Genomic DNA, 576716 nt, shown 5'->3' with positions numbered 1-576716 from the left:
TTTACCCCAAGCACTGATTTTTGCTCAATTAGTTGTGTGCAAGCTCCCAAGTATTAAATAAACCTGTAAGTGGGCTGAGAATTGTATCTTGGATTTCTCACTACCCACCTTATTTGGAGTGCCCCTGTTTAAGGCTGGAATATCTGATTTACTGAGAATTTCTGATCAAGAAATTCATGTTAGATCAGTGTAGACGATTTAGAACAGTTAATGAAAAAAAAAAAAAAAAGGCATTGCAGCTTTCCTGACTTCCTTCTGATTTTTCAAAGCAAGACTGATGACACAGTACTCAAGTGCACCGAAATATAACCTTTACAAAACCATGGTGATTATATTGATCTTGTAGGTCTCTTCCATTACTTTTAAAGACATGGTTTGTCTGAAAGAAACAAAACAAAAAGCATTAGCCAGAATAACAATAAACAACAATGGAAATTTTTTTGCATGAGCAGTAGCATCAAGCAAAGCTGCACCAGAACATAGATGAGCAGAAAGCTACTGAGAACGTTCACATTTTCTGTGCTGGACTGACTGAAGACAGTTAGCAGCAATGTTGGATCAGCCAAGAAGAACAGCAGATGGCTAAATGGTGTTGGCCAAGAAGTCAACAAGAACACGCAGAGCAGCCTGTGGGGGCAGGCCTTCAGCAGGAGGTGCTCTGCCAGCAGAGGCATGGGCAGCAATTATTTCTTCACCTTTGTTCACTGGAAGTTTGGGGCATCTTGTTAAAGTTGCTCTGCATACAAAGGCAAAACGGAGCAAGGGTTACTTTCCTGATGAGGATTTTTTACACCCATCCATAAACAAAGCAAAACAAAAACAGTTGGGTGGATTTCCCATCCATACTGGCAAACTGACCAAATTGCTGGATAGGACCATCCTAGCCAGCTCAAATGCTTGGTATTTGCACACACTTAGCAATTTTGGATCAGCGCAAGATAGTGTCACAGTGAGGGATAGCAGCACCTATGACTCCTGGTAGTGAGCCCTCTGTGAGCCACTGACTCAGGCAGAAGGCAGGCCCTGCCTCTTCCCTGCAGAGCTGCACTCCAAAGTAGCTGCCAAAACCCTTTCCACATGCAGGGAATTAAGTTTCACAGATGCCTGTGAGTTCAGTATTGCATCTATTCTGAGAAATTGATTATATCCAGTCTGAAGAAAGCAAAGCAAAAAACATGCCAGGAGATCTGCCCAAGGTCACATCACTAATCTATTGGAGAGCCTGAAATGGAGGCGAGATAGAGCTGCTGGCTCTTTCTTCTTTGATTAATCACCAAACTGACATGTCCTCTTTTACGCCCTCATCTAAATCCAAGTTAATTAAACCAGCTTTGGGTGTGAACATTATTAAATCAGTTGAAACCTGGCTAATATCAGATTAACGTGCACCTGCAGATGTTGAGCCACCAGTTCAACTGCCACAACCTGTTTTTAAAACAAAAATATGTGAATCCCCGTCGTGGTCCCACCAGCCTGGCTGGTTTGGTGTAGAATCACACCTCCATACACTAACACTTCAGTGGTGCTAGGAAAAACTGTGCATGGCAGACGAGAGGGAAAGGAAAAAACAGATAAGTCAGGCTGTGCCTTGTGACAAAGTACCAATACAAGAAGATGTAACTGTCAGCTTCTAAATTTTCAGTTGAAAGAGTTATCTCTGCAAAATATAAAATATTGCAGCTGTAATTATTAGGAATTGGGATTATCTATTCAAATAGTTGAGTAGCCTAGGGAAGCAAGCCGTAGAGAGAGATGCAGCATCTCTAATTAAACCCGCTGACCTAGTTGGTAAAAACAGACAAACTATGGCTCTCATAAGCCCTTTTTTGGGTCTGAAATGAAAGCCATGGATTTCAAGCTAAGAGCAGTCTGGGAACAATTGCACTGAGTGTTCAACTGTTCACAGAGCTATTCAGCAAAGTCATGCCTTGCATGTGATACTGAGTGTGTAAATACAGTTATCTGATTCTTGCAGTTCCTCAGTGTTTCCTTCATTTTACACACAGTCACACAGAAAAGAAAAAAAAAAAAAAAAAAAGAAAAAAAAAGAAAGAAAAAAAAAAGTGCAACAAAGCCCCTTCTTATTTGTCTTCCAACAATGAGATGGCATGGTAGCTGCTCAGTCTTGACCATCACCATTTAAACCTATTAGATCAATATTTCTTGGCTATGCAGCTGTGTCTTGTGGGCTAATTACTGAGGAAGCAGTGACTGCTTGAAAGAGAGGCTTCTGCAAGGAATCCGGTGGTGAAAGGAGCCTGGCTCATATAGAAGCACTTGAAAGGAAATACCAGATGCCAATTGCTTTGGTCTAGAGGCTCTATTTTCCTGGCAGTGGGCAAAACATAGGAGTGAAGCCAAGCAAAGAGTAGCATCAACACTGAGCATCATTCTTTGCTCACTCTTTTACTCTGAAGATCCTTGTGGGTAGAAATTAGTTTCCCATCAGAGATAGATATTGCCAGAATTAGAAGCAAAAAAGTCTGGTCTTGGATCAGAGGTTCATTAGCATACAAAATGTCTCTATAAGAAAGAATTGTGTCAATCGCTGATGCTGTGCTCCATTGTCTTCAGTGCTGCTGAGCTCAGGCAGAACAGTTCACCCACCCTTACTCTGAGATAATTCACACTCCGATCACTGCAATGTTATGGAGGGAGGGAATGGAGAGCGAGAGGTTGTGTAGGAAGAAAGTGCTAAAACTTTATTCAAATTATACTTTACAAGCGTGAAAAACAACTAGATGGAAGCAGAAATCAAGATAAATAGGGGGAGGAGAATGGTTAATTATACTTGCACTTTGCAGGGACTGTATTAGTTTCAGATAGGCTCCCTCAGTGTGGGATAGATAATTCCCAACAATATCACCACATTCCTCTTAGAAAGATAATGCTGAAAAGGGAAACCAATTTTAAGGAAAACAATGTTATTTTAAAAGACACTGATTTCACTGTACGGTCATTTTGAAGTGGGCAAATTAACAATTAAAAAGGCTCTCATGTACCATAATCTCTGATTGTTCTATTTTAATAGCTATCTCAGTACAGAAGATTCTCTTCAGTAGCTAGAGATCTAATTTCTGTTAATTTTGTGCAACTCTAACAGAGACACTGGCGTTCGTTTGCAATGTGCCCCACACCCCCTCCCCTGCCACTGCTTCTTCTAGGAATATCTCTCTTGAAAGCACACTGATTATCAGCAGATTTTCTCCACTAACTACAAGCTTTTGCAGTCCAAACCAAAACTGCTGATGGGTTAGGAAGTGGCCAAGAGAATGCATAACAAATGTGACACTAGGAAACTAACCCTCTTTTCCCAACTGCACTCCGTATCGTTTCACCATCTGGAAGTACTGCAAAAGGTGAAAATGCTCACTCCAGGCTGCACCCTGACACCAGAGCTCAGGAGGAGTATTCTCAAGTTCCTCACTCCCCAGCACAGCAGTATCCAAAGGGCTGTGCTGCCCGTAACACATGCGTTTTAATAAAAATCCTTTAATTATTTGTGTGCTGCTTAGCTTAATGAGGTCTGGGAAGGGAAGACAGTCTTTCACCCGCATTTGCTGCTTCAGTAGACTTCTACAAGTCCTGACCAATTTGGTCACAATTGACATCTGTTGTGGAATGAGTAACGGAATATCTCTTACTGTAAGAGGAAGTTACTACGTTAACATTAAAACATCTTTCTTTTCTCCTGGTTATACTGATTACCACATACTTTCTCCCAGGGAAGAGCATGAGAATATTACAGCAGCAGGGAGACACTGGGAACAAGCCCATTTTGTAGCAAAAGCAAGCCCATTTGAAAAGCTATGTGTTTCTTCAGAGTTAAAAAGGAAAATTAAAGTATCATAAAATAAATACACATATCTACACTTACATATACACAAACAGAGTATAGTACTCATCTTTTATGTCTACTTGACCATTAGTGACAGACGTGATATATGTTCAGAAACCAGTTGGAACAGACAAGTTATGTATTACTTTCTGTTCAGAAATGGCATCTTTATCTCTGCAGTGAGCTAAATACATCCATCAGTAAAGGGTTAAAAGAATAACAGAACTGTATAGCTTGCCAAGCTGGTTGCAGCTAACCCATATACACAATTTCGGGGGCCTACCCTTGCTTCCCACTTTGAAACCTGACCTCACTGCTCTGGCTTCTGTTATGCAGAATGCTAATTATCCTGCAGAAATGATACTGCAGGGCTCTGTGCTGTGACTTGGGGGGGATGGGTTTCAGTGCTTTAGACATTGTTAGAGCAAGCCAAAGTTTTATGTAAAACTTTTTAGCATGAAAAATTACTCTGTCCCAAGAAATAAATTATTTCTTGTACATTTTTCATTTTATAATCTTTTGGATTTGTCAAGTAAAACAATTTTTCACTTTTCCAGCTTTTGGACTTCTCTGTTCCCCCTTGAATCCATAGAAGGAAAAAAAACAGGCAGATAAAACTGACAAGAAAAAATTCTTAATAGGTGTTGAGGTAAATAATTAATAAATGTCCAAAACCTTACAAAAAAAAAAAAAAAAGAAAAAAAAAAAAAGTTTAAATTCCCTTTGTATTTAATTTTAGAAAACTGACATATTTTTCAATATATTTGTAATGCACATCATCTCTCTCTTTTGGCAACTCTGATTGTAGCATGTAATCTCCAGACTAGAAAAACAAGTAAATCACTAAGCCAGAGTTTCACTACAATGCCTGCAACTGAGGACAGAATGCAATCTGTGTGTCCCTTAGCAATTCCATTGAGGGAATTATTTTTCTCCATTTAGAACAAAAGGATGAACTCCACATGTCAACTGAAAGTGCATAATATACCTTTGCACAGTTAAGGAAAACTAATATATTATTGTCTTGTTTCATTTCCATCTCATAGATTGTGTCAGAGAATTAGGAACAGCATAAAAATAACTTCATAAATATATAAAATGTAGCTGAAGTTCTCCAAGTGTAGAAGTCAGTCAGAATAATAGGTCCTCTTCTACAGATGAAGCTGCTAAAGAGGAAGAAAAGCAGTGTATTACTCAGCCATTCTCTCTAATTCTTCAGGTATGATGAGGAGACATCCTGTAAACAGCTTCCACTGCAAGAAGCCTTTCCAAACTTAAAAGTTACTGGAAGAGAAATGTGATTGGGAATTTCAGCCAGAACAAAAATAATCAACAACCTAACACTGTTCCAGTCTCAGGTAATACTTCGTTGGCACTTGGGGTACATAATGCTTGGCTACCAAAACTTCAGTGCTGGCCTATGATCCAAAATTATTTTCCAGGGTGTGTTAAGGTGACTTTGGCATGTCAAGTCACATCTTGCAGTTACAGTTCCACACCAAAAAGCTGGAAAAATAATTCCCTTGTTAGTGAGAAATACTTCACAATCTCCCCAGACTGAATCCAGAAGAAAGCCAGGTAGTACTAGCATTACCTGGCAGTTTACATTTCTGTGTCTTCAAGTTCAAGAGCAAGCACTGAAGTCAATAAATTGTGTGGCTCTGCAATTCTACTGAGCTAATCTGCCTGGAGGGAAATAACCCCAAAGAAATGTCTTCTGGCAAGCTGAGAATAGGGCAGAGCACATCCTGATTCATCATATTCTATTTCATCAACTTCAGTTATCTAAGACCTTTCCTGATTACTAGTCTATTTGTATGGTCTTCAGATACCCAAGTTCCCGGTGTATTAGAATCATCTGTTTGCAAGTGACATATACCATTACCCGCAATGAAAAAAGTCAGATTTTTGAGTCAGATCATATGAAGGATTTAAAACACTTTTTCCATCTCATTCAGAAATCCAGATACAAAAGCCATCTCTCCAAGATAACTTGGCTTTGTGATTTGCCCTGAAGGGCTACAGTAGGTCCAGAAATCAATGACTAGATTGAACTGCATCATAAACCTGCTGTAGGCTTTTTTCACCTGGGACAGCTATATTGATGATAATTTCATATTAAGTGCTTCAGACATTCATGCATGAGAGAATGCAATAATGAGATAATTGTTTATTAAAAAAAAAAAAAAAAAAAAAAAAAAAAAAAAAACAAGGAGCCGATTTCAGCATTATAGGATATGTGACAGGTTTTTCTCTTTGCTGTTGAGTAAGGCTGCAAGCCAAACAAAGCTTCAAAGCTTACAGTTTTATTGTATATGTATGTGTCAAGCAAATGGCACTGCTGGGAACGACTGCAGCAATGTGAGCAGTCCCCCTTCACATGGGGAAGTAGGTGACTTTGTGTCATTCAGAAGAGAGGAGAAAAATGGAAGAGAGTAAAGAGCAGGGCTAGAAAGAGACGGGCCTCACCTTGCTCTTGTCCTTCCACCTCTCAAATCAAGCAGGGATTTTCCCCGTTTGTGGGCAGCCACAATACAGCAGTACTTCAGGGATAGCCTGTGGAAACTTTTGGCCTCCTTGAAAAAATGTGATTAATCAAGACAGAAGGATTGACTTGCCTGTATCACCCACAATAACCTTGCTTTTGGATTGTCTCTTACACTCACCTATCAGTAGGAAATCGCCCTCGGTGCTGCAGAAAAGAAATTTCACTCTATTTTGTGATGTGTACAACTTACAGCACTGTGACCTTTTCTCAGACAATTACGTAAACTCTCCTGAACAATATTGCTAAGTAGGATCTATGTAATATGGTGGTGGAAGCACATGTGTGTCTGTGAAGTCTGATGGGAAGAGATATATGTTTTTATGTCTATGGGATCTATGAGGCAATTTGAGAAGTGTTTGTTTCTGTCCCTTGTTAAAGTGAGCTTCTAAACACATACGAAGTAAAGCTAAACAGGATCCCAGTAAGGGTAGAAGCCCACACAAGATTTGTAAAGGGCAAAATATCAAATTTAACTTCAAATATTCCATTCATTTGTATTTATAAGAAAATGCGCTGTCACTTTTAGACCATGTCAAAGGTTTTGGATTTTGTAAGTGATGGAGAGAATGACAAGACAAAGTACTGAAATCTGGCAAGCCTTCATTCCCTTAAAGTGATTCTGTGGTCAAAAGCTGCATCCAGCCACATCTCAATTCAACATCACACGCTAACCTGACAAATACATGGTGCTCACAGCGGTCATTTAGTGCTCAATTTTATTTCCTTGTGGTTGCTGGTTAACTATAGTCAAAAAACACTACCCCTGCTAACTCACAATAAATAGCAAAGCAAATTCTCCCTGTTATATCTTGTTTTATAAGCAAACGCCTTCATCTCCACACAAAATAGCCACTCACAAGACACTTTGATCCCCAGCGTGCACTCCCAATGTGCTGAATAATGTCAATTCTTTTTCCCACAAACAAATCCTAACAAGTGCACTATCTTCTCTCACTTCTGGCAGCAGTCAGTCCAGGCAGGAGCTGAGAGTTATTTCATTTCACACGCAGCTCCCAGAGACTGCCACCATCTGCTTTAGGTGGTTAAACGACCCCTGCCTTGGGTCTGAAAATTCCCGTTATATCCTGCAGCTTTTGACATTGAATAATTTCAGCTTTTTTCTTGCTGCTTTTGTGGACTGTAATGGACTACCCTAGCTGTATACAAGTGTAAGAGGGAAGAGTTTGATCCACTGCAGTTTCCTTTAGGAGGGCTCAGTGGACCTTCTGTGTTCCTGTTCCAGTGCTTAAGCCCCCACCCCATAAACTGGACTGACAGCATGAGGGAACACATGGTGAACAGGAATGATGAACATACCAAATTTTGCAAAAATAAATAAATAAATAAATAAATAAATAAATAATGGAAGGAACAAGGCACAGCAGTGAATATTATTAACTTGGATCAGTTTTCCTCGCCCATTTCTGTCTATGGCCTTAAACCTTCATTCAGACCACAGAGAAACTCATACAGAACAGGAAAAAAAATAAAAAATAAAAAATGACTTAATGAGTTTAATAGTACTGATTTGCCTTTATGCTCCCAAGAGTCAAGCATAGATGTAGCCTTCATCACCTCCTCAGACTCCTCCCCACCGAACAATTAAGTAGGACAGAGTTGGGAGCAAGTACACATTGTTCTGGTGGCTTTCTTGCTGCAGGGTAGGGTAGATGAATGGTGAATGGCTGCTGCAGCAGCCTTGTTAAACTGCCCTCAGGTCATGCCATTCAAAGAGTGTCCAGCACTGAGGAGATGTAATTCACCAGCCTTGAATCACCCTGCATCTCATCAGTGATGTCATCATACCTGTCTATTAATTAAGTGATATTTCTTAATTTCTGATATATCCACAAACCAGCACTGAAGACAGGTGATTATCATACACAAGAGCAAGGAATGGTACATACATAGAATTTCTAATATCATTATCCAAAAGTGCAAGAATAAATAGTAAAAAAAAAAAAAAAAAACTGTTCAGAAATAAATATTCTCCAGGTGAAGAAACTTCATTTGTCCAAAGCTAAGTTATTGCAGTAATCCCAAAGCTTTTCAGATCAGATTGGCTTTCTAAATATGCTTATTTTCTTTTTTGCTACAGACAGGTGACAACATTTTTGTGATGATGGTTATATCCCAGATGTGTTTGCTTGCAGCACTTTTCAGCAGATGCAAGGGACAGTTAGAGGCATCGGCTTCACTCCAATTGAACTGCTGAAATTAGGACTGTCTTCTGTACAGGAATGTAGAGGGTGTAAATATCCAGAGGCAACAGGTATTTATTTCTATGCCTGCAGTTAAAAGCAAGTGGTAATAGTAATTACAAAGCAATACATTTCTAATTGCAATAGATCACACCCTCAAACGCTAGACTTTCAGATTAGTTTCTCAGTCCTTCAGCATACTAAGCAGCTCCTCTAGCAAGATACTGTCCACTTTCAACAGCATTAAGGGAAGAATACCTGGTCAAATCTTTGAAAATTAGATAGGGAGGTATTCCCCTACACACACATACACACACACACACATAAAAGTCCTGAATTCCAAGAAAACTATCAAACACTGTAAAAGAAAATGAGCTTAGAACTTCCAAGTTCAAACCAAGCATACAAGTTCTCTTGGAACTGATGAAAGAAAAAGGTTTTATTTGCACAGAATATTGTTCACTGTGAGACAATGATCACTGTATGTATTGATGACTATACATTAATTTCACAACCAAGATTGGACACATGACAGAACCGGCCTCCTGACACCATGGTACAAAACAAGCAGCCACCACAGCAGTGTTAAAGAAGCCAGTCACCATCAGCAGGCTTCAAGAGAGTGTACGCTATTTACAGCCGTATGAGGACACGAGACCACGAACCTGCTGCCATCCCAAGAGGTCAGATGAGAAAGTCAGTGCTTGCTTGCGAAATGAAGGTGACTTGCAATCTTTACACTCCAAAAAGAAAACCTACAACAGTATGCTTTATTCACCTTACCTAGATTCTCATGCAGGATATCATTTAAGACTTTCATTTAAGTGCTTTTCTGCATTAGAAAATAAAACTCTCCTTCTCTGGAGTTTCCAACCTCCCAAATTGCCCTTTATACCACTGCTTTTTTAACCAGCTTAGCTGAGATACTTTTATTCCCTTTTATTTTTTCCCACACATCTTCAATCATTTTTCCTAAATAATCTAAAGTCTAAAAAAATTGGTTCTTGTAGCAACAATAGACCATGGTAGAAATGACCCAAACCCAGGCCCAAACTACTTTAATTCAGAGTACCACACTCTTTTCTTTTGTAAGTTGAGCTCTCCTCTTAAATTATAATTCACATATTGGGAGATTTCTAATGTACTGGGCTTTTCTTAGGAGAATGGATAGTGACTCATAGCAGGCTTAGGCAGAGTCAGGAAACAGCTTGCCTTACAGTCCTGCTGGAGAACAGAGACATCAACTGATCTGCACGTCCCAGGAAGCAAATTCAGATTTTAGTGGGAAGAAAGAGGCAAAGATGTATGAGTCTAAAGGATCTTTGCACTCCTGACTGCTGCCCTTGCCCTCTCCTGCCTGTCACCTACCCTGCCTGCTCCACCATCATGCTAACATCTCTTGTCTGCCATTGCAGACCCCTTCTAGTTCCTCTAGCACTGAAGGGAGATTGAGCAACAGCTCTGTAAAACGTGTCAGTATGTACATGTCCATGCTGCATACATTTAACTGCCTGACATGCCAAATCTTCCCACCTCAGATACCACCTCCTGTTGCATGACTCCAGGCAAAAAAAAATGTCCTAGCACAGAAGACCAAGCAATGCTAATCTATACTCTTCAGTTACAGGTACAGATTTCTCCAAACAGAGCAAAGTGTCTCCACCAAAGATATTCCCATATCCAAGCATCTGCTTCTTCAAGAAACCACTGGAATTTCTACAGAAAGCACACATACATTGGAAAAAAAAAAAAAAAAAAAAAAAAAAAAAAAAAAAAAACCTTATAAAAAATCCAGTTTTTCATTCAGACCTACTCAATTTGTTGTTGGCTTTCAGGAACCAGACTGCTGCTTTGGACAAATTCTTTTAGCCTATGTATGAAAGGGCTCTGTTTACCCTCCAGAATCAAAGAGCGACAGTGCACCACCACACCTACCACACTGACTTGATCCAGCACCAGCCCTAAGTGTGCCCTCCAGCAATTTGGCACACATCTGTAGCTTCTAGAGAACCTAAAGGGGGCGTCCTGTGATGAGGAAACACATCCTCTTCACCTCATGAGAGCCATCCAGAGAGATGAAGAAGGGAAAAATTGAAGAAAAAAGAATAATGGGCTGACCCAGGCAAACAGTTGAGGCACTCAAGTTGTTTCAAGACCCCTTGGGTGGCCCTCTTCCTTCTTAGGATCCCCATAGCAAATGGCAGAAATCCCCAGCATAGGAAGCATATATCATTGCCACAGGGCAGGCACCTCCTGTTTTTTCCACCTCCTTCTCCTGGGCAGTGGCCATTTCTCTTCCATTACACACCACGGCAATTTTCACTTGTTGTATTAAACCCAAGAGGGTCTATTGAATGCAAAAGAAGCCAAATACAAATTATAGCTCTGAAATTTATATTAAAAAAATAATAATAATAAAAATAAAAAAATAAAAAAATGATGAAGCATACAAGCAAACAGCTATAAAAGATCTGGAATTAAAACACTGCCCTTTCCCAGGCTCACACTGAGATCTAGGTGCATGCAACATTTCATGCAAATCAGATGTAATTTACTGTGTGATTTGTTTCTTCAATAAAAAAGTGAGAATATGGGAAGAATAATTTTCCTGCATTTTAGCTACACGTTTCTCCATAAATAGAACAACTATTATAATGACTTCTTGCATGTGCTGACAGAGTGATTGCCCCTGTGCAAAACACAGGAGATCATTTCTATATTATGTCCTGTATTACTAGGATGTTTCACTGAGTTCAGTCATCCATGTATGTTTATGTACAGAAATATATATGCATGCACACATACGTATGATGCTAATACAAAGCATTAAATACATCTGTGTATACAGTATATGATGTATGCTATGCAACCCATATATGTGTTTGTAAGTGTGGACATGCATGTATCTGTGTGCATGTATATATCAACCATCCATGACCTGGATGAGGGCATTGAGTGCACCCTCAGTCAGTTTGCAGGTGACACTAAGTTGGCAGTAAATGTTGATCTGCTTGGGGCTACGAAGGCCCTACAGAAGAATTCAGACAGACTAGGTAGCTGGGCTGAAGCCAATGGGATGAAGTCCAACAAGACAAAGCGTTGGTTCCTGCACTTTGGCTACAACAACCCCAGGCAATGCTGCAGGCTTGGGGCAGAGTGGCTGGAAGACTGTGTAGAGAGGAAGCAGACTTGGGGGTGTTGGTCAGTGCTTGGCTGAACATGAGCCAGCAATGCACTTAGGTATCCTGCCAATGGTATCCTGGCTTCTATCAGAAAAAGTGTTGCCAGCAGAAACAGGGAAGTGATTGTCCCTATGTACTGAGTCCTAGTGAGACCACACCTTGAGTACTGTGTTCTATTTTGGGCCTCTCACTACAAGAAAGACCATCCCTGGAGGTGTTCAAGAAATGTTTAGATGTGGTACTAAGGATCATGTTTTCATGGGGGAGTACTGGTGGTTAGTAGACTGTTGGACTAGATGATCTTAGAAGTCTTTTCCAACCTCGGTGATTCTATGACTGTACAATTTAATTACAAAAACAAAACAATAATTATTAAATTGGAGGTTGGGATAGGACAGCTGCTGAAAATAAACATTTTAATGAATATTTTATGGAAGAAATCTTTATCTATAACATTGGGGAAACACATATAAAAAAGGACAAGGTGCTAGGTTATAAAACACAGAAGATACTTGTTCCATCTGTAAAATGTACCTGTAAATTTAGACGTGCCCACATATACAGTGTATGTGTAGTATAAAATTTTAGAACAGGCCTACCTGAAATATGAAAGTAAAAAAAAAAAAAAAGAGAGGAGGTAAATAAATTACAGCGAACTTCTGGTATTATTACACATTGACGTATTTTGTCACAAATAACTCTATGGCACTTACCTAGAAAATCCAGATTGTGTGTGAGGTATGGGAGGGGGAAGTTATTCTGGTAAAGTAGAGCAGCTATTTCCCCAGCTGAATAGTAATGGAAGAATAATAAATTCTTGATTGCATTTTCTTGCTTTTTGACATTGTGTTTTAGATTTGTCATTTGTATATATTAATACATAATCAGCTTTGCAATAAATTCTGTTTGGAAAACCATTTCTCGATGGTCTTGATAGATTGGTACATAGAAATACAAGGGTAGATATCAACCTGAGATGCTTATTCAAGATGTAAAATGAAGAACATAACATAACCAAAAATACTCTGTTTATTTTTAAGTTTAGCAAAAAAATAATTTATTTATATTTTTTCAAAAAGGGATTTGATAATAAGCAGGGGACATAAAACATGTATTGCATTAAAATTCAAAACTACCATTTGCTGTGAAGCCAATATTTCTATTTATTGAAAAAGATGATGCTCAGGCAGTTCAGGAATATCGATAATTATATTTTTCATCAGGGAGTGGGAGGATAATGGAGGAGAAGCAGTGTTGTACTAAGTCTGGGAAAAGAGAATCTCCAGCTGTATGAATGAAAGACCCTGTCTATGCCACTCTCAGTTCCTATGGCAAGTCTACTTTCATGGTTATTTCACCCTCTTTTACCCTCCCAGTAAAGGGACCTCTCAGACAGAGACATAAGAAGTGCCTTAGATCTTTCCAGCTGCCTCCATTGCCTGCTGCATACCACATCTACTGCCAAAACCTGACCCACCCTACTCACAGGTATGACACACAAAGAAACAGCACTCATCTTCTTTCAGTGATGAGCATGACTTTTCCACTCTTTCATCCATTTTAGCTTCAACAAGTGCTGCAAGATTGCCCCCTTCACGAAGGGTGTCCATGAAGAGTAAAACCTGCAGAAATCTGGTCTTCACCACAGCACCACAAAATCACACTCCTTGAGTGGGCTCCTGAGAAAACCCACCCAAACAAATTCAAGGCTTCAAGCCAAGACATAAAATGTTGCTTTCTGTAGAAAGACTAAATGAGTAGACTCAAATAGGCACATAACTTTTAGATGACTAAAAACTGAATCTCATCCCAAGGACAAGAGGTAATGGCTTTAAGTTGTGCCAGACAAGGTTCAGGTGGTTGGAACTCAGGAAAACATTCTTCTCAGAAAGAGTGGTAATGCATTGGAATAAGCTACCAAGGGAGGTGGTAGAGTCACTGTCCTTGGAGGTGTTTAAGAAACGTGTAGATGTGGCACTGAGGGACATGGTTTACTGGAGATGGTGCAGATAGGTTGATGGTTGAACTAGACAATCTTACTGGTCTTTTTCAACCTTGATGATTCTTTGATTCTAAGTGTACCATCCCACTAGAGAAGAGAGATCCTGTAAGCTGCCTGGAGGTCCACAAATCCTTGTCACTTGGTATCTCTCTTCAGGAGTTCACAATTGCCAGGAAGTGACACAAGAATGAGAATCCTGTCTAACATACCTCTGCTCCAAGTAGTTCAGCACTTCCCTGCCTTTTTTTTACACCCCCAGGCCATCCTGAGATCAAGAGCAGGTGAGTGGATATCACTTTGTTTTGTTTCTGAAGCAAAACCCCAGAATGTAAGGCACCTCCCACTTATGGCATTTCTCTTCTAACTACTTGGGTGAGAAATATCAGTCATATCTGGGCAAGCCTGCCATAGCCAGGAGCTGAGTCAACTTTTCTCCTGTTCACACTTCTTGCAAACAGACAAAAATTTTCTTTGTTACTTGAATTATTTCACCAAATCATTTTATACATGCAGTGGCTGTGCAAAGATATTGTTGCATGTGGAATTTCAGCTCTTGTAATAGTGTATAATGCAGACAGTATTTACAAAGCTTGCTTGGAGAAGTATGACTGAATTGTATTAACTTTGAAAAGGGCCAAACCAAAATTTGCTACCTGCCAATAATCGGCAGTGTAAGCTGAAAAATCACCACTTTCCTGAAGCATTTATGCCAACAAATTGGCTTTCAGGTGTATTGCTGGTTTTCAAATGCTCTGGTAATGAGGAACATATTAAACATCTAGATTGATTTATAGGAAATGCACTCAGAACAGGTGCTACTACCTCAGCCTAAGCTTATTTGCTAACTGAATATGAATAGCAATGTTTTATGCCAAACTTGAACAGACCTTGGTATATGTGACAGGATACCTTAGTCCATGAAGAAATTTCTGGGTCTCAGGCTGAAGTCTTTGTTTTCTGGAAAGAAAAAAAGATCAATTTGGGGGCTCTAGTAGCTGGTAGACATTTTTATGATAGCTACAAGGCAAGAATGTATTCAGAGCAAATTTTTCAGCACTCCTGGAGAAGTAGTAAACAACTTCTTTACTGCCTGATAATGCAAAGATACTTACTTTCATCAAAATAAATCTTGAACAGGTTTCAGTACTCCTCTGAAATGAGAGGTTCAGGGACTGGGACAGGAAGACCTTGGAAGAGAATGATACTTTATTGATTTACTTGGGTAACTATTTTCTTGGCAGTACTTAGCATAGGTGCAAAATACCTATTATGTGCTGACTGTAATTTTTTATAGCACTCATTTAAAATGATAGAGTGGTTATTCCATGCTTGGTAGGGCTTTCTATGTTTTGTTAGACACAAGTTCTGCTTCCAAAGGCTGCAGAAGCCCAGTAAGCATTCAGCCACAGATTTTCTGCTGCCTTTCAGACTGTCTGGATTTGAGGTTTTGTCTCATCACACCTGAAAATGCACACCATTTTCACTTGTGTCCCCTTGAAAAGATGCCCCTGTTCCACTCAGTACTTCTTCAATAAGTAGCAATAATATATCTCCTGTATAATATCAACTAAAGAACATATTTCTCCATTTTCCTTCCCAAAGTGGATACAGATCCCACTTACTCTCCTTATGAAACACAATTCTGAAGACATTTGGGAAGCATCTCATTTATAGCAACTACCAAAAAGCACTCTTCACCTTCTGTTTTCTCAAGGAATTATCCAAAAGTAAACACTAGTATGAATGTAAGCCAAAAAAGAAAAAAAAAGAAAAGAAAAGAAAAAAAAAAAAAAAAAAGTCTTGAAAGTCATCAGTTCCATTCCTGTGGAAGAGCTGTCAAAGCTTATTTCAAAACTAATCTCTGTCCCAAATGCTGGTGTAACTGTCATTAACCAAAGGAGCGAATGCATGTAGACAGATTTCACACAGGCATCCCTCTCTAGGTTGTCTGCTTGCCTCCCCATGCTTGGAAAGGAACAAAGTCATCAAGGGAATAAATTTTTAACCTACAATTTTTAACATTTAACATCCCAACTCATATTCATGATAAGCTGACTGCTTCCTACAAGCCCTTACAATTGACAAAAAAGGAGTGTTCTGTGACAGAATCATGCCATTGTCACTTCCTGCAGACCATACTACAGGAACAGGAAGCAAGCTGCAGGTGTTTTTTTAGCCCCTTGAGTTATGAAACCTTCCTCCATCTGCATCAGAAGAATGATGTTGTGTTGAAAAAGGAAACAAATCACAAAGGAGACAAATATCCCTGACTCATAAAAAAGGGCCCATAACCCCCACCTCTGTTATGTATCTGAAATACAGATTCAACATGTAAGGCTTAAAAACATCACCCCTTAGTACCAGCTGACAATGGTAGGCATTCATCATCAGAAAGACATCATCCTTGTCCCTCCCCAGCAGTAACAGCTATCCCCAATTGGCATCAGTTGTTCCAGGTTGGAGCTTTCCTGCTGTACCTGACCATGAAACATCACTCTGGACTGGGATCATTTTTTTCTCCCTCTCTTTCTGGCTTTGCCCTGCAATTTCACCATGAAACAGAGAAATATTTTGAACAAGCCAGATGCATCCCTACTTAAGTTCTTGAAGAGGTTATAGATTAGCTCTAACCATTTGCCACTGCTGGCTCTATGAGCAAACACATTTCTCTGATTTCTTTCTTGAAAACAGAAGAAAACAAGATGAATGAAAAAAAGAAAAGAAGAAAAAAAGAAAAGAGAAAAGAAAAAAAGAAAAAAGAAAAAAAGAAAAAAACAACCACAACACATGGTTAAACATTTAGGTAGAAAATAGCATAAGATTTTGCCTTGCAGTTTGCCATATACCCGACCAAAGTCCACTTATGTTGAGATCAGTGAAAACATAAGCACCTATTATTGGGTCAAGTGAGATGTTACTCAGTATGTGTTTTACATTGCAAATGTTATACAGAAAGATAAAACATTTGATTAACTGATTCTGGCAGCCTGGCACACTACAAAAGAAAAATTAACATATATCCTACAATCCTCAGCAATTACAGTGTATCTGGATTTTTTTATAATGTAACTGTAAGAAACAATTTGAGAATTGAATCATTAGCAACAAGAAGACAGAATTACTAGCAAGCCAAGGAAAAGAGGATTAAATGGTAGATATTACCTCTACCCATGCAAATACAAGTGATATCTCTTTGAAATTACAGCCGATGACAGTAAGTTGGAGACATTGCTGTGGATATGTTTATAAGTACTAATGCATAGAGGAGTTTTTCTACATAATAATTCCATATTTCTGTTAAACTATGACTGTCTGCCTACTGAAAGTGCCCAACTTTGGGACAGAGTGAGCTGCCCTGTAAATGGCCTCAATTAAGCTTCTCTAGTGTTGTTGCTCCATGGAAATTTAGGATGCATTCTGTGACACTGCCACAGTAATAGTCAAACATACCAAAAGCACAAGTCTGGGGCTTAATGACTCTTTCCTCCCACTCAGCTCCCCAGGGCTATCCAAGACCTTGTCCTGCTCATTTGTGAGAGGTGAAGAACAATCAAATCCCACCACTCTTTGAGGGTGACACGGTGTTTTGTGATGCTTCCAGACACTTCCAACCCTCCTGCAGGGATGATGTGTCATCATGTAGTTAAGGAGTTAATACTAACCACAGGGTTGATTACAGCAGTTATTACAATATACAATGTCTAATGAAGCAGAAAGTATGGTAAAATAATTAAACTTAATTATGACATTCACATTTAAATCATTTTTCACATATCTTACTAGTAAGATGAAAAATTCCTCCTGAAATGGAGCAAGTTTAAACATCCTCTGTATTCCCCAATGGGAACTGTGTGGGGAAGAGGACAATGTGTTCAGAAGTCCCAGAAGGTGAGACAATCAAAAGCACCCAGGTGGTTTGATTTGCTCATCCATGGACTTTTCATTTCGCAGGTAATTTTAATTCCCATTCCAGGCTAGTATCTACTATGCTCTCACAGCTGATCTGGAAACCTCTGAGGAGTCAGGAAGGCAACATAGAAAAATCCCCCTGCTCCCTCATCCTCTCTTATTTCACACCATTCCTCAAAATGGCATCACTCGAAGGTCTCTTTGGGCTCCCTTGTAGTGTGAGCAGGACCCAGAGCACCAAAGAGCAGTCCTATCTTCCACTACTCAAAGAACCCCTCCTTCTCTTTTGCTTCCCTAAGCACATCCATCTGGCCCAAGTCAATTTTAATTTACAAACAGCAGTGTCATTTTAGAAGTTTGCAACACACACTAGCACATAAAATATTGGCTGTGATGGAAAAGGGGAGTTTCAGTATGGTGCATTTGTCACAGTGCTGAAAATTCCAGCTATATCGATTTGCTCAATTCATTTTACAGTGCTATTTTCATTAGCTAATCCTGAGGAGGTTGCTGCACTGCATCTATTAAGTACACACACACACACACATACATTCAGAGCAGGAGAGGACAAATTTCATTAAAGTACACCACAGATGGGAAGGTATCCAAGTCACTTACAATCCATTACATTAGCTCAGACGAAGGTTTTCCTACAGTTCACACAGTTCATGGTTAAAGTTTTTCTTTTGATGATCTGAATCACATACTCAAGTATATGCTTCATGGTCACTGCCTGCTAGCTGGGAAAAATTTGTGCTTGAACTTGGGCATGAAAATTATTTTGACAAAATACACGCTAAGAAATCTGGCCCTCTCTGTTTCATGTCAATATGAAAGTGCTTTTATGTGGCCTCTGGCTTCATTTCCCTGTTACAACTCAGTAGGAACCTGCAGGGTTAATCATGAAACCTGTGTCTGAATGGATACTCTTTCACATAACCTAGAGACATTTCTTCTACATAAAGGCACCAATGATGCCTTAATAGAGTGGCAAAGATTTTGTCATCCCCAGGAACATGTACAAGCACACGGTACATTGTAGGAAAGAAAATAACCTCCTGTAAAAACAAAATTGCTTGGAACATGCCATGCACTCCAAGATCCCTTGCAGGCTCCAGAGCCCATTACTGGGGTGGGTGCCCAGTGCTGTGTACTATCAAAAGCCACATGACAGCTTGCAAAGAGCCTGTTCTAACGCAGCAGTACTGAACCGTGAGTAGTCACCTCCAGCCCCTAGAGCCTCCCTGGGCAGCAGCAGCCTCACTGCCTCCTGCTCCTGCTATTCTATTTGCCTGCTGGGCCCAGACAACAAGATACAGCCACTGCACCCCTCTAGTGCTTCAGCCTGCTAATGCTCATTGGGGAAGCAAGCGCTTGGTGTAGGCAGAATCTGAAATTGCAGCAATATACATAAGCAGATGGCAGTCATCCTCCCTTGCAAAGTGAATTTCAGCCAGCAGTTGGTGTTACCAGTGCCTGAATAGTGCATCCAGAGGAACACCTGCCACATTGTTGATTGCTCAGGACAATAAAGTTTGTCTCTCTGAAGTCCCACGAGCACCACAGCAGGGCACCCCGCAGACTGGATGTCACCCAGTGCACCACACAAATATTTTTCTTTTTTTGACACCCTCAGGGTCATTTGCTGATCCCTTCTTCACGTTCCCTTCTCCAGGAGAGGCTCCCAGTGTAGGTACAGCAGGAAAGCAGTGTTGGTCCCAGTTGCCAAGGAACCCCAAGGTACTCTTCCAGATTTCTAGATGAGGAATTCCACCTCACCATTACATATCTCACATGGGAAAACTGCTCTTGCCATTCTGCCTAGACATGCGCTGCCCTGCAAATCCACTGTGCTGAGAGGAGCTGGCAGCAGGAGGTGCTGGAGGTCAGGAGCAGGGAGGGAGAGCAGGATGAGAGGGCCTTGGAGCAAGTGCGTTCCTACCAAAATATAAGTGCTTTTTTTTTTTTTCAAAATGACCTCAAGTGGGTAAGAAAGGTACAACCACTAACCCACGGGATTTCCAAATGGTGCTCAGGCATAAGAAGCAAAGAAACACCTGTGTCTGTTTACAGGATCTGTATTATAGTTAATGGGGACAGTGCATATAGTTGTCACTGTAAAATAGCAATATTTTCTAGCAGCTCACAGACGGTAGTTTTTGAGACTTATGTTTACCCTACATGCAGGGAAAGGGGAAAAAAACGCACAGTAGTCTCATAATACTCACTAGAAAATGCAGACTTTTTACTCATTCAGTATTTCAAAAGACTCTTCATTCTTATAAATCAGCATTCTCCTAGGGCAGTTTTGAAACCATTCACAGTTATCTGAGGTTGGAGCCTTAGAAAATTGCTACAGGGCAGAGAAGGAATGAAGATGCATCAGCTTCCTAACAGCCCAGCTTCTGAATTACATCACTGCTCCATAAATATATTCATTTTATTCATGTTCATTCCTGAAAGAATTTACTGCGCTGAGGATGTCATCTTGACTATGCATCTTAGAATTGATCATTTCCCCAATTAAGCTGTTCGGGCCTCAGACTTAAAGAGCTGTCACAGCTGCTGCAAGCTGATTTATCTCCTGATGACGGGCAGAGCTCCTGACCAAAAAATTATTAATGACAGAGCTTCTTTTTTTGAAATAACCTTAACCTGAGCATATATCTTTTTAGTCACATTAATATCTGAACACATACCCCCAGTTCCTAACCAGGTGTTTAATGGGCATAAAATCCCAAACCTTAGTCTTTTAATGCAGAGCCTTTCAAATGAAGAATAAGAGATTAATCCAGCCCTGTTCTGTGCCAAGCTTAGCAACAACTGCTGCTGTTTAATGAGAAGCAAGGGCTTCAAAAGTACTTTGCTTGCCTCACAGGTGGACAACTCCTGTCCAGTAGCATCCTACAGCTCCTGTTTGCAAAACTTTATTTCTACAGTTTGGTCAAGGGAAAGGATTTCTCCCAGCAGAAGGCATAGAGATGAAATGCAGGAAATGCCCATTAATCAGTTTGTGCCAGATATTTCTTATCAAGTGTCATTTGTGACCTAACGCCACTCCCACTTCAGTCAGCGAGGAGCTCTTCCATCAGCATTAATGAGACAAGAACAGGCTGCCCAAGGAAGTGGTAGAGTCCCCATTCCTTGAAGTATTTAAGAGATGTGTAAATATGGAACTAAGGGACATAGGTTCCTCAGAACAAGAAGGACATGGAGGTACTGGAGCAGGTCCAGAGAAGGGCAACGAGGCTTGTTAAGGGCTTGGAGAATCAGCCCTATGAGGAGAGACTAAGGAAGCTGGGGCTGTTTAGTCTGAGGAAGAGGAGGCTGAGGGGAGACCTTATTGCTGTCTTCCAGTACCTGAAAGGTTCTTACAGTGAGAGTGGGGCAGGTCTCTTCTCACTACTGACTTGTGACAGGACGAGGGGAAATGGCCTCAAGTTGCGCCAAGGCAAGTTTAGGTTGGATATTAGAAAGAACTTCTTTACAGAAAGGGTGGTTAGGTACTGGAATGGGCTCCCCAAGGAGGTGGTTGAATCGCCATCCCTGGATGTGTTTAAGAGTCGCTTGGATGTGGTACTCAGGGATATGATTTAGCAGAGGTTTGTTGTTGTGGTATTGTTTTGTGGTTGTTTTTTAAGAGATAGGCTACTGGTTAGGCTGCGGTTGGACTTGATGATCTTCAAGGTCTTTTCCAACCTGAGTAATTCTATGATTCTATGATTCTATAGGTTGAGTGATGGGACTTGGTAGGTCAGGTTGGCAGTTGGACTTGATGATCTTTGAAGGTTTTTTTCCAGCCTAGAGATTCTGTGATCCTAAGAAGCAGGCCTTTCAGCAGCATGGCTCAATGATCATTGCTGCAGCAGCTGGGGTCCATCATGCTACCCTTGCCAAGAGGACTCGATATATTTAATTGCTAAGCAAATCTTAGCACAAACTTAAGGGGCGTCACTTATCAGAGCTGTTGTATATGCAAAAATAGGTTGGGACTATACAAAGCCTTAAGTGGTTTGTTCCTGACCTGATTGAAATGTCCTTTCAAAGCACAAAAGAATACAAACTCAAATCCATTTTCTTTTCATTTGAATGGCCCTAAAATCATTTGCAACACCAAAATCCCCCTCACAAATGCCAGTGAGTGTGAGATAATTCATACATTCAGCTGAGTAGTTCTACTCTGTTCCAGATATATGTCAAAACTTTCATTTAAACTTTTTTTTAATTAGTTTAAAAATTCACCCAAATGTTTAAAAGTTTCAAACAGCTAAGAGTATTTCTTATTATTCAGTCCTCTTATTATTCATTTTCAAAAGGCCCTCTGACACCTATCAAGTCTGATAGACTGAGCAGTGATTTCTCTCAGGCGAGTGTAAATCTTACACCACTTCCCACATGATATTACTTTCCACATGTCTGATGGCTCTGGAAACAAGTAATCAAATTAATAGGACTATTTAACTTTCATTCATATCTTAGCTGCCACCATAAATTTTAACCGTCAGAAGATGGTAAAATGTTAGTTTTGCTTTATTTGGAGAAGATATTCATTTTCACAACTTTTGCCTTATTAAATCCAGCAGTTTTTTTCTTAGTTAAGACTGTATGATTCACACTGACAGCAATTTCAAAAACCACTCCAAACCCTCACTATTTACATTTGGTTTTGTGAACAGGCCATATTCCTACCATTAAAAGTTTATGATTATTTAATAGAAAGATTGTAAATATATTCTTCCTGGATCTGAAAACTTTAGTGGTTAAAAAGTACAGCTGGAATGATATGCAACGACACAGTTCCTCAGCTGTTCCTCTGAGCTCCTTCTCAGCAATATTCTCTACTGGGACCACACCAAAACTGTCCACTCCTTATTCTGCTGGCTTCTGACTGCCTGTTGCATGAGGTTCATTATGAGATTATTTATCAGCAAAATGCCCAATAGTCCCAGCCTATGATTACTATATTACTTTTCTGGAACAAGTATTTCTGTCTTCTCTGCTGTGACATAACAGAAACTGCAACAGGGCAGAGAAGGAACTGCTAATCCATGGCTGAAGAACAGGGTATGATTGTCCAGTGCAAAAGTCATCAGCTATTGTGAGATTTCACTCATCAGCCAAGGTGTTTCAGTAGCCTGTGTGTGTGTCCTGAGTTAATCTCAATTGCTGACTAATTTAAACATCTGTGAATCTGTGTCCCACCTGTTCCCCGCTGCTCATTCCATTTGAAGAGCAGATTTTCAGTCTACTTTTCACAAGTAGCAACCTTTTGAATATTTCATCAGAACACTGTCTAAGAACTTCCCCTCCAGCCTCCATCCCCACACACATACCATGAGCAAAAAAAAAAGAAGCATTTGGTGGCTGCTATCAACATTGCTTCTCACAGCTTTGTGGACAGCAGTTGAGCACCATGGTGGTGTGTTTGACACACACAGTAGAATCTTGAATTCTATCAAAATTTGAAAGAGTCAAAAACAAAATAGAACCTCACCAATTTTAGGTGAATGCCTTGAACGACATGAAGTCAGTTTTGGTTTCAGTGAGGACCCTGCACAGTGACTAAATAGATCAAGACATGCTACTCAGAGCTGAAAACTGTTAGAGACATTCTGCATTCACTCATAATAAACTGTTTGCAGAGAAGATTATCAGTCTTGTGACATGATAGTTTGGCATTTGCAACTTAAAATTACATTGGACATTTTGCAGCTTTATGATATTGCAAATTCAGGCTTGGTTGGCTATCCATTATTATCTGGCTTCTTTCAGAATTACTGCTTCCCAGGTTTCTTCTTCCTCTTCAAGATGTGTTTCAGATTATTTTCTCACAGATTTATTATCCTGCAGTTTTCTGGGATGAATCTCTGTTTCTATAAAAACCCCTGCCTAGCTTTATAATTTTTTTAGGTCTCTTTTTATTATCTCATTTTCTCTCTAGTCCTCCTAATTCAATATCCTCTGAATTTTGTAATCACACTCTTCACACTTTTTTCTTAGACCATTAATGATGATATTTAATGCAACCGCACTTTACACCACTCCTAAAGTACAGCGTGAGCATAATAATGCCAAGCTTTTAGAAAGCACAATCTATCCACAATTCACAAAGCATTTCATATATCAGACAAATGTTTTTCCCCCGTATTACAACAGAAGTTGCAAATGATGCAGACTGGCTTCCTCTTCTTGTGCAGTATCCATAGTCAAGGGAGAAAGATACACAGACTTACCCAGACTGTGTTTTGGAGTGACTAAATGAGCTTTCCACTTTGAACTGCCCTTTCTGGGACTCCAGCTCCTCTGGCAGGAGATAGAAAGTGTGCCAAATAGCTCTGGGGAAGCCTACCTTAACAAAAAAGAGCCGGGACATGAAACAAGCCTGGTTGACCCCTTGCCAAGAGGAGTGTATTGCAAGAGTTTTTCCAGATTAAAGCATGGGTAATTTTCTGTGTTGAGAGACATATGAATGGATGAGAAAGAATTAATCTTCCAGTAAGTTTTGAGTAAATTCTTGGTATTTTTCCCACATGGAAGATATGACATGCCATGGATGAAGACTGGATAGTTAGGAAGAAAAAGGCACCAAACGGGCCACTTAGCCTTCCCAGGGAAGTACTACCACACATCCATCAGGACCAGAACACAAAAAGCCAATTCTGAGGAGGTAAAAATCAAATAAGAAATGAGAATACGTAGATCACAGTTGCTGGGTTTGTCTTCCACATACCCATTATCTTCTTACTTGACCATTTCATATATTCAGTCCTGTGAAATTTATAGGACAGTGCAACTGGATGCCTTTAGCCCACTCACAAGTCTGGATGATGCTGTAGCACTGCAGAGCTGCCTGGCAGCAACCATGTGAACATGAACTGCAACCCCCTAGCTGCTATTCAGTCCAGCTGGATATATGAAAAGACCCATCTGTCTCTGCCTTCTAACCAAGTACTTTTGCATACCCCACTGCTATCCTTTCCAGGCACGGGGGCACAGCTGTCTGCCTCTCCTCATGGAACTTCTTCCCTTGGCTGGGACAGAGAGCTGTGCAGTCCCATCCTGCTCTGTCCTTCAAAGCTGCTTTCTATCTCTGAACTTATATCTCCATTTCAAAAAAATATTTCATTTTGAGTAACCTTGTTTACAGAGGTGCCATGTGCTTTTAGCTCTCACTAAAACTTCAGCTTAGCTAACAGCTCCCAAAAGCACATTGAAGGGCAACTGGAGCTGAAAACAGGAAAAATAAAACCTTTCTTGAGAGCCACAACCTGAAAGTACTTTTTAACACTGTTTCACGTGTAGCTTTGGGGACACCATCTCAGGCAGAAAAACAAAATACGTGGAAAGATGCATGGTTTGAATCAAAAGTATCCTTTGTTGGCCAATGCCTATTTGATTTCTTCTTCACATAAGGTGGAAGATAGTAGGACTATATTTTTGACAGCTTTCTGGTTTAAAAATGAAATATATATATATAATAAAAATTCAACAATTGCAATTAATTTCTGGTGCTATTCCACAGTTTGGACACATCCAGGGATTTATAATGAGCTACTGTTGGCTGCATGGTGTTATGGGCATTCTGGTTAGCAGCATTGATACGTTACAGTCATTTTTCAAAAATGGAAGAAAGTGTGCCTCACTTTTTTTGGTGAAACTTTGTCATGGTTTTGTAATGTTGCTGTCAATATTCCACATTATAACATCATGTGCAGTATGGATCATTAAATGGCGACCCAGATGGGTCCAAGTAATCCATGACAAGCTTCACTCCAAGTAATTACATTCTGAATTCCTAAAGTCTCAAAGATTTTATTTGGGTAAAATATTAGCTTCTTGCCATAATTCTACAATGTAATGGTTCTTCGCACCATTAAACAGCTGCCATTATTAACGTGAAAGTTATCTCTATGATGCTGATTGATGAAATGTAGTATTTCTCATACTCCCATCCATATTTATGGACTCAGTGTCCACACTACTGATTGTGAGACCATTTACTCCATTTAACATGGACAAGGCCTTCAGTCCCCTATCAAGAAGTCATTCTAACATCCCAAGCCCTCAAGCAGCAGCAAACATGCATGAGCTCCTGTGCTTTCAGGAGAACACAATAGTGCCAGTTGAAGAAGTTTTGAATGAAAACTTCCACAACGTTTTAATTAGGTAAAAGTCTTTAGGGAACAAAGCTGACCAAAAACCTCTTGCAGCAGAACCCTGGATAGAGCATGGAAAGCATATACTCCTTTCCTTCTACAAAACCTAGGCAACCAGCCTAGGCAAGAGAGTAACATGGGACTAAGGGATTATCCATCACCATTCAAATGCAATTCTCTGATAATGGTAATAGTATTCCAGTGTTAGAAGTGATAGACTTACATAATTAGCTGCAAGTGCTATTTCTGTGTGTGTAAAATCTTTTAATTGTTTCCTTTTTAATTATTTTAAATTACCTAATAACTCTTTGGCAAAGAAGGATGTATGGGAGGGAGGTAGAATGAGCCCGCCATCGTTTTGAAAGCTCTTTAAGAACTCCATTATGTGCTGTGAGCATCTGACTCTTTGTAGCATGAGTCACCCACAAAGTCTTGAGCCATCAAGTAATTAAGGTTCCTTCATACAGAGTGGGAGGGGAGGAAGTAATATCACTTGTCGTTATGATCACATTCCTACAAGTATATATCATAACTGTTTTATAAATGGATTATTAGCAAATCAAATTACAGCACTAATTATTTCTCCCAGCATTTCCCTTACCCCTGTGCTATAGAGTCATCTTCTCCCCCATAGTACTATGCTTCTCTTCCGCCTATTCCCTCTTTGCTATCTCACACACATACACAAACATTTATGTAAACTTATCCAGGACAGGAACAACTGAACAATAGTTGTTATCAAACTTGAAAGCAAAAAACATTTCTGGCTGCCACTGTAAATCTTTCTGAATGGATGGCAGCGTGGCAACTTAGGTAAAATACGGTGATCATAACCCAGTTCTGAGCTGAACTGTGAAAGAATAATTCACAACATAATGCCATCTCCACGTGGGTTAGCAATCTCACAAGAAAGGACAAGAATTTACAGGCCTGAAAAGAAAATCACATTTCTCACCTTTACTAAAAAAGGAGGTCTGTTAGGTAAGACACGTTAGGTAATTTTTTTTTCTTTCTAACAAAGTTTGAGACAACAAAAGATGTACTATTCCAACAAAAACTCAAGGGCAAGACAAAGTTAAGCAAGAGTTGATGGAATGGGCAGCAAGAAGAAAGGAGAAAAGTGGAGGGACGGGAATTCAATTAAACTGAAGGAAAACAGGGAGAATCACAGGTCAAATTTACCATAAGCAGACAATGAAATCTGTTATAATTTTCAAGAGCACCCACAGGATTTAGCAGCCCTGAGGAAGTGTAATCATTGTGCCTGTTGTAACTTCATAAAAAGAACAGAGACTGAGATGTTTCTGTTCTATATGCGTAGACTGTTTTGGAAACATCCTTTAAAATTCATTAAATCAGCAAGCCAAAGCCTGAAATGGTACACAACATGAAAGTTAAGGCCAAGCATCTCTCCTTCCCAGCAATGTAAAAACAGAATGTTTCTCACAAACTTACCCCCAAAAAAGTGAAGAAAATGTTTTGAGTTAAGAAATAAATAAATGTGTTGTAAGGTCACCGTTCTATTTCTCTAGTCTTTGTTTTGTCATTTCCAAAAGGAAATGCCATCAATAAGGTGGCATAGTTTTTGCATAAATTCCTTTACCAGCTAGTAAGGTGTGATTATAACACTCGGAGCATTTGGTAGGGAAGGATTTAGAGTATTGCCAGATTGAGGCTCAGCAATACTGAAGAATTTGCAAGGAACTCTTCCTGCTTAATCTCAACTCTGCATTTAACCCTCCTCCAGGATACGCATGACAAATCTGTAAGGTGACTCTGTCATCTGGCTGATGGCTCCCCTCCCCACTGAACACTGTTTGGTTTGGATCCCATCAGGCTGAATTTCTTCAGTGTGTGGCCAACATCTCCTAGGACCAACATGAGAGGCAGGCTGGAGGGTATTCAGCTCTCAGCAGGGCTCAGTATAAGGCCATTTGTCTTCAAAAACTTTGTGAGTATGTTTTTGAGGAGGTTAGTTTCCGCATGGATGAGTGATTCCCAAGTGTCAACAGCCCACATTTACCTTTGAGGGAGAATGAGAATAAAACCATAATTGCTACTCCTGTTCTTCCATCCCAGTTAACCTGAAGGTCTTTGCTGTATTTCTGTTGGCTGAAAAGCATGAGTTTTTCTATGAGTACTTCCCACAACAGTGACTCTATCTCTGTAGATCAGGCTTGATTCTCCTTAAATATTGCTATGGTGCCATTCTAATCAGTAATTACCCACAAAGCAGAGTCATTAACCCCATCTAAAATGAGCCCCATCTCACTGGTACTGAAACAATAGCATATGTCGTTGTATGGGCAAATGTCTCAACTCTACTCTCTCTAAGGTGCTACTTCACAATGTTAAACCTATAAAACTCAATAATACTCTAGCCTGGGAGAAAAATTCTGAGAAAACTCTGGAGAAGTCAATTTATTTGAAAGTTAACCAGACATATTTCAATCTCAATTGGACATCTTGAAACACAACATAAATTTTTATATAGGTTATTTGATTCTCACACCTCATAAATTAAATAGAATGATCTCTGATATATCTAATGCCTGGTGGTAAAAACTGTGGAAGGATGGATTTCTGGTACATTTGCTTCCAGTGCCCTGCAGTTAGGTCCTGCTGGGCATCGGTTAAGGTTAACAGGAAATGAGGGGTAGTGACAGGAGACAGTTTCAAGACCTGAGTAATTTGCAAAGGAAAAGTCAGCTTGCTGGGACCAGTCCGCTAGCTGCGCCGCATGTGTTACAGCTACCAGTGAGGCAGCTGCTGTTGCTCAATGTCGCTCCAAAATGTAGAAAAGAAAAGCATTGCTGAACAAGTCAAAAGCAAATATTCCAGAAAACAAACAAACAAACAAACAAAACTCATTTTAAAGAAAGTTAGATGAGAAATTCTTTTGGTTAATTTATCCCATCCAAGTTTGCTCACCATTTCTCAATTATTTGCCATTCTAGTGAACCAATAATAAAGTTTGATTTCTAAACTGCAAATAGGATGAAAAAAAAAAAAAATCTCAGTGAAACCGTATCTTGCAAATATCTTGACTGAATATAGAGTAGTTTAGACATCAAAATCCTCTTGTGGGTTTTTATGTATATTTTTGACTAACAAAGAAACAAATGAACACAGTGTTACGAGTCAGAATTTGACCCATATTAACTACTTGCATAATTCATCAAGTCAAGAAGATAAATAATGCCAATACATCCATAGACACAACCTACATGTGACAGTGCAAATGCATTATTTGTCTCTATATGTACATTTCCCAAAATCGTGAAAGACAAGCCGACGGGAGAGGAGGTCGGGCAGGCTGACCAGAGATCTTTGGCTTGATCTAAAGAACAAAAAGAGAGTTTACGGTCTCTGGAAGTAGTGGGCAAGCTAATTATGAAGATTACAGGTTTGTAGTGAGGCTGTGCAAGGAGAAAATTAGGAATGCCAAGGCACAGCTAGAACTGAGCTTGGCTGATAAGGTTAAGGAGAATAGCAAATATTTTTATAAACACATCAACGGCAAGAGGAAGGCTAAGGAAAATCTCCATCCCTTGTTGGATTCTGAGGGCAACTTGGGGAAGTGTGGCTGGAAAGCTCCCAGACAGAAAGGGATCTTGGTGTGCTGATGGACAGTCGGCTGAATATAAGCCAGCAGTGTGCCCAGGTGGCCAAGAGGGCCAATGGCATCCTGGCTTGTATCAAGAATGGTGTGGTGAGTAGGACTAAGGAAGTCATCCTGCCCTATACTCGGCATTGGTGAGGCCTCACCTCAAGTACTGTGTTCAGTTTTGGGCACCTCAGCACAAGAAAGACATGGAGGTACTGGAGCAGGTCCAGAGAAGGGCAACGAGGCTCGTGAAGGACTTGGAGAATCAGCCTTACGAGGAGAGGCTAAGGAAGCTGGGGCTGTTTAGTCTGGGGAAAAGGAGGCTGAGGGGAGACCTTATCACCCTCTTCCAGTACCTGAAAGGTTCTTGCAGTGAGAGTGGGGCAGGTCTCTTCTCACTAGTGACATGTGACAGGACAAGGGGAAATGGCCTCAAGTTGCGCCAGGGCAAGTTTAGGTTGGATATTAGGAAGAACTTCTTTACAGAAAGGGAAGTTAAGCACTGGAATAGGCTCCCCAGGGAGGTGGTTGAATCGCTATCCCTGGATGTGTTTAAGAGCCGTTTGGATGTGGTACTCAGGGATATGATTTAGCAGAGGGTTTTTAGAGTTAGGGTACTGGTTAGGCTGTGGTTGGACTTGATGATCTTCAAGGTCTTTTCCAACCTGGGTAGTTCTATGATTCTATGTGAAATTCACTTTCAGGAAAACTCAAGATGAACACCATTTTTTTTTGTACTACCACAAATAAAACTCAAGTGTTCCCAAGAAGAAAATACCATCAAATGAAACAACTTTTCTTTATCATGCAATTTAACTAAAAAATACATATGCATTAATAAAGAAATGAACTTAACTCTGAAGCAGAAATTTATGACCCTTTACTATTTTAAGTGTAGTACTGATATCTGTTGTAAAATAGTAGAGATATCATGGAGGATATTGTACTATAATTAGAACTGGCATATATCTCATACATAATAATAAAGTTCATACCTGTCATCAGCAATTGTTAAGTCATTAACAACTGCACAGCAAGAACACTGTCATGATCAGTAACACCAGAGAGCTGGGTTTTTTTTTACTTTGGTCTAGGAGGTCTCTTCCAATCTTATAGTTCTCTCTTGCCTAATTTGTTTGACAGAAACTAGTCCTTTTGACAGAAATGTGTAACATCACTAGGTTTCAGAGTGAACACTGCAGTGCAGCACAGCAGCACAATGGAGGAAAGAGTGGGAAGGAATTCGTTTTTCCCAGAGCCATCATTCCCCATAAGGAAAGGGAATTATTATTTGTTCTGCTTATCCTGCCCTCAAGGGCTGGCTTTGTAGCCAGGTGGGTGAGCAGCATTTTAAAGTAAGTATGCTTTCAAGCTCCTTGTTCCATATGGCCCACAAAGAAGTAAAACTCCAGCCTGTGAGCAGGGTGCTGGAGACCTCTGCTCTAGGCAGCTGTGCGCAGTTCTGAACTCACAGTATGTTTATAGGAAATGTGTTAATTTTTATGCATTCTAATTTGATTAAGTTCCTTCTCTTGGCAACTGGTCATTGTAAGAGCCTTTCTGATCAGCAGGGGACTAATACGACATGGGAGCTACAGCCCAGGCAATGGAAAACATTATAGGCACAGTGGAGGACATATTTGCAAAGGATATCTCCAGCACCTGGACTCCATTTATTAAGTTTGCAGAAAGGACAGCTCCTGCCAAGCAGCCAGACACTCTGACCTTGTTTGAACCTGCATGCTGCCTGCAGAGTGGGATCTGTAGCAGGCAGGAGCAAAGGAGGGGCACTGAGCACGCTGTTGCTCCTCAGAGACTCACCACAATATATAAGGAGTTTATGTTCACAAAGTGTTTTACTTTTAAAGCCTGTATTCTTTCATCTCGTCACAGGCTGTAACTTTGCTGCTGAACTATATTGCTGTGTCTAGTCGGGGTGTGTGTTTGTATGCTGGTGTCAATCATTTCCTTTTGTACCCTTCACTGGTTGCAGTTAGCAATGCGGCAAGTGGCTCTTGCTCTCACTCTGTTGATGCTGCTTGTTTTTATTACATCATTTTTTCCCTCCTCAAGTTTTATAACCTATCAACATCTAAAGTCTGTAATAAACAGTCAAGAGAAAAAAAAGAGCACATGAAGTTAAATATAGTTTGGATTCAATGCCCAGCCCATCTTCAGCAAAGTTCTAGTTTTTCCACTATGTCATGAAATTGAACTTATCCCATCATGTAGTCCTCATTTCAAATTTAGAGATGTTAACATTCCACATAAGCCTTAATAATCATGATACTGATAATACTCAGATACTGAAGAGATAAGTGTACTGTAAATAGCTGAGCTGAATTGAGTTGGTATAGTCTTTTCCCTAAATATAAAATAATATAAAACCCCACCACCTTCAAAACAACAAAATACCTAGCCAAAGAGCATTACCTTTCTAAAAAAAAACCTAACAAACAAACAAACAAACCCAAACTAAAATTCCCTTCCCCATGCAACTGAGATGTCTGTGAGACGTATACTACTTAAAACTGTTCCTCCCAGTCTGAAAACAGCATAGGACTAACAAGTGAGCTTATTTTGCTATCTGTTGGATGACTCTGTTTAAAACCAGGAATACCCTTAAGGCATCTTAGTGGTTTGATATTTTACCCAGTGCATTAACATCCTGTTGCAGCACACTGTTATTGCTCAGAAGGCTATTGCTGGAGCTAAAGCCCATGCAGGAAAAGGTGCTCCTAATACTGGGACTCAACTATGGGACTAAAGATTCTGGAGCATCTCCCCTATGAAGAAAGGCTAAGTGAACTCAGTCTGCCCAGGGGGGTTGTGGAGTCTCCTTCTCTGGAGATATTCAAGACCTGCCTGGATGCCTACCTGTGCGACCTGGTGTAGGGAACCTGCTCTGGCAGGGGGGTTGGACTTGATGATCTCTAGAGGTCCCTTCCAACCCCTACAATTCTGTAATACAGGAGAGAGATCAGACCAGGACAGAGGAGTTGCCATCTCTCAGGGCCAGCAGTGCCTTGCAGATGGAGAGAGAGGGTATTGGTGATGATGGTGAGGGTGTTTGAATGATTTGTCCATTAGAGGGACAGGGACAAGGAACAGCCGCTAATTTTACACTCCACAGAATTGGCAGGTCGCCATCCCAGACTCTTTGTTACCACTGATCTCGGCAAGACTTGAATAGGTTAGATGGAAGTGAAATGCTGTGTCCTATAATTAGTCCAAAGAGGCTCACAGCTCCTAATTACATTTAGTTTAGTCATTAAGTATTAACTCGTAAAATTTGTACACAGTTATCCCTTTGTCTGTAAAAGAAAAGGAAAAGGAAAAACTAACACATCATTCAGACTTAGAAAGGTAAAAGATAACACTAGGTTTATTTATAAAATGCTCGTGGCAGCTTAAACACATCATTAAGAGCCTAAGTAGCTGAAACTCAGGCTGTTCATGGTCTAAACAGAGAAATGTGGTGGGGGAAAATGCCCTTGAGACAGGACAGAGCCTGGTACTCTGGCAGAGCCTCCAGACTGGGACAGCCCTGCACGGACTTCCTCACCAGAGCCACCCATAGGTAGCTGGATGATCCCTTAACAGGACACAGACAGAGCTTTGGACAAAGGGCAAACAAGGGCATCCACCAGAAACCTGGGAGCACATGGTTAGCAAGCAAGTTGCTTGACAAAACACAAAAGGAGCAGGAAGATATGCTGAACTGGAAGGAGAAGGTTGGAGATCCCACATGTCGCATGTGCTTTCCCATGTTTGTGCTGCTACAAAAGTTCAATTAGTAAAATCAGCCTCAAAAAATCTGCTGATATTCCAGTAAGCTAAAATAATAGCAAGAGATACCCTTGTTTATACACTATGACAGTAGTTTGTTATGACAATAGTTTTCTAGCAAACATAGGGCAGTTTGTTTGGAGTGGGATGTCATTCTGCTTACTACTGCTACTGGAAAGAAGGAGGTACAGGGAAAAGACCATTTGTCCTATGAAGCAGTGAAATTGCTTCTGACTAGTTCTTTGCGAGACCAGGTGAAGTACTGTTAGAATTACTAGTAGTAATATACAAGAAGAAAAAAGATTGACTCATGCAGCTGGTGATGAGTACATCTGGCTGTAAAACATCCTTCTAAGGAAGCAGCCTTCCTCCAGGACATTATCCCTTCAGAGGCTAGCTCTTAAATGAGCCCAAGGAGGGGGTGGACTCAGGGTCCACTTCTACCAGGCATCTGAGAAGCACAGGTAAATTGCTTGCACCTGTGCTTCCTGGGCCAGCCATTACCATTTTAACAGGTGCTCAGTCATCATCAGGTTAGGCCATGATGGAACAGTCTGGCTTTTCACTTGTACTGCTTCCAAGTAAGCAAGGCCAAGTCTAGCCAGCTCTATATATTTATTTTGCCCGGAACATTATTTGATAAAATTAAAAATTTGCCCAGGTCTTGTTTACAAAATACAGTTTGTGTTCTTGAACTGTACTTCAGCAACCAAAAGACAAAAAGATATGCTAAACTACTGCATAGACCACAAAGAAAAAGACTTGTCAAAACATCCCAACTGAACATTTCAATGCAATAGATGATCTGTGCACCTGAAAGTGTTCACTTCTTAGTGAAAAAAAAGTACATCTGATTTTACTGGACTTTCTAGATATTTAAATAGATTAAAATGTTGCTCTGTTGCAACACAGGAATTGCTTTTCTGAGCTCCAACAATTATTAGCATAAGTTAGAAAGGGCTGTTTTTACTTGGTTAGGGAGAATTACAAGTAGAATTTCAAAAATATGGAAATAATTTTTCCCAAGCAAACTTGAAAGAAAATGAAAGAAATACTCTTGTAAAATGAAATATTAGCACTCCTTGTTCTCTGAAAATATGCAAACAAGAAAAACACTCTCATTTCTTGCTAAAAACAGCTTTTTTGGGGGGGGAAATGGCAAAAGATCAATGTTCACTACTTCTTAACTTGGAATCATTCATTCATTAATTTCTTCCCAATACTCTGTGATCACCTCTGGCTGAACATTACAAATACCTACCACATCTGTGAGCAGAAGGGATACTTCAGAATAGTAAAGGTTTTCACTCATAAACACTACTTCTTCCTAAAGTTATAGGAAACACCCCATCTTAGCTTCATTGTTTTTCTCTGATTTCTAGTATCTTCTCCTAAGAGGTGCGCTCTGATCTCACAACAAGTAAAAAAAAGCGAAAGCAGCTTTTAAAAACTTTTTTCTTCCCCCAGATAAAGCCTATTAGCATGTTACTTTGCTTGGTGCAACTTAGAGAGCTATATGATCAGTGATGGAAAGAAGAGTCTTTGTTTTGGTTTACACAAGCTGCAATAACATTGTTAACATTGCAAATTATTTCTTCCTTCTTTGAAAACAACTGCCAAATTATAATAAATAATTCTGAGAGTCCTGAACAAGGTAGAGATATCTGCATGTAAACAACAGAATGCTCAGTTACACTGCATGTGAACTACAGAACTACCACCAAAGTCTGGAGACTAGTTCAATGGCACAAACATACTTCACCAAGAAACCAATCATAGGAACCAATTAATTATAACATTTTATTTATGCCCACAAAAATCTGAACAAATCACAGAGCCACTTGTGAATTAATTGTAAGGGGAAAAAATAAGTTCATCAGGCAAAGCCAAGACAGATATGTAGCTTGGGCAGCTTTAGGAACAGCAGGCAAGGTCAGACTGAGGAACATCCTATCATAGCACACCAATCCCCTCACAGCACCACTGAGTCTTACATAGATAGTCCCTTGTCTTACACTCCAATGGTTTCCTACCTACTTCTCTATCAGTTTTCCCTGAAAGAAGGAATGATTTTAGTTTTCATCTGACCCATTTTTCCTTTGAGCCTAGACAGAGGTTTTTATATTGTGTTTGTTCACATTGGCTTTGAACCAGTTTTACTTATTAGGTTGGTATTTGTTTAGTTTTGGGTAACTGAAATAATAATTTTCTGAAATTTATCTTCCTTTAACGTTGTTTTCCTTATTAATGAGGGGCTTCTTACCACTCAGACACTAAGACTGCATGGATTTCAAAAAGCTCAAAAACTGTTGACCATTTAAAATGATCTGTAATTATCTACAGGAGGCTCTGCAGAAATCTGAAGGAAAGTTCAGAATTCATTTTTGTTTTACTGAGCTGTTCCTTGTATGAAGCAACAGCAGTGAACGCACAGGTATGCAGTGAATGCACAGGACCAGGACAGTCTGCAGATTTGTTTCAAAAGCACTCAGAAGCATAATAAAAAATAAAATAAAAAATAAAAACACTTTGGGGAAAATAAAGAAGTGAAACAAAGACAGAAAGGACAGTAATTTCTGGCAAGTCCTCAGATGCGTTTTGTCCCTACTCTAGCCCTAGGTTCAGAAGGTGAACTTAAAAGTCTGCACAAAACTCAGTGCCAATACTCAGAAGTAATCATCCAAGTCAGTGTGTATTTCTGTACTGTTACAGTCTGGCAGTGTAGATAAGATTTCAAACCTGCAGGTCAAATGGGTGTTAGACAGAGCTCTTCTCAGTGTATGTCTGTATGGTTTTAGGAAAAAAAAAAAAAAAAAACAAAAAAAGAGAGAGAGAGAGAAACAGATAAGAGTTAGTTAAAAAAAAAATAGCATTTGCAAATCTAAAAGACAGGCTAAGTTTGTCTTTATGATCCTGGAAAACAAGCATGTTATTGATTAATAATGGTCTTAAATGAAGGAACTGACTAATATGAGAATTAGCAAATTAGCAAAGTCCCAATAAAAGCAGAGAGACTGATCACATTGCCCTTCAAATCAGATATAACTGTGGGTGTTCACTTTAAGGACTCTCATGGCAGAGGACAGCACTGAAATATGAATTCACCTTTCTAGTATAAAACAGTAAGTTTCAAATGCTGTCTCATTTATACCAGTCCACATATTTTCTTCAGCTACTGCAGGTTCAGCCCTGAGGGCACTAAGAGAAGAGACCAAGCTCTAGCAGAGCACTTCTCTTTCTGTTGAGAGGGAAGGAAGATTCCCAAGCCCAGAAGCACTTGAGTGCTTCCACTGCACCAGCAGACCACATGCACAGGCCATCATCTGGCAAGGGTCAGCTCCAGGTTAAGAAGCCTAAACTTAGGTATACACACAGGTAGGCTGTGTCTGGCTCTGGCTGTCCTGAAGTATTCAAGACACCCATGCAGAGCTGGTACAGGGGCCAGTGTGCAGCCAGCCTGTAGTACTACTCACCTGTAGGGCAAGTATGACTAACCCATTTGTGGCTGTGACTGGAGAGCACCAACCACTTCCAGAGCTAAAATAAGCCATAGACAATTAAGTGAGTCTGAGATGCATTTCAAAAGCTATTGAGTAGAAAGCTACGCTACTAAAAATTTAAAGAGCTGACTTAATTCCCCTAAGGCAACAATTTTAGCTTTGAAAGAATATAACTTTTTAGTCAATAGCTTCCAAAATACATCTCAAAGTTGCTTAATTAATCAGCTATGGCTGAATTTAACTTGAAAAGGGGGCTAAGGGGGATAGTTATTGAACATCTACAATAGGCATGACTACACAGAAGTGATGCTATGATGTTGACATGGGAGGGCCTCCGGCTAGTTTGTGTGTTAATTCTCTGAGGGTTCCTGTAAAGAGCTAGATATTCTCAGGCAACAAAGAAAAACTCAGGTTATATTAGCACCTGAGTACTTAATAAAAGCATTATGTTGTATCTCCTAAAAATCTCAATTCCAAAAAGATGTCAAAAGCTACGTACCAGATTCTCATGCAGTGTAAACTATAGCAGCTCCTTAACTTGCCATGCGGATTTCCCACTCTACATCACCTAAAAGACCTGGCCAAGTGCCAGCGCAGTTAGAAAAGCAGATCCTTTTCTTCCTTGGTTTCATTTTCATGATTTTCATGTCTGTGCACTTCCTTTGCTCAGTTATAGACCAGAAGCAAAGCATTCAGAATTAAAATGTGCTCTTGATCTATACTCTCCATAGCAAAGCAGTGGAAATTTTGTGAACTAGCCGGTCTTTTGAGATTTCCAACCTATTCTGGCAAATTCTTGAGGTTTGGATAATAAAATTACAAGACAATTCCCACAGGTATATTTTTCACCTTTTTAATATCTTTTATATGCTGCATTACTTTCATGTGATGTTTCCCACAGCTCTGCTCTGATGAAACATAGCAAATTCATTGAGTAACAGTCTCCTTACAATCGCCAGCACTGGCACAGAGTACATCTGCTGACGATGAATATGAGATCGTCTTTCATTTAGTAAAGCACTGTGCAGAAACAAGGTGTCATTCTTGGATTCTGTGATCTAAAATTTTGAAAGCCAACACCTTGCCTGCAGGATATAACTCCACTGTGGTCTGTCTTGAAAATAAGCCTTGAAAATCCCCAGATCCCTTTCACCAGGTATTTACATCAATACGCACTGGGAACAGCTCAGCTGTATTCCCTGACTCCAGATGTGGGCGCAGGAGAAGGCTGCATCTGAAAAGCCTAATGTTTCTAAAAAAGCAAAGACTCAATGACTGGTACAAATTCTTCTGTCTATTTATGACAGTCTAATGCTTCTGAAAGAAAGACCCAAATTTATTTCTCAAAACACCTACACACCTGTTCTGGCAGGTTGTGTTCTGTGAGGTGCCCCATTCTGTAGGCAGTCTGCTGGTTGACATTGGTGTAGGCTGCACACAAGGACAAGGGACACAGGCTTGAGCTGTTTTAAAACTAGACAGAAACATGAGAAAAGCTATAGCTGGCAAGCTGAAAAGAGAAAAACAATACCTCTTTCCATTCTTCCATGGCCTTTCAAAGCAGTTCTTTCTACCCCAAACACCCTAGGAAAACAAAAGAAAAAGGAAGTAACAAAGTTTAGTTTTTATCCTCTACAGCAAGCTTTGAGATCACTGATCTCACATATCCTCTCCTCTTTCTGCATGAGAAAACCTTGATACATCAGCCTCCATAGCTACCAGAGAAGAAACAGGGCAAGCAAGGCAAGGCATTGTAAATCATTCCTGGAGGTCTTGCAGTGGGGTTGCCTAGTGTGGAGGCAGTAGAGCAGCCACAGCAGTCTCAGAGACATTTAAAGGAAGGGCATGTTTCTGAGAATCAGGACAGTGAAGAAGCAATTGCACTTCAAAGAAAACCTACAGAGCGGTAAGTGAGCTAAATTCAAATGAAGTTCAATCCAGATATGCTGGATTTCCTGCAACTGTTCGTAACTCACAGAACCAAATGTGTGTAATACCACATTACAGTGCACCTGACCAATCCATATTCGGTTTTTCATGTGCAGATTCATTTGTTTCTTCTTTCTCAAAGTGTCCTGAAACAGTTAAGCAAAAAAGAACATTTTCCAACCTCTAGCATGTAACGTTTTGCATTAAATTATACTGCCATCAATTATTAAATGAAATTGTCATTAAATATTACAGGGAAGAATATTATCAATATCGTATTTGTCACAGATGAAGAAGTTACATATATGAATGAATGCAACCTGTTTGTTGGTTTATGAACCCAGAGTTCCCTCGATAGTACCACTGATGACACAATATCCTCAAACGTTGGATTTTGCATATGATACATCTGAAAGATGAGCAAAACCAGATGTGGCCAGACATCTCCCTTTGGTTATATACATGAGGAAGCTTTACGGAGCAAGTTATTTTAGCTAAGGCTGGCAATAATTTATGCTGAATAAATTGCCTCTATATGTCTGTTTCAGACAGCAGCAACATAGAAAGAATGTGAACTTTTTTGTAACATCAACTCATTTTGAGCCAAATTATGCTTCTTTTTGAGTACCCACTATTGCAAACACAGAAGACATGTGGATTTAGATGTTAGCACCTTCTAAAAGTTGGCTCAATAAAATCTGTTCAGCAGTTAAACATGGAAGCTGTTGTCAGCTTCACGGAGGAGTAACTCCTTCCAAATTTTAGAAACGGAAATTCTGATCTGAAGTATACTTCAGTCTTATTAAGATACTATATTTTCTAGGCCACAATTCTATTAACTCCAGCTCCAACACTATCACAATCCATACATGACTATGGAAGCCATAAGATATGAACTTTGCATGAGTTCTTCTGCTGTAAGTGGAGAAAATTGTCCCTTCCAGCCCATATTCTTAATTCCAGGGCAATATAGATGAAAGAGAATACCTAATTGCACTGCATTACCTTGGAAATATGGTTCAAAAGAAAGATGTTAGACTTCATCCTCTGAAGCATCTTTCTTTTTTTTTTCCCAGTAATGTCATCAAAAACTACAATAGACACTGTTGCATGCTTATTGATTCTGTATTTTTCTCTGTCTGCTCGATTTTAAAATGGAAATCATAAGACTGAAAATAAAAAATAAAAAACTTCAATGGACATAGTTTAAATCTGATTTGAGATACTTATTCCTGGGGTATTAAATTTGTAAGTTTTAAATATACCTGATTTTCAGTCTTTTTCTTGCCTCCTGAAAATAGTGTCTGTTCAAGATCTCTTGAATTACCTGTACTATTTCTCCCCCTATCACTGCCATCAGTCCAAAACTCGCTTCTCTGTATTTTCACATGGTCATCACTATTGACATAATGTTTTCTTAGTCTCACTGTCTGGAAAAGCCTGTGTTTCTCTGCCTTCAAACTTATGTCTCTTGAAATCTCATTTGCACAAATATTTCTCCCGTTAATTTTTCTTAGCTTAGCTCTACCACTGCTGCTTATTTTCAGTTTGAGCTTAATACAGTCTTAATCAAGTCAATGAGAAGTCTTTCCTCTGACTTGAACTGGAGCATGTAAATCCACATCAAAAACTTGGGAGATCATTTGGGTCTTTGAGCACACTGAGTTAGTGAGTGAAAGTCAGTAACTTCACAACTGAGATGCCAACTTAGAGATTTCTTGTCCTCAGCAAGTCATCATCTCAGGGTCCCAGTCTTCATCACCATCAGGCAACATACTAGTTTATCACTGCTATAAAAAGGCAGAGTGAGTAAAATTATTTTAGAATATACCTAAGCAGCTGTCTGAAAATCTAAGGCACTCTAGCAACAGAGTGCTAACAAGAGCATTTTTCATGCAATCAATAATTTATTAACAGTTGGCTGCCAGTCTCACACTTGTTCTACTAATTTGCTCCAATCCATGCACATTTTGGTGGATCTGGGCCAGGACAGAAAAAAAAAAAAAAAAAAAAAAAAAAAAAAAAAGAAACAAACAAGAAAAAAAACAAAACACACCAATGCTCATTCCTCTTGAGTCCTCTCCTCTGTCTACTCTGACTGATCAAGCTCTTCTCTTTGCTGAGAACCAATGTTCACAGTGTGACTAAGAAAACGATTCAGTCCTGAAAGTCACCAACCATGTGATTAAACGAAACAAAGGGCTGACCTCTCCAGCAGCGGCAGCAGCAACACCAGCCGCTCTTGAAATGTCTAAAAGGCAAATGCATTAGTATGTTCAGCCACCATGCTGCCTAATGACTAGACATTTTCAAACATATGGGATCATTATTCTAGCATATCATCAGTGAACTTTCCAGAAAAGCTAATTAAAGGGCCCTTTAAATGCTTACCACAAAGTTGGGTTTTATCATAGCTTCTCACTTGCGTTTGAAGAATTAGCAGTTTTCATCTCTCCTGCTCTCACCACCTTTCTGTTTCCAGTGATCACTAAAGATGAGAAAAGGTAATTAAACAGATCTTTAATTTTTTCATCATAACTTACTTTTCCTTTTATTTCCTACGCATAAAGATTTCATTTCCCACTGACACAAAAAGGATTTAGAATGTGCTGTGGTCAGTAGATGGTGGCTCATCTTCTAAGATACCTTCCTTCCTATATGTCCATTTTGTAACTGTTTCTGTTCCTTAATGGTTATGGCAAATGACATTAAAAGGTAATTTATAGACTGCAGGAAAGAAAGGTCATTTTCCTGGCCAATATCTCCTAACAAGGGGTAAATTCTCTGGAAGCAAACCCAAAATTAAGATCTGATCTTCACTGTACAAAGAGGAGATTTTAAGCACTGGGTTTTCCACAGCACCAATGCCAACTATTATTTGTAAAAGACTTATTAGTTGGGGTACATGAAAGAAAAAAAAAAAAGAAAGACAAAACAACAACTGACTCAGAGAGCAGAGGGCCTCAGTGCACTCCTCATTCCTCAAAGGGCTGCTGGACAAGCCCAGTGCAAGCTCTGCAGTAGAAAGCAGTTAGATATACCACAGGTACTAGTATTTGAATCATAAAATCATAGAATCACCAAGGCTGGAAAAGATCTAAAAGATCATCCAGTCCAACCATTCACCTATTACTAATAGCTCCCACTAAACCGTGTCCCTCAGCACAACATGGGGGAATGGGGAAGTTACGAGGGTAACAAACAAGGTGGTTGTTTTTAATATATTTTGTCTTATCATCTTCCCCTCCCCCATCCAAAACATGGAAAGAAATAGCATCCATAAGTCCCTTAGCCCAGCTCAGCCCTTGAGATCACTCCTCATGCTGCAGTTAGAAGAACCATGTCCCAGGCACCATGCATAAGCTCATGTGGCCATTCACAACAAAAAAATGCCTCCAGTGATGATGCACACGTTTAAGTACATTAATACCTGCATCCTGTGACACAAACCGCACAGTGACACAGTACATGGAGCAGGGGAGGGAGAGCAGCTCAGGCAGAGCAACACACAGTGTCACCTCGAACTGAAACCAGCACCACCTGTGGGGCTGTGCTAATGAGTGAGCACTGCTCAGTGAAGCAGCTTCTCAGCAGCAGAGAAAGAGAAAACAACAGGAATGCTGCCTCTCAGGGTGCTGAACAGCATATGTAATGCCTGTCCTCATCCCTCAGCTATCAGGAGAGAGATAGCTTGCATGCATTGCAGCTGGGTCTTCATCATCAGGTTTTTAAGTGGAATTGCTTTGAATGGGTATCTTGGAAAAATAACTATTAAAATATAAAAATCTAAACATTTGATGAAATAAAACAACAACAACCCAGCCGGTCATTTAACCAGCACACTATATCTAGATTTTGATTTTTTATAAAAGCAGTATAAAAGTTTGGGACCTTAATCCTCCTGACAAATGCATATTTAGAACCAGAAGAAAAGCACTCTTTTCTGTAGTAACTCCATTTAAATGAGCAGACCTGTGCACATGATGAAATGCTTATGGAATTGGGGACTGAATGTATTTAAAAGAATCTGAAATGACAACACACGTGCACCAAAAGATTCCGTACGTATTGCATCCTGTGGAATAAACATCCCTGTGTGGAGCTGTGATGCAGAAAGCTGTGCCTGGCAGATGGCAAGGAGATGGAACACAATTCCCCCCGCCCCCTGCACACACTGCCTGCTGAAACAACGGCTCCTGTGTCCTCTCTGCTTCCACTTCCAGCAAGCACCATCGCCAGAGAGAAATGTCAGCGTCCTTCCCCCAGAAAAAGGCCTAGCTGCAGGTCAGAAGATGTTCTGAAAGGAAGTCAGGATGAGTTTTGTGCTGGCAGAAAGCAAACACTAGGAAACAAAAACCCTTTTTCCTTTGCCCAAATTGCGTCTTTTTCCTGTCTCAGTCCCATCTGCTCTGACTTGCTCTGTCTCCTTCTCCCACCAGGCTCATGGCAGAAAAAAAGTGCAGGAGGTCTTCAGGTGAGATAGCACTTCTGTGTGCTTGCCCATTGCCCTTCAAATCCCTGCAGTGTTAGCCATGTACACGTGAGTGGCACTAGAGATGTACAGCATGTCAAAATATTCTGTTGTCTTTAGGTATCAAAGTATTATCTATTTGGGATCAGTCACCTAATGAATGAGCTAGAGCAACACTGTGCAGTGTCCTTACAGATATCGTGACAGAAAGAGGCATATAGAAAAATACCAAATTCCTCAATTCCACATCTGGATAAACAGAATAAATTCAGACTCAGCAGTCAGAAAAGACATAATCAAGTAAAATTATTTTCTTTGTGGATTGTCATACATTTCTCTGACCTGTCAGATATCAAATACCTGCTGTTTTCTGTAAAGTAATAAGTGTGGATCCTGATAGGGAGGGATATTAAAATCTCTATTACTTTACAACAATTTGTGTATAATATGACTTTGCCTCCCAGACCAGAGGATTTCTTTCCCCAGGGAACAGAAGCATGGTGATTTGCAATTACCTAGCCCATTTCAGCGTTGGCTTGGGTAACTCAGTATTTTTGTAGTTTTCAGAGCAGACTTAATCCAAACTCAAGGTTTCTTCAACTTCCTTTACCAAATGATGGCCAAAGTATATATCCTCACCAAGGCAGTGATACTTCTGGCATGCAGCTGCTCTACCTCTCTGTGCCCGAAGGACACAGGAGAGGAGCAGCCAAAGCAGTCAGGCAGCACACACACTGCCCTCCAAACCACAGCAAGCAAAGACTCAAGCAAATTTTACACAAAGGAATTACAATAACAAAGTCTGAAAGGTAAACAAACATAAGGATAAATAAACAAATACTGGCAAATAGCCCAATAGCTCAGCTCACAGGTCAGGTGAGTAACAGTGTGCCCTCATGGAGTTAGCCCTATGTACAATCCACACAAAGCTTCTCACATCACTGAGTACTCACTAGCCAATTAAATATTCATTTGAAAATTTAATGATGGCTTAAAGTATTGGAGCTAATCCAACTTACACCACCTGAGGACTGTGCTCACTAACTGCCTGGAAAAGGGGAGACAATTTCAAATAACAGGAAACACTGGTCCATCACTTGATTGTGAGCACAGGGGAGAACGATGCCTTCAGCCTCACAGAGACCTGGGTATTCTTTAGTTGCTTTCTTATCTGAGAGCTCAAGATTGAGATGCTCACATTTCAGTGCTTATAGGAGTGCTGCCACAGGCATGCCTCAGGGCTCAGCTGAGATCCTCAAGGAGAGGCACTTGGTTCCATGTGGGATGCTCAGCAGTAGGAGGGCTCCAGTGGGGGTTGCTCTCTGTGGAGGGCTTGGGTCCCAGAGCATTTCTGTTAGGCCACTTCAACCTCCAGGCTATGAGGATTGTCGTTACCTCTTCACATGCATCATCCCATACACTTGCCTGCCAGGGTCTATTCTGGAAAATAGCTTAAAAACAGAAATACCATCACACTCTCAGGAGTTGGTTTGGTGAGAGAGATATTAAAACACTCACCGTAGCAGTAAAAAATGAAATCCACATTGCTTTATGTTGCAAATTTCTCTAGCAAAATTATCAGGCAGTCACTAGAACTTGTGAACTGTGTGCCCTCCTTCCCCTTTGAGATTGCATACAAGGAAGAAATAGAGAAGGTGAGAAAGGTCTTGAAGAGTTCTACGATGTGAGAGGCTGGATATCGTAACCAGGATGCTATTTTTTAAAATCTCTCTATTAAACTAAGAATACAAGCACTTGAACTTACAGAAAAACACCTCACTCAACTTACACTCTACTTATTTTGAAAGGAGAACAATTTCTTTTTCTGAAGTAACCACTTATAAAAAATATTCTATTTTGTATAGATATTTTTACATCATTGCAGGACAGAAAAGAGATACAGACTTTCACTAGGATTTATATGCTGCTTGGAGCCTATTATGTTCTGGCCTGGCAGATACAGCACGCACTGTAAGAGACAGGGCAATTAGGATTACATTAATTAAATGTGAAAACATGGTTATAATGAATTCAGTGACTCCTGGTCATAATTTCACCAAAAGGGCCTTAAATTATCACAATTACCAAGAATGATGAGATCTCTCCACTTTTTGGCTAGCAGTCATTTCTGTCATCCTTATTCCTCTTATGAGCAAAACTAAAGATCTTTTTTATAATCTTTCCTGAGTCTTTCAGCAAGGATCCCAAGCACATAAGGACACAAACTGTATTCAGAGAGTCTTGGCACTGCCATCACTGCCCACTGATCCCCTGGAAACTGCCATAGAGAGGAAGATACATGAAAACAGGGGTCTTGATATCCCATGCCTCCCAAGAACTGCCCAATTACTCTGTGTGCATATCTGTATGTTCATATGCTGATGAATGAAACACCTAGTCCAGCAAGTATGTTGATGGGATCAGCAGCAATTCCAGCTTCTGTTTACAGTCCAGCATGCTCCTACAACCACAGCATGAAAGGGAATGGACAATCAGAAAGGAAAATATCTATCAAAGACTTTGCTCTACCTCAGAGCCTCCTGTGGGTAAATAAAGCTGCTTTCTATATATGGAAGTGTGAGAAGCAGGGAGCTACATTGAGAAGCAGATATTGGCAGGAACAGAGCTATTCCATGAGGCTGCTAATGGAGGCTTGCAATTTTTTTTTATTATTATTTTTTCTTTTTTTTTTTTTTGTTAGAGTTCCAAGGAGTTCATTCAAAGGAAAAAATGAGGAACAATGATGCTCAAAATTGAGTACACAGTGAACACAAATGTATTTTCAAAAGCACAAGTGAAATACTGAATGCAATCAAGTAGAGGTGGAGATGCTGCTTAGATGAACCACGGCACTGATTGAGTTCACAGTTTAACGTCACTTCCATAAGGATTTCATGGAGAAATTATGCTCACAAGTACATCCAAAACAACTATTTCATTCATCTGCTCATCTTCTGATCAATTCCCTCTGTTTCAAGTGAGGCCTTTTTTTTCTTGATTTGTTCAATAGAGAATGACCTACATAATCAACAGTAAAATCAAATGGAGATTAAACTTATTGTTAATGATGTGAAGGCCAAATTATTATTTAACTTTTAAACATGAACAATACTTGGCTCCAAATCTCATTTAATCTTCACAGATATCAATTATATTTTGTCATTTCTAGACTTGTGAAAATTTCATTCCTCCAAATGAGTTCAACTAACACTCTAAAAAAAAAAAAAAACACTTCTATTCTCAGATTTTTTCTATGTAGATTATGAAAACATTAGTTCAATGGGATTTATATGGCCTATTTGACATTCTTTTCTCCTTACTTGGATTTGAGATATTATTCATAGCTGGGGCTGTTTCCAAATGCTAAAATATTTGTTCCCTGAATAAATCACCATATGTGTGAAAAGATCAGACATGGGTACATCTTTTATATAGTAGCTGTTCATTTACAACACTATCAGTTTCGCATTATATTATTATTTCCCACAGCATGCAGTTCATTGCTGTGGATGACACTGCAATGTCTCAATGCAAAGACACCTCTAGGAAAAAAATACAAATGTTTAGAAACTCTGTCAGCTCATCACCAAGTACTCGAGTACGAGAATAAAAGAGAAGAGTGAATCAATCCAAGTGAAATAGCAGAAAAGATTGAATGGATCCAAGTCTTCAAAAGGCAGCTTGTCTCTTGAAGAAGGCACTCCATGAAAGCTCCTAACCATCCAGGCCCCATTTGCGAGGTGCAAGGAGGATCAGGTTGCTTTAGATGACTTTAGATGACTCCTGGTGGATGACAGATTGGCCACGAGTCAGCAGTGTGCCCTCGTGGTCAAAAAGGCCAATGGTATTCTGGGGTGCATTAAAAAGAGCATGGCCAGCAGGTCAAGGGAGGTGATCCTCCTCCTCTAATCTGCCCTGGTAAGGCCTCATCTGGAGTGCTGTGTCCAGTCCCAGGCTCCCCAGTACAAAAAAGACAGGGATCTCTTGGAAAGAGTCCAGCGGAGGGCCACAAAGATGGTGAAGGGCCTGGAGCATCTCCCTTATGAAGAAAGGCTAAGTGAACTGGGTCTGTTTGGCCTTGAGAAAAAAAGACTGAGAGGGGACCTGATCTATACATATCTGAGGTGTGGGGGGCAAAGTGGTGAGGCCAGGCTCTTTTCAGCAGTGGGTGGAGACAGGACAAGGGGAAATGGCCAGAAACTGGAGCATAAGAAGCTACGCATGAATGTCCACAAGAACGTTTTTACGGTGAGGGTGATGGAGCACTGGAAAAGGCTGCCCAGGGGGCTTGAATATCTCTAGAGAAGGAGACTCTACAAGACCCACCTGGATGTCTACATGTGTGACCTGGTGTAGGGAACCTGCTTTAGCAGGGGGGTTGGACTCGATGATCTCTGGAGGTCCCTTCCAACCACTATGGTTCTGTGATTCTGTGACTGTGTTCCCAACTATCAGCTGGCACAATGTCTCAACAAGGTAGTTGGCAGGCAAGAATCATAGAATCACCAAGTTTGAGAAAGATCTCCAAGATCATCCAATCCAACTGCCCACCTATGACCATTTCCTCACTACACCAAAAACAAATACATATGGTGTGTGCTTCTCACTCTGCCCAGACTGATGCAGCCTCTCACCCTTATAAGGACAGAAAGCCTGAAGCTCTACCAGACCCAGGGCCAGTTCCTGCCAGCGCTGCTGTGCCCAAATTTCCCATTGGATGCTGCACAATCACACCAGCTTCTGCAGCCTCCATCCTCACTTGTTCCTGGCTCTGGATTTGCCTCCCAGCCTTTGGCTGGGATTGACTCCCCAGCACAGCTGTGGAGCTGAATTCCCTTCGCTGACACACAGGCTGTTTTTAGGACTTCACCATGGCCCCAGCTGGTGCAGAGGGGCAATGACTGCTTTTTTCCATCCCTAGCCTCAACGAGCAGCCCCAAGCAAATAGCCTGCACAGCAGCTGTGCAGCCTGGGTCCTTCTCAGGGGATGGGTTTTAATTTCCCCAGTCCCTCTTCATTCTAGCCTCTTGGGTCTTATTTGGGTGGAGTTTTATTTCAGCCTAAATGTCTAAATTTGTTGCCTGAGACATAGGTGCAACCTGAGCCCCTTCCTGTATTACATATTTGGACTGCTGACCACAAACACAATAGATTTCATGGTCTTAAGGGCCACCTGTTGAAAGTGCCCAAATGTGCTCCCCCTGTGTGCAATGCCTCCCACCTGCCTTCCAGCCTGTGACTCTCCCAGCCGCTCACCCAGTGTGCCGGCCTGCAATCATCGCTGCACTGAACCGATTCAACATCTTGAAAAGCTAATTAACTTCATAAAAAATTCATATAGGTATGCAAATACTGTGGCCCAGATAAATAATTAACTGAACTCTTCCACACCAGCACCAGCGTGCTCCAAGGCTGCCCTCTCTTGCCAGGCCTGATCAACAGTTATGCAAGGCACGTGATATGGACCGCATTTGATGATTCTCTTCAAGGTGTAAACCTACACGGCAGCTTAATAAACAACATACATTGCACAGTCAACATTGATTTACACATCTTCTGAAGAGATGATGCATGAAATGATCAGAAAAGTCAATAATGCAGGCAAAATGTATGGGCTCGAGATAAGTAACAGAAAACAAAATCAATGCCTTCCAGCTATTACCATCATGAAGTAGAGTTCATAATAGATAACATTAAGTTTGAACAAGTTGCATCATTCCAATACCTGCAATCAGCTGTCACTTCTGACAATAATTGCCAAAATGGTATTCATATACATATATGTTAGCTCTAGCTCTGATGTTAAATGCATTTAGCGGAACAATCAGGGCAAACAATCTGATGAGCCAGATATTTTATTATTCTGACATTAAAAAAAAGAAGACTGTGGAGCCTGTTAATCATGACCTGTATTACCACGTACTTACAAATAGAGCACTGAAGAAAGCCCGGTTTTTTCCTGCAGGCATTCTGAAATAAGCGGCAGAGAAGGATCTGAGGCAGTTGATGGCATCAGCCTGCTAGCCCAGAGGGATGAAATTCAGCAGAACAAGGCACCGACATTATCAGAGCACCTGAGCAACAGTGACTTAGTCACGCAGCGTGGGCAGCGATACACCTTGACTTTGTGTCCAGAGCACTACGTGGCACCTATCATATGACTCCACAGCAAGGATTCAGATAGCCCCAGGACGCAATCAATAAGAAGGCAAAATAAGAGAGCTCTGGTCGCTGAGGGCTTGTTGGCACAGGGAAGCTATTGTGAAACATCTGAGGGTGTGAGTGTGGAGCACAATGTGGAGTCCGATAGTCTGAGATAGAGCAAATTCACATAAGACTGTCTGAGCGGAGGATACAATTTCTATACGGAGAGCTGGAGTTGAACATCTATAGCCCTCAACATCTCAATAGCCCTCAAACATCCTGTTGAAAGTCTTTCTCACCGTATTACAGCAGCGGTGCGCGTCACTCATGCTGCTAAGCAAAACCAGGAGGAGTTGCCTCTGGAGAGCAGGAGAGGCTGCCAAGCACTGCTCGGACTGTTTGCAGAGCAGCCGCCCTGCCTATCACACAGGGGCTGGCAGTGGCAAACACAGCTCCTTCCCTCCAGCCAGCAGGATGGATTTGGCTTTGGCTGTTCACGATCTGGCTTTGACCAACTGATAATTATTCAATGGCTGTGAAAAATACGTTGGTGGTCTCAATCCAGTTCCTACCAGAACTGAAAAACGCACAAAAACACAACAGACAGCAGTGACGGTGCCCTTTTGTGAGCAGCAAGGCACAGAGATAGAGGTGTGTTCCTCCTTCCTGCAAGGCAGAGCAAAGGTAGTGCCTCACCAGGAGGTGGTGGTGTGGGGATTAATTCGCCATACCACATCCATGCTCCTTAGCCCGGAGAAACACCCTGGGCTGCAGAGTCGCAGCTGGACCACCATCCCAACAAAGCCAGTTTCTAATGGCTTGGATCTGACCCGCAGATGAAAAGATGGTTTCAGCTGAGCTCTGCTTTGATTTTTCAGGGACCCATTCATCTCCCAGAACTAAAATTCAAGCTCATAAAGCACAAACCCACACAAGCTAAAACCAATCAGTACTTCCCCAAATCCCTGCAAAGCCAAACCATTCAGAGCTGCCCTGCTTTGCCAATAATAGTAACAAGTAACACTATGCTCAGACTGTAATTTTTCATATCCAGTGTGCTGTTGTCATATGATTTACTGTGCTAGCACTGAGAGCCATTGCCCAAGCCCCCTGTCTGCACTCCTCCTGATTTACTTAAATCTTTCTACTTTTATCAGCCACAGGGAATGGGGACACTTACATGTAACAACTGACAATTTGAACAGAAAATACAGAGAAAAGCTGTGTAAAGCAAGTGGCTGAGATTATAGCTGTTGACTTCTAATATTATTTGACAGATGAGACTGCTGCAATTATCCTCTGCTCATGGGTTCCATTACTGGAACAAGAAGCGCACAAAATAAGGGCAATTTCCCAAACAATATATAGGGCCACTTAACTTTGTCAAGAGCCATTTCTGCAAGTGAAGTCCTCCCTGGTTAAAGATACAATGATAATGTGCCGGCAACTTCATAGGAGCATTTAGTGCATTCCACGTTAACTGCCTTTTTGGTTGCTCTTTTCCTGCTCTGTTTGAACCAAATAGGATGTTATTTCTAAAGGTATTTGTTTAAAGAATAACATTGTGCTTACTGCCGTTCCCCCTCCCAGGAGCCTTTCTTTCTCTCTAAAGGCGTTTCAGAGAGTATGCAGCATGTGAGATCACTCCCGATTTTTGCCCAGTCTTGTAATCCCCCACATCATCCCACCCCACAACCCATCTCCACACTGACAGGAAAGGCAGCAGTCCCATGCCAAGCTTTCTGCTTTTTCCTCCCTGATCTCCATTTTTCTTTGCAGGCTATAATCCAGAGAGTTTCTCCACATACCTCATTTCTGCACAAGTCCCCCCTGCCCAAATCCTGCTGCTATCTCCCTCTCCTGGACCACTTTGCAATGGAGAAGGTCCCCACAGCAGAGAAGAGATAAGCAGCCAGCACAGCCAAGCTGCTCCTCAGCTGAAAAAAAAAAAACAAAAAACAATAACAAAAAAGAAAACCTCTAGATCTGGAGAAAGCAGTTCTCTCATAAAGACCATATGTCAACATGTAAACAGTTCTCAGAAAACAGCTGCAGGTTCAAGGTTTCCTTAAAGTAATACAAAGCAAAGGCAATCATCCTATGAAGACTTTCTGTGCCAAATGCAGTCACTGTATCTAATCACTGGAGCATGAAAGGAGGAACATCAGTCCTGCTTGAAGTTTGCAACTCAACACAACCTAAGCAACACAATCGCTACTGACACCTCTATAATACATTTTTAAGGTCACCCCATTGCTTTGACTCGAGGAGCTGTTGATAGATCAGCAGGAGCTTACTTCTCCAGGAGGGGAGGAGGAATGAGGGGGTGGGGAAAGTAACGATTTTTTCTAAAGTAATGGTAAAAAAAAAATCAAACCAAACCAAAAAAAAAAAAAAAAAAAGGAATAACCTGTGGCCTAGGCAGCAGTCCTTAATTCTTCCCTCCCCAACATGATGTGCACAGAACTAAAGTAGAAGCAAACTTTTTTAAGCAGTATCCACCAATCTCTCATCAGCTCTGCAGCACCTTCTCTCAGATGTGGCTGGAACATGCGACCACAGACCCAGACATGAGAAGCCCCACAAGAGATCACTCACAAGCACAGGTGCCTTGGGTTCAGCTCAAGTTCCTGCTCCAGTTCAGCTGGTGCCAAATCCCCACCTTGGAAGACACTGATTGTTTAAGAGAGGGTTTTTTTGTCCTCTTCAATGGAAATCTGAAAGCTCTCATCCAGGAAACAGATGTGTTTTGGTTTTTTTGCCTGGAGTGTTACTGAACACTTGGTTTCTTCACTACTTTGTGGCACTGTGTTTCCTAGTTTGGCAGAGAGCTGGCAACATGAAGATAGACAAATTTTGACCACAAACAGTAGTGTGAAGTTTCTCTCTGTTTCTAGCAGCATAACATCATAGGGAAGAGAGCTGGTGAGGGAAAAAAATGCAACCACCTCCTAAGCCAATAATAGAGAAAGGGTCAGATCCACCTTTCCCAAAACAAAATCCCCTTTGCCTTTGCCAGGATGCTCTGGCTGAAAACATCTTTCAAGTTGTGTACATGAAATGCCCTCACGTTTGGGAATAGGGACACAGTAATTTCTGACACATGTCAGTGAAGTGAATAAGATTTATATCTATATCAAAGAAGAGAAAATGAATGCTCAAAGTCAACACAGGAGAGAAAAGATGAGATCATCCAAATGTCAAAGTTATAGACCCCAATATCCTCCAGATTACACTCTTTTCCTATTGTTAAAATTACTAATTCATGATATTCCTTACTTAGCACAGCTAGGTGCTTCTCAGGATGCAGAAACCTCTATCTATCTGTTCTATTATTTCTGAGATTTTCATCCTTAATTTTCCCCCCTTCACCACAGCAATACATTTTTCCAAGAGTTGCCTTTTTCCTGGAAAGTGACCTTTGCTGGAGGGCAGGCAGATGGTGGCAGCCATGCACAAGCCCAGTTCTCCTCCTTGACCATGTGTCACTCAAAATTCTTGAAGATCTCTGTGCTGGAGATCCCAAGTCTCCTTCTCAATCTAGGTCACTGGTAACACGAAGCCCTGCTGAAGGCACCTGTGCGTGACACAGGCCTGCCAAGGACCCTGCCTCATCTCAGAGACACAGCCTTGGCTGAGTCTGTACTGTGTAACTACAAAAAAAATGGGCAACAGGGGTTTGTTTGTATGTTTGTTTGTTTGTTGATTAATGTCATTATTATTATTTCTTGTTATGAATTCTTGTTGTTTTTTAGCAAGGGTCTACTGAAAAAAGCAACTCCAGTACTGGAAAACCTACCCTCTCTGCTCTTCCATAGGCAGTGATTAGACGTCTTTTTACTTTTTCTCTTCAAAAAAAAAAAAAAATCAAAAAAGGAAAAAGAAAAAAAAATCAAAAAAGGAAAGGGACATGATTTAAAACTAAAATAGAACCAAGCGTATTGTACAAAGGATTATTTCAAGTAATTCTCCTTGAAACCTCCTTGAATTCTCCTCGGTAGAAATAATTGCATACACCAGTACAGGTTGGGGGAAGACCTGCTGGAGAGGAGCTCTGCTGAGAGGGACCTGGGCGTCCTGGTGGACGACAGGTTGGCCATGAGCCAGCAGTGTGCCCTTGTAGCCAAAAAGGCCAATGGCATTCTGGGGTGCATTAAAAAGAGCGTAGCCAGCAGGTCAAGGGAGGTGATCCTCCCCCTCTACTCTGCCCTGGTGAGGCCTCATCTGGAATACTGTGTCCAGTTCTGGGCTCCCCAGTACAAAAAAGACAGGGATCTCTTGGAAAGAGTCCAGCGGAGGGCCACAAAGATGGTGAAGGGCCTGGACCATCTCCCCTACGAGGAGAGACTTAGGGAACTGGGTCTGTTTAGCCTTGAGAAAAGAAGGCTGAGAGGGGACTTGATCCAGGTTTATAAATACCTGAGGTGTGGGAGCTATAGTGGCGAGGCTGGTCTCTTTTCAGTAGTGCGTGGGGACAGGACTAGGGGCAATGGGCTGAAACTCCAGCATAGGAAGTTCCGCACGAATGTGCGCAAGAACTTCTTTACAGTGAGGGTGACGGAGCACTGGAACAGGCTGCCCAGGGAGGTGGTGGAGTCTCCTTCTCTGGAGATATTCAAGACTCGCCTGGACGCCTACCTGTGCGACGTGGTGTAGGGAGCCTGCTTTGGCAGGGGGGTTGGACTCGATGATCTCTAGAGGTCCCTTCCAACCCCTATAATTCTGTGATTCTGTGATTCTGTGAAACTGTAACAAAGGAATGTTTCCTGGGGATTAAATGGACTGTCAGGTAATCAGAAAAGTTGTTTTAGGTTTTCCTCAAGAAGAAAAGAAGCATTTTGGATGGATTTTGTTTCTGGTGCTTTGTGACACTTTACAGCTTATTCCCTCATGTCACACCAGTTTATTTCATTATTCATAAACATGCTGAATGCCAAAGTGATCTGAGAAGCTATGGGGCTCTTACAAGCTCAGCCAATAAGCCCTTTTACTCCCCTTCCTATTGCAAATGCAAGGACCCAGCTCTCTTTCTATCCTGCCATGGGGATTTTTTTAAACATTGCTCATTCTTCCACCCCTTTTTTTATGGGGGTGGGATTCCTGTTATATTACACAGTATGCAGGACTCTTAAGATTGCTTTGGAGGAGATAACACATTTGAGAGGGAATGGATTTGTCCTCAGAGTCGAAGTGCAGGGACCCAGCACTCAGTGAACCCTTGTGGGTGCCCTTGTGTGTACTTTGGGTGCAATCCTTATTGCTGCACTAGATGCTTTGGGGGGCTGACACTAAAACCCGTTCTCATCACCAGTCCAAGGAGCCCCCCCAGTGTACGTCTGGGCCTGCTTTCCTCTCTTCTGCTTTGCTTGTTGCTACAGGGGGCAGGCTGCCCTTCTTCAGCAGCAAGCCATTTCCAACCTAGAGGCTCCTCAGCAACCTGACACATCATGCTCCAGGTGCCATAAAATGTGCCAGGTCTTCCTGCCACCAACAGTCCTTGCAAATAGTGGCTTCTCAGGTACTCCCCTCCATAAGCCTTTGAGAGAGCTCGTGAGACAGCCTGAGGTGCAGACGTCCCCACACCCAGCACACCACATCCAGCTCCACATCCTTTTCACACCAAGCGGAAGGCCTCCCCTCTCTCCTGCTGCACCCAGCCACAGAGGAGTGCACAGCAGGAGCAGGAGGTCAGGGTTGAAGGGATGGGGTGTGGGAGAGGTTGGTGGCCTCTCTTGGGGAAGCAAGGGCATCTGGTTCCTTTCACTGCTCTGGCCAGCAGCTCCAACATCCTTTGGGGCTATTCTGTGTGTCTAAGCAGCAAACAGCACCCATGCTCACCTGCACCTAAGCAGCCAGCTTCTCCTGCAGCAGCCAATCCTTGCTGCCAAAAATGAGGTGTGGGAAATCGGTGTTTAAATGACACCATTACTCTGTGTAGAATGAAGGCAAGGATGGTGTCAGGTACCATGCTGCCTGGTATGACAAATCTCCTTTTGTGGTGCCAGCACAGGAACCAAGTGTTGATCTCCTTGCTACAAACCACATCCACCTCCTGCAGGCTCACAGGACGAGCCTCTCCACATTGCACATTTTGCTGAGCCTGCTCCAATCTGGAACAATCATACCTTCTGATGTGTCTTAATTTTATTTCTAAGTAAGAAATAGGAAGATTTGGCTCTGCTAATGGCCCTGCAAAACGATTTTTTTTTCCTTTTACTATTTTAATCTTAGAAAAGGGTTTTCTTTTCCATGAACCGCTTCTTTCTAAAAGAATTTTGTTTCCAATTATTCAGACACCTGCTGCTGTCCCAGCAGCCCCGCTGACAGCAGCTAACCCTCTCGGGCTGAGAAGCCGAAGGAAACAAAGCACAGAACAATGTTGTACAGGAAAAACAGTACACACACCAGAAAGCGAGAGAGCACAGCAGCAACAGTGTTATTAGTCTGACATCACAAGGGCCTGCTTGTTTGTTTGCTTTCTGCTTTTACATCCCGATGCTCTCTCTTGCGGTGCCACATGTTGAATTTTTCTTGATTAAGTTGAGACTTTTATTATGCGGTGTCCCCAGAAGAATTACAGAGGGGAAGGAGAAAACCCAACCGCATATGGCAAAGGCAGTGACATAGATACTGAATTCCTCCAGCTTGCAATGACAGGCAGTACAAATAAAGCTCTTTTGTACCTGCTCTAAGACATAGCATGTGCCAGCCTATCTCAACAAATATACCTTGAAAAAAATGGAAAGCAGGATCAGAGATGCACATAGAGGGAAATTTTAGAGCTGTCAATGCAAGTTTCTTCAGATGAGATGTGCTTGTACAGTTCCAAGAATGTGAGATGGTAGTAATGTGTAGGAAAAATAATCATTTTTGACGGTTATATATTATTATTTTTATGACCGCACCTCATAGACCACTCCAAGTCTGTACTTTTAAAAACAGTAGTGGCCATCCAGGCTCCCCTTGGTTCAGTGAACCCTCCTGGCCAGAACACAGGACTACATCTTTTCAGGCCCATTTCCCTCCTCCCAGTAAAGGCTGCATTCTGGCCAGGACTGAACAACCTCTTGACAGCATCAAATCCATGATGGCAGGAGTTCCTCACTTGGAAATAGCCTTCAAGCAGACCTATAAACTCTGTTCAAGTTTGCTTTATGGTGCCAGAGTAGCACAAAACAGCTCTAGCATCTGGCCTCAGGGGTTCAATCAGTTCTGTATGAATACTCATATGATGCAGTTATCATCTGCAAAGCTCATAGCTAAGCGCCTTGCTACCAAGTCTCATGGCTTTGATTTAAGGAGCTCCCAGTAATCTGGGACACTACAATTAACATATTTAATAGAGCGACTAATGGGAAAGAAAGAAGGGGGAAAACCTGTGTACTACAGCTTATGCTGATGCTAGGGTGAGAAAGGAACAAAACGTAGAAGTTTCAAACAACAAAAAGGAAGTGAATTTGCTTGTTTCTTCCTTTTATTGTGCCCAGTGTAAGAGAAAAAAAAGCCACAAAAAGTAATTCATAGCCAGTAGACTCAGACAGATTAATCTATATTTTCAAAGTTAACACATGATATTTAAACATTCACAGGCTTGCTCATCAAAAGGCAGGTGATCTGCACTGTCTGGACACTGAAGTCTTCCAATATAGCTCATGTGGTGGCACACAAATGATGCACACTTTTACACCCCTCTGTTCCCTACCTGCAGAAGACCACATACTGTGCAGATGGGTTATTGAAAGAGTTGGGAACAACGAAGGATTCAATAAAAGTATGTGTGGTTGTTCCATGTAAGTATATAATAATGAAATTGATCCTGTTTATACACAGAGCATAAAGAAAAGTAGAAGCAATCTCTTAGTTGTGAACAAACAACTTTATTGTAATAATAATAAATCAAACACAGCTCTTCTGATCAGTCAGGCATGTATGCACTGATTTCACTGGGAAAGCACAGCCAGCTTCAGGTGGCTTGGAGAAGCATCCAACAGTTCATCTGATCAATGGCCAGGTAATAACAACTTATTGCATTCCATTATGCTGACTTACAGTGTTACAGTGCTGTAACAATCACCAGACAAAAGCTGTAGCAATATAGCCTTATGACTAAGTACATATTTATCTCTTACAATGTCTTTTACATGGTTGTTCAATTATCTCCAAACCAAGTATTCTAAACCTAAGAAATAGTTTCAAATGATATTCAAATCTGTACCTAGATAACTTTAATTCTAATTGTGCTTGCTGTATACCATACAGTACATAGCACATTCATTGCCTATGGTTATTACATCCAGTAAACATAAAACAATGTTAAAGCCACAGCAGTAATTTTGGTACCAGATTAGATAAAATGACTCTTTGGGTAAGGTGTCCCAGCATTTTAATTTCATGGGTTTGGTTCATCCCTTTCTGGAGAATGAAAGCAAGCTGTCCTTAGAGAAGAGGTTAAGCTATGTTCAAATGACACAGAAAAGCAGTGGTTGTTTTTGTTTAAAGCACTTTGGAGTTCTATTCCTTCTAGAAACAATGGAAGAGAGAAGTATGTTGAAGATGGCAAGCCTTCAAGGAATTTCCTCCAGTTAAACATGATTTTTCAGTTTTGGCAAGAAACTGCATTTGGCAAAGAACGACACAAAATGGAGGATGATCACATTTCTTTAGTAATGTAATCTACAGAGAAGAGTTTTTTCCATCATTAACATAGGTACAATTTTAGGTGCTTACAGAATTTGTTCATAATCAAACTAGTTAATGGATTTATTTGTAAACTCAGACAATAACCTAATTGAAGAGTAAGAGTAGCATTCATCTGAGCTCACTTTAGCTAAGTTAGGCACCTGGGTCAGCTGGGCATCTGGACTCCCTCACAAAGGATAGAAAGAGCAACTCAGAAGCCAGGAGCTGATTTACCACATGGCATAGGATACTCGCTGTGCCTGGTGCCCATATGCACACCTTTCTTTTAGACAAGTTAGATAAATCCCATTCCAGTTAATTAAGGGTGTATGGTAATGTTTCTAATCCTTTGGTAGCAGCACTGATTGAGTTTTCTCCCCTGCCTTCACAGTCCACCCTCCTCCCTGCCATCTCCTGTCCCCAAGAGTTGATTATTCCTTTCATTGGTACCAGCTTAGCTAAAACAGAGCTATAAAATGACCTATTGCCCATCTATTTTTCTATGCACTTCTTGCTGTATTTTATCTATTTTTTTCTTAGACAGCTCACTTTCACCACTCCTGGACACACCAGATATGGGAGCAGAGGCAGCAGCCCCCTGCACAGGGCAGGAGCAAGTGGCAGACAGGGTTAGGATCCCCTGTTGAAGGACCCTTAGCGTGAAGCTGCACACTCATTGTTAAGAGGACACTGCATTGTTGTGTTCATTTACACAGCAAAGAGGCTTCATGCCCTACTCAGCATTGTCTCCATTAGATCTACAGAAACCTCTTCGGGGTAAGAAAAAGTGCCTCAGTCATCTGAGCCCCTGTGTGGGGCTCACATTGCTCTTCATATCTTTTACAAGGCGTATTATCCCTGGGCTGAAGCCGCAGACTTTCCTCCATGCTCCGAGTCCCCTGTCTGGTTGTGAGCAGCAATCCTGGCAGCAGTGTGTGGTCTTGTCAGATATTACAGAATGTCTCATCCCAAAACTCTAGGAAAAAGAGCAAAATACCTCCTTGATACCTCACTGGTAACTTCAATAGACTGATTCCAGGGATGAACTGAGTATAAAGGAAGAGAAAAAATTAAGCAAAGTAGCAACTATATAAATAATTTCTGTACATATATTTAGATATACACATAAACATACGGTGATTTTTTACAACTTAATTTGTTTTTGAATGGCACCGGCCTAGTTCACTGCGGTTGCTATAGTATGCAAGCCTCCTGAACAGTAACTGTGCACAGAGAAAATTATGTTCCTTCATGCATCAACATTTTTGAGTTGAGATTCCTCTTTATTCCTAAGACTGTTGATTAGACCCCTTTCAAACTCAGTATCCACTGTCTGTGCATTATGTGAATAGTGTTCAGCACAGGGCATTGCTGAATCTGTCACAAACAACCTAGGAATAAAAGATCAGCATTTCAGCTTATTTTTCCTGCATTTTGTTAAAAAACACACTAGGAATTTTGAAGAAACCTAATGCATAAATACATATTTTGTCTGATTCAATAACACATACAATTCAAATGACACTGAATTATGAAACCAAGGGCTGCTGTTTTTCACCAACACTGTAAATAGGAGCAATTTATTTCTTTACCTTGACATTATCCAGAGGGCCAAATTAGACAGTGTGATGTAACAGCACTGAGCTTCCTGCCCTACCTTCCCCACAGCAAGCACACAAACACAACTGACCCCACAAACACAAAATGCTGTTTCTTTAATCTTAACACCACACCTCTTCTGAGCAGTGAGGACAAGAACAGATTGGTATTAGTGATCTCAGCCCTTCTCAGACAGTTAGAAGCTTGCATATCTGATCTGATGTGCCTAATTAGATACAGCAGTGATTCAGCCGTCAGCTGCGGGTCTGTGGTTTTGCTTCCAGTGTGCATCAGTGTGCTTCGCATCGCCCTGTGACTGAGGTGTTTACTCTTCATCACAATCCATGTTATCTGTCAGAAGTGATACCGGAGTGGTTTCCAAAGAAAAGCGTTCCTTCATTTATTTATTTGGAAGTTCTTTCATCGGCTGGCTCAAGGTCTCTTGGACTGAATGTTATTCTGGTAGAAGGTAATAGCCTGCAAATCTCAATGTATTCCAACCCTGGACAGAAATTTCTGCCCAGCTTTCCAGAAGTGTCACAGTGGAGTGTTTAGGCATGTCACTCGGCTGCCATGCCCACTCACTCTGCTCAGTGACAGAGAAAGCTCCATTGCAGCAGTTGTAGACTTGCGAATGCTTACCTGCCAGGAATTGGATGAGATCTTTTTTCTTCTTTTTTTTTTTTTTTTGTTAGGTGAAATGAGTTTCAGTAGCTAGCAGCATGAACTAGAGATGAACTGCTACTCTAGAGAGGAAAGTTGCTGTATGTCATTAACCTCGTCACCCTCTGTTGACACAGCAGAGAATGTAAGCAAAAAAAAGGTCTCCCGACACAAGAAAAAACTCAGTGCTCAGTGTTTTCTCAGGCTTTATCCTAGTAGATTACAACAGCAAGAATATCCTTTCCCCATCAAGTTTCAAATGTTTGAAAGTGATTATATTTCTAGGTTTGAAATTACAACAGTTCATAGCTAAGAATCTAGGAGCCAGATCTTCAGCTGGGAAGAAAAAGCACAGGTCTGTTGAAATCTTTATATCAGCTGAAGATATTGCTCTCAGTATCAAAGCATATTATCACTTCTGCTTACCTGCCAGTTGCTACATTTAGTAATCTGTTTTCCATTGCAGTAGTAAATCCTTATGAGGAGATAGAAAATGCAACTCTTTATCATTGATGTTTTCAACTCTAATAGGAAATGTATATGGCCCTGAACTCAGCATTTTGTGAATAAAAAGACTTTTAATTTATCTTGAAGGAAACAATTAGAGATCATCCAAAGTGTATAAATTAGCCAGATTTTCCTTTCCCTCTAGCAAAGCTATTACATATCTCTTTTCTTTTTCTTCCAGGTTGGCTTCTATTTTCTCTCAGGTGCAACTGCAGTTTCCTGAGGCAATGAACTGAAAAAGAATCAGCAACATCTGGAGTAATCCTCACTTCTGCCAAATAAAATGAATACATCTGAAGAGGGTAGTTTCTCAGAATGAAAAGAGATGTGATGACTAATAAGGAAATGCAATTTCCCAAAAATATCTCATTTAATCTTTTCTTAAATATATCAGCCTTGCAAGTCTACTCTATCCCTTTTTAGTCCTACTCAGATTATGAAGAAACAAAATTTGTTGAGAAAATACTTGCTTTTTCATCAGCAACTCAACTTTATTTTCATCAGCAGAAAGAAACAAGCAAAGTAGGAGTCATCTCCATCCTAAACAAACACTAAATAGGTCAGCTGAACTGCTGAGCATTTCCTCAAAAGCAGTAGTTTCTCTCCTTTGACTCAAAAGCATAGGTTAGGAGGGGACCATGTTCAAGAGAAGTTATTTTCTTTCCCTAAAACAACTTTTCTTTGAGGTCCTAAATGAAGAGGTGCTGTAGCCATTAGCATTTACTAATTTGTCAGTTAGGTATATTCAGCTTAAATTTCTTGTCCGTACTTCCAAGACCTTACTCTTACTCTTCTTTCCCACACCGCCTCTTCTTGTCCCCACTAAAATCCTGTTCTCTAGGATTCCCTCCCAAAAATCTTTCCTATTTGGTTGGCTACCTCATTCCTGACTTCATGCTCTCACAGCTCTAGCAAACACAGTTACTGGAACCATTCAAGTGCATGCCTTTCTTAAATAAAAATTAAAGGATTTTATCATTTATAAATTGTCCTGTCCTAAGTTTCATTATTGTCTCAGTGAATACGGACTAGACTCACCCCTCCCAACCATGATCACTTGGACAAGAGACCTACATTAGATTTGTAGACTCAAGTCACTGAGGCAACAGTCCCCTTCACCAGGGCTTTCATACCTTTCACAGTTTCAGTTCTCCCATGAAGATATTCATTTATTTCACTAGCTACATAAAAGAAGGCCTAAGTGGCAATATACCTTATTTTGGGATATCCATTATGAGTCAAAGGATAGACAGAGTGAAGCTGACATTGTATCTTTTGCTTTCATATGAATGCATCTGAAAATTGTCTCAATACTTGGTAATAATAAGTACAGACAACGATAGAGGGATGTAATTTTTATTTGCTTCAGGGCAATATATCTCCTCTGAGGCCTATTCTTTCATCAAGTTTGGTTATTCTTCAGCCTCTATTGATGTTAAGGGAAATGCAGCACTTGACAACATCAGGCCTGTTGCCAGTACTGATAAACCTCACCAATTTCAATGCAAAGGAGAAAAAATATATATATAGATAAATGATAGTGGTTTTGAAAAGAAAAATAAAACCAGGCTTTATTCAATTAATAAAAGCCTCTACTTCTATTAATACAAAAGTCAAGGGATGTTGCAAATCTGGATATTTGCACTGAAATGCTATTTTCTTTTCTTTGTTGCTGTTTTTCCTCCTCAAAAGTAATGAAACCATGGCACTTTCCTTTCCTGTCCTTTAGTATAATAAAAAAAGGGAACAGTCCAGCATGAAAACATGAGCCGTGTCAGGAGTTGCCCCTCTCCTGGTGGCTACAGGATAATGGATTCTAAGACCAGGGCAGGTTATCCCCAAGGCAGAAGGGGGGATAAGACCAGTGAGATAGCTGGTCTTGAGATGGCTTCCACACCTGGCACCACCTGCTTAGGAAAGCAACACAAAGCAACATCAGTAGTCAAGCCATCTTGGAGCAAATTTCTAGTTGGAAGACAAACCATTAACCATTTTCTCCTTCATATTTTTGTCAGTTGAGGGATACATGAGGAAACCACATAAGCCATTTAGTCCGATTTGCATAAACTTAGAGAAGCATGTGGCTAGGGTCTTATAGACTTCTCTTATCATTAGAATTTTCTGTTTAACTTCAGCATTTTGTTAGGCTCATGGAACAAGTGAGAGGCCTGTCCTGTAGCTAATTTGAGGCCCGCCTGTTCCCTGTGATTGCAAACAAATCTGTAGCTTACTGGATAAAGTGTCATCTTTGTATTTCAAAAATAGTCAGTACAAATCCAATTAAAGATGTTTCTTTTCTTTCAAATATCATATTGTTCTGAGTGTTTCTGTGTAAGCAGGGAACCCTGGATTACATTTCTCTCCAGGGGATCCTAAATGTTTATACAAATCGCAGTAGGCAGCATTACAACACTTCCAACTTTTGCCACATGCACTTTGTCTCAACTTGAACTTGGTCAGAAATCTGTCAGACCACAAACCGTAAAAAAAATAAAATAAATAAATAAATGAAAGAATGGAAACTGTCTTATTTTTGTTCCTTTTGAGGAAATAATTCTATTAACAGTTCTGTATGTCTCTTCTCCATCAATTTAATTACAGATTAATTAATTCTTAGCAGTTTTCTAAAGCCCAGAAAAATATCATCTGACCCAAAACATTTCACAGCAGGGAAAAAAGCCAAGTTAGATAAAGAGAAAATCCGTCCTTTGGAAAAAAAAAAATGGTGTTTAGAAGAACAAGCAAGAGTGGGAAAAGATCAGTTCCCTCTTTTCTTCAGCAAACACATCTCTGCATGTCTCACTCAGCAGTTTTCACTTTACATCTCTGTACATCATGTCCCAGACTTATCTTAACCACAAACTGGTAACAGATATTACATCCATGGATCTGCCATTTGGGGCTTTTCCCTGCTAGAAGGTATCAGCATAAAAGCAATCAGATACAGTCATATCCATAGCTTGCAATGCCATATCCAGCTGGATGGTGCTTTGCTATCAGTTTCATGCCACAGTCATGGACTCCTTTCTGAACAGGCACAGAATGCCTGACACAGCTTGAAGCTGAAGCCCAGACAGTTTAGTTTGGCTCCAAGGCTGATGCAACTCAATCAGAAATAGAGAGGTCTACTTTAGGAAGAAACCAAGCAAGCAAGCTCTGGCAAAGTGTATATTTGTTGTTGCCCAAGACAACAATAGAGTTTGCACCCTTTTCTGTGAAATCATGTGTTGCTTCTAACAGGCAGGTTGGGACTGCCATCTGCTTACGTTTATATTTTTATAGGGTCTTTTATCACAAGGCTCCCAAAACACTCCACACTAACACCTTGATTCTCTGTTGCAACAGGAGGCAGGTTTAAATTAAAATAATGTGCAGCTTGTAATCTAGGAATTGGGCTCTTTCATCTCTTGAGCGGAGTTGTTCTAAAGAACGTACAATATGGAAAATAAATTCCTGACAGAGGGGAAAACAGACAGAAGCTACATTTTGTGCATAGAGCAGAAAGTGTTCACAATGTAAAAGAGAAGCACAGACGTCTTTGGTCATTGATATGCAGGGGCTCTCTTCTATGAGGAAAAAAGAAGCACAGCTCTAGCAAGCACCCAGTACCTTGTACAGCAGGCAATGACTGAGTATCACAGTGAAGTCCAAAGTAAGAGGTCTCCACACATCAAGCAGCTGCCCCATGTTAGTAAAGGGGAGCTGGCTCTTGCAGCCAGGCAGGATGACAGGCCAGGAGATGCATGAGATGTGACAAGTCCCTCCTGTGCTGCTGAATGTGGGAAGCAGGCATGCAAGGGACAGAAGTTCATCTCTCAGAGAACTTCCGCAGGGAGAGTGCACTAATTAGTCACACAGCACAGGCCCACGCACCCTGTCATGGAGAATTGGTATTGAGTCTGCTGATTTCTGGATGTGGCTGTGCCAAGCAGGGAGAGTGTGGTGTTCCCCTGGGCAGAGGTACCCTGTGGTCTTCAAAAACACACAGCCACAAACATGCTAAGTCCTAAGAAGTGTGAGAAGATGATCTGTATCCTAGACTACCAACGTGGTTTCTCAGATCAAAGCATCTGGTCAAGAGGAAAGGCTAAGAAGCTAAAAAAAAAGGACTGGGAATAGGAGATAAGAAGGCACAGGGCAAAGGATAGGGAGAGGAGGGGAGATCAGTGGAAAAGTAGTATCAGGGAGAAAGAGAAAAGCAAAAGGTACAACAGTGAACAGTGGAAATCCAGTTCACTACCAACACCTCTCCCCAATTTGAGTTAAATCTTTCCCTCGTCCTCCCTGACCCTCACTCCTGCTTCATGTTGCTCCTTCCTGTGCTGCAGACCAGCTCACTCCTTCACCTGCCCAGCTGCCTACAGAAAAATTCCCCAAATGCCAGTCTGGGGTGTGTTCTGGAGCTGGGGTCTCTAAATATCTTCTGCTGACTCCCCACCACTTCAGATAAATAAGTGAGTGCCTGCCAGAGATGAGGCTGCATCAGCTCCACTGATAGTTCTGTGAAGCTCTCACTGCTCCTTGTCTCTGGTTTTCAGAAAGTGCACAAAATGAAATGGCTTGATTCAGGGTAAATGACACAATTGTGCTAAATGGCATGATTTGTTTGTTTGCTTCATCCCAGGAAGGGAGGAGGAGGAAAGGAATGTATATTTGAATCACTCCAAAACCCTTTTTTTTGTTTTGTTTTTGTTGTTTCTGCTGAAGTAATAATAATAAAAAATCTTTAAATCAATGGCTTAAACTGTCCTACACAAAAGAAGTTGTAGAGGGAAAGAGGGAAGCAAGCCCAGTTTATCTCTCAAGACTCACATGACGTGATGCTCTGACACCCCTCCATGAGTGAGGAAGCCCCGTGTTCAGAAGGAAATTAGAAGAACTGACTCACATCTGGGAGACAAGCAGACTGTTCCCCCTTGTCTCCTCCCTCTGCACCCAGGTGCAGGTGCCCACTGACCCCATTCCTCATGACACAGAGCTGTGCTGCCTGCTGGGGACTGCCCTATGCCACTCCACTGTCTCACCCACCCTGCCGCCAACACTGTGCCTAGGTGGGTACATCACAGGCCACCAGAGTGTGCTTGAAGTGGATAGCCAGCCAAGTGTGTATTAATTAAACTTAAAAGTTCTATTTATTGCCAAACACAGGGGGATTACGCACACAACAAGCGGCAGAAAGTACTCCAAAATGTTCTCACCCCTTTAATTACTGTGCTATAGTTAGCCTGGCATATTGGTGTATAATCAACACGGCTGCACATACTGTTTACAGCAAGCACTCAGGAGAAGCAAACTTCTGACTTGACAGCCTCTCTGAGCAGCTGCGATGTTTGGAGGTGCAGGAGGAGTCTAGAAGGCACTGAACTGCCCTTTTATTCACTCCCTCCTGGAAGCTGTTGGTCCTGAGGGCCCACAGCCAGCCCATGTGCCCCCAGCAGTGCTTCCAGCCCCTCATACAAAGCCCCTGTAGAGCCCAACATGAGCTGAAATGAGAGAGCCTGCCCTCCTCCAAGTTAATTATCATTACCCCACATTTTGCTGCTGGCAGATTTTAAAGTTGGACATCTTAGGAGTTGGAATTTATTTCACACTGTGGTGTTCGGTCTGCTCACAGCCAGTGTGTTTCACAAGCAAGCTGAGTAGCAAAGTGGAGAAGTCAGGTAGCTCTATACCACCAAAAGGCTGACCCTGAGTTCATGAGTCTGTTTGTGGGACCACTCCCTTGAATTCAGCAAGACCCACGCTAGATCCAGTAGTGTGATGATACTTGGTTCCTCATGAATCCTTCTTATTAAAAATGAAGATGAAAAAAATCAGCAAAATATTGTAAAAATTTAATTGCTGGGTTTGAAATGGCCCTGCTTTCACTCACATATACAACACACAGAGTTAATAGCCCTGACCTCCATGCTCCTTGGTTCCCTGATGTCCCAGCAGTGCCTGGCAAGCAGCAGCATGTTGCAGTCCCCTGCTACTCAACCTGGCTGCCTTCAGCATCGGCAGCTCATTTTCCTTTCCCGAATCCTCAAATCCACAGTTAATTTCCAGGTGTTTTCATTGAAATAGCATGAAGAAGATGAGATGCACCCATCAACAAGCAAGCAAAAAGAAATCTTTTAATCCTCTTTCATTTTCATAACTGATCACAATCCAAACAATGTGCATTTTCCACAAGATCCTGGGCCTTGGTTTCTTGAGTCTTACTTCTTCCCATGTAGACAGATTTCCTTATCTGGACTGCCCAAACAATATAATGAACTGAGGGTAAATGAAATGGTAAGCATAGGAAATATCTTGGTAAGTCACACCACAGCACCACAAAGATTGCCACTACTACTGCCTTTGTTACAAGCAGCCTGAGGCATCTGATATGTTCAGTACCTACCCACTCATACATCTAGCAGCTCTTGTGTTTAACCATCACTAAAAAAGTCTGACCCTGTCTTCCAGGACCTCAGAGTCTCCCTCAGAAGACCTAACAAGCAGTCCTTCTGCCACACAAACTGCAGTGGTTGGTACAAATGACACCACCTTTGTGCTGTGGGGTTATTTCTAAGAAAGATTAGTTCTCTGCCTGGCTACAAACATCACCTGAGGAACCATCTGCAATAGAACTGACAGAGCAAAGAGTATTTTCGTCACTTTCTCAAATCAACAAGAACACCTCCAAGTACTCTGGTACTCAAACAGAGATCACGATATCTGAGAACTTCAGGGAATTCCAGAAACGGGGATTTAGCAGCTTTCCCAGCCCACAATGAAAACAGAACAATGCCAAAGTCTTCTGAAGTAAAGCTACTCAGAAATCTTGTTACCAAAAAATACCAATTCATTTCTAGGTTTTCTTTCCCAAATGTAGCAGCCACCTCAGCTCTCCAGGAAACTCACTCCACCTTTGGAGATGAACCTGGGGCCTTGGGACACGAGTTCAGCTCTCAGAGTTTCCTCTCATACAGCGCTGCCCCGGAGCCCCTGGCCTCAGGCGATTCACTGATGGGTTATATCTCACACAGCTCTCTGTCCCACTGAGCAGTGGTAGAGCCTATGGAGCTGCCAGGAATTTCTTTCTCCTTCCTACAGTTTTCTTGCCTTAGTATACATTCCAGAAAAAAATCAATAGTGTTTTCGTCCAACCAAACTCCCAATTTTTAGCCAGCTTTATATTCGGTGCCTATATTGATATTCTGTGGGCCAAGAGCTAAAATTTGCAAGCCTCCAAATTACTTTGAGACTTATTAAAAATGCCCTGAGAGGAATAGCTGACAGATCAGCAAATCGAACAACCCCAAATTATATCTATGCTCTTGCATATGCATGCACGTGCATGTACCTCCTCACAAACTGACAGCAAATGTTCCCTGTCATAGGACCAATGTTGCGTAAGTGGTATTAGCATGCAGAATTACTTTGCATCTGCATCTGGCACAGCCTTTGCTGGACAGATGACTCATATTTATTCTGCTCTTAGTTGCTGAGTCCTTTGAAGCAAATTCTTAATTCCATGGGTAAAATATTAATTTATTTGTATATGGTGGTACACCCGCTGCCGGGTGTTACTGTGAACCAGGTGACAGCCTGTCCTGCTCTGAATCCTAACTGTGTTTCATATGTTTGCTAGGAGTGTACTAAAGACACCTTAAGACACACGAAAAAAGGCAAATTGCCTTCTCCCTAGAGACCAGCAAACACAGATGATGCCCAAAATGTTACTGCATGTGTGTTAATGTACAAAATGAACCCACTTGTCTCAGGGTTGTCTGCAATGATGTTGGGGGTAATGGTGGATGTTATCAGCCTCACGGTGTGAAGATTCAGATAGTCCCAGAAGACCTTCTTTATACATGTAGAAAGAGGTTTTGCTCCCTAAGCACTGAGCACAGCCAACATGCCAAAGACACAATATAGCTGGTGCAAGACTTCTCCTAGGGCCAGGACTTGCAGGTCCCCTCAGCCACTCTGTCCACTGCTGCGGACTACAGACTACCTCGGGCACATGAACATGGTCTTTAGGTTCACAGTCCTCCTGCTCCCCCAGAAATCCCTGCTCCTTCTGACCTCTGGTTCCTTGCCATATTCCCTGCCTTTTGCTTCATCTTTTGCACTGCTGTATCAGCCACAGCACAGCATCATGCTCCATGTAGAGCCCCCCAGCCCCTGGGTGTCCCACCTGTCCCTGCACTTCGTTATGGAGGTGTCAACAACTGTGCAGGACTACATGTGAGTCTTGTGGCACCCAAAAGTGACCCAGCAGTTCCTGTAAGATTGGTAGGCACTCTGCAATCCAAATGAATAAAAGGTCTTGTGGAAAACACAACAGACAGAAAGGTTGCCACTTATCTGCAGGTAAAATAGCAAAAGCGCAGCTCACCTTGTTTCTTAAGACTGAGGGCTGGCTTGAGATATCAGTAAGTAGTTGTTTCATACCTGGCCTCACCCCTAAGACCAGTGCTCCCTCATACTTAAAGAAGTGCTTTCTTCAGCTCGGCTACAATCCAGGGTGGTTTTTATTTTTTTTCATGCTGGCTTCAGACAAGCTGTGGGTGTCTGGGTGGGTGGGTTGAGTGACATATTAGTGAGGAAGCTTCCTCCCCTTTCAGAGCTTCTTGGAGAAGTCAGAAAGGCATCGTTTGAAAAAGTGACAGGCAGATCATGTTGGACTATTGCTGATGAAAAAAAGGTTTAAATCCATCAAGAATCCTGAATTTGGAACTGCACTGCTACAGAGAATGGGGTGAAGTGAACTTCACTAACCTCTATAAATATTATCACTTTTAATTTCAGATTTGCTCCTAGAAAAGCCTTTTAAATGCACGCTCCCTCCTTTCAGCTCCTGGCATCCAATCAAACTAGATAACTAACAACAAGGAGCAGAGAATGTCTGTCCTTCGCCTCCATTTAGAAGTGAATGATTCCCCCTTTCCTCCCACCCCCATCCCGCGGCTCTGAAGGTCTTCCAATTATCTCCTTTACCTGCCGCATTAAAACGTAAAGCATATGAGTTGCCAGAGATACAGAGTCTGAGGACGAGCCACTGTGGCAAAGCCATGACATTAGAACAGATGGAAAACTTCTCGGGAACAAAATGTGCACAAAAAAATGGGTTCTGGCTTTGAAGTGTATATTCACGGTGGTTGCTTTCATGTCTTTTGAAAAGCCCTAGCTCAAATCTGACCTACTTAGGCAACATTCTTATTTATGTCTCCGACTAAGGAGCTGTATATTTAGCAAATGAGAGGAAATCATCCTCCTGTCATGTTTATAGATTGGAGCAAACTTTGCTGTTTAATTCTTCAACAGATTTGTCTCCATAAAAGTGGATGTAATTTAAACACTGTTAAAAAAATCAATAAGTTCCAGAAACTTAGGATAAATGGAATCATAATTTCAAATATATAGAGAGAGATATTATATATGTATAGACACACATACAGAGAAAGGAAGAGAGAACATTTATTCAGTAGACTGCAGTTAAACCATATTTATTTAACTGGTTCAAGAGTAATGGATAAGGCTGAGCAAAGGTGGAAAGCGAATTGTAAGGCTCTGCCATTTTAATTGATGCTAAATGCTAACAGAATTCTGTAAGATACCGAGGAACAGAGGAAATCTTAACTCTCCGTAAATTAGGAAGGTTTATCTGGACTAAAATGAAAATAAATTAAAATGAAATGAATGAAAATGAAATTAAAAGATGCTTAAGTTCAAGAAATTGAAGCTGAAAGGCACCTCAGGAGGTCATCTAGTCTATCTCCGTCTCCAAAAGGCAAGATGAATTAGATCCACGTTATCCAGGACTGATATCCATCTAACCGCCGCTTGGTAAGCTTCCAAGCAGCCTATTTCTCCACTTTGCCATTATCACTAGTGGAAGGATCTTGCTGGCATCTAAGCTATGTCTCTCTCACTGCAGTAAAAGACCAATGCCCCTTGTACCAGTAGACAAAGAGGACAGATTATTTCTTTCTTTTTTCCATTTCTCTTTCAAAACTTACCATGTTCCTTCCCTCCTCTTCAGACAACCTCAGTTTGTTCACTTTTCTCTCAAGGATCATGTTTCTAGTTGATTGTAATCAAGTGACCCTACTGAATCATATTTCATATGAAACCCATTTCATGTGAAACCTATTCTAAAATGATCCACACAAAGACCCAGATACTTCTCTCCAGGATGGATGCTTAGCCAGTAATTTCTTGTTCTTTCATTAATAGTGTTGAGTATTCCTACATCAATAGAGGTTTGCATTTGTCCTCATTGCCTCACGCCACTCTGTTCAGGACACTGCTCTGATTTGCTCAGATCATTGCTAACTATGAATCCATTCTCCTCCCTATCTGCAGCTCATCCTAGTTCACAAACCAAGCAAGAAACCTCTTTTCCACCATCCTAGCTGTTAAAAAAATACATACTTGACACTATCCCAACACAAAACCCAAAGAACCCCACTCAAAATCCCCTTTCAGTTTCACAGTTATTCGTTGGCAATCACTGCTCTTTGACCACACTTTGCTGCCCAGTCCTGCACTGTCATAAAATGACAGATTCTTCTTGTCATTCCTTCCATGTTGCTTATGACAGTATCTTGTAAAACAGTATCTAAAGCCTCATTAAAATCAGGACATGCGACATCCAATGCCTTTTTCCTATTCAGAAGGTTTGTCACCTTGTCACAGAAGGAAGAGATTGGTGCCAGCTGTTCCGTGCACAACCTTGTAATGTTTTCAAGGTGCTTACAGATCGATCCTTTGATCGTTCAAGTACGGGCAGGTAGTTGACTTGATTACAAATCCCTACATTTGGCTTTTTCTCCTTGTTATGGCTAGACATTATCTCTGCCCCTTTTCCATGTTCCAGAATCTTGCTGTCCTCCATGATTTCTGGGATAAATACTGAACATCCCGTGATTGTTTCAGCCAGTTCACTGAGCATCCTGGCCTGAATTTCGTAAGGCCCAAGGAATTAAAAAACTCTTGGTCTATCTCAATATTCTCTAATCTCTTTCTCTACTGTAGCCTAAAATATTATATATATTCACTGGATGTTAAATCTCCAATTGTATTTGAGTTTTTCAATTAATGTTGATTCAGAAGATGCATTCAGATAAGGCTTTTTACTCTGGGGGATAATCTAGTCTTTTACAACCTTTTCAGGCTAAAGACTGCAGTTCTCTGGTTACATCACTTCTCAGCTACTCAAAGAATCACTTCATCTCCCAAATGGAAAGAGTGGTTGGTATCTTACAAAATCAAGCCCTCAAGTGAGGTTGATACTTTGACAGAAATTGGGTATTCCAAGAGAATTGTGATTCGTCCTGACCAAAGCTGCACTGAAAACACCAGAAGAGTATTTATGTTGCAGTCAGACTTGTAGGGTCTGCAGTGTGCAGAAATGAAAGCACATCATCAAAACCCTGCTACATTCTGTTCACATCTTCAGTGAGATATCCAAATTTTTCTTCAGGCGTCCAACAATTCAGTCCACCTTAAACTGTGCTTAATTTTCCCACTTCACCCTCCAAAGTTATGACATTATATTTATACTTGTCTCCTTAATATGTGTTTAGAGAACAGCTACAAATCCATGGATGAAATTAAAAACAAAAACAAAAACAAAAAAAACACACTCTATCTTAAAACTGTGTCAGTTCCCTTGAAGTTAATGAATGAATACTATTCCTTAGAGCTGTTTTTATGCCTTCTGATATCCTAAATGATCCTGAAGCAGAAAGAGAGAAGGAACTGAAATCCAGATATCTTCGTTTCTGCTCCATTAGGAAAAGGAAAAATCAATTTGCCCAAACATAAAAGAAGAAAATCAATAGGAAAAGAAATTTTGTTTTCAGCTGAAAAGTAAGAATATATTACAAACAATGGTGGGTGAAAATTATTCATTGATTTGTATAACACCTTTTACAAGCCCAAAAAGCACTCCAAAGTATTATAGATTATTTAAATGTAAGGCTCACTTACCAACAAAATGCACCTATATCTAGGGTGGAGTGCAGCTTCTATGAAACTGCACTGGCAAACACTGCACCAGAGTTTTAGGGCTTGAATGCTTTATCTGAAGATGCGTCAAGGAAAGTTGAAAATACAGAATGGAGTTAACCAGGCTGGAATATGACTGTGGTGTAACTATATTGATTTCAGTTTAAACTTAAACTCATAGTAGGGTGGTATATCAGCTCATTAAACAGAGTTTGGCTTACAAGTTTCCTAAAATGCTCTTTGTCAGAAGCTCGAATAATACGCCAGAGTATGAGTCATTTTGTGTTTGCCCTATTCCTTCTGCTCTTTCCCAGCTTGTTGTCAGAAGCATGATGACTGTGAGCTAGATGAACCTTTGGTCTGACCCAGCACAGCTGCTCATAAGTCCTGATCTAGTGCACTGGGCTGTGAGATGCAGCGGCTCTGAAGCTGGCACACCCTTGCATGTGTTGACTCAGTGGCAGGGCAGAAGTCTCTGGCAAAAGGGCAGGTGGAGCAGCCAACACGGCAGTCTTTTGTATTCTCCAGCATGAATCATCATGCTCATCTGAAGGCACGTGTTAAGCACATATTAAGTTGTTGCAGGATATGGGCCACATTTAGAGCACTGTCATTAGTAGCAAGGGCTTGCACTGCATAAAATTACACAAAGTACCTTTTGTACCTCAAGATGTACTTAGCAAGCAAACTCCTAGGGGCAGGGAATGTACAATCTTCTGTTTCTCTAAAGCACCTTATTCAATTACGGCAATATAAAAATGATTTATAACAATCTATTAAAAATACAACTCAAATGACTTATCACTTCTGGGGTCCTGGGAATATGCTGTAGGATTTGCCATTTAATTGTAAATCAAGTCTAGTGGCCAGTATCTCATGTTCTAGAGGAAGATGAGAACTAATGATATACCTCACTGATTGCATGCACAGCATGCCCTAGTCGATATGATCTTGGGTAATCACCCAAGATATGACTCAAGGGAAGAGGAAACAGAGAAAAGTGGTAGACAGTTCTGCTTCTTAACAGTCTGCAGTCCAATCTGTTCTTCCACTGATCAAGAAACTTCCACCACTCCAGAGGCTGCTGCAGAGCGATTGAGCAGGCACACCAAAAACATTCACAGTCACTGCAATTGTATCTCTTTCTCTTTCAGCTCTCTGTGGAAAGGCTTCTTGGGAAGATCAACGTCTAAAACAGCAGCAAAACAGAGAAAACAGATTGACTAAAATTCCACAAACTGGCCTGGAAAGAGGTTCACGGAGCACCCCGCACATGTAGCCCTGAGCGGATCATCCAGAACCATCAGGGACAGCTGAGGCTTTGCAGAGGGCAATCCAGTTCAACAATCTAAATCACAGGAAGTCCCTATGCTGAGAAAGACCAAGAAAAAATAATAAGAAAATCTCCAGCTAAGCAATCAAATCAGAAACCTAACCCTTCTCTTCTTATCATTGGAATAGTGAAGAGCAAGTCTTTGTCTAGATTCTGAAAAGACATCATGCAAGTAGCTCATTTGAGAACTAATGCTGAATATTAATTTCCATGGAAACAACAAAAGATACAAAGAGCACAGTAACACTATTTGATAGACCAAAGTCTTGGCTACAAAACACTCTTTTTCAACAGTCACCACCACTAGCCAGTTCAAGTCGATGAGCTGATGGAGCTCATCATCATTTTGTGAAGTGGCAGCTGTGCACAGCTGTCTGGAATGTGGCTTTTCATGTCACTGTTGCCACTGCTAAAGCACACCACTCACTGTCTGCTCAGTTTGGTCTCCACCAACACTCAGCAAATGTTAGTGAATGCCAACAGGTGCCATTTTTTCCTCATGGAGGAATTCAGTGACACACCTTTGCTCCACATGCACTTCCCTGTCAGGCACCATTTTGTCAGACTCCCCCTCTGCTTCCATCTGTCACGCAGCAACAAAATGTAAAGGAATACTGGTGGGTAGGTTCAACCTCTACTGCCATACATAACACCGACATCAGCCTCTAATGTTGTGGGCCAACAGAATAAAATTGGAGGAATTACTTTCAGAGCACCCCGTGTACATCAGGTACGTGCTTCATATCTGATATAGATACTCCTAATTCTTGCCACCAGCAAGCAGGGAAGAAAACAGTTTGCACCCTGGGTCTGCCAAGACCAGACTGACAAATATTGCTCTCTTCTACTTCTGACAATCATATCTGCCAGTTCTCATAACTTGATAAAGCCGTATCTTGGAAACAATTGCAGAGTAGAGAAGAGTTTTCTCCTCTCTACAATGCCACCGGGGGCTATAAAAGGAGGCAGGAATCTACAGTTCACCACTAATCAGAGGTTCCCTAAACAGCTAAGACATAATCTCTAAGAAAAAAAAGTGCTAATTGAAACACAATATTATTAATGGAATATTGGAAAAGATAGATACTTCCACATATGGAAAATGGTGGAGGCCTGTAGGAATATTAAACTCCTCTTTGTTTTTACATTTTCATTCTGCCAATCCTCATCTTCATCTCTTGTTTCTGTCTTTACTGCTCCTTCCTTCAATCAGTGAGCTTTGTTTGCACAGTCAAGATTCTCCCTCACTTTTTGAGAACTCTTCAAATCTTCCCTTCATAAGGAAAATTCAAAGATAAAGGCCACTACAGCATAACTTTTTTTTTTTTCCTCTGCAGTGATACTGGCAGAACATTGCTTCTTATGGATCTCCCTGCCCAGTTCCTTAGGGATTAGCACAACACCACTGACAACTGACGTTCTCTCCACAGTTTGATTTCCCCATAAGTCCTGCATAAATCCTCTAGCACCTAAAACTGCCTTTCACTTCCTGCATGCTCTTACCTGAATAGCAGCCTTTTCTTATGAGAACTTTCTCTTGAGACCACATGCCCTTTGGCTACATTTGGCTGAAGCTGGCCAACCAGTTCAAAAGTCGCTGAGAGGACAGCTATTCACCTCAGCTCACCCACACACAAGGCAACACACAATCCTCATTTTCTAGGGAAATGAGGCTAAAAAACAAACAGTGAAATCAGGATCTTTTGGTCTCTTACTCCCCATGAATCTAACATTCATCTATGCAACAACCTCCTTCTGACATGAATTGCCTTTATCTATATTTTGTAAAGCTTTGAGCACACTGCCAGGACTTTAGAAATAAAATATCATAGGGAACTATATATTTAAATATTATTATAAAGAAAATATGTGCATGTTCACACAGACATCTTCAAAAATATTGAATATGTTATTTAAAGTTGTATTTGTGCATAAGCTTGTAGGTCAAACATAGGTCAAATCTTTTCTGTTACGCTCAAAACATACGACTTTACTGAACTGAAAGAAAGCATATAAACTCCTTTAATTTTGGATGCTAAAAGGTGCAAGTTCTAACCAGCGTTTGGATGGGTGATTTCCCCAGGGAACCCCAGGTGTCCTGGGCACAAGCCAAGCAGTTATTGCTGAACACTGGGGTTGAGGTTCACCTCACCTAACCTTAGCCATCTGTCTCCCTGTGGAGACTCGGGCACTTCTAGAGGGTGATACCTGGAGGATGGAATGAATCACCCTGCCCGAGTCTCACCCCTGACTACAGAGGTGGCCCAGACTACTCAGATAACCATGTAATTTTTGAATAACTGCGGTTAGGTGAGATAAATGCCAAACGTGGTGAATGTTAGCCCACAAAAACCAAGTGAGTGGGAAGACTTCACATGATGGCTGGATGGTAATAAGAAAGAGCAAACCCTGAACTCAAAATTCTCAGCTCCTGTGTGGAAGCAAGAACTGGCTTATCATACTTGGAAATTTCTGCAGTTCCATGAAGGGTTCTTCATAATAACCAGACATGCATTGCTTAAGCATCCACGGTTAGTTTAAAATATACTTGATGGTAGTGAAAGTTAGAAGTACTTTCCCTACTTTCCCTATAGCATTCATTCAGTTACTGAAAAAAAGGTGATTATAGCAAAAACAAAACAAAACAAAAAAAATTTTAAAATCTCAAAAGAGTAATTCTTACTTCAGCACTGCCTTGAATAACTCTCATTTAGAGACAACAAAAATTAGACCTAGAGAAGAAAACAGATAGATAGTCAGACAGATTAAAAAATAATTTAAAAACACAACACAACTTGAGATGGACACTGCAGGTGAAGATTTTAATTGCCTTGCCTCCCCCGGGTTACAGGTGCAAAGGATAACACACCTGACACGCTGGGCAGTAGGTAAAGAATTCCTCCTCATTCTTTAATTTCTGCAGTTGAATTTGTTGGGTTTTGAGCAATTCAACTGGCTTCAAAGTTCTGTTTCTCATTAGTGCTATCAACCATGAGATATTGTTGGGGGTTTTTTGTGTGCTTTTTTTATATATTTTTTTACTTTCACAGTCTGAAACACAGCTTATCCCCATGTCCATTAAATATACATTTGAACAGCATTTCCACCTGCACTTTGTCACCTTGGGTTCTCCAGGGGTATACCTCCACTTGGCTCTGAGCTCAAGGGCGCCCTTGATATCAGCCTGAGAGTGCCAACAGGCATGCTAATGCCCATTTGAAACAGCTTTTCCTTTGCCTCAGATGTTTCCATGCACTCAACGAATAAAAAGTCTCTGCTTTGCTCCAACTGCAGTGTTGTAGGACGACCTCACCTCATTCTGTCAGTGAGCTACAGTTGCTTTCAGGCACCTCCTAGACTTTGTTTCCCTTCCTGGAGTTCCACCCTCGTCTTACTTTAAGATCCAAGCTAGCAAGAGGCCGTGCTTGTATTGATCTAATCTTACCTTTTTGTAGATGCTTACCCCACTTCTGTCAAGCTCGTATTCCTTTTCAAAACGTCTATGCTCCCTGGAAAATTAGAAACATCCCATAGTTCTGACTTGCTTCTGAGCAACAAAGAATATAAATTGCAAAGAGGGAACACAGGTTTTTTTCTGGAAAAAAAACCTTGGAAAAAATAGACAATTGTTTCTCTGCTGTCAATAAGAGGTGTCTATATGGGTCACTGTAGAGGTTTCTTACTGGGAATAAGTTAAAATCAGCTACTACCATCTTGTCCTGTGGGTGAAGCATGCTATCTCAAATACGTAATACAAGCCAAACTAGGTGTCATTTTTTAACTTTCTTTTTTTATGAATCACTTCCAAGTCTTGGGGGAAGGACATCACGACAGACAGTTTCTCAACAAAGAACTGACATGAGAACAAAAGCTATTCCTGAAGAGCTCCCAAAATAAAAGTGAGACAGATGAGTGAGGAAAAGTTGCATGGGTGTTTCTTCAAACAGGAACATGGTCAGAAAAGAGATATCAGAAAATGTAGATTCATTAAAAATGAAATGCCTTACAAAACTGTCAGCTTTGCAGAAATATGTTTGGGGAAAAAAAATACAAGAAAGCTTCAGCACTGTATGTCAGGTTTGGACACCTTTAGAGCTAACAGTGTCAGTGTTTCCTCTTAAAATGACTTATCATTATACATATGCTTTGTATTTCACATTCTAATAACACATTTGATATCAGCACCAGCACAGCTGAGTCAGAGTGAATCCTTCCTAAATTTTCTGTCAGAAGGAATTTGAAAATTGATGATTTTCATTCCCAGTTGAACCCAAAGTAAGTTTCAAACACCTTGAAATCCTTTGCTAAATGGAATTTACATTCTTTGCCCAACACTTCTTTAAATTCCCATCCTCTGTTCACAGTGAAGTCAAGCTTTGGGAAACACATCTTCCCAGAAAACTGTTCCTTCATCTTCCCTTTTAAATAGCATCTGGTGAGGACTACATTGCTGGAAATCTAGGCAAAAGCTGCTAGGTAGTTGTCCTGAAAAACCACAAATAGTTAAGTACTTGACCATATTCTGCACCCTGGGTAATAGCTTTCCTTATAATTATTTCTGCTGTTGTCATTAGCTCCAGCACTCTCACTATTTATTACCATAGGTATTTTGAGACTCATAAAAATGTGATCTTACTCAAGGCTCAAGCAACACATGAAATAAATCAGCAGCACTGAGCATTGGCTGACACTGGATGAAACCTGGCTGGGAACAGCTGGAACGCTCTCTTGACTAAATATTTACAAAAGCCATGATTATATCACTGAGTGACACTCTGTGAATATAACAATTTATCAATCATCATGTTTAACTCAAATCCCTACAGGAGGGGATAGCATTCTCACTTAACAATAAGTATCTACTGTATGCTAATTAAGTGAGTTATTTTTCAGCTAAGGTTACTTCAGGGATACGTGGGCTTTTTAATCACCCATTTCCAAAGTGCTGCTACACCTTCAGAGGCAAAGGAAACACAGAGTCCAGCTGTGCTGTCACTTGCTCAAGCATCCATCCCTTCACACCACTGGAGTTATTTAGTTATTTATTTAAAGCAAGGGCAAGTACAAACCAATGCATGGTGGTTTTTTTGTTTTCTATGTTCTCCTTCACATTCAGTTGCCCCTGCACATTGCCCACAGGAGGCAATTACCACAGCAGCCACCCCTAGTCCTTCCCACTACCACAGGTTGTTCTTTCTAGATCCAGCCAATTTGGTTTTCTGCTCTTGCATGTTCTTTCCCCAGTAGCTGGCAGTGCTCACAGCACTGATTGGGAGCAGTGCATCCAAGCTGAAATGCCCATGTCCCTTAGGAAAGACTTACTGAATTTCCTCACCCCATGCTCAACAGGTTGGGCACAGCTGGGTGTGCAAGGGTCCTAAAATGCCTGAAGATTCCTGTCATCCCCAGAGCCTATACAGCTGCAAGATCAATCTCACTTCTTGCATCCAGACAAGTGTAATGAACTGCTGTCCTGCTGGTAGTGAATTTAGTATTGTTTTCATTTGAGGTAGCTAGCCCTGACCAGTAACCCTAAACCTGCAGCTCCCCAGAAGGTCAGTGGCTGCTAAACGTATGCATACTGCTGCCAGGAGAGGAGGACAGTGACCTGGGGAGGTGAGCTTTGCCGAACTGTGGCATTGCCAGGAATACAAGAATCAGGTTTGTAGAGATCAAAGCAGTAAGCAGACCTGATCAGAGCATCAGGAGGAGAACACTTGATGATAAAGCAAGCACATCTTTCCAATAGCAGATTCACTTGTAGGCACCAGGAAGCTCTACAGGACAGGAGCTTTTTATAAACTCTTCCACCTACTGCCTCATGACAGCTTAACTTGCTTGCACTATCAACAGTGTGAACAGTTCAGCTACCCTCCTGTCTCCTTCAGATTACAGGCATTACACAATGCAAGAGAGAATACCAATCTCCAATCCACCAGCCCCATAGCACACTTTAAAAAGTTTTTCTTCAAAATGCCATACAGGTGTGTGGAGAGCACTGCAGGTTTGTGTGGATCCAGGCTAGCATTCAAAATGAACCAATGGCATCTGTGGCTCCCCTCTGGAAGCTACTTTTAAACTTTGTCTTTCTTTCTAGGGATCATTAGAAGAAAAAGGTTGGGGTGATGAAATCTGCAGTTCCTTGAGAACTTGAAAAAAAAGTTTGGTTCATATGTATCTTGGAGGAAGATTTTTTTTTTTTCCCCCATTTTTTACATGTTGAGAGTCTGCATAATAATTGTATTTTAGCCTTTGGAGCCTATCATCTGCCACCAAAAGGGAAATTTCACCTTCTTCTTGCTGCCTACAGAGAGGTTTATAAATCAGCAAGCACATAGGCATGGGAGCCAGGACTTGGTCGCCCTTCCTGGAGCCCTTAATGGCTCAGACATTCACAGCAAGTGTTCTTTTCAGAAACTCAGGGAGGGGGGGAGAAGTTATGATAAATTTAGTTTTCCTTTGAAGTTAATAACCTCCAACAAAGGCTCTTGGTAAAACACAGACACCTTAACATTTTTTTTCCCTTTCAAACATTTTTTTTTTCCCTCTATTTTCCCTCAGATGGTAAAATCTGAGGAAACCTGTCTCTTCAGAAGTAACTGCTTTGTGCGAATGACATCAGCAGACCATGAGGTTACCACTGGTAAGTCGGCACCCTGAGGGGGATGAAATGAAATCTCTTATCAGCCTACTTGCTCCTCTTCTTTACTACATTTTGTGCCTTTTGTAATATGCAAAGCAAAGGAAATGTTTTGCTCTCCTTGATTTTTTTTTTTCACCGTTTTTTCCTAGGGAAAAAAAAAAAAAGACCATACATTTGACTGGTTTCTCAAAAGTCTCAGCTGCTGCTTCAGGCCTGTTTGGTCCCTCGTTCAGAGGTGAATGATTCAGAAAATGCAGTTCAACTCCCCCTTCTTTCTCCCTCACCCCAGACCTTATCTCACCCACCTTCAGACAGCTTGAAAATCCAAGGACACTTTGCCTGATCCCTTCCCAGGGGAAGAGGACCTCCATAACTGTGGCTAATGTTACCTCTTACAAACTCCTTTCACCAGAGAAAATGCTCTGATGTCAGCTTCAAAGCTGTGGTAGATAAAAGTTCTTAGCAGTTCCACAGCATGGATATCCTGTTGTAATTTGTTTCCTTCAGGCCTCTCTGAAGTAAAAAATAAAAAATAAAAAAAAATAAAAAAAATTCAGAGCCAGAAACTGATGGTGTGAAAGGGAGAGGATGTGGAGGAGACAATGGGTAAATGTAAGGAAAAAATGGCTACAGGACAAGGAGATACCCTTCCCAGTATATGGGCTATCCAACAGGCAGAGTCAGTTTGGCTGCTACCTGCAAAAGTAGGGGAAGAACCTGGAAAGTGAAAGCTTCAAGGGAAGGCTGCAAGGGAAATGGTTTGTTGCTGGAGAGTATCTGAAATGATGAACCCACTGTGACTCAGTTTTCCATGAAGCTGCCTCACAGTTCACCTGCCATCAATCCTAGCTGTGAAGATGGGAGGTAGGGACTTTCTATATAATGTTCGTAATGTCTCATGCGTTCAGCAAGCATGCATGTTTCTGCTAAAAAGGCAAACAGGAAGAGCTAAACATTAACAAACATGAGAGTTCCTGGGAGGAAAAAGAAAAAAAAGACAAAAAAAGGTCTTCATTGGAGACTGACTGTCCTAATGTTGTGCTCCTGTACCTTGCACTCATTCCCTACACTGTCACCAGTCACCAGCAGCACAGTGCCACCAACTGTGAGTACACACAGTGACACATAATGACAGATGTATTGGGCTGCAGGTGCAGTATGTCCTCCAGGTACCCATCCTCAGTCATGGACCATTTGCCCACCCAAAGGGTGAAGCGTGCATGGCCCAGATGAAGCCAGGGAAGACACAAAGCTGGATGTAGTGTTGGCATCATACATCCATTTGCTTAATCAGTTCTATCACCAGCCATGATACACCATGCTGCAAGCAGTTCAGGAGACTGCTGGAGAGTGTTAAGGATAACTTTCTGCTCCAGGCATTAGACAAACCAACCAGAGGAGACTGGAGGTACTCTGAGCAGTAGTGACCATGCCCTGGTTGAGTTTGTGATCTCGAGGACGCTGCGTGTGGCAAAAAGCAGAGTCAGGACCCTGAACTTCAAAAGAGCAAAGTTCAGTCTTTTCTAGGAATTAATGGACAAAATCCCCAGGGAAACTCTACTTAGGGACGTAAGAAAAGAACAGAGCTGGCATCTCTTTAAGGACACCTTTCTGAGAGCAGGTGAGCTCTCCAGCCCCACCCCTGCCCCAGTATAGGAAAAAAAGCAGAGGAGGCAGGAATCCAGCATGGCTGAACAAGGATCTGCTGGGTAAACTTAGGGATAAGAAGGATGCATACAGGCAGCAGGAGCAGGGATGTGTGGCCTGGGAAGAATACAGGGGTGCTGTCTTTACATGCAGATATGAGATCAGGAAAGTGAAGGCATGGGTGGAACTGCACTTGGCGAGACACATAAAAAACAATAAGGGATTCTATAGGCACATTTGTCAACAAAATCAGGCAAAGGACAGTGTATCCCTTCTGATAAATGAGAAGGGAGAACTGACTTCATCAGACATGGAGAAGGCTGAAGAACTCAGTGAGTTCTTTGCCTCAGTCTTCACTGGTAGCCAGGCTTTTTGTGTTTCTCACAAACTCTAGGTCGGGGCTGTGGAAGCAAAATCCTTCCCACTGTAAGAGCAGAGCAAGTCCAAGACTGCCTCATGTGACTGAATGTGTACAAGTCTATGGGGCCCAATAGCATACATCCCAGGGATCACAGAGCAGTTCCCCTGGAAGACATGTTGAGGCACATGAGAAATAAGCAGGTGATCGATCTAAGGCAGCCTGCACAGCTTCACCAAGGGCAGATCGTGCCTGACCAATCTGGAGACCTACTATGATGAAGTGATGGCATCAGTGGATCAAGGAAGGGCAACTGATGTCGTCTGCCTGGACTTGGTGTAAATACCTTATCTCTGGAGACATTCAAGTCCAGGTTGGGTGGGAGCCTGGGCGGCCTGATCTGGTGGCTGGAAACCCTGACTATGGCAGAGGCGTTGGAACTAGATGATCTTTGAGGTCCCTTCCAACCCAAGCCATTCTATGATTCTATGATCCTTCCCAAGATAAGCTTGCAAATAAAAGTATTAAATCACTGCAGGATCCTGAGTCTGGACTACAGCAGTGCAGACAGGATGTCATCACAAGGACTGCTCATATACTGCTACATATGCTTCCTCAGCAGGTGAGGGAATATGCTGAAGCACAGAGCACACTAACTGAAGGTGGAGCTGAGGAAAACTTCCAAAAACCTGCAAGGGAAAATTAAAGGTTAAGGAGAGGAAACACACGCAGAGATACCTGTACTGCTTTTACAAACAGCATGCTTTTATAAACGATGTAAAAAATGTACGCTTTTCTTATATAAGTAAAATAATAAGAACAATGGATGTCTCCTTTCAAAGAAGCTGTTTCTGAGTCAACACACCTGCCTGACACTCCTTGACACTTGCAAAGCAGAAGACACCTGTATCTCCACATGTGCTCCAAGAACACATTGCAATTTGCCCCAGGGTGAGCAGCAAAAAGCCAGGTTTGGTTCTAGAGCTGTGGATCAGTGAAGGACAAAAAAAGGTGTCAACCACCTTGCAGGCATGACAAGGGAAATATAGGGGGCTGAAGCTAATCAGGATCTTCAACACATCACAGTGGCATGATAGAAAGGCGTGAGGGATGAGATAGTGAAGGCACTGGTTGGCACATTTTAAACAGAATAATTTTGGTCAAATGCTTATCATAGTCTCTGCAGGAACCTTCGCTGTTGCCATTTATTAATTTTAATGGGATGGTATCTGCAGCTCCCAGTCAGTGCCAAGGATACTCTGACACATGCGCAGGAGAATGGGGCCCCACCAAAAAAACTGCCATCATTCTAAAAAAATAAGCAGAATGTTATACTTGAAATGTACCAAGCAGAAAAAAAAATGTAAAACCACTAGTGCTGGTAAAAAAAACAAACACAACATTACACCAATTTCATCTTCAATTGCACTCTGAAAAGTCTAGATCTTGATTAATCTGAATAATTCCATGTATATACACATGTACATTTATATCATGCATATACGTATATCTGCAGTTCTTAAAAATATAAATAGGCACCCCCACCTGTCTCTCCATTTTGTTGTAGCTGTGCCATCTTTATGTCTCCCCAAGAAATAATTGACACAGAAAAAATTCCTCCAACTAGTAGCCTGCCTTAAAACAGACACCCACTGATGCAACAGGGTTGAAAACAGCATCCCAAAGACACCGAGGAGAAAGATGTAGGATGTGTTCCTGAAATCTGGAGTGCACAACAGTCACAAGCACAGACTGACAGCCTGCCACTGGCAGGTTTTACCATCTCTGATGGCAAAATGAAGAAGGACATGAAGAGGTGGGATTGATCTCCCCTGGTATAACTCCCTGGAAGTCCAGGCAGCGAGCAGAGAGCGCTAGTCATCTAGACTCCCTTTATACTCAGCAGAGAGAGAGTGATCCCTCCAGAGATTCATCCCTTCCAAAGATGGATGCCCAAGGCAGACAGGATGAATCGCCTTCTAAAGGGGTTTCTCTCTCTCTCCACAGAGTCCTCCCACAACTACAGAAGGGCCTCAGACCTTGAGGCTCGATTCAGTGTCTGTCAGAGGGGAGATGAGATGAATCCCTCCTGAAGTGACTCTTTCAAAGCAGTGCCAGTGTTATCCATGCAGCATTTAAGGATGACCCAGCTCAGTCCTCTGTTCCATGTGCTGTGTCTTCCTGCTGCTCCAGGCAGGGAATGGGTTAGTTTGCACTGATGGCAAGTGCAGTGCCTCTGCTGAAAATCTGGCACCGCCAAATCTGCATACCATTTTTGCAAAATTAATTATTGAGCTTTTTATACTGGCTGCTGTATCACCATGCAGTCATAGTCTGTCCCAAAATACCTCTCCACTATTCAAACCTACAAGAGAACTTCTTAGTTTTAATTCTAAAGTTGTGCCCACCCTGGTGAGGTTTGAGTGTAGTTTCACCATTTATTACTATATATCAAACACTGGCAGTTGCTTGTGGTAAGAAATAATGTCATTCCCATTTTTCTCCTGTCCTTCACTGTAAGTCTGTCACACGTTAGGAAATGCTGACAAGGGAGCCAGGGTTACTGTATCGCTTTTCAGAGGTACAAGCTGCCACAAATGCACTACATAAACCAACTTAATTTTACAAGTCCAAGTCATGTTCTTTGATATTTTTCACTTTGGGGACCATCTGGTTTCCTCAGTCCAGTAAAGTCATTTTTAAAATCTTTGTGAATGCCACGGGATCAAAAGATGAATTCAGATATTTAAAGGCAGGCAGCAGTGGTGGGCGCAGCATCAGAAAGCTGGCTTCGTGCTGAGCCCTCCAGTGAGCTGCTCTGCAGCCTCAAACAAATCACTTCACCTTTCTGCTCTTCTGTTCACTTGTCAATATTTTTGCCTGCTTAAATATATGGTTTCTGGAGCAACTCCTTTGCAACTCCTTGTAAAGTGTCTTTCAATATGGGACTGCAGTAACAAGTAGGGTGACATCATTGTAAAATAATAAAGGCTGAAACAAAATTGGGAAGTGGAGGGATTTGACAGGAATTTTCTGCAATGTTTTTAAAGCTGTCATATTATTGGGGCCTTCAGGTCTCTAGACTCTGGAGGTGTTGCAGTTTGAGGAAGACGTGCCTATCTTAGAACATAACAGAGGGAAATGAAGCCATTTTTTATGGCCAGCCACCCTTTAGATTGGGTTGGCTGCTTAATACCTGCAGAGCAGGCACTTTTAATAAACACAAAAGTAAGAAGAGACAGGGAGAAAGTGTCAATTTAAGTCTGGCAATGGACTTGTTGAGGACAGGAGTGTAAATGTGTCAAGGAAATCCCCAGTGATCCAAGAGGGAATGCAAGGAGCTTTGCAGGCAGCAGAAGCAGGCTGCAATAATTGTACAGGGGTCTTAGGTATGGAGAAAATTTTTCATTTCTCAAACTGTAAATCAAAGCAAATTAAATCAAGCCCACATTTGCTGTGACACTTCTCCTACTAGATTCCCAAGGTACTTTACACAGAGGGTGTGTGTTTATTGTAGCAGGCCAAAAAAGCCACGTGCCCAGCAGCGCCAGCAGACAGCACAGGCTGAGTGATTCCTGTGCCACAGGGCCTGGCCTCGGCCACAATCAGCAGAACCAGAAAGAAATGGTCCTACACAGCTCCATTCTGTTGGACCACTGCTGAGGAACACTCTGGACCCATCCAGACATGGAGAGCTCATGGCCGCAGACAGCAAGCATGTGATGTTCTCAAAGCAAGGGTAGTCACAGCCCAGTCTCTGCTAGAGAATCACAGATATCACAGAGTAGCTGATGTGGGAAAGCCCCTCAGGAGATCATCCAACACAAGTCACCTGTGCTGAACTAGGTCACACACAGCAGGCTGCCCAGGGCTGCAACCCATCCAGTTCTGAGCATCTCCAAGGACTCCGCACCTTCTTTGGCTGACTGCTCCAATGTTTGTCCACCACAGCCTTCTCTTCTCCAGACTGAGCAGCCCCAGCTCTCTTAGCCTTTCCTCTTACCAAGGATGCACCAGTCCTCTCAACATGTGTGGACCTTCACTGGACTTACTGAAGCATGCCCACACCTTTCTTGTTCTAGGGAGGCCATAATAGGACCTAGTATTCCAGATGTGTCTCAATAGTGCTAAACAAAGGGGGAAGATCATCTCCATTGACTTGCTGTCAGCACTCTTCACAATGCTGCTCAGGAGACTGTTGGCTTCCTTTGATGCAAAGACACACTGCTGGCTTAGGCTACCAGGAAAGGCTGTAGGAATGCAACCCCAGCTATCAAGTGGAATCAACACTCCCATTTCAAGGCAGGAGAGAAAGAAGTGAAAGAAATGGAACAAAGAGAATCCAAAGTCAGGTAAGAAAAGGCCAGTTATGACACATCAAGATGGCCTTCTCATTTGGAGGCCATTTGGAAGAAAGGCTGTCTTTGCATCAAAATAAGGGAAAAAAATCTCTTTGGTGTAAAAACTACAAAAACTGTAAGAACCGTTCACCAGTGACTCTAGGCAGGCTTACCTTTTCTAAGGTAAATTTCATCTCTGCTAATCCTATCGGTTAATATTGAAATCAAATACAATACAGTATTTGATATGACAGTCTCCTGCTTATGAAGTCAGCCAAAGCATTTCTTTATTTGCATATGATTTAATTACATTTTCATTCCAGGTCTCCCATTCTCTGTATTGTGGGCAAAAGTGTATGAACACTATATGACAGCAGTGGTGAGAGATACTATAAAATCTGCAATCATGCTGCAGTGTTAAGAAATAAGGAAGAGAAGTACAGCTGTTTTAAGAACAAGCCTTCAAGATGATTGGTAAAGTGAATAATCAGCACAACCCCATTTTTAAAAGAAACAGTCTGATGCTTCTGTTGCCCATATCATTTTTAAGACAGAGCATTTGTCTGTAAGATATTGCACCTTGTTTAAAAGCTTGATCTAACTTGAAGAGAAAACATTAAAAAAGAGCACAAAAGAAGGTCACCTCAATTACACGCAGCATGCAACTATAACACTGTGAGACTTATTCTCTGTGTTTCCAAGGGGTTGTAAGTGCATGAGAAAGTATATTCACACAAGGTTCTCCAACCTGCATGTCTTTTCCCGGATTAATAAGGTGAACTGGAAATTGCAAAGATGTTCTGCATAATCTGTCTGGAAAATATTCATAATAGAAAGAAACAACTGAGCAAATGGTTGGATTGAGTGCATCAGTGACCATTATTTATGGACACTGGATATGAAAGGCATTAAGACCTCTCAGTGTCAAACACTTGCTTATTAGCTGATGGTGCACACAAAACATTCAACCAAAACAGTATCTTAAGGCACTTGTAAATAGTAGCACATAATGTAGAATAACTTCACTCTTTGTCACACCAATTGATGCTATCAAGTGAAACAGTAAAACTGAGAGCTTGATGGAACCGCTGCAAGAAAGTGATGATAAGGAGAAGCCCTCAGATACTTTGCATGCAGGGAAAAGGTTTTGTTAAGACGTGGGATAAAGACTAGATTCCCACACCCAGTCACCCATGTCCCCAAATGTTCACATCAAGAATTGCTACACAGCAATATTATTTATTTATTTATTAAGAAGGAAGTCAGAACTTGTTTTATTACACATAGGTTATTCATTTGTCTCCCACATCAGAAACTGTTAAGGAAAGGAAAACACTGCATCCTTATATATTCAAATGATACCATAGAATGAGCAATGGGAAATATTTCTGATCAGTTCTGCAGATTTGGTCTTGTTCCTAGATTTTTAGTCCTTAGCTGAACTGATGATTTGTTGGTGCTTACTGCCTTAGTTACCCATCAGTAGGCTGGATACAAGAATAGCACTCCTTAATTCAGAGTTTATGTTTTCACAGTAAGTTGAGACCAATGGAAGGTGCTTTACAAACATACTGATTTCCTCCCCACCCCTTCTGCCCCCCCCCCCCCCCCCCCCCCCCCCTAGTTTGCACAAGGTCTAGAACATCAAATAGTACATAACGTGCTTCTTGACCACAATGTTAACCTCTTTTCTGTAGGAAAAGGACATTCAGAAAAACAAAGCCAAGTCAAGCATGGCTACCTGCCTAAAAAGATTGGGGATGAAAAGTCAATTTCAGTTATTTTAGAATTTAACATTTCAGTCATGGCAACCTTTGATTTTTTGGCCATTGGTCTACATTGGTTAGATAGCATGGCAGAGCATTTTTAAATTTTAAAGAGAGTACTGTATCTCATTTTCCTTCAGGATCACAAGAGATGTCTGTCTTTAGCCTATTTAAAAAGAAGGTAAATTCCTAATATGAATTTAACCTTGAATTTCTTTTTTTCATGCCAGAGTTTAAAATGATTTGAATTCAATGCTTGACTGCACAAAGCTTTCAGTGTTAGTGTTTCACCACTAGAGCTAAGGGCATTTCTTTAAATGCTGAATTCAGAATACAAGGAAACAGAAAAACAGGCAATGGTTTTCTCTGGATTAGCCATTTTGGTGATGCATACAAAGGCTGTGAAAAGTTCAGAAGCAAATTTGGAATACTGTTCTTTTGTCTGAGAAGAAGAGTCATAGAAGAACTGATCGAGACATAAATATGGAACAATTCCAATTAACAACGTAGTTAAAAGATGTGAATAACAGATCTCCAAGTGGAAAGTGGTTTTCTTCCAAAGAAGAAAACTTGTGGTCTTGTATTTTTTTCAGTGTCAGTTCAGTACTTCTTGCCATCTTGAACATTTTACTTTTCTTTTAGGGAGCTGTAATTTTAGCCTTCCCTGGAGGCAATACCAATAAACTCCTCTTTTTGTGTACCTGGGCATTTCAGCTGAAGATATATTTACATATGTATGCTAAATGTGGGCAAGCAGCACAACCCTTTACTACAACCACATACATGCATAAATATTCCAATACAAAAAGTGAAGGAAATACCTGATTTTACACAATAAGTTGAAGTGCTCATGAAAGTTCAAGCTCATTAATACTTCTAAGGCATTTCTGCACTGCACCTGAGGTAGGATTGTAGCAAAGGGAGAAGTAACTAGCTACTGAGAGAAGTGACTCTCCAGCAGCATAAAGGGGTTGTGCTATTGGAGCACATCAGTGACTTCATTTGTGTATTAGCAAGGTTAAAGTCCATGTTCTTAGGAGGCTTCACAGATCTTGGTACCCAAACTGGCCAGAGAAATAATACAAATATTTCAGATAAAGATATAGAAAGTCTCACATATGTAGACAACAAGATCATCAAGCCCAGTATTTGTGTTTCATGAGTAAATAGTATAATGTCCACTATGTAAATTATCTCAGCCTCATTCTCTATGCAGGCATTCTGCCAGAGGAAAGGGAACTGGAGGAACTGGATTTTCCCATATATTTTTCAGTCTTATAGCAGGGAATGATTAGTCCCATCTTTCTCTTTCCCTGTTTCTCACACCCCAGGATAGCTCAGCTTTTTACTGTAATGTTGGCAGAGGGTCTGAGTAGTTCTAGTAATTCTATCATCAAGCTTTAAGACTGCTTCCCAAGACTAAATGGAAGCCAAATCTCAAAGCTGCATGCATCCTATGGCCTACTGGGATCTAAATGCAACTAATTTCTGCTGGCTGAACTGTAATAATGAACATTGTGAGCGCTCAGTGATAAAAGTGGAGAGGCCTTATTTAAGGCAGTGGAAGTTATACCATGTGCAAAATCCTATTCCCCAGGCTGAGGTGGAAATGCTGTTGTTGAATGTTGCAAGGATAAGACAGAAAAAGAGTATAATTTATGCATTCTAATTGAAATCAAGGAAGCATTTCCTGCTAATGCTGTCATGCCTGCTTTGCAAAGCTAACCCTAATGACCAACAATTGTACTTTTTAATACTATTTCCAAAGCAAGTGATGACTAGGGAATAGTCCCATTGGAACACACACTACACATGCCTCCCTCCTACATTTCTTCATGTACAGTTTACAGAAGACTGCTTTGCAAGACTGCGGATGCACAACTTACGCACTCTGGAAGAGTGAAGCATTTGCTAATAAACTCTCTGGCAGAAAAATCCACCTCAGAGCTGTTCTGAGCCACTATAACTTTATTTTAATCACCTAATGAACACTCTTTTCCTTTCACAGTTAGGGATGGACAAGCAGGTTTAGAAAAAAATAAGAACCAATTGAAATGCACCATCCACAAATGTGGATGAAGTTTTTGCAGTAAATTAATAAACAGCATATGTCCTTTTAGTTTAAATGGGAGGCAGGGAAGAGATAATTATTTCTTTGTATTTCTGAACCAACAAAAAATCATGAAAAGAAATGGAGGACCATGTTGCCAAGACTTTCAGATGAAAGTTCACAAGCCCTTTAGCTCAAGGCTGAAGATGCTCAAGTTTCATGTTTGCTTTTGGGGGTAATCACATGAAGCACCAAAAACCATCACTATTTGCTGAAGAGACAAGAATTCTTACAAGTATTAGACAGAGTAGCTTTAAGGAATGGGATTATTCAGCTATAACCTGAACGAATACTTAAAAATCATACACATAGGGGAAAAAAATAATGCATAACAGCCTGAATCTTCCCACTCACCTTTCTAACTCTTCCAGGATACAAGTAACAAAATGTTTTATCTACCAGCTGACCTTGGCTTCACTTTCCAGAACTCAGACAAGCTCTCTTTTACAGTTCTAGGGTCCATCTAGGGAGATACATTTGGGCACAAGGACTGTCATTGCAAAGAGTCAGATCCTTGCAGTTCTTTCTTATCACTTTGAGTAAGCCCTTATTTGTTTCTGCAGAATAACTACATATAGCAAGAATATTAGCAAATGATGTAGCAAATCAGTGATTAAAAGACACCAGCCATTAAAAAGGGGAAGCTTCCTGGGTTTGGGCACTAATAAGAGGGTATTAACACTATAATTACTGTCACATTAGATCACATTAATGCCACATCCATATCTTTACCAGCCAACTCTTGGAAATCTTTTTTGTTAATGATGCTTTCATGACGCTTTTTTCTCTCATGATTCTCCTGACTGTGAGCCCTCCTAGTCAGGCTCTCCCTCTGCTCAGAGATCTCACGTGGAAAAGTGTGTTGGTTCCCAGCAACGTGAAAGAACTTAACATAAAAAAATACTACATTTTTCCTAGTTCTTAACTGATGAAAAACACACAGAGTATGGATTCATCCATACTGGAGTTGACATATCACAGACAGCAACTGAACAGCTAAATTAGGTTTTATGTAGATGTGCCTGCCAAGACTAAACTCTATCCCACCACAAGTCACTAAGGGTCTTTCCACAGTAAAATCCTTCTTGGATCCTAAACTAGACTGCCTTTGATTTTACTCAGTCTAGTAGAAGATCTTCCTTGTTCCTGAATGTAAAGATACAGGATCAATAATTTCATCAGAGCAATAATTTCTACTCTGTGTCAGATAGGAATTGTTGACAGATGATGCTCCATCTGTCACAGTATTTTACAGTAACAAGCCAAAACATAGCAAAAAAAAAAAAAAAAAAAAAAAAAAACAACTGCAGACCACATTATAAGGGACCATCACAACACAGCATTTTGTTTTTTTGGTAACTGAAACTTATTAAAATGAAAAGGCCCCAATTCAAAGCTGAGATCTTGGGATATGTTAAGCCATTTAGCACCTTTCCCAAAAATTTAGAAATCTATTTTCCAGATACAAATTCAAGGCACTATTTAAAGTAGATTTACACAGACGTGTGGACATGCCTGCTCTTCTCACACCTGAAGTGGAGCAGGGCAGCTAGACCCCTTACAGAGGTTGTACCACCATTCTCACATGATACCATGACCCAGCTAACACTCTGTGTTCCTCTTCTGCTGGATCAATGCTTATGCGGAGTAGTCATGTTCCAGCATGTGCAGGCCCACATGTTCAACAGGGTAAGCCAACAACTAAGGCATGGCAGATGGTGGGGAATCAGAGTAAACTTTGGGAAGGCCAGAGATGTATAGTCACTGCTGGAACATGTAGGCACCTGGTGACAAGATCATACAGTTCCAACCTTGTTCCATTAGGGATGGGTTTAGCATCTGATTCCTCCCCAAGTGTGCACCCTTTAAAGTGAATGCCTCCTTCCAACCCTAAAGTGCGTCCAATCCTTTAATTTCACCCTTATGCAAATTTCCAGTACCCATGTGCTTCCTCTTCTGCCTGTGAACCTCAGAAAGGTTCAAGTCAGGAAAGCTGTCCAGGTCAGTTTTCTCATCATGAGCTCACTGCCAGTGTAGTTTCCCACTAAAATACATGGATGTGTATAGAAATAAAACAAAGTGCCTGATGCCATTCAACATGCTGGAACATCATGCACAAATCAATGATCATTTTAAATTTAAATCTTCATGTAAGTCACACAGGTGACAACCTTTCAGCTCTACACCATTCAGTCTCAGATGCAGCTCTGTTAAAAAAAAAAAATAATTAATTAAAAAAAAAGAAGAAGAAGCAGAGTAAGATGGGGAGTAAAAACTGCAGAGAAAATTAATTAAAAAATGACACTGAACTTGATTTATTTGCTGTAGTTGCCAGTATATTCTGGGCTTAATTCTCCATGTATCACAGCTGTTTTCCTCTTCTCCACCAAGCCTAGTCTTCATGGCACAGATTCCTCAATGTTTTCTCCGTGTTTGCTGGGTGAGCAAAGACTTCTCATTTCACACATCATTTACAGCTTGCTGCTGTGATTTCAGAAAGTCAGTGGGCTTTTACCAAGCTAACAAGTGAGATAAACATTTTGTGTGTCTGCTAATTCTAAAAGTTCTGCGGATTTTATGAAGTCAGTACCCTAAGTGACGAGGCTGGTCTCTTTTCAGTAGTGCGTGGGGACAGGACTAGGGGCAATGGGCTGAAACTCCAGCATAGGAAGTTCCGCACGAATGTGCGCAAGAACTTCTTTACAGTGAGGGTGACGGAGCACTGGAACAGGCTGCCCAGGGGGGTGGTGGAGTCTCCTTCTCTGGAGATATTCAAGACCCGTCTGGACGCCTACCTGTGCGACGTGGTGTAGGGAGCCTGCTTTGGCAGGGGGGTTGGACTTGATGATCTCTAGAGGTCCCTTCCAACCCCTATAATTCTGTGATTCTGTGATTCTAAGCAGTGGCTCAGTGGTTCAGCAGATATTCAGTGGTTTCATTTTGATTTGCACAACATGGCAAACAAGTTTGTCTAGAAGTCAGTAAATAAATCAGGAAGAAAGGGAGGGAAATCAAGAACAGACTCTTCAATGTCATATACTATTCCAATAATGGAAACTTATTTTTTCTCAAATTTCAGTGCATTTTTTGTTCCTCGGTGTATTTATTCATCAGCTCCTGTCTTGAACCAATGGAAGGAAGGTAGAAAGTTCTTTCTCTCTTTGCTACCAGTGAGCCAGATCTAGAGATCTCCTACTGATACAAGGTAATGACTGTTCATTCAAGGACCTATGCTGGATAATGCATCCAACCACCCAGTGTGCCTAAACTGAGCTTATATTTTCAAGGTCACTAGGCAGTGAAACTAGGTATCCAATAGTTACATATAATTCTCCATTTCATGCACACCCAATTCAATGGTAAAAAGTACTATTTGTTTTAAAGACGCAGAATTGAGTGACATGCAAATAAGGTAAATTATGGATGCAAGTTAGGTGAGGATCTTAGGTATGTCTATTTACATCCAAGGTTTCAGAAAGTGTGCTTCTCTCTGAAGAAAGAGAAACAAGGAGGGGGAGAAAAGCAAAACAAAACAGTAAAAGAGTGAATTTTCTAGAGAGATTTTTCATGTGAGAAGATCCAAGTCCATTCTTCATATCACTAGTAGCACCCTCCTACACACAATGAGCTTTGGCACTGCAAAAAATTCTGTCTGGTTTCTTAGAATGTCACCATCAAACCTCATCATCAAAACTACTAAACAAAAGAATTACATCTTATTAATGAACAATAAGAGAAGAAAGGGAAGGGGAAAATATTTCACATCCCAGTCCAGCAACAGGAGAACAAGAGGTCTGATTCTGCTGCTTTCATTTAACTTAATCTAGCAGCATAAACAGGCATGAACACAGCTAGAAGAACTGGCAATAAAATGGCTATTCAAAATTAATCAGTATGGGAGAATGAGTACTAAAAAAAGGATGAGGGAAAAATGGATGTATGCCTTCTATCTGGCATCACAGTCCGGAGAAACTGGGAAGTGATGACTGTCTCACGTTCCCTGTTTCACACAGCAATATGTTGTACAGAGAATGGAACCAGTCACATATGTTCTGGGCCTGACTAGGATGCGTCTGTTTTTTACCAGTATGAAAAGAATGTTTCTCCACATTAATGATGACTTAAGGAAATACATCTTCCAAAGCAAACAAGAGAAAGCCAGTTAAGAACATGTAAGCTTCTGAGGTAAAGTTAGGCTTAAGATAATAAACTGTAGCCTCACGTCTCCTTTGCCATAACAATGCACAGAGAAGTAGCTTGATTGCTGAGGGGAAAGTCCTGCAACTATATCCCCAGGAAGCTAAAGCTCTAATTAAGGAAAATATCATGTGTGCTCAAATGTAAGCATGTGCTTAAAGGTCTCCAAAAGAAGCTCTAGTTCCTTGATCTATTTACTCCCCTAACATGTTAAAGCTAATTTTTAAGTTTGTCTTTTGGAAGATGCCTACTGCTGTATCTAAAACATCCAAGGTCTTTTTCTTTCCAAGAGAGGAAATGTAGCAGATCAGGCAGAAATGTACAAGGGTTCCTGAATATTTTGCTGCATGTTTTGGTTACAACCAATTATTTCATACATTTAAAAAAATAAAAAAATAATAAATAAATAAATAAATAAATAAAGGGGAAGCAGGACATTTCAAGCAGGAAAAAACTAGCGATGTTTTTGAGAGAAATAATCATATTATTATAGAATACTAAGCCAAGGGAGCTTTTCTATATTCCAAAATACTGTTTCATACATGGCATTTTGTATTCTTTTTGGTGTGTCTTTTAATAGGACACAACATTTAGGAATTGAACTATCAGACCTCTGCAAGGCTGTTATCTCAGGAAAAGAAGGACTCGTTGCATGTGCTTGAGAAAAACAACAAAACAGTAATGTGAAAAATGCCTCCAGTGCCAAAGATATTTTCAAGATATCATTGAACAATGTTAGCAAAATTAACACTTGTAAGAAAGCAGAAAAGGAGAGAGAAGCAGGGCTGAGGCAAATGCTAATTGGTGAGTTTTTCAAATTCCTTTTCAGAGACACAGAGCAGTTTCCTGAGTAGAGCTCCCCTGGGATTCTGGAGCCATCATCCTGACACACCAGGTGACCCCTTGCATTCAAAGCCAAGGTATTTGTAGAACAGGAAACACAAACTCTGTGGAGCATGTGGAGATTTGCCATTGCAAAATTCTGTGTAAGGAAAAGGAATTCCAAAATGTGTAATTAGTTATATGCATGGGGACAGCATAAAGCAGGAGCCGACATTTTTACCACCGATTTTCTTTTTTTTTAAAATCTGTTTAAAATTTAAGAGTGCAATTGTAGGATGCCTGAGCCTTGTCCCCATTACAGACTGAAACCAGCAGGAAGCCCTAACAGTGAATTTCTGCTTCCAGTTTTTGCCTGTGTATTGTATAGTCCCCATATTTCACTTGTTCTGAATATCAATATAATATTTTTTAAATGGCACTTATACTTTCTCTGGTATTCACAACTCACACCTCATTACATCACTGGGAGGTAAATAACTATGATGCTCATTAAAAGGAGGTGCACAAAGCAGAGAGATTTGCCTTGCCTGTATTCCCAAAACAGTGGTCAAGACAGAAATGGCTTCCAAATCCCTGAAATTTCCAAGCAAAGTAGTTGTGCAATGCTACCTGAAAAAGATCCATGTTTTGGTTTTTGGTTTTGGGGGTTTTTCAAGTAATTGTAGGAAAATCTGGGGGTTGTGGCTGTTAATAGTAGATAAGAAATAAATCTTGTAGGTCTTCATTTGCACTGTGCAGATGCAGTTCACATCAGTGGAAGCATTTAGATACTTCGCAGACAACTGATGCAAAACATTGCACCTACAAAACAGGGAAGCTGTTACTGGGCTTCTGTAACAGCTGGGCACTCCTGAAAATGCCACCCATAACAATATTCATGCCAATGTAATTCCTATGTGATTTTTTTTATTTTTATTTTTTTAAAGAGGGCACCACACACTTCACTTAAAATATACCTGCTAATTTTCCTTCCTTTTCTGTTCCTCTCCATGGTGGTAAGTGAGTAATTACTGGCGAGTAATTTCTGAGAGTTTATAGTGGGATAGAGATAGAAAAATGGTAACGTTAAAGAGCAGAAGAAAAAAGGGCCTTATATTTTAATATGAATGTAGCCATATTGTTGAGTCTCAGTTTTAGTGGAAAAGGCATTTTAAAGCTTGCCTTCAAAAATACTGTCTTTTTCCCCATGGTCATCTCTACCTCCCTTACATCTTTTCAGATACACTGAAAAAGTTATGCATATTAGAACAAAGGTACCGCTTATTTCTGGATTTAAAATTAGTATAGTCTTTCTCTTACATACTAATTGCCAGGAGCAGGATCAGATAGAAATATCGAGGTGAAGCCTAGATGTAATGGTGCTAACAATAAATATTCCTCAACTCTTCTGGCCCCAGACCTAAGATTAAATGTTCCTATAACTCTTGGCCTAATATCTCAGTCAAACCTACAGTGTTCTCATAGGCTTATAGTAAAAGCAGGCCTCTATTTTACTTTCTATCCTTTTTCACCACTCATTACACTTTGGGACTCTAAAATGGCCTTTGTTCCTGCCAGCAATGTTCTCCCTTCATCCAGATTAAGGATTCATGCACTTCCTTTACTGTAATGTGACTTTTATATCCAGTATAACCTTGTGACATTTGTGCACTCTTGCTATAAAGGAGGAGAGACATTTTCCAACATCTCTATTCAATTATTAGTGTCATTTGTAATGAACTATTTTGGTTGAACTGCAAAATTTGTCTTTGTTGCACTATGGACAAAATAAAACACAATAGAATATTAATTTCAAAAGCAAAACTAACATTCACAGAAATAATAAATATTACAAAAGGCAGAGCACTTCTTCCATTTGCACCATTCAATGTGGTGACTCTCTGGGGAAGACAGACTGAAAAACATGGAGCACAGAGGGCTTGATGAATGAACACACCTCAGCTCTTGCATTCATGAAAGAATGGCACACCTCAGAAATGCAATACAGCAAGTAACTCCATATTACAGGAAAATGTTCTGGAGAGACCGTTAGATGTTCAGCCTTGGACAGATCAATGTTTGTATCAAGTGATTTAGCAAAATCAAAAGTGGTATCTGTCTTGGAGGTTGTACTATTTACATTTAAGGTAGCATTATGGAGAGGCTAAAACTGCTGGCTTCACTTTGATTGACATGCATTCATTTTTCACCTTGAAGTGAATAAGACATCATTTGTGTATTTTTATATTTTTTTTGTAAATTAAATTGCCACATTTGGGGACTAAATTTAGTGTGTCTTCAGCCTGATTTTTTTCAGCTTTAGTCCATGCAAGTCTCAGTCTCCTATGTCTCCAGCAGTAGCTGTACAAGAGGAAAGTTTGGCTTTTGCAGAACAAAAGGGTTAAGCATATGGTGCTAGCAGCAGATCCCATATTGACCCATGTTGCCGATGCATTTGGTGGATAATCTGAACAGTATTTTACTTTCAACACACACACATATGCTCATTTTCCAGTTCTCTCCAAATAACAAAACATTAAGATTAAGGAGGGCCCTAAACTAAGCACACAGAAAGGCTTTTGAAAACGCTGCCTTAACTCTTCAGTGCACCTTTTGTTAGGAAAATGGCTATAATCCTTACACCATATTATCTAATTTTACCTAATGCCTCTATCTACAATATCCTGCAAGACCCAACGATGACAGGACCTACAAAACTGCATTGTTACCCATTTTTCTACTAATGGAGCTCCACTTCTTGTGTTTGTTTCCCGTCAGGAACCCTGCTGTACAATGTCATGTATAATGCATTTCTGTAGCATGCTGCTGAGCAGCTTGCTTCCACTGGCTCAGTCTCGCACTGGAAGGAACAACTTGCCAGAAACTGCTAAGACCCTTCATACAAACAACCAGAAATTAAGGCTCTGCAGGGGATCACATAGCTGCCTTACAGCAAGGAAATAAGGAGGGCTATGGCTGCCCATCTTTTATCTCAGTTTAGTCAGGTATCCTCACAGCAGCTTTTCTACATTTCCTATTCTTTCCATCCAGTAAAAGGGCTTCCAAGGCTGCGGTACAAGGTCCTTGACACCCATGTTCACATCCTGTTAGCCTCACACCACAAAATTTTAGGAGCATAGCTGAACATCTTGTTTCACCATCACCAGTAGTGTTGTTTCCCTCACATGCATCATCAGCTATGGTTACGTGTCAGGCCAGTGTAATTTCTCATGTGCTTTCTATTCAGAACTCTCCTCTGGTGTCAGGGGGACGAACTAACTACTCACTTGTGTCTCCAATGTGTGTAAATTAGCATTTACATGATATAATTCCCCATCTGCACACACATTAAAGAGATACGTATTTCAAAGCAGCTCTTTCAGGACATATATTGATTCACACCGCACAAAGTCATCTCCTCTCAGGGCAGGATTTGATTTACACATTACCCCTCAGTGCACAAGGAGAGGTCAAACTGCCATGAGCTATAATCCTGCCTGAAATCTCCATGGATCTGGAGGAATGGTGCTGGCCTCTTCCTCCAAGCTCTGCGTCCACAGCCTGCTGCAAGGGAGGATTGCAGTCAAGGTCATAGCAGCACTGTCAGGGAACATGCATCCTTGTCATTGCCTTAAGGGAAACATCTCTCTGCTCCTCTGACTACAGAGCCTACCCCTTCCTGTAAGACAAGGAGTCCCCTGAACTTCACTCTTCTGACACAACAACGCAAGTGCTGAATAGGTCGCTCATCGCATGTCCCTCTCTGTGCTGAGGTTTAATAGTCCTGTCCTGACATCTTCTTTAATAAGCAGCCTGACAGGTAATGCAGCTTCCTGTTGTTTTACTGCCACGAGCTGGGTAAAAACTAGTGGAAGATGGTGGGTGTAACACTTCATCCTTTCATTCAGAATGAATTCAGAGAAGCCATTAACGTTCTTTATGATGCCAGATGTTTGAAACAATAATGATCTCCACCCCAAACATAACTACATGCCATCTCCCAAAACAAAGACACATGTGGACAGAGAGGTTTCACAGGCAATTATCCTGTAAGGGATTGTGCGTGACAGAAACAGCAAGACTAGAAAAGCTGAGGAGGAAGACAAAAAAAGACCACATAGCAGCTCTGACAAAATGGAAAAGAACAAGCATCTGGATGAGCGCTGGCTGGGGCAGAGAGACCTGACCCCATGTGTAAAGAGATTATTTCCTGCCTGATTCCCCATGGGTTCAAGGGAGCAGTTCCTTGCGTGTTCTTTGTCATAATACAAGATTTCATCAAGACCGCCTGATTGTCTCATCGATCTCTTCTCCTAACACAGAAGCGCAGCAGTACCCTGAACTTTGGCTAACTTCTCCCATCAGATATGCATAATGGTCTAACCTAGAGCACTTTAGTATCTGGGCTTGCACACACCATCCAATGAGTGAATTAGAAATCAGATCCTGAGTAGAGGTGCTTTGTGGTTTGGATATTTTTTTAGGCACTACACAAACAGTACACATTTCCACCATCTCTCCTGCTCTACGCATACAGTTCAGACCCAAAACACCCAGCTCTAAGGGCACTGAAGTCCAAAATGGAAATTAGTTAAGTGTTTGTTGATCCCAGTTAACTTGCAGTCACAGTAAATTTTTTCGGTTTTGTCCACAAAAACAGAACACACCTTACAGCTGCTCAGGTATAACAACCTTATTCCCTATACAGTAATAAGCAAAGGACTAGCATTTATTTAACAGACATTCCTAATGGTCAAATAAAAGATTTTAAGGAGAAAAAGTGGAGGAGAGGAGAAAGGGGGACAGACATTCCACAATTATGTATTGTGTACTCCACTTAAATGAGTTGATTTCATTGGCAGTATGCTTTTAGCCACTGGACGGATCTCTTGCTATTCGAAGAAATCAGATCAGTGATTTTATTTTTCCTCTTCTTACTTCACACAAGAGTGATATCTCAGGAAAGTACTGCTTTGAACCATTTAGACAAGTAACAAGGAGAAGAGTACATCCTAGCTCTTGAGCTAACCACGTACCACAACTGTTGACAGCCCTTCCCTTTATCAGCACATGAGAGCAGCCAGCTTACAAACTTCCCATTTTGGATACCTCAGAGCACTACATCTTTCCCAGCCTCCTTCCCATGTTAACCAGTACATGCTTCTCTGCACGTCCTCAGTCATCTCCAAATCACTCTTAGGAAAAGAAAGTAGACTTTGCTCTTCTTCATTCACCATGCAAGTAGCGTTTTTGATCTCTGACTTCAACTAGGAATGAACCTACAAACTTTCATTGCTTTCCTCATCCTACACACCACAGTTGTGTGTGTGTGAATCTCCTCACTCCACTTACTGTCTCCCTTCCCTGGCTTCCCCAGCTGCAGCCTGTTATAAGGAAGTGTAAGGTTTTGTCTCCAATTGATTTTAATTCTTTCCCTCACGCTGCCCCTGCAGGCACTGGTTTGCCAGCCCAGCTGTGGCACTGCACTAAATCCATTCTCCCTCACGCACAGCATTCTCTCAACAAGCTGTGACTGATCAGGGAGGGACAAGTACACACATATATTCATATTAATTTCTTTGCACGCTTGGGTGTTTTCTTACAGTATGACACCTATCAGAAGAAAACATTTGCTTTGTTTTTCAAGGTAATCGTTTCCTCTGCAGCACTGGAAATGCAAACACCACAGCATTTGGCCTACCAGGGAGAGCCAGACAGGGGCTGCAAACTGAAAGTGAGATGAGAGAGGGAAGCTTAAGTGTCTAAGCAAACAGAAATACCAAAAGATTGGGGAAACAAAAAGCAATGTTAAAGGGATAGCTGATAGATTTCTCAATGCACTTCTTGCTGTAAGGCCCTGACATATTTTCTGAAGGAGCCAAGCGGGAGGAAGAAATGTGAAACCTTCCTTCCAACCATCAACTTCATAGAAAAGTCACAAAAAGGCAGGGTGAACTTGGCTAGGACAAGCCTCTCAGCTTTCTTCCCAAAGGAGAATGCTCCCCAAACCTTCCCATGTACCAAGTCACCTACTGACTGAGAAGGCCACAACTGGTAAAACATCTAACATGCCTTGTGGCCCACAAAATCAGCCCCAATCTCTCACTGTTTACTCTTGTAGCCTCTCACCTGTCCTCTTTGAAGCCTGGACCAGGAAGAATGAAGAATAGGACAAAGCTTGCAGAACAAAATTAAGGGAGAGCAGCAGGTCAATGCCATTAAAAACTGCGGAAGCATGGATGTCCAGTGCCACCCACATATCCTGAAACCTGATGCATAGAGCAAAAGAAAGTAAATGGACAGTTGATCCTGAAGAGAGGAGGCCAGAAAAGTGAATGTAATACCACAGCATTTGCTTTTCCAAACACAGATTATATTTGTGGAATAATGCTGAACACATTCTGTAAAAAGAGTAATCTCAGCAATCAGATGGCATAACTCTGTAATGAAACCCTGTGCTCTTTAGGAACTGGTAATGATACAAAAAATGCTGGTATGACAATTCAGGGTATCTCAGACCAGTCCAAAACTAGGTCTATAGGATGCAAACCAAGGGCATGGTTTTAGAATGGCTCTTACACTGACATTACACCTAGCTTCACAGTTGCTAAATGTTCTTATTTATTGTGGAAACAAGGGAAGAGCATAGGACTTCATGGTGTTCAGTGTGTGACATAACAGGTTACGCACATTTTTCAGCACAAACTGTGATGTCTCCAAATAAAAACAATCAAGTGAATAATTGTACAACTTCATCTATTGATCTTCTCCTAGAAAGGGGACCCTATGGAAGGATCCTGCTGGACACTCCAAGATCACCATTATTAATGTGATGTACCATTTCCAGCAATTCTCCTAAAAACTCTCAAGGAACTTTAAGCGCTTTCAAAAAGGAAACAGATTCTAAGTTTTGCTATGTACCAACTGTGGTTGTCTTGCTGCACTCCTTGGATCTTATTATTTGAGAAAGACACTCTGTGGAAGGGACAGCGGAAATAACAATTTGCAAATCTTCTCTTTGTGGTGTAGGGAGCCTGCTTTGGCAGGGGAGTTGGACTCGATGATCTCTAGAGGTCCCTTCCAACCCCTACAATTCTGTGATTCTGTGATTCTTGCTGAAATATATTTAGATCACAAATGCTGACATTTTACTGAAACTAAACTTTTCCAGCAGAGGGAATGTAGAAGAAAAGAGGTCTGACCCCTTCTGTCTTAGATGATAAATATTAAATCTACTTGAACTCTAGTAATTTGCATAAGTTGAAGCAACAAACAGAAAAAGGCTGGCTGAAACTAAAAGAATGGAAACATTCCTCAGTGCTCTGGGAGCCCTTTCTCATCTGAATGTGGTTCATCGTCCTTGACTGTATTTTCTAGCTTCCCAAAGATGAAATACTGAAGCAATTCAGTATTTTGCTGCTTTTGCAGAAGACCATGGGAAGGAGGCAGTGAAATTACAAGAGCAGAGATGCGTTCTTCTATTACGCTTATGTTCTACCATAATTTGCTCCAATTTTCAAGAATGGCATTTGTAGTAAAAAGGAAAGCTCACTCCAGCATTTAAAACCAATTAAAAGTAAACAGAAGACCATCTAGGGGGACATACACAGTCTTTGCCTGAGGAGCAATTGCCAGCTTTATCCATGAATGGGAAAGACTGATAGGTGACCCCTCAAATAAATAACCACCAACCCTTCCTCTACTAGGAACAGTAATGACTTCCTGAAAACAAATTAATTCTATTGCATGACACTGAAGTTTCTGTTTACCACTGCCCGAGAATGAAAAGAGAAGGCGTGCTTAATGTATTTATCTATGAAGAAACTCCTCAAACTATGAAGAACCACACAGAAAGATCACAATTATTAAAGTGAAGGACTCAGTGAGATGTGGATCAGTTGTCATTCCTACAGCAGCAATTTACCACAAGGCACTTCAAAGGGTCAGCAAGTCCCTCAGGATTGGCCTCAGAACTGGGACACGTAACATCCTGACATTTGCTGCTGAATGGTTCCCAGGCAAGCAGAGCATGGGGATGTATGTTAGGGAGGATCAGCCTGGTATTCCCCAGCCACGCACTGGAAGGACTGGAAGAACAGTTGGTGGCTTGCAGGGTAAATAAGGGATTAAGTGTTTATCTCATCCCTATCTGAACTCTTCGTTATCATTCTACGCAGTGTGCCATACAGCTCCCGCCTGCTACAATCACCAGTCTTATTTATGACACAGCACACAGCCCCTGCAGAAAGAGAGGCACTCCGGCCCTTACACAGCGTTTCATAAAACACTGCCGTGCGCTTCATTAGCATGCAAAATGAATGAGGCGGGAGCCCCGCTTCAGCACCTCCCCGAAATATTATGCGACAATCTAATTAAATTTAATTGTAACTATACAAGCCAGGAAAGAAAATTAAGACTGGGTAGGAGAGCTCAAATTTGTCATTTCCTCAGCTTTTTGGTGTTTTCAATACGATAGTCTTGTCATGCAGAGTTTTTAATAGAATTTCTTGCATTTTTAGAAATCAAATTAAATGATGAACTTCAACACTGATCAGCTTCTGCTGGGCCAGCACACCAACCCAGCACAAAAACTTGTGCAAATAGTTGGGCAGGTCCACTGCTTCCCTTGTCTCTGACTTTCCTAATGCAACTGCCCAGTGCAGGAGCTTGCCCTTCTTTCCAGTTACCTTACAGAGAGAGATTTCCTAAGCTTGGTACCAGCATACCTAGATACACAGGTATCTAGAAAACACCCTGTGACTACTAGTTAATAGCAATCAACCGTACCAGAACAGCAAAGAAAGACCTCAAACAGCAGTCCAACTCACATCCACTAATCTATGAGAACTGTTAAAATTACATAGGCCCGTGTCATTTTTAAAGAAATCTTTGTTCTTGTACCTATCTCAGCTTACATTTTCCAATTAAAAAATTGCTTCTGGGCTTGATATCAAACACTCAAAACTGCAGCCAGAAACATAAGCAACTCAAAATAACCCCCTTAGAATGGAAACTCTTGTACATCCTTCGTACCGCTATGCTTGGAGTACGCTGCCAATAAGATGCCTAAAAAGAGGGAGAGAAAATCGGGGTGGGAGTGAATGGAACAGGAATTAGACCGAAAAGGAACGAAAGGGAATCCCACAGAGAGCCGGCAGAAAAGCTCCAGACATTCTGGCGGTTCTAACAGTTAGTTCCGGGTGGCAAAATAGATGCACACTCAAGGGGGATTTTTGATGAAAAAGGACTGGGGACTTCAGGGCACGGGCCTTAGGAGACCCGCAGGAACTCTGAATTTCTGCTGCATTGTCTGCTATAGCATATGATTAGCTTCCTGTACTGTAGCGCATTGTAAAGCACTTTATAAAGCAATGAATTACACATCTGAAGTGGAGTAACCACATGCAAGCAAATACGACAACCATTATGCTCTCAGCAACATCCCCCACACAGCCACGAACATTTGCATTAGTGCCAATTAATCTGAGGTGGTACAAACGCACTGAGGCATAGGATTTGTTCTTTGGTGTGAAGGAGGAAGGGAGAGGAGAAAAATATCCTTTTGTCTTCAGAGAGGAAACATCTGTAGGAGTTTTCAAGGGCTTCGGTGACTTTGTTTAGCTTCGAGCGGGGGAGCGTGCTATTGAGTGCTTTGATCTCACCAGCAGGTGACACTGCAGCAAGTGGGAGCAGCTATAAAAAGTTTGAAGCGTTCCAGGGACAAGCTGCACAACCGGAGCGCAAATGTTTTACACGTGTGACTCACGGTTGCCGAGAAGTGGGAACGTGCAGCACGGGCTGCTCTTTGGGTTTTAGCATCTTGCTGTGTACCAGCGTCTTCCTTTTCCCCCCGATGCCCACCACCACCACTTTCAAACACAGTGGTGAAGCACAAAAATTGGGAAGGACGTTGTATCTTATAACCTCGCTGCACATGGAAACACATATGGTTAAAGCAGCACCAGGGAAAACTGTTTAAACAGCCCTACCTCTTGCTGAAGTCAGCAGGAAAGCCATATCCTTTCACGTCAGCGCATAAGTGTCAAGAGGAGCCTACCAAGCAAAACATGGGGGGGCCGTACTTTTCCAGCCCCACGTTCTGACCAGCCTTTCTGTACAAGAAAATGATGGCATTTATGAAATTTGTGTTCTCCTATGAGGTTTTTGTTTGTTGTTTTTTTTTTAACCATGTGATTAATACAGAGGAAAGTAGACTAAATATTGAGAATTAGTAATGGATTTACCACTCCATGAGGACTGCAGCTATCAGGAGGATTGACCTTAAGTAACCTTGCACTCAGGGACCTGTGCCACAGGGGACTGGGGAAGATCAACCTATTTCTATGTGAACCTTCAGTTCCACTAAAGGAAAAAACCTCCTGCACATGAACAGCCTATGCACAAAAATGCCCAGGCACCAGCTTAGTGCAAGGCTTGCTCTCAAGATCCTGGTGATGGTCCATGGCTACCGCATAATGCGAAAGGCAGAGTGAAGGGCTCTGATCTTTTCAGTCAGTAACACCCCAGTGCAAAGGGGATACAGACAGAGCTGCCAAGGTTTGTTCAGCTCCCTATGTGATACACTGATTTTGTAAGTGGGTTAATGAATTAATTTACCACTTTCTGGCTAATTTGCATGAAGCCTCTGGTTGAATTTCCCAGTCAGGACATCCAAACAGCAGCAAGGAGTGGATAACAAATCTGTGCTTCTGAGCATAGAAGACACAGGTTCTTCTGCAAGAGTCTAAAAACTTTTTGTAAGGGTTGATGGGAGGCTGCAGGGCATTGGCAGGCATAAGTGGGTGCACACGTAGGATTTAACGGTGTAAGAATAAGTAACAGCTTGTACCATCAGACTTGCATGGGTACTCTATGCCAGGCATGAATGGTATAGAGTGGGACACTGGGGGCTGGTACATGGAGCATTGTGGCTAAAGTGAGTAACTATTGTCTTCTTGAAGCTTATGTGGATGAAACATGTCAGCCCAGGACAAAGGTATCACAGCCAGGGCACTGGGCAAGAAGCACAGTCACAGGCAGTCCCATGCAGGGTGAGAACTCCAGATGGCTCCAGAGAGGGCTGAGAAAATTCAAGCCTCAAAAATTGTTTCTAAAGTGCTTCTACTTAAGCCAGTATACTGAGGGATCTGAATAGCCCTTCCATAAGACTTTACACGCATCTTTGGAATTATTTTTTTTTTACTACTATCTGAACTAGAGTGCTGTAGAGCATCAAAAGGAATCTCTCTTGGGAGAGTCAGCAGCAGTTTTAAATCTAATCACTTAAAAAGAATACATTTGCAGCACTACACTTCCTCCTGTGTCCACTGCAAGTGCCTACGGTTTTACATTCACGCCTTCCCATCTATATAAATAGTCATAGAGATAGGCCAGGATGAAGAAACTCAAAGCTTCTTTTGCAACGAAAGAAAACACTTAGCATAAACCAGTTGAGTACCCATGCTTTTTCATTGATTTCTTTGACTGGGAGCCCTTGGAGACATCACAACATTTATGATGACTGTAGGTAAAAAGCCACACTTAGCCTAAAGTGTGACTCTTCAATGTTCCCCCATCGACTATGAGATACAATGATGTACTGCAGACTGCTCAGGGCCCATGGTGAAGGCCTGCTTTGCAGGGCCTCCTGCACACTGCAGTAGACAGGTGGGTTCATATGTGCCTGAAATACTTCGTCTACATTAAATGATCAGAATTACAAAGTTGCACTGTTGATTGATTATCTTTCAACACTCCGAAAGAGAAAGAAAAGGGCAAACAGCAAAATGGCCAGGCAGCTTTTCTCTTCATCCTTCTCACTTCCAACACGAAAGGCTCACTGGCAAAATTTGCTCCTAAATTGCATTTTTTTGGAACAACACTCTCTAGTCGCATAAACAACACTTTATTTTTTCAAGTGTCATTATTTGGTTTCTTCACATTTGAATTTTTATGTCACTTCTCTTCCTCTCTGTAGTTTTTGCTTTTTTAAACAGTGTGAACACATTCTCTAATTATTGCTGACAGCCCAATGTTTAATGGTGTCGAGTGTCTTTTAAGGCGCAGTCAGACGTTCGCTTGGGAGACAGCTGCCTCTGCTTACAAAGTGGCTGCCCCGTAACCATTTCTCACTGCCCCCACAGCTCAGATGTGGCAACCAGCCCTCTCCTCCCTACCTGCTCGTGGCTGAAGCAAGCCCTCTTTCCTCCACACTGCAACAGCCAGGGAGAGCCCACAGCTTCAGTTACTGCATCCAGCAGAGTGGAGCAGCACCAAATAGCTGATCAAGCAGTAACTTGCTAAACCACCGCAGCTGTTTCTCAAGGAAACATCCGACTGTGCCCTCAGAGGCAGCGCCGAGCACGCGGAGCTGGAACGGAAGAGATTCCCAAGGCTGCGAGATGTTGTGGGAACAGTCCCACATTCCTCCCCTGCCTCAGCTGAAAGCCAACCGCTGTGCTGCAACCGCTGCTTTTCATGCTCACCACTTCGGTCTCCAAGCTTCCTCATGGCATTCAGTTCATTTTTTATTTTCTTTCCCAGTAAGTGTCAGAAGTAACATCGTGCCCTCAAAGTGCAGCTGAACTTTTCCAGCCGCTTTTATCCACCGTTCCCCGGGAACACATTGGGTATGGCACAGGTCCCAGCTGTTCTCACAGAAGACCGGCCTGGGCAGGCACCGCCTGATAGTCTGGGTGTGCCCAAGTACCTGGCACAGCAGCCAGGCGGTGGCTGGACTGCTGCCAGTCCCATGTAATGTGAAGTAACACAAAGCCCATCCATCACCACGTGCTGCCTACCAGGAGAACCTACATGATGAAAACTTGCCTGACCTGATAACACGGCATTATCCCCAATAATTGCATGAGTTAACACCAGTCCCGATTACCCACCGAGGAAGGGGTGGGGGAAGGCAACTGCAGCCATCTGTGTTTGTTTGCCTGCGTGTTCCCATAAAAATGTTCTCAGCGTACAGCCGGCTCATAAGCTGCAATCTTCAAAGGCCATCAGGAAACTGTTCTGTGGGGCAGCGCTGTGCCACTCCGAGTGCTGTCAAACTGTGCTGTGGATGTCGCCAAATTGTTTTGAATATCTTAAGATTCTTGAACTACAGACATGGGGAATGGCAGAGAAACTAAGTCCATTCCTTTGCTGAACAGAAAAACCTAATCCCTTGCCACAGTCCTTTATACTGTAACAAAGGCAACTAATACATTTTTGTGTTATCTGCTCCCTGCTCTGCACTTCAGTGAGGTTAGTTTAGAGCAATTAGCAACTTTCCTGCACTGTCTGAGGGAGCAGGCAGTTCCTAACCCTCTTTCAGCTTACTTATCAGAATTATTTTTTAAATTAATTCCTTCATTGTACCAGAACAGTAGAATGTGGGCTGAATACTTTCACCATTTTTATGTCTGTGTGGTTTTATACAATTCATACCGTATCCTAAGAAATGAAAGCACACGCACCGACAGTAGCCTATGCAAATGCTTTTTAGGATTTTCTATATCACCGAAGTCAGAAAGGACCCCTGCAAACATCTTACCCAACCTCACCTGCCGTGCAGCAGAGATCTCAACCTACAACCATTTCTGCTCAATTAGGTGCGGCTGACAGAGCAAGCCTTGATCTAAGCACTCCTAATGGCTGAGACTCCACTGCAGCCACTTTCCTCCCTCAATGCTAGAAAAGCATTTCCTACACCTGCAAGAAAGGAGAAGGTTCAGGAGCTATGTTCTCCACCCTGAAAAAGGTTTATGCAAGATTGTCCTTCTTGTGTGTAATATAACAGGTAGATACAGCTTTGCAGCACATTTCCCACCTCCTTCCACCTTCCCTAGACACTTAACCTCCAATTGGATCTGGTAAGGGTTACATCCAAAAACACTGTAATAGGTTCCTGTAATAGGTGTCCAAAAACACTGTAATAGGTTGTTGACTCAACACTGATGTAAGTTTCACAGTAAAGACAATAGTCACCTTTTCAGGAATTGCTCCTAAAAGACAGAGGTGTAAAATTATGCCAACCTCTTCTTTGAATGACCCAACAAAGCCACACGGTGGAAATGGTACTTTGTTTCTAAATCTGCAGGATTTTTCCATTAAGTTCTTCCTAAGTGTCATGTTAAGTTTGCTGTTACTAGAACCAAACTACACAGCCTTATCCCCTCACAAAGTAGGAAATAAATACTTTTCACTTAATAAAATCACCAGAGGAGGTGCTGGGAAGTCCTCTTAAAAGATAATAAAATGCCCTAAATAGCACATACATTTAAAATTGATTTGTTGTGAAGAATTAACATTTGGAAATAAGTTCATTTTAGAAACAGAAACCAGCAAGTAGAACTCTGCGCATGAAGTGCTGAGGGCAAGGACCCTGCTTTCTGCTGCAACAATTCTGCAGAGAGCACGTGGTGTATATTAGCATCACTCTCAGCTGTGCCTAGGCATTTAGGAGCATTATCACAATAAAAATCACCAGCACCGCCACAGACCTTTCTAAAAGCCACAGGTTTCACAAAGAAAAAACTAAAGAGTTCCGTGTGTATTCAGTTTATTCAGCAGAACAGCTGATAACTGATCCTGCAGTCCTTACTCAAGAAAGAATCTAATTCCTAAGGGGCATTCAAGTGAGCTCCATTAGCTCAAATGCTCTCCACCAAATAACCAGTAGCCCCAGAAGACTGGAGGGAGATAAAAACGTTCCTTCCTAAACCTGGCTGCTAAATGGAGTCAGCTGAACATTTTCAAATGGAATTTCTACTAGGGCTTAAAATTAAAGGAATTTCTGTCTGAGTTGGGTAGCAAAGACAGATCTTTAACAAGGCCAAAAGGCATAGCAACTTTAAAAGTAGTATTATTAACTTTGTCTAAAGACTTCAGTATTGTTCAAGCCTTTCTGTTTCAGCAGTGTGGGACTGTATTTTCAGAAACAGTGTTTTGCTGACCTCAGTGCCTGGTCCAGGAACTTTATACCACACTTGAAGTACATTACAGACATTTCCTACTGTGTTATAGACTGTATATTTCTGCAGTATACAGAAAGATGATAGCAACAGTGTTGCAGGGCATTTGGTTCATTAGTACGGTAGGCAAGCAGATAAAAGGAGGCTAGAGTTCAAGTATTAGGATGTGGTTAAAGCAGCACGCTTCCCTCTTTACTGAGTTCCCAGTCCTGGAATTTTCAGCCATGCAAGCAGACTGCTAAATTCCATTGGCACCAGCTGAACTGGCAAAGAGCAGCCTTTTCCAGAGAGTTGTAGGATTTTGTCATATAGCTGTTCTTCAGAGACCAAGTGAATGATTTCTTTTTTTTCACAGCGCATCATCTTCAAAGAGCAAAGCAGTAGTGAATAGTGATGTAGGCCAGTCAGAGATGGGAAAAATTCTCCAGACCTTACAAGAATGTTAAGAGCAGTTCACAGAGAGCAAAATTAATGCCACTAGAGACAGCTAAAGTTCACCTAAGAGCAATTCTCTGATGGGTGATTGCTTCTTCCATTTTGCTTTTACAAGCTTTAAGGTGCATAGGTAAAAGAAGATCACAAAGTGACTGAGATGTTTTTGTAAGTGCGGACAAAGAAGCCAATTTTAAATCTTTTCTGGGGTGTGTATAATTACAAGTGCATTTCAAATGCTGTTAATATGCCTAGGTGCTCAGGGAAAGCTATCTTATATGAAAGATAACCTTTTAATAGATCACTTTATTACCGCAGCACTCAGCTTCACCGCTACAGTCAGGGCTGAGTTAGCCTCCCATGTTTTCTAGGGGTTTATAACTTAGCTGTAAAAAGAAAAATCATTTGAGTTGAATATTCACGCCAGCTGATAAAATTTCTATACGAATTGGCAGAAACACAAAAATGGTTCATCTTTTACATTTTTGAATACCTGCTGGCTAAGGGATTAAAGAAGCTTTTTTACTTTCCTTCTTTTCTTTTTTGGCAGTTGCCTAACTTTACAACCACTTCCTTGTAAGAAATACATTTGGAAAATGATTAGCATATATTGATTAGTTATTACACAGGAGAACTGTTATTGCAGAGATGTTTTTTAAAACTTCATCAAAGCTTGCATTAGACATTAGATTGCAAAAGCTCCAAAGGAACCATTAATGAAAGCTTTTTAAAAAAATTAAGTGAATTTAATACTTATGAAAGCACGAGATCAGTGGAGCTGGCCAGGGCCAGGGATGTACAGGCTTCCTACAACTCTTTGCCAATGCATTACATGGACTAAGGCTTTCTTACTATTTTAGCCATGAACCCTCTTTGAGGAGGCACTATGCTCCGCCACAAACACAAGGCATACTCGTGACACAGGACAAACAGCAGAATTACATTCCTGGTATGGGAGCCAACCCTGCTTACCTTAACTGTGCAGCAGACCTGCCTAATGCCAGCAAACTAACTCATGTGAGAATGATTTGGCTCCATCCTGTCATCTATGACTTCAGCTACAGCTTGAAGCCAGCTTCCAAGGACAGCTTGGCAATCATGCTCACAGTACATCAAGTGGATTTTCAGTGGTGCAGCTAAAATTCTTGATAATTCAGTTCTGCAGAAACATCCTGCTCACCTCTCTCCCAGGAACAGTCTGTCTAAAATCAGTTGTGCTGTTGGCGCAGGAAGAGCAAGCAGGATTTCCTTCTCAAATCCCCTGCTTTTTCATGGCACAGCTAGCCTTCCATACTATGCAAGAGAAACAAAACTCTCAGGACTTTCACTGGAGCTCTTTAAAGCTCCTTGGACTTTTACTTCCTCTTTTCTATTTGCTTTGTGTATCAAGTATTTTAAGAAGTAAGTCCCTGAGCATGATCTCCATGTTTGCACTTGTGTTTTGAAGACGATAGTGAAGACGACCAAAGTACTACCACTTTAACACCGTCTGCTGAACATACACGTGCTTCCCTTAAGATAATACCTCAGGTTTCCAGAAAAGCAGCATTACTACCTGTGTGCACTTAAGTAAATAAAGGACAGTCTTCTGCTTAACAGCAACAGTGTAGAGTGGGAGAGATCTTGATGTTTCTGTTGCATACGCATGCCCTGAGCATGATCTATCTCAAGTTTTTTCCCCTCTTATAATGCTGACATTAATGTTTCTCTGCTTTTCAGAGCTGTTGCCATAACCGATGCTGTAAAACACTATTTTGTGCCGCTCAGATAATAACTATGGATATTGGGTGAGAGTATATGCACATTACATAAACTCTTTTTTATAGCACCTATTTGACCAGGAAAGAAGAATGCAGATATAGCCCTTGGGACTTGTCTTTCCTGTTCCTTGCAAGTGTCCAAAAGAAGCACTGCTGAGTAGCTTCTTGGCTTCTTCATCTCCAGTTCAAGTGTCAATACACAGACCTACCACACAGAAGGTCACGCTAGAAATTTTAACATGGAACATGAGTGACATTGTAAAGTTTTCATTTGAGTAGTGTAATATGTTAAATGGTACTCCAATGATCCATTACACTCCACTAGTACAAATTCACTTTTTACACAAAGGCTTGGCATGATTAATGAACTGTTATGGTCTATTGATTAAATATTACCTGTTACAGAATTGCTTAAATACATATTTACAAGATAAACTGGAACAGCTCACAGTCATTACAGTCTTTGTGGTAATTAATAAGAATGTTATGTAAATACACACTTAAGTGATTTATACAATATGGGCTCCAAATAAGCCGTTATAATCTATCTTGCTGTAATTAAATAGGTCCTTTACAGAAGGTAGGTATCTGACCTCTACTGGAGTATGAAAGACCTGCTTATAAGTCTCATTGCTCTTTAGCGGCTTCAAAAGAAACCTATGCCTGAAAAAGTTCCTCAAAGAGCCAAAAAAAAAGAGTGTACGTGATGTGGTGGCAGTAGTAAAGTAGGTCCTATTAAGCTCAGTAAAAGCTCAGTAATCTGCTTGCCTAGTGAATGAATGAATGAACAACACATTGATTACTCATCTTCTGCAGCAAAGGACCCGGGAAGACTTTATGAAAGATCACACCCACAGACAAAGCAGTGCAATGGTAGGGGCCGCTCCTCTGTTATGTCCAGGGAACCTCCCCTGCCTGAGAGCACAGCGGTCACACTGCAGCACAGAAATGCAAGACTGAACTTTGCCTAGATCTTCTGAGGATTATGAGGAACATCGCACTGGTCTGGACCTGGGAACTGGTCTGGACCTGAGAGAAGCAAGCTGCAATCCTGATGCTCACAGTGCCAAAGTATGGGGAATCTCACACATCACTTCTCATGAATAGTAATGGAGAAACCATCTTTTGTCTAGAACTAAATATGGGGACTTTCAGTCATCTGCCAAAAAAGAAATTTGAGGAAAGTGTTAGACATCACAGAGTAGATGCTGGAATTCATTTTTAGCTTATAGTTCATTATCACTCTCCAGATTATCATCTCTCTAGCATAATATTAAGTGACTTTTACTAATCTTGGAGTATCTACTTCAGTTTGATTTTGGGACAGCCAAACATACAAGTCAACTAAACCAGGCTCTCAGTTACTTTCATGGCTTCTTGAGACAGTCTTTTCTGTGTTTTGTTCAAGAAAAGAATAAAGTATTTGTCTATTTTAAGAATTTTCCTCATTGCTTTTCATGCTGTCGCCTTCAAAATATTGTCCCACACACACCTCAAACAAAGAAGTCAAGTTTTCTCTGACCCCACAGAGTGCAAAGGCCTGATTCAGCTGTTATTTACCTTGAGGATGCTTTCTTTCAAATGCTTTTTGACTTACCAGGCAGTGACTGGAACAAAATCATGAACATTATTTCCTAATGGAAAATGGACTTGGAGGATCATTAGACACTCTACACAGACATAGGATTCAGAGGTATAGAAAATTAAGCATAAGCATGTTTCAACATAACAGAGCCATCCCCCGCACCTCATGCAATTCAGCTGCATGGTAATGTGGAAGAAGCCCCACAGAAAGCCCATACATCTCTGGGCATGTAGTGGAACCCTGGAGCCATTCCTACCTAACAAGAAGAAAGGCAAGGCAAGTGGACATATGACCACAAGCACATGTCAGGCACTGCCAACACCGGGCTGCAGGTGCTGGAGCACTGAAGCAGCCTGTTCATGTCTTAGGGCAGCAGATGCAGCTCCTGGAACAGCTCTGATGGAGATGAGGGTGGTTCTCCGCTTCTACGCTCAGCTGAGCTAACCCTGCTGGGGGCAGGTTTGAGCCCTCAGCCAGTAAGCAGGCACTAATGAAATCCATTAAACTGTCAACATTTAGGGAACACTGTTTTACAAAACCACTTAAACATACCATGCAATAGACAGCTGAATTAGGCCTGTCTGCCTTTGTGGAGTCAGAAAGAGCCATGTTGCTCTTCAGGGGATTGGAAACTACTTTGCAGAGCAGAGCCCTGATTTTTTCATTTTATTTTTAGCAATTATTCAAATGTGCTAAAGATGGACAAGTACGTCTTTGCTTCCTTCATGGTAAAAATAAATAAATAAATAAATAGATAGATAGACTCTTCTTTCAAAGACAACACCAACATCTCCAAAAAAGAAAGAAAAACTGAAGTCACTGCTATCAAATGGGATTTGAAAAGGTGTCTTGAAAGGGCGAAAAGATACCAGCAAACTAAGTGAACGCATGCATACCACTGAAGCTACACAGCAGTCTTTTAGGATGCACTGAAACTGGTCAGAGACTATTGCACGTAAAAGCCATCGATGTAGTAAACTGGTGTGTAGGAGAAGCAGCTCAGGAAAGAAAAAAGAAAAGAGGACCCAAGACTCCAGGCTACTGGCAGCTGCTGTGTGTGTATGTGTCACAGACTGACAGAAATGACAAACCGAGTCATAGGAGAAGAGCAGAGCAGCCTGAGTCACCTCACAGGATGGCCCTGCGGGGTGCACAACAGCGTGTGACCAGCATGGCCTGCAAAAGGAGCAGTCCTGCTGTCTTCCTTGCTGCAGGTGAGAGACTGCCACTCGATCAAGAGGTCACTTTCAGTGGGAGGTTGTTGTGGTGTGGAAAATGAGTTGGAGCATAAAGGACAAAAGGTGAAGAAATACTCACCCTCTTTCCAGCTTCTGCCCAGCAAGGTCTGGATTTAGGAGATCCACTTTCTAAATGTGTTAAGGGAAGCTGGCTTCCAGAAGACTGTCTTGTGGTCCATCTTGTTCTGGAAAAGACAAAGGATGTTTAAAGAGTGCCTGAAAATTCCAGAACATTTTAGAAAATATGCTGTATTTAGATGTATCTTTTCATCTCGTGCTTCTGTCACTTCACATTTACATAAGCCCATATACCAAATGTGTTTGATTTTTATTCCTGTACAGTTAACATGACTACTGCTCATTGCTTTCCCTAAAGCCACTGTCTCCCACCATCCCCAAATTAGATTAGTGGAGCTTCACTTTCCTGGAAAGTTTTGTATTTGAATTGTTAGAGGATATAGAAATGATATATAGAAAAGACAAGGCTAACATCAATGGTGACCTCATCCCCAAATATACCTATGGTCTGACTAAGGATGAGGAGAAGCACTCTCCTCTGCTGTGAAGTCTTCTAAAGATTGATCAGTTATGCTGAGCTACAAACATGTGCACTAACCATCAGATACTGGCTTTGGGCTCTCATTCTCTTTCTACAGAAGAATACCAGACATCAACTAGCTGGAGCTGATAGCCCAAAAGAAAGCTAGGTATTATTTTCACACATGGACTCAAAAAGCCTTCAGTCTTTCAAATCACAACTTCACACTAACATCACTCTTGTCCGCACAGCAATGAGCAGCAATGTCACAAAACATGCATTAAAACTGCAGAAATAAAATAAATGGTTGAAGCAGGTAAACACAGTGGAGGGGAAAAAAAAACAAAACAAAACACAAAACCATCCAATTTTCATATAAATTTCCCTAGTTATAGTAAATGAATGAAGGGAAAAAGTAGAAAAATAAATGATACATCTGCACAATTGGTTCTCAATAGAATCTTTTTCAAAGCTCACCAAGAGACACCACCATCTCTTTAACGTTTGCCTTTCCAATAATTTTTATCCTGTCAATTCACAAGCTATTTCAAACACCACCTTTATTTAATAAAAATGCAAAGCACAATGGAGAACTTATGTAAATAAAGTTGGCTAAATATCTTCGTAGAACATTCCAGAAGGAGTCGGGAATTAATGAATGATCAAATGATCTTTGTAGTAGCCTTGTGTAGCTGGGATATAACCTATCAGAAATAGTAGGCCTGACATTTAGTTACCATATAAATATCTATAGAAGTAGACCTCAACACAGTAAAACAGTCCCAAATAAATAGATTCACTAGTGGGAAGCCACAGGCATCCTACACCTTTAAAAAAAAATCAGTTACAATGGCAATATGAATTATTATTAAACAGTAACATTATAAACAAATACTTTTCACAGAGATTAAAAAAAAAAAAATTAATTACAAGTATGGATTATTATTCTCTGTATATGAGGGGAAGCTTAAAATCTAGATTTTGAAAAGCATCTGCTAATTTAAAATGTCTTAGGCATGTTAACATTTAAAGCTAAAATGACCTAGCTGGTCACAAGCCTTCTTGGAGTACAATAGAGAAAGAAGGAAAATTGGATTTTCTCCATGATGGATGAGCCTAGGAAAGCCCCATGGGAATTATTGCCTTGTGTTTTTCAAAAGATTTGCTTTTTGATTTCATGATGGTGGACAAAGGAACGCTATTCAAAGAACCTGCTTCCGTTCTCCAGCTGGTTAAGCTGTCCACAAGACTACAGTGCCCCATTATTTGTGTCCCCAAACCGATTCTTGTGCTGGATTGAAGTCAGCCCCAGCTGACTTCAGTCAGCAGCCATTTAAGCCAAAGAATCCCTTCTACAAATATATCATGGCCACACATGATGTTCTGGAGATATAAAATTGACAAAGAAACAATACTTTTATGTTACAGAGGTCAAAGGTACATTAAAAGTACATGAATGGGGGCATTATAGACCATTTTAAGTGTTACTAAAAAAGAAAGAAAACAACCTTCCCGGATACTGTAGCAGCTGATCAGTCATTAATAGAAATGGTTACTAGTAATTTACTAACTGTTCAGTAACTTTCTATATGTAAAGCCCTAAAATAATATGTAACCATTATGCAGCCTTAAATTCCAAAAAATGAACAGCAAAAAGTTATGTTCCCAGCTCCATATTTAATAAGCAAAAGGTCTTGTTTTCCAGATTGCTGAGTAGTCTGTAATTCACTTCACTTCACTGGGAGCTGTTGTAGACTCAGCATTTTCCAAAGCAGGCTAATTATTTAGTTGTCCAAACATGATATAAGAAAACTTACTCACAGCTAACTATAAAAAAAGTAACCATCTTGCAGTAAAGCAGCCAAATTCTGATTCTTCCTTTCGGAGAAAGGAAACAATAAACTAAGGTCTCCAGGGGCAACAGGTATGTTTTCAAGGCAATGGGGTGTTATCAAGACATACAAGTTGGGATGGCAAATTAGTTAGCTAGTGTTACTGAGCTCTGCATTGCCAACATGAGACTACTCCCTGCACCTGAGCTGTTTTAAAGCTACTTCAGGTCTCTCCCCATTCTGTAGCTACCTGCCAGTTTGGCATACTCAGTAAATAAGCACTAGTGCCACAGATGAGGGTGCCCATCTCAAAGGGAACAGAAACGAGACCATTTCACTCCATCTCATAGCAACTGGTGTTACACAAGGAAGTATACAACTTAACTTTTTTAAGACCTCAGGGCATAGTCTCAGTTTGCTTAATCCATCATATCTCTAAGCTGCCTTTCTCCTTCACAGGCAAGAATATCTTCATTTGTAACCACTATCATGCGTTTGCATGCCACTGATATTAGGAGGAAGAATTTGGCTCCTAAGCATGGAAGAACACGTTTCTGCAGGAGAATTTTCATAGAGAAATTCTTGAGAGTCATGAAAGAACACAGGAATGCAAGACTAAGTAACCCTTCAGGTTACTCATGAGACAGATTCTTAAAAGAGTTAAAATCTCAGATACAAACATAAGAGATGGTTTTCCATTGAAACTCATTATGTGGCACCCATTTGAAAAAATCCTAATTTAATTCATTGCATAAATCAGAGTCCAGCTCTTTTAGAGAGGCAATAGCTACTAACCAAGGCATTCAGCAAGTTAACTGCTTTACAAGATTTTCCAGAAATCTGCTTTCCTTCCCTTGTGCCACCATTACTTCTGGCTTTAACAACAGACACGTCATCAACTAAAATTCCTCAGAATAACCAAAGGACTCTCCTTCTACCAAAATGGAAATTCCACAATACATAAAGGTAGAAGATACCCCAAGAAGTGTATGGACCATCTATCACGCTCCACTGAAAACCGAAAACAAAACAAACAAAAAAACCGGCCAGGATATACTGAGTGGATGAGGGACACCCACTCCTCATTTAGGGGTAAAAGGGAAGAATTCAGTCTGAAGAAAATAAATGGTCATCTTGCTTTACCTTGCACACAAACTTTCTGCTGCTTAGGAAAATTATAACAATACTGGCTGAAGCACACATAGAGCCAGTTTTAAATCACCCTTTAAAAGTGAAAGCCCATCTTTAACAGTCTTAAAGAAAACAAATTACAGCAAAGTTCTATAAGCTTTTCACAGACATAGGTATTTTCATTTCCTCATTTAGTGTCTATTTTAGCAGTGAGAGGGCTGCTTTAAGCGAGAAACAGTACACTTCCAAAGACAACTTCCGTGATATCCAGTTTCCTTTCAACATGTGAGACATTGCAGAGCACTTTTTTACTTAGAGTTATTGGTCTCTCCCATGTTATCTCATAAAAGGAGTGCACAGAACAGAGCAGCTCAAATGACTGAGATTTTAGATACCTGCCAAAGTGGAGTATGGTTGATTGAGACTGCTGAGGAGTATGGACAGCTGGCACACAGTATGTCAAGACTTTGAACATAGACACCCAGAAGAAGAGGGAGTAAGCATCACACAAGGCAAGTTCCACCTGCACCTACCTACCTTTTCACCTGTAAATGCATGAACCCTGCCATTAGCACAGACTGTACACTCAGAGTGATCCTCCATTACTGTCAAGACCAACTCACAATCAACCATCACCTACAGTGTAGACAGACATTTTTCTACAGCCATTGGTTCCCGAGTAAACATTAATTTATTTGGCATTCTATTTGACTTTGTCTAACTTTTTTTTTTTTTTTTTTTTTTTTTTTAATCAGAGAGCTGTGATAGCTTTACCATAGTTTAAGCTAATGGTTAACCAGACAGATGAAATCTCACAAAAGTCTGTCGTTGGACTGGCTCACTGAGACATGAGCAAGTTCAGTGAAAGCACTGAGCCTTGAAGAAGACAAAGAAATGCCTTACTGCCTAATTCTGACTATGGAGAACCCTCCTTCCATGCTTCCCTGACACTAAATCCATGCTTGCTTTGTTAATTTGACAAATGATGACTGAGTATTAATAGCAAATCTCAGAAGCCAGTTCATGTGTATCCAAAGCCATAAAGTAAACCTAGTTCCTCATATAGGACAAAACAGCAGCAAGTCCTGTATTCAGACCTAGACAGCTAGACTAGCTAGATGCATTAAACAAACAAGCACTTAGCTAGGCTCAGTCTAATTATGCCTTTAACTGTTTTCCCATTTTTTAAACTACTTGAAGATCTCACTACTCTTTTTTCTTTTTCTTCTTTTTGAGAGGGAGCTCCTTCAAGGAGGTTTGAAGTCTGATTCTCCCAGTTTTAGTGCTTTCATGCCAGCGTAAAATGAGAGTGGGTAAGTAATACACCAGATTTAAGGTACTTGAGGGTTTCTGAAAAACTGGGCTGAAGATTGCTCTTAAATGACTGGACTGGGTTTGCCGTGATAAAGCTATGACTAGCACTAGCTTGTCATTTGCAGTATAAATTCGCTATTGTGTTTTATACACAAAACACAGGGAAAAAAAGAAAAGAAAAGAAAAGAAAAGAAAAGAAAAGAAAAGAAAAGAAAAGAAAAGAAAAGAAAAGAAAAGAAAAGAAAAGAAAAGAAAAGAAAAGAAAAGAAAAGAAAAGAAAAGAAAAGAAAAGAAAAGAAAAGAAAAGAAAAGAAAAGAAAAGAAAAGAAAAGAAAAGAAAAGAAAAGAAAAGAAAAGAAAAAAAAGTGAAGAATTCCTCTGGAATCTGACCAACAATTAAAACTGTAGTTACCATGTGAGGACGTACAAAGCTTGAACCCCAGAGCATTAAAAAGAAATTTCAGATACATGCCTGAGTACTTCAGAAAGTCCCTGACTTGGTCAATTAAATGGAAAAGAGAGGAGAAACAAGGAAGCCTCAAAGGCAGATTTGTTTTGTAGCAGTGAATTAAAAGAGGATGAAGCTCAGTTCACTCTTAGCTATAGACTTAGAGTTTGAATGTGAAAAAGATGCCATATGGGAAAATAGGGTATCACTTGATTCCATTCCAGCTCCACTGCTCTAACCGAATATAGTCCCCAGTGTGGTCCACTCTCTGCCCACATTCAATTTGAATTACTTTACATGAAAGTATTTTAATTTAGAGAATCACCAAAAAGTTATCACAAAGTAGGTTGGACCACCTTCACACCTTAGCACATGGCAATCATTCTCCAAGACAAGTCAAATGCTGACCTTGGATAAGTCACTTGGTCAATAAATCCCAGTTTCCTACTTACCAAATTGGGAAAAAAAGACTAATTTTCTTCTACAGAGGAGTACCGTTTTGGTTTCAAGCACTCTGAGGCAGAAACCACTCTTCTGCAACATCTTGGCAAAATGGAGGATACCACACAAATGATCACAGATATGAGTTTGAAAGAAATCATTTATGTTTGTGACTAAAGAGTTATCTGAATAGATAACTTGAGGTGAATGGCCTTGTGTCCATAACTACCGATTTGGAAAACCAAGTCTGTATGTTCCCACCTGTTCAAAACAAAACTCACAACTTTTGATAACCCAAGCTTTTTGTATCCTCACCGCCCTCTACAGGGTTCCAAATATATTTTGGATTGTTCTTTACTCGACTTTGTCTTTATTTCCTTAATGTACTTCACCAGTTTCCCACTCACCACGCTGCTCCTGCACAACTGTTCACAACAAACTGCGGTGTCAAAACAGCTGTTGGGGTCTACTTGTTGGATTGAAGTTGCCCTTGGGCTTTGACTGAGCAAAACATACATGAGGTCCTGAGAGTGCTATCAAATAGGAACCTCGGAATGAAGGCTTTTACAAGTTGCCTGCCCTTGCTCAAGTCCTATATCTCTGTAAGTACACAGAACTGGAAATATGGAGGCTGCCACCTTCTTCCCTCAGGCAATCACATGTACAGTCAGAAGGAACATTTTCCATTACTGTTAGTGCACCTTCCAGGGTGCTGACACCCAGCAAATAAATCCAGAGGGAAAAGAAAAAAAGAGAGAGAGAGAGAGAGAGAGAGAGAGAGAAGGAAAGAAATCCCACTCACAGACAGCACTAAAGCTTGAAGTTACGACCTCAGAGCCTGGGATCTACTAAGCCACTAATTTATTTGAAATGTCTTTCCCTTAAAAAAAAGAAAAAAAGAAAAAAGAAAAAAGAAAACACTATACATCTATACATTATACAAACATAAGCAAAATATTTCTTGTAAGCTCTCTAAAGAAAGGATTCTCTTTTACAATACTTCAGCATGGTTGCTTTTGTAAAGCCTATGATGCAGCCTGAATTTATAAAAAAAAAGAAGAAAAAAGAAAGAGAATGGCATTTCGTTAGTTCAAAAAAATACATAAGCAGTTGTTAGCAAGAGAAAAAAACGTTTGCATTCTTGACCTTTACAGAGGTAAGGCAAAAAACAACTACTTTTTTTATACTAATAGTGTTCTGTGCCTGTCCCTTGTATATTTTCTTTTAAACTTGCCATTTTGCTGTTGCAGCTGGGCTTGTCAGTTTTCAGCACTAATGGGTTGTGATATGGTGTCAGGGGAAGTCAACAATCAATGTTGGAAAAAAGGGCTATCACTGCTGACACAGCCAAGCAAGGAAACACAATGGCCTTAGTTTGGAGAGAAACAGAAGAAAAATCCTGAGTTGTATCTTGCTTTGAAGATTAGTAGAGACTTAAGCCCTCACTGACCAAGCTATCACTTTCACCCCTTCCTGCCTCACCCTACCCTCCCATTGGCCTCTAACATTATTGCACATCTCACCCACAAGACAGGCTTTCAGTTTAATGAAAGAAAAAAAAAAGAAGACAAAAAAGCATTTTATAACAAACATTTTAGAGGACCGTAGTTCACATTTATGTTTATAGTTATTACACGCATTACCTCTTATGAAGATGAAAAAAGACTGTGTTGAACAGTGAACGTCTACAGAGCAGAACAGCAGAAAAAAAAAATCTGGATGCCTTTTCCGCCACCTTGGCATGAATCAGAAGAGGGCTGAGCCCCTCAGCTCCAGCTGAACTCAACACAAGCAATGGACACTCTGCAGCTGTTAAATCAGATGCCACAGACAGAGTTATGAAAGATAAACAGTGTGCAAAGGCATTCAGTGACTAGCTGTAAGAATCCAGGAGTCCTAGAAAGACAGGGAGAGGGTATGATTATTTTTGTTTCCAGATGAGGAAACTGTGACAAGTATCTTCTTTAAGATCACACCAGGATTCTATACACAGGCAAGAAGAGAAATGAACAGTCATACATTACTGGGCTTCATAGCTTCCTTCCCTAAAAATTGTACCTATCCAGTATCATTACTGATCTTTTTATAACAGTAGATAAAAAGGTCAGCCACAGATTCTCCTCTTCTTTTAGTGAAAGAGACAGAGATTGATTTCAGGAAATTCAACACTTCCAAAGTAGTAAAAATCTACCTGAATCTTCCCTCTTCTAGACTTAGAAATTAGCTTCTCAGAGCTACCTATGTGTGCCTAGGACCACTGATATCTCCAGAACATCTCTAATAAATACAGTGTCTTTTTCTAACAAGTTACAGTCCTAAACGTTGTCTCATGTTTACTTTTCCATTAATTCAATACATAATTCTGTATAACACCCTACCTTCATCAACAGCCAGTTGCACAGAGAGATTCCTTCAGCAATGAGGATACTGTACAGCCTTGGCAATAAAAGTAAAGTGAAGTGAAAGAGCGGCTGAAGTCAGACATGGAAGGAACCTAGCAGCAGTCAGAAACCTGGGTTGCTAGTGGAAGGAATTAGAAAAAACCTCTGAAGATGCTGGAGGTTTTTAGGGTGACTTGTCTCCTAAATGCTTTCTGGATGACATTTGCCCCTGCAGCATTATTTGCTCCATCACTCATAAGAAAAGAAAAAAGAGACTAAAAGTTGAGCTCAGAAAAAGAACAAGAAGAAAAGCATTTTCCACAGTTTCTCCTCCTTCTGGTCTCTTCCACTGTCCTCCACAACTCTTGCTACCAAAATCAGCTAACTATAAATGTTTTGGGTTGTTTTTTTTTGCAGGCAATCACTATGTGCTAAATTTACAATGGTATTACTAAGCCATGTAGCCCTAAGAACAGCCCTATCACTGCACAATTTTGAATGCTAGCCCTTAAATAATGGCAAAATGCTGCTTTACAAAATATTGTAAGCAACAGTACTTCTGGTCAGCTGAAATACAGAGCAGCACCTGGGAACCAGGCTATCACAGGAGACCCTGTATGATATGGTAGACATGGAAAACACATCAGATTTAGTCTTGAAGCTTCCTGTCTTACACTGACAGTCTCCCTCCATGCTCCAGCAGGCTTTTGTTCATGCTGCTCCAAGGAGAGGGAAACAGAAAATGACTTCAGAGGTGGGTTCAAGAACACTCTCCGTACTGATTGATTTTTAATCATAAAAATACGGAAAATAAAAATAAACATTTGTTGAGTTGTTTCATCAAAAACAAGGAAAGAAGATGTGGCCAATCTCCAATGTTCAAAGTTGACTGAGGTCTGCAGAGGAGCACACCATCATAGAACAAAGTGATTAATAAATAATCACAGAAAATATAGGAAATAAAGAGTGGTGTTTGCAAACATGAGCATGAGAGAAGCAACAAAGCATCACCGGTCAGGGCACAAAGGGAAAAAAAAACTCTCAAGTACATAAATAAAAAATAAAGATGAAGACTGGAGACCATTTTGCATTCCAGGTTTTTTGGCCAAAAGCAGTCATTTCTCCCTCCATGCTGTTGTTTAATTCATTATTGCTAATATAGAGGGAAAGAGCACTGCTTGCATCCGTGCTATGAAGAAAAGGAGGAAAGGTTATGGAGCTAAATCCCATAAAACACCATAAAAACTGAAATGACTCTCTTACAAAAATCTAATTGAAATTGACTTGAAGTTGAGTCCTATGACCCAGGTGGAAAAGGTTGCTGAACGACTGTACGCAGCAGGTAATGATGGGAGGTGATGTATTGAGCTGGGTTGCTGTAGGAGTATGTTTTCAGTTGGCTCTTATTTAATATCTCAATTAATGATGTGGAAAAGGAGGTAAATAGCACATTAATGAAATTCACAAATAACAATAAACCAGGAGGCTTGCAAACGTCAGAGAGGACAGCAATAATATAAATGGAAACTAACAAGATTAGATATGTAGGCAGGCAATAAAATGAGATTCAACTTGGGAAAACATAGACTAATACACCAAGGAAAAATAATGAGAAAAACAGATAGTTCGTGAGATGGCAAAACCTGGAGAGCATCTGGACAGAGAGATATGTAAGGGTGATAGCAAAGAACAAACTGAATGTGAGCCCCACAATAAGATGTATCAGTTTAAAAGACCAATGCAATTTTAGCCTGTGTATGCAGGGGAGTAATGTCAGAACAATAAAATGATTGTCTACAAATATGGGAAGACTTCTGTTGAATAAGGCATCCACTTCTAGACATCACTACAAAGAAAGGATGCTGTACAGGACTTCAGAGAAGAGCAGGAATGACTAGACAAGGAAAAGGAATTGATTTATTAATCTAGGTGACAAGGGCAAAGTGACAACTGTCAAGAAATATATGAAAGATGAAGAGAGAGAATGAAGAGGAATTTATTCCGTTGATAATATGTGCAGTGGGGACAGCTCAAGTAATGGGATGAACTAAGGAAAACCGGGACCAGGTAGTTTCCCAAAATCTATGTGATTCACCTAGAAGTCTATTTTCGAATGGAAACATGAGAAATGCTGTGAAATACAGTATTTAAAACCTGAGACGGTAAAGTATTCCAAGGCAAAATGCAGCAAACTATCATGCACTTCCAGGAAGTTGAGCTACATGACCTAAGGAGTTTCCATGATTCAATTCTTTTATTCTATGTCTGAGCTGATTCACAGCTCTACTGCAGAATTTGTTCTATTAGTGGGTCTGTAAATACTGTAATATTATTTCAGTGAATGTATTTCACATGCTTCAGCCCTAGTCCAAATTTGTATTGGATAGTAAAAGATAATAGACTGCATAAACTGACTACTTCAAGTGTTCAGAGACAACTAGATGTACAACCAGCTTTCATTCAAAAACATACAGCTTTTTCTGCAGACGTGGTTCTTTAGTGACACGATTCTTTTCAGTAAAGCTATTTTGCTTATCTTAAGGAAAACATGATTACATTATCTATTTGCTTATTTATGCCTATCACCTTTTCTTTTTCACATCTTCCTTACTTTAACATCTTTATTCATTTACTTGTAATACACTGGAACTTGCCTTGTTACAGCAGAGGTGCACTCACAGTGAAAAAGGAAGCCTTTAAAGCTGTGGTGCATTGTGTGATGCCAAGACCGTGGTGTTAAAAGTAACAGGGAGGGAATAAAGAGGAAGGTTGAAACTGGTATACAAGCTAAGAAACGCACAGCTATAATTTTCCTTTCAAAGAAAAAAATGTAACTTTGTCAATATGGTGCTCTGCGTGAGTGTCTATTTCTGTGTACGCACTCTACCAAATGCCCCATTTTTATGCCATCCAGGTAAGATGCCTTTCATGAAAGTCTACCTTACTCCTTACAAAAACTGCTCCCATCTTCTTCCAAGTAGAACAAAGAAGTGAAAGGTTTTTCAAAGTTCTGTCCTTCTCACTTTCCCTGGGGGTGGTTGAAGAGCTGAAGAAGGAGGAAAGCTTATTGAGAAGAAAGCTCCTGATTTTTTACCGTAATAAAAGGTGGCAATCTTATCATGTATGGATGCCCAAATGATGTATAGACAAAGGATGTTTGCAGTGAGGATTGCCATAGGCAAAACAGCAGATCTAATCAAAAGCTCTACACGCATGGATGTAGCCAGCCTCTGGGAAAGGAAAGCACTTGCAGCACAGAATCTGGAATTGCTGTTCTGTCTCTCTGTGGTTTCCCTGCCACAGCACGGGAGAAATGAAGAGCCTTGGTATTTTGGACAGAGTGCGCCCAGACACCACAGTAACCCTCTCACTGTGTCACAGCACAGAAAGCTATTAATGTAATTGTGGGTTTACTACTTTTTTCTTTCTTTTTCTTTTTCTTTTTCTTTTTTTTTTTTTTTTTCTTTTTTTTTTTTTTTTTTGTTTGTTTGTTTTCATGGAAGCACGTGCTGGTAGCTACCTCGTGTCAATAAAGCCTCTGGAATGAGGTAATGTTCGCATGGAGAGTCCTACTGTACCAAATAAATTACAGACCAAACAGATATGTAAAAATATATATCATTAACCTTTACAACACTGGCATTTTCAAAACTGTCGGACAAACGAGCGTATGTATGTCCTCAGGCTTACAGAGATTACCGGAAATCAGGACACAAACCAATAGTAAAAGTCAAGCACTCACAGCTAAAGCTACTGTAGAGTTCCTCCTGCACCCTGCTATGAGTAATGCACTCACCTAAGTGTCCCAGAATAGTCAGAAGCGTTACACAACCTGTGCACTACACCATCTGGGAACAATGGCTGCGAACCAAAAGGCAAAGCTGAGTGTATTAAAGTGCTGTGGCAGGCACACCTCTGGATTTCTTTCTGTTGATGTTTGTTAATTTCCCCAGGGGAGGAAGGCGTTTTTGTCTAACTGCACAGCATGTTACCCCGTGCTCTTTTCTGGAGCTGTCAGGGAACACTGTCCATAAGTCATCGCAAGGAGGTTTTTGGTTCAGGTTTATCTTGTTTGTTGTTGTTTGGTTTTGGGGGGCATTTTGTTTTGTTTTGTATGCCTCTATCTCATGTCCTTACCTGTCTATTTAGATTGTAAGCAAGTTCCTCAGATGGCAGGAACCACATGGTACCACAGCTAGCACGGTGCCAAGCACAGAGGGATATGATTTTTACTGGGCTGTGTGAACTGCAATGAAGCAACGAGTAAACAATAATAACAACAACTTACCACACTTCACCGTTGCAGAATCCTATAGAAACCTCAGGCCAGAAACTCCAAGGGGATAAGCTGTCAGGAAGAAGCCTGCTCTGCACCCTTCTGCCTTCCAAGTGACAGCCTGTGATTGAAGACACCTCTTCTCTCCTGCCAGTGCCCTCATTCTGAGCATGTAACATAAAATGCATCCACGTGCAGCAGAAGCAGCCCCCACCAGCTCTCTCAGCTCACCATGGCAGTAACTCCAGCCTGGAGCAAGGCAGGCAACAGGGTGTTTGATAGCCAATGCTGCTGTCCAAGCCAGACACATAAGCTGAAACTGTCTCTCTGCATGCAACTTGGATAGCTGGCAAGTCTCAGTAAGACACATTTTCCTCTTGGCCTCCTCTCTTTACTTCTGGGTTTGCCGTTCATATTTAAGGGTGCAAAAAAGGGGAGCAGGGGGAACTAAGAAAAGAGAGACAGCCTGCAGAAGCCTAAGGAAACCAAATGGAAAGGAGGACACATTGTCAGAAAATGTAAAACCTGATGAAACGTGCTCGGCTGCCGCATAAAAACAGATTTGGAAGGGGTGACAAGGGCTGACTACCATTCAGTGTCACATTGTCAGAGGAAGGGAAGAGACATTAGGCAGGGGGCTGGGAGGGAACAACCAGCTGCCCCATATGGTCAGCTCTTGGTAGGCAATTTGATTTTCATTTTCTCCACTGATTGTGCTCATCCCTGTGGTATCTGAATGGAAAAACAATGGTGGAGATAATAGGGCAGGATTGCCCAGGGCATTTTGAAGGGCTTGAGAGCCATTCATTCATAGATCAAATCTAGGCCAGCACGGAAGCAGGTAATCTGCTGGCTGTTTGCTGGCTTATATAAAGTGTTCCAGTGATATTTCACAAGTATCCACATAAAAACTGAATAATTCACAACTTTCTCAGAATTCTCAGCAGATAGATCTGCCTCCATGGCCTCTGATGATTCCACAGCTTCTTACTACTAATGACTTAGCTCTACAAATACTTTTAAGCATACAAGTCTATGCAGGCTCCAGGAGTAATTGTGGTTTATCCCAAAAATGGTTCGAGGCAGTGAAGAGTAAGGCAAGGTGTGGGAAAGATCCCATGATTGTAGCTGCTTTGAGAATAAAAGAAGTCCTTCATTCTCTTCAGCTGTTAATCTGGTACCTTCTGTGAGCACAGACCTAGAAGAATTAATTTAGATACTTGACCTTCCATTGTCTTCCATGTGTTTGCAGGATAATAAGTGACAATGGCAGCTTACTACATACCATATTCTATTGCAGTTTGTCTTTCTGAGACAAGATTATTTATTATTGTTGTCATCATCATTTCAAAATAAATGAATTACATTTAATAGCGGGGGGAAAAAAAAGCATCATGCTATTATGAAACAGTCATCCTCAACTTGTCATGTTATCTAACACTGCCTTTCCACCAGTTTTGTGCAAAGACCTCCAAACTAAAGGTTAAAAAGCAGAGGCCTGAATATGTAAGTAAAAATCCAAACAACAAGAATTTACCCACTAACACTATTTTGGTGAATGTTTTTTTTGTGTCTCCTGCCAGGTGCAAAAGAAAGGATGTTATAAAACCTCACTGGCATCACCCAAGAATCTATCAGTGCCAAACATGGCCCTCATGCTTATAGCTCTGCATCATTTGTCTAGAGAAAAAGTCTTCTTCGAGTGACCAGATTTCACAGTGGGGTTACAAGCATTTGCCTTTTGGAACTCTCAAAAATATGCCTGAAAACATGATGTTCATATAAGCATCGGGTAAAAACTACAAAGACAGAAGAAGTGTTTCCCACGTCTTATTCACAATGGAAATCCTCACTGGTATTGCGGTTCACTGAGGGATGTCTGAACAACACATGGTGAGACAACATGGATGAGGTATCAGAAAACTCTGTGGCCTTAAAGATCCGTGCTGACCATTTTTCTTCCAGCTCTGTAGCTGGAACCACAGTCCCTGCTCTGATATAGGTCTGTTAGACACTCCTGCACTGAAGTTAACTGCAGCAGTTCTGAATGACACTGGAAAAGGCTCTCACAGCAGTGGGAGAACCACGTAAGATGGTGACAGTGGGAGAAACAGCAACTGAACACGATGCTTGAAGGAACAGAACGAAGGGATTGGGGAATAGTGCTCAGCTTCTCAGTGGCTACTTGCTGATGCTGGGGGGAGCAGGCTGCCCAGGGAGGCGGAGTGACTGTCCCTGGAGGTGTTCAAGAACCGTGTGGGTGTGGCACTGAGGGACACGGTCAGTGGGCACGGTGGGGGTGGGCTGATGGTTGGACTCGATGATCTTACAGGTCTTTTCCAACCTTAATGAATCTGTGATTTCACCTTTGGATAAAACACGGCCTTGCACTTGCAAAGCCCTCCTTCTACGAGGGCAGGCAGCATCCCCTCCGGCCGGCGCGGCTCTCCCTGCAGGGTGGCAGCTGTGCTCCCTCCCTGTCGGTGCGTGTGTTCAGGAGCACGAGGCTGGAAGAGAGGCCAGCTCTTGTTAACGTGCAGGGCGGGCGATTCAAGCCTTTGTGTAGGAAGTTGACTCACCTCCTTCTGAACAAAAAAAAATGTTCTTCAACACAATTGTAATTCCCTCTTTTTCACACAGAGTCAGGCAATGTATACAGATCCCTCCAGCTCGGTATTTCCTAAATAGTGGAAACGTGCTCGGAAAGTTTAGCTGTAACAACCCGCGACTGCAACAAAACAGAGGGTTTGCCCTTTCGCTCCGGGTATCACGGATCCCTGCGGCTCAGCAGCGGGGAGGAAAAGGCGGGGGGGGGGAAGGGAGGGGGGGGGAGAGAAAAGCAAGTTGGCTTGGGGGAGGGGGCTGCGTGTTTGGGCTTTATTTAATAACGCCCCAGTAAGCAGCCAGGCACGGAGCGCAGCTCACTGCGCGTCCCCGCGCCCTTCGGAGCCCAGTGCTCTACACGTGCGCGCGCCGCAGCTCGGAGCGTTGCATAAACTCCGTGTCTGCTGACCGCCTCGTTGGAACAAACACGCGGGCGATTGGGAAAGCTGTTTGTCAGCTCGCCCTCTCCCGCTCCTGCCGGCGGGCTTGCGCTGTTTGTTTATTTTTTAAGGAATTAAAAGGAAAAAAAAAAAAAAAAAAAAAGAAAGAAAGAAAAATTGCCCAAACCCAACACGTTGCATTTTTTAATCACCGCCTCTTTCCTGCCAGGACTCCGTGACCCTCTATCGATTCCCATTAAAATGCTTTTCTTTCCCTTTGCCCCCTCTGCCGATCGGGTTTCAGAGCAGGCAGGATGTGCGCCAACCTTCCGGCACCAATGACTCACCCGGATCAAAGGGCCCGCGCCTTCATTACTGCGCGGCGCAGCCCGGGCAGGATCCTCAGCGCAACATCCCTCCCCAGCCCCCACCCCCCGCGCACGGCTATTAACGTGGGGGAGAAGAATCCTTATTAGTTTGTATTTTTCTGCAAATGTTCGCGCTTTTGATTTTCTTGGGGGGAGCGATGGGAGGGAAGGAGAACAAAAGAGGGATCTTTTTACCCGGGGATGACGTCAGGTTGATGTTACCGACAGCTATTCACGCACGGGGAGCGGCTGCGGACAGCCCAACCCCCCCCTTCCCTCCCCCCGCTGCTCCGCGCACCGCACACCCCCGCGCACGTCGAAGCCGAGCACGGAGCGCTGCCGGCTGCGGGTCGCCTCGCATGGGGCCCAAGGAGGGAGGGGGCGGAAAGGGGAGACGGCCCCATCCCGGGAGCGCCGCTCGTTCCCGCGGCCCGCCAGAGGACGCGGCAGGAAAACACTCCCCCGATCCCCTCAAGCTCCATCGGGGCCGCGCGTCCTCTCCGAGGGGCGGGGCGGCGACCGTTGGGCCTCCGCCCCCGCGCCTCTGCGCGCAGCTTCCCGCGACCGCTCCGGCCTGCGGCGGGGTGAGAGCGGCTCCGCTGGGGGAGCGGGCGGGCTGCGCGCAAATCCCGGCCTGGAGCCGCCTGCTGCGCGGAGCGCGGCTCCCCCGTGCCAGCCTGCGACTTCCACAAGTGACCGAGGCGGTAGCGTGGAGCTGCGGGCAAGGCGGCGTGGCGGCCGCTCTGCGTCCAGCACATCACCCGTCTGCAAAGTCGCGCGGTTAGAAGAGCTTTATAGGTGCAGAACTAATGTGTAGATCACGGAGTACGCCAAGCCAAAGGGACCCACAAGGATCACCAGATCCAACCCTTGGCTCCGCACGGGACCACCCAAAATCCAAACCCTTAGATGTCTTAGAATACTATGCATGTGCTCCTTGAACTCCAGCGCTGGGGGCTACGACCACTACCCTGGGCAGCCTGTTCCATGCCCTCTGCCCTCAGGTGAAGAACCCTTCCCTAACCCCAAACCTCACCCTGCCCTGACACAAGAACAGGGCAGTCTAGGTGCAGATAGTTGGTGTTTGTTCTGCACCGGCGGTCCAGCTGCCCTCTAGAACTTTGGTACCTCAGGTCAGCAGAGTGTCTGACTACCCCTTAGCCCTCCCTCAGGCACTGTAGAAACCACTGCTGTCCGGGCTTACATCGCTGTCAAACCTTGAGCTCCTTTCTGAAAACATATGCAGACCTTCTACATGCCATTAAACTCACATGAGCCTGCCGAGGCATGGGTTCTGCATGAAGCCGGTTGGTTTGACAGAGCTTCGGGCCTGTCTCTGTTTTGCTTGTGTGATTTCACATGAGCCAGCCAAAAGCTGTCCATCTGGTGGTCACCAGTACTGCTTGCCATTACCTTTCCTGAGTTTTCAATGGAACCTGAGAGATGTTTCACCGAGCCATATTCTCTGCAATATGTATCTTCTCCTACATATTAAATTTAATCCACTAATTGACAAGCACACATCTTATTTGGAGTCCTGCCCGTTTCTGACATTGAGCACGTGGCTCGATTTTGAACAAGGTGTAGCCGTGCTTTAGGCCAGCGTGCAGTTTTTACTCATTTCCCAGCTGAACCTTTTGTAACACAGTATTCGCAGTTCTGAAGATTTTATTGTAATGCTGATTTTATCTGGTAGGAATTCTGTAGCACTCCCATTCCATGAGTCAGGTAAGAATCTGGGTTTTCATCTGAGAGGCAAAAGAATATGTTTCTGGTCCACGTAGTTGCAGCAGAAACAATGCGTGCTGTGGTGGCTCTGGAATCATACAGCAAAGGAAGAGAACATGAATGTATTACTACAGTCATCAGTGGTATTATTTTCTTTTAGCGTTCTTGATACTTCTGTCCCTAGTTAGTTCTGTATAACAGCAATACTTAATATGAGACAGGGGCGAACAGACTTATGCAGCTCCTTGTTTGTCTTCGTGGTTGTCTCCAGTATATTTCAGGTGAGACAAACAAGCATTATTACTTACTATACTTACAACTGTGACACATAGAGAGTCACAGTGTTTTTCTCCACAAAATCAGGGTGTGTTTCTAGTCTTTCATTGTGTTGAGGGAGTGCAGTTCTGGTAGCCAAGTATAAGGTTCTGTCTGAATGATTACATTGCTTTAAAAATAAGTCATTTATGATTTTTATGGGTTAGTATCTCAGCAGAAGGCTGAGAGAGAAGGCTGTTGTATTAGGAGAGATGTCTTTTTCTCTGGCTGTTTGTAGCTTGTGGTAGCTTTTCACTTTGCTGTGGGTGAGCTCTTTAGGAATTTCCAGCCCCTTTTTCCTCAGACACTTCCATATAGAATCTACAAATGGAAGAGACAATGGTCTGCGCTGGCTGACTTTGCCATATCTTAGTTCTCCACCATCAGCAGATAGGCCGTTATATCTTTCCATACCTATTGAGCATATCTTCCTGTGGTTTTCCTCCAAGAGAACATTTGCCTGTCCCTTCATCATTTTGACTCCTCACCTTGTCGCAGCCAGGCTGACATTCCCCACCTACCCTCACACCCATACACATACTCTTCATCTGTCAGAAAATATTTGCCGGGCAGTTTGAGATTGTTGGACGTTCTTTATCAAGGGTCTGCACAGCTGCCATCACAGCCCAGGGCACCCTTCCATTGAGCGTCTGAGCCTCTCTGCAGTTCTGTTCCCATTTCCCACTTCTCTATGCCCTCTTGTTTGGCTGTCTGCAACATGCACCTCATCACAGGCTCCAAGCTTTATGGAAGAACCAGAGGGTAAGTTCACTCCATTGCTGCCATAGTAACACTTTCCATAGATGCAGCCTACAATCCTTGCAAGTCTTCCAATTTTCCATGGCAGCCTTGTTTTTCAGAGGCTATGTGTAACCCAGGAATAAGCACATTGCAAAATACATAAATTGCTATTCAGTAAAATATGCCCTTACCACGTACAAAAACAACTGTGCTTTCATTGAGCAGAAGGCTACATGTAAGTGCTGTGAAGTTCATTTAAGAGCTGAACAAAAGGAAGAGGTGGAGAGGGTTCATTTAGTTTCTGCTTAAGGAAGGCTCTGTCCTATTAAATCAGCCAAAATACTTATAAAGCAATCTCGTTTGAGTTCTCATGTACTGTTAAAGCAGCACAGAAAAAAAATTATCCTTTGGTCTTACTGCTGCCTGTTTCCTGAAGATATATGATTCCTCTGAGGCCCCATACTTGGACACCTGTGAAGCTAGGGAGTATGAAAGAAAACATTTTGGTTTGCTGACCCGCTGTACCAAGACAAATTATCAAATGTAGTGAGATCTTGAATTTCGAGAGCGTTCAGGTGTTACTTGTCTTTGTTTGCTTTAATAGAGCTCACTAAGTCATACATTCATATGAGAAATGTCAAGAGTTTGAAATAAGGCACATAGAAGGGTGGGACTAAAACATCATGAGCCAAAAATGGTTTTATGGAAGGGAAAGATGGAGAAGGAAAAAAAAATTCTCATGGAGCCGTATAGCCTATACTATCAAAGTCAATACAGCAGCTCCTATTGACTGAAGTGGCATCGGGATTTAGGTCCTGACACCTGCTGTCAATCTGTAGCCTCAGATGGTACTGCATTCAGCAGTAGTGTGTGCTTTATATTGCCAGCGTAGGTATTCAGTTCCCAAATTCAATTTCTTGACCCACGTTTCTATTCTGATTTTCTTTTGAGCAGAGCATTGCAGAGAGAGTAGGCAGTTCCTCCTTTCCCTAATCTGCATCACACTTGGCTCGTGCAGAAGCACCACACCACAGTTTTGTTCCACAGGTACAACGGAAGTTTATCTGTCTTTTAACCAAAGTTGCTTCCACTGGAACATTTCTTAATGGAAACACTTCTATCACAGTTAAGTTGGTAACAAGTTATTTGACAGCTTAAATTTTGAGCTAAACGTGGTAGGAACACTTTCAACATACTTTATTTTACCTGTTTCCAGCCTTTCAGCACGAGGGATTTCTTTTTCTCTCACTCAGACCTTCTAGATCAGAGGTTTGCTCAGGAGCAGGAGGCATCACTCCAGCTGGAGAATCCAGTGCCAATGCAGTCAAGTTAACTGGGAGGATAGTTTTGCAGTGTCACACACCACTTGTATATGGGATGTCTAATGAAACTGGGTGCTATTGTAAATGATAAAGGAGCTTTGTATTTTAGTATCCAGATTCGACTCATTCATCAACGTGATGCATTTTATTTATTTATGCTCATCAGCTCGTGCTTTTCCTGAGGGGAAAAAAATGACAAATCTCATTTTACAGAAGTCAGAATTCCTTCTAATTAGTAGATCTCCTGTTCAGCCAGTGCTGTGAAAGATGTCCTTTTCACTGTACATTTATGTGCTGAGGAACACAGCTGCCGTGCCGGTACGTTTTTCAGTAGCACCTTTTTGTCTGAGATTAAAAGGAACCACCTGTAAGTCCTGGACTGACAGACATGCTCTCTTTCAGGTTATCCCCAAGAGCTGTATCCAGCCACAGCATACTGTGGATGGTACATTTTCTTGTGCATTGCAGCTTTGCCAATATTTGAATACAAGCCATAATTCAGTGGAAGCATAAATAACTTCCATTCAGAGAGATAGATGCTGTGGTAGCAGGCCAAATTGTAAGCCTTGTCAGTGCTTGCATTTTTACTTTATCAGCCGTGCAGCATAATATGATGCTCCTTATTTAAATCTTCCACGCAGATGTCATACTGGGTTAACTGACAAGGCACTGGATTCGATCGTAAGTATAACAGTATAGCATCCATTGATTCTTGGGATAGCGTGGGTGTGGGTGCACTGATCAGGGGGTTATGATTTTCAGCAGCAAGAGATTAAAGAGTCTGTAGGTCAAAATGTAAATTTAAGCTCTGAGGGGTAAGCATTAGCTTACATGCCAGCTTAGTTTGATACAACAATTCTTTGCAGGAATGAAGCACGACTGGCTGTAAAAGACTTGTCCTTTTACCTGACTTGTTTTAGAAAAGCATAGTTTTATGCTGAGTTAGCAGCATGCTGTTAAGAATCAGTACCAATGTAAACACAGAGAACGATGGCTTTGTGTTGGTCGTTGGGATGCAGTATTTCACACTTGCTGAAAACATTTCATGTTCAACCAGGTTGCTTTGGCTTTCTCAGTCTACTAGCAAAGACTAAGAGAAGCGCAGCACCAAAAATGGGATGAAACTCCCAGCTGTCCAGATACCATCTCAGCGATGGCAGTCCCATCGAGCCAGAACTGTACATCATCGCTTCCTAATTTCAGCTAATGTAATGCAAATTCATTTGCTGTTTCACTTTTTTTTTCTCTCTCTCTGAAGTTCATAGTTATTTTGCTGAACTTTTACATGAACTTTTGCCACACTGAGTCAGAGTAAGAAAGGAGAGGAAAAACTGAAGAGTGTTTATAAAAGAGGACACGGGGAAAGACTATAATGAGATGAGAATTAGGAAGGAGAAATAGGGGACGTCAAGAGCAAATGATTAAGGAAGAAAGGGAACAGTATATCACAGGATACACAAGATCAAAACGAGGCAGATGTAACAAGTATAAAGTAGAATAGGGAAAATTAATACAAAAGATGGAAAAAATAAGAGGCATTTTTCATTTCTCACAGGAATATTTTAGGCTTATCTGTAGCAATCTTACTTGCTGCAATTCCCTGTGTTTGGCTCATACCTCAGAAGTGCACCTCTACATAATGACTTTCCCCCTTTCGTTCTGGCACCTAGCTTGCTCTCATATAGGACCAAGCCTCTTGAGGTCACTGAGGAGAATTGGTTTCTAATAAAGCTCCTCCATACCAGAGTTCAAAAGCTCTCCCACATTATAGTGCACAATGAAAACTGACACCATCAAATGGCTTTACTTACCCTCTATTTATTTTTTTAATGTTACACACTTTTTTAGCATCTCCGTATCTGACTTTCTGCTGAATATTGAACATATAGCATGAAAATGTAAGGTATAACAAGACATAAGTGTATATATACTAAATATACGGCAGAGAGTTTTGTAAGGTGTTTTTTTGGTTGGTTGGTTGGTTGGTTGTTTTTTTTTCTCTAATTGTGTGAGAATAAGCAGATGTGAGAGCTCCCTCTATTATGAACCTTTATATGAGCTGTGTGGTCAGAGGTGCTTAGCAGTGAATTTGGCTCAGGGCAAGGGAACAACAGCAGCAATGCGAAGGGTGATTTACTCCTGTTAACACTTTTCAGAATTGGCAATAAAATCAGTTCAGTGCTCTTAAGATGGGAAGGGCTGTATTTTAAGCAAAGTATGGAAGATATGTTACCAATCTGAAATGCAAGTGAGTGAAAAAACTGTTTATTATTAATACTTTTAAAATTCCATATTATGTTTCCAGAAAGTGAATGGTAATGAAAAGGCTGCTCCCTGTTCCTAGAAACGATTACATTTCTTTGCCCTTCTGGTTTGGCTGCTTTTAGGCTATTGCTTATGTAAAACAGAACACCTCCTAAACCGTCATTTACTAAACAGAATCTCTGAATTCCGATCTCACGCTACACAAGGAGGTAAATTGTATTCTGTGTCAGAAGCTTTAAATGTGAACATAATGGAAGGAGCATATGCACCGAGACGAAGTCACACCTCCAGAAGTAACAGAGACAGGAAGTTTGTGATCACTTAAATTTGGATTTTCACAGGTGAAATGTAGAATTCCAACATGAAAAAAAAATCACTTTCATTAGCCCCACAGGTATATGTTTTTGCTATCTGAATTTTGCTCTTCTTTCTTAGTAAACCCACATGACAGAGTTTGTTGAACAAGGACAGCTCAGCCCTGAAATGCAGGCAGTGATGAAGGCATGACCACATCCAGCTGTGCTATCAGTAGGATAGGTTGCTCAGATGCATGACCATAACTGACATGTGAGCACGTAGGGTGCATGGGATAGGTCTTAAGGAGGCTTACAGCAACATAGGTAAATCTGTGCTTTTGTGACAGTCGCATCTTCAGGCCGTAGACTGGCTCCATGCAAAAAGCATGCTTTATTAGGTGGTGATAGTCATCCACTGATGTTATCACAAAGTACACACAAGCCATAGCATTTGCATACTGCATATAATTTATGGGCAGAAGCAGTCTTCTGTGATAGCCAACAGCTTAGAGGAGTAACCAGTTTAGGCCCAGGAAATACACCAAAAGGGCAATTCTTTCTCCTATAGGCACAGATTGCTCATCTTTTCAGTTATACCACAGCTGCTGAGAATAGCTACAGTTGTTGCAGTATAGGAGTGACTGCAAGGAGTTACTGCAGTGAAGTTTGAGCCTTGGTGACGCATTAGAGTTAGAAATGCAAGACCAAGTGGGAGAAAATCCATGGACAGTAGTAGCATGTGAAGATGGATACATTAAACTCTTAGACAAGGCTATTTGAATGATGGTAGGTTGTTCCAAATGAAGGGATGAAAGGGGATGTTTGCTTTACATTCTGTGCTCTGGCAGTTGGTAAAGATCCCAGCTCATTCCAACCTAATACGTACAGGCTCCTCACTATACCTGTGCACCGAGCACATAGAATCACAGTGTTTGCCCAGCTGTAAGATGTGTGGAGCTCTGTCTGCTAATTGAGGGCACAGGGACAGCAAAAACTTGCTCCAGAGAACTTGTAGCAGCATCCCTCTGTTCACAAGTCACAATGGTTGTAGCATGTACTCTGAGGCTACACTCCTGGCATTGCCTGATGGCCATGTGGAAAGCTGTAGCAGTGTATGTCATAGCAAAGAACTACCTCCTTCAAGAAACTGTTTCTTTTCTGAAATTCACCATTGGGATGCGCAGGAAAAAGCCAGGAGGACTGGGTAGGAGCAAAGGGAAAATCAGTAGCTTTTCTCAGAAATTATGGGATCATTATCTTTTCTCTCTGGAACCCAACATGGAAGTCCCTGGCAGACAACAATATCTGAGAAAGCCTTGCTGTGAAAGAGTAATTCTTATGGGGGGGGAAAAAATCAGCTGAAAACAAAAGGAAGCGGTAAGAGATGCTTCTTCTGAGGAACTCTGTGCAAATGTGCTTAGCTGCTTAGCACTCAGAAAGCAACCACACGCTTGTCCAGAATCCTGTTGCGAGAAGGACAGCAGGCTGCCCAGCCTGTCTGTGGAGGAGGTCAGAAGGGGGGGTTTCCCTGTGAGTGATTTACCAACATCCAAAGGGAGCCCTTCTTATATGCTGGGGGCTAGATGCCCAGTTAGATAGAGAATAAATGCAGTGTTTTGTGTGGTGCCATGTCATACAGAATATATCCTTCCTAGAGATCTGTGCCTGGTACCTGCCTTGTTTTCCTCATTCATCATACACCAGGCGTGCATTAGTGACAGCACCATAGGAAATGTATTCTTCATGCTAAATTGCATATATCTACCTGTCAGAAGCCCACATGTTGCCCCTATAAGGGCCAAGGCTTAACTGCCTCTCAGTAGTCTGGTGCAGAATCACATATTACACAACTACCCTCTGTGTTCAAATGAGCCAGTACCTCAGATAGTGGCTGTTGCAAACCAGGATGGCAGCTGTCTGTGAATATAATCACTACTGAAGACATACTGCCAGGGCTTCCGTGTCCTGCTTGCACAGCTAGGGGCAGAGCACTCAAATATTTCTAAAGCTAGATATGCAAATGCATCTGGAATGAAGCCTTTTACAGTTCTGCTCTCATTAACCTGATTTGCATATGTAAATGACCTATTGCCACATGATAATGAGGTCTGCTCATGCAGAGATGTTCAGCATATAAGGAAAGGGTTTTCAGTGACAATCACAGCGTTTTGGCCAAAGCAGCTGGTACAGGGATGGGACCAAGAAAACGGTAGAGGCAGGATCCAGGGATAACAGGGTAGAGAAGTAGAAAGATAGAGAAGAAAATCAGATGTTGCAGGTGCCTCCTCTGAATGCCAAAAGCATCAGCAGTTCTAGTGCCTCAGCTTGTATTGGAGCCGTTTCATAGAGGTGCCTGGGAAATGGGAGCAGCTGGAGGACACTGACAATTAGGCAGTGACCCGTGGCATGGAGCTATCCAGAAGATTGCTGTGTGGCAGTCCTGGGCCAGCCTGTGGTCTAGCATTCACTGTACGGTTTAAAGAAGCAATCACTTCCAGCTACTCCTGAGTGCACCACCACAGAGAATGGAGAGCTGGGCACATGGTGGTGGGTCATTGCTCATTATGATAATGATGCTCAGATTCTCACCATAACTGTGTAGCAAGACAAAACTCCTCCCCAGGAACCCTCCAAAGATACTCTGCCACGTTTAGAGAAGTGACTGCTCATCTCCTGAGTGCCTTCTTACTCACCATGTTTAAATCTTGGTTCCCGGCTCTGTTACAGGACACAGCTGCTGACAGTTGATGACAGAGCTTTCCAAAACCTGTCTGACTACACACCACCCTCAACCAGCTCAGAAAAAAGTACTGATCAGTTCCACCCATTCTCACCCAGTTCTGTCAGGTAGGAATATAGCCGTTGTTTAAAGGAGAAATGGCTGTGGAGGCCCAGACTCCTGAAAGCCAGCTATGAGCCCACAGGGTTGTCAGTCAGTATCCGCTGTTGCCTAAAACAAAAACTGTGGGCTACTTCAGGGTTTGCTTGCAGAACAGCGTTCATATTTCTGGTCAATTGACTGCTAGTTCTTGATATTTGCACTTTGGAAGGCGGATGTGCTTGGTTCCTTTTTGTCACTGGAAAATCAGAAAAGATAGCAGCTGGGATCAAGTAAACAGGGACCTGTTCATAGTTGGGAAGCAACCAAACTGGTGTTAAGACAAGTCTAGTGTGGATGCTCGTCACAGTCAATAAAGAAGAAGCTGTGTTCCCACCTTGGTAAACAAAACAAAATTAATGTTAAGTTAAAATAAGAGTGAAGGTAAGGCAACTAGGATATTAAATTAATTTAGGAAGTTGAATTCAAGTCTGTAGAGGGAAATAGTTCATTTCACAACTACTTCTGGTTTACTCCCACTATTGTCAAAAGGAAGATAATGTATTTGAGAGGCAGAGAAACCTGACACACTTGTATTCCGTTACTTGTCCACTGCTAATAGAACATAAGCAGTATGAATACAAGTAATGGTTAACTTCAAAGCACTAAAAGCTGATGGTCAAACATGCCCCATCCTTTCTGCATATCAGTAGGCATTTTCTGGAGCGGCCACTGGCCCAAGCCCAACTCATCTGTGTTCCACCAGTCACACAGAAATGATTATAAAGGGAATAGATGGTGTAATCTCTCCCCATCGTATCCACCAGCTTACAAAATCTTTCTGTGTTCACAAAGTCAGTATTGTATTTCCCAGTCAGTAACACCATCCAGACTCGTGTATGTCCATTCCTAAAAAGCCTCCAGGTCTAGTTCCTAATTTTCTAATGTTACATCTCAAAGCCCTCTCAACATTGTGTGTTCAGCTTTTAACAAAAGCAACAGTATTGCCTATCTACGCTAATATTAATTTGCTTGGTGATTGCGAGGAAAGATTAATGTGCAGAATGACCTACAAATGAGAAGTGTCTGAACAGCATAGTCTGGACCTGGTGGCTTATTCATATAAATAAATCAGAAGGATCTGGCAGAGCACACAGGGTCCTTTGAGTGTTTCTATATAGCCTGTCTGAGCAGCAAGCCCTTAACCACACACTCAGACAACCTCTGGGAGCACTCAGTCAATTTGGGCAACTAACAACCTGTCCTAAAACTGAGCCTTCAAGCATTTGCCATTCAAAAAAGGCTGCTAGCCAACTAAGTTCATGGAAATTCTCTTACTTATAGGGTGCCATCTCTAGGACACGTTTTCTTTATTTTCAGTTGTTAAGCAGACAAAGTGTTTTTTGGTTTGTTAATTTTTTTCCTTGCTTGTAGGGACTTTAATCAGACAAGTTTTATGGGGCTATTTCAAGAGAAGGCATTTAATTAATTCCAGACCTTCCTCCTGCCCTGCTTTTGTTCATCTACATACCTGTCTGTAACAACTGAGGTAAAAATCCTACGAGACTTCTAAGAAGCTTGGTTCATCTTTCATTAGATCACAGCAGAGCTGAACCATATTCTCGCATTGCTAGACATTTTTTGAACTAGGCTTTTCCCAGTCTCACTGGAGTATGCATGTGAGCTGAAAGCTTCACAATGCATTAAGATTTCATGAGGGCCTAATTCTGTTCTCTCGTACTCTTCCCTGAATCTCCAGTGTTCAGTGCCTCTGCTCCATCATCACTTAAGAGAGATGCTTCTCAGAAGCGCTCCAAGAAGCCAAGGCCCATTGAATGGACCATCCAAAAACTGATGTTCTAGATATGAAGTTTGTGATTTTTATCTTGAACAGACAAAAGGTTAGTGTCATGACTTCACTCCTATTAGATAAGTGTTTTGGAGACAGGAAAGACATTTGGCTTATACTAAAATCTTTTCATCCAAATGTGCACTTCTCTCTGTTTTACCAAAAATAATAATTTTAAAAAATAAAAAAAAAAATAAAACAAATGAAGAAAGCATTTGAAGGATCTTATTTTGTATTAAATGGTCAATGTCTCTTTATGATCTTGGCAGGACTAGGTTTCATCTGGTACTTCTGTATGAGCTCATGCAAGAAGGCACAGAATTCTTACCTTCTTCATCTGTCTGATGTTAGAATACAATTGCAAACTTTGTACCAGCTCAGAACAGGACCTGAGCATCTTGGAGACCATGACTTATCTTGGATTTGTGTTCAGCATGTTACTGGAAGAGCGCACAAGACAAATATATATATATATATGTCATAGAATCAGTGCCCTGCCCCAACAAACAGCTGTAGGCACCTCAGTTTCTCCTTTTCTTGTCAGAAGCAAACAACAATCTCATCACCAGAAAAATAAATGCTGTGGTTTTAAGTAAAATAGCTGATGAGAAACTCAGTAGATGGAGGAGTTCTTAATTAAGTAATTAGACAAATAAGGGTAGATGATTACATGATACAAGACTATGAACAGAAGAGAAAAAGTAGGTCAGGAATTTCTGTTCTCTCTATATCATGACTAAAGAAAAAATGACAAGCAGTGAAGTTCACAGGTGAGGAATTCAAAGCTAATGAGGAAGTGGTGTCAGGTAACAGGTAATTACCTAGTAAAGACTTTCACTTCTGAACACCCCCTATGCCAAGAATTTATCAAGTTTAGCATCGAGACTAAACTATCCAGAATTTTCATATGTAGAAATAATAACAAAGAGACTTAAACTTTGATTCTGGCTTTAGTTCAGTTTTAGCTATGAAGGTGAACTTCTTTAGCTTTGAGCTACTTGGTAACAGCCTGAGACAGGTCATTGGACCAGACAGATACAATCCAGTGTGGTGATTCTTGTACTCTTACATCTCCCAGAACAATTCCCTTTATATTGATTATTGGAGTGCAGGACAGCATTCCATCTTATAGACATTTACAGTCCAGGTTTGCTCTAAGGGATACAGCCCCTTGTATATGAACACAGCAATAAATAAGTTCCTCAGCAGCCATAGGAGATACCCAGCTGGAGGAGGATTTGCCCCTATAACAAATATCAGCTTTCTCGGACAGATTTTCAGAGGCATCCTTATTACCTGTCTTGGAAAATGGGCCATCTGTCTGTTGATCTCTAAGCCCCTGGGATCCTCCTCCTGTCACCAGTAGCTCAAAGATCTGAGGTCTCATTATTGCTGCTGTTCCATCAGAGCAGATTTGCTGCAAATGCACATTTTTCCTACACCTTACATATTATTCCAGACATTCAAAACCAACTCTCTCAAGCTGACCCAAGTGTATTATGGTGCATTTAAATCTGATGTAAATCATAAATTTGCTGAGGACAAGCTGCTTTATATTTTCAATATACTTTTGGTTCATGTTCCTTCAAGTGTGCTTTACAGCTTTACACACCTTCATCAAAACCAGATGATCTGATTCTTTTCCATACTCACAGTACAGTTTGGTTTTCCTGCATGTTTACAGCAGCTATTAAAACAGATGAAAGTCACCACGGCCTTCAGAGGGATCAAGGTAATCACATCCACCAGTAAAACACATTAATTTTCAGCCCTTTCTAGCAAGATATACAATAAGAAAATTGTCAAGAATCAAAACTATTGGATAACCAGAGCATGAGGATGGAGGGCTCTAACAGCTTGGTGGCATTTTTTGTGACAGAGGTGATGACAGAGACTGACTTCTTGTCACAGTAGAACGAGAGCTACCTGGTGAAAGTGACAGTACCAACGGCAGTTCAACTGGCTGTTAAATCCAGAGATTATTTTTATGTTCCTAAATAAATATACTTTCTTTTCTCCTTCCAGGCTTTGCAGCTCTGGGATTTACTCACATGCATCCTACCTGACATGAGATGCTGAAATGCAGTCACACAGTAAAGGGATCTTCATTCCGCATTGATATGAAAGGGCATATCTCAACCAAAACCAATACAGTCTGCTTACGGCAAACCAGGTTTGGATTTTACTTGAAGATTTTGAAAACATCAGCATCTATCAAAGAAGGGATAGATCTCAGATTCTCTGTTGTAAGAACACAGCGTTGTTATGTACTGAAAATATAAGCTCCCAAGTGATAGAGCAGTCTGGAGTATACCAATGCTTTTAAGACTCTTCCAGCAAGAAATAAAAGAAGGCAATTGTCAAGATTCCAAACTACTGGATACAATTACATCACCTGGAGCGTAGAGATGTGAAGTTTTGATGATCTCATTACCTATTGGTATCCATTTGGAGTTACTCACAGTAATACCTCACCATGACAACTTCCTTTGTTGGCAGAAAGTTTGGAGGAAATTTCATTTGAATATTAATTATATCTTAAATGAATTCACTTAAGAAAAGAGCTCTTACTCATACTGAATGGCACCCTTTGTAGTGCCTGCAGCTCTGGTGAAAGCTGAGACATTTAAGCTCTGTCTCTACTGAGAAGAGTGCTTCACATGACATGCCTTAAAGTCCTGTCTGTGCTAGCATCCAGACCAGAGACCTAGCTGAAGCATTCAGGCATGTCTTCCTTGGAAACACAGGCATCAAAGTGACAGGAATTGGAAGCGCCTGGTTCTTACCCTGATAGGGAGTCAGGGTCTGGTTGTAGCGTGCACCTGGCCTCGGCAAGAGGTATGCTACCTTTGGTATGGCTACTGTTAGAAGCCTGGCAGTTTGGGTTTTTTTGATGGTAGAAGTCATAGTCCTGTCCCCCATTTCCTCACACCCTTTTCTGGAATATGATTGTATCCTCTCCTCTGCAGTAGCGTTTCCATTCATCTGACTGCTAACTCAATTGCTCAGGCCACTACATTCCATTTTTCCTTCTGGGTAAGCCCTCTGCCACCTTTGTGAGCTGAATGACTCCCTGACAGGATAGATGAGCGCAGCAGGGGCAACAGAGAGAGAGGACAGGGCAGGGAACAGGAGAAAAGAGGAATGAAGCAGGATTTTCCCTCTTGGCCGCTGCAAACTGCAGATCAGCTCAGCCAAAATATGAAACCTCACTCTCCTACAGCTTATCCTTTGGGCATGCCCAGTAGATATGCTTTCTAGTTTCACTTACAACTATATACTCTTGGTCTTTTCACCTTGTGTACTTTTATAGAATGTTGTAACACAGCCACTTCATTTAAATCTAGAGGCGTTTCCCGTTCCTGAGCGTGGTAAAAGCTTTGGAAAAACTTGTTCACAGAAGGGGGAGGAGGAAATTTAAAAAGAGCAAGAGAAGACATTGGCCCATAAAGAACCAAATTACAGATGGTCTCCTTGTCCAGCATTCTGGAAAAATAAGCTTTATTTAAAAAAGAAATAATAATTAAAAAAAATGGTTTAAACAGCCCCTAAGCATCTATTAACCTAAGTAATCAACACTTCCACGGCAGGTCCCTGGAGGTCTTGCTGACCTTGGCAGCGTTACAGGAGGGGGAGGGTACATTTTTCACACACCTCACTGTTCTTCAGCAGTTTCTCCAGTATGTGGGAAACTGAACAGGTCTTTCATTAACAGAAGGCAAGCAGGTCTGTCCCTTCCCTTGTCCCCTTTTTATTTATTTACTTATTGGTTTGTTTTTAATGATAAAAGTAATTTCTTGGTTTTGGCAATGCTTTTCAACCCAAAGAGGCTCAAATAACTTTGCAAGATATTTACAAGAGTCTCATCACCCACCAGTGAAATATGCCTAGCTCTTCAGCTGAGCGCTAACACTGTCTCCTTCAACTTTACAGTGGTGTTACAGTAAAATAAAGGACAGAAAGAGAGAATCTTGTTGTTATTTGAAGCTGCCGAGGAATTGCAATAGCTGGGTTATATAAACTGATCTACCCCAGAAATTTGGTAGAGCACTGCATAAAATGCTGACACGGGACTTTGAAAATTATCAGGAACCTGCTGAATTTGAAGAAATAGGAGAAAGGTAACAACCATCAAGGAATCTCTGTTACATATTCCCATGAGTTGGTTTCTTTCCCCAGTTATCACTAGTCCAGGGATCTTTACTTTTAACTCTTTTTTTTTCTTTAAAATCTTGACCACTTTAAAAATTCAACGCTCAAATTCTCCTTTGTTTTAATTGGAATTAAACTTCTGGTTTTAAGGAATCAAAACTCCTTACATAATCTCAAAGATGGTGTAAAACATCTCAATAACATCATCTTACATACGAGTAGCTTGTCTTAAGCATACACTAATTCAAGCAGACTCTCACTGATTGTACAGCTATTTCCTAGAAGGTAAATGTGAGTTTCTAATTCACTAACATTTGGTTGAAAAAGTTGACTTTTGGTTTCTTTGGTGCCATTTGCTGCTGTTGCTCAAGTTGCTCCGAAAATATCTGTTACTCAAGTAACAGTGCTGATGGAAATGATGGAATTTCTCCAGCTGTGTTGCCTAAAACAAATGGCAGTTCAACCACGGGCACTTGAGCCATAGCGTATGCCAGTTCTTTGTCTTTGATGCTTTTGGTAAGCTTAACCAATTCAGTATTCATCCTAGTGATGAACACTGGGTTGTTCTCTAAGTTGTTGTCTCTGGATAGTCTATGCTGGCCAGTTCTTCAGGTATTTACTGTACCATACTGTACCAACATATAGATCTTGCTCAGTAGAAGACAGTGCTGAAAAAAGTTTGAAGAAAGACAACTCAAAACAGGCTACATCTCAGTAAATACTTCAGCATTGTTAAAACACAACGGCCAACAGGGAACCGATCAGAAGTGCAAGACTGCAGAAAGACTGCAGGAGTTTCAAGAGAGACTCTTGCTAGAACGGCAGCTGTTGGGGCTCTTCAACCTGGCACAAGCAGCCACAGGCTCTTCTAGAGATTTTAGTTTAGCATGTAGTGTGTCTAGTCTTGTGATTAAATGAAAGTATTCATCGCTGACTATGAGACCAGGTCATTATGTCCAGCAACATTATAGAGACAGCGGCTCAAACACTTTGTATGTCATCTAGTTTTGCACTCCACTGTGACTTTTCTTCCAAACTCCTCAACCATGCACACAGTTTGTGTAAGATATTTGCCAAAAAAATTGTTTTATTTTTATAGTTAAATTTAACTTTGTCAGTGTAAAGCGATATCCTAAGTAAAATCCAGCCTGCTCTAGAAAAATAATCCACGCATTCTTAGAGTTTATGGCAATAAACCAACAAGGGAGTGGTCAATACAGCACAATGACCATCTTTCATAACTCTTAAGGTGAATCTGTGCCTTTCTGTATCCTCCTGAATACATCTTTGGAGACAAGAGCTCTGTAAAGAACTGATACAGTCTTTCCTTTGGGCATCACCAACGTCATGCATATAAACAACCATCTGTACCTTTTACTTCAGAGAAGGTTCAAAAAAGATGCAGCCTCAGTTATGAGCTGCTTTACTGGTCAGCAGAAGACTTCTCTCCAGAATTCCTATTTGAAGTTCTTAGGCCACACAGGGTTCATTCATGCTTCCAATAAACCTTAAAACTATGTGTAGCCCCAGTTTCACAAAATAGTTGCTTAACTCCATTTCTGTCACGGAACAGGAAACAATTAGTGCAGGTCAGTGACATGGAAAAGCTCCACTAATCTTCAAATTTACTTTGATGGTTTCTTGGAAGGATGCTTTGCAGAACAAGAACAAAAAAAACCAAACACCTTCAAACTGAAAGACTTCACTAAAACATTCTATTTCAGCAGTTTTCTTTTGGTATCGGCAGAAAAATATGAACAGCCATGCACATACAGGGGAAGGAAGAGACCACGCTACAGTTTGGGGGGGTTCAATTAATCATTCACGATTTCATCATAAAGTAAAGCAATTCTGTAGAATCTCGTTCCTTACCAGTGTTGCAGTGTGCTCGTTGCAACACCATCTTTCTAGTTTCAAGGCATGCTTCAGGTAGATTTTCGTAACAGCGTAAAAAGGTGAAAATGTATTTTTCTCTTGTTCACATGTAAGTGCAAAATCAGCTTTTCTCTCAATCACCACAGATAATCACAAGCAGCTCAAAATCTCATAAATGCACATGGGTTGTACATTTCAAGAAAAGCTAAAGTGAGGGAGAGATAAACGAGTGAGAGAGAAATGTTTTATGTTGCTGTTTTTTTTTTTTTTATTTTATTGCTAGAAACTGCTGTCTCTTTACATTTGCTTCTCCTGGAAAAGAGGTTGCACTCAGTGGCTAAATCTGTCCTCTCAAGGGAGCATGCATTACTACTGCAGCAGCAGAGGTGGAGGCAGCCCAGGCCCACAGTAAGTCTCAGCCAGTGATCACTGATCCTTTTCCTATGCTAAGAACGCGGTTCCAGTGTATTCTTGGTTTATTGCTATCCTAAAACAAGATAAAGGGGAAAAAAATAAGTGAAGTTACAAGTACTGAATGACAAATTATGACTTAGCATATAAAGCCAAGATTGAAATTAATTACCTGCTTAAAGACTTGCTCAGATCTACGCAGCAGTGCTCATGCTAACTTCTTACACTGTTTTAACCTTCTTTGCTCTGCTCTAGTACTGATTCCATGCCTGTAGCTCTGGAGTTACCATAGTATTTTTTCATTAGAATGTGGAGACAGTGCACTTTTTTTTCTTTTCCTAGTACAGAAACTTCCATCTGTCTCAGTACTTTGATTTTGATGTGATGTTTTTTTTTCTGTTCACCTTTCCTACCGTGATAGATGCTTGACAGGGAGGAGAAGCAGGACACTGAGTAAGTAATTTAGAGATGGCTTTGGATTCTTCCAGCTTCCTTTATTATATAGAGCAATATATTTAATTAGTTCATCATAAGAGGCCTTAGTACAGCCTTCATTATTGTTTGCCAGCTGTCCACGTGTGGAAGATTGCCTTCGTGCCGCTGCTTCCAGGGTCTGCCAGCCCACGGGCAACAACCTATTATTCAGAGGCCTATCTGTATGAAATGGTTCCCCTCTCTCTTCCCTAAAAACTAGAATGCAAAGGCATCCGTGTTTTCCCCAGAACTTCCTTCAAATGGGTATTTTCCCAATTGGGAAAAGCCCCCAAAACATTATAAATGGAGCTGCATTTTATCCATGGAGCTCAACTGCAGAGATGAAGAAAGGAATCGAGTTCTGAAAAGTACAGAATCTGAGCAGCTGCCCCAAAATGGAAAAGAAAATGCTAAGGTGAGTTGCAGAGAGAGATTCTGCTGGCAACATCCAAAGAATTTCATTTAGCTACAAATGCTGCGGCATATAAATAAGAGACTACCCTTTGTGCAGTCATGAACAAATGTTGTCGTTAGTTTAGTGTCAGATGTGTGCTTAGGGACACATAATACACCTGAACATCGCCCCAGATTTGGAGACAAATTCTAATAAGGTTTCAGAACTTTGGTTCGGATGTTTATGTGGATTACTTTTTGCAAGACTTTCAGTCTTGTTTCGTTTTGTGCTGGGGTGATCAAAAATACCTTGCAATTTGCTATTCTCATCGTGTTTTAGTAGTTGAGCTCCCATTATTAGGCAGAACTGGAGAGTGACTAAAATAATAATACAAAATCTAGATTAAACAAAAATCCCTCTGAGGACAGCGGGTAGAGTAGGTGGGCAGGTCTAACAAATACGGGCTGTTAGAACTCAGTATGCTGTCTCTTCTACTATCTATTTTCATCACTCTCTTAAAATGAGTCTAGCTCGCTGTAGCAATAGTTGGGCAGCGCATCCCACAAGTATAGAAGTCACAGCTATTTAACATGTGCCTTTTCCAGGACAGGATTTGCACGGGTAAAGTGCAGTCTATGTCACACACTCCAGCTAATGACCTAAAGGACTGTGCTCTCAGAGCAGAAGAAGGGAAAATTAATCTTCACTGCAATTGTTCCATTTCTCAAACTTCTTTTCAGCAAAGATACAAACTGTGCCAAATATCTATCAGTTTTATGATGACAAGACCATCAAACTTGTTTCATTAAACACCCTCCCCCCCCTCTTACAACTGTCTAAACAAGATTTTTCCATTTAGTACCCTATCAATCCAGAGTTATGATTATTCAGTAACTGAAGGGATCTCTTGTATTTAAATATTAATGTTTGTGTAGTTATTAAAGTATTTGATGATTTGTCCAGGGGCACTGTAAAATTAAATATAGCATGTCATTTATGGTAATACAGAGGAGAATAATAAAAAATCTTTTTCATTCTGGTTTTGTGTCTGGCTCTGCATGTTACTTTTACTGCTTATTTGGTGTCTTAGGGTATTGTGTGTTTTGAAACCCCTTTTAAGTGTAGGATTTCAGAGCATATTGTTAGGAGCGTATAAAAGATTATCTCCCGAGTTACGACTTCGTGTTGCCTTGTGTGAGCTGTTGTCTGACAGTTATACTGCTACAGGGGAAGGCAGCTTTCCAAAAAATACTTCTTGTGTGCTGTGTGTAGCAATACAGTAAGCCCAGAAATATTTTGAGAAACACTTTGGTCCACGTTGTATTTGCTTGCAGAGATCACTTCAGCCTGCCAGAGCAGAAATGTGTATATGTAATTAGGCTTCTCAAGCTATGTACTTGTAAAGAGAATGTTTTAGGCACTCTGCTGTGATTGCCTCATGCTATAAAGAAAGGGAAAAAAAGAGCAAGAGGGAGAGAGAAAAGGAGAACAGCCTCTTAGTTGACTGCCATTTGTGTGTGTACAGGTGTGGAGTTTCTTCATGGAGAATTTTTTGGAGGTGAGATAATGGAAAAAGAATAAACAAAACTATCTATGTTTGGCCCATTCTGCTGGGAAACATCTTTTAGCCCATTTGAAAACAATAGTAGATAAAAATGACTTCTGTAAGGTCACCCAGAGACAGAGCCAGGAATAGAAAGCAGGTCAGATAAATCCAAGTCAAAGCACTTTCTATGAGACCAGAGTGGTATTTCTTGCTAAAAACAATAAAATCTTGAGCGGCTGCTTTTGCCACACCACAGAGGGGTGTTGATTGAGGTGTCCTTCAGATTTTTTCTTATAGGTCGGAGCAAAAGGATTCTGTGGTTAATGATGGGCAGCTGTCACAGGATGCACCTCTTCTTGGTAAAAATGTGTAGCAAACTGTAATACGTTCATAAAAATATGCCTGGCAAACAGAATGGATATAATTACAGCAGAAGCACTTGCTATATTTAAGCCTGATGTATTATTTTCATCCTAAGCCTATTTTTAAAGCCGATCATAACTTTGAGTGTATATTTATCTGTATGTGTGTAAGGTGGTACAGTTATGGTACAGCAGCTTTGTTTATAAATTGCATGCATGCAAAAGTCAGGACATTCACTTACTGTTTTTGATGTACCTATAATTCATCTATCTTGTTAATTCACAGTATGGGAAAATGCTGAAGTTCACATTAGCTGTGATGGTAAGATACTGAGTGCTGTTTGTTTGTTTTTTTCACTGGCTTAACTGGAAGCACTTCACAGAAGGTTTGGGATCCTCATTATGTAACAGCAATTTAGAAAATTTTAATTAAGGATGTACACGCATGTGAGACATCCAGATTATGGTTCCAGTCCAAAGCCCACTGCAGGCAATGGAAAGACTCCCATCAAGCACATGAATTACTTGATCAAAGCCCAAATGCTTACACTGGAAATAACACACAAATTAGGGTTACTGCCTTTTTCAAAGGACAGATTAATCTGCACAGACCTCTGAGCTGCCACAGTGAGGCTACTTCCCACTTAAAATGGTCTTGTATGTGTTTACATTACAGCTTGGTATGCAGTGTGGCTATGTGCTACCACCATGCCCAGGCTGTCTAGAAGGGCTACAATGGCATTATGGCAAAGTATCTATAGCCTCAGGCTGGAGAGTGCTTTACTGTGAGCATGGAAGAATGGAGATCACATTGATCGCAGATGAATGTGGTATGCAAATCTTTGCTCCATGTTGCAACTGGGTCTTAAGGAACCTATGCAAACACAGTGAGCGTTTTAGCTCAATTCCAAGCAAGAGTGCAAGCTTCCGTCTTGATAAAACAGTTGCAAAATAAAGAGCTGGAGTCCATGTGGTGGAGGCCACAGAAAGTCAGTGTTAGATGATTGTCCTAGCAACTTCCTGAAGGACAGCAAAGAAACACAAGCGTTTTGCCAGAGCTTTTGAAAAACGTGCTCTTACAGCCTCAGAACTGTAATAGCTTGTACAAAACAGCTCTATCATAACACACTGATCTTCTGTCTCGGCCTTCCAATCCTTCTACCTCGCTCTGCTGTTGATGCATACCTATTTTCTGCAATCCAAATCCAAATTCACTCTTCCCTGTCTCACCCGCTATGATTTCATACTGTAAATTAGAATCCTTAGCTCTCACTTTATTGATACTGAATGTGAAAATATTTTTCATCCTTTTTTCTTATACAGGCATTTTCTCATGCCTATAAACCCAGATGCAATAAAAGTCCTTACAAAAGTCTGCCTGTTTGCTTCATCAACACGCTGCAAATCATTCTCTTCTTCTCACTCTTGTGATGACTAAAAAACTAGATGAGAATGGTTCAACAGCTGGCGTGCTATGGCCGCCACTTCTTAGAGTAATTGTAATCCTCTCACTGTAACCTCGTGATGTCCCTGTCTCAGTGTTGCATCCATCTGTTGTCTCTTACCAGATACTTGGACTGCAAAGGATCTGGAATAGGAACCAGCAGTTTTTACTTACACAAAACTGTGCTCACAATAACACACAGGCACGCATGCACGCAAAGGCTAGAACAAATAAGCTTAGGGTTTTACACTCCAATATCCACCCCACCATCACTGCTGGGTTTTCTGACTGCATGAGAAAATGGATTGGAAAAGAATTATACAAGGAAAAGAGGCATTTGTTCTGGCTTCATGTAAGAAATTAATGGTTTTATGTTCAGTTACCAGTGTCTGATTCTCTAGATACACAGACATATAGGTCGTGCATCAGACCTTAAAGCATCATCAACAAGTTAGTGGAAATTGCTGCCCCGTGCACAATTGCATATCTCTAATATTTGAATAGTAATTGCCCACCTCACAAAGGTGTTGCCAAGATGAGTTAACAAACTAGTATTTATAAAGCACTGTGAATATGAAAAGAGCTGCATAACACACATTGCTGTTTCGAGAACTCTTTGGAATGGAGAGCAAAGAACTGTCACTGCAGATCCCATGCAGAGCAGCCATGAGCAGGCAGCCTCAGCAGGTTAACTCTCAGCAGTAACACCAGCTTTAACCATGGAGAATGGCTGCAATGCAATGTGTGTTATTCTCAGTGGAGTGGAGGTGACACGAAATGAAAAAGTACAAGAAGACAAACCCAAAACAATTTAAAGTGAAGTGAGCCCCAGCCCCAGTAGGAATTGTCCCCTTCTGAGCCATTTCCAGCCTCCCACACCCTCTGTTGCTGTGGCTTCACAGCTCAGCTCCCATGACAGCCATAGGTGTCAAGGCTGGGACAGATTTGTCCCCAGAAGAGTAGTACCCCAAGTGAACTGCCCCTCTGCCCCTCTCATTCTAGGGCTCTTTCCATGGAGCACATGCAGCCTGCACCAGCTGCATTAAAGCTCTAAACATGGTGACCTGGTAAGTACCCTTGGTGCTTCTGAAAAATTGCATTTGAGCCTGGTATGTTCCTATGTAGCTGGGAATCAGTCGGTACAATTACGTCTAAGTTGACTTGACTAAAGCTCAGTGATGAAATAAGCTAATGGAAATAAAATGTATTGATTAAAATGACATATTTTGGCCTAGCACCATGTTATCACGACTGGAGCACCGCAGTAATTTCCATTCACAAACAGGACACACACGTGTACAGAGCCATTGAGGAAGTTACTACACACACATTGGGTAGGAAGAAATGACTGGATCAAACCAAATGCTGGAGTGAGGACAGATCAAATGATGCCACATGGAAAATTATGGTTTGGAATGAAAAAGTTGTCCATTTAACAGTACATAAAGTCTCTGTAATATGCATAAAATCAGCAGCTAGCAGATGTTTTCTGACACAGTGCATCTGCACGAAGCTGAAGCAATTCAGCAATACGCAGAGCAGATATAACAGCAGACTCTCCAGACACAGGAAGGCAGTCTTTTCCTTCTCTAATAGCGACAATAAATAATAACTTATATTAATTAGCAGTCGGGAATTTAATGATGGACTCGGATGCAATTCTGGGAGGTATCATACAGAAGATGAAAGGAAAACCTAGCATCTATTGCTAAAAAGGATGAGAAAAAATACTTTGGTGACAGTTCTCTGTTTAATGAGATCTTGCTCAAAATATCACCACGTGGTTAAAGTTCTTCATTAACCCTTTCTGTCAAGAGATATTTTCTTCTTTTAAATCTTATGAAAATATTTCTTTAGTCGTTTTAACTCTGCAAAAATGCAAAGGAGAATATATATTTTTTTTCATTTTAAAATTATTTTGCACATTCGATTTCATGGAGGCAGACGAGTTTTGAGAAAGTTTTCATTCTGAGTGTGATGGTTGATGACCTTGTTGTCAGTTGGGAGCAAGCAGAGGAAAATGTCATATGGTCCTGTCTCTGGTATCCTAAATAGCCATTCATGCCTATCCGTGACACAATGTAGGCCACATACACAGACAGTGTAGGTCTTCATAATTTGATCTCAGCTCTTCAGTGGTAAAACTTAGTGACTGAGAGACTTAATGTGTCAGAATTGATGCTTAAATGGCCGTGATTTCCATAACTGATACGAATGTGGAAGTTCTCAATAACTGGAATTATTATTTCAGGTCACCTGCGTGCTCAAGCGATGGCCAGTGTACAGGAGGATGGCGATCATCTGAGAGTCCGCTGGCACCTGTGACAAACTCATTTATTCCACATCAACAGGACTGAAGCCAATTGAAGGAAGAACCTCAGTAGCAGCCTGACCTGACCAAGCCTTGTCAAGAAGCATTGAATCTTGGGCACAATTACATTCTGCCTTGGAAACTATATAGCCACGTGTTTGTGGATTTCAAAAGTCATATGCATCAGGGAAGGAAACTTTAAAAACTCCAGTCTTACGAAATTCAGGAGTTCTTATACTACAGACTACAGATCATGTATCTTCTAAAGCCGCTGTTTAACAACTTTTAAGATTCTCATCAACTTTCAAAGCCTTTTGTTAGGAAGCTCTTCAGCTGACAGTATCATGGCTTCTCAAAGCATCTCTCCGAAACACTGTCTGAAACAAGAATGAGAGATGTCAGCAAAGGAAGCAGAAGGCTGGATGTGGAACTATCTCCCTTTTGAAAGCACCAGAGTAGTTACAGATCTTCCTGCCATGAGACCACTTTTTGTCCAACAGACACAAGAGAAATACAATACTATAAATATGATGGAGAAATTCAGTGCTAGCAGGAAGATATGAATGTAGGGGAAAAAAGAAGATGTACCTTTGTGCATAAATGCTGAAGTATATTAGATACCATGGAGGCCAGTCAGATATAGCTGCCTTAAGAGAAACCACGGATTAAGTTTTACCTGGACATTTTCAGAGTGGTGAAGAGAAAGAAGCTTTAAAATAGGACATGCACACCTTAGAAAAGGCTGTCAGAGCCAACAGTGAAAAATGAGTGCATGCAAAAAGCTTGGTTAAACTGAGCTTGCTACAAACCTTTCAGGCAACAATGCCTCACTTCTCCAGGAGAGTCTGCAGTACTGCCATTGTTACCACTGGTTACCAATTGCTCAGGGCTTGGTTGGTATAAAAAGGAATTATTTTTACTCAGAACTCTTTATTCTTATTGAGTGTAAATTACTGCAGTGTTGCTGAGAGGGTCTCATTGCCACCTGATTGTACCTTTTCACAACCAGTGAGATTACTGTCAGTAACAAAGCTGCTCAGTCCAAATAAGATTTGGTAATAAATTGATTACAGACTTAATACTAATGTTTTACAGAAAGAGAAATCAATGGAGTATCTACCATTGCTCAAAGAGTCTCACATTACAAAGGCATGCAAAATAATCACTAAATGATTACACATGGCAACTGGGCAGGACTGTGTGAAATCAACTTTGTCACACATAGGTATTACAAAGTGCTTTACACACACCTTGAAAGCCACAGCTTGAAAAACAATGACTGCAGATAACCGTGTGCAGTAACTGGTTTGTGAAGGTCTTGCTTGCAGAGTAATTGTTATTTATAAAAGTCACTAATGAGCTTAAATCTCCCACTCTATATTTCACATTTAGTATTCCTTTTCAGATCTACCATTGCTCCGTCTTCACAAATTCTGAAGGCCCCTGAGAGACCCCTTCCTTGCTCTGTGACCATGCATGGGGACATGCTGCTGCTCCTCCCATGGCACTTGCACCAAGAGACATAAATGTGGAAGCACACCAGGATATGCACTTCACACTAAGGGAAATAATACCAGAGTGATAGGAGACTCAGGTTGCAGATCCCTGCCTCTCTGTCTATGCTATGGAGATCTTCACCATAAGATAGCAAAACAGGCTGGATGATGGAGCTTTGTGAAAGATTCCCCAGTGAGTTGTCCAGGCGCAGATCCAGCTGCCTGTCCTGTATTAGGACAAATAATAATAATTAAAAACAATAAATGGAAAACCTGTTCACATTTTTCTTCCCTTCCTGAAAGAAAAGACAGCAGAAAAAATCCTTCCTTCTTCTCTTCCTTCTTCTCCTCCTCTTACTCAGGAACTAGATTGAGAATTCAGGTCTGGTTTGTGCAGGTAAAGGCTTCCTGGTCACCTGGTCCCCTGTCACTCCACAAGCACCAATTATATAGAAGCAAAAAAAAAAAAAACAGGCATAGTGTGGGTGTCATATCATCCAGAACAGGTGATTGTTGAATGAGCCATATTCACCATTACCAGTACGGCCCCCAGAAGAGGCTCCATTATTCTGCATTCTTACTTTCAAGTTATTACAATTAATTTCCTTCCTTTTTCTCTCACAATGAAATGCAAAGTATGTTTGTGTTTTCAAAAATTGCCATTGCTTACTACTTGAGAACAATGAGGCCCATTAATCTCCCACACTCCTCAAAAAGGCAAAATCCATGATGACTTGAGCTCTGGTTCATCGTTCTCTGAAGTTTCATTCCCCAGGTTTAATAAAACAGTGTAGTTGTCTTGAAATTTAAAAAAACTACTTGGAAAAATTAGGTGACTAGCAGCAATTCAGCTGAACATGGGAAGTAATAGACAGCCAGAGGAGCCATTGGTGAAAGACATAAGGCAGAGTGGTGATGTGTAGGAGATGCAAGAGTACCTGTGGCTGGTAATGTTACTGGTGCAGACATAAAGGCAGGGAACTGAGACAGGTAAGCCAAGCAGCCACTTGCAGTGTTAGCAGGAGAAGATGGATGAAAAGAGTCAGAGTGGCAGCAAGTTCTCAGATACTAGGATGGGTCCTACGAAAGGATCTGTAGATTCAGAGTACCCTCAATTTGTATACACAGCTGTTCCTAACATTTCACTGAAAAGAGGCAGGAGCGAGGTCAAAAGGCTTATCAGCTTTGCATGAAGTACAACCATTTATTTTAAGTAAGTCCATTTTCCAGCAGTGATTTAAGGCTGTGTAAGTGTTAGTTTTTAAACTTTAGATGGAGATATACTACTCTCCAGGAAGAGAAGTATCAACAAGCATGGAACTCTAGCATGAGCTCTGATTAGCAAGAACAAGTAAGTAGACAGTGAGTCCAGCTAAAAACCATCTGTTAAAACAGAGTTCTGCAATGATAGAGCTGAATATAGTCATGACAAAGACAGAAATAGGGGTAAAGAGAGAGAACCAGACCAAAAAGAAGAGGATGGAGAAATCTGGAACAATCTTTAAACCAGGGATGTATTGTGAGTGCTGAGAAGACAACTACAATTGTAACAATAATTGTAATGGTAACAATATTGTTCCTTTCTTCCAGGCTTCCTTCTGACAGATTTCCATATTGCATGCTATCCTGACATACTTGTAGAAACATGGCATAAAGATGCCAAGTGGTTAATCTGGTATTGAACAAGCCAGCACTGGATTCAGATTTTGATCCCCATGTACAGGACTCCCTGTGACACTAGTGCAACATGGAGATGCACCATCACACAACCTGCATAACCCACTGAACACACACCACAAGAAAATGCCTATTTAAAATTCTCTTCTATCAAGAGGAAAAGGTCAGGCAAGTCTTTACTTCAGTTAGTAAAGGATTCCTTAAAAGCAGTAATGAAAGATAGCTTAAAAGTATCTGCCCTGAATCCAGGAAGTGCTGAAGCAGAAGGTGGTATTTTTCTCCGAAAGAGCTGAAAGTGCTGCACTGGTCTCGGTGGCTCCAGATGAAATGCAGTGATACAAAAAGCATGTGGCACCTCCAGCTACTTGATGACAGATACTCTCTTGTGTTTGGCCATACACTAAGAATACATTTATTCTTGGGATTATGTCATTGAGCATGAGCTGCTTTCAGGCATTAGATCATACACCTGGTCCTCCCCCAAATGCTGTTTTAACCATTTGCTGAAAGCACCAGTTGAAAGGATGATTTGGCTAAGTGACTAATTTGACTGAATGCCTATAACACTTGTAAACTACTTTTAAGCCATTTAAAGGGCTTTCTCAGATACATTTGCACAAAAGCTGCAAAAATTGTGAGTCAATACAAAGCAGCAATTCACAGATGGGCCTCTGTAAAAAATAAAAACAATAAAACAGAAATCAGTTTGGGGAGCTATTTGCTCCTGTACCAACTCCAACAAGTACTATGCCCTTTCTTTGCCTTCAAGGATAGAATAGGCAACATCTTCGAAAGAAAATGCATCAAAAAATTAGGTAAGAATAGGAGGTTTACAAAGGTTCAAAGGAGAGTTATGCCTTTATAGGGGATTTATTACTTAAATGATCTCCTTTTTAACCACTATGTAAATTATACACAGTCACCTGGATAAAAATGTTTGAGTGGTTCCAAGTAACAGTTGCTCCTGCACGGTCACTCATTACTGCTTTCTTTTGCCTGAAAATGTCACCCCAGTTTTCATTCAGAGTTGTCACATTCTGCTGGTGCTGCTATTCGTCTAGCATCTGCAATGAGTTACATAGATGCTAATATCTGACAGCCATGTTCCATTGATTCTGTGGGGTTTATGTAATGAAGGGAGACACAGAGTAACAAACAACCAGTTGGTTTAAAAACAGGCACTCAGTTTCTAGCAGCGGACAGCTGCAAGAAAGCCTTTCATTTGAGCCTTTGAGTATATCCATGAGACTTAAAGTACAAGACCAAGAGGAACGTGCTGATAGTTCTGTGTTATCCATAACACTGAGATGCCACAAGAAAGAAAATCTGAGTACATGTCCATTTTAATGGAGAAGCTTCCCATTACATCCACTGAAGCCATCCTTCTGGATGCTGGTCCAAGGTACCCTTTCTGGATGGCCGATTTCCACAGTAAGAGAGAACCTATACTACCTACACTGTGTGTTATTCATACTGTAGTTTTGCACAAGGAAATTCAGAATGGTTTTACATGCTTGTGTAAGCAGTAATGACGAGTGACTCAAATGCAGAAACTGACTGTATTATAGAAACATCACAAAGTAAAATGTGAAGTGTCTATCTTTAGGGATCTGACATGGAACAAGTTACAAACAACATGGATTGCAAAGTGATTGCAGAAAATTTCTAGCAATTTATTAATACCATCTGCAGAAATAAACTTTCCAGACCAAACTGTGCAGAGAAAAACAAGCACATGTATTCAGATGAGAGTTTATTCTTTTTCAGGAGTCCTGTATTTTAAAAAGGTAGGGGATGCACCTTACATCCCACAGAAGCAGCTATGGGGCAATTGCAGCTCTCAGGGAATCGAAGCTCTATATTTATGATCAGTCGGATTCAAGCTACAGGGACCTTTTATTTTTCCATTATTTCTCATTTTCAGAAACAATCTAAAATGAAAACAGCAGATTTTATTCTTCATGCAGGGGACACATGGGGAAATTCAGGTCTAAACAGACAGCTTAAAGAGCTGTGTTAGTTTCTGAAGTGACTGTTCCTCCCAAGCAAGACACAAGAGAGAAAAAATTAGGTCTTGACAACACATGAAGTAGATTTCTAAAAGGTTTTTCCTTCCAGCTCAAATATGTTATGGAACTGAAGAAATATCAGACTCCACTTGTAAAAAGAATAAAATAGGAGGATAATGGATAGAACAGTGAGGAAGATTACAATGAGACCATGTCAGAAGAGAGATCTGAAAGAAGAAGCATCCCAGATTAACCCATCCATTATTTTCAAGATTCCACAAGCCCCGAGGTTAGGCAGTTACCCTGTACCAACAGTAAGCAGCAATATTAATTTACCAGCTTTATTGCTCACTCAAACCATTAATCACTACAAAAAGCCTTCAAAAATATGGAGGACATAGAGACTCATGAAAGGGCACAGATTGTCTCAATATACAAGTGACTGCTTTTTGTTTACCTGGCACCCTAGGTCCTTGTTTTATCAGCTGCTTCAGAGAGTAAGTGGGCTTAGATTCTTGATGCAGTTGTACAAATCAGATTTTGTTTGGGTATTGTTTCCAGATGAAAGCCTCTCCTTTATTCCAGTGGTTGGAGACTTTCTTCCTATTAAATGCTTCAATGGCGGATTTAAATATTTAGAGGATCCACATTACAGGAGGACTGTCTGAGAGCATCACAAAGAAACCATTAGTTAAATCCATTAAGGATCTACTTAAGTGGAATTCCCTGCTGTTATCTACATGATAGCCACATAAAAAGATACTGTGCAGAGAAAATGTTTGGGAAAATATTCCTCCTCTTACATTTTATCTCTGAAAAATCCAATCCAACTGAAGGATCCTTTTTTGATTCTCTCAAGATTTCAGCTGGGAACTGACATTCTTTCAGCTGAATTAGAGTAGGGGGAACAATATGGCTTGGTTTCAGTTGTGCTTTTGCCCCTCTCCTTTTCAAGTACACTCAGTTCAGACAGATTCTTTTGTTGGAGCAGAACGTATGGGAACTCTTTGTTTTGGACACTGCATAAACGATCAAAGTTGTATTCACTGTGCAAGACACATAAGGAATACACAGAGTCTTTGTGTTGTCTATTTTTATATACACATAAGTGGTAGCGGTATGGATAAGATGTTCTTTCCTCCAACTCCTAGAGAAAGGCACATCAGCCATTTACGTTTTAAAACTTACGCTGTCTTTCAGGTTGCTCTCGTTTTTACAAAGGAGAAAAACTTGAACTCCGTGAACTTGTTTTTCCATTCCCTACAATCATGGGTTTGAAACACACCCAAGAAGGCAGTTATATTCTTCAGAATCTTTCTGTTCTTCATCAGTTATGTAACATTTCCAATTTTAAAATGCTCAGGAATCTCTGATGTGATTTAGGCTTATGGATAAGATGAAGGCACTAAAGGCAGTACATACAATGCATAAACATCCATATTGGCTGTAATATTTATATCCCTAATCTATCTGTAAATCAGCATATAGTGTCTCTGATCATTGATTTTTCTCTCTGGCCCCCCATTCTGAGTACATTTTATAAAACCCAAGAGAGAAAGCCCTGTTCTCTAGTTAGAATAACATAGAGCTATTCTATAGACATAGGAAATTTCCTTCCAAGTCCTTTAAACGTCTTGTATTGGGGGACAAGATGTTCAGAAGTCGCGCTCCGTGCATATACATAGATGCACAGAGAATTAAGTAAGCCCACTTAGTCCTCTCACTCTGTCTGTAACTGATCAGTACATTCTAAGAAGAACCACCTCAGCAGATCGCTCACTACAGAGCCAGTAACCTACACAGGGGTGGAAACGGCACACAGGCTGCTCACAAATGGCACAAAGAGAGGACAGTAATGCGTGCCTCAATGATTCCAGAAAAGTGTCTGTGACAGGCTCTTGGCATCAGAAGCCTGGACACTGGGAGAATAGTGCACTGTCACTCACACTATGTGCCTGTCCGCACAAAGCTAGTAAACCAAGACATAATCTGGTGTTAGGTAGTACTGCCAAACAAATGACACAACCAGGAGTCAGACTCCTTCCTCAGTCCAATACGGAAGTAGTAACTGTCAGTGCCTTCTGAGACCCCAGCCATTGAAAAGTGTGCTTCAGCAGCACTTCCACTTGATATCTACAAACACAGAAATTTCTTAGAAATTTCTTAATAAAACTTTATATATATATATATATATATACACACACATATATATATATACATATATATATATTTTTTTTCACAAGACTGCAGAACAGTGGGTTGCTATGAAGCATCACCCATCAAGACTGTTGTTGTCACTTTACCAGTAACGTCACACAGCAGTGGCAACACAAGACAGGGCTGCCCTATGGAGCTGTGGGATCACAACTTCTTCCTCATCGCCCACAAGAGAAACACCAGGAAATAATCCCCATCAGGTGGGGAGGAGAGCAGTGGGACTCCACAGCCCTCTGAGATCTAGGGATAAAGCGGGTCATTTCCTCAAGGCCACACAGTGCTCTGAGAATGCTTACTACTGGTTAGCAAGGGCCTTGCTGTATACTTACACGCTTTGCATGTGAGATGTGACGAAACCAACACTCTTGTTTAATATCTCTGTTGATTTTGCGCTGGTGTTTACAACCGTTTGAAAAGTTCACTTCTGTGCTTTCTGTACCCTATGGGAGAGAATTCAAGTCTTTTGCTGTTTTCTCCATTAATACTCCTTCAGAGTTACTGGGTGATGTATAACTCCTCCAGGTGTTTCCCTGCCAGGTTTGCTGGGTCACATGGCATGGAACTTAAATAGGCAATCTGTAATAAAAACATTTACTTTTGAGATGAATAAGAGGTGCAGGCACTGATGAGGAGGAAGACATTATGAAAACAAAAATTAAATATCCTGGGGGGCCGCGTTACCAGGTGAGTAGGTGGCACAAAGCACTGCACATCCATCCTGCAGAGGGACCTGGGACACCAGAGACTGGGAATATAGAAAGAGGGTAAACATGTAACATGTGTGAAGTGTTTCATCGCTGGTCCAGTGCGATTAGGGCAGGACAGACAGGTGTACGGAGTTAGCGCCGAGCCGCCACAAACGGGACGAGGCGGCAGCAAACACCACCTGGCCCGACCCGCACCCTGCGCTGCGTGACATGGCTGCCGCTCCCGGCAGGCACCGCGCCGCTCGTCCGCGAGGCGCGGGTTGCCACCACGGGGCGGGCGGCCACAAGATGGCGCTCGGCAGAGCTGCTCCGGGGCGTGCGCGGTGCCCTGTGGGTGCCTGGGGTTGGCACGGCGCTTTCCTCGGTTAATTTATTGTTGTGTAAAGTGTGCTGGGCTCGGAGTAAACAGCACCAGGTATGGGGCAGCGGTGCCGCGGTGGATTGAATTCGTTTAAAGATGCACGCTTATTTGCTCACCAAACTGTAGACTCCGTATAAGTACTGCTGCACATACTATGTGTATTATGATAGTCTGGGATCTATGTTGTTCACGCTCCCAAAATCGTGGTGTTAAAATGACATTTTCTGTAGAAGAAATGTACAGCACAAGGGTATACGTGATGATATTTGAATTCACTGTTTCAGCCTGTGGCTTGTTTTACTAATCACACTCTCATATTGCTGTGAAAGCAAACACAGCTCCAGCAGAGCAGCACTTTTGCCTCTGACAGAGATCCTTGCAAATGTCTGGAAACCCATTCCCCGCCTGGGTGTCCCACACTCGGCCGTGTGGTGCTGGTAGCCCTAGTCAGAAGCCACACACCCACATAACCACCCAGCACAGTCCTACCAGGGTCTGCCCTCCTCACCTTCAGGGTTTGGCTCTGCTGGGTCTCTGGGCCACCTCCAGTCAGAGTTGTGGGGCTCTATAGGAACAGGGAGAAGCAAAGCACTGTGATGGGTGAGCGCTGCTCTGCAAGGCACAGAGGGCTCAGCAGCAAAGGAGTGAGAGATGCAAGAAGCAGAGAGAGCAGCAAGGGTGCTGTGTTTCCCCCAGGCCATCACACCTAGCTCTACACACATTCCCAAGCTTGAAAATGCATCCCCAGGCTTGAAAACACATTCCCAATGGTTCCATGATCATCTCTGACTTGGTTCTGGATCCCCTGAGGTTCAGCCTTTGAGTTCCTTCCTGAGAAGTGCTGAGGAAGGAGAACGAAACTGTGGAGGTGCAAGTGACAGCTCTAGTAGGCAGTCAGGCACTGTTTTGGCCAGAGGAACCACTGCTAAAGCTCTAGGAGCGGTGAGGGAGAAAAGCTGTGTCAGAGAACCAGAAGGCTTAAAGAAGTTTATTGAGAAGAAAAAAAAAAAGAACATGGAATGTTGTAAAATGCTGTTAATGTAGAGTAAAGGTTGATTAGTGGTCATGCCCTTCCAAAATAAGCACTGCCTAGACATGAACTGTGAAAAGCAAGAACTGCTTACGCATGCCAACTCCATATGCTACATCTGCCAGGCTGGTGCCAGAGCTGCATGCTGTATCCTGGGGGCCCTCTGGAAGCGGAGCCCATGAGCACAGCTGACTGAAGAGCAGCACCCGTGCAAACAAGGCTTGTGAGTGGGTCATACAGTCTGCTCAGACCGGTTCATCTGGCCTACACATAAAGACCAAGGTGGTTACATTCCCTCCTCATCCCCTGCTCCTGGATGGTGCGCTGTTGACACCCTTCACCTTTTCCCCTAGGATCTCTGCTGAGAGCTAGTTTACACCACAAGAGATTTTCTGTGTACATACAGCTGTAATTACTAAAACCATGGAGGCAGTGCAATTTATTCTGTTGTCATTTTTGCTGGTATTGACAAACTTGCTCCAAATGACAGAATCTATTTTAGAAACAGTAACTTTTTCATTACACATAGTTTCTCCTGCCTTTATTCAGTCTGATCTTTTCACACTTCTCCGTGACATAACTTTTTGGCAAGCAGATTTAGCCTGGTCTTCTCCTGAAACTCTCTCCACACTCTCCCCATATGTAATGCTTTCACGTATGGTACCTCAAAGCCGACAGTAACCAGAGCCGGTTGAATGCCCTGTCTCTAACACCAACAAAATTGATTAGTTTAGGAATCGCTGAAGGGAGTGCTTTGCTGTGAATAATAAAATCCTAGGCAGTTTAGTGTGGACACTTCTATTAGTAGCGAAACAGTATTTTCTGCTAGTAGAATAAAACCATCTCCCACTGCTGGCATAAAATATTATTGGTAAAAATATAGTTTTACTGGCACAACTGTGTCTATACCAGAGGCTTCTGTTGACACAGCTCTGCCTGTCAGGGCTGGCATCTCTTTACAGATATGCTAGGAGATGTCAGGCCTGTAAACACGGTCTTGGTCTCTCAGAACCCACATTCACCTCTTCTCAGCTCAGTGACAACCCTGTCCCACAACTGTGTTCAGTACAGTTACCTGTAAGACAGTAAATGCAAATGAAGATGCAAATGCATGTTGTAATTCAAATCAGCGAGACAACATTCTATTCTGCCATTCCTTCCTTACAGCTACTTAATGTAGATTCATCAAATTTAAGGTCAGAAGATACCTTTAGGTCATACAAATGGAGGTATGACACAGGTCAGGCAATTTTATGCAATTAACCTTAATGATTTGTAGATGAGCAAGCATCTTCCAGAAACCATTTTTAAGTCAAAGATACCGAGTGAAGAAATCAGCATTTTCCTTACTAGCCTATTAACTTTTGCCTCACATTACCAAATCCAGGGTCATAATAAGACATTTTGACCACTGTGATGCCCTCTTCTCTGGGTGTACCTCTCCTTGGAGCTCCTCCTCTCTCTGATTCTATGCTTGATCATTCTTACATTCTGTAAAGGTAATGAGCATGCCTGGGCAATAATAATTCTGTATTTGTTAGGGCTTAGGATATTTCACAGGTATAAATCTTAATAAGTTTATTTTAAAATAGAGTTAGGATTTTGACTGATGTATATTTGTAGGTACAATCGTACACTTCATATTAAATTCATATTATTAAAGCACTTACAAGAGAATCAGCCAAGCAGAAGATGACAAGCTTAAAAGAGATACCATTGCGATGACAGAAAGACAAGAAAAACAAACAAAATTCCCCCTTTACTTTCATTCTTTCTATCCCATAAAGTGTTTATGAGTGTCTCAGTTTAACTATTCCTATCTCCTCTGAAGTAATCAATAAAGGAATACCTTGTGTAGAGAAGCATGAATTTTTGTGTTTCCAGTACAGATCTGAACAAATTCTTCCGGATATGCTTTTATTACTAGAGAAGAGGCTGATCTTTTTTTTTGCTTTGTGAATAACCAGCTGAAAATAGCCTGTAACTCGATTTTTATTAACATCCAGTTGTCTGTCACATACCTCAAAGTCCAAGTGTCCTTCTGTATAGTGTTCATGAGTACTTGACATCAGACAGCTGGTAATTTTCTCAATATGATGTATAACAAGAGACTTTATTGCGATAATTTAGGACAGACCCTTTAGAACATGTAAAAGAGTTCTTGGCTGGGAGCTGTTTCTCCAAATCTATCTGAGAAATGGCTTGCAATCTTACTCATCTTCACAGGTGTTTGATGCCATTGATTTACAATTTTACATTGCAATTCTAGCAGGTTAGCTGAAATAGAACATACACGTACAAAGGACATTAAAGAGTCCAATATCTCCAGCTCAAGAGAATGAGATAGTTCCCTTTCCCATTTAATCATAAATGTTTCTTTAGTGGGCAATAAAGAAAAAGCAATGGCTTTATACAATCACCCTACAATGTTCGGAGATTCATTGCGAAGGAATAAGATTTGTTCAGATAAAAAGGATTCTCTAATGCAAGTGGGTTTAACATCAGGCTGAATAAAGGAACTCCTGAACTGGAAGTAAAGAAACAAAAAGAGAAGTCTAGCATGTTACACCTTAGTTGTATGTCTAAGTGAAACATGAATTTGTTTTTAATGAGTAGTTGAGGTAAATATTTTAAAACACTGAAATCGGTTGGTTTTGTGGTCTTTAAAGAAAATAGGAGCAAAGTATACACAAACACACGTACAAGCACACACGCAAAGAAAAAAAGAAAAGAAGCGGGTTACTTTTAAGCTGGTACAGACATCACCCTATGAACAGAGAACTTGGATTCAGCTCTGTTCCATAAGAACAGAAGTTTCACACCAGCCAGCTCTGCTTTCAAAATGTAGAAAATCATTTCCCTTAGCTAAGTAGTAAGCTGGATTTATAATTTGTAATAGAATTGACTGTACTCAAGAGGTTGCATAGTGCTTTTAATGATTCCCTTTCCTGCCCAAGTAAAGTTAGTAATAAGTCTTTTAAGTGGGATGAAGCACTGAATGGGGTGAAGATCACAATGGTGAACTTCAAAACAGGCATAAAATAGAGATGACCTAATTCATTCATACTGATCCAACCCAATTAATCAGGAGTGCTTTTCAAATACATGGCTCAACAGAGCTGTGCAAATAAGATCCCCATGTAAAAACGGTACATATTAAAATTAAATCAGGAAAGTGTTTAGTATTGGCCTCACTTCGCTCCTGCTGAACTCTAATTCTGCTGTCACGAGGTACTTTGAAAATGCCGGTTCAGAAGGACCAGCCCCTCAGTGAAAAGCAACGAGAAAACAATTTTGATGATTTTACGTATTGTGTCCTTTCCTGAGAATGAGTGCAGTCCCTGATTTCTATCCGGTGAGAATCACCATGGATAGCACTTCCCAAATTAGGCTCCTTTCTTCTTGGACATATGCACAGTAAGTTTATACCCAGCGTAGAATGGTGTGGCAATTTAAATTTAAATGTAGTTAAATGAAAACCACGTTTGTCCAATCCTCTGGGTGAGAAGAAAACAGCTGTAACATGGCAAAAAAGATCTGCACACATTTCATTTTTTATGCAGTCCGCTGAAAAGACAAAATTGAGATTAGAAAAGTCTTAATAAAATTTTGTCTGTTACTTTTTAAAGAGAGAAGCCGGTATTTTGTCATTCACTTACAATGTCCCTAACATCCACCGAGAGAGATAAAATATTAGGGATGGTCTGTTTGGAATGAAAAATAAATAGCAGAAAATTAATTAGTATACGGAGCAAGCTTATTGTCAGCCCCTGAGTCTTTGCTGCCTCTGACTATAGCATCTGGATTTGTTAATGCAGATGACTCACGTTGTTAAGCCTTTGTTAAATAAGTAGTTGATATTTTGGATTAATGAAATGGTCGTTCTAATTTTAATAACATTCCTTTTTGAATTTAAACAAGAAGAAACAGATGTTTTAAACCGACCACTCCTCACCACATGATTTGGTCACTAAATGTTATAGTTTAACAGGAGCATGGACTAGAGGAATCAATAAGCATTGAGGATCAGACCCTACACGGGTAACACGCTGAGATTTTATAGAGATGTGTATCTTGAAGTGGTTTACATTCACTCTTCTCTTAACACAGTTCAGTTCTCAGCTGGAGCAGGGAACCAACCACGGGGGTTGCTTTTCTTGAGAAATACTTTGCTCTCATAGAAAGGACTTGACTGTGGCTTTGGCAGTCAGATGTGTCGTGGCAGAGAGGATGTGAAAGCAAAGCACCCAGATGGCAGTTGGTGGTGACGTCCTGTCTTCTGGGACAGGAGCCCTTGGGGAAGGCCTGCATAACCGACAACAGGTATTTCAGATGCTGCCTATGCAAGGAGCAGCTCCCACCTGGAACTCTTAGGCAAAAATAGTGAGCTCCCTTTTGCAGTATCAAGGCTGTACTGAGCTACTGCATAAGTAAAAAGGATAGTCCAGCACCTGCTCTCCATAACCGTGGTCAACATTTAGGGCCTAGAGGGATGCACTCTCTGTAAACATTGTGCATATTGCCACCTACCAGCCTTTTTTGTCCCTCTGCCAGAGTCAGCTGCCTCCTCAGATCTGCTGGTTGACTTATCCTAATCTTATTTAGGCAAATGGGTCTGAGGTAATGCAGAGTCAGTCCAGTAACCTGGCTCATTTAATCTGAGATGTGCTTGGGAACACACATAATAGCACCTGCGCTGGCAGATGAGCAGTATTTGGTAGGGGTAATGCTTGCAAAAAAAAGTGGGACAGTAATTTTTTACTGGCTCTGCTAGGCTTTGGAAGAGAGTGCCTCTTAATAATGTTAGGACATCACATATCCTTTGGCTATAGTGCTGGCAGGACAGGGCCCTGTTTATCTTCCCTTGCTTCCAGGGCTCCTCACTGGCCAGGCAGAAATAGGTAACACCATGTGTGTTTGATCCCATCTCTTCCCCCTTCCTGTTATGCCAAAGCTGAGCCATTGGGTGAGTCAGTGCAAGGATCTGGATAAAAATAAATTATCTCTGACCCCCTGAGTAACTGGCATACGGTGCAGTTGCATGACAGTTGCTCCAACGCCCCAGAAGTCCATGCCAGCAGGTTACAGCACTTGCTTGGAGCTGCTGAAGCTGGGAGAAATGTTGGCGCATCAAGCCTTCCAACCACCTGGTCTCATTTCCTCAATGGTAAAGAAGGGACAACTGGAATTATCAGTATGATGCAGTGCTTAAAGTGTAAATATGCCAAAGCTGGAGTTCTCAAGCTGGGATGCGGTCCACTTGGGAAAGCAAGGGGTGGCTGGGATGGAGAAGTCTTGGGAAAGCTTTGCCTGGGCTTTTTCTTCTCCTCTTCCAGCCTTTGCAGTGCCTCCCTCTCTTCATTTGGTGTCTCCTGTGCAGAGGGTCCACAGTAGAATGGTACCAGGGGTAGCTTAACTGGAATTTGGAGGGTAGGACTCATTTGGAGAGAAAGGAACAGCATGAGTGACTGTCTACTGACTGATGGAGGCTAAGGCAACCAAAAATTGTCCTGCTGGAATCTGGGGTTATCCGGAGTGTGAACGTGCATGTACATGCAAAAGGGTAAGGACTGAAGATAGGTATGGGAAGGAGGGAATTAATAACCGCTGCAAAAGGGGAAGGTGGGGCTCCATCTAAAGGACTTAGAGCTGTTGGAATAGAGACTGTGAACTGCCATCTACTACAGAAATGGGTTAGAAATAGAGTACATCAGGCAAAACATTTAATTTTTACTCCCTTCCTCCTCAGAACTGCTTATCAGCTGCGGAATAATGTTGGAAAAGAAATTCAGTTTGCAAAGGAAAAAGCATGCTATCTCCTACTGAAATCCACACATTTCCATCTGTACATACAAATATTCCACAAAAAATTATTTTTCTTGGTGAAGACATACATAGAAGCCACTGTAATCTGGTCCTAGAAACAGCGGTTGATAAATATTATAGATTTTAGATAGTACTTGCATTGTACCATATAAAAAGCACACCTGAAAAAGGTTAGGAAAAGACTACTTCTTTAGTCCTGGAAGATGCTGCTTTTTTACAGCCAAGATACTAATCTTGTTTATTTTATGAGTCTGAAAACTTTGTGTTAAGAGTCCGACTTTCTTCTATGCATCAGCCAGGCCAGCCCACCACAGCTGACAAAAGAAGGGATCTCTGACCAATGTGCAGCTAATGGCAAATATTTCTTTCGCTTTCCCAATGGGTTAGTTCTGTCTCTTGCACATCAGCAAAGAAAAGATTCATAAAAGACAGAAAAATTAGGAAAAAAAAAAAAACAAAAACATGAGCAGAGAACTGTGTGATTACCATTGCACTGAATCTTGCTTAAGATTTCCTCTTTAAGTGCGAACAGGACCATCAATTTCTCATTTAAAGGAAGGCTGCCCTTTTCCCATGTTTCCCCCAAAATTTAGTGCTACTCTCAGACAACGACAAAAGATCCAGAAATGTTGATGAAATTCAATATAAAGGCTCAAATTTCAGCGGTGGGTAAAAGCAGAAACCAACACCACCTCCTCTCACTGCCAAGTAGAAGATTTTGTTTTGATTTAGAAAAGTGCCTGAGCTGCTATCTCACCACAGTACAGACTCCGGAGCTGTTGTTCCTAGAGGCCTCGGTCCACAGAAGCACTTAATCAGGGCTTAACGTTAAGGAAGTGAGTGATCTTATTGACTTCAACGGATGATGTGCATTTGTAGAACTGCGGGATTTAAACATTCTGTTCAAGTGGTCCAAATCCTGCAAGGTGAAAAATGGCTAACGTTGAGTTTCCGTAATAAAATCGTGTGTGACATTCTTGAGATGGAGATGGTGGTGTTTTGAAGTCCTTTTGTTTACACATTGACAGGGAAAAAAATTAAAGTGCCTGGGATTAGTGGCTGCTAAAGAATGGATTTTAATTAAATGGTAGAATGTGTCACTCTGTGCGTGTTTTAGGCCACAATCTGTTGGCATAAACTGTGTGTTTTCCGAGTTCATTATGACCGGCCGAAATAAAAAGATTACACTCACAAGCAGCCTTTACACCTAACAGAATCTTGCTTATCAGCTGGCTATCAACTGCAGTAGTTTACATATTCCATTTGCGACTGAAATGTACATATTACGTAATAAAGAAAATACTGCTACGTTATATTTATGTGTGTGTCGACCACATAAAGGTTCTCTTAAAGGGAAAATCCCATTACTGGAGCTCCAAATACTGAGCTAAAGCATAAAGTTAGAGCTCGGAGCTGTCTGCTTACCTTTCTGTGATCTGATTTATGCCTTATTGAAATCAATTAAAAGATTTGCACTGACTTCGGAACGATTTGGATTGGGTGTTTAACTAGTAAAAGAAGTGATAATTTAATAAAAGCCCACATACTTCTCTCTTTTTTGCTCATTAACTCTAATGCCAGTCTAAAGGAGGAAACTGAGAATTACGGTGAATTTGACAACTGTTTCATCTAACCGCACAGTGGATTTAAACAGAAAGCAAAACAAGAACCGAACAAAAAGGGATAAAGGGACTTTTAAGGCTCTTGTAGATACCCAGCTCTGATGCAACAGGCTCCTAAACCTCCAACTGTGTTCTCACGTAACACATATATATATGTATAACACATAAATACAAATTAAGCAGCCCAACGGTGCTGTTTCTTCCAGCATCTCCAAAATAACGCCTCGGAGCTCTTAAACCATTGGTTGGCATTCTGTATCTTTGCTATCACAATGTATGACTTAAAAGCTACTGCAATGACCCAACAGGGACACTGTGCTAACTTTTACCAGGGCTCAGAGGCCTGTGCAGACATCACAGCCAACGCTGCACACCAGTGGCCAACAACACGTTCAGAAAATGTTACTGTTTATCCTGGAAAAGGATCCCAGAGCACGGGAGTTTGTAATTCATCAGGGAAGAAATTCAGAATCCACGCCTGGACAAGGTTGGTATATAGAAAATAATTACACTGAAGAAACGATGAAAACAGAACGAAAGTTGAAACTGCACGCTTGTGGTACCAAATATCAACGCAATCATTTTGCAGTAGGTAATATGCATGGCAATTAGAGCTTTCTTACGTTAGATTATAATAAATTCATAATTCATGCATAAAAGGAGAGCTTTTGGAAAGGAGGATTTGAATTTAACAAACACTACCACTCATCATCTGGGCAAAGATGGCAAAAGGAATTTCAACATTATTTGTGATCTACAAAACCGAACCATCGCTGCTTTGTGTTGTGCTTCCCGTGCACAGACTGCAGTGCCTTCTGTCTGCTTGAGGGTGTGGCATCTGCCATTGGGGAGGAAAACTGGCATGTGTTGCCTTTTATAGCAGCCTGATTGCATTGTGCTGGGGGCCTCTATTTCAGAGGCTCTTCGTTCCAATCCCGCAGCCGACCTGCTGAAACACATGGAAGGAACAGGAGTGGTACCAACTCCTTGGTTTAAAGCATCACCTTTTTTTTTTTTTTGTTTTGTTTTTCATGGGGAAATCATCTCAAAGGAAATCTCTGTTAAACTTTGTGGGTTATTTTCCTGATCATGAGTTGTGGAGAACATTGGGAAGTTCTGAGGTGCTGCCGAGGTGCTGTCAGCAGATGCTATCGGGGTTTAAATATCTATATTTTTGCTCAGATAAAATGTGTACAAAAGTGTAGTCGATCGTATGTTTTATTTTAGAGCACACGTGGAAATAAACACACACAAGTAGACATCTATATTTGTATTTGCATATGAAAGGCTACAAAAAAAAATCAATGTACGCGATTTAATGTGTATAATTAGCGAGCATTTGAATGTAAAAAAGAAGAAAATCCAGGAGAAAATGTCAAAAAGGCTCACTAACAAAGATGTAGTATTCTCTTGGCAAAAGCTGATGAATGATTTGGCATGAATTCATCGTACAGTTCTGTTGTTCTCTCTCCTACAAAGATGATATACCCCTTTCGAGCAGTTTGCATAGAACTGCAATCTGTTGTCGTTACCGGCCGTAATGACCCCTGGGTACACACCTGATTCCCCCTGCTAGACTCACTCACCATTTTTGTGCCACTCTTCTTTCTAGTAGCCGTGTAACATCTTGGCACTTGCAAACAGTACCAAAAGAAAGCGAAAAATGCAGTTCTAACGCAAGTGTGCTTGATGACCAGTGAGACTTTTCAAACCTGGCTCCATAATAGAGTATTTCTGAGTACTTCTGACTTTTCAGACAGAACTGAAATTAATAAGGGATTGGAACTGCTCTGTTCGTACTGGATCGATAAATCACGGTGTGGAACTCAATGTCAGGGCATGACGCTTCTTTCTTTAATGCTTTCACAATGGGAACGATAAAGTCCACCTGCAGTCCACCTGGTCGTGACAGCACCTCCCATGACATGCTGCATTTCTCTCTACCAGAATCATCAAGTTTCCCAGTTACCTATTCTGAAATTTGAAAATGTCATTAACAGCATGCATAGAAATATTCGTTTAAAACTGTGTTTGTAGGCCCTTACTACACTGAAGACATTTGCTAACAGCTCAGTTTGCTAGCTGCTTCCTTAGCAGGGTATTTGACCTCCAGATGCTTTATTAGTTTAATGCAGTGTGTAATGCTTACTTTTTCTTATGCTGGGGTACCGTTTGTATCGGAATAGTCATAAAAAAATCCTCCAAACCTTTCTGAGGGATGGTTTAAAAATGTAGGTCATCAGTAACAGCTTTCCATGTGCTATTTGGATGACATATTTTGACTTTTGTTCTGGTATCGCTGTGTTTTCATGAGTGTCCCGTGCCCACTGGAAATTACATTGTTTGGGGAAACAATTACAAGACTATATGCCTCTCTCTTCTTGATCAGCTCCCATTATCTGCAAATAAGTACAGAGAACATATTGAGAACAGCCCTATATATAAAAGCATCATCAGCGCAAATGACCATTAGAATTTGGAGACAGCTGGGCAATATGGACAATGGCACCGATGGTACGGTTTCAGAATTTAAGTTACATTTTATAGCTGTCAGCACTGAAAATACAGATTTCGGAGGGGGGGGGGGGTGTTATAGGAAAAAAAAAAAAGGGGGGGGGGGGGGGGGGAGGGGGAAAAAAAAAAAAGAAAAAAAGAGGAGAGAAAGCCGTGTTTTTCCGCGAAACAGCAAGCATCCCCTGCCAGAGGAACGGAACGGAGCTCCTTTCCAGAGCTCCGAACTCTGCCCGCCGCCTGCGGAGCCCCGAGGCCGGGCGCGGGGCAGCGCTCTCAGGGCCGCCCGCTCCTTTCCTCCCTTCCCTCGGGGCAGCGCCCGCGGGCGACCGCGGCCCGGCCGCTCCGCCGCCGGCCCCGTCCTCGCAGCACCGAGCGGACGCGGGGCAGCGCGATCAGCCGCCCCTCGCCGCTCCACGTCCCGGCGCGGGCAGCGAGCGCCGGGGCCGGCGGAGTCCAGTCCGCGTTTTGCGAGTGCGCGGGGCGCGGAGGGGGCGATGGCTGCCGGGGCTCGCCCGCCCGCCCGCTCGCTGCTGCCATGCTGGGCCGGCGCGGCTCAGGCAGACGTGCGCGTACCCATATCCGGGTTAGGGAGGAAAGGAGGAAAAAAAAAAAAAAAAAAAAGTTTCATTTAAACCCGAACAAAAAACTTCCAACATGAAGTCACACCGCGGCAGCGGGCGCGCACCGTAAGGCGCTCCCAGCATTTCTCGGCCACGGACTCGAGGAGGGGATTTCTGCGGAGCGCAGCGGCCCGCAGGGACGCCCCGGCCCGGCCGAGCCCCTCTCGCCCCGCTCCTCTCCCCCCCATCCCCCCGCTCCCCCCCTCCCCGGCTCACCCCCCTCGCTGAGCGCGGGGGCCGAACTCCCGTCTGTTTTTTTTTTTTTGCCCGATTTTTGGTCTTTTCGGTCCCGGCTCCGGTCCCTCCGACCTCGCGATGTGGCGGTGATCATGGCCGCGCAAGTGGCGGCGGCTCCGGCGGGGGCGAACAACGGCCAGGGCAAGGCGCCGGGCCCGCCGGAGCGCGGCCCTGGGGGGGGGGCCCTCCGCCGAGCAGCAGCACCCCGCGCCGGCCCGGCGGCAGCACGGCGAGCCGGCCATGGCCCACCGCGCCGCTCCCAACGGCGGCAGCGCGGCCGGCGGCCCCTCCTCGGAGCCGGCGCTGAAGGAGGCCGGCGGCGGCTCCGCGGCGCGCTCCTCGTCGTCCTCGCCGCCTTCCTCCTCCTCCTCCTCCTCCTCCTCCTCCTCCTCCACCCCGGGCTCGGCCATGGAGACGGGGCTGCTCCCCAACCACAAGCTGAAGAGCGTCGGAGGCGATCACCCCGCCGCGCCGCCCCACCACCACCGTGCCCACCACCCGCACCACCATGCCCACCACCACCATGCCCACCGCCCGCACCACCGCCACCACGCTCCGCCGCAGCCGCTGAACCCCTTCCCGCCGCCGCCGCCGCAGCAGCCGCCGCCTCAGCACCATCCCGCGCAGAATAGCGGCGGCAGCCTCGGCGGCGGCGGCGGCAACAACAACGGCGGCGGCGGTGGCGGCGCTGCGCAGCCCGGCGCAGACATGGAGCAGCAGCAACATGGAGGAAAAGACGGCGTCCTGGGCGCTCCGGCCGAGCCGCCGCAGCAGCCGCCGCAGCAGATGCTGAATAAAGGCGCCGACGAGGAGGAGATGCCCGGCAAAATGGGCGAGCCCATCGGCGGCCGCTACGAGCACCCCGGCTTGGGACCCCTGGGCGGACAGCAGCAGCCCCAGCAGCCGCCCCCGAGCGCCGGGAGCGGCGGCGGCCTCGGCGGCGGCGGCGGTGGCGGCGGGGGAGGCGGCGGCGGCGGCCCCTCCGCGGTGGGTGTCTCGGAGTTCAACAGCTATTATGGCAACGCTGCCCCTGCCGCTGCCAGCAGCGCTACGGCGAGCCGCGCCGGGCCTTGCTTTGATCAACATGGCGGACAACAAAGCCCCGGGATGGGGATAATGCACCCCGCGGCGGCCCCCAACAGCATGGACCCCCTGCAGAACTCGCACGAAGGGTACCCCAACAGCCAGTACAACCACTACCCGCCCTACGGCCGCGGGCCCGGCGGCGGCGGCGGCGGCGCGGGCGGCGGCGGCGCGGGAGCCGTGGCGGCGGCGGCGGGAGCCGTGGCGGGCGGCGGCGGCGGCGGCTACGGGGGCTCGGCGGCGGGCTACGGGGTGCTGGGTTCGCCCCGGCAGCCGGGCGGCGGCATGATGATGGGCCCCGGCGGCGGGGCCGGCCTCGGCAAGGCTGCCTCAGGCGCGGCGGCGGCGGCGGCGGCCGGCGGCTTCGCGCGGTTCTCCGGGCAGAACCAGCACCCGTCCGGGGCCACCCCGACCCTCAACCAGCTGCTCACGTCTCCCAGCCCCATGATGCGGAGCTACGGCGGCGGATACCCCGACTACGGCGGCCCCGGCGCCCCGCCGCAGCCCCAGCCCCAGCCCCAGGCGGCGCCGGCCGCCCCGGGCAGCCAGCAGGCAGCGGGCATGGGCATGGGCAAGGACATGGGCGCGCAGTACGGGGCGGCCAGCCCGGCCTGGGCAGCGGCGCAACAAAGGAACCACCCGGCGATGAGCCCCGGCAGCACCGCGCAGCCCATCGGCAGGACGCAGGTAAGCCCCGCGGCGCCCGCTTCGGGGCCCGCGCGCCGCTCGCGGGTCCCCACGCCGCTTTTTGTTTTCTTTATTTTTATTCAGATTTTATTTTCCCTTTCCCCCCCCCCCCCTCACTTCTTCCCATCCCCCCCTTCCCCGCGTGGGTCGCTCCCTCTGCTCGCTGCCCCCCTCTCGACACCCGCCGTGCTGCGGGCACGGGCTCCCGCTGGGCCTCACCGCGCCGCGCGGCTCTGGGGCCGCGTTGCTGCTGGGAGCGGCGGCGGAGGGCCCGGCGGGAGCGGCCCGGCCGAGCGGGCGCTGTGCGGCCGCGTTGTGCGGGGTCGGTGTGTTCCCTTGGGGCTTTCCGTTGCGCTTCTCTCTTTTTCTAACAGTTCGGGGTTTATTTTTTCTTTCCGAACACAGCGACTTGTCCGCACAAATTAGTTTGTCACTAACGCGGAGTTACCGCAGTGCACGCCGCTCAGCGCAGCTCGGCTGTTATTTTTTTTTTTTTCGTTTTCCTTTTTTTTTTTTACTTTTTTTTTTTTTTTTTTTTTTTCGTTTTTTTTTTTCCCCCTCTCTCACTGTGGGAAGAGCGCGTGTGTGCGCGCCGCTGTGCGCCTGACTCACGGCGCCGCTCCGGCCCAAGCGCCGCGCTTCGCCCCTCGCATCCGTAGGGCGCCGGGCCCGTCCCGGCGGGTCGGGGCCCGGGGGGCGTTAAGGCTCGGGGCGCTGCCGAGAGCCGCCCCTCCGCACTCGTTCCGGCGGGGAACCGCCGCGCGTCGCCGTCGCGGCCGGAGCCCGTTGGCGAGGAGCGGCTCCGCTTCTCCGCAAGGTTTGGAATTTGAATTGTGGAGGTAAACGGGCTGCAACAGTCTCCAGACAGCTGCCTCCGAGTTGACATCTAATCTGCCATCTGATTGGCTCCCCGCTCGCCATTGGGCACTTCGCGCCGCTGATGTAAATAGCAGCGCCGAGCAGCGATGCCGGCACCCACGGCCCCGCCGCCACGGAGCGGCCGCGCGGGCGGGTGGGGGGGCGGGGGGGGGGGTGCGGCTGCGCGGGAGCGAGCAAGGAGGGGGGCAGCCGGGGGCGAGGAGGGCCCTCCTGCCCTCTCTCGTCCTTCCCGCTGTCGGCCCTACGCGGGTGTCGGTGGTCGTTGGGCTCCGCGCTAACGGGACGTGCTGGGAAGAAGGCGGCCTTTGAGAGCCGCTCTCGAGTTGCGCGCGTGAAACCTTTTGTGCTCCTGAGGCGCTTCGCAGCGCCGCAGCTGCGGGTGTTATGCAAGGGGTGAGGGCCGTGCGAAAACAGAATGCCTACTTTGTTTTTATACGTCTAGATGGGTATTAAAATCCCACCGTAAACTTGACTCCGTCGGTGTGGGCTCGTGCCTAGCTCAGACTCCCGCGGCACCCCTCGCCGCGCACGGCGCTGCCGTGAGGTGACGGCGGGCGCCGTACAAAGGAGCGAGCAGCGCCGTGCCTCCGCGCGGCCCAAGTGGGGCAGGAGTGCTGCGGGAACAGCGGGAGGAGCCCCTCGCGCTGCTCCGGTGGGAGGCTGTGCTCCACTTCCCTGCAGGACGGCGAACGGTGTTAGGTGGAGCGGTGCGCTAGGACGGCGTGCCTCGCTTTTCCCTTCAGCGAGTCCTTGCAGTTAAAGAGCTGTTAAATCCGGTAATAGCTTTTAGCAGTGAGCACCGGCAAGAACGAACGCGGGCGTACATGTTTGGGCGCTCCCACAGCGGGGTGTGCCCGTACAGTGCGTTCTTCAAGCAACAAAACCCGGAGAAAAGACGGGATGACACTGTGGGAGAGGCGTGGAGCATAAAAAATAGTAGCAGAAGCCCGGGCTGTGTCTGCCCGCTGCCTACAGAGCTCTCCTTCGTGTCTGTGGGTCTCATTCCACCTCCTTTATTTCTTCCACGGAAGTGAGATTCCTTCTGAGCGTCGATTTTTACCTTCTAATTTTGCACTGCTATCAGGAGCCCTGGGAGCCACAGGGTAACGAGGCTCCTCGTGTGTACCCTTTTGTAATTCATGTAAGGACACCGCGTTGTTCTCTTGCCTTTGAACACGGGCAGTTTGGAATCCATTGCTTCTAAAGCTGGGAAAATCGTGATCCGAGAGGCACAGCACGGCACATGGTTCTTCGGAGTGCTGTTTCTCATGGCACGAATTGTTAAAAGTATTTTATTTTTATTGGCATGAGAGTAAATTCATTATGTCCTCAGTATGACCCTTAGAAATACTTCCTCATATTTATGGGTTTATGTCCTCTCTCACAGATCTTTTTTTCCCCTGGTACCGTTAGGAAATAAGATGCAGCTCACAAAGAGCAGACTGCCAAGGGTGCTATTCTTTAATCTTTTTATTTGTAATTTTTTTCTCAAAATAATAGTAATAAAGGCAGCTCATCGCCGTCCTTCATACTGAGATTTTTCCATCTAAGCGTTGTGGTTGAGATAAGAATTTTTCTTAGCTTTCAAATGAATGTTTTTAACATAGAAAATGGGTTGCATCAAATATTAAAAAAACAAAAAGAAATACTTGCTTACAGAACACAGTTATTTCCGTGCGTTGCCTTTTACTGTTAATTCCCAAGTGTCCATCTCCAGGTGTACTTGATCAGTAGGTAGAGAAATGGAGGCTTTCTAAAAGAGCAGAAGGTAAGATCCAGTCCAGCAGCTGAGCACGAGGCTTCTCTTATTTTTTTTTAATAGTCACCTGTGCGTAAGCTGTGTGTGTACACACGCATTAGAATACACTCAGTTGTCATGTGTCTTTGCAAAGCAGGAGATGATTGGCCCCCACACCTATAGGAACTGCTGTGCTGTGAGCAGGGAGCCGGGCCGCCAGGGGCCTGAGGAGCTGAGATGCTCATGCAGGGGGTTCCTGCCTCAGTGGGCAGCTTGGTGGCTGTGGAGCCCCGTTCTGCACTGAGTTCTGTGCTTGTACAGCCTATTAAATTATTCAAGGAAATTTTGCTTCTGTTTCATTTAATCTCCATATCCAATAGTGAGAGGAAGTGTCAGCTGAAAAAAAAGGCTTCTTGTTTTCAAAGAAACATGCATTTCCAAAGTAGATTGATACTGTTCACGCTGCTACGTGCTGCAGCTGTGGAGGGGTTTTGTGGTACCAGCACAATGCTTGGTGACCCCACTATTCAGCTTGCTAGTGAACTCACATAGTACCATCCTGAGGCTCCTTTCATTCTCCTGCTCTGATCTGCGCTGCAGCAGCTGAGCACATCGGTCTGTCTGTGTCATATATACCTCTCCTCCTTTGTGCATGTATGTGACATTTCTGCGCACCTCCACACACACACACAAACACGTGGGTCTCTCTGGGAATGCCTGCAGGGCACAGGATGCTGACCGGGTGTTGGAGAAAATCTGCTGGGCTGCTCCAAGTTGGTGTGCACATGGCTCAGCCGTCTGTTTTGCAACAGGGAAACTGAGTATGCCCCATTCTGTAGCTCTCTTTGTGCCAAACTGGCTGGGAGCTCTGGTTAAGGGCTGCAGAGCCCCGACCTGTATGTGTCCGAGGGCCGTTAGCAGCTGTTGGTGTGGCAAATAGATTCTTGATGTCTCAGTGGGAGAGTAAAATATATTTTTCCCCGTGCATTTTTGAATAAACAGATTACTAGTCACATAGCCTCCATTTAGAAGCTGCAAATGGTTTTCTCAGTCAGTAGCATCTATATATATATTACGACTATGTATTTGACACGTTGCGGTTTGGTGCTCAGTCCTGGCTTTCTGTAGTAGTGCTTGTGCCTACATATCAAACAGCGGGACCCTGTCTGCAAGGTACGGTGAGGGAAGAGAGACGCAGGCCTGCCTGCTGTCCTACCAGCTCTGCCATGTGGTTCTGCCACCAAGTTGTCAGCAACAGGCTTTTGGCATTCTGATCCAAATCCACGGGGAGGGGAACTAATGCGCTTGATCTGCCGTTATCTCTTTCAGTTACACATATCAAATAAAATTTTGAGAATTACTCAGCATAGTCTACTAGGTGATTGTGTTTCATGCTGAAATACCGTCTTACCTAAAACTAGATGAAATTCACGCAATGAAAACAAGTTATAGCTGCTGTTAGATCTTTTTCTTCCTTACATTTGCGCCTCAAACGTTTTATCATAGGTACTTGAGATTCCCATTGCTGGTGCGAGGATGGCAGTCGTTTATTTATCGTTGTGTCCTTAGGATTGTACCCGTGTCCTAGCAAGTTACATTTCATTACTTTTTCAAAACGTGCCATTTATCAGGAGGCTCGGAGGATTCTCTGTGGATATGTAAAGCAGTGTTGCCACACTGACTGTGCATGCATGCTCAAGGCTTTACAATCTCAGCAGCATGTGTTTGTGGTAGGTTTGCTTGCTGGAATGTATTTTAGAATAGTGATTATTAAGGTACTTGGGAAAAAAAAACTTTTTTTTTCTTTCAATTTTGGGGCTATTTACACTGTGCTAAATACATGTTTTGGTAGGATTGAATGAGGACTTTAATTAAACTTAAATTAAAAATATACCTTAGTGGTTTCCGAATTTGTTTTGAAAACCAGTTGTGGAGAAGTGGTATTGAGCAGCATTGTTCTTACATTGCAGAGAGAGGCAAATACATTTAATACATGAAAATCTTGGGGAGATGATCATATCTGGATAGAATTCATTTTACAGAAGCCTTGCCTGTATTAAATGTATTTGTTTTTCTGTAAAGCTGGAAAGTTTCTGTGTGATTCTGTGATTCCATCAGATTTGTCTTTTGGTGATCTGATCGTAAGGTTACCCTCTGAATTTCTGCAGTGTGTTCCTGCTGCCTAATGGTGCGCATCCTCATTCAGCATTATAGGGCAGGGCTGACACACTGCTGTGGTGCAGGAGGGCTGGGGGTTGATTTCCATCTTCTTTCAGTTCTGAAGCTGTGACCCACTGGGAGCGTGTTGGCTCCAAAAGATCCCATCTGCTTGGGATGACGTTCCCCAGCTGCCACGGCATCCTCAGGGGCTGGCTCATCTCAGCATACCTGAGCAGTGCTGGACACAGGAGACCCCTGGTGCTTGCAGAACTGCTCTCAGCTGACTTTGGTTCCTCAGTAGCAGCATGGGTCCTGCCTGACCCACTGAGCATGGTGGTACAACGTGGTGCTCCCGTGTGCAGGGTGGGGCATGGGGCCATGCAATATGTGCTTTCAGGTGGGCGGGCAAACCTCGGTGCACCTGCAGGCTGGGTTAAACAGGGCCTTGGTGCCGTGAGCATTAGCTTTGGGTGCATGCAGTCTTGCTGCAGTTGCATTCTGTTCTGGGATAGTGTCAGCATTACAGGCATTCACGTAGTTTCTGTGTACAGAGGGCTGAAAAGGCTGAGCGAAGCTGAGGATTGGCCTGTTGTATCAGTGCAGGCTCCCCTTCAACCAGGCACTGCCACCTGAAGTGCTGGCATTCCTCATGTTCAGGAGAACCCTAAAACAGTACAGTGTCATCTCTGTAAAGCCACTGGATTTCTCACAGGATCTCTAAGCAAAATGAGGTTGAGCACATGCTGGGTGTGGGGTAGGCACTGCAGAGAGTGACTCTGATGAGTGCAGTGCGAGGACACCCCGTGCTGGGCTGTGGGGTGCGTGGGGCTTCCCCTGCCACCAGGCCTGCCTGCTTTCCCACAGACAGACTGCCCTCCTTAAAGGGAGTAGTCCCAGGAGTGCATGTTTGGGATGTGGTGAATGCACAGCACAAGAACGTGACAAGCAACTTCTCAAAGCAAAGCTGCACTTTATCAAGGGTGCTGCTAATCTTCCGACTGGGAAATTATGAGAAGCTGAACTGAGGTGTCCTCCTGTGCCGTGCTGCGTGCATGGCCTTTTTAAAGAGAAATTCTGCTGACTGTGTCTGTGAAAGAAGCTTGTGTTTTCAGCCCCGTCTTGTGGGGGACAACACCAAGTGTCTGTTTATAGCCCTCCGGTTCTGATCTTTCAGAAGAGGCAGGGTTTTTGTTCACAGATGAGTTTCTGTGTCTTGCCTAAGGATTGCTTTTCACCTGGGAACTGTCCTTACTGTGAAGGTAGAGTACCTTTTAGCAGGCCTTATGTAAACAGCTTCACCTGGAGGGCCCTTGCAACTATTCGGAAAATAGTGTATTGGAGGATCGTTATCCTGACGTTAGTATCAAAATGTCTCATTTATGTGTTTATTAGAACAGATGTGGAATCTGTGTAAAAGTGTTCAGCGTGTGTGGTTTGGAAGAGTACTGACACACAGTGCATTTATGCTCCTCGTCCGGGCAAACATTCATTCTCTGACAACTACTGTGCCACATCGTGGGGCTGCAGTTTCTGAATGGTAGCGGCCCATCCATGGGTGTGCGGTGGAGCTGGATGGCTCCGCAGGGTGTGCGGGATGCTGCTTTCAGTACGGAGCTATCGGGGTTTGATCTACTTTCATAATGCTTCTTACATTTGAGTCACGGTGGGTTTGGTAGCTGTGTTAGAGGGACAGTGTGTGTAGGGGTGTGTAATCTATTTATTCCTGTCCTTTCTGCAATTTCAAGAGCTATCAGTCAGTTGCCTTTTGCACCTGGACTTGCCAAACTGCCCACTGGTGCTCTGCCCTTAAGAGCTGGCTGCTGCCTTGGGCACGTGTCTGCCTTGGGGCCTTCTCAGGCTCAGAGGCACTTCGTGTGGGTTGGTGATCTTGTGGCTGTGCGTGAGGCACAGCTGTGAGCCACGGCCCCTCTGAGCCTACTGCCTGTGGGCTGTGGGGTCTCCCCGCCATCCCAGCAGCCTCTCTCTGACCTGTGGAGCTGCTGCTGAGGTGGAGAAGGGGGGGGGAGAAGGAATCTTCTGACTTTTTTTCTGCTTTTTTTTTTTTTGTTTTGTTTCTTCTTAAATACATGAGATGGCTGTGGGCTTTTTGGTTGTTACTTCTATCCTTCAGCATGTTTGCTTGGAGGGAAAGAAAAAAAAAATAAACAGGAAAACAAACAAACCTGGGGAAAACTCTCCATGTAAAACTACAGATAGGGTCTTGTAAACTATTGCTCCAAACTGTTACACAGAGAATTTTTATCTATTTGTTTTCCTTGAGAATTTTGCTTGGAATTCATTTTATCTTCTTACTCAGAAACCATTCTGTAGCAGGTTATTGTTGAACGGCAGTGGGGTTTTTTTTGCCTGTGTTAGTTACAGAGCGGTGTTGATTCTGCAGGGTTGTTGTATAGAGTTACTTGCCTGTTGAAGGCCATGTGGCCGAGTTGCATTGCTGCTCTGGGGCTCAGGGCACTGAGAGCACCCTTGGCTGGCAGCACAGCCCTTCCATTTGGGCTTCCCATTGGGGTGCTGGCTCTGCCCTTGGTAATACCTGGTAGCTGGGAGTCGGTGTGCTGAAATGCCCGCTGCCATGTGGGATAGTGAAGTGTTCAAAGACGTGCAGCACGTGGGGGCTGTGGGTGTCCTGCTGCCTTCCCTCTGGGTGGGATCTGGATGCGCCTGCTGGTGAGCTGGCACTGGGGTGTCAGCTCTGAGCATCTCCTTGGGGAGCAAATGGACAGGACTCACAGTTCATATGTTTTATTCTTTCGAATTTAAAAATGAATGCAGGGAGGCTCGTTTTGACAGCCTGAAAGGCACAGGCCGCTTTATTTCCAGCCTTTCATTTGGAGAGAATGTAAATTCTGTACTTATTTATTTTTCCTGCGTAGCAATTTGCGTTGTGAATATTCTGGATATTTTCTTTATATGAAATACTGATACAGATACCTTGCTTTCAGGTATCATTTACGCTAAATAACTGTGCCTTTGCGATCTGTATATAAACTCACCGTGCCGTAGTTACTTGAAATTTCTCTGTCCAGAAAAGGGAGCCGCTCCCTCGTTGTGGCTCTCGCAGGTGGCGGCAGGAGCCGCTGACCAGAAGGCGGACCCAGACGAACGCGGGGGGCGGGGCGCGGCGCTGTGCAGCGGGCGGGGGCGGGAGTCGAGGCGGCCGCTACGGTCCGTGTCGGTCGGTGCCCTTCGTCCCGCGGGAACGCTGCCGGGCGGGTTGCGCTGCTCCGCGGGAGATGAGGCCGCTGTCTGGAGCCGGTTATAAACGCGGTATTTGTAGCGTCTGTAAAAGTTTCACACATGCAGCAAACAAGTTCGCTTGTGCCGCGTCACATGATCAAAATATTTTCCCCCCGGCCGCTGCCAGCAGCGATCTATCGCCGCTCCGCCATAGCGCTGCCGGGCGGCTCGCCAGGACGCGGGCACGGCCCCGAGCTGCGCCGCTCCCCGGCCGCGCTGCGGGACAGCGCCGTGCCCAGGTGACCGCGGCTGGTGCGGGCCGGAGGCGCTCCCGTTGTCTGCGAGGGGTGCCGCTTCCTTACCTTAAACCTTCCCACAGACGCGTTTTGTCATCTCTCCACCGTGCTTGGATTGATAGTGCGTGTATTTTCTGCAGTCGGGAACCTATCGTGTATCACCTGCCATTCCCCTCCCTGGAACAGCGGCACTTTTCCCGCGAGTGAATGCTCAGAGCTGCTGTTTCCGTGATAGCTCTGGAATTTTGTCTTTCTGTGAAATGCTGGTTGTTGTTGTTGTTGAACATGTGGTATGCAAATACAGGGAAAGAGCACTGCAAAGTATTTTGTTGTGGTTCTTTGAAGTATTAAAAACACATTTTGCTTTTCTAATAAACCCCGTAACCAGACCTTTTAATGTTTTGATATAAATAGCAATTACACGAACTGAGATCCAACCACAGGGAGAAAGAAGACATTTAAAATCATTCAGAGGAAAAATTCCTGTCTTAATTGAGCTCTTCCTTTGACTAGGAGGGACCAATGGTGCATCTGTAGCGTACTCTCCAGTGTTTAGAAGCAGCATCCTTCAAGTTCTCAACATGTTGCTGTGCTCTCCAGTATTCCAATAGAAAAAAGCTATTCAGCAAATTAGGAAGGGCTCTGAGTGTGCTGCAGCCCACACTGTCAGGAGTTTTGTGAGTACGGGCTGCTGAGAGCTGGAGCTCCCTGAGGCCCACAGTGAGGTTGAGATTTAGGTGCATGGGTCAGTTGGCTTGTAGGTTAGGGGTAGGGTTATACTTGAGGGACTGCCTGCCCCAAGGAGGTCTTACGTTGCCCCTGTTCCTCCATTTAATTCTTCAGGGCCCATTTCTCCTAGTGGAGGGGGAAGGGCCAGAGAGGGCCTGGATGTGCTGCTGTTCAGGAGGCTGTGGGCAGCAGCAGGGCCTTGGGTGCCTATTCTTCCCTTCTGCTGAGGATGCCACACTGCTTTATGTCAGCTGCATGGTAGAATGCGGTTGCTCAAGGCTTTTCCTGCTTTCTGTTCTGCAGGGAGAGTGAAGTTATTTGTCAAGTACTTTCTTCTGTCTCATTTCTTTCCTTACCAAAGTTCTGCTGATTTCTTTTGTCTGAACATTTTGATTTTTTTGTTGTTGTTCCTTTGTCTTGTTTGATACTCCTTTTAAAAAGTAATGTTACCTCTGAATTTATCTTTTTCACTTTCTAACTCATCGGGGTGATGGAGAAGCCATCCCATTGGAAGTCTTCTCCCATTTTATGGTTGTGTGAGAGCAAGCAGTGTGAGCACACATCTCAGTGAGGTGGCTTTTCAGTGGCCCTGTTACCCACAGCCACCTGTGACTTGTGTTGCTTCTCTCCGTTCTCTAGGGGATCTCAAACAAAAGGTGCTAGGGGAAGGATGGCAGCAGGGAAGGTGTGTGCCAGGCAGCTCTCCTGGCAGGTTTTGTGGTGGTTGTGGAAAAAAAAACCAAACCCTAATAGGATTAGGACGAATCATACATCTGAAGGTTAGGGTGTAGAAAGAAGCAAGGTGCCGGTGGTGTTTGTCTGTTATTCCCCCATGCCATATATTCTCAGGGGATGCAGCTCGTTAAGTTGATGAATGAAGCCTGTGTAAAAGTTAGTTAAGGTGCCACTGTTCTCCTAGGAAAATACTTTAATGATTCAAATAGAAGCAGAGGCCAGTTCCTCCTTGTGTGGCAATTTCTAAGTTCTGCTTTGCCCCTAAAATACTGAACTATATCTTTGCAGCACTTGTTGTTTGTTAGAAAAATCTCAGGTTTGCCTGGGATAGTTAACTGGTCTTCTGGCTTTTTCAAGCTGAGCCTGACTCATCCTGTTTGCTCCTGCTCTGTGCTTCTGCTTCAGTTTGGCTTTTCTCTTTGCCTTGGGTCGATGCATTCCCTTGAAGTGCTGGAGAAAGAAAGTAGACACTTTCTGTTTGGGACTGCGGCTGGTCGTGGTGTTGTAACAGAAGATCTAAGCAGTTCTGATTTCAGATGGTGGATTTCCTTTTTAGAAGTCCTTGAACTCACACACGGTTGATCTACTGTAGCAAGTTGCCTCAGACAGGGTGCCAGGAGTAGGTAGAACAGTAATTATTCTTGAAAATAGAAGAGTTATATCTAACTTTTTAGATGAGGGAGGCAATATACTGTTTGTTCGGTTTTGTTTTTTCTTTTTCCCCTCCAAATAAACATCTGATCTAGAGCGTTCAGTGGCACGATTTGCCCGTCACTTTAGATTCATGCTTGGGAATAAGCAAGGAATTTTTCTTTTTAATAGAGTTCAATCTTTAGATACTTATCAGAAGACCCAGTGGATATTCCTCTAAAAGAAGGCTTTTTGTTCCTTTTGACTTTGGAGGATTAGGAGCTGAAAGTAAGAGCAAATAAGCAGATGAAAGGTTGAAGCACATAAGTGTATTGAACAAAACAGGCATGTGCCTTTTGTGTGGATATCAAGACAGAATTTTGTTGTTTTTTTTTTTTTTCCTTTCCCCAAAGATGAAAATTGGAGAGAGTGTATTGACTGTAGTGGCTGAATGAGCATTCACTGTCTTTGAAAAAGCCAGTGTCCAGGGGTTACGGAGCACTGGAACAGGCTGCCCAGGGGGGTTGTGGAGTCTCCTTCTCTGGAAATATTCAAGACCCTCCTGGATGCCTACCTGTGTGACATGGTGTAGGGAACCTGCCTTGGCAGGGGGTTGGACTCAGTCTCTGGGGTCTCCTTCCAACCCCTACAATTCAGTGATTCATCTGACCGTATGTACTGCAGGCATTTATACCTGATCTTATTGTTGGGGCTTGTCTTGTCCTAGGTGTAGGGAAACAGTCATTTCTGGGTAAGAATCATCTCATCTTAAAGCAGACATGACATGCAGGTCTGATGAATTGCACCCCTAATTTCTGCCTTTTCCCACTTGCTGTAAAGAAAGTGTTGGGCACACAGGCTTAGGTGTTGGTGTCAAAGGACGGGTGAAATTAATTCCTTCCACTGTTTGTGGTGTTTTCAAATCATACAGAACCCAGGCTTCTGTTTGGAGTTCTGGACTAACGTTTCCTATTGTCCTGATGTTTTAATAGCAATTTCTTGTTAAGCTTGTTGAGATACATTTGTTCTTTTTTTGAAATACCTGGTTGGAGGTTTTGTTGTTTGTTTTTTTTACTGTTGCTTTTCTTATGTTAGTTACATTTTTTCATAAAAGAATTGTCAACTCTTCTTTCAAAGTATATTTGTAGACAGGAGTCATACTAGTACATCTGAAAACAGAGGAATGAATTTTCAGAGTAGTTGACCTGAACGCTTAGGGGTGCTATTCCTGTGCATAGATGCAAGCTTTGGAAGATGGATCTTGTCATGCAGGTATTGCTCCGTGGTCCATTGCAAAGCTTTGTGTGGTCACAGCTAGACGTCCTCTTCTCTGCAGGCACTGCCTGTATTGGTGCTCCTGCTCTCCAGCCCTTCCATCAGAACTCCATTTTTTAAGGGATCTTTCTGTTAAAGGGACAGTTTATTTGTTTTAAACTTGTGTGGTTTTCTGTTGTTGTTTTATTTTTATTGTTTTTCGAGCTCTGTATCTTCTGAAAAGTTGAATATTTTCGAAAAAGGCTTTTATAGTTTGAAGTTCAACTGGTGGCATGCTTTTTTAGAGGTACTTTCTTCCCTCTCCCATGAATCATGCAATCATAGAATGGTCTAGGTTGAAAAGGACCACAATGATCATCCAGTTTCAACCCCCCTGCTATGTGCAGGGTTGCCAACTACTAGGCCAGGCTGCCCCGAGTGAGGGTAGGAGGAAGCGTGGCCTCCTCAAGGTTGGATGAAATGTTTTAGCTTCTATAGCAAAGAAGGTGAGAATGGAATTGTCCAAAGAATGGGACTACATTTCTGAAACACTGACTGTTTAAAGTAGTTTTAATATGCTATAAAAGGCACGATTCTTAACAGTTAGATGTGTAAACAGCACCATGTTCTCTACTTGGACCTGATTTCTTACCACTCGCTTTATGTTATGGGAGCCTGAATCAGTATGGGAGAGATCACAGCCATTCTCAAAGCGTTAGTTTACGATGCCTCCGCCAGAAGAATAATCTGTCACCATATAGGATAGTAGAGAGAGGGGCACTTGCAAGGAAGATTAATTGAAGTAATTCATCACTTTGAAATGAAGATGGTTCATCAGACAAAAATAAAAGCTAAGTATTTCATGTGCCTCTATTGGAATTTGATAACCATTTGTTTTGCTATGAAATGTATGTGAACCGGGCACCTAGCGCTTGTCTACAGAAGGAAATTTACCAGTACAACTATGTGCTATAATTATATGCTATAATTATACCAATATAACTCCCTACGGAGACCCTCTTATACCAGAATAAGAGTTTTTGTGGTGTATCTCATTCTGCTTCCAAAGCACGTAGGCTTCAGTGGAAAAGGGTACTCTTACACCGGAGTAAGTTTCCACTCTGAGTTAGTTATATTGATATAATTATGCATTTTCTTCCTTCGGTGTAGACAAGCCCCTAGTGTCTTTTCAGCTTTGAACTTTAGTTAAGAATTTCTTGGTCGTGATAAGTGTCTAAGCATTTTCTTAGTACATTTTTGTGATGGGGGCTTGGGTTTTTAAACCAATTACTTAGGCCAATTAACAGGTTCCTGGGTCGTGGATAACAATAGGATATGAAATGGGATCAAAATTCATGTTCCTGGCTGCTTGGATGTATCTGCAGCTTTTTCCCCTTCTGTGGTTTTACATATACTCGGCGTACAGCACAACAGGTGGAGTAGTCTGTGGCTGAATAATGAGTTCTGCGTTGGACACTTCTTGTCTCCTGTTCCTCATTACTCCTTGAGCTCTGTTGTGCTGCGCCTCTAATTGCACGCATCTCTGTGGATCTCTGAAAGTGGCTTCCTTGATGAAGTTGAAAAAAACGCTACCAAAAATGTTAATTGTTTGGAGAATTAGTGAAATTTACTGATCTTCACACAAGGCAGATAGGGCCGTAATTGATGTGCTAGGCACAAGCTGTGCAAGGAGCCCCTCAGACTGGATGCAGAAGAAAGGCTACTCTTCTGTATGTGATGCATTCCAAGGAAGGGTGGAGATGTCCAGAAGATGTCTGATAGAGTTGGTCTCTCTCTAGAAGCAGGTGCCTAGAGCTGGGCACTGATGTGGATACCACTTGGACATCAGTCATGTCTTCTGGTCCTCCTCTGCCAGTGTTTCCTTTGCTGCCTTGAACACAGTTCACTCATCCTCATCTGTGCACCTCCTCAGAGCAGAATAATGTAACTTCTGATTTAAGCAGTTTCTGCAAACAGCAGCGTCAGTGTTTTAGAAGCGTTTTTTTTAAACCTTCTTTACTTCTTATGAAATAACTGGTTTGAAAACATACTTTGTTGTTGTTGTTGTGCCCTTAACTTTTTTTTATCAGTATTTCTAGTAAGCTGGTAGTGTTATAAATTCCATGTTGTCTCATTATGCCAGAAGTTGAAATTTATGACTTCAAATGAAAAGCAAATTGCAGAAGCAGGAGAAGCCTTAAAATAAAGATGATGTAATAATCGCCAAATCATAGAATGGCGTGACTGGAAGGGACATGAAGAGGTCATTTAATCCATCCCTCCGCTCCGAGGCAGAATGAGGCAGACGTAAACCATTCATGACAGATGTTGCTGTATCCTGTTGTCATGCAGTAGTAAAGCACTGATCAAAAAGCAATGCTGAAAGTTATTTATACGCATCTTTTTACTCCCTCAGAGCTCAGCGCGAGATGAACTTGGCATAGAATTAGTGTGAGAGGATATGGAGATTCATACAGGATTATTTTAAGTATCTGAGTTGTTTTTCTGGTTTTTGAAAACAATTCTTTCTGTCAGAATAGTCTAATTATGTTTGTGTAGTGTCGAATGTAATACCCATTTCTAAAAATAACTGCTGCTCTGCTTCTCAGGTGTATTTCTTCCTGAAATTGCTCTTGTTCTGTGTTGGCTTTAACTGGTGTCTCATCTCCTTGGGCACTAGGAGATTTACTTTAAAAATGCATAACATTTTCTTTTCATATTTGACAGTACTTCTGGTGTATAATTAGTTTTGGTTTTCCTTTTTTATTCAATTTCTTCTGTGAAAGAGATGAATAAAAAAACCCCAACAACTTGGGGTGGGAGTGTAATGGGAGAGAAGGGAAAGATCTGGGCTTAGCTAGAATGCTAGGTTAGATATGAAGTGGATAATGTGGCTTTAAGAAATATATATATTTTGTTTCTTTGAAGGAAAAATAGGATGTACGTTTCAGGATTTTACACGTTATCTGTATCCCTTTAATCCCAAATTGAAGTTTGCAAATGAGTGTCAGATGAATAACGTCTTTCTAAATGGAACAATACATAAAATTGGAATTGCAGATACCCTGTTGATAAAATGATTCTTCAGGCTTGTTTGCTCTGCGTTTCCTTCCAGTTATATCGTCTGAGAAACATCTGTCTTTGCTGCTAAATGACCCACTCTGACTAGGCCAAGTGGTTCTGACAGAACGAGCCGTCTCCAGCCCTCATCAGCTGCAGGAGGAGATGGCTGTACGTTGTAGCCTTGGAGAAGGGAGGAAGATTAGATGTAAATACGCTCAAATTGCAGTTTCCCTCAGAAACTGCTTACTCAGACATGCAGGAGAGATTCTCTGCAGATGCACTTCCTCGGTGTTTTGAAAGCAGTCATTTCTTTCTCTTTCTTTAATTTGGTTGTTGAATGCTGACTCTGTTTGAGATTTGGTAGTTTTTAAGAAGCTGCACATACTTTATCTTGGGTTGTGGCCGAATGGGACTCGTTAGCTCTGGGCATCCTCTCTGGCAAGTAAAGGACTTTCTCTGAAGTGCCAATAGGAAATCTGCATTGGTATTTTCACACGATAGCTGCTGTGGGCTCTCTTATGGACTGGGAAATAAGAGATGGGTATAGAGATGGATGGAAGCCAAGAGTTTTCAGGCAGACAGAATCTGTAAATAATGGTTTCTGCTTTGGGACAGAGGAGGAAATCCTATCAATATGGTTTATTCAGATTTCCTTTTAAGGTTTTTATTTTAATGACAAAAACTGGAGAAGTCTTTTCTGCTTTAATACTTTTTAGACCAGATATGACTTGTGTGTTGATTTTTTTCATGTAATGGTGTGATATTAAAAGTAGATGATGTTTGGAAAATCATTTTTGTACATACCAGATTTGATTATTATTTTTTTTTATAATAGGTACGCTAAAACCACGCGTTTAATTTGGATCATCTGGAATCACTTACTGCAGAGTTGTTCATACCTGTGATGGATCCCACTTCCCTGGTTGCACTCTTACCCATACGCACATGCTGTATGTGTGTGTCTCCTTGTGCTGAGGTGCTCTAATGATTTTGTAGTCCGCTCGTGGTTATGAAGGAATCTGTCCCTTCTGGAGAGATGGCAAAAAGAGCACTGAGGACTCAGTTTGGGTGAGCAGCCTGTGAAGTCACTGGGGTTAAAGCAGAGTCTGGTCTCTCTTAAACCCAGCTCAGATTCCAGAGTAAGCCACAGGGAACTTAGTGTTAATATGCAAATATGTTTTTGGAGGTCTGTTCTGTACAGTTCTCTGGAAGAGCTTCTCAAACCTCTGAGAATGTTTTAAGTTCAAAACCTGTGAGTTTTGGAGCTGATAATGGTTTAAACCAGCAAAGATTTTTTTTCTTTTCTTTTTTTCTTTTTCTTCTTGCTGTTCTTTTTCCTCAATTTGTGACTTGCCGTGTGCATCTTGGTACGGCCGCCACATGCGAGGTGCGCTCTTCTTGCTGTGCAGAATTACCCTGTTGCAGGCAGTTCTTCCACCACCACCTTTGAAGGGAAATTTATAACTCCTGTAATATCTGTCCTTTTAATTCTAAAATCCAGATGAAGCGTAATCCCAGGAGTGCCGTTTCCCTGTTGCAATGTAATCTTTTTCAGATGATACATGATTTACTCAGAAACAAATTAGCAGCTATGCATGCCTAAAGAAAGCAATTTAATAAACAAGATTTTTGTAAGACCTAATCAGAATTGTAAAATGATACTTGGGAATCAGTTACATTATACAAAAGAGCTGGTGTGAATTCATGGTTTCCAATCACATTGTTCTCTCAAGTAGTACAGAGGCTTTGACCTTCATTCAGCTGTTTCGTCTGATTTATTACTTAACTATTAAATGTTTTCAATCAATGATGAAAACTTCCGCTCATAACTGTAGTTTGTTCTGGTGATTGATTTTCATTTATTTATTTATTTATTTTTAAGCTACTGAAAAGAGCTATTTCCTTTTCTAATGATTTAAATCACCTGCTGCTGCTGAATGTGTTTGTTCTGCTCCTTCACAGAAAGTTAGTTCCATGCTCCTGACTGTGCCCGTGTTGATGAGGAAGATCATTATAAATGCAAAATAGTCACAGGCAGCACTGAGCAGCATGGCACTGCTGCAGCCCCACAGTTAGGGTGCCTGGCCCCAGGCTTGCTGTCTCTGGCTGACCCTTGGACTGAGCTGCTGGCACGTCCCCTGCCTGGGACGGGGATTTCGTGGTGCTCCACCAGTGCAATACAGATCCATTGTGGCACAAAAGGTTTTTTAAAAAACAGAACCAGTTAGTTTCCAGGTAATTATTAATGTTTTGTGCTATTTACATCAAGTTTTTTCAGTCTCTGCAGGAAGCAGTTTTAACATAGAAAATATGTTACAGGAGCAACAGTTTCTTGGCAGTTGGAGAAGTGACAGGGCTTCTGTTATAGATCCGAATTTGCCTTCCAATTATCCCCATCCTAAATATATCCTTTAGGAATTTTGTGTGTATTGGCTCTGGCTAGGGGTTTTCCCCTGTTTTCTTACTTAATTAAAACCATTTCTTACATAATGGGAGAAAAAAAAAAAAAAGCCTTGAGAAGAGAAAAAGCTAGCTTAATTTTTAAGCTACCTACTAGAAGGCTAGAAACAAGTCAGTCCTTTATAGTTCTTTTTAACATCCCGGTCTATCAATGCAAGCCAGGCAGCTGATTTTTCTCCTTTTTCTGATCTTCTCTTCCTGGTGTGTCAGTGGAATGTAACTCTCTGGTAACCATTTCTCAGTGGGGGCAGAACTTTCTGAACTTCCTCTAGCTGCAATCTCACCTTACTGCGGTGAACAAGGAGCCGCAACTTACTGCTATTTGCCTGGTAGAGTTCTCCATTCTGTTATCCCGTGATGCCTCTTTATCTCGATATCTTCTATTTTGCAAATTTGATATTGTTTTTGTTTGTTTTTCTTTATTTCTTTCATTCATCATGTTCTCAGAGATCTGCAAAAAGAGATGGGAATTGCATCATTCTGTTTGTACCAAAGCAACCTGCACTGTGTGCGTGGCAGGGCATTGCAGAGAGCTGTGCCAGGTGATCTTTGGCAGCAGTCAGGGATAAGAGTAGGAGCTTGGGGGTATAGGTTGTGTTTTCTGGAATATCCCCTAGATTCCAGTGTTATCTTGTCTGTCAGTTATCCTAGTGAAGTCCATTGCAAAAGCCAGCAGGAGGTACAATTCATTTCTGAAGAGCTGTCATTTGCTTTGTTTTGTTGAGGAATACATGAAGCAATCTAGTGCATAAGGTTGAATCTGAGAAGTTGAGGAGCTTACTTTTGGAGTTATCTCAGAAATGGCTGTGTATCTCAAAAGCTTTAATAGTGTCCTAGCTGAAGCTTAAAGTTTGTTTATTAATACAGGTTTCCAGAGACCTTTTTCCCTTTTGGAAGTACCTTTCTGAAAGTCCCATAGCCTACCTATTCCTGATTCCTAAGCCTGTTTCTTGTTGACGATAACTGACATCAGCCTCTTCAAAATCTTAGAAATCTTCACATCTTGTTCCTTGTTAAGAGTGCATATAGTACTTGCTATAACGAGAGTGCAAACCCAGTCACAGAAAGGTGAAGTTGTGCCTGTGTTTGCATAGCAGGTCAGCTGCTGAGCCAGGAATAGCAGCCCAGTCTCATGACTCAGTGCCCCAGTCGCTGGCCTGCACAGCCGCCCCACAGCAGCAGCCTTCTCCAGGAATGCAGCCCTATGGGCGAAGACGGGTCTGTGGTGAAGGCAGGAGCTGTGCTTCCAGCCCCTGCAGGGTTTCAGGCCTCCTGGATAAACTAAAATACTAAGGAAGGAAAAAAACAACAACAACGAAATGCTGTACTGGAGGCCCTAGATAAGAAGCTCTGTAAGGTATGGTTTGTTTTGCTCCATTCAGAAGCACAACAACATCTAGCTGAAAATAACTTTCCAGAAGGTTGTGGATGGGGAAGAAGTTCCACGCGTTTCAAAGTCAAACTCTGTTCCATAAACAACCTTGGAGTGGCATGTGATTAAATCTCTTGTATATTCAACAACAAACTCATTTTATGCAACCACAACTATGATAAAATTGAATTAAATGGACCTGCTTCTAAGAAAAGAGACTGAATAGCTGAGTGCTGCATTATTCAATGAATAGAAAGCAAGGAGGCTGTCTGAAACTCATAGGAAAGGGTTTTAACATTCTATCAGGCTAAAGAGCAATTCGGTGAAATCACTGTATTTGTTTCCTTCCCTCCCCCCCCCCCCCCCCCCACACACACACACACACACCTCCCCGCCCTCAATTTTTAAATAGCAGTGCTCTTCATACTGTCAGAATCCCGTGTTGTGACACCCCTACTCAAAAGTTATGACAGCAGTGTAATGACAGCTACTGCCTCTTGAGAATCAATCAGGCAATTAATTTTGTAAATGAAATGCTGATTATACAAAGCTTCACATGAGAGGCCCAGTGATTAAAATCAATTTAACAAATTGTTTCAGGTGGGACTTGATTAATAATTTGCCATAAATGCTGAGGATATATGACCAGCATACCTTTCTTGTGTGTGTGCTAATATAGAACTATATATAATGCTCAGAGCAGAAAAAACAGCCTGCACCTACTTGCAGTAAGTACTTCTGCCTTCTGACCTACTTGTTACTGGCTGCACGTTTTTGTGAGTCCACTGTTTCCCCCAGTGTTGGTAACGTCACTTTCTCAGCTAGTGCTCTCCCCAGCAATTAAGTGCATCTAACCTGTAATTATTATTATTATTTTTACTGATAAGACCAAGTAACTGAGAAAGTCTATTCAAACCCATTTGAATATTTATTAGGCTTAGGAAGATTTTTCCTTAAAATCTGAAGCTGATGTGGATTTATTGTATTTTTTCCCTTCTGTCACTTACAGGACTTTGCTTTTTCCCCTCCTACTCCAGGACATCTCTGCAGGGAGCCTTCCATTCGAGGCTGCTTGCTGTTCCTTGCCTGACAGACACTATTTTTAGTACATCCTTTTCTGTCCATCTAACCCTGTGTTTGTGTAAGAGCTGTACAAAGTAGGTAAGGGAATATTTTTATTTTTTTGAGTTCCAGATGGCAGCCATGCACAGTGAGTGAAGGTGTTTACTTGTCTAGGAAGCTGAGAGCCTCATTGCCAGACAAAATAGAAGGAACTGGTATTCTGGGTGGAGTTCTGCTTTTTTTAACTGACAATTTTCTGGGTTTATGAATGGATTTCCTCTTCCCTGTCGAGCTGCAATGTTGGCTGCTGAGGAGGCCTTAGGGCTGTGTTGCGTCCTCTGATGAATCTAGCCTGAAAACTTCAAGATACCATTTCTCCTGGCTGTCTGCCTTGCTCTCCTGCCAAGGGTTGCGATTTTAATAGTAGAAATGTTAGAATGAGAAGTGTATCGGTATCTCATGCGCACCGGTCCCAAAGCTGTTGATTTGGTGCAGGCCCACCATATGATGATGGTTTTAAATTCAAATGCTGGACGTGAATGGAAGTGGCTAACACCTGGCCATGATCTGGCAACAGATGGGACAGGCAGTCGGAAGTGATGGCGTGTTGGATGGTTGCAGACGGCTTCTCTGAAAGACATCTGTGAAGCCTCCTAAGTTCTGCTGCAGTAGAAATTACTGATATCTTGTTGTAGAGTGCTTTTACAGCAGGAAGTGAGAGCTTCTGTGTGCCTGAAGGAAGGTGGGCTCCATTTAGGAGCATTCCAGGGGAGTGGGTTGAGGGGGGTTGGGGAAGTGGGAAAACAATTCCCAAATCCTTCTGGAACAAATTGGGAATTAGGAAAGTAGGTTACAGAAGAGGCTGAGGCTGCAGACATGGTGGGGTAGGATGATGCATCTTCACTTGACTTGAGAGCAATCAGGGTATTATTACCTGTCTGTCAGTATCTGGCACTGACAAAAGAGTTGAAGGGCAGCACTTCTGAGTTGTAGAACAGAATCACAAGATCATCAAGGTTGGAAAAGACCTACAAGATCATCCAGTCTAACCATCCAGTCCACATAACCATGTGAGCTTGCCAGTGACATGGGATTGTTTTGGTCTTCAAGTGCGATAAACGTGTACAATTACTTTTTGATGTTGTCTTAACCTTTGTTTGCCCTCAAAGTGGCAAACTGAGGAGACTGTTATTCTTTAAAAACAGATTTCTTTGCCTTGTTAGCTGTGATTTGTTCTTTCAGTCATCATTTTAGGTTTATCTGTCTACAAGATAATGACCAGAGGATGGTTGTCTCTTTGACCTTTCAGTTTTTAGGTTAAGGGGAGCCAAGAGGAAAACTGGATAGCAAGCATACATATGTCCTTCTTCCTGGCCACGCAGAGACACTTGTGTGTGTTAATTTTTCTTGTAAAAGTTGTAGTGGAGAAGTAGTTGATTTTTGGTGGGGTGTAACTTTACTTTTCTCCTCTACCTCTTTTTAATTATGTACTTTCTGTTCTGAATGGGAATTCTTTCTGATGTCTCCCTTCATCTGGAATAATATGCAGCACCTTGGAGATGATGGCAAAATGTTTGTTAAATGTGTGCTAGTAAGTGCTTCTTCATTCACTGGATTTTCCTTGTTCCTTGCTGCATTTGCGCAACTGACTTCTTTTGTTCTAAAGCTTTACTAAGGCGCAGGTAGTATGCTACCTATTTGAAAAAGAAACAGGGTACATATTTGCCAGTCACCTCTCAGGTTTTAATAAGAACATAAGGCAGATTTTAAAAGCGCACATTCATACTTTTTTTAACACTTGTTTGCATCTTTTTTTAAGTAGTTATTTGAAATACGTAACAGGAGTTGTGTTCTGATACTCACGCTTTTGTTGTGTAAAAATGTTGGCTGAGGAGTCCTTGTACGTGTTCATACAAATGATGGCATTATCTAGGAATGGATTATCTTTTCCCCAGTTGCGACCTCATGCCAGCTGTGTCATTGTATTATGGTGAATACTCGTGATTATCTCCAGCGATAAATTTGTAACTTGGTGCCTGACCTAGAGCTGCGAGCTCCATGCCCATCTTTCTTGGAATGTCGGTAGCTGATTGTCAGCTGTCTTCATGATGAGGTTTCAAAGCGTCAGTATTAAAAAAGCCTCTCTGTTATTTATTTATTTTGTAACGCAGAGACAGAAGCTTTGGCTGTTGATCAATGAATAAACAAAGAGTTATTGTATTCAGTAGCTCTAGGAGTTTGAGGGCAAGCTTATTTGAAAGTGTTGAGTTCATGTCAGACACAAATGACGTAGCACTAGTCGTTGGGATGTAGTGTGGCTTATAGGCTCTTTAAGTTGCTGTATTTGCTGTTGTCAGCCAAACCAGTGCTTCTTTCACTTTTTTTTTAATTTGTTTAAACAAAAAATAAAGCACTCCTTCTTTCTGCAGAGTAGTTGTAGCTCATGTGAATACTCTCATCCTGCAGTGAACTGCTGTATCTTCTGAATGTGACCTTTGTAATGTCTCCTGCTCTTCCCTGCCCTAAGACTTCACTGGCGGGGTTCTCTGTGGCATCTTTTAATAGTTAAGTTCTATTTTGGGACTGTGACCAATGTTGTTCATATTTGTAAATATCTTTCAAATGATGATTGTGGCATTAGAAGTGAAACATACAGTGGTGACTCAGTAATATATTTAATGCATAATGCAAAAGAAAGTGCCAGTGTGTCTTGATCAACCAGCTGCTGAAGTTACTCTAGTGAGCACCATACTTTAGATCTGAGCTGAGCTGAGATATTCAGGAAAACACTGGTTAAATGACAAGAGAGAATAGAAACTTTTTCTTTTATTTTAGAAGAGGTAAAACTGAATCCCCAGATACCTTGCAGAGAAGGAGATATATTTGATGTGTTTTGCCTAGGAGGTGAGTGGAAGTGGTGGTAATACTGAGTTTACAACTGCAGATACTAATTTTTCCACTTCTGCTTACAGCAGTGATGCCGAGTTGATGCTTTCCTTTGTTCGAAACATTGAAAGAAGGAGCATGTAACAGAAAAGGTTTGTTGGTTACTGTCTGTAGGCAGTGTAGGCTTTTCTTCTTGTCTTACTGGTGGCACTATCAATCTGAAGAGCAGGAATGAAAGCTTGACCCTGTAGAAATCATTAGCAAACCTTCTGTTGGGTGTTTTAGTGTGTTCACAAGGCACACAATGGACAAGGTTTCTTATGAAATGCTTTGTTTTTACAAAGCCTGATCGCATGTGTGCTAGTGAATCTGAGAGTGATATAAGATAGGCACTGCAGTAAAGAAGGTACAAATTATATTACTGCAGACTGAAGCGAAGAGCAGAGCTGAGGTGTTTTGAGGAACTACAGATCTGTGCAATGCTTAAATGAAATGAAGCAAGTTGAAGAGGAGGTGAGGAGTCAGGAAGAAAATGCCAAGTCCACTCAGGCTTGTGAGGCAGAATATGGCAGTAAAAACTAGGGTGAGCAAACTAAATTGGCAACAGGTTAGTGTCAGGGAAATAAATGGATATTGATGATTGCAATGGCACTAAAATAATTATATTAAATGCTATATTTTAGTTTTAATTCTCAGTTTTAAGTAAATATGTGGAAGATGAGGAAAAAATAAGCATCCATTCAGGATGATCAGAGTCCAGCGGGATGTAGGAAAATTCAGTGAAGTCATAGCAGCACTCATTTTTGAAAAGCATTTGCATGTGGGTGTGGGAGAGTTGGTTGCTGATCCCTGGAACGTGCAGAGATTGACACTTTCATCATGATTCTGTCACCCCAAACTTGTCTTTGAAAGCTGTTGCAACTAATGTGAAGAAGTAAATCTTTAAACTTGACAAACGCTAAAGGAACTTTCACGTAGGATTGTAATACGTATTCCTGAAGTAAGAACTCTAACTTTTCAAAACGTTGTGAGAAAAAGCTCTTTCTGCAAAGGTGAAACTTGAAAAGAATGCTGAAGCTGGAAACGGTGCGTGTGGTAAAGTTAGGGAAAGTTATAATTAAATTTCTAGCTCCGCTGTACAGTACACTCTACTCAGTGAGCACCATTTCTTTTGTTAAGTGTATGGCTCCAGGTCTTTCTTACCATGCGATGTTCTGAAGACAAAATCTGCTCTTTATTGAGAGTTTTGTATGGTATTGATCACTGTCATATTAAATTTTAAAATCACCTCTCCAGTGAAGATGTAATGATTTTTTTTCTATTATTTTTTTATTTTTTTTTCATTTTTACGGTTAAGAAACTGAGGCATTACAGTAGGAAGTTTGAGTAGCCTGCCTGTGGTCTGGCTGTGGTGGCTGTAGGTCAGACTTCTCTGTAATATGCAACTTTACAAAACGTCTCCAAATCGCATCAAGTTCAAAAGTAGTTCAGTTGGTAAATATGAAGCGTTTCTGCGTGTTAAATCCGATGACTTCAAGGCAGGGAATGAGGTGATGCCTTAAACTGATGTATGCTGAAAATTCGTTGTTTTAGTAATTTGTTCAGCTTTCGGTGGGAGATGGAGGGTAGGATGCCTCCTCCATAGGGACCATCCGGCACACAGGGTGACTTGTGTCTTCAGTGGGTTATGTGTAGCAGTTCTCTGATGCTAGAAGATTCCTGGGAGTTCGCTTATGCTTAGGTTTCACTTCAGGTTATGGTTTTTTTTGGTGTGGTATTTCCAATAATGTGTTCCCCGTCTGTGGGACAGGCCTTCCTGTCTGTTCCTGAGCATGCCCAGGTGTGTACAATGCTGAGTTGGTCTTAGTGTTGCTGTTATGACCGTCTGCCTCCCCGAGCTTCTCAGGACAAGAAAACAAGAGGGCTAAGTTGGACCATCCTTCTCTTCCATGGCTTTGAATCCTATTACTTAATAGCAGAGTCTTACTCTTCCACCTAATGATGATCCAGAGGACTTTACTGTACTACTTCTTACAGTTTCCCTGAGACTGCGAAGGGAACAAGCAGTATTAGCAGCAAAGGTAGATCTCTCTGGCTTATCCTGCCCTTTGATTCTGTTGTATCCCTGGCAGTGTCCAGAGTAAGCTCTGAGTGTGCCCAGGTTACTCCTCACTCATGTCCTTGTTACTTGGTGACTACAGTATGCCGTAGGTCATCTATAGGCCCCAGTGACTGGAGCTCTTTCTGAGTTGTTATCTCACCAGAGGAAAGGAGGATAGGCTCTCCAGAGTAGGACAGGGAGAGGTGAGAACTGAAGAGAGATGGAGGGCTGGGGAGAGGAAAGGAGAGAAAAGGGAATGTCAGAGAAGCTCACTCCCAGACCACCTAATGGACAAGCAGAAAACCTTCACCTCTTGGAGGTCACTGTTTCCGGTGGATGAAGACTATCCAGCCTGTATTAATTTAACCTCCTGACCTTGTTTCTCCTCTTCAACTCTTTCTGCCCCAGTTCTGTCTCCACTCTTTTTTTTTTTTTTTTTTTTTTTTTTTAGCCTGTTGTCCTTTGTCCAGTGAATATCAAGCCACCTCTTTATACCTCTTAGCTCCTTTGATCTGGTCTCACTGTGCTCTGCAGCTTGCACTCTGTTTTTCCTCCCCTCCTAAGAAGCCATGAGGTTCAGGGATTCTTAGGGGGGTACACATCTTGTATTTCTCTAAAATCCAGTGTTACCCTGGCAAATTAAAATCCTCTGTCCCAAAGCATGGTATGCAAGTGGTATTTTTAAGTATTTTATGTAAGAACATAAATGATGTATTCTTCTGTGACCTCATTCTAAGACATAGCTGAACGGTTTCAGTTGAATTTTCCAGAGAATTTCAGCCTCAGGCATACATATGGCCTGGAAAATTTCAGCCTAAATGCTTGAAGTTTGGCAAGGTTTATGTGCACCTGAAAATAGTCTTCCTAATGGAAAGTATCAAACTGTTTTAGCTGTAATTATCTGCATTGTTTTGTAGTTCTATTTAAGTATCGGATGGGGAGCAGAACATATTACGCTCAAAATTAATGAGAATTTGAGTAGATGCTGTTATAGGAAGTGAGACAAAGAAACAGTGTCCTGGGTCAGAAGATGGTTGCAATAAGCAGTGCTGTTAGGCTTCGTGAGCATCTTATGAAGGAAACCCAAAACTTTCGTTAAGCAAGGATTTATGTGTGAGGAGAGGAATACAACAGGTGATATGCAAGAGTGAACATTAAAATGCAGAAATAAACACATGAAGTATATTGGCCTGCAGAAAGGAAATCTTAACTTGTTCCCTGGGAGCCTATAAGAAGGCATCTCTGGTTCATCTTCTGAGCCCTTACATGGGTCTGTTTTCAGTTAAGAGTCATCGGAGAGTGCATGATGGTCGAAGAAAAGTCGAGTGTGTTGCTAGGGATCAGGTGGCCTAAAGTGGTTTGGGAACCATCGATTTTTAAAAGTGTGAAATATAAATAGTAAATTACCCAGGGATGTTTAGTGGTAAAAAATAGAAACTTCAAATCCGGCCACAGAAAAAAAAAAAAAAAGCCAAATAATAAAGGGAAAATTGCTGAGTAATAGTTCGCCAAAATTAGAACTGAATGTGCAGCTTGCTGTGGTGGCAAAAAAAAAAAAGAGCAGTCCACTTCTGAAATGAATGGAGCTGTCATATGAGAATGAGGTTACGGTTTCTACCAACGCAGATGTAGTGTGACTGCATTTGGAAAACTGTGCTCTTTTTGGTCACGTTGCTCACAAATAGGTATTTGTAGAGGTGGGGGAAACGGGTGAAAAAAGCGAGAAGCTTTGAGTTCTTCACTTTCAAGGAAGAAGCAATAAGAACAACATACTGTTTGTTCAGTATGACTAGTTTAGAGGGGACATACCTGTCTGTATTGGGAGGAATTAAGAAACGGTTGCCATATAAACAATGCAGTGCTTCTGCAATTGAAGAAGTATGGTGTTTTTTTCTGGTTCACTTAGTTCTCAGTAATAAAACAGGAGAGTAATTGCACACACTGGTTGACACCCATCTTGAAACTGTTAAGGTGCTTGGTAAGTCTGGCCAAAAAGTCTAAAAATAAAACTTCCCCTCCCCCTTCGTGATTTCAGTTCGGATTGTCTGAAGTCTATTAAAAAGGCAAATAAACGTCCATGTAAATTGTGGGTTATGACTTACCTTATGATCCGGAAACTTATTAATGCACATGCTAGGGATATGAGAGCACTGAAATACAGCATTCTGTATGCATTGCGCTTTTTGGGAGGTTCCTTTTCTTTACATTTTCCCTTTTCCTCAAGGAAAGCAAACAGACACTTTCACAAGTTTGAATTACTTGCCCATTAGTTATATCTCTCTTGACAGACATTCTTTTATGTATGTTTACACACTGAAGTCAGTGTACAACAGTCTACTTAATTGTTTTGTAAGCTGGAATTTATTGGGTAATTACTATACCCGTCTTTTTGGATGTGAGAGATAAGGTCTAAATTTGGCTCCGTAGTTCATTTCATTTATTTTTAAATGTAACAGAAATCCCAAACTCACCATTCAGAAACTCATCCAATTAATGTAAGCCATGGTATGGTACTTTGCCTATTTGTATATCAGATCTGTTTTTGATGTGCTTGAAAGAAGGATGTAAAAGCATTGAGAAGATGCCTGCATTATTTCCTTGCAATGAGCATGACTGTTATGACCTGTTTCTTCCAGCGTTTCTAAACTAGTTTTTTGTTTGTGTTCATTAACAGGGCAGCCCAATGGATCCAATGGTCATGAAGAGACCCCAGCTATATGGCATGGGCAATAACCCTCACTCCCAGGCGCAGCAGAGCAGCCCCTACCCGGGGCAGTCCTACGGCCCTCCCGGCCCCCAGCGCTACCCAGTGGGGATGCAGGGACGAGCCCCGGCAGCCATGGGAGGAATGCAGTATCCACAGCAACAGGTTTGTAGAGGGCTTTTCTCTGCTCCTTTCGTTTCTCTGCTTTCAGACTTTGTGGTAGTGCCGAGGGGTGCAAGGACAAAATTCAGAGATAAGCACATCTCCTCCAGAAGGAGGGTGAGAGGCTGTTATAAAAGTAAATATCTTGTGTTGACGGGTATCAGAGGACACGAGAATGTCCTCCAGTTCCAGTGGGTATCCCTGTTAAGCTACTGCACTTTTTCCAGCCCTTTTAAAACAAAGTCAGTTACAGTGTTCATAATGTGTATACAAAGTAAAATACAGTAGTTGTCTAGAAAGAAAAGAAATGTATCCAGAAGTGGTGTTGTCAAATTTCTACAATTTTTTTTAATTTAGGGTTGTGAGTGTTGGCAATGGGAGTTACAGACTGTTGTGAGCATTGCGAGCTACTACCTTGATGATGGATGGGAAGCAGCATTTTGTTTTGTGCTACAGAATAACTGCAGATCAGTTTCTTTTTATGTCATTTGTTGTCAGCTGTAGAGAAGAAAAGAAAATTATGGAGTCCCAGACAGATAGGTGCTTGACTAATTGTAATTACTACTCACCCTCTTGTACAGGATCTTTATCAAGTGATTAGTTAACTAACAGTTTCAAATAGTTGAGCAAATAGTACCTTTGTCAACAGTTTCCAGTTTTGATCTTTTCTGTTGTTAAATATTTTCTTGCAAGGAAGAGGTCATTTCGTTAAGAAATATCAAATGATAGATTTGGTTGCTATCTGAACACAGCGCAGCATTTTATCAATCGTATGGGAGGAAAAACTGGAAGAAGAGGGCTTTCCGTGTGGCTGCAGCCAAATAAAGTTATTAAAACATATTTTTAATTTTAAAATGAGTTATTCTGTGCTCTGTGGAGATGAGTGTTGAATTTTCACTTCATTTGCTAATTGCTTGATAATTGTAAATTATCCATCAGCAGGCAGTGACCTGGCATAGTGATTGGCTGCCGGCCCTATCTGTCTTCTAACAGCATTAATGTAATTGGCTGAGCAGCGGCACAGTTCTGAGCACTAATGCTCTTTGGGGAAAAAGTGAGAGGATAATTATGACATTGAATTTTTATTGAACGGACATCACCACCTAGGCATGATTTTGTTTTGGACTGCCTCCAAAGACTCGCATGTTCGGTTTGTGAACCTCTAATGATCTGAATCCAGCTCTTTTCATATTGCTCATACATTACCACCTTTCTACAAAGGATTAAAATGCAGGAATGCAGGTTTGTAAATTGAATTGCCAACTTACCAGCTGAGTGGTAAGTTGTCTTTGGCACAGGATGCCACAGTTTGATTCCTGGCTGGATTTTTACTCCTGTGACATGAATATTAAATAAGGAGAGCATAGCTATGCTTGTTAAAATGGGCTGCATAGCACGTGCCTACTTCTAGATGTAACACATACAAAAGAAATAATATTGCAAAAGTTTCTGAAGATGAATCTCAGCACATTTTGAAAACTGTAGTCCTTTACAGTGTCACATGAAGTTAATGAAAACCACAAGGGGCTTCTGAAAACGTGATTGGTTAAAAAAAATACTGGGCCCTTAAAATATATCTTTTTCTTTTCTTTTTTTTTTTAACTAAAGTATCATGCCAAAAGGGCATTGGGTGGGTGCATTATGAGAGCGGAAGTGCCACACTGTAGGAAGGCAGGGAAACATTTATGAGGGAGGTTGTTCTTATTTTAAGCTGTAGGTTGCTGTTGTCCAAAGGTAGCTGGGGTTGTCAGTTCGGTTTCCTTGGATGTAAGTAGCAGGCTCTTTGTTAGGCTGTGAAGATATCTACATTTTCAAGACTTTAAAATGTTAAGTCTGTCTCTTTGTCAGTCAGTGCCACTGCTTGAGGTGAGAACTGTGGAACTTGACAGATTTTAACTTGCAGGCACTGCTGCAGGACAGTGCAAATGGAGAAGCAGATGAAAAACAACACCCTAGTGATCCATCTAAAATTAAGGAAATGTTGGGAATGAAGATAATTGCCCAGATGAAGGTAGCTGGTGTATGTCATGCTGCAGCAGGGTGTAATGGTGTATTCCTGTTGGAAGCCTAGTGCTGCAGCCCAGAAGTGCAGGAGAGACTTGCGAAGAAGGGAGGCCTCTGGCAAAGAACAATTAAATCGATGTAGAAAAGGCGAAGCATTGTCAGGTGCAGCCATCCTGTCTGTATGGGCGTCAGCATGGCCTGCTAACCTGTTGAAAAAGCCATCTCTGTGTAGTGCTGTAAGCTTTCTCCTAGGACTTCTTTGTCTCCTAGTGGTAGAATCATGCAGTCGTTAAGGTTGGTCATCTAGTCCAACTGTCACCTCATCATCACCATACCCACTAAACTATGTTCTAGGCATGCTCAATACCAAACAAGAAGGTGCAAGCAAGACCCAAATCTCCTTAGAATTCTGTGTCAAGGTGTTGAAGAAAGTGTGGAAAGTATGGGCCATGTTCTATGCAGTGGCTACAAACAGTGCTACAAAGAGAGAAAAGAGATCTTCTAAGGCATTTCAACTTGGAACGCATCTCTCGGGAGTTAATCAGTAGAAGCCACATAACAAAACACTGAACTGTATTTTAACTGCAGACAGTTTTTATTTTTTTTTGCATTACTAACATGACTAAGGATAAAAGGCTGGTGTGTGTGTGGGTGTGTGTGTGTGTGTGTGTACACATAGAGGAAAGAAAAGTAGAGCTGTTACAATGACTTGGTTATCTCTTTCTTCCTAACATTTGACAGCAAGGATCCACAATGAGCATGGGAAGATGCATGATAGCCTGTTGCAACACAATGCTTAGCAGTTTGGAGTGTCACGGCGTTCTGTCAGATGTTAAGGGCACATCCAGTTAATTCCGTATCAGTAAATATGTAAAGCTTTTGGACTGATTTCTGTAAAATTGTCTCAGTGGCTAAGGAGATTAAAAATCAAATGATTTCCTAAGAGTATGTGCATACAGGCAAGTATAAGAAAGGAAGCTATTACTGGAAGAATAATACATTTTATTTATAGGATACAGACTTGACAGCGTGTCTCTCTTTTGGCAGTAGGTGATATTTGTGGTCAATGAATTACTTAACAAATATGACTTCTTAATGTTATTGGAAAGCTTAGTTTTTCTTTTCTTCCCTCTCCATTCAGTGGGTGGAGAAGGGAAGGGGGAGGCAAGGAAGAGCTGGCAGCAAGTTCACCTATGTCTATGTTGTTGGTTTTCAACATGATAGAAGCACAAGTTGTAACAAGGCCAGCATTGGCATCTCAGGGTTTTAAAATGCTGGTTTTGCATCTAAATCTCAGTAATTCTCCTGTTTTGCATAGGAGGAATGTGTTTTTTAGGATTCACAGCACTCCTTTCCCAGGACATGAGGGAGATAACAGTACAGAGATAAAAACAGAAAACAAAAACATTCTTTCAGGTTTAACTTCTAAACTTTCAGATGTTTCTTGGCATTGTAAAGTGGTGATGTGAAAATTAAGAGCGTGCAGGAATACTTAGCACCAGCCTGCTGAAGGTGTAGTTTTGCACTATGTTTCATTCCAGAGTGAATAACAAGGTCTAAGTATAAAGACAGTAATTTCCTTTTCATTCATATTCCCCACCTTTTGTACCTTCAGCCAAGCCAGTTGTGATGCCCTAATCATTCAGCTCTCCATTTTTTACATTTTGATGCTCTTTGCAAGTGTTCCTGTGCTCCTGTGCTGTGCTTGGGGAAGTTTCCTGACATTTCATAGAAACATTTGCACTAAGGGTAAAAATACCGAAGTCTATCTACAAAAAGAAAGGTTTTCAGCTGTTGTCTGACGATGTTGGTTTTTCATGTTAATAGCAGGTAACACTTTGGTTTGTGTCAAATTTCATTAAGGTTAAGAATCAGCTCCTTGAAATATGAATAGACAGGTTTTGGATGTTTGCAGCAAAGTATGAAGGCTTGGATTTAAGAATGTGTTTGAAAGGATTGAGTAGCATGATGTGTCTGTTTGATCAGATGATCATTGCTTAATTGATTGATTGATTTATTTTTTTTTTGTTTAGGATGCATTAAAAATTCTTGTGTACTTGATGGACTGGAACAACAACTCATTGTGTAAATAGGATCGTGTTGCTATAACACATAGTAGATTCCTTTATGAGGGATAGTTGCATGGATATGTACAATAGCTATCCTAATAGCTATTTAAAACTCGGTATTTCAATACTTCTTCATTTCAGTACTGGTTATGTGCTAGTCTGAGAGGTCTGAGCCTGATTGCACTAAGGTTTGGGCATCAGTCTATTTTTTATTTTTCACTGTATAAACACTGTAGAGACAAAGCGCTCTACTTTATTTGTCCTTTCACATTTCTTGTGTTGTTGGTTTGCAGAATGTAAGCCTGTACGCAGCTTTTATTTTTTTTTGAGGATGAAGTCTGGAAAACTTGCTGCTGCTTCTTGTTGGTGGTGTTTGTTTTTTTTTTGATGTCTTATATGACAGGTTTCAACGTGGAGTAACTTTTTTTGGAAGGTACGGGGAAGTTTTATAAAACCTCTGGGAATGTGCCGCAAGGATTTATTGTAATGGAAACTGCAAGTCAACCAGAACTATAGCAGCACCAATGTGATTACCTCATTTAGGAATGGGTTTACAGTCCTCATATTGGGTAATGTCCCAGATTGGAAATGTCGACTTTACGCCAAGGAAATCAATTGACTGTTGGCTTGACAGGTAGTTTTAAAGCTAGCAAGCACGAATGTGTTTACTATTTGGTGGCTGGTTGTATGTGTTACTTTCTGAACTCGTTTTTATTCTAGAAGATTGAAATATGCCAAGAAAATGAGGCTGACTGTTTTGCAGTGAACTATTAACGTAAATGTAGTGCGTGTGTACAGTGAATGCTAGTCAAGTGATACATTTGTTGTCTTGTGTGTATAACTGCCTTCACGGGCTGAAAGTAAAGAATACTGAATAGACTGCAGTTTTTTTGTGCTCCTAAGCAGCTATTAGCACAGATGATGTTGGTATTGGTTAAGGGAGCAGATATACAATATAAGCAGGATTTTTTTCTTTAGCCTATTTATTTTGCAGCCATGGAGAATGAATCAGTGTGATTGAATCTCAGAAACAACCAGCAGAGGACAAAATACCAAGATGCATTGTCTTTTTTACGGACTGACAGCTGCATTTCATACATGTACATAAGAAGAGTTTGTAACACTTTGATCATCACGTACTTCAGAATGTTCCCCCCCCAGTATTTTTGTTCAGTTTGCTGCAGGTGTGATTTTATTGTTTATTTTATTATTATTGTTTATTTTGTATTATTATTGTTTATTTTATTTTATTGTTTATTTTATTTTATTATTTATTTTGTTTTGCTTTTTCTCTTGGATATTAAGTTGAGGCTCTCATTAGCAGCCTGTGGGCCTCTTTAGTAATTCTTGGAAAGCAGAGTCTGAAACTTAACGGTGAATCTTTTTCCAGTTTCTTCTTCTATTAATAACATGTAAATATTTTGAGTTCATAATAATTTCTCATAGCATTTTTTTCAATGATGTCTCTGCTGTTCTGTCAGATAAACTGGCAGCAAAAAAAAAACAAAAACAAAACAAAAACCCATAAATAAAGTGAATCCTTCCTTTAATGAATCAGAGAAAGGAACAAGAAGACAAGAAGTCACATCTGTTTGTCTTCCTTGTAAGGTCATCTTTAAGAACGGGGCTTGTGATGATCAAGTGTTAATAATGGCAAAGAACAGTTGGTCCTCTTTGTCGTGTAATGAAATGGGGCTTTAAAGTTTTAGATGTCAGAAAATGCTAAATACTATTGCCCGTGCAGACTGCAGGAATATGTTTAGTGTGTTCTTTCTTTTGGATATACTAAGCCTCATTGACTAAATTGAAAAAAAAAGGCTGCCGCTTTAGTTTGCGGCAGCGTAAGGCTTTATGTTGTATTGTCTCCATTAGAATTATCCCTTCCATTGAGTGCGATTCCGTCTGTAGAGGGAGGTGAGCACAGATTGCAGATAATCACAGAATCAAATTTGACATAAGTTTCATGTCTTTCTGGTAGCTTAACTCTTCATCTTAATGCTGGTCATCTGAGATTGTTTACCGAAGAAAATCCCTGAAGTAACGGAATTGCATTATTATGGTAAATAGAAATATTTCAGTAGCTTCTATCATTTCTTGAAATGGCTCTGAAAAAACATAGGTCGAAAAGCAAAAAAAGAACTGATCCTTCATCTGCTGATAGACTGCCTGGAAATGAGACAGGGTCAACATTTTTATCTGCTCACTTACTGATGTTCAGTAAATGCTAATTTTTACATCTGTCCTGGAGTAAATGGCCACGTTTGGTCTACGTTTATATAGAAAGCGTGTCACAATCATCGACACACTATGGCAGATAAAAAGTTATTTTTGTTACTGCTAAATGATTGTACTTCACATTGAATACTTAATAGCTGTAATCGCATTTGCTGTTCTGCTTGGAAGTGGGGCCACCAGTGAGGGGAGGAAGCAAAGCCTGTGGGTTGGTCCTTTGAAAATAGTTGCTGTTATGGAAGCAGTGGTTATTCTGTTGTTGAGACATTTGCTTACTGAAAGTATTAACTGTCAGCCTAAATTGGATTTAGAGAGGGAATACATTTTGGTCATCAGAAGAGAGAGAACAGAGAGGGTGTTTGCTGTTGCACCAGCAAGATACAAAACCATTTACTTGTGAACATTTCATTTTACATGGCAGCACCAGACATGAGTTTATTTACATTTGAAATAAAAAAAGCATTATGCTTTACGAAGAGTCTGCTGCATTACTCTGTTCAACAGCTGCCATGCATAGACTGTGCCAGGAGGAGTAATTAACCGTTACTCTTAATAGTATATTCATAGTAGTTTTCTGTTAATAACATTCATCAAATAATACACAAATAATCATCAAATAATAGTTTGCATTCCAAACTACCAAAATTTACACCCAAACCCATCATGCACACGTTAGGATTTTTGCAGCCATACTTTCTGTAGCATCCCCAGGGGGCAACTCGGCATTTCTTGGGAAGTCTTGATATAAGTTTCTCAGAAGATACTATCAGTTGCCCATAAATTTGATCTTGGCTTAGAGGATGCAGGGGAGGCAGTAGAATTTCCTTTTTAAAAACAGAGAGTATGTTTCCCACTGCTGAAAATAGGGCTAAAGATAAGAGGGTGGAACCTGCCTGAAGTCAGTGGGAAGTTTCCTGTGACTTCAGCAGAGCCATTATTTCCTCAAATTCTACATAGTTGGGGTTATTGGGTGAACAGTCTTCAGTTGATAGCAGCATAGGCAGAATCAACCCCATAAACATAGCAAACACTTAACGTTGTGTTTCACAATGAAACACCGGTCAGCATCCTTCGCTCTGGCGACTGTGGGATGGAAGCATGTAACTTTCTTCTTGGGAGAACAGACCTTTCAAAAATACCTGATGTTTCAGGAGTTCAAAATAAAACTCGGTGCTACCAGCTATGCCAGTTTTGTTTTTTTATAAACTGTCAGATAGAACTATGTAAAATAGTCAGATAAAACTATGTAAAAGGCTATTGTAAGTATACTGTTTTCTTAAGCGTCATGAAAAATTGAAAGCATTTTTCATGCCTTTTTTTGTGTGTCCATTTTAAATAACATGGCTCTCATGTTAGTATAATCAAAGCTGGCTCATTAACATGCTTCAGTGTTTTATTTTTTATCACCTAAAGCATTAAGCTTTTTGTGGGGACAGATGAACTATAAAATCTATTATAAAGAAAAAAAAGATCTTCAAAATGCTTAAACTGCTTACGTACTCCTTAGGTCACTTTTTCTAAAGCCAATTGTATTGCTTCTTATGATAGTACTAACTAGAGGCATATAAAGATCCTAGTGTAAATACTTTAATCTTTTGGTCTTTCACTGTTTTTCAAGAACAATGAAAGAAGGGTTTAAGAACTTAAGGAATAACTTAAAGCTACAGCTCGTTCCATTTTTGTAGGCTTTTATTCTTCTCTTACCTTGTGTGACCCCATTTTTGGGTGCTTCTCTAGTACTGGGGCTTTTTATTCCTTGCTTTGCTTGGAATAGAAAAACGTGTTAAATGCTCACATTGTTAAATGCTCACATTCTAGCTGGTAAGTGTTTGATCTTTGAAGCTTATAATGCATTTTGGAGGTGTGGAAAAGGAGTGAGGAGGAAATCGGTGTCTTCTATTTTTTGTGAGCTTGATCCTTTTCCTCTTCTGAGTATTGTTACCTAATGCCTTTTGCATTCATGTGTTAAGAGCAAGTGCATAACATAGTAATTTAGCGAGCGAGCAATATTAAAAAGCATATTTGCATCTTACGTTCAAACATGCCTTTGGGAAAGTGTGTGAATTTGGCTTTGTTGCGTATGTCAAAGGGACAAATTGCACTTGGTATTAGTATGTTTCACAAAGCAATGATGAAGAGATTTCTGCTTATTTCTTGGCAAATTGTAATATAGCTTGTCTTTTGAGACACAAATCCAATCAAAATAAACAAGGTTTATATAGCCACTAAGGAAGATGTTGTTTTAATTACAGAAGAGACATTACTTATCTTGAGTCTACGTACATGTTTGTTTTACAGGTCTGATTGGCAAATGCGTGCTTTACAGGACAGGTTAACAAAACTGCCTTGTTCTTTGCACTGGGTCACCTCTATCTCTAAACGCTGTTGTTCTGTGCAAGTGGTGTTCAGTAAAAATAAGGAGGTGAGAATTGATGCCAAAAACACTTTGAATGTGTGCGTGGAGGAAGAAGCATGGCGTTCCTCAGGAAGCATTTCTGCTGCTTGAAGCAGTTCAGGAATGCCACTGTGCCTCTCTGCTCTTGCTCCTGACTTTCTCATCTGGCAGAACAGAATTTGGTGTTTTCTAACTCTTCCAGCTTACTGGAGAGTATTTAAATGCTGTGTATTGACTGGCTGATATTTTTTTCATTGGTTTTGTTTTATTACTGGTTGGCAAAACTGAAGAGTATCAGAGGCCAACGTATCCCTCCACAGATTTGGGAAGTGTGTACTTAATAGATTTATGGTCGTTTTATGTTTGAAAAGTTGTCCTAGAGAGGAAACTATCGTTTTAAAAATCAACTTTATTTTTTGCAGAAAAATATACTCGAGACTTTGTGGAAAACGTTCTTGACGTTAGAGAGCAGGCAGGTGGTTTTTCAGTCCTTTGGGGTGATGCTGGGAGAAATCCCATGTATCCTTCTCAAACGGAAGATTGTTTTATGACCTGAGTAAATGGTGAAGGGTAGATTCAGTAAATGCCAAGTCTGTGTGGATACTTGGCCTTCCTTTTTTCACATTACAGGAGAAGTAATGTTTTCTAACGTCACTTTAGGCCCATAACTCAGGAGTTACAAGTGGAATATAACCGCAAAAAGTAATTTAAGAATAACCGGGACAAGATTATATATTCTTTGGGTGTAGGCTTTTCTTTGTTCTTTCTTTTTCTGGTTCTGTCATCTTGTTTTTATCTTTCGCATATATAAGTGTCTATAAATATGCCCCTTTCCTTGGCATGCATTCTGATCCTGTAGAACAAAATAAAAACCTGACTAAATATCGCAGCCCCGTGTACGTTTGAGTTGCTGTTTTGTTGTGGTATTTTTTTTTACTGGAGTTGCTTTAGATTTGTCTATAGGAACTCTGAAACTTCTGTGCTCTGTCAAACTGGTTTAAAAAAAAATAGCCCAGAGGATAAAAATTAGTTATTGTTACGAAACCTTGTTGTAAGGCTGTTGTTTATAAGAACATGGGAAGATGCACACTCCGCACAGTGTTTTGCTTAGTGAGGAAAACATGTTTTTACTTGAGAAGTATTTCTTATACATGGGTTTGATCTCATGTATTCAGCTTGCGGCCGTAGGCAGAAATGGTTGTGCCCCAAATCCTTGCGTGTAATAAAGTTGTGTCCTCAAGATTTATAAAATATTTGCTGAAAGAAAGGATGAAACCTTTTGGCACTTGTTAATCCTGTAGTAATAAAATGCTATGGATAGCTTTTTACTGCATTGTGGTTTTACTGAGCACTTTTCATTGTCTGCAAGAGGCAAAATTTTGCTAGATGGTACCGGGAATCTCTGAAGTAGAGAGTGCTAAGTCTTAAATAGCGGACTTGGGAGAAAATCAAAAGGGGGAGGGGGCCAGTGGGTAAGCGGTGTCAGCAGCACTAGCACCGATTATGTAAGGAATGATCACCCGCTCTGTGCGTGCGTGTCAATAAAAATGCAGGAGAGCACCTTTCTTGACACAGAGGTTGCTGAAACATCACTGCTGTCTCTTTTTGTAATACTCCTGTGGATGTTTTTGCACAAAGTGGTATCTGTCAGAGCTTGAAATGCTCTTGCGCAGCTCCCTTTGAACAGGTAGCGCAGGACAAGTTCCAGCACATCGTTACCTGACATTGGGCCGCCTACTGCAGGGTGGGAGTGCCTTGTGAGCCTACATCCGAGCTGGTGTACTGAGAGCTTTGCCTGACACTTTGCCATGCGCTTACTGGACTGCTAATAATTACTGAACTTCCATCTTGAATTATGGCTTTCTTCTTTTTTTCCTTCTCTGTTAAAGGGAGACAGTAGTGGTGGGAAATATTGAGGGTGCTGGAAGAGTTTGTGATTAGCCTGGGGATATTTTTGCACTGAATAATGAGATAAATCTGTACGTTTTCATTGCCATGCTGTCTTTGTTTTTGAAATGCGCTATTTGTTGTTTCCAGTAGTAAGTACTGTTAATCTAGTAACGCATGTGGTGTGGAGTATGTCAAATTACAGATGTTGGGAGTGACTCATCTAAAGGATGCAGTAGGAGTATTATGACTGAGTATTTTTCATCAGAGATACCTTTTATTTGCTGTGTTTGTGCACAGGGTGAGAGATAGTAGCTGGTATTGGAACGGTGACTGAATAAAGCGTTGTCTTGTTTTAGCTCATTTGTGGAGTTCTTTATCTCTGCTGTTATCATCTTGTTTTGCAAATTGAGATATTCAGATTCTGGTATGTGATATTCTGTGAAGATCCCGGTTGTGCTGAAAAAGGAAGAATGAATTGGGTGACAAAGACACCTGAAAGGATGTCCCATAGTTTTTCCTACAACCGAAGTCAGCATAACTGCTTATTAGAGCGAAGCACAATGGTATATTTGCGTGCCATTACCTTGATGGATTTTTCTCATCCTTTTTTTTTCAAGTTACTCTGACTTGGGACAACTTTCTCCATTTAGCTGCAGGTGTGATTAGCCTTGCAAATCTATTTATCAGCTGAGGCAGAGGTTTACTTATTTAACCTTATTGCAATGTTAATATTGTTAGTTATGCTCTTGTGGAGGAAAATATAAGCGAATCTCGAAAGTCTGCAGCCACCTTCTGCACAGAGTTGTGGGCACTTGTTGGTGCTGTGCTTGCTCTCCCCTCTGGGTGAGGAATGGTGATTGCTGGGGGGCAGGGCAGAATAACCCTAGTGCTGCCTGTGAAGCCTTCATTGTGCTGGGGAATGCCACCCATCGCCCCTTGGTTTCCATGGCTTCAAGTGAAATTTGCCTAAGGTTGTGTGATTCCTGTAGGTTTTGCCTTTGTGACTGTGGTACAGCCAGTTGCACTGGACACTTTCTGTGTTCACAGGCAATGGGATAGAAGTTGCCAGTGCCTATACTTCCTCTGGCAAGCTGCTTTGGGGGGTTACTTAGTGAAAGCGCCGTGTTTGTCATTAGCTGATGCATCCCAAAGGGTCACACGTCCCCTTCTGTGTGTGACAGTCTAGGTAATGTGGTGGCAGTAGGCTGTGGGAAGAACATAAACCTGCATTACAAGAAATACATCTCCATGCAGAGATAGAACGGCAGTCATTTTGATGGAGCTGCACTTCGATAGCTATTCAGACAAAGGACTACTGTATGAAGATAAGTATGGAAATATAGATCTTAGAGAAAACAGTAATCCTTCTCCTGAACAAACCTGGTGACAGCACGTGCCTGTCTGGACACTGAAGTTCATTCTCTTCATCTGGACTTGACTCCCCGTCCCATCTTCAGCTGTACTGCTGATGTAGAGTATTAAATCTCCTGGGTCCACGCAGAGTATTGAGGCTGTGACTTCTTATTCCTGGTACAGAAAAGTGGTGGAGTACTTCAGACAGTTTTCAAGGCAGAAGAAATAAGTGGATGAAATCCACGTGGAGGTATTACAGGGCTTTGTAGGAGCTGAACTGCTTTCAAATTGCCCCATCAAGCAGAAAATACACCTAGACAGGCTTTTTCTGACTTAAGGAAAGTACAGTTTGCACTCTGGAAAACTGGTGGGATTTCGAGAAGATTATGTTCAAGGGACATTCCCGAGTCTCAGAATGTCACATGAAATGGAAGAAAATCAACTTCTCCCCATAGGTAGAAGAAACATAAGCAGCAACCCTAATCCCCATCTTCAAAAGACACTTTTGATGGTCAAGTCTGTCAACTGTTTGGATGAATTCACATCAGTAAGAGAGGTTTGTGGTGCTGTCAGGATGCAGAAGGTTTTTTTTAAGAGACTTTATCCAATTGATGTGCTTGAAAAACCTTTTAAGCAGAGCAGAAACCAAGATGAAAGATTCTGGAATTGACCCACTGGTGGGGTAAACCATGCAGCTGAGGAACCGTGGGGGTTTTGGAGAAGCTGGTTATCATCTGTAAAGAGAAGGGAGCATGCTGGTCTGCGATCCTGTAGGCAAAGGGGCTGTTTGCAGAGGCCACAGCAGGTGGAAGAACTCCAGACTGGAGCAGTAAGAGTGGAGGGTAAAACTAAAGCAAAGGTAGAAAAACACGCTTTTGCTTTGTGAGCGAAAGTGATCGAGATACTCAGACGTGACAGGGAGGGAGAAAACCTACTTAATTGCCTGTAGTCTAATGCTAGCAGCCAGGGTAATAAACAAGGGGAGCTGAAATTTCTCATTTGCGATTATAAATTTCATCTACTTGGTATTACTTGAAATCTAGTGGGAAGGTTCACAGGATTGGAATGTTAAAATAAATGGTTATAACCTATTTAGGGAGAATTGAATGAGTAGAAGCGGAGGGAAAGTGGTACTCTATATCCAGAGTGATATTATGTATTTCTGAATCACTGAGTACTCAAAAGCAAATGATCTTAAATGTGTCTGAGTTACTGTCCTGGCAAAGAAGGCCTGAGATCAGAGTGCTAGCTGCTAGACACACCTGGAATACAGCAGAAGCTGGATGACTAGAGTTGTGTTGGGGAGGGCAGGGGGAGCAGAGACTGAACCTCTTCTGCTCTCACTATTGAAGCCTTAACTGATTTCTTATTGTGTATGTAAAGGCAGGTGACAACTTACCTTGAAATACTGCTTTCAGCGCTGAAGGGCTTAAAGTAAGATGAAGAACTTGATACAGAGCTTCCTTAATTAAGAACCACAGCTTGATTCAACTGTGTTGTATGCAGAAAGACTTGAGCTCAAAAAAGCAAAAATAAATAAATGAAAAAACAGTCACGGTTGCGTGTAGATTGGTAGATACATTCTGTACACATGGCAACATGTCTATTAGTTTCAGAGTTTTAGTTACACAAAGATGAGAAATACAAGCTGTTAATAAGCTGAATCAGTCGGGAGAAAGTTTTTTTGTTCAAATTCTATAGGCATCGCTCGGAAATGGCTTAAAAGTATTTTACTAAAAAGAATAATTGAGGAAAAACTTAATTTTTTCCCGCTGTTTCAGTCTCCAGCATTTGGCAGAACTTAAAACTGGTAGGAAAAAATACTGTCAGTCCTTGAAGCTATTTCTTGTTTTGTTTAATGATATTTTGAATGTGGATCAAGTTTATTTTAAAGTGGTTTCTTCAGTAATGAAGATCCTTTTTTAAAGAGAGTCAAATTGCTTCAACTATGAATGAGCAGTAATTGTGAATGAAAAAAATGACCTGCTAAGAAACGCTGTGTTTACCATTTTTCTAATGTAATAAGTGTGTTAAACTTAAGATCTGAATAAATATTTGTCTTAGTGCATAATTGCTTAAATAAGTGTGTGTGGACACTTAAATGTGTTTTTCTGGTTAGCAAAAAAGCCTGCTGAGCATAGTGGAAAAGCTATAGCTAATAACAAAACAAAATCCAATATTTACCAGCCAGCGCTACTAAAGCTTTCTTTAAAAGAGTAACAACAACAAAAAAAAAGGCAAAACAAGATTAGAATATATGACTCATGCCAGATTTTCCTGCTTGCCAATTTAAATAAGGCTGGACTAATACCCAGTACCTTGATTTGAATCAGCACTCTGTGATCTAGGAACTGAACTACAGGTCTCGCTTACAGGATATCTCTTTTCTTCTGGAAAGCAGTGACAGAGAAAGCTTTGAAGGTCATGGCAGATAACCCGCCAAATGCAGGTTTCTTCTTGTGCAATCCTGCAGTTTAAAAGCATTAATATGATATTTGGCTGAGTAAAAGAAAGCGATACCGGAAAGCTGAATCTGGTTTTGGATCCTTCCTAGTGGCTGTTGGAGGTGGAACGTAGACAAAGAGCTACACTGGCTTCAGTGAACTGGGCAACATTGTCCATCATTATGAGATCCCAAGAACTAAATATCTTTCCAGTCTGGGAAATGAGTGATTCGGGTCTGTTGACCCAAATCTTTATGTATCTAAATCTGTGGAACAAGTTATTAAAAAGAATTATTCAGTCCAGCTTTCAAGCATGGGCTTTACTTTCACAGGTAGGGAAAACACACTGACTGGAGAACTGTGGCCACATGCAGGAGCTGTGTGAGACATGCTGTCTCCTTCAAATATAACAGGATTATCTTCATAGGATCAAAAATAACTCCAGAAGATCTGAAAATGAGCTTGGTCTACAAAGCGTGAAGTGACGTATATGCGAAATCACTTTCTTACTACATTATTGCAGTCGGAGTATTCATTCTTCTCTGTAGTAAATCTCACATTCCAGTAGTGTGGTCAGTTTATTAAATGTGCGACACGCTGTTACACCTTCAGAAACCAGGAACTTTAATCACTGAAAAGTAACGTAAAGTGGTTCTTAGTTTTGCAGAGGAAAAGGGAGTACTTTTTGTGGAGTCTGCTTCTCTATGCCTGAGATGTTTGACATCAAGCAAGGATTTTATTTTAAAATGAACATAGACAGTATGAAAATCCTGGAGTCTGGATACACGTTTACTTCTAAAATACTCTAGGTAAATAACAAGAGTTTAGAAGACATAGAAGTTCTGTTTTGTGGCCTGCTTGAAATCATAAGCAGATTAATATCTGCATCAAGGAGAAAAAGCAGCTGGATATTCTGTCTGCTTGGTAAGCTAGGGAGAGAAACATACAACAAAGGATAAACACAAGTTTACTTTCCCAGAGGTGTATGTAGGAATGTACGCAGACGTACACGTGCTGACTACTCCTCTGTAGCTGTTCTTATCTGTTGTTGCGTACACTGGAGTAGTTCACTTCATACTGTTTGAGCGACGGTTTACTTTCCAGAGCTGACCACAAGGAAGCAAGTTAAACAAATTCATAGAACTAAACAGTAGATTAAACTATGATTTAATCATATCAGTTTAGTCTGGCTCTATTAATAGCTAATAAATGGTTTTATGTTTTTTTTAGTGCCTGGGAGCCATGTTACAATATACTCCAGTTATTATTATTTCAGATAATAACCTCTAGTTTTAGTAGGCAGTGAATAGACAGTTCTTACTGTTTTTTACATTAAAAGTAATTCTTCATTTTAGAACTTTTTTTCCCCCAGTATTTTAGAGAATAAATTAAGTGTAACGTTCAGTTTATTACAAATTTACATGTAAGTTTTGTTTTTAGCAGTTCAGTTTTCTTTCAAATGTCTGTAAACCTAATAAAAATGTAACTGTAGTTATATACTTATGATAATTTCATTTGCCTGTGCTTTTAGAGATGCATGTATACTAAATACTAATGAGCAAATGAGGTAACGCATTAGAGCTGGAATATAGAAAGAATCCTGGTAATTAGGATGCTTGGGTACAAATTTTGACTCTGCCGCTGAACTGTTATGCTAATTTATTACAAAATGCATGATACTTGCAAATAGATGATGAAATAGCTACCTGGTGCTGCATATTCAGTAACATTTTATTCAAATAATGTTTACTGAGCAAAAATCATGTTCTCGCAAAACATGGAACTGAAATACAACTTCAGAGCTTGCTGGAATTCTACCACGCTGTGTGTGTGTGTGTGTGTGTGTGTGTGTGTGTGTGAATGCAGTCTTGCCTTGAGCTCTTCTCAGTCTCAGGTGATGTGATGGTTAAAATCATGCCTTGTTCCTGTCAAGAGGAGCTGGCTCTGTCTAGCACCCAAGTCCTGCATTGGCTTTCAGAGCCACTTGGTTTTGCTGTGCTGCATGCAAGTTCATCCTTAATGTCGTAGCGGTTAAGGAGGGTGTCTGGAGATGAGCTGGGGAGACCTTTTAAGATGCATGCATGTGCTTGTAATGTGTTAGAGCAGTGTGTGTAAAAAGAAGTTTTATGAGGTTTGTTTGGTTAAGTAGTGCCATTTGTTTTTATGGCTGTTTAAGGAAGGAAAAAACCACAAAACACTCTGAGAAATGAAAGGGTGGTTTGAGCATAAAACTTTCCAATTAGTTGTCAGCAGTAAGTTATTCACGCACCTTTTGAATAGGTAGTAATCCTAAAAGCTGACAAGCAGAAAACCATCTTGGAAAGCAGGATAGATAGGATAAGGCTGGGGGAAGAGGAAGGGAGAGGGCACCTCCTTCAAGCAGTTCCGTTGATTAGTAGAACCCTAAGAACAATTTATCAGGTATTTCTGTCTTAGCACCAGATCACGGTTTTGCTACGTTTTGTCTTTAACATTACATTGTAGCAGCACTGGCTGTTCTTGGCCTGGGTGATGCTTTAAATCAGGGATTTGCTGTCACAATTAAATACAGACTGTGTAGAGCTCACAAATCCACCTCTTCCGTAACCTCAGATATTGATTGATTTGATGGGACAGTTGGGGAATGATTCAGCATTTTCTGTGGAGCCGGCAGCATTTTGAAATCAGTCATTATTAGCGTTGAAATGATTTATTGCTTCTTATCTTCAAAATCGTTTGCAGTTTGAGGGTGCCTCTGACATTGCATAAATCTCGAGGTAGCGGTGGGTGTTTAAACAAATTTTATGCAGCCTGCTTATTCACTTTAAATTTTCAAAACAAGTGTTCAAAAGCTGCTTCATTCGGAAGGACGGAGCGGAGTTTTCACAGCTTACCAGGCTGAGGATTTAATACCGATGAGCTTCAGAGAGGCTTTTGCCAGGACAAGTGCTTGTATCTCTGCATTCTCACACAGTTTAGTGGTTTAGCTTAGGAATAAATTGTAAATGTCAGATCTGAAGAAGGGTTCGTGTGACTGTAAATGTGTGTGTGTGGTTTTTTTCCCAGCTACTTGGGTTAGCCTAGTAAGACATCTCTCCCTACACACGCTTTGCTTTATTTATTCCATGTGTGCTGTTATTTGTTTATTTATGTGTTTATTTTTAAGTATCGTTTGTATTCCGGTCTAAATGTGCTTGAAAATTACCATCTGCTCCCCTGCTATTTAGATAGGGCATACTGCAACCGAGGTGAAGAGCTGTCACATCAAATATTTTCACTCTAGCTTTCACACCTTTGATATCTGGTTATGCGTCTGCAGAGCAGGATGGTTTCCAGGGATTCCTTATTTCCTTTTTAACCCTCCCCTGCCTCCCCCCGAGTCTTAGCTGGGTTTTGTTGCCTTTTTCCAGTGAGGATGCGTGTCTTCTTGCAAGTCTGGGGGTAGCAGATGCTGGGGGCTCTGAGTGCAGCCCCTCTGCTTCTGGTGACAGGCTGAAACTCAGCAGGATAAGCAGGAATAGGAGAACAGAGTGTGCCTGTTTATGGTAAAAAATGTTTATGTGCAAATAAAACATTCTAGATTGGAGTGATGTATGTGGCATTTTTGTTTGCTGGCTTCCCCCCCACCCTCACCCCCCTTGCCCCCCTTAATTCTTCTTATAGTAACATAGAGCTGTTCCATTAAACGCCATGTGCTGGATGCGTTGTCTGTAATGCCAAGGTGAGGCTGCTCATGTTTCTTTCGGTTCTGAGTTTTGTTACTCTTCTGAGTTCAAATAGGAGGGGAGGTGGGAATTACTGCCAGCACTAGATTATTATAAAAATGAACAGATCATCTGTATTCACTCTGACAGTCGCTTTGGGTGGAATTGGAATAAGCTGACAGAAGATGGTGTTTGGAAATGAAACATGATGGAGAGCAGTTAGCATAAACTGCCCAATAATTTCTCATAGTCAGGAAAAGAACACCATTAGAAAGTGGGGCTTGTGCCAATAAAAAGGCAGTAAGGTAAATTAATGACCGTACAGTACAGAGCAGTAAGGTCGGAGTGCGTCATCGCTTGTCCTCTTTCCCTCCCACCCCCTGGCTGACTCTGCAGTACCATACTGTGCTTGTAACCATTTAATAGGCACACACCTGAGAGAAAGAAGGCAGCCGGTGCATCAGCTCCAACTTGTAGGTATTTTTCTCCCAGACAGAAGAGTTTATTTTTACAGTGTTTTGGTGCTCTGTTTTCCAGATGCTGCACATCTATCTTGTAGGGCCTGCTGGCGCTCTGTCGGTCTGCTTTATTCTGTAGGAGCATAGTGGCCATCCAGTACCATACCTCTGTGTCCTGAGGCTGCTGTGCTGATGCCACGTGCAGTTGTGTTCAAGGCATTGCTGGAATTTGTGCCCAGAGCAGTTATATATTTGCAGTACCACCTTGAGATTGTTCTTTCACAGGAAAACAAAAGCATTATTCAGCCTCTCTCGGCTGATTAATTCTATTTTCCTACAGGAGGAACTGAGCGTGGGGAAAACACGTGCCTAACCACTAGAAGCTAGGACTGTTCCCTTAAATCCAATCCTCCTCCTCCCAGCAAGGACTCAGTGCTTGTGGTAATGGAATGGGCTGCAGGGTACATCGGGAGTTGTAGTCTTTCAGTGTTCGGTGCTCTGAAGATTAATAATCTTGCAGCCCTCTGAGGGAGATAAAGAGAAGATGTTCTCTGACAAATTGTTATCTTGTATTTCAGAAATGTGCTTTGAGCACAGAGCGTACCTTCAATTCATCCCTTCAGTTTTTACCTTGATATCCTTAGCAATGGCAATATATTAAACATCCAAGCTTGTCTTCCTCCTTCATTCCTCCTTGTTTTCTGCCACTGCTGTGGATTGTTTTGGAAACATTTTCACCGACAAGACAGTTGCATCTTTCACAAAACTGCTCTTGAAATACAAAATGTTAGGGGAAAATGTTACGCGTGTTGCTCAGTTTTGTAACTGTGCAGACACACAGGGCTCAGATTGGATAAATTACACATCAGCCTTTTATTTCTGAAGGGCAATATCCCAGTTGAAGGATTTCAAAGAACAATTTCTCTGTGGCTTTCAGATCGTTTTTTTTTTGCTTTCCTCTGCCTGTGGTTTCTGTAGGCTTTCGTTAGGAAGTTTTTGGGTTGGTTACATTGTTAGGTTTGGTTCAGTTGCTGGAATAAGCTGTCGTTGAATTGGTGGTGCTGACCCAATGCCCGAGTTCAAGGAGCAACCAGTAGGTGACCATTGGGCTTCCCTGGCTGCAGGGCTGCAGAGATTTGCAGAGCTTACAGAAAAGCTACAAATTCTTTGTTGTTTCTGTGCTTTAAATACATACTTAAAAACGTCTAGGAATGCATACAAGTACTTGGTACAGTGTAACTTCAGGCTGGTTGGCTGAACGAAAAGCTCTTACAGCCTTATTTGTTTTTCTTAACACCTTTCACATCCATTAAGGCACTTTATAACTTTGGATTATATGCGTCCATCGACCGCTTAAGTGCATCAGAAACTACTGTGTGTGTGCTAGGTATGCTGCAGTGCATTTGGAAGAAAGGAAATGGGGGAACAATATTTAGTAAACTACATCAGTAGAAAATGAAGAGGCAAGATGTAATAAACAAAAATAATACAATAAAATAATAAAAGACAGGGAGAGCTTGTTCTTTAGCAGTAAGTGGAGTAAGGGTCAGTTTTCGTAGCTCTGCCATAGGTTTCAAGGCAAAATCTATTATGTTGTCTTCTGAGGTACTAACACTTGCTTCACCAGTATGCTTTGTGGTTTGTTATGCACTGCTGAAGATTTTACAGATGAAGGACTAATCATTGACAAAATAAGATGAGGACGTTTGTGTTAACTGTGTATGTGTGTGCATATAATATTTAATATATCTTGGATATTGGAATATTTTTTTGTTTCTGAGATTTTCTTATGCGTCTTGTGCTTTGCATGATGCAAAGTACAACATGCTCCAGTCACATCGCTGTTGCGTGGCATTTTGATGGCGTTACTAATCTGACTCAGAGTCTGGGTGCTATGGGAAGCAGCTTCCTATATTTTAGACAGCTTCTTCTTCCGTACTGCACACGTTGATTCAGTTTGGATCTCTTGCCTTCCATGTGGATGATGCATAGAGGTACAGTGCCTAAATTGAGTGAAGTTTAACACTTCTTTGCTGAACTGACAGGAGACTTGGCTTTCTTGGTGGGGAAGGAAGGGAGGAGGTTGAGTTTTCTGCTGGTTATGCATGCTGAAATGGCTCAGGCTGGTGCCAGGGCAGCACAGAAAGTTGGAGAGGGAGGTGAGCCTGTGGCACCTGGCAGTCAGATCAACATGCTTTGCTGCGTTGCCACAGTCTGAACAGTTTGAAAGAAGCAGTAATTTGCTAGTTAAAGTTCAAGTCCTTGTGTAAGGCTGTGGCTGGGTCTGCCAAAGCTGTGTGGTGATGCCGTGTGTTCTTCTGTCCAGAATTTCCATTCTGGACCTAATGAATGTTTAAAACAAATTGATGTGTTTCTGTTATTACTTTTTCTTTTTTTTATGTTCTTACAGAACAGCATTTTGTAAAGTTATTTTGACCATTCTCAGACCAGATGTATTCAGAGGGACGATGGCTGTCTGATAGCTATTATACAATACATTAGCATGGGGCTTTTGTTTGACAGTCCCGTTTCAGAAGCAGTGAGGTCACCGCAGAGTTTTGGCTATAATTTGGCATGTTTTGGCAGGCTGCTATGGAAGTATTCTTTAGATAGGCATTCCTTGCAGTTAGGCTAGTAGATTTCCTTTGTGTCATCTGTGCACTCTCACGTTTCAGTAAATGAAGTAACACTCAGCTTGCAAACCTGTCTCTGTACAGGAGATCCACTTAAAAATTTTCTGCCCCATCTGCCTATTTGAAACGATTTTCTTTCCTTAATTCTGAGAAGAATCTGTGGAACGTTGATCACAGAAATAAAATAACAAGAGTAAAAATCCTAACAGTTGGCTCACTTGCTGCTGTCTTTGTAGATAAGTAGTGGCTATTCTGCATCGAAAGGATAAATTGTTGACCTCATTCTAGCTGGGCAGGTCCTCCATCAGCATACGGTCTGCTGTCTGTAACAGAAACAGGCAAATGAAGTTCTTAAAGATCATGTATGTGTTCATTTTCTCATCATGCACAACATGCGCTAGCGTATTAAGTTTCTCAAGACCGTTTGGAAAGAAAACTTGATTCCTTTTTATCGCATTTCCTAAATAATAATTACGAATCTAAACATCAAGCAGACTGTTATCTGACGTGAATTTGTTGTCATATTCCATATCTGCCTTGGACTGCAGCAGAATCGACTTCATAAAAGCTCTTCATACTTCTCATTTCTCTCTTTTTAAATGGCACCCCATCAAATGTTGTCCAAAATCTGACTCACTGCTGAAGAAAGTCTTCAAAAAAGACAGATGGAGAAAGCAAATGTTGTTAAAAATGTTGCCTGCAGTATTAGAGCTGTGCTAATAGTCACTTTTTTGTCATAATTGGTGCACGGTTTTTTTTAAATCTGCTTCTTGTTCCTCACTGTTCCTTAGGGGAGAGGTAGCATAAAGCTCTGCAGTACTATTGTTACGGCCATGCTATAGCCAATACGTTGTCGTAGGAATTCTTAGTTAACCAATATAAAATGAGAGATTCCGCATCGCAGGAGAACAGATGTAAAACATTTCTTCAAAGAGAGATTGCAGTTTGCCTCCTAGAGCTTTTTACTGTTCTTCTTTTTAAACTGCCAGCCCGTAATGAAATTTGTGGATATCTTTAAACATCTAAAAATTCTTAATTAGAGTATCTCATAGATGTACCCAGTGTGATCTCTTATTAAATTCGCAGTACTGTGGGGAAATGTATGATTGAGATTTAAAGTGTGTGTGTGGGGGGGGGGGAGGGAAGTAGAGGGGGTGGAATTGGTAACACTTTTGTTGTGTTGCATTTAGTTTATTAGTTTCTACAAATTCTGCACACCTGTCTTACTCTATTGATTTTTAAAAGAACGACAGTAGGATCTTTCTTTTATCCACATAGATAGTGTTTTCAGTCAGGAGTATTTCTCCACTGTGATGCTCTTTTCAATTATAAAATAGTACCCTACTTTTATAGCTGAGCATTAAATAAATTTAAAAATAGGATCAGCGTGACTGAAATAAGATCTTTTTGTCAAGATTTATGTGTGTGCATACAGAAATACTGCATTTCTGAGCATGGAAGGTATTTCAAATCTGAGCCACAAAATCAGAATGTAGATGGATCCCTGCAGTGCGTGTATTTCATTGTTACTTTCCCAGTGATTTCTCTTTCACTTAGATTGACATAAAGACAAATATGTACTTTGCTGTAGATATCAAACCCACTATCTCACCTGCAAGGGACTGTAAAATTATATCTCTTAAAAAGAGGAGACATCAGTCTACAAAAAAATTGCATTTTCAAGACAAGGCCTTCCTTATTTCTCTTTTCTTAAGCATATTCGGAAACAAAAAGAAAGATGAAGATTTGAGTCAGTCTGAAGATGGCATCAAATACCAGAAACCCTTTAATTTTGCTGTGCAGTCATGTAGTATTTCCACTCTTATCACTGTTTTCCACTCTTATTTGGCTCATACAATAAACAGACATTTGTTTCATGAGTGTCTGTTCAACTAGTCTGGGTTTTTTGTTTCTCTTTCTTAAAGGACCTACATCAATGTTTTTTTACCACAAATGTAAAAAGATGTGAAGGTTTCTGTGATACCATACTTTAGTAAATAATGGGTAGGAGGAGCAGCTTCTAGCACTGGGTCTTTTGGGTGGGGAAAAATGTTTAACTGGAAGATGTAACTAGTGGTTCTTAATTTACAACTATTGTAGAAAGGGTTTATATAGTCAAGTAACTATGCGTAATGGGTTTACATAACTGAAGTAACTCAGTGCAGACTTCATAGTAATAGGCAGTGACTGCCATCTATTCATGGTTTTGTGTGTGTGTTTGTTTGTTGTTGTTTTTAAAACAAATGAAGTCTATCAAACTAAACTGACTCACTGCCTCGCCTGCATTTGCTGTACATCCTAATGCCTGAAACATTCCTTGTGCTGGCTGAATACCTAGGACTGGCGTAGTTTTCCAGTGATACCCTTAATCTAGAAACAGTTTTGTGGCTTAATATTACAGTTTTCTATAAATAAAATAGCATTTTTGAGGTGCAGGCACTGTTGCCTTCTCACTGACTCCATATTCCCACACCATTGGAGCCATTTTATTTCTGTCATACCGTGAATGCAAGCAAGGGCACTGCTGGATGGAGGGCAGTGGTGACTCTGGTATGTCTCAGTTGGGTTAGGTATACCCTGAGGACAGCCATTCCCTTCTACAGCTGCTCACTACAGTGGAGCTCTTACTGGCCCAGCCCATTGCACAGACTGGGTTGGGGAGAATACAGGGATGTCTGGATATGGTCCTTACAGCTTGAAATCCTTCTGTATATAGGCGTCTGTGGATTAGAAGCACCATGTCTGAGTATTGTAACACCTGCTTGGTCAGGAACTCAGGGGATATTCTGGAGGGGACTTTGTGGCTGTGGAGTGGGAGAAACAGTGGCTTTTGAGGCTTTGTTCTGCTCAGTGCTCACAATTCAGCTGAAATCTCCTCTGTGAAAAATCTTATGTCAGGCTGCATGATTTCTGATCTGAAAACAGTTTCACCAGTGCCATTCAAGGCTTGTCTTTGATTTCGGAGTGTTTTTGGGCAGAGGGGGTGCCAGAAACGGTAGCGTAATCATAACTTGGTTTCCATCAAGTTTGTGAGAATGATTCCTTCAATTAATGTTACTGATGTCTAAGTGCTTGAAATCGAGAGAAATGGAGTTAGAACAGCCCTATAAACGTTGTGGAGCTGCTGTAGACAGGAATAGCGTTTTCCCATGATGAAATTGTAACAGCAAAGAAAGTCATGTTCCACTCTGACTCAGTTCATTGTCTGTCTGTCTGCGGGTTTACAGAGACTCTGTTACACTACTGTGAGGTCTGTAAATTTAAGTCAGTGTGATTGGTTTTGTGCCACTTGCTGTGTATCATAAGCCCATATTAATTTTATCTGTATTAAGTGCTTACTCATTTTGAATATAGCAGAATTTTACTTAAGTATGATGGTGTACAGCTGTGCATCAAATGGAATGCCCGTAAACTGCTGTAAAAATGTGGACAGTTCATTTTCTGCCTGAAAACAATTTTTTGTCAAATTACCTTTGAAAGAAAGGTTGTTTTCAGAAGGAATATTTTGGAGTGGAAGGAAGTAGAGAAGATTTTCTTGTTGTTGCTTTGAACATATTTTTAGTGATTCTTTTCAGTCATAATGTATAAGTTGTTTGTTCTTGACGATTATGGTCAAATCTAAACATGAGTTTTTTTATAACTTCTTCAGATTTTTTATTTCTTTTTTTTTGGGGGGGGAGGGGGGCAGGGCAGACTTTATGGTTTTCTGTGTATATACCTGGAATTTGCATTCGTTTCTGTTTGAAGTCTTCTCAAAACTCCATTTGTAATTTCTGCCATGCTTTCACAATGCACGTTAGAAAAACAAAAACAAACAACCCTCGGGAGTTTTCACATCTGCACATCAGACACTGAAATCTGCATCCACGTAACTTCAAATTTGAACTTCTAGGAAAAGTGTTACTTGCATTCCTATTTTTTCAATTTTGTTGTGTCGGAGATCTCTTTCCCTCTACTCCCATCCCCTATTTGTCATGCACTTCGCATAGCTCTGAAGGTATTACTAGTTTTCAGTGTTATTCTTTGCATTTCCTAAGACTTTGTGAAAGTTCCTGCATTTTTGAATTGGGATTCCTATATTTGTTTGCCAACTTTCTTTAATGTGGTTGAGGGGTGAGAGAGAATGGCAAAAGGAGAGTGGCTCTGCCTACAGCTCACAGGGTTTCTCTCCAGTAGCTGTGCTGCATTCCCCTCCTTGTCTGAGGCAAGGCAGGATGTGATAGATCTGCTAATATGAGCATCATCTTCCAACACAGAGCATGGAAATGGATTAGACTAGAGGGTACGAGAGTAATTCTCTAAGACAGTATTTTGAGGAAGACATCGCTTGCAGTTCTCCTTCATATTCAATACTCTTGTGTTTTGCCACTACTATTTGTATTTGGATCTTTAAAACAACTTCCTACTTTTAGTTGTTAAAAATAACTTAAAAATACATTTATTCGTCTTTGATTCATTCACTCTTAATCTAATCCTTTCTGATGATGTACTGCCTGCTTGTATGAAAAGCAATTAGGAAGCAATTTAGATGGATTTGTTTGGGCTTTTTCCCTGAGTCAGAAGAGCTTTTTTCTTGTATTTTGGTGTCCGTAGTTCTGAAATAAATTCTTAGTAATTAACCACAGGAAGAAGGCAGGAGGATAGCAACTGTGTGTCTTCAACTGGAAGTCCTGCTGGAATATGAAGTTTTCAGGCAAAACAAATTTAGAAGTAAAAATACACTGCTGGAGAAGAGCTTAGTCTGTAGTAAAGCTTACAGAGGTCTTGAAGTGCTTGGAGACATTGAAAAGAAATAAGAGGTGGGAGATTGTAGTGTCATACTGAAATTCTTAAGGAAAAAGAAAAAGGCTTAGTTTGTTTTTGTTTTTTACTGAAAATTACCATAAACAGTGTTAGATATTTTTTAAAGAAAGAAAAACAAAGCAACTTTTAGCTAGTGAAGTGTAAGTTCTGTTACTTAAAACATAAATTATGTGTGATTAAATAAATCTTTATAAGCAAAGCATGTTATGAATTGCTGCTCTTTCTTGGTAGTTATTTCTCAGTGGGGAAGAAATTGACACTGACTGAGCTGCAGTTGCTGATCGGGACCCTTGACCCAGCAGCTATTTTGAATGGCTGCCTAATGATAATCTCCCCTCCTTGTTGGGACTATTGTTGCAGAAGGCTGCAGATACCAGGGAGGTTTTCTAAGTATTTATATATATATATATATATATATATATTTCATAAACATGTAAATAGGAGGGTAACACAAATGAGAAAAGGAAAACATGATACCAGAGAAGCTGTGGATGCCCATCCCTGGAGAGTAGTCGCTCAAGGCCAGATTGGACTGGGCCTTGAGCAGCCTGAGCTGGTGAAGGGTAGCCCTGCCCATGGCAGAGCACTGGAACTGGATGGTCTTTTAAGACCTAAGCTGTTCTCTGACTGTAAAATAAATTGAAAGAGACCATGTCCAGAGAGACCTGCAGTGACAACAGAGCACAGAGACAAGGAGAGGAGCTGCGTGAGCAGCTGGATGGTGGCATGCAGCGTGCTGGGTCAGGCTGGCAATCCTCAGGCACAGCAATGGGGAGCTTCTGTCTGGGTGTTCATCAGCTGAAACCTGCAGGAGGATGCTAGGCTTCCTTGGCTCCTCTGGCAGTCACTGTGCCACTTCTGCATGTTAGCTTGTGGCTGTACCTGCTGCAGTGCCAGACGTGCACTGGGGAGGCCGAGCGGCCCCTCACAGAGCAGCCCTGCTGCAGCCATAGATGAGCTGCCTATGGAATGGGGCCCATACCCTCTGCGTGTGCTCCCCCAGAGCTCTCTGGCATTCTCACTTCTTGTTGGGATTTAGATCGGCATTGTTCTGTGTAACTCCTTTCCCCTTCAAGAAGCACAATAAAAGCCCTGCTTTTGTTAATATTTCTGAGGTGCTTTAGTGCACTGGCGGCAGTGGTTACAAGACTACTGTGTTTTGGCTAACAAATGCAATAAACGTGATGAAAATTCCCCTGCGTTTTACATTTCGCTGCATAACGTGTTTATAAAACATGTTAAACACTTCTGTCTAAAGAATAGCTTTCCACAAAGGTAAAAAGTATTTTTCCATGGTGCCTTTTAGAATTACTGTGGGAAGCGGTAATTCCTCCTCGCTTCTCTTTCTCTGTGTGTATCTAAATCTCCATTTTCCAGTATTTCAAAATACACATTTGCTTATTCTGCCATCTCCTTTTGAAGTACGGTATTTCAGTGTCTCTGGGTTTTACGAGGTGCGAGGCCGCTGCCCAGAGGATACAGCATTCACAGCACCAGGCGATTGCAAACGCAGTGGGCCGAGCGCACCGCGTGCGGTTGTGTGAGCGCTAATTTGGCTTTTTGTATTCTTGTCCTGTCCTGTTTGTGGTATTTAATGCTCCAACATCTCTCTGGTTGGGTGAGCCCATATGTCATTCAGATGGGAACCTGTGCGCTGCCATTGGCCTGACAGCCAGTCAGCCATGGAGTACAATGATAAAATTATGAAAACTGTGTCTCTGTTCATCGGACCGGGGGAATTTACAAGCGTTTTTTCCTAGATGTGCCTAAACACTGTATGGCCAGGCCTTGGCTCACGTGGCGATTTTTTCTGGATTATAAGCCTTGCTAATAGTATGAAAGCTCACTTGTGTCTTCCCCAGCCTCCCCCTTCCTTTTCCTCTTTATTTATAGATGTGTACTCCTTATAGAAGAAATCAAAAGTCAGCTGCCAGAATTCTTTGATGGTTACAAAATTAGCAGTTTTGTTTATATATTTAAAATAAAAGTGGGGATATTTTTACGACAGGCAGCATTTTGCTGCTGCTTGTTTCTGTCAGTGTATTTAACAGTCAATATGAGAAATGTTATTTATACACTGTTTACTTCGCCATTTTTTATAAAGCAGTTCTGTGTGATGAGAAAGCCATGTCTGTAAGGTCATGTTTTGCTTCATGTCTTCCTTCTTGTGGTATGGTACACATTACACGTACGTAATTCAAACATTAATGTTATTTGACATAAGGGAATAAAACTATTTTCAGCTCATGAAAAAAAATCCCCTTACTATGAACTTGAAAAGCTATTTCTCAAAATCACCACTGTGAAACTCATAGAAAATTTCTGCTGTAGTGTGGCTTTACTTTCTTGCTTGTACTAAAATGTTGTGTTAATAATCAATTCAGCTTCTAAAAGTTGCTGATATGCTTGCTAAAATGTGGCAGTCAAACTGAAGTTGACAATCCTTATGTATTAGCAAGGTATATTGCTTTGATTTTTGTTTCCATGTTCGTTGCTTGCTTTGTGTACCTCATTATTGGTTCAGGTTAGAAATCCATGACCAGAGTGCCAATAATTATCAAGACAGAATTTGCTGTGCTTTCTGTAAATGAGGAATGAATTTACTCAAGATTGGAAATGGTATTGAATGTCTACTGCAGTATATATGCTGAAATTTCAGAAAAGAAAATCCAACATTGCATTGTTGCTTTTTTCTCAAATAGTGCTTTTGTGATGTTTTCACTCTTTGTATTAAATTCTTATTTAATTCTTCTTCTGGACTTTCTCCAGTACCTCTTGGGCCTGCTGGTAGGAGTGTAACGGTGGCTTTCTTTCACATTCATGATCTGTGAATATTTTAAAACTGAAATCTTTGTTGATGTGCTCTTTGCTGACAGAATCATGTGCTTCTTTGTGAAATGTAAACAACTCCATATCCCTTGCCCCAAGGATATTGCAGCATAAATCCTCAGTTCATACGTTTGTGTGTGTGCATCACCAGTTGCACTAGTATTATGGGTACCGTTGAGCTCCATAGCACTTTTAGTATGATTAAAACTTAAAAATGTATAGCAGTTTGTTTAATAACGTGTAATGAAAATAAATAAGGATGTGGGTGTCAGAGATGTATAGGCAAGGTTTTAGGTGCTGCTGAGTTCGTAGGGCTTCTTTGGAAACCTATGCATTTCAGCTGGGATTTGCTTGATGGTTTTCTTTATGTTGTAAACTTTAAGAAATTGTGAGACCTGTGTAGTGACTACTTTGAATTCATTTATTTCGTGAGTCCAGCTGTAACGTCCCTTGTGCAGTTCTGCAAAGCGCTGCACTACCTTGTGCTCCTGCCCTGTTGATGTACTGAATTTCTTTCCCACTTCTTTTATATTACTGCACTTGAGAGAATTTTCACTTGCTTGTTGGAACAGAAGCTGAAGGGGATCTTTAGGAAAGCACAGTCAAGCAGACATAATAAATTTTGAAAGGCATAAAAACCTGCCTCCCAATTGAGGGAGGTAAGGATTTACAGTACATCATAGAAGGACTTTTTTGTTGTTGTTAGAGCAAAAATTTGTGATTTTGCAAAGCTTTTCTTGTAGAAAGCCACTGGAAGAGCTGCTCCCAGTGTTGCAAGTTGCTTTCTTTTTTTGGCTTGAGGATGAAATAAGATTATTTTCAGATCAGTCACAAGCAACGAAGTGCTTTTAAATTGGTGCCCCTCTTGTATGCAGAACGGTTGCATTGGGTGCTAATTATTTGATTGTATTCCTTTCCTTCTGAAAAGATACGGCATTAAATCATCTTGTCTTTTCTCAAGTGAGCAGATGCACAGAGAAGCGCTCCTCAGGAAGAAGACAAACACTGGAGCAACTAAACTCACTGGCGTTTGGTTTAAGATGGCATCTATTAGCATTTTCCTTATGCGGTGACACTGTAAATTTGAGTTGTGGTTATGAGTCCTCAGTTGATAACTTCCTTAAAAGGATCAAACAAACAAGAAAAGCTCCCCCAAAACATTAAGAATGGTTTTTCTTAATCTTCGCCCATTTCTAATCGATGTGGAACACTGATATTTTAAGTTTGAAGTCATCTTCTTTTCGTAGATTTATATCTTAAGGGTATTCATCAATCGCTGATCAGAACTGTTGAGAGAATTGGATTATAAAGACTTGTAGATCACTTTTAACAACTTAGACTTAATTTATTTTACCTTTCTAACATTCCTGTTCATTTTAAAGAGCTATTATATTTTATCATAAAACATTCCTGCTTCCACTGCAGAAGTGTATTTATTGCTACTTCTCTGTGGTGACATCATCTTTTCCCATCTATTTTAGATGTAGTAAAACAGATAACATTTTGCAAGCACGGTGCTACTGTATGTGAAGAGATGAAGAAAAAAGAAAAAGGTTGTCATAAACATAAATAAATAAATCTGTAGTAGTTTCTTATGCAATAGAGACTTCCCTTACTGCTCTGTTACTGTATTGTAGCACAGAAACATAGTTGTCTCATCTAAGTATAAATCTACAGTTTCACCTTTTAAATCCCCAATTAAAATTCTTCTAAAATTCTTCTAATGTTATTCCCTGGTACTCGTATTTTTATGGACCACCGAAGGCGTTTGTGTTTATTGTATTTGTGGATTGGTTCGGTTATTTGGTTGTTATGTTGTCCTTGGTTTTGGATCACAGTTGTTTTACACATTTCTTAGCTTACTAGATCTCCTCAGATATCATGACCGTGGTGAGTAAATAGTATCACACGTCATAGATTTTTACTTTTATCTGTTCTTTGTAAAATTGCAGCATTTGAAAGACTCTTGATAATTTTAAACTGAGGAGATTTCATTTTGTCTTTTTTTCACCTATTGAGAGCACAAAAGCTGAAAAACTAGACTGTGAAAAAGCACAGGCTTAGTTGTGTATTTGTTGGGGTTTTGTTGTTGTTATTTGTCTTTGTTTTTAAATTGCCGGTGCTCCTATTCCTCTCCCTTTCAAGTTGCTGCTCAGTCCTTGCCTCCTCCCAGCTTCTGTGCTGAATATTTAAACCAGAGGTCAGTTCGGCTCCATGCGTTGTTTAAAATACACTGCAACAGGACTGTTAAATGAAACGATGGTATCAGCATAAAATGCACGGAGTGTATTCGGTCTGAGAGGATGGGAGTGAGCATAGGTTATCAACAAATACCGAAATCAAAGGGAGCTTTCTCTATAGATGTATTTTTTCATAGTGAAATAACAGTGGTTTTGAGCTCCAGTCCCCTTCTCATCACAGAGTAATGATCCCAGTTTACGCTGTTCGTGTTTTCTCCTTTTCTTTCTTCCAACTCCCATAGCACAGCTTTTTCAATCCAGCATTCACTGCACATGTTCCAGTCATGAGGTTACAAAGCTGACATTGCAGTCTCAGCAGAGGTTATCTCTTTAAAATTCCCTAAAATTCCCCTTTGGCACATCCAGTTTGGCAGCTGGGTTTCTGTAGGAAACTGATGGAGCCACCCCCTCCCCTTATGTCCTTTATAAAAATAGAAATCTATTAAATCTCTGGCCAGAAGGGCAGATGGGTAAGTGCTCCCTCCAAAACAGACAGTGCTTCTTCCTCAGCTTTTCTCCCCGGTTTTATACTCTCAAAAATGAACTTTACATATTTCAGAGCCGGCAAAGTAGCGAAAATACCTGCTTTTAAAATTGAAATGCAACTTGCCTCTTATTGTTTGGAGCATGTGAACTCTGCTCTGAAGCTTTGTACAGCCACTGAGAAATACTGGCCTGTTGTTTGAAATATTTTCAATAGGTGTGCAGTGTCAAAATCAGAAGCTTGATTTAAACTTACATACTCATTCCTGAACAGTGTTGGAGCCAGTAGGAGAAAACGTTGCTAAACCGAATGATATCTACATCTTTAACTGCCAACATACAGTGGTGATCACTGACCTAATAATATACAAAAACTAATTAAAACAGGTATTATCCACTCAGATTTTTAAAGCTACTTTATTGTCATGATAAAAATGTCCCTGAAATGCATTCATTGTTTGTTTCTGCTTCTTGCAAGGCAGGAGAGAAGAGTTATGTGTGCGTGTCCCTCCCCTTGGGTGCCATCCTTGGTGAGAGCTGCAATGACTGCTTTGCTGCATAAAATGGGCTGTATTTTATGGCAGAATGGCTGTGTCTGAGTTTGAAGAGACCTGAAAAGCCAGTGTCCTTCCTGAAAGCCAAGGAAAGACATTTAGCTTTGGACTGCAGTGTTCTTGTGGTGCGGTATCGCTCTTCTGGGTGTTGGGAGATGTTATGTTGTGCTTTTTTGGAAAGTGAAAATTCTGGATTTGGATGCACAGCATCAGGAGAGCCCAAGAAAACACAAACCAAGGACTCTGCAGTTCAATAGCAACCAAAACCAGCCCAGCTGGTAGCTGCAGTGCCACTTCTCTTGTGTTGCCTCTGGGTTTATCAGACCGTGTTGAGTTGTCTCTGTGCTCTAAGCCAGCAAAGCAGAAGGCTGTCCATAACCTTTCCGCTCAAAGCTGTAAGTGTGATAGAGTGATTTGGTAGAGGATTGGATAAATTCTAGGGCCGGCCACGGGAGGCTGATGGGCTGGGGAAAAAAAAAAGAGGACAGCAGGCCCTCTGGAGCTGCAGTTGGGTTAGTCTGATGCCGTAGGCCAGGTGTCTCAGTGTCTGCAGTCTCTGATGTGCTGTACAAAAGGTGAACAAACCTTACTGCATCTTGCTGTCTTTCCAGAAGAGGCAGTCCTGCATTTTGTGGTGCCTCCTTGCCTGTCAGGGAACACCTTTCTGCCCTGGGCCACCGTGCAGGCAGGACGTTTTCCTGAGGCAGGAACTCACGCTGTGGGGAGGGTGAGCAGCTCAGGGGCATTTCTGCATCCAGCTATTTCCTGTGCTGTGGCTTTGAATGGCTCCTTCCTCAGAATGCGTGCTTTTTCCATTACCTCTGGAAGAGTTTACCACTCTGACCATGAGAAGAAATGCAAAAGCATCTATTTTGACTGGTGCTTGGGACTGTGGCCCCACTGTAGGCTCTCCTCATCATTTTGGTGATACATCTTCTGTATGATTTGTGCAGAGCGTTGATTTTTTTCTCTGTAGGTTGCCATGTGCATTTTCTTCTTCTCTCTAAGGAAGGAGTTTTGCTAACATGGCTCGACCACATCATCTTGCAGTCAACCTGAAGCTCTTTTCTTTGTATGTTACTCTTCAATGGAGTGAGGTATCTACTTCACAGTTACATTTGCAATTTTTATCATTCCAAGTTTTCCAACCTCTTACTTCTTAAGAACTATGATACTATGTTTGTCATTGGAAATAACTAAAATCACGTTGTCTCTATCTTGCCCTCTGTTCCTGGGAGTTTGTATTTTAAAAAGCAAACAAGCGAACTGGAATTTCTAGAGTAAAGTAAACAGTGCAGGGGTTTGCACATTTAAATCGATCTGGATGAAAAAGCATATTACATCATGTCAGCACTTGCAGTGCAGATCTGTGCAAAGTCATATGGGTTAACATAGATTTCCTTTCTTTACCATATATGCAGAGGAATGTGTTTATGCAACAAACAAACAGAAGGTCACCTCCTGTAGCCTTTTTAATTTATTTTATTTTTTAATAAGCTTCTTTTAACATATTCAAAGAATATATGGGGGAGATAAGATTATTTTGGGAGTGAAATGAGGAAAATGTAGAGTCCTCACTGAAATGGTACAGGCATCCTTAGTCACCCTACTGAACCAACTTAGTCTGGGTCCCTTTTGTAGCGAGCAGTATAAGACAAAGGCTACCTGGGGCACCTTTGTTATACAAGAAAAAATGAACTACTTGGTTTCCTGCTTGGCTGTTGCTTTTGGTGAAATGCACTGCACCAGCCAGCTCCCACTGTTCCTTACTGTCTGGATATGTTGGAGTAAAAAGCCAAAGTTGGTTTAGTTTCTTTGTTTCTAACTGAAAAAGTTCCCCTTAATGCAGCTGTTATGACAGAAGACACTCTTTCAGATGTTGTAGTTTGGAGGTGTTGACTGCTCCTGACAAATCTGTTAAAATGTTTTAAAGTGCATAATAGGGGCACTTGAGCATAAACTACAATTATACACTTGTGTATTAATTTTGTTTACGGATAGATGTGACTTCAGTCTGGTCATAAATGAGAAGGAAGTATTTTACTTTCCATGTAAGAATGCATATTGTGGGTGCTCAAAAGCAAAAGTAGGTGTTTAGATAGCGGCCTAAAACGACCAGACTTGCTTGGGGATTTTTAAGCTTCCAAGAACGGGAAGGAGCTTATGTAGATACACTGGAGATGCTTGACGGAATTGAAAGAATAGTAGATATTGTAAAGATTGACTGATAAAATGTAACATTTGAGTTGAGGTTAATTAAGGGGGAAAAAAATAATAGAATTTAGTTAGCTTGGCGCAGTGAATGAATAAACTGGATGGTAGATTCTTAAGTTCATAAGAAGGCAGTTTTCAGTCTGTCAGAACACTTTTGGTGAGTGATGTTAGAGTTACAAAGTTTCTTGTTTGTTTTTCTGTTCCATTTTGAGGACGATGTTGCATGAATTGGATTATCTGTAGTCAGATACTTTTATCTAGCAGACTTGTGGTAACAGATAGGAGGAATAATTTGCAGTAATCATCTTATTCTGAGTATAATAAAAATGTAATTATTTAAAGAATTATTATGTGCTATATGGTTTCAACTATGAATTTATAAGATTGGTGTCTTTGATGTTTCTGTCAGGGTTCTTTTGATGTTTTCCAGTGCTAAGTAATAGGTCAAATTAAATAATAGAAGTAGAATAATTCAAATATCTGAACTCTTTGAGCACAGGGAAGAGGCTGAAAATTTTCTTTTAAAAATACTTCCAGCAATATTTGAAGTCACAGCTGTATTATAATTGTAAGATACAGCGTTCAGCCCATTATGTAAGTGATCTTATTTAAGAGACTGACTTGTTTTTTGTCTGTTCCCAATAGAAGGGGGAGGAGGGTGGAGAAAAGCACAAAGACGTGCATCTTTGAATCTTCCTCTGAATATGAAGGGTTTGGGATTGAGGCTTTTTTCTTTTCTTTTTTTCCCAAGCAAGCAGAAGTACTTCAGAGTTTTAGCCAATATTGGTAGGAATATTGGTGTTAAGGAATAGTACTGTGGGAATGAAATCGTGATCTAAGGCAGTTAATTTATTATCATCCAGCAGAGCGTTGTACCAGGCTGATAGAGACTTAATCAAATTTTCTTTTCCAGTTGGTTCAGCCAATCATTTTGTTTGCCTCAGAATTCCTTGCTGTGGGGAATTTTTAGTGCTCAGTTGACAAGTATGATTTTGATCTTGCTTTAGTGGAGGAACTTGCAGAACTTGGACTGGACAAATAACTACGTTTGTCACAGAAATTGCTAAAACTGAATTATAGCTTTGGGAGGTTATGTTTTTCGCGTTGACCTCCTATGCTGTGGACACTATTTGGGGATTGATATCCATAATGAGAACAAAAAGAGCTATAAATCTTTTCTCCTACTCCTTGGACATAGCAAGTTTTTTATGTTATGAAGGGAGATATCCCACAGAAAAGTGAACTGACAATTACTTGCATAACAACAACCTGCTGCTCCACTGGTTCAGAGCCTGGCCCGGGAGACAAAGCTAACCTAAGCATGTCAATCTCATTAAAAGTGTGTGGGCCAAAAGCAGGGGATTCTCTGTTCAACACCAAAAACAGGGTGTGTCCTTTGGCTGTGAATTTCATACCAGTACACTAAACTGAGGTAAGTTAAGAGCAGCTTCACTCCATTAAATAAGAATCTTAGAGTAGTTGAGGTAGAAGAGGATCTCTGAAGGTCATCTGGTCAGATGGCCCTGCAGAGCCACTTAGAACAGGATGGAGACTCGACAAAGTTTCTGGGCAACCTGCTGTAGTTCTCAGCAGCTCACACAGTAAATATGTGTTCCCTGATGTTCAGGGGGTGCCTCCTGTGTTTCAGTTTGTGTCAGCTGCCACTTGCCCTGGCACTTGACATCACTGAAAAGAGCCTTATTGTATTGTCTTTACACCTTTGTGTCAGATACTTATGAGATACTTACATACACCGACAAGCTGCTCTCCTAGCCTTCTTTTCTCCTGACTGAATAGTCCCAAGTACAGTCTCTTCTTAATCCTTATGGTCCATTGTTGGTCACTTTCTAATAGTTCTGTGTCACTTATACTCAGATACTGATACACAGATACCCAGAACTGGTGTGACATCACCTGTGATGAATAGATGGAACACAGAATCACGGACTGGTTGAGGTAGAAAGAGGCTTCTGTGTCTGTTTGGTCCCATCTCTGCTCAAACAGGGCTACTCAGAGCAGGGTGCTCAGAACCATATCCAACTGACTTTTGATATCTGCAAGGATGAAGATTCTGTAACATCCCTTGGACAGCTTGTACCAGTGATTTATCATCCACACAGTATAGAAGTGTTTCTTGATATTAAGGTGGAATCTCCTGTGTGTTCCAATTTATGCCCATTGCTTCTTGTCCTGGCACTGGGCATAGCTGAAAATAGCCTAGTTCATTTGTCTTTGCATTCTCCGTTGCATCTCTCGTGGCCCCCAAGGCTACCTTCAACCTTCACATCACCAGCAAGCCCCTTCTCATTTGTGAGTATGAGATCCAGCAGAGCAAGATGTCACTGATGCTGTATGGGATTAGTATGCTCTGCTATGTTTCCCCTCCAGCAGATACCAGTATGGTTGAAATCTCCCATGGAGACTGGGACTTGTGAACATGGGACTGCTTCCAGCTGTGCCTCTTGTTGACTTCTTCCTGGTCAGGCAGCCTATAGCTGATGCCCACCCATTGTCACTCATACTGGTCTGATCTTCAGTCTTTGCCCCTCATTATCCATTCTTGGGCAGAGCTCCATACATTCCAACTGTTCTCTCAAATACAGGACAGCTTTCTCTCCTCACCTTCCCACCCTGCCCTTCCTAAAAAGTCAGTGTCCTTCCTTTGCAGCTCTCCAGTCACTGGAGACATACCCCCACATCTCCATGATGTCAACACATGCAGCTGCACTCACATCTCTAACTGATCATATTTTTTTCCATGAGGCATTTGAGAGCGGCACCCTGGCATGATGGTTTCCCAGAACGGATCTGTAGGTTTTTAATATTACATTTAACTTTTCAAGGAACTTGGAGCCGCAGGAGGATGGAAATTGAAGTTCTGGAACATTGAGAGTGAGATATTGGAATAAGCAAACATGTCCATCACCGCAGATCTACTCACATGGACCAGGGTGGAGAAGAGGAGTAGAGAGATAATAAACAGCTATAGGAGAGTGAGTGCATGCACTGTGAAGGTCCATGATACCCCATAGTCTAGTGAAACTAGACAAGTTTGGGTAAGAAGAGAAGAAGGGCATGAGTTGCTGAAGATTACACTGCATCACTCCCTGTGGGAAACATTTTATATGCTTCTCTTGCTGTTTTTAAGAGGTACAGTGAAGGGCTCTAAATGATTTCAGATGATTTAGCTCTGATAGCCATTGAACTTCAATATGGTGAGGACAGTATTCATCAAGATGGAGAAGCATGTAAGTGAATTAGAAAGCACTCTCCTTCAATCTTGAAAGAGACTGGAAGAAAGAAGGAAGACTCGAGGGTGTGCAAGATGCTGGGGAAGTGGTGGTAAACAGGGTGTGTGTGTTTCTCCTTTCTTCACTGCTGCAATTAAATAATAATATTTGCATCTCTTTCAGCTACCGAGATTGTATGTGAGACAAAATGTAGAAAGAAAGAGATTTTTCAGCCTCCAGTACTTGTGTCAGGCTTCTGTATGTATGTATAAAAATGGAAAATTACTCATGCAGTTAGATTACCTGCTATTCAGATTCAACACATACCTCTCATTTGCGTTCCTTGCTTTAGAAGGTTTGAATGGCACTGCACAGCTTGTTTGAAGAAAAATTTTGATGCGTGTGTATTTTTTTAAACTCATTTATTTAACCATCATGTATGAAATAGTGGTCAAGCTGTTGCTGCACTACTTCCTGCAGAATAAATGGCAAATAGAGGATCTGGGAACCGAAGATTGCTGGGTAGTTTGTAGATGCACAAGAAGTTCCACGTGATAAATTATTCTGTATATGATTAAAAACGAGGTTAAACACAAGCTTTTGTGTTTTTTCTTTAGCTAATGGCTGACATTTCATAGGTGAGTTTCACGTTATTAATGCTGTGAGGGATAAGGTTTCTTGTGTGCTTTTTAATGAAGCGCCGTTGGAGTCACCGTAGAGATGAGGAAAGCTGGCACTGGTTGTGGCACTTCTGATGTGCTTTTTGTGTTGGTTTGTAAAATGGAAACTTAAGCAGATTACACGATCCCTTTTGTTTTTATCGTTAAAAAAAAATAGGAAAGAAGGGAAAGCAGAGTATAAGAATAGATATGTGACTCAGTTAAGTGTGTGTGTGTGTGTATATATATATAGATGCTATGATTTCTCTGTACTTTTAATACAACATACCAAAATAGCTCTTCAGGAAGAAAAAAAAAATACTGCCAAGTTTTAATATTCTCTGTGGTATTGGTCTGAAGGGATGGATATAATGATATGGAATTCTGTTGCTAGAGATTATCATATTTTCATCTCTTCCTTTACAAAAAGGACCAAATGCTGTATTAGTACCAACTAAAGCAGTGTACAAATCAGCAATATCAGTCTCTTAAGTAGGAAAAAAAACCTTCCTGTTGTTTTTAGATTCAGCTGCTGCTTACTTCTCCCTTGAAACTAATTTTAGCTCATCTCAAATGTGCAGATTTTTTTTATTAAGATTTTTGTTTGTTTGCTGTTTTTAGAGGAAGGTAGGAGCAGGAGGTGGTTCTGATAGTGGCATAGATTTAGCATTTACAGCAGAGGTAGTTTTCATCAATTTCTGACAAGGGAATCAAAGTGTTCTTTTTTGGAAGGCGAGATATTGCTTTTCCTTATAAATGATTGACTATTTTGTGGTGGTAGTCTTTATTTATTTGGCTCTCATCGTGAAGAATAGCGAACTTATTCAAAACCTCAGTACATCAAAAATATGTCAATACATAAAACATAAGTACTTTTCCATACTACGGTCTATGCAAAAAACTATGTTAATAAGATGTGAAGGTTGCACAGCTAAGAAGTCAGAAAACATAAATGATAAGATTCCAGCGGCCACATTAACTGAGCCACATTTCACATCCTCTGTATTTTATGAAATGCCTTTGACAACATAAATCAGAAATAGAAGGTGCTATATATGTGCAGCATGGCTCAGTTAATGTTGCTTTTGGAACCTTAACTTCCATATTTTCTGACTGGAGAATTTTTTTAATCATGTAATTTTAGTAGTTTTTTACATTCTGCTGGTTGGGGTTTTTTTTTGTTTTGTATTTTTTTATATAGTTTCTCTTTTTTTTATGATAGAGAGGAAAATTTGCTGTACTAATAATGGATTAGCTCATGTTGCTTTTATTTAAACTGCAGTGAAAGATGGTATATAGAGAGCACCTCGTGACAGGTATGTATTTGATGGTGTGTTCATTGCTCTGACAGCTGGTGTAATCACATGCTGCTGTGCACCTTATGAGGAAAAGGGAACCGTAGATATGTGTTTGAAGTCCTGTCCTTTCTGTCCTGCACATTACAGTAGCACAGGCTATGACTGCATTGCAGACTGCAGCGCAGTGTGAAGATAATCAAGCTACCTTTTTAAACTAACTGGCTTGTGTACAAGAAGCATCCTGTCTACAAGAGCATGATCCTCCATGTGACCTATTTCACCCTTCTGCAGAACAAGGTGAATTAACATAACATGGATTTTGGTGTAGGCTTCTTTCTATATCTGAGCTGGTTTGCAGATCGTTGTACTGCACTGCAGTCTTCGACGTAGATTTACATTTAATGACTCTGCAAAATCTGCTCCCTTGCATGTTCTGGAGTCAGGATTATTGTGCTGTGACATAGATGTGATTTCTCCCCCTTTGTTTTGTGCTTCTGGGTCAGGGTGGGCCTGTATCAGGCCCAGTGTTAATATTTTGAAGTCTCTTAATAAGATTAAGTTCGCACAGAAATGTGAAGGCAGGTAGTCTAGGAAAGGCAATGACATAGGTGAGTGCTGTAACCAATGTCTCGTCAAAAGGTCAAAGATATAAATGTTAAGTCATAATAGAATTTGAATAAGAGTTTCTGATATACTTCTCATTAATAATCTCAACATTAACACAGCTTTTTACTTGATTTGCTTTTAGATTTATTTATTTATTTGCCATTGTGAGAAAGAAGTGTACGTGCTCAGGCACACTGGGGTTGGTGCAGTTCCACTGTGTACTAAACGTGATAGAGTCTTCACTGCCACTGAATGCATGCTGAAGGATTTTCCTATGCTGCAAGCGTGTTATATTTTCCTCTTACTGTAATGCAGCTAAATGCTCTACTCAAGCCTTGCACTTATGTGAACTTGAAAGTTCTAGGTATGAACTGGATTTTTATAAGTATGTGAAAGGGTAATTTTCCCATATGGCTATTCCTATTCAAATGTACGGGGAAAAGCCTGGTTTAAATGTATGGGGAAAAATTCGTACTTTTTTGGTGGATGCTTGACTTTGGGCATTTAAGATTGAGGGGTCAGACACTGGGAATTGTGTAACAACGGCTTTATAGTTAATACTGAAATCACCCCTGTAAAATTAAAATAGTTTAAATTGTTTTTGAATAATGGTGTTTTCTTGGCTGCATGAATGCACTGCCTCAGTTCTTAGAATTATCAGGCATACCTCCCTGGGAATCCCAATTGCTATACATTTTGTATTTTAATTTCTGTGCGATTACAGTGTTACAGTTAATAGGAAAATGGAATGTTACTGATGATTGCTGCTGAAAACAGTACTTATTTCACAGTGTTGGAGTTTATTTCACTGTTTCTCAGCAAAGTACATTGTTGTATCAGGTACAGTCACAACAGTTGCCCTTTCCTCCGACTATCTCCCCTGCCATTGGAGTTACCTTTCTGGAAATGTAGATTAGTGCTACCCCTTGTTTGGATTTTTATGTTATGAATGTATCCCTCAAGACTTCTGAGCTGTTCTGATGCCTGCTTCTGAAGTTGAGCAGTGCCTGCCTTCTGATTTTGAGCACCAGAGAGACTACAGGTAGAAGAGTTGCAATGGCCAATGCTGCCTGAGCTGTTTCCTTGGTATGCGTATCTCATGCTGACAGATGGACATTCAGGAGAGACCTGAAGTGGCTTGGTGGAGCTTTTTGTCACAGGGAACATATGGAGTCCCTTCCGTTATTGACTGGACCTAGCCATTAGGATGGTTTAAAAGTGCAGTAGCTGCGTTTTGCTGGTGTTATTAGTGTACCTGTACTAACACACTAATTCTGTTACACTTTAATTTTAAAAGTTATGATGACTGTAATGTTGTCTAATGATCCTTCTCCTTTGACATTAGCTATGGTTTATGCATGCAAAAATTGCTTAAAACTTCCATTACTATCAAGGCATTTCCTGGACAAAGCATGTCTTTCCTAAGACCCCTTCTGCAAGCAAGAATTACAGATAATGGGATAAGTTATAGGTTTAATTGGATTTCTCTCACCTCTTCATTCTGTCTGCCACTTTTATCCTTCTTCTTTTCCTTTCTTTCTTGACCATCAGAGTAGCTTAATCACAGTGGTCAGTCGTACTTCTCCCAGAATAATGCTATTTGTGCTCTGCAAATCAGATAGGATGCAAAGCAATTATTACAGTTTCTGTGCTTGCACAGAAACATATTCAAACTCATTCTCACTGTACTGTCCCGAGAACGTATATCTTACCACAGATATGCTGAAGCTTCCCAAATCCTGGTCTGCTGTGTTGTGTACATCATAACAGATGTGGGCGTAAGGCAGAAAGGGAGGGAACTATTATTACCTTAAGAAGAAAGATGATGCTTGGGTCATTCACTCCAGGCATTGTAAGTAATTGGCTTCAGATTTGTTTTGTTCTGGGGAGATCTTAATTAAGCTTCTTTATATGCTGTTTAATAAACATTTGTCCATAAGCGGTATCTTGTGATCCACATCAATAAAGCAGGAGGATTAATTTGCATGCTGTTGTTTGTTATTTATTTAAATAGCCACAGAAATTATACTGAGTATTCTGCTAAGGCAGTGATGATGGGTCACTGCACTGTCTGTATGACATCCAGAATACCAGGATTACCGTGTGTGAGTGTTTTGTTGTTGTTGTATTCTTACAAAGCAAACAAACAAAAACAACACGAAAACCATCTTAAATTGAAAGAACATGGAGGAAAAATCTAACATAAGTAACTGATACCTAAGGTCAGAAGAAGAGCCCAGTACCCTCTTTGATACTGCTGTCTGGAAGCAGAACGCTAGGGAAAATATTTAAGAACTTGGAGCAGTCCCCCAGCTATTGGCAGTGAAGGTGTTATTTCCCCTTCAGGTTACTTGATTTATTACTGAGGTATCCTGCAGGTCAATGTTCCCTTGCTTTTCTCTCTTGCGGGAGAGAAACATGCTTTGCAAAGAGACGGTTAGAACATGGGGATGGCTGCGCTGGGTCAGATCAAGGTTTCATGTAGCCTGTATCCCATCTCCAGCAGACGCTTTAATTGGATGCCCGGAGAAGAGTTGGAACAAAGCAAGCATATGATACTTCCCCCAGCACTCTTCAAGCCTCCAGCTGTTTTCAGCTCAAAGTCTTTTTGAGCCAGATGTGGCTCTGTATATTTGGTAACCCTCCGAGGATGTATCTTCTCTGAAATTGTCCAGTCTTTGCTTTAGTCTGCATAAACTTTTATCTTTCAAAACATTGTTTGGCAAGAAGTTTAAAATGTCAGTTACCTCTGTGATGAGAGAACCTTCCTGTATCTCATTTTGAAGTTTGCTTTTTCTAGCTTCATCTAATGCCTTGTAGTTGTGTTGGATGCAATGATTGTGTAACTTTCCATTATGTTCTCATTTCCTTTTATCTTTTCTAGACTTGAAGGGTTCTAGTTTATGTACCCCTTGTTCCACATCTTTGATCATTCTCACTGCATTTCTCAGAACCTTTGCATTTGACCCTTTCTAATAAACCTAATAAGTCTGAAGAGAGGGATTCTTCCTTTGGAAATCCATGTTTGTTAATTAGCATCTTCATTCTTGCTTGTACTGGATAAGTGAGTTCAAGCCATCAGTTCTTTGCAGCCTTCCATTCCTCAATTTTCTTTTTTCTTCATTTCTTGCATACCAAGGCATCTCTGAGTTAGAGGTTACATACCACCATTCATAATTCAGATATTTCCTTCTTGAGTCCATTTAGATCTATGGATTGTTTCATCTTTAGCATGACTTACTGTTTGTTCGTCATTTTGCTCCATGATTCGTTCCATCATAACTCAGACATATTCTTTGAGTCATTCATGAAGAGGGATGCCACTGACTCCCAAGGTTTTTCCTCAGTGCATGCAATAAGCTTTTCTCTGAATCTCCTTATATACCTTGATCATCATTTGGCACTTCAGACTCTGGAAGACCTTCTGCTCCCGATGTATTTGAAGAAATGACTCCTTGGTCATTTGTTTACCTTTCCTAGCTGTTCTTCCAATTCCTTCTGTTCTGCCTTATTACATTTGAACTGCCAGAGTTTACAGGTTGTTTTTTTTTGTTTTGTTTTTTTACATTTGGGCTTGGTGTTGACTTACCCAAGGCTGCCTTACTGATTGTGGAAACCAACTATGAGCCATGCTGATGTCCCTTTGCTCTTCTCAGGTCTTCAATAGGTGCTGAATATTGGTTCTCTGTTTTCCATGTGGTTGTTGTTAAGCAGCTTTGATGCTGGCAGTCAGATTTTATTTCTCCTAGCTGTCTGTTCGAGCTTCCTTTTAACAAGCTTTCTCCTTTTTATGTAGGTAGACTCTTTGAAGTTAAGAACAACAACAGGAGACTCCTGGGTTTTCATTGTTCCTGTAGGGATGCTCAATTTAGCTGTGTTGCGGTCACTGATACATTGTGGTTCTGCAGCTGTAGACTTGGAACAAGATGATTCCTGCAGCTCAGGACTCAGCCAAAGGCATTGGCTCCTTGTGCGGCCTTTCTTAGCCGCAGCTCTGTGGAACAGCCTTCGGCAGTGATCTGATACTTTGGGCTCTGCACTGTATTCCACTTGCTCAGTTTACAGGCAAGAAGTTGAAATCTTCCACTTGCCTATGATCCTTTATAGCACATTGTTGTCAGTGTAGCCATATTCTTTCCATGCCAGGCAGTCCCAACACTTGTTCTTCCTGATGAGAACAAACTCCAGACTCTTGCTACTTCAAGAGGTGGAGTTCAGTTTTCCTTTAAGTCTTACTTTGTCATCAGCTGGCTTTCATTTGTATTTGTTTCCTGGGATGACGCAAAAGTGTCCTGCTAATTGACTTAATCTATGAGATTTGTCATAGGACTTCCGTTGGTGCTTTAGTGTGAGGCTTGATATTCCAGTTATCCAGTTTCTCTACTACTTTCACCCTTTGCGTAGAAGGCAATTTATTGTTGGGTTTACTACTTGTCAATCTGCAGCCTGTATGCTTGTTTTCATTATTTCATTTTTCTCATCAACTTCACTCAATAACCTGGAATCTCCATGTCTTCATTTGCAGTGGCATGGTTCATGCTTTTGAACCATGTAGTCTTCTCAATGCATCCCTTCAGTCTAAAAATCTTCATTAAAAATGGTAAATGTGGTAAAACAAACATGTCAGTGAAATTGTGCTGAAGGAAACTGATGTGCGAGGAGAAAAAGTGACGAAGTTGGTTTCAAGTGTTGACCTTAAGAGGTAGCAAGATCTAGGACTACCAGCTCCTGGTGAAAGTAGTAAAAACAGATGAAGTTGTGATAGTTCAGAAAAGCCAAACAGCTAAACGTGTTTAAATTTGACTTTATATTATTGTTATTGCCTAGTAAATATCACTGTATTGTTGAGTGAATATGGTAAGCTAACTTCAGGTAGAGTAGGCATGTGTTTGTGTGTTGGGTAAACAGATTTATCAGAGTATCTGAGACTCAGTGGGAACAATTACGAGATCAAAGCATTTCAGAGGTACTCAGGTATCCGAAATATTTGCTTGGGGCAGAGATGTTCAGGACCAATCGGAGATCTATTTCAGGTGGGAGAAATCCTGTGTTGCATTCATGTAAAATATTATGAATAATATTGGTGTCTGTGGAAGAAAACAGATACCTAAAATGGGTAAGACAGACAGAATTGGGCTTGTTGCATGTCTGCTCCGTTAAATATCTCAAGAAATGCCAATATCTACTGGTAGAAGGATTACCACTCAACTGCTACAGAAATTTGTATGACAAAATGTAGTTGACTCGGTTTTGTTTATAACTTTAATTTTCAGTGTGTGGGGAGGATTTCTCAGTGTATGATACATGCACGCTTGTCCATTCGTAGGACTTCTAATGGTTTGTTTTATGCTGTGCTCTTCTCGGGTTTGTTTGTTGTTTAACATGATTTATCATAGTAGATGTAGGAGAAAGAGATTGAACTTTATAAAAACTAAGTCTCTTCAAACAGTAAGTTTTTCATGTAAAGCTTAAATGCACTTGTACATATGAAGGCTTGAGGGTTATGGACAAAAAAAATATAAATCACAAAGATGAGTACTTTCTCGCCTTGGAAAAAAACTGGTATTTCTCTTTCAGTGTCTATTTTAAAGTTGTGCCGCTACATCCAGTTCTGATTTTGGGTCATTGCAGCAGAGTGCTTCTTCTGTAGATGTGCCTCAATAGCGTGCCTATGGAGAGCAAACATTTAAAATAACTGCCTGCGTATTTTAAGCTTGGGCATTTTGGGATTGTGATGTTCAGAAGGATGGCATTTTCCTTAGAAGTCTTCCCTGAAAAGGGAGACTAGAGAGAGTGCTCTAGCTTGTTCCTCTTGCTCAGGCAGGAGGATCTAAGAGTTTATGTTGACTGTTGAGTATGAGATCGGGATGGGGGGTGGGGGCTGTAGCCGAGGATATTGCCTCCAGACTGGTTAGCCTACAGATGTAACTGAACTCAACTTTGTGTCTCGACTCACCACCTGCTTTGCTTGACTCCCCTAACAGATACCGCCGCAGTATGGTCAGCAAGGCGTGAGTGGCTACTGCCAGCAGGGCCAGCAGCCATACTACAACCAGCAGCCGCAGCACCTGCCACCCCAGGCACAGTATCTGTCACAGGCCCAGCAGAGATACCAGGCCCAGCAGGTAAGCACTGTCCTGGAGCATGAAGCATGCTGTGCGAGGCAAACAAAGCCTGCCTGACCTCTTTTCAGGATGATGCTGGTGCAAACAAAATGAAATACTTGGAGTCAGTCAGCATCCTTCTGAAAAGTCTCAGAGGATACGCACATGCACACACACTTTCAGGATTTCTTTTATATCACCTTTTTTGAATGTGGCTGATATTTGTACCTCAGAAGCTACTAATTCTGTATTTAAAAACAAGTATGGAACAGATGTTGGTGGACCTCGAGGGTTTTCTTTCATTTTGTTTTGTTTTCCCCTTGTCAAACAGATTTTGAGAGCTCCTGCACCCAATATGGTCAGTGTTGTTTTGTTTTTAGTATTGGTTCATTTTTTAGAACAGATGATTTAAGGGCATTTTGTAGCTGCATTGTCATGAGAGCTTTCTAAGATATTTTTATAATTGATTTTACAGCTTTTACTTTGATTATTTACTTTGCCCAACCTGTTAGTAAAGATGTGTAATTCAATATGCATTTCAGTTCTCGAATTGTATCTTATGTGCTGGCTATTAAAGTTCATTTTAAATGATTCTGTTTTTAACTAAGATCAGAAGTGGTAGTGTCCTAGAGCTTGAGAAATACGTGGATGTTAGATACTGAACAAAATGGATGCTTGTAGCTGATAAAGCTGCGTGTGTAAGCTGAGTTGTCTGCAGCCTCAGCTCTGTTAATCACAGAGAGCTGGCCTGGAAACGGAAAGATGAAGCTAAAGCTTTCTCACCATCCTGGGAAACCTAACAAAAGTGAGCTGTGCTCAAGCCTGGTATTAGTGAAAGCATCAGCACTTGGATCAGATCACTGGGGAATTCTGTAAGGTGCGGATATCAGTTGGGTTAATGCTGGTACAGTGTAGAAATCTCGGCTTGGAATAAAAATTGTGTACTAAGTAAACTTAACGAAAGATGTTGTAAGTAGCAGTGATGCAGGAGATTCTTTTGACTTTAAAATTAAGCTGTGGTGATTTCACTGTGTAATTACATGTTAATTTTTCTTCATCTACTTTTTAAAATTCCATTGAGAGTGTTAATTTTATTTCATTATTTCATTTTATATACTCTAATTTTAAAATAAATTATAGAACCATACAATGTCTCTTGCACCAGTTAGCATATCTTGATTTCTGTCCCCACTCTTAAAACACCATATCTGGTTCTAGTTTATCTAATACTGTCAATTAGAAAATGCGAGGCAGTCTCAGTCTTACAAAGACTAGTTCTTTCATCCTTAGTTCTGCTCTTCTTTTTGGTCTTCAAGTGAATTTAGTTCATGTTGTCTGTACTCTGTTAATCATTTCTTTAAAAATCTTGACTTTTGTTGCTTATTGTGCTTGTCATTAACAAGTCCTACTGCTGAACTGCCCCCACTCTGAGGAATGTGTAAGTTGATACCTGTAGCCTTGTTGGCCTAGAGAAGAGAAGGTGGCCTCTGGAGACATTTTTGCTACGTAGTGGCTAGTCAGAATCATAGGTAAGCTTCATAATACTGAAACCAACTATTCTTCCCAGAGAGCATGGCCTAGAGATCATTCTAATAATAATGAAGTTGTCCCTGGGAGCCTCAGCTGTGGCTCAGTACTTTATTATCCTATGTATTCTACAAGTATGTAGCAAATAACGAGAAAGGTAGTCTTTGCGTCCAAAACATTTACAGCTTAAATATGAAACGTGGCAACATATGAAGTTATATCAGTAAGGAGGTATAAATAAAAGGACAGTGCTGCTTAAGGTAGCTAGCAACATGGAAGGCATTCATTTAGTTGCTTGGATATTCCTTTTATTCTACTGCTACAGCGGAAAACTGCATTTGAAGACTGTTGGTTCATTATCTATATACTTTGAATGACGGCCAAATGCTCGTTAGATTTAAAATGAGGTATTATTTTCATTCCTGGTTTTGGAAAATGCTGACTATGCTTGCCTGCCTTCTTGACAAGGGAAATCATTTTGAAGAGTAAAACAAACAAACAAACAAACAAACAAAAAAGAGTATTAATTTAGAAAAAAGAATACAGTGACTGTGAATGATTATTGAAGTTTGGGTGGCACAAAGCAGGTAGCAAAAATTATTTTTCAATTGACTTTATGGCCAGGGAGATAGAAGATTTGTTTGCTTGTACATACTGAGGTAGGAGAAAATGCCTAAGAGAAAATCCTTCTCATTCACTTTTGCTGTCAGGAAAAAAAATAGTTGCACACTCTCCTCGAGACTTCTAATATAGATTGACTGAGCTGATTAGAAAATTCAATTACGAAACTTTTAAAAAGTCTTAACTGATATTAAGGGTTCTCATATGTAAATAAGAGTATGTCCTGTGCAGTCAGCTTTCCTGACTCAGTCTGTGTAGGCATCTGTGAAATCCTATTCAGTTCCTTACAGACTAGAAGTTGAACTTGTAATGGGAGCAGTTGTGAGTTGCAGAAATTTAATGTCCTGTTTTAGGGTAAATAAGCCATCTCCGTGACTGCATTCTTTGTGATGGAAGTGTAATTCAACAGGTTTTGCTTCCAGATAACTAGAGAGTCCAGACTAGAGAAATGGAACTGCTCGGTAATTTGCCTTCTTTTTCCTATTATAATTTCTTTGTTTCCCTTGTAGGCTTATGCCGGTGTGTTTGTTTTGGAGATTATCAAACTGGAAGTAGGGTTTATTCTGGGTTGATGGTGGGCTTTTATGTGCCACCAGTTTCATTTTATGTGAAATCCTGCAACGTGTTGTATTGACTGTTTTATTATGTGAAGAAAACTAATACCAAGTTTCATACAGATAATGTTGTATTTTTGCACTGTTAGTATGTGAGTGAGCTTCTTCAGTCAGGTATAATTCCTAGTGCTGCGCCTTTGAATTGGTTCTCATCTCCATTTCTCACGTATTGTGGATGTATGAGGCCATTGCTCCTTTTCTTTGACTCACTTGGATGCAATATGCAATCTTGTCAATAAAAGTAAACAGATAAAATAATTTCTGGGTCTGCTCCAGCGACTAGTGGCTTCTCATTCTTGAAATAAATATAGAGAGGAAGAAGGAGAATGGAATTTATTTGAATGTTTAAACTGTAAGTTGTTTAGATCTTTGTAAAATGGATTGCTTGATGGAAGAAAGGAAGTTTCTTAAGGGGTGATTTGATACTGATACTGGCATAGTTTACTACAGAGCTTTATTGTAAACCAGACTCAGTCATCTCTTCAAATCGGGAGCCTGCTGTGTAAAACCCATTAAAGGAAGAGCTTTATTTTTAAGCATATTTATTGAAGGAGCATCAGATTCATTGATCATTAGCTATTGCCAATAGATGTAGATATCTCTGTGTTTTTAATACTTTCTTTTTTTAACCTTTACTGCTCTTTAAAAGAAAAAAAAAAAAGGAAGGCTGTGTTATACTACTGGAGTGTTGCCCTTGGCACAATTTTTCATCTTGAAATGGCACATAAATGAATAAACGCATCAGTTGCTTTTGCAGTTTTAAATCTTTTGCCATAACTAGTAGTGATATTTTTTCTCAAGAATGTAATGTAATTGCAAACTTAAAGTGTCATCATTAAACATTATTTTGTTAAGATAGTTCGATGTATATTTGGGGTTATTATACTTTCCAAGTAGCTTTGAAACATCCGTGTAATATATTGTTTTATGTAGCGTGTGTTTGTATGTATTGAGAGAGGATCATACCTTAGAGATTTAATGTGTTATTATATGAGTTGGGAAGCTATCATTTTTTTTCTGACAGATAAAGCAGAACTGAAAAAAATAATTACAATCTCAACCTTGTTAAAACAAAAATGATGATTTTATTCTACACCCGTTACTGTTATCCTGAAGTCATCTTTTGTTTAAAGCATTCCTGGAATCTTTCTTCTTACAGATTTCCAGGTTGGAGCAAAATTTTGCTGATCCTTGTGGCAGATCCTTGTTGTGGATCAGGTGCTTGCATCTTTCTGGGGCATTGCTCTTCCTGGTTAAGTGTGCGCAAAGAGTTGTTTGTATGGAGTTTTAAACCAATCCCTTGCGGTGACCCTGACTTTTTAAAAAATGCCTTAAAGGAACAGCCAGGTCCTTCAGGCTCCTTTTAAATCAAAGGATAAAATGTTTTATAAACAAGTAAACAAACAAGATGCACTCTCTAATATATTTCATTTAAATGAGTTTTAAAAGCTGACCCAAACCCTAGAGCTTACAGTGGAGGACCATCTTTCCCATCTGTGGTAATTTAATGTTCATGTCCACCGAACAAAGGGGAGAGGAATCATAGAATTGCAGGATAATTTGAGCTGGAAGGGACCTTAAATTCCGCCCAGTCCCAACCCCTGTCATGGGCAGGGCTGCCCAGGGCCCATCCAACCTGGCCTTGAGCACCTCCAGGGATGGGGCACCACAGCTTCTCTGGGCAGCCTGTGCCAGTGCCTCACTGCCCTCTGAGGAAAAAATTTGCTCTTAACATCTAACCTAAACAGGATCATAGAATCACAGAATAACCTGGCTTGAAAAGGACCACAATGATCATGTAGTTTCAATCCTCCTGCTATGCACCATGCTGCCAACCACCAGACCAGGCTGCCCAGAGCCACATCCAGCTTGGCTTTGAATGCCTCCAGGGATGGGGCATCCACAGCTTCCTTGGGCAACCTGTTCCAGTGCGTCACCACCCTCTGTGTGAAAAACTTCCTCCTAAAATCTAACCTAAACCTCTCCTGTCTCAGTTTAAGACCATTCCCCCTTGTCCAATCACTGTTATGCTCCCTTCAAGTCTCCCCTCTCTTTACTTGAAAGCCATTCTGCCTTGCCCTATCACTGTTCGCCCATGTACATGCATTAGCATACATGTGCCTTGCTTGGGCACTGCCCCAAAGGCCCTCCAGAAGGAAGCTCTATCCTCTGGGGATCAGCAGATCCTTCCATTGCCCTACAAACAGCTTTCTGCAGATAGAGAGCAGGGGTCAGAGCAGGATGGGGGCTGCCTTCTCCTGCTGAGGCCTGCAGATGACAGACTTGTGGAGTTCAGGAGTAACCCTGTGCAGAGAACCCTGGCTTGGGGCCACTGGGGTGGGAAAGCAGTGCTGCTCTGAAGGCTGAGAGTTAAGAGCAGCCATACATTGAACAGGTCTCCTGTAGGAGCCAGTTGTTCTTCATAAAATGTTTGTTTCATACTAATAACTGGAATAAATTGATTTGGTTCTGTTCAGGGGGCTCTGAGTGGCCATAAATTTCAGGTCTGTTTCTGAACTGGCAGCACAGTTTGAGCTGGTCTCAGTCAGCAAGCCTGAGACTGTTGTGGGAATGTTCCCTGCGGACATCTGTTTGTAGCGCTGAGTCAGTGCAAGGTGGGACAGAGACAGCATTACCCCCATTTGAAACAGTCTTTGAAAATGTGAACAAAATGTGAAACTAATTAATCTGTTTTCATGTCCAAGCTGTATGACTGTCATGAAAACAGAACAAACTGTATTGTGGCAAAATGCGTCAAATTATTGAAGTGATTTTGGTACCATGAGGATGAAGTTTTGTTTTCCAATTTCACGCGAGCTGCTAAAGTTCCTTTAACAGTGAAATAAGCAGCACATTAATTAATGCTGGCAAGCTGTTTGGGGTTGTAATAGTACAAAAAATGCTGTTGTTGTAAGTTGGGAACAATGGCGTAGCATGCAAATATCGAAATACATTAGTGAGTAACACAGATAATTCTCAATGAGTCCGAATTAAAGCTTTATACCTAAACTCAGTTATTGTTTTTAATAAAATCTCCGCTCTTTTATTAGAAACTGGCACAGAATTAGCATTCGATGGTACCATAGCTCAGTCTTAACTCCTGCAGAATTTAAACATGGGGCTTACAAGTGAAATGCAGCTGCCCAAGGCGTAAAGGTATAATAAGGATTGTTTGTCCTTCTGTCCTCTAACTCTTGTGTTGTGCTCATGTACTCATTGTGAGTGGCTGCTCTTAGCATTCGTTGTATTATGAACCACAGGAAATCTGGAAGAAAAAACACACCTGTGTGTTAAACTGATGTTTGCTGCCAGCCATATAGGAAAGCATTCTTTGTGAATGTTGGCTATTATAGTTATATGAGAACCCATAAGCAAGTTTAATGTTTGGAAGAGATTGGTGCCTGCCATCATCATCAGCAAGTGGCAACTGCTACTTGTGCACCATAAATCCTTCAAGGCTTCCGTTCTCTTCACAGCAGAGGTGTCTAGTGCCTCTTTGCATGCTGTTCTGAAATGCTGGGCTTATTTTCCATTTAAAAGTAATTATTTTCTTGCCAAGGTAAAGAAGTACAAAGGAGAGGTTATTCCTTTAAACCATTCAACCCCAAATCCGGAGCTTAAGAACTCCTACTTCTGTTGTATGCACCTTGGTTGGTTTGTACAAGGCAGATTTGAGAGTACGTTGCAAGCAGAGGAATCTCTGACAAGCAAATGGCGGGGTGGAAGTCATCACATAACTATTCTGTTACTGCTTCTCCCAGCTTTTCCAGCCTCCTTTCTGTGGGGCCTGAATTTGGGGTCATGGAAAAAACAAAATAGTATGCCTATTTTTTTTCTTTTTCTTTTTTAATGAAGACATCTGTCTTGGTACGCTGAGCACTTTGTTGCTAACCTGCTTCAGGGATAGCAGACATATCAAAAATCAGGGAACAGCCTTGATTTTTTTTTGTACCTGTAATGAAACTTGGAGAGACTTGTGGGGAGGAAGCGATAGGCTTCCAAACTCACACACCGGCATTCACATCTTGACTGCTAGGCAAGCCACCAGTGGCCAGAACCTCTCAAATAAAAAGGCGTTTCCTTACCTTGCTAAACACTGCTGTGATTTAAAAATAAATAAGTAAATAAATACATAAAGTGAAAAATTTAGGAACTGTGTTTGTACATAAAGTTAATTTATACTTTTTTTTTTTATTATTATTTTTTATTTTTTGCCTTTCTTAAGTGTGTAATGTTCTCAGAAATGGCAAATGCCATTTGAACTGGTATACATTCAGTGAATGCTTAAATGGTCAAAGTCTTTGCCAGCTAGTCTAATTTCTGCCTTTATAAAGTCTTATCTCATAAGCATGATGCTGTAGTAACACCGATTTAGTGCGGAGCCTGTGTCTGTTTATCTCTGTGACTGAGGTTGCTTAATCAGCTCAGGAGTTTGCTGAAACTGTGACTCCTGTTGTGCTACATCTCCCAGCAGTGGGAATAGCTGCTTGTTGTCCATCTGGGGAAAGTGCTGTCTGTTCAGCACTGTTTGTATCATTCAAGGATGTGTGTCAGAACCCTCTCTTTTTTTTTCCTTAGTGGTTTGTATCTCGATTTATAATAGGTGTTAATTTTTCAGACTTGGAGAGGTTTTTTTATTTTTTATAGTTCTAAACCTGTTAAGAATGTATCACAGCTCATTGGCTTTTAAGATGAACGATGTGGAGGCCCTAGTCCTGATGAAATTAGTGCGCAGCGTTATCAAGAACCATCGGTAATACCAGCCTCTTCTTTGCTAAACTGGGGGAAGAGCAAATTGGTCTGGGGGAAGAGGGAAGTCTTAACTCCTGTCTGCCAGTTCTTTGTAAGCAGCCAATTGTTTGCATGCGGTGAGTGTGTAGGTTCAGTGAACAGTAACAAAAAATCTCTGCAGCTCAAAAGCAGCTCCTATTTTTTACCAACTCAGGAAAATGGTATTTATAAGTAAATAATCCTGAACGGAAAGACTTGTTGCCTCAACTACAAACACTGTGTGAAATCTATCATGGATTCGGTGTGTTCTGTGTAGAAAAGTGTGTTCTGTCTTTTTCAAGGTTACAAATGTAGTGAGATGCACATGTGTAAATGTGCTTTTCAGTGTTCTCAGATCAGTTAGTGGTTTGCCTTTGATCCACAGAATGGCAGTAGTGTTGTTGTTACAGTGGTATTGTTTAAAGTTCCTAAATTCTGATTTCTTTCAGTATTTAAATCACAGAAGGTTAATTAAAGCAGTTCTTTATTCTACAACTGCTTGGGAATATTAACCTCACAAAGCCTGCATTAAATCACTGAAGTGATAGAATTGCATTTGCTTTATAAAATAACCTTACGAGAGCAAAGACAAAGCCATTTATAGTTCAGTGCCATTAATTGCTTGGCATTTAGATATTAGCGTAGGAGTCTATTAATTAACTTGATAGTAAAACTCTTGGAATGCAGACCGATTAAAAGAAACTATTTTGTTTTAGGAGATGAGTGATCATAACTAGTGTTGTTCCTCTTACCACTCTCCTTATTATTAAATGACTGTTTTACTCTTACTCTGAGATCAAAATTAATATCCCGGAAGTAACTGTATCTGTGCCTTTGAAATTCAGCTGTAAGTTAACCAGAATAGTACGTTTTTCAAAAGATACCTGATCACATAATAACCATTTAATTTACGATCCATTAACCCAGTGGGTGCCCATAGACAAGGGAGCGTATGCAAATATTTTAGAATCTAAGTGCACAAATCCCGTTCTAAGAAAAAAAAAAGGAGCTGTGATTGAGACAGCCCAGTGAATGAAGTGATGAAGTTGTGAAGTCTGAAAAGTGTTAATAAATCTATAAGATTTATTTTTCTATAAGAGCTGTATATATTCCAAATTCTAGTGGTCTTGTTAATTATACCTTATGGTCAGTTGCAATGCAGCAGCATTCTTTTATGGCCTTTAAATTAACACACATTATTTTCCTCAGAGACGGGGAAAATAAGTGTGTTAATATTTCCTGGCATAAAACTTATCACTGTATTTCTTCACTGCTCATATTTTCTTTAGTATTTAAATATGTTTGCTGTATGTACATTCAGTTTTATTTTCTGCATTTTGAGTTGGGATTCTGTTGCTAAGAAGATGTTATCTCGATATAGGTCAGCATTTATGTTACGTATAGTCACAAGGAAGGAAGTGCTTTCCTGTTCTGCCCTTTTACTGCATTTCTATCCTACTATAGTGCAATTTAGAACAGCTTTTGGAATGCTGTTGCTCAGTAATCAGGCTATGGAAAAGTCCAGCCTCTTCCTCTCACTTCTCCCTGGTGGCTGAGCACTCATCTACAACCTATCTTTTGCGTATGTATTTTTAGATAAAAAATTAAATGTAGGCTTTATGTTTTCTGGCTCTCTGCCTGCAGAGTTCACCAAGGTCTTGCTTTGTAATCTTCATGAAGAAAGAGAGGTTTCTTGTTCCTTTATTTCCTAGAAATCCTTTACCAACATTTAGTGAATGTCGCAGTTTTGGTTTGATGTGTTTTGTTTTGCACTGATGTGTTGAAGACCAGTGGTCTGGTCACAGAAGAGGTATAAGTTTTCACTATTTGCTCTCCACACCCTCCCATTCTTGGCTACTCCCAACAGCAGCCCAGTTGGGAATACTTTGTATTGAAAACATTGTGGTTGTGGTGATGGTGTTGAAGGCTTTTCTATCACAAAGATGAAAGAAATAGTTTCCTTGTGTTGGCTTATACTGTTGTGTTGTGCAATGCATTGAATTGCTTCTGCTGTTGGGTGCTTCCACCTGTAAATGGTTGTTCTCTTTCTCTAACTTTCTGCACACGTTCTGCTCCTTGGAGTAGAATTGTTCCTTGTGGTGGCTGGATTTAATGGTTCCTGTGCTCTTATGGTGCTCTTTGTCCACCGCTAGAGAGGACACTAAAGCAGCAAATGCTCTGCCTCCGGCAGCCCCAAATGTGCCACAGTAACCCCTCACATTTCAGCAATTTAAGTTAACCCAGGTAGTAGGATTGGGCTGAGAAAACCCTCCATGCCAAAATTATTACAGACTTTTCTTCATCTTAATTTCACTTCTATTTCTTAGGTTCTCCTGTTGTTGAACAGTAGTCAAACCTCATGTCAGTTGTTTCTTCTTCTGTGTGGTGGAGTATTAGGGGAAAACCTGATGGGTGTCACTGAACTGTTATAGTTGTTGTCTGTAACATAATATAGCTGTATATTTAGGGAAGGAAAACAAACAAAAGAACAAACAAATAACCAGAGCTCCTCATCACTCCCTGTTTGATGTGACCACACTGTAATGTTCTGAGTGCTGCTTGCAACTCCTCCTTACAGTTGCAGGTTTTCATGAACCTTTGGGTAAAGTCTTGGCTCATAAAGACAGCCCCAAAGAAAATGCTGCAAAGATGTTTCTCAGCCTCAAGCACTGAAGTCCTGTTTCTGGTCCCTCGCTCTGTTTGCCTGGAGGTAGCAGCTGCCCTCAGTGTAGCTTTTCTCTTTATTCCATAAACTGGCTGCAGGGTTTCAGCACCCGGTAAGCTGCAGGCAGTCTCCTGACCTGGTTTCTGCCAGCCATCCATATGCTCCCAGAGCCTCCTCCACCCCAATGGGCATCTGGGGACAGCTTCTGCCCCTCTGGGGCCACCAACTTGGAGGAGATGGCGTTTGAAGTTCTGCTCCGTTTTGGCCCTCCATTGCTTTCAGCTCACAGTACTCCTCTGGGACTGGCAACACCCCTCAGTGCCTTGGGGCTGCTGAAGATCTCAGAGCCTTAGGAAGGCAGGGCAGGACACTGAGTGGCATGAGACCTCTACGTCACCATGCTCATGTGGTGGTTTGCCCTGAAAGACAGAATAGGACACGTGAGAGCTACCACTCTCTTTTCTTTGTTCGTTCTTCTTTTAAACATAGCTTTGTCACTTAAAGGATGGGCAGGGAAAGGAAGTAGTGGGCGTAGAAAATGGAAGTGTGGTTGCATGGCCTGGCCTTGTAGGGTTTTTTAGGAAAAGTTCAAAAAGCTCTGTAAACATGGGAAAATTCATGGAAATAAAACACTTGCTTTACCCCTCACTTCCGAGTTATATTTGTATTTCCCAGATTACATCTTCAGGTTTGCTCTCATCTCTTTATTCACACTTGAATGTTTCATCTGTAGAACAAAGGGAAGCTACACTGGTGGGGTTTTTTTGCCTGTAAATTAAGAATTGACAGCCATTTATCGGGCTGCGCAGTGTGAAAGTCACATTTTAATACAAACATCAAACTTGCATTTTTATTTTTTTTTCATGTGGAATGTTACAAGTGTGAGAGAAGAAAACTAGAAGAAATGTCTTGTTTCTGATTAAATCCACTACTGATATGCTCTGTGATCCGTAGAATGCAGCAGTGGGGGAAGGAGAATAGCAAGATAAGGGTTTCAGAGAATGATTTCATCTTTGAGCTCTTCCTGCATCACCGGCTTAATGTGGCTCCTGGAGGCCGTATAGACAAGACGTATGTAAAAATGGACTAGAATGTTTAGGAAGAGGGACTCATCTTTCATGTTAGTTGTCTCAGATTACCTGATATGTGACTTAAGCTAATCTGTCCAAACAAATAACTTCCTTCCTCTAGGATGAGGGACGCTATTTTTGACCCTGTGTGCATTTTCAGTGTATTCTGCTGGGAAAGAAACCGTCTGTAGTTATGTAGTCTGAGTTTCTAATAACTTCTTGAGTATTTTGATGGCTTATGGACTTAGCCTTAATCATGTATTTGCTTAATTAAGGTAACTATAATTTGTAACAGCCAGCAGTTGATGCAAGAAGTACTTTGTTTTATTTTCTTTTCCCTCCTGTGTCTTGAGACTTAGATTGGTTGTCATTCTGTGGTAAAAGGGATCGTGAAGGGAAAAAAAAAGGTGTTCCCGTTGTAAATTATATTTAAATTAGCTTTAAAAAAGTGATTTAAGAAACAGTAAGTTGTTAGGGTGAAAGTGAAGATATCTTAGAATGGGTGGCATTAATTACACTGGGGAAGATCAGATGTCTTTTTGACGATGACTGCTGTACATCTGAACTATCCAAACTGGAAGGTTTTCCAGATTTCTTCAGGTACTCACAGTACCTCAGGACAGATTCCTTCCTTGTCTTCATCCTGCTGGTGGTAGTGGTTTGGCTTGAAAAGATCTACGAATTCTGATAACGAGCAGAGTTTATTTCAGCTCCTAAACTTGGACTATTATACTGAAGGAGATTACAGGATTGCACAGGTAGTCAACCTACAGTGGTTTGGTGGAGTGGGACCTACCAAGCCCTTCTTTCCTGATGTCACCTGTTTTTTCTGTGCAGTTAAGAGACTCTGTTGCTGGCTTGTACACAGTGCCCTTCAGCTGCAAGATACCAGTTTCCTTTTCTCTAAGGCTTTAGTTGTTTTCTATTTTTTCCCCCCTTTCTGACTCATAAACTTCAGAGCTTAAGGCACATGTATGTATTTCTTCTTGACCCAGGATCTTCTGCAGGAGTCTAGCTATGCCCAGTAGGACCTCTGCAGACCATCTGCCTGAGATTCAGGTGAAGTTTTCTACTTCTTTGTCCTTTGTAGACTGTTCCCCACAGGGCTGCATTCTGTTACCTGATTCCATGAACATCAGTGTTGCTTGTGCCCCAGGCATAACATTTTTTTCCTGAGTGCAGCCTTACCTGCAATATTCCTCTAACAGGTTGGCTATCCATTGCTGCTTGGGAGCATCAACTTGGGAGCTGATGTCTTAGGTATTAGGGCTGAGCTCAAAGTTGATTGTATAGGGATATACTACCATTTAGGTAAGGAATATTTTTTTATTGTAGCTTTTTGCATGAGAGGGTGAAAAGAAATAATGTCTTGGTCTCTATTTAATGACACAGCACACAAAGATTTGCTAAGTGATAACAAGGTGTGTCTTTCTATAGCCATTAAGACATCACTTGCCTTTTTATTCCATTCCATAGTATCCCTTCAGAGATGAGTAAAATTATATTGTAGTAGAGCTGTATATTTATCCTGAGTGTTTAACTGGGCCCTCCATTCTCAAGTGGTGTAGGGAAAAAACTGAGCGTTTGGTTTCAATTTTGCCGTTGTCACGTTGCAGTAGAATTCAGTGCACTCATAGTTGAAGTTTTCTAGGGATAAACTAACTAAAACAAGGACGCAAGCACTAAAATAGTTTTTAATGAGCTTTTCAAATGTAAGAGTAGAATATTATTTTCCATACATTATTTTGCTTCAGTTTAACCGTCGTGGTATGTACGTTCCTGAGTGGTCATGTTATCCCTCTGCAGTTTGCTGCAATAGAAGTGGATAAAGCCTGAGTGATATTTCTCACTCAGCCTTTCTTTAAATGTGGTTTCCCTAAAACATTAATGATTTTACTATGTTTTCATTACCCATTAAAAAAGAAAAAAAAACCACAATCATAATTAGCAGAACTTAAAACAAGAGTGTGTTTCATCTGCATGGCTTTGTGCATTACTAGCTCTGCATTCATTCAGTTTTGCAGAGAAAACATGAATGTGGACAGACTTGCTTATTTTAAACTAGGTCCAGGTAGGGATCAAGAGCATGACACTAGTTTTGCTCATCACAAAGGAAAAGGTTGTCTATCTGTGGTTGGCTCCAGAATGGTTGCTGTGCAGTTGACTTGAGCTGCAATTTAGTGATAGGTAGAAACACCCAACCTTTCCCAGTCCAGTCCTGCTCAATGAACAAAGCTGGGAGGCAGGGATTTAGTCTTTGGCAAGCTTAAAGTTGCACCTTTTCACAGAGTGGTCATGTGAAGACCCAGCACAGTAAGATGTTGGTACCCAGCTACAAGACTGGGGGAGGTAAGAACAAGGAACCTTTGATGTCCCTGCAGCCCAGTTTTTTTACTTGAAACCTATGGGTTAGTGATGCTCCATACAAGAATTAAAGACAAACAGTTTGTAACACACATACAGTATCAGAGAGCAAGAGCTAAGAAAATACCTTCCTCTTTCTTCCTCAGACTACATGTCTTGAGCTCCATATGCCAGCACAAATTGTAGCGCAAGTTAAAATATCATCCGGCTCTGCAGATGATAAGCAGTTGGTTATTGTTATTGTCTATAATAATACAATAATTGTGAATGACGGATGTCTGGACAACTTAACCAATATGTAGGTTTTAGGCTGTGTATACATCGGCATGTTCATTTTTTTCCTTTTTCGGTTTACCTATTTCACTATATAAAGATTTTTTTTTAAAGCAGGTTATACTTCAGATATTCAGAGCACATGTTAATGACTTGCTGATTATTTCTCCCAGCGCCTTTTATAAAATCTGATGGGGGAAACCCTGCTTTTAGTTATTTTACAACTTTGTTGACAGTTTGTGCTATACCAGCTATGATATGATTGGATTTGTGCCAATTTGGGAAGTTCTGAGTGGAAACTTGTAGCCTTCTGTTTATGAAAGCTTGGATTCCTCTGTGTTGTACTCACATACTTGTCTTCTATGGGCGGAAGGGTTTTCTGTGATTCATAAAAAATCACAGCTTTGAAAGATGGTATCATTAATGGATAAAATACTGGAAGTCAAAGGAAAACAATCAGGGATCTTGGGAGAAGACTGAGCTCTGATATCAGTGGGGGACTTGTAGCCATGTCTGTGTAGCATACACGTAGCAATATGTTTTCTTTTCCCTTAATTTCCCTCCCGTCATTTCCTGATAAATCCATCCCTCGATGCTAGAAAGAAAAATGACCTTTCAAAACTGAAAGTGAGAATGTGCATTTCTTCAGTGATGGACAATTTACCCTAATACCTCTGTCCTTATGTTTTATTTCTTTCTCAAAATCCATTTTATCTGTTCAGTAATACGCTGTATGTTAACAACATTTTCCAACATGAAGAACTGAAGGAAGACTATAGGGATTTTCTCTCTCCTGTTTTTTTTCAGGGAGAATAAAACCAAGCACCACATTGGTTATGAAACCAACCTCTTAGGGTAACATGCTATGATTTAACTGTCACCATGTTTATTATGTAAGTTGATGGGTTTTGTAGGACAGCACATGTGTATAAACACAGAAAACTGTACACACAATCCCATGCACTTTTCCTCAGAAAGATTCCCATGCCTCAAACTTAGAGAGCAAACCAGTTTTTCATTTCTCAAGAGCCAATTCCCAAGTTTGCAGTCATCAAAGCATCTAGCGGCATTATAGTGAATATAGGCGGTAGTTGTGTGGTCTCAGACTCGTTTGGAGCACACAGGTATCCTCATCATAACAAACACAGTCTGTTTGCAGTATTTGCTTCCAAACCTAATCTAGAACTGAGCAAATGGGTTTGATTTTTTGACAGTCAGAAGGGAAGACATTCTGGAAGTTGTGCATTTAAAAAGACAAAGGCTGTAATGTTCACATTCTCTTATGTGCACTTCAGTATGTGAAAAGGCATCTCAATGTCTTCAGTACTCAGGTAAAAGTAAATTCCATTCAACATGTGATATTTCTCATGAAAAAGTGCGCTATCTCTTTACTCTCATCTTCTTCTCCCATGGAAATTTAAGAAGTGAGGTTTCAAGTAAAGTTAAGCAAAAGGGAAAACCCATGCTTGGTACTTGGTGAGGAATTAAAGGCTCTTGGAAAACTGTCCTAATCCTGTAGTGTCTCTTTAGAAAAAAGGAGTAATTGTGTTTCTAGGATGATGCCTCCCAAGCAAACATTCCATTTACCTTTTTTCTTTTTAACCAATTCTGTTATTTCTGGATAATTTTTGTTTTTGTTTCTGTTACTTTTCCAACAAATGGTTCTTGTTTGGTATTTTTTCCACCCGTAAAGAATTAGAGAAGCACACAGAAAGGTAACCTGGGAGCCTGGATCTCGGTGGCGGGGTTTGTTACAGGCATCTGCACAGGAACAACAGCTGTGCACGTGTGCGCGAGTGCGCGTGTGTTTTGAAATGAGGGGGAAAGCAGAGGTTTGCTCATTTGTTTGTCTATTGTGAAGCTGTCCTGCACCTTTCTCCTCCTTTGTGGCAGGGTGAAGGCTGCTGAATGGCGGCCTTGTGCCGTTTGTTGGTTTTAAACCTCGCCACTAATCCACAGGAACCTGCTGGTGCGCGCAGCAGGAGAGCTGTGTGACAAGTGGAGGTCTGGGCGGAGGGCGTGCGGGGGGTCACAGGGGATAATCATCATTCAGCCATCAGCCTTTGTCACCCCTAAGCCTAATTGTTACCCTCTGCTGGTAACCACATTGAAGTGCTGGCCTTTTAAGTGCTTCTTGATTTGGCTTGGCACAGGCTTGCGGATCGGATCTCTCGTCATTGGGTTTACATCCGACCAGCTTTGCCGGGTTTTGTTTTATGAGCCTCGCTGAGTTTTCTGCATCCCTTGAAGTAACTCAGGAGAGCCCAAAGCAATGGAAGGAGCTGAATGGAAGCAGCGTGGCTGTTAACAAATGTCTCTCTTAGCAGCAGGGCTCAAAATGAGACAGAACACTTTCCTGCTCTGCAAGGCGACTGGTCTGTGCAGGCTGCGTGCGAGCAATAACTTGTGTGGATACGGACACTTGACTGCAAGAGCAGCCTCTGCAAGCAGCATCAATGTGATCACACAGTGCAGGTGGGGGTGGCACAGTGAAGGCTCCTTGTCCCACCCTGCCCTCCCTTGCCTGGCCCCTTGCAGGCGATAATGGAAGCATTAGGTGCGAGGGGATGACTGGAGCAAATTAACCTCCAATGTACTTGAGAAGAGGAAAAGAAAATGGAACAACTTAGAAACAACAAAGAAAAAAACTTTAAGGTGTGATATCTTTTTCTAGCAGTCAAGAACTGGTTTTTCAGCTTTCCTTGCCAGTTACCCATGCTGAAGGAGGTATTGCGCTTTCTGTTGTTTTCCTTGCTGAGTTAGTGTAGGGGCTGCTAATGTGAAGTACAGCAGCTACAATGAAGCCTGAATCTAGGGCTTTGTAATAGGCAAGTACCTTGCTCATCAAGTAAGTTTGTGCTGTGGGATATGGGGTGGGAGAGGGTTATTTGGCCCCCACTGGCCCCTTTGCAGCAGGGCTGGTGCCAGGCCATTACCTAAGACTGCTTGGGCTTGCACGGGGAGGAAAATCCCTCAGTTGCTGGTACAGGTTTTGGAGCAGCTTTCAATTAAGTATTTCCTTCTAAGCTATTGGATGCAACACATCTCCAGCAGATGTGATCTTTACCACCATTTGATAGGCAACTTTTGAAAGCCGTGTCAGTCACAGCGATGGTAAATCTAGGGTTGTTACTGGCATCTGATGACACAGCAGTGCTACTACTTTATTTGCAGTCTAGTCCTTCTACCTGGCTCAGTATTTTATCAGAAGGCTTGGTAACTCATCTAGGAGTAGGATGAAAGTTTTGACTACTTGGTGTTCATTTCTCTTTTGTGGTACAGGGGGTCATTGGTTGAGCAGGTTTGTTGTTGTTTTTTGGCATGTGTTGGATCTGTCTACCGATGGTCTGATTCCATGCCATCACAGACACATCTGTCTACAACTCTACCGCAGGGATTTCTTCAAGAACTCTATGGATATTTTCCAAGGAGGTTTAACTAGTAAAAACTTGGTGCTTATTTTTTAGCTTTTTAATTGCAGTCGTTATATTTTCACCCTTATGTGAATTTAATTGTAATTACTCAGTCAAGTTAATAATTCTGTTACAACTGTTTTTGCAGGACATGTCTCAGGAAGGCTATGGAACCAGATCTCAACCCCCTATGGCCCCAGGAAAGCCTAACCATGAAGACTTGAACCTAATCCAGCAAGAAAGACCATCGAGCTTACCAGTAAGAAGTTAATGTTTTTCTTAGTGTGCGGTATTTTTAAAGAATAAACAAGGTTGTTCACAGGCTGATGAGAGCCTGTATATGAGTGGTGGACTTAGCTTAGGGGTTGTACCGTTCAAAATGTCACTATCCACATCCATGTTTTGTATTTGTGCACGTTGAAATTTGCATAGAGGAAATAGATGGATATTTCTTTTGGGCTTTATGAATTCTGTACTTGCGCAAAACAATCTGATGAGGAGGAGGCTTTCTTCTCTGCAGTTTTCCATGAATTTCAGTATATTTTGATTTAGAATGCTGACATCATGAGTTATTTGTTCCAAACCTTAAGCATAAATAATGAGTTTGACATGTTAATTCTGCAACGGTCTACTACTACAGACAGAAGTGTAGTAGTGGGAATGGCAGTTATACTTGGGCTAGATTGATTATTTGATTGGGAGATTATTTTGGAATAACCTTTCTTTGCTTTCTGAGCTCTCTGCATTCTGCTGTGGGGGAAACAGCACACGTTAATACACTTTGCAAAGATATTGCAGCTACTTGTGTTATTGAAGGCCTTATTTTACTGTAATTGCCAAAGTACTCTTTGGCTTTGTCTCTGTATGCTGTTACTGGTTTGGAGATTTTCTTGTTTCTTGGTAGAACAACAGCTTGAATTTCAACCAACAAGAATACGTTACATTCAGCTTGAAAGGTGGAACTGTCTATCTGCTTTGTGACGTTTAGCTCAGAATAATGTACTGCAAACCTATAGAACGTTTCCACCGGATTACTAATTTCCAGGTAGCAGAGAGATTCTTGTGAAGAGTTTACCTACCAAAACACCAAATGTATGTGTGAAGTCTGGCAGTTTGTTGTATATTTTCCCTCTGACGCATGGCAATATCGTCAGTTCTTAAAAGTAGGGTAATAAATATCTTTGCAGCATTTAAAGTTATATCTTAAGCACCCAGGAGAGTACATATGCCACAAATTCTTTACATGATGTTTGAGACATGCCTGCTTCAGGAGAAGCTATGAAAACTGGTGTGAGGAGACCTATCTGTTTAGTTTGAACCAGTGTTAATTGGACAGGAAACCTTTTTTAAGACCAGCTTCTCTGAACAGGTCTCAGGAATGAGTGCTGGCAATTACTTTAAAAACAGGAGGCAACTGCTATTTAAACTCTTAAAGCAACAACTATTGAAAAAAACAGCAGTTATATTAAAATGGACTTGTTACCTCAGTTTCTCATGAGCAGTGTTTATTAGGATAGATAGAACTAGTTATTTATTAAATAATGTTTTAATTTGCCAGTGTTTTTTCTTAAACAATCGTCCTACTTTTAATCCATGCTCTGTCCTACCTCCATCACCATAGTATCCAAGCAGACTGTTGGGTATTATCTGTGTCCCTAAGTGTTTGGTATATTTAGTAGCTCATTATTATTCGAGGTATGAGTAAGCTGATGGTATTAGCAGTGAATGTTAACCATTTTGGCGGTGTAGCTTATACAGTAGGTTTGTTGTACATGCTGTTATTCAGAGCCCTTGCTTCTGGAAAGCTTACACACTGAGCACCACAACCTCCATTTGGATAGGGAGGAGAATGGGAGGAATTATGCCTTGCCAAATTTAAAAACAACTGGAACCCTTCATATACTGTGACATTGTCTTTTTGGTACTGTGAACAAACTCACTTACTTCCAAAGCAAATGTCTTAGAACTGAGGAACAGTCCGTGCATTCAAAGTATGGGGAGGGTGATGAAGACTCGATTATAATACTTAGTACTGGGGGTAAGGATGGCTTGACCATATAAACAATATTTTTCCCCATGAGCAAGAGGCCTGCATTCAATTTTGCGCTGGTTATGAAATTCAGTGATCACTATTCCTCATTTAGTATTCCCAGTTATAGTGTCATTTTGGGATGCTAAATGTGGCTTCTTAAGCTTGTTTTCAAGATAATGCTGTTCTCGAGGGTAGTCAGTAAGTCTTTGTATATTAAAGCTTGAAATGAGAGCAGTGGTGTTACGCTTTTAATAAAATTTGGGTATGTTTTGTTTCATGGTATTCTGATATTTATACAATTTGCCCGTTATCTTTTTATTTCTTAAGGGCATTGTGTAAAATCACAGCAGCTACATAGCAAGCTTATACGAATCTCTAAAAACAACAAAAGAGATGTAATGCTAAATGCTGAATGGTGTTCTCTGATGTGGCTTTGAAAAAAAGCTTCCCTTTGATGGATTTGAAGAGGAGCTGGCCACTTTTTGCAGCACTGAATGCTGACTTGTGTCATCCTTTTAGAGAGTTTTTTCAGTGGGTTCGTGTCACAGTAAGCACAGCTAAACAGCTCAATGGTTGTTCCGTTTCCTTCACACGTTGTATATAAAAGTCCTGGCATGAACGTTCCCATAAAGTTCAAAGCAGACAAATTTGTAATGTGGGTTGGTAACAAATGGCTACAAACAAAATATGGCTTTATTAGCTACTTCTAATGGCCTGACAGATTCTATACAATGCTTGCTTTCCTTCTCCTAAATGCTCTGATATCTGAAGGGTTTGACCCAGAGGTCTTTTACCATGTGGAGTCACCGAGAGCCCAAATGAAAAGTTGCACAGAATAGTGCTCTGAGCACTTTTGTTGGGGTCACAATTAGAAGGAAATCTCAAGCTTTTGAGAAAACATGGGAGTTAGGTACTCTGTGAAGGAAAGGAAGTAATAAACAGAAACTGTTCCCTATTAGAGTGGAAGAATAAAGGGGGAGAAGCCTGAATGCAATTGTCTGGAGAACAGCTACTACAGAATATATTTACTGAGATTTAAGGGATAATACAAAATACACACTTCTGCTATTGTGGGAAAGATAGAGCAGACTTGTAGGAAAAACCTTCCAGATGATATATCTGCAAATTTGCTGTTGCAAGAAAGGAGCTTATGTCAGCATTGGTTGTGTGTGTGTGCGCCTGCAAAGACAAATGCTTTGTTTTGCCATAATGAGTAATTTGGTCCATGTTCATGTTGCACTGTGTTGGTAGAATGAAGGGCAGAAAACGTGGATGAATTTATTTATTTTTTACTGGCATCATTAGGAAAGTCATTTCAGACAGATATTGGGGTTTTTTAGTTTGTTCTGTTTTAATATAGTCCTTTTTTTTCCTCAGTGCTAGTTGTGTTTGTTTGAGGTGTGAGGCTGTATGTCCTATCCAAGGTTGGTAAGCTTTTGAAACCAGTGTTTCTGCTGATTTCTTTTGGTTGCTGCCTATAGGCGAGGTCCTGCAGCTGCTTGGCTCTGCTGTAGGTAAGGTTGGTTGCAGCCCTGCTGTGTGCCCACAGTGTGCGATCTGTGCCTTCTCACATCCTCCACTGTCACTGCTGTGACTCAGGGAACTGATCTAGCACAGAAATAATTCTTTTTATTTCTGGGTTAGTTTGGGGCTGAATCACTGTGTAATTGATCATGTGATGCTGAAGGCAGAAAGTTGTATCCAAAGTGGAGGGAACTAGTTCTTTCCTAGGTCACTCAGACTCTTGAGTGTTTGCACCTTAATTCTACGATGTCACTTCTTCTCTAGGCTTCACAAGAACTTCCATGTGAAGCAAAACAGTAGCTGGCACAGAGTTAGAATGCTCTTTGTATCTTGTGCAGTACTATGAGTTGTTAAGTTTGGTTCTAGTTGGCTCTGGTTTGGTGTATGACCTTCAAAGTAAGGTGGGCCTCAAATAGTACATACTGTTGTTTGGACAGGTAAACCTTTTAAAATGTCTTGTTTCATTATGCTTGGTACTGTGGAAAACTGTACTTCAGCAATTCCTTCCTGACTTCATTAGCTACTTCACAGTTGTGTTTTACCTCATTTTCAGAGGGCCTCTGTAGGATGTGTAGAGTGCTGGATGTTCATTCTTCTGTGTGGCAAACTTTTCTCATTGTAGATTTCAGAAGGCCTCTGTTGAGAACTAGTGGTGTGCTATAAATACAAGACTAGATATACCTGGCTCATGGTTCAACATCATTTTGGATGTATCTTAATAGTTGCTGGCTGTGAGGAAATGCATGGAATGGTTTGGGGATTCACATTCCTCGTGTAACTTCTAGAATACGAAGTAGCTTGGAAAATCATCTCCAGTGAGTGGAGAGTTCTCCCTGAACAAGTGCTGTTAATGGTTGAAGTCTTAAGCCAGGAAAAGAATTCCCAGCATAGTTTGAGAAACTGTAGTTGATAGTTAGGAAATACCTCTTCTTTTCATGGAGGTTAAACTCCTGGGACGAGCAACTCTGGTGACATTCATGAAAAGCTCAGCTCAGTAATCCCTGATCATGGTTGAGGGTGTGGGCACAACCACAGTGTAAATATTAATTAGGACTGTAACCCCTTCAGTACGGAAAAATGAGTATTAAAGGAGAGATGGTGCAGCAGCCCTTTCATTTTATAGACAGAGTTGGATTCTTTGCAGGTAAGAAATTAGAAAATTGAAACTTAAAGTGTTTTAAAATTTAGGATGTTGTTTCCAGTTTAAGAAAAAAATAAAAAGGAGGTTTGTGTGGAGATGGAAACCTGTAAATGAATTCCTGGTAATTCTTGGGCAGTTCATAGATGTATGTGTAAGTACATAGTAACAGCTCTGTCCTGTAGTTACTTGCTCCTGTGCATGTCTCCATCTGAAAATAACTGGGAGTAGGTTAGAGTATGAACAAGAAGGAAATGCAAGTAATACTTGTGAATTAAATTTTCCATTGTTTTTGCATCAAGGAGGATAGGACTGGTGTGCCTCTTTCCCACTTGCTTTTCTTCTTCTGCAGTGTTGTAAAATAACTGAATGATCTTGTTTTCCTTTGTTTGGGTCAAGAAATTTTAGCTGAAAATTGTTACTCTCTGAAAGAAGATTATTGACTCAACAAGCCTTCAATTTTCAGTGAATAACACTCCCACCCTCTAGCTTCAGGAACATGTGGTGCATGCATTCTATTTTAAAGTACAGACTGTAATTTAAGACTGAGGCAGTTTGATGCCCCACTGAACTTTGTTTAAGCCTGAAATAAAAGGAAAAAAGCTTCAAGTTGCAAAGAATCGACTAAGCTTTCTCAAATGCTTTTCTTATGCCATTATGCACAGAGTTGGAAAAAGTTGCGGTTTTCTCCAGGTCATTTTAATTCTGGATCAAGTGCAGTTGCTAGCTTGTCTCTTCATTCCTCTTGTTGTTCCATGTAATAAACCTGTAGCTCAGATAAGTTTTGTGCAACTGATGTGTACAGAGGTATAGAGCGTATGTATTTCTGAGGTACAAAGCATTGGTTGGTACTTGTGTTCATACAGATTCTGTATGTGACAATCTGTTTATGGCCTGGAGTGGCTCTGCATAGTGGATCAGATCCTATATGAGCCACTGAAGCTCCTCTGAAATAACATCCCCTCTGTGATATCACTGGAGGAACGAATTTACACTTAGTGCTGTGGTATTGAAGATCCTGGCCCACCCAACATCCATGTATTTTTACATTTGATTTCTGTGCAGTCAAGTCTTCATGTAGGCCATCAGATGGATTCACTGAGAGAGTCAAATTTTACATTCATTTTTGGGCAAAAGTGTGATTAGAGTAGTGCAGAACAGCCCTGAGCACATGCTGTGTTTGTAGGGGTAAATTGACACACTGAAAGTTGTTGATTCTTGAACTATTGAACTGTCTTGCTATTAAACTTCATAATGTGAAAAGAAAGTCCTGTTGTTAATCAGTTGTGTTTTGAGCTTTACAGGATTGGTTGGTTTTCCTTGTTAGAATGATGGTATTATTTATATTAAAAATAGTGTTAAGGCTGTTACTGATACATTACAACTGATTTTATTAGATACCATTTAAAAAAATAATAATAAATGCTTGGTTATTCCATAAAGTTTTCCATTTTCAAAATACTTTGGAGTGTTTTTAGTACACTTGTAACAGAAAAATCACTCATTTAGGATCTAGAAAAAATTAGAAATGTGAAAAGGAATACTTAGCTTGACCTCTACGTGAAACTTACTTAGGAAATCTGATAAGGAATTATAGATCCCAGCAGTGGATGATGTTGCAAAAACTTGTGTTTAAATAGGCCAGTATTGTCTTGGGTGGAATATTAAAGTCTTAGTAGTTTTCTCCTACAGTGTTTTTTGAAGCCACTAGCAATTGCCTCGGTGTACTTTGCAGATCCAAATACCAAAACAGTATTGGTGTGGACTTGAGAATTAAGAAACAAGATGGAATTTGGGTGGTTGAAACATGTTTCCCCTTTAGCTGTTCCCTCTCTGGAGGCTGCTGTCCCCACAGCAGAGGCAACCTACTGTGCTTGTGGTGGCCTCATGCCACCAGAGCCTGCAGCATGATATAGGGTTTGAGCTGAAGCCCCCCCCCCATTGCTAAAGAATGCAAGGCCTGAAACTGCAACAGTGGAGCTGCTTCTGCATGCACAGCTCACAGATGTGCCTGCTGCAGGGACAGCGACTGCATTTAGCTATCCTTGTAGTCTGCTTCCATTTCTAAGTCAGCGCTTTTAGGTTACGCGTTTGGGAACCTAGTTCTAAGTTTGAGTTGCCAGCACAGCATACTATAAATTGCAAAATGTGATATATTCACTGGTCCATATCTTTGTTCGTGTCTGTTGGAACCTTGGGGTCCTTTGGCTCACAAAGTAAGACAAAAGATACTCGGATACCATTTCAGGAAGTACTTGAGAAACTGTAAATGTTTTTTCATTCCTTTATTTTTACCTCAAGTATTCCTGTAAGATGGGATACTATTTTTCCCCTTATGACTCCCTTACATGGGCACAGCAGCCATCCTGAAGGGTGACCTCGACTTCATAATCCTGACTAAACACAGCACTTCCTTCCAACCAGCAACATCTGGAGCCTAGCAGTAGATGCCTTCTTTTGTTTTCCAGTCTCCATTCCTTCTTGCTTGGGGATGTGCTGACTTTCGGTGCTATTACTGTAACTTTCCCTTTTTAAAAGAAGAAAAAACAACAACAACAACAAAAAAACAAGGACATGATTAGCCTTCTGAGTGGTCCTGTTGCTGTGTAAGCAGATATCCATGCGGTCACGGCTCATAGCATTAAGCTTAGGCCGGGTTTCAGAATGCTTTGTCTGATTGTTTATGGTCCATCCATAACTGCTAGCGGTTTGGTACCATCCTTGCTCAAGTGCGAGGCGTCTGTCGCGTATTGCTTGTTTTGTAGCGCTGCGCTGGAATGGCAGTGAAGTCAGGCCTGTAGTGTGGGAGGCTGTTCTGGTTTTCCTTTCCTGAAGTTTGAAACAGTTTCAAAAATTTCTCTCAGATGTTAGATTTCAAACAAACATCTTCTGTAATGCTTCATTCTCTGCAACCTTCCTTCCCAGGCTGGAGCTGTGTGTTAGATTCACTGTGAAGTCTTCCCTTGAACAAGACAAACCATGATGGCTATTGTAGAATCCGTGCATGTGAAAAGTGCTTCTGATGTGTGTTTGTTACATGTAAATAGGCTACTGCTATCAGTTTACCTTGAGCAAATATAGGCAGATAAAAATACCAAGCAAAGGCCTTTCTCTTCATTTGTCTTTGTTAACACTGTAACTCACTGCATTGGTTTTCCTGAACGCTGGGCAAATTAATATGTGCCATTTCCTCCATAATGCCAAATACTGTTCCAGTCTCACAGGACTTGATAAAAGAGGGTCTTGTTTGAATTGGCGATGTAATTTCAGGGGGTGAAGCATCGTACTGGGTTGAAATCAAGATAGAAAAGCTGGCAACATCAGGAAAAGGCTACTTGCAGAGCACCAGTGTTTAGACTTTTGATCTCTTTCCTTCCAAGCAAACAATTGCAGCTGACCCTTTTAATCATCTCAGCCTATGAAACGAGACCTACTGTGCTAAATTAGAATTAGGGCCCGAATTTTGAGGCACATTTGAAGAACTGCATTAGTATAGGAAAATATGCCATTCTGGATCATTTATTTCACGTCATAGTTAAGTGGAATGAATTTATAAATTAACATGCTATTTTTTTCCCCCTCGACAGAGAAATTCACTTCATAGTGCGTATTCCACCATGTTATTTTAAAGCCAACATTTTGGGAAGTAGTATAAAGATAAGCAAACATGAGAGTATAAGCTTATATGTTTGCATGTAGTAATACTTCATGCATCCATAAGCTTTAGTACGGTTTGCTGAATGCACAGTTGTGGACCTAGTTAGGAGAGCAAAGCTTGTTTCATGTCAGAGCACTGGAAAGTGGGTGCTCGCATTTACATTTATAGTATCATAGATGACAAATCTTGCCAACGCTCATTGCACTAAAGGTAATGAAAGACGTTTAAAACATTCTTACTGTTATTTATCTGCAAAGGAGAGTGTGACCAGCACTTGTTTTCAGGAAATATGGGAATGAAGGAACTGCAAGCATAGACTGACTTGTAAAATCACAATGACTTTGTAAGATTATATAGGTAAATGGTGTATGGATTAAGTGCAGACGTTAGCCCTTAGTGAGCTAATTCATTATGATATGGAAAGTAGCTTAATTCCAAATGTTACCCTTCCATTTTGACTTTTATAATTAACCAAAAGCCATACCAGTTTTTCATAGAATACTGCAGTGGAGACAGAAGAAAAACTCCAGATTCTTTCTTTCCCGTGTTTAATTTACAGTCCATGTCAGGATTTTAATAATAGTGCTTAATGAAAACTTCATAAAAGCTTTGTTGTTTTTTTTTTTCCCTCATCCTCTTTGTTTATTGTATCATTAGATGCTTACATGAAAGCACGGGGAAAAAAAAGGGAAGTTGTTCAGTGCAATTTTCAGCGCAGTTCTTCAGGATTTATTGAAACAGGGCTATAAAATTTTAGGATCTGTGTTTTGTTTTGTTTTTTTTAATAACATCTCATAGTTGCTGCTCCACTTGGATTGTCTTATAGTCCATTTTTCCTCCGTCTTTGCTCTTTTCCTTTGTTTTGTTTGTGCTTTTAAAGAAGGCTTAGGAAGGCTGCATACACACCATACTGTTGTTTTTAAATGACTGCTGATTCTTCCGGCATGGCTCGTTAGACATTTTGTCTTGCTGGAAATCACAGTAACAGCCTTTTTGTTCCTATTCTGAGGTATGACAAAGTACAGAACATTTTTGGCTCAAAGTCTTCATCTGCTTCTGGCCAGAGGGCTCTTTGGTGCTCAGTCAGCGGCGGGGAAGTGCAAGTGGCCATTTGGGCTGCCAATGGAGCGATCTTCCTCAGCTGCAAGGAGACAGAGGCCGCACACCAGATCCCATGAAAGGCACTTCTTGCATACACTGCAGTTCCTCTGATTTTACTGGTTAGTTTACAGAAGAACGTGTCAAACAAACAAACAAACAAAAAACCCATGTGCTTGCTTTTTAACGCCTATTTTCACAGCAGTACAGGCCAGACTGAAATAATCCTTCAGAACCTTTACCTTATTTTTGCCAGAAAAACGAACTTTCACCTCTTGTATAATAATGTTGATTGCTTGACCTCCATTTCCATGGAGATGTGGTCAGAGGGCTGCAGTCAGCTAGCCATGCGGAGTGAGCGCCTTCTTCTGTCATTTACAGTCTGCAGTGACAGTACAGGTTTGAAGAGTCATTAAGACCATCTATAGAGTGACGTTCTGCTTTTTTTTTCTCACCACCCACATCCATGTAAAGTGTAATTTGGAAACAAAATGCCATCAGCTATATGTTCAAGTTTAAAAAACAAAAAACACAAACAAGCAAAACCCCAGCCCTATTTATACCTGCTCTTTAAAAAGAATTGTTTTCCTAGCAGCCTAAGACATTATGCGTACCCTTGGTGTGTACCTGAATAGATGCCATGGGCTCAGTTTTGTAAAAAGCTGGATTTTGTAGCCCACAACCCACATGCATTTGTGTTCAGCCAAGGCTGATCAGGCTGCAGCTGCTCCTCCAAACTCAGTTGGGTAATTGGTTAGTCTCAAGCACTGGACCCAGCTCAAGCATGTGTGTGTCCCAGCCATGAAGGGGTGGGTGACAAAAGCCAACAGCAAGCGCTGCTTTGGATTGTGCCTTGGCTGGGAAGAGGGTGGCTTAGCCACTCAGTGTGCTGTGCTCCAGTGGCAAAAAGGAGCAGGCGTGCTCCTTATGGTGCTGTTAGACATGTGGATGACCGAACAGGGCCCTGTCAGAGGGAATGTGCTTTTCTGGTGAGGCCAGGAACTTTAGGGTGGTGGAGAGGGAAGCAAAGGGGCTGGCTCCTGTGTGCCCTGCTTGAGGCGAGCAGCAGCAGCTCCAGGGGAAGCAGGCCCAGGGACAAGAGCTGTGCCACCCCATGAAGGGCAGGCAAGGCGTGCTGGCAGCAGCCATAACCAAGCTGGTGGCTGTTGGGCAGCGTGCCCTCCTGCTGCTGGGTTGCAGGGCCGCTCCACGCGTTGATTTCTAAACGTGCAGTTGTGTCGTGCTTGCTAAGAGCGTGCTGATGAGGCAAGAGTGCATAAGTTGTGACAATCTCTCTGTGTTACTGTTAGTCTTTACTGCTGGGATCTGCGCAGCGGCAAATCTGAAAGCCAGCTTCCTCCTTCCCTGCGACAGTTTTCTCCGAATTGGTCTTGCACGTATCCTTGCTCTTCTAATCTACAACAAAAAAAGCGAACATTACATTCCTTCTCCCTCGCTGACTCGCCGCTAGCCCTGAGGACGGCGGAACGGCCCGGAGAGCCGCCCGGGTATTTTTGTCGCTGGGGCCGCCCGGGCAGGTCCCCTTACCGCTCCCTCTGGCTGCTGGCAGGCTGACATTACAGCCGTGCCTTTGAAGTCGGGCGCACTGTTAGCGTCGCCATGGCGACGGGGCGGGTAATGGCCTCCGCTGAGCCGGCCTGGTATGTAGCGCCCAGCAGCAGCAGGCCGCGGCTCGGGGGCCGCGGGGCCGAACCCGGGCGGGCAGCGCTCCGGGCCGCGCTGCTGTGGGGTGTCGCGGATTGATGGCCACGGCTTGGTTCGTTTGAACTGCGGGGATAAAGCGCCATTCCATTAAACAGGGAGCTCCCCCCCTCTCTTTGGTTTATGCATTATTAACACGAGCTTTCCTGTTTTGCTTGTAACATTTTATAGGCTTTTTCAGACATGTAGTCAGATTTGCTGCTGCTCTTTTATTCTTTAGGATTAACCCTTTCTCTCTTCGATCTTCAAGCAACTTGGAGAGAAGCCTTGATCTCTTCCTGCAGCTCCCATTTAAAACTGTAACAACTGAAAGAGGCTTTTTTAATTTTTTATTTTTATTTTTTTTGGTAACTGTTTTTTGAAGAATTCTGCATTTTTGAAGCATTCTAGAATGCAGCACAGCTTGCTGTGCCATCATGTCACTGAAGCAAATACCAAAGTCAGCACGTGAGCTGTGGTACAGCTGCGAAGGTTTTGAGTCAAGGACGTATTCTGGGATCGCGTTTTAATGTGCATGCCCATTTTATCTTCTTCTCTCAGTGGTGTCGTCCCGTTCCCTGCACACACAGAGTTTTGTTAGTTGCCTTACAACGAGATGCACCTCCAGGACAAATAAATCTGGAACAATCCAGAAGATACGGAGTTTACCCCCATCACCTTCTGCTTTAATGCAGAGCTGCTGAAGTACATCTAGATAGGTAGAAATATTATTATAAACACAAGCTGCGGGCTTTGTTTTGCTTTTCCAGAGCTGTAAAATATAGCTTTCATTTTAGCTTCTAGTAGGAGGCATATATCCAAGTGCCGTCAAGTGCTGTGGATACAGGGATTCAGTCATCCCTGCAGACACAGTCTCTGTATAAAAACTCGAAGGCTAATAAGCAAACATAACACCGATAATTTCCCCTAACGTCCTTGGAGTTGTGGATTTGTTGTTCTGAGAGGTTCATACTGGTACCTAAGGAACTTAGTTTGTTCCTCTGAATCTAGCACAAATCCTGCTTGCCCAGGCACTTCCAAACACAACTCAGGAAAAGGCTGTCCTCAGTTTTTGTCCCTTTTCAGTGATATTTTGTGGTGATGTTGGTGTAAATGATACCTCCACCTTCAGTGCTCAGCATCTCAAAGCACAGCATTGGTTGCCACATTTGTTTGCATTCAGCTGTGTGAAGCAAGCAGGCACCTTCAATAAATACTGCTGGCTGGAAAAACTCGAGGAAAATACATTCCCTAACTCAGGGGGCCAGTGGGAGATGATGGATGGTCAGCCTGGCTCCTGGTCACCCTCATCCAGCACAAAGCCTGTCCCCACTCTTGGCCTACAGCAGCTGTGGGCTGTGTTGTGGCACAGCTTGGAATTAATGTTTTGTAGTGTTGAAGAATGTGGCAATAACATGTTTTTAAAAGCTTTTCTTTTATATACATGGGTTTGTTTTTGTTTTGTTTTGTTTTGTTTTAAATCTTTTAAATCTACTCCATGTGGCTATTTTATTGTACAACTGCATATGAAAAGTAGGCTGGACTAGATTTGTATTCTCATTTCCAGGTATTGTGGAGATGAATTTCATCCTTTGAGTTACGTTTCCCTTGAATGTGTGAATTTTAAGAAAATTGTAGAAATCAGTTTACATTCCATTAAGAAGAAATTACTAATTGCTTATAAAACAGGCATATCTTTATCTGCACAGGGCTTTTCAAAGTTGCTGCTTAATCTTTTTTCTATTTTAATCACTAAACAAACGTGTCTCAGCAGTTGCTGCGTGTGAAACCAAAACCTGGACGTGGACAAAAAGCAAACACACTATGCTCATTTTCATTAGCATGTCCTATCTCCTAGAACATTTATTTTTTGAACTCCTTGTAAATTGATTTTTCACATGCTTGTGACTGATATTTGAACCATGTGTTTGTAGTGACTGCTAGGTCCTGGGTATCCCAACGTGAATATATTATGGAAGTGACCTGGCAAATCCATAGCGGAGGCTGCATAGAGATTTCACTTACAGCAATGTTTAAATCCCTTAATTAAACATTAAGACTCGCTCAAATTCTCAAACATGGACTGTTTCAATAAAGAGGATAAACTTTAATTATTTAGGTACTCAGTGTTCTTCTTAGTGCTGTATTTGCAGAAGTCAGAACAACTTAAAATTATTCCTGCCTCAGATTTTTCCGGAGTTCCTAGTATTGTCATTTGCTTTGTTCTCTTAACTCTTTTGGCTAAGACTCTAATTGATACAAGTTTCCATATCTTTGCTGACTTCATGGAACTGTAACAGTTTACCTAAAATTACTTAAATAAAGCTGGATTATTTTTAATTATAATAACTCACAGTACGGAAAAATGCGTGGAAGATATGAGAACAGCATATTGGGTAATCGTAACTGATACTTGTCTTTGAGACCTACTGATTTGGAGTCAAAAGAACAGACTGGGGAGCCTGTTTAAAAGAAAAATACTATGTGGAATCAAGATACAGACTTGTGCTTAAAATAATTATTTCCAATCCAGCCAACAAACAACAACTGTAATAGTACCAAACTGGTGTATGCTTCCCTCTGCTTTCCTCTTATCTACTTATTCCTTGAGGTCCCGGTTCAAACTTCATTGAAATCAGCCTTTTCCTTGAATTTTGGATGAGGCCTGTTAATTCTTACTCTCATGCTGCCCGGTTCTTATGGTGCTCCTTCGCATTAACATCTATTCTGGGCCTGTTTCTTTGGATAGGGTCTGTCTGTCTCTGTGAATGTTTTACCTGTAGTGACCAGCAAATGCAGCTCCCATTCATTCTTAACACTTGCAGCCTCCTGTCTGAGCTGTAATAGCACTCTTCAGCACACGTGGAAGTCCTGCTGCAAACAGTATATTTTCAAACCATTCGCAAATGAAAAAGTCCTTTAGAAACCAGTATTACCTATATAGGTAGTATCTGTATTCAGACTCCTTAGCCTCCAGCAATTCTTCTAACTAGCTGGAAGCACAGACAGAATGGAGAGGAAAAAGCACTGCTCATTAGCTTACAGTCTGTGGGAAGATTTTTGTTTAAGTCTTTTAGGCCAAGATATCTGTTTTCCCATCATTTTTAGCTCACTGCCACTGTGGTTGCATATGCTTATTAGTTCAGGTCTCCTGTCTATTAAAACACCGCAGCTAGTTATTTTTGAACAAATTTTTGCCCTGCCACCAGCAGCAAATACGGTCTGCAAAAACACTTGAGAAAAAACTGTTTCAGAGAGTATGGTAGGTCTTGAATTTTGGAAAATGCAAGTGCTGCATTGTGAGATTTCTCACCAGTACCATAAGAAATACAAAATTACGTACTAACTTGAAGAATTGCTTATTACTTCAGGCACTAGACGAAGGGTGAAATTAGCAGGAAGTGCTTGTTGTCTTCAGTGTATGAGTAGATTCTCAAGCTCCTCCGGAGTAGGGATTGAAGTGTTGGAAGTGAAGAGGGCTGCAGATTGCAAGGTTTGTGTAGAAAGGCAAGTGAAAGAAGGTGCTGGGCCTGAAATATTCCCGCTGTTCACCAACTCTTCTGTGTGCAAATAGTCTGAAACAAAGCATGTAGGAGAAGGATGCGTGAAGGCACCTACACCTGAAATAACGTGGATACTCTTAATTTTTATGGCTTAGAATTCTTGGCAATGTTTCTATCAGCTCTGTTAGCCTGTGTGCGCTCTTCTCATCCTTTTGAGGTAGGGGATGTTTAACAAATGGATCCAAGCACAGTGTGTGCTTTGTGAGAGCAAGGGGTTAAAGAGACGTAATTATGCATTCTTCAGGAAGTGCTCTGCAGTCAGCAATACAGCAAGGATTTTATAGAAGCTTTAAAAAAAAATAAAAAGAAAAGAGATGACGGAGGGAGAATGTGGAGAGAAGGTCAGATCCAAGGATTCTCCTAGGGTTTTCTCATGTTTGCTCTTCCTTTGCGCCTCATTATGCTCTCTCCTGGTAGAAGCAGAAGAAAGCATTATGGCCTGTTGGTTCCTCCTACTGATAATGTACATTTGATCTTTTTGCTTTGTGACAGTGGTGGAGGTGAATTTATGGATTTAGTTTTTGAAGGAGTTCTGAGCCATCCTGGTGCCTGCCATGGTCCTTTGTATATTCCTCAGCTCTTTTTTATTGTAAGAAGAGCATTGCAGTCCTGTGAACATCGAATGTTTCAACAGACATTATTTTTTGGCTGTGATTTCCCCATTTTTAGAGGATCTGATTTCCAGCAAATCTGTCTACTGGCAACAGTTTGTTTTGTGCTCTTTGGGGGTGATTCAGCGGGATGAATGGGAGTTCTTGCAGTCAGTATTTCACACTGACCTGGCTGGGGAAGGTAAGCTTTCATTACTGATGACTAAGCCTTTGAGGTTCCGTGGTTAAGAATTTTTTTTTTCCTACAGTCCACGACCGTGCTGTTTCTCTTCCAGGTGGAGCAGGAGGTTGTGGGTTGTTTGGAATAGTTGAAGCAGCAAAGCTGCACAGCACTCAGAGCAGGCAGGACAGGGCGCTCTGGACGTGGGCTGCCTCGCACTCCATCCTGGGAGCCAGCCCGAGCTCCGGCATGCTGAGTCACACTCAGTGCACCAGATCCTTCCTTCATATTGAACTAACTTGATTTGCAGTTGGATTTCAACATAGCAGGAAGGCCTTTCTGTGTGGTATTTGTGTATTTGGTTAAACGGTTGTCTGACTGACTTTTTTTTTTTTTTTTTCCCTTTTACTTAATGCATTTATTTTTTTTTTCCCCTTTGTGTACTTTTCCCATTTAATTTTATGGGGAGAACTGCAAACAATTAAATGAATAGGTTTTCTTGCCTCATCCTTCCCTAAGAAAAAAAGGAAAACCTAACAACCTCCCCAAAACAGCTGCTCTTTCTGGTTAAGGAGCTGTAGACTTGCCATTGACCCCTATTGGGATGGGCCTTCCTTGAGTCCTCCTTTGTGAGGGCAAGGAGAGTTTGTAAGAGTGTGGAGCGCCTGGCAGTGAGAGCTGCTAGGTTAAGTTAGCTGCAAGGATCTTCTGCAACCTAGCATTAGCAGTCGACCCTTAACAACAAAGGGAACTTTTCTTCCCACCCTTGTTAAATGCTGGTTTAAAGCCATCGATTTCTTTCCCCTAGAAAAATAAAAGTTAACTCTCATCTCACGCTCTTCCTCTCTTCGCCTTTATCATTTTAACACTTCAAAATTCTGAAAAGATTGCTGTGAGGAGGAAGGATAGCCTGATAAGTGTATTTCCTAAAGCTTTTGGTCTTTCAAGGCTTCTCTTATGGTAAGGTTGAACCGTGCCTACATCTTGGATTGAGATGACAGGGGAGTAGTGTGTAATACTTTCTGCTTCCGATAGCTCTTTGTTGATCTAAGAGAGAGCACTTAGAGAGTGGTAGGTCATTTATGTGATTATGAAGAGCACTTGGTTCTCTCTTATTCAAGATGGAAAAATAATAGTTTTTGAATAAGAGGTCGCTGTCAAGATGACATTGAATGTGACTTCCCTTCCCTCTTCATTCCCTCCCCCGCTAAAAGAAAAGCAATGCTGAGCAGTGCTCAGGGTAGGGCTAGATTTTTCTAATTCTTTGTGACTTTTTTTTGCTTATGTTCTCATTTCGTTTTATTCCTTACCGTTTCCTCTGTGTATTATATTTGTACTTTTTGGTGCCTGGATATTTATGAGAACTAGAAATACAAAAATAAATGTAACGCATGTAAGATTTTATGTGTTGTTATAAGTCTTGTTTTTCCACATGCGGAATTAAGCTGTGAATGTGTGATGTGGTATCTGCTCGGGTGACAGATGTCCATTCCTGAATGATGCTGTGTTCCCTTTGTGCTTTATTTATGGAGTAATTTGCTTCTAAAATAATCTCTTAATCTTTTCCAAACTACATTTCTGTATATGCTCTTTTTACATATGCCATCATTTAGGATAACAGGCTGAAAACTGAAATTACTTCTAAATGCTTCATTTCTAAAGCTAATAATAGTGATATAACATTGTCATTTTGGTTTGATGTGTCCTTTCAGAAGTAGGTTAAGTGTGTAGTTTGGTTTTGCTTTGGTGTTTTTTGTGCATTTGTTTGCTCTAGTGCTGCCATAATGAAATTGTATTTTAATTTCATTCAGTTACCAGATGAAAAGACAACACTAATTTGGCTCTTTTTCATGTTAGTTTTGCTTTTATACCTCAGAAAAGAAGCTGTAACCCCAAATTAGGATGAAATTGCTCAGAGTACAGAACAAAATAGATATTTTATGAAACTGATTAACAGTTACTCTAGGGTTCATTTACTTAAGCAGGTGTTGAACATCTGTAAGTGTTCCATTTCAGCACAGATTTCCTTTTAGTAACATTCATGAAACATGGTTTAAGCTTGGAGGAGGGTTTCGCATGAAAGACCTTTTTACTTTCTCTTATTTGCAGCCTAAAATCAGCCTGCATACAGTGTGTTGAGATGTTTGTCTGTTGGCACAACAAAGAGAACTCAGCTGTATTTATGAAATTCTGTGTGTTGGAAAGCCAGATCAGTTTTGGAGCCAGTCTGGTGAAAGACAGCACTGGGTACTTCCTTACGTTTTCTTTCAGAGCAAATACTTTTGCGTAGCGTATTTTTGAACAAATGCAGGCATGAGAAATGAAACACAATTTGAATTTCTGATCAAGGCATGTCAGTTAAATGGGAAACGCCAAGAACATTAGTGATCATTAGTCAAAAATCAGAAAATTGCAGGAAATTGTGTACAAGCCTGAATAAGAAGAGTGGTGCCGTTGATGTTGAATTACCAGACCGTAAAAACTTCTGAAGGCTGGGCTTGGCATCTCACGGACAGTAATTTCACTTAAGTTCAGCCTAAGAGTTAGGATTTTTCTGGACAGCTGTGCTTCGTGTTGTCTTTGTTATGTATGGAATGTTGGTGCTGGCTTCACATGGCTGGTATTGAGCTATGGGCACCGAACAGGCCGCACGTCACTTCTTCCCGGACTGCTGGCTGCGCTGCAGAGGCTGAAATGAACCATCTTGTTTGCAGTATTTCTGGAAATCTGTTTGGTTCCTTAAGGACCTTCCTTCCCAGAAGCTGGCCTTGCCGTGTCAGTGATGGCTGGATCTGTTTGATTTGCGTTGGTGTTGGAGTGCAGCAGGATGAACATCTCACTTGTATCAGAGCAGGCTTTTGAAGAGGCTCTCTCAGTTAAGCCCTGCTACCAGGCATCAATCTGTCTAAATCAGCTGTCCTGGTGCACACCAAATTCTTTCTGGATGAAACAAAACTGCAAGAACATGCCCAGGAGCCTTCCTAGCATGCTGTGGGTGCTCAGTCTCTGGACCTATGCCAGGGCCCCAGGGATGGCATGGGTAGCAGCCCCTCCACAGCAAGCGTGGCACGGCCTTCTCTCTGTACCAGAGGTGCTGTCAGGCTGCTGCTCAGCATTTCACCTCGCGTCTGGATCCAAGTCCTTTGAAGTCTTTGAGCGACTCGCGTTGACTTTAATAGGTTTTGTGGCAGGCCTTAATGATTTGGTTGTGATCTGAAAAGGGATGTGTGGAGGCTTTCACAGAATGAGAAAATGTTACTTCTAAAGAGCCGGGTTCAAACAGGCTGATCGGTTCTCGAGTGGAAGTGAGCTCCTTCCTGTCTCCTGGAATCCTTTTGTCCCTTTCAAAAAGGAGTCAGAAAATTAGTACTCATTTCACAAGTAAGGTCCAGGGTTGGAATTAGTGGAGGAGGTTTAAATCGTGGGTTGAGCAGTGCTGACAAGCAGTGGAGAGATTTGCACAGTACAACTGTGTGTGGCTCGCAAAATTGTGTGGTAAGCCCCTCAATCTCGTGAGCGGTCGCTTTGTTCACAGTTTTGAAGTGAAAGGGCAGGAGAGAGGAAGGAAATAGCTGTGCTGAACGTTCATTTGCAGTAATGCTGTTCTGAGATAAGTGATGCCATAGGACTAAACATCGTGACTAATTAAAAATCACAAGTTTGTCTTTACAGGAGAGGATGAAACGGAAGATGTTTCTCTGCCTTGCTAACACTGTATAACAAGAATACCCCCTCTTTCCGTTCCCTGCATTGCACAGATACATCAGTTACCTCTTTTCAAGAAAAGCTTCTCATATTATTTTGTGTGTAATTACATTTTTTTTAATGTAAGGTATTCCATTTGATCGATAACCAGAAAAGCTTTCCATTCAGCTTCCTTGGAATCCTTTCATGTGAGCTAGGAAATCAATGTATGGCTCTAATGAATGTGGGCAGGTTGGATCCGCTGAACTTCAGTTTCTTTATTTACCATATTTTGTTTATGAAATCTTTGTGTCCTCTAAATTAAAAGACCGTACTTTCTGTTGTAATCACATTTAAACAATCTAATAGTAAATGGTCGGGAACAAAGCATGGCTCCCTTTGGCCATCGGGCAGAGAGATCGAGTGGAATGTGTATTTACAATTACGTGCAATTGTGTGTGTCTTCCTATAATGTTCTGTCTTTATATTTTTGTTTGTACATGTTTTAAAGCATGGAAGAGTTCCTCTGGATTTGTGCTGGGACTGATTTATTGCAGCGATCATCCTTGTTTTACATCTGTGTAATTGCTTTGAAATCACTGAACTTATGCTGATACAAAATTGCAGGAGTGGTGAATTAGGGTGGCTCTTTTGATGGTGCCTTTTATTCTGGTTGAAATGTTTTACGGATCCAGGTGAGGATGAAATGTTGTACTGAGCTGCAAGACATTTTCCTGATTGGATTCATGCTGCTTATCTGTCAGCACTTCCGTTCTTAGAAGCTGTATTTAATGCGGTTGTTGCTGCGTGCCTTGGAAATGCAAAGGGGAGGGAAGTTAAATCAAGATCCCTTGGTTTTCTAACATTTATGCCCTAGCTGTGGCTAAACTAGCAGGTCCTGCTCTGTGTTTTTTTGGTAGAGTTATTTTTCCATTTTGCATCTGGAAAACAGTGGTGAGTTAACTTTAATAAAATAAAAAGCCACAGACCTTTGTTAGACTCCTCTCGTTTTCCCCATGTCTTGAAGCCATGAATTAGCTTGTTAATAGGAAGGTATCAGCCAGTATTATCAGAAGGTGGAGAGGGGCACTCAGAATGAGTAAATGCGCTGTGTGCACAGGAAATGGGGAGTCTGGGCTGTGCTCCTCTTGCCCTTGAACTCTGATGGAAGGAGGCTGGCTGCCAGCACTGAGCCAGGCCTGCCACCCTGCACATGGCCATGCAGGCCCAGGCTGCATTGCTGGGTGCTGTGGCCTGGTGCTGTGGAGGCCTAGTAGAAGGGCTACCAGCTTCAGGCAGGACCTCTGGCTGCTGGGCCCCAGGAGGCTGCTGGGTCAGCCTTCCCCCTTCCGCCAGGCCCAGGAAAGCTGGTGCTGAGTCTCATTGGCAGAATTTATTGTTGGCTCTTGTCGGCGCTTTAGAGACCACTCTGCTTACCCACCTAATAGCCAAATGTGAGCTAATAGTCTGTACAGGCCATTGAAGCCTAAAATCCTTCTAATTCCTTCCTCTAATGAATAATCCTCGATCTCTGTGTGTGCCTTGACTGCAGAAGGGCTGATTATGAAATTCATTGCAAGGAAAACTTGGAACTCATGCTTTCCATGTCTGGGGTTTATAAAGTAAATAATGTCTGTGTATGTACAGTGTACAAAATATAGCATTTGCACGGAAAGTTAAATATTCCAAAAGATACCCAATGAAAATAAGTGGGATTGTGTTGCTCTTCGTTGTTTACTGATGAATCGTTCCTAGTTTAGGGAACAGGCTGGCAGTTCTGTCCGCAAAGGTCACTTGTCCTAACCCTGAGGAGAGACATTGGACCTGCTGCTGCTGAGCAAATGTATGGATACCTCTGGAGAGCAAAGCTGGTGAGCACAGGGATTCTGAGCAGGACCTGGGGAGCCCCTTCTCTGGTTTCAGAGGGCTTCTGCTCTCCTCTGCAGATTATTCAGAACAGATGTTACCATGGCATGTTTGAAAGTCCAAGAGGATGGTGAATCTGGTTCTTAAGGAATGCTTCTAAGAAACAGTGATTTTCATTTGAGTGTTAGAAATGGGAAGAAAATATCTAAGCAACAAAAGTATTGGGATAGAGTTATTGCATAAATTATAATGAGCACCAGAGGACACAGGATGTGCTCATTCCCAAGCTGCATGATTATTTCGTGTTGCGAAGGGTTAGCTTTTCAATTGCAAAGCTTAATCACTTTTCAAATGAATATTTCATAACAGTTATTTTTTCATCAAATATACAACGACATGCTTATTTTGTGCCTCATGTGGTAGACATTAGGTTTCTGCAGCTTTAAATTCCTTTTATTTCCCCTTTCTTGTTTCCAGTCATGGATGGGCTGAAAACTGTTCTTTAATATGTCCTGACGAGTGGCCAGTCTTATGGCTAGCAGATAGGAAGAGCCCAGAAAACAAAAATTCTTAAGAATTCTAATGTAATTGGTGCTGAGGGCAGTTTTTGTGACTGATATAAAATATTTTAATTTAAAATGAAAACACAACTGTTGGAGACCTCTGCTTCTACTGGTAAATGGTGATACAGCACAGCTGTAGTACTCATTAGCTTTTGTTCCTGGACAATGAAAGTTATAAAAAGGCAAGCGGCTGATAACTGTTAGTACAGCTTATTCTTTCTAGAGGAGCTGCATGAAAGGGGTCTGTATGATGAAGTGCATACATCTGTAATGGTCTGTGTGGGTGTCTGAGAATTGTCCTGGTTTAGGGTATATTTTGGATAGCAAAGCGGCGCTGTGCTTGCTCCACTACATTTCCTTTACACGCAGACTGGAGGGAGTTTCTGAAGCGGTGTTACGTTGTCTCGTGGCTGCTTTCTAGACCTCCTGAGTGCTTTGGCAGATAGGTGAAAATTAAATAAACTTGTTTTAAATTGTACTAATGGGCCAAGCTGGCTTGAAAATAGAAGATATGCAAAGCTGACCTTAAGGCACCCTCACTGCTTTTTCTATTCGTGTATTCAAGAATTCTTTGGTACTCACCTGTCCAGCCTGCTGCTGAAAATGAAAATGTGTTTTTCTTTGAAGTACGCAATAAAAGAAATATTTATAAAAATATCAAGTGTTGTTTTGACTAGACGGAATACTTATTCTTTTTGTCTAGCTATTTTATTCGCATACCTTACAGGGTATTTCATCGTGCACTTTGAAGCGTAGAAAATAAAGTATTTCTGGTTCTTCCTTCAAAACAGAAAGAATAAAACAGGCTTACTGTATCGTTTATATGAGGGACAAGATAGCCTGGAGTGAAGGGTAGTGTAGTGCTCTGCGTCTGTACCCATGTATACTGAAACCAGTGGCCTGAATTTAAGACTGAAGCCCTCAAACCTGCACTCGGTTGGTGTTCTTCATAGAAAGGGGATTTTCCACTGGTCTGCCTGGAGCAGTTAAGTTTAAAATTGAAGCACGTTCAAACCTTTCAAATCTTGGATGGTCTATTTGATGGCTGTCATGTCAGAGAGTTGTCTTCCTGTACTTCCTTGAGTTCTGCCTCCTTCCCCTTCACACACAGTGGATCCATGTTTGCTGGCATGACCTGCATTAGTCTTCTTTAGACGAGTGCAGGACCTATAAACTCATAGTGAGGTCACTCTGTTCTGTGTTCCTGTAAGTAGGAGGCAGGTCCTTCTGTCCACGTGGCTGAAGTTGTCAGTAGGACCATCTTAAAAAGCAGTCATGGTTGGTTTTTTTCTTTTCAATTCTCAGTTAATATAGAAACCTGTGAAAAATTGGCTACTTTTTTTATCAGTTTGCAGCCCATACTGTTAAACTTTGTTGCTATTGGCCTGCTTTAGGAAAACTTCTGTGTGAAATAAGTATCTTTTAGATGCCATGGATGCAAATACTTTGCCAGTCGGGCACACAGGTATCTGATAAAGGCTTAGGAATTACTGGCTCTTTCAGGTTTGCGTTATGTGGTCGATGGTTGTAAGCTCAAGTACGTAATGTACCCTTACTGTACATTGTCGTGTAATTTAATTCCAGTTTCTTTAGAATTTCAGGTTTCTCAGTGTATAAAACAATCTGTAAAATAGCTGCCCTGCTGTTAGGAATTAGTGTTGTTAGTGCTCTGGCACTGTAAAAAAAAGTAGACAGTAATCTGTATGGCCTAAGAGGTGAGGAGCTGGGCTCACAAGCACTAGTGAATTTCTTCTCACAACAGTTCTGGGAGGTAGAAACTTGTATTATTATGTTTGCTATTACCAGCCCTGCTGAGTATCTGTGGCACAAAAAGATGAATTGTTTTACACAAGGCCAAAGAAGAAGCCTGAAGCAGAGGTGGAATTGTATTGAGATACTTCCCATCCCGATCAGACTCCTGAATCACACGCCTGTGACTGCGCTTGTTTGGCTGGCTGTCTTGTGGTGGGTCTGAAAGCCTCATTCTGCCTCATTGCAATCCTTACCTGGTGTGTTCTTCATCCTGAATGGAGACACAGTAAAAAAGGGTTTTTAGGGGCCCTGGGTTTAAGTGTAGTCTGTTCTTTTATATATATGGCTTCTAAAATTACAGGTAGCCGTGCTTTGTTTCACCGAGTAAGTCAGATTGCTGAACATGCAATATAAGCAAAATAGATATTTTTTTTAATTAATATATTTCCTCCCCAGTGTTTCTGTGGGAGAGAATTCATCATAATAAATGATTAAACTGTCAAAAGAATATTAGCTGCTAGTGGCCAGCTGATCCATTATGTGCCTTCATGTGCTCGGCGTCATTGTGCTCCACGGCAAGCAGGGGATGCGGCTGTCCGAGGGGAGCACCACAGTGACCATTAGCAGCTGATTAAAAGGGAAGCGTATGCAGCAAGGAGCTGCTCATAAATTGTTGTTCCAGCTGGAGTTTATCTGTGTAACAGGGCTGCCAGCATCCTTATTTGTTCATTTGGCACCTGAAAATGTGTACGTAGCGAAAAGCACTCAGTCATGCTCTGTAATAAATGGCCGCGTACTCGCTCACCTTGCATACACTGTGTGTATATGTGCTGCTTATGAGGAGCCCTGTCCCTCAGTGACTCCTGGGAGACCAGCATGCAGAGCAGCTGCATGCAAGCACATATCTTGGCTTGCCTCAAGCTCTGACTGTTCGAGGGCTCAAAGAAGAGGCTTGGTCTTTCCTGTCCAGGCAGTGAGTGATTTGGCTGTGGGGAAATCTGCATGAAGGCTTTGCAGCTCATGGTCAAAGTAGGTTTTCAATCACTAGCTTAAGGCACGCGCTTAATATATGAAGGGCCTTGATGTGGTGCCCTGCTTTGCCACAGACGCTTTTGAACCTCAAAGAAATCTCCTAACGCTCTAGATGATAGAGAACAATAATGTTGAATGATTTTTTTTTTCCTTCATTCAGTATTTGTATTCAGTTTCCCTTTAGACTAAAAAGAAAGGACTGAAAAGTTACATGAAGTGAATTCCAGTCAAAGGTGCTTAACGTATGTGAAGGAAATGAAGCTTAGATTTCAAGCAGTGATCAATGAAGTATAGTATTGTATGATCATTACCAAGCAATAAAGCAGGGAAGGAATTATCACAAGGATGTATGTGCCATTCATCATACCTTTTTAATACCTCTTCTTCTTGCTTGCTTTCTTTTTATTGTCTCCTGTGTTTCATATTCTTTGATCCTATATTTGGTACCAAGTTCCCTCCTCCTTTCTGACATTTTCACCTACTGTTACACAATGCAAGTTCAGAAAGGTACTTACGGGTAGAGAGTCTATATAGTATGTGCTTTAAAACTTTGGATAGAATTAAAATACCTTATGCTTCAGGTTTTGCAAATTTTATGAGGCGTACTGCTGTGCTGCCTTTATTCTGTGTGCTGTCAGAAAGTTAGTAGCTTTGCTGAAGAACAAACGTATTGAAAACAATAAAATGTCAGCATCATATGGTTGCTCTAGATTTGCCGTAAGTGAAAAATTACACGGTGTCAAAACGTATTGTACCTCATTTGCTATGGAAGGACAGTGGAGGGATGCGTTGGGGTTTCTTTAATTCTGTTTTCCAGCTTTTCCACTGTGGTTCTTAGTGCCAAGATAGCCTAATGTTTATCACTGTATATCATGTGAAAGTTGTTTGGCGCTGTGTGTGTAAAGAGGCTTGAGAGCCTGAGATGAAAAAACGGATGCTATAATGTCCTCCTATGACCTCATAGGCCAGTATTCCCCAAAGATTTATTTTGGCATGCTTCTCTCAGATCTAATGCCGGTATCGTCCATCATTGGTCAGTATCATGGCAACCCTTCTGCAGAGGCCGTGTAGCTGATAGTCATCAATTTAGGGCTTGCAGCATAATCTTACACAGTGCAAACTACAAGAAACGTAAATTATTCAGCTTTGTTTGACAATGAGTAAATGCACAGACCTGTTCTGAGAAGGAGTGGTGACTCAGCCATATTCATGAATTGATGTATCAGACTTCAGTGACATCCTCAAATTTGACAGCAGGTGTATTAAGAAGAAAAAACAGTGATTTCTCGTTTCTGAGATAAATTAGTAGTTAGCATTATACCCTAGGAGTTTTTCCTTCTGGTAAATAACATTTAAGAGATATTTACAGCATCATTTCAAATGAACAGAACTTGGAAGAATCTGTCTTGAAATGTGCTTAATTAAGATGCTGAGAAATTTATCTCAGCGCACTGTGTAGATATTAATCAGCGTAGGTGGAAAATGGGAGCATACGTGATTAGTGATAGTATTTTACCTTTAAACCTTGAAAACTGCTTAAAACGAAACAGTATTAAATCCCTTGTCACTCCCAAACAATATAACGCACCATTTTGACTCTCTAATTAACAAGCCTAATTTGTTAATTTCAAAGGGGAACAGAGCAACCTATAAAGGCTCACAGTACTCTTTTGAAAAGAGCAGCGTGGTATAATTAAAATGATCAAGTGGATCTAATTCTATTTGGGGGGGGAGATGTCTTCCCTCGTAAGGTTACTTCAAATTGAATTGGAGTTGGCATATATAGCCTTTAATGAGGTAACATCCCCAGATAAAACATCTGACTTGCTGTTTATTTTAGTCTACATTTATTTGCAGGCTTTTATAACTAAAAGGGCTCCGGCTAATGGTCCTACCAACCTGAGTGCTGTTTCCAGTTCAACAGTCGGTCTGCCGCATGGCTTTGGGAGAGCATTACGTTCTCAATTGTAAAATTGGTTTATGTACATTTCGGATGCATCCATCACTGTGGCAGTTACTCTCAAATAAAAAGCGGAATGCTGAAGGAATGCTCCTAGCGTCCCATTTTTTGGGCAGTGAAGGCTTTGAGCAGGGCGCATCCTTCTACTGTTGCCTTCACTGAGTCACTGCCTCGTAACCAGAGTGAAGCTTCAGTCAGATTTGGAACAGTGTTTTCCATAGTAAATTTTTTCCAACCCTGTCTGTGGGGGGCTAATGTAAATCTGATCTCTGGTGAACAGCCATCTGACAAAACGCTGCTGTTCATTTAGGAGCTGATACTACCTGGCTGGGGGTGGGCTTTGGGGGCCAGCGTTTTGGCTCCATTGTTTGTTGGCTCAAGTATTTGTTGGGTTAGTCCTTCCCTGTCTTGGATTAATGAGTAAATATCATTCTGGGCTTTAAAATTCTGTGAATATAGGTTCTGTTCTGTTGTATTTTAAAAAGAAAACTGCATAATCTTGATAGCTCCCTAATAAATGCACTATAGATTGACTGCAGTAGGAAGTTTCTTGTTTTGTTTTAGTTCTTCTGGATGTTTTATCTTACAAAACCCTCTAATAATAAATCTATATGAATCCTCAGCTTATTATTCATTTTCCTTAGTGTGTCACAAAGGAAGCATTAAAGAGACTAGCATTTTAAAATGAAACATTGGGTGAAAAGACTGAAGTTTCTCTTGTAAGAAGTCCTTGTGATCAGTGTACTCAGCAGGCTGGCAGGGAGATTGGAGTGAATAGCAGTGTCCCTTTGTTCCGAGGTGGAACTTCATGCCTGCCAACCTGCTCACATACAGGCACCATATTGGTCTGTCTGCTGGTGGAGCAGGTGGGCTGGAACTAAAAGAGCTGAGTCCTGAGGAGGCAGCAGCAAGGGCGCAACAGTGCCTGCCTTTCTAGCTCAGTGGTTGTTTTGTACAGTGCTAATGCTGCGATTGGTTGGTATCACCTGGGAGAGCAGAGGTTAATGTTTCAAAGGAGGAGGAAGAGCTGTTTGTATGCAAGTGACATTGAAAGGAGATATGAATATTTTAATAATCATGGTCAAGGCCAGCAGGTTACACTATACGCACATGTTCCATTTTGGCTGGACCCCTTCTGAGCTGCAGTTGTCTGAATGGTGGAGATGGAGCAGAGGCCTACATTAACACGCACGCCATAATGCTCCTTGCTTCCTTTTCACATGTGCATAGTAAAACTTGCACGAGAAAAGGGACAAGGAAGAATAAAGATATATGGCCTTTTACCTTAAGCATCTTAGTGAGGGATTGTTGTCTGTGATGTCTGAAGGGGTGGTAAACCAACGCTGTGTTGCTGAGATGGGCTGCCAAAGGCCTGTCCTTGGAATTGCCAGCATCTCTACAGGCTTCAGGGTTGTTCCTAATATTTTTCTTTCTGTTGATCTTAAACAACGTTAGCAGCATTTATGACAGAAAACAAATCAAGAATAAGCATGAAATGGTCCATTCCTGCTTATGTGCTGTTTGTCTTTCCTAGCTTGTTTTAATTGTATTGCACTCAATAAGGACACATTTAACAAAGCAAAGATTCTGTCTACAGCATTCTGAAATAATTACTTTCCCACCGCTCAGTAAAAAGGTGAAATAGGTAGCTCCGGTAAAACAAAAATAAGTGGGAGAATATTAGTAAACATATCTAATGTGCCCGTCTGCATCCATCAGCCGCTTATTAGAAGCCTTTGATGTCCAGCGTTCTCCGAATTATTCATGTAAAATGTTTGAAAGGAAAAGGACAACAGTTGAACGAAGATGGAAAGTGCAAATTGTGAGACAGAAAAATATTTTAGAAAAGCATATAAATTAGAGATCATGTGTAGTGGATTTATAATACAGTTATAGATGTGTAATTTAGTGTAATGTAATTAGTTGTGCATTCTATGTTTTTTTCATTTGTTGCGTGCAAATGGATGTAGATAATAACAAAAGTAACGTTCAGAACTCTACTACTTAACAGCGTAAAGCTTGCATGTGGTGGTAGGAAAAATGTGGTGTAAAAAAGTGGATTACGCAAATGTTGGAAATCTTTTTTTGTTTCTTTAACATGTCTAGCAACTACTGAGCCAACTGTGTGGAAGCCTTTACCCTCCTAGGTCAGATTCCAGCAATGTCTTGTTGCTTTTATAGAATAATGCCATACGGCAAACTGACTCAGCTTTAAGCTCTGCATATGGTCCCGAGGAGAGAAATTACCCATCCAAATGATGGGTGGATGGCAGGCAGGCAAGTTGGGATGTAGCTGCAGCGTGCTCATACTCTGTTTCACTAGGGTTGCAAACATTCAAAACAGCTACTCAGTGTATTTGAATCTGATCCTCATAACAGTAAGGAGCATAAGGGGACTAGAAATAAAATAAGAACAATAGCTATTTATCTTTACACGGCTTCTGTGGAGTACTTTTGATACGTTGAAGAGAATGAATGTATTTTGGCATGGTTTATTTCATTTTCCAGAGTGAATCTGGTGAGTGAATGAGAATCAAATGCAATTATAATAGCCTAGTTCTCTTTCCCAAATAAAGTTTGGTTTGCTCATATTAACTCAGATGTCAGTAGTCGTGTAGCTCACATGAGTCAAAGTCAGTTTACAGCAGCTAGGAATTGGACTTTATTTTCTCGTACTCAAGGTTTTGTTGGGAATCTACACAGCTGTGAAGAATTACAGTTGAATTTTAGTCTACGTTAAATGAGTAGGCTAGCGGAAAGTGAATTTACATCTTCTGTGCTTTTAGAAGAGACAGGATGTAAATCATGAGCATTAAAAGATGTGTTCTGTTTAGAAGATGTTTGGGGGGGAAAATCTGTTGATTTCACATTTCTGTAATACAGATTGTAACTGCTGTGCAATCGTGAGTCAAGCCTGTAGTGCTGTTCGATCAGTTTGTTAGCTGAAGCACATACATGGTGTCTGCTCTGCAGTCTCAGTGTTCAAACACCATTGCTTGTCCTGCCCGTGGGTTTATTTAAAAATAACTGTTGGACCTTCTACGTGTATGCTTACAATTTGGGTGAGTAAACAAGGAGATTGTTGGGCTATGGGCTACTAGGCTGCAGCCAGCAGCAGTCAGTGCAAGACTGCTGTGGGAGACAGGGCTGAGACCTTAGTTGCAATTGATTCATCACCAAGAAGGTGATGAAGGTTGTACCATGACAAAGGTTTATCATCATTCTTCATCACCAAGAAGGTGATGGAGCTCCTCCAGGAGGGCTGCCATTTGCTCTCTTCTGTCTGATTGGGGTGGCTATTCCCTCTCTGTTTTGTCCTCTGTAGCCCCACACTCACGTCTCATTCCCTGTGGTAAACCTTCATGAGGCCGCGAGACGGACTGTGCCTGGTTTCCTCCTGTCGCAGGCACAGCCACATCTCTCAACTGGTCTCAGCTTTGGGGAGCAGATTATTGAAGAACCAATAGGTTGCTTCGTTTTCCTTGCGTGTGTTTTAATTTCCTGCTCGTCCAGTTTTGATTTTTATAGCCAGGCATAGTGACAAGTGAAATCCTTGGTTTGAGTTGCACAGATAGCAATGTCGACTCCTCCCAAAATCTTGGAAAGTGTAAAAGCTGCAGAGTACTGTCTATACTGTTTCAGGTTTCTAAGAATTTCTCTGCATGTGACAGTAGTGCTGAAATACTGGAGTTTGCATCATCCGAATCTACTGCAGGACAATAGATAACGTGCTATTTATATTACCTTGGTTTTTAGCTTGGAAAAGGCTTATTGTGCGTTATGTGTGACATGGCAAATCCTAGAACTAACTGAGATTGAGGATATTTCAGTTTGCAAGGATTTGTACAGAAATGGGATGTTTGGAGGTATTACAGGGAGTAGCACAGGTTTTAGTGCAGCCTGAGCTGTTATCATATTCATAGTTATCATATTCACAGCATGCTGGGAACTTTGTGAGTAAATGGATCTAAGTGGAAAAAAAATGAAAGATTATACATCTGGACAGAGTTTCTGTTCTCTCTGTTTATGGAGGTAACAAATGTTTCCCAAATTTCCTTTGCTGTGCTTGCTGCGAAATGAGCAAATTTCTGAAATAATTTCATTGTGTGCAAAATAGATTTTTAAGTGATTCTGTTCAGGCTGTGATAATCATTTAATACCCTTTTCCCACCCGGGTTGATTGCTATGTAGTTCTTGCAAGCGCTAATGGTATTTAGTATTGCAACTGCAAAGTTTTCAGATTCTGTCTGCATCTGTTCTTGAACAGACCTCCTGTATCATCTGTACTTGTTCTGCCTTTGAGAAAAAAAATACTCAGTTCTCCAGTTTCAGTATACCACTAGCTTGAAGTAGTGTATTTTCTGCTTACTGAAGTAAGGCTAGAAGCTGATAAGAGAAGTCTTTAAAATCCTATTTTAGACAGAGTACTAGATTATATGCTTGAAAGGAAGTGAATAGGTATCTTTTACTGATGACAACCAGGACAGATGGAATTCACTTTCTGGGCTAACCTAGCTTTTCAGGTTGCATTCAAAACGCATTGCACTTGCAGTCATTCAGATATCCCTGACCAAATCTGTGCAAGGGAAGATAATTTGTATAAAAAGTGACAATAAGAAGTTAACTGTTATATATATATATATATATATATATATATATATATATGATATTAAGTATTTATTTTTCTCCTTTTTATTTTCTTTAATTTGACTTCATTTACTGCTTCAACTTGAGCCAGCAGGACCTGAGAACATTCTAGACTGATGTGGGCTTTTGATTATTCCATTTGAATTTAAGCTGATAGTGGAGAGAGAGGAGCGAGGCTGTCTGTATAAACTGCAGAATGAGATAGAGGAATTGGGTAGCTGTGGTGTAAGATCTGCATTGAATATCTGCATGTTTTAACTTCCAAACGCCATAGAGTTCTGTTAGCTTACTGGATGCTTTTGCATCTTCAGAGAGTACTTATATCACATTTATCCAGTGGTCGCTGTGGGCCTTCTAACTGCTTCCTCTCCCACCCTGAAAGCAGACTGGTAATATCAGAGCTTTTGGTCTGCATGTTCATATTTACAGTCATGAGAAACTGTGAGATAAAAGCCAGTTCTAGCTGGATTCAACAGCAGCTGGGAGAGAGGAGTGAGAAATGTGAGAGAAAGCCCTGCAGATACTGAGGTCAGCACAGAATGAGGGCAAACAGGGTGCTCCAGGCACTCCCTACAGCCTGATGTCTTTTGGTGGGTGGTGGGTCTACCCTATTTCTATTCTACCTTACACTACTTATTACTTCCTTATTTTCAAGGTGTTTACACAAATGCTGAGCAATTGTCAGATCTCCATCAGATGGCTTTACGTAAAGGACTTAATGCTGAACAGCTTGCTTTTGTGGTTGAGAGAACTAGGAACCTGATTGTCTGGGTCTGGTGGTGAATTCACAAGGAATTTCTTTTGTTTCCTGTTAGTAGAAAGCTTGTTTATTACCAGTATTAGTGTTTGCCTTTTGTGCAAGCGTTATGTCTGTTGGCTAAATCACGGACATGGTGTTCTAGTCCCTTACTCATGAGTTTTCTGTGTTGGTGCATCATGTGTAGACGTGGTACCTTTGTCCCAGTGTTACCATGAGGAATGTGGAATAGTTTCTGCTGACTTCCAGAACTGATCTCTTTGCAACAGTTATAGTTCTTGAGCTTGGAGTATGTTTTCATGTAAAACGACTTCCTAGCAGTAGAACACCTTTAAAGATGTTTCCAGTGCATATGGTTTACATTCAGCTGACCACGGATTTCAGTGTGAGTGGCTGAAGAGTTGTGGTGTTTCTTAAGCATATCAGGAATCCCTGCCTTGACATTTGCAAGCTCAGTGCTACTCAAAGGATCTTCCTCACCTTGGAGTACAGATTGCATAAACATCCTGCCTTGCTGTGCAGAGTAGTAGTGTCTATGCAAGTACGCCAAGCAGGAGTCTGGGAACATCTTTCCTAAACTGGGTTGCTTCTCTGTACTGGAGAAATTTGAACCTTCCTGTTCCAAGAAAGGAATCAATAGAATCAAATTAGGTAATTATCTGTTAGAAAATATACTTGTTCAGATGGTAATGTGTTTGGAAGAGCCAAGAAAAAAAACAACCTCACTCCCTTATCTCCTAAATGGAAGTCATGTGGTCTTAAGCACTGTCCATATTTCCATTGGCACAGTAAATAACTTGGCTCTTGAACTTGTTTATGGATGCAGAAAGGTGAAGGGCCAGGACTGCCAGTAAAGTTATTTTCTTTATTTTGACACCTGGGAAGAAAGGAGTTGTGAACACTGTTTAATTTCAATGAAAAGACCATCTTTCGGTGCTGTGTTGTCTTCTTAAAGAAGAGCTCTGACACCATCCTGTGTGGATAGGCCCCATAAGGTCAATTTAGCTAGAAGAGCTGAATCTACTTCACTTCCCTTAGGCTGAAAAAAGAAAGGCAGTATTTGTATGAAAATAAGAAAAGCAAAACAAAACATCCAAATCCACTGTCTCTGCAGATTGGTCTGTGTGTATATTGTATGAAGTCTTGTTAGTGCCGACACTTGGCTATGTGAATACTTGATGTGAACATTGTGCAGTGGCCAGCAGTTGACTTTCATGTCCTGTAGTTTGGTACATTTTATCTGTTCTCTTCAAACTTAATTTGTTGAAGCCAGGAGGAGAAGCATTACTGTCCATAGGTATTCTGGCCATTGTTTTTACTGTGCGGCTAAAAAGGTTTGTAAGAGTTGGACGTAATCCACATAGCTTCTTTGTCATCCTCAGGCTCTGTATTTTTAGACCATGGTTGTCTGTACATTCCATTCAGTCAGTGTCATTGAGAGGTAGGGCATCAAAGGAAACCTTCTTACCAGTTACTTTTTTCTTCAGTCTTCCATCTGTGGAAGGACCCTTTTTATTGCCAGCAAAACACTGTGAACGTGCATTACCAGTTGCTGTGTCATTTGTGTTTCAAGATTTTAAGCTGTAGAGTATTTTTGGAGTGAAGAGCTGTAGGCAAGAGTTTGTCTCCCATTCAGCATATGGTTTCATTAAATTACGGATTCATTCATTAGATTACAGATTTACCATCAGAAAAGGTAGGACTGTTGGGTCACTGCTAATATTTTTCAATTTGGAAATAAAAATGACAACAAGGAGAAAGAAATCTGAGATTTCTGAGTTGTGACAATGTACGTAACAAAATTTAAGCATAAGGAATGTGAGGAAACACATGTTTTCATGAGGACAATATAAACCTTAGAAGCAGCAGAAGTAAATCTTTGAAGTGTAATTGCAAGGCAGTCTTATCCCATTTAATTGATATTTAAGCATTGGGTAACGTGGATCTTTGCCATTTAACTGACATTAATGACCTCAGTTAACTTTTGGTTTTGAGCTTTTTATTTTATTGCACTGGTTTATTTGTTTTATGTTAATTTCACTTTAGTGCTTGGATTCTTGTAAAATAGGTTTTTTCTCTCTCCAAAAACAAACATCAAACATCCAGAATATCTGTTTTGTTTTAATATTTAAACATTTACACACATCCTGGGCATAATTTTACATGCATTTTATAACATGAAAAAGAGAACCATGCTGATTGTAAATCTTAAACATCTGCATTGCAAACTAAAACCGTACTTTTTCTGTGCACCTTGCTTTTTCTGAGTTTTTCTTCTCATCATACTTTAAATACTCAATTTTTTTGTTAAATAATTGCTGGTGTTGCTTTTGGCCATCACACGCCTTTTTTATTATCTTATTCCTTTAAACCTTTTCTCTCCATCTGTTCCTCGGCATTGATCCCTTCTTTGGAATAAACAAACCTTAAAACAGATTTTTTTTGAACACAGTTCTGTTGCTGGTGGAGTTGTGCAATTGCAGTGAGCAGCTTGCAGCTGAGGATGCTTCTGGTTGGGCTGAGAGGCCTGTTCAGTGTCTGGGCCCTCCCGGGTCCCACATGGAGACACGCTGAGCTATCATGAGGCAACTGAGGGCAAGAACTTGTGACTGGTTCCCAATCTGTAGTCCCCATTGGTGTGTTACACTGTTAGCAGTGCTACCCACGGTCCTCCATAGAGATGAGTGAATGGCTCTTGTTACACTGCAACTTACTAACGTGGCCACACTTTCCTATCTAGGGCTGGACACTGGAATTTTGTTAGGTGGCTTCTAATTGTGTTTCAGTAGGGAAAGAGTGCTGCACTGAATACAGCATACTGCCTTCACTGCACTGATGTCACTGAGATGTCAACGTTAGTGGCAGCTGTATTTCAGATGCATTAGAAGACCATTGGCAAAAGATTAACCCCTAACAGGAGTCTGTATTTAAATTTTTCTGTATAGCAATCCAGATGTTTACTTTTTCTGGTTTCAGCAAGCTTTGGGATTGCCCCAGTATTTTAAGTAGCTGAGAAAGTGCTCACTACAAAGGAAATGGCTGCACACAAAGCCTGTTCAATCAGGTTAACTGGCTCAAAACAGCAGTAACGTCCTGGTGCCTTGCTCTGTTCAAGGAAAACGTTTGTCCAGAGTTTGCTAGGAACTAAACACAGCTTCATTTGTTCTGTATTTATCCAGTCATCATCTTCTCTGTTGGTTGAGGTGATCCATCAGTGATAGCAATTGTGGTTGAATTGCTGGTGATGCAATTGTATTTTTATATTACCTGTTTTTCACCTGTGGTTTTAGGAGCCTTGCTTCTGCTGATAATATGTATGGATTTTTGTATGTAGCTGTAGCTGTCAGCCACAGTGACCTACAGCAGGAGAGAGGACATCAGAGCGCTGCCACTGCTCATTTAACATATGGGTTAGGCTATGATGGAATATCTCATGAAGTTGCCACACAATGGAGCAGCTTTAGTACTGCCTAAAGAGATTTCATTATCTGTCATTTCTCCTTCTTTCCTCGTGATCTTCTGCAAGCTTAGTCTATTACTTAAAACGACATAAAAGCCTGTTTTGAACCACTTAGACAGCCAGGCATGAGGACATCACATTCAGACATGCTGTACTAGCTGCTGCAGCAGAAGAGTGGTAGAAGCCAGGGACCACTGTAGGCAGCTTCACAAACTGGTTGAGCTCCATCTTAAATCTGATAGACTTCTTGCACCTGCTCTGCTCTGTTTGGATAGCTGCTCCAATATTTGCCAAAACTGTCTTCTGTGTTTTTGCTTTTCTTTCCCTGCATTTGTCTTTGAAGTAGACTCGACTGAGCTGTCTGCAGCCTTCACTGTGAGCTATTGTCTGTCAGCACTAATTAGGCCTCTGTAACAAGAATTAGAGAGCATCTGGACTTCGAACATTGTAAGTGATGCAACTCTGTGGGTCAGTTCTGGATGTTTGATGTGTCAGTGGCAGAGAACTACTATCTTTTATGTTGTTGCTCAGTTCTTTCGTCATGAAAGCTGCGTGTCCCTCCTCTGCCGCATTTGTTGGCTGTGTTTCTTAGTATTGCTGTCAGACGTAACTAGGTCAGTGTACTACAAACAAACATTATAGGGCATGAAATGTGGACAGACTGCAGTCTCCAGCACTTACTTGCTCCACAAAAGAAAAAGGAAATAAAAACAAACAACAACAACAAAAAAAGGGGAACCCACCCCAAACTCTTCCATTTGGAGTTATTTGCTTAGCAGTACTCATGAATTCCTCTGTTGCAAAATTAGAAAGAAAAAGAGAGAGAGAGAGAGAGAATGGCCAATAACTACAAATAATGTGTCTTGAAAGCACCCATGTCTTTGGATACTTTGCATCGGGAAATACATATGCAGAGCAATGAGGTGATGAAAAGTTTGAGAAGACTGCTGTTCAAATCTTACGCTTTTGTTTTTAGGTGATGAGCACTTTATTCTGTTCAGAACAACTCCTGAAAGACTTTATAAATGCTGCATTTTCAAATGTTGTTTCCATATGCTTTACATGTCTCTGAGTGTATTTGTGCCCACACTGGCTTTCATGGCTATGAGAAATATTTAGATGTTGATTTGAACTTAGCAGTATTTAAGCACAATAATACGCAGTTTTAAATAGATAATAAATACACATTTTTGCGTGGGAATGTAGCAGATCTATTAAATCTCCCTTCAGGTGTTCCTTCTGGTTGTGAACATACCATAAAGAATTATGTCGTTTCTGGCCTGAGACATCAAGTAGATATAAATTCCTTTTTCTTCTTTACCTTGAGTTGTTTTTCTTACTAAGCAATAGGTTTTATTTTTCAGGAGATACCTTGTAAGACTCTGTATCAATGTTTCAGTAGTTTGCTGAAGCAGTGTTGGTCTGTCTCCAGAAGGAACTCATTGTTGGTTTTGTTTAAAGAGCTGGTCGCTCATTGCCTAAGTAAATGCATAGTCTTGTTTCCTATATATTGAAGACAGTTAATTTAATTTTTGGAGAACGCGTCCAAAGGAGGCCATAATTAGTCTGAATATGCATTAACTGATTGGGAACTGCATTTTGGGGATCTTTGTGGGCAGAAATGGAGTGCTGATGTGGAGAATTCTTGGTTGTTAGAAGGTTGGGGTTTCAGTTCTAACAGAAATTTATGTGTGGAAGTAAAAATTAATGTTGATAATTCTCACAGTGCACAAGTGTAACTTGGGTAAACAGTATCTTCAATCCTTTGTTTGCTCAAAGGTAGACGGCTTTTTTTGAGTTGCGAGACTTTTTCTTAGGTGAAGCAGCTTTGGTTAGGTTGGGTGTGCCTTTCTGTGATGCTCATTCACACAGTGAGAGACAGAGAAAAATTTTACATACCAGGCTGGCAAACTGCAGCATTTTTCTTCTAAATATTGTTCACGTTTCTGCTTGTGAGAAACAGAAGTGAACTGTGAAGGCCCACATGATGTACTATGAGAGAAATTATATATATGGATGTGTAATGCCTGGTTGGTTATAGCATCCCTACAAATACATGCAAAGACTGCTGTCATCTCCACTGAGCTTTTACCTGGCTATACAGCAATGTGTTGAGAGTTTCTTAAGTAATTGTGATGTGATTTCCCTATTTTGTACTGCTGTGCATAAGTGTAGCATGTACTTGAATGTGGCACAGCCACTGGGAATGTTATTTTTTCTGACAGTTAATAGGTATTTTCCCTTTAGTCAGTTTTCTATTTCTGAGATTTTAAAGGATTTTTAAGTTTCATGAATACAAAAAGCAACAACAGAAACCTGTCAGGGTTCTTGGACAGGTTGGAACACTTTGTCTCAGGTATACTACCAAATAACTAAATGCGTATTTGATGGTGTCTGGTTCATACAGAAGTGCCAATTTCTGCTCAGTTGAGCTGAGATACTCAGTTTTAAATCACCTGTAACTTTTATATGTAGGAACACCCCAGGAGAAAATAAGTTAGCGTGAGCCCATCTCCACAGTTTCTTTGTCTGCCACGGTGTAAGGCCCTTCCGCACAGCAGGCCAACATGGGGCCTTCACAATGGGTGCCCATTTGTCGGTGATGGTGGAAGCTGGCTCAGAGTGCTGATAATCTGTTTGTTCCAGCAGCAGGCCCACAACAGCTTTGGGGCTCAGAGACTGTGGGGCTTGGCTGTTGGCCTGTGACCCACAAAGAAGCATCATGTCAAGATGCCTGCAGCCCAGTCAAGGGGCTGGTGCAACAGCCCCACGGTGCTATGCCAACACAGAGCCAGTGTCTCCCATTGTAAATGGCCTTTTGTGTCTTCTCTGACAACTGTCTTTTCACAGTTGAAGTGATTGCTGCAGACAGGAAAAAATATTACTGTGTTGCTTGGAAAGGAATTGTAAAGCCCAGAGATATTTTGCTCACACAACATCACACAATTAGCTGCTGGAACATCGTGGTGGCACTGACAACCATGAGAGACCATGGCTGAGAGCAGGTGGATGTGGCATAAGATAGAAAGCTCAGAGAAAGAAAATGAATAGGAAGATGAGTGAGGAGCATACATGTGGCTGGTTAGCATTAAGGTCCCACTGAGGGCTATTAGGTTTTTAGAAGGAATGGACAAGGTATGAGGGGTGGGAGAGTTGCCCCCTGTGTTAAAGAGTGGATAAACTACAAGGAGCTCCCTCTGAGAAACAGTTGGGAACAGGTTGAGAACCTGTGGGTTAAGATTAGGGATAGAACCAATAAAGGACAGCTGGTGCCCGTGAGTTTACCAGAGTCTCAGTCTGATGAATGGCCTAAGTTGCAACAAACACCTTTGGGGTAGTCCAGAAGTAAACTGGACACACTGCTGCTGCTTGATTTGGTTCCCCAGTTGATGCCTGACATGTTGTTGAGTGCGTATGCAGGACACAGCAATTTAAGCTGACATAGAAGATGCAGCATAAACAAAAACAAACAAAAACTGCTCAGAGCTGTGTCGTAAGCTTTATACACCAAAGGTTTGTGGCAGAATGTTGTAGGGGCTACCAGAAAAGCAATCTCATGTTCAAAACCATCTTCATTTGAACCGAGAGGTAGCTCATCTTCACAGATGAATTGCTTTAAAACTGTATTTAGATGAATATGTATACAAAGACAGAAAGTAAATGGATTTTGTTCTCTCTTTTTGTGGTGAGATCACTCTTGAGAAAGTATATTTTAAATTAATCATTGTATTGAAGTCATCAGAAAGGAAGATTCAACTGCACAAAAACCATAAGTGGAACAAGCAATTCAAAATCCGAGAGCGCAAGCTAGGTAAGGAAAATCATGTTCACTGAACTCCATTTTTTTAATAGCACTACAATGAGCCCAGCTCTGATTTGTTTGAAATGCGGAAATCTACCTGAAGTAGCTACACTGAAGTCAAGACTTATATGAACAGTTACGCTCTCAGTACCTTAAGTACACTGTGGAAACGCGGATAGATGAAAGTGAATGTTAGATAAAATTGGATTTGGCATAGTAAATTTATATAGACTTTTTAGGTCTGTGCTATTTCTGTAGGATGCTGTTCTGTTTTGAATCTAATTTTAGTGTGGAGAACTCATTTGATTTCCTTTTTCACATCCATATGTGCTCATATGGTGAATTTATAGTCTTTTTACTAGGTTTTCATTATGTTAACTCTAATTATTATAGCACTGTTGAAGCAATGCCATAGTTCATATTGAGATATAAGTTCTTCTGTTTAGTCAGTGAAAGTATTTTTATTTTTAGTTAAAGATTACATTATCAGGAATGATGAGTTGAAAACGGTGGTGTTGTTTTTTATTAATGGAAACGGATGCCAGAGGAAAGAGTGGGTCCAGTTTTGTTGTTTTTGTTTTTTTTTCTAGACGAATCAAATAATTAAGGATGTACTAAAATTTACTGAAATTCAAACCTGGCTCTTAAATAGAATTAACATGCTCTGCAGATGTTGAGAGACGCTATTTAAGTGATACAGAATTTAAAAGCAACTGAAAATAGCATCTTCAAAGTATATGGCCCTCTCTTCCCTTCTAGTGTTTTGGTGGCTCACATTACAGCTTTTCATATGGGTGTATGAGACCTTCCTGCTTGGTCTTTCTGTGGTGGACATCCATACTCCTTGTCATTCTCTTCTGTCTGGAAGGTTGAGGCTGGAGTTAGAGCTGCAGCTCTGACAGCGTGTTTGACTTAGACCTCAAAGCTAAGGATTACATTTTAAGTGCTCGTTGAAATGTGGTGTTCTGTGGAGAGTCTGTTACAAAAAGTGCGGGATGTATACAAATGAACGCACTTACGTGTTTCTCTGAAAATACTGGCTACCTTTTCTCTACTTCTGTGATCCTGGTGCTGCCCTTTCCAGAGATGTCAGGTCTCGCTGTGCAAAATGCCACATCTGAACCTCACAGATCCAAGAGACAACAAAATGGGAAGCAGCCCTCGCAGAAGCAGGACAGAGGTGTTCCAGGAGGTGGGATCTGCATGGAGAAGGGGTGGGCATCTGTGTGTGGAGAGGGCGAGGGAGGATGGCAGCGTTTGGGGCTTTGAGGGAGGAACTTCGGGAAAGAGGTTGAGTTGAGATCAAACAGCAGAAAAAAGCTTGTATAGAACAAAAGGAGGGTGAAAATGTCGGTGAGGACATGGAAAGTCATTGTGAAAGCGTGCTTGCTGATGAATGAGAGTTGTGAAGTGAGGTGCTAGCTGATGAGGTTGCCTGGTAATTTTATTTGTTCTTCATGTTTCGGGAGAATATATCGCCTGTCTGTTGTGAGGACTCCTGTACAATTTCTTTCTAATATTGGATAATTCTTCTTTGCGGTCTCTGGCCTCACAGATATATCTGTGAAATCTCTCCCAACTGTATTGCTGCTGGTGCTTGCATTCTGGCGTTTTTATTGAATCGTTTTGTGACTTGCCGTAAACAGGCCACGTGGTATGATGGTAATAATGTCCAAGTGCTGCCTGTGCCAGAACTCCTGTCACACGGAGCATAATGAAGGCAGGTTTTAATAAGGAAGTGGCAATGCGCTGGCAGACTGTGTCAAGATAGTGTGTGTCACATATTTTATAGCGGTGTTTTGATAGCCCAGTGGTCTGTGTGTTTGTATATTTTTATAGCTAAACACTGGGATAAGCTACAGACAAGCATTCCTATTTAGGGTACTTCTGGGCCACCACTGCAATCTTTTTTGGCCTTGCAGTTGCTTCTTCCTCAGCAATATATGGAAAAAAAAAAGTCTATATCATCAGCTTTGCTTTTGCAGTGAAGAAGTAGGTGCAAGGAAATGAAACATAATTGCATACTTTGCTGGACAGGCTTTGACCTGAGCTTAAAGGTTTAAATGACTAGAAAAAAAAACTACCTATTGCTGCATGTGTTTGTTTTTTAATTAAAAACATGCGAATGGAACATATATCCTCTACTGCTGCATAATCAACAAAATATGCTTAGCCTGAAGTGCAGTAGAACATAAATGGATGAACAGAAAGAGAAACATCAGCTGTTGCAAAGAAGTCACTGAAGGCTTCTGTTGTTTCTTGTGTAAAAGGAAACTGGTACAGTAGAAATAGATTAATTTTTATTCCGAGGCTGATCTTTTTACCATTCAGAACTTTTTAAGAGGATCCTTTTGTGTTGGCAGCTTGCCTCTGAGAAAGGACAAACAGAATAAAGTCAGATGTATCATTATAACATGAATTAAAAAACAAAATTTATTTTGTCTGCAGAAACATGGGCAACCATATTCTGTTCTTGAAATAAGACATGTAATTCAGCTTGTACGATGTCAAGTTTGCTTGAAATATTTTCTTAGTTTGTTTCCCCGTGCTCTTCTCTCACCCACTTCCTTAACCTTCCACCTCCTTTCCCACCCCCTGCAAAAAGGGGAAAAGAAGAGAGAGCAGGAGGGAGAAACTGAAAATAAGTTTTTGCTATGTCAGACATGCTCCCTTTCCACGTGGAACAGATGGAGAACTTTAAGCTGGACTCATGAAAGGCCAGAGAAGATCCTTTCACTTGGATCTGTGCATAGCACACTGTGTTGTCTCATGCAGAACATGGAGCTTCTTGAGTTCATTACTATGACTGGAAGATGGCTCCATTACTTAGGAACTTTTTGCTCACTTCTAGCTTAAATGCAGTTCTGATAGGGAGTTAATTCTCATTTCTGCTTGCGCCTTTCTCTTATTTAACTATCTTCCCTGTTGTATTTATTTCCTGATGTATTTGCCAGGCATGATTTTAATTTAGGTAGTTCATTTCAGTGTAAGTTTTTTTTCACCGGTATGCTTCATTTGTAACAAGCGAGGTACATAAAAAACAGCAGCCTAATTTTTCTGTGGATTAGGAGTAGCTCTCTGTACAGTAATAGTTTTGGAAACCATTCGAAACACAACATCCATTATTTCAGAGCCGCTCAACTTCTGACATCCTTTTTGCTGTCCATGGTTATTATGTTGTTATTTATAGCATCTGAATTCCAAACTGTTAAAATTTATTATACCTTGAGAAGTCATGTGGATTAAATGTGAAGAAATATATTTTTATATATAATCTTTTCTCTTCCCCTGCAGTGATACTGTGCACGCCAATTGTATCACCGGAGACACAAGATTTTGCCTCTTAGGTTTTCAGAGTACACTCAGTGTCACATACACAGGTCTGGCACACCAGTATCAAAAGTAATTGTACATTTTGACCCCCTCCTTTTTTTGTTATTTCATTAGAGTACCTTCACATAAATAGGAAATAATTTGCTGGTGTTAAGTTGCTTTATAGATAATTCTCATGAATTACCTGGAACAGATATTTCATTGACCTGAAGAGGAATAGCGGATTCCAGTTTCTCCTGTGTTCAGAAAAACTAAGCACTGCAATTTACAAGTTCAAGCTCAGGATAGTGACCTGGCTGCTCTGATTCTTGGCCTTTGAGGTAAACGGCTGGTTTATGTCTTCTGATCTTGTGGTTTCTTGTTTCATACAGCTGTGAGAGCATCCCACAGATGCTTTTTTTTTTTTGTCTTAAGGTGGGCAAGACCATTTCTAATTCCAAACTGTCTTTTTGCTACAGTGAGCTGCTTAACTAAGCTGTCCTTATCTTGGGAATTTAGTCTTCCTCATTTCATGTGAGAAAATGCTTGATGAAGGAGTCTTCCAGCCTTCCTACGATTGTGTTTTATGTCTTAACAGTTGGAAGTATGAAGATGAGTGTAAACAACCAATAGCTTAACTTCAACCCAGGCTTTGAAGGTCATTGTAGAGACAGGATTCAGTGGCTCAAAGGTCTTTGTGTGGCAGGATAGATTTTAGGCTATGTTTTGTTTGTCTTGGCTTCCTGACTTTTTTTCCTGCTGATACAGTTCTGCTAAGTCCTTCTGAGCCATGTAGCTTCATAAACAGATGTGGAACCTAAAATCCTGGATTTACACTGTTTTATGCTTTGTGAGGAATGGTTCCCTTGGTATGTGAAGACATCTCGGTTCATGACAATTGGTCCATCTCTCAGTAAAGAAACCTTTTCCTCGGGACTAGACAGCCCTAACATTGGAAACAGTTCCTCTGCCTGGTTAAGGTCTGTTGTGACAGATACTGCATTTGTAACTAAGGAACACATATTGGCTCTGAGCATGCGAGGCTGAGGGAGTGGAATTTCTTACTCCTGTCCTTGATGGCAGGATCATGTGAAATGAACAAGCATTTCTAGCTCCTTTTAAAGAGGATCTTGTTTGTGTGGTGATAGATAAAATCACCCCTATGAGCTCTCTTTCAGTTCTTTTGGCCTACCTTGCAAGCCACAAGAATGTTTCTTCTCTCACATAACTGTGAAGGTGACCTTCCTTTTGCAGGTACCTTTTCCGGGGAGGTGGAAGAAATCCCAGGAGCTGCTGCAGATTGTTCCAGGCCGTGTCCTTGCTGGGCAGCGTGGTCCTGTGCCCCCTTTGCAGTTTCTACACAGGGTGTTTTTGAATTCTGCTTAACTGCCGCTGTGCAACGTGTAGCCAGGCTGTTTGCTTCCACTGCCAAGGCCCCTCCTCATATCCACCATGGCTGAAGGTGCTTTTTCACTTACTGGCAAAAGCATCTCAGTCCATAGGGATGCTTGTAGCAAATAATGAGATCATACCCGTGTAGAAGCAGTTGGATGTTTTAAAGTATCCTACAAGATTGCCAGGGTGAATCCCCTGCTGCCATGACAGAGAACTCGAGCTACTTCTGTGCTCCCACTGAACCACACCACCATTTCTCATTTCTTACAAGACCCCCTTGGGGCACTCTGCCCAAAACTTCATGGAGCTCAGCTCTGTCTCAGGCTTCACAGGCTCAAATGATGTGCTGGGAGGGAAGGCAACAGTAGGTCTTTACCTGAAAGTCTCATTGACCACTTCTGACTGCGTGAACATGCATGGGGATTTCTCCTGGACCTCTCCACTTACACCCTTTATAAATGTAATGATGGGCTTGAAAACAGGTAAACTTCTGTTACATGGAGATCTATACAGCACAAAGCCCACATAAGCATTCACTTTTTGCATTCCTGTTCCCTTCCCTTCCCTCTGCTACCTGACAGTTCTTTGGAAACTCCTGCATTGAATGGGATCAGAAGCCACATTGGCACGGAGCATGCCCTGTCCCACAGGCACAGGGAAGAATCATGGGGGGATGACATAGTGATGTGCCAGACAGGAACAGTGACAGGGTGCATCTGGACCTGCTGTGGGAGAGTTCCTGTGAGCTGTGCATATCAAAGGTCTGAAATTGCTCTACATATCCTTTCTTTTCCTCATGAAATTGCTGTTTCCAGCTATTTTCAGGGAAGTTTCACCGTGCTCAGGTTTTAAGTTCGGGCAAATCTATCATCGATGGTTAAAAAGTTGGATTGATTTTAAAACAAGGTTCCCTCTTGTTCAGAAACACACTGTCCCATTTACTCTTAACATGCCCAGCCATGTTCATAAGCTTTGCTCATGTTCTTCTAAATGAAAATGTCACACTTCCTTTTCCAGCGAACTTGTGAAACTGGTCAAACTAGCCTGACACAGCAGCATAATACTGCACTCACTTCTTCGGCTTTGTAGACAAAATGCAACCCTAACAATGCCTATGTCTGGCTCGGGTAGATTAAAGCCTGTGCTTTCTTGTAGGATAAATGATGTGGAAATCTAACTCACCTTGATGCGTCCTTTCTGGTTTTTTTCTTTCTCTATTTTCCTCTCTCCCTCTCTTCTTTTTCCACTGCCCCTATCTCTTTTGAAAATAGTGGAGAGAAGTTCAAAGCGATGAGGCTCGCTGTTCCGCCTTGTGGAGTGAATACGGAGTGATAGCTGGGGGAGTGGGGAGAGACAAACATGGCTGAAGTGCTGACGTTGAGATGGCGGCTCTCTCTTCTCTAGGCTTTTTGAGCCTGCAAAAGATGGGAGGAGATAGCCCATTTGAAGGGGGGAAATCTAACATGGGTCACTTGAAAGCCAGCATGTTGTGGAGTAGTTTACGATCTTCAGATCTGTTGCATTCTTACTAATGCTTTTTACACAATTTTCCTTTTTGACTGCATAGCCCAGGAAGGTGAAGGTCAGAGGAGTGATTACCATCAGCAGCCCCCTCATTTCCCATTTACATGACAGAACAGCTTCTGGGTTTTGGAAGCTGACTCCAAACCACTTCCAACCATATCTAATGAATTTCTTTACAACTTGCCTGTTGTCTTCCACTCTCTCCAGCATACTTTCTCAATACGCCTTTATGTTCCCCTTTGTCCTTGTCCACCCAGCAATATGTACCTGATGTGCTTGTTTCTGTAGTGCAGCAGTAAGCTGGAAACAAGTATTAATGATGCAATGATAAAATGAACTGAGATGTCACTTCTAATTACAAATATCCTATGTAAATTTAAATGCTTAAGAATGTTAGAAATTGCTTACTTAGCTGAAGTTCATAGGAGTATAGGCATTAATGTTAACTGTGTTATAGAAATGGAGGAAGGGAAGAAGTAAAAATAAACATGCAGTTCTGAGGACAGAATCTAGAACAAGTTGCACAAAACAGTAGCATCTTCTTACGTGCGGTGGTCAAAACAGTGATGGCAGCGATGCTTCTAATTGTCCAATTTACAAAGTGAAGAATGACCATGACAAATAGCTTCTGGGATTACGGAGTTTACTGTAGTTACCTTCCTCTTGTAGATAAAAAACAAAAAAAGGCAGTTTTCTTCCTAGTTCCAGGCTATTTAAAAAATAAGAAAGAAAAAAAAAGAAAAAAGAAAAAAAAAAAGGTGGGTAGATACAAAGAATATTGAATTGCAAATATGGTACATTCATGCATTTGAAGTTTATGCAAAAAATAATGCTATATTCTCCCCTTTATTTTCACTTCGGGGTAATAGTAAATAAGAAATCAGGCTTTCAGTCCTATGTTGTAGTTTATTAAAATTTATAAAAGCTAAATACTGTTTCTTGCTGTTTGTTTCATGTTCCCAGAGCTGGTTTGTTTATCCCCAGGAAGAGGTGGGAGTGTCTCTAGGGATGCTGGCCTCACAGCCTGAGTCTGGGAACAAATTCATCTAACACAGCACTCCGAAATTAAAAGAAGAGTTACTGGTTGGTGGTTATGGAAATCTGTTTTGGTAACGTTACACCACAAAATCCAAATGTAATTTGGAAATAACATGGGCAGGTGCAGCAGTGCTAATATTCCGAGTATCTGGCGTTTCCTATTGTGAGAGCTCGGTTTAAGCTGCTTACAGAGGTATTTTTTTTTAAGCATCAAAAATTTCGCATCAACAGCTCAGCCTTTCTTAAAAATGACTTTAAAGAAAAATCTGTTTAGACATGGTATTTTTAAAAAGCCAAACATAACAACAACAAAACCCACAACCCCGTCTCTTCAAACCAGTTCTCCAAATGCCGTTGTTTTCAGCAAAAGATGTAAAACAAGAACAGAAAAACCACCCCTTTGCCTGTGGTCAGTGCGCGGGACAGAGCGCTTACCGTTGCCGTGAATATGCCTGTAAGGTGTGTTGGTTCATGCCGGCGCTGCTGCTGAATTCCTCACAGAGCGGCCCTTCTGTGCGGGCAGCCCCGGGCCTGCGGACAGGGAGAGCTCCTACAGCGGGGCTGAGGAGCAAGGCCTGAGCGGAGGATGAGGCACAGAGGGAGCTGCAGGGAGGGCAGGAAGGGTGGCAGCTGGCAGGAGGAAGGGGCAGAGGTAGGAGAAAGAAAGCCAAGATCTGATGAGCAGCCGAGGATGTGAGCAAATAGGAGGCAACGGGGAAATAAGACCTTATCTGAGTTGATATCAGCAACCTTGACTTTCATGTCTTAACTTCTGATCCTGTTCTGGTAACCTAATGCAGTGTTCTAACAGACAGGGCTCTGTGTATGAGTGGGCATTAAAATACAGTATCCTTACTGTATGAGCATCTGTAAAAACAGCCTATTTCATGAAGTACATATTGGGCATCCATGGCCTCCAGTCGTATTCTGAACAGCTGTGATGCATTTTGATTTGTGATGTTGTGTTTTTTGAGAAGGAAAACTTTAGAGAAATAAGCTGCCTTACGTATCTGAGATTTTCCCTTATGAGTGGGGATCAGTAGCATCTTTCTGTTGTAGAACTTTCTATTGTAGGGCTTCAGGTTTGGTTGGCTGTGTCTGTGGTGTCGCTTGTGAAGTGATGTAGTGGCTTGAGTTGCAGTGAATGTGGCTATCGAGATGCTTTTTGGAGATGGAAAAGCAGTGTTAAATGTGATGATTAGACTTACTGGTACCACTTCCCAAGCAAGTTATGAATGCTACTTTATACCAGGCTTCTCCAGCTTTCAGGAGGACTTTGGCACATAAAGAATCCTTTTGCAAAAAAAGGTAGGATTTCACACTGGCTTTTTTTCCTTGCTTCCAAATGTTAATATAGTTCCTTTCACCTCTTAATAAAGAATTGAAATATCTTAACCATTCTGCTGATAGGCTGTTATTCACACTAGGAGCCAAAATAATCTGCGCTCCTGAAAGCTCACAGAAGCAAATAAATACTTTTATCAGGAATGAGCTTGGACTTGAGAGTTAACTGCTGTCTCTGCTAACACCCGTTATGTCGTGCAAGGGGAGAAAACCTGATCAATTTTGACTACAGCCTTTTATGCAGCAAAAAATGTTCTGCCTTTTTACAGTTTTTCTTCTCTCTTACCCTTAAAGTACCTGAGTTTAAAGGGGATATCTGAATGTCTCTCCGTGGAGACTTAAAACAGCCTTTGTGCAGGTATGTTGAGCAGTGTTAATAACAATGGTTTCTGGCAATTGTGAAGTGGGATCTGACCAATTTTAGTAAAATAGTGGCGCTGAACCCACAGAGCTGGCTTTTGAAATAGTGTTTCAGTTGGAAGTGAATTGAAGTGATGTTTTATGAACAGTTTCACACCTTGCTGTAAATGATAGACAGCTGCTAGAGGAGGTAATAATCTGTCTTCATGTTTGATGCCTTCTTTTATCAGGCTGAGGTTTTTGACTGAGTCAGATCTATTGATTAGCATTAGTTTACTACCCAGGCAGCCTGCTTTGCATGGAAATGTCATGGGCTGGGGATACTAAATGCATGCCAAGCAAGAGCTTGAACTCTGTCTAATGCTGCCTGGCAAATTACATGTTTGTGGAATGTTTAGTGAGGGTAATAGCTTTGCAACCCCAAAAATGTTAAATGGGGTCATTTTTATCTCCTGTGAACAAATATTGGGGGAGTAAATAACACGGTCACATGGAAGATATCCTATGCTTCTCTTTGCGTTATGGAGTATAAGTATACGCAGTGACAGCGTGACTGGAACACCAGAAAGTTTGGGCTGAAATCTGCTTCACAGCGACGGTCTGTGTATGGTAGAAAGAATGAAAATGGAAGAGTGGGAGGAGGAAGGTGATCTGCATCATTACTAGTAATGAAATTAAGCTGCCTCTTCAGGAAATAAAAAACTAGTTGTAAATGAAAGAATACAGAAACAATTTGGGGAGACAAGAATTTGGTTGAATGCAATGTTGATCTAAAATACTGGGGGGCTTGTTTTGATATTCCTATTGTGCTTGCAGGGTTCCAGGTGCAACTCTGTATAGATGCATGGTCACTTTGAAAGCAGAAGCTTCAATCTAATGCTGCTCAGTAATTATGTTAACTGCACTGATGGAAGTTAGCAGAATGCTAATTGTAACCTTGGGGAGGAGGAAAATACTCTGGGTATATTTAGCAAAACTTTCACCAATGCAGTATTTTACATTAGTTTTAACATTTTGAAATATACGTATTAAAAATCAGAATTTTTAAAACAAAAACCAAAAAAGAACAAACTCTGGATATTTTACTGTCAGAAAGGCCGTAGTGTGAAGGTTAATAGTCTGATTTAATCTCGTACTCTTCTACTTTATTGTAATTGTTGTGTATTTTCAGGCAGCTCCCCCCCCACACACTGTGCTCCCTTTATGTGCTTTCATGTGTTTCTCCAGCTTCTGTTTCCATACAAGGTTAATACTTCTCCATACCATTCTGAACCTTCATAGATTGAATCAATGCCTAATGCGTGCTTTTTCTGCCACTTACAAATAAAGCTAACGTTTCTTTTAACATTGTAATTTCTTTCATGCTATAGAAAATATGTTTTGTTTAGCCGGTCATTACAAAAGACTTAGGATGCACAGTAGGTGATAATCATTCCTTGAAGTTTCTGGTATTCTCATTCCACATACACCCCTTCAAATAGCAGCATTACTATTAGAAACAATTCAGAATATAATTTGGGTTCAAAAGGAAAGAAAAGGGTGGGGGGGAGGCAATTTAATGTAAGGATATTGTTTATTTTAAAGTCTCAGCATCCTGTGGGTGTGTGGTTTTTCTATGTTTGAGCAGTGTTTTTAGCCATTTCTGAGAACAGTGCTGCGTGTTGCACAAACATGTAGTGATTGCTTATAAAAAAAAAGGTTGCTTTATTTCATACTTAATTTTAAACAGTAAAGGACATAGTGTTGTTTAACTCACAGATAACATCATCTGAGAAAGGTGGCTATTAATTCCAAAGACCGAATGTGATGGAAATAAGGGAAGAAATGTCGAGGGGCGGAGAAGCATCTCGTGATGGTTCTTGAAAGAAGATGCAGCCCAGTCTGTATATCTGTGGAGAAAACAATCTGCAAATGCTGAAATTTGCTAACAGTTTTAAAGTGGAGCTAATGTGTGGCATGCCTTGGCAAGCTCTATCTTGCCAATTTTTCTTCATCCCCTCAAGCATATGCCTTGCTTGCATAACCGGTTTGTAGCCACATGGATTCAACGTTCCATGCTGCACGGAGGCTGTGCAAATTTATCACTAATACTAAAAGAACATTCATGTGAGGCTGTTTTGAACAGCAAACGAGATCTAAAAGCTCTCAGGTATTACTTCTTAAAATAAACAGGTGACCTGGTGAGCACTGCATATGCTCCGCTGTGTGTGTCACATGGCTCTGCGCACCCCAGTTCTGCACTCCATCGGAGGAGGGGAGATCTCTTTGTTAGGAGGAAAATCCCCCTGCATAAACTACCCCTAAATGGTCTTCAGCTTGGCTAGAATGTAGAAGGCCACAGAGCCCCATAACATTCTGTTAATACTTTTCCATATCCTAGTAGAAGCCTTTCTTTCCAGCAATGCCAGTATCTCGCCTGAATAAAATTAAGTTTTAGTTCCATGAAAGAAAATGTTATCAGCGTTCTTAGCAGCTGTGAGGATTGTGCTATGCTGATTAGATGTGACACACAGAAGAAAAACTGCTCCAACAAGTACAGCTGCCTCTGGCCCTGGCCTTTGGAGGAGATGTAAAACTGAAGTCGGGCCACCTGTAGTCAGGATGGGTTCCATAGCAAACTAGCAGCAGAAGAGAGGAGGCTGTCCCAGCTTGTGGCTGTGATTTCTGTAGGGATGAGGGCTGGCAGGTGTGGGCACAGCTCTGTGCCTGCCCGGTGCCTGCTGTGCAGCCACTCCCCAGGCTCCGCCTGCAGACCAGAGCTTCTCCTGCACCTGGCAGGACAAGAACTATGCTGAAAGTTCTTTCTCATTGCGTTACAAACAACAGGCTGCATGAACTGAAGAATTTTCAGACTGTTCCGTGAAGTGCCATTAGACTCTGGTTTGTTTGTGCTCTGTTTGTTTTGATTTTGTTTTCTGGCAGGAAAATGCTGTCAGCGTGCTGCTAGTTGTGAGATGCTCAGAAGATGTGCACTGAAGTGCAGTTGGTAGCCTCTGCAGAATGGCAAAGGACAGCTGAAGTATGTATTCTATAGGAAGCCATTAATCTTCCTCCAGAATACACTATGCAATCAGGAATTTCTCTGAAAGTTGAGTAAATGTGCTTGCTGTATGGTCAGGAAGGAAAGGCTAGTATGAGTTCAAAAGGCATATATAATAGCAAGGGGATTCGGTATTCTTACAGAAGATTATACTGTTACATATTACAGAACTTGAGTATCTCGAAGATTAAAGCTTATTTTGTTACATTCGATACAGAGTACATGTGACTTACCACCAGTCTGTAAAAGTCTCTTTCGAAATGTAGTTTAGTAGCGTCACAAAGAAAGCATCAGGATTGTACTTGAATCTTCAAGGATATTCCTGCTTTCTCTCCCCAGCCTCAATGCCACTGAACTGCTCCTGCCAGCGGAGGATGGGTGGATTCTGTCCCATCATTGTTTTCTGAGCTAGGCTTAAATCTGGCAGGCAATGCAAAGAAGCACTTAATGAGCTGGGATTTTTTCTTTTTTTTTTTTTTTTATTATTATTATTATTGTAATATTTAATTGCAGAAACTTAACTGGATTTTAACATTTAGCATCTTATTACTTACTGTAGTAAGTAATGGTGAGTGATCTCCTCCCGAGCTCTGGTTCCATGGACATGGAGATTTTTCAGACAGGTTTCGTGCAAAACTTCTGAAAAACATAGTAAGATTTTCCTTTTTTTGCTGATTTGACTAAAAGGAAGGTATGGAAAGAGCAAACAGGTGGAGGGAGAGGGGGGGTGAAAGAAAAGAGATGAACGATGTGAACCAAAACATGGTTAAATGGATGTATTCCTGTGTGAATTAAGTTCTGTTTATTAAAATCTAGGAAAGGAAAATGGTGCGCGGAGTCAAAGTGTGTCCTTTTGCTGCTCCCACTTGCACGCATGCTTGCATCCTGGTTTATTTCCATGGTCGCAGTGTTGATTCCTAGCAGGAGACCGAATAGAGGCATGGCCTCTCTTCCCAGATCAGTCTGAAGTCCTGAATTGCTGCCCAATTCTGCACAACATGCATGCAGTCCCCACCCTCCTGTCCAGGTGAATACCCATGCATTTCAGATGCAGCCCAGCTTCCGGTCAGTTTAGTTAAAGCAGCTTGTGCAAATGTATCTAAACCAGGCGTGTGTATAAGCGTGTGCATGTGTGAAAATGAAAAATCTTGTCTGTGTGCAGCTAATCCTCAGTGGTGGGGGACTGCGCACGATTGCTGGGCTTTTTTCTGTGAAAAATAATCAGTGGTGTTTCCCTATAGGCCATTTTCCAAATGCTGGGGAAGAAAGGAAACATCATATTCCTTTCCCCACTGTCTCTTCTAGCATATTGTTATTGCTTCTGCTGCTGCTAACAAGTACAAATAACAGTGTTACATTATTTGGCTGCTTTGGCTTTTTAGGAAATCTACAAAAGATGAATAATCTCTGTTCTTTGGTATTAACCAACAACAAGAAAAATCCAAACCCCGAAGAAGCAAACAAAGCATTCAGCCTGGTTACCTGCTAATTGCTCTCTGTTTTTTCTACAGCCTGAAGAAGGCCCCAAGGCTAACATGCCACTTACCAGAGCTGGCTTTCAACTTGCAATATGTCTTACAAGCCTGTCTTCCTATCCTCTTTTCATTTTCTTGCCTCTTCGCTGATGCAACACAACTGTTGAGCTGGCTGCTTTGGGGGCTGTGGTCGGGGAGACACCAATATGAGAATTTTGTTTCCTTTTTAAGGTAGTCTATTTTCTTGTTGCTTTTTTCTTAAAGTTACCAGAGTGAGGAATAAAAGCTGACAGAGAACAAGTAGGATTTTATCCTTGTAATTTTAGAATATGGATTCTCTGACAGCCAAGGCATAGCAAGAGTCTAATTTACATCAGTTCCTTCATATAGGGCAGGCTGAATGGCAAATCTGGAGCGGGGCCCTGAGCGTAAGCCCCACTGAGTGTACATCGCAGCACTGGGTCTCACAGTGCAGGGCTGCTGCAGGCAGAAGTAAATACCTGCACCGTTTGGCCCTATTCAGTAGTACAGTAGAACAAAATGTGTAAGGGGGAGGTCAGGCATAGAGGTTGTGGTTATACTGAACTGTTAGGAAAGCATTTCTTTGGGGCTTTGGGAAGAGCACTTAATGAAAAAAAAATGCAGAAGGGTTACTGCCAGCAGATTTCCATTTGTTAATTCCATCCGCTTACAGCTTAGATAACATGGCTATTCTGTTAATTCCAAAGACAAACAGCTATCCAATAGCCTGTCATTTCGCATGAAAACATAAATATTTAGTGCTCTTCTGAGTGGAATTAAGTATATAACTTCTAATGTATTACTGCTTCTGGGAATATCTTTCCTCTACCAAATGCTGTTGAAAAGTGAATATGAGTAAGTTGCAGTTTTCCATTAAGCTCGTCTCTCTGCTCCCCTTATTTCATTCACGGGCTGTTGAGTTGGGTGCTGTGTGCTGGTCACTGAAGTGCACCAGCTGGGGAGCGTGTGTGAAATGAAAACTGAGATGTTTGTTGATGTGCGGAAGTAAAACTGGATCATTAGCAGAACTTTCCCTTCTTTTGCTCTTCCGGGACTTCGTGTAAAATGGGAGTGGGGGTAAAAGGAATTTTCATCAGGCTTGATTCACTAAAACCTTGTCAGTGTCCGAGTACCATCCATCAGGAGAAGAGGCTCTGTGTGTGTATGCAGAAAACTGGAGGACATGGAAAACTCTGACTGCATCTCGCAAAACTGCATTCAATTACTTTAATACGTTCCAAAGCAACAAACAAACAAACAAACCAAAAAAGCAGCGCAGGTGTTACGAGATTTAGTTACATGCGTGTTTTGCATCTCATTCGGAGGTTTTCTTAAACAGCTTTTGTGAATTGTACAATTAATTTTTCCTGTACTTACAACCAAAGGAGGACCGAATTATATGGAGTCCTCCATAGTAGTTAGATATACTTTTTTTTCCCCTCTGTTATGCACACAAAAACTGTTTTTACACAGGTTTACACTAAGACCACAACACATAAACTCAGCAAATAAGAACAGTGTTTACTTGCTGATATTTGCAAAATGCAGGAGGTTTAAGACAGCCATCCCAATGTTTCACCCTATGGAAGTGCACAGTGGAGCGCTGTGCTGAACCATGCACACACGGCAAGCTACAGCTCATTATTACATATGGTGCTGTCTGTGCTGTTAGAACTATGGATCTCAGTTTGCTTGTTTTTGAGATTTTGCTCTTGTGACACACAAGTCTGGATAGTTTTTCAGTAAGGGAATGGGGACTTACATGATTATTACTAAGAGAGAACAAAAGTTATAGTTCCATAAAAGCGAAGGTTTGTACGTCATGTTAAGTGAGATCTGTGGAAGAGAACTATACTGAGGGGTATGTGGTATATATACATAAAGCTACTTTACCTGAAATGTAACATTCTCTGTTCTTTGCGTTCTGACTGATGTCAGGATTTGCATTGAAGCATGGATGCAACAAAGCTAGGGAGCAAAATCTAATCGGGCCAAATGGAGCTGATTCCCATAACTGAGACTGAAAAAGGCTTTATTTGTAATGTTAACGTTGGCTGCCTCTTGTGAAGACACGTAAATTATGTGCCCAGTACAACAAAGATGATTTTCCACAGAAAGGTAGTTTGTAAGATCCAAAGCCAAATTCTGTGTAAATCGGCTCCACCTTTGCTGTCACCATCCTTCTCTGACTAAAATAACTTCCAACTCGTGTAGTGCTTTGAACAGTAGCTTCTGTTAAAGAATTGCATGAAGAAATTATTTTTATACACACATATATATAGATACATAGCTGCTAATGCTGTGGAGGTGAGAAGACATCTGCCTGATAGCTCTGAGCTGTCATAGCTGGCTTTGAATTAACACTGTTTCAGTAGTAGAAGTTGCCATGTATTTTACTTCTGTTTTGAAGAGTTTGTCTTCATTATTATCCCAAGAACTCTGACCACATCATGCAGTAGTTACTTGACCAATTTAAAATGGGATTAGACTTGTTGCCTTCATATTCAGCAAGCCTCCTGGAAGACAAGCAACATGAGGAGAAGCCAGAGCAAGTTGTCCTTTCCTGCTACTTAACATGAGCTATCAACTGAAAAAGCTATTGTAGTTATTCCTGATAAAACTGTAACATGGGGGAGGAGGGAGTCAAGATGAAAGAAAAAATGATGGCTGTTAACTTTATAATGACTTGCTCGCTGCTGCAGCCTATCTCAAGTGAGAGAATGATCAACCTTTTTCTTTTGGGGTGATGTAGATGGCTTTGATTTGCCTGCATTTACTTTTTCTTCAAGATTAAAGAAAAAAACATATCTTGAAAAGGGACAAAATACTGGCAGTCATTCCCAAATTTCTGCTGATACCTGAAGCGTGATTTCCCTCCCAAGTGATTTACCTTACAAGTAATGCTGACTACATGTTTTCAGGTTTAGTTACATCAACACACGGTAAACTGTATTCCGCATTTGGTCAGTTAGTGCACGTTTCACCACAGTATTCCACACATTCCTCCTCCAGTAAGGTAAGTGCAAATTAGAGAATGTAACAAGTTAAAATAATTATTCACTTCTTCTCTTAAGGCAAAGGGCAAGAAAATGTTGTTTTATCTCAAATACCAAAGTGACTTAACATTTCAAAGTGTATTTTCCAATTTGGAAAGCCTGGCTTTGCAGGAAGAGGCTTCCTGTACACAGACTGTGTCCAACAGTGCCTTTTAGGACAATATAATGTTCATTTGCCCTTCCCCCCCCTCCCCAAATGGCATGTGTTTTGGGCACTCGTAGCTTGCAATAGCAACAGCAGAGTGTCGTGGCATCAGTCATCAGTTTCGGTGTTTGCAGTTTGTTGCTCTGGCCCATCTTAGTAACAAAAATCAGTGGCAGTAGCAGGAACTGTGCAGCACTGGAAAACCTCGCGATTCCAGCTTGAGATCTTCACAGGAACATGAACCCTGCTTGTAAAAGATGGGTTTATATATATAGGTACGCATACATGTATGTGTTGCATCTGTATTTCAGTGAGTGGCTTGTAGGGGATTTTTCTGAGGAAAGGATGTCTGCTGCTTTAGGATTCATATTTGCATTCTGAGATTAAGTGTGTGCGTGGGACAATGGTGTGCTGAGGTGCCATTTCAGAAACACCTGCAAATTCCAGTTACCTTCTAAAGCAAGGTAGCACACTGAAAGTAAGTGAGAGTTCTTTCTATGGAATGTCCAGTTAAGTTATAGATGTCTGCTGCAGAATGTTGCAGATGCTGAAAAAAATATATATGGGTTCAAAATAAATACCGGCCAAATTGGTGGAAGAAAACTTTCATCAGATATTACTTAGTGCAAAGGTGTGACCTCTGGTTCAGAAAGTCTTGAGTTAAAAATCACTGAAGATAGGAAATATATCTGAAATGGATGAATATAGCCAAATAAACCACACTGCAAGCTTGGTGGGTGGCTGAAGTTGTGAGTGAACCCATATGCATGCAATGAAAGCCAGAAAAATGTATTCCCTCAGCAGTATCTGCAGAGGAACAAAACAAACATGACCCCTGGTTTAGGTTGCTCTGCCCAGTATTGCGGATTACTTGCTTGAGCTGAAGAGAAGAGGGGCTCTGTAAATTAAGTTTGCTCAGGTTGCGCATGCTCTCCCGCTCTGCCTGGAACTCCCAAGTAGTGATTCCTTGGTGCTAACTCTTCCCACCCCGCAGAGATCTGCCAAGGATCCGTGCTCTCTTTTCTGAGTCGCTCCTTCACTGAAATGTCAGTATCATCCTTAACGTTCTGGATTGCTCATCTATTACAGCCAGCGTCCACCTACCCTCTCTGCTATTTTTATAAAGAAACCAATGGTCTTCAGCATGTCCATATCATTTTGGCCAAAAAGGAGAGTAGAGATCAGGGTCTTACAAGGAACCATTATTTACTTTCTAGGACGAAGTACATTCTAGGACATGAGCTAAGTTTTTCCCCGAGGCAGTGTCACAACTCCGTTTGAGTCCCAGGGGTTTCTGTGTTCATGTTTTCATCCAAGGGTCTGAGGCTCCCTTTTATTCCTTGCATGTTTTGTAATCAAGACAAAAAATATATATATACTATATCAAGAGGACTCCAGCAGCTTCCTGGATCTGTGACTAGAATATCCTAGTGCCTGGTGTTCTGAACTCAGGGGCTGTCACTGGTTAAATGATGTGGTAAGGATAGGGTCAGTTACAAAAGGCACATGATGACCCAAGCGTGTTTCACCATAACTCAGGCAACACCAGCAGATTTTCTTCCTCAAGTTGTAGAGATATTACCCCGATTATTTTTTCATATATTTACCAAGCACGACACACTGTTGGGGCCTCACTGATTGATGCCAGTTTTGGGTGAGCAGAGCTTCCATCTCCCATGGACTTTGCAGTTAGGTTAATGGTATTTGGTGAGAACTGCAACTTGGAGCTTACATGAGGAAGGAGAAGAGTAGTTCACTCACAGCCATTCTGTTTGTGAGCCACGTTACTGTCACAAACCATCCTGTTATTTCTCTCCTAGGAGTGCCTTAGGAAAAAAAAAGCTGGATTAGGAATGGGAGGGGAGGAGCACCCACCATGGATGGTTGTAGCAGTATGCAGGGCACGTGGAGGGGGTCATGTTTGTCTTCCTCCTCTGCAGATACTGCTGAGCTAATAAAATTCTTGGTCTTTCTGTGCTCACATGCGGTTTCACTCACAATGAGAATGTACACATAGACAGTATGTATACAAGAACAGTTAACTGTAACTGTAAAGTACGCAATTAAGAACAATTATTGAAAAATTTTATGCTTGAGCATTTTCAAACAAAAGCCATGTTTATGAAAGGTTGTGGGGAACCTAATGAAAGATATTTCATTCTAATGGAATAAATTAGCTTTGTTACAGGTTTCTTGTTTCAGAAATTGGTCCCACTGTGCTGTGGAGCATGTAGAACTCTGTTTGTAAATCTCCTGATGCGTGGTGAAAGATGAGAACTTCAGTGCGCTGTTGAATCACCAAGCTGAAGCTTCTTCGGCTTTCCTCATATCCATTTGGGTGCCTAACGTTTGTACAGGGATCATGAATTCTCACTGCTGTTTGCATCTGCTACAAAGGATTTCTTTTCAGAAAGACCCTCTTAGAGAATCTGTGTAGTCCATATGAAGATTTTTCTTGCATACAGCAGATTGCTGTGATCAGCAAGTAAATGGCTTAGTTGTGTTTTGGAGATGTTTACCCCCTGATGTGAACACTGATGATGACATTATTTAAAAGGGGGGGAGATGGGAGGAGGGAGGGGAAGAAAATAACCAGGACCAGTGGCAGTTCATCACAAAGTTAGGCTCTTAAATTTCAGGAGTACAAGGTTGTAGTCTCCTAACCTATCTACTTCTTTACTGCACATAATTAATTGCTGAAGAACTCCGAGGTGCTTAAACTGAGTTATAAATAATGCATTTCAGTATTGTTCTCATGTTTCTTCTTTACCGGTGCCTTCACGGGATGTAGATTTTCAGTGTTCTGTGTGGTGAAGCAATTAGCTTGGCTATTTTTTTCCCTTCAGGAATGGTTGCCTGGTAGTTACCTAGGCAGCTCCTCCACTAGAAGAAGCACAATGGCTTTCGAACATTTTTCTTCTGATAAGGTTAGCATTTGGAGGACTGCATTAACTGGCTTAGTCTTCTGTTTCAATCTTGCTTTATCAAGTTGATGATATTGGGACTGACGCTTTGCTAATGACAATTTCATTTAGTGGTAAAAGGAAGGGGCTGGAAGGCAGCACTCATCTAATCATGCAGGCATTCGTCTGCGTTGGCTCCTTTCACGTGTTCTGTATTTTCCTAAGTTGTAAGTGGATTGGACCAGTATGTCAAATATTTATACATATATACCTTATTTTCTCTCTCAAGTGTTCATTCCAAAGCATGGGAAGAGATGTGAATAATTCCTAGGAGGCAACAGAGTCCTTCTTAGAACTTCTATTTAAAAGGAATTCTTTTTTTTTTTCAGAGCTTTGTGATCGTGTGTTAAATGTTCAACCTTGAGATTCTGTGACTCCGTGATTGTACGTTGCTATTGGATTTTGGAAGATCTAGTTGCCAGCAAGGGAATTTTCTTTTCTAGAGCTTTGGAAAGCTGATTTGCAAGGAATGTGGTGTCCCGTTCTGTTTAACAGGCACTGAAGATGGGATGGCATTTATTTCTTCATCAGTTGTTTTTTATTGTTGAGGTTTTTACGCTTTCCATCTTGTAATGGTCTTGTTGGCAGTTACAGATAGTCATACATACAAAGAATTAGTGTTTCCATTTGAAAGGGTTGTAAGCCAATACAGGCTATGTAATAGGTGTCTGACTTTCCTCGCATAAACAGGCCATTTGCTTTCTGTGAACAGTAATGCATGATTTTTAGTTGTTGTTACTGACTTGTTTCAGTACAAGACTGAAAAAAGAAAAAAGGCATCTTCTGTCCTATTTAAAAGTCACATCTGCTGCTTACAAGTTACTGTGGCTGAGTTTATTCTTGTCACTGTTAAGGTACTGATGAAGTGTAGGTATTCTTTTCAAAAGATGGTGGACATTCTTTTGTGATTTTTCCCCTACATCAGAGTGTGAGATTTATTTTTCACTCTTTGTGTTTTCCTGTTCCTGAAGCTGCCCTGGGTTTTGGTTTTGTTTTTCCCTAGCTGGCTGTTAGTTCAGATAGTCTGAGAGAGCCTGCAGAGGCACATAAAGTGACAGATCATTCTTGTAGGGCTTCTCACAGCTGTTGGGGGTAAAACAAGCAGGGTGGATGGGATTGGACAGTGCGCCTGTAAGGGCTGGCCATCAAAGAGCACCATTCTAAGCAAGACAAGTATGAGATATTTAATTTGGGCTTTTCAAGCAATTTAGAAGGTCAAGGTAACCCTTAGGTTTCTCAAAGGAATTTCAGCTTTGTTAGATGATTAAAAAACTACACAGTGCCGGCTAGTTTACCTTGTGCAGGCCCTCCTGAATGGCAGCTCGCAGCTGGCCCTTGCTAGCCACCGTCCCTGGCTGCAGGAGTGCTGGGTCAGCATTCCCAGAGGAAGCATGCAAAATCGTCTCCTGCAGTCTGCGCGCCCAAAGGCCTTTTAACAAGGAGCTCTAGTACTCTTTAGCCACTGCAGCATATTTCTCCCTGCGCAGATGACCTAGAGGAAGCTAGATAAGACCCACGGATCCCATCAGGGGACAGGTTCCCATTTTCTGGTGAGCGTGGCAGCCGGCATGGCCGCCGGCAGCGTCCCAGATGGGCTGAGGCAGAGGCAGAAGCCCGCCTCCTCTGGGAGACCTCGGCTGCCTGCTCCCTGCGCCTCTTGGCTTGGGAAGCTGCTTAAGGGTTTTCATTTCAGGGCAGAGGGGAACAGATGAGGATAGAACAGGGACTGGATTTTTCTTTCTTTGATAATTTGAAAACAAAAACAACACAAAAAATACAAAATAATAATGAAGAGCTCTTCAAGCCTCAGCATTCCAGTGCTTGTAGGGGGGCATTTTTTTAGCTCTTGTAAAATGGAGGGGGAGGGATGTGAAAATAATCATCTAAGTACCTATTTACAGGTTCAGGAGCTGTACAAGACAGAATCCAAAGTCATTTCCAAAAAGCTCCAGGTTTTGTAAGGCTTTTCATTTTCCTTGTTCTGAGCCCAAACTCAGGATTTTTGAGTGCTTCCACTTGGTGGTAAAATTGACTCCAGTTTTGGCAGCAGGCAAGAAACATGATTATTTTGGGCATTTCTCAAGAATCTTTTTTTCCGCTATTTCTAATACAACTTTTTAGAGCCACCCCTGTGCCTTGCCCGAGCTCACAGAAAAGTTCATTTCAAATGGTGGGAAAACAGCCCTGGTACAGATACAAGTAACAAGGGCATCCGATTATTGCAGCGAGGTATACACGCAGTCCTTAACCAGTCTGCCTTTCCTCCTCTTTAAAGCAGAGGAGGTATTCTTTTCTTGAATTCCTTTGTGGGAAAATGTGCATTAAGTGTGATTAATATGGCCAAAGGTTTTGGGTCAGTCCCGACAATTTGTAAATGAGGGCTTTGTTTTCTGTGGGGTGGGGGTTGTTTATATTAACCTTTTCCACAGCAATAACTGGAACCCGTCTAAGTAACAAAATCAAGTGGAGCTTTGAACGTATTTTTTTTCCACGTAATTGTCATGTGGTTTCTGTGGCATTGGACACCATCACCCAATAAATACATCCCTTCCTTTTCTAATCACTTCATATTGAACGTTAGGTAATCCCGGCAGTATTTGGAGGTGTACCAGTAGTTGTAAGGTGGTTTTTTTTCTGCTTCAGAGGTAGAGACGGAATCTTCAGACCCAGGTCAAATGCGGATACGTGGTGGCCTGATTTTCAGAGAGGTGAAAATAATTGAAAATGAGAGTGGCGATCATTTCTGAAAATCAGGCCAAATGATTTGGGTGACTACGTATGATCGCAGGTATCTGATAGCAGGCAGTCCTGTTTGAGCATCGGTACGTCAGCTCTTGTATGTGGGAATCAATGCCGTGCTTGTCTGTCGCCATCTCAAGTGCCAAACATCAGTGAAATTAATTTGTTACGGAGTGCGCACAGGAAAACGTTTGGACACTTTAATCTCCCGTGGCTGCTTAGTTTTAAAGTTTTCCCCGACACTTTTAGTATCAGAACAAAGAGCAGCAAACGTTACTTTCATCTCCCACCTTCGCCTATTAGAGTCAATTAATACTTTATTTACTGAACTTAACGGAAGCCTTCCTGCGCGCGTTATCCTCGTCGGAACGGTGCGGCTTCCCCCCTTCAGTGGGTGTTTATGAGGGGGGACCGCAGGGCGGCTCATGTTCCTGCCGCCGAGCACCTGACCCCGGCACGGCGCGGCGACCGCGCTGCGGGCCCGAGCAGGACGCAGCCGGCGGAGCCTCCCCGCGCGGGCCCCCCGGCCTCCCCGCCCCGCCGGCCGCTCGCTCCCCCTTCTCCTCTTTCCGCGCCGGCCCGCGCGTCAGCCCGGAGTTAATCGCTCGGCAGCACGAGGATTTATCTATTTTTACGGGTCGCCAGGGCCGGGCTCCGCGCAAGGGCTCGGGAACTGGGAGGGAGAAACGACGGCCCCCGCCCGCCGCGCTCATCCCGTCCCAGCGCTATCGGGTTGGAGATCTGCCGGCTGCGCGCGGCCGGAATGCCTGGCGTTAACCGTTTGCCTCTCAGCGCGCCGTGCGGCGGGGACGTTTTTCGAGAGGGGAAAAACCGAAGAGCGAGACGGCTCGGCGAAGCGGGGCGTTCCCCCGGCGTCGGCGGGGTTAAAAGGGACTTTCGGCCGAGGCGGGAGCGCAGCGGCGCGGGGCCGCGCGGTACAAAGGCCGCATTTAAACGACGCCCGCCGCAGCGCGGACGGCGATTGCGACACGGCGGACAGCGCCGGGCCGGGCCCTTCCCGGCAGCCCCCGCGCCGCCCCACCCCTCCCCCGCGCCCCCCGAGGCTCCGCTGCGGCGCGGCCTCTCCTCCCCCCGCCGCGGCGCTCCCCTCCCCCGCACGTAGGCGCTTGGAAGGGAGGGAAAAAAAAAAAGCCCTCTCCTCTCCCGGCCTGACTAGAAAATCAGCCTTGTTTCCTCAGAAACCGCAGCTGCTGCGAGCAGCGAACACGTCAGGCGGCCCTCCGGCACGCACAGATGTGCCTTTGTGCAGCCGGCCGAGGCAGTGCCGGGCCGCTCCCCGCCTCGCGCGGCTCTCCCGGGGCGGCGGAACCCCGAGGCGGCCCAGCGCCGGCAACTTGGAAACTTGAACGGGCCCGGCGTGCGATCCGAGGGGCCGGAGCGGCGGGACGAGCCCGGGGGTACCGCTCCCCTCCGGGGGGTCCCGCCGACCCCGGGAAAGCTTAAAATAAAGCGCTGCGTTAACGCTGAGGCCCACGCCGGTTCCGCCCCCACCCTCGCCGCTTCGCCCCTTCCTCGCACTCTCCCTCGCTCCTTTAGCACGACTTTTCGGGCTGGATGCGTTGCGACTCGCTCTGCGTAATTAAAACGAGCGGCTGATGGCTGCGCGGGGATGGAAACCAGGCCGGGGGGGGGGGCGAGGGGGGGCGGGAGAGAGGAAGCGGCGCGGCCGCGCTGCTGAGGCAGACAAAAACAGGTCTGGTCGCGCCGCGCGGGGGAGGGGCGCGCGGGCCGCCATTGGCGCGAGGCGGGAGCGGGCGCAGCTGCGGGAGCGGGCGCGGGGCGGCAGTTGTGCGCGGAGCGGCCATTGCTCTCTCAGGCGACCGCGCGGGAAGCGGAGCTCGGGGCCTTGGTGCTCCCCCCCCACACACCTTCAGTAACACACAAACGAGGCTGGCAAAGCAGCTCCCCCCCTCACTCTTCCCCCCAAGCCCGTGTTGTTTACTTCCGTCTCTTAACAATGGCTTTACAGAACTGTTATACATTATTTTGGTACTTCCTGAAAATCTGTCCGTGATGGCTCACTCGGAAAAATATTTCTTCTATTTAATGAAATCTGGTGTATCCCGGAGAGTGCGAGTTGTGCACAGAAAACCCGAGCCTGGTTGCATGTGATGGTTTTGACAGTTTAGTTGAGAGGTGGCACAAGCGACCTTTCTTGCTTACAGAAAAAAATTAAGTCCAGTTCTTTTTCCAGAGCCAGTCAGGAACAAGCTCCTACCATCCCTGTAACCACAGCCAGCGGCTTCTCACCCAGCTAATGTGGCTGGCATCCCTTCATGGCACTGACGAGGGGACCTGTGCTGTCACCTGGCCCGCTGTCACCTCCCCGCCCTCGCTGTGGCAGGGCACCCTGCTCCCAACTTGAGGTGCCTCCCCATTCACCTCATTAGGCCCCACACTGCCACGGGTGTTTGTTGTGCTCATTTGTTTTCTTTGTGAGTGGAAATAAAGGATCTCTGCGTTACAGCTCTTGCTTTCAGGAAGCCATTGCTTGCTGTTAGAGAAGTAAGTTTTCAAGTCGAGCTCTGCCACATAGATATCTTATTTTTTTCTCCAGCAAACCTGAACACTAGATAGAAACACTGGGGTCTTTCCTTTTCTTACCTCCCCATGTGCTTCCCTGCCCCCAGCCATGTAATATGTAGGAGGGACACAAGCAGTGACAGGGCAGGTACTGATTAGCTGCTGTCAGTCTGCACAGATTAACGCCTATTTTTAGGTTTTTGAACCTCTTGAGTAATAGTAGTTAAATTGGCACAGGTTAATAAGTTGGGGTCCACAGAGCCTCTTAACTGTTCGCTGTGAAATGTGAATTAAAGAGACAGTCCCAGTTTCTCGGAGCAATGAGAGAGGTTTACGTGCCTGACATGTACTGCCTGTCTGCGTTTGTGTGCATGTGTTCGTACACAGCACGCATAGGTCTGGAAAACAAAAACTGAAATCAGACACTTTGGGCATGCAGACGCAAACACGCACAGAGTTAGAGGCTCCCCACAGAATACGCCACTGGTGAAACATTTTCTCTGTTCATCTTTACATATATGTGGCATTTCACAATGAAGCTTAATCTACATTTCTTCTTGCTTTTTCTCCCCTTCCTCCCCCCCCCAGTTGTATCATTACACTGTAACACTGACACCCACTGGTAAAAGTTGATCTGAGATCATGGGTGTAAACTGAGCTTGTTGATGAAAGGACAGCTATTATTCCTGAACAAAAAAATAAGGACAGAAGAATTGCTCCTTTCCTTCTCCCATCGAAAAAGGCCATGGAATTCAGGCCATTCATTTTTATGTGGTTTTATTTTCTGAGGAGTAGGTGTGTGGGCACCACAGATGTAAGAGGAGGCCTCAGTGTTTTTCTCTAAAAATGCAAGAGATAGAAATAAGTGCACTAACTAGAAGCAGTTTTCCTGTATGTTTTGGGACAGACAACAGGGTGCCATAGAGGAGAAAAAAAAAATAATCATATGTTAGTGGCTGTGTTTAACACCATTTCCCAGGGAAAACAACTTGCAGCAAAACAGAAATAATGGCCGCGCAAGCAATATATTTGTGCAGGCACTGACCTGATTGTATCAAAGCAGAGATGAATGCCAGTGCTGTGCAAGTCTTATTTCGTCTGTTAGCCATTTAATTCTAAGTTGTCAGTGGTCTTGAAAGCCACTTGTGTTGGAGAAACAAGGCTCATTTTATTGAAATCCACCCCTGCACCAAAATCTGGTTTGCAGTTCCACAGCCCTGCCTAGCACAAGAACAATACCGTGCAATTACACTGTTTTGGGCTCTGAAATAGGCTTTCTTCCAAAACGGCCTCCCCTTATATTATGAGATGTGTTCCTGTTAATGCAGTGATTGATTGAAAACCTTCCCGTGTTTACGCAGTTTGAGCGGCAGTAGCTTGGATTTCCCCTCTGCTCTAAAATTGTATCTAGTGGAGATGCAGGGGACAGCTGTTTGTAAACTCTGAGCGGGACATCAGAAATGAGCTAGGGCAGAAGCTGTCAGTGTCGTAAATGCAGTGGTACCTTCTTTGTTCAGCGAGGAAGGGGAACCTCAGCAGAACTACGTACAGAAAGAAACAAAATGGACTCCACAGAGCTTGAATGTTAGAAGAGACCTGCCAGGGCTGTGCAGTTCAGAAATTAGAACTCCAGCCTTTCACCTCTGAGATTACAGTTCAAGCTTTTCTTTAGGTTCCAAGCAAAATGACTTTAAATGATTATAAAAACCAGCCTCCAGGGCTGCAAACTAACTGTTAACAATTGGTGCAGATGCTCTAATTGGAAAACGGTTCTTTGGGAGAAATTACAGGAAGAACTGTTGGTCAGATTCCTGCTGTATCTTAGTCTGTTCCGTTAACCTGTGTGAGAAGAAACCTTCACAAAAATGACTGTCAAAGTTTTAAGATTTAGGCAAGGTTCTCATGCTTGAACATGTACCAGTGCATGGGATTTTGCCTTATGTGCACGCTGTCATCCAGAAATGCTAAGTTTAGAAAGCTGCGTGAGGCTGTTAGCAATTGATTTGTTTTGCTGCTTTACCTTGAATAATAGTACAAGCATGAAAGGGGGGTTACTTAGAAATTGAGGCAAGCTGGAAAAAAAAAAAGCTAGTATCCTGTAATTATCCAGAAACACCCTTGTAGACCCAGAACAAAACTCACCAACAGGCACAGAGCACAATGAAGAGTCAGAGTTTGTGAGGAGGTGGAGTGTCAGTAGCCTGCCACGGCCTCTCTCCTGTCCCTCAGCGTCACGCTTGTTCTGCCAGCACGAAGGAACAGCAGCAAACAAATGAGAAAGAAGGGAGGTGGGAGCAGGAAAAACAGCATTTTTAGTTCCTATTACAGCATTCAAATAAAACATTGAAAATGCTATAAACTGTTTTATAGTCGTTGTTTATGGACTCGAGAATTTTTAATATTTGAATGTAACTAAATTCTGAAGCCAAGGTTCTGCAATTAATCAGGCTTTTATAAGTGAGCTGCTGTTGGCTAGAGGTAACTTTGGGAAGAATTTCATTTCTTTGTTTTGTGGGCATATGGAAGATGTGAAATGCTGAAGTGTTCTGCAGGGTCGGCATTGTGCGCTCACTCGCTTGGCTGAGCAAAAGTCCCAATTTGTGCAAGTAGTTCAGGCATTTGGGAAACCTAATTGTTTGATTCATGTATGCAAATTCAGGCTTTGTGTATGTGAATTGTGGAACGTGTGTTTTTGGAGGACGTGTTTTCAGCGCCGTGTTCAGTTTTCCCTACTAGAGTGAATAGAGAACTTGAGTAAAATGGAGTAAGAACACAAACAATTTGTCCGTTTATCTAGGCTCTTATTATGCTGGGCCCTGCTTAGGGCTGAAGTGACTCCTAGGAATGTTTTTATTTTTGCCTTCCCCATTGAAATGTTCAGCACGGGGCCGGGCTGAAGCCGAGAGCTTTTTTCCCTTCATTTCTGAGGCAGCGTTTCGCTGTTCAGAGCACAGAGGAGTTATGGCAGCGACTGGAGTACTTGCTTTCCTTCCCAGTAAACTCCTAAATCCTGATACCAGAAGGGTCAAAAACTGGCCAGCTGTGACATCTGAATAATTTTTAAAGCGGTTAATCCAGCCAGAGTATTTATCAATCTTTGTACCTTGTGGGGAGGCAACGAGGGTGCAGCTTAAAACAACTGAAGAAAAAAGCTCAGATCACTGGCAGAAATAATTCAGTTCCTCTGAGTCCCGTTGCACAGATTTACCCTTTCAAGTTAGAGTGTGAAATACGGAGCATTGCCCAGGGGATGCCTCCTGTGTGACTCTCTGGCAGGTGTGTTGATACTTTGTTGTGGAAACCATCCCTTCCAAACCTGCGCCCTCGGTCTGACGATGCCCAGATGATGCCCGAGTGAATTTCCCAGATGCTGTCGGCATTAGCCACCCTCTATATATGGTCAGATATTGATACGGCAGGAGCGGACCGTTGGGAAGAGCTTGCTGACGGGTGGTGAGGTTCTCAGGGCTGGTGACACCGCTGCTGGCGGTTGCCTGGGCCACGTTCCCTGTGGTTTACAGTGACGCGTCTGCCTTGGTTCTCTTCTTGGTCACCTCACACTCCTGTATCAGGCATCTTTTTAGGGTTTTCTAATGATCTTCAAAGAAATGTGGTTCGGCCTTTTTTTGTATGAAGGTGGAGGCTTCTCTTGCTTTTAATTGCTATTTGTCTCCCTTCTTATCTGTTCCGATTTTTCAAATGAAATGCAAAGGGTCATTTTTGTGTTAACCAGTTTTCTCAAAATCACACTTTGGAAAGTTCTGATTTATCGGTCCTACGAGAGAAAGGGGAGAGAGGGGGCATGGGGGTGTAATAAAGAATCAGTTTCTTTTCCTGACTCAGAATTAGGTTGTGAGCAAGTAGAACCTCGTATGATCCAGAAAGAAAATTAATAAGAACGTAAGCTTTATTTAGGGTAGGTCCTCTGGTGACAAGTTTTGCCTCAGTGTGATTTTTTTTTTGCATATTGGTTTTATTCTCAAGAAGTACCTTTTTTTTTTCCTTCCAGATAAAGCTAAGGGAAAACCGAGGCAGTGCTGGTAGGGCAGGAGTTGAAAGTACTGTGGAGATTGTGCTAAATTACATAAAGATTCTTAAGAAGGTGTTCTTTTCCTGTTATTTTTGAGATTCGGCTGGGTTGTGTAAGTCACCCATTCCATTAGAAGCAGGAATAAAGAATTTAATTTACAGTTGGAATCGGTTGTGAGACGCAGCAAAGGTTTTGAAGTTAAAGCCACGTTTCTGAAGCGGAGCGCTCTCTACATTGTGTTGCCTCCGCGGCTAAAAAAGTCTTTTTAACCCGCATACCCAAAATAATGTTGTCTAAGGTGCGGGGAAGCTTTTTCTCCTGAGCACAATAGGAATGTGTTGAATCTTTTGAAAACAGTTTCTGTTTTTCAAACACCTTTTCTTTTTCAGCATAGATAATTAACGCCTTCTTCACAGTGCTGGGTGCCCTTGATACATCTGTTACCTTTGACAGATCCTTTCTGTTTGCCACCTCTTCCTAACATGCTTCCAATATTTTCAGCACAAAATAGCTTAGCGTCTTTGATGTTGGGTGTATACTGGCTCAATTAAATGAGAAAGCTACTGACAGAATGGTGCAGAGTCGAAACTTAAAGCTTTGTTTCTGTAAAGATTTTGTCCTTGGTCACTTATCTCCAGTTTTTGCTGCGAACAGTCGAGACCTCGCTCAGGCGAGGCTGTTGTTTCAGATGTGCAGTTTTACCTAGGACTTGTATTCTCCCTCACGTTCCTAGTTGGTAAATACAGATGTCCAGAGAGGCAGGTGGGCGAGCAGGGAGTGCAGCTCTTGCAGCCTTATGAAGCAGAGGCCCTCCCTGCTGGCGAGGGTGGCACTGAAACATGCCTTGGGGGAACTTCATGGAATTCCTAAAAGCATGTATGCTCCGCAGCTGTTCATGGCTGCCGCTTGGGTGCTGGTGGAGGGCATCTCCTGTTTGCACCGAGCAACCTGACTGTGTCTGAAAAGGGTTGTTGGGGCGTGTTTGGGTGGGGAGTGGAACCTCCTGCCACGCAGGGAGAGGCAGCTGTGCTTTAACCATTTCTGCTGCTTCTTATAGCTTGTCGCTCTGCAGGCTGACGGTGTCATCATGCGTGTACGGGCTGCCCATACATACCTGTGCAGTGGGCTTTGGGAGCCGAGGCTTTTGTGGTTCACAATTTTAGAAGTGCTGAATTAAAAGGAAGTAACGGTATTCAGCAAAGAGTAAGAAATACAAACGGGTTAGCAAAGAAGCAGATGCAATACCTAAAAAAAGGCTTAACGCTTGCAGTAATTGATACTGCTCGTGTCATATGGCACTGTGACAGTTTTCAGGATTTTCCACATATCAGAATGCTTTCAGGTGAAAGGTTGGATTTCATGTTTAATAACATCTACTACCCTTTTCTTAAGATAATTTAAATAGCGACTGCTCCTAGATTTCAATCTCAGTACAAAAATCATTTTGATCTCTACACTGTCAAACAAATAAATATCAAAAGGTAGCATTCAGTGCAGTTGCACTGTTTCGTGAAGCATTCTGCTCTGTGAGAGCTAATTGCATGTTACGTATCTTTGCATATACACGGAAAAAAAAAGGAAAAGATTTGAACTGTAAATATGCTAATAACAGATTCCGTGTGTGTGGGTATGGCTGCGTATGTGCCTTGCCTGTTACATCTTCCAACAGCAAGTGCGGGTGGATGTGTTACTGCCGTGAATTCGCTGCTCATCAGCTGTCTGTGGTAACTGTGGAGGAATAAGTGACCGCAGGACTGGGAGGGAGAAGAGCGCGCTCACAGATAGTCCTCATAGGTCCCCTGCAGCCACTTGGGAGCGTACACAGATTGTACATGTACACAATCTCTGCTGATGATCCGGCATTCGTAATGGCTGTTACCCAGTGCTGTTCTCTGTCTCTTTCTGTCTTTTTGAGTTGACAGGAATTGTCTCGTTCCCCTGTGATCCATATTTTTTTCTTCTCTCCAGTTGCTTCTGATAGATACAGTGCTGTGGTAAATATCGTATCCCACAAGGCTGATGGCTATTGCTTTTAGTTAGCTAATACCTAGAGTCTGTTTTTTTGCTTCTTAGGGGTTGGCCTCGTTCCCAGGATTTTGCAAAATATTTGCACTGGGAGACTGAAACAGCAGGTTAGTCAGTGTCATGGCCAAGAAAGTGTATTAGATGCAATGCTGAAGATGTGAATGATCTTGATTTTAGTTTTGATTGGCTTTTTTTTTTTTTCTTTTAATTTATTATTGTACACCGGCTTCCACAAAAAACCTTGACATTTAAAAAACAAAACAAAACAAAAAGGTTTCAAAATACGAGGAGGGCAGATCTGCTCCACTATACGGCTTTGAAGAACATGAGGCATCATTGTGCTTTATCTCTTACGCCGGCTGACCAAGCGCAGAGCTGCTTCAGCGAGCTGTGTCCTTGAGCCGCTGTGTTGTCTGTACATGCTAATAAGGAGAATGAGGAGAATTAATAAGCAAGTTTAAAATGCAGCATACTTTCTGAAAAACCTTTCAAACCTTTTTAGCACAAAATAGCACACAGTTGCTCTGTCGTTTAGAAAGAGACCATTTTGTTATTTAATGTGCATTTCTGGCGGTAGAAGTTGTGGCTGCAGAAATTTGAATGCTGATCTTTATCATTTTTAGGCTTGGTGAACCAAGAGATAAATGATTGATCCCACAAAGAAACGGGCAAAAGAGAAAGGGCAGGCGTAAGAAAAAGTAGGTGCGAGATTTAAAGAATAATTTTCCTGAACTGGGTCACATTTTATCCAATTTTTGCACAGGTCAGACTGTTCGGACATGGCATTTGCTTAACCAAAGGGCCTTGACTAAGTAGTTTCAATGGACTTTGTATGAAAATTGAGGAAATCTCATCTCTCCTTAATTCATGGGGTTGATGACTGTGCGACCATCCTGGCTTTGTTTGTTTCAGACACAGATTCAGGGTTATAGCAAACGTGTCTTTGTACGTTTGTTTCAGGGACTGCTCAGGGAACATGGCCATCCTCCCTTACGCCAGGAACCTATCTTAAAGTGCGTGCATAATAATCATGAAAAGTAAACTTGTGGCAGTTAGCAGAGGAAGGGGGAAGGAAAGGCTGCCTCAGTTACCAGTGTTTATTACTGCATAGTCCTGCATATGTTTGAAGCAGTGCACACCTCAGTGAGTCCTTGAAGAACTGCCAAAAACTAGTGTGGGTCGTACAGGTTTGTTCCTGCGCCCGTGAGAAGCTTGGTGACCATATTCTACAACTGTTTAATCCTAAATTGCTTTAAAGGGCAGGCAACAAATGCAGACGTTACAGCTGTGCAGGCTGGATTTCTCAAAGATATGAACGGCTGTAGCAATATTCATCTTTGAGAGAAACTTTCTGATGACTTTCAGAAACGAAAGCAGGATTTTATGTGTGTTCCTGTTGTTTAAAAAAAGGTGAGATCAGGAGGGGATTCCACAGTAATTCAGGAGACAACCCTACGTCTCCTCCTCCTGTTACGATTTTGTTGTCATGGGAAGAGTCCTTGCTGATCTGCTTGATCTTTACAATACAGTGAATAGAAAACTATTACAAAATGATAGCATTTACATGCACATTTATTTTGTTTTGAACATATTTTAGAAGTGCCAGAGGCATGCCTTTAAAGTAAGCAGATACTTGGCAAAACCCCTCTAGGTATCAGAGAGGCCACGAGCTATAATTTTTCTAGAGTACTAGTGTCGGAAAAATGACAGCAGAAAGCAGTGAAATTTGCAGCCAGCTGGGCAAATTCTCATCTGTGCCCAGGAGAAACTGCAAGCGCGTTCTGTGTAGAGTATTTTGGCGGGCTCAGGGTTGCACCAGCCTGCACGTTCCTTGCTGTAACGAGTAGTGACGTGGTTGGGCTCAGGCTCTTCAGAGAGACTGAAAACAGCTTTAAGTGTGCCTTGGACCAGCAGGTTTTGTCTGGGCAGATGAATGCAGGTTGAAAATCCTTTACAGCAGTTACGGTAACAAGATACTGGATGGGAATCCACATATGCCTGAGATGTCTGTTAGTGCTCATTTTCAGGTTTCAAAAGGAAAAAAGAATACAGAGAGGAATTCTGTGACCCCCATTTTTTGTGTTAGTTATTTTGTCCACAAGCACTTGCCACTTCACATTCTCTTGTTTGGATAACAGTGAGTATTAAGCTTAGCCCTCATTCTTTTTTTTGTTAATGCCATTCCACTTCCTGTGGCTCTCGCTCAGTTTCTACTAATCCTAACTCAAACAGAGCCTTGATGGTCCAGAAAGGAGATGGAGAGAACTGAGGTGCAAATCACTGCTGAGTTTGACTCTGGAAATGGCCATGTAGTTGTAATTCCTTGTGTTGTCTAATTGCAAGGCTGTAGAACTGTTTCAGAGAGGTATTTTGTTTAGCATTGCTCCACAAGGTTTTGGTCTGTTACAAATCCTTTTCTCTGTGCATGATTTATTTTAAATCATGATGCAGCATAGTTTCTCAGACTAAGGACACTGTGAGTCCTGTAAGAGCAAAGCAAAAATACTTAATGTCATTTATTTGAATAAAAAGAGACTCGAGGATGCTCTCAACTCACTCTAGGGTACTCCAGATATTATTCATGCTCATGTCATCCTAGAGGATCTCTAGCAACTCAACAAGTTCTTCCATCTTGTAATTAGCAAGTGTTAGATGCTACAGTTTTCTGCTCTCAACACCTAGAATGTTACATAAGCGCTAGTGGTCTGTCTTGGCCACATCTGTCCTGGTCACCCATTGCAGACACTGGATGGACTGTGCAGGTGGGATGCTGGTCATGTATGCGAGTTGGCTGCTCTGAAAATGATTCCTCCTATTTTATGATGTCAGAGGAGAATGTTGATGGATCTGACAGCAAAGGATGAACTTCTACACCAATATTCTGCTATGTTTTGTTGCCACATGACAGACGGCAGCAGAGGGGCAGTCTGACAAAATGGCATTTGACATGGAAGTGCGTATGGAATAAAGGTGAGCCACTGAATTACTCCATGCAGAACAGATGGCACCCATTGCCGTTCATTGGCACTTGCTGAAGCTGTATGGAGACCCAACAGTGAACGTGAGCACAGCGAGGCAGTGGGTGGTGTATTTCAGCAGTGGGTCAGTGACAGTGGGTCATTTCCACTCCTGAAGAACTTCATGAGCATGGTGTGCAGGCTCTTGGTCAGCGCTGTTGAAAATGCATAGCTCAGGGTGATGCTTGTTGAAAAATAGAGAATTTGCTCTTTCAAATAGTGTTATTGTGCTTTTTGTATCATTTCCATAACAGGAGGTATTACTTCTGGAGCGATCTAGTGAAATACTCGTACGTCTACATAATATACTTTTTGAATATATATAATGTAGATATATTTTAGAAATACGCATATGTTTGCAAATACAAAACTGATGGGAAGCTTCTCTTGTTAAGTGCTGGAAGAGCTGTGGTGCCGCCCAGAGCAGCTCTCTGCTCCCTGGGGTTGGGTATGGGAGGAGTGGGATACCCAGGCAGGACAGGGATGGTCCAGTAGTTAGATACTCCTGCTTGAATATGATGCAGGCTGGCAGACGCATGTGACTGTAGCACTGACAGAAGCAGACCACGTGGAGCTGTTGGATGGTGCTGAGCAAAGGTCTGCACTTTTGCTGCAGCACCAGGTGAAGTGTTTTGGTATGGAACCAGCTGCGCGTCATTTGGGAACCGAGCCCACTTTTTTTTACAATGCAGTGAAATGTTTCACCATACAAGGAAAACAACCCCTCTCCCAGGATTGTGTATTTACATATTTACAGTCAGGTAACTCACATGGGAAATGGTTAACTGCCGCAGATAAGTCTATAATCAGAAGTTCTTAATGAGTGATTCTCTTAAAACAATAATGAATCTGTAGTTTGTTAGTATGATTTCTTTTATTATTACTATTTTTGAATGAAAGTTGTATGTTTTGGAGAAGATTAAGAGAAAAGATGGTACTTCGCTAATTCTTAAGGGCACATTTTCTGTTCCTTCTGGGTAATGTGGGTGTTGCTTGAAGTACACTGCGATTCCCACTAGAGGGGGGTCCTCTCAGGCTGGGTTGTAACGCATCTTGTGGGTTGTTTGGTTGGTTGGTTTGGTTTGTTTTCCTGAAACTCGGCGTGCGAAAAACATTGCAGTGTTCCACACAGCTTGTTTCAGTGCTTTGCATCGTGTATCTTACGGTGTCAGCAGTTACTTGTCTCTTACTGCATTTTATACGGAGGTGAAAACCAAAATGAACGGATCACCGTGGTAATACCGGAGTAAACACAGTAGTAACTAAGAATACAGAGGGTGTTTTATTGCACCATCCTCAACATGAGATTTTATCGCAGAAATGGTGTGATTGCTTTTGGAAAAACAGAAGTGGTATTATCAGGCTGTTCAATAACAGTTTTTGTTAGAATTACCATCTATACCAGTAGCTGCAGTCTGAACCATTTTATTGACTCTGTGAGCCTTACATTTCTGAGCATTAAAGACAAAAAATCCGATCTATGAAAGAGAGCACAGAAACACAAACTTGTGTTTTGCTGTCTGATGCCACAGTTTGTTCCTCTTCGCAACATCCTGGTGAAAGGAAAGAGACCCGACTTTGGTAAACTTGCTGTGTTAATTTTTACATTTTAAATCATTTGCTCATCACTGAGAGATCAGGAGCTTGATTAGCACAGCCCATGCACTGACAGCGTCAGTTCCCTGTGTGGTGACATCTCCATGCAGTGAGGAGGCCTCCCCACAGCTTGGAGAAAGCATGGATACCCAAGAAAGACCACTTGGGTTGATCTTTGCAGGAGTTCTGTGCCGTCTGTGCTGTGTTCCAACAGCACAGACAGTAGCAGCTCTGGGGAGTTTCTGTGAGTCATTAGCCCAGCTGGGGCTGCAGGAGGAGCAGGGGAGAAGGAAAGGACTGCAGGGCAAAGGAGCTAGAGTGAGCTGGGCTCATAAGGAGGGACCCAAGAAGGAGCCAGTGGCACAGGGAAAGCTCCAGTTTCACTAGTGAGCCTCCATGATAAAAAAAAAATTGGAACCAGTGCAGTAGGGTGGCATCTAGGATGAAGAACAGGACAGTATGGGGTAGAGAAAACTAAGTAGATATTGAACGAGGTTGTTCAAGTTTTGCTGTGTATGTAGTTACTGTAGTAAGATGTTATACCAAAGCAGCCCGGTGACACTGAACACTTGGTTTAGATAGGTATCATGTTAACCCTAGGTGGACTGCTTCTGACACTGCAATTACGTTTATTTCAGAAGCAACTTTGAGGAACTGAATTGGGCGTAGTATACAAACAGGCGGTCATTCTGCTACTTGCAATCCGGTGTCTGATTATTCTCTTTTTGGCCCTGGGCAAGTCACTTAACCCTCTGTTTCTTCATCTGTAAAATATATTATGGATATTTATCAGTCTCACCAGGACTGATTGTTTAATATTTATAAAGTGCCTAAAGGATTAGAAGCTTAATATAAGTAGCTATTACATATCATTTCAGATTGGTTTTATTTACTTGGGTGGGTTTTTTTCTGCCTCCTATTCAGTGAGATCTTGTTTTGTAGCCTCTTACTGCCTTTCCTAATCAGTTGGACAGGTCACAATTAGGCAACTTCAGGTTCATTTTCTTCTTTTTATTCTTAGTTCCTATAAATGCTTCTTCTCTTCTCTTCTCCCCTCTTCCCCCCCTCCCCCCCCCCACTCCCTTTTCCTCCCTTTTCTAATTTAGAGATGAAGAGATACCATATGTTACTAGATCATGACATAAATATATTTAAGTGCTGCCATCATTGTTAGTTTATCAGCCTTTCCATTATAAACCCTCTTGTTCAGGGGTTTATAACTCTGGCATTATAATGTGCTTGGGGCTGGAACTTGACATTCATTTTTTCTGTCTTGATTTGCTTTAAATCCTTCACTCTTCTTAAGTTAAACTGGAGATTAGATACATTAGTTATAGTTATACTAGTTATATAAATTATAATGCAGCAGTAGGCATTTTAAATAGGATGTAAATCAGAGAAATAGAGAATTTCCTAGCTGTTAAACTATGAGCCTGGGAGTAGAAATCTGGGACCCTTTTCTGAGTCACGTCCCTTGTTTGGCACATGACTGCTAAGAAGTTATTTAACCTCTTTCTGCCTCACTCTGCTTTCCGCATATTGGGATGATGACATTTTCCTGCCTCACTGGTGTATTGGGAAGCTTAATTAATTAGAATTTGTAAAAGCACTGAGGTTCTCAGGTGAAAGGTGCTGAAGTGTGAAGTATTTTTAAGGAGACTAATGAAAAATCGGTGTGTCTGTTTTTCTGCATCTGTTGTCCCAGATTAATGCATATCAGCTCTTGGAACGGTGGCTACATGGCAACCAGCAAGGTGTGTTGGATTTGGGGCACCATTAGGTCACCTCACAGCTTGTGGTCCTCAAGCTTTCAGACTCTTGCTGTATCAAGTGCTATCCTGGGTAGTCTTGGCCTCAGGGTAGTTCATCTTCCTTGAATGCTTCAGTTCTTAAGTAATTTGCTTTGTTGAAGGCAAGAAAGGAGCCCATGAGTGAGGCCTGGGCTAGTGAACTTCCAACCGGAGCAGTTTCACTCAGTACTGATGCAGGTGCACTAGGCCTTGTCAGGTGGTAATGCAAAGAGCTCAGCTGTTGCCAGTTTTAATTTTACGGGGAGTTGTCACAGCAGGTGGTGCAGGTTGTGCTTAGGCAGCTTTTTGGTGTAACCAGAAGGCACTTAGAAAGAAGTGTTCCTGTTGTACTCCATTACGTGTTGGAGTACTGACAGATAGGAGCTTTTTGCGCCGTTTAGGTTGAGTTTCTGTGTTTCCTCTCTTGTGAGGTTTTGTTGGCAGCTGCTAATTCAGCATATCCTGTTCTATGTAGTCTTTCCTTGGGCTCATCCAAGCTGATGTCTTTTGTGGAAAACTCTGCTCTGCCTGGACTGTGGTGCTGTGCTCAGGAGAGGTAGTGGCTACGTTTGAAATGATCTTTCTCCTTATAATTGCAGGTTGAAGTCTTGGCCTCCGAGGATGCTACATTTGGACACAAGGTCTGTAGTTCAATGCAGTTTTGCTCTGTAGGTCCCATCTGTTTGAATTGCTGGATGTGGTGTCAAGAAAGATGGCAATTTTTAGTCTAAGAATTGAGAATCCTGTGTCTTCATCCTCTGGTTGGATGACCTTCCCCTAGGTGTGGTGTTCTGAGGCAGGCACGCTGGTTCTGTTACTCAGTATAGAACACTTGTGCAGATACTATCTGGGGAAGGCCATGTGGAAACAGGGAACTTTTAAGTTGTCTTGTTGCTGGGTTTGTTTGCATTACATAGATTTGCACTCAAAAATCCCAGTTGTTACCTGCTTTGAAGTCTGTTGAGTAAGCCTCTTTGTTCACGGTCCTTTTTCACAGTGCATCGCAAATAGAAAGTAGAGTGTTGAACAGCTGGATCACCCTGTGTGCAGTTGTAGATCAGTGTATGGCATACAGCACGCGTGTTGGAGAGAACACTTGAAACCTGCTCTGAGAAGTGGGTGGGCAGTACCATAGTTATTGCCTGAATTTCTTTGGCCAGCGAGCCTCGTGGCAACAAGTGTGGTTTTAATTGAATGTTATTAGCAGATGATTTTAGGAAAAGGCAGATTGTGTGTAGGCTATATCTGTTTAACTAGGAAGAGAGTGGGTATGGGAAGGGAAGGAGGAGATGAGAGAAACAGTAGGCTAAAGCATGACAGCAAAGAGTTTCCTGCTGCCGAATGTCCCCATGCTGTGGTACTACAGCAGGTGAGAAAATAACAATGCTGTTACTTATTGCCAAGGTGGGAAAAAAATAAGCAAAAAATGAAATAAATTTTCCAAGTTTTTACAAGAATACTGTAGACAAAATGAACCCACAGGGGAAAAAAAAAAAAACAAAACAAAATAAAAATAAAAAAAAGCCTTTAAATATTTATGGTGCCAGAATTTAGAGTTGTGTCTGTACTGCACTTTTTATGTTGATATGTGATAAAGTGATTTAAAAGAATTATTATGAACTGCGCTGCTCTGGTATTATTTGAAGTATTTAACATATAATACTCTGCAGCATTTTCTGGTTTTTGTTTTATTTTTTTTATTATTATTTAATACTCAGCATGCACACAGAATATTTGTTGAATATTTAATAAACCTCGAGAGTCAGCTCTTGTGCAGTTACCTCCACAATCTTTCATACTAGGTGGGCAAACAGCAGTATTACTGGAGGTGATTGTAGCCAGTGACTCTTAGAACTGGAGCACTGTGGATGGGGCTTCTTGCTCTTGTTTTGTTGGTTTTTTTGGTTAAACTTGCAGGGTGTTTTTTCAGTCTTCCAGTTGTCTTCATCATTTGAAGCTGCTTCTTACTACCAAAGGCGTTAAGAATGTTCTGTTGTTCTGTTGCTAAGCTTTAGTTTTACTATACCAAATCAATCCTATTGCTGTCTCTTGGCATCATCTTCTGGAGTCCCAAGTAAATCGTCCGTGTGATTCAGTTTCAGAACCAGCTGGGTCATTTTACTCTCATAAGAAAGTATTCTTACACTCTGTAATAAGCTAGATATGTCTAGGAACTTTGTGTATTTATTTATTTTATTTTTCTCAATCCAGAAAATGGTAAATGCATCATTCCAAATTCATTAATCTCGGAATTTATCTTAGCTCTCTACTTAGGCATTCTGTGAGAGCCTCCTCTCCCTTAAGAAACACTTCCTCTACTGTCTGCCACAAGGAGACATCAGCATTAGTAACTCTGTTATGTTGGTATGCCCACGGAGAATGCATATAAATGCAATTTTTAAAAAGAAAAATGTTTTTTAAGTCAAGAAACAAATTAGTATGGAAGGTGTCATGCAGCATAGTTGAGGAGTATGTCAGGCCCTAGTTTGCATGGAGTAACTCTTTCCTTGATACAAGCTTTTAGCCTGAATTTCTTTCCCAGGTCTAACGTAGGCAGCTGGGGGCTTATCTTGACAGTTTTTAATGTAGCATCTGGCTCAGCAGCTAACATTTCATGACCAGTCTGTATGCACATGCAGAAACATCATTTGTGGCAGAGGATGTCTGATCTCTTGACTATACCCATTCCACCAATCTGTGAACGCTTATAACTTAGTTTTCGGGTTGTCAGTAGGCTGTGTTTCCTGTAGATGTTGGAATACTGTGTTTGAAAGGGAGTATTTCTAAAATGCAGAAAGAGTTTACAATGTTATCTTTTAGTCTTACATTTTCCTTCCCTGCTTGCTGGCAGTGAATGGGGCTGTTTCCTACGAGCACGTGCTGGATGAGACAGCACAACATTGTTCAGCCTCACCGTAGTTGTTGGCTGCGAAGGGAAGGAGGGAAGATCTGGATGACGTAGTCTTTTGAGCCATTGATAATCAGGAGGATAAGCACGCGTAGAAATCGGCTACGGGGTATATTTGATGTAGGATATGCATTTTGATTGGACAAAATAGGCTTTTATTTTTGCAAAGAAAACTGAAACAAAAGCTATTGTTTCACACTGTAAATAAGCCCGGGGAAGAGGTACCTTGAAGTGCCAAGCCTTGTTTTCACTCTGTAAACACAGAACAGGTGCAAACTGCAGTCCGCTAGTAATCGTCCTTCAGAGTGTTCCCTCCATCTCACCATTTTAATAAGAAAGCAATCTTCCCAAAACAAAAGTAGAATATATAAGGCATTGATTGGAGTAAAAAAAGGGTATTTTTAATACAACCCTTTTTTCTCCTGTGCATAAGGAAGATCAGTTTTACGGATCACAGAAGTTTAAGCTATGGAAATAAAAAGTGATGTTTGCTAAGTATGAATATGCACAAATTTGGTCGTGTTACTGCCCTTCGGTTGGATGGTAGAGAAGGCTTGGTTTGGTTTTTAGCAACTAGCTTTACTAATTTTGGTTAGCTATCAGCTTGCCATAGTAGCATTTTTGAAGGTGGCATATGGGGCGTTTGATTTTACTTATACATGCATTTTTTGTGTGTGTTTGTATGCATGTGTGTATCTTAAAGAAAAAAGAATCCAGCTTTTGGCTGATCTTTCCGTATTTAAAATGGGTGTGACGTGCGTGGTTGTTGATGCAGAGATGTGGGTGAAATGACCACTCAGCAAATCATGAGCAGCTGATGGGACAGACAGTTGATGTGGGACAGACAACTGCCAGTTGTGCACAGCACATCCAGTCCTGCTGAGTATAAGCTTACGTATACAGTGTGTTCCTTTGGAACTGTACTTGTGGAGAACCTCATGTAGAGTGACTGGGTAGAGCGGTGTCTGCCTGAGTCTGCAGTCAGCGCACAAGAATGCATTTACAAGTGGGAAGTTCTTTCAGCCCTGTTAATCTTATTAAAGCCTAATGATGACATGTAAAATACTAACAGTACCGATTTATTTTGTGCTGATTTTAGCTGGAACAGGAAGATAGATTTTGGCAGATGGGACCAGCACTCCCAGATGGTGGAGAAAATCAGGAGGGGTATGAAGACATGAAAAAGGATTAAGGTGTGCAGAGCAGTAATAGGAGGTGAAAGGTTTAACCGTTTTGAGTGGTGCTGATTTTAAACACCGAGGCAGTGAACAAATAAAAGTAATGGTGTCTGTCTGAGGTTTTTCAATCCCAGGAGATTTAGATGCTCAATTATTGTTAGAATTGAACTTTTTACTCTGAAAGGTTGGTTATCATGTAAAGATTTAACCAACGTTCTGTTGCTGCAGGAGGTTGGTGTTGGTTGGCGTTATGATGTAGAAATCAGTGGTAAATACTTCAGATGGGTTGAAAACTGCGTTTGGCCCTGTGCAGAGAATGAGATGCGTGGCTTCTTTCCTTTTTGTACTCATTTTTCAATCCCTACTTCCCCTCCCTTCCCCAGGGCCCATGCTGCCAGCACCAACCTGACCCAAATACCGTGGCGGAGGTGGCTGCACCCGGCGGGGCAGGCCGGGATCTGCTCGCCCACGCGGCCGTCTGGTCGCAGCCATGTGGGTGCTGTGCACTCGGGGCCGGCCACGTGGTGCTCACACAGACCCATGCTCGTGGCAACTGGCGGCTGCGTGTCAGCGGGGAAAGAGACGCTTGTGTCCCCACAGTGGGGGGGCTTGCCGAGAACAGGGCTCTCCTGCTCGGGAGCCAGCTTTAATCCTCCCATTGTGTGTACTTTTAAGCTGTGTTGTGATGTAATTGGCTTAATCGTTACTATTATGTCGCTTTGCACAAGTAAAGATTGTAATTTGACATATGGAAATCAACGGCAACTGGATTAGTGATGTGCAGGTGTCACTTGGAAATGTGGCAGGCGAGAGCCCCACGGTGTTTGGCAGGGGTGCTGGTAGCTCACCGAAGCACGTTCCCGCAGCGCAGTGCTCAGAATTAGGACCAGCCTCACCTGGGGGCCGCGTTGCTGGTGCTGAGGGACCGCTGCTCAGCCCCGAGGAATGTGCTCGCTGCTGGGTGACCTTGTGTTTCCTTGGGGAGGAGAAGTACAGGAGGAAGGATTACTCTTCGGTGGGGGAATCAGAGCGTTGCAGCTCTGGTAAAGAAGTGCCTTGGGGGTGGCATTTCTGGTGCGGCTCTGTCAGCCCAGTGGAGCTTCCGGTGGTGTTGGTGGAAGCGGCTGCGGTGTTGTTTTGTGGCACAGCGTGAAGCGGTGACCTCATCGCCGTAACTTAATCATTCTGCAAGTTACTGACGGAGTCTATTCCTAAGACTTTGTAAATGTCTGCCGCTGAGTTGCATCTTTTTTTAATGCTCTTTCTCTGACACAGGATGTAGGGTTTTAAGAATCGATGGTGCTTGGGACTAAAATCTCTTTTTCCCTCCCACCCCTGCTGCTTTTACTCAAGCTTACTAGGGTTTTGTTTTGCTTTAGTCCACCTTGCAACTGCTGCTTTATTCCAGTACTCAGTGCATTACAGTGCATTTCTGCAGCCTGCTTGCTTTCACACTCCAGGTACCAGAAGTTCAGATCCCGAGAGAAAACACAGCTGCACGGTGTAGCTGTGTGTCTGCTTCCTGATTTAAGGTGTAGGACACCAAAGAGAATACATTTGGTGGCTGATTGTGAGTTATGACTGTGCAAATCCAGAAGGAAACTGTTCTGACGGTATCCATAATACGGAAGCCTTGAGCTGCGAGATGGAGTAGAGATGCCATTTGAGAAAACATCTTCTCAGGAGGCTGTTGTGTTTGTTAATTGTATCTTTTGGAGATGTTTATTAGATTGATTGGCACAAAATAATACTTCTTGGAAAGCAGGTGGAGAGAAGCCACGCAAGAAGAAAAGTAAGCATAAAAATTGTTTTCTTTTAATGTATGCCTTTTGAAAACGGCTTTCTTTTGTTGGAGACTCTCACAGCCTCTGCTTCTGCCATCTGGTGGTTGCTTACAGCAGTTGCATCTTCAAAGTCAAAATTGTTCTGAAGTTAATCCTTTTCAGAAGAGGATGTTTTCAAGTGTCTGAATTAGCTCTGTCTTGATATGTTGACACTTGGAATGCGTATGTGTGTCTTTAGTATGTAGGAATGTATAGAGAAATGAGCCCTAATTTAGATCTGTGCACTGTTGACTTAGGAATCTGGAGGGTTATAAATAAGTTCTTGGATTTGTTGCAGCTTAAAAAGAATAGATATTCATATTAGCCTCCAGTAACTTCTGTTTCCCTGCTCAGAGCAGAATTAGGATTACATGTTTCACCGGCTCTGTTGTTGCTGTTTTCTTTGTGGAGTTGTTTTATCTGAGGTGTTCAGAGACGACTAAAAGGATTTTCCAGCCTTCTTTCTTTGAGTCGTTTTTAAAGCTGTGTTTTAGGATTGCTGAAGTCTTCTGAGTGCCTTCTGTGCTGGCTGTTTGCTAAGAGCAGGGAAGAAGGCATTCTTTTGATGTTCTCTTTTAGGGTTCTCAGCAGGGCTTAGGGACGCCGCACAGATGTGTCGGAGCATTTTTGCACTAGTGAGTAGCAGCGACTTTAGCATGTTTTGCCTGGGCCTATTCAGATCACTGCTTGGTATTCAGGACAAGCAAAGGCAGAACTGAACAGCTGTGATAATGTTTTAGAAAAAATTCACCTATGTAACCAATAGTTCTTTACATTGGGTAATTTCAGTCTCAGCAAATCTAATTTTCTGATTAGTTTTATAGAAATTAAGAGGTAATACCAGCAGGTTAGATGGGCAGAGAGGAACTTGGAGCTCTCGTTGTACTCTGGCTCTGTCCTGAGGGCTGCAGAGTAGTGTATCTGACCGCCTGGAGGATGACATCAGGCTAAGAGTAGTGTGGTGCCCCATCAAAACCCCAAGCACCTGCTTGTCACAGTGCCCTCCCAGCTCCTTACTTCTAATGCTGGACTTCTCTCCAGTGACCCAATGCGCTGGTAAATACATGTTCAATGCACCTTTTCAGTGTGAAGCAGCTCGTGGTGCTTGACAAATAAATACTGCAGGCCTCAGGGTTAGGCTTGGGGACTGGGACTGGGGAGCAGTTGTTTCCAGAGTTGCAGAGCGTTGTGGAGGGCTGGTGTGAGCAGAGTGGGGAATGTCGCACCTGCCTCCCAGCCCTTGAAACTTGCAGGCTCACAGTTCCCAATCAGATGGGATCAGCAAAGTGCGGCCTTTAGTACTGGTTTTGTGATGGCAGCACACATCAGCTCAAGGATCTGATGGAACTCTCCATTTCACACCAATTGCTACAATGCAGTATGAATTACCACACACACACACACAAAAATAATTATTTTCTCAGTCTTTCTTTTATTATCCTATTCTTGTAATTGGTGGCCGTTCTGAGGCCTTGCAGCCCTGCCTTTCTGTGTGGGTTAGCTAGTATCAGGCTCAGCCTTCTGTTAATGGTTGTCTCCAGCTGAACTTCAGGCTGTTAAAGTGTAACCAGGACGCTGTTCTGCAGTGCTGTGGGTCCTTTACAGTTCTGTGTGGCCCGTTTGATTTATACAGTTGTTTTGAACTTGGAGGGCATATCAGATTTGCTGAGAACTCATCCGACAACTGGAACGCAGCGGCTGCTTGTAAATACCTGCACATTTTTAAGTGTTTAGGCAGGTGGTCTCTTTGTTTGGGGGTGGGAAGAGGGCAGGACCGAAGGCTTGCAAATAGTTTGCTTTTCTTTCTTGATTGGGAGAGCAGGTTAGACCTGCTTTCTTTTTCTGCTGCGAGTTGTACCTGGCTGTGCAACTGGTGCGACCAGAACCGCCGCCTGGGGCCAGAGCCCCACCTAGTGCAGGAAGCAGGAGCCCATTCACACTGTGCCTCAAAACAAGGACAACAAAGGAACCGCAGCTTTTCAAATTTCCCTCCCGTTTATTCCTTTGCTTTTTTGGATATTATTTCTTTCCAACAACGCAAGCCAGGAATGTGCACGTAGAACGACACTGAGCTTTTTGCAGTGTGGCTTGTTTAAACACTGTGTGGTCAGCTTGTTACAACTAATGCTGGTTTGAAGAATGGAAATTGCAGGGGAGCATGAGAAAGTTGTTGGGCAGAAGGGACCTAGTTCTGTTTTTTTCTGAGACAGGGTGAGGTGTGTACCATGCATGCTTCAGGGTGTGTACCATGCATGCTTCAGACCGGGCTTTGAGAGAAAAAGTGGGTTTTGAGGGGAAAAAAAACAATGCCGGTAGCCTAGAAGCTTGGGATTTACTGGATGCACACATCTCTTGCAAAAGGGTTATCTTGTAACTTGAAATCTTTAATTATTCAGTTCTTTTTTTTTAAGGGAATTCTTCATGTGAGATGAGTTTTCTATTGAATTGGGGCTTCTGATGGATAATTGTGTTGGATTAGAATGACACTGGAAAATTTTGTTTTTCAAGGTCATTTCTTCGATTTTTCTCTGTGAGCAGTTAATTATTCTGTATCGTGTTTCAGTAGGAAGATGAAAATTACACATGGTTTTGGCATAATTTCTGTACTATCCCAGTGCTTTTAATTGCTTAATATGATGCGCACACAACTGTGATATATTTCTAGTGCAGTGGTGTTGTGATTCTATTACAGAGTCCCTGGTATTACCTGGAATAGAAAGCAGACAGATTTATAATCTCTGCTGTAAAACTTGCCTTAATGTTTTAATCTGAAGCAAAACAAGCACCACTGCTCAGCGTCAGTGTAACGTGACTGTTTTCATTCCACCAGCTGATTTCCTTCCCCTCCCCCCCACCTCCTCTCTTTTTCAAGATCTATTTGAATCTTCCCGAGCCTTCTGTGATACGTTCTTGCAGCGCTATTCCTTGTGTCAGAACAGATGTACTGATTACCTCGTAAATGTAACCTATATCTGAGGCGGTTTTACAGCTCTAATCCTTGTGCAAGGGTTGTGCTCTGGTGAGAACAGCACAGAATACATACTAATTTAAAAATTAATAAAGATATTTTGAGAAATGTGTAGCTGCTGTTTATGAAGAAAAGCAATGAAGTGAATCGTGTGGAACTGGCTTTTGTAGCATCTAAGTGACTTAATATCATTATAACACATATGATTACGTGCAGAAGCTTTACAGTAGTGTAGCTGTGAGTGTTTATATGGTTATTAACTCCTAGTTTTTAGCTCTGGTTTGTGCAGAATGCTGCCAAGGTCAGAGTTGTTAAGCTGCCCCAAATAGTGCTGACGAAGGAGTTATGTTAGCTAAAGCCTTCGTTTGTTTTGTTTTAAGCAATTCTATTATATATATGTGTGTGTGTGTATTTTACCAGCTGCATTATGGAAGAGAATCTTGAAGGAGAAATATGGGGATTCCGGGCTTGGAAATGGCATGAAATTAAGGGAATTAAATAGCATTAGAATTGGTTTCCGTGGTGGAACAAATGTTACAGATATTGATGATACTCTTTGGATCCTGGGTGCTACCAGGCTTAGTTATACAAAGGTTTGAAAGCGAGAAGTTGTAGTTTAAACTTGATACAGTGAGCAAGGGAAAGCTAATGGAGCACATTAAAAATGCAAGCTGACCTAGATATACAGCTGAATGGTGCCATGTGGTGTGCAGCTCTGTCTGGAAGGCTGCAGTGTCTTGTTGACCAGAGAAAATGTTTTAAAAAAAATAAAATCAGCTGAAAATACAGCAAGGGTTACAAAAATACAAAGGGAAAATTTAAGAAGTGGGCCTTTCCATTCTGGTTTACATGCGATGTCAGGGAAAAAGCATTGTTAGGGCTTTTTACTATGAAAGCTGCTATTGATTTCTGTTAAGTGTATGCCACGTGTGTTTAAAAAATAATCTACAGAAATTATTTCCAGGGAATGATTAATGTGCGTGCCCCATTGCCATGAGCGGGTGTGCTTTCTGCTCTCTTCTATCTAGACTGTGTGTACTCAGAACCCTGAATGATGCAAGAGAAACAAGTACCATGTTAGGGGCTGGTTGATTAGAGCTAAGTGCTGAAATTCTTTCTGGAATACAGTGATGTTCAGCATGTGAAAGGGTAGCAGAATCAGAATTAGTTTTGCAGTACTTTGAATTTCGTATTAACTTTGGAGAACTATTTAAGAGATGTCAAAGTATCAGAAAATGTTAATATGATTTTTTTTTTATTATTTTTTTAGATAATGAATGTTAAAATAGCTTTTAGCTGCTGTTTGAAACTTGATGGGAAGTCATTCCTTTGGTATTTAGACAGCTTCAACTGCAAATGATTACCTCAGCTTATTGATAAATAGCAAATAAAGGTTGTAGAGAAAAGGCTGACCTTCCCTCCCCACTCCCCTTTGCATCCGTCTTCCTCAGCCTGCGCTGGAACTGCATGAATGTCAGCATAGGTGATTGGGATAGTACATAGTTTTGTAAGATTAGGAGGTTTAAAATGGAGATATATATTTTTTTTCTAGGTCTGTAAGTTATAATGTGTTTTCAGTTGGAACAATAATAATAAAAAAGGCTTGCGTGTACCTGTGATGCATTTGATTCCTCCCTGCAGTGACTCATTGTGGATCTCTCTTACAGCTAAGTGCTTGTTCCTTGTGATCAGAGGAAAATGCTACACACCTTCTGCTTCGTGCCTATTAAATTCAAGTTTCTATTGTAGGCAGCATTACACAGCTATCCTGGAGAATTAAAGGAGGGGAAAAAAAATCAAGAACAGTAACTGAATTGGAAATTTCAAAAGGCACTTTGTTCCCCCTCAGCCCTAATATCGATTTCTGCTGCGTTTCTGTTTACGTGCTTTCTTCTGCCAAATTTACAAGATGTTCTTCATTCTTGTCCAGAAGAACCTTCTTTTCGTACCCTGTTGAAATTAGTTAATGTAATGGTGACTGTTTTTCTTCTCTCCAGTGGAACCTGAATGATGGATACCAGCCATTTTAATCTCATTATATTAAGCAGGGCATATAGTTCCTTTATGCAGACCAGTATTTCGAGCTGAAGAGGGGACTGTTTTTTCCTTTTTGTTACCTTTTTCCCCCTCGACTGTTTCGTTCCCTTGGGGAATGATCTGGAGAACAAAGTGTCCGTGTTCCCTGAAATAGAAATAGAACGATCCATTCATTATTTAGTGATCTATTTCTGTTTGGCAAAGTTAAGCACACGCTTAACTTCAGGTCTGTGATTAAATCTCACTGACTTCAGTCTGACTTAAATGCTTTGCAAAACTGTGGCTTTTATTCCCATGTCCCCATCACACCATTGCTCTTTTTTTTTTCTTCTTTTTTCCCCTCCTCTGCCACACTGCAAGTTGACTATGCTTAGTGTCAGCAGTTTATGTTCTGCATGTTTAATGAAGGCCACGGCTCAGCTCAGCATAGCCCTTCCCCTTACGCTAACAGAATTTTGATAAATGAGATTTCCTTGCGTGGAGAGCAGAGAATGGGCTTTGACAGGAAAAGGCAGGGCATGAAATCAGCAGGTGTCAGGGTGTGCAAATTACAGCCGTTTTAAAACAAAAACAAAATAAAGAGCTTGCTATGACCAGCCGTCTTCAAAACGTATATTGTGCTGTGAAGCACAAAGAAAGATTTAAGTAACAGCCTAGCAAAGCAAAAGCAAATTTGGTAAGTGGTAATCCAAATCAACACATTTCTGCCTTCATTTTGCTCCATATTCCCCATGCATGCCACCTTAATAGTCAGTGTGCTGTACAAGCAATTGGAAGGCAGTAATCATTGCTGAATTTAGCACATGGAAATCCATTTTGTGTCTTATATCCCACACTGATCTAAACTATTAGATATTTTCTGTTTTGTGCCCACTCCGGTTGTTGATTGTGGTAGATTAACTAGTAGTACCGGTAAAAAGAAATTGCCGGCATATATTACTAGAAACCTGTTCAACAAAGGTAAATTCCTGTGGTCCTTCTTCCTTTTTTGCTTCTGCTTTCATTTTCCTGATACCACAAACTGCATCCCCCTCACCCCACCCCGCAGCTCCTTTGGTCTTTCTCCTTCATGCAGATTTAGCTCATTCCGTGACTGATCTCTGGTAGTCAGAGTCTATTGCTGTGTAATTTGAAAAGAAATAAATAAATCTGGTGGTGTGCTTGCGTGTGCCAGTGAGGCACTGCATTGTTTGAGTAATGCAGACCTCTTTCCTGGAGATTATAATCTGACACGAATGATTGAGGGCCAGAACCGGATACCACGGACCTAAAGCTGGAGCTATTTTATTACCTTATGTAACATTTCATAAAAGTTTCTGCAGCTGGTGTGGATTAGGAATGAATTGTTTTTATTGGAGAGATAAAGAGAAGGGACAGTTGGTTTGCTTATAATAATTAATAAATAGCACAGTTAATTACTGTGCTGGCTCGCCAGTACTCTCAGAGGTTAATTTAAATCAATTTGTGCTCATTTCTATTAAAACACTCGGAACTGTATTTTTACACAAATACATGAATGTATATATGCAGAACTGTGTATTTCTGTACACATAGCTGTGTATAAATTTAATTCCTGTGCATTTATATTTAACTTTATAGTTTCCTTTTTTTGGCAGGATTTTTGAATGGACTGAAAGCAGGGATAGTTGCTGATCTCATCATGTTTTCTTAGGTTGGTTCATGCCATACTGGACCCTCCCATAAGGTACACAGGGAGTTTCTCAGGGTCTTCTGCTTGCTGCCCTGTTCTGATGGGGACCTACGCAGATGTGGAGCCCCCCAGTGTGACTCGAGCACCACGGGTCTCCTGCCCACAGCAAAGCTCTGCAGGTTTGAGCCACTGCAGCACCTCCTGACCTCGGTGCACTTTGCCTTGTGTCACAGTTCTGAAGCTGAAATAGGGGGCTGCAAAGCAGTGGGAGTGGCATTATCATTAAGGCTTGTGCATACAGATCTGCTTGGTGTGTCAGGCCTGTCCAGGTGCACTGAGCTGTGTGATCTACAAACAGCTTACCCCACTGGCTTCACCAGGGAGTCGGCATCATTTGAAGTAACTGGTGGACTCCTCGGTCTGTTCTGGTCCTACTTTCCCTCCCCAGTGTGGCGGTTGGGCTGATGACCACCTCCCAGTCTGATGGGACCACTGTCAGAAGGAAGCCACCACTCACCTGGCATATGGGGCAAGGAGCCCACCAGCCCTCTGTCTGCAGTGCCCCTCCTTACTGGAGCTAGCACTAGAAACAGCTTTTGTAAGTCATATTTCTTTTGCTGTGCAATGTTAGGAGTTGGGAGAAGAGAGGTTTCTTTTTTAACAAAAACTCAGTCTCCCTCCTGACTAACCCCCAGTAGCTGAGGCCAAAGCAGTCTCTCTTCTCCTGAGTGCCACAGGTTTCCTGCAGGCTGCCAGGCAGAACCACATCTTCAGTCCAGGAGGGAAACATTTCACAAGTCTGCAGTGCGTTCTTTTTGCAGGGATTCCTGGAATATCAGATTACCTTGTGATATAATTGCAAGTAATTAAGAACAGTATTACATGCTGTCATCTGGTGCCTTTTTTCATTTTTTTTCCCGCCGTAGCTATTGCTCACCATTTCTTTACTGAGCACGGGGCAGAGTTGAGGACTGTGGGACACCCCCCAGGCACTGCCCAGCCCCAAGGTGCTCAGTGCACTGTGTGGGCAGCATTCAGCCATTGTGAGGAGGCAGGGATTTGTCTCGCATTGTTGGGCCAGTCAGATGCTTTTGTTACTACTTTGCAGAGCTTGCAGTTCTGGTTATTATTATTATTATTTATTAGGAGGATTTCTGGCTTGTTGGTTTCTTGCATCCTTAGCTGCCCTTTTATTCCTCTTTGTAGGTTTCTGTGGTTTTTATCTGATGAGTGGCTAGCATATCTAGCTCATGTCAGTGCTTTGGGCCTTCATTTTCTTCTTCAAACAGCCTCAAAGCAGTGTGCTCTTACTTAGCCAAAAAGCAGCAGCTGTCAGTCAGAAGGATTTTTCAAATGCCAGAAGTTATGGGGATCCTGAATTCTTTCTAGACTTGGGGGCCACAGCAGGCCAAATTTGAAACAGACCTTCGGTGAGGCCCAGGTTATTGCTGTGCTTACAAGAAAAGAAAAATTAGCATTCTGGTTTTTCCTACTGGCTCATATTTAAGGTAACAAAAAAAGCCTCTGCAATCTGCACAGACTTCCAGATCTTTCTCCTGGTTAAAACTGTCTCTTCTTATTTTAGTCTTTCACTTCCAGTTTTACTCTGCAAAGCTATTTGAGTCCAGTGTGTTCTAATTTAGAAGTGAAAGATGGCTTTTGCTGCACTGAAATACGTGTGATCAAATGAGTGCAGTCTCCTTGCATACCTCAGCAGGCTTGGTCAGTCTCACTCAGGGCTTGTTTCCCTTAAGGTTCATTTCTTCTCCAGGTTTTGGTAAGGAGATGTGAAGTACAGAGAAGGGCTGATGTTTGATACAAGTCTGTTGTCTTGATCTTTGATTTATGCCCTTATCTAGGTGTAGTATTTCTTATATGTAATTTTTTTATTGATGTAAAGGAAAGAGCTGTGAAATAATGTTTTCCCAAATTTAATTTTTCAATTGCCAACAAGCTTTGTACATTCTGGGACATGCAACCTCAGTCACAGAGAGTTTGAGTGAGCCACTTGCCTATGTAAATTGATCAAACACCAGTCAGTGGATTGAAGTGTACATATTTGCATATGTACACTTGTATATGACACTTGGACTAAAAGAGAGAGTGGATTTGCTTTGCTGGAAAGACATTTAGTGAAAGTGAACGTGACTGTTTTGACATCTGGGCTAATAATTTAAGAGCAGGTTGCCTTGTTTCTGTAATTGTTCTTGCCCCCTTATCGTTTTATTGTCAAAAACTGGATAAAAAAAATAAAAATAGGAAGAGGCACCTCCAAATAACGAGGAAAACAGTTTTGAATCAATGTTGTCTGTTAGAGCTCTCCACTGTGTACTGCAGAACATGGAAAAGCTGAGTTGGTTTCTGTCAGTTTTCTGACTTTGTTATACGTATAGTCAGGATTTTCATGCTTCCATTGGGAAAGTCTTAGAAAAGGCTTAGGTGTATAAAGTTCTTCCTGAGTATCTGTAGAGCTGTATATGTGCAACCTGAAGTAACCCGATATAAGATTTTTGTATTCTTTGAGTCCATTTTGTACATACCGGTACGGTGGATGGCAGCAGTATTATATTCTAAAGTGAAAATAAAGAAGCTCCTGAGATTGTTACTGTAGATTGCCTGCAGAGCTGCTTGTTGCTTATGTGTCATTGCTGAGCTCAAAGAAGGAGCACAATCAATCTAGGAGGAGTATTTTGGGTGCCGGCTCTGAGAGTTTCAGAAGGGCCACGCAGTGTTTTGATGTGTGTCTCGATCTCAAAGCTGGCACTTATCATACAGGTGCGGGGAAGAAAAGCTCTCAGTTTCGAGGCATTGTGCAACAACTGAAAGATGGCTTCTTTTAAAAGCAGTTTGAATGCAAGTTTGGTGTTTGGAGTATGTTCAAAATCAGCACGTAGTATTTCTGGGTTTCAAAATGCTTTACTTTATAATAATTATTATAAATGTATCTAGTACATTCCCATCAAGGAAGCACTATTAAAGGGCTTACAAATGGTTTATGTTCTTAAATGAATATCATCTTGCAAATCAGAAAGCAAGCAATATTTTAAGAGGAGGTTTTAAAAAGGGCCTGTGTTGCTATTTTTATTCCATAGCTGTATATCATCTTCACTAACTCAAAAATGTTTGATTACACCTGGAACCAGCCTGCGAGGGAATTATAAGGTAACTCATATGATGAGCAGGCATCTAATTCCAAAATATTATCATCCAAAATAACATCACCAGGGCTTTGGGGTATCTTTCAGAGAAGAGTTGGTGAGCAGTTCTTAACAGTTCCATCCAGAGAAGGCATTTGTTGTGACAGTTCCCCAAATTCAGTTACCTTATTGATCTTCCTATTTCGGTTAATATTGTTATGGAAGAAAACAATAGTAATTTTGCTAAAATTTCTTTAAGATTATACAAGTTATTAAATAATATGAATTTTGAAAGCTCTAGATAGCCAAAGATTATATCATTTCCTTGATAATGAAATAACCTTGTGTCTGCTTTCCCATTTTGTTCATGCACATGTAGGAAGGGGATGAGAAGGTCCATGTGTGGAATTGATTGCTTGGCGTCTGAGCTGTAACTAAAGCATGGAGTGTTTCAGTAAGACCTCAGAACAACTTGATTTTGTCTTGGATGGAAATCGCTGTTCCTTTTGAGGCATTGGTATCCTCATGTCATAGGTGTGGTTGTGCTGAAAGAGCTATGGAAAAAATGAGGCATCTTTCCTGGTAATGGTAGAATACAGCTAGCTCAAAAGTCCTTCTAAATAGCAGAAGGATCCCGTTGTTTCCAACCTTCTCATATTTGAGGATTTGGGGGCTGGAACAGAACTGCGTGTTTTGCCTGCTCTGCCCCTCTCCTCCCAGAGTAAGGAGGAGCAGAAACGTTAGTTTAATTCACAGTGGGAAAACAAAATCCTAGCGAAGGAATTTATACTCCCAGCTTTGCCTCGCTGGTTCTGTTTCACTCCAGGAAAGCAATGGCTGAGTGTTGCGACGACATTACATCTATGCAATTTATCAAAGCTTATGGGAATTTTACTTGGGTTACAGAAGGCTCATTAGTTGTCAAGTCAATTGAACATAGGTCATAATTATTACACTATTAGAGCATTCTTGAAAAAGATAAATAAGCATTACGGTTGTAAAATCTGTTAGAATAAAAGGAAGAAAAGTATTTTAATAAAAACGTCAGTATTTTAACATTTCTCAAGTCTATGAAACAAATGCAAACCTGACTTTCAAATAAATTATAGCGCTACAATAATCATAAAAGTTCAGTGATAAAGAGATACTGCTGTCTCACTTGTTATACATAAGCCAGTGCAGTTGTGAAGCAGGGAGCGTGTTTCTTTTGTGTTTCTCTACTGCCATCCATAGTGAGGACATGAAGAGTTTGTGCCTGGGAGAGAATTGCTGTGTTATTAAACACCTTTGCAAATCCATACGCTTTACTAGTCTTTAAGTTCTAGTGTGACTCATAGGTTATAATTCTCTAATGAACACTTCAAAGAATACATCTTCCCATCAGCTCTTGGATTCATTTTTCTTGCTTTCTCTGCAGACCAGTCTTCAGCACTCAAACACCATAGTGGTGCTTATTACCAGAACAGTGTTCTGAGAAGCAAAGACTCATATACAGGATTCCCTGGCATTGCTGCAGAGCTGAGATGGGTGATATGCTTTCCGCTCCTCCCCTCCCCCCCAAGCTTGCTTCTCTGACTACAGTGCTGCATAGCTTATGTCCCTCTGTTTTTATAGTCTGGCAGACAGGCATTGTCCAAAAGTACGAGAATGTATCTCATAATGTGCAAGGCAGCTGCAACATGTCACATTTGCACTTTCTAAACCTCAACACAGAAATTCCCTTGCTGGATAGAAATTTGCATGCATCTTGAAGGCATTAAAATGCTGCGTCCCTAGGAAATGGAGGTGGAACTTGATCTATTTGTTGCTTTCAGAATCATGGTCTTGGATGAAAGGAAATGTTGCTTCCAAAGTTCAGTTGTTGGTTGTCCAAATAATAGAGATTTGGAAACTTATTTTTAAGCAGTTTTTCATTCCAGCTGTTGTTGGAAGGATTTCCATAGCATGTTTGCTATCCGTCTGAAGTTCTGGGACCTTGTCTTAGAAGCTGCCATTTCCAGAGCCTTTATTATTTCAGATTATTATTGTTATTGTTTATTATTTATATTTACTATTTATTTGCCCATGGCTTTGGAAGTTGTCATGAGATGATTTATCCCTTTATCAGAAATATGACATACAATGATGGCGTTAAGTAGGTGACACACGGAGCTCAGGATAACATGGTGATGACACCATGTAATGAGCCTCCTTTTGTGCACTTCTTACAGTGAGCCAACATCAGTCAGTGTAACACAGTGTTGGTGAGTGTGAGTTCTGTGGTTTTGAGGATCTGTGTGTTTTTTAGATCAGGTGCCTCCCGGGAGGTGTTTTGACAAATGTTATGGCACAAGTGCAGGGTGTTACCACCCTTAGCTGCTGACGGCAGAATGCTGCCAAACTTATGACAGATGGAGATATGCTGCAGTAGTCCAGAGAATCGCGAATCATAGCTTGAAACATGGATTTGGTTTGGGTTCAAGCACATCAGGGGCACATTTTCATTGTCTTCTAATGATTTTTCTGTCCAAGCAGCAAAGTGGTGAGGTAGATAGGTAGGACTGCCCAAAACTGTCCCAGCTGGATCTGTTGTAACTTTTCTGAGGCACAGGAACGGGGCTGCTTGCACCTCAGAATACCTCAGTGGCTCATGGGAAAACTTCCTGTCACAAGCTACCAAATCCCACACTTTCTTTTTCCCACATACATCTATTTAGTGGTTCTTCTGACATGCTTCTGCAAAATTGTATTTGGTCTCTTAGTGGTTTTCTTCACAGCAAAGCTGTTAATTTCATAAAACTGCATGATGGTCTTCAGGGTATCAGAAAGATGAAAGGAAAAACAGGAACAGAGAAGGTGCCTTTCTTCACACAGTGGGATGTGAAGGGCAGTGTTGGCAAAGCTTGTTGGGTGATGCTCTGCTTTTCTTACATGAGAGAAATGAAGAGACCTCTTCTCAGTAGCAATTGAACACATTTTATGAGCAGTAAGTACACCACAGAAATAAAAAGCAATGTCTGTGGGCCTCTATAAAGGTTCCTGTAACAGCATCTAACGCAGGTGGGTTGGTTTCTTTGACATAACGCATTATTAACTAGTTCACTGGGTTTCTTACAGGAGAGAAGTGAAATCAACAATCACGGGAGAGGGAAATGTGTGTGTGTGTGTGTATGCACATATATATACACACACACACATATATATACACACATATATTTATAAATATATAAAGTTTTCTGTATGTTCAAAGCCAATTTTTAATGGCTTTTTTTTTTCCTTTTTATTTATTTATTTTTTTATTTTTTATTTTTCATTGATTGGCTGCTCCCCAGGTCTCATCATTTTCAGTGAATCTGTTGAGAGTAGCATAGTGCCTGATATAAGGGGTAATAAGTTGGAGTCTGAAAGAATCATCTCCCTATTTGTATAGAAGTAAGCAGACTTGGAGATGTAACAGAGTAACACTGGGACTTCAAGAAAAACAGTGAGAATTGTGTTTGTATAGCTACCCTATGCTTATTTTTAAGCAAAAATGAGAATGAGAAGAACTTGAGATGATAGGAGCTGGAACGGTACAGCTTGTATGCCTTTTGCTCTTCAGCACTTAGCAGAAGAGACAGGCATTGGCCCTGGGAGGCTCCTCGGTGGCACAAAAGAAAGAAGCAGATCTGAAAGCTGAGTAATTGCCTCATCTTCATGGACACTCATCTCCATCGAGGGGGAGGAATCCGAGAATCCTCCACCAGCATTTCCATAATGTCAGACAGCTGCAAGCCTCTTCCCCCCCCTCTTGCTGTGCACTGTAGCTGCAGCAGGCTGTGCATGGCAAGGTGATGCTCTATAGGTTGGGCTTTATGGAAGATACGTGTGTGTTAAGGAGGGTCTTTGTCCTAAAAATACACAAGCTTTTGTTCTTCACTCCCTGGTGTTGCAGCAGTAGTTCAGTACCAAACTGTTTGCCTGGCTCCCCCGCATGGCAGTGCTGGCACACAGAGCTGTATGATGAGACATTGCACAAGATGAGATGTTCTTTAAAAAAAAAAAGTCCTTGTCTTATTCAGCTCTATTTTGGGAAGCAGCAACGGGGCTGTCACCACTGATCAAATGTATGTGCTGCAGTTCTGTAGGTTACAAAGAAGTTGCAACAAGGTAAGGGGGAGTTCTGAATGTTATTTTTAACCTCTTGTCCCCCCCCATAACAGGGGGAAGAAAATGAAACAGTGAAGGCTATGTTCATATTACAGCATTGTGCTCTAGCTGAACTATTTAGTACAAGAAGGTGGAAGCAACTCCTTCCCTTTTGAATGAAACAACCCTGGGCAGCCTGATGCAGTAGGTGGCAAACCTGCCCACAGCAGTGGGTTGGAGCTGTATGATTTTTAAGGTCCCTTCCATCTCAAACCATTCTGTGGTTCCATGAAACAGGTACGTGACTTGTCTAAACCTTCTAGAAAGTCTTTTCCTTGTTTAGATCCACTTAACCCTATAGTAGTAGAACTGTTGGGTTACACTTAATCTTGCGCAGGCAGCAGGAGCACACTGCACTGCACTGATGGCTGTAAGTCTCCTTGCCCTTTTTTTTCCAGCAGCGTTTCATTCTGCATTTGGTAAATGACAGGTAAATCATCTAAATATGCACAATCAAAATGTGCTATCGCTGATGCCAACAGTGTGTGTTTAATAAATCTCACTTAGAATTTCAAAGAAGAGATTCTGACCATTGGATTCCAGGCAACTTTCCCCACCTTTGCAACACATTTGAAAATTTCAGCTGTCCTGAGCAAGTATTATCAAAAACTCTTTGGAATGCATGCCCTGATTTCCCTGAGTTCTTTATGTGCTTTAAGCTTCCTTCCACCCAGGGGACCTGGGGCTGTGTGGGGCTGGCAGAGAGCAGTGCCAAGGAGCACGCATGGGGCTTGGGCAGTGCCACCCCACCGCCATGGCTGTGAGTGTAAATGCACCCATTGGCTCATACTGAGCACATGAAACAGCAATTTGATGTTAATTTACTTATGTTTATTTGTTTAGCAAATGAAGCATTTGTTTTAAGCTAGGTGTTTTAAACAGGCAACAAATAAAAATGATGTTTTGTGGGCATCTTGCTAGTACAGGAATACAGGAGGCTACTGTCTGCAGCAAGCAGTGCCATCTAAAGCAGTGCCTAGCTGTGTTAGATCTACTAAAACCTTTATATTTAAAGGAAAAGAAATGCTGCTTGCTCTAACATGAAATGTAGAAGTTTTCACCTCAAGCAACAAACCCATCTGTCAAAGCTAGTCTGTAAAGCAGAGCCCGCCTGGATGATCTGAAGGGCAGAAAATAGGCACTCTGTGTTACAAGCTCGCATTTGTTAGCAGACAGCATTTTGGTAATTTTTATCAACCTGCGTGGCCCTCCTTTAAGGGAAACCAAATGAGTTGTGTGTGTATGCGCTGCGAAGTTTAGCCCTGAAAAAATAAGTTTTAAAAGGCAGAGGGAAATGGAGACCTGCCAAGCTTGTTGGCTGGAGTCATGGACAAGAGCAAGGCCTGTCTGAACTGCCACTCAGTTTTTATTCTGCGAGTTTGCAGGGTTGGTGATTAGAGTGGCTTTCGCCCAATTATGCTGTGATTATTCCGCTGCACTGTAATTGACTGGGGAGATATGCTAATACCTGTCATTTGGGATGATAAAAGATGAGCGGAGGACGCAATGCATTATTTAGCTGGCTGTGTGATAGATGAGGGATGCGCAGAGTGCTTTAATTGCTGAGAAGAGAGGTTAAGCTGAACGAACGGATGAATTAGAAATGAGGTTTTTTATGGCTTGTGGAAAAGTGAAATAAAGGAAAATGTGCTTTAAAACTGTAGCAGCTGATAGAAGGAAACACAACAAGACGAGATCTTCCACCCAGCTTGCTTCCTTCATTTAAATATATAAGACAAAGCACAGTTAGTGTTCAGTAAATAATATTAGTAGTAATGATTAGAAATCTCTGTGAGTTCATATCTTTGCAAAAAGGAAAAAAAAAAAAAAAAAGAAAAAAGGAAAAAAAAAAGTTGTTAAAAGAGCTGTTTTTATCTGAGGTGATTTTTGGTAATTTAGAACCATTTCAATTTCTCCTGCAGTTCCTTATTTCTGAGGACTGCCGTAGCACTGCTGAATACTGTGTCTTGTGCACACAGGTCTGATGCGGATTTACATAAACAAATAACGTCGCGCACACATATATGTGTGTGCGCATGTAAAATCTCTTGGGAATATGTGTTATGCAGTTAATAAGTGCACACACAGAGAAGTGAGAATAAATGAATATTCATAATGAGTGGAGGAGTGCAGCAATACAATTAGCAAGAGTATACAAATAACTCACGAGTGATAAAGCTCTTACCCTTTGGGTGGGAAGGTCATTAGGAACTGAATCTTCCTCTAAAAAAAATTACCTTGTGAAAAACAGGGAACTGTAACATTCTTTCCATGTAGAAGGCTGGGATGCAGGCTCACGATTTAGAAAAACATTTGTATTCTATTCTACGAATGCATGTGGTGCAATACAGGGTTTTGAGAAGGGCTTCAATTTGCAGCCTTGCGTGCGCATCTTGTTAGCAGACACTTTGTCGTCATCATCCAAAATGCAGTCAAAAGAATAATTTCCTAAGTTCCATGGAGATGGATGCATAAACGCAGGCTGTGTAGAAGCAGTGTGGTTTCCAGTACTGGGGGGGTGGAATCTAAAAAAGCATATTAATGGAAAATGTAACCCCATAATTAACCCATTGTGTTTCAGTAGTGATGTTCTAAGAAATATAAGGCGTGTCAAACTTCATAAAGTGGAGCATTGTGCCTGTGGAGCTGGGTGCCAGTGTTAGATGGACTCATTGCTCTGCTGCTGAGGTAGAGACGGCAGGGCCTGGTCACCCCTCCTCCAGGTACAATCATCACCTCGTCTTCTACTTTCTACAGTTCACCGAAATTCCTTTTATGGCTGCTTTTGATCATCTTAGTCAGGGATTGGCAACTTATTTTACAGCTGTGCAGCCTATTGTTAACTTAATTTTCTTTTTTTTGTTGTTAAGTTGGTTTGAAAAGAGCAGTTTATAAGGCAGTATGCCGCTTTTATGGAGCGATTTATATTGCTGTGTGCTGCTTAATATAATTTTCGTAAAATGACCACTCGGATTTCGAAATGCGAGCGCTTCTGGTTGCGCCTTGGCTCCTTTCCATTAGTTGAATGGATGCAGCTCTCAGGAAAGCTGTGTATCTTTGAAGAAAGAAGTAGTAAAACGTTCTAACGTTATTGTTTTATGGAGTGTTATATAGAAAAATCTAACTTTTTAAAATCCCTTATTAGCCATTTTTAAAGATGTTATAAGAGAAAGTTTATTCTACATGACTTGGTTTGTAATAGCATGTGTAATGTAAGCAGGGCCTTTTTCATCCAGAAAGCGTTGCCTGAGGCACAGTGCCCGGCCCTTGGGAGCGCCGCAGCAGAGCTGTCTGAAAGCAGGGCCTGCTCAGGATCTGGCAGCTTCTAACACAGTAAATAACGCTTTGGGGGTGGGGAGGCTGAATCCTTTTGCCCTTTTTGTGGGTTTGTGGTCTTCCATGTTGGCTGCAGCAGCCTGGGTAGCCATGCCCCCCCTGCAATGGGAGGGAGTGGGGCCCCATCCTGCTCCCCTGTCAGTTGCGCCTGCAGCCCCTGAGGTGACACAGAGTGTGTGTGTGTGCAGCAAGAGGTTTGTGTGCTTCCCTGTCACTGTGTGGAGATATAACTGGGCAGGGCTTCTAACTTTCCTTGTCCATCTACCCCAAATTTGGTGAGAAGCATTATTTTCACTTGCTGCATTATGCTGTGTTCAAAGCATCAGAGGAATTGCAGCATGTTGTAACTGTGAAGTTAGCATGCGCTATAAAGGATTTTCGTACTGATTGAACAGTAACTTTTAATTTACCCAATAAAACAAGAATCATGGTACAGCAGCAAAGCTGCAAATGACGCATTTTTCTGTACCCAGCTCTGCCAATTAAAAGATGTGTCACTGTTACATATGTAGGCTGCTCTGAAAGTAATGCCTCTTGCGTTATTATGTTGGCCCATGATGTCAGAGACAGGTGTTGGTGATACGGTAGTAGAGGCTGAGTCTTCCCACCAATATCTCATCACAGTTTGTTGTCTGTTGTGACAGATGGCAGCAGAAGGGTAGTCTGGCAAATGGCATCGGACATGGAAATGCATATGAAGTAAAGGTGTGGAACAGAATTTCACCTTGCAGTAAAACATAGCATTCATTGACACTTGCTGAATGCTGATGGGGACCAAACAGTGGATGTGAGCACAGTAAGGCAGTAGGGGATGCATTTCAGTGGTGGCTGCAGGCAACGTTAAAGACAAGTCGTGTTCCAGATGGACATGAAGATTTTTGAGTGTAGCATGAATGCTTTTGTTCATCACTGGCAAAAATGCACAGCTAATGGTGATGACTGTTGGAAAAATAGCATTTTGTAGCTGGAATTTGCTCTATCAGATAGTGCTATTGTGAGGTACCTACCACAAGCACGGATGGGAAGATAAACTTGAAACAAAAAATACTTGAACTAAACAACTTGCTTGTGATCAGCTGAAATTAATTTTAGGAAAGAACATGATGTTAGTTCATAATAGTCTATGTTGTTTTTGCAGTATATTATTAGGTCAACTGGAAAATGTTAGTCCTAAGTTGTTGCTTGGCATAGTGTTATTTCTCTACATTTAAGAATCTATAATTCAGATTCCATGGCAAAAATAACTTCGTTTCTGATAGAAGATGAAACATGTTTGACTGACGTTGGAAGTAAGCAATAAGAAACTTTTAACAGTTCTATCAATCAAAACAGTGGTTTTATTTCTTGTGTTATTAGTTCCCAGGGCTTTGCTGCGGTGCATGGGAGATAATTTCTTACTGTAGGCTTTTCTTACTGTGCACTAGATATACTTCTGGGGTGGGTGGTGAAAGCTGTACATTTTATTTTGTTTTCAGTGTTTCAGTCATAAGGTTTTGATGATCTCAGCTTGTTCCTTTAGTAGTTATGTCTGGGTATGATCTGAGGAATCTTCAGAACTCACTAAGGCAATAAGAAACAGAGGTCACGAGAGAACAGAGTAATTTTTTAGGCTTAAAAACATTGGGGGAATGGGGAGGGAGCAGGGCTGATCTTATAATACTTTATAAAAGCAAACCAACAGCAAGACTTGAGAATTTCAAAGCATCCTTTCCTTTTCATCGTTTTCCATCAGGGCTCTATATACATTTTATGGCACGACTGTAGGCTCCATTTGTGAAGTGCATTCCGAATTATGTGAGTTATACTTGCATTTGTTTTTGATCCCTAGATCAATCCCAGTTGTGGGAGTTTATTCAAGCCTCTAGTGAGTGAAATGCAGGACAAGGAAGCTGGAGCTGCTTTGATTATGCCTAGGTAGCTAATTAGAAGAGGTAGCAGTGCCATCCGGAAGAAGTTATGTAGGAACCACTGGGTACTGAACTGGGGAGAGCACTTTCCGTGAGTCATCTAATGAACGTGGATTTTGTGTAGGTTTTTCTTTCAAGAGAGAGGGGGAATTCCTCACCAACCCTTTTTTTTTCCTTTTTTTTTTTTTTTTTATTTTTTTTTATTTTTTTTTCCCCTTTAATAATTCTGAAAAGCTTTGGCTCAGATCCCTCCTATTTTGAATTTGAAATTATTTAGCTATATTAAAATGGACAATGTCAAAAGCCAGACTCACGATTCCAGCTCCTTGGTTTGCAGAAGAACAGGAGCACTGCATTCTGGACCCCTTTCCTACGTGGTTCTGTTGATCCTTTCTTATAGTTCCAACCATGTTTACCACGTAATATAGACTACAAAGTGTAATGAATGTAATTTCAGTAGATGAAGGTTTTTCTATGTATTTTAAAGCATGTAAAATGAATGTTGAGATTTTTAAGCACAATAGAACTTTCTCATGTCAGTGTCCAGCTGTTTTTCCATTCTTAATTTCTTGTTAAAGTGAACTTGAATTCTATTGGAGATTGGAAGCCGATGTTTGCCTCTTCTCATTACTAACCAAAGCCAACCAAATGTTAGTATGACATTATACTAGACTATATGGTTTTGTTATGGTTTTGTTAATGTAATGCTGTGGAAAGTATACAAGTTGAAAACAGAAGAATTTCCATACCTGCAATGGAAAAAAGCTTTTGTGTTTACAGAAAGAGAAAACCAGCATACAATGTGAGACACCAAATCCAAGGTCTGGGCCAGATATGTTATTCTTTAGGAACCGGTGTACAGGGAGAGTAAAAAACTTTGCCTGTGTTAAACATACTTCAGAGGTTACTCAGAGATTTGGTATGTAGTGAATAATGTTTCTCAGAAGTAGTTGCTGAGTCATGGTACAAAGCTGGTATGTTGGTGGGGGATTGAAGGGGAGTTTGAACGTGCTGTATTTGCAGCTTGGAAAAAAATAATTCCTGCAAGTCATACCAGACAGCCTCTGGAGCTGCTGAACAGAAAATGCTGTTGTTTGGAGGTCTGAAATTCTGAGTTCTCATTTATTTTAAATGTTTCATCGGTAATAAAACACTTTCTAGGAGTCTAAATGAGATGTAATGAATTTGATTTTAGGGGGAAGGGAATTTATTTCTGTGGTTGTTGCTTAATCAACATCTATTCTGCCACTTCACATCAGCTTCTGTTCTTTCCAAGTGAATTAGTTCTTTGGGCAGCATGTTAAAAGGAAGTGTATTGTTCTTGGCAGGGCGCTTGAATTTCTAATTACCAGATTCCTGCCTTAATTGCAATTACCTGGACACCCAGGCAGGGTGAACTTTTGGAAAAGAATGTAATTAGTGCAGAAGAAACCTTGCTGCCAACTGTTTGTCCGGATGTCTACACTAAGGAGAGCCATGATAAGTTCACATCTCCACAGACAAGCTGTCAATCCGCAGAGAAGATGCCCAAATGCTATACAAGCTTGTTGTAACATGTATGATGGCTGCATGGCCTCAGACCTGGCGTGGAGAAAAAGGAAACCAATTTCTATTCTCTTCCCACCTCGACAGAAGGATCAAGGGGGACTTGTATGCAGGCAATGTCAGTTGTTTCTCTGTTGTGTGGGCTCAACAATATGGTTCATCAGGTGCACAATTTGTTTAAATAAATGGCTATAGTAAATTGTTGTCTGCGTGAGATAAACAAGGTGCACACAGAGTAATTTAATTCCAGTAAAAACAAATTAGGTCATTTCTTTCCAATAATGCTTGTAGCGTGCCATTCTTTGCATGCAACTACAAAAGCAAAATGTTACCAGCCCCCAAGAAATAACACAAAGCCACACTTAAGAGCAGAAATGATAGTATGGGTGTTTTTGAGTACAAGTTGTATCCTGCAGTCGCTTGGCTTAAGGGCCTGCAGACAAGCATTGTATCAGGCTTTCATTCTCAGATACCTTGTGCTGGTTCACAGGACAATCAACTAATGGGAAAAAAAAGTGAAGTGTTACTATTTCAAAATATATAAGTTACTGAAAACTTGTTGTTCTCTAATTGTGTCCTTCTGCTAATTCAGCTTTCAAATAATGTCGCTGATAAGGAAGTTTAAAATTTGTGTTATAATAGGTTATTCACCGGGGCAAACCTTGAGTGGTTTAGGGGGGTGATTTATTGATTTTTGTTAATTTAAAAATAAAGGAAAACAAACAATAATGAGCTCAATTCCTGTGAGCTCGAGGTTGGACAGGCTGTGGAGGTTGTAGCAAGCCGGTGTCACTTACTGTTGGACTGAAAATAAGAGAAGGCATCAGATGAGTGCCTTCTGTTTTTATAGAGAAGAGTTATAAAGCTGCTTTGTTCTTTCAGAGAAGTAGTTAAGAGCACTTCAAATGAGTTGCTCAAATGCTGGGCTCCCCAAGCTCATGTAACGTGAAGGGGTTGTAATGGGAGGAATGGTGGTGTAAAACTATTCCAACTGCTTTAAACAGTGCAGGGGTGGAGAAGGTGGGTTGATAGAGAAAAATGTGTGGTTACCTGGTTTAAATTCAGTCACCGCGTTCAAATCGTTAATGAGTACATCAATATGGCTTTTATTAACGGAAGGTTTCCTGTCACATATGGAACAGTTGGCAGCAAGGCCTTACTATGAGCCAGCCCAGTCACATATACAAAACCCATTCAATTAGATTCCAGTGTTTGTTGCCCATTCCTCAGTTTTGCCAAAGCAGGAGTGAAAATGGTAAATGATTAAGGAGATCATTCATGAGATTCAAGGTCAGCAAGCCTGCTGGGTGCGTTCAGGGGGTTTTACATAACTTCTGAGGTTTTTATATGTATATAGGAGGTGCTTTGGAAAGTTGGGATGTTGCATTGTTTTCATTATCTCTCTGCTCCCAGACTGAATTTGCTCTTACTGTTCTTTTTTCTTTTTTCTAGACATAGCGTCAGGGATTGGCACATTAGAATGGTGTTGGGTTGTGGTTATTTTGTCTCCCTCTCTTTTAGTAACAAATTTATAAGCTTCTTATTCTAGAAGATAACAGGCAGATAGCACTATTGGGTAAAGTAGCAGAGAAAGTAATACTTGTGCACAAGGAGAATGTTTAAGAACAAAGGTTGATTTTTCAGCTGCTGATGTTGAAACTATGGATAAGTCCTTTCTTTTCAGGCTTCTTGGAATGTCAGAGGTTTCTTACAGTTACCTCAATCACCATTCAGTTTGAAAAGTCTTAGCAAGAAGCACGGTTAACAAACAATATCAAACACTGCATAAACTGTATTTTCAGTTTTTTAAATGGTCAGGGAGGGAAAATGTAAATGTGTAAAAGACAGGTATAAAAAAAAAGAAGGCTTCTTGTCACTATGGAATTTCTTCTATGTCTTTGTTTTGTTCTTATAACTGTAACACTGAGAGAGTTGCGGGTGCAGCTGCAGCTACCCTTTCTTGTTGTTACATGTGATCTGCATTTTTAGATCAAAGAACAGTGCACACTAGCTATGGCCATAGCTTCTAAAGATTGGTATCAGCCAAGCTGTTAAATGTGGCCTTGCCTGATTGCTTCATGAAGGCTTTTGGACAGTGAAGATCTTCGTAAGAGTCACTTTTATCGTTCTAATATTTATTTGAGCTTGCATGTTTGGTGGTAGGAAGGGGCATCATTCTCTTTGCTTCTCCCATCTTTCGTTAGGAACAAACAAACATTATCTTTGATATTCTTCGGTGTTCATATCTCTGTGCCTTTATTGCATCTCCTCTTGTACTGCTAAATCTACTTCCTCATGCATTTCTTATATTAAAAAAAGAAAAAAAAAAAAAAAAGTTGTGAATTTTCACAGTTGAGGACCACTGGAAAAAAATATATTTGTAATGTGAGTCTGTTTTAATGTCTGCCAGGAAATGGATGGATAAAGCAGCAGTACTTGTAAGCGGTAATTTTGTTCTTTCCTATAAAGGTAAATTAGGGTACAGATTCAAAACAGTAAAAATGGGATGACATCTGGGTGATCTTTTACTTTTTAGTATATCAAGTCTTAATATTTCTAGCTAGAGTCACCAGGTGTGTATTATTGAAGTTCTAAGATATAGCAAAAGCTTGTTAGCAATCAAGTAGTGAATCCTTTCCACTTCCCGGTTGCTAAAAGTGATAGAAAGGCCATCTCATCTGAGAATGAGCTGGGATTGTTTGTTCGGGGATGATTGCTGGTTCTGCACCTAGGCTAAAATAAATCTCTAACGTTTGTATCTGTGTGCTGCTGAAGTGAGCAGGGTGGACATTATGATTTGCACTTTGCTTCCTTTTGTTTTGAATTCAAAGGCCACCCCTAATTGATGGAGGTTTCCTTTACGATGCACTTATTCTCAAATCCATCATGCAGTGCTTGTGCTGCCCCTTGTCTTCATGGATGCACTGGTCTTTGACCCAGAACTGGTAAATGAACCCTGCAGGAAAATCATTAGAGAATTGGAATGGTTGTGGTGGAGGGACCAAGGGTCAAACCATTACCTCCCCGCAGGACCGTCGACTTAAATTGGACTTCTTGCTTTTCTGAAGCAGGTCAAGTGTCAGGGACAGCTGGAGTGGTCAGATACAAACCAATACAGATCATGGGTACAGCTCAGGCCTTTTTTGTTGTTTTTTTGTGTTGTTTTTTTTTTTTTTTTTTTTTTTTTTAGCTTAAAAAATTAAGGTAGGTGAAACAGACCTCAGCTTCTCTCTTCTTTCTGCCCTTTAGAAAGTAGAATTAAATTCCTGAGTAGTCAACAGGAGCCCACGCTGTGACACTAATGTGCTGTTTGTGATCTTTTGGCACAGTCATAATTTCTTAGAGTGGTTGGTTCACCTTTTTAGTCTGTCCTTGCCGTTTTCTTTGATGGAAAAACAACAAATGATATTTGGTAACAAGAAAATACCTCCATAATTTTTGTGAGAAATATACCTCTGTTTCTTTTTCACTTTCTCAATTGTTCTTTGCATAATTTTTTCACTCTTAAACTCAACAGGAATGTAAAACGACCTTTTCCAGAGTGTACGTAATAAATATTTCCTGCGTCCAGAGAAAAAACTCCCCAGTAGAGCGTACACGGCAATGAAATATAACATTTAACATGATAAAGTATTTAATGATTTCATTTATAAATCTGTAGCCCTTGAAATGTGTTGGTTTTGGTTTTTGTTTTTTTTTTTCTTTTTTTTTTTTCTGCCAGGAAAATTCAAAGCATGGTGAACTTAAAAGTAAAACAAGCATAAAATACCAAAAGTGTCAAAAAGCTCTGAGTGTCCCACTACTGAAATGTGACCACAAACAGTGAAGAACAAACCAGTTTGTACCGGGGATAGAAAAAAATAAAAAATAAAAATGAAAGGGAAAAGAAAGGAATAAAAAGAAGATTAATTTGTAAGACCTGAAGTTCTTTTCACTGACTTCAAAGTGCTCTCTGCAGCCATGAGCTGCTGTGCAGGATGATTCAGAGCCCGCACTGGGTTCCTGCCTTCAATAGCTCCTGCAGAGGGGAAATTTCCCTCTGCTGATTAGAAACTGGTCCCTGTGTGCCTGCAATTACCGGGTGGAGAGATCCTGCGCTTATGCTCTGGACTTGGGAGGCTGAAGCCACTCCCATACTTCTTGTTTATGGGGTTCTTCCCTTCTGGAATAATGTATGAGGCAGGAAAGAATTAGCACTACCGTGCATTTGAGTTAGTGGACCAAAACCTAGCTCTTGTGTTGAAATCAGTGGCAGACTGATTTCTAGAGACGTAAGCATGTCTTGATCAGAGGAGATGAATTACTTGCAGTGTGACTGACAGGTAAATGCTTTAAAATATTAATGAGAAAAAAATCAAGGAAAAAAATGTAGGTGCTGTTTCATTAGGGTATCCCACCCAGCCCTCAGGTGCACATGCTTGAGACCTGTAAGCCAGAGAGGTGCAGGGCTCAGCTGCAGCCATGCCAATCCTGGCCACGCGTTCCTGCCGTGTGCCTTCACAGCAGGGCAGTCCTCTCAGCAAGGGCTCCTCGTTAAGGCTAGTGCCTTTGAATATTATGAGCTTTTTTTCCCCTTAGATTACACATTCATCTTTTGTTACGTGGAGGGTTCTTGTAGTTATGGCTAATCATTAAGAAGGCAAAGTGAAAATCTGAGTGACCGGAAGATTGTGGGCTCCCAGCTCCAGCTAGGCCAGGCCTGCAACCAGTGGTGCTGCGGGCACAGCCGTGCAAGAGCTGCCTTGGGGAGCTGTGCCCTGGGAGCAGGGCAGTGCTGGAGGGCCTGGGGCAGGATGCTGGGGAGTCGGGGAGCCTGGGAGCAGCTTTGAAGAGAAGGGATTTCTGTTTCCATGCTTGCAGAAAGGATTACAGCGCATCCTGTGCTCTGGCTGCACCTTGTCTGGTGATAGAGGGAGGCTAAGAAATAACCAGCTGGAATCAATTATCTTTTATTCCAGCTTCTTTCACTTCCAGCAGCTCTCTTCTCTCCAGCAGACTAGAGCTGAGAGTACACAATTGCCGGTGTGCAGAAAGAAATCTGCTGTTGTAACACCTCCGGTATTGTGTCTGGTGGAAGCCAGCTTTAAAGGGTAAGCAATCTGGAAAATAGCTCCTCGCACCGCAGCGTGTGGGAGGGCGAGGCCTGCCCCGCTCGGGTGGGCCGGAGTGGCTGCTGGGGGAGTGCGGAGCTGCTTGGAGCATTGGTGGGAGGGCGGCCTGCCAGCAGGCTGTGAAAGTAAATATGGAGAATTTCCACTTGCAGGAGCTGCTCTGGCTTTTGATGTTTATGATGATGAATGGTGTGTAATGAATGGCCGCACAGCTGAGAGGAGCAGTTCTTTGAACGCGGCTTTTCCGTTGTAACGCATCGGTACTAACAGCCCGGCTTCCTTTGATAGGAGACATTGGGGCAGGAAGCAAGCTGGAAGGAAAATTATTTTCCTCAGCTCCTCTCAGAAAGTTTACGGAGCGTCAAGCCTTTATCTTGTCAGTCGTGCAATTTGTTTTGAAAGGTGAGGATTTGAGATAGCACAGGTGGTAGTATCAGTCACGTTGGTTAAATTTTAGCCTGCTGGTATGATAGTTGTGCCTGTTTCATTATGTCCAGAGAAGATGAAGCACATGTTAGTGTTTGGTGCCATGCACAGAGGAAGCAGTGCTTTGGTTTCCCCAGCAGGTGGGTAATTACGACCTCTAGCACTTCCTGTGCTGGAAGGGACTGTGACCGAGTGGAGCTCTGCCTGTTGTCGGGTATCCCAAGCTACCTGCTCTGTAACCCTTGAGCAGACAGGCAGTACATACAGCCTGTTATTTTACGTAATGGTGCTATTTCCAAAGTTGCGAACCTTTGGGCTTTCTTCACGTCTTCACAATTATATCCTAGCATGATAAATAGAAAATAAATATTCTCAAGACAGCATTGCGGACATCCACATTTAACATAATATTCTGAGAAGCTCTAGGTATGCATCTTAAAATCAGTATTCATTACATTACTGCGTTAATTTATTTAAATTATATCTAGTTTTTACAGGCATCTCACTGTTCAGCCTTGTAAGTGTGTATATATACAGACAGGTATGTATGTATGTATATGGAAGAGTTAAGATGCTTTCACCTGGTTCTTTGTTGCCTTCTGACAGGAGATAAAGGACTAGCGTTTGAAACATTAAGAACTTTTAGCTTCCCTCTTTGCATGTTCATAACCCTAGAATTATGGATGCTGTCCTCTCTCTGCTTTAAAATTGAGCAACAAAAGAAAGTTAACACTAAATGTCATTTTATAATTGCAGTAATGATCACACAGCTGTGCTTTCCTCGTTTTATAATGCACGTCAGGATCAGTTTAGGAGCTCAGCCTCATTTCCTGCCCAGACGTAATTCGAGTGACCATTATTACAGTAAGAAAGTTCTTCTCATTCATTATGGCTGAAGTCAGACTAATGCCTGGGCGGTGTGAGGAAGGCTGCTGCACTTCTGGGCTGACTGTTAGCTTTCAGTCCGTTTGGGAAGCACGCGTATGGGTGTATGGACAGTGAGGCTATGGGAAGCTCAGCCATTTGTGCCTCTGTGTGCCTGAAAAATAGTAATAGAATAAAAACCAACTTGGTTGTGTTATTCTTTCATGAGTTAAGAAATGTTTTCATTATTTATGAGTATGTGAAATTCTGAGGAGGAGCTATTACACTTAAATGAACCTGTGAGCAGCCCATAGAAAAGCAAGTGCCTACAGCGCTAATAATGAGAACTGACAAGGCAATCCTGCTGTGTTTATTTATGACCTTCTGCCTTTGTTAGCTCTTGTGAGAAATTCCTTTCTAACCATAACAGTATTGCTGGAGTTTGGCACTGTGCTAAGAAATCCTACGGAGCCCTGAGGCCCACTAACTGGCAATGGTACAGCTCCTAACAGATTGGCACTATGGTTGAAATGTTCGTACGTTGTTTTTTTCTTTATTTATTTCTTTACTTAATTCATAAAATTGTTGTTTTTTTTTTTTCCTTTAGAACATTCGTTCAGTCTGACAAGCCCATTCAGAATTATTTCAGGACTTGATGAAGATCTCGAATTACTGATGTGGGTTTTTTCCCCACTTCTGGTGGTCTGTCTGGTGAATAGCTCAGAAGATGAAAAACTTCTTTTGGTAGTTCATCAGTTAGATCTCGGAAGTCATGAGATGGATGGTGTTGTGTTTTGTTTGTACAGAATGACAACAGCGTAGAAATAATGCCTCTATCTATAATCTTTACTATGTGGAAGAACATAAATGGGGGACTGGAGTGAGTGCTGCAACTGAGTAGCATGGAACTCACAAGGCACATGAAAAACTAAGAACCATACTCTTCTTAGACCATCACATGATGCTATTGGCTCCCTCTCCAACTTCCTGTCACACACGTGCCCCCATTGACCACTCAGCCCCATTCCCTAAGCTGTATTATATTGCTTAAACAGATTTGAAAGTTAGAGCATCAGCAAGAGATAGGGCGGCAGCGCCTGAAGTTTTTGCAGGGCTGAATGAAGTCTGTCCTTCCTTCATCTTGCAACAACTCGGATGTGGCTGTGTACAAGAACAGTTGTTCAGCAGTTTGTTCTATGCAGCATGGGGGTTTCCAAGCGGACACGCCAACACAGGAAGGGAAATGACTGCTGCCTTACAAAGCCCTGGTGGGCTGTCTTTTGGAAGAGCTTCCAGTGCAGCCTGTTATTTCCACTTTGACACAGTAGCTGGCATGTTATTTCCTGTGTATGAGCGCCTTCAAAATTCATTGTGGCTAGAATAGAGATCGGATGGGAAGAAGTCCTCTGTTACTCTGTTTGGAAATATTTCATACTAGTAACTTCCAGATGTGGGCTTTGTGGTACTACATTGGTGCTTGCTGGAGGAAACCGCAGCAGTTCTGCAGCCTGGAAGATGTGTTGGGGAACTGCCACGACAGGTCAAGGGCTAGGTAATGTGCAGTATCCTCTCATGGCAGTCCATGGAGCAGCAGCCACATTGTGTCTGGTGCGATACAATGCACATCCTACTCTTGCTTTCTTTGAGTGTTTTCATAGCATGTTTATTAGAACTACAGCACTCCCTCAAGCCAACAAAAATTCTGGAAGAGCAATCTAATTGAAAGCTTTATCTAGCAGATCTGAGGCCCCCTGTATTTCCTATGAGGAGAACAAGCTGCAACTTTCCAGCATGCTGAGACAATCAAAAACTCACAAAACCCTGTCTTCTGCAATTCACTGTGGAAGTTTTTTCTTTCTGTAGTCTACTAATTAAGAAACTGTAGTAATTGGTATATGGCTTTTTCTGTAGTCTGCAGCCTGTATGGTTTAAGGCATCTGTGGGGACTTCCCATTTTTCTCCTCAGTTGTTGGAATTTACAAACCTGCTGCTGGATGAGGGTTAGCTTAATGCACTCAAAGATCAGGACAATGATTGTGTTATCTTAGCCTCGAGAAAAACCTTTCCACCTCCAAAACAAAGTTTGTACACCATGGCTTGGACAGCATGCTTAACAGAAGTCGGGGTGGGGGGTACTGGCATTTGAGATTTTTTTCTTAAAGCTTAATTGAAGGAAGCATGACAAGCTATCCCTCCTACTAGTGTAATCGGGATACCATTTCAAAAGAAATCTGAGGCCGAGACACCTTTCTTAGATTTCAAAAGCCTTTTGAAATTTATACAGAGGTTTCTGAAACAGAAGTTTTACCCAAGTCTGTTAAAGCCATATCATCTCAAAATATCATGTTCCTTTGCAGCTCAATTATTTTGCACAATAGTGTGCCCAGCCAGTACTGAATTATTGTGAGGAGATGTGAACTCTGGAATTTGGGGTGATTAGGGAATCTGGTTCTAGCTAGTGTGTGTGAGAAAAGAACTGAAAGTTTATTTTCTGCTTTATTACTGCCTTGGATTTCATTTCCCATCCTTTTCCCAGGTTACTTGGAAATGAAAAGGTAGGAGGGGTGAGTGAACAGCTCTTGAAGCATAATCATTTGATTTTGCTGCTATGGCCCATAAACCTCAGAAAGGAGAAAGCAGTTTGTGTACACATGGGTGTGGGCGAAGCAAAGCAGTCAGAATAATCACAGCCTTGTTTGTTTGCGCTTTACTGGATGTTGAACTGTGCACTGCTGGAGTCGTGCTAGGTTCAAAAAAAAAATGAAAGAAAACGCAAGAGGGAGGAGGATGAGAGAGTCCTGCATGATTCTGGAGCGCTAAATGTAGCTGAGTTTATTGCAGCAAACATTGTGGCATTCGTTCCTGTTCGGTCCCCCAGTATAACAGCATATCTGGGTTTCTTAAATAGGGCTTTCTTAATGCTGTTCTTTGGGGCAAGTCTCCTTATTTTATCTCTTACAAAACAGGTATTTCTAACATATGCCTCTATTCCAGGCATATATGTTTTTCTCTTACTTTCAGCACGTGATTAAGGAGGAAGAGATGGAAAGTTATCAAGGCACCTGTGTCCTTGAAGCTTAAGATGTGTCTGTGACTTACTTACCATCTCGTGTAATTGTGGTATTTGGTTACACAGATTTGTGGGGGAGAGAGAGAAGCAGCACAATATGATGCATGCGCAATCCCTGAGCTAATGAAAAATTGTGTTTTGTAGGTCTTTATTCTCACGCTAACCTGCTGGGACATCTCCTTTATCAAACCATGCCTGCCTCAGAGGGTATTAATATGCCAAATGAAAGACAAGCACTGTAGAACAAGAGCTTTGAAAGCTTAGGTGTACTGATTCATTGGTTGGTTTTGCCCTTTCTTGTGGTCTGCGTGTAGCCTTGGGCTATCAGAACAACTAGTTATCAGCTTGCCTAGTCTACTGTGGGAAGAAAAGATCTGTTTTCAGTGATGAGAAGGCAGTTGGTTGTTGGACCAACACTTTTTTTCAACTCCAGGCTCCAAATCAAGTAGTATTGTAGATATAAACTTTTGTTAGCAGCCTGCCTGATGCCTTCTGAATGCAGTATGGGGTAATCTGAGAAGCACATATGGAAAGCCATTAGCTTTTAATTGCAAGATGGATGTATTGAGGCTCAGTAGGAAACAGTAGTAGTAAACAGTAAGGTATGCTGCACTGTGTGAGATTGTGTGGCTATAATTAAAGAGCTTCTCCTACTTGAGTTACTCTTCATAGACCAGTTGAGAACCTCTGCACTGCAATCAAGTGTAGACGTACTGCATCATAGACATACTGTGAATTTTACCACATTTCATTTTATGGTATCCTGAAGAGATGTTTGCTTTTTGCTTGAGCTGCACCTGTGAAATCTCAGGTTTTTGAATATGTTCCTCAGGGTAGATGGCCTGCTTCTGACTGCATGTGTGCTGCGTTTCCACTAGTATGGAAGCCGAAGTAAATGCAGTAGAGGGATTAAGCAGTAATTTCTAGTTCATACTGCTGCTGCTCCTGCTGAAGTTGTAGGTGTTTTTCAAACCTACCGACCCGTACACTCTTTTTGGAATGTCTTATTCTTCTCTTACCCTTTTGACCAAATTTGTATTTGTCCGTCTTGTGATTCAGTTCTCCTCCTCTTGCATACTTGGTCAGATTTCTTTCAAAACTGGTTACAAAAAACAGAAAAAGTAGGCAATGTGAGAGGAAGAAGGTGGTGTGATGTGTTTTCCTTGTGGCTTTGTGGTGCTCAATTCAGCGCAGACTGACTGTTGCAGTCAGAAACACATCTAGAGAAGCAGATTGGACTGGCCAGCAGTGAGTTGTCTGATGGCCATGCAAATTGTAAGCGTATTGAAGAAATGAGGAAGGATGGTGGTCTCCAAAATAGTAAGCTCTTGAGAGTTTGAAAGGTTCTAGACTCACATGTATATACCTTCAGTCTTCTTCCTTTCTGTTTTATGCTGCTGATTTAGCCTGTCTTCTCCCCAGGGAAGTAGCATATTGTCTGGAAAATGGCCGTATTCCAGAGAGGTCCAACAGAAGGAGGTTCTTTTGTCTTATTTCATTGCTCTCTAAATGAGAAAACTTAGCTTTCGTGGAAGGAATTTCACATTTGTGTTATTATTGACAGTTAGGAAACTGGCTGAGTAGTAGTATGAGCATGACTAGATTTTCTTTGGTTGCTGTTCGGCAAATACAACTTTTCTTCCCTAGGCTTGGGGGCAGTTTGTTGTGTTTTCCTTTGGTTTGGTTGTTTTAAATGTTGATAATTTATATGCTGTAGCTGCAAAAGTTGTTGGCGGAGAATTTTTCTTTGCTACGGCACTGAGGAAACAAATGGCTCCTAAGGGTTCCTGGCTTTGTTTTTTAAATTTTATTCCCAGAAATTCTACGTGCTAAGCATTCTGCTTCGGAGGTAAACAGTGAAGTTTGTATCCTGAGAGATGCAATGTGACTGTTTTCCTGTTCTGGAGATTTACTGTTTACTTCCGACATAAAAAAGCATTGCTGCCAGACAAGCTCTGTGTCTTACCTGTTTACAGTCTTTGCTAGACTTTGTCAATTGGCTCTGATAGCACATGGGTCATTAGTATTTATTGTTTTATGCACGGGAGTCCATGTTCGTGAAGTATCAACTTTTTTATGCCATTAGGAGATTTCTTGATGCAGCTTGAGACGCGGGACTTCCCTTCCCATTACCTGTCAGGGAATTGCAGACCACATAATGACTGGCACTCAACTCTGTCAGCAAGGAGCAGAGCTGTTGGTGCTTTCACGTCTTTTTTCAGGCTACCAAGTCAGTTTTGAAATTCTAGTTCTCCTAAGTTGTTTCTGCTGTAGAGATCTGGTCTGGACATGCAAGTAAGATCCCATAGTGGAGCAAGTGCAAGCACAGAAGTATCATAGTATCATAATAGTATCATAGTATCGTGCGAGTTGGAAGGGACCTTAGAGAGTATGCCTATATCTGTCTTAGCAACTTCTAATCTCGTGTCTGACAGTTATGAATTTATCTGATTAGATCGCTGTGGTGTGGTACTTGATGGATTTGTGTGGGTTTGGATGTGATGGACCACAAGGATATAACCCAGTCACATGTCATTCTGAAAAAATTGAGAGAAATTATCAACGTAGATTAAAATAGTTTAAAATACGCAAACATAATCTTTGTCCTGAATATACACGGTGTTACGCTAGGATTAATTCCTAGAAAAATAATGGACTTCTTGAAATCTTAATGCTTTTCCTAAAAACAATGTCTTCTGCACAGCTTTAGTCAGAGGGATTTTTGTTTTTTAAGAGTGGGAATGAATTTCATATCCAAATGAAAAGAAAGAACTGTCCAAAGCAGTCAGTTGCTTAGTGATTAGCAAAGTGATTAGTGAGCTGTGACTTGAAGCTGGTTGTCTTTTTGTGGATAATTTCTTGAATATCGATGTGATTCCAGAATCCGACCAGTTGAGTAGACAGAAGGCAGAGCTCTGGCACTGCATTATTTACTTATACTTTTTCTTAGTTGTTTAAGCCTTTTGGGAGAGATTTCCCATCCTAGGGGACTTCCCAGTGTCACTTCTCGGAGGAGTTACTGGGTGCTGATAGGAGCTCTTTCCACAAACATCAGTAACTGGGAAAGAAGTCACTGATGTTGAAGAAGCATGTGAGGTCCTTTCCTTACTCATGTCTCAGTAAGCACCAGTGTCTAAGGATGTGTGTGAAGGAGGACTGCTGTGCCTGGCTGAGGTCTGCAGCATCTCAGTGTGGGAGGAGGCAGCGGGGGCTGCTGGGCACAAAGGGGTTTCCCTGGCACTCCCTGTGGCCCCGGTGCCTGCGCCTTCTCCCAGTGGAGGCTGTTAGCTCAGTGTTGTCTAGACAATGTGACCAGCAGGTCCTTTGGAAGGCTTCTTGAAACGTGCTATTATAGGCCACTTTGTGATGAAAAGAGGCCTTACAAATATCTTCAAATTTAAGCAGCGCCATTGTGGGATTTTTCTTTGTGTGCGGGTGTGTGTTTGTCAGCCAAATCATTTGTTCAAAGTTAATCTCAGTTACAGAGTGTATTGTTCATAATCCCCCACGGTCCCAAAACAATAGCAGAATGGATGTCTACTTGAATGTATATTTACATACTTAAATGTAAAATATGTTGGTTTGTATATATAATTTCACTTTCAAAGTGGTGATTTGTTTTGAGGAGATGGATATTTCCTGCGGGATTCTGTCTTGTAAGCAGTACTGTCCTCCAGCCCAACAGTCCAGCATGGAGATCTGAGCCAGGTGGCAGCGGCTCTGACCCTGCAGGCAGCTCTCCAGTACAGCTCTGTGCTGGGATGTGTGCTGCTATGAAACTGAGGGCCGGCAGGCCGTGATCCTCAGCTTATTTGAGACCATGGGGGCTGTGCGTCTTTACTTGTAGTATCTTGTAGTATCTGCAGAATACCTTGGCTTTCCTTCTGCTCCCTGAGCAAGAGGAGACTGATAGGCAATAGCCAGGAAGTTGAGGTAGTTCCCAGGTTGTACACACTATGTAGAAACCCCCAGACCACAGCAACCTGTCAGTGAATTTAGCTATCATTTAGCAGCATAGGACCTTAGTGAGGTGCTGCTGGGTGTCTGCTGGATCTGTTGTACACTTCTCTGTTTTGCTGACCTCGCAGAAGGTTCTCATCATTTTTCAGCTGTAGGTATCAAGCAGGGGATTCCTTTAGTAAAGTCTCATTTATGTTTTAGGGCTGCTGGGACACTCTTGAGCAAAACCAGCAGCTGCACAAGATGTTCGCAGTGTACTTTCTTTTGCTTCACAGTGAGTGCTCTTTTCCTGTCATGCTGTGTAAAATCATGGTGTTGTTCCTTCTTATTGTAGTCTCCTTTTTGCTGTTCATTGAATCTAGGACTATTTCTTGGTTAAGTTACTGTATTGTATTATTACATGGAACTTTCTGTGTTTACCTTGTGCTCTGCTTGTCAGTAACTTTGGGTTAACTTCCTTCTACTCCTTACTGGCTGCGTTGCCAGTGAGTGAATTGGTGTGCTGTTGCAAGTGGCTCTCTTGTCAGGCTGATAAGATCACACCACCAGGAAGGCATCACATTATAATCCTGAGCACAATGAGATCCTGTTCATTTTAGCTCTTGTACTTGTCACAAGGACAAGAATAAAGGTTGTGTATGGGTGGAAGGTGAGGCTAGAAGTGAAGATAGTGAAAGATAAAACACTTAGCTGAAAGAAAGAAATCCTGCACTGGGACATTATGGTTTCTAATCAAAGTATTATCTAGAAATGAAATTTGAAAGCTGGTTGGGATGTCCTGATTAATACAGAGCATAACACTGAGAATACAGAATGTTGGTAAGGGTTCGTGACAGAGCGGGGGAGGAAATATGTCCTCTATTTTTCCTTAGATGTGATATCAACATTTGAAAATACAGTCATATCAACAGGCAAAAGTACTAAGATTATTCTACAAGAAATAGGTCTGTATAACAAGTGGTTTCTGGTAATTCCAGACTTGCTATATTTTACTCAGAGAAACTAGTGCTTTCCAGATAGAACCTCTGAAAAGAGGAAAATTTAAGACTTGCCTTAGGGTACAGGGACTTCAGCCCCTTAAAAGAATCCCTGCAATTACCTTACCTGCCAACTTTCCAAGAAGATAAATGGAGGCACTGTAGCTTGAAGGTGCCTTGGTTTGAATGAGATGCAGTAAGTAAGGTCTCTCTGTTCTTTACAGGAATCATAGATCTGATAGTACTTATAAAAGAAGAATAGAGTTGGTGCCCTGCTGACTAAATTGTCCTCTAGAGGAGTATTAGTTACAGAGCTTCTTTGTTAACTAGGCTGTATGCTTAAACCACTGTGAATTTCTCTTATTAGCAGGCTTTTTAATAGCTTTACATAGGGATATGCTAAGTAAATGCAGGTATATCTGTATAATTTACGCATATGATGTGTACGTGTACAATGCCTTCTATGTAAATAAAAGTTTGTGAAGTGGAAATTGCACAATTTCATTACTGTTCTGCTACACTAAAGAAAAACACAAGCATTAAAATACTGATAATAGGAGAACAGTAAGCCAACCTCTGCTCTTTTGGTCTGGGTGCTTCCCATAAAGTCTTTCTTCTACTTTTTAATTTCCCAATTAGCTCTTGTGCATAACAGGGGTGTTTCTAAAGCCTTTGTATGCTGGAAATTCCCCAGTTGCTCACCTGTTTGTACTTGTACCTTGAAAGATGAAGTAAGCCTATGAAGCGCCTGTTTGTAAAGAGTACACAATAATGGTTTGCAAACCATCCTGGACAGAATGGCTGATAATTCTCATTTACCCCATGGCAACACAACGTAAATGTTGTATAGTATAGTCCAGGCACTTAAATGGACAGCAGACCTTTGGTACGGTCCTGGGAGCAACCTTATTATCAGCTGTCACAGTTGATGTGATCAATACCGTTGCTATGATAACCTCCTCAGCAGAGGAGCTGGCTGGATGTTGATGTGCTCTCCCCAGCCACAAAAGGACATCCTTCTGCACGCGTGCGTGCAGCGCAACAGGGCCTGTGTTCATTGCAGGAGGGTGGCATAGCCCCGTGCTGGCATCCTGTGAGCTTCCTTCTTTCTTTTCTGCTTTTATGAATGAGTTGCGTCAGGTTTGCAAGGAAATCCCTTGAAGGCATGCACTTGAGGAAACGCCTGGGACGTGTCAGTCACTCCACCCCCACAGGAGATTAGCAAAATGAGAAGTCATAATGCGACCTGATGGAAAAATGAACTTAGTTCTTGTCCCCACGTTCTTCCACATGCACGCTCAGCATGTCAGGGAGGTGCTGGGGGGGAACTGTCAAGTTGTGCCTTGATCTCCGCTCGGCCGATAATTTCATCACGGACGCTTCTAACTGCTTCATGGTTTTTCTCATTTTGGTTTGTTTGTTTTTCAAGTACTTTGTGGCTTACCGAAGCATATGAAAGCTTTAATCCAAACACCATTTAAAAAACTTAGTTATTCTAAACGCAAAGCCGTATGTTTTCTATATCTTTTATCAGCTGGGTGCCTATCTACTTTTTTACACAGAATTTGTGTTTGTTTTGAATAGGCCCTTTTTTGCTGCATTTGGCTTTTGGAGTTTGATTATATGCTTTTCAGCAGCGTTTGTTTTATCAGCACTTCCTGCAGCATTCGTTCCACATTACGACAGCAGAGATTTGATTCCTTATAAAAGAATACCGTGTGATGTATGGAAAAGCAGTAATTGCTTACCTGTTTGTCAGATACGTTCTACTGCAAACACTTCCGCCGTCACTCAGTGTAGTACCAAGCAGTGTTATTTCTTGTTTACATTTTCTACAGTAAACAGATTCAAAAAGGAAACAGTGAAAATAGTTTATTTGCCAGCATCACATCACAATCAGATTTCCATTTATAGGGACTTGGAACTATTCTCTGGTGAATGCTGAGTTCACACATAAATTAAGTTTGAAAACTTCAGTCTTTGTTTTCTGTACGCCTAATGAAATACAAGTACAATTTTGTGCTTGTCAGAAAAAGCAGAATTAACCTGTAGTGAGAGTTGCGCCTGGAGTGTTGTGTTTAATGCACATTTGGGAGTAAGGGCCATGAGGTGTGCTGTAGAGAGCTAAGCTGGGCCAGTTGTATTTATGTACACCTTTATGCATGAGGAGGAATAACGCGTAACATTCTAGGTGGCTTTTTATGAATGTTACTGGTGCTTGAAGTGCTAATCCTACTATTTCCGTGCCTTGGAAGACTGACTGTCTATTAGGGGAGGCTAACTGTGAGCCTCTTGTGATGGAGATCAGGCAGCATTCTTACTCTGAATGCACCACTTTGACTTTTGTCCAAGTTCTGTAATTTCTAAAAATAACTTTATTTTTGTTATGAAAATTAGGCAGCAGTTAGTCCTTGCTTCTTGAGCTCTTTGCCCAGGCAGAGCCCAGCTGTCTTTGTGTTCCTCAGATGCCTGGCCCCGTTGTCTCCAGAGGAAATGCTGGCATGAGTCAGACAAATGAAATCACTGTCAACCAGAGTAGCATGCTCTGTGTCATCCCAATTATTTGAAGCCCCAAAGGTCAATTCATGACTTGCTTTATATGTGAAATAGCTCTCTGCCTTAGTTCACTAATAGAAATAGCAGTGTGTTCCTTGGCTTGCGTCTTGCCAAGTAGTGACAGAAGCACAGCTACTTTTATCATGCGATCTTCTTGTCATGCTTAGGAATTAACATTCTTTCCTGAAAGTTAGAGGACACGTCACAGCATTCCTATTTTTTCACATCGGATTTTACAGTGATTTAAAACCAAACTAATCCCACAGATTCAAAGATCGGTGTAACCAGCTTTATGAGATATGCCCGGCAACTTGTAGTTAGAATTTGGAAGTGCGTTGACCAGTGGAGGAAATTCCTCGTCAAAGACATTGAAAAATGCAAGAGTTTTGAAGTGAAAAGGAGCAGCTGTTTTGCAGTATACTCAGATAAAACTGGAGAGAAACTGTGAACTGGGTGCTGGTCAAACTTGTGTTGGATGGAAATACAGAAGCAGCCTTCCTTATTCTCAGTTGGCAGATGGGTTCTGGGTTGCTGGTGAGGGCAGGGCGTTGTTGTTTTCCCTCTTCTGCAAGGTGAAGGACTCAACGCAAATATTATGAGGGCTGCGTATTTTACACTCTTCTTCTGACATTTTGTTGATGGTTTAAAGAGTGAAGTATATAAACTGTGATTCTAATGGGAACAATCCCAAACATGAAATACCGTGTGGAAGTGAAATTGATAACTCATTTTTATTAGCCTTCATAGGCTCGGGTAGAATTTGTGGGATTAATTCTGAAAGCATAATCCAGATGGAAAAGGTTAAATTCAGTGCTGAGGGAATTTGGTTCCAATTCATTTGTTACCGTTGCTTGTTTGTTTTCTCAAAAGAATTAGAGATTAAGTGGAGAATTGTGCATACTATCCTAATTTACTGACATCATTTAACCACATGAACCAGCACTAAAGAAAACCTCTTAAGTTATCTATTGTAGTAAGTAAACAAGGATACGTGGTCACCATGTCAGTTTTTATGTCTTATGGTTTGTGTGTTAGTTCTTGCAACTAATGTATTTCTTCCATTTTTCCTCAGGATTTGTCTGGATCCATTGATGATTTGCCGACTGGAACTGAAGCAACACTGAGCTCAGCTGTTAGTGCATCAGGCTCTACAAGTAGCCAAGGGGAGCAGAGCAACCCTGCACAGTCTCCTTTCTCCCCTCATGCTTCACCACATCTCTCTGGCATCCCCGGGGGCCCATCGCCTTCCCCTGTAGGCTCTCCTGTTGGAAGCAACCAGTCTAGGTCTGGTCCCATTTCTCCAGCAAGTATTCCAGGTAAGCTTGTTCCAACAAATACAGTTAATAGATGTATAATTATATACTAAAAATACTTCTAGATAGATAGTTCATAATTCTAGGAGAATTCTGCGTTTTTAGTGTCATCTTCCCTTAAGAAATGCATAAATAGATAAGGGATAATTTCACCTTCCAGGTCTGTCCTCAGAGCTCTCAAAATTCTGAACTTGACTCCACGAGTGTTTTTGTTAAGTGTCTTTTTCATGGCCCGGTTCAGACAACTACTACTGTTTTTATGTGTTTGGTTCATGTGTCATTTATCTATCACATATTTACAGGATCCCTTTTCTATTTTTACTGCGTATTTTTGTTGTCTTTTGCTCTTGGAGTTGTGTGATGACTTGTGACCCTTAGCACAAGGCGTAGATTTTTCAGCTTTGTGTTATGATAGTGGAATTTAGAAAATAAGTGTGAAATTTCTTATGAGATCTTAATTAATATTTGCAAAGATCAACACATTACTAGGAATCCAGCCCCACGTTTGTGTTATTTTGTGTTATGTTTGCCACTCGCTCTCCTTTGACAGTGTTGGTACGGTATCACCTGTGTATATTCAGAAAATTGTGAAAATCTTCTAAGGTACTCAAGAAAAACAAAAAGGATATTTGGTATTTCACATGGATTTGTTCTCTTTCTGATTCTCAATTCTTTTATTGTTTTCTGACATTCTGAATGCTAGAGAAACTCCAGGTAGTTGGACAGCTCTGGCATTCTCTGAGATGACATCAGTTGCTGACAAAAGCACAACAAATCAGTATGAAGCTCAGTTAAAAGGAGGAGAAATTGCCACGTTTTATCATTAGATGTGCTGTAGACCAAATGCAAGTTAAGATGCAGTGAGCAGTATGTGTTTTGGTATTCCATACAGAGGTTAAACCAGGAAAATGTCCATGCCTATCTGTATACAGAGGTCAAACTAGATAAGCAAAGGCAAGTAAGCTCAGTGCACTCATGCTAGTTGCATCTGAAATGAGTGTGTCAAGCCCTGATACAGTGGGCATGTCCCATAGTCATTTCTTTTCACTCAAGCCTCTCTTGCTGGCAGCATGTGCTCAGGTGGGGCAGGAAGAGCAGGAAAAGTGACAAGACAGAAGCCTCTTCATTACAGGCAGGATGGTGACCTTGTATTTGTTGTGCATCTCCCACTGTGCAGTATAGAAACTGTTCCCTGTTACTGAGTGAAGTCAAACAGTCCACCTAGCTGGAAAGATAACTGTTCCCACAGTCTAAGCCAATCCTTGCACTTCATAATCAGGTCCCTATTAGGTGGCTTTACGGGAAATCTTGACTTCCTTCCTGTCCTGTCTTAGCATGTAAACTAGGATTCTCATTTCTTGGAATGCTCTCAGCTTGATTCGGTTTTGACCATCTCTAAACAGTCAGATTTGGGCAAATAAATTGATTGATATTTTAGCTGCCGGATTGATGAGTAGAGGAGGAGCATTGTGAAGGTGAAAATAGCTTTATTGTAGCCATGACAGAAAAGGATGTGAGCAGGATGATTTGTAGTAACTTTTATCAAACCAGTTAATTTCTTTGGGGTAAAAATAGAAGAGGTGTGGGCTGGAAGGTCAGAATCAAAGTCACTTCTCTTCATCTGAGCCCAGATTTTTGTTTCTATTGCTGACCTAATGAAAAGTGTTAGCTCTTCATAGAAACTGTGTCACCAGTTTGAATGCAAATTTTCTGGTCTGTTGTGGTAACACAAAAGACATCTCAGGAAGTATTTTTTATGAATGGCACTTAATCGAAATTGCCTGCCACTGATTCTCTGGCGTGGGCAACCTTCCTCTCTATCTGTTTTGATAAAGGTGAGCTCTCAGTTGTGAGCTAGAGCACTGCTGTCTTCTGAGGAAAACCAGGCAGCTTCATTAGTTCTGTTGTTGCTGTTGCTTTTCTCAGGCTACAAAATAGAATGAGTAAAACTGCTATTTAAAACCCAGTGACTTGTGGGACGCTGCTGGATGCTCAGATTTCCAGGCCAAGTGAACTCCACTGTGCTCATCGTTTCTCCCCATTCACCTAACTGCTTTCCCACCATTGTGCTTCATTACTAGGACTTTATAGGCTTCTTCATCTGCTGTATTCACAGGACACTGGCAAAAAGTAATACAGAGCTTGTTTGCATTTCTCTGGGCTGCTTGCAGTGGTCAGGTTGTGGCTGTTTTTGAACATATACTGTGTAATGTAGCATCTCTCCTTTAATAATTTTCTTCCACTCCTATTTTCCTCTTTCTTCTCACCCTACCCTTGTTTGTTCTGACCTCATTCCTCTCCTATTACCTCCTGCAATGTTGTGCCACAGCTTCTCCGTGTGACATAGATTGGCTCTTTCAATCATTCTCTCTCCAGCAAGTCATTGTAAAATGAGCAGCTGTTGTGTTGCTGATAGCTATGGCTAGGGAAAGCCAAAATGTTGCAGGGGGTTCTTGGTGGGAAGGTCTTTAAAATAAAGGTGTTGCTTTCCCAGGGTTTACTGGAAGAGGCATCCTTTTCCTCATGCCTCCTTCATTGCAACAGAATTGACAACTAATTTAACATCAAAAGGGCAGGAAAACAGACAGCCCCCTATTAAACCTCCCAAATGGCTGATTCGGTTCCACTGCCTGTTTAAGCTGCCCACTACAAATCTGTCTTGCCGTATTGCTTTCTGTCACATTGTGAATTTCATGGGAATGGACTGGCACAGGCAACACTGGCATTGGCACGTCTCTAGCTCAGTGGGCATTTCCTTCCTGTACACTGAAATACCGGACAGATATTTTGTGCAGAAAGTGGCACGCATATACAGCCTTTGTCTCCTTTTCCATTACTGGAATATATCAGGGAGAATAACCTCTAAGAGCAGAAAAAGCACCTTTGGCTTGTTTTGTTTTGAGAGGGTTTTATCTCAAAGGGGTTAACACTTCCCTTTCCAACACACTTCTGTTAGAGGACTGAAATCTTACTCTTTTACAATTTTTAATGATGTAAAATGGTATTCTGATGTCCTCATAAGTGATTCACTGTTCCACTTTGCCAGAATTCCTGATCTCTTTATTTTGTAGCCATCTTCGTAATTAGGGTTCGTGTTCTTCCAAAAAACGAGATGTGATGCCCTGCGCTGCTTTAGGTCTCTTTAGCCGTGCCTGATTCAACCCTAAACCATTAGTGGAAGCTGACACAGCACGTCATCAAAATGCACCGCTGTTGCCAGAAGACCTAGTGGATGTTAATTTCACTTCATTTTATTTTATTTTTTAGCTTCCTGCCCAACCATTCCGGTTTACCAACAAAGCAAAAATGTAAATACACTAAACTCCACTTTCTCCCCCTCTTGCATCCCCAGTTTTGATCTCGGTGGCCAAAGGCTTTTGTCAGCTCTTTCTCCCTTGTGGTGTAAGCAGCAAACATTTTTAATATTAAGAGTTGTGCTGAAGATTGCTGATAAGCCAGGGATCGCTTAACATGTGACGGATGAGCAGATTTTGTGTGAGTTAATAGATTATATTATTTTTAAACCCCTGCAGTAATTTTTATTTGTCTAGAAAATAAGAGTATGCCGTACTAATAATCAGCAGCAAATGCTGCCTTCAGAAATTACAGTGTATAAGTATTTTTTTTACATACATCAGTATCTTGACGTACACTTTCAATATATTTTAGGTTACTCTCTGAACAAGCGAGCTTATTTTCACTCTGCAAAGCATAACTGCTCTGTAGCTTTTACTGTTACTATTATACCAATGTCATCTTTTATAAAGGAGTTGGAATTTTCAGGAAGAAATCCATGTGTGGATACTCTCACTTAGGGATGCCATTGTCAATCTTCTTGATTTATGCTGACCGGTGGTCAGCACCCTCCTCTGATTAAAATTACCCCAGATCCTTAATTCTGGTAATTATATAAGGCAGTGGGTGTGTTCCATTCTGCGATCAGCTCTGCTCTCTTCAAACCAGGGGTCTTTCCTTCCTAAAGTGCTCAGAATTACAATAGCACTACAGGAGAAACTGGAGGAAAAGGGATATGGGGGTGTCCAGAGAGTGCTTTAACAAGAATTCTTCTTTCAGTGTATGTGTAAGGAGGTGTGTGGGCAGACTAATGGTGTAAATGGTCACAGAAGAAAAAAAAAAAAAGTAATGGTTAAACTATTGTAGTCTTAAAGTTAGTGCTAAAATCAGAGCGGGGCAGTGGTTTATTTCATGCTATGTAAAAGGAGAAACCATAGATTTGTACTGTATGCGGGAGGGGCTGCAGCAAGACAAGCTGATGACACCGGTTGTGCTTTAAACAAGAATCTGGAAAATTTTGTCTTGGCACGGAGCTATTCCACGTGCTTGCTCCATTGACCGCCACTACTGGTATATCACAGAGCATGGACCCTTTTCAAAGATTGAGGGAGAGAAGAGTACCATACAAAAGTGAATTTGTAATGCTGAAGTTTTACAGATACTTCCACATAATTGCAAAACAAGAAAGAGGATTAAATCCTTTTGAAATGGACATGGTCCCCCTGTCTAGAAGGATTATTTTAACACATACATCAATATTTTCCCCCTCGGCTTCTCCGGAGGCAAAAACCTTGCAACAAGCTGTTGCAAGGAAGATGCATGCTGTTCGTTGGCATTCACACCAGAAAAAATACAAAACAAAAAAATGCCATTGACGTAGCTGTGTTCTTAATCACTGCTGCTGCACGAAGTATCTATTCAGCAGTTTTGCAAATCTAAAATGCTTACGAATGAAATACATAAATGTTTCATATAAAAATCACTTAAACCTCTTTCTTTGAAGAGTTTGGACAATATTTCTGATTTTTCCTTTTTTTTTTTTTTTAGGAGGAAGTAAAATAGGTAAATTGTAGGCCCCTCTTTTTGCTTTTTGGAGGAAATTCTGATTCTGGGATATGAAGCAGCTGACTTATGCTGTCTATTAGAATTCAGCCTGGGTCACCACTGATTAACAATCTGTTGTCCCAAGGCGTTGTGAAATAAGCAAATAGTCTCAGTGAAGTTTCCTGAGGAGAGCCCGTGCTCCAGAAGGCGCTGTGAGAGCTGCTCTCCTGCTGCAGTCTGGCCAGAGAGATCATAGAGGGAGGGGGGCCTCTCTGCAGAGGTGTTCTTCCCAGAACAGGTGCAGGAAATGAAATGAGACACAAACATGCTGTTCAAGTTCCTCCTGTTGTATTTTCTTTACAACAGAGGGTATTGTATTCCAGAACCACCAACCTGCTGTTTTTCATCATCTTGGAGTTAAGCTTCGGATAGAAAATCAACAAACAAAAAGATGACCAAACCCATTGTGCACTGGGTAGGGGCTTTTAGGGATAGTTTTTATTTTTTTTGTTATGTTTTCATTTGTTTAATACCCGATCTATCAGTGTTTGTATTTCATAGTCAGACATTTCAGTGTTGGGTTATAATCACTGTGCGAGAGAGTGATGATAAACCAAGGCCCCATCGATGGATCATGCTACAGACCCACGGGGCACAGCATCCAGCACCCTGCAAACCAAACCCTTCATGTGAACGTGTCCCTGAGGGACGCACATCCCATGGCCATGCTTTGTCCCTTGCACTGTTGGTCTCTCTTTGGCCCTGCTGGGGCTGTTTCCACCACCCTGGCCACATGCCCTGGCAGCATGCATGGGGCAGGCTGCCTCCTGCAGCCCCATTCACGCTGTGCTTATGCACATCCACCTGGAGAAAGGCGGCTGTTGAAACTGAATTAAAATCTTTGCATAATTATGCGTGTGTTCTGGTTCACAAAGTAAAATTCTATCATTCTTAGCAGAACTGATAGGATTTGTAGGTAAACTTGGTTTTAATTTTGGATGCATACTTCAAGGCCATCATTGGTTTATTCTTGTTTAATGTAATGTATATTCGTTTACTTTTTTGAGACCCACTTAGATTTTTGTCAGATTTAAGATAATATGTATTGGATTCTTAAAGTTCAGTTTTTTTCTTTTTCTGTGGTTATTTGACTACACATAGATCCTCTTTACCTCTTTCCCTGTGTTGCAAATAGTGCATTGAGTACTATCATAAGTGAACAAGTTGTCTTTCACTGCCTCACCCATTGCAGTATTAAGCAGTGACTGATGAATAAATGGGAAAAGCCTCTAAAAAGAACTACCTGGACAGGTACGTGGCACAGCCCTCCTTAGAGAAGGAACCTCAGCAACTGCAAAGGCAGCTTGAGTTACTATCAGCTACAGAAGAGACGTTTAGCTTCAAAAGGAGAACATTTCTAATACTTGTGAGTAATATTTTAAAAAGATTAATGAAAAACAAGGCATTCTCTCTCTAGGGATGGAGTTTGTGCAGGTTGAGCTGTGGAGAGCTTCAAACAGCTCTCTAACAGCTCCACTCTGCAGGTAGATGCTGAGCTTGAGATGCCAAGTGGGCCTTCAGAAAGTAAACAGAGAACATCAGTGGTCTGTGAGTGCAAACGTTCCTGTTTGCTCCCCATCTCCAGATAGCAGTGGACTCAAATTATTGTGATGTGTTGATTGATTACAGCAGTTAAGTTTCTTAGTAATCAGTTTCATCACTTATTCTCAATTCACACTTGCACCTTTGATTTCTCTTCCACAACAGGGTGATGTGGGTTGTCGTTGACTAATGAAGAACAGAATTGGTTTCGGCATGAGACAAACGGAATGCCGACACCAATCCCAAAATGCATTAATCTTTAATAATCCACATCTGCATGTTTATAAATGATAGAACCAGGGGTTGCTAATGCTGATCGTCCTCCTTCCAAACAGAAAGTGACACAGCAGCAGTGGCTGCGGGCTGGGTGCTCGGCTGCCAGCCGCCTGCCTGACCTTGCAGAACCACAGGGAAGTCGTGAGCTGTTGAAATGCATGACGAGTTGCTTCCACACTGGTGTGCAGAGCTCCTTGCTGCTGGGCAGGCCAAAGTGTGGCAGGATGGATCTTGTCTGTGGGGAAAGCAGCCCCAGCATTGGTGGAGGCAGGTTGCCTCCAGGTGCCTTCAGTCTTTGTGCACTCACATCGCCATTTTCTTCCCCGAGAGCAGCGCTGGCTGTGCAGCATGCGTTTTGATGCAGAAGGAAGAAGTACAGATCAGCTGAGGAGGGTATTTTTCCTTTCGAGGATAGCATTAATGAGAGCGCATGCATTTTACTACTAAAATGCCTATTAATCACAGGTGATGGAGTAGTACAAGAGGTAGCAGGCAGGCCTAGCAAAATAGCTCATTGCCACATACCAGCTCTGCTCCACTTTCCACCTACCTGCCTGAACTTGAGAGGCTTGGGAGCAGGGAGGAGTGAAACGCATCAGAGACAACGCCACCAGATGGTTAATATTGATCTTGAACAGTTCTTACACAGAGCGAAGTCAAGGAAAAAGGAATACAGATAAGAAACAGCACTTTCATTTCCTATTTACCTTTTCTTTGGTATCTTGCATGATTTTACACTGGAAATACTATAAATGAAAGTTGAGAAACAGTTCTGTTAAAATTTGGCAATATTAAAATTAGGAGTGAAGGTTTCTGTCAGATGGCAGATACTGGAAGTGTATGTCTGCTCTACATATCTCCGGCTTCTCAGGCTCTACAAGAAGCAGACACTACTATGAGGGATGGTTTGGAGAAGAATTCTCTTTGTAGTTATGACTGCAGTGCAGAGAATGAACACTGATAATGGAAAATTATTTCTTTGGGAACTTGGATTTATTTCCCAAATTGAATTATTATGTTTTTAAGTTTCAGGTGCGTGACAAGATAGGTTTCATTTGTGGAAGAAATGAGCAAAATATAGTGAGGAAATGTACCCTGTCCTTTGTTGAGAGCTTTTGGTTATTTAGCACTTGTTTCAATAACAATTTAATATTCTGTTTAATTGACATTTTATAAAGAAATTGAGAGTATTTTTTCTCTAGCTGAAGCATATGCTTTTTGCATTAACGAACATGTAATGTCACATCCCGAGTAATTACCAATGACTAAATCCAAGCAGTCTTTCAGTCTAAATGCAGGCTAAGCTGTCATTTTTGTGAAAGACTTAAAGGGACAGTGTAAAAAATACAGTATGTTTACAGGATTTGGATCATTCGCTAAAGAACACAAGCACTTTTTCTTGATGTTTTACACAGATTTCAGAGAACGGGACCCTCAAAAATCCTGGGGTTCACAGAGATGGGAGAGAATGTACTTGGCAAGTTGCTAACTTCGCCCATGCTGCCCCTCCTGCCCCAATTTGCTCTGTGCTCTGGAGGGAGGTGGTGGCACAGAGTGCAAAACATGTGGCGGGGCAGTTGAATGAGACTCGGGGAAAAAAACGAAGTCAGTGGCTGAGCTTTGAAGAGGTTTCTCTAGTGAGGAGCAGCAAGTGAGCGGGGAAAAAAGGAGCGAGCGCCTCATCTAATCTTTCTCATGGGGACCCAGGTGGACAAATTGGCAACCCTGTTCACAGCCCTCCCCCTCTCTCCTTTGTACCGTAAGAACTGCTAATCGGATCCATGCTGCTGCAACTGTGGTTAGTTATTAACAGAATAAAAGCAGATTTCTTCAAAAGAACGGGTTGGGGAAAACGGCTATACAAAATTGCAAGGTTGTTAGAATCTTAAATGCACAGCGGTCGATTTTTTCCTATTCTGAATTATACGATGAATACAGTCTTTCATCTGTCACTGTGCCCGTTTCTTCAGAAGGCAGCCAAACATTAAGCTTCTCAAACAAAAAAAAAGTGTTTGAAAGAGGAAAAATATTGGGGAGGTGGAAGAATAGGGAAACGAGGAGGAGAAATCAGGTTTTGTTTTTATTAATTTGGCCTAGTGAGAGAAATAGGAGTTTGCTGCTTCTATTCAGCTCCCGCGCCTCAGCCTCCATCAGCCACCATTTCTGAATGCAGGGATTAGGGAAGACTTAACTGGTTGCTATCCTGGGCTGTGCGGTTCTGGATTGGCCTCCAGCAGAAACATAGTGTGCTGCGAGCTCTCCTGAGCTTAATGGAAATAATGCATCAAATGAGTGTGGAGTTAGGCAGAAAGGTGAGAGCCGAAAGAATTTGATCCCCTGAAATGAAACTTCTCATAACTGTAAAGCGAAATAAAAGGGCGAGGGTGGGTGTTATTGAGGATAGGGAAGCCGTGATCCCTGGGTTTAGGCTGACTTATGCCTTCACTTATATAAATAAATAAATGCGGTGTCCTTAATTTTGCGGGGCTCTAGTGCCTTCCTGGTTTGCAGCAGGATTTGGGGATTTGTTGGAGAGGAATCCTTGTTGTTGGGCAGACAGGTGCTCTCTGTGGCCCACTTAAAATCCGTTTGTATTTGGATGAATCGCGCTCTTCTGAAAATTTCCACCAACAGCCAACTTTGGGCTTCTTGCCAAAATATCAGGGAAAAAGAATCTGTGATGCAGCAGCACAGTGCTCTGGTCCAAACGCCAAGGTGGCTCCTGGATGGAACAGATGAAATGGGGCCTCATGCCACTGCTGCTGCTGCTCCCCTCCCTCCCGAGCAAAAGATGCCTTTGCTTGCAGGGCAGTATGTGCTTTCCTGCAACTTGGCACTCAACCCATTGTCAGCTCAGGTAGTGCTAGCAATTATTTCACTTCATACTAGGGTGTTTCTTACACGTCTTCATACCTTACTTGGGGGTTACGCAGCCTGGGAATAGTACTTGGATGTCCAGTTTGCCAGATGCCATCTTCAGCCACGTACTTCTCTCCTTTTGTTGTTTTGTTTTTTTTTTTTTCCTGTAATATAACGCAAAACACAGAGGTCCATAATACAATGAATTATTCTGTAGTGAGGGTGACATTTGGATGGTGTTCCATAAGTAATACCTTGGGACCACGCGCTGAATAATGAGGATGAAACAAGATATCAAATAGCTACCTCATCCTGTCAGTGTCATCTTTGTTTTAGAATTGAATGTTGTATCATGTCAAACAAGTAGCTTCTGATATTGAAATAAAGATGTTTATGTTGTTGCATATATGCAAAGTAAAATTGGATCTGAGGTTCTGAAGGCCACCTTAACTCAGTGTTGCACATTTTTAAATGCAGATTTTAGAAGAATTTAGCACGGTGGTTACAGTGACCTTGCGGAACGTGCTCAGAACCCAATTCTTGATATGTTGCACATAATACAAATAAGCAAGGTAATATAGAGAGTAAATTCTGTGGATAGAAGTCAGAGAATTGTGCACTTAAAGAACAGGACTTTTTTGGTGATTTTATTTTGCATGGCTTGTGTGTGATACCGGTGTATGTTAGCCTGTCCACTGCCTTTGATGCATTTGTAAAGAGACACCATGGCAAATCTGGACCTGGCCTAATAGTATCTTCAATAACTTTGCAGTGCAGAGCATCCATAGATCTGGCTTGACAGCACTCACACTGAAAGCGTCTTTGCATCACTGCAAAAGAGCAAAGCAACTGCTTGTGGTCTCACTTTTAGAAAGCAGTGCATCCTGTGGCCAAAACCATTCCAAGGCTGAAGGGCCCTGGGCTTGTCTGAACTTTCAGGTCTCAGAAAATGCCTGAGTGAGAAGGCAGCAGAGAATTGCCAGAGCTGCTATTGCTTGCAAGGGCTGTTAGCTGCAGTGCGGTACTGAGCAGGGCCAGGAGGCTTGGTTTGGGCACAGGTGCCTGCATTCCCCTCTGAGGTGGTCAGCAATGCCCCAGCTGTTTGGGTAGCCAGAGTATGGGCCTGAAAATCTGAATGGGACCCCATGCTGCTGGCTTTCCGAAGTATCTCTTACCATGTGGAAATGAGGAGAGTGTTAATGTTTTGTGCATCTTAATTTGAGGGATATGCAGACAACCATTGTTTATTATTCAGATGAGTAAGCTGCTTTAAAAATACTGCTGGTACAACAGGAAGCTTGGTTACAATGCATAAATTAAGGGAGAAAATAATCTTTCTTCTTTAGGGGTTATTGGCTTTGTAAGATGAAAGAGGTAACACTAACCACATGACCAGCCTGCCTTTATGCTGCCCATAGAAGAACGTCTTTCCTTTGGGGTCATTTGCACCTCACTTCCAATTTCCTGAAAAGCCCATTTAAAACAATCCCATACAGAAGTCTATTTATGATCTTTCAATTCTGTTCTAGGGATCTGAAATCGAGTGTCCCTTCCGGCCTGTGAGCCTCTGCTGTCACATTAACTGTGATATAATCCCATTATTTTATCAGATTTCATCTTAGTACTCACTAGGTTTCCTGGTCCTCATTATTCCTAAGAGGAAGTTGTTTCAAATTCCAATAATGGTCTGATTATCATCCTAAACGCTGTGTTCTTTTTCTTCCCTGATATTTAGCCACAGATAGAGTTTTAAAACAAAGTCACAGAATTGCAGCTTTACTTTTTGCTGTGCTAAATTATATGCATTCCTTTGGTCTCCTGCCATGCACATAGACATTCTCAGTTCCCATTCCAGTTAGCATTAGGCCTTTTTGGTTTGCACAGAATCACTAGGGTTGGGAAAGACCTCCAAGATAATCTGGTCCAAGTTTTGTGTGCTTGGAGGCTCATTAGCAGCACGCTGGTTTCCTTACCTCTACTGGAAATAATTGTAGTTCATCCTACTAATAGATTTGCTTGATTCAGTGTCGCAGCAAATGTTTAGTTGTAATCATCAATAAATATGTTCAGGTTTTTTGTGTTTGCCTTTTCCCATTTCTAATTGAATATTCTATAGCTTTTCAGTTAGAAAGTGCCTCTTTCTGATCTGTAAGTACAGATTTTTGCATTTTTGTTACTCCAACATCAAACTTGTTCCAGTTTCCTAGGTAGTATTTTGACCATCTATTGTATTGACTACACTTGCCTATCTTGTAGTTAACCCATGTCATTAATACAGTTCTAGGGCTCAATTCCTAAATTAGATTGAGAATTGCCCCAAAGACAAGACCTTCAACTACTGACTTTCCTGCAGCCCGAGCCTGTTGTTCCCCTTCCAGCACAGTCTGTTTCTGTGATCAGTCCCCCTGATCCCCATTTCCCAGTTCCTCACGCATCTTGAAATTCCTGTACTGATATCCATCCTTTCCTCCTTAACCAGTAATTTCCCAGGGGGAACCTGTTATCACTGAAGTGCTTTCTTGATTCAATTGTTCAGGCACAATTCCGTGAGGTATTGTCCAGAGCAGTACAGAGTACCGCTGCTGAGCATCCTCCAGTGTCATTACATTGATGGAAGCAGAGAGCCCTCAGCATGTTTCAAAACGTTACTGATTTGGGCAGTAATTCATCACAAGGACCCCTCCTCAGCAGGATATCAAAGGTCTGCTCTTTCTTGCTATGTTGGCTCTAAGGAATTTACTTTTTACACTTTAACTGCAGATTTCATGGCTATAGTCATAATGCAATCACCATTTAGTACTTTTCACAGACCACCTTTTTCCAGAAGTACAATACAGGCTCTTCTATTTCAAGCATAGGATTTTAAAGTCTCATACAAAATGTTTAAAAGCATTTCTAATGTAAATTCAGAAATAGAAAAACAGCTTAAAACTGGGTTATTAAGTAGTTTAGATTCTCTCACCTCTTTAACTCACTTTGTTTAAAAAATGTATATATATGGATATATAAGATAAGCTCCTGGCTCCAACAACTAATTTTAAGATAGCTATATACATTCTGAAATCATTTATCACCACTCTTATGTTAAATCTAGGTAAATGAACAAGTGTGGCATTGCGTATCCTTTCAACATGCATTTGCTGTGATTTTGCATAATGAAGATACTATGAAATATCTGTAGTGTTTGCTTTGTGTACGTTTTAGCAGGTAGGTTATCTCACCACTGTGGCAACAGTACTATACAAAAAATGGGAAAAGGTCATTCCTGTTTTAACTTGTGTCTGTGTGTTGTGGGGTCAAAGGAGGCAGTAGTCTGTCAGTGAAAAAGAAAATGTATTGTTTTTTAATTCTCTTAAAAAGCTGTAGAATTCATGTTTAAAAAGAAAATAGGTTGTTTTCTTTTGTAGAAGTTTTCCTTCCCTAATAAAATACGAAAGTCTGTTCATGTATTATTTAAGGCGACTTCCAAGGATACCAACTACAATACTGGTTGAAAGGGAGGAGGATTAATATCATTTAAAGGAAAGAAATGAAAAATCTTTAAGGTCATTTCTTTTCTTGACAAAGAAACTTAAAAAGCGTGGCAGACAGGATCTTCAAAGGTTTTTAAAGTCCTGTCATCCTCTTCCAATCAATAGGAGTTAGATACCCAAATTAAGAGTTCAGTTCAAGCCTTCAAAGGTATTTAGGTGCTTAACATCCTTTTACCTTTCACATCACTTCTAAGGATAAAATGGCAGGTTCTCTGGAAATATTTCTGTGCAATGCTTGGCATGTCCAGCATCTGGATAGTTTGTAGCACCGCCCGATCGTTAGCATAACCGCCACTTCTGTTGCGTGTTAATTCCTTGTTAGAGTATACATGGAGGTGTTGTATTGTTTAGGAAATGGTTTACTTTTGTGAAATAATAAAACTTTGGCTTCTGGTTTCTTTCAATTAAGGAAGAAAAAAAAAGAAAACAAGGTCAAAATGAAAAGTTTAAAAAGTGAACTGAAAAAGAGCATGAATATTTACAGAGGCTGTAGACAATTTCAGTGAATTTGTAGAACAGCTGAGTGTGTATTCCAGCGGTTGCAGATGGAAATGATTACTCTAATGATTTCTCTGTAACATGTCATATATGCTCAGCTCTAGAGCTTGACTTTCCCTGTCTGCGCTTGCACATCTGCATGTGTAGGGTTGGGTTCCTGCCAGGTAATTGAACTTACTACCTGTGTAAAAAATTAAAAACTTGCTATAAATGTATTTGGAGTGTGTTGCCTAGTGTAGATTTTCTGCATTATATTAATGCCTCCTAAGGCTGGCCAAGCCACCACCGGGCAGGATCCCCCTGGGAGCTGTGAGGTGCAGTCAGGAGTGCCACTGCCAGTAATATTAGGTATTTTAAAAAAATTCAGTGGTTCTAAGGGAAAAAGATGAAGAAAACAGAGTACAGATTTTCTCTCAGCATTCTGCCTGGTAGTGGTGCCACGGGCATGGCAGCAGCAGTACATTTCCTGGTGCACAGACACATCTGCCGGGCAGTGGTTACACAGCCACATTTCATGGGTTTTCCTTTTGTTCACTAACTGCACTTCACTCTTTTCTTTGGTGTCAGTGTGCAGGCTGGACATAGGTGGTGGCCAGGACACTGGGAAGCAAGCCCGGTAGGGCAGGCATGGCCCCTTTCCTCAGTTCACTTCCAGCTTCAGGCCTCTAAAGAAAGAGCAACCCCTGCTGGCTCTTCTTCAGCTGGTCTCCCAGCTCCAGTTATAACCACAGGAACCTTGCCTCAGCCATTAAAAAAGGGTGGCTGCTAAGCACGAGGAAATGATTCTCAGCAGGCACAAATCTATTTCATGTGTTTTTATTCTTTCCATTTCTTTTAAACGGAAAACAATCTGAGCAGTTTCTGAGGATGAGGGATATAAATCTGTCTGCTGCTATTTATAACATGCTCGTCACTGCAGTGGCTAAGTGCTTAAAATATATATTTGTTGCCTAACCTGAGGTGGTCTTCAAGTGGCTTTGGCTATTGAAAGCAGCCGCATCTCAAAGCAGGATCCCAGGAGCCAGCCTGCTCCCAGTCTTCCCCCTGCCCAGGCTGCAGCAAGCTGGATGCTGGGCAGGAAAGCACTGTTGGAGTGGGGGCCACAGAAGCAGGGTTGGATGGAGACCCAAAGAAGTGACTCTGTGGTCTCTTTCACTAGGGCAGTGAGCACCACATTAAGCACCACATAGCCATATTGAAAGGGGGAGGTTTAGTGTCCTTCACCTCACAGACAGCACTGTGGGTGCCATTCTTCCTCTACGGGTGGATGGACATCCATGAGTAAACTGTGAGTGTCTTCTGAACAAGGCCATAGAAATGAGTCTGTCTGTTCTGGATGGATATTTCAGTAGGCAAATATATTTCCTTTGCCTTTACTTGAATAATAAGGTGTTCCTTTTCTGTCTCATCCCTTTCAAATATGCTTCACATTCACCAGATGCACCTGTGTGTTGTTAGTCTTTACTCCCAAGTTCTACGTGGACATTCATATGATATTAAAAGCACTGATTCACTGAAATACTTTCTAAACTGTTGTTAGTCATTTTTGTATTGACTGAATTTTTGGTTGGTAATATTGTTGGCAGCAGGCCATGTCTGCCTGGCAGGAGGCCAGTTTAAACTCGGCAGGATGAGCCCTATTGTTCAGCAGACTTGAATTTTGTTAAACTCTCTAACAGAAATATGTGTCAGGAGATTTGCAGCTATAAATTGGATCATGTCGGTGAGGTTGGGAACTTGCTCAATACAAAATTGTACATTTCACCATGCCTGTTGCTTAATATGTTTATGCGTGTTTTCTCCTTGGGATTCTAGAAGAAAGAAAGAGTAAAGTGTCCTGAAAAAAGCCAGACCTGTAAGGCTCTGTCTTCAACTTCTACATCTGGTACTTCGTTGTTCAGTGGTTCATAATGCATCTAGGCTTCGTTTTGTGCACTGTAATGTTAAAAGCAAGTCTATTTTCCCTTTTTTTCTCTGTGTGTTACAGGCAGTCAGATGCCACCGCAGCCTCCTGGCAGCCAGTCAGAATCCAGCTCCCACCCTGCTTTGAGCCAGTCACCAATGCCACAGGACCGAGGTTTGTTAGGTGTTTGGGGTCTTTTTTATAGTTGGTGCCAAATGTAGCCTTCATTTCAAGTTGCACATTAACAGTGTGAGATTTGCTGGTATTTGTGTTCCTTTTCCCAGAGAAAATAATGACAATCCTTATTGTCTGAGTGTTTTCTACTATGGGCAAAGAGCAATTGAATATCAGGTTTTACCAAAACACAATTGGAAACAAGGCTTTCTTAAAATACAGTGAAAACTTAAGAGTATAAAACCAGTTTGCTGTAGATGCATGATTTATGTCCTAGAAAATTCACCTTTTTCTTGTCTGTCTTGGAATTGAGATCTATAGAAAGTATCGTAGAAATAGTAGTAGCTGCAAGCACTGTGGTTTGATTTTGTTCTTATAATTCTCTAATGTCTTTGCATGGTCATGATAGCTAGTCCTCTAGGCCAGTTCTAGAACTAAATATATCTTTAAACATGAAGGGAAATCAGCTATTTAGGTCAAACGGTTCAAAGATTTGAAATTTCCAAAGAAAAACCTTGCAGGCAACAGCACTGTTCTATAGCGTTTCTTCCTAGTAAGTGCTCAACAAAATAAACAGAGGGTTATTTTCTCTAAATATTACTGTTTATAAACTTTTTCCTTTTGCCTCTTTCCTTCCTAGCTCATGAAAAGAGAATTATCGCAGCTTTCTCATATGGCCATATGATTAACTGCTGTAAACTGGGCATCCTGTCCATGCAGTGGTTAACATGTGCCAACAATAAGCTTGCAAAACAGACACATGATAACTGTGATAAACATGGAGTTATTTATGAAATGCCCCTCCTAAAATGTCTTGCTACCAGAAATATTCCAAGTAGCACCATATGGGGATGCCATAAATACTAGAAGTTTTCTCACAGTGAAGCAAGTTGAACTCACAGAATGACAAATTTCTGGGACAGCATCCAGGAAGAACTAAGAAGATTGCAAATAGGAGGAAAGAGTCCTGATTTTTGCTGTTTCTGTGTTGGATGTCACCTCCTCCAGGAGTGCTGATTAATGAGAACATTGAATAGAAAATTCCACACTCAACTCATTTGTTTTATTTCATTTTGAGGTCATTCTTCATACACGGTTATTAGTGCAGGAACTGATTTTCCCTTTAAAATTGTTTTAGAGCAACGTGTGCACTTAGTGGAAATAGAATGACCTCAGTACTCGATGAAAACGTGTTATGTTTTGTAGGACAGAATGTCACAAGACAGTGGGAGTGGATCAGCTTGAGGCTTTGAAGACCCAGGAGCTTCAGAAAGATGCGTTTCTTGGCATGATTGGGTCTTGGCACAAAATGTGTTGCTGCTCAGTAATAGTGAGGAACAGCCTTGTGTTCTTCACCTGGTTCTGGTGGATGGGTTAGGTGTATCTGACAAAGCTGTAAAGTTTGGCCGAACTTTTTGATTGCTGTTACAGAACAAAACTGGGTGTTGGCTGTACAGTTGGAGAAGACAGAGAAGATAGCTACCATAGCTGGGAAGTCAATCAATTAAATAACAGTGAAGGAAAATAAAATGTACAGGTTGATACAGTCTTGTATCAGTTATCATTGGGGGGAAGGATTCTGGGTATGTCCTTAGAGGAAATGTATTTAGGAATGTTAATACAATTTTTGCACCTTTCATATGTAAAATCAGGTGTAATACATACGATCCTTGTGACCCAGCTTGTACAAGAAATCTATTTGTTTCATGCAAAAGATATGAAATTTGTAACTAGCTGGGTCATATTGATTTTGCAGAACGTGTTCCCCAAAGCTTCTTTCTGTAAAGTCTGTGCTGTGCGCACATAAACATGCGTGCATTCCCTTTTGCGCCCTGTCATTGATTAGAGGCTCCTTTGAAATGGAAAACTTCACCTTTTAAAAAGGCTGTTACATTAGTTGATTCCTTTGCTTGCTTGAACTGGTTTCCACTGAACTTGAAGAAAGGAAGGAGGGGGAGTGATGGAGACTCAAAGGAAAGGTGCTTGTCATTTACTGATAAAAACCTGAGCAGAAAATCGTTTCTGCTAAGGACATCTGATCCATAGGCATCTGTTACAGTAATTTAAACTTGTGGCTTACTGATATACTTTCTACCAAAAAGAGAAAAAAAAATAAAAGAAAATGAAAACAAAAAGCCTAGAGACCCTCCATATGATAAGGTAAAGTCGTTTGGTTTAGTACTTTGTATAACATTTCTTTCCTTATTTAGAGAGATAACTGAATGAGCAGGCTGCTAATCGTTTCCTGAATAGAATCCTTTGCTCTCAATACTTATCTTATTTATCAGCTATTGTGAAATTTGATTATCAGGTGGAGTCTGAGGTGTAGCACTTCTGGATGCTAAACCTCTACTTTGAACCATTAGGTTTACACACCTTTATTTTATTATTTAAGTATTTGATTGTATTTTGTCCTACTTTCCATGGTTACTCAGCACCCAGCTGGGATCTTTTATGTTTGCCTGCCTGAGGCAATACATCCCTGTCATACAGTGCACTATGAATCAGTGAATGTATTTTAACATGTGCATTCTGTGTGAGGGAAGGAGGAGGAGTGGTAACATACATATATATGTTTAGTAATAAGAATTTCTTGGGAGTCTGGACTGGATTTTCTGTTCTCTTCCATGGATTTATTATATAGCTTGTTGTATGCTTTTCATAATGATAACATAGCAGTGCTTACATAATAAAAAATAATCTATAACTTTTCGTGTTGATTCGAGTTAGTTTAGGTCTGGAACGTGCTGCTGTAGGAATCCTACTTCTCATGACAGCAGCAGTTTCCAGTCACTGATATTTGATGTCCAGTAAACAAAACTTGTTCAGTTCTACCATCCTTTATCTATGTAGGTAGTAAGAAATTCTTGGTATTTTTGTGTATAACCTACGTCTCAGCTCACAAGTCTTTGAATGGACTGATACTTGATCCCATATAACTCAACTGCTGGGAGTCGGAGAGCTGTGGAGATGGAAGGAGCAGGCTGTGCTGGATGGAGTTAGACGTCTCTTGGAGAGGCTGGTGAGCCCTGCCAGCTCACCTACTTGTGCATTTAACTACTTCTGAATCCCAGCAGCTACCTTTACTTTGGGATAACAAGTGAAAATCTGGTCAAAAGCTGAGTTTTTATTTTTGAATTTCTTGAAGTCAAAGCCCTTTATAAACTTTAGTTACAGAAACTACAGGTAAGGAAGCAGTGATACCTCAACTGTCATATCAACTTGGAGAATCGTTTATTGAAGAATGTAGGTCACTCCAAAAGTAATGCCTCCTATTTATTTCCATGGAAACTACAACAGATACAACGAGCACAGGAATGCAATTTGATAGAGCAAATTCTCAGCTACAAAACACTGTTTTTTAGTATAGTCTCTATCATTAGCTATGTATTTTTGCCAGCAATAAACAAGAGCTTGCATGCTGCACTTGTAAAAATCTGCACCATTGGAGGTGACCTGCTCTTTCACAGTTGCTGTGGTGGCATTGTTGCTAAGAAAATGTTGCCCTGTCTATTTTCCTTCAGCCTAAACAGATGGAAGTCAGAAGGTGCCATATCTGGACTATGTGTTGGGTGTGGTAGGATAGTCCAGCCAAGATTGCCAGTGTGCTTCACAATCTTCAAACTAGCATGAGGGCCTGGTGCCACTGTGTCATAAGAGAAAGGTTGTCTCCTTCTCTGTCCTGACTCTGGAAGTTTGAGCCTTCAGGAAGTTGGCCTCATGGTGTAGCACTGGGAGTTGATCGTTTGTCCAAGTTCCAAGAAATCCAGAATAGTCACCCCTTTCCTATTGCAAAAAACAGCACTCATCACTTTACCCGCTGAAAGCTGCATCTTGCACTTTTACTTTGATGTGGAATTTGCATCACCACACCATGGACTGCTGTTTTGATTGTGGCTCGTAGTGGTGACACCTCATCTCACCACTGGTGATGATGCAAGCCAGGATACTGCCATCTGGCACACAGCAGCAGAATGTGATGGAATACTGGTGAGAAGGTTCAACCTCTACTGCCACATCACCAGCATCCACCCCTGACATCCTGGGCCAACAAAAGAAAATAGGAGGCACTACTTTTGGAGCAACCCTCATAAGTAGTCACTTGAGTTCCTCATTGACTGTACCAACCATGTCATCTGTTTGAGCTTTGGAAGCTACAGTTTGATAGAGTTCTCAGTAGCTAAAACCGCTTTGTTGGCTAAAAGATAGCTGTATGAATGAAATAGAAACTAGTATTTCTAAGTTATGGTGCTGAACTAGTTTTTTCCTGAAGCTCTTAGGTGAAAAAGAATTCTTCCATCCTGACCATTAGCTTATACTCTCACTCCGATGCTTGCAGGCCAATGGAGATGCATATTGGTAGTCACAGATGGAAACACTAACAGACAAAAACATGTCACAATAATGTTGAAACAGACACTTTCACACCTGGAGAACTGGATGATTCCATACCTAGTTTAGAGAAAGCTTCACAAATGTACCAATTTAAAGTAACATTTTTCATACTTGCATGTGTACACGTCATGTTTCAGTCTTACATTAAAACAGTGAATTGGGAGCTCCTGAAGTCCATTGAATTTAATGGAAACAGTTAATGACTTCGTGTTATTACTCCGGCAAGCACGCTCATAATGGGGATACTTAAAGAAGCCTTATTTATTAGTGCAAATGTATATGGGTCAGAATTAATTTTTAAAAAATCTTTAATTGTTTTCCCCTTATAATTTTCACAGCGGTATGTAGTTAAATATTCATGATAATGCTGATGATATGCTAAAGGTCTGAAATAGATCTGGAGCCTCAAAATCAACACAGGTTATTTAACCCTTTTCATCTAATGCACCGTTGGGGACTTGCTCAGTGAAATCCCAAAGCACTGGAATAATTAGAAGATAGTAATGAGGATTTAATTAGTCCTTGAGATATGCTGAAATAGGACCACTGAGAACTTTTCTGTTTGGACATGGATTGCAAGCAGAATTGATGCCGTTGCAGCCGCTGTGATGTGCTGGAAAATGTATTCCATTGCTGGAGGCAGTTTCATGGCACCATTCTGTGCTTGTCAGATCTGTGTAGAAAGTGCCCGGAGTAAGCACCTCCAAAATTGTTGAATAGTAGCCTTCCTCTACTCCATCACCTCCTCACAACACCTTTATTTTTTTTTTATTTTATTTTATTTTATTTTATTTTATTTTATTTTTTTCTGTTGTTGACATGATGCAGCTTATGAGGATTGTTGTACAGTTATATGCTCTATTAAAAATCTATCACAAACATGGGTGGGGGAGTAAGAAACTACAGGCTGGTAGGAGCACAAGTGTTATACTAAGCAAAACTAGAATATTTTTGATACAAAAGCTTGTAAGCTTTATCCTTAGATCTGGACCTTATTTCGTATTAGATCTTCATAGAAGTGATATTTATCAGTAGCTACAATGTAGTAAATTTAAATAGCTTTTTTGGCAGCTAAGATGTTATCCAGGAAGAGGTAGTAACAGATGGGATGTGATCAGGCATTTTGATGTTCTCTTTGTGCTTCCCTATAAACGCTAAGTAGCAACTGAATTTCTGTAACTACAATTTCCTAATTTGCCCATTAGATTTCCTATAGGTTTTTTTATCCCTTTTAACTGTTTTGTGGGCATGTTTATATGTGCATGGTTATCACATAAATTCCACCACTGTATATTTTCTTCTAACAAAAAATAAACATTTTTGCTTTCATGGAGGACGCAGAATACCAATCTGGTATTTTGCCCCAATTCCTGATCAGATTTTCATTTTATTACTGCCATTTGATGTAGAGATTCTTTTCCCCGAAATCTATTTTCTTCTTTAAAAAAGAAACCCGAAGGAAGAAAATAGATCAAACTATTATTATCACAACAGGAAAGTTACTACAAATTGCTTCTAGATCTTAAGGAGACTTTTTCCCTAAGAATACATTTTTTGCTCTCATCTGGGGATTTGGGGTCTATTCAGAGCACTGAGGAGCTAGAGAATAAAATGATTCTTGTCATTAAAATTCTTCTGCTTGCCATGTTAACGATGACACCACTTAAGGTTAAATCAGACTTGGTAATAAGTTTACTTGACGTAGACTGAAGTGTTTCAGGCTCTTAAAGAAAGGTGCTTGAGACATGCTCTGAGTGCAAAGCCACAGGTATGTTTGAGTGCCTCTTTTTGCACGTAGTGTTCTCCAAGTGGGTCAGTGCAGGGAAGCTGAGTTCCAGCTGCTATGTAGGAACATTCTGGCAGACTGGGAGAAAATCTCATGCCCAAAAAACTAGAGCTAGGTGAATTGTGCCCTGAACAGCCAGAAGAGTGCTTCACGTAAGGAGGAAAAGCAGGCTGCAGTTGAAGCTGTCACACGTCTTTAGAAGGAATTATTTCATTACAAGGTTAGCTGTGTAAAACATCTCTTTAATTACAAATGACGCGACAGACCAAATCAGCACTCCCATCCCCACTTCTAGCAGAAGGGGTGCACAGAAACATACAGAGTAGATCTCTCTCCGAAGGCAGAGCCACGCACTGAGCCTTGAGATTCAGTGTCTCAAAAAGTTACGTTCTCGGTTCAGTGAGCACTAAATTTATCAACAGTCTTTAAAAGGATCTGGCCATCATAGTTGTTTTTTTTTACTGCTGTTCTTTATTTTTTAGTTTGATTGTAAACATATTAATGCCTTAAGTTGGATATTAAAATGTCATTTAATTTTCCTTTGATTCAAAAAGTTGTGTTGGTCTGATAAGCAGGGTTTTGTGGGTTTGTTTGTTTGTTTGTTTTTACTGTAAACACACAATTCTTCCTTGCTATTTTTGTTGCAGTAGCACCCAGGAGCCCCATTTTTGTACCTGTTTTAATGTACTGCGCCATCGTGCAGCAGAAAGCTTACAATACATCTGCCTTATGATGACTAATGGAGATCTTTCAAATAAAAGGTTACTGATTCTCACAGTGAGCTGTGGGAGAGAATAGTTTAGTGCCAGTTTGTCTAGCGTGCACTGGAGGAAGGCGTGCATTTCTTGCTTGGAAAGTATTTGAAATTATACAAGTTATATATATGTGCCAAACTAGGTTAATTCTTAAAGGAATCACTTGCCATTTGAGGATGTTGGTTGTAGTCTATACTTGGATTTCAGACATACACCAGCCAGAGTCAGCTTGGGGTTGATCTGATTAGTTGTGGCGTGCACTAAATATGCAGCAGCGTTGGCCATCTGCACGAAAAGCTGCAAGAGGATGGGTATGATTTACATGTGATAAGGCACTCTGGGAGAAAGCAAAACTGCAGAAGTAGTATTCGAAGGAGATAATATCTGTACAATCAAAACCCGGAGTCAGGTCTCTGAAGTAAATTTTGTATACTAGCAGCTGGTCATTGCTTTCTTCTTGCTGATGTTAAATCTTGTTATACTTGGAGATGATCTTTATTTCATTCTTTAAACTAAATTGGAGATTCTCTTTTTGAGTTTAGGGAGTAGAATTGAATCATTCTGAGGGAGTTTATACAGTTGCTGGCACAGAGACTTCTCAATAGAAAAGTTTCCACTGACTTCATTTGATAGAGTTCAGATTCCCTGCCTCCGGGCTTAGGGACTGAAATAAGCTGCAAGCAGTCATTGATGGAGAACTTGACAAAGTGTCACTCAATGTTCCTGTCACCAGGTTCACTGTAAAGCTGTGAGTGCAGTCCCTGTCCCAGGGACAGCTTCCCATCACAGCATATAAACTCCAAGCTCAGGCTGCTCAATGGCGTCATCACTTCAAGGACGCTCTGCTCCCTCAGCACCCAAGTTAACCTTTTTATGAAGCTTCTTTAAAAATAAAGAACTTCTGATCTAAGGTCCTTTATGCCTTTTAAAGTTCACATGTAGGGCAGTGAGCTGAAATCTATATAGTAATGTGTGTATTAATAGCTAGAACTAGATAGTTCTTTCCATCCCAAAGGATCCCAAAAGGCTGCAGTATAAACACTCATCAGGGAACAGCTGCAAATCAAGGCAGGGAAGAATCAGTTGAATCATAACTCAGGGTAAAATAAAACTGAGACAAAGACATTTGGGACTGAGGACAACATGCTGATTTTGTATTTTTGAAAAATATTATGATTTATTTTACTAGCATACAAGACAGAAATGAGACATTGTGTATATTTTAGTTCTGTCCACAACATCCATATATATCCCGTGGTATTCAGTGTATTTACTTCACAAAAAGGAAGATCTGAGTTGATCTGTGGAACCTTTGAACAGGAGTCTCTGGGGAGGTTAAATTTTTTAAACCTGAAATTTAGACCATTAAGCCTGCAGGCCTTGCGCATTACACATTGAAAAATGCTGTTCCTTCTTTGCTCTCCTCCGTGATTTTCATAAGCATGCATGTTATTAGGGAAACTTAGACAAATGTTGATTGTACAAAGCAGGCAGGCTCCTCAGGTTTTTCACGTTGCTGCTCAGATTAATTCCAGCAGCCCAAGCTACCCAATGAAATTGAGGATTTGCTTCAAGTCCAGATGGGGGTGGAGGAGGAGCTGGAAGGGTGGTGCTTTTGTACTGCAGTTCACGATTACCCTGATTTTCCAAGCACTATAGTAAAAGCTTCTTGCAGAAGACATACTGCAGTAATAAATTATGTGTAAGATAGTAGATGAGCAATGTGTCTTTGCTCTGTTTATCAACTCCTCCACAAATGTATTTCCTTCTCCGCGCTTAAAATTTACATCAGAGAACATTAGGCAAGGTTTGCATTAGGAAAGGTTAGATGTTTCTTCTCTAGCTACCATATGGGTAATCTGTCTGATTCTTCCCCAGATTCTAATTTATCAGTAATAGATTATATGGATTCCAAGGCTAGGCAGTAGCCGAGGGAGGTTTAGGGGTGGGAAAAATTTAAACATTATTGCATGCTATACATAGAGAGGGTTTTGTAATATCAGAGAGCGAGAGGGGAGAGATTCAGCCAGTTAACCTAATAGCACAGCTGGTAAAACACTAGGGGGTCTGGGTTAAAACCTTAGCTAGGTCATTAGTTTCCATCTTCCCCAAAGCTATTCGCATTGTGAAGAAAAGCAGTCAGACAAATAAACAGTAAAGAGACTGTGAGATAGACAGTATAGCATAATAACAATCTTTTAAAAGTAAGTAAAGCCAAGCCAGTGCTTTTTATTAAATAGAATATCAGAAAAGGAGAAATAACCCCAGTACGCTTTGCGGGAAGCACTGATTTTGCTAAAGTGATGCTTTCCATAATATGTACACAAAATAACCATCTTTGTGGAACAGTTGAGAAGAAACGTGGCAGTCATTCTGCAGATACTGGCTGATCCCAATGCGTCCAGGTACCATAGAGAATCCACGTAGCTGTTACTCTGGTCCAGAGAACTTCAGATGTTTTTATGAGAAGGGAAGGAAGTTATGTTTCCTGAAGAAATTGCTCAGTGTGGAAATCAAGATTTTTTTCACAGTAAATCAGGAAATTGCAATGAAAAGATGTTTGGGATTCTTTATAAAATAGGTTGTGATTGGGGAAAGATGTGAGGATTTTAAAATCTTTTCTGGCTTTTATGAAAGTAGAACAAACAATCAAGAAAATTGTTAGCCTTGTTGTTCCAGGCTAAAGAATAAGCATTTAAATTTCTTCTGTGTTGATGTCTCTTTGCATTCTTTAATACCGCTGCCCTTCAGCTGAATGAGTTGCTTTCCACCAGAAGTGTTCACTCAGTAGCTGGGGTACTAGCAGAGAAGCAGTGTAGTCATTACCTGTGTATTACCCATGTCAGCGTTGCTGCTTGGAACTTGGCTAACGGTCCCATACCAGAGCCATCCAAAGATATTTTATTGGTGGCATGCTGTAACTTAGCTGTGCTAAATGGGGTCAAAGTCTTGTTTGCCATCTGTTTGTGAAGGTGTTTTATCATTGTTGGTTTTCTTAATCAGCCTATTAACCGGACAGAAATACTGAGAGTTAGTATTTACATCATCTAAATGAGGTTCCACTGCACAAGCTAATCTCACCCCATTGTGCATGTTACTAAGCGGTAGGTTCAAGGCACAACAAGTGTAGGTTTCATATGTGGTGTTGCCAGTACTTTCTTTTAATAAGGCCGTCTTCAAGAAAGTGAGAAAAGTACCTCATGTTTAATGTGATGAAATTTTTTGCCTGCTTGCTCTGGAGACCAGTTATGCCACCCACGTGATTACACTAGGTTTACTTGGGCTGAATTCTGGTACACTGGTCAAACCTTTTCCAGCTTTTTCATTGCTGTTATTTGTCTAGGCTTGCTTACAACTTTTGACTGCTTGGATTTTTTTTCTGTTGTCTAAGTGTCCCTCACTGTGTCCGTTCCAGTGACCACTCACTCATAGCGGTGCCATCGCCTCTTTGTGCAGACAACTGGTTTCATATTCAGGGTTCTGGTATCTCTGTAACAAATTCTTTTTGTTACTGAAATTCTTTGTTAGTGTTTGAAATATAACCCATTGGATGTTTCCTCGTGGTGCTCTCAGGTGTGGACCTGTTTGTCTGAGTTCTAATCCAGACATGGTTCACCAGTCCAAAGACCTCCACAGCTGGGGTGCCATTTGAGGTGGGCATGTTAGAGCGTTTCAAGCTAGGTGTGTATTCCTGAACATCCTGCCTTGTTGACATCTTGTTGCATTTTATTTTATTCATTGCCCAGAAGAGTCTTTCTTGTTTGTTCAGCTCCGTCCTGTGTTCCAACATAGAGCTGCTTACCTATGGACAATCTGCATTTAGGAGTTGCTGCTTTAGATCATCTCAATTCTTTTGTAGTCTCTGATGGAAATTCTGAGATAGTGAATCAACCCATATGGCTGCCTGAGGAAGGAATGTCTACCAGAAACTGTGTCATGGGTGTGCAAACATTTACTCTCTTTTACCCCAGGGTACTGGACTGTACCTTGTTAACATGTCAAGCATTGGAAATTTGTGTGATTTCTTCCCTACGCTTCCTGAAAGTTTTTCCTCATAGGTAGCAAAAAACAGCTCTCTTTTTACACTTTGTTCTTTTGAGCTGTCTTGTAGGAATACTGATGAATGGAAAATACATACATGTTTCTTCTTTCTCACTCCATGATTTCCAGAGTGATAAGCAGGTCTAGCTCCTTCTTTAGAGTCTGCCCTTGAATAAGAGGAGCTTTCCTGTTCCCTACCCTGAAGAATTCCTGAATGTTTTTTTGGTCTAATACTCTTCCACCAGCCATTCCTTTCTAAAAAGAGCATTAGCCTGATGTATTTTTTCCTCACATAAGCTCTTTTTTTTGCAAATTGCCACGGCAAGTTGTATCTTTCCTTATCTTTTATTTATCAAATGTGTAACTTAATGATGATCTGCTGTTGCTGTAAACACCAAAGTTTTTTTGAGCTTAAAATGATTAAGTGTTCTGTGTGTTTTCAGGTTTGATTCATTCATAAAAATCAATGAAGTACTCCTGGCTAAATCAAAAGACCTCTCATCGGCTGCGGGTTAAGTGTGTGCCAGTAGATAGTTACTGTCTATCAGCTGATATGCAATAACTCCTTACTTTGCAGTCACTCCCTTTGTATTTGAGCTCCTGCTTTCCTGGAAAGGTTTTTTCATATTCAAACCAAGATGAAAATACCGGGAGAATCCATTTCAGACTTTACAGCATCAGCCAGCACATTGTATAGGGTTTTATTGCAGTTAAAGGTAAAGAGATAATATTCAGCAAATTATTTTGTATTGGTTATTGTGCAGATGGAATTGAGAGCTTTGGTTCGTGATTCTCTTTTAAGTAAGTGTATGCATAAGGAAGAAAAACAAGATTTTAGGTGTTTTACGTAGGCATCATATGTTATATTAGCTGTAAGGTGTTAGTAATATAAGTTACAATGGGAAGTTCATGTTTGGCTTTTTATCAAGGGAGAAAAAACCCTTTCGTCACAGATAGAATAATTGTTACTTATTTTGTATTATATCCCCGTGTTTTGCTACAAAAGAAAGAAAGAAAAATATGATGCTGCCTGACTTCTTTCAATATTTGTGTGTGTGCTCTGTAGGAATGTGGGAACACATGGTCGTTGTAGTAGTGAGCTAATTGTTAATAGTATGCTGCTGTCACTAAAAAAATATATGAAGATGACTTTACAATTTCAATTGGGTTTCAATAAAAGAGATCATTCTTCAGCTGTATAAATATAGTATAAAAATAGCAGAAACACGAGAGTACTTTTGGAAGGCTCAGTATATTCATCTATTCCTGAAATAGCTTAGTTTGCTGAATTCCACTCAAGTGTTTTCTCAGTAAGTAATCTCTTGTTGTGATGGCAAGTAAAGCATCATCTGTACCTCTTTTATCACTAATATTAGAGGAAGGGTGTAGGTTAGTTCAGCGATGAGCATCTTGTCATTGCAATTTTTAAAGTCTTAACTCACGGCTGTTTCCTAGCAATTTATATAGAAAAAAAGCAACAACAAAAAACCACCCTGTTGTCATAGGGGCTGACATGTCAGATGCAGACTGGCTGTTTAATCATTCCACTGTCTTTACTCCAGTGCATTTCTAATGCAATCCTACTTTCCTTTTTTACAAAAGCAAGCTTTATCTTACATCTAATTTTCTGGAAAGAAAATTTATTTCTGTTTGTATCGGTTATAAAATGAAGTTGAACACTGGGGAAAATGTGTGTAAATAAAGAAAAATGAATGTATGCCAGCTGCTCCCTTTCGTTTCTGATCAAATTTATAGAATTGATGTTGTTTTCTCTTTCTGATGAAAGCACATTAATGTCTTGACCAGGAACCCTTTTCCTCTCAAAGACATCTGAATGCTCTGCAAATGCTTGAAGCACTTCAGACTTACTCACTGATCTCTGAAGATGCAAGCTGCTCTCACTGAGATAGATAAGGATAAACTCATCTTTGTTTTAAGGGAATTTCGATCACATTGAGACCTGATCTCACCACCTTCTCCATATCACAGCTGTAGCTGAAATGACTCCTTTCCTTTCTGGAAAGAATTTGGAACATATCCTATTTTAAGGCTATGTTTCAACGCACCACACAGACAATAATAGAAGACAGTATGGCACAAATATTCTTCCTGCATATCAGGCTTCCTTCTTCCTTAATTCTTGTTCATGCTTAGGATATGGCAAAGCCAATATTATTTGGGAGCGATCTGACACCCTTTGGGGTGATCACACTGGTGCTTCATGTCAAAAGCTGTTAAACAGTCTGTTCTGTTCTTGAGTTAATCCAAGACCCAGAGCTTACCTGCTGCATGTCTGTTGTAACATCTGTGTAAAATGAAGTCAGAAGTTCATGAGTTCAGCTACTGTTATGCAGTTATCTTCGCTGTGTAATTTCTGGCATGGTCCAGGGCATGGTTTTGTCCAGTGCTGATGAGCGCTCCAAGAGCCACAGCCTGGATACAGGCTACAAGAGACATCAATAAGACTGGCAAGACTGAGTGGGAAGGGCTAGCTGGACAGGCACAAGTGTCCCACACCGCTCTATGCCAGGGAATGGTCCTGGCATGTTTTATTCACGACTGTACACATGGCCAGGCAGTTCATTCCACAGGATCAGAAACAGATAAGAAACTTCCTGAAGAAGGGGTCATTTGGGTGGAAATATTTGTTTCACTTCTTGCTCCAGTCCCCTTAGGAGCTGCTCTAACAACAGCAGATATGACCAAAACTGTTGTCCCTGTTCTCTACTAGACTCAATAACCAGCAATTCCTCAGCATCATGACTGGAAATCATTACAATTCATGCAAGCAGCGGCTTGTTAACATGTCACCTACCTTTGTGGTGTTAAGGAAAGTACTGCCTGTGATAAAAACCGGACTGAAAACTCTTTGTGTCTAGAGATTAAAAGGCCCGTGATGAACGGAAGACCCTCACTTCTCACTAGATGCAGGACTAAGTTTGCCATCCTTGCAATAAAAAACTTAGTGTGACCGGTACAAAATGTTTCATTTAAATGGATCCCATGAGTGTGATATATATGGGTGTATGTGTGTGTGTCTGGAATGCAAGCATTTATTTCACGCAGACGTACGATTGTATTAGGTTTTTAAATTAGTTACAGTACTGTCAGAAGCAGACAGAGACTTTGTAATAAGATTTGTGTGAGAGTGGAACTAGTTTAAAAATAGAGGGATCTGTCTCAAAATCTAGCTAAATGGAGAATTTCTTATGAGCTTTTCTTGCAGAAGGTTGGGTTTCCCAGCCAATATCTGCTAGCTCTTGAGCTACCATTCCTCATTCAGTTACTCGGCTTGCTGCATCCCAGTGCTTGTGGTCGGGCTTCCTCCAGAGCAGGTGTCAAGCAAGGACTTCACAGTTCAAGTGTGATCAATTCAGCTGCCTTAGGGCCCCCACAAGGGTCAGGATAACTGCATATTCTGCTAAAACTTACAGTTGTTAGAGTTTTAGGATGTTATGGGTTGAACTGTTTATAGTTTGAAAGAACTGGGAACCAGGGAGTGTGAGACCATCTTAGTGCTTGTTTTTTTCATTACAACCTGCTGCATTGAGCTTATTGTCTCTTCGTTGGGGTTTTGGTGGATAGAGAAATACATTACGGATCAAAGATTTATGGAGGGCTCAAAAGCTTTTTATATTTCTTAGGACTCAAAGCCTGATTCCTGCTCATGCACTCACTGCTTTTCATTTGTACAAATGACTGTCCCCTTTTATAAAGCGCTTTGTTGCTGGTTTACATACAGGGAAGAAGCAATGTGGAAAAATTGGGAAAAATGCATTTCAGCCCTCCAAAGTCACAAAGCTGCATGCCTGGACAAGCCAGGAGGCTGCCAAAAGGCAGATTTGCTCCTGCACATTTTCCTGCCTGGCAGCAGTGCATCGTATCTCACGCATCCCCAGGCAAGAGTGAGCTGCTGGCTGCTGCACCCACTGTCAGGAGGCTGTTATGGTGCCACCTGCAGCCTCGATATTGTCCCTCAGTATAACCAGGTTTTGCTCCACAGTAATAGATGAAATTTAATGTGTGTAGAGAACGGAAAAGAAAACAGTTTTCCTCAAATCAGAAAATAATTTGCTGTCTTTCTAGTACATCTTCTTCAGCACTGAAAGCTGTACTAAAGCATCTCAGAGCAAAATATTACAAAACCAGGATCCCTCTGTATGTGGTTAGTGGGCAGAATTTTGCATCATTTTTCTTATTTTATGAAAGCTTAAAAAAGGAAAAAAAAAACAAACAAACAAAAAAAACCTTTCTTTTACCTCCCATTTGATAGGCTTGGTTCTATTTCTTTATATGAAGCCTCCAGATTTTATAGCATTTTACTAGATCTCTTGCTGCAGCTTTTGGACCTTAAGTTAAATTGAGATTAATTAATACATTTATGAAAGGGGAAGAAGAGAGAAGTCAGCACAGACGTACTGGTGACAGAGTGATAAAAGGACCCAGAGCACAGATGAGGACCAAAGTGACCTTTTTCTTCTTTTTTTTTTTTTCTGGTTTGTTTGGCTAGTCTAAGCATAAAGGGAAATTTAAGCTCCTGAGAGTGTGCAGACTATAGGAGTATTTACAGTGGACTTTTATGTGCCAAATGTGTACGTTTTGGTAGCAACCTATAATTTTGGAAGTCGTAATACTCCTACAGTCAATCATCAGGCAAATTCACAACTATTTTTTAGTTAGTCCAGATGATTGCCATTAATGCTTTTTTTTTCTAAGGATCATTTTAGTTTTAAAATCAGTGGCCATTTTAACTAAGCATGACTCCCCATCTTTCTTTTCCAAATGAAAGCCTGTGAACCTTCTATACAGGTGGTGGATTTTGAGACAGCTTTGCTGACTTTAAAGTGCCTTTGCTTCTCTTATGTGAACAGTACCAGTTTTCCAGGTATCTGCAAAAAGCTAAGGAAGATTTGGTGGGTTTTTTTTTGTTTGGTTGGTTTTTATTTTGAATGTCAGAGATTTCTTAAATAAAGAACAGTCATCTGTATATAAATTTTCCTTTGATGCTTTTTTTCCCTTCAGGTTTTATGGCAGGCATACAGAGGAACCCCCAAATGTCACAGTATGGACCTCAACAAACTGGACCTTCCATGTCACCACACCCCTCACCTGGTGGCCAAGTGCATCCTGGAATTGGTAGCTTTCAGCAGAGTAATTCAAGTGGTACTTATGGGCCTCAGATGAGCCAGTATGGACCACAAGGTAAAATTCTTGTTAATACATCTCTATATATATACACTGCCATGTATATATATGTAAATTTTAAAAATATATATGTATTACATATGTAAATAAGCAAATAGACAGGTGTGTGACTTCTTGAAGTAAAAAAGACAAAGATAACCCACACACAAACACCCACATGTCCTCTAAAAAAAATTACAGATGAAACTAATTCAGAGGTGGAGCTACACCTTGTGGAAGAGGTTGCTTTTATTATTGGCACTTTTGTGTAAAAACAGTGATCATAAATTGGGCAAGGAAAGTAAGAATCTGTTGGATGGCCAGGACCATTGTTCAGGAGGCCAAGGATGTCTTATCTGCAGTGAGGTTGAGTTTGGCCAAACATGGAAGAAGGGTCACAACGCTGATCCCAAAATAGGACTTAAATTCTTAGATGGAATCCCAAAGGCAGTGTGAAATTGCAGAGTGACTGCGAGGGTTAAAGTCTTCTAACAAGCATAATGATACAGTGGCTACTGTGGGAATATAATACTGAGCACTCATGCATACGGTTTGTGAATTTTAACCAACCTTTCAGACTGAGAAAGACAGTTCCTTTTATTATGACATTTGACAGAATTGTTGGAGAACTAAAACAAAAATGGGACTAACAGTTTCTGCCCCTGGACATTCAATGCATACAACCTTGAACTTGTCTGTTGCTTTGTCTTTAATGGATAACCTTTACAAAGCATGCTTGTGTTTAGGAGTTTAATGAACTTAAAGTCAGAGTATATGAGGGGCAGTATTTCTTTAAACATACATCAATACGCTCTTCTATTTCAGCACTTCCTACTAGTGCTTTCTTACTTAAAATCCTCAAAAAGGATTGGAGCCAGCTGTGGGAAATTCTGTAAGGGCTCATTGGCTTGCACGCGCTAGCAAGGATGGTTATTTTAGTCTCCAGGGTTTCTGAGAACTAGTTCTGTTGTTTGTTTGAAGGGAGTCTTGCTGCCCTATGCAGTGTTCCTTTCTTTTTCATCTCTGGGTCACATTTGTTTTAGTTGTCTGAGCACAGGGCTACAAGCCAAGATCTCCTGCTTTGTAATTTTGGCTCTGCCTTTTACTCCATCTTTCAGCTTAGGCAAGTAGATTCGTTTCTCCGCTTTGCTTTCCTTAACTGTAAGATGGAGCTAGTAATGCCTTATAGCCATGTGTGAAGATTAATTACCTAACTCCAGTTGACTGGCGCTTTCCTTTTATTTGAAAAGCATTTTGTGGCCATAAAATGCTGTCCAAGTACTTATTTTTATCTGCACAGAGAGCAACTAGCTTAACTGGTAAAAATCCAGTGGATTTATGATGTGCTATCCTGACTTCCAGCTGTACTGCTGCTGCTGAGATTCCAAACCATGGGAATGGTGGGTGTCAAGTGCAGTAAAACATTAGCCATCCACACTGATTGAGTGGGGAAGTTTTTGTACTAAATCAATGCATTTAAGTAACACGCCGAATACTACTTTATTTTTTGTTTGAGTTCAGCAGTTCTTTCCCTCTCACTGTAGATGAAAGTGCCTATGTAATGATTTTATGGGTCGCGGTCAGGAAGAAACAGCTATTAAAAAGTGAACTTAAGGGGCAGGAAGAAAATGAGCATCACTGTCATTAACAGGCCATTTCAGAGGGGTCTGCTGAATAGTGTGATGGATGAAAAGCATGTTCTTCTGCCAGCTCTCAGTACTGGTGATCCCATGCACTGGTCATGATAAAATTAGCGCCCTGCAGTATTTAAGCTCCACAGGTAACAAATAGAGCAGGAGGATACTGCTTTTTCACTGGGCTAATGTGACCATTAATAACATACTGGGATGAATATGGTGATATTTCAAAGTCATGTATTTACTTGGATTTAAGATTTTAATAGCGTTTTTCATTTTTTATGAAAGTAATCTGTAATTGCATCTCTTAACATACCGTCTTACAAAGCACAATTACATGCCAGCAATGATGAATATATAATAATGTTACTCCATTTGCCTTTTATTGCCGAAATAACAAATATATTAAAAATCACCTGGGATGCAAACTAGTTCTTACATTATTAAACTACAGTAATTGTCAAGGATTCGTTTGCTTTTCTCATTTTGTTCACATAAGCCTTCCTCTAGAATATTGTTAAGCAGTGGCTACAGTGGACAGGACCGCTTGCATTTTTGTATTTGTTAAATTATTCTGTGACATTAAGCTTACATGTTGAGTTTAAACATAGCCTAAATATTATGTTTCAGTGCATGCTCGATGCTGTAAGCCTTTGCTCAAGGCCGGTAGTGTCTTTCTTTGCAATGGAACTACTCGCTGTGGTAAAGATTACACCAGTAGGTTTGAGCTGGGGGAATTAGCCCAGAGTTTGCAGGAGCAGAATGATCCATCGAATGCATATAGTTGATTTGTTTTTCATATGCTTACGTGACACTTACAGATCTGTAAGAGTAAAACATATTTGTCCAGGAAACAATTCCGTACTGGGGACCTGGGGCAATGCTGTGAAAGCATTTCCCAGAAAAATAAAAAATGATGTTGGCTGCGCATTTCTGTATGTCTGTGATATAAACCAGGAGCATACAGCACAGAATGGTAATTTTAGTTTTTTGTTAACCCCTGGCATTTTCCTGTCCTCGAGAATAAAGAGAAAGAGAGTGAGCTTGGGAGCTGTTTTTGAAGCGGTCTTTCTGTTTTGTATTTGGGAAACATCTAACTGGTGAGCTAACAAAGCAGCTCTGGTCTGTGACCCAAGTATGGAAGTGCAGAATGGCCCTTAAGCGCTCTCTCTGGAGAACAGTCAGCTGCATTCAGTTGGGTCTTTTAAGACTGGGGCAGAGGAAAAACTCACTGCAAATCACCAAAAGGTGTCAGAAACACATTCTAAATCCCTAACTTTTCCTACTGAATTCAGCAGTAACACTTCTGTTTGAGTATAACAGAGAGATGAACTGCTACTGAATACATTTGAACCCCAACACTTTACAGAAAGTTAAACCCCCTCATGTTTGTAGAAGAGATGAGTGTTTTCGCTTTCTAAGCCTTAACGTTGGAATTAAACTCATTTCGCAGAAGCACTCTGGTGTCTTGCTCCCCTGATTTCAGGAGTCTAGGTTTTAAATGGTAGCACCTTAAGGATGAGCTCCCCTAAGTGTGCTGAGAGTCTGGGCCTCAGAGTCCAGTCCCACCTGTGCTGCAGTATGTGGGGTGAAGAAGTGAAGAATTAAATACTAACCATGCCTACTAAGTGAAAGAGTTTCAGAGGAGTTCAGTACAATGTATTTAAATCATCTGTATCTGCATGGGGGAGGGGGCGGGAGGAAAGGGGGATGACTTAATGGTTAAGTGAACATGTAAACAATTTTAAAATGTCTTTAAGATACTATTTTTATTACCACAAATCTGACCTGTGTCCCTAAAGCAGAGAATAAAACTAGCAGGCAGTTCTCACATTTCCTTCTTTTTGGCTTGCTTAGAAATGGCAAGGCATCAGAGCACTTTGTTCAGCAAACGTGGACAAAATGGACTGAAGTTCAGCAGTAAGCACGAACATCTGTCTTTGGCAGGTTGTTAGTAGGTTTTTTATATTACATCCTTGCAACACTTGTTGGGTTTTGTTTTGTTTTTTTTTTTTCCCTGATTCCAGTTACCATTGTTAGTTCTTTTTTCTAATGGATTTGAGACACTGTCTGTGGGTACATTCTGCTCCGGCTGGGGGAGCTGGAATCAAAAATCCCTTGGATACGGAGGGGAGGAGTTGTTCAGTGGTATTGTGCAGCCGCTGCTGCCAGGCCTGTACCCACTTGAAAAGTGTGGGCTCTTGGACTTGGCTGCCTGACACGTCCAGCTGATGTGGGCTGGCCTAGCATCTGCTGCATTCATTGTGTTTAATGCTGCATCCATCTGTTTTCTGTCAAAGCCAGTGCCAACAAATTACTAATCTATTAGAGAAACACGGAAATAAGATTGCACTCCTCATTCCTGGCAATTCCTCTTGTATTTCGCTTGGCTTTTATTTTGCCTTTTTTTTTGTGATCCGGGAAAGGTATATGAATAGTGAGTACTTGAGGTATTGAGGAAACACTTAGGAAAAAAGCACATGGATACATGAAAAAACATTGGAACTTGTTTTCCACACTGAGAAAATAGCACTTCCCTGTGCTCTTGGACGTGTATCCCTGGAGATGAATGATTAGGAGCTATTTTAACTCAGCCACATATTTTTGTGGAGAAGATTCCACTGTTGGTTTTTTTGGGGCTTTTTTTTCTGTGTTGTGCTTAAGCTGGAGAAGCCAAAACATGAAAGAAGAGATTTTTTTTTTGTCCCAATTCAAAATAGCATCAAAACAGTAATAGTATTTAGCATTGGTGCTTGCTTCTCCAAGTGTGCTGCTGAACCATACTTTGTAGAGCCGAACTGACAAAACAAATTGGCTTTATGTAAATCTGACTGACAGTAGCTCCCAGTGATTATGGATATCAGGTCTGCTAGTGCAGGGAGTGAATTTGCTTCACTTTGGAAGCAGTGTTTCTAGTAGCACGTCCATAAGTGTGCTATCTGGCTGGGTGCAGTCCTTGAGCCCACATGTACTCCATCTTACTGCATTGCCATTTTCTTGCAGAAAGAACTGGGAAACAAGCAACATCTGAGTTCTGTGTTGCAGGTTTAACGCTGAGCAGAGGAACATGAAACCAGTGAGCCCTTCAGTTAGTGGGCACAGCTGCTGGGTTGGAGGTGTGGTTAGAGTAGGTCTCAGCAGACAAAACTGTGGCTGTGAGCGGTGGCTCTCTGAATGGAAAATGGTCAGTAGGCAGCAGCCTCCGAGCCTGGAGGAGGGGGAGGAGAAATGACAGGGCGGTCTGAAGGCAGCAAACAGCTGAGTCTGAAGCCTTTCATCCCTGTTAAACCACGTATCAGGGATCCTTCTGTGAAAAAGCCGCATGCACAATTTGGGTTTCTAAAACAGAAGTGAAGTATTGTTCCATTTCCTTGGAAAGCATAGGTCACACATGTTTTTGCTGAAAAGAACTTGTACCAGAGTGAGTCAGTTGCTGGGTGGGGAGGAGGGGAGAATTCGCCAAAGCACAGCAGCAGGAGCGTATGAATTAATTATGCGTGTGTTCAAATGCCAAATGCATATATTTACTTTAAATATAAACAGGAGTTGCATGCCAGCAACTCCTCTGCCTGGTAGCTCAGACCTGAGGAGAGATGAGGCTGATTTCCACGCTCAGGAAGTCTGTTGCCTGCTGCCTTCACATGAGCGTGGGAATAGCTGGGAGCACTCAGGAAACTGCTCGGCGGCATCCCGCAGGGGGGAATGGGTCGTGTTTCCACTAAGCTGGATGAGATGGAAATAAAGACAAGTCAGAACTGATGACTGAAGCAGTGTAATACAATCCATTTCTTAAAATACTTCTCAGTCATATCTATGCTTTTTTTTTTTTTTTCCTTTCTCATGCTGTTCGAGTTTGTTTCTAAAACAGAATGCCAAACACTGCTTTTTCTTAGCTTTCAGTACTTAGCAAAGTCAGTACTCACGTTATTTAAGCTGCTGCTGCGAGTGGTGCAGTTTGTTTCTGTGACAACAGAGACTGGGCTCAGGCAGGTTTTCATGTCATCCTCCATAGTGGGATACCTGTTTATATGAGCAGCTTTGAGATATCTATGATTACTTTTATAACACTGCCTTCCCCAGAAGAGGTGCACAGTGAGCTAACCCACCTCCTGCTGGCAGAACCAGGCTTTGCACTTAACGGGGTAGGGAGGAAGAGGGAATGTTCCTAGGGGCCTGGCAAGTGGTCAATCTGAAGTATCTCTGTCAGAAACAGACAGAATGACTAGGTGCAAGAATCCAGTGAGAATAAACCATTGCAGAAATTGCAGGAAGATGAAGAATGAGAACATGAAATTACAAAAATAAGGTTCTCTCTTGAGCTTTTGTAATGGGTTCTTACAAGCCACACATCTCTGCTGCACAAAGCATTTTTTACTGTGTGCTGTGTTGTTAAACCTCTGGAGGCTGTGGTGTTCTGTAGTTGCTGTTATCCCATGATGTTTATTAGGCAGAAAATGCTTGAGGGTACATGAAAGTTGGGGTCATGGGATAATTCAGGTTGGAAGGGCGCTCAGGAGATTTTCTAGGCCAACCATGTATTCAAATTAGGGTCAGACATAAGATCAGAGCAGGTTACTCAGTGCTTTATCCTGCTCTTGAAAACCATCAAGGAGGAAGTCTGAACAACCTCTTTGGGTTGCTTGTTCTGTTGTGTGCCTGTCCTCACAGTGAAAACGCTGTCCTGTGTGGTTCCCTTCAATTCACGTGTGTAACTTTTACATCTACTATCTTCCTAAATAGAAATAGTTGCTCAGAAGTTTAATGCTATTCTCTGTACTTTTTATCATTTTGTTCAGGAAACTACTCCAGACCACCAACATACAGTGGCGTTCCCAACACAAGCTACAGTGGCCCTGGACCTGGCATGGGTATAAATGCCAACAGCCAGATGCATGGACAGGGGCCAAGCCAGCCCTGCGGTACCATGCCCCTCGGACGGATGCCATCAGCTGGGATGCAGAGCAGACCATTTCCTGGAAACATGAGCAGTATGACCCCCAACTCTCCTGGCATGTCTCAGCAGGGAGGCCCTGGGATGGGCCCACCCATGCCAACTGTGAACCGTAAGGCGCAGGAAGCGGCTGCTGCAGTGATGCAGGCTGCTGCAAACTCCGCTCAGAGCAGGTATGCAACCAGGTGAAAGGAGCTGAAATGAATGGCAACGTTTTTCTCGCCATTTCTGAAGTAACTGCTGTAGGGGTGCATGCATATGCATTTATAGATGTCCTGTCTGTGCCCAACTTAAGTGTATGGGAGGAATACTCTTCTTTAAATGCAAGGGGAAAGCATACTATTGTGCAGTTGAATTAACCTCTCAAAAAACAGCTGCGGCAATTAAAATGACAACTACTTCCATGTTGGTTCTTGACACAGTAGGCTTACAGAAAACCCACAAGGTTATGGTGACATTAGGAGTTGAAAACAAGTCCTGTAACAACCTGAAATTGATGAGCTGTGTATTTGTATTTGATCTCTGGTGAGGAGAGGTCAGCATATTCTCTGTAGTTACCTGGAGTTGGTCACTGCCACTTACACATCCATAAAAGAAAACCCGTACTTTTAGTCTAATGGAGATTGGAGCCACCGTCTGGCTTCTGGTCTCCCCTTCACACAGCATTAACTGCGTGTTGCCGCTTGTGCATGGATTTTGGCAAAGGCATTTTTCTGTCCATGGCTATTCTTAAGATGACTGAATACTTGTGAAATCATATTTTCTGGGAAATTTTTCAGATGAAGTAATTTCCGCATTTCGCTGGAATGAAATAATTCCTGGTGTATTTATTATCTTTTTTTTTTTTTTTTCCCTGTTAAGAGAAGTTCCATTGAATTTGAGATTACACAAAGCTGGTTCCATTGTTCTGGTAAACAAGTTTGTGTGTGTGTGTATACTGAGTGTCTTGCATTTATGCATACACATAGACTTATACGGATACAGGTATAGGGGGCCTTCAGGAAAGGTAGGGAGAGACCTTTTTTAAGATTTTTTTTTTATAGTTTTGTAAGTAGCAACAGGATGAGGGGAAATGGCTTTAAAATGGAAAAGGCAGATTTAGACTAGATGTTAGGAAGAAATTCTTTACTGTGAGGGTGTTGAGACACTGGAACAGGTTGCCCAGAGAGGTCATGAGTGCCCCCTCCCTGTAAGCATTCAAGGTCAGACTGGACAGGGCTCTGAGCAACCTGGTCTAGAAGGAGGTGTCCCTGCCTATAGCAGGGGATTGGAACTAGATGATCTTAAAGGTCCCTTCCAACCCAAACCATTCTATGATTCTGTGATTTATCAATTAAATCTGCTGGTTTTGGACAGAAGAAAACAGGAGTTTATGTGATTCTAGGACACAATGTAGAAACAAGAACAGGAAGCTAATGTGTGCCCCTATCTGTTGCTTTCTGGTTTTGTAAGTTTGGAAGGCAGGTGGCTTCTGCTGATAAGCAATAGCAAACTTCTAAAGCGCCAACAGCAAATTGAGCATACCTCATATTCTTCAGTAAGCATCACACTCCCTTAAAACAGACACTGCTCCTGTAGATACCTGTGAAGCAAAAGGTATCTCTGGCTTGTGTCAGCTCTTTCAGTGAATCTGCCTAGTCAAGTTTACAGAACTCTGCTTCTGGACGGCCTGTTAGGCTGCAAACTGATAGGTCAGACAGGAAGGAATAAATGGGCCATCACTTTAGCTGCGGGGAAGCTTTCTGTATAATCACATGATGAAAGGAAAAGGACATGTCTTTACAAGACTTGGTTTGTTCTAAGTGTAAGGTGTTCAGTTGTGATTCAGCTTACACTGAGCATAGTGTGTGGTGTTCGATCAAAAACTTAAATTAACAGATCACTACACCTATCTCATATCTTCATCCCACGTCAGTTTTGTAAAGATGTTTTTGGATTCTAGCTTTGTCTGGGCAAAAATGCACCATTTCAAAACCATGTCATCACATAATGCCCATTCCAGTGATCCAGCATTTGTTAATGGACTGCAGTCATCAAATATCTATTGCAAATACTGGCAAAAGGGTTATTTGTAAACTGCAAATTGAGTGAAGTCCCTCTGATGCCACAAGCTTGTAGATACACTGTTTTCCCCTTGATTTCTAGTCAAATGTAGGGGAGAAAGCAATAAAGGCTTCGGCTGCTCCTGCAAGTCCTTTTTCCATTATCTCTGGAAGGAATGTACTTGACAGCAATCCATATTTTTGATACTGAGTAAATCCGAAGAGGATGTTTTTTGTTCTGCTTTAGGCCACTATACAATAGGTTGCTTGCTTACCCCAGCCAGTCTGGAGCTGGCAGATGCCCCATGTTTTCTTCACAGCATCCCAATGATAACTATGCTCAGATTCCCTTGAGGCACCAGCCTGACCGGTCCAGACAGGTGGTCGTGTAAACTGGACTTGCTACGCAACCCTGGCAATGTTTTTAATATTTATGAGCATGCAGTTTGTCAATTGAAGGAATATGAAAATCATGTGAAAGATACACAGATACTTGCATTGTAAAAGGGATTTTCATTTTTGGTTTTCTTTTTACTAAAGCCAGTTACTCACACGTGTTGTACATGGTTTTTGGCATGGCTTTGTTTCTTGCCTGAGAGGGAAATGAAGAAACTCATCACTGAGAAAGAATGGGATGCCCTTCTATCCTCATCCTCCCCTCCACCCAACGATAGCTCTCTCCCCTCGTTATGTTTTCTCCTCACAGCTTTGTTGCACAGTGTCATTCTTCCTGCTGTTGTCATTGGAGCCTCAGTGAGCCACTCCCCCAAAGTGTGAGGCCTTTCTTAATGGGATTTTCAGAGAAGTTCTATTACACTGTAATTGAGAGTAAAATACATCAGTTAGTCACTAGAAGGATTTTTTGGAGCACCAAGTATTCAGTCCAAAAAATTCCCTGAAACATAGCTATATATTTTTTTTCTTTTTCAACATTGTCCTGCCCACTGTATCTGTAGCCGTATTATAAGTTGAATCACTGAGAAACTGTAACTGCATTGGCCTGTTCCTTGTTCATGACCTAGTGTAGCTTCACCTGGGATTCAGGTTTCATGGACTTTGCCATCCTCATGTTGCTTTAGTTACCGGTTTCCTAGGAAATGTCTGATATCCAACCTACTGCTGCCTTCATGGTTATTGACAAGTTTTAATCACCAGTGTTTTATAGCTGCTTTTATTTGTGTCACTTTTTTTTTCGTTAATAACATTGTTCACGTATGTGCACGTAAAAAAGTGAAAAGCAAAACAAAAAATTAGAACAGAAATCTACTGGTTCTTTGGTTTAAAAAGCAAAAATCAGTGAAACGGAGGAAAACTTGCACCATGCTATTTTCTCGTATTGGAAAGATGTCTACTTTTGTATGCCAAAACACATGTCTTGAGTTGATAAGATTCAGCTGTGAAGTTCACAAACTGATGAGATGTTACTACCATAAAACACACCCCTCTATGTACAGTTGAGGGGAAGATGAAATGATTGTGTCTGAGTGATGGTTACATTGCAGTATTTCTGTACAAGTTGGTTAGGATCCCTTTCAGGGTCAAGCTGTTGAATCAGTAGCCAAGTATCAATAAGGGAAAGTAGTTTATCTTCAGTGGCTAATCCACGGATCTATCCTATACCAACACAGGATTCTCATGTAGACACAGAAAGCTGGTTTGCCTCTGCATTGCCAAGCCACATTAAGTAGCTGTGTAGAATGGATTTAAATGGCATGCATCAGAATGAAATCACTTTCACTGGGGCTGAAAATCACTGTCATTTAACCAGGGCTAAATGATCAAGATGTGTGTCAACTGGTTATACCTAAGGTATCATTCTCTGCAGGCTGCCACCAATTTAATTAGGGAAGATAAAAACATGAAAATAGAAGCAGTGGCTGTGGAAGATAGTAGGTTTACACCATTTGAGTTACCCTTTGACCTCATCAGGAGATCAGTTGTATGTTAAGCTTAGATTACTTCCTACAGCTACAGAATACCTTTCCTGTAGCCTAAAATCTTACAGTGTACTAGTATACACAGGCCAGCATTTCCAAATGAGATTTCACTTATCAGGCTAAAAGAAGTCTTTCTTTCAGAAATCTCTTTGTTGAACCATTACTATCTGTGGCATCATGCTGCCAAAGACATTTAGGCTTAGTCTGGCTAACAGTTTACATCAGGAAATGCAAAATAAATAATACACTGTATTTAAATTCTTATTTTTCAAGAAGACAGTCTATACGAACTGCAAGGTAGTGTTTTCCATATTATATCTGTCTTATTCACAACACACATTGACTGATAAGGACTGTATGCTGAAAGCATAATATATCCACTGAACTCCAAGGAGAGACTTTTGTTAGCTTATGTGAGCACTGCCCAGGACACCGGGGCTGGTTCTGCTGCTGGAGGTTATGGCTCAGTGGCTCTGAAGACTAGATGGTATCAAAATACCATCTGTTAGCACATTATAGTTCTTACAACAATAGATGTATTTATAGTTATAGATATTTTTGTGTGTACAGATCTGCAACACAGCAAGTCTTCAGTAAAAAAAAAGCAATTTTAAGCAAACAGGATTGCATTTTCTCTGCTGACGGGGATGTGAAAGGCAGCAAAATTATCCTGTATCTTAACTAAATTTTAGCCAGTTTTGAGATCCTCACCTTGTGGATACCCATCTTGAAACTTATGGGGACTTTGTGTTCACTGCTGGTGAGCTTTTGTGTTTACTACAACAGTGCAGACTTCAGAGAATGATTAGATTAACACTTGAAGTCAGTGGAAATTTTTGGAGTTATACACTTGTCATCATCATTTTCACTATCTGTCGCCAGCAAGGAGTGTCATTCAGAGCATGTTTTCTTAGCGGTTGACGATGTGACAGTTGCATATGGAAATACAGAAACATAATTGTGAAATAGCAGTGCAGCTTTAGGGAGTTCTGTACTAGCTTACGCTTTCAACTGGATGGGTAATGAACCTTTTGCTGGTGCAACTATCAGTTACCAGTACCTGAACTAAATGAAGTTTTGATGTGCCTACAAGAGGAGCAATCCTGTCTTTGAATGAAGTGTCTGTGAACTCAGTGTACTCTGCCTTAATATGCTTCTTGGGATTGCATATTCCAATTTTGTAAATTAAAGCAATTTCTTTTTTTTAAGATTGAATTTAGAATTCAATTTCATTGATTTTAGAGGATACAATTTAGACAGAATAGTTTATTAAACTGAGGGATTGGGACTCAGCTTGGATATTTGCAACCTCCGGCCATTTTAAATCTTGGTCTCCAAGCTGCTAAATCTGAGGCACATACTTACATTATTGTTTGCTGCTTCCTGTGCCACCTGAGAGATGGTGTTCAGTTTCTGTAGTGATGTATGGTGTAACATTGCTTTGACATATTTTTAGGCACTTTAAAATGTGGTTCTGTTGTAACTGCTCAGCAGCTGTTTCAGCATAATGTGAGCAAAGTGGGTTACAAAGGGGTGAGTAATCATAGGCAATACACGTACGTGTGTGTGTTTTCTGTGATTCTGAAACATAAAAACTCTGAAGTTCCAGGGTAGCTGTAGGGAAGCAAAATTTATAACTTTTAGAGTTTTAGTTCACCTGTTGCTTTCCCAGTCAAATCCTTAGAAATATAGAAGCCTGGAGAGTCTGCTACTCTAAGGCTTCCAGAGCCACAGGACTGGCTTTGACTTGAGCTGTTCTCTAGAATTCAGGAAGAACAAAAGCTTTAGGATCATACTAGCTACAATATGTAGAGAGCTTGCATCGTAAGGGATGAGGTATTTGGGGCTTACTCATAAGGACTGTGTGCAGCTGTGTATGAGAATAGGTTTTACGTCCATCTTTTTATAAAATGAAAGTTGCAGGGAAATACACAGATGAAGTATATTGAGTTAGAAATATTTTTTCTCCAGTGAAAAGATAAGCTGTTTTGTTAACAGATAATCAAGCCCATAGTGTCTACATTTGCTGGAGAATGACTAGTTCCCAGTACATGTTCAGGTCAGTGAGAGTAGCTACTACAGCCTCATCATGGTGACGTGAAAAGAATATGGGTAAGTTTGCCCATAACTGTCCCCAGACTGATCTGAAACAGCTACGGTGATATTAGACGATTTCTGTTGTACAGAGAAACATTTAAAACTAGCATAAATGAGATAAAACACATATTTTATGTTTTCTTTTTAGCCTGAGTGTGTGTGCATATGCGTATTCACACTTGCGCGCATACAGAGACTAACCTTCCATCAGCGTTTCTCTACTGCTGTGTATGTATAATTCATACTCCATGTTGCTGGTGCCAGCAAAGCACTTTTTCCATATTATTTTCTCCAACAGCAGGGTAATGCAGCACTTCTGATGGACTAGGAGGTACTGGTGAGGAAATATAGTAATGGACGTGGTGCATTAAAATGTCAAAAGGAAAAAGAACGAGGCAGAAATTGCGAATAAATTTTTTAAAAAGAATAATAATATAAATAAAAGACCGAACTCTTTCAGGTATTTTACATCCTAGATCCTGTCAACTCCTATGCAGCATTTTCCAGTCTAGCCTTTTTGATCTTGATACTTCGGGTTTAAAATTCTAATTGTGATTTTCAAATGCTGTAGTTATGTAGCGGGAAGGCTTGAAGTGCTACTGTAAAACTTCGTGTCTTTAATCCCCGGAGAGAGCATATATTTTCTATTGTTTTCTCTCTTCCCCTTAAACTCCGAGGTGCTGTTCTCTGCTGGGAAGTGCAGTGGAGTGCAGGAAGGTTAAGTACTCATTCAGGTCTCTTTGCTTATTCAAACCAGGCTACTTCTAGATGAAAGGCTGCCAACTGTGAAATCCCCAAAGTAAACGAGGCTGAGATAGGACTGGGAGGCATAATTGGAGCCAATGCTGGGGTGCGTTATCTGTTGCCTTTGAAATAAGCCCCTAGCAGAAAGGCTCTTTCTGCCCAGTCTTTTATTTAGCATTCCTATGCTGTTACCGAGAAGGAAGAATCACTCCTGTTCACATTCAGCCCGTTCCCAATTCTCAAGTCTCAAAACGTGGGTTATTTCTCCCCAACACCTCACGCTTCCAAAGAGCTCTGAAGTCCTTTAGGGATCCTGACAGATCGCAATAAAATGAGCCCCACCTTGTTTTCCATACGGTTTCAGTTGGATGAAGCAGTGGTGCTTCTTGGCTAGAGTGACTGCATGGTGATGCTGTGAGCTCTGCGTATCTGCTGCGTTCACTCCACCTGAGGCTGGCTACATTTCAGCAGCCAGCGAAATATCTTCTTCCAATGCCAAGCTTGTGAGATCTGAGAGATTAAAGTCCAGATATCAACGATTCCTTTAATTGTAATTTCTGAGGGGGTCATTAACCGGTATTGACATTTTTTCTTCAAAGGATCCCATGCCTCTTCCCTCATACTGAGAAATAGTCGTTCGTATTAAGCTGGTGGGTTTTTTGTTTGTTTCTTTGTTGTTTTTTGTGTTTGGTTGGTTTTTTTAAGGGACTTCTTTTCCTCATGTTTTCCTTTTCAGAACAGACCCATATTTGGATTTTTTCTGAAATGTATTAGGAGGAGTGAAGTACAACTTATCTTGTGTGCATTTGCTGCATTAAAAGGAGAGCTGGAAACTGCTCTTTCACTGTTACTATTATTTATTTTAATGGAGATGCATTTTGTAGATCAATTCATAATTGCTGATAAAATTCTGTAAGGATAGGAAGAGTCTTTACATGCTGAGCTCACCAAAGCCATTTCTTGTGGGAGTCTGAGAGAAATATGTTTTTATCTGGAATTTTGTTTGACTAGAAGGTAAATCCATCATTTTGGAGCCCTGGATGTCACCATGTTGCAGAGCTCATGCAGGCAACCAGTGATTTGGGAATATGTTTTTTTTTCTTTTTTTGGTTACTCATCAATCAAGTGGAGTGCTGTATGCTGTTCATGCCATTAGAGATTAACCAGAGACCTCAAGTTCTACTCCTTTCCTCCCTTGGAAAGTAACAATTCTTAATTTGTGGAAGTGTATTGGGAAGGAGGGCTGATTTTCAGAATGACAAATAAGAATTTTTGGTCATCTGAAGACTATTCTCATTTGATTATTATTGTGTCATGATTATTTTTTTGCTTATTATGGTTATTTAGGAGAGATGTCCTGTTCTCCTAAGAAGTAGTACTGTTTTGCAACAAAATTGTGCTGTAGTTTATTGACATTCTGCCTTAGAATCAGATGCTAGATAGGAATTCTGAACTTCAAAATGTGATCTTTAAGGTGGTAAGAGTGCAGCACTTCATTAATTGATGTTGTTTTTTTTTCAATATAAAAATAAGGAACAAAGGAGGACTTCAGATTGAGTGCTCGCTTTAGGCTGGCAAGAAATGTTTAAGGTTAAAAAGCCAGATTTTCACTTTTGTTTATTTGCCAGAAGATCTACTAGTTTAAATAGCTGAAGTAGACAGAAGAAAATGGGAGAATAGCCATCTGTTTAATGGGACTCATGAAGAAAGCCAGTGCCACGACCGCCGTGTGTGATTTGGCGTGTATATTGCTGCAAGTACAGGACTGTGACTGAACAGACTTGGATTTTTGTGAAAGTGAGAGACATAAAAAATGTCAGGCAGATTTTGGGTTTTACAGCAGTTTTAAGCTTTTGTGCTGTTTTACAGTGGTGAGAGTTGAGAGAAAATTAAATAATTTTTAGCAGTTCTGCATGAGGAAATATGAATGGAAAGAGCCCTTAACTCTAGTAACGGAGATCAGATGGGAGCATCTGTTCTAACGGGACATATAAGTTACGTTGTAAGAGCCATTTTAAATAGTAACAGTGGTTTGTTGTTTGTTTTTGTTTTTAATGAGAGCCACCGCTGCCTCTAACACATTAATTAAATACCTGTTGCAGTTGTCACGGTAGGTTTCAGGCATCTCCTGAGCCAAAAATGAAGAAAAGAGCCAGCTGAAACTATACTGACATATGCACCACTCTGCTGCTGTGAAACTGTCTGGAGTGCCAAAATGCCGAGACTGACGGTAATAGTGGTAGTAATAATATTGATAAACATGTAATAGCTCCAGGCTATTGGGCAAAGATAGGTAAGTGAAAATGTGTCTGCTGGGAAATCCCTTTGGAGAACTTCCTCTCCATGCTGCTGCACATGCACAGTTGCGTTCAGCATGCTGTCAGCCAGATGACATTTACTATGAAAAGATACATTGAGGAGCTGCCATGAAATGATCAGGATTTTATTAGATTTTCAGCTGATTGCCAGCACAGTGAGCTCAGTGGAGCTGAGTGGTGCTCAAAAGCAGTGCGAGAATGTGACTGAGCATTGCAAGGAGAGAGGTGAGAGGCAGCGAGAGAACTGCATCCCCAGATGAAAGAGCACTGGAGTCAGGCCACACCCAAGGAAATTAGATCGATGAGATACACGCTGTCCTTAGCTTCCTGCAGCTTTTTAGCACCACGCTTTGGTGACCTCTGGGCTATGAGTGTACTGGGAACATACTTACCCACTTTCAAGTCATCATTCTAGGAGAGTTCATAGGGCCTTCCGACTTTTTAATAAAGCTATTTATAACGTGCACAAAAATAGAAGGTACATAGTGAGAGAGTCATATGAGTCATTCCTAACTTTGCTATCAAGTCACACCAGGCTAAAGCACCCTTTGCAGTCCTCTCATTCAGCGTGGTTGCATTATGCTGTACAGGACAATTATTTATTTCTTTTTCTAGAAACCCAGTTAATGCATGCCTTTGCTTGCTGTGCACATCCCTCTTTTACCCAACACACACTCCTCATGAACTCAGAAACTTATCTCCTTTTAGTGCTGAGATATTCTATCTGATGGGGACAGCGTGCCAGCCACTGCCCTGAGAGCTGCTGTTTAAATCTGCGTTGTCAGGCAGGTAGGCAGGGGTCACTAAGGGCAGAGCTTCAGTGGGATTACAAGCCATTTTACTTGGCCTGCTTTGCAGTTGTCCTGTGTTTTCTGTCACACAGGATTATATTGCATTTATCTAGCACAGGTTGCACTGACTACAGAGGACTTAAGCTGTTCTTATACAAATAAATTGAAGTGTGGAAGTCTGACTGCAATTGTAAGAATACTGTCTAATAGAGGCATTTCAGGGAATCTCTCTAGGTTTGAAGGCTAGGGACAAAATGCTGTGGTCACTGTGAAATTTGCACCACTAAAAACTTTAATTAATGCAGAAGAAGCTTATAAAAACAAAGGGGAATATCTGCTACATTAAACATAATAATAAAAAAAAAAAAAAAAAAAAAAAAAGAATAGAATATTACAGTATTTCTCTTAATATCTTTCATGACTTTCAAGCATTGTAGGGGTTGGAAGGGACTTCAAGAGATCATAAAGTCCACCTCCCCTGCTATAACAGGTTCCCTGCAACATGTTGCACAGGTAGGCATTCAGGCAGGTTTTGGATGTCTCCACAGAAGAGGACTCCACAACCTCTCTGGGCAACCTGTTCCTGTGCTCCATTACTCTTACTTCAAAGAAGTTCTTCCACATGTTAGTACAGATCTTCCTATGTTCAACTTTGGCCTATTGCTACACACCACCAAGAAGAGCCTGGCCTCCTCCATTTGCCTCCCACCTCTCTTTAGGTATTTATAAACATCAGATCCCCTCTCAGTCTTCTACTCCCCAGGCTGAACAGACCCAGGTTACTCAACTTTTCCTCATATCAGAGATGCTTCAGGCCCTTTATCATCTTTGTGGCCCTGCACTGGACTCCTTCTAGGAGATTCTTTTTTAAACTGGGGAGACAAGAACTAAATACAGTAGTCTAAATGTGGCCTCACCAGGGCAGAGCAGAGGGGGAAGATCACCTCCCTTGACCTGCTGAAGTTAAGGATTTATTTCTGCAGGCTTGTGCTGTTTTTCTCCTCATATTCAACTACTTTATTATTCTTTTTGCCTTATTTTAGATCACTACTAGTCTTGTATTTCTTCCTCAGTTTTTGTTATCTGTAAAATGGGATAGAGACATTTATAATGATTTCAACCTGCGTTCAGCGCTACAGATGTTGTGGGGCCGTGTTGTATTAGCACCAACATTCATGAATGACATATGCCTCTGGTGTTGCTCTTCCTGTGTTTGGTGTTGGGCATATGTTTTCATTGCAAAAATATTTAATGTGATGATAATAGCATAAGGTTTTGTGGCTGCTTTTCTGGGGGGCTAAGCAGGCTGATAGGAGCAATTGATTTTTGAGTTTCTCCTCTCTCCTTCGTAGATTTTTAGTAAAATATATGTAATGGTGATGATGCTAAAGGCACAAGTATTTATGTAATCAGAAGAAAAACGGGTATATTTAGAAAAGCAATTTATGTTGTTCTTCCTCAAAAGTATGCCATGTAATAATCTTTAGATCAGTCAGACCAACAGAGCAGGCAGTATACTTGGTCAGATTGCAGTGGATTGCAAGGTGATGTGCACTATCATGTAATTATGATGCTAGAAAATTATTCCCCATTTTAGCATTGCCTCTTAGGCCTGGTTGATGCACAGAAAAGTCCAGTGCTCAATCTGTGTGCTGAGTGTCAGCAGGCACACAAACAGACCACAAATCTGGATGATTTTTCATTTTTGTTTCATGGTTCTTTTTCAGCATCCTGTGCATTGCACGGCCTTGCCCCTCTTCCCACGCATGCACGCACATAGGTGCAACATTCTCTTTCCCCTTCTGAAAAATGGATTTCATCAAAGGCTTCATGGCAGAGCGAACACCTGCCACATCACCATGGTAGCTTGTCTAAAACTTGGTTACTGTGAATCGTGAGCTTCCCTGCCCAACAAAGGGAGGAAATGGAAATTCAGGTTAGCACATCGATAGCAGTAGCTAACATGTGAGGGAGGTACTTTGCTTTCATACGTAGCAGTTTTGAATTTGTGTTATTTGCATGGGAATTGCCTTTAATGCCTTCTTATAGTTTTTCAAGCTAGTATTTGGATTTTGTGTGTACTGGCCTTTACTAACAGCGATGACTCACTGATGAACTTCCCATCAGAGCAAAACAAGTGATGTTGCAGTGTACTTTCCCTTGCTTTCTTCTCCCTCCTCCAGTTCTCCCATGTCCGCTGATGACAGAAACGATTTCTCCAGGGAAGCTCATAGTGTTATAGTACTAAGGAAAACCCATAACAAAAGATCATATGTAACTGCTTGCACATGTTTATGTGTGAATTCTCCAGGGAGAAGGCATTTGCAGGTCTCAGTTCTGAATTACTCTCATTATAATAATCCATTTGGTGTCAAAGTATGACAGATTATAAGTGCTTAAGGCTAGTCCCAGCTCAAGACAGATTTAAATAAAGTACTTCTGGTTATTGTGCAGGTCAGTGTGTTTAAATAACAACCCCCCAAATCATATTCTGACATTTAAAAGAGAGAGGAAATACTGTCATGCTGCAGACCTGGCACAGATAAGCACAGGGCAATTTGGTCAGTATGCTGTGATTTGTGAGTGCAGGCTAACGCAGTCATTTTCACAGTTTGCAGTCAGGTAGCCACCTTAGCAGCGTGTCAGCATTAGAAAAAAAAACACATTCCTTTTAAAATGTTTACACAAATTGCTCCCTGGAGATGCTACGGTGCGTTTACTGCAAAACTGATGCAGGTTAAAGATCTGGAGTGAGAATGGCAAACTTCCACGAGCTCCTGTTGTGGGCCTTTTTTAAATGTCCTCCACCAGCCCATCACTCCAGTGGCCGGGTCATGGTGATGGGATAATTTTTCAGGTCCAGTGCCTAGAGCTGGATACCTGGGAGAAATCCCTGCCTTAATGGAAGACATCATGAAGCAGAATGCAGAAGCATCTGGATAATAATAGGTGCAAGCTTGTGGCTACCAGGATATGTGTGATACTGTGACGGTTCTTCCTGACCTGAGCGCACACCTGAAGATCTCCCTGGTGGTGTCCCCTGCCTGTCCATCATGGAGGCTGGGACAAGAACCACTCATCCTCATTTTCACCAGCTATTCCCTGCTCTGCCAAAGCACTGTCAGTTTCACAGAGACCACAGCCATATCTTTCCAGCCCTCCATGGCTGCAGAAGCAATTCTGGCCCCCATGTTCCTCCAGCGCCTCTCTTCTGTCACATGCTGCCAGCCTGGCTCTTGCCATGCTGGGGACCCAAGCTGTGGAGCTGCAGGAAGGCACACCTCTTAGCACCTGGCTTTTGAGATTCCCCTCTGAACCCCTCCTGTCCTGTGGGCAGACCTGTCTGAAAGGCCCTACATCTGTTGGAGGGCCCTCCCCTGCATTCACTCTGGGAAGGACAGTTCTCTGTCAGAGAATGTTCCTATTTCTGTGACTCCATTTCTTCTTTGTCTGGTGCATCCACCACCCTCCCTTCCCTAACACCCTTTTGGCATCTCATAACAATACTCCCAATCCTCGTGGTTCATTCTTCTTTTCCCACCTACTCTGTTTCCATCTTCTCTGTTCCAAACTCCTCGCCTCCAGCCCACCTAGACCCTCCACCTCTCAAGCCTTCAGCTGTACCCTACATATCTTAGTGCTTGACATCCCCTGTGTTCTGGTTGCCGCAGGGCTTGTTTCAGGAGCTGGATCAGTTTTTCTGACTACTCGAAGAGCTTTGCTTCAGTCTTACAGGTTTAGATTGAGAGAAGTGTGCAGAGTTCCTAATTCATGCCAGAAAATTTACATTAAGTCAGAGAATTTGATCCCTCTGCTCACAGCAAAATCTTGGGCTTGAATGTGTTTCCATACAAAAAGTTGTGTCTTTGTTTCTTCTTCTGAGAAACCTAGTCCACTTTCATTGTTGTGCACAACTATACCGGACTCACCTCTGAATTTCATTTTATAGTCAATTGTCTGTTCAAATCTGAGGAAGACAGCAATAAAAACCTTCATCAGATGGAAGCTCTGAGGGGGACCGAAATCACATGCCAACAAGTACACAACACAAGGTCTCAGCGCTGCAGAGTGACTCCTTTGTAGTAGTCATAGACAACACAGTAACCTACTGGTGACTTCAGATCCAATTAAAGAAAGACATCTCCATATAAGAGATGCTGCTAAGCAGCTGTGATCACTTGTGTGCTTCTTTGTACTGTCAGTGCTCTTTTTTCTCATTATTTCTTTGTTCTGCTTTTTAATGATGACCAGATCTTGCATGTCATCCCCTCTTTTCAAATATGTGGACTTCTGCATTAGCTCAGAAGACACAATTAGATCTGATGCTACTTATTTTGCAGAGAAAAGAGATTACGTGCAAATTAAGCTTTGTGTAGATTGCAGATGAAGGAAAACAAAAGAGCAGAACATGACCTTCTTAAAAGGGAATGTTTTGAATTTGACCGGTTTCATTTTGGACCTGATAGTGTATCAGACCATCAACAGCTCAATTAAGGTATAGTTTAGGATCACGGGGTCCTTCATGCTGGAAGGGACTTCAGTACATCTCTGGTCTGATCTCTTCTTCACTGCAGGCTCACGTGAGAGTTCAGAGTTTTATCCATTTGGGTCTTGAAAACTTCTAGGGACAGAGAGACCTCACCAGATTATTTTTTTCACTGGAAAAATGGCTTCCCTACATCCAGCCTGCTCTTCTCGCATGTAAGCTATTGTCTGTTGTCTTGCATCCTCCCACCCTGCCCCACTCTGAACAACACATCTGTGTCTTCTTGCTGACCTTATAGGTGCTGGGGAACTGCTGTTAGGTCTCCCAAAGCCATGTTTTCTTCAGGCTGAACCAGCCCTGGTACCTCAGCCCCTCCAGAACAAATACTCCATCCATCTTAAGGACTGTCTCTGAACGTTACTTCAGTTAATCATTCTGGCTCCTGCTCAGCACCCTGTCTGCCAGCACCCCTAGAGCCTTTTCAGCAAAGCTGTTCCACCCAGTCAAGCCCTAGCCACACTGCTGCAGGGGCCTCACTCTTCTCTGTGTGGTGTACCTGTTGTTGAATTTCATAAGGTTCCCATCAGCACTTTCCTCTAGCCTTTCTGGGTCCCCCTGGGTGGCACATGTTTCCTTGAGCATATCAACTGGCTCTGACATTATGCTAGTGCTGTAAATTAGTGCATTCTCAACAGAGTAGTAAGCAGATTCCTCCCCTTCCCATTTTTAATCTCTTCCATTTGCAGAATACTTGGAGCTGTACTTGTAAAAGCAGGGCAGAACAAAGAAGTATGTATGCTTAAGTGTAGTGTTTAAGCTGATTGCATAATCCTAAATTTCTATTACCTAGCTGTTTTTTTCTTCTAAATGCAGAAAAATATATGGTCTGGAATCACTGTATAGGACAAGTTACAGCTGGAAAATATCTGACAGGTCATCTGGTTCATATATAACACGGGATTTCTCTGACCACAGCATTTTCTGATGTGTTGTGTTGTGTTGTGTGTGTGCGCACGTGCATACATGTCAGGTACAGGAATTTCATTCTCTCCCTTGGAGGGCAACTGCATCTCACCATTTAGACATTTTTCATAATACTCAACATAAATGGTTCTTTATTTCTTATTATTCCTAATTATCACTTGTTTTATCTGTAAGCAACTCAACTACTGGTGTTTGTATGGTAAATATGGGGCTCTGAGCAATGTGATCTAGCTGTAGGTATCCATATTCATTGGGGGGGAGTTGTACTAGATGACCTTGAAAGGTCCCTTCCAACTCAGATGATTCTGTGATACTGTGAAATCATATACTTAACTGTAGTAAGTAAGCCATAGAATTCATAGGCAGTCACTTGAATTTTTGCCATTAGATGTCACTGCGTGTACAGCAAACAGTTTTTGAAAGTGTTTATTTTTGTTTAGCGTCCCAGAAAAATGGGGGAGGGAATTGGGAGATGTAGGACAGAATATAGTAGTATGTTTTTGAGATAACTACTTCTTAAATAGTACATCGGATATTCCTTTACTTAAAAGCAGCACAGAAGGAAACATAAGATTTTTGACTTAACTCCAACAACCAACAGATGATGCTGTGACCTTAAGCATATATAAATATGTTTAGCAGCTGCTATGTAACATATTTATAAGTGTTTAGCGACCTGGAGGTTAATCAAAATGAATTTGGTGATCTCAGCTCAGTTCTTAATGGACTCCACTTCATATTACAGCACTGATGCAGCACAATTTGTCACAGTCGGCAATCTTTACTCAAAGGAGGCTCACTGTGGAATGAGAATTAAAGGCTGAAGTAATACCTGATTATTTCTCCCTTAAGAAACTTTCAATTCCAGGCCATCATAGAGCAGAATAATATGTGTAGAAGTTCTGTACTGCACACTGCACCTAATCTCAGAATAAAACAACTTTTACAGGATGTGACCTTTCAAAGTTGCTGACTTAGCTCCTGCATACTCTCAGTTCATGCTTTCATGGGGAGGGGGGAAGAGCAGAGTTGTGCAAGGATGGTTCTGAGTCCATCACTTGCTGGGCTCATTCCAGATACAGTGTGGTACCCCTTCTAAGTGTGACTTTACACGGGAGCATGACAAGGAAAGGCATTGCTTATCTAGGTAGAATTTTAAAATTAGATCTTTCGAGGTACAGGAGCAATTTTGTAGACTTTGGTTGTTTTCTTACTGTCCTGGCCAAAGCTAGTATATCCCTTTTATTTAATTTCCACTCTGTCTCAATTGGAAATAGTTTCCTACTTTTTGATTTAAAGCTGTTGTGCAGCAGAGTGCTTTCATGAACTACAATTGAGATTGATGTCCAAAGTGGGTAACACGAAATAGGTTGTACCTCAGTTTGAGACAACAAACAGACCCACAGCTTAGAAGATACACATATGTTATCGGACATAATAGTGTTGAAATATTAGTAGATGGAGACCAATTTCAGCTTACCTGCAAGGTACAAGACTCCTGTGTATTTTTTAAGCAAATGAAGGACGTTGGAGAGGCAGATACCTGTAGAGATGTCTGTCTTTTCCAGAATTCCATCTTCACTCCATAAAAGAACCTTTCAAGAACTATTATTCCTTTTTTAAAATGTAAAAATGCACATATATACTTTCTTCATCTTCGTTCATATCTTTGCCCAGTAATGGGAAGAATCTCACTTATCCAGCATGGAAAGAACTTTTCAATTCACAAGCATTTATTGAGATACAGAAATTTTTTACTAAATTAAAAGGGGGAGGAGGGTTTTAAGATACAATATTTACATAATAAAAGCTTGCTTGTATGACTGAAATCTCTTAAAGCTGTTGCCAAATGGTCCTGCTCTTCTCTTTTCCCTTTGTAATTTTCCCTTGGAGCATTGTACCACTGTGCATTTTAAATCTTTTCCCTCCGCTATGCATTACCAGCTTCATCAGGGAAATGACATTGTATGGCAGTTGTCTCCTTCATATCAAAAGAAAGCCTTTGCCTCTTCGCAAGAGTGAAGAAAAGTTTGTCTTCAGAGAGCAAAGGACAAAACTGACTTGGAAAAATATGCTTTATTTAGATAACACGCTCTCTTTTCCTTTGAAGAAATTCACAGTGTGTCATGAAAAATTAGGCCAAATATTGCTTTAATGGTCTCCCTCCTCTACCTCATAAAAAAAAAATTGATTTCAACCAATTGTGTTAAGAATCTGCCATGAGTTTAGGGATGACAAGAAGCCATTGAAGTTATTCAGGGTTGTTGGCCTGGGTTTTTGTCTGTTTTGATTGAAATAATTGCAAAAGCGAAAAGCAGAATTTATAGCAAAACTGGATCTTGATACAAGGACATTCAGTTTCCACCATCTATATAGTAAAATTAAATGCTCTCTTTTTCTTGAGAGGAAGACAAAAAGCAGACAGGTACTGAAGCTATGGAAGACAAAATGTGGCTGTTTCCTTTTTTATCTTATGTATTAGAAAGACAGCATAAATTCACAAGGGCTCAGTGAAGAAAGAGGTCTGATTTTTTTTATTTTCCTATCCATGCTGTCAGTATACAAATAAGTATATTTGTGTGTGTGCTTTTACTTAGAGATACAATTTTAAATGTGTGGCTTGATGTCCATATACATGTCATAAAATGTGTAGTCTTTAATGATACCAAGAAAAGGTAGATAAATGAATTGTGGACAAAAAGAGTAAATGGCTATTTTTGAGGTTGGATGAAGCATTACAAGTACTGAAAAGTATCTGAAGTTATGTCTTTAAAAATATTTGGTCTGAAATGTTCATTTTTGAAGATGTGGAGAATTCTTCCAGTTTTCCAGACAAAGATGAATCTCAATTATGGAAGTATTTTACAGATTCACGGTTAACTTTCAAAACCAAAATAGATTTGTTGAGGTTTCTTGTTTTGACAGCATATAGTATGTAAAGAGCTTTTTGAAAGTTGGGACCTAAACAGCACGTGCAACAAAATGGACATTTTGTTCAATGCTGCAGTCACGTCTTTGGTCACTTTAATGGTATTTGCTAAGTAACTATGACTTTGGGCCTGAAATCAATAGTGGAAACAGGAACATCTGTTGCATGATTAAAAAAAAGAAACACAAAGCAAAAACATCCACACACAAAGTCTGTTTTGAAGGAAAAGCGAAGCAGGAAGTTACATTTACATGATTTCATTGGGACTTCTGTGAATGCTACTTTTGGTCATGAATCACACTCAAGACATATGCTTGCATGCAGTTGGTTTTGAACCCTAACTCTGGAAGTGTTTACAGGAAACAAGGTGTGTTTGATAATATCAGACAAACAAATCTGAAACAGATTCCATGGTGCCTGTTTTTCTCCTGGTCATTTCCCTGTGTTCTGAGCTGTGGCAGGTGAGGTCTTGTATTACCTGGTCAGATTTTTTGTTCACTGTGAAATTCCTTTGTGCCAAACCTAGGCAGGATAAATAACATGACCTATATTTTTGTGCTGATAGATCGTGACTATAAAAACACACCCTGTGTATTTCAGTTTCTTGAAATTTGTGTTCCATCCAGTTCTGTCTTAGATGTACAGTAACTGATTCAACCACAGCATATTCTGCAATGAGGTACGTAACGAGACACTGTGTGTGTGCTTTTTCTTTTTGTAGGCAAGGCAATTTTCCTGCCATGAATCAGAGTGGTATTATGGGTTCCAGCTCCCCCTACACTCAGCCGATGAACAACAGCTCGGGCTTGATGAACCCGCAGGCTCCTCCATACAGCATGGCACCTAACATGGTGAACAGTTCAACAGGTAATGGTGGGTAACCTTTCAGAAGTGACCTTCTTCCAAAATATCTATTCAAAGTTACCAGCCCTGAGCTGATGGCAGAGGATGGCATTTTTTATTTGATTCACCCCCATATGGGGTAGTTTGGAGTGATTCAAAACTAGGCTAAGGTAGTCACGTTTTTTTGTACAAGAACACATACATTTTTCATGAAGTCCTTTTGCACAGCATTTAGATCAGGACAATGTTTTGAAAGTTACAGCAGCACTTGGACCCAGTTTGACATAGGTGTTGACTCGCAAGTAAATGTGCATTTCTGTGTTTGTCTGCGAGAGAGGGATAGAGAAGAAAAAACTCATCTTTGAAGAGGCTGCTATTTGCTTTTCAGTGTCTTTCTTCCTAAGGTTGCAATTTCAGATATTTAATGTGATGCTGGTTTAAAGAAACAATGTGCACCTGCTCTGACTCGAAGACGCTGTAAGTTGGACACTTGAAATAATTACTCTGTTCTGAAAATATAGGCCATATTTACTGTGTTCCCAGAATTTGTATAACCATCTATAGGGTTTCTTCATTTACTTATTTAAACATCAGTGTTGAAATTTAATCATAGCTTCCTTCTGCAAACAAAGCATATTTAACGTAGCTGTTGGGTTTATCTTTCACATTGTGACTTGTGAATTTGGAGTTCTTTGCAGATTTGTGTGCAAGTTCAAAGACAAGTGAATACAGTTCTGTGCAAATATGCTTTATAATCCATATTCATCTTGACATCCTAACAATTATCTTCCAGTCTCCGGTAAAGACCAGTTGTTTCACTGGGAGGGTTCAGGTGTGGTTTCAGTACTCTAAAGTGGATCTTCCAAAATACTTAGTGCAGTCATGGAGGTTTGCGCATGCTTTAACTGATTGCATTAGATCTTTCTGAAAACTGTGTTTAGTGTATTGTTTTGTTTTTCTGGGGGAGAAGTTGGATTTTTACTTTTTGCTTTTATTTAGTTTATTTCTTTCTTTAAAGATGCCTTACTATTTAAATTGTATCTTACTGCTTAGCCTGTTTTGTTTCTTCATCTTTTGCCTTCTTCTCTGCTTTCCCTTCTTACCAATTTTACGTTCCCCTGCTTCTTAGACAGAAAATGAGCAAGTGAAATTCTAGTGTCCAGTATGACCAGAGCATTTCTTTGCTGTATATAGGAGCCCCTGAGATACTTAGGAGTGCCTTATCTTTCCAGAGTACTGTTACAGTTCTGTTAGCTGAAGAAACTGAATAGAAGTTGTTCATCAGTAAGTGTTAAAAATATATATATATAAAAAATAAAATAAAAGGAAAAGGAAAAGAAAAACCAAAAAAAGGCCTTTTCCAGTCTGTCTGAAAGCTCTTGGTTAATCCAGACAGCACACTTCTACCATCCGAATGAAGAGGGAAAAGCTATTGAAAAGTCCATTAGATAATAGCTTGCTCTTCCCCCACCAGAGCTGTCCCAGGTAATATTATGTTTTGTTTGTGTAGTTATGTGTTTTGTCTGGCTTGCTGAAATAAAATTACTTCTGAGCATTGAAACTGTGCTATAAATTCTGTTTTGCTATTAGCAGAAGTAATTTTTCCCCCTTTTCCTTCGGCCCCCAGAGCTGCAAAAATAACCAACAGCAAACAGATGGCAGAGTGCCCTGCCTAAGAAGATTTATGTATTCCTAAGGAATAACCAGTTTAAAGGAAGATTCACAGAGGTTTTTTTGTTCAGATAATTCAGCCATTCGTTATTTCATACAGTGGAAATCTGTTCAATGCAAGGCCATTTATCCTAGCAGTCTTTTGTATGGGGTAGTCATACGCTTTTTATTGTGTTATGCATTCTGAAATATTGGATTTTTAATAATTTAAACATTTATCAGGGTTTTTTTTTTTTCTGCCAGTGCATTTGTGAGGTTTTCTTTTGTTCCACTTTTATTAATTCAAAGGTTACCCAATAGAAAGTAAGCACACGATGAACTGGAGGAGCTCAGCTCGCCTCTTTTCCTCTGTGTGTGAGCATCTAGATTATACTCTGTCACTTTTGCAGCCACCAATAGCACACAGAATGCATTGGTGCAGGGGGGAAAGAGAAAATGGAGCATGACTACACTACTGGGACACATGCAGTGGGAATGCTGCCATTCCCCACGTGCTGACTCGTTCTGCCTGGGCCAAAGAAACAAAGGGCTGAGCTTAAGATAAGTGTCAATACTGCACTTCAGATATATTTGGCTTGAGCTGGGGCCACTGCACTCTCATCCAGGTACTGCATGCGATGAGGTGGAGAACATAAAGATGGTGCCTGCATACAGGTTAAAAATTGTATTATCCATGACACAAAGAGCCTGGCTGGCTCCTGAGCCTTTCTCCCACTAGTATAAAGCCATGTCAATCAGAAAAAAACAGGGTTCGGTCAATGTGTAGGGCCAAAAAAAAGCAATTAAGTAGCTGCTGATGGAGTCAAGTGAGAGGGTTAACTTGCTGGCATGAACTGAGCATGGATACCTGTTGTTTCAATTACAGGTCAATGCAAAAATAAGGTAAGCAACAGGGAGCGATTGCTTTCTTGTTGGTTTTCTGGGTTTTGAGATTTTGCCTGTTTTGGGGATGGAAGGTAGGTTTTGCTTTATTTATTGTAGTGAAATGCAGTTGTAGGTTTTGCTCTATGAATGAAGTGTTATATGAGGATTCACATTCCCATATTTATTTTACATCCTTTTTCCCTCAATTTTTCTAATTCAGGCTTTAAAAAAAAAAAAAAAAAAAAAAAAAAAAGTCATGCTGTGAACCATGGTATTTCAAGTGAAAACTAACTTGAAGTACTATGCAGTCCGCATCTCATGGATTTCCATATTGTACTCATACACTCTTCTACCCATGCAAGGTGAACAAAACAGTCAAAAGGTGATCATTTCCTCACTGCCGCCACCTCCGCTGTACTGAAACCTTTCATTTTTCTGAGTTCTGTTATTCCCGACAAATCTGTAATGTAGGAATACTTAACATAAAACATGATCTTCTAGGAAAAGTTATTTGCGCTGAAGAAATTTAAAGGATGCTCTTAAAAGTAAATCGAAGCCTTACATTTTCATGTATAATATGTTTTTGACTTTGTGTTTGTTTGGCTGGACCTGTGAGAGAGAAAGCAATTATATTTATAAATGTGAAGCATTTTTTACAAGCATAAATTGTTTTTCTCTGTTTTGTAGCTTGGTTGGTTTTCATTTTTCAGGTTAATGAAGACCTCCATTTATTTTCCTTTTTCTTTCTTTTTTGCCCTAATGTATGCCTTCATATGAGCAATTATTTAAAGCCCATTTCAATAAAATTTTCAGAGGGCACCAGCAGTTGGCAGCACCTGAAGTAATGCATCCTCTGGACTCCAAACAGGTGATGCCCATAACTGGGTAGTCAGCGTGACTGCAAATCAGCCAGCTCTTGGAGTTCACTTCCCTACTTCCCCAACCACGTGCCTGGGTCACCCCACAGTCAGAAGGCTGGGTAGGCACATGGAAAGCACGGTGCTGACATACTGGCTGCCCAAATTCCTGTCTCAGAAACAGAGCCCGAGTGTCCCAGACTGTGCTTTGACCCACAGGGGAATGGCCATTCATAGGAGGATATGAGGCAATGCTGTTGTCCCCATTCTGGTGCTTTTTTTTGTGGGTATTAAAGCAGTGGGGATTCTTTTGCCAGCTTCACATGAGTCATACATTTTCTGCTTTTCTTTTTTCTTGTTCTTTTTTTTTCTTTTTTTTTTTTGTTCTTTTTGGAGGGAGAGTGCTAGGGGCAGGAGGGAGGGAGGAATGTCTTACAAAGGATGTAATATTCTGTTTTGTAGAGTGTGATTTGTTATTGCGCTAGCAATAAAGAGAAAAACAATGTTTGTGTATCGCTGCTCTTACAGTATTTCATCATCTTCTGGGACTGATAGCACAGCCTTTAGCAAAAAAGAATACTTTGCTGCAGTTTCACTCATGTCAATATATGCCTTTGAGTACATTAAATTCAGTGTGGAATAGTTAATTCAGGACCTTGACCCATACTTGCTTTTTGAAACCATGCTAGCTCTTAAATTCTCATAATAAGCCAGAGGCTAGTACTTGAAACCTATTCACAGTACACTACAGCACTTTCTGAGTCAAGGTTTTCCTGTTACCCTCTTCTCTAAAATGTTTTCTCTTTCGGTCTGCACTTCACACGCAGAATTATCAGTGCCTATGTAGAAAGAGAGCTTGTCTTAATTTAGCAGTTTCGTGACAATAACAGTATTTTGCTGCTCAGAAGGGGTCAAAACAATGTTCTGGCTGTACTGCTCTGCTGAAAAGTGAAGGAGTGTCTGTTTGCAAATCACTGGAGAGTACATTTGCAAGAAGTTATGAAACAGCATTTCAGCAGTGGATGGAAAGTAGCTGTGGAAACATGTTAGGTAAAAGCTATAGGGAGACCTTACTGTTTGGTAGTCAAACTCCTGCAGTTCTCCTCTTTAAGGTAGAAGCAAATTACATTTGTGAAGCAAGTAGTTTAGAACACAAAGCGAAAAAGAATTTGGAAAACTTCATTTGTCTTTTGTTTGTAATTGTCTCCAGCTCCTGATAGTTAGAGGCCAAATTATATATGCATATGTCACACAACAGGTAATCTGCAGTGCACGAATTGAGTTGGTGTTTTTATAATCCCAGATAGAACTAATACAGTCAGGTTGTGTTTTCTTGTAGCCTAGAGTTCTTGCCCTTTACATGAGATCTTAGTTGAAACCTCATTGGAAAAGAGATTTTGTAAAGGAGCTCTGGTGGAAATAGGGCTGCCAGGAATAGGCTGAAATATTTTGTTCTTTGTAACAGAAAAGTAATGCGCCAGTGTCGTAACAGGGAGAGACCAGCAGAGAATTTGGCCATGCTGAATTCCAGTGAAGAAGCACGATTTTTAATGTTACTTTGTTTGACCTTTCTAAAATTGCTTTAGAGGGGAAGGGTCATTTTTGGTTTGCTTTTAACTAAAACTGAGATGTCTTCTTTAGTGCTTTCACAGCATGAAATGTGTTAAAAAGGATTTCGTATAACAGTTTTGCATCCCAGTTCGAAACCAGACTGTGGCATATATTTGACCATTTTGTATGTGTATTTAAAAAACATATCTGAAAGAAAAGTAACTTTTTTTAAACTCTAGAACTCAAAACTAAAATGTGTTAAGCTGCCATCCTTCACTCCATAATACCCCAGTTCTTCAAGCACTATAAGGGCAAAATGCATACAAATCACACGGTTAGTGGATGCTGGCTTCCCAGTATAATATTGCTTGGCTGTTTTGTTGAGGTTTTGCACACATACATAAAAATAACAACATTTTTAGCTGATCCCAATAGATTTTCTCTGCAGCTGCATCACTTGAAAAAAGCTTTTTGTTCCAATTCTTGAAATCTTAAGTATTGCAAGTAAATTTTAAGAAAATCTCGATTGTGATTTATGTGTAGTGATGACTTTAAGGGTTTGATTGGGTTACAAATATACTGTAAAAAAAAAAAAAAAAAAAAAAAGCAAGAAATTGTGCCCATGAAAAACACTGGCCGTTCAAAGCTGAATATTGAACATACAGTTGTAAACTCACATGGCACATGGCTGGGTAGGTTTTTTTGGCAGACCCATAGTCTCAACCTGCAGTGATGCTAAAGATATTAGCAAATTAGCACTGCAAAGCTTGCCAGCGTATTCACCAGAGTCCTGCTCGTGCTCTCACTGCTGTAATTAAAACTAATTATTTTCTAAAACATAGTAATACATGAATATGTGCAATAATCATTTTGTAGTGGGCAATCTGTGAAGCATTTTAAAGCTTCTTTTCCCCCTCCTCTCTTTGGCTTGCTATGCAGCATGCCTGCTGCCTAGTGTGAGCCAGCATTGTCATTTTGCAGAGGCAGACCAGTCTGGTAATGATCACATTCTGGTTTTCTTCCCTTTTTTTTTTTTTTTTTTTTTTTAATAAATTATTCTTTGCTGATTCTTAAAATTTGTAAGTTTGGGCCTTGTATTTTTTCCTTTTTGTTGTCCTATAGGTTATTCTAGCCTATCTTTATTTATCTCAGATCCTTCTTTGAAAGCAGGGCATGAGGAGAGGAAAAAAAGAGGGAGAGGGAGGGAAGACAGTCCAGTCTTTCACAAATGCTGAGCACATGGGGTTGTTGTTGTTGTTTTGCAGAAAAGAAGTGCCTGATGTCTTGCTGTTGTTCTTTGGTTATTTGCATTGATTCGGTGCCATGGCACATCCTAGCACCTGCACTGCCCAGGATTTTCTGTGTATTTATCTGAATGTTTCTTATTGCATCTTTCTAGAAATCCAGGAAGCCAGAGGCAATAACACTATGCTTAGCACTTGAAACGAAAAAAACAAAACCATAAACCCCTCACACCCCTGAGAAGCAACTGCTTTCCACTGTCAGAGCAAGACATTTGTGTGTTCATTACAGTTCCACCTCGTTTTGGCACAAGTTGACTACCACTTCTCCAGCAGAGCAGAGTTTGCAGCTCATAATTCTTTAGTTCAGGCTCACAAGGCTGAGGGATGCACCCTGGGGACAGGGACAGTGATTATCTCCTGGACACTTGTTTTAATACAGAAGTATAATTGGGAAATTCAGCCTTTTCCTCAGATTCAAAATTGCAAGCAAAATCTGCATTGTTTTCGTCTGTGTTAGTCTATTACTAAAGGAAAAGTGGAGTAGTTAGTAGAGTAGATTGTTGCTCTGGTAAAACATAGTGGTCAGACCCATGGACAGCTGCAGACCACCAGTGGTGTGAAAAATGATTTTCTGCATAAAGTGTTTTTTATTGCTGTTGTGTGTTGCTTGCATACTTTCCTTGTTCATTTCTTTTGTTTCCTCACTTCAACTGAAGAGGTGTCCAGGTTTCCAAATGCCAGAATGAAAGGACAGAGGTGGGATAACCTCTGCTTCACGTGTCACCACAGTCTGGCAGCAGGAAGCATTTTTTCCTAGCAAGCCGAACACAGTCATGCTTAACTGTTTCTCCTGTTTTCGATTAGCACCTATGGGTCTTGCAGATATGATGACATCTGGTGAGTCCAAACTACCCCTTCCTCTCAAAGCAGATGGCAAAGAAGAAGGAGCTCCTCAACCTGAGAGCAAGTCAAAGGTATTTACCACTCCGCACGTGGTGTTGGTTGAGCCCGCAGGAGTCTGCTGTGTTGTTGTCCATCTTCTGGTTTTGGCCTACCCACTTCTGTTCTTTCCTGCATGCGTTTCCATTCACGTGCAATTTCTTTGTTTGTTTGGTTTTGTTTTTTTTTTTCCTTTTTTCCTTCATTGTGTGGATCTGAAAGTTACTAGTTCTTACGGCATTTTAACTTGCGGGGGCAAAGCTACCCAAGCCAAAAGTTGCGTGGGGATTCAGCTGTGCCAGGTGGGTGGGGAAGAAGGGTCTTGCCTGATTTCAGTACTTGCAGCCATTTTTCTCTGCCTTCAGTTATGGCTTCCTGTTTTGGCCGGCTCAGCAGCAGCAGCATACTTTAATATTTTGCTTTCTTGCCTTATTTGATAAAATAAGGTGACCAGCTTGTTTTTCTTTCTTTCATAAGGGGAAACCCATGCTTAGCATTCCATGTGAGCTTGAAATAAGCATGGTGGCTTAGTGACTTTAGCCAAGCATCCAGCAAACTTTCCAAATTATACTAATTAACAATGTTGTTTTAATACTTTATATATATATAAATATATTTATATGTGTGTGTTTTCTGTATGTGTCTCTCTGTTTATATATATTTTATATATAAAAAATCGGTCACTCTGTTAAACTGGATGTAATTTTTTTGTTTTTAATACAGTTTTCCCTGCCTTTGTCATATTATTTTTTTTTTATTCCTCTACCACAGGATAGCTACAGCTCTCAGGGTATTTCTCAGCCCCCAACCCCAGGCAACCTGCCAGTCCCTTCCCCAATGTCCCCAAGCTCTGCTAGCATCTCCTCATTTCATGGAGATGAAAGTGATAGCATTAGCAGCCCAGGCTGGCCAAAGACTCCATCAAGCCCTGTAAGTGGCTCTGATTTTTTTGGTTTTTGTTTATTTTTTTTGTAATTAATTCTATTATAATGCTTGCTTGTTTGTTTTATAAAGTCCTTTTCTTCATTATTTATCCACTAAACAGTTTTCTTTCTTTGTAACACTGGGTACAAATTCTGCTCTTGGACACATGGCTGTAAGTTCCACTGCCTGGCTTCAGTGGGGCCTGAGCATGCTTATCCAAGGGCAAAATTTGTCCCAACAGTACTTTGAAATAAGAAAGAGTAAAATCGCGTGCATCATGCAAATGTGCTGTCTGGTAATAAAGCAGTTGTTGTGAAGAAAACATCCTGTAATGCATCAGCTTCCAAGCATGCCGACTGTGTTGTTAAGGACAATTCCATTTCTGTTCCTGGGCCCAAACTCCTTCACACAACTGATTTCACTCTGGTTGCTGCACTTGTCTTTGCTAGTGTTATTTAGGGAGGGGGGGGAACAACAAAAAAAAAAAGCAAAAAGCAAAAAAAAAAACCACACAATAAAAACTAAGATCCAGCAACATTTGAATTGTAGCCTTAGTGCCACAAAAAGGCTGCCATGTGTATTTTTGAAGCATTTTTAATTTGGAATTGTGTATTTGGAAATACGATGATTGAGTTCTCAGGGCCCAATCTAAGACAAAATTGTTTCTGATTTGCTTCATTCAGTTGTTTTGAAATCACCCAGATTGTGGGTAGGAAAATAAATGACTTACGTAAGTTTTTAGAGAACTATTTTTGTGTGAATCGTGTTTAGTCATTCTCGTCCAGGAAAAACCTGAGAGAGATGCATGGAGCTAAAATATAAATGGCATGTATTTATATATATGCGTAGAAATATCTGTGTACATGTATATACGTAGAGAAAAAAAAAGAGAATGCAGAGTATGTGGCCTTTGGGGAGCAAGTGTCCACTTGGCCATTCTTCTTTGTTGTTTTTTTTTTTTAATCAGGAAAATGTTTGTTGTTCCTCTTCTTTCTACTAAAAATAATAATTATAGTTTCTCACTTGAGAAAAATGTTGCAACAGATTTTTGTGAGGAATATCAAGTTTTTTTCTGCCATTGTTAACATGCTCTTAAAATACCAACAAGTCCTTGGTAACAACTTAATTTTCACAAAGTTTTATGTTGAAGAGTGTGTCTTGGAAAATAGAGGAAGGCCGACTGGAGGAAAGACATTACCAAATGCCCTGAGCAGAGGGGCAGCATGGCATGAAGTGCACCACCTGGATGTTTTGATGTTTATTTGGCAGCAACTTTGAGTCTCAGAAGGCAGCTGATGTTACTTGTTCCCACAAAAGCTCATCTTGTTCTTAACAGCATTTATAAGAGGGCGGGATGCAAAAAAAGAGGGGTTAGTTTTGTTTGCGTAGTAATGTTTTGACCGTCGCTTATCTGGAGGAAAGCAAGAAGGCTACTGCATAAGTTGTCTAACCCATCAAATTCTTCTACAGCGCGTTCCTGAGCTCACTGTATGAACTACGTAATAAATCCTAGAGCCACCATGGAGCCTTTTTCCATGTGAATATAGCAGATTTGTTTGGAAAAACAAATGGACAAAGTTTGTGCTTTCAGTGTAAAACTTTCTCTTCTGAATGCCCTTCTGTTCGAGTGCTGCTACATCGTTAGCTTGACTTACCTTCTTGGTGCAGAGATTGGGATAAGTACAGTGCTTTAGAGTGATGGAAAAATAAGTGCTGTAAATTAGCTGATCTCTCTTTACCTATGAAAGCCAGTGTATTGGATAACTTCATCGACCTTAACAGCAGCCTGACATAGACTGGAAGATTGATTGCAGTTGTTTTGTTACGCTTGGAAACAGACCAGATTTGTTCATTAAGTCCCAAAGTTGCTTCTTGTGCTACAACTTCTCCTTTCCAGCAAAGGGTAAAAGCAAGGGTGAATGGTCTCCTGGTTTACCCGTGATCCTACAGAGTGAGTCCTCTCTTTGAGTAGTTCTGTGTGGAAAGGAGGCATGAGAATACGTAAAGAAGGAATTGTTCACAATTATGTTGTGAGGGCTCTTAAGTGTTGAGATGAAAGCTTGCATTTCCTGTGTGAATTTTATACGTAGCCTGTGTCCCTTACAGTGGCTAAGTGTCTAACATTCTTTAAAAGAGAATTTGAAAATGAGAATGCACTGTGCATGGTCACTGCAACGTGAGTAAAACAGTAGGTTATGAAAATCCCATTAAGTGCTGTCCACTGTTTGTAGTTACATGTGAATATGGCAGTAGAGACACCTGAGTAGCACTGTGTCTCTGCAGTGCTAGCTTTGAGGGGTCTGCAGAGTCCTTCAGGATGTGTCTCGGCAGAGGATTGTGTCCTGCAACAGCATTTGCCCGAGACTGGCCTGCAGCAGGTTTTGCTGCCTGTGTATGCACGTTGTTCTGTAGTGAAAAGGGACTGTGTAGTGTTTGTAAATGCTTTATTGAATTGGGGGAAGTGAACTGTAGATCTGTAGATGCAGGTAGCTAGGGAGATGTGCAGAAACAACTGCCACTGCCTTAATGTGAAAATTGCAAATTAAGAAATTTTTGTTGCTCTGAAGGATTATATAGCTTCACCATGCCACAGTCTGTATTAAAGCTACACAACTTTAATGAGGGATAGGTGTATTGAAACTAAAGTATGGGTTTAGGCAAATTTAATGGGGTTAGGCAAATTTAAAGGGGGAATTGGCTTTGGCATCTACATTCTTTGTTGTTGTTGGGTTTTTGTTGTTGTTTAGTTGTGTTTTTTTTTTTTAATCATCCATTTAAAGATGGGTAGTAACATCTGTAGAATGACTGGGAATTGAGGGCAGAGTAGGATACAGCTAAGTTAATGAAGAAATATACAACGAGATTGCACCAGTGTTTTTTACCACCAAAATTATGAACAAAACATTTGTTGAAGAAAAGCTTGTGATCTTTTTTCTTCCAGTGTTGCCTTGCTTGCACTCACTTCAGCTAAGGATCTGTTAATGGCATCATCTTGTAATAAACCTGTGTTTTCTGGGAGTTAACATTGACCTATAGGCAGATCTAGGCTTCCAGCTGAATGCGCCCTTGTGGATCTGAAGCTTGTGTGTAGAATAGTTTGCACACATCTGTCATTTTTATATGTTTTATATGTTTACATTTATTAAAAAAGGAGCAGAGAAAAAGATCTTTACTCTTGAGGAATAACATTTTTCCCACCAGTGCATTCTTCTAAAGTTAACATTTCATTTTAGAAGAAAATTGTGCCCATTTTACAAAGCCTGACAACCTGAAAGCTAACACAGTAAGAAACACTTCTTACCTTCTGTAAGCTGTGAAAAGTTTTCAGATTATACTGTCATTTTAGAGCCTGCTGCTGCATTGCTGAATAGCAGCATTATTTGAGACATACAGTGGAAGAACCCAGAATGAAAAATTCTTTACTCATTTCCTTTCTGCTCTGAGTCTGATTTGAAGAAGAGAATCTTACCGTATAAAAATCAAAACATAAAACTGGTAAATCTGAACATTCTTAATGGTGAGCTACCATAAATTTGAAACAGAAACTTCCTTATTGCCTTGCATGTTAAAATAGAAGGGCATACAGTATTTCCTGGGTAAAAGCTGAAATTTCCTACCCTGATTTTTACTGGAGTTCCATGGCTTCCTAAGTGTGAATTAAAATTACCGGTAATGCTGATGAACAGTAAAGTAGATTTGTTATTACTGCAGTTGGTAGAGGAGTAGCATTGGTTTACTCTGCTGTTTGAGTCTATGAAATCATCTATCTGCTTATGTTACAAAATCATACTAGTAGCAATATAACGTGCCTACTGCCCTCACTGTGCCCACCAACAAAAAAAATCTTTGACAAAGTATATTTATTGAAAACAGTTAATTCTCTAAAACACCTGAATACATAGCAAGTGATTTTTTGAGAAAAGTGGTTGCCATTACAGGACAAGTTTGTGCTTCAATTGCATATTCAAAATCTGCAGGACGTATCAGAATATTCTCCTGCCAGCTTCTTAATATTAGTAAAACAAATTCAGTCTTGACTTTACTAGCATTTGTAACACGACTGAATCTGACTGAAGTAAATTTAAGGCAGTGTCTTGTTTCTAAGTGAAGAAGGTAATATTATCTGACTGTAGAAAGGACTACTGCACGGGAGTTGCAATATCAGGAAGTAAAGCACAAAACTTTACGGGAGGCTATTTATTTAATTAAAATGAATATCCATTCACTGGAAAGAACAGCAATGGCTCATGGAACTGTTGGATCACACTCTCTTGGCTTCGTGTTTCTTTTCTCCTGGCTCTCCTCCAGTATTGCCAAGTTTCAGCTGGAGGGAGATACAGAGACTGTCATATTTTCCAGGCTAATGTGCAAGATGAATGGTGGCAATGCTTTTAAAATCATTGGCAGTGGCATGGCACTATGCTGCATTTTTCATGGTGTCAAGTGCCAGCGTTCACCATCACAGTGTGGGGGCATGTACAAGTGGCTGGTGCTGTAGCATCCATGGGGCACTTCTAGAGTCTTGTTTAGAAGTGTTTGACTAGAATTAAGGCGTTGTTTCCTTTAGAGCAGTACTGTCTCCTGTTCAAAGTAAGGAAAGGCAAAGGAGAAGAGTGATTGACTATATGATTTTGACGCGCCTACTGCAGTCAACAAGCAAGTTTAGGATTTTACTATACAAATAGTATGTTTCCCTTCATGTATTTGGCTCCTTTCCCAAAGCTTTATATCAGTCTTTCTCTCTTGTGTTCAGTTCTAAGCCTCTCCATCTTCCAGTGCAGGGCAAATCACTTCACCCTGTACAAGTGGGAGGGTCTGCCATCAGAGGTAACAGCTCCTCTCTGCTGTTCGATCAGAGGCCTTAGACGGTGTGTGGTCCATCCACACATGGCACAGAGCCCAGCTTTCAGTTGCAAAAAGAGGATATGGTGAGAAGTTACGTGTTCCAGCTTGTGTAGGAGCCTCAGTGCTCTTTCTGTCCCTTGAAAAAAGAAGAAAAGGTTGTCGAGACAGGATGAGCTTTTGTTAGCTGTTGTCAGAATAGCAGCAAGAGAAAGGGTTCAGGCCTGCACTTTTGCTCTTTCCACTTCTTTCACTTTTCCTGATGGTGCTTCAGCTCTGATTGCTGTGAATCCCATTTTTGCTCAGGTCGCAATGCACATTCTCTTCCCAAGGCAGGATATGTGAAATGGCCATCTTCTGTTGTCTTTTAAGAGAGGAGAGTGTTACCTACTCCTGAGCATTTTTGACTCAGGCAGCTGATTCACGGTTCTCAAAGAGCATTGCCACCAATCTCCTTGTACTGTAGGCACTCTTAATCATCTTTCTCTCAGACAGCAATGGTGCAAACAGACAGTAAAGCATTACCATTTATGACTCTCTAAATTGGGTACCACTCCCCAGTGTACTATATTTTTGTATTTCATGTATTAGGCTATCTTGGTGCAATTGCTGTTCCATTGAAACACTTCTAGGTCTTCTAGCCCTTTTTAGGGTGGAAAAAAAGAACGTTCATCAGTTTGTTTTTAGTATATGCTGTGTGGGACAAACTTATTTTCAATTTTGCTCAAATTACTGCTTGCAAAGCACTTTGTGGATGAGAAGCACTATGTGAGAGATACCTGTTATTAAAATGAAATGAGGCAACATCAGAAACTTGCCTTCTGGGATCCAAAGTTCAGATTGGTTAAAGAAACATGAGAATGGGGAGTTTGGGCCCTTTTAATTAAAAAGCTGAATTTTCAGTATATGGACAGAATGTACTGTTTGTGCCTGAACTAGTAGCCTTCATTCCTGACTGTTGTGTGATAGCTTTAGTTTGTTTGACATCTTCTCTTTTTCAATGTTGTGAGTTTCTTACTTTCTTCTCCCTCCCCTTCCCACCCTTCCCCCAACTCTTGTTTCTTTTTGCCATGCAGAAATCAAGTTCCTCTACCACAACTGGAGAGAAGATCACAAAAGTCTATGAACTTGGAAATGAACCAGAGCGCAAGATGTGGGTAGACCGGTACCTGACATTCATGGAGGAGAGGGGCACGCCTGTGGCTAGTCTGCCAGCTGTAGGCAAGAAGCCTTTGGACCTGTTCAGGCTGTACGTCTGCGTCAAAGAGATTGGAGGTTTAGCGCAGGTGAGAGGTGCCTCACAGCAAATCTTTGGAGAAGTCAGCACACCATTTTCTAGAATATTTCCTGCTGGTTAGACAATCGCATTTACAGCCCTGAAAACAGAATTAAGTAGAGTTTGATCATATTTATGCTTTTATATTTGTCTGGAGTTCATCTTGGGCTGCGTGATTGCTCTAAAAGTCTACAGTTTGAAAGAAAATCGATCACCGGTGTAGACAGTTCATTGTTGTTGCATGTTCAGGGTATTCCAGTAATGCTGCTAAGAGAAGGGGAAAGGAAAAGGCCATTGCATCAAATTCACATGTAGAAAGCAGATGATAGAGCTGTAAGGAAACAGCAGAAAGAAAAGAGATTTAGAAACCAACCTTCCCAGATAGATGTACTGCCTCTGGGGCAAATCAGTTCATTTCTCCAGAGAAGTGGTAGACTGATTCTTGAAAACGTAGTCCTTCATCCCAAATCTTTTATTTCCATTTGTCTCTATACAGTGCACTTGTGTCTTAGACACAGAGTGTGCTTTTCCTGTCTTTGGAAAACACAGGATACTTCGGTTTACAGTACAAACATAATCATTACAAAGGAGAGATGAATTTCTTAGTTGCAAAGAAGGGAAATGAAAGTAGGAAGAGCTGAGAATAAATAAGTGCTACATTAGAATAGAGAATGTACAGCATCTGTGACCTTGTTCTTCCTGAGCACACTTGGTTGTGCCACAGATGGAAGAAGCTTTCATTTGTGTTCTCACCAGTTAACTGGAACTTTAGCAAAGGAATGCATGGAAATAACATACATAGGGTTCTGTATGACTGACCTCCACAGAGCAAAACAATGTGTTTCCCTGTCTGGCAATATCAAAAGTTAGTGAATTTTTGGTATCTACAAACTTAGGTTTTGTGTTTGATATTAGTTCTCCTTTCCTAATGCTTACAAAGACAAAGCATCCTTTTCATCTACAGGGTCAGTCTGGCCAGGTGCTAGAAGCTACTGTGAAACGCTGAGATCTTTATTTTCTGTGAATTCAAGAGCATTTCTGCATATTCAATGCTTTGCAAGTCTAGGGCTTAAAGATAGGGGTATAGATAGATATCTATGCAGTATTTTATATTTAAATATATATCAGTTTACAATAATTAGAAAATATTATCTCAAAAGTATAGCAAGTCAAATTAGCTCCTTAGAAAATGAGCAGATTTTAATGATCTATCTGGTTAGCTCAAGAAAGAAACTTCCAACATTAATTAATACCATTATTACTGCTGTTATTAATAGTACGCTTCACAACACAGGACTTGACTGCTGAATTAAATCACTGACCCAAGTCCAGAAATGTTAGCTATTCCTGTTATTAGAGGAAGGCAGAGAAACCTAATACACTTCACCTCGCCTGTTGTTAAATGCTATATATGGGCAAGAGATGGTATCCTGACATTTTTAGTGATCAGCTCATGCCCCCCAGCATCATAAAGATTTGATTACTTTTAGCTGAGAAACTTTATTACAGGTAAATCGTATCATGCAGCTGCTCTGCCTCATACAGCCTGATTGTGCCCACAGCACGACTCTTAGAATGAAAAATAAAGCAGGGGGGACAAATGGGGTGTTCTAGAGAGTTGTTAGTGTTTGCTTATTACATGGAAATTTGTTTTATTTTGGGGCACTCAGTGTTAATTTGCAATGACAGACATAATATGCTTTGCCAAAGAGTAGATGCTGTTCACTTAGACTGATTTTTGAAGGATCTTGAGTTACAAAATTGTGTGCTACGGAACTGATAAGAATTGACAGTGAAAGTAAGGTCTCCTGGTTTTGCTGGTATGCCCACATGAATGATCACTACATTTATCTGTTTGGGCCTACTGTGAGGCAGAGTGCTTTCCTTGATGAGATTTATTTAAATGCATCTGAGTGACACTCTCCTAAAAAGTTGTTACTCCAGCTGCTACGCTGCACATCTCCTGATTCTGCCCAGAGAGTGACAGGGAACATCGCTGTGCAGCAGCAGTACATGCTCTCCAAATACGTGCTTTTGATGGGGTCCCAACATGAGCAGGCCAGCTGCTGGCAGCCTTCTTTTAAATGGCAATGTAGTGGGCATTTAGGCTTGTATATTTCTGTTTGCATTATGCAGTGTGTTCATTATGTACCACTTAGCTGTACGTCAGTAGGCACAAAGGGCTGTCTAGTTGGATTTCAAGCCTTGGCAGGGGCAATTTATGGAAAATATCTTCTCTAACTCTTGAGTTCTTGCGGGATCTACCAGAGAAATAAAAACACTTTGCATAGCCATGCCAATCTGCCTGCTATTTAATCCTCAGAAGTCTGGCAGCAGTACTGATGTTATTAAACACAGAGGGAAATTTAAGAAGTATTTATTTTGCTAGCAGAAGGGCATAGGAACCGTATAGCTAATGATAACCTTTATGGCTAGTGTAGTTAAGATGGAATCATAAAATCTCAGGCCTCAGGACAAGTACAAAGCATCATGGCATGCAAGAATTGGGATTCTTCCTCAACAAAGGCCCAGATGCTCAAAGCCCATTTATGTCAGTGCTCCCTCCCATCCTTGGACCATACCTAAAAATTGCACAACTGGTTGAATGAACTTCAGGGCATCAGATGATACAGCAAAAACAGTACCCTGTCTGATACAGGTGCATGAGCCAGTGGCATCATCCAGGATGATAAGAGAACTAAGCTGTTACTACAGATGAACTGTGTTTGAGAAACTCAGGAAGAGGATCTTTGGATATTCTCAGCCTTGCATTGCAAACAAGACTCACAGCAGAGTTGTGCAGTCAGCACTGCAGTACAGGGTGTTGCTGGACTAGCCCTGTGTGTTTGAAGTCTGCCATAATTAATTAAAGGGCCTTGCTCCACTCTGCATCTCATCTAGCCAAAGGATCATTGATCTGTCCCTGCAAGACGCTGTGAAGTGAAAGGACTCAAACCAGGAATTATAGGCTAAACTGTCTGACAGCTGGTAGCTATTCTGGAGAAAAAAATATTTTTCATATCAGTGCTCAAACGCTTAAATTGCAGAATAATGCTGTTATTGCTTTTTAAATTAGTTTTCAGAAGCTGCTTTTTAATTAGAATGGGGTGGGTGTGGGTGGGCGTCAGAGTGAGAGTGAGTGTGCATTTGCTTGGAGATAAATTGCTAACTGACGAGCAGAGGCCCTGGAAGAGTGCAAGGCATTTAAAAGATGCACCATGCAGAAGACTTTGTACAAGCAAAGCTTTTTATGTAGCTATCAGCAGGTTCCTTAATGGTTTTATAACTGTAAATGCTGTCTATGCATTACTGCATGTGGGCGTAATGAGCATTAGTTAGAAGAGGAAAATAAAGAAAGTAAACCAAGATGTTAAGTACTTTTTTTTATTATTATTATTTTTTCTGTCTCCCGACTTTTAAACAAACCACTTTGCTGCAAACCAATGATTCTGCCATTTATTGTGCTAGGTTAATAAAAACAAGAAGTGGCGTGAGCTTGCAACAACATTGAACGTTGGCACTTCGAGCAGTGCAGCCAGCTCCCTGAAAAAACAGTATATTCAGTACCTGTTTGCCTTCGAGTGCAAGATCGAGCGAGGGGAGGAGCCCCCTCCAGAAGTGTTCAGCACTGGAGATACTAAGAAACAACCTAAGATTCAGCCGCCATCTCCTGGTAAGTGAAAAAAATGCAGCCTCTTACACAACCATTTTTTAAACGCAGATGATATTCTCTAGGTTTCAGTTTATATCTTTAGAAGTGTGTCTTGCTAATACTAGACAATCTGTAAGAACAAATACATTGTTTTTAAACTTGATCTGGCTCCTGAACTGAGTCAGATCAGATACGTGACCCACAGTTATATATCTGATCGCTGCTCGAGATGTGTCTGCTGGCATACCCTTTAAGACTCAAAGAGTTACGTTGTTGTAGTCAAAATGAAAGAATTCTGCAAGGATGTGCTTGTGCTGTATGAGGTGAGGCAGCCAGCACTAGGATTGTCCACTGATCTAAAGATGAGATCCTGTTACCTGCACATCGATTGCCATGACTCTGAAGCTGCATTTTTAGCATGGCTGTTTTTCAGTACAACTTCAGTTGGAGGCAGGATGGCAGATGCTGGGCTAATGAGTGGATCTCAGATGGCTGCTCTGATGTGGCTCATGTTGAATGTATGGCAGATGGAGAGAGCTGAGAGCGTGGTGTATCCCCACTGCCAGACATTGTAGTCTGGAGGCACACGCTCTTTCTTCTATTGTTGTTAATCCTGTATGCCAGATAAGTTGTTAGCATTACCGTTTTCATCTTCTCTGAAAAATCAAAACTGGAAGTGATTAATTTTGGCTGATCTTTTTACATGTACAGTGTGATGTTTGGAACCACACAGTTTTCTTTCTTAATTAATTTAATTTAAGACTCAAAAGATTTGATAGCCATGAGTGATATTTAAGGAAAAATCTTCAGCAGTGAGAAATTTAAGCACTTAAGGTGTAGTAAATATTATTCTATTACACTGGCATCTGGACTGCCTGTGGAAGAAGAAAATTTTCCTTTGATTTGCTGGTTATTAGACTTTTCTGAGCAACAGAATAATTCTGCTAATACTTAACTTCAGAAGTATTGTTAGGCAGATCACCTTGTGTTAATGCCAGGAGAACGTTGTTGCTGGAATGTTTACAGCAGTTCCCTGTGGAAGGCAATAACCGAAAAGCATTTAATAACTTCTGTTATTTCACTTCACTGGTAGAAAATGGGAAGTTGAGAGTCAGAGACTCAGCAACCTCTCCAGGTGGTTTGCAGGCTGCATTTTGTACTACTGCTGGTGATAAGGCTTAGATCTTTTTCTGTATTTTTCAGCATAAGGATTTGGGAAAGTGTTTAGTTAAAATCTTCCTAGCTACATTTCCTTGTGTAAATCCATAAATAATTCCTCTCCCTCATTAAAACTTAGACTTATCAGGTACCCCAGTGCTGATTGCCTAAAACATAAGTAGGTGACTTTGTAAAGTGAGTTTAGAAGATGGAGGAGTACGCTCAGTAGAAGAAGTGAAACCTGTAGCCCAAATGTTTATCGGTCTGAAATGAACATAGCATGTCTAGAATATTTCCCAGTGCAAAAATTAGAAGGTGCTGTGTTTCCTTGTCATTCCCAAAAAGACAGTTAAGGCTGACAAAGGAGGGTGAGGAGGAAATTCATCTCCTTCTAAAACTGAGCAGCAGTACTGAAAATGAAAGGATGCTGTGCTTTGCTGTATCTGCCCTTGCCCATCCCCCTCCAGCACAGCTCCCAGCAGTTTGTTCAGGGACAATCACTGTGAATCAGCCGAAGTTTGAGTTAAAGAATCCTTATTTAACTACACAGACAGGAAACAAAGAAACAGAAATACAAGATGTAGCATTTTACTGAGTCCTTTGTATCAGGGCACTACGGATGAAAATGACAAAGTGTGAGTTTAAATTTATCATAACATTGAAGGAAGCCGTCTATGAGGGGAACTGAAACTATTTTTCTAAAATAAAAACACAGCAGGACATAGAAACTAGTAGAGGAGGAAGCAAGCAAAGATCTCAAGATTTGTTTTGTTGGCTAGAAAAGAACTCGTGTCACTGAATGGACTGCACTTCTCTACAGAGAAAGGCTTTCCCAGTGTGTTTCAGCTTCAGTACATGAAATCCCGCTGAGGTATAGATGCTGCAGAGAGTACAGGCCTGTTCTCTCTAATACTCAGCTTTTTTTCTTGCTCCTTTTCCTTCAGTATATGCTGACATTAGCCGCACAAAAGAAGTGGAGTTGTGGATCTATTTTAGATAATCTGTTACTCTTAGGCATTCAGAGGAAAGAGGAGCCAAATACAACACGAAACAGTAGCCTCGGAGGGTCCTTGCTGTAACCATTCAGGTCTGTTGCGCAGCTAGCTCAGCGTAGGCAGAGCAGCTTTGAAGCTAAATCCATGTGCAGAGAGCCAGCGGCACTGTTAGTGCTTTGGGCATTTGGGTTAAAAAAAATATAAAGGAAGAGGGAGAATTGCCTCAGAGAGAGGCTGTTGTATTTTGTTCAGTTGTACAGCTGATGCTACGAGATCTGGGTCACGAGAGTTTGAGAACCAGCTGATCTTCATAACATTTTTGAAAATAAATATTTGAAATGTTCTGCGATGTGCAACCTACTTGGTACGGAGGAGAATCAAGTCCCTGCTTAGTGTGGATGCTCAGGAGGGTACAAGCAGAAGCACAGGGTCAGAGCAAGTCGGTCCTTGCGGATGTCCCTCATTCAAAGGGTTGCTGTGTGGCTGCCACAGCCCCCCCATTTGAATGTGGGGCATTGTAGTGGGCACACTAGGAAATACAGTGTGACAACTGGAGCAAGCGGGTCCCAGTGGGAGGACCCCGCCCCCTCAGGGGAAAGATGTGATGTGCAGGTTGAACTTAGGGGACTGCAATGCAGTGGTCTGGGTTCACGTGTTAGTTCTTGTAGCACTACGGTTGGGATTTCCCATCACTACTGGCAGCTGCAGATGTACTGTAAATCTTTGGCTGCAGTTAGCTTAGTGTGTGTGACTCTCAAAACTGCAGACTGAGGTATTTACCCTGTGCCAAAGGAGCGGGATGGGCACTGAGGCACAGCTGGGAGGGATGCTCCTGAGTAACACACAGCTGCTGGCACTGGTGTCAGCAGAGACTGAGTCACAATAGACCTGGAGAACATGTGCCTGTTCTGGGAGGAGAGCAAGGGAGCGTTTCCTTGGCAGCAGAGAAACAAGACTTGGGGAGGGGACAGCGGGGGGGCGACGCGGTATTCCACAGCCGTTTGATGAACGCCTCTGTAACCAAACCCATCTGTCTTGGCTGACTGACTGAAGTGCTATTCTTAGCAGACAGGTGATGTCATGCAGCGAGTGGTGAGGCCAGCCAGGGAATCCCCACGGAAGATGGATGGTGAGAGGTTGGAGGAGGAGGGCAGGCAGAGGCACCCCGCTCCCGACGGGGGTTGGGGGGGGGGGGTTGGGCTACTCCGTAGCCAGTGCACCCAGCAGGCCAGAGTGGGGCGCTGGGTTTGTGCCGTGTAAATTATCCCTCCCAGCGTGGCAGCTGGCTGCTGGGCTGGAGAGTGTGAATGTGCTTAACCTTCAGTAACCTTTCCATTGTTTACTTTAGAGTATACATTTGTAGCTTCTGGCAAAAGGTAGGGATATCCTAGAGAGCATGTCAGGCCTCATATTAATGGCATTTCAAGAGGTTGCTGTTTTGTTTTTTTTTTTCCCTTTTTTCCTAGAGGAAAAAAATTGCTGGCAAGAAAACACTTCTTTTAATGGTTTTTGGTTTGGTTTTTTTGGGTTTTTTTTTTTCTGCATCTTTTTGTTCTGGTAAATAAAGGGTCTTTCCTGAAAGCAGCCCACGCTGCCATGCAGGCTTTGCAAGGAAAAAGCCAAGTAGTACTGTGATTCTGCCATTGAGTGAACTGCGTGTAGGACTTCACTTCTCACTGATGGCCTCTATTTGTGCCACAGAATTCAGTCAGACTCAAACTCCTTGTTTGTTTTTTTTTCCTCTTGGTCTTCATTACAACTGTATATGAGGTCTTTAAAATAACTAACTAACCTTTGCAGTAGCCACTGAAGAAAAAAAGGAGCGTGATTCCCATTCTACAGATAAAAAAAATACTGAGCCACCAAGACATTTATGTCATGAGTATCATTCTGAGTGACAGCTCTCTAAGCTTTGCCCTTTGTATGATCTCTTCTGTACTGCCCAGATGCAACTCAGCATATCAGACTCTCTGAGAAAGGAGCACACATCTAAGAAATCTTGTAAAGAGTTTAATTTTACTCATATGCCCAGTATTGGGCACACTTTTTTTAAGAGGACCAAGAAAATAAATTAGCTTGAGGAGAAGATCCATCTGGTTAACTTCCTTGTGATTGGCTGAAACACTGCAGAGCTTTAAGTAACTGAAAATAATGTCCTACATGTAGAAGAGTTATGTTACTTGAAGAAATTGTACCTGCTCTACCAGTAGTAAACATTTCAAGCATGCACTTTGATTATGCTTCCTCAAGGATGTGCTGTTTCCACTGATGCTATTACTAGGATGTAGGTGAGCTACTCAGTGGCCTATGAGCATATGACATAGATATATATTTGTCCTCACTTGGGCTCTTTTTGGTGGCTGTTGACCTAATCCAGAGACTGACACATTTGCAGTCCCTTCTCCATAGGAGTGTGCCTGACCCAGCAGAGGCCTACAGCAAAGTACGTTAACTAAATAGTACCAGAAACTTTGCACCTTTTAGAAATAGTATTTGCCTTCAGTTTTTCATATGTTTAAAAGCAGTCATTTAGAAAAGTGTCAAGGTGGAAGGGAACAGCTATAACTACCACCCAGCAGATAGAAAGGTAGCTTTCTGGTTCCCAGTTGGATATCTTCTTTTTGTTCTTAAAACTTTCCTTGTAAAAAAGGCATCTAAAAATCACGTTTTTATATGTAGGAAAGATTCTGTATATTCACACAGCTCATAAATGGTGAGGAGTATTTTACTTGTTTTATTTAGATTTACTTTAGATATGAATTAATTTCTTTGCTGAGGTAGAATAGGGAAGAACTTAATTGCTGCTTAAAAGCCAATCATCAGAGAAATGTGCAGGGTTATGCAATATCATTTTTTACAGCAAGCATATGGGTAGACTAAGATATTTGCTTACATGGTTCTAATACAACAAGATGATGGTGTGTGACAACTCAGACATGCTTTCAAGCTTTTTAGAAGTAATCCAGCATTGTGTTTAAAGCGCAGGAGACCTTAGAATACAAAAAGGCAGGAAAATGATCCTGTCTCACCCAGGGGTCAAAAATACAAAAGGCTCATTATATGTGAACGTGATGATTTTCTTTATTATTTTACATGTATGTTTTATTACAGCACTAAAGCCCTCAGTCAAATGTAGCCTTAGCTGTTACACATGTTGTTGTAACTGTGTCAATGCTAACAGGGAGCTTTTTCTTGAACTTTTTTTGAACCTCATTACAATGTGAGTATAATCCAAACACACCTTAGGAAGTTGAGAACAGGAACAGTGTGGTCTACAAAATGTGCATTTTACATATGCTGTTGCTACTGAGACTGATTTCCAGATAGTGGAACACGTGTTGCAGATATAAATGAAACACATAAAACGGGTGTTCTTCAGTTAAAAACAAGCTCTGCCTGTCAGGGTGATGTGTGTTCTAGGATTCTGAGTCAATTATAAACTACTCTCTCTTTCACATAGAAAAGAACAGCCCATGCTGCTGCTTCCAGTTTTTCCTCTCACAGTAATTTCTAAGGTTTTGTTAATTGTTGGACGACAATAGTAAGGTACTTAACAATGATAACACGAAGGTTTGTATTAAAAAAAAAAAAAAAAAAGACGTGTCTTTCTAAGTTTATTAGGTCTGTGATTTTTTTTTTTTTCTGTTGGAAAATAGCATCCAAAGACTTGATCCTACAAGTTCTCCATAAGAATTCCTGCTTCAGGCACCAAAGCAGACAAGGGCAAACTGATGCAAAGCTTAGGCACTGTTACTGATGCCCATCTACTACCTTCTAAATCAGAAAAATGCCACATCATATGTCAGAAGAGGACCTTTTCAGTATTCATATGAAAATAGAAACTGCACTGTCTACTTTTTAAAAGACTATTCCGAATGTAATTTATCATTAGCTTACATGATATATTCATTTAATGTCCTTATTACTGCTCAGTCTCTTTAGAGTAGAACATTACATGCTTCTCTCCATTCATCGTCACATCAAAAATGTAGCTATTTCCAGCTTGGGACATTCTGTGATTCTGTTCACTGTGGTTAAGGAGGGCAGTAGCACAGGTATTGCTGTCGGAGATCTCAACATAAAAGTTTTTGCAGAACTGACCTGCTCTTGCTACACATGCTCTACAGTCACCCTAACTGCATTTTAAGTTGTCCATTGCTATTATTACAGTGTTATGCTTTCTTCTTAACCCAGATGGCCCTCTAAATTTCTTGCGTTCGGTCTTTTGCCACATTGTCTCAAAGATGGCGTAGGGTTGTGTTGTGCCCCTAACCATTAGCCACGTTTCATCTCAGAAACGTCTGCCTTTTAGTAGTAAATTAGATTATGTTCTTATATTAATACAGCAGTTTAAATTTGTAGGAAAAGCTTCTGGCTGAAATTTGCTTTATAAATATCTGTAGTGTGGCAGTGATTATATATATAAAGAGGCTGTGCCGAAGAACAGCTTTTCATTTACTCTGTTGTAAACTATAGACAATTAACTTTGTACCTCTGACCTCTGATTTAAATGATCCTTCATCTAGATGATTTCTATTTGTGTTGCTTCAGGCAGTGGTTTAAATTCATGATTCTAGGAAAGATGATGGCTATTACCTCACAGCATATCCCAATCTCAGAGGATTTTATGGAGGTTACAAAGTATTGAGATGCATGATGTAAGCAGGCTCATGAGGGAAACAACCAGTTTCTCTCACTGATTATTATTATTTCTGCAGTAATTTGGCTACTGCCTTCTAATATTTCCTTTTTCTCTAATCTTCCAGCTAATTCTGGTTCCTTGCAAGGACCACAGACTCCACAGTCTACTGGCAGTAATTCCATGACAGAAGTGCCAGGCGATTTGAAGCCTCCAACACCAGCATCAACACCTCATGGACAGATGACACCTATGCAGGGTGGCAGGTATGAAATGGGCTTTGCTTCATTTTCTCTTATGCTGTTGCTCTACAGCAGTTAAAGCCAGTCTTTCCCAACTATACAGGCACTCATCTGATTCTGTGGTGAGCCAAGTCTTAGAAGTGGCAGAGAATCATCTCTTTCTGGAGGGAAGAGAAGGAAGGGGAGGAAGGATTAGGAGCTACATTAGCAGAGAAGAATCAAACAAGCACTAGTGCAAGCTAGAGAATGTGAATATGTGAAGATTGGGGTGGGAGGTTGAACCCAGTAGCAGCATCTTAGAACCTCAGCCTTCCTTCTTGGGTGCACAGATTGAGAGTATTATCAAAAAAGTATTACACTAATAGTGAGATAGCGGAGGATTCAGCTGGATGGACCAAGAGATCCCTTTCAGAAATGATATTAGGAAGGTAATCAAGTAGTTGTTTTGTCTGTAGGGAGAGAGCAAGGAAAAGCTTGGTAAATTTGAAAGGTAATATATGTGAAACTGATAAAAAGTAATACTAATTTGACACAGCATATGAAGCTTATGTGTTTGTGAGGAACACAGCTTTGTGAAATTTCCTAAAAGTTTAGACTTTTACATGGCTAATAGGGACACACACAGTTAGCAGAAAAGCCCTGATTGTTAAGGTAAGTACCCAGATAAGCTTGGGAAAATAAAAGGGTAGATTTTTTAATGACTGTGAAAGTTGTTTGCTTCTTCCTCAGCTGTATCCTGTATCACTGACAAACGCAGCAGTGTTTTATAGTCTGGTCTGTTTGCACAGTTCTTATGAATACACGATGATGTTAATGCCTCCTTTTTCTCATCTGCTAGAAACAGCGCAGTTAGTGTGCATGATCCCTTTTCTGATGTAAGTGATTCAGCATTCCCGAAGCGAAACTCCATGACGCCAAATGCACCATACCAGCAGGGAATAAACATGCCAGATATGATGGGAAGGATGCCATACGAGCCGAATAAAGATCCTTTTGGTGGAATGAGAAAAGGTATTTTCTTTCTATCATCTTCCCTACTGACATAGATGTTATCAGGACACCTTAGTCATCAGAATGAGCTGCACATCTAGCTGATTCTGCTGTTGGCAGAGTGGTGTTCTTGTACCAAACAGGGAGATGCAGCGCAATTGTTTCATTCTACCCTGGTCATATTTTCCCTTCTCAGGGTCATGCTGTGTATTTTAGGCTTACCTGTTTCCTAAAATTGCTTCTAGTAACAAATTTCAGGAACAATGGCATAAATTGCTAGGGATAGATTTTATGCAATGCAGTATGCTTTATGAATATGGGTAGCATCTCTGCATATCAGATGCTGGACTTCGGTGTTAGAAGATGAAACTGAAGAAACAAGCCTGACTGTGGAAGAGCTGAACAGTGTGTGCAACTGAGCAAGTCTCCTAATGCTCTATGTCTTAATTTACATGTTTTTCAACATAGGAAAGCTCAACTCTGTTCTCATTTGGACACCCCTGACAAAAGGTTTAAAACACACCATTTTTAGAAAGCAAAAACCAAAACTAATGTCAAGCCTGACTCGTGTCCCTTGGGGCAGTTAACTTACAGATATTTATGTGGATATTGTAAAATGCGCTTAAAGTGAATCAATCTTGTATACCATGTATGTAGGAAAGTGTGAAGTCAGAACTTAAGCAGGACTCACAGTGGCTGCAAAGAGAAGAGCAGATAAAGGAGGTGAAATTGAGAAGTGGAAATTGAAAGAGAGCAAAAGGGAGAAACAGAAAGAGGTCCAGAAATCAAAGGAAGAGTGAACCAGACCAGATTAGACTAGACTAAACTAGACTAGACTAGAACAGTTCATTTGGAAGGGACCTACCAAGATTAAGCTGCCTCATATGTGTTGCAGTGAGGAGATAGTTTAAGATAGCTAGCTATTCTGATAGAATGCTTTTTAAATCTTTCCTTTAAATCATGTTACCTGGACTGTAGTCACTAGTACAACACATTTGGAATAAGAGGAAGGTCCTCTCTGTCTTAGATTCATTTTAATTATTGCATCCACATGAGATTAAGTGGGTTTATCGCACTTTGTCATATGTATCATATTTACCTTAAGTCAAAAAAGAAATGTCTGTCTGTTTAGTATCTACAAGTAAGGGCTAAAGAATAGAGCCACTTTCTGTCTGCTTGGGGAATTATATGAAATATAGTATTGTATGTGCCTTTTCTTGGACCTTAAGAATATGCCCATCCTGCTCAAGAAGCTACCTTAGGAAACAGTAACCTTTCTGTAAGCAAGTCTATATATAGAGAGAGTGCTTTATGGGAAAAAAGAGGAGCCTGATTCCTGCGGATTTATAATCCAGTCCAAACTATGAGACTTAAGTTTATCTGTTTTGTAAGGTTTATGTTTGAATTCATATTTAACATTCTTGGGGGTGAAAAGAGCAAGAGCAAGTTCATCTTCAGCTATAAAGACCTCAGGGAAGAAGCTGCCTCAGTGCCTGATGAGCTTGGTTTGGTATGATAAGATTATTCTCTTCACTTGCAGCTCCTATATATTATTATAACCATCATCATGGTAGTGGTAGTACTTCATGAGTTTTCATCAGGCCCTGGAGAGCTTGTCAGACACAGCTAATTCTCCTTGGCAGTGTTAGAGATCTGAACATTATTTTAAAATATATCATTTAATAGAAAGATATCTTCAAACACCCAGAATAATATATTTAATTTCCTTTACTGTTGCAGTGCCTGGAAGCAATGAGCCTTTCATGACCCCTGGACAAATGCCTAACAGTGGAATACAGGATATGTATAACCAGAGTCCATCTGGAGCAATGTCCAACATGAGCATGAGCCAGCGACAGCAGTTCTCCTATGGAAGTGGCTATGACAGGAGGTGAGTTTTTCTTCAGGAAAAAGCAAAGACCGTTAGTGAAAACCATCATCTCCCTTCTCATTTTCACATCTCACATTGCAGAGAACACGGCAGCCCGTATTTCCTACAGCATCGTACTAAGTCACTGGGAGTTAAACCATTAGTAATGACTGCATCTAGCTGTTCGCAGGAATTAATAAGGAAGAATTGTTAAACCTTCTAAGTCACTCAAGCTGAAGCAGATCAGCAAGTGGGTGTGTTTGACAGTTGCCTGCATCTGGCTGCTGTGCTGGGCTGTGATGGCAGCAAATAGCACTTGAGTCTTCTTGCAGTGTTTTCACCTAAACAGTTGTTGGTGGGCTTTTTCTGGAAAACAAAATGCACAGCCTATGTTTGGTTTGTGGTCTGTTAGCGAATTGTCTTTGGAGAGTCTGGAGTCTGTTGTCTGAGCTGTAGGGGCGCTAGTATTTCAGTGTGTCTGTCAGGACCCACAGAAGTTTGCCTTCAGTGAAGTAAGCAGAAATAAATTTGGTTCTCTTTGTTTATCCTGGGAAAGCCTTTGGAATTAAAAAGGAAAAAAAAGGAACAGTGAAACATCTGACAACTGAACACTGTTATAGCAAGCAGAGACGGTGGAGAACGTTTGGATTATATTCAGTATTTAAGTAGTTTTTGCAGCTCTGGCAATATTCCCACTTTTACTTTCATTAGCTTGTATACTCTAGCTTCCCTTTTTTTTTTCCTGGTGGCAGCCAAAGTTATGCAGTGTGAGTCTTCTAAGTGCAGCAGTGGAGCAGAGTTTTTTCTCATAGTCTGAAGTAGTAGGTGTGTGGAGTGACACAACTGTAATGTTGCTCAACAGGTCATATGCTGGGAAGTCTGATTAAAGTGGAAGATGATAAGTCAAGAGAATGTTTTCTTTAAGGGATATGTTTTGTTGCCAATTTCGGAGAATAAGTACTTTTTACGGAATGGGGTTTCCTTTGTCATTTTTTAGGTCGGATCATGGGCTGGGTCCTGAAGGCAGTATGGGACCACCTGGTCAAAGCAACATGGTGCCTTCAAACAGTGACCCAAGCATGTACTCTCCTAATCGTTACCCTGGCCAGCAAAGGTGAACATTGATTTCTCTGTTTGTAATATCTTCAATAACCGGCTAATGAGTGCTAGCAGACTCTGTGAGGTCACATAGAATATGCGACCTCTTGGTGTTGCTTATGCTTTGCCTGCTCTTACTTAGGTTTTTACCATCGGTTCAGTTTCTGGAGGGTAACAGAGGCTTGGTAAAATTGGTTGACTTTGTGTCGCTATAGAATCATAGATGTTAGAAAAGGAGCATGCATACTACCTTGTGTATCTCCTTGCCAACGCTGAACTGAATGTACAGGCCAGAGTTCTTCAGTGCAGCATTGAATGACACCCGTCCTGAAGCTTCCACAGTTTCTCTTGGGTTATTGTTATCCTGTTCCTAACCAAACTAACATTTAGAAAGTGTTTCCTTTTATATATATACATATATATAACATGTACCTTTGCCCAGTTTCATCTAACTGCACATCCAATCTTGGATGAGTGTAAGCACTTCCTTTCAGCTGTGTGGTTTGTTTAACGTTTGTTAGGTATTTTTTATCCATCTACATCAACATTTTAGGAGATACTGAAAAACTGTTGCTTTCACTCTCATCTCTGCTCTTGGAAAAGCCATGTCTCATCAGTTCATTTAACATATCGGGTTCCCTAATCCTATTTTGTTTCTCAGACTCTCTGTGGTATATTATTTCCGTTATTATACTCAAATAGGTAAGTTCTTACTGGTTATGTACAGTGTGTAATTACTTACTGGTCTGCAAGACAGTGTTAATGTTATAGTCTTAAGACTTTCCAAGTACTTCGTTTCCGCAAACAAATTTTCCTTGAGATGTGCTAAAGATGCTGCAGTTGCACTGCAGTGCCCCTCAGAGGTTAGAAGGGGCTGCAGGTAAGTTTCCAAGTACAGCTCAGCTCTGCCTCTTCTGTATGCCTCATTATGTAGCTTTAGTTAAAAATTACATGAATCTTAGCAAAATTGTAAAAGTGCTGTTTTTACTCAGTGAAGATGTGTTTAAATGCTATGTATTATAGTATATCACAGTTTAGAATCTTAGAATTTCTCTTCAAATTAGCAGTTAGGCATTGATTGTGTACTTAACGTATACGCCTATACATTTATTACATTCTTCATCCAGAAAGTAGTCTTCTTGTAAACCTACGCTGTAAAAAAGTTAGAATCTTGACATGCTCAGCCTTTGAACTATATACATCAGGAATTTATCCTGCTGTGACTGGTTCCCAGTGTCACTGCAGCTGCCTTTCTTACCTCTTTGCTGATCGTACACTATTCCCATTCCTAATACTACTCCTAAATCTCTCCACTGCATCTTCATTGCTTCTCTTCTATCTGCTTTGCCTTCCTCCTTCTCTGGGTGGTCTCTGGACCATCCCACACCATGTCTTCACCTTGATTCCAGATGGCGAGTATCTTCACGGTGCAAGTTTGTGAGAGCAGTGTCCTTTCCCTGTTGTCTTAGAAACTCCAGCAGCTCTAAGTGTTGATTTGAATGCTTCATTTTAGGCACGAACCATATGGGCAACAGTATCCAGGACAAGGACCTCCCTCAGGACAGCCACCGTATGGAGGACATCAACCTGGAATGTATCCACAGCAGCAGGTAGGAGAAAGGAAAACAGAAAGGAAAACAGCCATATTCGTAGTGGTTTTGTTTATTTTTTTTAGGAAATGCCAGTCAAAAATTCTGTATACACTCAAAACTTTGTTGATGAGATGTATGTCTTGTAGCACAGATGAGCACTGTAATTCAGGTCAGAATCACAGCCCATAAGGATAAGCAGCATATATCCTGCTGTTGAAGATTATGTTCATTACACCTGGAAGGGCATATATTTTAACAGAAGTTCTAGAAGTTTTGTGGCTTTGAATGTGTGTCAAATGAATGTCCCAAGCTAATAATCAGCACAGGGGGAAAATATAATTAATAGGCTAGTAAAGTGGTGCTGCCTCACCTTCAGAGGCAAATTGGAAAATATTGCTTGACTGGCAGATGGACTCAAATTATGTCACGTAGCCAGGTGAACCCAACAGAAAACCAGAACAGTGTAAAACACGCAGTACTCACAGTTATTTAGAATGCTGTGGTGGGTCACCTGAGTTACTTATCTTTAATATATATCAGATGGCATTTTCCCTATGTCTTCTCTCTAGTAATACATTACAAATACATGAAAAAAATGTTTTAGTATTAATCATAGTTTAAATATTTGTACTTTTCAGTCTCTGTTTATAAAATCTTTGTAAATACAGATGATACTAATAATTAAGGTTTTTGTAAGATGTATCATTACTGTTTTGTGGGTAAAATAACATCTTGTAAGTTAATGACAAAATTCCACAGGCTTCAAGGTTGGAGTTTCATGTTATGAAGTCAGTTCTAGTCACACAATAATTGAAGCTAGCTTCCAAAATAGAACGCATTTCCTTGTGATACAATTATAAAAATGCACCAGTTTTCAGCTACTTACAGATAGTCCTTTTCTGTCTGGGATTGCGTTTCACTGCTCAAAGAGGGGGCACCCACTCCCAAAGCATTCCCCTTTTCCATTTTCCACCTAGCTAAAGACCAGGTTGCTCCAACCATATTCTTTCAGTTTCCTAGGTTTCACCTTGTAGTGGTTCAAGAATGTGAAAAATAACCCTTTCATAGTTTTATCCATAGCCTGAAGGCTAGGGAATGACTGTGAAGGAGGTGCTTTGTGCATGAACCCCTGGGGCTAACAAAGCACTTTGAGCCAGGTTTTTCAGTTCTTGTATGAATGCTTACAGGCCAAGAGTTATTACACAGCAGGTTACCAGTGTTAGTGTGTTTTTGTCTTCTGCGAGGTCTCACAACTCCCCTTTCCCAGTGGGGAGAGACACATTGTGCGGCCTTGGTCACCTGCTGAACCCTTACACAGGAGTGGGAATTGAGGTGCATCACTGTCCTCAGTACTTGGTTGCTATTAAGCATCTTGCCACTGCATAGACGAGAACTCTGAACTACCTTGAAAAAGGCACATGCTTCATTCCCAGGTGTCTGCTTTAAGCATGTGGAATCCCTGTAGCAAAACAAGCACCTTCTTTTTAGGTGCGGCAGCTACTGAGTCAGTTCTTAATGTATGAATTGGCCCAAAGCGTGGAATTTACCACAGCAAGTAGTTTATGTAAGACTGAAAATAGGTTTTTCTTGAGTAGCCAGGCAGCTCTATAGCAGGTTAAAAATACATATACTTTCAAGCAATTCAGCAGTTGCAGTTTTATGTGCACCAAATTTGGAAGATGAGTTTATGAATCCCCGAGCTGTTTTAACTGACCCATATAGAATACATACAGAATTTTATCTATATGTAGATATAGATACCTTGGGAACCATAACTTTGAATTTAACACACATCATATATTCAGAAATTGCCAATTTAATTCAAATGTTTTTTGCTTGAGAGCATTCGGTGTAGTTTGAACTGTGCATCAGACTCCCTGAGGATATAAGCACCCCTGCAAACTTTACCACTTACTTTTTTCCTCAAAACACAACCCATCTTTTTTTGTCTTGCTGTCTTAAATTGAGACAAGCTTGTATGATTTATAAGCAGCTCAGCTACCATGACTATATAACAGCTTATCTCACACAGTGTTCCCCAATTGAGAAGGTGAAAAACAAGAAGGGAACGTTGCTTCGTTCATTACTGATCAGCAGCATAAGAACCTGCATAAGGCAGAATAGGGCTTATCGATGTGAGCAGTTGCTACAATGATCTCACAATAAATTAAATGTGATTAGGATGGTTTGGGAAGGAGGGCTGGTTGCCCAAGCAGGACCGTGCTTCAGAGGATTATGCAGAGTAACAAAGGCAGGGGAACGTTTTCTCCTATTAGTAAATATATTGTGTGTCTCTTATGCTCTGTCATAATATCCAGCATTCAGACATGCATGCTTGCAGCGTATCTTGATATTTTAAGAGTTTGTCCCTTGAAGAGATTAAATCACAGAGTGGTTTTGACTTTTTTTAAGATTTGTCTTCTTAGCAGGCTAAGCATAAAAAAGGAATGAAAATATCTTGTTGGTGGGGACTGTTGCCTTTTCATGCATGTCTTAAGTGGCCAATGGAATTTCATCTGACAGAATTGGAAAGGGAAAGGGGGGAAAGCAAGAGCAAGAATGAGAACATTTAGCCCAGGGATAAGTTTCCTTTTAAAATTAAGTTACAAATGCGGCACAACAGAGGCTAAAACAGAAAGCCTTGATCACGGCACTGTGTGCCTGACTGGAATCATCACAAGCCCTCCAGAACTAGGAGCCTTCAGCTTTTTAGATGAGCTTACAGCCAATCTCTATTATTGTGTATGTAGTAAAAGTGACAAATTTTATTGCTGATTTTTCTTTTCAGAACTATAAGCGACACATGGACGGCATGTATGGGCCTCCAGCCAAACGCCACGAAGGGGATATGTATAACATGCAGTATGGCAACCAGCAACAAGAAATGTATAACCAGTACAGCAATGCTTACTCTGGGCCTGATAGGAGGCCTATGCAGGGACAATATCCGTATCCGTATAACAGGGAGAGGATGCAGGGCCCAGGACAAATGCAGCAGCATGGAATACCTCCCCAGATGATTGGTGGCCCCATGCAGTCATCATCCTCCAGTGAAGGTCCTCAGCAGAACATGTGGCCAACACGAAACGATATGCCTTACCCTTACCAGAATAGGCAAGGTCCAGGAGGCCCTGCACAGGCCCCACCGTATCCAGGGATGAATCGCACTGATGATATGATGGTACCTGACCAGAGGATAAACCACGAGAGTCAGTGGCCTTCTCATGTCAACCAACGTCAGCCTTCTTATATGTCATCTTCAGCCTCCATGCAGCCTATCACTAGGCCTCCTCAGTCATCCTACCAGACACCACCCTCTATGCCAAATCACATCTCTAGAGCTCCAAGTCCAGCATCCTTCCAGCGCTCTTTGGAAAACCGTATGTCTCCAAGCAAGTCTCCTTTCCTACCCTCCATGAAGATGCAAAAGGTTATACCCACAGTTCCAGTGTCACAGGTCACAGGACCTCCACCCCAGCCACCACCGATTAGGCGAGAAATTACCTTCCCCCCAGGCTCTGTAGAAGCATCGCAACCAGTCTTAAAACCAAGGCGAAAGATTACCTCAAAAGATATTGGTAAGTACAAAAACAAAAGCCAGATGCTTTTGGGAGCAAGGTTGGGAGAAAGGATCTTTGGTTTTTGTTTTCTTTTACTTGTTAAGACTGCTTTGACAAGTAATTAACTTTGGTAGCTATTCTGCGTTCACTAAAAATGCAATAGAATATGTATCAGTGAGAATGACAGATCTCATACCAGCAAGTTATAACTATATATAACTCATAACTTCATATAACTACATGAAATCAGTTTTCTGTATGGAGACCTGAGTTCTCAAAAAGTGCAGTATTACATTAAAAATAAAACTTGTCTGGGGCTTCCAAATTCTATTTGTTGAAAGATCCACCAGAAAGTCTGTTAAATCACTGGTGCAAAGTTTAGGTGAGCAGAGATTTCCACGTTCTCGTTCCATGGAAGCTCACAACAGAGCTATTGCTCTGTGCCCTTACAGTGTCCGCCTAAGTAAGGTGGAATAGCCCATTTTTTCATGCCATATTATTTGTCACTTCTGTTCTCTCCAAATTCTTTCCTAAGTATCTTCTTATCTTGGATTCCTGTTATATTTCACACGTTCCAGTTCCCGTACCTCAGATTCCCATATTCATGACAGAATATTCTGCTTGCATTTATGTATTGTTTGTTACAGCCAGCTTCTTAGAAGTTTGTAAGATGATTTCTTTAGCAGGGTCAAGATGAATGGCCCCATTAAAATGCTCTCCAGAATTAGCACTAAGAAAGAGAGAAAAACATAACAGGGCTAAGTGGTGAAACCAGGGTCTTGAGCAGTGTTTCAGTAATTATTCAGTAACTATTTTCTATATCTTTTGCATCCTCAGAACATCACAGTTTATTCTTTCAAAACATAGCAAGTCTTCAACTCTCAAAGGTTGCACTAATACTGTTTTATGCTTTTCTTTCTCCAGTAACTCCTGAGGCCTGGAGAGTGATGATGTCTCTTAAATCTGGTCTTTTGGCTGAAAGTACCTGGGCGCTAGACACTATTAATATTCTGCTATATGATGATAGCACTGTCGCTACTTTCAACCTCTCTCAGGTAGGTGGGAAAGCAGAATACCTCTAAACTCTCCAAGGAAAGAAAACACTTAGAAGATATATATGAAAACGCTGAAGTCTCTTAAAATATGTTAACATAAGTCGGAATATTGCAAAACTTCAATTTGTAATTTGATAACAGTGAGTAACAAAATGTACGTAAGGGTGGAACTGGGGAAATAATAAGCTTAAAAGGAGAGCAACTTTTGTGGAAAGGGATACATAGGAACGTAAGAGTGTTAACGCTGGCAGAAGACTAATGTGTAAGTTCACATTTGTTGTTGAACAAGGATAATCCCAGAAAATAGCGTTGCATTAGTAATTTTGCTGAAAAAAGATTCCAAAAAAGTCATTGCAGAATGATGTTAGATTTTGAGACTGTCTTTCAGTTGCTATTTGTCTTACTCACTAGTCCTTATACTAGGCTGTGAGATATTTTGTTGGGGCTTTTTGTTCCTTCTTCCCACAAAGTAAGCTTGTACAAAACTAGTAGGTTTATCAAACAATTAAAAGGCTAAAATCCACTGTCTGCCCACAGGATAGTGGCATACAACTTAATAGTGTATGCTTTTGCCTCTCTCCCTCCCAGCATTTTTCAGCCCTGTTCTACCCTGTTCTACCTATCAGCCTGTTAGGTGGTTGTTATAGATGGCGTGCTGGTAATGCCATCTAATGGAGTTTCTCTGCTCATTCCCTGCTACTAATAGTGTAACTCATCTTTTTTAAAATATAATGACCTTTTTAAAAAAAAAAAAAAAAAAAAAATACAGGCACAGCTTATACGTTTCATCCCACCTAACTTTAGAACTAGGGATATCTGTAGCATAATTCATCTCATCCTAAAGTAGAGATTTAAAATAGGTCAGATGAATCATACCCCAGAAATGGCCTCTAAAAGATCACTGATTATAAAAAGAATCTAGATGATTAGGTTAGGTTTGTAACTGTTGCAGATATTTGGAATTAAGGGAGATGAATCTCCTCTGAATTCTGGTAGAGACTGCATTAATACACCTTGTGCAAATTGCGCAGAATACAGATCATTTTAGATTTTAGAGGTTGCTTTTGCTTTGAACTTGATTTCCAGTGTCAGTCAGGACTTCATATGACAATCGATAATTCCCACAGTTTACCAGCATCTGTTTGTTCTCATTTCTTTGGGATTTTTGGCAATGGTAAGAATACAGAATGGGCGAAAGGATACATTTGGCTAAATATCTATTAGCCCACAATTAAAACAACCATTAAAAGGCAGACAATTGGCCTGAATGTATCATATCAGTAAAGAGTTTTTAATAATAAAGCAACTGAGGGTAAATTAGTATTGAGTCCAACTACTGCCTTTCTGTGAGAAAGTGATTACCAGTTAATTAATAGGATTAAAGTTAAATGAAAACTGTTTCTGAAGGATGACTTACACCACTGGGCTCCAATGACAGTTTTGAAATACCATCAGGCAAAAAGAGAGTCATACCGGTAGAGATGGGTTACTAATCTGGGATATCAGTACCTCAAACCTGAACTGCATATTCTAACAGAACAGATGGTTTTAGAGACAGAGAGACAAAGGAAGAGATAAAGAATTGTCAACCTCTGGAGTCTAATAAATGTACAATTCAGAAAAGCAAAGAGGTTAGAAACTTCAGTACTCTGAAGAAACAATAAAGTATATTAGGCATTTCCCAGGATGGAACAGCTAGGCTAACTAGTAGCTAAGGTGCTAGTGCATAAGAAAAGTACTGTTAGGTTTTAAGCAAATGCAATCGTGGTGGTCTGGTGTTACATACTGGTTGGACAGAAACTAGAAGAATTTCATTTGATTAGCTTCTGCCATGCAGGGACCTAGCCATAAGTCCACAGCAGAAGGCAGGAAGTTGTACGCTTCAGTGTTCCGTATGAAATTTCATGCAGTCAAAAATATTTGTTTTTCATGTTGTTGTTTGTTGTTTTTTGTTTTTTTTTCTCCCCTTAGTTGTCTGGATTTCTTGAGCTTTTAGTAGAATATTTTAGAAAATGCCTGATTGACATTTTTGGAATCCTCATGGAATATGAAGTGGGAGATCCAGGTCACAAAGCACTTGATCACAAATCAGCCAAGAAAGATGATAGCCAGTCCTTGGCAGAGGATGCTGGAAAAGAGGAGAGCGACGAATGTATTGACTGTTTTGATGAAGAGGAGGAGGAGGGGGAGGATGAAAACGTAGAAGGAGAAGAAAAGAGCATTGTTTTTTCCACTCCTGGTGCCATTGCTGATCCAAGCGAAAGGCCAAAACAAGCCAGTAAATTTGACAAGCTGCCAATTAAGATTGTAAAGAAAAATAATCTATTTGTTGTTGATCGATCTGACAAACTTGGACGCGTTCAGGAATTTGATAGTGGACTTCTCCACTGGCAGCTTGGTGGTGGCGACACAACTGAGCATATCCAGACTCACTTTGAAAGCAAGATGGAGATTCCTCCGCGCAGGAAAGCCCCTCCTCCCTCAAACTCTCCAAGCAAAAAGAAAGACCTCGAGGGGAAAGGTGAATCTGAGGAACAACAAGAAAAAAGTATAACAGCAACCATTGATGATGTCCTCTCAGCTCGGCCGGGAGCATTGCCTGAAGACTCAAACTCTGGTTCCCAAACAGAGAGCAGTAAATTTCCCTTTGGGATCCATCAAGCCAAAAGCCACCGGAATATTAAACTGCTAGAGGATGAGCCAAGGAGCCGGGATGAGACTCCTCTATGCACCATAACTCACTGGCAAGACTCCTTGGCCAAACGCTGCATCTGTGTGTCAAATATCGTCCGTAGCTTGTCTTTTGTGCCTGGCAACGACACCGAAATGTCCAAACATCCAGGCTTGGTGCTGATCCTGGGAAAGCTGATCCTTCTTCACCATGAGCATCCAGAAAGAAAGAGAGCGCCGCAGACTTACGAGAAGGAGGAAGAGGAGGACAAAGGGGTGGCCTGCAGCAAGGATGAGTGGTGGTGGGACTGCCTCGAGGTCTTGAGGGATAATACATTGGTCACATTAGCCAACATTTCTGGGCAGCTAGACTTGTCTGCTTACACAGAAAGCATCTGTTTGCCAATTTTGGATGGCTTGCTGCACTGGATGGTGTGCCCATCTGCAGAGGCACAGGATCCTTTTCCAACCGTGGGGCCCAACTCAGTTCTTTCGCCTCAGAGACTTGTGCTGGAGACCCTGTGTAAGCTCAGTATCCAGGACAATAATGTGGACCTTATCTTGGCCACCCCCCCATTCAGTCGTCAGGAGAAACTCTACGCTACTTTAGTTAGGTACGTTGGAGACCGCAAAAACCCGGTCTGCCGAGAAATGTCCATGGCGCTCTTATCGAACCTTGCCCAGGGGGACACATTAGCAGCAAGGGCAATAGCTGTGCAGAAGGGAAGCATCGGAAACTTGATAAGCTTCCTGGAGGATGGGGTCACTATGGCCCAGTACCAGCAGAGCCAGCATAACCTCATGCACATGCAGCCTCCGCCTCTGGAGCCGCCTAGCGTAGACATGATGTGCAGGGCAGCCAAGGCCTTGCTGGCCATGGCTAGAGTGGACGAGAACCGCTCAGAGTTCCTTTTGCACGAGGGTCGTTTGCTGGATATCTCAATATCTGCTGTCCTGAACTCTCTGGTCGCATCTGTCATCTGTGATGTACTTTTTCAGATTGGGCAGTTATGACATAAGTGAGAAGCCAAGCATGTGTGAGTGGAGATTAGAGGGTCACATATAACTGGCTGTTTTCTGTTCTTGTTTATCCAACGTAGGAAGAAGGTTAAAAAAAAAAAGAAAAAAAAAGAAAAAAAAAAAGAAAAAAAAAAAGAATCTTTGCTCCTCTGCCCCATTCACTATTTACCAATTGGGAATTAAAGAAATTATTAATTTGAACAGTTACGAAATTAATATTTGCTGTCTATGTGTATAAGTACATCTTTTTATTTTATTTTATTTTTTTTTAACCAAAGTTGCTGTCTAGTACGTTCAAAGGTCACACTTTTGTTTTTTTTCCATAGATTATCCTTTTCAATGTTCTTTTCCATGTTTGTATTGCATCTTTTTTTGGGAAGCGATCTAGTGACTTTTAAAAGAAAAAAAATGTTACGGCAACCCATTGTACAATGGAAAGAATCTCACCGCTTTGAAACAGAAAGGTGGAAAGTAACCAACGTACCAAGTTCCTGTGTGTTTTATTTTTTCAAATAAGGAGAAAAAAAAACTTTAAAAAAAAAAACTTGTATACCATGACCCAAAGCTCTGTGCAATAGAAGATTCTAGTGATGTAGGTGTAGGGGATCAAGGAGGGCGTCAGTCAGTAGTCAGAATACAAAACGATACCGGTTTCTCCTCCGGAGAAATGGTAGCATTAGGCTAGGAGCAAAACAAAACAAAAAGTTCAAGTGGAAAGATTTTGAAACAAAAACCTAACGACAAACATCAATTGCTTCCTCACCAGAACTGTCTTGTCTACATCTGGTGTTTTTTTTTTTGACCTTCCACAACGACGACAGTTCTTCACGATTCCTTTGATCATTTTTTAAGATATTTTTTTATTGCCTGAGGGCCGTGATGTATATAGAAGTTGTACATTAAACATACCCTCTTTTTTTTTTTTTTTTTTTTTTAGTATGAAGTTTTTAGTTTCTTTTTTTTTTTTTTTTCCATGACGTGGTATCTACAAAGTGATAGTAGAATTATTTTTTTTCTTTCATTTGGGCCATATCTCCAACAAAAGTAATTTAAAAAAGGAAAAAAAGAAAAAAAAAAAAAAAGAAAAAAAAAAAAAAAGAAAAACCCAACACAGAAAATCAACAACTGAGGGTAATGTACAAGTTTCTGTATGTATAAAGTCATGCTCTATTTCGGGAGAGCAGCCGATCACAATTTGCTTTATAAATCAAGGTGTGGAAATGGTTACGTATGGATTGATTTAAGAAAATGGTTACCAGTCTACAGACAAAAAAAAACATATACAGGAAAAAAAAAAAAAAAAAAAAAAAAAAAAAAGGAAGAAACACAACTTCAAAGATTTTTCAGTGACAAGAATCTGCATTTGTATTTCAAGATAATGTAGTTAAAAAAGAGAAAACTTGATGTAAATTCCTCCTTTTCCTCTGGCTTAATGAATTTCATTTATTCAGTATAAAATCTTTATATGTTCCACATGTTAAGAATAAATGTACATTAAATCTTGTTAAGCACTGTGATGGGTGTTCTTGAATAATGTTCTAGTTGCAATGTGGGATATCGGAAAGCAAACTAATTACAAGAAAGAGCAGTAATGATTACTCTCTTTCCCCTACTTTATTATTATGACCTTCAGAAATATTACTCTGTTGTTCAAGTATTGCAGCGACTCGCTCTCCTTTTAGAAGAACCTTCTCACAGCACAGAGAAGTGTTTTTAATTATTATTTATAAAACCACGGAGCCTCAAAGGGGAAGACATGGCTGGCAAATGATAGTTCTGACTATGCAGATATCCAGTCTCAGTGCTGTGTCTGGGGGTGGGCTGAAGGTGGATGTTAGAAAAAGTGACGGAAGGTTTTGTTAAAGCAATAACCAACTTGAAGAAACTGATCTGTATTCACTACCTGTAATTCTCTCTGTTGGTTAAAGGTGCAAATACCCCTGTGATGTGGGTATTTAGAATAAACACCCACCCGCTTCTCCGCACTGTACGTGTCATTGCATACTTACATGGCCTTTCATCCTGGGATTTCCCCATTAAAGTGGATCAGGCTTTAAGAGAGCACATCCATCGCTGTAATTGGTGGGAGACGGCCATTGCAGTTTCAGGAACTATCTGGTTTCACATGCATCCACTCTCACCTGGTGATGCCTTGTTGCTGAATGCTGTTCAAGCGCTAATTTTTGCTGTTTCACCCTGGATCATTGACTTTGTCAGCGTGATCATAAAAAGCTAATAATAATCAATTTCCCTGGAATTGCCACATAATTACGCTGTTAGTGGACATCCTCCTCCCCTCTCCAATTGCAATGCAGAGGTGCTTGAAAATTACAACCCGCAGTGGCACACTGCCCATCCTGTTCATGTGGATTGCTGTAACATTCATGTATATACAAGAGTTTCCGAGACAGCTGAAGTACGCACAGTTATCGGGCAAGATTGAAACGTGACTCCCTGGTGTCACGAGAAGTGATTCTACTTTCTAGCATTCCTTACTCAGTAATTTTTCCCCTCCCACACCACTGCTGCAGCAGTCTTTCTTCCCTTGCATAACAATGTACCCAGAAATACATGGCAAATTATAGCTCGCTTGTAACTCTTCATCACAGAAGGAGTCATGTTTCAGGGATGATTTTTACTGCTTAATATGAGACAGTGTAGAAGTAGTATCCCGTACTAAGCCTATTTCTTACTAACATTTTACTGCTTGATAGTACCCCATGGATACAGGCAAGCTGCTGGATAAACCCTCTGCAGGGCTGTACTCACCCCTCTCTTCTCAAGGACATCTCGTGCCTCCTCTTCTGCATTCAGACCCAGAGTCCTCCAGGGGAAGCTATACCTGTGGCAAAGCACTGAGCTGTCACAGCCAGAGCCTTGGTGGTATTCAGAGCTTCTCTGAGCGCAGTTTAACAGTGTGGTGGGACAGAAAAAAAGAGACACCATCCAGCCGCATGATGTCCACATGTATGTAACATTGCTTCTGCTTTTCCAGGTGGACCAAGTAATAGAACTAGCTAGGGAACTGGAAACACAGAGAGGAAGGGGTTACTAACACAGACACTGCCTGAAAATGGCTTATAATAGTAACAGTAAGTTATTGAAATTGGTGGTTAATATTACAACACATTTGTCAGAAGAAAGGTGAAGCGTGAGAACTCCGGTCCACTATGTTGTCTGTGTGTTTTCACCTCTCCCACTAATGTTTTCTCAAGCCTTTGGAGAAGACCTGCTCATGGAACTTGTGAACTAACTGTGTTCTGGCTGAAACCTGAGCAGGTTAGAGCTCCTGTTAGTACTGTTCCTGCAAGAGGGATTTAGTGTTTTCAGCTTTAAAAAATCTATACGTTTGTGCTGGTGCAATCATAGGCCATGTACAGTGACACTCAGAAGTCTGAGAACGAATGAGAGGGTGCAGTATTTGAAATTCTAAACCCACAAGTTGTTATGGAGGGGAAAGGGGCCTGTTAGTATTTTAGGCAATAGTCAAGACCCCAGATATTTAACTGTATTAATCAACTACCTGTTTCTGGGCAAGATCAAGCAACAGATTGCTTATAGATTAAAATAGCAGCAATGAGATAAACGGAATCCCTGTATCTTTCTGGCCTTGAGTATCGCATCAGGAACTAAGAGATGACTGTCCCTTTTGGCAGGAAAATGGGTTTTTGTTTAGTAGAGGTCAGGTTGATGGATAGACTTGTTGATCTGGAAGGTTTTTTTCCCAACCGAAATGATTCTATGATTCTGAAATTCCCTACAATATCCTCAAAAAATAAGTAAATAAATAAAAACCTGCTCTGAAACACAGTGTTTTGAACTACCCAAAAGGAAGGATGCAGGAGAAAAATTGATCCACATTTAAAAGCCATTATTATAACCTTTTGTCACTGTGCTTTACTCAGCTATTTAATTCTGAAGCTGCTGTTTGTTTAATTGGTACCAAAGAAGAAATTGCCCAGTGTGTCCTCCTTCTTCCATGTAAAAGAGGAGGAGCTGTAGACATCTGAAGTGCCAATGTCTGAGGCAGCGGGGAATTGAACTGGAACTCAGTGCTAAAGTGAGGTGGCACACAGGGGGCCTGGCCAGCCTTACAATGAGCTGTACTGTGTGCTGGTTTATTTGCAAGTAGTAGTATTGGTGTATTCAAAGAACCAATGCACACCTGCTGCCCAAGTGCCGTAATAGCGCTATTACAATCACAGTATTTAGTTCTCTGTATTTTAAATGGGAGATCCATCTCAAATTTTGAAAGAAGAATTCTCCGGGTAGGGGCAGTGACTGCTATTCTTATCACCACCAACGTGGTGCTACCATACATGGGGAAACCACACGCAGCTGCACACAGCAGTCCCCGCTCCGAGCAGTTTGTGTTCCAAAGTCATGAATATAAGAAACTGCAAGTGGAGACATGGGGGAAAATGGGGAAAAAGCAAAAGCAACAGTGAACTTAAAATATGGGAATCACATACAGAGTGAAATTACGAAGATCTGGAATTAAAGTCCCATACCGCCTGTGAGGTTTGTTTTCCCTGAATAATTTGTGACATTTCTTGGGGATCCCCCAACTTCCTTTTTCTCATCATGAAATCTAACACTTCCCGTGCCCAATTGCTTTCCTCCTGTCCATCGCAAGGATATTTTTAAGGATGGTTGAATCTGAAGGGAGAGAGGAGAGAGGACATGGCCATTTGGAGAAAAGGAGGTGGAGTATGAAAACCAAGCTGAAGGGAGAGCATCCCAGTGTCCCAGCTGCATTGCTCAGTTTTCACATTTGGGTCATTCCAAAGAGACAAACAAACCAAGCTAGAGGAATTGGGCATTTCATTGGTGGTTGGTGTAAAGAAAAAAGAAGTAAAAAGATTTTAAATGGCAGAAGGAGAAGGGAAAGGGAACCAGAAGGAAAATAGAAGTCTCCCGAGGCTGTTAAATTTAACTTTTCTTTAATTACATTTACATCTAACTTTCAATTACATTTAATTTTCAAATCCCTAGGACTGCAGGAATGGGGAAGGATTAATACTGACTTTGTTGTTGAGTTCATATTCACGTGTTTGTTTGTGCACCGTCAGAAAAGTGTTTTCAAAGTTTGTCCTTCCTTTCTGTAACTGTGGCTGCAGACATTTTGGACTGCGTATGAGATTTAACCAGCTCCATGTCTGAGTGGCTCGGTTTCTGCTTCCAGCTATTTACTGTAACAGACGTCTGGAATGTATTTCATTTCAGCACTGTGTAAAAACTGTGGGTTTTTTACTTCACGTTGTTTTTTCAACTGACCTAAACTAATGAGATGAAGGGGGAAGATCTTCACCAAATGCCTTCAGCAGAGCTACAACATCTTGCCCTGCGTTTGTTAATGTATTCAGTCTGTCATTACTTCTAGTATATATTGCATCTCCATTAATTAAGGATAGTTATTTACATTGAAAGGTGATGGGGTGGAATTGCCTTGCTGGCAGAGTAAATCCCAAATGGTTCAGGCATCTCCACAATGTTTATCCATGTCTGAAAAGAGACTCCTGAAGGACAAACATTCTGACTTCTGCTCCACTGCAGAGTATTTTAAGAAGGCCAGTCTATATATAATCATGCCAGGACAAAGAGAGATTATCTAACACAGAAAACTGATGGACATGATAGAAAATGCTTACTCCATGATGCAGTTCTACTCCACTTGCAGCAAACTGCTTCTCAGTTTTATGTATACATTTGCAACAGACAAGAACAAAGAAAAATAACTGAATCTGGTATATTTTGTGTTCTTTATAATACAGAACTGTGAAGTCAACTACTAAATCTCTCCTTGTCTAAGAGAATTTGCAAAGAAACAGCATTCCATTGGTTTATCACCACTACTACAGCTTACAGTGAATTCTTCACCAAGGATTCCTTTAGGTTTTTGGTTTTCATATGAAACACAAAGTGCTGTAAGGAAGAAACTGAGCAAGAAATATCAAGACTGATGTACAGCAAGGCTTCTTCAGCAGAACTGGCTTTGTACCTTGTGTATGCTGCTAAGGAAGACTGAGCTGTGTTAACAACCCATTTGTTATTGATATCTTGTAGCCATCCACAAAAGTCTACATATTGCCATCCGAGTGCTTTGTATAGTCATGCATATTTCACTGGCACATCTAACTGAGCACTGCAGGAGTAGTGCTTTCATTCCTTTTCTTGCCTAACATTTACTCCCTAAGTCACTCATTTAGCATTCTTTCCCTTCCCCTGTGCATTAGTGTCAAATGCTGCTCTTTTAAGTAACTGAATTGCCTGGAGTTTGTCTGTTATTGATACCTTTTGGTATACAGAAGGATTTGCTCATTGTGCTGCATTTTATAACCAGTTCTTGAGACAGCAGCATCTCCTGCGGGTTCTCACCCTGCAGGAAAAAAGCGACTACAGTCATTCCCCAGCACTAGCAGTGTGAAGGTGGTTGAGATCTGTCAAGGAGAGATAAAGAAGCGGCAGCTTTGTCATACATCTTGCACTCCTACACCGGTTCAAAAGATGGGTGTGTTACTTATTTGCAGTGAGCAGGAATAACCCCAACCTTTCCAGTCAGAAATTACTCTCTCCTCAGCCTTTCTGTTTTACAGGGTCTCCTAAGAAAATAGTTTTCTTTTAATTTCCATAAAACTTGCAGTTTAAAAGCACTTAAGTGCTTGACCATTGTATGCCATGAAAATAACATTATGGCTCCTTTGTCAACTCTGCCACAGCTTGTTCTGTGCCATATGTGGCAAATCCATATCGATCAGCCTAGCATATTCCTGCCTTTCTCCATGTGCATCCCTTGCCTGGGCAAGGCAGCCCACGGAGCAAGGCACCAACTGGCAGGCTGTCAGTGGAGAGAGATTTTCTGTGTGGAGCATGAAGAGGAAAATATACCCATATGTAAAACATACACAAAGATCAAATACATTAAATACTTTCATTTATACTGTAAACTGTGAAGTCCAAATATGCCCTGAGCCGCTGTGCTCATTTCTACCAGTAGGAAAGACAGCCCATAGCATGGCACAAGTGTTGCTGGTGGCATCATTTTGACTTGACAGAGGCCACAGCTAGAGGCACGGTTCAAATGGCTGGAATCAGATTTAGCATTCCCAGCCACATGATAGGCCACTCACCCCCTATAGAAGCCAGGGAAGGTATGCTGGCCTACACAAGCAGCAAAGCTTACCCTGCATGTGTTTGCTCATACTGGGCCCCCACCCTCATGATTTGCTTCACTCCACAGGAGAGGTTGGTGATGCCTTGCAGTAACTGCAAATAGAGCACAGGTGCTTACACTGAAGGTGTTCTCCTGTGTCCCACTTTCCTTGGTCTGCAGTTAGAGCCTTTCTTTTTGTAAGGCCAACCACTGTGGTACGTTCTGGCCCCAGCCCTGAAATAAATCTCTGAGTGTATTACTTTCCCTGCCTTTGAACCCCAGAAGTTACACAGCATAATGGAATTGAGCATTACATTTATTCACATAGAAATAGCAGGCATTCTCTTCCATAAGCTCGTTTTCTCCAGCTGCAGTCAGAATGGTCTCCTGGCTGAGACCGTATCTGAGTGAGAGGGTTGCTGTCCCCACCCCACTCCTGCAAACAGCTGCTGCTCATGGTGCTGTTTCTAAACCCAGTTAGGGCAGAATGAATTAAGCGCTGATGCATTCAGGTGTTGAGTTTGCTTGTTTTTGTCACTCAGGACATTTTGACAGCTGCCATGACCGTACACTCAGAGAGTTGCTCTCAGGGCTGGCAGCAGGGGCAGCTGTGTGGCACCAGGGCAGCGTGTGACCTGAAGGACTCTCTCTGGGGAGCCCCAGTGATGCGCAGTGTGCATTTTCCCCTTAAGACTATGGTCAATAATTCATATTCATAATTCAATTATCATAAGCTTAAATTCATTGTTTGAAATAGTACTCGGGTTTAACGCTATTTCAATACATCTTTGTTATTCGAAATCAATTCATAAAACTCTTTACATCTACTACTTACATTAGCCTTAATTCGAAGTCTTAGCTGAATCAATATTTAGTAGGTTTCAGCAATCTGTCCAAGTCTATTTGCATAGGGAAAATATTGCTTGCACCACTGTGTTTGAGGCACGAGCACCAGCAGAGCCTCTGGGGGCTGCCAAGACTGGGGCGACAGGCTCTGGGGGTGACAGGCCCCAGGTCATCCATTGTGCCACTGCTGGGCTCTGCCAGCACACACATCCCACAACGCAACTCCTAGCTGTTTATTGTACAGCTCTGATCCACCTTTTAATCAGATTTCATCTGTTGAATATCATCAGTGATTCCCTGAAAAGTCAATACTATTTTATTTTATGCTGAACAGAATCAAGTTAAGGGGAATGTTTGTTCACAGCAGCTCATAATGGGGAGGCGAGTATAAAAACATACATATATCTTGGAGTGAATTTTTTTTTTTCACAGGAGACCTCTGCTTATGACCAAAGCTTTTTTCACTAGTCTTTGTTAACCCTGCAATTAACACACTATGTCAGACTTAAGCACATAGATCAGGTTGTTCTAATTTTTAAGAATTCCTTTACGTCATAGATGAAAGAAGTACGAGTCTTTGACTGAAAGAACCACTTAAAGGCCATCCTGAAACCATTACAACTGAAAATCTTACCTCATGTTTGTGAGTATCTTATATTACATAATGTTTACAACCTTTTTAGCAGCATGATGATACATTCTAGACACTCCTTTTCATTCTTATGGACTCAAATGTTCACAGAAACACCCCCTGTAGTTCCAAAGCTCTTTGGCTGATAAGGGAAAAGCAACAGGTAACATCCATTGTGCTATACCCAAGATCAAACAGTGATTTTGCCATAGTAAATTATGAAGAAGGTAAACAGCACAAGCTGTCATTCCTAATTAGCTGTTAGGCAGGGGCATTTACTACAGTCAGTATCAGCGTTATCACCTACAGCAGAAAGGCAAAGTCATGGCCTGAAACAGTGATTGAGCACCTGGTGGAAAGGCAGGACCAGCCCATGGGAGCTCAGGTGCATGCAATACCTCTGAGTGATCAGATGGGATGAAGCCAGGATCCACCCCTTTCCAGACACCATTTAAGGGCTGGCAGTGGAGGCTAGTGTATCTCTCTGAGGTTCTTTATGCAGTTGAGGCCTTCTGATGGTAAGTAGCTGTTTTCCTTTGTTTCTCTGTTAGTTGTTTTTGTATTTGAGCATGTCATTGTTTGCTGTAGCCTGGGTTCTTGCAGCTCTGTGGTTACTGCTGTGCTTTCCTTTGTGTAAGGGAACTGAAGGTAAGACAAAGTGTAAGAATAAACTATATTATTGTGATTTCATTGTGTTAAATGCTTTTTTCTATTTCAGTGCTGTTTTGAAAGTTGATTAGTAATGACTGCTTCACCCTTTGACTGTGTGGTAACAAGCAAAGTGTTGTGTTTTGGTATTCTTATGCTACAAGGCATTGGGTGGTCTCAAGATATCAAGCAAATCTTTATTTTTACTTTGTTTACTAAAAATGACGTGTTTGCAGCAACATCTACCATCTAAAATAGTATAAATTCTCTAAGTAAATATATGAAAAACAGCTGGAATAATGTCTTTATTATTGTTCTCAGTTCTAGGAGTAGATGGAAAAAGTAGGCTGGCTGCTTTCTGTCTAAATGCTTTCCTCAGTGATTTAATCTGGGAGAGCATGAACAGGCACTGATCAGTCTTCACATACCATGTGGAGACTCTGCAGAACTGGATGCTTTTGGCCTTAGGGCTCTGTATGAACTGGCTACCCTTGTTACACTCTTAGTGAGCAGTCAAAAGGTTTGTAGTGCTCTGAGCTCCTCTCATCTCTTCTTCAGCCTGAAGAAGGGCTGATAAGAATTTAAAGGATTCCCAGGGCATGTACTAGGCTGTGGCCTGCTGACTACTCATAGATGTGCCCGTGTATGCTTGTACAGTATTACTGCCACTGTTAAATTAAATGTGTTAACCGAAAGCAGCCTGGCATGGCACTCACTGTGGAGGCTGTAGGTGCTTTGGATTAGAGTGAGATAATGCATCCATCATGTTAAGGGAACTTTCTGTATTTCATCAATTTCTCATGAAGAAAGAGAAGGCTGAATCTAACAAACTTGAGCTGAGCAACACTAAGCAGAAATGGTGATCAAGCTTCTAGCAGAGAGATTTTGGTAACTGAGGTTTTCATAACAAGGAGAAAAAATGGTCTGATTCTACCTTCTCATATTCTAGAGTGTTTTCAAATTCTGTTGCAAGTCTTGGTCAAGGTAGAAAGCTGTTTTGCTAAGGCAGAGGTTGCAAAGCTTCCTAAGATTTTTGCTTTTAGTGCTCTCCAAAGAATGATAGCTGCTATTTTGAGCAAAGGAAAAGCAAATGAACTTTGCAAATGGTCTGAATAGAATGTGCTATTGGCAAGGCATTGATATTTTTCTAGGAGATTCCCATCAGCTGTGTGCAGAGCAGCAGGTAATCAGCTGTCCTTCTGCTTCACCTGGAGCAGTGTTAGGGGGTTCAGATCTTTACGGCCCTTTGCTGGCAGAGACCCTCTGTCTCACTGGCACAGTAACTCAGGTCTTGCCTGCCACATATTTCAGTCTAGCTGACATACGGCTGTATAATTAATCAGTAGCCAGTGATTGCACTGAAGTAATGCTAAAATGTGCAGTATGCCATTGCAGAGCACCTGATTTGCTGCTACCCTTTAGGTAGGGCCATGGGGGGACCACTGCATGGACATCTCTGTGCTGGGCTGAGAGCTGTGGGAGGGCAGCTACGTGCTGACCAAAAAGTAATGCTGTGGTAGGTTGGGGCAGACTTGGGTCAGCAATGGGTGCATCCTACAACCGTGTACCTGTGGGCTGAATTCAGACTTATTTTTAAATTCAGAATTTATTTTAAATACTTAATGAATCCAACTAATATGCAAAAAGTCTAAATAAATATTCCTGGCATTTGTGTTCCATTCTCCTGTGCACATGTGATTGCTGTGGCCTCTGAACACCTCTAATCATCCTGGCTTTAGGAAGTATTTCCCCATTTGTGTCACTTTCAAATGCATGATGTGACATAATAAAACAGCCAAGTCATGTCTGTTTTGTTTTCTCTATTATTTTGGACTTGTTCTTTAGCAGGCTTTTTTTTTTTTTTTAGAGTGCATCAAAAGCACTTGTTTCTGCCTTGTTACTTCTGACTTGAAATTCAAACACATTCTTCATTTGATAGCATGCTTACACACAAAATGGTATCAAAATGAAGGGGGAAAACCTCTTTGAGCCTCCTCCAAGAGGTGAGAACTTGTGATTATTGTTGTGGTTTTTTTTGAAAAAAGTCTCAAAAAAGGAAAAAGAATGTAAAAGGAGACTCTAAATCCAAAAGACTTATTTTTGTTTTTACAGCATAGAAATAGGTTTTCAAAGTCTTTGTCTTCAGCGAAGCAATACACGACATTTGTTTGAGTAACTAAAATTATAAATAATAAACATTTTGTAGTTCTGATTTTGAAATAGCGATGCTGAAGGAAATGCTTTGAAGTGTGGATAGTCCCGTTTCCCCCCCCTCCCCCGGCTGCTTCTTCCCCCTGAATCTTTTTCAGATCTCAAATAATGTGTCTCTAATTCCTTAGAGACACTTTTGGTTCATTGAAGATTCCAGCTAAAGTAAATAAAGATGTTTTAGCTGAGTTTCTGGGGTAGTGCTATATTAAAATTGTACATCGTTCAGTTTTCCAGTCTTTTGTTGTTCTGTTATTTAAGCTTCGAAGTTTGGTATGCTGAAGAACTATTCATAATTTATAGCTTGACTGAGTATTTCTTTTCCCTTATTGAAGTTCTCAGGCAAGTAGAAGAGGCAGATGCTTTAAGCAGTGTGTAAGCATAGGTAGTGCTTATGAAAACAACCCCAGGCAAGGTATCCAAGCCTGACCACTATGTGAGCAGTCTTCTCTTCTAGAAAGCCCATCTGGAAAGAGCTGGGCCCTTTAGAAGGTCAGCTGCAATGAAACAGATGGCAGCTAAAAGGTGTTGTGGAAACCTTTCCCAGAGGTTGAGCCCCAGTATTTATCTACAGATCAAGTCACTTCATGGGAGTTATTCTACTAACCAGTAAGTGTGCTTCAGGTTGTGATAGTGAAGAGTCAGTCTGTAGACTAAAAGGGAGTCCTTGCATCTGTTATTTCTGAGTTTTCAGAGTTTGTCAACTGTGTGACAACATGGGAATGGGGCACAGAGGAGGGAGGAGGTTATGAGATGTGAACTCCTGTTGTTCAGAAGTGAGGTTCCAATCATAAAGTTCTCGATTCTTGCTCGTAGGGCAGATGCCTGCGTAAAGCCCCATTTGAGTTAATGGGATTCTGTGTCGGTCGATGAACCTGCATTTGTACATCAATATCATGAGATCAGAGTCTGACATTTCTCCTTGGAAAAAGGTACTTTGGGCTATTAAACACCCTCAGCCACCCAGGCCCAATGACCTGTGCTTTCCAGTGCCCATGTGAATACAAGCAAGCTGACCTTTATTTGCTGGATTAGAAATGATTTGAAAGAGAAAGTTTTTATATTTAGAAGTGTCAGGTTAAAAAGGCTTTTAAGAGAAGTGTTACAGGAAAGAGCAAATCTATAGAATATTAGCATTACTGAGTAGTTTAAAACATCAAGTAGAATAATCCATTATTTTAATTAGTTTTCCAAATTGCTGGCAAAAATAGCAGAGGTGCTATCTGTGGAGAGGTAAATGCTTCCTTGTAATTGTTTTGTATTTTGCTTTTAACTTTAATGGGTATATTCTTGTAACAATAGGAACATTGTTTTTATTCCTGCACTTATGTTAAGGAATTGCATATAAAAGAACAAGGTACCTGGGAACTCAGCAGAGTTTTGTTTGACAAATGACCGCATTGACTGTGTTGACAAACACTGGCTGTACTGACAAATGGCCAGAGCACAGCTGTTCTCCTCACCAGCAATGCTGATTCCAGCCATCACTACTGCTGCCCACTGACTGCCTGTTGCTGCCCCACTGGGGAGGTGTGTGACCTCTCCCTTGTCTGCTGCAGCTAAAACAAGACAGGAAAAATCATGCTGGATATTTCAGCTGCTTACTGATTTTACCCAAACCAATGGGTATCTCACCCTTACAGGCCTCAGGGCCCTCCTGGAAGGAATGGGAGAGGAGGCAGAATGTGGAAAAGTGAGTGACAGAAGTCAAACAGCTTTTTGTTGTTGTTATTAATAAACATATGGGCATAACTATGGAAGTGTCCATATGCAAGGAGTACTTTGCTCCAAAAACAAACAAAAGCCAGAATTGCCTGGTGTTGTGCAAAATAACTGTAATGTGACTAACACTGGTCTTGATGCAATTCAACTGTTAAGTTTCTGAATGGCTGCTTTGTGATAAAGCAAATGATGTAGGGAAAAGTCTTTTGGTATGTTTTTGTGCATTCATGTATTCACCAAATGAAAGCCAGCTATTCCATGGATTCTCTCCATTTAAATATAGTGGTGTAATTTTAGGGCTTGGATTCTATTTTAAACTCTCAAAAATTACAGATTTTCATCAGTAAATGGCTCTCATGTTATGAACGTGTTGGTTTGGATATAGATGTTACCCTGTGGATTTCAGAAAGATGAGGAGCAGATAGAAGAGAGGGAGAAAAAATTGCTGTCTTGGGGAAAGGAGAAGCAGATTTAAGATACCAGGGATGGCACACAGCTAATATAGAAGGAGATAGAGAAGTGAAAGTAGGCATGAGAGGGAAGCTTGTTCAACGTTGATCCTGTTGATTCTCCCTTGTTTTTAATCTGAGGAGCACTGGCTTTTTCCTGTGCTGTTTAGTGCAAGGTCAGTGATTACTAAAGTACTGTGTCTGTGAAGCTTTTGCTCAGTTGCCATCCTCCTCCCATCTTCTGCACTCTGAACTCTGGTCTGCTCAGGTGTCCTGCCAACCCTGTTCATCCATTTCATGTTTTTGTGCCTATAGGTGATTTCTGCCCCTCACAGATAGCATGCAGACAGTAAAGCTTGTCTCTTCCCATTCTTGCTTACTTTGTTTGGGCCTTCTGACAATGCTTCGGAACAAATAGTAACAGTGTAGATCATTATAAATCCTGAAAACAAAGCATGTCAGAAATTAAATCAATGCAAATAGTCTCTCTGTGGGAATAACTCTCCTCACCCCAAAGCAATTTTCAGCCTTTCTTTCTATTTATCGATCTCTTCCTTACACCATTAATTTGCACTGTCATAATGTCCTGTTATTCTCGTGCTGTGTTTTTTGACCTGATTTAGGATAGTATTCTGAGACTGTGAATACAGATAACAGGATCTATACACGTGGGTATCATACAGGGATATGTTATCAGAGAGTGAGACTTATTCCTGAAGCTACTTGCTGTGGTGTGTAACAGACTGATAAATCTTACTTCATTTCTTGCAAGCTTTGTCAGTATTGGGGGTTTCAATGCTACAATTACTTCAGGGCAGTGTGAATTTCCCTCACATTCCGGGCCCTTTAGGAGCAAGGGGTAAATATCCACATCTTATTGCTGGACAGCAAAATACCATGCACATCTTGGGCAGGTTTAAACAGTAAGAGGCAGCCTTTCCTGTTTCTTTTTCACAAACTGTATCTGACCTGCATCTATAGTCACATGTATCTTCCAATCTGTTCTACCCTTGTGGTGATGAAAGTGCTCATCTTTTTGGTTCACTAACATTAATAATATGCAAGGAGATATTTAGAAGTGTAAGCATGTTTCTAAGCATACATAGCATATCATTACTCTGAAAATGATTTCACAGAACATTCATAATGTGAGGTATCACAAAAGCTCCACTGAGATAGTGTTAGAAGAGAGGTTTTGCATTGGCATCAATTTGAGGAAGAATGGGAGTCATAGGAATGGAAAAGCAATAAGGAAACAAGAGGCTGAGCTTAGAGACTGCAGCTAGATTAGCACTGTAAATGGCTGGATGGAGAATATTGTGCTTTTCTTATGTGAAAGAATAATCTGAAAATGGCTTTAAACCTCCAGTGATATAATATCAGCAGTAGACAATAGGAAATGGGAGTTTGCTGGTTAGTATTACACAAACCCACTACTTTCTGTTTGAAGAAGCTCCAGAAAAGTTCTGATGGCAAAACAGTCTCAGGTCACTTATCAAGGGAAGGACATGGCAATTCCAAATGGTTCCTGATACAGTACTCATGAATATGAGGAAATACAGTTTGTAAGAATGTGTGCCTCCTGATGTTCATTTGCACCCTACTCAGGTCTCAAATCTATTAACGCAGCTCCAGGAAATATCTAATTTCTGATGTCTGACTGCAATGAGCTTTGCACTTGACTAATCAAGTCAAATATTGTCTGCTAATCAGATTTACAGATGTGAAACTGTCATCATGTAGGGGTAGGCCACATAAACATGGAGAGAGATTCAGATAGTTGCCCAGCAGTATCTGAAATTACAACCTGACTGAGAGAGACGAGTGCGAGATTCCTAGGTTTCAAATACACCGATACAAGGATTGAGAGAATTACTCACGTTTCCTTCCACATACTGTTCTTCAGATAACTGGTACTTTAAAAGTCTGTACTTCCAAGTATGTTCAGAATTGGAGGCAAAATTGAGGAACTGTTGGTGAAGGAAGAAAAGGTTGTGGAGCATTAAAAATGGAGAGGCTGTGAAAGAAGTGGCCCTCCAGGATAAGCTTCCTCTTGTAGTGTTCACACACATATATTGTCTACACTGGTACCAACCAGCATCTGAAAATATATATATATATTTTACAGATAATCTGGGAGTTGTGTGTGACAATATGATAACAGATTCCCATCTAGATACTTCTATGCTACTCTTCCTAACTGCATCTCAGGAAAAAACAGGTGATTTTCTGCAAACAGAACTCATTTTGGTTAGCTACTTTGGATACTTAGTGTTTGGTCTACAGATGATGCAGCCATACAAAAATAGTATTAACACATTTTGGAAAAAAAATAAAACATATTGAGCTTAAAATATTTACTGAAACATCCATAAATGGTTTAGGGCAAAGTATGCTGATTCAGACTCCATTTATAGTTGCCTTTGATCACACTACTGTGTGATCAAACATATGTTTTAATAGCTACTCATTACCACAAATCATATATGCAGTGGAGGGGAGCAATGTTGCCTTCCTACTCCATGTGCATCACAAGGTGATCATAAGGATTCTGATCTAGGAGAACAAATGTCATGGGATCTGTGAGGCATTGATAAGTGCCCTCCTCAGTGAGCAGAGCTATTAGGCTTGGTTCTAGGTAAAGCACTTCTAGAAAATGTTCCTGGGCTTAGCCATGGTTCTGCTGTGTGGACAAACCTTACAGGCAGGGCAGAATTCAAGACACCTCATCTGTGTGTGTCAAAGGCTTGAAGAGTTTAACTGCTCTGTGACTGCCACCCAATACAGCCCACAGTGTTTTTTCTCATTCACTATAAATTTGGTTTTCCCAGAGTGGGAGAGAGCCCTCACTCTTAGAACTACTGGCAGTATTTTGAAAGTGAATTTGTCCAGCACATGGCATCAGCAGCCCAGGAAGCTAATGGTGTGCAGGGGTAAGGGCCTGCTAGTGCAGAGAGGTCAAAACACATTCCCTTTGCTCTCCCTCTCCAAGGCCAGCTTACTCCTGGCATGGCATGCAGCAGAACAGACATGTTACGTGCTGAAAGTTTGTTCTACTGCAAAATTTGAGTAGTGCTGCTTTTCTTTTCCCTAGAATAGTTCAAACAGAGCCTGTGCTTTTACTCTGTGACAACCTTTTATGGAGTATTGGCTTTTTTTTTTATCATACAAAATTTAATCTACTGAGATCTGAGACATTTCAGCATCTCCTCCAGGAAATGTATAAATTGCAAGTTTAATTGAGAAAGACTGATCCCTGGAATTATTATGACTAATTACATTTCTCCTTTCATAATTACCAGACTCTGACATATTTTGCACATTAGGTGTTTGCCCTCAGTTCCAATACTTATTTTTTTGTGTTGCACTGCTCTCCTTTCTTCCCCCCCTCCCCCCCCCCCCTTTAAAAAAAAATAAAATAATTAAGAGTACATTTGATGTTTCCTGTGGTATAATTATTTGCTAGGCATTTATAACTATAATTTTGTTTAAAGTCTGGAGAGCTTTGTAGTCAATTGACTATTGTAGACAAATATGACAAACTTTTGTCATATTTCTCCCCAGTATTACTAGACCAATAATTCTGCAAACTGTATGCTTTTTCCCTGCACAGTTTTCCAGCATTTAGAAAGGTGTGTTTAAAAAGTTTGATCACCCTTGAAGGGGAAAATAAAAAAAGCAAAGCCACTGTTCTGCATTTAAAGAGTTGCAGTTATATAACACCAAAACCAAAGATGGAACCTTGTCCCAGTAGTAGCAAACTTAGATCTGAGTGAACATATAAAAACACCACAACTTTGTGCAGTGTTTGTGTCAATGCTCTGGACTGTGCAGCCTGACAACCTAACAGGATTTGTTTTAGTCTAACACCTTGACTTCTCCCCTTTCCCTCTGTAGATTTACAGCCTTGAGAAGAAACACCTACTACTTATTTCTTAATTTGAACATTGAGTGTGTCAGCTGCATTCTGTAACAAGCACTGATTCTGTTCTGCAGCCTTTCCCTTTAACCAGCTGTAATCAGAATGGAGAACCTGGTCAGGTGGAAGTAATTTTGTTCATTTAGTGAATTTAACCCAGTGGGCCAAGCATTTGTGGGGAGATTTTACCTCTTTACTGAAAGGCTGGAGAGGAGCTGTGAACACCATAGTTCAGAGTAAGTCTCTGGGGCTGGGGAGAGGTGGGCAGCACACATACATGTGCAGTGGGGCTGATGGCTGTCCCTAGAGCTAGGCAGGGGCACTGGGGCTGTTGCTCCTGCCTGTGTGCCAACACTGTGGGCTGTTGTGAATTCAGCAGTGGGGAAGGGAAAGTGTGCTGCCTTACCTCCCTGAGTGAAGAAAATGACAGGAGTGAGCAGGAGGCAACCAACCTGGTTCAGCAGTTGGAAGTTTAGTCTAGGGGAGCAGCACCTAAAACTGGTGCTAATTCAGATCAATGAACTTGTGCCAGATGCAAAGAAGTGGATAGGGCATTGCTCCTTCTCTGATCTAAGGAGCAGGTGCTTCTATTAAAGCTAGCAAATAGCTGATTGAAAACAACAAGCTGTGATGCTTTTTAACTTAGTGTTATAGCTTAGACCTCCTTGGCCTCATGAAGAAGTCGGGAGTTCCTGTGAGTTCAAAAAGCAATTAGCCAGATTCCTGCAAGAGGCATTTGTGATGCTACCTCTGGCTCTTCAAGTACCTGTGTTGTTACATTCTGCCCTAGGCAACTGCCATTAAGTGATAACGTTGTATGCTAGACGGATTTCTCTGATGTTCTCTCAGTGCTGCTCCTCTTAAGGTGCAATTGTAGCCTGCAGTTCAGATACACGATTGCAGCGTGACAGTAACTACAATCTCACAGGGTCTGACATAGGCTGCTGGGCCCATCAGGGATCCTACATAATATCTGGCAGCAGAAAGCTCCTACCTGCAGGGGCTGCAGTTAAGCCTACACTCTGTAGTGTGCCTGAGTAAGTTCAGCGGGCAGGTCTGATCCAGGAGGGCGGAACCAGCCTAGGCTTCTGCCCGAGTCTGCAGCCTAGGTTTGTGGCCTGCCATGATGGCATGGGCTGAGCTGATGTGGGAGAGATGCTCTGCAATAATCCCTGACAGAGAGCTGCATCCAGCTGTGGAAAAACCCACCAAGGTGCTGCAGCTGGCTTTGTTGGATCTGTCAGCTCCCCTGAACATGCATAGTCTGTATCAGAGCTCCTTATGGCAAAAGCAGTTAGCAATAGCTTCTGTGATTCCTTGTAAAATTTTGATTGCTCCAGGAAAAGGGCTAAATCTTAAGATTATGCAAGCTTGTTTTTGTTGGTTTTGCTGACTTTAAGTAACATACATCTTCTTTGTATGTTAGTGTATTCCACAGGGGAAAAATGTCAGTTGGCTCTTTCCTAAATCCAGGTGTGTCTTAACTATCTGCTGATCCTTCCATGCTTGCAGATCTGCCATAATTTTCTTTGCCATATGATACTGAGGAACAGGTTATTACTGGCTGTAGGTCAAACAGAAGTGCTCATGTTTTCGCTTCTCTTGCATGTTATCAGTTTTCATCTGATTCTTTTGAGAATCTGTAATATAAAAATTTGCTTGGTTGACTTTAACCTCATGAGCTGATATATACCTTGAGAGAGAAACTGTGCCTCAGAAGCTACTATATATCTTTCTCTGCAGTATGATACTGATTTGCAATAGTGGATTTTAGAAGAGTCTCTTAGTTAATAAACCATTTAGATACATCTTAGTAGTAATCTCACAGGCTCAAAGTCTGAGAGGAGGCAAGTTCTTCAGGGAAAGATTTACCTGGCCAAGAATAAGCACATTGTTAAATATACAATACAAACAGATTTTCCAAGAAAGACAGTAATTGTTGAGCTGATCATATCTATGATTCTGCAGCATTTCTGTATTAGGGGAAAATATGCTTTGTCTGTCACCACACAAAGCCAAACATCTCCATTTCCCTTGTCACTTTCTCTGATGCAGGGCCCAAGCCGTCAGTCAGGCATATCACCTTGGGCACCTCCTTCAATCCAATCTTCCTGCATCTGAATAATAGTAACCTACCCACAGGATATTTGGCTGATCCATACAAATGTGTTATTACTTGCTCGGTATTTATTTTCTTATTGTAAAAGAGGTGACATTAAGTTTACGGTGTTTGGTGATAATTTGTGCAACTAATTAAAAATCGGGGTAGGTTATATGGCTTTTTGAAATGCTTAATCAGTCACCCTAATGCTACCTCCATTCATGAAAACAAATAGCTTCTGATAATTTATGCTTAAAAAGAATAAAAAGCCCAACGAAGTTAAGTGTCAACCTAATGTTAACTTTCAGAACAAAACAGTTTGCTGAAACCAGGATGCAATTAAAACATACTGTTTTATGGAGTCCTTTATAGCATGATAGTTTTTATAGGTCTATGTCTGTGTTTTTTGGAGGGTGAGCCACAGTTCAGCTTTGCCCAGGAAATAACAAATGGTATTAAAAGCACATCAAAAGTGCAGATGTTTTCAAGAACGAAGTGTAGGGGGCTGTTAACAGGGGGCATGGAGCAGAGTGAGGTGAACAAATTCTGAATTGATTAAGGAGGGGATTTCTCCCATCTGGGGGCCTCCAGAGTACTCCAGTGTGTTCATTCCTCATGTGTCCTGGCTCATCCAAGATGTCCTTGCACTGACAAGGCGTGGTTTTGCAGTACAGCTGTCACAAAGCTAGGCTCTTGCCCTTTTCACTCACTGCCTTTACTATTAAAAATAATTATTAGCTCTGCTTCTCAAGAGATGCATAAGAATAATCATAAATCTGATAATGCTAATAAATATGAAAATCACAGAAGTTGCATGCCATATACGATTCCTTTTTATTTTTCCCCTTTAATACATATCACTTACTCATGCAGGGAGCCAGTGTTTTCTGTAGATTTATACTTTTGGTATATGCTTTTCTTGATGGGACCTCTGCAGGAACAAAAGGGCTTGGAAATGAAATTCAACATGGTACTGTAGTTTGATATAGTGTAGCTGTGTTGGGAAGTGTCAATGGCTGCTGTCAAGCAAGCTGGAGCTGTTAAGCAAGGCTATGTTCTCTAGGCCATGACAGCTCTAAATAAAGGTGGGCTGAACAGCCCTAATTCTAGCTAAAAGGAAGGTTCTACAAATCCCATCATATAAATGAAGTATTTGGAAAGAATTCCCTTTGCTGGCAAGAGGCTCTGTATTAGGACCTGATTCATGTTTAGGCTGTGTGTCATGAGGATTTTCCCAATGACAGGTAGACATACTATGTGTTTGCTTGACCTTAATGGGGGGAAAGGAGGAGATTTGTTGGGCACAGAACAAGCTGGGGAGAGTAACTTAACAGTTGAGAGCGTTTGTATGGTTTATGTTTGCCATAGATATTTGCGTGTGTTCTATTAGCAAAGCATTAGAAAACGTAACTGACTGTACTACTCCTCTCTCCCTTTTTTCAAAAGGGTTACTTGATTTCCCTTAGCTGCCAACACTAACATGTATGTCCCTTAGCCAGGCAATATGTACAAATACAAGTAATTGTGTAAACTTTCAGACAAAGTGTACTGAAATAATTTGTGTTGAAATTAATTGGAAACATGTTTGCTGCTATAATAATTGCACAGTGTGAGATTCTGGAGAAGCACAAAATCTTTGTGCAGGATATAAAGCCTTTCCAAACTTTCTCTGCAAATAAAGCTTACTGGATGCAGGCGCTGTTTATATTTGAGGCCCTTTGCAAAGAAGAGATGAAAAGAAAAGGAGCACAATTCTGAAGTTCTGAAGGAGAGCATTTTGTTTCACATTTGAGGTAATTAGAGAAACTTAAGTATATGATGACACTCCTTTTCACTTCAGTTTCTAAGCTGGTGCACAGATATAACTGTTGTCAGGGCTTTAAGAATAAATAAAAATTCCAATTTCAGAATTCCACTTACTAAATAAAATAATATGCAGGGGAAAAAAGTTACTTTCCATTTCTTGACTTTCTGGAAAATATATATATATATTGCTGTCAGTTCAGGTATGTTAGAGCAACATCTAAATAGGTGGCTTTCAGTGACCACCTACACCCCAGTGAACACCTCAAGCAGCAATTAATGAGGTGATCAAAACCCATGAGAAGACTTGTTCCTTTTAATTTCCATCATTCATGATGTATGGTAACCTAACGTTACTATGCTAATAGCATGGACTGCACTGCAACATACAGCAGTAGGAAGGCAGAGGACAGCAGGAACAGAACATGCTAAAGCCAGTTTGTAAAAGACTACAGGGACTGAGCAGGTGTCAGCATTACATGAAGTTCCCTTTTTTGTAGCAAACTTACTCTCTCCAGATCAATTTCTCTTGAATTTTGTCCTTCGTTTTTATTTGAAAGTGTATCACAGAGGGCCAACATGGAAAAGGCAAAGTATATGCTTTAAAGCAGGTGCGGTAGGGTATTGCAACGGTGTCAATGTGAGCTCATTAACTATGACCAATGAAGGTTTTCCTACTTTTAAATGCTCTTAATGTTACAATTTTTACACATCCTGATGAGCTGAATACCTTCTTCAAACATCAAGAAAAAGAATGCCATATAACAACACAGTGGCACAGCAGTGCTAATGGCTGGCTTGTCCTGAGGGTGTGTGCCACTGGTTTTAATGAGGCTGCTCAGATGAAAATGTATATATAAATGCATACAGATTGACCCATCTAAGAGTCAAATTAGAAAAGAATGATGACATGAATAGGGAAGAAAGTAATGTTCATTACTAAGTATTTGAAGTTGACGCTGTTTCCTAATCCCATATTGTAAGGATAAGGAAGGAGCTGTCTGCTCCACTGGAAATTTCATACATCCTTTTCTTAAAACATCAGGTCAGCTGTTGTTAAAGACTTGTTTCACGAGCCTGAAGATTCGGTGATCAAGGATTTGGAAAATATTTGTTTTCTTCTAGGATTTTGTATTCATGTTTACATTCAATTATTTGTCTTCTTTAATTCCCTAATCTAGTCAAATCATAATAATTTAAAATGTTTGTATATATTTTAATAACAGCAAAGAAACATTGGCTTTTCCCCTGCAAGAAAAGATTGCTAACATTCCTTTTCATAGGAACAAACAGCAAGGGATAAATTACAGCAGCTATAGATCAGTTTTGGTTTTGATAATTTAATACACTTTTCATGGATCACTCTCTCTGTTTGGCATCCTCATAGCAACTCAGTTGGCATGCAGCTTTGCAATCAATCTCATCTCTTTCCTTCACCCTCTCTTCTTCCCGACATCATGCACTTGAAAAGGAGTTTAGTTTCCAAGAAGTGTTTTGCCAGGTGTACAATCCAAAGACTCATCTAAGTTACTAATATTCTTGTGATCCCTTTTGTGCAGGTTAACAGTTATTTCACTTCTATATTATATGGACAGAACATTGAAAATTATCGTAAGGTTAACAACTGTGCGTGGTTATGCTGATGAGCTAATTTAATCCCTTGGAAGGGGGATAATGGGGTAATAAAGCACTAAGGGATAATCTTAATCATGTCTTTCTGGTAGTCTGACAATCGCATCCTCTTCTAAAGCAGTTTCCTGCAAAGCCACTGAAGTAAAAATGCTTGTAGTCGTCAACTGCATAGATGAAGTGTCCATGGCTGTGTCAGTCACTTTAATGAGTCACAGGAGGAGGGAAAGTGGAGGAACAAATTAAAAACAACAGTATTTTTCTTCCCCACCTCCCCCCCCAACAGAAGAAAGTGAGAATAGTTGCAATTTCATTTGCTTTTAAAGCACAGCACTTGGGTAATAAACGTCCCCTGCAAATGTGCTGAGCAAACACCTCCACATTCATCAATATGCGGGAGCTGTTTATTGCCTCATAAACTTGGAAGCAAGTGATATTGTCTCTTAAATCAATGGCTGCATGGACGTACTAGGCACCGTAGGAGAACAGTACATCCAGACTCTGCTGATACTTAAATTAATGGCTCTAGTAATGACCGAAATGTGCTTCGTCACTATGAAAAAGTTCAACATAGATTAAAAGTGTGCCTTGGACACAGTGTATATATGTTGTGGTAGGGATGTGTGTTTGTGTGTTTCATTACAGTTTTTATTACTTTGGCATAAAAGCCAGATATCGTCTTGCTTTGACTTAATTCTGGGTTGGGCTGCCAGTTCCAGCCAGGCTTTCATATGAACCCATCTTCTAAATCTGTAGGGAAGATGACCTGGCTTGTGGAACAGACAGCTTTACCAACATCCAACCAGATTAAAGAGCCAATAAGAAGCTGATTTCTATGGCATCACTGATCTGAAAATGATTTAAAAACGCTAAGGAATTAGTTGGCGTTGCACTGTTGGATTCTCATCTACAGAGAGTCTCAACATGATCATATCTTTTTTATCTGAAAGGAAGAGAATGGTGCAGCTGGAAGGCATTGCTTCTGGTCTGCAACTGCTAACGCTCACAGTTGAAAGTCAGTGTAGGAAAAGATGTGACAAGGATCACAGGAGGGCTGACTGATCAAGCACTGTGTTTCTGTGTGCTGTCAATGTCTATATTGCAACAAGGAGTAATTGTTTCTTGGGCAACCATATCTTTTACAGCAGTGAAATGTGAGTTAGGCTTCATGTGAACAAATCACCTGACTGCATAACATGGGTCCCAGGCAATTTGAATAGGTGAAAAGCTGGCAGTGTTGCCCATGTTGTTGGGGGAAGCTAGTTTAGCAGCAGCATCAGTACGTTTACATGATTTCTCAGGGCAACCATCCATGCTGCTAAAGCATCCTCCCTTTTGCAGAGAAATAGTACAGAGATACTGAAGGAATAAACATTCCTTCTTCACCCCTCCTCATCTTTTACCTCCAGTGGCATATAAAAACTATTGAAGTAGTTTGCGCTATAGTGGATGTTTCCCATCTGCAGGTTGCTCTGGCCAGACCCTGTTTTCTACATCTATAGTTAGAATACGATAAAACACTGTGGCTGCAAGAACAGGACTCTATTGGAAATCTCCTATACATACTTGTTTCTGAAGGGCTTTTTTTTGGTCTAAGCTATATTTCAAAAGACCAGTCTGTAAGAACTTTTAATTTTGTATGCAGCAACATACCACTAATAATGTGCCAGGAGGGTGCTGTACGAAGTCTTTGCAAAGCTTGTGTACAGTCCCAATTTTAATCTTCTAATCTCAAGTTCTTTTTGAATTAGCCCACTCCATTGGAGTGTGTGGATTTTTTACTAATTAGTAAACAAACAAACAAAAAAAACCTGTTTCTTCTGTTCAGGTAGCTTAAGATCTGAGCAGGTTTTTTTCAAAGCGTGTGAAGTGAAAACTTGCTTTCCATTAGCTCCGAAAGGTAAATATTTTGCTAAACTTCAGACCTCTCATCAAGTAACAGCTTTAAAAATGGAACAAACAATTGTATTTCCTGGGTGAAGTCCCCAGCAGCCCAATTCAGTTTTCTGAATTTTTTTTAAATGACATCATTACTGGCATTTGAGCAGTGCTCAGAAAGGGTGTAAATCAGCTGAATAGCTTTATACCACCCTCTTCCATATTGTTGAGATGTACTAGTGAACAGAAAATTAAGCATGCATATGTAACATAACACAGTAGCAATGAAGTGTAGCATAATTTCAGGCTGCATCTGCAAAAGCTGTGCATCACTGAGCACTGGCTTAATAGCCCTCTGTGTGTGGTTCTGTTGTAGCCTGGCTGGAGGACAAGGTGTGTGTTGATTTAGCATGTTGCTGGAGTTCATCGATTAAACTAAGGGAAATCCTGAGAAAGGGCAGCAGGAATACGAAGCAGCCTGGATGTATTAACAGGACAGTGTCTAGACAGCTTTGTGAAAGAATAACTGAGATGGAATTTAAGTTGTAAGTGTTTAAAGGATGTAAATGTTAAAGAGAAAGGATAGTCTTATTGTAAAGCATTAGGAGTAAGGGAATGTACTCCTGGGAGCAGCAGGTGACCTGTCCACTGGGAGTTTAAACTAGTTTTTATGGGGAAATAAGAAATGAATATCAAACACAGTCCTCTGATATTGGGATTTGCTTTTGGAGATCTAACATTTTCCTCTTGCTACCTATCGGGGAGTTTAAGTAGTGCTTCATTAGTGCTTTCTCAGTACAGAGGAGAAAGTAATTTAATATGTTACTATTACCTAGTGAAGCAGCAACTTAATATTTGTATTTCTGCTTGGAGAAGCACCACAAGGTTTCTAAGAAGTGGAATATGGCTTTTCCCACAAACAATTGCTACTAGTGTTGCCCCCTCAACCTGGAGAAGGCAGTCTCCAGATAGACCTCATGTGTAGCACCTTTCTTATGTAGAATAAGAGCCACAAGTGCTGCATTTTTAAGATGTACAAAAAAAAAAAAAAAAAAAAAATCATGATTTTTTGGGGGGGTGAGTGTTACTGGAGGCAAGCAGATTTTTAAAGGTAACAAAGTGAGCTTTGACAGCATCATGTCCGGTGTCCAGCACAAGTACAGAATACTTCTTCCACAGATACATTGAGTCTGGCTGTATTTGTCAGGGCCCTCAGTTCAGCCCATTTGATGGAAACAGCACCTGGTTTGCTTGGAGTGGCTCAGAGCTCTTATCTACCTCATCTGCAGCCTATGATAATTCTGATCCTCTTCTGTTCCTTTCCCATTCCTGCCTGGATCCTTTCTCCCCTACTCTCCTGTCTCTGGTTCTTCCATGATCTTGATGTGCCTGTAGTTTCTCCATCACTCCTGCTCTAGTATTTATCAGCTTTGAGGTTTTTCTCCTCTGGTGTTTTAACCCATGTAAATTAGACACAATCACAAAGACTGCATTCAGCCAGCTCCCTTTGGGTTGGAAACCAGCTGCTTTTAGCCCTGCAGCAGCTAAATAGAAGTGCTGTCTTTGACTTTGGTGGGGCCAGGTTTTCAAGCTCATACTTCTTGTATTTCTTAACTGCCTTGAAATCAGGAAATTGGATCCCCAAGCAATACAGATTCCCTGATTTGTGCCATGCAAACATCTTGCATGGTTATAAGACCTGCCTGGCTGTTCAGGACTATCAGAGTACTTTGGCAAGCTTTCTGTGAAGTTAATGAAAGTTAGATAAATAGGGAGTTGGTATGTACCCAAATATTGTGTCTCAACATATCTGTGTATTTAGCCAGAAATAAGCTGGCCACATTTCTGTCTCATTTCTAATTTCTAAATGCTGGGGTGTGAAGTATAATCAAGGTATTCCTTTTAACAGGATTGATTTGAGGCTAAATGGAGCTCTGTATTCCTCACAGCCTCAGGCCCTTCAAAAATGAAGGAACATTGAAATGGGGGATAAAAATAGTAGCACTGACAGAAAACTGTCACGTTTTCTGTTCTTCTCCCTTGTTCTTCATGAAAATCTTGCCTCCCTTCTCTTCCTTTCATAACTGATAGTATCTTATCCTTCCTCATGCTTGAAGGTTTTTGAAGGTAGTTCAGCTCTTTTCACTGCATTCTCAATGCCAGATTTCTTGTTTCTCTGTCCATAAGTAAAATCAACTTTCTGATTCTGACCTTGTGGGATTTGGATGCAGAGATTAAGGGGGAAACTCATGGGTGCTCAGTATAAAAAACAACAACAAAAAAGTGGCTGTAACATGAGTGGAGTAAGGAGAGCAGGAGAGAATTAAGCAAAAATGGTTTTTCTTTTGGCTAAGAACACTGAAAGAAAGAGGATGAAAAATAACACCTGAGGGAAGAAAGCAGAGTATAAGGAACAAGAAAAGGAAGGAGATGTATAGAAACTTTGACTACAGTCCACAGTTCTATCACAAGAAGCGGTCGAACTTTAAATGGGAAAGAGATGCAGAGGGAATAGAGGAAGAAAGAAGCAGAGAAATAAAAGGTTGTTTCATTGCATTATGTTAAGGAATTTAATGGAAAATTTACATACATGAGATCCACATGAGATATTAGTTGTATATAAAATATGAAAGATTTAAGTATTTGTGTAACCCACACCATATATAACTTTGTCCCTTATTCAATTCACTGGCTTAATTCCCATGAAGACAAGCAAAACTACATATTTTATTCAAGATAAGCCTAAACTCCTGCTAGATTACTCAAGGTGCAGTGGTTGAATATTCTGTAATACCTGTTAAGAATTTGCCTTGATTGAACACCAGAGGCCTTTTAAAAGCTTCTCAGTGATTTATTTATTTTAGAAAAACAGGTACTAGGGCTGCTCCAGAATAATACCTTCTATTTTGTTATGTTGGCCAATTATGTCAGAAGTGGATGTTGGTGGGTTCAAATTCTAGTGCTGTACAACCAATATTCAGTTCCATTTTGTTGTTGTGTGACAGATGGCTGCAGAGTGGCAGTGTAACAGAAGGCATCTGACATGGAAGTGCGTGTGAAACAAAAGTGTGCCATTGAATTCCCCCACACAGAAAAAAAATAGTCTTGTAGCCCTGGGAGGGAAGAGGTTACTCTTTACTTCTTCCACCTAGCAGCACCTTTTATCCCAGTGTTTCCTTTGGCAGTCAGTCTGCTTACCAAACTTCCATCATCGAAGAAGATGACAATTTCACTACAACATGGTGTTCCCAGCCTTATGCTGCCATTGAAAAGCCCTGTGCAGAGCTGCTGCCCTTTTTTCCTATATGCTCCTATTCAGCTTTTGTTCCATGAGACAAAAGAAAGACTGTGCATCAGGTCTGATAATCCTGGGAAGTACTTATTGCACTAACATAGAATGGAAGTTCTCTGTGTTTTCATCCAACCAAACGCAAAAAATACAGCTGAATTTCATTTTCATCCTTGTAGCAGTTCTAGTCTCTTCTTTACCCAAAAACTTACTGTGAGTATCCTTGCCCAGCAGTCTATCTTCGCATGTGCTCTGTGTCTGTCATACAAAAAACAAGCTATAAACATAGACATTCTGTGCATGAAGTCACAATTGCAACAGAAGTAAATGAAGTTGATAACAGAATATATACACCAAATAAGGGATTCCACAAGACAGTTCGTACACTAAGCCTCATTCTCATCTCAGCTCAAGCTTTGCAAATAAATTACCTACTGGTCACCTAATATTCATTTCAACATCTGTATGATTTGAGGACCACTCTGCATTCAGTACTTCTCTCCTGTTTGTAAGTGAAATGGGGGTGTCAGTTTTCCCCACTGGCCAGTAGCTGACTACCTAGACAATTTGTATTCTTGGTCCTTCTACGGATCAGAGTTTTCACTTTCAGTTGAACAGAAGGGAAGTTTTTCAATGGGCAGCAAAAGAGATAAGAAATCTTCTAATAAAGATTTCATTTCTCGCTGAAATAAACATCCACACAGTCAGGAAGCAGGTTGAAGGCATACAGTCAGCAGATAAATTCTCCAGCTCTACTTTCCTTATCCCATCTCTGCAGCACAATGCACTGAGTTGTCATCTGCTATTTGCGTATTCATTCTAATTCTTTCTGCCTTGTTATTCTGTCAATTTCTTAATCTATTTACACTGACTTTATTTTCAGTGTCTATTGTGACAGCAAATCCTAGAATTGCCTTGGGTGTTGTCTGAAAATGGCCATTATCAAATCATAATGCCTACCCAGATGAGGAACTGTAAAGGCCCCAGGCATCAGTAGGAGTCTTTAGCAGCTGCCTGCAGTTTAGACCTGCATATCAATTTCCACCTTAGAGGATCTGCTGCTGTATTATAAGGTGAATAGGAACTGGGGGTATTAAAATTTGGATTAGTGGTTCAGCCAAAACATTCACCTTTCCTTTTCCTCTCTTTTTCTTTCTCCCTCTCTTTTTCATATTAATAAACTTGCTATCTCCATCTTTTGTTGGTAAACTATATAAAAATGCAAATGATCCAGAATCCAATTAATTTCTGGAAGGTTGCAGCTGTTTTGGGCCCTATTCACAAAGACATGTGGTGTGCGTGCGTTCGTGTGTGTGTATATGCATGTGTATGCATCTGATTGCTAAGAAAATCAGGCCTTATTATTGAAGCCTTGACTCTCAAAATTTGAGCTATTGTTTGTTGCCAGCACTGATGCAAACAGATAATTTCCGAATTGTATTCCACGTTTATTAAAGTGGTAGAAAATGTGGCTAATTTCAGACAAAGCTAAGAAAAGGTGGAGCTTGAGAGCTGAAATAGGAGATCCGGGAAATCTGTTTCTATTACAACAAATAAAAGTTTATCTAATATCTCAAAAAGCATTAATTACTGTGAGACACAGGTGAACACATGGATTTCTGCACCGGTGTTGTCATTCTTCATTGTTTTGATCTGCTGCTGTGAGTAGTTTGGCTTCATTTCATGTTTTGTTGGTTCGGTGTGGTTTTTGGTTTTTTTTTTGCTCATGTCTGATGTGTAGTTATGAAATTGAGACCATCCTGGGGATATTTGTCATTACCTCAGCTCGGGCTTGGAACAGAAATTTGTTTAGATCAGGCAATTTGAGGTAATGCCTATAATTGTTCCTGTTACTGGTTGTGCTTGGGCAACACATTCAGGACAAGTTATTAATCCATATTATTATATTAAGAGCCTATGTTCATGGCTGCATCTGGGACAAAAAATATCACAGCACGCAAAACTACCAACACTGTGAACACGTAAATCTTGATTTCCTGTGCGTCTGCCCCTCATAATAATATTATCTGTGAGCAACAAAGTCAGCTGTGTCTGATTTTTTCTGATTTGTCTTCCTCTGTTCCTTTTTGCCTTCTCTGCTATTTAATATGGGTCAAACATGTATCTGCCAGTGGGATATTAATAATCTCTCTCCTACCTAGTGGAACTCAAAGTAGCTTAATATCTAGGAGATCTCTCCCCCTGTGTCCTTTTACTTACTTTTTTTTTTTAAGTTGACTAATTGTACACAATTTTTGCAAAGGAATGGAGCCATGGTTGATGACGGCATGATCAGATATCAGACTGAAATGAGGATGGCTTCTTTAGTTGTAAATAACCTGGGAATCTCAATTCATTTCTTCTTAAAACAAGGTTTTGTTATTTTTCTTATGGATTTGCTAGAGAAGCACAGGTCTTGCTGACTACGAGAGCTGATCTTGCAAATGCTGTTTGTGTTTTTTTTTTTTTTCTTGTGCTGCACTCACTCAGTAAAATTTTAGCCATTGTGGAAATCTGTGGAATGTTTAAGGTACATACTAAAGATGTATGTAGAACAAGCCCTCCTCAGTTATAATCAGCAGTTTCAGCAACAAGTCCATACAAGGCTAAATTTAACCTTGCACTGAAAGCTCGCATCAGGTCAAAGCACAATTTAAATCCCCCTTGGACTCCAAAAATAGAATTCTAAAACAGAATTGAAAGCCTTGAGATGGCTTCTAGTACAAGAAAGTATTTTATAAGGAGAAGATGATTTTTGCCAAGGTTGTGATACTTTTTCTAAATACAGTCTAGGAAGTGTTGATCCATAGAAGCAGCAACTAGCACAGTTTCACTGAGCATGGCAATTCATTGAATAATGTGCTGAGGTGCCTTGATTAATAAGAACAGGCTTCTCTATGGGCAATAAACCCAAGGCTGCTCTCTCCCTGGGAAATAGCCAAAGCTTTTGATCAGATAAGCTAGGTTTTTAAGTTTAATATTTTACAGTGAGAGCTTTTCTTCTTTTGGCTTTGTTGTAACTGATAATGCAGAGATAATGCATATTGGGAGCACTGATAACAGAAAGAATAAGCAGATCTATAGCAAGAAAAATGGGAGAGAGGCTCCCATCTCAAGCACTGTTCTGGAAAGACTGGGCAGAGAGATATCTTGATAAGGTTATGTGTGGATCAGCAATAACTGCATGTCTTGCTGCCAAAGCAGCACTGTAGCTGCTTTAGAGCTTTGCAGGTGATCTTGCCATTACAGAATAAATCAGTGTGGCAGACACTGGGTATAGTCCTTCTGCAGGGTGCTTTATTTCCACTGTACTTGCAGAAGTCTCTCTGTAGAAAGAGTAGAATCATAGAATTACCCAGGCTGGAAAAGACCTTAAAGATCATGGAGTCCAACCATGACCTAACCTATCCTAACTAACAACCCTCCAATCAATCATGTCACTGAGCACCACATCCAAACAGTTTTTAAACACATCCAGGGATGGTGACTCAACCTGCCTCCCTGGGGAGCCTATTCCAGTGCTAAACAACCCTTTCTGTAAAGAAGTTTTTTCTGATATCCAACCTAAGTTTACCCTGGTGCAACCTGGGCCATTTCTCCTTGTCCTGTCACCAGTGAGATCAACCCTGCTCTCGCTGTAAACACCTTTCAGGTATTGTAAGAGAGCAATAAGGTCTCTCCTCAGCCTCCTTTTCCCCAGACTAAACTGCCCCAGTTTTTTCAGTCACTCCTCATAGGGCACATTCTCCAAGCCCTTCACAAGCCTTGTTGCCCTGCTTTGGACATGCTCCAGCATCTCAGTGTTCTTTTTGTACTGAGGTGCCCAAAACTGAACACTGTACTTGGGGTGAGTGTTGCCTTGTACAGGGGCAGGATTCCTCCCCTAGTCCTGCTCACCACACCATTCCTGATACAAGCCAGGATGTCATTGGCCTTCTTGTCCACCTTGGCATACTGCTGGCTCATATTCAGCCAACTGTCCATCAGCACACCAAGGTCGCTTTCCAGTCACTCCTATAGGGTTCCCTGGGCTTATTGTGACCCAAATGTAGGACCCGACACTTGGCCTATTGAAACTCATACAGTTCACCTTGGCCCATTAATCCATTCTATCCAGATCCCTCTGTAGTGCCTTTCTCCCCTCAGGCAGATCAACACTCCCTCCCAACTTGATGTTGTCTGCAAACTTAAGGAGGGTGCACTCAATCCCCTCATCAATATTGTTAATAAAAATATTAAATAGAAGTAGTTGGGGTTCAGGTAATTTCTTCATTCAGGAGTTGTAAGAAACACCAAAGTGTTTCCAGGGTGACAGCTCTGGTAGACAGTGTGACAGAAAGCAAACTGCCTTCCTGTTTGCCATAGTCTAGTGTACAAAAATTATTTCATGGGTATATGCAGTATACAGGGTCTTATAATTGAGAGGGTCCTGCGTGTAAAGAATAATCATTTAGAAAAGTATAAATCTCAGTTCTATCCAGTGATGTCACGGAATCACAGAATCATTCAGGCTGGGGAGACCACTAATATAGTCTAGTCCAACCATCAACAGCAATGTATCTGAATGTCTTCTATATAGCCCCCACATCTCAGTCTCTTTTCTTTTTTCCCAGCTGGATTCATTATCTGAAGTCATTTGGATTTCATTATAGTGAGTGCAATATAAATATTTCTTTAAGAAGGAGGTTACACTGGAATATTTTGGGAGAGCCTGACAAATAGTTGTAGATCACTAGGAGGAAATGAACTCTGTTATAACTCACAGGAAGGAAGTAGTGGACAAGTATTTCTCCAGTATAAGAAATGACTTGTTAAAGTAATCAAAGAAAATAAGAGATTGATTGATGTGAGTTAAGGAGTTTCACGTATGTCTTAAAGGGCCTACTTCTGCTGTGAATTGACTTCTGCCAGCTACCAGTTATCTGTATTGACAGAAGGTTTGAGAAAGCTACCACCTCTGTCACATAACGTGTGTTACTTACTTCCTCATCTTATTCAGCCAATCATATTTTGAATAACGCAGATGGGGCAATCTGTTAGAAGATAAGATCATTTTAAGTGCTCTTTACAACAGCCTGATGTGAGACTGTGGTGAGGTGGGAGTTGGCCCTTTCTCCCATGTAACTAGCAATATAACAAGGAGTGGCCTCAAGTTGCACCAGGGGAGATTCTGGTTGGATGTTAGGAAATACTACTCCTCCAAAAGAGTGGTCAGGAGCTGGAACAGGCTGCTCAGAGATGGGGTGGAGTCACGATCCCCAGAGATGTTCAAGAAATGTTTTGTTGTTGTACTGATGGACATGGTTTATTGGGTGATGCTGGTGGCAGGTAGATGGTTGGACTGGATGATCTTGGAGGTCTTTTCCAACCTTGGTGATTCAATGCATCTATTACTGTGCTCTTAGTATCTGACATAATGGAAATAAATAGGAGGAGTCACTTCTGCTGTGACCCATGTACCAGAATGAATGGGGATATTTACTATAGAAATGACAGCTTAGTATCATGTGCTTTGGTGATTCCTTATCAGGGCTGCAGTCCAGAAAGATGATCATCTCAAAAGTTCAAGTGACTTCTGTTATCACTTAGTTTAACAACAGGACAGTGGTGTTACAGGTGAAGTAAAAGTCTACCTAAAATGGTCATTTGCAATCTGTGCACTCTGTTATGGTAAATATTTGAGTGCTTAACAAGTACTGTCACTTTATCCATTTACTTCATATATTTTGCACATAATGTAAAGCAGAAATAACCTATTGATTTGCCATGATACAACGTTTAGCATTAGTTAAATCTACCTAACTGTTAGTTAAATTTAGTTAAATCTAACTATTATTTATATCTAGTTAAATCATTTCATTCAGCCTGGTAGGAAAGACATAGGAATAGCGGTGAAAAACAACAAAAACAAAAGGACAGTATTGAGAGTTACTTTTTTTATTTTGTGTGTGTGCAGCTTATTTATGTGCCACCTGCTTTTAGGGCACAGATTCATTTGCCATTTCAGTGTTCTAGCTTGTTTACCTTTTCCCCCTCCTCACAAAGGAGCTAAACGTAGATTTACTTAAAATTCTAGAGAAAGAGGCAGTCCTTGCCCTAGACACAATTGTTTTCTTGATTTTGATAGCATTACCACTAGCATTAAATGTAATTTACTTTATCTGATGATAGTTTGCTGAACGAGATCTTAAGTTTTAATAGGATCAGAACATAGATAGTAAGCAGAGAGAAGAGAAAAGCATTGTGGCTGGAATTCATCCCACCCCGTTACCCCTTTCTTAACTAAGAACCAATTGAGCACAAAGAAGAGATTACGTGGCCTCCAGGAGGTGGGCCAAGTTAGAGGGCAGCGGCATGTCCAGTCTCCAGGCTGGAACAGAGTTTGACACCCTGCTGTATTTCTCCCGGTGCTTTGTTGCCCTGTTGTAGTACAGTTGTGAACTCATTACTCAGATATATGCTTCTCTCTATTCACCATTGCACTCCTAATTACCCTCTAGTTTATGATAGCTAGTACAGGCTCATGCAGTTTCTGAGATTACCTATTCCATAAGCCATCCACTCTTTGCACAGCAGAACCTTTTTTTTTTTTTTTATGTATCTCATACTATCATGGGCAAATTTCATAGTACGATAAAGCCCTTCACCAATCAAAGCATCTAGTGTTAGAGGAGAAATTGGTTTCTCATTCAGAGTTATGGGACTATTATGACCTCCCACATTACTGCTGGTTCATTTGCAATCAGCTTTTTCATTATCTTTCAGCTACACAGGACCAGAATTATGTTAATTGCCCATTAACTACAGTTGGGTGATTCATTTATTCTTTTAATTTAGAGTATCGAAAATGGATCTAACCTCTATTTTGCTTTTAAAACTTTTGGATACAATGTGTGCCATTGCAGAGGTGAGAGTAAAAACAAGATACCAAGAAAGCCTTGTCCTTCATAGTGTATGGTGTCTCTGTGGACAGTGTAAGAACCTGTATTTCTTGCCTCTCTCTGTGAGATGTTCTGCAAATAATGACAGATAAGTTAATCAGAAGAGTTCATTTCCTTTTATCTCCCTCTCTACTGGAGTGGATTTTCCTCTGTGTGCTGAAGTTTCTTAATTTTGTTTTTCACATTGTATTTCCTGACTCTTAAAGGCAGCTGTGCTTCAAGGCTTAAATCATCCTCTACCTAGAAAAAAAAATGGATAAGATTTCCACATGGCAAGCTTATTGAACATCTGTGGAGTTTGCTGCAGGTGGGTTGTGTGGCATGTGTCATCCACAGTATAATTCCAAGATCGTTTTTTCCCATTGTTGTGATTCCTGAGCTTTGTATTCATTTGTGGGGAAAAGGGGGATAATTGAATATTTTTATTTCAAATGTTTCTTTCTTGAATATTTCAGGATTGTGGACTGGGAGTGTTTTCATCTCTATTATCTATAACAGACTGTAATTTAATTTCAGTTTTCCCCTGTAGCAAAATGTAGGTGTTTATGATAATTGTTGAAGGCAGAGTTCTCTGTGGAAGTGTAGCTTCAGTCCTACAAATACTTAAGTAGAACTTTACTCAAGTGAATTAGCCTAATTGATATGACTCTAGCACTTACATGAATGAATGTATCGTTTAGAAGGATGAACATATTCATCCTTAACTAATTGCAGTCTTGGAAAGAATAACTTTCTACACTTTCCCAATAGACTATTTGTATGATCATAGCAATGCCTAGGAAATTTAACCAAGGATCCAGACATGACTTTGTTCAGTACTGTACAGGTAAGTAAGAAAGAATGCATGCAGACCCACTGAAATCTTGTACTTCAAGTGTATTAAGACAAATAATGTGATGGAACAGGCAAAGGGGTTTTGGAAACAGGAGGTACACAGGGTGAGTGTGGGTATTTTTACCCCTGTGCACTGGAAAATAGCTGAGAGGGCTCTCCAGAGTGCCTAAGTAGAAGGATAAAGAACAATCTAAAAGTGGGTTTGTGGGAAGCCACGTGTCCATGTAGGGATGGAGTCATCAAGGCAACTGGAAGGCTTGGGCAATGTATAAGGAACTTTGAATTGCAGCAGGAGGAAAAAACAAAGGTCTCAGTGGATCACATTGATATTTTAGCCTAGGCAGGGCAAGATTTCTTGACAGAGCTTTCATTGGACCAGTTGGAACTGGAAAAATTGGATAAAATTCTGGGGGTATGAGTGCACAAGAAGGACTGAAAAATAGTTGACATCTGAGCATGTCAATTTCTTTCTTTTTTTTCTTTTAACCAGAGTTCTCATGGAAGTAAAAGTAAGAAGTAGTGCTGGAGTATGAAAGAAACAAATAAGTAGTATTTTCCTTTATCATGTTGCAGCAATTTAAAACTACTTCTGTGATTACTGGATTACAAATACTAAACATTTTAAATAGAAAAATGTAGTAACATTTTTTTTGTGTTGCAATAACTTTTTTTTTTTTGAGCTGCGTAGACAAATGTATTTATGAAACACATCTAAATTCCACGAATTATAATAACAAGTTTTGTCTTCGATATTTATGTCACCCTTTTTTCCTCCTTCTTTAGTATTTTGGTTTACTTTATTTTTCTTACTGCATGTTATTGCTGCCCATCTTCCTCTGACATCTTTTTTTCCAATTAACTCTTAGTTTTCCTTCTCTACCCGTCCTCAGGCTTTGATTTTGTAAGCCCTTGTACAAGATCATTAAAACTGAAATCAGCGGTGTTTTTGATACATGGGCAAATTTAGTGCTACAGGTTTAGGAATAAAATATCACTGACTTGGATATTAAACCTTAGTGTTTCAACAGATCTCCTTCTGTCTTAGAAACAGCAGCAGTGTGTAAACCTTTATTATTCTGAATGCCAAAGGGTAGCATACACAGCCAATTGAATTTTTGAGGGCTTTTCACATCAATATCTTATCAGAAAGACACAGAGCAGAAATCCATTTCATGCTGTATTCTCATCTCCACAGGTTGCACTGTGATTCATGTTTTATCATGATTTTGCAGTATGGCAAAAACCACAAGATCAGTAAATTTGATAGTCGGTGTTGCAAAACCATACATCAAATTCACTGACTTGTTCTCTAGTCAGTCAGTCAGATTCTACGCATTACCATGAATTCCATCTATGGAAAAGCAGGTGTGACAGAGTGACAAATCTCACACAGTTATGGGTGTGCTCCTGAAGTCCAGAGGTTAATTCAGCATCTTAAAACATAGCTGTTGGTTTCAGCAGTCCCTTTGACTTCTGTTTATGTAGTAACCCTTCCCCAAACCTTTTTTGATCTCCTAATCATAGTTGTCATCTTGGAGAGGGTGGCAGCCTTGTAGATTAGCGGTCTGTGTGCTGTGACTGGAACATCCAAACTGCCTGCCTGTCTTCCAGCATCTTTATATTGGGTGCCACCGACCTGTTTGTGAAGTTAAGCGCTATCACATTGGAAAAACATAAATTCAGACAAATGGACAACTAGAAGAAAGAAAGACCACAGGCAAGCAGAGTAGCTCCAGTGTGGCTCAGTCTCTATACATAGGCTAATTTCTTCCAGATACCATATACTAATGCAACCAGATGAAATGACTGAAAGAATGAAACTGTATAGATGAATTGTGGTAAAAGAATTGGTTTCAGGAATCATATTAATTGAGTTATCTTCCTGCACCCCTTTTCTTAAATAAACACAGGAGTCTCAGGCATGTATCTGCTAAGGACATGCATTGTCTCATTGATTTTACACACACACACGTACACAGTGTTCAACACCTTCTTATTTGAGGTCCCCCTCACTGATTGGGATTGATTTAGACACTCCTAATTTGTCTGTATTTAATCAATATCATAATACTCCTTGCATTCTAAAATATGCAGAATGCAAGATATAGATAGAGTTCGTGTCAACTTTGCTTCTGGAATATTAATTATTTCATTGCTGATACTTTTCATTTAAATATGTAATCCTAAATCTTAACTTTTTTAATATGGTACTTTTCCATATTTTATTAAGTATTCAGGGTTGGATGGTTGGATGATGAGTTCATCTACCTATGAACTAATTAGAAAGGAGAAATCTGATATCCCTAGCTCTTGTAAAAGATGCGGCAGAAAGCATTTTTTAGACGCAATCGTTCTTTTCCACATACGAATGCTACCCTCTGCTGCAGAACTGATACATTGCACCTTAATATTCAGCACTACCCTCTGAGTGACTTCTCCCGGGCTGACTGCAGTTGACAATAGCATGGGTTTAACTTTCTGCTGCCCGGCTTTCCTTGCTCTGAATGCCAGCTGCAGCGGTTACCCAAGCTGCCCTCCCTACAGAGATACAGCATCTGAGAAGTACCTCTGACTTCTCTGCAAGGCAAACAAAGCATGAGATGGTTACCTCTCATGAGGGTTGCTAAATTTGATCCTGTAGCTGGCAAGTAACATGGCTGCCTGCATTTTTCTCCCGAGAAGCAAGTCTTTGCTGTGCCCAGGCAGTGGCCTGGGAGAACAACCACTACATAGTGGTGATGTTGTATATGCCCCTTCTTACCTTCATCTCAGCCCTGCACTGTCAGAACAAGCTGATCCAAATGCTTGCTTTCCTGCATCTGGTGTTCACTTGCACTGAAGGGACACACTTGGACCTGAATCCACTTCTAGTTTTCATTCTTCTCCCTTAGAATATTTCCAGTCTGTCCTCTTGGCAGCCTGCTCTTTTGAGGGTGGCTGTCTAGTCTGGAAGGAAGGAGATGAGTGGACTTGGATATTAGATTAACCAGCCACTGTAATCTCTGTGACACACAAAGATTTCAACGTTCCTGCTTTAAGTCTAAAAAGATGACATGTTAGTTGTGGTTTAGAGGGTAAGAATAGAGTACAGCCATGAGAGAATGTAACGTAACATAACCAGCATGCCAAAAAGCCAGAAGAAAGTGTAATTTATGCCAAGTTGTACTACCTTGATGGATAAGACCAGCCGAATATATTAACAAGTGATACTTCTACAAGTTCCTGGTGCCATCTGCTATAATTTAATGTATAATTATGCCTTTTGTATTGAATACTTAAGGATGGTTTAAAAACCTGAAGAACGTATCTCAGAATTAGTTATTTCTATTGATCCCAATTATGTTTCATAGAGTCCAGTTGGGTTTTTTTTCTTCCTTTCTTCTTTTAATAAAGGAACGTTTCAATCTGCTTTACAGACTTCATAAGCAGAAAGGCTCTAGTGTCATCAACCACATTAAACCTCCTGCTGCAATATGTATTTCTCATGGTGGGCATAAATAAGGCGGGATATTTACTATATAAGAACTTGTAACATGCAAGGGTACAAAATTCTGGTTTGTATTTTGAAACAAAAATTCAGTTTCTGTTTTTGCTGTAACCACAGAGCAGTCAGCTTTCTTGCAGGACTCAGACCTGATATTGAATCAGCCTAAGTTCTTTTGGTTTACCTCAAAGCCCATGTGATGTTTGTCATCAGAAAATGCACAAAACGTGGCAGATGCGTGTTTGTAAATAAAAATAGATGGGGATCAAGCCACAGGAAAAATATACTCTATAAATAGTAGATAAAGGGAGTTATTTCTGCTTCCCTAGAGCAGAGAAAATTTGCTCCCCTTCTAGCTTTGTTATTAATTTTAAGTGCTGCTGTTTTTGTTGTCAAAGTTTTTTGTTATCCTTTGATTTATCAAAGTATTGGAATGTAACTACTTACACCACTCAAGAATGACTAACACTTGTAAACGATCGGTAGATTCAAAAACTGAGGGATTACTTCTATGGTATAAAAGATGGTTTTCAGGCCTTTTAACTGTAACTTAAATTACTGTGAACATTTCGTAGTGTTTTGAGCTGTGGTAAATCTTGAGCCTTATTTGTTTATCTTCAAATAAGAATCGCATGCTGCATTGTAATATATTGTTGCCAACTGTATAAAGGTACTCTGGAACCTCAAGTACACATCAGGTAAAGAAGTATATTCCACAACACCCTCAAAATTTAGTAACGTGCAGTTGATTGATGAAAATAATAAAAAGTAATAGACGTGCTACATTAATACAGGGCTATAATGGGATCAAGAATGACAAAGTGTTTTTAATAAAATATTAGAGGAAGTTAGAACAGGAAACTTAGTTTTGTTTAGTGCTCAGATTTTCTGAGGGGAAAAATGGGATTAATTTTATTTGAAAGTGTAGTTTCATATGTGTTTGCTATGGATATATTCATAGCCCTTTAGCACAGACATTTGATTTCACACCTAGCCTGAAAACAAGCACATGAAGAATTTTTTTTAATTCCAAGGCAAAATATGTATTAGTGTTAAAGTCAGGCCAGCCTATAGGAGTAGAGGATCTCATCACTTTTAGAATATTCTCCTGTTCTGCTCCCTTTTTTGTTAAAATATCTCTTGAAGCGGTGATTTTTTTTTTTAATTCATTTATTTATTGTGAAAGAAAGATAAATAGACTGATAACAAGAAATTATCAGGTTTCACTACAAACAGGCAAAAGATAGCTATGAATACACTGAGGCTAGAAATTGGAAGACAAATTCCAAATTATATAGACCATAGCTTCTGACAGTATGTATGTATAACCTCATTACAGAAGTTTCCTCTAAAATAACTTGAGGTGTTTGCTCCTATTGGTCACTATTTCAATGTCAGAAGAGAGCAGATTCCTTAGGTATGTGTGGAATGGCATCCTGTGACTGAGTTGAGCATTCTTCTTCCCTTAGATTTCCTGATCCTCTTTGAGTCTCAGTATCACTGTTGGAACCCAGCTTTGGAACATTATCCATCAGTTCCCATTTTTCATCGTGTAAAGTATAAAAGAACAAATGATCTGCCTTTTTGGTATTGGAAGGTACTAGCAGAGACATCCCCAGGTATGATGCAGAATAATCTCTTGCCCTGAAACTTACATCAGCTGCAAAACCTTGATTTGGATATTCATTTCCTCCTGTGGCCCATTTAGTGGTGGCAGCAAGAAAGATAGTAAGATGGAGCCTATCTTTATATCATCTTTCTTTTTCCCCATCTGCATTCTAACAGATTTGAGCAGGCCTAAAGGTCACTCTGCATGTAGCCACAGTAGCTTTTTAAAAATCTTTGAATGTTAATCCAGCTCTGTACTGCTTTACATTTGCATATTTGCTTAATCAGAAGTGTGTAAGGTCAGCACAGGAGCTTCATTAAGATATTCATGGCTAAAATTGCTCTCCTCATCACTTCCCTTACAACTCTCAGCCAAGCTCTGCACAGGTTGCAGACCTCCCTTGTGTCCCTGCTGGGAGTGGCAGCAGGGATGAAAACAGATGCATAAATAAGTGGGGTGGCTAGAATCTTCTTGCAAACAGGGGGGCTGAGAGAGCTTGTATTGTGCTGGCCATGTTGTAGATTGTGCTGGTTTAGCTCTTGAGAAAATCACAATGAAATCTATTTAAGAAAGTAAAAGAACAAATTTGCAATGCTAAGGTATGCAGGTATTTGGGGGAACAAGTTGTGTTGTAGAAAACATAACTGTTAGACAGTAATGATGCAAGAAGAGAGTGGTCACTGTTCTGGGGAGCCTGTTCTATACTGATCACACTCTGGTGAAGAACATTTTCCTAACAGCCAGCCTGACCTTCCCCTGACACAGCCCCATGCCATTCCCTCGGGCCCTGTTGCTGTCACAGAAGAGCAGAGGTCAGCGCTGCCCCTCTGCTGTAGGAGCTGCAGCTGCCATGAGGCCTCCCTTCAGCCTCCTCTGGTCTGGGCAAACAAACCTAGAGGCCTCAGTCGCTCCTCATACATCTTACCACTTAAGCCTTTCACCACCACCTTTGTAGCACTCCTTTAGACACTGCAAAGGACACAGATGGTGGCCTTTCTAAAGATGTTGGTCTTACTGGGAAAGGGGGGGAGCTTCTGTTAATCTATGTTTTTCACCCACTGTGAATACCCATTTCTTCTTTATTCTGCTGTTTCTACCCTTGTTTCTGCTACCAGTCACAGTGCAGAGCCTAACTGCCTAAATATTTGACTTCAGAAATAAGAGAATTTAGAAGGGGGGGATGAAATGGTAACAGACATATTAGGGGAGACAACTGCTTGCCTATTTTAGGAAAATTAAAACTTAGAAATGTCAGGGAGCAGTTCTGCTGCAGTGTATGTTTGACCTCTTTTACTTCTACCTATCATACGGGAGGCATACACCCCATTTGGCTGGCAGGACAACAAATAGCATTCTGAGATGCTTCCTTTACTTGTTTTACTGTTAATCACACACATTGACTTCTATCGCATGATACAAAATAGCAGAAAAGCTATTTCAGGGCAAGTGCAAGTAGTATTGTATATATATTTCATACTCAAATTTTTCCTTACCACATTATAACCAACCCATTTCTTTTGTGACAGCTTGGAGCTATTAAAGCCAGCTAAGGCTTTCAACTTTATATTTCAAAATGAATAGGTGCTCCAGGGGTTACAGCTACTGCCCATTAGGGATACTGCAGAGGCTATTTTGTGAGGATGTTTAAATACTATTTTGTCAAAGTAGGAAGACGCCAGTAGAAGCTTTCAATTCAAATTTTAAGAGGATGCTACAGGCACTGTGGAGGTAATGTAAGAAAACTTGTAATTCCCATTAGTAGAGTTAAGAGGAATTACGGAACATACATGTAGAAAGCTGAACATCTGCTACGGATGAGGAGGCTTTTTAAATGGAAAGTGTAATAATGCTAACAGATTGCCAGCAGCATGATAAAAATAAAAAGTAAAAGTTAATTCCAAGCATTGTACTCCAAGATGAGACTCCAGTGCTCATCCCACAATACTTTGGTCAGATTTATTTTTCAAAATGACTTTCTAATAATTAATTACTGTCTCTGCCGCTGTCACGTCTTTCTCCCCTCCTTACCGCTTGCTCTCGTTCAGTTCATCCTTATGTTTCAGTATATCAAGCTTTCCTTTCAGTGAGACTTCACTGACTACAGAAGTTTTGGTAAATAGCAATTAAAGCCTGCAGAATTTAGCTCAGGGTAAACATGCAGAACTGTAATGAGTTTTCCCGTTTGTTATGGTCATGATTTTTACTGTCAAAGGCTCCATCCAGACCTGCCTTCACTAAAGTCATTGTTTGCCCAGCATTTCATTGCTGCTCAAAAACAGTTCCCATCTCTGCCCTACCATGTATTCTGTGCCAGCACAGGGAACTGGGGTGCTCTTGGTCAGGGAAACAGAGCAGCTGGGAAATAAAAGTGGTGGGAAATTGTCTTTCGGTTTGAATCTTCTCTGATTGGCTCTCAGCACAACTGATGCTGGTAGCTCAGCAGAGGCAATGACTAAGTGTATGTGGCTTCATGAAGAGGAGGCTTGGGGGCTGCTTTTCCCTACAGCCATATCCCCTTTAACTAATGTCCTTTTGAAGCTAGTAGGAATTTTAATAAGGATAAAGCAAATGGTTCATGGCTGGCACCTCACTAGAGCAGTCACGAGTACAACTCATACAACTCCATTCTGACCCAAACAATCTCATCTGTCATAATCTGAACTTGGAAGTGGTCTATTTCCTTAGGATTTAAAGCAACATGTAATAGGAAAAGTCATTGCTCTGGAGTGATTTTTTTTCTTTGAAAACACTGGGCTGAAGCTCTTGCAAACAATTTGTGTGTTCATCGTTATTGCATTCAATCTGCTTTTGTGATTTGGTCTTGAATTTGAGGAGCCAAAGACTACCTGTGAGTGCAGCCTCGTGGTGATGCAAGCACTGCCTCACTTCTACCCGTGAGCTGCTGCAAGTTCTCTGCATCTGACTGAGGCAGACCGGATGAGTTGTGCCTATAACAGGATCTAGATTTGTAAACCTTGATTTTTTTTGGCTGAAGAGGTACTTTATAATGATGAATTATCAACAGATAATATTGCTCCTCAGTTTCTTTGACTACAGCAGTATTCTTTATTGTGCATTTCAGGGATCTCTGGTGATCAACAAGGCATGATGAAATATGGCCAAAAATAGTTTTTAAAGAATAAATAGCTAAAAATGGAAGTTCAACTGTGGGGTACTTTTTTATTTCTTTTGTAGTTGGTTTTAGATGCAAACCCCAGTCCTTCTCACACAAGAGGCTTCTCTGTTAAAAACCAAACGTTATGGTGCCATAAGCTGTTTGTGTAATAAAGGATTTTCAGGAATGTGTCCTTAGTTTAACAGCTCAGGTTCTGGCAACTCACAGAATTTTCTGCCTGTCTAGAGCTCAGCAAGGAAGACGGTTCTGAAATAGAAATCTTTTGATCTTAAAATGACAAGATCTGAATAGTAAAACCCCCTCTCGTAAGAAACACAGGCTGTAATTATGGCACATCTATTATTTAAAATGTTCTTGAAAATTCGCATTAAATCTGTTCAAAACAAACATCAGCATTAGGTCAGGAAGTGGTCTGTAACACAGAGAGTATTTTTTTAATTCATTTCAGACTTTACTCAAGCAAGCGCTTGCTTGCAGTAATTGCCATTCAATATGCAGAGTATATGGTCCGAATGGGTCGATCCTTTCCCTGTAAAAATAGATTCTAATTTATTCTGTTTTACTTTACAGAAGATCCTATATGTGTGCAAATTTTCTGGAGAGGCTCAGATCCTTCCTTTCCTAATCCCCCTTCTCCGTGGACATCTGAGCTATGTTTGTGCCTGACAGCGAGCGAATCTGGCAACACAAATAGCTGTGTTAGCCACAGCTATTATAAAGAAAATTCTGCAATGTAACCATCTTGCAGCCAACATCAAATAACCCAGGAAAACAAGTGAGCTGGAGCTTAGTCATATTTGTTAATTAATGCGTGATGATTTCCAACTAAAATTAATTTAGTGATGGAGTAAAGCATATGGAATAATGCTTAAGCTTACATCAAAGGCAAATATTGAATACATTAAGATACATTATCTCTACTCTTTCTGGAGTACATTATGTTCTATTAAGATGTGATGTTCTGAATTTCTGCCTGGGCTTCTCTGAGAATTTGTGTGATGGTTCACAAATGCGTTCCCCAGTGCCCTCCTCTCCAGCACTCTTCCAATTCAGCTATCATTTTTTTGTTTCAGATGAAGCATTAACACTCATTATCTGGCAGCAGAATAAAAAAAGAAAACAAAACAAAACCAAAAAGACCCAACAACACTTTTTCTTTCTTTTTTTTTTTTTTAAGATGACACATCATTCTTGGGTGACACTTCTGATGTTATCAGTAGGAAAAGCCTTCAAAGAAAATGAGTATCAAGCCTGAAACATTACATAATGCTGAGTTGAAAGACAAAGTGTTTTCTGGAATTCTAAATTTTTTTAAGCAGCTGCCTTTAAGTGAACACAGCCATCACTGTTATAAAATATTCAAAGGCTCATACATATCAAACAGACAGAGTTACTAGGGCAAACAATCTCATGTATCAGTTAAACAAACATTTGGAATTTTTCCTAAGCCCGCTCTGGGTCCTTAGGATGCTTCTAGTTTTAGTAGAATTTATCTAGTATCCATTTGTTTTCTGGTTTTTGTCTTTTTTTAAGGCAATTTCCAACTTTGCAGGACCCTGCTGTCTTTCTGGCAGAGCAGATTGGCATGCAGTCCTGGAAGCCTGAGATTAAAGGACTTCTCTGTGTTAGGTCATTAGCCATTCCACTCACTGTACCGTGGCTCGTTTTCCCATTCCTAATTGATCACTTCATTGATCAGACATTATGGAGATGGCTTAGTAACCTAAGCTTTAGCTTTGAAATGCAGTAGAGATTGCAATTACCTGAAAGTCTTCAAGGGTGCCTGCAATTTTCAGACAGTTGGAGACTCAGCTAATCAAAGATTCTGGCTAACGGAAAGGAGAGGGAAGAGCTGTTTCAGCTGGGCTCCCTAGGGCCAAGAGAAATCCAGACAGAGCACACAAATGTACCTATAAAAATTTTCCGTGCCAAAGCGGGATGCTAGTGCATTTGTGGAGGAGGTGCAGCATCCCCTGTTCTGAAGATAGGTCAGTGTAACTCAGCACTTGCTGAGCTGTTCCGAGGTTAGAGTCATTAGGAGTTTGAAATGGTGCTCAGAGGGCTGTTCTGCCTCTTGGATTCAAATGTTCTGCTTGTCCCCACGTGTACTGTTGGTCTTGCTGGGTCTTGATATGTAGATGGGCACAGGGACGTTTGCAGTGTGGAAAGCTGAGGAGCCTATGTGCTCATGTGTAGAAACTATTTGGATCCTGTGTCTTTTCCTCTTGGAATATTTTCCAGGGCAAAAACTTTAAGGCAGCCTCAAACTAACTGAATATAATGGCCAGTTGGGACTGAGGGAGTGACTGGGGCTGAGGTGACAGAGCAGACATGCTGCTCTTGTAGTTATTATGAATCTCTCACAGATGTCTTTCTTTTCAGTTTAGGTGAATGTGTCATTAAAAACTGGGGTGTTTACTATTTTCTCTGGTATTACAACTCCTACCGAGTAACGTATTCTTCACTATATGCTAATTATTCTCCTACTGCTTGCTAATATACATTACGCTACAGGTCATCATCTACTCTGAAGGTTGGTTTTCAGTGGTGTGCACATTGTGATATAGAGGATAAGAGATTTCTCTTTGAAGGCAGTTTATAAATCTTATTGGGCTCCTTCATGATGAAAGGCACTACAGATATATAAGAGATCAAAGCTGTGTAAAGATCAGTCGTGTTTGTTTGCATGAGCTTTCTCTTTCTGTTCCTTCTGAGGATTCTGAGCTTCAAAGTTTCAGCTTTAAAGAATCTCAAAAGAACCCTGCAAAAGAAACCCTAACAACCCATCACATTGCAGCTGGTTTGAGGTCAGGCCAGCCAAGTGCCATACAATTTTGACCCGGACTCGCACCCTCTTCTTCAATGACGTTCTATCTACCAGTGATAGCTGGCTCAGAGAAAACTTGTGGTGTTTTTAATGATAGTGAGGACCTAGAGCAGTATGTTTTGGAAAGGAGGAATGTTGCTTAACAGTAAAGGGGGAAAAGAAGTTTAACTCAAAACATAAGTGCTTCTACTGTGACTCTTCAGTCTGCTAGCAATATTATCATCATTTGTGAGTACATATTAGCAGCTGGTCTAAAAACATATGCAGTTAATTATACTGTTTCTGGTATGGTTTGCTTTTTTAAATTAATTAATTTATTTTTTAAGTTCTGAATTCTTAAACATTTCATTTAAGTGCAAATTATGCTTCTTTCAATGTCTGTAGGAATTGGTAGCGTGAATCTAGTGCATTCATTGAAAAGAAATGGCTGCATGGCATGTCCTTTGATATCAGGGTACTGTTTAGCATAAAGTGGTCTGTGATATGTGAGCTTTTAGTTTTCAGCTGAACAACTGCAAATTATTTTTTTGCAACGTGGAGTGTTCTCACAAAGGTCATCAAAATAAACTTGTGACCCACAAAAATACCTTTTAAATTAGAAGCACACTGTGGACACGCAGAACATACTGATAGCCATATTACATAATGTAATAAGCCAAAATTTAAAATAATTTTTAGAAAATCAACAACAAGAAGGGGAAGTGACCCTGAGTGCCCAGTCTAAAAATACTTCCCCTTTAAAGCACTGCAAAAGGTGTGGGTCAATATTATTTCATAGAATCACAGAATCTCAAGGTTGGAAAGGGCCTACAAGATCATCTAGTCCAACCATCCTGTCATTACCGTAGCTACAACAAACCACTAAACCATATCTCATAGCTCCTCATCCAGACGTTGGAAACCCATTGGTTAACTGTCACTATAAGCATCCAAAATCCATGTATCTAAATTCACTAATCTTATTTTCCCCATTCTGTTTAAAGGAAAAGGAATCTAAATTAAAGGAGAAGTACTAAGAACTGGTATGGATCTACGTAGGTCTCTGTAGAGTAATTTAGTATGAAAGTGATGAGCCAGGCCCAGATATATGAGTGAATCCCAGACTTTCTGCATATTATCCATATGGTACTCTGGAGATAAGTCATAGCACACAATAAAGAAGCTGTGTAGCGAAGCATAGTAGAGAACAATAACCTGTCTGATACACTTTATCAACATAAAGTCATAGTCCTACAGCCAAGGGAAAGTACAGGAATTGGGGACCAGGTGGGTTAAATCAGTTGCTATGGCTTGCAAGACCTCCAGGGTCCTTATGGACAAGAAGAAAGTAAATTAAGTACAGTGGTACAGGATTAAAAAAAATCAGTCTTCAACAGAAAAATGTTTCTTTTTAAGGATAACAGAGGAAATGTTTCCATACTAGAAGAATCCAGCCAACCATGAATGCAAATGTTTCCAATCTTTGTTATTTGCTGTACTTCCTTATATAATTTTAAGGAAAAAGCACAAACTAAGAGCAAAGCAGGAAACATAAAGTCCCAGTTTAGGACAGTAGGCACTGGTTATCAACTTAAACAGAAGAGAAACAAACAGCACATATGTATCTGTTGTGCTTGGCCTAATGGCTGTACAAACCAGTGACAGCTGCTTCCCTGTCAGGAGGGGGGAGACTTGTACTGCTGTGTAGGTGCTGAGCACAGAGGCAGGTCATGGGTTCAATTAGGACACACAAGGCTGCTGCAAAAAGGTTTACATCCCCTCCTTGCTCTATCAGTGTGCCAGCCTGCACTTGCCAGCAGCCTTTCCTGAGACTAAACCTCACAGGGCATTAAGAAACTCTCACATCTGCGGAGCTGCAGATTTCAGAGTCATGTGATGCCACTGTGAGCTTTCACACAGCACATCCCTGAAAAGAGATTTCAGTTCCCACTCTATGCCATCCATATCAGTCCTCTCACTTCACTGCCATCTCTCCCTTATCCACAGTGAATCCAATCTGGAGGAACAGGAGAAATGACAGAAGGCTGTGGGACCACTACCAACCACTTTTGTAACGGTCAAATTCAGGTGGCAAAACTCAACTTTGGTTTAGTTTCCCTCATCCAGTCCCTAGGGAGAAGGGTTAAAATGCTGTAGATAAACTGTGGGAGGCATTATTTTATTTTCCATATTTCTGTGTGTCAGACAAAAGAAATATATATATATATTTTCATGGTTTCACCTTACTCTCTAGTGTCACTTGCTCAGTTAAGTACTGGTACAAGGCACTGTAATCAGTGCTAGCATTCAATAAATAAATGTGTGTCTTACCATAACCCGCTAAAGGCAGTTCTGCCTTCTCACAGTTGTTATTTCACAGTCTAGGGGTAGAACTGTTCCCATACCCAAAGTGTTAATTGTTAAATGCCCCCTCCCTGTTTTGCTGACAATCAGGAACACACATCAGACTGGAAGGAAAGCAGGATTCCCAGCTGCCAGACTGATGAACAACTGAACCGTTCTCACGAGTCTCCAATAATAGCAAAACTTCTTTCATATAAATGTGTTCAACCACGCATAAAAGGATGATTTTTGGACATGGAGGATTAAAACTTTCTCTTGCACTTTCAGTATTGAAGACTACAAAAGCCAATTTCTCTGCTTCCTTCCAGAACTCCAGGATTAATCTGTGAGTATGCTTGACTAAAGTCTCTTCAAATAGCTTTATTTAGATGTGAAAGGAAAAACAACTTGTCTCGTTTACTCTGGTCTAAGCTTCTATTGCTCAGCGCCCATGAATTGCATTGTGTATAGGGAGATAATGTCAATTCTGTGCCTTCTAACATTTGTGAAAAATGTCACCCTGCTTAATAGGTTGATTAAAACTCTATATGCTCCAGAAAATAAATACGGTTGTTTATCATACTTGCCCAAGATAATGACAGTAAAGAAGGTTGAAATTGCTGTATGATTTCCTCTCCTCTGCATCCAGGGACATTCAGCACACAGATGGTGTTCCACATAAAGGATCGAGTTAACTGTTAAACATTTTTTCTTCCCATTAGCTAAATTAACAATATGCCTCTGCTATTAACGAAATAGACAAATCACAGAAAACTTGTCAGCTTAATCCTGACTGCTAAAACAGACCATTTGCCCAGATGGGATTGTTTCCTAGCCTATCAGGCTCAAAACATCTAGAAATTTTGCAGTCATCAGCCCAGACTCTGGCAGTGTTGATTCAGCTCTTCAGCCTTAATTGATTTGCAGGCACTTAGCCCTCCAGAGATTTTTGAGTGGCAGCTTAAATATTGAAAGCTACTCTTCTCTGTGCGTATGCTAGGTCACCTGAATTTCCAGAAGTGATGAGCTCTGAGGGGCCTGGTTTCAGTCAGCAGATGCCATTGGTGACAAAAATCACAGCAAAAGCCCCTGAGACACTTCTGCCAGAGCGGGCAGTGGAGCAAATAAAGCAAGCATTTCCAGATTGTTTTCATTTGTCACCTTCTGCAGCAAAGGCGCTGTTGCTGACCTTGGCGTTGGCAGTGTTGTGGAGACTTCCACCCTAACAATGAGAAGGGAGCTGTGCCTCCACATCACTGCTTCCTGCATAGCTGTGCCTATTCTGATCTCTTCATCTCCAATTTCCCACATCTCCTTTTGCTTCTCTGAAATATAGTAAGAAGGGAGCTCATGTAATAGTATTAGCCTGTAGACTAGTTTTAGCAACGCAGATGACTTCTGCTGTTCTTATAACTAATTGTGATCAGAAAGTTGGTGAAAAACACTATGGCCTGCTCAAACCCACTATCTTCAAGGGCTGCTCTGAAAGTAGTGCCTCCTATTTATAATGTTGGCCCTAGGCTTCAAAGGCAGATGTTGGTGCTATGGCAGTAGAGGTTGAAGCTTCCCACCAATATTCTGTCACATGTTTTTGCTGCGTGACAAATGGTGTCTGATACAGAAGTACATATGAAGCAAAACTGTATCACTGAATTCCTCACTGTGGAAAAATATGGCACCCATTGACATTCATTGACACTTGCTGAATGTTTGTGATGACCAAACAGTGAACATGAGCACAGTGAGACAGCAGGTGATGCATTCCAGCAGTGGTGACAGTGTCAGTGGGTCATCTCCACTGGTTCAAATTGTTACGAGAGCAGGCTCTTGCTCACTGATGGCAAGAATGCATGACTAATTGTGATGACTGTGTTAACAAATAGTGTTTTGTAGCTGAGAAATTACTCCCTTGATGCAGAAAGAAAGTAAAAGGTAAGATTTTTTAAAAATAAATGAGAAATAGTAGTCACTGGACCCATCAACTTTTTTGGTCCAGTGTCTACTTGCAGAATGTAAGTCTTGAAACCTGATTTATTTATTCATTTAATTATTGTCCGTAGCTGTTTGTAGCTTTCTTTGCTCAGTTGTATTAAGTAGATACATTAAGGTATCTAGCCACTACTGATATACCATGTGCTTTATCCTCCTATCTGTACAGAGAATGGCACATTCTCTATGGTTTTGTTGCGGTTTAGGGTAACTTTGCTAAGTATTTTTATAAAAAGAGCAGCATCCCAAAGTCAACAGAATTTTCACCTAGTGAAAAAGAGCTGCCACAGTGCAAAGATTAAAGTTCTTGTGGATTTCAACATGAGACTTGATTTACTTTTAAATTATGATTCTACTCTTCCATATGAGCCTTAATCTAGAGAAAACTCATTTCCAGCCAGAAGCACACAGTAAAGCTTGGAATAATAAGATGATCTATGAATTTCTCGTTCTTGGAAGATGTTTTGTACAAAGCCCTTTATCCTAACACTGGTTTACTAGATCATTCTATACTTGCCCTGTATATGTTATTCTCTTTTAAAGATTTGTTTCACTAGGTTCTATTTTTTAGTTTTATTTTTTAATGTAATCTGATAAGGCCGTACAACTTGGGGCACGTCCAGATTTAATTCATACTGTGTGCTATATGGGAAAATTTTTGTCATATATTCGGATTGATCCAGCAGTTAACCATTACCAGACGTGACGGCTCTCTTCTGCCAGGACTAATACTCATTCAGCCCTCAGAGCTCAAAAGTGCTAGAAAACTACTCATTTTTCTTCAGGATTACTCCTGAACTGTGTTCTCACACAGTCGCTGTGCTGATGGGAGGTAAGCAAGAGTGACACTTTTCACAGGCAGCTGGCATTGTTCGAATGATTTGTAAAATTTCAAGACCAGTCATTCACTGTAGCACAAAGTCGTTCTCTGAGCACTCCTGTCTTTCTCCATTGATGGTACAGGGAGCTTGGATGATTAATTCAGATGAGATTTTACCGAAAGTTATTTAATACAGACAAACCCAAGTCACTTGAATCCCACTTTAAAAAGTAAAGTTGGTCAGCTGTAAGGGCATAATAAGACTTGCATTTATTGAATTTAGTTCAGTACCTGATCAGTTTTAATGGCACGGCTGCATGTTAAACTTGATGACTTAGCACTAATATGCATAAGCACAGGCAGTAAAGGCATCCGTGTGCACACAAACAGAAATATGGAAATAGTACCATTGTTCATGTGCATAGGACAGCAGCATTCACCACAATTTATTTAATACTGGATTACAAGCATCAAACTATGGAAAGGATGTCATCTATTATACTTCAATTGTGTTAAAGATATTATTCTAGTGCTGTCATATTTCATAGGAAAAGCACATTTCTCTATTATTCATCTGACATTTAAAGTTTTTTTCTTTTTTTTTAACATTCTTTCCTAGAAATATAAAGATTTAATCACAAAAGACAAGTTCTAAGCAGACTATTAAATCTGGCAGCTCTTAATTGGACTGTGTGCAACTGATAAAAAAAAACAAACCAAAAACCCTGATAACTGAGCATTCACTCCACAAAGAATTGTTCACCGATACTATTTATTTATTTATTTGTTTCTGCAATTTTACAGATCTACAGTTCTGCAAATACAGTGTTTGAGTACGACATTATTCTTCCCGCTTTACGCCTATGCCTCATGAGATTGCAATGTGGGAAAATGACACATTGCTTCTCCTGATAGAAGAACCACAGAAAACACTGAAAAATGCCCCCCAGAAAACACACACTTTGTTGGCTGAAAATATCTGTTGCATAGGTCAGACTGGACATAACATTATTTTATATATTTTTCACTTACAATATTCATACAAATATAGTAGAAGTTTTTATACAAACTGTCAGATTCACAATTGTGGGATGCAATAAAAAAGCTACTAATGAAAAAAGAGTGCACTTCATTGAGGTCTCCACTGCTGCTCTGCAGAGGAGCTCAGCAGGTCATTACCTCTGTATTTGATGGTTTAAACTTTCCAATCAGACAGACAAAAGCAGCTTGGCTTAGACACTTTCTTTGATACAACTTGAATTATCTCCTTTATTTTTAGAAGAGTGCACTGTAACCTTTACCTTCAGGCTCACTGATGGACCTTTGATAATTCTCTTGATGTTTACATTCCTAATGATGCATGTAAACGGCAGTGAAAGCACTGTTCTTTGTTTCCTAGAGAAATTCCCTAAAATTACTCTTAAGAGGCAGGACGGGGTAAAAGTTTATTGAGGTTTTGTCCTCATATTGATTAAAGCTGTTTCTTTTATTTAAGTTTTCACAACTTACAGTCTTTTTTCAAGTTGGAACCAACTTACCTTGGAAGGTTCATTTTCTCACAAATCAACCAAACCAAGTACGCTGAAGAAATAAAGTATAAATTACTATTGTAATTCTCTTGCCACTAAGATGTTAACCGGTGTCCCCAGGCTCAGTGAAGTCCCCATCAGTAACTTGCTCAGTCTGATTTTTTTTCTCTTTTACCCAGGTGAGACATTTCTGCTGCTTCTGCTCCTGTTCTTGCTGAAAGAGCCATCTCCAAATGCTTCTGATTCTTTCACTTTGATTTAAGTAAGTCTTCCCATTCAACAGTAGACTCGCTATTTTTTGGAATTGCTGGAAACATTGACTGCATTTTAGTTCGGAACTCTTTCATCTATAAAAGAGGTTAAGAAATAAAAGTAGTCAACTATTAATAAGAGGCTTATTCCGCATAGCTGTTTGAGGTAAACAAAATGTAAAAAGGCCTTAAAAATACCAGCAAAGTAAGACTTACCCTCTAATTATACAGGTTCCACTATCCCCACATCTAAAGAATCACACAGGGGTGTCTAACTTGGACCACTTGTCTGAATGATTCTCTACTATAATATGATCTATGTAAATATATATAAGTAATGTTTTGTTTGATGTAAAATTACTTCAGTATAGTGCAGCCATATTTTCAATGCAGTGCCTTATTCTGCACTTTATATAGATTGAAGGTCTGTTATAATAGGTCTGTTTGAGGATTTTAGAACAACATTCAAGAAAATGTTTGCTTGGACAGTTTTGGTTTATCCAACAATATAGATACAGGAGATTAAAGAAAATTTTATTAAAATTTATTTATTAATAGGCAGGAAAAGAAAATGCATAATAATACATAGGACCATGCTTTTCTTTCTTTATAGGTAAATTAAAATGTGTGCTATGAAGAAGAAAGATGGCTGTCTTTATATTCAGTGTATTAATGCATTAAAACCAAATCTATATTTATGGTAACCATTTTATCACCAATGGCTGATTCTGTTGTCCTGACAGGCCAGAACTGAGAGTTAATTTCATTAAAAATCACTTCTAATTGACGTTACTGTTCAGATTTAATGGATTCTTTTCTTCCAATCTTTTTACATACAAGGGCTGCTCCAAAAGTAATATCTTCTATTTTATTATGTTGGTCCACGATGCTCAAATCAAGCTTGACTGGAAAATAAAATATTACAAATCTATTCTGAAAGAAAGAAAAAAAAATTATCTAGAAAGCACTAAAACTGCTATCAAATGTAGGTTTAGGAATGCTCAGACTTTTCTCAGAATGCTAATTTATGTTCTGCAGGTAAAAGCAACTCATTTTCTGGAAAAGCGATTTTCCTTTAGCACACAGGCAGAATGTGAAATATTTAATTTTTGTTCATTCTCAAGACCCTGTGATAAACTTCTTCATCCTTATCTCCTCAGATTCTGATGCTTATTTGTAAAACCACTTTGCAAGCAATGCCAAACCCAAGGCCATCACTTCACTCTTGCAAGCATCTATATGTTTCCATGACCCCCCCTCTGTACAAAATATTTTTAATTGCAGTTCATGGGTTTGACTGTTTTACTTTTTTCTCCAAACTTTCTTCTTTTCTGATTCCCATGCTGGACAGTGAGCTACTTTAATAAATTGTAATACTAAGCTGATCACCAATGTGAATTGACTTTTCAACATTATGCCTTAGGTTGTCAGCTATTTAGGAAAGGTGTTCTCTACTGTGACTGGCATGAGCCTAAGAAGTACCTGGTGTCTTCTCAATGTGCCTAATTGGGGTCATTTTGTTCACAATACAAATGCCACAGCTACAATTACTTGAAGTTTTCATATAACTTAAAAATCCTACTATTTCTCTCCACAATAGTTTTTGAGTAATATATTAAGCAATGTAACTGGTACTACATTCAGACTTTTATTCTTTTTTCTCTCTCTTCCCAGTAAGAAAGTGCAATAATGTTTCACTAGAGCTTCAAATAGCATTTCTAAGGTATTTCTTTCTCGTCTGCACCACTAATACCATCAGCTTTTGAGTTTCTTCTTCCATTTCCAAGTTTTGCTAGTTACATAAACTCAATGTATTTTCAAATCCCGGCCACTGTCCTCCCGGTACTCAAAGCATCTTTACAGCTCCCTAGCCACACTGCCTAAAAACACAGAGAAGACTTCAAAAAAGCCCTTCTCTGACAGAGTGGAACCAGTGTATATAGACATAAGTCATGATGGAAACTGCAACACAGTTCCTTCTGTCCCAGTGTCAGCATCTGCTGCTTGTGAATCCTTCTAGTATCAGATTTTAGTCTGTGACTTCTCTCAGTCATTGACCATGCACTCTGTACCTTGGCTGTTGATTGACCAACATGTATTTAGTATAAATTTGGCCTCCAAACTAATTCATGCTGGCAAAACACTTGTTCTTGATTGCATTTGGTTGGAAGCATTATCCCAGGCCTACTGCAACCTCAGAGGATCCCTGTAGGGAAGGTAAACTTTTTTCAGTAAAGACACAAATGAGGTATCCTTCTGTGAACTGGATTTCCTGGTATCCAGTCAGCCTCATGCATTGGAGTGAGCTTCTTGTGAAGATCACTAACCTGGCTTTATATCATATGGATACAACACCATGATTAAGGAGGGAAACCCCGCAATTCAGAACCAATGTCATGCCTTGCCTTTTTTTTTTCAGAGATAAACTGCTTGGAAGGTCTCTTCTCCTCTCTCCGACCCAGAAATCTCCTGCATTTCTTCCAGATTCCATAATAAACGTGCCGGTGGTCTCAAATCAACAAGCATTAATTTAGTTAGAAAAGGTAATATGCCTACGTACTAAATACCAGAATGTTCAGAAATAATTTATTGTAGTAGCTGCTTATTTATGATTGTCAGGCACACTGACCCTGGGGCAGTCTGCTCAACTGTGACGTCTCCAATTAATACTATAGTAGACTGAGTGCTAAAAGCAGGATGTATTCTACCTCTTTTGGCTGACTTCAGGATCGCAAACCACTCTCTCAAACCCTGCTTCTGAACCCAGTGGCACATGAACGATTTGCAGCACATTTCTTAGTCTAACATTCCAGCATTCTCTGTTCCTGGAGGCAACTCTTAGAAGTGAATTTCACTCAAGTGATCTTTTCGTATTTTTAATCACAGGAATTGCAAAGCTGTTTTTTCTTGCCAAATAAATTACAGTAACTGTTCCACCTCTGACTGTCAGGCTTCTTTCTAAAAGGGTATCATCTACCTTGCTGCATTAAATAATCTGTAATAGCTACAGATCACTGTTATTTTCTTATCTTAACCTAATGATCCTGCCTCAGGTGGCAAAAATATGGGGACCTAAAAGCATCTTCCAGTTAATAATGTCTTTTTAATGTACATCGTTGACAGAATGTCACACAAAAATTGGGATAGCACTATTACAGAGAGCACTTACGTGGCCGTTCATATTAAAATGAATGGAAGAGAGGCTAAAAAAAGTCTATTTGAATCTTAGAATGAAAGTTTTGCAAGGAAATGTTATCTTTAATGTCTGACATTTATAATAGGCCAACCCAGATTCTAGGAATTATTAGTTTCCTATTTTAGTACTTGTACATTATCTTGCAAATGAAATGAGGTTAGATCCCCTGACCTGGAATACTGACTGAGAGCACAACACAGCGTGTCCAGGCCTTATATTCTCATCAGCCACCTTTCACCTCACAAGGAACCAAGATGAGACAGGCTGCCTTGGATTTAAGAGCATCTGAGAGGATTGTTCTTGCTACCTTTTCCCAAATCTCCAAGTTGATCGCTGTTGCTCTTGGTAGCAAACGCTTACCAAGGTCTGCATACAGAAATAGCAGGTTATTTGTGGAAAACAGCATGTACTGAACCCTTACAGCACTCCAAGAGCAGAGCAGACAGCCTGCTGGCTGAAGGCAATTCTCTGACTGCCACTGTAAAATGGAATGCTTGTTGCAGGTCACCTTGTGCCAGCTTGCACACTGACCTCTACAGTAAGCACAGAAATTAGTGCTCTGGTTCACATTCTTGGATCTTACACTTCATCGGTAAAGGTGTTCGGGTTACTCAGAATCCATGCATCTCTCACTGGTAAGGCACCTGCTCTACATCATGAGCACGCTGCAGTTCACTTCAGCGTAATTTCTGTGCGAACAGCACTTAGCTCCCAGTATTGGGATTCTTAACTGGTAGCTTGGAAGTTTGTTTCTACACCTCTGTAGTTAAAGGAAGAAGATGAAAAATAAAAGAGGTGTTTAGCTATTTGTGCTCAATGGGAAAAAGTGGCTCTCATTTATATACATGAGGGTAGCAGTCTTGTAAACTGCAATCTTAAAAAACAGTTACTTCTTTATACTTAGAGCTCTACGAGTATGCCTTAACATTCCATGAATAACCAAGATGATTTCTCTGAAATAGAAGGCCAAGAGCTTAAGTTGTTCCAGTGGATGATATCTCAAAGCAGACAATGTTAGCGTTTCAGTCTCAAGCCTGTACCTATTGATTTCAGTGATGCTGCACCAGACTTCCAAACAAAAACAATGTCACAGAGTTCAGACGACACCATCTTGTTGCAAAAGGCTTTCATGTGATGCAGAAAAATTGAGTGATTTTTTAAAAAACCACTGAGGAACATTCCATTTATTTCTGCAGAGTCTTACTTTCTAATCTGGGTTCCTGAAAAGGACATCCACACAATTAGTCTTTTACAGCATGTTACTCATTTCTCCTTAGTCATCCTGCACAATTTGAAACATTAACGTAATCTACAATTTAAAATAGTTAAATATATAAATGTATGAAGCATGCTAGTTAATGGACCCAAAGCATCAGGATGAGTGTTCCCACTGCACAAGCTCTCATGCTCTGTAATTTGGATTTCTGAATTGAATGAAAAACATTAATTGTCTGCAAGTAGGCAGATCTGTCAAAAGATAACCTGAGTAATTCTTTCCTCTCTATGACCAGGAATTCCCAGTATGTGTTATCCAGAAATGACAGCCATGGCTGAGAAAAGCAGACAGTAAGAATCAAAGCCTCAGCCTTAAGCAATTCACAAGCCTTGATGCCCAGAATGGAACTGAATTGTGTGCAGGCCACTCATTGGAGCTCTTGCTGCATAGAGTCAGGATGTGGACAACTGAGCACTTTCAGGTAAGCAGAGCAACCTGCATGAGGACAGGAGCAAGTAACAAGCATGGCCACGTTGCCACACTTGAAGATATCATGGTACTGAGATGCAACATAAAAACTTACACCAACCAGGTAAGCTTTTATTTAGATTTTAGTCATACATTTGTAGTTTGCAGCCACGGAGTGTGCTGACCTGCTTGTCCACTTCCAGAAACCCACAACTGCTCCAGAGGCAACATCCAACCAAAGACTGAATATTGTTTTATTCTACCATGGAATCACAGAATGATTTAGGTTGAAAGGCACCTTAAAGCCCACCCAGTTTCAAACCTCTGCTGTGGTCAGGGCTGCCCCCCACCAGCTCAGGCTGCTCAGGGCCCCATCCAACCTGGCCTCGAGCTGCTCCAGGGATGGGACACCCCAGCTTCTCTGGGCAGCCTGTGTCCATGCCTCATCACCCTCTAAGTAAAGAATTTCTGCCTAAGATGTAACTTAAACTTCCCCTCATTTAGTTTGAAGTAATTTTCCCTTGTCCTACCATTATTCCATTGTGTAAAAAGTCAGTCTCCCTCCTGTTTATAAGCTGCCTTCAAGAACAGGAAGGCCTATCTAACTTCCCAACAGTTTGATAGCAGCTGACATTGACAAGTCTCTCCAGAGACAATGAAATAATTCCTCAAGAGAGCTACAGTTACCATCTTCTTGTACTCTTGAAATGCTTCCTTACAGATTTCCCTATAGACAGTGCAGATGTAGCAGCTTTCCAATAAGAAAAGGATGATCTTATTCCTCAAATAAACGTTGTGCTTTATCAAGTACAAGCAAAGTTCACAGGTTTCTTGTATATATCTTCTACTCCTTGTGTAAAACAAAAGCAGTACATATGTGCGAAGGCAAAGTCTTCTCCACACCAAACTAATTAGGTAATACAAGCAGTACAGACAATATGTGTATAAACAGAAGGAGGAAGTGTTAATTTGTACTGGTACTAAATCTTCCTTGAATTTAAATAAGCACTGAGGAAGTAAAACGATATTAAAAAACTGAGCACATTTAAATTATTTTGAGTGATAAAGAAATAGGAAATAAAAGATTATTATATTATGCAGTCAAGTACGTATAATAAATCAAGCATGGTAAGGAACAGAAACATCGTGAAGAGAATTAAATAAAACTAAAGTTAAAAAATAATAGCAATAAAAGCATCTAGGAATGATTCTCGAATGATCCTAGAATGATTCTAGTGGATACGCTGCTTTTGTAGCAGCATTTAGGCATCACAAAATAGCATAAAAATTTTAGCTTCCGCAAAATGTCAGTATTTGATTGAGATCTGTACATCTTGGTATTATTTATGGATGTCAAACAATTGTGAAGACTATGTCTCTGTAATTCCATTTTATTTTTTAAAGTCATCCATCCTTAGACCAAATACTCATTTGTATTTATAATGTACTTGTGAGTACAGTCTCAAAAGTAATATCAAGTATCTCCCAAAATAGATGGGGCGATGTTAGCATTGTTTTGCTTAGAATGAGTATTTAGAAGTCAGATTTCCTCTAGATAAAAGTACCTGGCATAGGACTCATCCTTACCAACAAAACCATAGCAAGCATATAATCTCTTTACTGCTTTTAATTGCTTCGGATGTCTCTACACAGCTGTGCAATTGTTTTAGATTATTAACATTTTAAAGGTTAAGATCGATGAAAAAGAGGATATTTCATTAGGAGTCACCATAAAAATGATAACTAATATTTTGTATCTGTATTAGTCACAAATTACTAGTTCTCAGTATTTTTTTTCAGCTTTCCATAGAACAGATATACAAGTAACAAACCTACATATGAATCATCCTGGCCCTCTTCCCTTGGGAGAACAAATGCTTTCATTTCTGAGGAAATTTATTGAGGGCATAAAGAGCAAAAGGGCTCTTAAAGCATAATTTATCTTGCTTGTTAATTGTTCCATGGCTCAGTGTGCCAGCGCTGAAACACTGTTATGCTTTTAGAAGGTTCACAATCCCTGTTATGTAAAAGAAAAATAATAATTCAAAAGAACAAGAAGCATTCGTAGATAGGTTTTAATATCCATCAAGTACTCCACAGCTGCAAATTTTTAATTTAAAGAGAAGCTGCTTATCTAAAGTGAGGATTTACAACTTCACTGCAACTTCTAGAAAACTGTGAAACATTTTCCAAGGATTTGGTCCTGTTGACAAACAGCAATCCAATTGTAAGCAAACTGGAATTCAGCTTAATAGGATTATCGACGTCAGTTATTCCTGTGAAATAAGCACACTGAATGCAAAACAAGTTTAAACAACGTACTGCTGACAGTCAGCTACATGAGATTCAGACTCTGCAACTCCCTGAAGTCAGCAGGTTGAGGATTAAGAAGAACCAAACACTTGGGGATAGAGGGATGGGTCAGGCAGACCTTTTCAAAGAACAGGGAATAATTTATATCACAAAGGTAGACCCTATGCATTTCACTCATCAAATAAAGCAAGGGATCACCATGGTGTGTATCTATCTTGCTTGTACAGACAGCCTATGTTTCTGCCTTTCAAAAAACACCAGTTTAAGCAGCAAAGGAAACAGTGAGAGACAGACCAGATAAATCACTCCAACTGCAGCCCTGCTTTGCTTTAGGCTTTTAGTTTATTATTTTACTATAACTTTAGCTTAATTAAAGATCAAAATGAAGTAGTATCACAGAAATAAAACAATTGAACTTGGGCCTTGTTCAGAGACAAAATAATATATTTTTCCTCCATTTCCAGGATTATGCTGTGACTGTAAATTTCTTCAAGTATTGTAACTGCAAGTCCTCTTTAATCCTCGCAGACACAGCTCTCTCATCACTGCAAAGGGCAGTGCAGTATGTGCTTTCAAGGACATACCTGAGACTAGAACTGCCTAAGTGCCACAAAGTTTAGACAATCTATCATCAGAAAATAATTTATAAAGGACTATCTGTTTAATTTCTGATCACTTCCCTCTTACCTCTGATAACCCAATGCTTATAAATACATTGTCTGGGCGGCTAGTAACATAGGAGGAAGAATCACAACTCTACCAGATGTGACCAAAGATCTGAACATGAAACCACTGCTACAGTATTTATTAAACCATAAATGTATATTACAGAATCGTAGGCTCATTTGCATTGGAAGGAACCTTTAAAGGTCATCTAGACCAATTACCCTGCAATGAACAGGGATACCCACAGCCCCTCCAGACTGACCTTGAATGTCTCCAGGGATGGAGCATCCACAACCTCTCTGGGCAACCATTTCCAGTGCCTTGCCACCCTTACTGTAAATTTTTTTTCTTATATCCAGTATAAATTTCCCCTCTTTCAGTTTGAAAGCATTTCCCCTTGTCCTTTCACAACTGACCCTACTGAAGAGTGTCCCTTTCCTTCTTATAGCTCCTCTTTAAACATATGCCTAAGTTGAAGCACATACTTTAAAGCTTCTGTTGGATCAAGTCTAGCCTCTACTACCCTATTGTCCAGTGATTCAAACTAAGATATAATGTTGCTCCAACTAAATTACATGACACCATCTGAGTTCATTTTAAGACAAAGACTTTGAACTGTAACAAAAAGGTATGGCAGGTCATAGCATCTGTAGAACAGAGACATAAAATCAGGAAGGTTTCGGTTTTTTTAATAAACTTCTCATTCAAGCCAACTGAAATAACAAGGTTTTAAGATATTTTTTTTAATTTCTTTACTTACAAAACTTTTTATTTAGTGAAACATCATTTATTCTTAAACTGAAGATTTCAAACTTCATGAATTATTTTGTATAGAATAATAAAATGTTTAAACTATGACTTCTTCTATTTAATGAAATGAAAAATATGCCAAACCCATTATTTTCTACAAAATTATTTTCAGCACTTCTGTGTTATCCATCAGGATACAGTCAGCTCACTGTACCAGGAGCCTAAAAGATAATGCCATGATACGAAAGTTATTAGGTAGTAAATACACTTGTTCAAAGTTATATGTCGATTGTTAGGCCCATGTTTAGTATTACATACATTCTTCTGTTCTGTGAAGTGCCTCATGGTGGGAGGCTGCAGGCGTATCTGGGTGAACACTGGAGTCCAGACCAGGAATGTGCTTTGGTTGTGAATCTCCCAGTTGTGCATATCAGGCATGAGCTGACCAGTCTCAGTACACCCCAAATGGACGTCTTTAGAGTGAAACAAAACTGGAGGTATCTTCTAGGAGCACATCTAGCATACTCCAGCTGCAAACAGGCATTCACATCATGGGACAAGGCTAGAGCCAGCTCAAATTTAAAATATCCCCTGGAATGGTTGTAGGTATTAGAGCCTGTGGCCCAAACTGCTTCATAGGCCCAGTGTTGTTGGTCAGTGACACTTGCTCATACAGACAGAACTGCTGGACCTTGACATCATCAAAGATGGACTGCTTTCCTAAGAGTTCATTAGAAGTTTGTTAAAAAGTCATGCTAGTGACATGTTAATGACATGTTTACAACATCTGGATAATTTCTGCATGGGGCCCAATGTATGTGAAAAGAGAAAACCATCAGCTTCCAGGTTCTGAAATTGAAGATTTCTCTTTTACATTAATGAAAAGTAGGATTTAAACCACTATCAAACCAAGTCCTCACTGACCCGTCACTTTTCATTTTAGGGATAGGAGCTCATTGAAATTTAGTAGGGTTTATTACTTAGCAGCCTATTCGAAGATGACAACAGCAACAACTGCAGTCAGGGGATATTAACAACCCATCCTGAAACTGCATAAAAAATTTTATATCCCTTACCAAGACATAAAGATCAGTTGTTTACTACCACTCCTGAGTTTTCATACTAGCATAAAAACTGGTAGGCTTACCACCCTTATCAATAAAGCTGTTTGAGAGCTGGAAGGAGGCATCACGACAGCGCTGTGTTAAGAACACACTGAATGTAGTGGCGTTCTCTCCCGCTGCCAGCAGATGTAGCTGCAGTGCAGAACAAACTACAAACACATCCCCAAGCCCTTTGGCCAGGTGTGTGAAGCTCACATGCCCTGCTCTCTCACACCAAGCCCTATGGGGAGTCTGCTTTGCCCAGGTGGGTATAGTAGATAGATGTCTGATAATATAGACATTTTTTTTCTTAAAAAGAAAACACAACAACTACACATCCCATCGTAGCAGTCCCATCGCTGGGTTTAGTTTTGTCCTTTCTGGTGTGTGGAAGATGCTCACCACCTCTTCCTATGCAGGCAGCTATGAAAGGTCTCACAGCAGGCATGCTGACTAGCACTCATTCACACCAGTTCAGCACTGCACTGTTTCAAACCAGTGTGGCCAAAGTGAGCAGGGTTCAAAGGGTATGGAACACACTATTGGCTGCACCTCTCCAAATTTACTATCCAGCTTTGCCTTTCTCTTCCCTTAGAGTCAAAGCAAGCTGTGGTGTGCATGACCTTCAGCAGTTCACATGGGTTGATCAGTCAGGGGTGGAACTGCTCAGTAGCTCAGCTGGCTAGCCAGCCATTGGTGTGAGATCTCTGAGCCATCACATCTGATTTTCCACTGTGGCTTCTTGTCATGTTCTACACCCTGAAACAGTACTAGGCATTAAACAACACAGCAGCTTGGTTTCACTTGACTCAGAGCACTCCTCCAGACTGTAAGTGAAAGTCAGTCCTCTGCTCACTGAGAACATGCCAAGACAACCACAAGGACAGAGCTGGCGATGGATTTGAGAGCACAGTGGAATTAATGTACTTTTATGTGTGACAGATGAAACTTTTTTGTTTGCAAAATGAAACATCTGTGGTGTATACAATTAAAACTTTATAATACCTAACAATACTGAAACACCATATGAGCTGTTGACAATGTTGTTATCAGTATTACCAGCAGCTCTTAAATGAATGAAGTCAGTGCCCAGCTGAGAGAGGACAGCAGCAGGGGCAGACCACTAATTAGCAAACCCCAAAGGCAGCTGGTTATTGTTGAAGGCAGTTAGCTGAAGGAGCAGGGTGGCAAGCTCTTCTTGTTCAGCTGCCAAAAGTTTAGTTATTAAGATCACAAAAACTGAAGGCATCAAGATGAACTGAGGTTTCTCTAAGGTCACGTATAAAACAGCACTTTCAGATACTAACGTTTGCTTTAAAGTCAGAGCTTTCAAATATATATACGGTGTGTTTAGCTTGAAACTGTAACTTCAAATTCTTCGCATCTGTGGTATGGGGAACTTGCATTGTCACTGAATCGTGGAGTTCACAGAATTAAACTACGCTGAAGAATCAAGATATTTATATTCAGGTAAGCCTACAATAGATTCTTCTCAAGTTGTTCAACTTAAATTAAAATGCTCATTTGAAAATGTTGAGATTAACATAGAACCTGCAGTAGTTTTCATGGTCTAAAAAGTAAAATAAAAGAAATTTTATTTTACTCTAACTCCAGTAAATATTTTCACACAGAATGAAAATGATTTTTATGCCTATCTAACAATTATTAGTTTCAACAAATGTATCTTGTGTGTCCCTAAAAGTTAGCACTGGAATTGACTGGTTGTTAGTATATTATTGTTGTTACGGAAGAACAGATAAAGAATTTTCAAAGTTATTGTGCTTCTCTGAAATGGGAAAGCCCTTTCTCAAGATCAGCATATACCTAGGAATCCAGAACTAATGATGTGCCAGTCAGCTTGTAACACTTAACTTCAGGTGCTCATGAAGACGATACTTCATGCACAAAAGTAACACCTTTGAGATTGCATTTCTTCCTGAGTGTTATCTTAAAGCAGCATGCAAAGTGTCAACAACAATCAAAAATTGCTTGTTATTTAGAATTATATTTCTAGAGTGCCTTTTCTCTGGTCAGAATATTTAATCTTTTACACACTTCTGGTATTGTACCTCTGGTAATTTTAAACATATATTTAACATATTCAATAAAATGGGATAAAGAAATATTTGGCAGAAACTTACAAACGTAAATTTGCATTTATGCTGTAATGAGCAGCACTATATTACAAGTTTCCTTCTTCCAATTGGAATTTAAATCTATAGCAGAAGCAATAAATATGTCATTGAAAAGCAGGGGGAGAGAGGGCTGCTCAAAATTATTTGCAGCCTCAGACTCTTGACAGAAATCTACTTCTTTCAGTGTCTGCAGTTCCAACTGTGCCGTGTTGTGGAACAAAAGCATTCTACATAAAGAAACCAATATCAAAAGGTGTTTGCAAGAGCATCTTAAGATGCAGTTTGCCATATCTCCTTTCAAGACTAATGCAACACAGAAAATAGTAAAGAATGACTTTCTGATGATAAATGCTTAGCTAGTTGCACTGCTGCTGTGCCCTTAACAATACAAGATCCTGCTGTCAGACTGTGACATTTCCTGGGCTTAGCCATTTCAAGCTTGTGTTCTTCCCTGTCATACAGTCTCAGTGAAAGCAGCCTCACAAGAAAACCAAGCTAATGTGGGTCTGGGTCAGCATTTTCCTCAGAGATAAAATTTAAGCTTACTGACAAACAGTTAACATAAGTTGCTGACGAGGGTTATACTGTCCTTCAGCAGGACCAGAAGTACTCTGAGTGAAAACAAGAATCAGCGGCATGGTGTGAAGTGAATCCTTTTGGCTGATGATTTAAGTGACAGTAAATTCAGCAGATGGCTACAGCTTAGCACAGAGAGAGTATAAATTGGTATGCTTGCTTTTCTCATTTTTCTGTTATTCCACTACAGTCTGACAAGCAGGACTTGAGTACAAACAAAATGCATTGTAGCTGCATCTTATGTCATGCTTTCCTTTATTGGCTCTTACTGAGAATCAACATCAGAAACCAAGGAATTTGTGCATGTTGGGACCAGTATGGTAATGGTTGAGTCATGGCCTGAATCACTGATTGAACACCTGGAGAAAGGACCCAGTCAGCCCTGGGAGCACAGGTGAAGGAAATTCAGCTGTATGACTGGAAGAGATGGAGCTTTGCTGCACCTCTCTTAGATCTCATTTAAGGGCTGACTGCCACTGGGGAAGCATCTCTGGTTGAAGATCTCTCCTTTGTGGAGTTTCTACCGTGAGCCTAGTTCTTCGGAGATGGGTGAGCACTTCTTATTTTGTAACACCTTTCTATTGCACTAGTCCCTTTGTCGTGACACCTTTTCTGTCACTATTCCATCGCACTGATCTTTCTGATTGTCACAGGACCCAAATGGCTAACTCACAGAATTTATTAGCAGAGTGGACAAGAAGGGAGAACTTGAATTAAGGTGTTAATGAGAATAGCATTAGGGTGGAGCAATATATTGCTGCTTTTAGTGTTGGGAGATCGTGAAATGCTCTGCTGGAAATAGAAGTAATTTTTCACAGAAACTAAGGGAGGTTCATTCACTCCCACCTTTTAAAAGGGAGTGGAGTTCTGCCATCTACACAGTGTTTCTTCAGTCAGGGTTCACTACTAGGAGCAAACCAAAATGTTTACAAGAACTCCGGTGCTCACACTGAACACAGTGAAATACTGGAACATAAGCGCATTATTAATGATAGCCTTTGCCCCTTGGGGCATACAGATGCTTCCTAAGTTTCCTTGCCTGGATGAGGCACATCATGGAACATCACTCTGTTATGCATAAATCCTCTAACTTCTATCCCTTTGCACCTTACAGAAATGCCCTAGAAAGAAAGCTATCTTCATCCCTATTTTTCTTATGTTCTTGAAGTAGAAAATATAGCTTTCTATCTATCCAAGTTCTAAGGAGAGGATTTGGGGGTAGCCTTCAATTCAATAAGCAAAGAATGCAGAAAGTTTGCAACCACTATTTTAGTCTCTAAAGTAGAACACTGACTCTTTTTTGAAGAATCTGAAACATATGCAAATAAGCACAAGCAGGACAGAACTGTTCTTCCCCTTAAACTATCTTTTCCACAACATCCCATTTATAAAAGATGCAAAAATTACTTTCCAGTCCTCACAGCCCTCTGTTTAGTCACTGTATGTGTTGGGAATCGAGGGTACTGCCAGGTTAAAGTAGTACAGAATATGATGAATAATTCCGGAAATAAAAATACAGTATTTGGAGGGTTGTATTTGCTACTCACACTGTGAACACCCAGAGCCTTCCAGATGGCAAAACTTAGTAATCCGACTCCACACCATGCATACAGAGAGCCCCATCCTAGGGCACGTAAGGCCAGTGATGAGCCACTCTCAGGTAATGCAGCTGTAGCAGTAATACCCTAGAAACAAAAACAGACTGGTCAAGACCAAGTGAACAATAATTGGAAAAAAAGAAAACTATAAATAAAAAAGATAGCTTATTCATCTAGAAATTTTCTTCTCTTGCCAGTTTATGTGAGGCCATAGAAACTCTTGTTATGGATGCCAGCAGGCCCAAAGCACCAAGCAAGTGGATGTATAAGCTGCTTTCTCCCCAGGAACAGCTTTCATGACTGCCAGTAGCACCCAGAGAGTTTTTAATACCTGAAGATGCTGAAATGAACAGTTTAATGGGCACAAGAATCTGATAGTTATCCCACCACTCAAAAGCTGCAACTGAATCAAAACCAAAACATCTGCATTGGAATGCAATCCTTTTACAGAACTGATCTAGGTATGACTTCTTCAGGGTGGTGTGAGTGGGCATGACTGCTGGCCTGTAAGTTTTTGTTTAAGTTCCTGTAATAGATTAGGAAACTGGAGGAATCTGTGCATCTTTCAGCTTGATGTGGAATGTAACAGTGACTGAGAGACCAACTTTGAGATAATGCAACTCTGAAGGAGTTCTAGAAGCTGTTTAGGAAAATTTTGAAAAGAACAAATAGCAACATTATGCCTCATTTCCCTGCGGAGTTCACTAAGTGGCAACGAAGATTGCACTTCTCCATTTTCACACTTTCCATTTTTGTCAAAAATAACAGTGGGTGTTTTTTGAGATTCTGCTGCTTGAGTCTTCCATGAGATGTGTTGTGAATGTACAAAACACTTGGGAAAGTCATCTCAGGCCACGAGGAATGGAGTCTCAATCACAAAACAGAGTCCCAGCTGCAATGAAAACTTTTTTGTCACAGCACATCAATATAGGGTGCAGCTATGAAGGGCACAAACACATGGTGGCTCACATCAGTCAGTTCACACCAAGTGTTTGCTGCTAGCCAGCCACTCTCAGATGGTAAAGCCCCCTGCGCCATACTTAGCTGCTACAGGGCAGCTTCAGTCTCTTTCAATTCCTTTCTTCTTTGATGTAACTAAATGCATGTACATGCCTATCAGAATGGTGTTTGGGCAGTGAAAAAGCATCAGTAGTTGTTGTGTTTTTTTAACTCTTGACTTCATTTTCATCAAAATGTTAAAATGATCCTCAGACAGTGTTTAGTATTAACATCTGTCTTTTGGATATAGTTCTGGGCAGTTACCCAAGGACAAACACCAACATGCAAAGGACGCAACTAAAATCCATTTTATTCCTCATTCGTTCTTATTTGGACATCCCAAAGTGGAAGCTGTTAACAGTGTTCACTAAGTATGCATATATACACAGACACACACAATAGATCTCTAACCACACCATTAAACTGAGATTTACTATTTCCTTCTTGCGGCTAATGAACTTTCCTAACTCTTTCAGTAGACACTGCACTGAGTAGATTTAAAAACGATGATTTCTGACATTTTCCTGCTTCAACAGTCTATACATATATAGCGTAGAACTTCCATTTGGAAGATGGAAAAAGAATGGACAAAAATATCCTCTACAAAGAATCTTTAAATAGGAGTCATTATCTGTGAAAACTGCTGGCAAAAATAACTCAACCACTATTTAAATGCCGTATTGTCTCAAGAAAAAAAGAAGTGCTATGTGGATGCGGTTGATTTGGTTTCACTGACAGCAGTCAAAAAGCGTTCTGTTCCAAGCTGATTCCTGAAGGATGTCAAGTATAAAGACAGGGATTTCTGTAAACTATTTGCTATAAGATTATCCAATACGCTGTTCAGAGAGCATCAAAAAAGCTGATTAAAAAATGCTAAAAAATTAAGAAGACAACAGTAGAATACTATGACAGCATGGGGGAAAAAGGTGCAACTAAGAACGCTTTTAGGAGAACAGAGTTTTAATCATGAGCCTGTTATTGTACACGCTGTATTCTCTTTGTTACCGCTCCAATACTGTAAAAAAACAAAACAAACCTATTTGAATTGAAAAAATAAGCCATTGAACAATGCTCAAATCTACTTACCAAAAAAAAAAAAAAAAAAAAAAAAGACCAGAAGAATACAGGGCAGGATTTGCTGGTTTGTTTCCCAAAATATACACTTCGCACTTAATGTATTTTATTTCTGGGGGACATGGGAGGAAATGAGAAAGGCTTCAATTTTCCAACTACCTCCTTGTGGACATGAATGTGTCTGGAAGGAAGCTGTGCCTAAAATAGATACGTTCAACTTCATCAGTTGATTCTTTTCAGCATTAATTCTGGGATGGCTGGACTACTACTTTGACCAGCAATGCTGGCTTATGTTTGCTTGAAGTATCTGTCAAGCTATGGCCTCATCCTAAGTGGAAAAAATGTTATTTAGGGGTTGAGTGTCTAATATGGATGCAATTACCCTTAGTTACTGTATGGGAAATTGGTAATCACAGCCTGAACCTTTGATTAATCAGCTGAGGCAAGTGTTGGTCAGCTGTGGGAGCACAGGTGAGAGTAATTTAGCTGTGCTCCTGGAAGGGGTGGAGCTTGACTCCATCTCCTCTAGACCCCATTTAAGGGCTGACCACCACTAAGGCAGCATCTCTTGGAGATCGCTCCCCAGTGGAGATTGTCTCAGCAGTTCCCAGCAGACTGAAGGCTTCCATACAGGTAAGTTTTTCCTGTAAATAACCTTTTGGGTATTTACAATTACCATCTTTCCATTATTGTCACCGTACAGTTACTTATAGTTCTTTTATTACTGAAATAATGTGTTATTTTTAATAACAGCCAATGACCTGTAGTAATTAGAAAATTTAAGTAATCTTTATCTGTTTGATGGTAAAATCTCAGACAACCCCAATAGGCAGTTAAATAATTCACAAGGTCCAGCCTTCCCTTTTGAAATCACTCACCTATCACACCTTTACAAGAAGTATCATTTTCTTTCTACGCTTTGCAGTACTTAAGCTGAGCAACCCAGATATCATACGCTATTCCTAGCAAACGTTTGATCCTTCTCCTACTGACTTGAAGTCTGGTGCTCTGGCTGCCAACTTTGCATAGTCAAGCTGCAAGTATATCAGCATTACTACAAAGCACTTATGCATTGTTTTGCTTGTTTTTCTGTGCATTGCAACTGGAAAACAGTTTAAATGAACAAACCTTACTGAACCATTTTGGGTTCTTCTTTTTTGCCATGGAAAGCGTGGTACCAAAACCTGCTATCATTCCTGCTGTAGCAACCGTACCTAGGAAAATTCCACCTGCCAAGAAAAGTTTAAGACATAAAAATTAAGATCTTGTCTCCTAGAGGGAGGAAAAAAAGAAAAACAAACCTGTTTTGGAAGCAACACCTGAAAAAGGAAGGTCTGTCAGTATATGCTGAGGGGAAAGGAACAGTCATCCAAATTATTTATATTAACTACCTGTGGTGTAAGGAGGAAAGCATATTTTGAAACAGAGCCTTTTGAAAACAAATAGCAGGAATCTGTTTGCAAACTGCACAAAGCAGAAGTCACCCACGTCCCAGGATGCCTCTTTACAGCACTTCCAAATTTCCATGCTCCCTCTGCAGCCCTTCTCACTCCAGAATCAAGATGCTAAAGTCAGCTCTGCGTTACAAGATGTGCTTCTCCTTCTGCACCACTGGTGACAGCCATCTGAAAACCTGCCTCAGAAGACCATTCTATAAGTAACGTGTTCTCTCTGGCATTGTCAGCTTTATGTGCTAGTGTTTTTTTCCTAGAACAAACCAAAAACCAAACCAACAAAACCATGTGAGTTTCCCTAAGATACAAAGCACCCCTCACTGCCAGGTCTTCTGCAGCTGTATCAGACCACTTGTAAGAAATGGCCTCGTTTGGCCCTGAGTGCAACGTGCAGCACCTGGCTCACACCAAAATAGGGGTGACAAGCTCTGCCTATGCAGTTGTTTGATACCCAGCTTGTGTTCTTCCATTAATGGAAACACCTGTTGGGTAATAGAGTTTAGATACATATATATATATCACCTGAATAGAAAGCAAGAATCAAAATCTCCTTATGTCAGGTTTTGCTTTCTAAAACTTAGTTATGATATTACTGTGATGGAGAAGTTTGCAGCAGCCACACCAGTGAGATGTGTGAAGGTCATGCAGCCTGTGAGCAAGAGGACCTTCAGTAAGCAGACAGAACACGGGGTGCCCGCTGCACTTTATGCTTCACGGTCTGCTAAGCAGCAACGTTTTCCCGTCTGCAGAAACAGCAACTGGCTTTTAATTAATTTCCGCCCGAAGAAGAAGTTTGATGCACAGCCTCCAGCCGTGGGACTTGGGCCAGGAACGCAGTACAACGCGGATAAGCACCCCGAGGCTATGACTGAGCACCCTCCGGCTGGGACAGCGGACCCCGCATCCCGTGCATCCCCAGCGCTCCCTCTCAGGTCTCGGCCACGCACGCCCCACGTGCTGCCTCCCGCCCGTGACCCGAGCGTGGAGGGGAGGAGAGGAAAGGCACTTCCTGCACCTTTGATGAGGAAGAGCTTGTCCTGGGAAGCCGAAGCGCTCCCGCTGCCCCGGGAAAGGGGAGTTCCCAGCGCGGGATCCAGCGGAGCCGGAGCGTGCGGGGAATCCCCCATGGCCGGGCTGCGGGAGGACGCGGCGGCGGCGGCACCTAACCCGGAAGGAAAAGAAGCGGGGCAGAGACGCGCGGCTGCCCTTCCTCTTCCATCTTCTCCTCCTCCTCCTCCTGGGTCGCGCAGCCGCTGTGGTTACCGGCGTGTGTGGGCGCCGTGGGGTAACCCAGTGTGTCTGCCAGGGGAGCTGAGTGCGCAGGTGCCACAGGCTCTCGTAGAAGGCGGTTATTATAGCGCGCTCGGAAGGGATTTCTGTGTAAATCTCAGTGACAGCGTCATGGACTAAACTCAGCGAAACTAAAATCTTTGCTCGCAATGAATTTCATTGAGCTGTCACGACGGGTGTTGTTGCTTTCAAATACGTTTTGAGGTTCCAGGTTGTATCTCCCGTTGTAAGCCCCGTGGCGGTGTCACTGTGTCAGTGCGTGCTGCTTCCCACAGCAGTGTGGGTGACTGACGCACAGCTCGGATCCAGCATCACACCGAGGGAGAAAAACACGCAACTAAACACAGCACAAGCACATCTTCCACACTTTCCTTCTTTGAACCTCTTCGTGATCGCTTGTAGCATGTATCTAGGGGCCTGATTGCAGGGGACTGGGTTGCTAGGCAAGAATTCGGTATTTTGGGAAACTTCCTGATCGTGGTACTTCTGCAAACCAATCCGAAGCCATTTCCTCCCAGTGCATGTGCTGTGCCAGTGGAACAGTGCTTCACACAGCAAAGCAGCAGTTGTCACGGAAGAGAAATGCGCTGCCATACAGCTGACTCATCAGCCCCAGCTCCATTTTTCTGTCTTGAGAGCACCTCACTGTCTTCCTCCACTGGGAGAAAGCACCCCAGGATCCCATATTTGAAAGGGACCTTGGTGTACTGATGGACAGTCGGATGAGTATAAGCCAGCAGTGTGCCCAGGTGGCCAAGAAGGCCAATGGCATCCTGGCTTGTATCAGGAATGGTGTGGTGAGCAGGACTAGGGAAGGAATCCTGCCCCTGTACAAGGCATTGGCGAGGCCTCACCTCGAGTACTGTGTTCAGTTTTGGGCACCTCAGTACAGAAAGGACACTGAGGTACTGGAGCGTGTCCAAAGAAGGGCAACAAGGCTTGTGAAGGGCTTGGAGAATGTGCCCTATGAGGAGAGACTGAAGGAACTGGGGCTGTTTAGTCTGGGCAAGGCGAGACTGAGGGGAGACCTTATTTCTCTCTTCCAATATCTGAAAGGTGCTTACAGTGAGAGTGGGGTTGGTCTCTTCTCACTGGTGACAGGACAATGGGAAATGGCCTAAAGTTGTGCCAGAGTAAGTTTAGGTTGGATGTTAGGAAAAACTACTTAAGTATTTAAGCACTGGAATAGGCTCCTCAGGGAGGTGGCTGAGTCACCATCCCTGGATGTGTTTAAAAACCGTTTGGATGTGGTGCTTAGGGACACGATTTAGCAGTGGTTTGTTAGGGTAGTATGGTTAGGTTGTGGTTGGATTCTATGTTATTTAAGGTCTTTTCCAATCTGAGCAATTCTATGAACCTATGATTCTGTGTGTTTTGGAGTAGCATCAGCACTGTAGTTCTTTCTGATTTCAGCACAAATAATAAAACCTCTTGGAAAAGTTTGTCTAGGAATTTCAAACAGGAGGGTGACAGCATTAAGGGAGGATATACCACTTTTTGTTTTATCCAAAGGCTGCAGCAAATAGGATATAAATATGGGGCCCTGTGCAGCCTAACCTAGTGGGTGGCAATACTGCCGGCAGCAGGAACGTTGGAACTCAGTGGTCTTTAAGGTCACTTCCAGCCTATGAATCTATGCTATCATTCTAAATGCTACACATTAATATTTAGATGTTATTAGTATGCATAAAGCTAAAACAACAGCATGCATACGTTTTGATTGTAAATTCTGCCAAGACCACCAGTGTATCTGCAAGAGGAATCATTGAGCTGTGAGAGATGATAACTTGTTTTTTGTCTTTGATGATAAAATCCAAGATTTTCTTCTCAGGATAGTTTTTTGAGTTCACATCAATCAAGAAGCCACCACTTTCTTTCAAATCTCCAGGACTAGAAAGAAAGAGATGAGAAAAAAGAATAGTAATGTTATTTAATCTTGATTTGAACAGTGCCAAGAATCTACATTTAAGAGAGTCAGATAAGATCTGTCTCTATTAATCATTCACAAAGACTTAAAGTAGGGCATAAAACCTATGAAATCCACTCTGTCTTTCTGAGGAACTTAAAATTCTCAGTGTTATAAAACAAATTGTCTTGCTTTAAAAGAGAGAGAGAGAGATGTTCAGCAAAATTGCGTCCATTAAGATTGTTATATAACTTAATATAATGTAATTCTTTCAAGTACAATTTACACAAGAGCTTTGCATTTTCTCCCTTCTCTGTCACTGTTACAGTATGCAAGCAGAGTGATCTACATATAGCTACACAGAAACAACCAGCTATCTTCTTTAAAATTCAGTTATTTCTTCCAAAAAGTAGACATTTTTGTTCGAAACACCAATTTTAATGATCAAATATTCAAAGCTTCTTAAAATGAGGCCATGAAAATGTGTGTGCAAGTAAGTAGGTTATGTAGGTGACAGTACCGTTGAAATGTTCATTACTCGTACTAGTTTAATTTGACTACAGATAGGAATTTGGACAGTATTATTAAACTGTGAGTGCTGAGTTTAGGCAATGTGTGCATGCTTTATGTTGAGGTTTGCAGTGGCCAGGATGTGGAATTTCATGGCAAAGCAGTTGTGGTTGGTAGAGTGCCCTTCAGTGGGCCTCTTTTATTGTTAAAAAGAAAGAAAAAAATTTAAGAAAAATAGAAAAGAAACAGGTTTCCACAAACACATTCCCTAAGCTTGTTTGTTTGTTTGTTTTAATAATCGTCATGAATATGTGGTATTCCTTCCCATAAGCAGCTCAAGAAATATAATCACAGTGTGCAGACTTCTTAACATAATGCTGACCTGTGTTTTTCCTGCTCCACGTCTTCTTACAAGCAGACAGCTAACTGCAGGACTGCAGAGAATGCTGGCAATCCACACTGAAGTTGCACTTAAGGACCAAGGTTGAAATCAGATCTTTAGAGGAGAAAGGGCTAGTTTCTAAGTGCACTGGGGTGTAATAAATATGTTTACTGAGTTATCCAGGTGTCTGATAGCATGTATCCGGAGTAGTATTCAGTGCCACTGTAGAGATGGTTGGCAGATGAAGTGCAGCATCAGTTTAGGAGATAGAAAATCCAATTCAAAAGCAGGAGGTTGATTTGAATACTTGTTAAAATGACATGTTCAGTTAACAGAATTTGATTATGTAAAAGAATTTGGGAGAGCCAAATGCTGTTTTTGGAAGCAGAGAAAATAAAGCATTTGAGCTGTACTTCAGCTCTTGGGAGAGCTGGGTTTTACTCTTTCATTGAGTTGGATCACTTCCTGTATTTCTGAAGGCTTTGATATTTGAAAGTACAGGGTAACCATAGCTCTGCATACATACAGAGACATGAGGAAGCTGCTTAAGTATTTCAGAACAAATTTCTGGCCTGTTGGACAAGAAAAAGAAGCATTCTAAAGCCATGATTTTGTTTCTAGCAGTACTGTCTGACTTTATGATAGTAAACTGCTTACTGTTGTGCCTCTTAAGAATCTGCTGTATGAAATTCCCACACTGGGAGTCAATTCTCAGATCTTTTCTAGAAAAGTTACACGAGTAATGATTTATAGCATTTGGCCACAGAAATACTGACAAGATCAGTGATCATCTGTCAGACACAAGAACAATTATAGTAAGAGCTTTGCATCTGAAAAACAGAAGACATTTTAAAACTATCGATTGAGGTAGCTTCAAAGATTTATGTGAGAGGTATTTTTCCATTTAGAGAAGAGGAAGTGAAGAAATCAATCAGTTTGCACAGTTTTCTTTAAGGTTTTTTTTGTGTAAGCACAGGCTTGGATGATGGATCTCTGGATGCCCAGTCATCTCTTCCAGCACAGGTCCACCTTTCTATTTTAACATTTACTGCAGCAGAAGATAAAATTATTCTCTCTCTCTTTTTTTTTTTTCTTTCTTTCCACTTTTCCGTTTGTTTATTCAGTAGGTGATGCTTGACATGGGACAAGAATAGGTGTGTCTGAATGTTACACTGATACCACAGCTTCGTAAGGTCAGAGCATGGCCACAGTTCAGAAGATAGCCAAAGTTCCATTGGCAGTGTGGCCAGAGTTCCAGTTGTAAATCCCAAATGAGCACTCATACATGAAGACATTAGGGCTAGACAGAGGTGAGTTTCAGAGATGTTATCATGCATCGAGGCTGTCGGGTGCTGTGGACTGTGTTCATGTGGCTCTGCAGAGACTGGAGCTCCTGAGGAGCACTGACTGACATTTGTGGGGCAGCTGCAGGAGATAGCATGTTTCTGTGGGTTGCTTCTGAGGACATTGGAGGAGTTTCCTGCACATAAATGTATCTACTTATTTTATAATCTTAGCTCTTACTAGAGTTCATGTTTGATTACCTTCTCAAGGGTTAAAGTATTCTCTCTGTGTAAGTAAAATATATTTGCATCTCTTTGGCTGTGCCCACATTCCTTCCTTAACTAGAGAGGCAGATGCTAGATCTCTTCCCAACGCCTGTGATATTACCATTGCTCTAGAGACTTAGTAAATTTGTTTATGTGATTATTCTGTTTGGTTTTTTTTACTAGATATTCTGTCCTTAAGGATTTCAGTCAGTATTTCATTGTAGAATAGTACTCCGTCACCTTTTAGTAGTAATTTTTTCTGTACTAGAAAAACCTATAACATGATCCAGAGAAAATGTATTTCTGGCAAAGTTTAAAAAAAACAGCAAGGTAAAAAACAGTGATACTACGGTGCCCTTAAATTATGGCCTGGGACTTCAGAGTGAGCCAGTCTGCCTGGATGTCTGACCTGAGACTGTAGAGGTGGTCTTGAACTACCAGTTAGATTATGATGTTGACAACTGGTAATAGCCTGCCTGTAAGCAGGATTTTCTACAGAGAAAATCTGTTCATGTCTCAGATAGGCAGAATTGGAAACTTCCAAATTCATAGTTGGCAGAACAGAGGCCAGTGACAGGTGACAGTTTTGGTGACAGTACATAGAGTTGTCTACCTCATGTGTCTCCTGCTGTTGGCTTCATGAGATAACTCAGTCCATAGCTCAAACAGGTCCCCAAGGCTGTCCTCCCTGAGCACAGCTGGGCTCAGATCAGGTTGCACGCAGAGGCTGTGCTTTCTCATTTCTTCATTTTGCAGAGCTGTCTGTTTAAAGCCAGACCTGGGCTGAACTCATGGCTGACTCTGTTTTGAAGAGGAGGTTGGACTGAGGACCTCCTGAACTTTTCCCCAGCCTGAGTGATTTGGTACAGGTGGGAAGATTCCCCCAGTAATCCAGTGTGAATTAGTCAAAGAGTTTGGGTAAGCGTGATGTCAAACATGGTTCGTTTTTGACTGACTCAGGTTGAACTCACCAAGTTATGATGGCTCCTGGCAGCGGAGAGAATTATTACTAGCATGGGCCAGCACACGGCTGTAGGAGCATCTTCAGCATCATTTTTAGAAGCTGCGCTGTTGGAAGCCCAATTGGGCCAGGAGGTGAGCTGCGGTGCCCAGCCCTTTCCACTGGGTGTCCTCATGAGGCCAACTACACTGGTCTGGGGAGCTTCAGCGATGGCATGCATTGCAAAACACTGGCGAAAGAAATGGCACTAGTATTTTATTTATCGTTGGGAGTTGGCCAGTATAAAATCGACTCAGATATAGTACGTCACCTACTTGAGAAATCCAGCCACTAAATTAATTAGCATGAATACGAAATATATACTTCTCTTAATCAGCTCCCGAGATGATTGTATCCAAAGGCCCTTCTTGCGGTCATTCACAGAGCTTAATTGCTATAGTTAATATTACAATTAAAAAAGACCTGGAAGGACAGCTGAATATTATTATCGTGATGAATGATAATTATCACTTTGTGCAGATGGATGATAAACATTTCTAATTAAATTACTCTTGTAGCATAAATGAATTGTATGATCTGGATAAAGCACTTCTGATTTAACATTTAGGATATTTCTAAGGGCATCAAGCTTGTGCCAGAATTCCAGTCTGCTGGTCAGTCTGTCATTTAAAAATACCCAGTTGTTCAATGAACATAGCTGCATACTGCAGTTTTCTGCAGTGAAGAAGTTCTGCAAGAAAAGAATAAAATAAACTGTGCACCTGACATAATATCTTAGTTCTTTTTGCTGGGTAATTCATCATGTAACTGTTGTGTTTTATTCCTATATTATTTTCTTCTCTGAGGATTTTTGCAAGACACAAACCATTAAGCTAATACTCTACAAATGGGAAAGCTCATTAAGAGCTCTAGGTAAGGGGGTGAGATGGGTGAGGAAGGTGCCAGTCATTAAGGTTTGAGAGAGAAGGAACTGTGAAATTTGTTGGGAATAATTACTCCACATGCAGTCTGTCTGTGCTCTGTAAAGACCCAGTTGATTTTGTATACCTCACATTCCTTTCTCATCAGTAAGAGCTGCAGTGAGTAATACAAACTGCACTTCATGTGGTGGATTATAGTCAATGACTCTCAGATGACCAGTAGCTTCATGGCTTAGTATATACAGCTTATTTGTTAGGTGTTGACAGCAGCAGTCCTTTGTACCAGGCCCTGTTAGACGTTCACTTAGAGTTTCTAAAGCAACGGCTCTTGACTGCAACAGGCAATTTTTGAAGGCTGTAAGTGGGAGACAGATGGCCACTTTCTGTCAAAAGATAATGGGAATTTTGTGCCAAAACCCTCTCTGTGCCTATGGAAGGCTATCCCTGAGATTTTCTGCATGTATGCCTGCTTGTGTAGGCAGTACATTAACACGTACTGTATATATCAAAATTTGGCACTGCCATATCTCTCTAAACATCACATTAATCTATCTGTCTGTCACCATGGTAACAAGGCTCCCTATTGATGACCAAAGAACCATTATGCCTAAATGTGCATGGTTAAAAAAAAAACAAGAGAGAGAGTAAACTCACTGTGTGTGAGCTACAGAGACACCACGGGCAACGGATGGTAGAAAATGGGCCATGTACTGTTTCCTATGAAGTATTTTTATTGGTGCATGAACATCTGAAATAAAGCCTACTGCAAAAACAATCCTCAAATCTGATCTTTGCTTGCCCGCATCTTTTTATTACTTTTTTTCTTTTTCTTTTTTTTTTTTTTTTAAGAACTCAAGTTTAAAAATGTGTGTTTTATTTAGGAGAAGTTAAATGTTCTGTGGTACATATTTGTCCCCAAGGGTGGAAAGATGAAATGAATAACTTAAAGATTCAAAGTACAAAGCATACCAGAGATGTTTCTCAATATTTCGCTGCACATATTCTCTTCCTCTCTCACTTCCACACTTGCAACATTGCCAAAGTGGAATGCACGTATTCATTAAAGGATTGATGTCTAACTGAGCACTCTTAGTTGGACCTGGGATTTTTTGAGAACCATAATGCCGTGGAAACTCTGACATGAATTACTGAACTTCATAAATCACCCTTAGACAATGAATTTCCATTTTTTATTACAGTGGCGCCATGCATGCTATTAATGGTAGACTTGAGTCTATAATTCTATTAGACTATAAAGAGGTCTTTGGTTTTAGACTAGAAATAAAGCTTAAAACTAACCACTGGCTTCTCTTCTCTTTCTGTGTTCATTGGGCAGTGCTTTTTGTTCTCTGGAATATATTTTTGTGGATTTTCTTTCCTAAGCTCCTCTGCTTTGGTCACAAAGTTAACACTAATAAAAGCTACAAAGTAGATAAAACGAGGGACTGGAGGAAGAAACAGGAATATTTAATTTTAGAAGTGCTTTGCTGCGTTCACAGAGCTGAAAGTATGATTAATTTTTTTACAGCTCTTTCCTATCTGGTTTAAGCTATGGCCCTGATCTTACAACAGGCTGCTAATATGTGGTATGTGAAGATGTGCCACGTGCACATGCACACATGCTGGATTTATGCATATCAGGCAGATTTTATGACATCTGGTGTCATACTGGGCAGGCAGGGGTATTTTGCTCTGCTAGAGGGTATCTGAACCCCTGGAAGGTCAGCTGGACCTATTTGGCAAAACAAGAGACACAGATGTTACCAACCTGCCACGGGTTTGTGATTCACAGCTGACATTTAAAATGCTTTCAGCTGAGTAAAAAGGAGGAAACAAATATATAAATCTCTTCAGGTGAAGAAAGGTGACTCCTTGAACTGACAGAAAGGAATACAGCAAAAACAGAAGATTCATTTTGGAGTTTATAACATCAGGGCTGTGACATTCATTACTCTAAGTGACAGAGATGTGACAAAATGATCTGGTCTCAGATGCCTTAAATGGGGAAGGGGGGGGGGATGCATTTTATATATAACAGAAATTGGAGGGCATAGAAGCAGCACCTGGCCATACAGATGATGGCCACCTGTGATGCACACTACAACCTCATTTACCTTTGTTCCAGGTGGTGCTCCACCTCCATCACCGAGTACAGCAGGCTTTCCAAAGCAGCAAAGAGCTGCAGCCACAAAAAAGGATTTCTTGGAGCTCCTGTAGTTAGCTTTGCTTTCTAAAATGTTAAGAAGTTTGTTATCAGTACATTGCATTCTGTTTTCCCATGTGGTAAAACAGCAATGTAATTCATTCCTCTCACAAAATGAATTCAACTTTAGTATACAAAGAATTTTACAGTGCAATTGAATGTAGTTCCTAAGGATGGGAAGAGCTTTGATTTTTAATTACAAAATTATGTATTTTAGTAACCTTTTAATTAAAGCATAGAAGTCAAAACATAAAAGCTTACCCTGTTAAAAAATATATCATTCTCTCTCTAACATAGTATTGAAAACAGCATTAAAAAACATTAAGTACTTTTAATGATTTGTAGAAATTAAAAATTCTCTCTTTTTTTTTTCTCTCTCTAAATTAAATTCTGCATGATCTGCATTTTCTCTCCGATTAATTCCTTTCTCTCTTGAAAGCTCTTGAAATCTAAAAACTTGCTTTTAGGAAAAAAAAAAGAAGTGTCACTGCAATAAAAACTTGGTTCAAATCTGGACTTAGCACAAGAAGGTTATGTCCTTGCCAGCTGTATTTCTGTCTTCAAGCTGTGCAGTAACTGCCCTCTCAGTAGATATGGGAGAAATCTCAATGTCTATAGAGGACGTGCTTCTACACTGCCTGTACATCTGGCTACTATTCATATAAGATGGAGCACATTCAACCCCATTTCACTTCTCAGCCACTCAGCAGAAACAAAGCATTTCGTGATCAAAGATTCCAAAGACACAGTGCCGTTCTTTTTATAGTTGGTTTTTGGCCAGCTGGCACTCTTGCTACAGCATTCCTATGTTTTCAGCTGACACATGTTGATGCCCTTCCCAAAAATTTAATTTCATCCACATGCTGAGTGAATTGTACTCCAAAAACACATGGAAGCTCATTTCAGGTAAATGTTCAGCCTGAGAACTCGTGATGTCTTCTAGGCATGTGTTGGATTTCAGGACCCATGCCACCTTTTCCCACCTGGAAGAGAAGCCTCTGCTTTAACAGCATCTACCAGAGCTGCAAGCAACGTGTTCTAGGTAGGTACCAGATGAGGGCTTGGAGTGCTCTCTGTGTTTCTTTTCCTGATCTCAGCTGGTGTCCTTGAGCAGGATGGTGATGGGCTGCCTCTGCCTGGATGGGATATGGACCAAGCAGTGAGATATAATCCACCTGCTTGAGTGAGTGTGGGTTTTGTTTGTGTATGTGTCTTTGGTGCTGCCCTGTGCAAAGAGCACTCCTGAACTAGCCATCTGCTCAGACAGAGGAGCAGAGTTCGGTTCTGAGGATTAAGGAGATGGAGGGTTGTACAATTGCAGTAGATTGGTAAAAAGGAGCAATAACAGTGCTTTTCTTGACTTCAGAAGGAGGTGGGAAAAAGAAGTGGGAGGGCTGGGGATGGAGGTGGTCCTTTTGTGTAAAGAGGAACAGAGAAGTCTTGCTTTTGTCTTCCAAGGAGATGCAAAGGAAGGAAATTAGTGCTTTTTTTGGATATGCATAGAGAAAAAATCTGCTCTCTGAGTACTGGTGTGAATGGACATTAATTAAAGCAGTGTCTTTCTGGCCCTACAAACCCAAGCGCTGCCTGTGAGGCTGTGCCCTTGCTGACACCCACTTGCCTGCTGTCCCAGTGCTCTGGATTGCTTGAAGACAGCAGCAGTGCTGAGATGGATGCAGAGATAATGAAAACTGTAATCTTATAGGAATAATCCACACTAAAGGGCTCATCACCTCCTTAATACAGAGAGAGGTGTATCAGGTCGTAGGATTTTTGCAGAGGGTAGGCATTAGCATCCTCTGTATCTTAGCAGGCTACATGGGCAGCAAGCTGAGGGCATGGTCCCTTGCTTGGCTGGGCAGGGGCACTTCGTTTGAGATTAAAAACTTCAGTGTCTGAAATAAATATAGGCTCCCTGGCCTTGCTTCTGCAAGGTTCTGCAAGGGGGGAGAGTGTGCAAGCTACCCACTTTGGATGAATGAAGAGCTGAAAATTACAATGATAGCTTTTTTCTAAGTATAATTATAAGAACCATACAGAGACAGCCTGTGGGAATGTAAATCTCATCTTTTGCTCCCCACACTGGGGAAATCCAAACAGGAAAAAGAACTGACAGTATTTTCAGTGTTGCTAGAGAAGATTATAGAGGTATACAGGCTTTGGAGAATGGCTTTGAAGATCTTGACTTGCAAACAGCCCCACCTCAGATTTGTCAAAGCTGAACTGTACCAGCTGCCTCCTGAATATGCATGGAGGCCCAGATTGCCAGTGCTGAACGGCAGGTGCTAACTCATACAGGCAGGCATCTCACTTATGGTTTCCTGTAGCCAAGAATTCCTGATTATCTGCTGCTCATCTCAGATACAGAGCAGAGCGTGGTGCCACATGGAAGGTTAGTCTCCAAGATGCAAAACCTCTGAAGTCATAAAGTATTCGCTGTTGTCTTAGTAAAAATAGTAAAATAAAATATACAGATAAATTCATGCAAATCTAGACGTTTCAGCAATGTGTTGAGGGGTGACATCTAGAAATGGCTTACCTGGCCCTGGCAGGCTGGAAAAGGCCTGACTTGCTCTTACAATTTCCTGAGCAGTTGCACGAGCAGCAGATACAGTCGCTCTTACAGCAAGCAATATAACAGCAGGTAGGAACTGTTCACAGTGTAAGCTGTGCAGAGGTTACCAGTGTGCGTTAGTCTTCTATCAAACCCGAGTTTAAATTTTTCCCCCAAGCTCTTTTTTTCTTTTTTCCTGAAGCTAAGATGTATATATTTTCCTGCTCTATTCCTGTTAGAATTCTATACCTACTGTTCTTTTAAGCAAATAAAACATACCGATTTATAAAGCTCCAATGACTAATCTTTGCATATTATTTATGGCATGAATAATTTCCTGCAGAACTCTGAATGAATTTCTTGGATTTTCTGGTTACAGTTTTATTGGTTTAATATGTGATTATGCTACAGGCTGCGATTTGCTCATCAGAAGTCATTTAAATGAATGTTATTAGATTACAGGAAGCTAATTCTACAACAATTCAGATTTATGATCTCATTCTTCTATTTTGGTGTTGAAAGCATATGTTCTAAAGACTTTGCAAGTCACTCTCAGAATCTTGGCCAAAATCTTGTCTTAACCATGCACATAATTACAAAAATTTGCCATTCCTTTTTTTTTTTTTTTTTCTTTTTTCTTTTTTTTTTTCCCCTTTTCTTTCCTTCCCTGTAAAAACAATTAATGGATAATATTCTTACAGGAAAAAATAGAAATATGTCTTATGAAGCCCACTTGGGTGAATGCAAACTTCTGAGAACACTTATAAGTGAGCCACCACATTAATTGTGGTATGAAACAAACTTTATGAGTTTAAAAGCACGGTTTCCCTATGATGACGTTGCACTCACTGCCAGTATAAGTAATTGCTTGTACTCTGATGCCATAAATGTACACATAGCCGAGCTTTTGAGAAGAGCAAAGCTCATCCATGCAAAAGTATTCACAGAAATATGGGTACGATCACTACAGTAAATAATTGAACATAGAAGAAAAATGTCTGCTGTATGTGTCTGACCCCACTTGTATATCATTGGTGACACATTTCTGTTGTCAGTCTTCTTTTCTCTCCTGCAGTGTTGTCAGCCATATGATTCGTGAGTCATAGCTAGTCCTTTGTTTACAGGACTCATTGAATATTCAGATTCTAGAGTATACATTGCCAAGTAAATGAAATAAGTTTCTTATCTTCTTTGCAGACAGGAGGGAAGGAACCTAGGCTTTCTAAATAGGACATTAATTCTGTCCTTGATGTGCTGTACCCCTGAGTCTGTCATAGCTTATTGTCCTGAAAACAATAGCTCTCAGAGGTGCAAAATGACCTGCTCTTCCTTACTGGTTTTGCTCATTGTTTTATGGCCCGAAAAGGACTGAGTATGAAAACCGAGAATTTACTATTTTCTAGAGGAAATTATATGCAGCAGGAGAGGGAGGATGTGGAAGAGACACAAAAACAAGCTGAAGGCAGGAAAAGGAGTATGGGAAACAAAAGAAGAGAGCAAGAGAGAAGCAATGATATAATGTTAAATCTTCCCAGTTAATGATGTTGAATTGTGACAATGCAGCATTAAAGAGATTTTCAAAAGCGGTTAGCTCTGTTTTCAGACGGCCTAGTTAAGTGTGCAATGATGCAGATAGCCTCCCACTGGGATTTTCAGAAGTCTCTAATGGCCTAATTCCTACAGGAAAACTATTATGTACTTCATGTTACTCCACATAAACACATCATGGATGTGTTCCTCTGACAGCAATGGCTGCTTGAAGTATGTAGTCCAAAACAGTGTAACAGCCCACGACTGTAATTACATATAAGTCTTCTCACAAAACGAGCGTGATGCTCCTCCGTGAGCTGGGTGACAGCCTTTTCTTGTGCTCTACTGCAGAAAATGAGCTCCTGCTTTTCCACAGTGCTGCAAGAGGCTGTTTGCTGTGACAGCAGAGAAGAGAAAGGAATCCATGTACAGAGGTGGTGGGTGGCATATGAGATAAACTCGAGCATATTTTAGGCTAAAGGAGCTGGGCTTGTTCGGAAAAAGAGGAGGCTCCAGGGAGACCTCATTGAGGCCTGACAATATTTAAAATGAGCTTGCAATCAGAAAGGAGACAAAATTTGCACGTGTTTGATAGTGATAGGACAAGGAGAGGTGATTTTAAGCTGAAAAAGGGGAGATTTAGATTAGATTTTAGGGGGAAATTGACAGAAGACTTGGAAGGTGATGATCTTTAAGGCCTCTTCCGACCCATGCCATTCTATGATTCAATGTTTGCAGTTATTCTTTCATCTACTAAGAGTCCGGTCCCTTCTATAGCCCACAGTAAGAGAGAAAAAAAAAATTAAAAAGAATCTATGAAAGCCATATTGTTTTGAGCGGGAGATATTATTGAAAGAACTCTAACTCAAAGCATTTTTACTATTTTAATAAGTTCATTAAAATAATTGCCATTGACAGCATCCTTCTAATTACACGAGCATTTGTAGGGTTGTAATACATTGCTGGGGTTTCTTTTGCTTGTTTTGTTTCCTATGAAAATGGACTTGCACAACGATTTAAAGTGTCAGTGAGACTTCCCTACTATTTCTAAAGGAAGACTTTGGAAATTGCCTGGCTAAATAGGAAAGATGGTAGCAGTTTCAAGCAGAATTAAATTCTTAAAAGTTTCCCGAAAATCAATGAAAGAGGGGAAAACAAAACAAAAGCTTATTGCCAACACTGTGGGAAGAACTCGGTCACTATATATTGCTCTCCCCAGGAAGTCTTAATAAGAAAGCTTGAGCTTATTTAACAGTTCATCACTATCCATCGGGAGAAGGTTCTGCTCCCAGTTCCTTTTCTGCCTTCAAGCTATTTGTTTGTCTCTTCTCACTTTCTGCCAGCTCTTGCATTTAGCTGATGCCTCTGTGAGCAGATCTGGTTGAGCCTGAAGTTCAGTGGCAGCCTAGCCAAATCTAACTAACTGCTGGCTGCAGACATGCAGCCTGCCCCTTAGTTTTCCTCTTTCACTTTCCTTTTGCTGGCCAACGTGTTCCTCCTGGCCCTCCCTTGTGATGCTTTGTCATGTCCTTTGCTGAATTGTTCTAGCGTGTTAACACTGCAGAAAATGAACTGGTGTGCACTGAATACTAAAATGGGAGGAGCTGTTGACTTCTTTAAGGATGAAAGTCCTTACAGAGAGATGCTGATAAACTAGATGACTGGGCAATCACCAACCAGATGAAGTTTAAGCGGAGCAAGTGCTGGATTCTGCTTCTGGAATGGAGCCTGGAGATATATATACTGACTGGAGGACGAGAGCCTGGAGCAGCCCCATGGAAAGGGATATGGGGTTTGTGGCTGACAGCAAGTTGAATATGTAGTCAGAGCAGTGCCTGGGCAGCCAAAAGAAAGCAGATGGGTATGACCTGTGATCATCTGCTTATTGCTCTGAAACACTAAGCTCATTTCCTGTATGTATTGTAGGGGGAAACAAAGATAAAAGAAAAAAAAAAAAAAAAGTGGCTTTAAAGAGGGAGTTCACTGTATGAAAAGGAATGGTTTGGTGAACTGGGATTAGGACAAAGCTGTACGAACCACTCTTTAACTAAGAATCAGGAATACAGCCATATTACAGACCTTTGCTGTATAGAAATTTCTGTACGGTACCAGACAATAATGTGGTGCTGCTCTGCATCAAGTCATGAAGAATGCAAAGCTCCTCACATGCAAGCAAAATAACAAACAAACTGTAATTCGCTGCACTGTTCAGATAGTGTACCATACTATGGCAGGATTTAAGACTGAGGAAAGTTGTTTCTTGGCTTCCACAAGGGAATGTTTTACATGCTCCAAGACTGACAACACTGGAAATATTTTTTTCCTCAATTAACTCTACTTTTTTTTGGCACTTTTCTTTGGTTTGCTCGTGATCTGTAAGAACTTTCCAGAATCAATAATTTTTCATTCTTTCCTTTGCCCAAGTTAGAGCAAGCAGGAGTGTTAAGTAGGTGAAAATACCACAGTGATGATCTCACACAATACTTGTGCATGGTGTTTTTTTCTTTTCCATTTTCTTTTTAATTGAAATTGTAAGATTTTGTGGCCATATCTCCTTAACTTTGCAAGTAGTGACTGAAGAGGGAAACAAACCCAATTCTGAAAACTTCTGAATTTCAGCTGCATCTTTAAGTAGAGTCTTAGTCTCACTTCTACCCAAAGCAGTGAAGCCATATGTTAAGAAGCCAAATTTGCGTTTAGAAAGTGATTCTTATATACACCTACTTTTTCTTTTTTTCCCCTTTTTTCTGCAGTTCATATGGATATTATCTAGTCTCTTAGGACTTACTGCAGTGACGATTTAAAAGTGAACAGTCCTGAGCTGGACAATTTTCTCTGAGGACACGGCCATCTGAACAACCAATCTGTCATTTCAAAGGAGGTCATTGATGCTAGTGCTTAAGTAATAAGTAATTTCATTTTTGGTTCTCTTTTGTGCAAAACCCACAAAAACAAAACATATTTTGCAAAACATTTACAGTTTTAGAGACATGTAATGATTTGAACAACACTATGCAAAACTAAGCCATTTAGAATAAATGAAATGACATTAAAATTAGAAAACTGAAATGTTTAACTTCTTGTAGGAGTAATGAGCAATGGCTTATCCTTCAAAGCTATTTGACAACTTTTGTGAAATGTAGCAATGTTTTCAGTTCTATCCAAAGCCCTTTTTTTAAGGAAATGAAGCACTTGGTACTAGTAAGACTGTTAAAGAATGGCTCATTGGCCAAGCAATGGTAGAAGAGAGATTACTTTTGAAAAGCACCGAAGTAGGAAAGTTTGAATAGGAAAAATGTTATACTGTAGAAAATTCTTAGTATTATGTGAATGCTACTGACATTCAGCTGCCGTGTATGGTGTACTTCTGTACTCCTGGACCTGCAAGGCTTCCATTAGTGTCTCACAAGACGAAGGTAATATCACTGCTTTTCTTCATTATTATATTTTTCCAAAATAACTTGTGAAAGATTTGGAAAATGTTCCTGGAAAACATGACTGTGGCACTCCCTTTTATTCCACCTCTGAGTGGAAAGATGGATTTCTTTCCGCCTCTGGGAATATTAGATCTTTCGGTTCAATACCCATTACTTCCTCCTCCTTTTTCTTTTTTCATTAGAAGAAATTGATTTGGCAAAGTAGGATGCATGCAGTAGATATATTCAAACTGATACAGTTTTCTAGTTTATGTGTACTTAATCGCTGATGTACTTTGATAATGCTTATACCATAGTCAAGCTGATCCTGTAATCAAGTGTGGTAACAGATGTTCTACATATGTAAGGTGACGTGTCATCTCAGCAAATGAGCTTCCATGTCGTTTTAAGACTTGCCCTTATGATGCCTCCAGACTTCAGACAGAGTAAGAGATAGTAATTTTCAGGGGTAACAGCTCACCTGTTAGTATTTTCCTAACAAAAAAGATAATATACCAGATATTGTGTGTGAATGCTAACAAGTGCTTTCAACAATAATGTTGAATTGTGTGAAACATTGAGTGTATAAAGTATTTTTGCAGTGGCATTTTCAAATGGTTTTAAAAGCAGCTTTAAAAAAGGTGTCGATAACATTCGCAAAGCAACACCAATAATATTTTGAGTTCCAGTGCAGGACTGATAATGATTAGGCACCAGAACTGCGTGAAAAATACCACGTGTAGTGCTGGGTGACCTTGATAGAGTCAAAGTACGTTGGCTGTTGAAAGTAAAAGTTTTGAGTTTCACTCTGAGTTTTTTAGTATTATTTGTTCGGGCACTCCTATTTTTTTGTTTTGTATTTCTCTCTGTTAACATAACTGACAATCATTTTACAACCTCATTGTATCAAACAAAAAGAACTAGGGGAGATACTGTGGAGTAAAACAGGAGCTTGAATGAGGTGCTTGTTTCTGAAGAGTATTTCTGAAATTAGCCTGAGTGCTACCAATGAAGATAGGCTGACAATGACATTTCCCCATAAACCGTTCTGTTTTTCTGAATGTCTGAAATGTTTCATATTCTCAGGAGAGAACAGTGCCATTACACATCTTACAGTCATTAATATCATCAGAGTGCAGGCAATGTGGATATTAGGAAGTATTTTTTCCTCAGAAAAAGCAGTGAGGCATTGACACGGGCTGCCCAGGGACGTGGTGGACTAACCATCCATTGAGGTGTTGGAGAGCCGTGTGGATGTGGCACTGAGAGACGTGGTCAGTGGGTGCGGTGGGGGTGGGCAGTTGAACTTGATGATATTAGAGGTCTT

The 576716-nt window shown here is 41.1% G+C and overlaps 2 protein-coding genes across 7 annotated transcripts; one reads left to right on the top strand and one right to left on the bottom strand.

Annotated features, from left to right (window-relative positions):
- The first annotated feature begins 176431 nt into the window (after positions 1-176431).
- On the top strand, positions 176432-488105 carry ARID1B (AT-rich interaction domain 1B). 6 transcript variants are annotated; one of them, XM_072331165.1, is made up of 22 exons: positions 176433-178005; positions 205243-205437; positions 251496-251636; positions 269081-269191; positions 345954-345995; positions 390048-390291; positions 405883-405972; positions 421972-422151; positions 428567-428894; positions 447771-447916; positions 454944-455053; positions 455790-455948; positions 461861-462070; positions 465529-465733; positions 472632-472770; positions 473585-473757; positions 475477-475627; positions 476604-476720; positions 478218-478314; positions 481085-481874; positions 482781-482911; positions 484883-488105. In XM_072331165.1, the coding sequence occupies exons 1-22, from the start codon at positions 176476-176478 to the stop codon at positions 486593-486595; spliced, it is 7002 nt and encodes a 2333-aa protein (XP_072187266.1). In that variant the 5' UTR covers positions 176433-176475; the 3' UTR covers positions 486596-488105. The 6 variants fall into 6 exon arrangements, with proteins under 6 accessions (XP_072187270.1, XP_072187266.1, XP_072187267.1 ...); XM_072331169.1 differs by lacking the exon at positions 455790-455948 and having other exon boundaries at positions 176432-178005; XM_072331166.1 differs by lacking the exon at positions 345954-345995 and having other exon boundaries at positions 176434-178005.
- A 50982-nt stretch (positions 488106-539087) lies between these two features.
- On the bottom strand, positions 539088-559411 carry TMEM242 (transmembrane protein 242). Its single transcript, XM_072332497.1, has 4 exons — positions 559183-559411; positions 557842-557942; positions 554590-554727; positions 539088-540715 (listed from the first exon to the last, which is right to left on the bottom strand). Exons 1-4 carry the CDS (start codon positions 559292-559294, stop codon positions 540617-540619), a joined length of 450 nt encoding a protein of 149 aa, XP_072188598.1. The 5' UTR covers positions 559295-559411; the 3' UTR covers positions 539088-540616.
- Between the last annotated feature and the right edge of the window lie 17305 nt (positions 559412-576716).

This window comes from Excalfactoria chinensis, chromosome 3 (genome assembly GCF_039878825.1).
Source record: "Excalfactoria chinensis isolate bCotChi1 chromosome 3, bCotChi1.hap2, whole genome shotgun sequence".
Lineage (NCBI taxonomy): Eukaryota > Metazoa > Chordata > Aves > Galliformes > Phasianidae > Excalfactoria > Excalfactoria chinensis.
This window is presented reverse-complemented; position numbering and strand designations above follow the sequence as displayed.

Bases quoted from the DNA above. Each gene is read 5' to 3' on its own strand.
- ARID1B (XM_072331165.1), top strand. From the start codon at position 176,476: ATGGCCCACCGCGCCGCTCCCAACGGCGGCAGCGCGGCCGGCGGCCCC. The intron at 405,973-421,971 runs GTTTGTTAGGTG...TTTTCCCTTCAG, and splicing joins ACCAATGCCACAGGACCGAG to GTTTTATGGCAGGCATACAG. The intron at 481,875-482,780 runs GTAAGTACAAAA...TTCTTTCTCCAG, and splicing joins GATTACCTCAAAAGATATTG to TAACTCCTGAGGCCTGGAGA.
- TMEM242 (XM_072332497.1), bottom strand. From the start codon at position 559,294: ATGGGGGATTCCCCGCACGCTCCGGCTCCGCTGGATCCCGCGCTGGGA. The intron at 554,728-557,841 runs GTTTGTTCATTT...TTTTGTTTCTAG, and splicing joins ACCCAAAATGGTTCAGTAAG to GGTATTACTGCTACAGCTGC. The intron at 540,716-554,589 runs GTGAGTAGCAAA...CCTCTTTTATAG, and splicing joins AGGCTCTGGGTGTTCACAGT to ATGAAAGAGTTCCGAACTAA.